The following is a 503,851-nucleotide window of genomic DNA, read 5'->3' as shown; positions in this document are numbered from 1 at the left end:
CCCTTTTAAATGTCCGTAATGTGTTTGGTTTTATTATTATATTTAAGTTCCTTCATTTTAACTTTCAGAAAATTGCGTTTCTTTGTTCTAAAAGTTTTAGAAGTTTCTCGCCTGATGATGATGAAATCTTGTGTTGTTATTTTACTTGGATTTTGTAGCCAACGTAATTTTGCCTGTTTTCTCTTCTCTCCTTGTTTAATGCATGGTTTGTTCCTACGTATTTCCGCTTGTCCCTTCTGTCAGTTATGGAGTGATAAAGTGGATTGTGTTGGTGTGACTAGCACAAGGCCCGGGCTACCAGTCAAATTAGCAGAAAACAACTACTAGGAAAGAAACGACCGACATCAAACAGCAAGTGCAATAGTAAACAGATTTAATATCACAGCGAGATACCTGACCTCATACTTTACAATGACACGTCAACTTCATGAGGGCGGTGTGCTTGACCAACAACCGTTATGTTGGTTCTATGGACACCTGCGCATCCATGGCACGGTTACAGTGATGCCATAAACATCAAAAGAAAAAAATGTGGTACCGTTTATTTCTCAGATAAAGGAAAATTCATTCTGAATAATAGTTTTGGACGTACACCAATGTGGTGAGAGATGATAATCGGGAGACGTTGCGGAACGTGATCGTTTTCGTGATCCAGGATTTTTTGTGTGAGGAGGCGTAATGTAAAGGTTATTTCTTGTGAGTATATCAACAGATAAAAATTGAACGCAATACACTCATTTGTAAACTTTTTTGTGCCATTCTTCTCTTTCTCCATGTGCATCTTTAGAGAATAACAGCCTGCTTCGAATTTTCATTTATGGATGATAATGGGCGACCGCATCGAACAACACGGGTGGCGTAGCTGTTAGGATGAGAAGAAGTTATTCGGTGAATATCTAGCCTATCTGTTTCAATAGCTTCAACATCATCAAGCACGAGTACGATGCTAAAATGTGTCATGCGTTTAAAGTTTGTCAAGAATTTAAGGGTAAATTCCTAATGAAATATATATTATATACATTCGCAATAATATTCATTCGGAATATTTTGGGCCAGGTCTAGTGACTAACGCATTCTGATTTGGTGCACAAGGTGTCGGGTTCAATTCCCGGGGGACAAAAAATTAACTAAAAAGTTTTATTTCATTTCATGTTAGACCATGTCTGGAATTTTTAAATGTATTACTTGAGTGCTTCAAATGTTGTAATGCAATACTTTATATCTTGTAATTTAAAAAAACATCGCTGGCTCCCAATGAAATCTGGAAAACAGAGGTTGACTGACTCCTCGTCCTCTCCGATTTCTGACCGTCCCATTTTTGCAACTTAAAATTTTGTTGACTTTAAAAGAGCCCCTTATGCATCTTTAGTTAGGGCTTGGGCTTTTGAAATCTTTATAACATTTAATTAAATTGCGAGGTGGTAGAAAGGTACGAGCACCGATTTCATTCTCACAGTAAGGGGCAAAGATACTAACTAACTAACTAACTCTATGGCCTATGGAACCCGGAGGTTCAGTGCCGCGTTCACAAAAGCTCTCCACTGACTTCTAACCTTAGCTAATTGGATCCAGTTTCTACTTTGTATTCCTATCTCTGCGAGATCCATCTTAATATTATCCTCCCATCTGCGCCTAGGTCTTCCTAATGGTCGTTTTCCTATGGGTCTACCAGTCAAGACTTTGAAAGCGTTTCTACTTTCTTCCATTCTAGCTACATGACCTGCCCACCTAAGCCTCCTAGACTTGACGACCCTAACAATGTTGGGTAAACCGTATAAAGTATGTAGTTCCTCGTTATGAAGCTTTCGCCATTCCCCATTCTCGTTCCTCTTGGGTCCGAATATTCTTCTCAGGATCCTGTTCTCAAATACTTTCAGTCTATGTTCTTCCCTGAGAGTAAGCGACCATGTTTCGCAACCATACAGAACAACAGGCATGATTATCGTTTTATATATTTTAAGCTTCAAATTCCTCGACAGAACTCGCGACGACAAGAGATTTTGAACCGAATAGTAACACGAATTCCCTGCTTTTAGTCGACATTTAATTTCTTCGTGAATATGATTTTCGTCTGTTAATATTGATCCTAAATATTTGAAAGTATCCACTTTATCAAAAGTATTATTTAATATTTTAACGCCTCCAAAATTTGCCTATTACGGTCCCGACTAAAACAAAGATACTATCCCGCGTAAAACATGCATTCTTTATTGTGATAGATAATGCAAAGTACTAATTTAGGAAATTTATTGCCTTTTATTATAGAAAGCAAATGTTTGAACATTCTATAGATCAGCCCTTATTCCCTCAGGTCACGTTCAACCATCCTAATCAGGATAACTGTTGAAAAGTCACATTTCTTTCACTAATTTCTTTCTTATTTTCATCCATATATACAACTCAATGCACCACTGAATGTAATTGTTGAACAATTACAACTCGTATGTGATCTGGGATACATACATCGTCCGTACGTATGCCATGAAAACTAAAATGCAAACTGACACCCTTGCATTTTAGTGTCTTTTTGTCTTGTGATCAATAAAAAACACGAACGGTCTCTAACCGAGTCAGAGCAAAACGAAGCTGTTAGGCATAGATACAAGAGAAAGTGCTAAGGAGGAGGCGACTCAGTGATGATAAGTATTCGTGTAATTAAACGTACTGATATACCTGGCATCCACAGTGAAGTGGCGAATTTCTGAAAGACTCGCAACCATTTTAAACTAGGAAAAATTGAAGACCTGAATTGCAAAACATTCCAAGTCCACATTTTTGTTCGTATTTTGCGTTTTTGTTATTTTATGTTAGCATCTATGTTTTAAGGGCTATTCACTTGCACAATATGGAAGTCCAAATCAAAACTTTTAAAAAAATAATAATTTCAGCTAAACAGAATAACATGCCAAGTATAGTCTTCGTGGACTTGGGATGTTCTGCAATTCAGGTCTTCAATTGTAAACATTAAATATAGCTTTTGTATATATAGAAAAATTTTTCACTAGCAGAAAGTAGAATCTAATACAATAATCTTCACATGCACTTACTTATTTTATCAGTCGTAAAACACTTGTAATGACATTACACTTTTAAATCTTCGGTGCGGGTCAACTTTGGGCACACCATATTGTCTATATTTACAGATAAATATTCATACTATGCACAGGGAGACATGTTTATGAGGAACACATTTGTGCAAACAGCAGTACTTCTAAATAAAATACGGCTGTAGTACTTATAAGAGTATATCGATGTTATATGAGAATGCTACTATAGTCATTTTGGAGGTATGGGTCTTTATAAGTCAATATGTAGGGAGTGAAATATTTTCTTTCCTTCCTATCAAATTTCTTGGAGTGTTCTTCCTTCTTCTCATAATAATTCATAGAAAAGTGAACTTGAAAATGAAGTTGAACAGCATTTCTGTTCTCGAAATATTTCTATATGCATTTATAGCCATAACTTTAAATGACACCATTATAGGTCTTAAAACTTATTTCTTCTGCTTTGTCATTCATACAAACATGTTTAAATTGAATATATCTCAACTCACATATGTATTCTAAGTATTCCCTGCAAAATCACTTATACTATTCGCGATTTTTACTTTTATTAGGTATTATGCCACAAAGGAATTTATTTCTTACCCCAACGTGAGGGTGTTAGAGCCTGGGAAACAAGCCAAGCGAGTAGTATAATACCTAAATAGTACCACAGTAGTATAGCAGCATGCCCAATAAGACATTAGCGGGCGGCAGCTATTTGATGTGAATGTGATGTGTATCTATTGGGGTAATGCATATATGTCAGTTTTTAATATTATAGCAAAGCTTCTCTTTTAGATGATTACACAGCAATTTCCGTACAAGCTTACAATAGTAGTGCAGATTAAAAATAATGTGCCAAATTAAAAAAGAAAAATAAAACATTTTGCTTGACTATTCTTGCTTTGTGATTTTCAAAGACGTCCTGGACTGTTATTAACCTAGTGCGAACCCAAATAATCCCACCTTTATATTAGTAGCGCAAATCCTTGAAACGATTTGTGCTAACCTATTATATATAATCACCGACATTTGATAGCAAAATTCATTTCTAGTGCTTTAGGAATGTTTTTTATGCAAGTAGTTACATTCATGGATCAAGCTTCATTTCACGCTGACCACTCCTTACTTGTATTACTACGAGTCTAGACATATGCTGTAGAAACGACTATGCAACAAACAAATTAAAACTGTTCTACCCGGATTTAAAAACAAGAATATCTAACCAAACCACATCAGGAGGCCAAAGGGTGCACCGCGTGTATGTGCGAGCGCAGAGAGCAGGGGTGTCCGTGACGGAGGCTATTTGTGTAAACAAAGATGGCGGGAAAACCTGTATCACATACAAACAACGCACGTGTAAAGGCAAGAGCATTTGTCATATTATCACACTACTAACACCGTATTTGTTAACATGAAATGAACGTACCTTACATTAAGCAGAAACATGCGAAATTGTGTATTACAAGTAGTGATGTGAGGTGGAACATTTTACGCTATATTTTTCCGGAAAACTTTCCGTTCGAAAAAATAACAGTAATCAAGTAACAATTCCTCAGCAATCATGAAATTGATTGAATTCATGTATAGAAATGCTAGAAAGTGAAAGATCGTTTAAAGAATCTGAAAAATTTCATGGCTCAGACAATTTTCAATACTATGTAGGAACAAGTGAAACAATTTTTCATGAATCCAAATATTTTAAGCCTTATATGAAAAAATTGAAGAACTTTTTATAAGTCGGAAAGTTTTCATAATTTTGAAGCAAGAAGTAAAACAACTTTTTTGTGAATCAGAAAGTTTTATTACTCTGTAGAAACAAGTGAGAGTAATTTTCATAGATCGGAAAATTTTCATCACTATGTAGAAGCAAGTGGAAAACACTTTTCATAGGCCTGACAATTTTGGATATTATGTATAGTGATGTTAGGTGGAAGATTTTTCACTATATTTAACTGCATATAGAGCTACAAAATTGAATTTCAGTAGAAGAAAGTTAGTCAGCAACAAATTATAATTTTCCAATTAGGTTTCGGGAACCGGAAAATTTTTTATTTCAAGTTGAGAAATAAAATTTTACAGTGTTTCTCTCTCTCTCTCTCTCTCTTGCTCTGCGAGCTCCTTCGTTGCTAAGCGGTTTGCATACGCGCCTTGGCCATTGGAAACCTGGCATCGATTCCCAGCGGGAGCTCATGTAGTTCGGATTCCACTTTAAATAGTTGGTACCGTTTTATATAGTCTCGCTGTTGAAAGGGGCGTTAAACTCAAAATCAACTCAATTCAACTAATCTCTCTCTCTCTCTCTCTCTCTCTCTCTCTCTCTCTCTCTCTGTGTGTGCGTGTGTGTATGCAAAGTGCAGAGAACATACCTCGAGTTCGTAGAGTGCAAATACCCCACTCTATTATTTCAAATTTCAATCTATTAAAAGTCATGAATATTTTCCGATTTATAAAACACATACTCCACTTGTTCATTCGATTCATGAAAACTTGTTTCACTTGTTCCTACATAGTACTGAAAATTGTCTAAGCCATGAAAATTTTCAGATTCTTTAAACGATCTTTCACTTTTTAACATTTCTCTATATATGAATTCAATGAATTTTATGAATGCTGACGAATTGTTACTTGATCATTGATATCTGTTAAGAACGGAAAATTTTACGGAAAAATATAGAAGAAAATTTTCCAACTCACATCACGGCTAAACAACGACGTAGGAATAAGTGAAGTATCTTTTTATGAATCGGAAAATTTTCCGTAAAATTTTCATCACTGATTACAAGTCGTCTTTCAAACACACTCTTTTATTTAAACCATAGCACAGTACATGTCGTGTTTCGACTATTTGTAATCCTTGACTTGTAAGATATTGGTTTCCTACAGTGTTGCAGAGATACATTACCAGTCGAAATTAATATTTTAAGCGGTCGTTTCTTATAATAAGTCAATCATTTTGACCGTGAAGTTTCCATTTTTATGACTAGTGTTGTAAAATTTCCGGAAATTTTGAACCCGTTGGTAAAAACAGTTTTTTCCAGGTTCTTTTCGGAAAAAGTGGAAAAATTGGGAAAATAACAAAAATCTTTGTATTAGGTTAATTTTACTAGCCCTTAAGGGATCCGGGTTTTTTGGGGTATTTTTTAGACTTTCAGTCAAGCAGCTACTGCATCGTCACTATTTATTCTAGGATCATGGCTCATACCTCATTCTCTTCAGAATGGAGATGGCTTTCAAACGATACCACTTGCATGCTCATACCATATACCAGGAGAGGGAAAAATGATGTCAAACGGAAAATTTCGGGGGATTTTTTTTTTCATATTTTGGGCCCCTCTGGAACGGCCCTGTGAGAACATAGAGATTTCAAAAGACCTTGATAAATAGTACTTTGTATACTGAATGTAAGTGCGAAATTTCAAGTTTATATCTTGAATACTAAGGGCGTGAGAAATTTTATCAAGAATTCCCACAATGCCCCAAATTACCGCAAAACACCATGATCTCAGGTAACAGATTTCCTGAGTCATATCTATTTACCCTAGGACTATAATCCGGCAGTCATTCTCTTCAGAATGGAACTGCCTTTCAGGCGGTACCATTCACATGTCTCTATCATGTATCTAAGGTGGAAAAATCCCGAAAAAAGGATTTTTTTCTAAATATCCCTTTTTTCAACTTTTAGCCCCTCTGGATCCCCTGTTTTAACGCAGAAATCTGAAAAAAGTCTGTTAAATACTACTAGGTGGAATGAATGTTTGTGCACAATTTCAATCTTCTAGGTACAAAAATAAGCCCGCAAAAAAATAATACCGAAAATGTCCAATATTCCCTTGTACAGAAGTATATTTTGATAAAAATTCCCTCACACATCCCCAATTACAATAGTGTCATGTTTCGCCCATCATTCTCTTCAGAATAGGACTCCCTTTCAGATGGTAAGTCTCACGTGTCTCCATCATGTATCTAAGGCGGGAAGATCCCGAAAACAGGGATTTTTGGTCTAAATATCCTTTTTTCAACTTTTAGCCCCTCTGGACCCCCTGTTTTATCGCAGAGATCTGAAAAATGTGATAAATACTACTAGGTGGAATGAATGTTTATTCACAATTTCAATCTTTCAGGTGCAAATGTAAGCCCGCCAAAAAAATATGTACCGACAATGTCCCATATTCTTGTAAACAGGATATTGTGTAAAAATTCCTCGATACATCCCTAATTACCCTAGGATCATGGTGTGCACATCATTCTCTTCACATGTCTCCATCATGTATCTAAGGCGAGAAAATCCAGAAGAAAGGTATTTTTTGGTAAATATATCCCTTTTTTGAAATTTTTGCCCCTATGGATCCCCCCTGTTTTAACGCAGAAATGTTAAAAAAAAATCTGGTAAATATTACTTTCAGTATATAAGTTTCAATTTTATACGTGCAAAAATAAGCCCGCCAAAAAATAATGAACATAGGCTTAATGAAAGAAAATATATATTTTAGAATTATGACATCATCACGTCCTATGTCTCGACGCAGGAAGGTTTGAAACCATACGTAAGGTCTTCTACAATGCCTCTGGACTTGAAAAATAAACAAACAAACAAACAAAAGAAAGGAAATAGAAACCCGAACGAAAAAGCTCAAATAGGAGAGTTATAACGCAATGTACACCTTGTCTCAAAAAGGTTGAGCGCATTCTTTATTGGTGTTTTGAGGCAAAAATTTTCTAAGTCCAGCTTCGGGTATCTTCGGGGAAAAGTAAGCTAGGTTCGAACCTCCAAGCCAGCCTTTGCAATCGGGAAAAAGTTTACAGATGTGTTTTTCTTCTTTTAAATATAATAAGACTTGTTACCAAGTGTTTAAAAAAGCAACATTGATTGAAATACTTAATGATACAATATTTCGAAACCTTGCACATGCTTGTTTGTCATTTAGCTTTCTATACATAATGGAACATTTAAATACGTTAAAGAATCTTTCCATATGTAAAGGAATGCTCAAAGTTAAGAAATAGAACATAATTATCGCCTGAGTACTAAAATAAAAGTCAAAGTAGAACAGAAACAGCGTTTGTCATGGATATGAATGTCATAATTATCTTGAGATCCGTTATACATCGCTAGAAGCTTAGTTCTAGAAGTCCTTGTGTTAGCTCATTGGTAAGCTGTCGGATTTCAAATCATAAGGTTGTGAGTTCGAATCTCATCTGGGTCAATACTTTTCTTAAAATTATATTTTCCGCAATGCATGAACAAATATATAAAATAATTACATTAAAATACATAAGTTGTTTATATATAACATAATAATTGCAGAACATAGTAATTATTATGTTTAAAATATAACATCTGAGATAATTTTCACAGTAGGTCGTTATTATATATCAGAATGTTAAATACAAGTTAGGAAAATCGTTTAATAGCAATAAATAAGTTATGTAGTGTATTTATTTGCAGCTATTTGTCATACAGATTTAACTTCTCAATATTCCCATTACAGTATGTTATTTATATTCGTGAAATACAGTATATTCCTACGGATATAGAAAGTGTATAAACAGAGTATCCAAAGTCGTATCCTGCTTCAAGACACATAGCTTTTCCCGGTCCCCTTAACGTCACGGGGAGAAACACAAATTCTCTTTAGAACGGAATGTCGTTACTTAGAGTCTCATTCGAATACGTTGAATATGCTTTTGTGTATTCATCTCTCTCTCTCTCTCTCTCTCTTTCGCTTTGTTTATGTGTGTGTGTGTGTTGCAGAATATCCCAAGTTGAATACAACATTTGCAAAGTATATGAGCATCATTGTCATCGAATACCAGAAATTGAAAGTCGTGTTTCTTCGGGTTAGGTTTACGTGTTCATGTTAGCTCACTGGTAGAGTACGGACTTGCCACTGAAGAGGTCTTGAGTTCAAAGCCTACAGCTAATTATCATTCTTTTGTTAGTAGGATTGCACAGAAATCGAATACAAAGAGTGGTTTACTTCTAGAAATATTTTCAGAAGAGTTTAGGTAGCCCTGAAAAGGGCTGTTTTCGGGAGTTAAGGCGGGGTCATTAATATTGTGTCCAAGACCCTTCTGAATTTATTACACGCTCCATTCTTCTGGGCATGGAATCTATTACATGGGTGACAAATCTATCTCCTTCCCCTACCTCCAGCCATGCTTCAGAAACAAGATGCCACAGGTCATCCTGAGTTCTTGGTGGATCTGCCTCAGGCCAACTTTCCCTTAGAGTACGCTTCACTTCTGCTCACATATTTTCCATGAGATTGAGGTCTGCTCCACGAGGCGGCCAGTCGATTAAATCAATCTCAGGATGCCCTGCGAACCGTTCCTGAACCACACGGGAATTATGTATTGGCGACTGGTATTGCTGGAACTGAATTACACCATCAGGCTGAAACAGATGGCACCATGATATTACTGATAATGTCTAAGTACTGAGCATTGTCCAGATGTCCTTCAATTCTATGAAGCTGTCCTGCTCCGCGACAGGAAATCCAACCCCAACATAAAATAGATACATGGCCACTGCGATTGCAAGCAGCCACATATCCATGGTCATATCGGGTGCCTCTCGGACGATACACAAAACGGCGTCCCTCCTTTGATGTTGTGAATATGGATTCATCTGAGAAAACTACGTTTTCCCAATTGAGACCCACATTCGCCTGTGCAAACGCGAGACGGTAATTTTGTGGTCGTCTGAGAGTTTTTCCTTCACGGCAGCAACACGGCCACGTAACCCAGCATGACGAAGCCTTCGCAGAGCTGTATGCTTACTACCAGGAAAGAGAGAAGCTTCCCTTATCTGTCTAGACGTCCTTAGTGGGTCTAACCGGGCTTCGTTTACTAATCTCGCATCTTGGGCTTCGGTTGACACATGCGGACGACCAGGAGATCGTAAATTACCAGTCTGACCTGTAGCACCATATTTCCGAATCCATTGCCTTGCTGTAGAGGCCGGGACACCTACTCGCCTGCTAGCTGCAGTTGCAGAATAACCTTCAAACTCCCATAAAGTAATTACTGCTGTACGTCTATCCATAGTTACCAATGTTCTGAGAAGAAAGCAATAGGTAAAAGCTAGTACCTGACGTGTGATTGGTTACTTGCACGACAAGCCTATTGTGGGGCTGGCGAACGACTTGGTCAACGACTCGCGAAAGAAATCTGAAAATGGTGCGCGTAATAATAATAATAAAAACAGTTTTTCTAAAGGAATATTAATACATACGAAAAGCTGTTTAAAGAATGAATTGTTATACTGACTTTACACGTATAAAAACATATACCATATACCAAACAGATTGAGCGATATGATTATAGCTGTTTTGAGACGAACACTTTCGAAGTCCAACTTCGGGTGTCTTCGGAAAACAGTAAACTAAAGCTGCTGGTTCGAACCTCCAAAGCCAACCTTAGTAATCGGGAAAAGATGTACAGATATGTTTTTCCTTCTGTTAAATATAATAAGACATGTTGAAATGGTATTAAGTGTAGAAAAAAGTAACATTGATTGAAATACTTAATGATACAATATTTCGAGACTATGTATTCACACTCTCGTTTCGTCATTGTGATTTCCATACGGAAAAGAGCATTTACGTATGAGCTCAGTTATATTTCAGAAGCAGCTTCCGAAAAGCGGTCATGTTAGCTCAGTGGTACACCACCGAGCGTTTAAATCGTGAGTTCGATACCCGTTCAGGTGAGATTCCTTTATGATATTCTACTTTCCTCAATGCATGAAAATTATGTAAAATAGTTACATTACAATTCATCAGTTGTATATATATTTTCATATCATCAGTTGTATATATGAGTTGAATATATATATTCATATCATCAGTTGTATATATCAGTTGAATATATATATTCATATCATTTCACGGCATAAGTAATTCTTATCTTTAAAATATAACATCTGAGGTATTCACAGAACGTCGGTGTGTTATGTGTGAATATTGAATACAAATTTAAAAAATCGTGTAATAGCAATAAATAAGTTATGTAATATATTTATTTGCAGCTACTTTCATCGCAGATAACTTCTCAATATTCGCATTACAGCATTTAGGTAGAGCATATCGAAAATCGGATCGTGGTTCAAGACAAAAAACTAGCTAGCCCCAAACTGTCACGTAAGAGATTCACGAATCGCAAAAGTAAAGTGAAGAGATTGAGAGCGGTAATTCCTTAATCGCTCTCTCTAAACTCTCTCTTATCTGCATTTATACATATAAAAGAGTATGTATGTATGTTCCATCATAACTCATGTATGCCTAGAGCAGGGTTTCTCAACCTGGGAGTCGCGGCCCCTAGGGGATCGCGAAGATAAGCGGAAGAGATAAATATAGTTAGAATCTAATACCAGAAATTATTTTTAAATATTATTTTTAATTTTGTTCTGATAGGCATACTTTTATTTTTTATACACACTGTAAAGAACAATAAAAAATAAGTCTACTGAACATTTTCAAAGGGTGTAGAATTCGTGTTACTATTCGGTTCAAAGTCTCTTGTCGTCGCGAATTCTGTCGAGAAATTTGAAGCTTAAAATATACAAAACGATAATCATGCCTGTTGTTCTGTATGGTTGCGAAACATGGTCGCTTACTCTGAGGGAAGAACATAGACTGAAAGTATTTGAGAACAAGATCCTTAGACGAATATTCGGACCCAAGAGGAACGGGAATGGGGAATGGCGGAAACTTCATAACGAGGAACTACATAATTTATACGGTTACCCAACATTGTTAGGGTCGTCAAGTCTAGGAGGCTTAGGTGGGCAGGTCAGGTAGCTAGAATGGAAGAAAGTAGAAACGCTTTCAAAGTCTTGACTGGAAGACCAAACGGAAAACGACCATTAGGAATACCTAGGGGCAGATGGGAGGACAATATTAAGATGGATCTCGCTGAGATAAGAATACAAAGTAGAAACTGGATCCAATTGGCTAAGGATAGAAGTCAGTGTAGAGCTTTTCTGAACGCGGCATTGAACCTCCGGGTTCCATAGGCCATAGAGTTAGTTAGTTAGTAGAGTTGTTTAAAAATGAATTTAAATCAAAGAGGTATGATATAAAACTAATGAGAACTGTATATAGAAATACTAGAAAAATACACATGAAACAAAACCTGCACATTGAAATACAATTAAAATTAAAACCTAATGAGGTACCTAAGCATGGTGTAATTTCACTAGTGCAGCAATGCCCGGTTCAATCTTCATGACGAATATTATCAAGCCGTTTTCAACTGATAAGCGATTTCTTATCTTTGTTTTAATGTTTACCATAAAAAAAAAAAAAAACACTTTCGCACAAGTACGATATAACAAATGGAATTATTACTTTTAAAGCAGCAATCACCAGACCAGGATATTCTTCTCTCCTCATCAGGCAGAACTTGTCCAAGTCTTCGTTACAGAAAACCAGTTGCAAAGACTTGTCGCATGATCATTCTATTATTTGGTCAAGAAGTTGTGGGCTTAGATCGGATACGTTAATGGCCTCTTCAATGAAGGAGTTTAACATCCATCTTGAACCAGCACCTTCGTCGTTGGAAATATAGATATTACAGTTACTGTATCCACTGTCAGTGCCGGGCGCCGAAAAGAGGGGCCACACATTTCGGAGGAAGTGTGTTACTCAAGTTAGGAAAGTGCATGTGCACATGTGTAAAATAGAAGGAAAAACGTAATAAAATGTGCTCAAAATTAAGGAAAGGTAGGGTTTATTTTGAAAATGTTATTGAGCTTCGTGCCAACCATGGTGGCGCTTCGTAGCTAGTCTGTCGACGTCACTCATATATACGGTGACATCGCACTATACTCTCGCCCCGGGCAATGATTTTCCATGGCACTGTTCACTATAAACAACAACAACAAAAAAAATGGATTCTACTATTATAGAAATAGGTATGTTAAAAATCCCACACAAGCTTATTATAAAACAAATTATAAAAGGGTCGCTGGCAAGAGCGTGTGATAAAAGGGGATCGTGATAGGAATTAGATTGAGAACCACTGGCCTAGAGTAATTTTAACCACATTTCTTATAGTTTCAAAAAGAGTGCTGTCGGGTTACCTATGGTGAATGGGAGGGGGATACATATAAAAGATTGCTAGAAAATGATCGATATTAGGTTCATAGTTTTCGGGGTCGCTTAGATAAATAGTGAGACTTTCAATTTCGCTTAACTCCAATTAAGCTCTCATTAGTAGGGATGGGCACGAACGACTTTTCTTTGAAACTCGACTCGACTCGAAACAGACATCTTTGAGGTCTACTCTTGGACTCGGCGCAAAAAATATCTTCCAACTCGACTCGGATTAGAGTCAAGTCGAACCAAAACGAGCCAAATCCTGTGTGTAGTCCTACCTAGACAATACATAGACAATAATTATTCTATCATCAATTATACTACTGTTACTACAAATAATAATAATAATAATAATAATAATAATAATAATAATAATAATAATAATAATAATAATAATAATTATTATTATTATTATTATTATTATTATTATTATTATTATTATTATTATTATTATTATTATTATTATTATTATTATTATTATTATTATGACAACACCGTGTACAAACATGAACGATAGATGGTTAGTAAAGGAATACTAAAAGCTAGTTGACTGCCGACGTCGGTAGTCATGAAGTCTACAAGGCAAGGACATCGTTCATTACCCTAAGCTGTAAGCGTCGGTGGACTACAGATGGTCAACTATTGACCTCTCGCCAGAAATTGGTGGCCCCGCAGCGACGATCCGTGATGGCCCAATTTCCATATTGAAAACTTTACTACCAGCGGCAGAGACGCGATGAAACGCCAACGAACCACAAAATTACTCTCCCAAAATATGTTAAAATGCCTATATGTGTGATTTGTTTATATTTTGGTGAAACAAAAAAACACAAAACAAATACCCCGGGGTGGACGCGAACTATCAATATTACGATTACTAGGCACGTGTTCTTCTGACTTCCCCACGGAAACGATCATTAAAAGCTTGGTTGTTGAAGGATAAATCATTGACGTCTTAATTTAGCCAATCAGACAAACCCCTACATCTCGAGTTCTAGGAGGTCATACCGTGAACCGTTTCAGATTTATTGCTTTCTGGTGGAGTACTATCCATGCGCAAAATTTGAGCATAATAGCCGACATGCATCTTCGGTGCCTCTTATCTTTAGTACAATTTTAACCAGAGATGGTGTGGGTCAATGAAAATTTGATCCACGACCCACCATGACCCACTATGACCCACCACCCAAATGACCCATTGGCCCACTCTGACCCATCAACCATCGTGATCCACTCTGACCCACCACCAACTATGAACCACTCTGAACCATTGCGACCAACTCCGACCCACCAAAACCCATCGACATCAACTCTGACCGATGACCCACGTCCTCCTCTCCATTGACTAAAGAGATTACACTTGTAATAAAACAAGACTGTGAAATTATCACTTATCGGAGTTTGAATTTCTACCGTCATTGGCTCAAGCACCTCTTTGTTACAATACTGGTGGGTCTGACCTTTACGATATATAATGGCAAAGTGTTTCTCATCTTCCGAATTAAAATGAATTTAAATTTATCATATGTAATTATTTCTTTGTTGCCTTACAGACACATTTCAGTAGAAAATAGGGTGAAATTTAAAAGTTTCGAATCAAGGAAATGTAGACCAACGTAAAAAAAAAAAAAAAAAAAAAAGAGAGAGAGAGAGAGAGAGAAACTAATTTTCTATATAATTAAGCATGCCGTACTAATTGGAAATGCCCATGTAATTAAGTTTAGAATACAAATTTTATGGCCATTTTTCTCTAACTTTATGGCTTGATTGCCTTATGCTCGGAACGCTCCATATATTAAACACCAGCTTCAGCAATTATAAATAGAAAGCAGTGGGTATAAAATTCAAAAAGAACTTTAGTTTGCATTACTCGATTTTTTTCTCAACTAATATCAATCGTTTTCGATTATTTTTACAAATCAACCCACTACCAATTTCCAATATATAGAAAATGCACCCCCGTCCCCCCGCTCATAAAAGACAATTTTAAAAAATGTCAGGGCATATTCTCTTTATTTTTAATAAAGAGTTATATGCTGAATTTCAGCTCTCAGTTGAACGGCTTGTGAGATACTAAATTTTTCGCAAAAATTCGGACTTCTACTCCCCCTAAGGATATGTATTATAATGAAAGTGACACGCGTATGATAACTTCCCAGTTGGGATTGGAGCCTGATTATATACCAAACGTCAATTCATTTGACTTTGCAATTTGACCGTGATGATTACGCAGACATAGTTACTTTCAATTTTTTATGATACATATCCTTATTTCATATGTTACAGATGATTCAAAAATATTTTTTCAAGCAGTTAGCTCCTCTAGAATCTCACAGGCTACATCCCAAAATCCAACTCCTACTATCCTATGACAATCCAAAAGTGACTGAACTTTTTTTTATTAGGAACAAATGACAAAAGAAAAATGGAGATCTTGAAAGTAAAATGTAGAAAAGCTCGGTGCCCCCAATAACTCCATATTTCTCCGCCCCTTCATTCCGAACTTAAAAATAAAACTTAATTCGAATATGGTTAATTAGTGAATTTATTACAGTTAAATTCCACTCACTACATGCTACAGCTACAACTATGTAAGAAAAAATAACAACTGTGAAACATGTTCTGAATTACTATTACATTTCTTACGCTATTATTAAACATATTAGAATAGTAAAAGAGGATTGTTCGTGAAATAGTACATTTGCTCATGATTTTTAACTTTTTCATACGGAAAAAATTAAAATATTATTCAAGTTTTAAAATTTGCACTCTGCAAATATGTTGCCCTCTAGGCAATGGGACTAATGTGGACTAATGGGAAATGCTGCACTCTTAGCGGCGCTGAAAACTTATGATTCGATTCTAATATCGGTTGATTTCGATATCTTTATGTCGCTACGTAACCACCCTGGGTGCTAATGGGAGCTTAATTGGACTTGAATTGAAAGTAGAGCTATTCACCTAAGCGACCACGAAACTATGGATTCAATAATAATATCGACCCGTTTCTAGCATTTTTGATATGTATCCCGACAGTACTCTTTTTCCAGACTGTAAGAAATATAGTTAAAATTGCTCTAGATATATCAGAGTTATGTTGAAACACACACATAAATCCACTTTTATATTCTGTATAAATAGAGAGAGAGTGAGCGAGCGAGAGAGGGCGACTCAAGGCATCACCACTTCCACACTGCAAAAGCATATATCAGGAATTGAATTGAAAATCTATGTAAAGACTTTCTGCTGTGGCATGCTTCATAAGGACAATTCCAGTCTGCTCACGTGACCTTTGGGGTTCATGAATTTTTTTGCGAGCGTCCCGACTTTGGATTCTCTGTTTATACCCTCTGTTTATGCATCGAATAACTTTTCAAGAACATAAATGACATTCTATATTATGAATGTTGAGAATTACTCTCTATATGACAAATAGCTGCAAATAAATACACTACATGATTTATTTATTGCTATTGAACGAGTTTCTTAACTTGTATTTACATCCTCATATATAATATCGACCTACTGTGAAAATTATCTCAGATGTTATATTTTAAACATAATAATTACTATGTTCTGCAATTATTATGTTATATATAAACAACTTATGTATTTTAATGTAATTATTTTATATAATTTTTCATGCATTGCGGAAAATATAATTTTAAAAAAAGTATTGACCCAGATGAGATTCGAACTCACAACCTTATGATTTGAAATCCGACAGCTTACCAATGAGCTAACACAAGGACTTCTAGAACTGAGCTTCTAGCGATGTATAAAGGATCTCAAGATAATTATGACATTCATATCCATTACAAACGCTGTTTCTGTTCTACTTTGACTTTTATTTTAGTACTCGGGCGATAATTATGTTCTTTTTCTTAACTTTGAGCATTCTTTTACATATGGAAAGATTCTTTAACGTATTTAAATGTTCCATTACGTATGGAAAGCTAAATGACAAACAAGCATGTGCAAGGTTTCGAAATATTGTATCATTAAGTATTTCAATCAATGTTGCTTTTTTAAACACTTGGTAACAAGTCTTATTATATTTAAAAGAAGAAAAACACATCTGCAAACTTTTTCCCGATTGCAAAGGCTGGCTTGGAGGTTCGAACCTGGCTTACTTTTTCCCGAAGATACCCGAAGCTGGACTTAGAAAATTTTTGCCTCAAAACACCAATAAAGAATGCGCTCAACCTTTTTGAGACAAGGTGTACCATGAAACACGCGTATGGTACAAATTGTACCATAGGATCCCCAAAGGGCTAGTAATGGAACCACTTATTTTCCGAACGCGTGAAAGGTATAAGCTCGGAAATTTCAATATTACGAATATTTAAAAAAGAAGCACTCGGAAATGAAACTGTTGTAATTATTCTTGAGAATTAATAGTGTGTACTTATATCCTTTATGTGCTTTTTAGTCGTTTATTCATAATTATGCATTAATTACAGAACCTTTACAGCTTCATACACATCTACCATCATGAAGCGTTTATCTTGTAACAAATAGGGCTGTTGAGTGAAATTGAGTTCTTAATTTGCTCTTTGATCTGGTGAAATCTTGTTAATTTTAACCAAATTACTTCTTAAAAGATAGAGCAGTAGGCAAAATTCACTAATACACTAAAACATGTAGTTACTTTATTTAATATTTTAATATATACTTTTATTTAAACTTTATGTACAAAATTTTGCATGTAAACAAATACCTGTTTTCTAGTGCGAAAAATTATATAAAAATGAAATTGACTATATTTGCAACTCTTGAACCACCAGACCGATCTCGATAAAATTTCCAACATAGATGTGGTTAGGACCTCGGATTTTTTTTTTTTTTTTGTCATTTCACTTTCAAGGTACAAGTTGAAGGAAGGAAGGGGAATATATATTGAAAATGACCGATATTAATGTCTCATTCAAAGTTTTCGGTCTCGCTGAGATGAACAATGACACTTCCGATGATGCTTCAATCCAAATTCAGCACTACAACTTGGGGGAAGAGGGAGAGGGGATATATAAAATGATCGAAAATGACAAATAATAGTGTCGAATCCATAGTTTTTGGGGTCGCTGAGATGAACAGTGACACTTCCGATGCCGTTTAAATCCAAATTCAGCACCGCAACTTGGCGGTATATATATATATATATATATATATATATATATATATATATATGCAAATGATTGAAAATAACCGATATTAGTGTTGAATCCGCAGTTTTTCGTGTTTCTGAGATGAAGACTAAAACTTCCAATGGAGTTCAAATCCAAATTCGGCGTCGTAACGTGAGGGCGGTGGAGGGAGAGATACTTAACAATGATCGAAAATGGCCGATATTAGTGTCATTGTTCGATCGTAACTTGGTGTCGCTGAGATGAACAGTGACACTTCCGATGCCATTTACATCCAAATTCAGCGTCGTATCTTCATGAAGAGGGAAGGCGTGATATATATAAAAAATGATCAAGAATCACTGATATTAGTGTCGAATCAATAGTTTTCGGGGTCGCTGAGATGAACAGTGATAACCTGATGTCGTTCAAATTGAGCCCCCATTAGTACTCCTAAAGGGTGACATGGAAAAGTAATTGAAAATGACAAATACTAGTATCGAATTCATAGTTTTTGGGGACGCTAAGTTCATTGGTGACAGTTTTGGTGTCCTTTATGGACAAAATGAAATGTATTCTCCGCATGCGAAGAACGGGTATTTTGCTAGTCTTTAATAATAAAAAACGGAAGTTTCACATGTCAAATTTTTAAATATATTTCTCATTGCTCAAATTACGCACTTGTGTGGTGTATGTGTTTATGTGTAAATGAGAACTTAACTCTTTTTGAGTTGTTCGAAAAAAAAACAAATAATAAAGAGTTTTTTTTTTTTTTTTTTACTAGACATCAGATAACTAAACAGTAAAATTAAAGCCTGTTGCTTTACGTATTTTTCCTGCTAACGAAATACGTTGTATATATGCTGTAGAAACGTTAGATCATATAAGATTAGCATCACGCGAAAAAATGTTTTTTAAATTACAGTGTATTTTCCGATTTTCGTCAATATTTTCGAACAAAAGATTTTTTCTAATGGGTTCAAAATTTCCGGAAATTTTACACAGCATAAATAAAATACGTATCCTCATAAAATATATATTTAATTTTAACATACCGGTAAGAACTAAAATGATCTTGCCCCCGTTATTTTAACACTTCCCTGACATAAAGCGAGAACTTCATAAGATTGCTTAAGATGATTTAAATCAATTAATTTATATCAATTAATCTAGCTAGATTATATTTGAGTATCTTTTGTAACCATTAACTCCATTCTATCACGGTGCTAACTTTAAAGGAGTGGTGCAAATATATTTGTTGCCATAAATTTTCCCTATTATAATACAATAAACATACTATAAGTACTCAATAGTCTTAACTATAAACTAGTAAATTTATAATAGATTTAATTTTAAAAGCATAATTTAGTAAAATATTCGAAAATTTCAATTTTTCAGAATGTTTCCGTTTTTTCCAAGCTCGGGAAAGCCGGTAAAAAACTGTTTTTTTAACCCCAAATTTCCGTTTTTTTTTCAGGCCTTTACTAAACTATTCATGACATTCCATTTTCATCCTGCACCTCTTTGTCGAATATTCTTATGAAGTATGTTTGCACATGTATATCATACATATGTAACAATTTGTGGGTAGAATACTTGTAAAGTTGCAAAACATAACTTTTTAAATGGATTAAATAGAGTGTACCGAAATAAAATCACTGTATTTGTAGCCAATACAGTTAAGTCTTCGTAAAGTGAACCAGCAACGACAAAGGCAGCGCAACTCGTAACAAACGATTGTTAATGCATTAAGAATGGATTTGGTGAAAATGTAATAAAAATGCAAATTAAGTTATAGATGGACCCTCTGCAATTTTACACTGTTAATTTAATGTAGGAGATAATCAAAATATGAATACTTGTTACATTGTAGCGTCATCAACTTTCCAACACGGAATAGAAATATTTTGTTTGACACGTAATTTTGAAATATATAATAACCTGACGTAGTGCGATTTAAAAAATACATATACAGTGTAACGTTTTGTTGGTTGTGAATCCTATTAACCAAGTGATATCAAAGAATGTGGAAAACAGTAAACCCTTGCCAATATTTCCATGGTACATACTTTGAGCGTTTGTTGTCTATTAGTTTAAAAGTTACAAGTGTGTATGTGTTTGCGTGTCTGTGTATACGTTTACAATAACGGAAAATGGAAGGACAAAAAATCAGCTTGCTGAAACTTCTATTAATTCCCTCGTGAAATATGGTTAGCAAACTTACTTCTTGTGAGCAAAATCCAGGCTTTGGTTTTCATAATATCTAACTCAGAATAAATTTCTGGATGTGAACACTTGTCACATGGATTCCACATTATGTGGGAAGTCCATGTCTAATGCAGTCTTGGCTGTGAAAAAGACTAAACTCGATCCGGTGTCCTTCTTACCGTTGTTTAGTAGAACTTACAGAAGAAATATGTAATGCTGTTCCATATAAGGTATGTGTAAGGAATCAAAAGATATGGAGATGTTACCTGAGAAGGATATTAAGAGATGTAATACCGTACTAAGTACACGATACTTACCACATATGCTTAGTTTTGTCGTATGTTTACGCGTTATGAATTACATTCGTACCTTTTAGTTGCCATTTAGAACAGTTCTTTTTTTTCATAGCAAATTTCCGGAGCTCGTATTTGTACTCATAACACTTAAGTTGTCATAAAGTAAATCTAGATATAGGGCACCTAGAAATGTAACTCTCCCACAATTAATAATTCAAAAGGTAGTAAAAATTCATTTTAAGTAAGAAGCATATAATTCTTGGGTTGATGTATGGTTTCGTAAATCAGTACTGTAAATGAACGAACCAATTAACAACAGAATGGAACTTTGTTTTTAAAAAGGTGCTATATTATTTTTAGCTTAATTTTTCAACTTACGATTATTTTGTTACGATACTTTATATTTTTCTGTCTTCAAGTTGTTCAAAGATGTTATCTTTCTGGTGCTTTACAACATTTGGAAAGTCGCGTTTACGCGTTATGAATTACGCGTTATGATTCGATAGAATCTCCTTGATTGCTGCAACCACTCTTATGTCTTGTTTTTGTGTTATGGAATGGCGTTGTAGTGTTGCGAAATAGGATCCCAAACGTACGCAGAGCATCCTCAACTTTTCCACATAGTGTTGGTAATTTATCGTGACTTCGTGTTTCAAGAAGTCAATGAGCATGACATATTGAAAATATCTATGAATATCACCTTTACCTTCCCAATGAACTACTTTCAAAGTTCTTGACAAATGAAGATGTGCTCCGAGGGTATTCCAACAATTGTATTTTGTCGGGGTCAAAATTATGGGCCCATCATTCAACTTCAATGAGAATGTACTGGAGAAAACCCTCACAATTACGCTTAAACTTGAAAACCGGTCTTACCAAACATTCTTCCTCCTCAGCTTGTCCTTTGCGTGTGCATCGTCAAAGAACACAGATCTTATGATACTCGAACACTCGATTATGACAAAATGCACTTTTCTCTTGGAAAATGTAGAAGTTTGTGGCCTTTTGTTGCGGCTTGACCTGACAGTATCATTTCGTTGTTATGATTTTTCTTGTTGTTCATCTGATGCAGTAAAGGAACGTTCACTGAGGGTTTGATTATGCACACTGAGATAGAAAGATTTGCTACTTGGAACTACCTGAGCCAGCCATATCACCGTATTAGTATTGACAGTAGCACCGCAATAAACAGCTGTCATTTCGCGATGAATTTCGATACGTTTATAGTCTTCAGGTGTCAGGAAGTAAATGACGACTTGTTATTTCAACCTCATCTCTATGTTGTTTACAATTTTCTTCAGTTATGAAAACCGTACGAAAATCGTATGACACCATGAAATGTTTACTTCTCAATTACACCCTCATATTTCTACATCATTTCTCACGTAGCCTTGGTTCAATAATTATTTCTTAAATTTAAAATTAAAAATTTAGCATAAAAGAAATGTAAGGAAATATTATCTAAAAGGTTTATTTGCATCACCACTTTTATTATACAATAATTTACGTTCCAGTTCCTTGCAGGAAGCTGCGCCACCAACGACCAACTTCTTTATCCTGAAAAAAGAGCAATCAGATTTAGGGAGCTTGGCAAACGACAAAATATTAATTTCATTTCATAAAATATAGATAGGGTGTCATACTATCATATACTGTCTTACTTATGTCATACACTTTCAGCAAATTGATATATATTTCTTTTTTTAAGGGCCTAAATCCGAAAAGTACATTAAATAACAGATAGTATTTTCTGATTCAGTACATAGTTCTCATTGCAGAAATCCGTTCAGGATATAATTTCAATGAATATTGACAAATAAGAGAAACAATTTAAGATTTGTAATTGAGTTCTGCTCCAGACCCACAAGTTCTTTCACCTCAAAAATCTTCTGGTATTTACTATACCATAGATACAAATAAAAACTGGAATACATTTTTTAATTTCACTACCGATGTCTACAGTATGCTCGACAGTGTTTGCGGACTGCACCAGAAAGCTTGCGTCTATCAAATCAATCATTTGATTTTGTCACAATTTGTTTAATAAAAATATAACACAGCGATACGAATTGTCTTCTGAGTTTAGATTATGGTAAAACAAAATATATAATTGTACATAAAATATTGTATAGGTTCAGTCATACAAATTCAGTACTTTGAATTTAAAAATTACAGAAAGGTACACTCAATTTAAAACATCTTTCTTTTTCTTTGAAATGTTTGTCATTAGTTTCATTGTGAGTTTAGTCTTGACATGGTATACACATGTAGAAGACAGGTTGTGCATAAAAGAAAAGAGAGAGAGAGGTTGGAAGAAACGCAGTAGAGGATGGTTATGCACAGAGTCATATTCTGCTGGGATTTTAGTTATTTGTTCTAAAGTGTTTATCCGCAATGAAAGTTTGGTTTCCAACTATCCGCAATGAAATATCTTTAATTAGGGTTTCCAACTGCCTAATTTTGAGCGCGATTAAGTCTTTTAGGTAGTAAAGTAGTGTCTTCATTATTCGATTTAAAAAGTGGCAGTGAAACTTTTTCCTTCCGTTTTTTGTTTGTTTTTCTAGGCATAGAGGCATTGCAGAACACGTTACGTATGGTTTGAAGCTTTTCAACGTCGAGACATATTGGGTGATGACGTCATAACTTAAAAAATAGGCCTTTTTTATTATTTTTTGCGGGCTATCTTTCGCACCTAGAAGATTGAATTTTGCACGAACGGTCAGAGCAATGAGTAGAATTTACCAGACTTTTCACTTCTCTGCTTTAACACAGAGTAGTTCACAGGGACAAAAAGGTAAAGAAAAGGGATATTGGTTACCAAAAATTCTTTCTTCGCGCTTTTACGCCTCACATACATGATAGAGATATGTTAATGGTACCATTTGAGAGGCTATTTTATTCTGAAGAGAATGTGATACAAACCATGACCCTAAGATAAATAGGGATGTTCCAGGATTTTTTTTTTTACCTGAGATCAGAATCTTTTGCTGTAATATGATACATTGTGGGGACATTTGTAAATGTTTTGCCGCCCTTACTTTTTAAGATAGAAGCTTAACCCATAACATTTTGTACATCCCTTTGTATTTTTAGTTGATTTTCAGATCTCTGTGTTAACACAAGAGGTGTCCAGAGAGGCTCCAAATTTAAAAATAAATCAGAAAAATCCCGATTTCTCTTAAAATTTCCCATCTCAGGGACATAATAGGGAAATGTGAATTACATCGTTTGAAAGGCTGCTTCATTGTAAAAACAACGAGGTGTGTACTATTATAATACGGTAAATACGGATGATGTTGTAGCCACTTGACTGAAAGTCTCTAATTTACCTAAAAGTCCAGAACCTAAAAGGGTTAGAGGAATTCTGTATTGCCCCGAGGGAATTTTCGTCTTATCCGGATGGTTGTAATCCTGAAATTCTATCTTATGTACATTGAGTAATGAAGATGTGGTACTAGGTTATAATAAATATAGAAATTGCAAATTTACGAATAACACAATCAGAATGTCCATCACAATCTCAAGTCTCGGGAAGATCTTCGATTTTTGAATTAAGCTAAGGAAATGACGAATTATCTTCTCGCCAGTTGTGGTTGTAAGAAAAACAATTGGTGTTTCGTTATTTTCCGTGTTCATTGTTCACTGAGCGTCTTTCTTATATTTGTGCACTGAAAATCTTTTGAAATCAAGACTTTTTAATAATATTAGGCTTCATTTGATATTTTTAGGAGGATAAGATATTATTATTTCTTGTAGGTTAGTAAGTATGACTCTGAACTTTTTTGAGTGGAATGCACCATAAATAAAGGTATTATATTTCTTTTTCTGAGGATTCCTTTGGAAAATTGTACTGAACTCAGGGACATGAAAATTCTAAAAACTATAAACAAACAAACATCACTGGCACTAAATCTAATTACGCAATGTTTATAAATTTAATTTTACGGATTAAGTTCTGTCCATTTATTCACTATGTGTCAATGAATATTAGTAAAATAGAATGTTCATGGCTGGACAAATATGGAAACACATGAGGAATTCACATTACATTTATTAATAGCAAGTAGAACCTCGTTTAGCACGCAGAACGGCTTGCAGTCGACGGGGAATGGAGAAATACATATCCCACATGGACATCTGAAGGATGTTGTACCATTTTTCCGACAAAGCAGCTGCAAGTTGTTAAAGAGACAACGGTGGTGGGTAGCGGGTTTGCACCTTGATCTCCAAAACTCACCAAAAGGCACAATAAGATTGAAGTCTGTCGATTGTAAGGCCACGACAGATGTGACACATCATCTTCGTGCTCATCAAACCAGTCCTGGAGGATGTGAGCTGAGGGTCTGTCGTCTTGAAAAACGGCATTACCATCTAGGAACAAAGATTGCACTGTGGGATGCAGCTGGTCACTCAAAATGGTTACGTAGTTCTTTGCAGTGACATGTTCGTGAACGGTGATGATAGGTTCGACAGAATACCAGAATATGGCTCCCTAAATCGTAACACCTCCCATTCAAACATAAATCGTGCTTGAAATGCTTTCCTCTTTATGCCAGGTGTTTCAATATTTTTGTCTATCCCTGTACACATCAAAGGTAAGTTTATTTATTTAAAATTAAAGATATTTCTATTAATATTTTCTCCGTGATATATGTTACAGTTCTTTTCAAATGATATATTACTTTCTATTAAATGATTTGATAACTAATCATAAAAAAGTATTACCTCCGTAACGTCTGTAGTAAGGATATCCCGAACCTTCTGTAATTTTAAAATATAATTTATTATCTATTAATTTATGGTTTGAATAGGACTATAAAGACATACAATAAATAAATGAAAATTTTGAGAAATGGGTTTGATTATGATGCTAGTAAAGAAACGAATTCTAAAACATAATACCTATGAAACAAGAAGGATTATAACATTGGTAATAGCGTAATGCCCTCAATATGTTAAGCAGTTAACACATCGCTGCTGAAATGAAGTTGAAATGCTGATTCTAAAATTAAATGCAAGTTATACGGTGTTACAAAAATGTGTCACAATTCCTCACACCAAAATAAGAAAAAAATGTTCAAATACACCTGAACTCAAAGGTGGAAAATTTCGATGTTATAAGGTGCCGAAAACTCGAAACAATTGAACTTTAAACTCCACTGTCATGGGACCTATCGTAGTCGTGTCAAGACATCACTAAGGAACTGGTATGTGACCTATTCAAATAACCATGTTTAAGAATGCTCCAGTACCTGCACACTGAGTTTTAGAGAGATAGATGGAGAGTGATCAAATACTACCAAACAGCCTCTCTGAAACTGATTGTGCAAGTACCAGAGGTTCTGAAAGATGTATATTTGGATAGTTTACATACTAGTTCCTCTGTGATGTCTTGACTCGACTACGATCTGTCCTATAGTAGTGGAACTACGGACCTTTAAATTTCATTTTTCCACGTTTTCGGTACCCTAAACTAGAAAACTACGCACTTCCGACCACAGGTCCATATGAACTTTTCTGTTATTTTTTTCCCGATGCGAGGAATTTATTCTCAAACTATTGTGATTTTTTTTGTAAAATGCTCTACAGTATTATTTGTATATTTGCTATGCAAATCCATGTGACAAAATAGTTTGAAACGACTTTCTGAATATAGTACCAATCTAAAACTGAAACTCTATCATGTAATTCTCATATAAACCTTGTCATAATGATAAAGGGAAGTAAATATATGAAAAAAAGTGGAATATAAGAACTTCTGTGCAAAATCTTCTAATATTTTGGTATCTTCAGTAGATAAAGGGAAGTAACTGTTTTACATTAGTTTTTTTTGTGTTCTTTGGCTTTAGTAAACATCTCGATAGAAGCTCTTCAATTATCGTTAGTGGACTTTAAGTCTCCCTTTATTTTTTTTACAATACTACAGTGTTTAACTGAACAAGACAAAACCGATCTCATTCGATACACTTAAATATTAATCGAAATGACTTTAAGATAAATTTATGTAGCAAACTCTATTGCGTCCTACACATTGAATAGAGTTCTGTATCCTATAGATAATACTTTACTTAGAAAAATCAACATTAAGTTTAGTTATATAATTTTGCAATAGAAGTTGAATGTGAATATGTATACGATTACGCTTTCAATTCACAGATCTGATTTTTCTGCATGAAATACTACAAAACAAGTTTAAATGTACGGATCTAATATCGATTAAAAATTTTCACGTCCCTAAAATTAAAACTGGGGTGATAATTCTGATCTGTTCTATTGCAGGAAAGCAAGGGCCAACGTATTATTGAAGTCACGAATGTGGACAATATGCTGTGCTTATAATAAAAGATGTGCCGAACAAAAAGAAATTGACATTTGTAATATGAACTCTGAGAAAACTTTTCTAAATTTATTATACAATATACCAACACTACAATTGTGCTTGTAACTGATGTTTTGATGACAAATAAATAAATAAATTATGCTTTAAAATGTTAGATTTGTTTCAACGAGACTACTTCTATATTTACTTCTAGACTATGATGAAACTTCTTATTTGAATTTTTAAATTTGAGTCTTATTTCATCATCTATGTTAACGAGAACTTATTGCAATACACAAATAATAGCATTGATTTAATTTACGTAATTTAAACTGTAGCGTATGTTACTAAGATTTTCAAAACGAGTGCTAAAGCCACCTCCAAAAGTATTTGATTGGGATGTAACATAGTTCAGTCAAGAAACCTTGAGAAAACAGCTGCTGTATTCGATACATTAGCAACGTCTCGACTCAGATATTAGCGTTATCTAATTAGAAACAACTTCCACTTCGTAACCTTAACATGTATTATCACGAAAAAATATAGGATTTCAATAAGGGTAATGTAACATACTTCCTGTCCTGAGATACAGCATTTGAGCTGGTGCAGGAGCTGAAAGAAAATTATAAGACAATTCTAATTATTTAAGTTGTTTGACAAATTGTATGAATAAAGACATAAATATATTTACTCATTTATGAACGCATATACAGGGTGTTCCAAAACAACACCGACAACTTTTGGGAGGTGATTCCGGACACCATGATAAGACAAAAAGTATAGACCAACCTGGGTGTACAAATGCTTCTCTTCGGACTTATAGGCTGCCGAAACATGGAAAAATGATCTTTAAAGGTCTACAGCTCTAAAAGTATGGGACCTACCATATTCGGGTCAGGATTTCACTTAGGAAATAATATGTGCGTTATCCAAAAATATATGTTTCAGAATCCTAAGGTACTCATGCAACAATTTTTATAAAGGGAGTTTGTCTACAGGCATATAATCTGAAGTACTCAACAACTACCTCTATGAAAATTGTCGCGGAAGTACTGCTAGATTCTGAAACTTGGATATTTGGATAGGGAACATACTCGTTTCTAAGTGAAGTCTTGACCCAACTACAGTAGGTCCCATCGTTTTGGAGCTATGTTGATTTAAACTTCATTTTTATTCATATTGTTTGCAGCCTATAACTCTGAAAGAAGGCATTTGTGCACCCAAGTTGGTCTATACTTTTTGTCGTATCTTGATGTTAGGGATCACCTCCCAAACGTTGTCGGTGTCGTTTTGAACCACCCTGTATCTGTAAATACACATATTTATACATATACATGCATGGATATACATGTAAAGGTATATTAATTTTTATATGTCAAGTGAAATGAAGTACACACAAAACTGCATGGAATAGTATCCAATTGTCACTATCTTTAGTATTCAATTGTACTTAGTTACTTCCAATTACTCAACACCACATTAAAGTATATAATATGTTCTAAAGTAAGTTTACACCTCTGTAGGCCGACAAGTTCCTTTATCGGCTGTTGCAAAATAAGTGTTACAACTCTTCGGAGGTGACTCCTGCCACTGAGACAAGAAAAAAAGTTCGCTTCAACTTTCGCCTATCGGACATAGTTTCAGATCTACAAGGAGTGGAAAGCGTGGGAAAATTACTTTCGGACGCCAATAGTTCGGAAACTATCCAACGTAAAGAGGGAAAGTAAAAAAATTACTGAAGGAGTCATACCTGATGTATTGAATTTTGCATATTTCACAATCCTACCATGCACGCGTAAGGGATTCCCCAAAGGAACATAGGGAGTCCCGGATAATCTGCCAAATGAAAATTGGTCTAAATGGATATGAATTGATAGGGTTTCTACCAGGCAACAATAATTCGTTTGTATTAAGTCGATATCTGGAACAAATACAAAATTGTGGACACCTTCATGGCCGTTGTGTGTGGTTGCATAATCGCCAGGTAGGGATGCTGGCCAACAGTGAGGTTCTGGGTATTAAGTGTAGCGAATTTGTGCTCAAATGCGTTAGAAAGACGTCTGGAGTGTCGGTAGAGCACATCAGATGAAGCAGGGTGATTCACATGTATCTAAACATGTAATGAAAAATGCCCAGAAATGCACTCATACTAAGTAAACGTGAGTGCAGAGCGACGGAAATGTAAGGATTAGCGTCAAGAATATGAAATCCTTTGCACTTCACCAATAATATTCCCTCAAACCACACACAACGGGCATGAAAATGCTCGCCATATTGCATTTGTTCCAGATATCGACTTAATACAAATGAATTATTGATACCTGGTAGAAACTCCATCAATTCATATCCATTTAGACCAATTTTCATTTGGCAGATTATCCGGGACTCCCTATATTCCTTTGGGGAATCCCTTGCACGTGCATGGTAGGATTATGAAACATGCAAAATTCAATACAGCAGGTATGACTTCTTCAGTGAATGTTTTACCCGCCCTCTTTACGTTGGATAGTTTCCGAACTATTGCCGTCCGAAAGTCATTTTCCCACGCTTTGGGTACCTTGTAGATTTGGAACTATGTCCGATAGCCGAAAGTTGAAGAGAACGTTTTTTCTTGTCTCAGTGGTAGGAGTCACCTCCGAAGAGTTGTAACACTTATTTTGCAACGCCCGATATATATTCTTTATAGGCGACAAGTTGTTTATGAATATCCGCTGGTCACTCACACTACTAGGAAAAGCTGTGTGGCGGAAAACACTTCGCCTTGGAAGAAACCCAGTGATTGTGTGAGTGTGTTACCCGCACTACACTCCGTGTCGAAGTGAGAAACAACCGGAAGAGGGAAGGGGAAGGCATAATAAAATCTAATCTATCATATGAAACATATATATTAGATTTCATATGATAGATTAGATTTTATTATGCCTTCCCCTTCCCTCTTCCGGTTGATTCTCACTTCTGCACGGAGTTTAGTGCGGGTAACATATTCACACAATCACTGGGTTTCTTCCAATGCGAAGTGTGTTCCGCCACACGGCTTTTCCTACTAGAGTGTGAGCGACCAGCGGATACTCATAAGCAACTTGTCGCCTATAAAGAATATCTTACTCTACAGCATTTGCACCACGCTGAAGAGATTATGAACAAATATAAATTTTGGTTGGAACAGCAGAAGCTGGAATTCCACGATTTTGGAATAGAAAGAACGGTACTCGAACGCAATAAGTGTTTACACAATAGTCTCAAAAACGCTGAAAATTAACACCTGTATCACTAAATATGTTAAGGAATACATTTTGCCAAATCCATCTTGAATGAGTGCCTGATGTAATTTAGTTCCTAAATCCGACTTGTACTAGGTTTAATGATGAGTAAATAATATATTAAAAGATCTAAGTATATTGCAATTTAACACAGGACTGAAGGAAGTTGTATAGGTTCTTTGTACTTGATATGCAGTCTATTGTTACCACTAGTAAGAAAAGATGTGGTTTAATTTGGACTTTATTCGAACCTTGACCAGAACGAATCTATCACAGATCTTTCAATAATATAATGCTATGTCAAGACCAAGGGCTTAGCTGAACTAAACACATTTCTGAACAGTGTATTAAAACTAAGCGCACGTTACTACGCCTTTATAAATTAAAAGGCTATTTGTCGCCAGAAACAAGACTATATCTTGTTAACACTCTCATTTTGCCTCTGTTCGATTATTGCGATTGAATATATGGTAGCTTTCTCTCTCCACTCAAAATAGTAGGGCAATTCAGAAAATACAGAATTAATCTATACACTTCGCTCTCAATTACAGAAAGTTTCAGCATATTCTGCCGGTACTTAATGAAAACAATATCCTATCCATGTCCCGAAGACGATATCTCCGATACTGTTGTTTACTATACAAAATAAATTCACATAAAACACCACCTTACTTACATCAAAAATGAACATGTAGATCAGAAATTCACCGTTACAATACCCGAGGAAGTAATAAACTGAATATGCCCCGGCAGTCTTTAAAAATAACAGAGAAGGCATTTTCAATTTCGACAGTAAGAATCTGGAACTCCCTACCACAGTCAATCACTGACAAACCATACAATTCATTTAAATAATCACTCTAAACATTATTATTTAGAGATCAGAGATAAAGCATTGGCACACATGAAATTCGACTGAAATTGGTATGTAATTGGACTAGCAGTATGATTATAGTTTTTTTTTACATTTACATTTACTGGGGGTTTTATTTATCCTTAGTATTATTGAATGTATCATGTTATGTTGTTATTTGCATCTTGTATCTTATTTGTGTCTTTGTTTTTTTCTTTCTTTTCTTTGTAATCATGACAAGGGTTAGGTGGCAGAGCAGCCTCCGGCTGAACCTCGCCCGCTAAAGTAAAGGGAAATGCAATTCAATTCAATATCAATCACTTCGCACATTAGGATATTCCGCTTCTAATAGAAATATTTATTTTATTGACTAGTTGATCTCACAATTAAAATTCTTTCCACTAAATGTACCTACCTTCATACTTCTCATACTTCGGATCTAAACAGAAAGAAGAAAAAGAAGACTTATATTATAAAGATGCAAAACGATAAATTTTCTTAGCTGGGTAATATTTTAAAAGCTAGGAAAACAATATTTGGAACTATTTTATTTGTAAGTTTCATCTTAAATAACTGCATTTTTTCATAAAATATACATTTTGCATTGACATCTCTTTTTCTAAAATGATAATAGTTATTGAACATATAACAGAGAATAGATAACATAATTTCAGAGAGCACAAATCTATGTCGGAAATAAGATTTTGACGTTCGGGCAATTCTGATAAATCACACACTTTTGATGCAAGAAGTTCCTGGTTCTATATCATGCATATGAGTCTGTGGCACCGATTTCGTCCCTAGGTTTCTCATATTCCCATTCCGCCATGCTTTCATAATCTTTTCGTTTTATTAGTAATGTCTAATCTCTTAAGACAAGGATCATAATCTCAGACGTAAAAGCAGAAAATTTATTTCAACTTCATTTTCAGGATTGAAAAGTTACCATCTTTTTTTTTATCTAATACAATATATTTTCTGAAAAACGGAATAGTCAAATTCTGAAATTAAATATTTTGAATATTAGTTCTCTATCTGCTCTCACTTATAGGCATGTAACGTGTTGGTACGAACATTACACTAATCATTTATAATTAACAAAAGTATTGCAGCCAACAGTAATTGTAGCAGCAATGGAACACACCCACCCACCCACACACACACACACATATATATATATATAAGAGCAATATATATACAAGGGACAAAAATAATACAATTATAACTTCTGTCACGAATATATTGCTCTTATACAGGGTGTTCCAAAACAACACCGACAACGTTTGAGAGCTGATTCCTGACACCAAGATAAGACAAAAAGTGGAGAGCAACCTGGGTGCACAAATACTTCCTTCCTTACGGAGTTATAGACTGCCAGAAACATGTCAAAAATGAAATTTAAAGATCCAAAGCTCCAAAATTATGGTACTTACCGTAGTCGGGTCAAAAGGTTATTCAGGAACTAATATGTGCTCTATCCAAACACGTGTTCCTGAATCCTAAGGTACTCATGCAACTGACCAACTATCTCTATAAAATTGTTGCGGAAGTACAGCAGGATTGTGAAACTTGGATATAACTAACTAACTAACTAACTAACTCTATGGCCTATGGAACCCGGAGGTTCAATGCCGCGTTCACAAAAGCTCTCCACTGACTTCTATCCTTAGCTAATTGCATCCAGTTTCTACTTTGTATGCCTATCTCTGCGAGATCCATCTTAATATTGTCCTTCCATCTGCGCCTAGGTCTTCCTAATGTACTATATGTATATGTATATGTAACACTTCTATTGATATTAATTTATAACCTAGTCACTTTTTAAGTGTTATTAGTAATGCAGATAACTAGTAGATAAATGAAGTGAAAACTTACATCCTCATGTTAAAGAGCACAAAGTATAACAAACAATTAGCTAAATATATTAGTATTAATATTAAAAAGAAATTGGTTGTATTTGTATGTTTAGATACTTACATGATAAATCGGGTCCATTTGAGTAGCTATAAAGATCCCCTCTGTATTGACCTATTAGAAGAAAGTTTGAAATTTTCTTTAAGAAATATAAGAAAATAAAAAGTCAATATAAACATTCATACATTCATAGAAATAGCAATAACACATTTAACAAATATCTTCATCGGTAATATGATGAAAGTATTGACTTCAGATAATAATAGAATTACCCGCCTGAAATTACCTTACGTTTATTGTTATAACACTTTCATTTTAAAATTGTATCTTACTAAAGTGAGTTGTACGAATTAGGAACGCTAAGAGATTTTTATGTATGTTTTTTAATTACCAGAAGCTTTAGTTTTTATTTTAATAATCATTTGTTAACCTTATTCTTTAACTATATTTCGTCAGTTATAGCTTTGAACTAATTTAAGTATATTATAAAAATCTGATCCATTCATGGAAAACATATTAACAACCTTCTGTTACATTTTTGGAAATGTATCATAATCTCCATCAAATTCAACATCTTTATTAGACAATGACTAATCAGATTAACTGTGTGATGAAGGTTATTGTGCGATGCCAAAACTGTAAGCTAAGAGTTTTGCTTAGGTCAAAACGTGACCTTTTGCATACATTTTTAAAATTATTTTCCTTCTCTTCTCTTCTTTATTTTGAAGTAAGTTTCAAAATAGTGTTTATTTTTCTTAGCTTCCCAGCACCGGCGCTGTAGTGAAAAGTATTAGAATAACATCTCTTCTACTGTAATTAGCACATGTCAGTTGAAAGCTAGCTCTATTAAATAACGTAAGACTGGTCAGCCTACTACTACAGTACCCTTATCTTTTTCTGCTTTGTTATTATAATTTATCCCATAATTACTATTAAGACATGTTGTCCTTTTCGGAAAGCTTCCTTTGTCACGGAATATTTCTCTAAATATTAATATAGTTGCATCAATGACATTGCAACAGCTTCTTTGATTAAATTTCCTTGACTAAAATATACATACATGTCAAACAATATACAGTATGTAGCTAGATCAGACATTCCTAATAATTTGTAACATCAATTTTGGATAGTCATCTTCTTGCATAAAAAGAAGCCCACTCTGGCTTTTCTAACGCTCTCTACATCTCATTTACGTCTTCTTAATTTTATATACTACAATAACAGAATGATGGCAATGAAAAATACTATGACATACGCCAAATAATATGTAAATGTCAATAAACGTAAAACGAGCGCAATTAAAATCAAGTAGTATGAAGAGTTACAAAAATTTCTGTTCTACTAAACGCAATGCTCGTGTGATGGCATTAGTTCTTGAGAACCCATCTCCGAAGCTTAAATGACCTAATATCGTGTTAAATTTATATTTCTGATTTCAGGATTTTAAAAATTTAATTTTATCCTTTTACTCTGAATACCAGCCACTTTTAAATTTCTTTCTTGAAATGGAATGAAATCTTTAAGTTTACGCCGGTTAGGCTAAAGGAGACGATGATGGTGAGAGATGAGTGAAATGGTGGAATGAAGAAAGTGGGAGAAAACGGGAGAACCCTGAGAAAACCCACGAGCACGGTGTTTGTAAATTTCTTTCCTATTCTTTAACTTTACTATGAAGGAAACATTATACAATCTTTATTAACACTTTCGATCCTGGGCTAATATGACCTTGTTTACTCCAGAATTTTGAGAATTTTAGGCCTTTTTAAAGAATTATAGTCTATTACTAAATAACAATAGACGTGTTAAAACATTGCAAACAAATTTTTGGATTTTATATTTTATTACGAATAAGTAATATGGTGATCTAAAAAAGGGTAGTTGTTTGAAATATATGCTTTGTGAACAATCAACAAAGATTTTTACAATAGAAAAATAATACTCCCGCCGCGTGTGAAGTGCAAGGAGTGACAACGGTGTGCAATCAAGAGCAGGAAGTCTGTAGGAATTCACTTCTGTAAGATGAAATAGTTTTCTTAACGAAATAGTCCATTATTTCATCGTACGTGCTGCAGTCAAACGCAGAAATTTGATCACAACAATCAATCTGCAAAAGTCCGTTTACTTTTCGCTGGATGTCAGCTGAAGAGTATTTCTTGAAGGACTGAATCTCAGTAAGCATTTAACACGACTGACCACCGACCGCAACCGATAATAATTTACATAGAGGCTATTACGTAAAAAACGCGTTGGACTCGGGCTCCGGCATTTTGGAATAAACAGACAACCCGAGTCTCACTCCGGCTTAGGATCGAAAATGTTATTTCAAGTAAGACTGTTCTTTGTAACTCTAATTCACCACGTCTTAAATATCAAACACTGTGTTAGCATAACGTGATTCATTGTATAAGAAGCGGGGCATCTCACTATCGAAGAAGCAAATTATGTATTGTAAAATTGATTGTGCTGCTATGATTACTGTAAACAAAGCCATTTTTCGTATTTTTCGTCATGCATCTTTTTCTCCATGGATTCTCTGATTGTTTTTCTTCTTTCGCGTAATTCGTCCTTTCTTTATCCTCAAGGGGCATTAGACGAAGTATTTTCAATTCCTCTGCACTAACATCCGCGTTCGATTCCCAGATGGAGCTCATGTGATTTTCACGTTAATCAGTAGGTTCTGTCTCATATAGCCTCGCTGCTGAAAGGGACGTTAAAATCAAAAGTCAATGAATGAATCTTTGGCACTAACAATTGCGGAATTTTCATTAAACCAATTTTACATAGTGGAAAACTCCTGTTGTCGTTGTAACGATAGAATCGATACATTGAAATACCATTACAAGTACCAACAATCGATATTGCTAGAAATTCTATGTACAATAATGCACACAAAAATAGAATAATTCTTCAGTCAGTAACAGTAGATGACACTAAAACATTTCAGCCAATCCGAATTTCATACCAGTGACAGATATTAATGACGGGTGCTGGATGGAGCTCATGTTATAATTCGCTTCTTACAGCCTAAAAACTAATATAATCATTTCACATAATGAAAACATTTATACTTATTTTGAGACACTATAGTTATTACACAATATATTTCAATAATGTATATGGTTTACATATTAATCAGTTCTTTCGTAAATTTCTCGTGACGAAGAATAATTCTGATTGCTCCTTTGTGAAATTTTGATAAAACACTAGCTTAACAATTTTGAACGTAAGTACACAAAACGAGATATGGAGGCGAGTAGAGAGAGAAGTTTTCGAGAACTGACATGAGATAAGACTTTCACAAAAATTAAGAGACAAAGCGAGAAAATATTTATCGTCCGTTTCTTTATTAGCATTAACGATAAATCTAGCCAAGTAGTAAACTGAAGAGTTTAGACCTAGTGGATATTTTTTGTTGTTGTTGTTTTACACACATTTTTTTTCTCTTTAGCAATTACAAACGGAAATCGAACAGACATCCACTGAATGAAGAAATAAATCATCCAATGTAACTGTTACTTTTGCATATTTCACCATTAAACATCGAAGCTTGTTTCTATAGAACATAATCAAATATGCGTTAATTATAAAAATGATCACGTATTATTCATGTTTACACAAGATTTACATGTGTACCCAAACTTACTCTACCGGCGACTTATGACCAATTGATATGACTTTTGTCATTTATAGCATGATTTAAAAGCAAATAACAGAGGCCCTTAACTTGTATTGTCATGATAGTAAATATCATTCTATGCTGTCCTATGTAAAATTTTCTGGCACATTAGTAGGACCACTTTATTTCCTAGAAGCCACCAGTTCTCAGCTAGCCGGTTCTACCGACTGTGCCTTCCTCCATATACGTGTGTTACAGTAAGTAAATAAACATTTTAACAAAATTTTTGTATTGTACAAAAAGATTTGGTATTGCTACGGGTTTAAAGGTTTAGATCATATAACGACCTATCTTGTAAAATATAACCACTTAGTATAAACAGAAGTGCTTCATTTTCCGGAGGAGATTTGTCTTTTGGATTCACCTTCGGTTGTAGAGGAAACTTATGGGTTGGAGATTCGCTTCGCAAATAAACTAAATAAACATATTTTACGATAAAAATAAGTACTTCTTTGTACTTGGTATCTGGTATTCAACATGGTTTGAAAAAACTGCAAGTCATTAAGTAGCTTTAAAACTACTCACTGAGAATGTTTCAGATCGAATTTGTGAGAGTTGTGGTTATTTAAACAATGTTTGTGTTACTGCTTCATCTGTTGATAGCACTGAAGGTGAATTTAGGGGCCAAATTATTGACTGAAATTGTATGCAATAACGACTCGCCTAGCCTGTTTAACCGCTTAACGGTTGAATTTATTTTAGAGAAAGGTCCCAAAAAGGTCATATTATTTTATTTCATATTTTAAATCTATCATAAATGCGTGGTAACACGATCTATTTTAATTGTCATTCAGAACCAAATTTCGAAAGTTATAACCCCTCAAAATACTACTTCTGGATTATCCAGAGTTTTTTCGGGCACAATTGAAAATAAAATAATTGTAAGATTAAATGAATTTGGGTGCTGAAAAATATGTTTTATTCAAACAAAAGCTTTATCTGCTAAGTCCTGAACAGAATCATGCCAAAATTTCTATCGTCTTATAAGTTGAGGCTATTTAAAACGTGAAAACATTCAATCGGGATTATCCCGAAATATTTCGGGCACTGCAGGAGTAATACACTGCCGCCTGGTGTAAAAGTCAATAAACCAAAACAAAAGACGATTAATTTGCTTGTTAAGATTTGCTGCCTGCACCTTTTCTTCTCACAACCAAACATTTCGCTTAAATACAGATTCGAACGGAAAAATATAGTTTCAACGTAATAACTCGGGATAATCAAGATTTACATATTACCCTTGAACGTAATAATTCGGGTAAAACCGTTAAGCGGTTAAAGAGACAAGAATGTTGACTGAAGGTAAGGAGAGTGACTGGAAATTGAACAGGAATAAAATCAAATAATATGACCTAAGCCCTTTTATTGAATATAATGTAGCATAATTGCAAACTTTGCCTCAGTATCCTCTACGGAGCTCAGAGCATTGAAAATGTATATGCAGTAGAAACACCCATAGAACATTTAAATCTGTTATCTATTATTAGAACAGTGAATATAAATCTGACTCCAATAGTTAAATATTAAGAATACAAATATTTTTAGTTTACTTACCTTGAGCAGGTGGTCCATATACCACAGCCTGTGGGACGTCCGGGTAAGGTCTAGCCGGTATATTTTCTCCTGCATATCCTACTGTGGTAAAATGATCATTTCCGACAGATGGTAACATCATGTATGCTGAATCTCGTCTAGGAAATTGAGCTGAGGCACCCTCACCAGTAACTACTCCTAGAGGATTATTTGAATGGTCTTTTTCATTACCAGATGCATTGTCTTCGCTCCCCTGAGTGTTCGAGTTTTGATTGGATAATCCATCAGAAATGGTTGCTTGGGAACCAGTATCAGTATTTCCTGTGCCATATGCAGGGCTTGTACCTTGGTTTGATGTTCCCGGTGTTCCTTGAGCGTTGGGGTTGGGCTGACTAGGTGATCCCTGATAATTACTTAAATCATTGTTAGATGCTCCCTGGTAATATCCTGGTGAACCTCCTCCAGAACCAATGTCATTACTTAGGCCATATCCGCTATTTTCAACTGGGATTCCTCCATTCGTACCTTCATATTCCGTGTCCATGGTGTCATCAATATCCTCTTCATATGGAAGGTTATTTGAAGTGACCATACCATAACCACCACTGTATCCAGCACGTTTTGGAATGGAGTGGTATGGATATCTTGCTCCTGCAAAAATAAACAGATGTGCCCACTTGAGTATATTATGTAAGTTATTTCAAATAATTACAGCATTAGTAAATGGTTAGGGGACATGTGTTCATATTGTATGTATTAATTTCCTGTTTTGTTAACTTGAACAATTAGCGACTATTCTATTGTAACTTAAAGAGAAAAAAATAATAATCTTTTAACTAACTGGTATTATTTATAGTGGAAGAAAGCTATACATTGTGAAAGGCAGTAGGTCGTGTACATTCGTGTTAAAATAACATGAAATAATTGAAACTCTTTCACAAAAACATCATTTTAGTAATATAGTTTCAAGGTGTTTAATTACAGAAATGAATTAATATGTTTATTTTAGTTTTACGTCACTTACGACGATTTGATTAAACTAGCTCCTCTATTTCTTAAAATATATATCTGTTGGAAATTTTGTTTAAAGTGCCGAAATGAAAATGAAATGAAATTTTTGAGTTTTAAGACACACGGTTGTGCCGGATAGGCTAAAGGAGAAGGTGATTATGAGAAATTAATGAAATGGTGGGATGAAGAAAGTGAGAGGAAACGGAAGAATCACCCGAGGAAACCCAGGCACACGGTGTTTGTCCACCAAAAAGTTCACTTGGCGGGAGAAGGGTTTGAACCCATGACACCATGCACTAGAGATGAACGCTCTACCATTGAGCCACCGCGGCGCCACGGTTTACAGTGTCGAATATAGAGGTAAACAAATATGTAAAATGTAAGTAAACACAAAAGAAAAACCTAAAAGGATAAAAGTCGTTTGAAGTTCTAATGAATTCTTTTGGTCTCAATCCTGTAGAATGTCGTTCATGTCGAAACAAATTACAAAAATTGCTGATAAGTATATGAAATCCCATAGTTAGTAACGTGTTTGTCATTGTTATTGTATAGGTTGACATCACTGTATATGTTCATTAATGAGAATAAACAACCTATCTTAGATATTACAAAAAATATATAATTTGAATAATATATAGAGATTTTCAACCGGGTGTTGATGTATAGAATAACCATCAATCAGGATAATCTGAAAGAGCATGGATTTCATTATGAAGCAATTATCTGAATTAATGTCTAAGTAGGTAACTAGTGTTTGTCCTTTAGTTAAAATCTCATCAATATCCCATCAAAATCTCTTCACTACTTCTCCAAGGGTGTTTCGAAAAATAACCTTTTCCCAAGGAATCATTTCCTTGCTAAATGGAAGGTCTTAAATTCCTTTCTGGCTAGTTTGTTTTTCGTACGACAATTGAAAAGGAAACTACAATATTTTGTTTGGTATTTTAAGCGTACGAATGCATGCAGTACACGTGGACAGCTCGCTATAAGTTATATTTTATAAAAATATAGTTGAGATTCAGTATTTATTTCGACATGTGCCCCTAGCATTATCATTGTGTAATAAACTGAAGACATTTTATGTAGTTTCAGTCTTTATTACCGTTTCTATGTTTAAGTGTTCAAGAAGTAGCAACATACTTTTAACCCTAGAAATCACAACGTGATCGTGAAATCTACAAGGTAATTTATTGTAAAAGAATTCGAGCGAAAAGTTATTATCCAGTTTCAATTTTTAGTTGTTTGTTAGTTACGATTTCTTAGACAATTTGATACATAAATATAGAAAAACTAGCTTACTAGTAGCTCATAAAATAGCATAGTTAGTTCTAATTCTCTCCTTAGGATCATCTGGATCATTCCATTAGCGGATAATTAGCAAATCTAAATTAAGTACCATAATATATCTGACCAGAATATCAAATGTAACTCGTCTCTCATTTCTCCGAATTAAATAAATAATGTATCTGTCTCCACAGGCAAATGCTGGATGAAATAAAAAAATATCTCTTGTATAAATAAACAAAGTATTCAAAAAATTTGAATAAAATACTAAATTTCTAAAAGAGGAAAGGTTCCAACAGGGAACCGAACTCTAGGTCTTTAAAAGTGTGAAACTGCCTTAGCATAAACCGGATACAAAACTCAGTTAATGAATTCAATTTACGTAGGCACACCTAAACACACACACACAGTAATTTCCTCACTCTCAAGTTACTTAACTAGTTGGAAACCTGAAACATGAACCCATCATAAATACTTAAATAGAAAAATAATAATCCATTTTTTTAAAAAAATGTGTCTTCTTTTATTGTTTAAGCATCTAACTAAACAAGTTTACATTTCTGTTCAAGCAACTATCGCATTAAAAAAAAATACCGACAACAGCTTATCAAGACCCTACTAGCAATAATAAATATAGCAATGGATCGTCGTCAAAGCGAGTTAAGGAATTTTCTCCGAGCAACAAGGTCGATTTTATATCCCAATTTACACTTGAAATGAACCTTATGAAACTTCACTTATTTTTCTTTCTTTATAACCGCTTATCAATATATTATACATAAATTACGCTTCATTTACATGTTATCAAGCACACAAGCAATCAAATTATCAATTTCTTCTAGGTAAAGTTTCAAAATTTTGATAAAAACGGAAGGGCAACTTCGCAAGTTAACCCTAAACAAGAGCCTAGGTAAACTTGAATTTCCTTATTTCACAGTAGATCTCTCGTTCTTGATCCTAAGTTAGTATTACATGTGGGACTATTAAAACATTTGTATTTTAATTCTAATTCGTGTAGTTAGTAATACCCATTTAATAAAATTCACTTTTTTCATGTAGATTACAGAATGTTAATGTGTGTGTGTGTGTGTGTGTGTGTGTGTAGAGGGGGATAATAGCAAAATGCTTAAACATTCAAGAGCAGATATGATGAATTGCTGATATTACTATTTGATGAACTAATATGGTTGGCTCGGGCCCCCCCTAACTTCTACCGAGCCTCCTCTACATTTTCGGACTGGCTACGGGCCTGCCATCCACTACCACCTACTCTTTCATAAGTTCTCGCTGCATGAATGAATGAATTAGTCGTTACTTAAATAACCACTGATTGTTTTCTACATCGTACATAATACTTATTACCCAGGCAAAGTAGCACGTTATAAGATCATGGCATGATACTGAGTAACTAAATACAACGAGATATTTGTGTTGCGACTTACAGGGAATTTTGCCAACTAAAGGGTTAGTCATCACATATTGTTTAAAGGTTTTATATATATACAAGTTTGCCTAGGTTCTGCATAATCATGCGTGATGGGACAAGTGACAGGAGAAAACTAGAATTACGCGAAGTCTTATAAAATTACATTGTAGAATTAGTTATATGATGGAGATCTCCTTTTAGAGCGATAGCCTAGGGTTAATTTAAGACTCCATATTCTTTGCTAAATATACCACCATTAGAAAGAAGAACTTTCAAAAAAGAGAAAAAGATCATTTTTTTTTTTGTATCATTGTCCAATTCACTGAAGAATAACGGAATAGGAGCATTACCTGTTATGCTGGGTTGGACATCAGAATACATAAAGATTATAGTTGGTATATTTTACTTCACAAATTGTCCAACTTATCCCTTTCTTCTCCCTGTAAGGTCCAGTACAGGAAAAGGGGGAACACCAAACACAAACTTAAACGAATCACCACATGTCTCGGAGATTTAAATTCTAGTAATTGTAGTTTCTTCATGCTTTATACAAGTCCAAAATCTTGAGGCGACGGTCAAATACCTTTTCCCAAAAGATTATTAATATTCTTGCAAACTTAGTTTTAAACCTTTAATTGGCTAACATTGAAAAATTATTTGGCTTTTTTTATTGTTGAACCATGTCTTTCAGATCATGACTTGGTAATTTTTAAAGTATTTTCGTACTGTGGATACAAAATACAAGATGTTTATTTCCAAGCAACATTGGTATAAAATAGTTAGCACGTGCTGTTACAGAGCAGCATTGTCCTAATATGGTCAATTATCATAAGAATATTCTCAGTAATTAGCAGCAGTTTCGTTGAAATATCTTCCTACAGAGCAAGAAATCACAAACAAAACAAACTTTCACGAACGTACGAAAGAAATATTCTACAAGAGAGTAACTCGGGGGGAAGTGACCATAGGGGTGAAGTGAATAGAGTCAAGGTTAATGATTTGTGGCAACAGAGCATGATCAACGGTGACTTTGCAAAGACCCTGTATGTTCAGTGTTCAGTCTGGGGCTGACGAAGAAGGTAGTATACAGAGGAAAAAAGTAAACTAGCGAGGAAAGACAACAAGGAAGGTGAATAGATTTGTAGCCTTCTTTGTTGCTATTGCAAAATTGAACAGTAAGAAACCAGGACCATTCTCTCCTGAAGTAATCGTGTTGTACTCAACACTTCCACAGCAGCATGAGGCGATTATTAAGTACGCATGTATTAGATATGCCTCAATATATTGCGAACATAAAGATACAAAACATGTTTTGCAAAAAGACGATGAGGTGGGGTGAAATGACTAACATAAGTGACTAACATAATTTGGGGTGATGTGAATAGTCCTATTAATCATTCCATATATCATTAATAATTCCATGTATACAATATGGACTAAAGAACATATTTGTATCTATTTCTTTTCTGTCCTCCAAACCACAGTCTCGTATAGGAAAAACCTGCGATCAAGACCAATGGGCAATTCAAATATTATATCAAGGATTCCCATGAAAATACGAAATGGAAAAATAAATGAAATGAAATCTTTTAAGTTTTACGTCCCGTGGGTATGTCGGTGAGGCCAAAGGAGACGGTGGTGATGAGAGATGAGTGAAATGGTGGAATGAAGGAAGTGGAGGGAAACGAGAGAACCCCGAGAAAATTCACGAGCACTGTGTTTGTCCACCACAAAGTCCACGCGGCGCGAGCAAAATACGAAATGGATTATTGATATACTCTCATATCGCTAGGAACCCAGTCATCAACACCAAGTTTTGTTTTATATTTGTGTTACACAATTTCTGGTTTCTCCTTACTTGAGTCGAAAATTTATCCCAAAGTGTGTTGGGTAAAAAACATTAAAATTATCCATGATCAATTAAGCAAAAGAAATTCGACAATATTATCTGAAGAAAGACTAATCTGTTGGTAGGAAAGACCGCATAAATTACTACCACGATTTTGTGAAGTAACTCAATAGAATAATCGTAATCTTTAATTCAAACAAGACAAAAATTTTATTCATGACGTACATTCACAGACAGTTTAAACAAGCATCTATTTCCTCATTACAAGTGTTACTAATAAACATGAGACTAGTTTCCCTTCCTGCTTTCGTGCATTCCCTAGTGTGGTGCTTCCTGGCACAGTGATCGCAAGAGTCATTGCTTTCTGTTTAAGAAAACCATGGAGAACACGTACACAAAGAGATATTCATCATGAAGATTTGAAAAGGATCACATCGAGTGAAGAAGAGACCATTCCATTGGAGACGTTTAGCTGCATGTTCTTTTAAATACCATTCTGAAGGTTCATTGCCGCCGAAACTGTTTGGTGAAACACCTAATTCATTAAGCAGAGATTCATGGCCTTAGCAGCATGAAGATTTGATTCAACGAAACTAGCAGCTTGACAGGATTAGGTTCCAGTTGTCAACTAGCTCCAATTTCTTAAATTTCTTCCAGAGATAAGAGACAGGAAAGATACATTGATAATTTCAGACCATGAGGACAACGCCAGTCACCAGAGATCATTCAGACTAGTTCTCTTCCTTTGTTTTATGATCAAAACCTTTCTCTGTTCTCCTCATCTTTTCAACTAATCACTTTTTTTAAAAATTAAAATTGTAACATCTCAATTTTATTTATATTCAATTAAGTTCCTTATAGGACATCAGTTTTCATCCCCATATATAACGTCCTTTAGTTCAGCATTTAATAATCATAATCTGAGCTATTAACTGATGTTCGAACCTCGGCACAATTTACAAAATTTTCATGCTATAAAAAGATTCTTTAAAGTCCAATTCGTCACAAAGTTTGGCTGACACGAAGCAAATTATGTTGCGGTAGCAATTAGAATTATTACCACCGGTGTAACTAATGCTTGTAATCATGGATATGGTAACTTTCCGAAACTTATAGAATATTTTGAAAAACCAAAACTAGCGTTTCGTTAGACGTTCGACAAGAGAAGCATCTATCACAATCTATGCTGAACCACATAAAATTTGTCGTATGGAAAAGTTGAAGGAGCAAATATTTTCTAGGCAAAGTCTTCCTTATGACTTCCTTATGAGAATTCAGTGGTGCATACTTAAGTATTTTGGTAATAAATGTTAAGAATAATAATATACGTCTCAAGGCATTGCATTGCTGTAATATAGGAGTTGAATTGTACTATGTTAATTACTTACAATATATAGAGAACTTTCTTACTTACTTCGGGGTTTTATTCTCTTCTGATAAGGTTCTGGAATTAAAATGTTTAAAGTATACATTAATTTTTATTTATATAATTAATGTAGACGGAAGTTCAAACTTCGCATTCTCTTTGTTTCATACATTGAATATATATATGAAATAATAGCTGCCTCTTTTATACCAGTTGCTTCCTAAGTTTTGGCATCTCATATACATTGAATATATATGAGATGACAAAATTTATGAAGCAACTGGTATAAAAGAGGCAGCTATTTCAGACACGATTAGCGTATACAGACAGGTTTCGCAGGTGTTGCTGTGGTCACCTGCATAGATATACAACCTGACCAATCGAACAGATGGGCCAGTTACAGTTCAGCGACCGATCCGTGCAGGTTATCGTGAATCATGTCTCAGCTGAGAGTTTCAGACAGGGCTAATTGTGGGTGGGTGTTAATGGTGGAAGCTTCCGTGACGAAAATATCGGAAACGTTTGATGATCAAGCAAATATACGATCAAGAGGCACGGTCTCTGAGATCATGGCTGCTTCAGTGTTCCGGAAAAGACACACCAGCGAAGAACCAGCATGGACGCAAATATGAGTTGCGTGACAAATACAGAAACACATTGGGTAAGATTGTGAAAATGCAGATCATCAGAGTGCCAAAGTCACAGGTGAGCTAAATATAGTGCTTAAAAACCGTGTTGGCGTCAAAACAGTTAGAAGAATACTCTGCAAAGAGAGTGTTTATTTCAGATCTGCAATTCTCAAACTACTCGTGACTGTTCACCATGCTGCTATACAGAGACAGTGGTGGAACGCCCATAAAACTGAACAATGATGCAATAGAAGACCATAATCTTTTTGGGTAACTTTTCCGTTACATTGTTCCGGAGTTTACTTGTACAGAAAGCCAAAAGAAGCTTACGATACAGACTGTCTGTTACCAAGAGCAAAGCATGGTGGTGGCTCAGTGATGATTTGGGCAGATATATCCTGGTATTCTGTCGGACCCATCATTACCCTATATGGACATGTCACTGCCAAGGACTACGTAACAACTTCGGGTGATCAACTATATCCCATGGTGCAAATTTTGTTCCCAAATGGCAATGCCGTGTTTCAAGATGACAGGCCCCTTTTTATACAGCTCACATAACTCAGGACTGGTTTGGTGAGCCCAAAGATGAAGTATATGCAAGTACCTTTGCGAAATATATGCAATCTGTATTTCTCCATTTCCCGTCGACTTCTGCATGTCAAAGGTGGTATTACTCACTATTAATAAGGGTAATGTGGAATTTTTCAGGTGTTGCTATATTTTTGTCCATTCCCTATTTATATTTATAACCAGATTGTGGTGTCAAACATTTTACCTTTCCTTTGGTTCATTTTCGCTAACATTTTGATTACAATTTTATTGTTTAAGTGAGTATAATATGCAACTAAGTATTACAATTTACTAGATTAGGAGCTACACATTAACTAGGAAGTAGCTATATACTCTGAGAAATCCAGATTGACTTCCACTTCTTATTTAGTCATTGTTCTTACATGCTCAAGATTTGTTTGTTTTATCCGTAACTTATCATTATCTTTTAATACTTAAGGAAGGAATTATCCTTAACTATTTATTGTAATTGAATACTTAAGGAATTACGTACTCTAAGTACTCCTTTTCCTTGAAATTTTTTAAAAAAATATCCTTAAAAATTTATTATTCTTGAAAATTTACGTAAGAAATATACCTAAATACCTATGATTATTTAACACGTAATCACTTAATTACCTTTGAGTACTCACTATTCTTGAATATTTAGGGAAAGAATTAACCTCCAATTATTTATTATTCTTGAAGACTTAGAGTATCAATTTTCCTGAAGTACCGTAACTATTATCATTGAATACGGAAGAAATGGAATATTTCTAAGTACACGATAACTATTGCACTGTGTGTTGTAGGTGATCAAATGCAATGAGTCAACGCTTAGCAATAGCTCATATTATCGACTCGAGGTTTTAGTAACAATGTTAACTAACTAAAACTAACTAACTCTATGGCCTATGGAACCCGAAGGTTCAATGCCGCGTTCACAAAACCTCTCCACTGACTTCTATCCTTAGCTAATTGGATCCAGTTCCTACTTTGTATTCCTATCTCTGCGAGATCCATCTTAACATTGTCCTCCCATCTGCGCCTAGGTCTTCCTAATGGTCGTTTTCCTATTGGTCTTCCAGTCAAGACTTTGAAACCGTTTCTACTTTCTGCCATTCTAGCTACATGACCCGCCCACCTAAGTCTACTAGACTTCACGACCCTAACAATGTTGGATAGACCATATAAATTATGCAGTTCCTGGTTATGAAGTTTCCGCCATTCCCCATTCCCGTTCCTGTTGGGTCCGAATATTCGTCTCAGGATCTTGTTCTCAAATACTTTCAGTCTATGTTCTTTCCTCAGAGTAAGTGACCATGTTTCGCAGCCATACAGAACAACATGCATAATTATCGTTTTGTATATTTTAAGCTTCAAATTCCTCGACAGAATTCGCGACGACAAGAGATTTTGAACCGAATAGTAACATGAATTCCCTGTTTTTAGTCGACATTTAATTTCTTCGTGAATATGATTTTCTCTGTTAATATTGATCCTAGATATTTGAAAGTATCCACTTTATCAAAAGTATTATTTAATATTTTAACGCATCCATAATTTGCTGTATTACGGTCCCCACGCACTTCCATGTATTTAGTTTTCTCTGCATTTACTTCTAAACCCATGTCTCTGCAAGCGTTTAATAAGATCTCTGCATTTCTTTCTATTCTTCTCCTATCATCCCCTATTAAATTTACATCATCAGCATATGCCATAACCTGGTGAATACCGTTCAACTCTAGGCCCTGGTTGCTGTCTTTGATTTTCCTTATAGCGTATTCCAGAACGAAGTTAAATAATGATGGCGACAACGCATCTCCTTGTTTCAGGCCATTTTCGACGTGAAAGCTCGTGGACAAAAATTTTCCTACCCGGACTTTACTTTGCAATTCATTTAAACATATCTTAACTAATCTAATTAGCTTTCTCGGTATTCCAAGTTCTGTAAGAACGTTGTATAATGTTTCTCTCCTAACCGAGTCGTACGCCTTTCTAAAATCAATAAATAGTTGATGTACCGGGGTATTGTATTCCCACTTTTTTCGAGTATTTGGCGAATGGTATATATTTGGTCGATAGTTGATCGATTTCGTCTAACTCCGCACTGATAATCTCGATTAATTTCATCTGCGTATGGGGTCAGTCTTGCTAATAGAATATTTGAAAGGATTTTATAGGATGTTGACAGAAGAGAAATGCCTCGATAATTATTACAGTCAGTTTTGTCGCCCTTCTTGTGAATTGGAACAATGATTGATTCTTTCCACTATTGTGGCAATTCTTCCTTGTTCCAGATAAGGAGAATGAGATTGTGTATCTTGTTCGACAATTTTTTGCCTCCAGCTAAAATTAACTCAGCCGGAATTTCATCTACACCCGGAGATTTGTGTTTCTTTAATTTCTTTATAGCGGTTTCTACTTATATTCGGTTGGGTTCTGGAATATATGGTTCTGCGGTGTGTATCTCCTTTTCTCCACGAACAGTAGTTTTTGGTTGCGTGTTAAGCAAATCGTCAAAGAAATCTTTCCATCTATTTAAGACACTATCCGTATCAGTGAGAACTGTACCGTCAGATTTATTTAATATATAAGCACGAGGTTGATAGCCTTTCTTAAATTCGTTGATTCCCTTATACATGTCCCGGATGTTTTTATTTTTACTATTATCTTCAAGTTCCTTAACTTTAGCTTTCAGAAAGTCGCGTTTCTTTGTTTTAAAAGTTTTGGAAGTTTCCCGCCTGATATCTGCGAAATTTTGTGTAATTATTTCATTCGGATTTTGTAGCCAGCGTAATTTTGCCTGTTTTCTCTTCTCTGCTAGTTTAAGGCATTCTTGGTCGAACCATGGTTTGTTCCTACGTATTTCCGCGTGTCCCAATTTTTCTTTTGCTGAAATTTTAATGCTATCTCTAATTTCAATCCAGGTATCCTCAACAATGTTTAGTAACAATGTTACTGATATTATTCATTGTGCTGTCACGGAAATATGAATTTTGTCAAAAAACTTTTTTCGTACGAAATTGTACTTACGTATAATGAACAGAGCATCATAAAATGTTCATAAACTAAATATCAAGTAGCAGTGTAGTGTTTACACTACTTGAAGGCGTTTGCTTTTATGGCTTGATATTTTTTCAATTAATATTGAAATCAAAAGAGGTAGTATTTCTATCACTTCTGGTTTTAGTAGAGACTTGAGAGATTGAATATAATCTTGTGACGTTAAATCGATTACAAATAACCACGTCTTGGATCTGGTAGCATTTTATGCTATAAGGATCAACATTAAAACCGGAGTATCGTCGTTTTCTATCTATAAATGTTAATATTGAAACTGAAAGTTCTGATGTAATTTAACTACTTCTGTTTTTAGTAGATAACTCAGTCACACACACACACAAAATAAATTTCCGTGCATTGGACTCCAGGATACGACGGAAATTTGTATTTGGATGTATTTTGTTACATAGAATCCAAATTTCAAAACCCCAGGAAGATCGATTCTGTCAATTGTTTGTTATGGGCGAAAAACTTGTGCTATTTTTGATAGGGAGCATACACGTAGCACAGCTCTACAAAAAAATGTTCAGTTCAGTGGATCCCAGATAATGGATTCGATATGTTCTGTTACACAGAAGCCAAATTTCTTAACCCCATACACGATTGACCGTACCATTTCTTTACGGACAAAATACTTGAGTAATTTCGGATTGGTAAGATACAGGTAACAAAGCTACACACAAAAAATAAAAGTTCCGTTCAACGGACCTCAGTGCATGGATTCGGTGCATTTTGTTACACAGAATCCATATTACAAAATGCCATTAAGATTGATCGTGACCATTCCTCTTCATGAACGAGAAACTCGAGTGATTTGGATACACAAGATACATGTACACAGTGAGGCACGTAGCCAAGGGGGTTCCGAACCCAAACTTCAAGACCAGAAATGAAAAAAAATAAGGAAGGATGAAACAAAATGAAATTAGAAAAGAAGGAGGAGCGTTAAAAATAAACTACAGGAAGCTTTTGGTTACTCTTTCTTATGAGGAGATTTGTATTACTGGCAATACATGGTGGCGAGGTGAGCGGGATATCCAGGAAGAGTCAGGAAATTTGCAATTTCTAGGAAAGTTACGGAATTTTCAGAATTTCTGCTACTAGTCAGGGAGATTTCAAGCTTCCGAAAGTATAGTGCCGTTGTGTAACTGAGTGGACATTTTTTTAAATCACAATTTTTCATTGCATCCTTGCAGTATCAAATATGTTATTTCAAAAACAATTTTCTACTGCTCTTTTGACCTGTCATTTTTAACAGACAGCAGTTGACGGAATAATAAAAACAAAAATTTATGTGGAAAGAAAGTTCTGTTAACATTTAATTCAACAGAGAAAGGAACGCAGATATTGTAAAATACTTTACAAGACATTATTGAGTATATACTTTTTATAATTGTGAATATGTACTTTTTATAATAGTTGAAGTCATAATGAAAGGAAAATTGTTATATTTGGATAAACAGAGGAAGGACGTAAATGGTTTATAATATTTTTCAAAACGTTTTTTGATTATTTTACTCGAGATTTCTTCATAGTTTGTTATTAAAATACTTAGCAACATATCCTCATTTTATTGTCCTAACAAACCAATTTATGTTGATAGCAAAGTAGTTTAGATCGATCGAGCTCCTGAGCCTTCAGAATTTCATGTCACTCCCCTCCCCGGTTATGAAATCCTGGCTAAACGAACCAATATATGTTCTAGTAAAAAGATTTAGAATGATCAAGCCGCTGGTCTGATGACCACAGTATTTCATATCACGGACCCCCACCTTCACAAAATCCTGACTACGTGCCTGACACAGCCATACAAAACACTTCTGTTCAGCGGGCCCATTGAATAGATTCGATTATTTTATTATAAAAATCCAAATTTTGTAACCGTAGAACGATTGGCCATGCCCATTTTGTTTCATGGGAGAAAAACGCATGTGCTTCCTATCCAAAATCCCCCAAAGTTTTTCCCCGTGCCGTAAAAATTAACACCAACATTCATCCTGGGGTTTCGTAATTTGAATTCTATGTAAGAAAATACTTCGAACCCATACCTAGGGATCAGTGCACAGAACTTTTGTTTTTGTGAATGTGTGACTATACAATTAATCGATTACATAAAATCTCATCTTTATATCTATTATCGTTTTTCCTTTATAGCGATCAATGTCAAAGCCATTATGTGACTTCCTACCACTCCTGATTTGTGTAACTGGTTCAGAAATAAACTCGAATCCCAGCTTTTAACCGCTACCATTCTGACCAAATTTTGTGTGATTAAGTAATTTTCGAGATTGTTTGTCTCCCGGACTGGTACACGGACATGTTAAATATATGCAATAAACCAAACTTGTTAAAAAGCTCAATATTACTTACTCCGGTACTGATACCCTTTCCTCGGTGGGTAACTTCCGTAGTATTGTCCTGAAAATAAAAATATTAAATAAAACAGTAATTTTTTTCGAATGCATTTTTGGATTATTAATTTCATTATCAAGTTCGAATATAATTTATGTTAACAATTCATTAAATTGATTATTATAAGAAGAGGTTTAAATTTTTATTCTAGGTTATTACTTACTTGGAATCCTTTTTCGATACATTGGAGGATTGTATGTTTCGTCATAATCTTGAGCTGAAATGGTATATTACATATGTTATACATTTCATTGTAATGGAACACAAAACTCTTAGTGTATATCATGTTATTAATCACTTAGTCACGATTTATACCACTGCATCGTAGTTCATGAAGAACATAGATATCATATGTACTTGCCTATAAAATACGAAGTTGACTATGTGCTTATTGCAGTTTCCTGAAATTGAAAGTCAAAGGTCCACGCGAATATTTGAAATGGATACCAGAGAAAACTAAGATAAAAAGGCTAGATCATGGTACTTGAAGCAATACTCATTTCGTGTGTCCATCCAAGGTAAATTCGAAATTTACGTACTACTTCCGTTGTGAATAAACACATCTAAATTGACTACCATTCGATTTATGATTCCATTTTATATAAACTATTATAATTTATAGTTTTACTATTAATTACTACTATTATAATTTATAGTTTTACTACTATTATAATTTATTACTATTTCAATAACTTAATGGCTAGAAATTAGAGAAAGCAGAAAAGCAATTACACAGTCAGACCATAGCTACTTATAGCATGCGTATTTTGAGAATATCACTTGCCAATTCAACTATTAATTACCATGTTACGTAAAAAATTTAGTGTACTCCTATTTCACACCTTGCGGCGCAGCATGTTTATAGTTCTAATTAATATCACGTGATATGTTATCTATTCTAAAAGAGTGATTAATGACAGGAAGGATCATGTTAAAATTGGTGGAATTAATTTTTGATAAGACGTAGGAATATTTTGCTACATCCTACGAACACAATCTCGTAAACCAAAAACTGAAATGATCAAGTAATGATCATTTATTGCCAACATCAGGAATGGATATTTCACTATTATGGCCACCTAGATATTAAAGCACACAATGGAACTTGAACTAATTCATTTGCAAAAATATTGTTATGTATCTTTCTTATGTCCTTGACCCTTTACGTGTGCATTCGATAACAGAATTACCAAAATTGAAGATTATGAAACACATCGTTTTTTCCTTTTAAGACTAACAAGGAACCCTAGGTATCTATCAGAGCCCGATTTTCACGAAACTTTGCATACAGAGAGAGTACCTCGGGAAACTCACACAGCCAAAACTGTAGCTGCAGAGTCCAAGACGTTGGGACACTAGAGCCCGAGAAAGATCAAAAGTGGGACATCAGTACATTAAGGACATGGTTAGAAAATGCAGTTTTTCTTTAAAACTAACTATTGTAGCAACACGAAATGAGCATACATGGATACGATATTGTCGATATGATCTGTTAAAAGTTATAAAAAGAATATCCGCCATCTTGAAAGAGGCCATGTTGAAACTGGTGTGATTGGTATTAATGAGAAGAGGGTCATCCGATGCATTAATTTTAACGTAAATAGTCACAAAATCTTAATCTTAATCTTTCTCGGGCCCTAGTGTCCCAACATCTTGGACTCTGCAGCTACAATTTTGTCTGTGTGAGTTTCCCTAGGTACTCTCTCTATACACAAAGTTTCGTGAAAATCGGGCTCTGATAGATACCTAGGGTTCCTTGTAAGTTCAAGTAATGAAATGCGTCTTTATAGTGTACAATATTTTGATACCAATAAGCTTTTCTCTCCCTGCGTTCTGACAAGTGTGTAACAATAATCCCTTATGTGTAAGAACATTTCAGCTACATGAATTTGAGAGTTTCAGTAAAATGTAGTTTGGGCACAATTGTCAGTCAGTGCAGCTTCAAATTACATAAACTGTCCGCTGTCCACGCATACGCTATTGACATCCTTGGACGCACATGTGATTCGGCGTTCACTTCAACATGGCTGAACTCCTTATATGTATCTTGTTGAAAATGTACTTAAAATTTAAAATATTAATCGTTATTGTATGAAAAAAAGTATTTTCTTTTCAAACTTGAATATATCGAATGGAGTGCGTCCTATAAACCAAAAAGTATCGTACTTTCAAAGACGTAAGATCAAAATATAATGCATTACTTACACATCAATTAACCGGTTTGGGTACAAAACCTTGCGGCCAGAACCTCGCGGACCAAAACCTCGCCTGGTCAAAACCCCGCCTCCCAAAACCTCGCGGGACAAACTCTCGCCTGGCCAAAACCCCGCCTGGCCAAAACCTCGCCTCCCAAAACGTCGCGGGCCAAAACCTCGCCTTGCCAAAACCTCGCGCCCCAAAATATCGCCATACCCAAAAACTCGCCTGACCAAAACCTCGTTGTAATGATCTCGCGAAACAGAATCTCGCCTGGTCTAAATTAAGCGAGACGTAGTGTCGCCTGGGAAGAAATGTCGTCACGATAAAACTTCTTCATAACGACTTCTTCAATGTAGAATGTTCTATATATTACTATATGTATATATTTAGTAATAACACATAATTACATTAAAATAATGACAAGAAAAATTCTAATGCATGCTTTGGAATTCTATATATATAAAAATTAAATGATTATGTTTGTTACATTATACCTCTTGAGCCATACTACCGATCTCAATCAAATTTTCAACATAGATGAGGTTCGAGCCTAGGATGTCTTTTATAATTTCACTTTGTCGGCACAACAAAAGGGAGGGGGAGTGAGATATATATATACAGAGGTTTTGTTCCGGCGAGATTTTGTCTCGCAGGGTTTTGGGCGGCGAGGTTTTGGCCACGCGAGGTTTTTGGTTCGGCGAGATTTTGTCCCGCGAGGTTTCGGGCTGCGAGGTTTTGGCCACGTGAGGTTTTGGGCGGCGAGGTTTTGGCCACGCGAGGTTTTGGCCCGGCGAGATTTTGTCCCGCGAGGTTTTGGCCGGCGAGATTTTGGGCGGCGATGTTTCGGCCGCGAGGTTTTGTCCGTATCCCCAATTAACCTGATGCAATCTAGGATTTCAGTTACATTTTTTTTCTGTAACGACCCAAACCTTCTCAAAGGACGTGTTTATAGATAAGATAAAACTTCGTTAAATATTTAGATTACAAAATAAATATTGAGTCTTCCTTTGCTCGTAACTTTGAAATAATATTCTATTACTTTTAAATGTTGACTTCGAGAACGTAAAGACAACTACATTATATCAAAACAAAATTTACTGATTTAATCCAAAGTTATTGGGAAAGGAGATACTAGTGATCTTTAAAAAAGTTGGTTTGAACATATGAAGTGTAACAACTTTTCAGGTACATGAATTTGAGAGTTTCAGTAAAATGTAGTTTGGATACAATTGTTAGTCATTATAGGTTGAAAGTACAGCTTTTCACTGGGCACGCATACGCTATTAACATCCTTGGACGCACATACGTATGATTCAGCATTCACTTCAACATTGCTAAACTTCTTATATATATCTTGTTGAAAATGTACATTACGTTTAAAATATTAATCGTCGTTGAAGTATTTTTTTTTTTCAAAATTTAATAAATCGAATGATTTTTTAGATTAATAAAAAATCGAGACAAAATGATAGCAAGTTATTTAAAAGTTTCACCTTCGTATTACAACATAGTCTGAGTGCTAAATTAACAGCAAAAGTTATGATAAATATTAGATCGTAGTTATTAAGTTACTATTTTCTAATTAAGACTACATTTCTACTTTAGTTAAAATCTATTATATACATCAAAGCTGTATACATTTACCAGGGTATCGATAAACCTGTTGCTGTTGAGGCTGTTGGTAGTAACGCCCTGAAATATATAAAATATATTAAGATTATTTTACATTTTCCAATGTCTTGTATTATCTCTGAGTTTGCGTCCGCGTTTTATTACACATGGGCAACATTCCTTTCTCCATAAGCATGGCCTAACTTTGAAATATTGTAATTTGCAAATACTGACATTTTGCACTCCGTAAACATGTTAAATGTAACTTTAATAAATACAATACAAAAATAATTCTGTTCCTGAGTGCAGCAAAATGAGTTTTGTTTCATATTGTGAAAGTATGATAGACTTCAAAATTTTAATGGTCAAGTGTTTAAACTAGAAGCGATAAATTTATTAGTTGAAGTTAGAAATAGGAGGTGAAACCTATTCATGGGATGATGAATTTTTAGCATCAGCAATTCTTTGCTTCTTCGCTTTCTTAGATCTAGAAATTTCATAATAAACCTAAAACGGCAAGCTTTGATCCTTAGTGTTTGAATATATAGTTCAAAACCAAAGTCTATGTATTCATTTTTGGGCATTGAATGCACATAAAGTGGATAAATAACGATATTAATTATCATTTTTGGTCTATGAGTATCAATATTTTAAATGAAAGTTATTGTGCATTAGTACCATTGTGTGTAAAATATTTTTATTTCAGAATGCGTGTTATTTTTCTCTCTGAATAGCCGTTCACCTTGGTGAAGAAATGTATGTTGTGTTCTAATTTGAAGCAGATATTAACTAAAATTGCATTTCATGTCTTAGTAAGGTTAACGATTTTTATTCGCATTATTTTTTAATGATAGTTCGTTAAGTTCAAGAGTAATAATGGCTTAAAATCAATTGTTGCGTTTTCGCAACAAGCATTTTTCGTTAAGTAGTGAAATACATAAAACGTTTTTTTTTTAATTCTGGTTCTTATATACCCTTATTACCAATGTTTACGATATTACTTAATTTCCTGACAAGAAATATTCTGCTCATATATGGGTTAATGTGGAATTGGAACAACACGATCTCTCAACGGTAATAGAACCTGAGTCTCTCACGCTAACGGAGCTTACACCAACCATTTAACCATGATGAAGATGTCAGTAAATCATTTCGCATTAATGTTAAGAGGTTTTTCAAGATGGCGATAAACATTGAAACCTGAAATGGTAAATCTGTAGCGATTATATTTGGAATGGACGGTTAATATTGTAACTAAGGTAAACAAAATACAGTATTTCTGACAGGCTGAATCACTAGTAGTAAACCGTTTCTTGCTGTTTATGACTATGCTATTCTTTCTATGTTATTCTTCGGAAATCTATCGAGAAATGAATAGGGACGGAGATGTATCACTGCTCTAAAATAATTTCTACATTGATGGATAGTACAGTTTGAAAATCAAATAATCATAATTGTAAATAACGATGGCATGTTATAGATTCCATGCATGATAGGTAAATGATTTTATGGGACTTCACCTGCGCAGGTACATACGTCATTTACGTCCCATTCTGTCTGTAATGAACTTTTGAGCTGTTGTTAATTGCAGAGAGTTTGAAAAGCAAAGGTAATACTACAACCTTCTTGAACAATGTTTTTGTACTATAACTGCTATCAAGACTAACTGTGAGAAGGAAATCTACTGTGTTATTAATCTACAAACAAAATCAATACTTTGGTATTTTATTTACCTCTGGTTTGCACTCAGAGAAGTGTGAATAACTAATCGTGTATTCGTGGCGACGTATATCCTGTTACTTTTGGATATATTGGGAAAACTTCATAATTTATTGTGACAAAGCGTGTCCTTATATTTCCAATGCAACCGAGTGTGTTCTATTTAGACTTGCCTGAAACCCTACTTTGCAGGTATACGACGATAACGTCAAGCGAGGTCACGAGAAATGTTTGTGACGTCTGGCTTCAAGTTAGGACAAGAACACTATTGCCTAAGAAGCATAATATCTACATCGAGTGTGAATTATTCTAGTTTTCCTGCAAGCCATCTTTCATCTTAGTAAGAGTATACTCAATTTAAAATTATTAATTTAGGATACAAAATCACTTCCACTATGTTGTTCATTATTATGACAACTGCCATACTAAATATAAATATGAGGCAATTATTTTTTTAAAAAATCACATGTATTTATTCCTATCAATACAATGAAAACTAACTAGGCATTATGAACTCACAATAGGTAGTAATTACCGCTTATATTTAGGACAGTGTTATATTTAACAACCTAAAAAGCCAACCCACATACTACTATTTACATGATGTAACCACATTTAGATTTAAGTGTTAGTTAAACAAATAAAAGTATAGTAACTGCAATCACTTAGAACGTTCATACTTACCTGTATTGCACGACATCTTGCATGCATGGGGAGTACAAGTTTGTAATATAGTTCAGACATAACTATCAAAACAAACATAATTTAACGATGAATCGTAACAACATATTATTACACGGAGTCTGCAATAATCCAGCGAAACTAAATATCATACTTATCGGAACTAAATACGATAGAGTATAATTGTGAGCATTAACAAAATCATGTACTCATGGATAAAATGTACTCATGTACTGATATTTTATCTATTATGATGCAATGAGTAATAAATTACGGTACCTCTCTTTATGCGATTGTTTCCAGTGTAGTAATTCCCATATCCTCGTACAGGTGTATCTGCAATAGAGGAGTTAATGTGATTTACTAAATTAGAATTCTTTCCGGAGAAAACTGTTTAGCATGGGACTCAACCATACGTCAAATTGTATTTATTTACTTTCCTGGTAACTTTCTATTCAAAAAACTGTTCTTTAGTTATTCATTTATCAAGATTTGTGTATTTTTCGTTTTTCTAATGTGCGATGTTCAATGTGTTATAGAAAACATTCTTACTTGTATTACAATATCTTAACTCCCTAGTTACTATATAGTCTCCAGCACAGAATAACTGGGTTCGATTTTTCGACGGGAGGTCATGTGGTTCAGATTCAACGAGATTATTCTATGTCTCATAACAGTCTCGCTGTTGAATGGGATAATAAACCTTACGTTAACCAGCCATTGTACTACAGTGTGATTTTCTACCTGTAAATTGATATTTGAGGTTTGCGAGAGAATTCTGATCAGGAAACATATGTAAAGGAAACTCAGTAATATTTTTTTGAAAACCTAAACCGAATTTCTAAGTTACCTTCTTTAAAGCAATTAAGCATTTTCCAAAGAAGTATAATCTGTTGTTCAATAAATTGAAATTTTAAAGCAGAACGTTACAAAACATACCAAATTAAACAGCTATACATTCTAGGTTTCAAATAAACGTTCTAACTTCAACAATACGTATAGAAAACTTTAACTTCCATCATTGTAAAACGTAAAACGAATATAATATGCAAAAATATCACCAACTTTTAGCACGAGTGTAACCTACAACAGCTTCATTAATTAAACTTCAGTGATGGGGAATTACTGTATAGTGTGGAGTAATATGTAAGTTTTAATTAATAAATAAAAGGACTAATAGGAGGACATAATTAGATAGGTAAATAATTTTCATGTTCTTAGTCATGGTCTCGATCCATTCCTTCTAGCACTTCGTTATTCAAACTTTTATTTCACCAAACCTCTTTCCGCGGATGCTGGCTTAAAGCAGGAAATTTTAATCTGTTTTTACATTGTCAAAGAAAGCTTCAAGAGTATTCAAGATTAGCAATTTACACATCCAACATTGAACAATAGTATCGAAAGAATTTGGTTCCCTTTGTACACGTTGATAGAAGTATTGAAGCATGTTTTATACATTTGTTCATTGGTAAAATTTAGAACAGCTGACATAAAATATTCAAACATGGGGCAGCAAAACTGCGTATTTATTTATTAAGATTTGCGCGGTAAATCTAGCGTTTATTTCTTTACTTTCTGTTAGCATTCGGAATTTAATATTTTACGCTAAACTTTTCTGAAAACACGTCACTTGATTTTGAAAGTACGCCAGTAAATTTCACTAAGTTTTGTCCTCCCAAATTGAAAGTACATTAGGGTAGTTTATTTTAAGAAGAGTACGGTGCTTCTTACAAGGAAAGTACTTGGGCTCAAACGGGTGAATATGCACAGAAAGGAAAGCATGTGTAATGTTAGCATCCCGGTAGCAAACAGTGAAGTCCGTTTATCTGTAAGATGATGTAAACGTCCGCAAGAGCAGGGCAAAGTATAGCGCATGCCATAACTAAAGAGCGTCTATAAAGTCTGACCCCGGGCCATTTTTGAGGAAAAGTGTTGGATGTATGGAAACATAAGCACATACGTATTCCATTATTTCTAGGGGCACATATTTTGAATGAAAACGTTGTGTCCCAGGGTCCCCCGGAAGATCCTAGACAGGGTACACCAAAATTTTCAAATTGTAAGGGAGATCAAGTAGTATATCGTTGGAAAGGTATTGTAAAAAGAAATAAGGTGAAACAAGTCCCGAGTTTGTATGTGCGACCTGTGCAAAATGGTGGTCACAGACTCTTATATGACAACTGTGTTGACATTTTGACTACTTACCATTCTGTACAGGGTGAGCGTTGAGACTCGGGACTTGCCTCACCTTATTTCTTTTCACAATACCTTTCCAACAATATACTACTTGACCCCCTTACCATTTGAAAATTTTGGTTGGACCCTCTCTGGAACCCTGTGACACAACTTTCTCATTGTGAATATATGCCCCTAGAAATAATGGGGTACATGCACGCCGATTTTTCCATACACACAACACTTCTTCAGAAAACTGGCCCTGTCAGACTTTATAGACGCTCTGTAGTTACAGCACGGGCTCTAGTTTGCTCTGCTTTTGGGGACGTTTACACCATCTTGCAGAAAAAAGGACCTTACTGTTTTCTTCCGGGGTGCAAACATTACGCATGCTTTCCTTTTTGTGCGTATTCACCCGTTGGAGCCCAATTACTTCCCTTGTTAGATATAAATTCTCCTTAGTTCTCAAAACGTTTAAAGTCTAATCTTCATATGGAATATGTCTAACAGAATGACACTGAAGGAAAAAATTATCGATCCATATCGAAAAATTTACCAAGAAGAAATTGTTGACTTTTGATGTTTATGCAATGCCATGAAATACTTTGTTCGAAAGACGATACTACGTATACAGTATATCTGAAGCACGTCTGAAAACTTTAACCACCATGGGTAATTTAAAGAGACAAAAACACAAGAAAACACAGAAAGCCAAGCAAAGAAAAAAGCAATAACAATAATATTTTCTACCTACTGTATTTATCGTTCACATCAGGATTAGACTTTCTTAACATTTATAGCCCACGCTCCTCTATAACAAATTATGAACTTAATATTTATACTTCACGTTATGTTCATAATATTAATGATAAGTATAGACACGCAGGCACAGCAAGTATATAGATCTTGTATACTTACACGAGCAAAGTTACTCAGAATGTAAATATTCCAGCTCGGATATTCAGTTTTGTTCATTATGTTAAGACACAATTTGAAGAGTAAATAAACAGAAATAGATTCATAAAGAAAATTGTTTTCATTTTTCAGCAATTAACCCGGACCTGATTTGCTATTGAAATTGCTTAATTTGGATTGTTTAGAGCATTATTGAAAGACAATCTCTTGAACAAAATTATTGAATTTAAAACAAAAATGACATTAATGCTAACGTCATTTTCATGTAAAAGAAAGAGTTCAACAAAATCAAATCCTATAGTCCTGTTGAAGCTTTCTTTGACAGTGTACAAACCACTTTAAATAAGGTAGTCTAATTATTATTACAAAGTTAATTTTCCATTGATTTTCTCAAATCTTATTAAAGTAACCGTTCCATTTACAACGTAGTTTATGAATCCCCTCATCATCTACTTCATTGAAAGTTCAATTTATATTCAAGATATTTGCTCTATGTCATTTTGTTTAAAATTGCACTTAGCGACAATTTTTTAATCTTTTAATGAATAAAATTCCAACTTCGATGCTTATAGCTCAGGATCAAAGTTCTTTGAAAGTGTACATTCCAATGTATAGTAAAAATTCTAAGTCCTCCACGATGTGACGTTTTGTTATTAATGCATGAATCCAGTGTTGATGTTGCAAGTTCTTGAACGACACATACCTAATAACTTGCATGGCTCAAACACTTATAATAGTTGTAGTATTTATGTATATTCTCTGATGTAAGTAGATACTAAACTATATTGAATTTTGCATCGTTAACAACTGACTTTAAGGAGTTATTATTATGTGATATGTGTCAATCCAGATTGATGCTATAATTACCTGTGCATTTTTATTTTCAAATATATCATCTATAATTAACAACGGTATTACTAAGTGTGTTATTCTTGGTAGAAATATATGAATTATTTGTCGTAGCAACAAACATTATGCTTCAAATCAACATGATGATTTGTCACTTATTTATTTACGTTAGAATGATTAATCAGAAGATTTAAGAAGAGTATCACAGGATGTAAAACATATAAAAACTTTTACTCTATTACAATAAAGTATTATAATTTTCTTTAGATTCAGATGTGATTACCTATAATTCAACATGAATAAGTACGTAATAGCCAGGAATATGTTGTATTCAGGTTCCAAAGTCAACTCAAGTTCATTTTCAGTTGCAAGTACCTAAATAGGAGACCGAAATATTGACAATTTACACAGATATAAAACGTTGAAAATGATAAACTAAATTTGATATATAGTATTTACTTACCTCTTCGTTTCTGTATCTTGTACGGTCGATAATATGAACTACGTTCTGAAATTAAATTAATTAATTATTATTGCATTAAGCTACACTTATGAATGCCTTGGAAGTTCTATTTAAAAATACATTTAACATATGCCTAGTTGATGACTAGTTTAATTGATAACTTCTTTCTAGTGTTTAGCTAGTTAATAGTTTAAAAACATTATTGTCTAAATTATATTTTCATTACAGATATATTTCAATATTGTACCTTAAAATAATTTGTATTTGTTTCGCCTAGGAAGGCTAAATTTGATCAATGGGCTGTTGGAGTAAACGAACGGTCAGTCAGTTTCTTTCCCTTGATGTCTTGCTACTTTAAATTTTCCAAAATTCACATTTAAATGTTTTATTGAATACATGATTATTTGAACTGTATTTTTAGGTCTGTTTTTTATTGAGATTTGTTCTTCGAAGAATCTTGTTTGGGAGAGAATGTTGCTATTTCAGATCATAATTTCCTCTATAGGTATATGTAGTGTTTGAAGAGTTTTAGTGTGATATTTAAGCTGTAATAATAAAAGAACAAAGGTGGAGTTCGAAAATATTGCTGGAATATTGCATACATATCATAAAATAATTTGTGACTATTTTTTTCAATTTTGCTCGAATATTCACTATGTGTATATACGTGGATTAAATAGATGCTCAATCAGTTTTTTTTTATTGCGCATGTAGTGTACAGTTTGAAATTCTGGAAATGAGTGTTATTGACTGCATTAATAATCTGTCTTGTTACTATTCACTGTTGTCCGAAATAATGATTTTGGACTTCTTTTTTGGTCTTAGTCATCAAGTCATTAACATAGGTATGAGAAAAATCTGGAAACTTGACACAAGAAGTGAAAACGTAATACAAACAGAATAATCCTAAAGCAAATCAAATAGTAGAGATAACTTTATATACAAATCAAATTTCTTCTCCTTCTAGCATAAAAAATCAGATGACATAAAGAAAGTTGTTTTCAGGAAGAAATATCTCCTCTAGCTCTTTACCTGGTGGTATGGTTCTTAATATAGAGGTTACATTACCTCTTTGCACTGCCATACTTATTCTATGAATTAGGAAGGTGTTTGCTCTATCATCAGCAGATATTTAAATGATGCGTTTATCTACTTCCTTTATAAAGCTTCTTTGCCCCAGGATCCACTGGATTCAATGGCAATGGGCACGAATTTGTACTTCTCTGTTAGGTTACTGTATTTTCTTCTTTTTTCTGTTTTCTTTCGACTGGCTACATTGCCCGCTTGAAGTGAGGAGAAAGGAAGGTTGGAAGGAGCGAAAGTATCTGTGCATGTAAAATCCCAAATCAATGATTTGCCTCTCTTCCAAGGTATTAAGGTCATCCTATCTGGTCTTTTACCATCCGTTCTACTACAACCATTTGGCTCCCTTATTGCTGGTATACCTGTTGAAATGAGTGCTCTCATTATAATGTCATTGACATTTGAGTGTCGGGATATCTACCTGTACTTTTTATGCAAGACAGTCCATGCAGTCCTTTTTTATCTACTGGATTCCTACATGCCTGACGTTTATGATGTTCACATATATTTGCTCCCAACCGTAACGCAACAGCTATTCGAAAACTCATTACTGAGATGAAGGCCTAGAGGGGACGAAGGTAAAGCTTTAAGCCAAGCTCCTCCTTCTATGGATGATGCAGCAATTATTCTAGCCTTGTTTTCTAGGCTGTCTGAAAACCGTAGTAAAAGGAGAAGTGTGATTTAAAAATAGGTTCTTCCCACGTGGATTGCTTTGCTCTGGTACAAACGTAACACTAAGTGATAATTCAAGTAATTATCTTTAACGAGCACGTAATTATATTTTGGCATGGTGATATCCACACCGAAATTTTTCATTTATATAATCAATTGCTCAATATAATGTTCTGGTTTTGTAGATGTTCGAACCAAAAGTAGACGAAATCGTCACTAAATCTCGATGAAAATGAAAAATGAAATCAAATGAAATTTTACGTCCCACACTTATGTCGGCTAGGTGAAATGATAAAGCGATTATTATAAATGAATGAAATGATGGAATGAAGAAAGTGAGAGGAAACAGCATGATCCCCAAAAACTCATGAGTACAGTGTTTATCCAATATCAAGTTTACTTGACGCTAGCGAAGACCAAACCAAGGATCCCGTATACCAGAGGTGAACGCTCTACCACTGAGCTACCGCAGCACGATACAGTCACCATGCACGAATTGGATATGTTTAGAAGTGTTCTGGACCCTCCGATATTTGTCTCTCTTCCTTGGCCGCTATTATTAGACACATATGATGTAGGAAGAGAATCTGAATATTTAGTTTCAGTTCCTTTCAATTCAAAGATCTGACACTTTTGCATTTAAAAATGATGACCTGGTAAATTTTTTGCAGTAACCTGAGCTCTCTTCCTGGTATTTCATATCTCTCAGGAGACGCTCCTCAATTTTGCAACCATTGGTCTATTGTATCTGATAAGGAAACGAATCCGAGACTTTATGGTTTGTCTTATAAATATTTACCAGTTGACATTCATTCAAAATATAAACAGAAAAGAATAAAATAAAAAAAATTATAAAATTAACACACTGCTGAACAAGACTGTACTTATTTAATATAAATACACATTTACACGTGACGTTTCGATCTTCTAGCCAAGATCCTCATCACACGAACTGAGTTCATTCTGACGTATAATGGTGGACTTACGTTTTATTTAGAGTAACAACTTGGTGCACATAGTGAGTTTTATTCATTTTAAAATGGTGCTAAAATTGTTAAGAAATTCGTCTCTGAATTTTTCCTGGTGGGCATTCCACAAATGTAACAATCATCTTTCACAAAACTTTCTCATATTTAATTATTCATGTTAAATATAACTTACTCTTTCTTTTAATATTCACATGGCGTAAGCTATGTCTTGCACCTTTATTCACCAATTGTCCAATACCATGTTTTGTATTTTCTTGCTCTTTCCTTTTATTGTCGCAGTTTTTCACATCTATCATCTTCAAGAGAACTTCAATTACGTTTCAATTGAGCTATTGATTTCTTAACTGTTAAACGTGACGGACCAGCTTTCTGTTGCGTCATAGATTCCAATTTTTTATATTATTTATGTACATGATATTCCAGTTTATGTACTTGCTGGAAACACAGACAAGACTACTTTTGAAAGCTGTATAACAAAAAGTTTCCAGTAGGTTAAATTCAAACTGGACGTAAGTTATTGCGAGAAATGCATCAACAAAACTAAAATAAAATTAATTTGGTATAAATGTAATGTCAGTGAAAGACAGACAACTTTTTACACTTTGCAAGGTGTACAGTATTAATAAAGAATCTAAGCAGGTTTTCACTTTGAAAGGTTCTGCGCGGATATCACCTATTAAAAGCAGAATTAAATCAAGTAAGTAAAAAAAAATTGCCTAATCATCACATCTGCCTTAAAGCGGTATTTTTTGCTGGATATTAGGTATTGCGAGGTACTTTGCTACACGTGAGCAGAATATTTTTGAATGCATTGACGTGGTTCGTATTGCACAAATTAGAGCACTATTTACTCAATGGTTTTCTAGCACATTTCACTCCTGCTCACACAGAGGAATCAGCAGTTGTTTCCAGGGAAAGTGATGCAGGAATAATTAATGATAAATGAGTTTAATTCGTTGAGTCTTTTGACCACAAAATTTACAACAAACATACACAAGTTTAATATGACACTTTACTATCATCAAATTAAATTTATATGACAGTTTGATCTACTCACTTTCTTCGGGTGTAGAGTTTCAAATTGTATTTTGGTAATGTTAACATTAAGATACTCACCATACACCATATTGTCTTCTCCATAACCGTCATCTTCATCTGAAGTAGTAAATGACGTGAAATATTAGTAACATAATTACAATAATCAAATTATCAATACCCAGTTATTAGAAGGCGATTCTACAAATGTATTATACATAAACGTAACGCCGTTGGAAGATTGGTAAACTAGGTATTATATGTGATGATATAAAATATTAACCAATCATAAATAGTAAACCACTGAAGTTTTTCCTGAGAATATAAAATTTTCAGGTTACTATGTTCGTGTATATATACACTATCTCGTTCTTTTAGAAATATTGTCACTCATTTACGACACGCAAATTGTAAATGTTTGGTATATTATTACTAATTTCGGCTAATTATTTACATCGCAATTTTGTGTTATTATTTTTATTCTCTATTATAACGTGATCGCATTTGTGCATTGTCAAGACGTCTCGATATGCGTTACCACGGAAAAGGATATTTAACTATTGGCTGAACACCAATTGTGGAAAACAGTACATTTGGAAAAAATAGTAAGTAAAAGTTCCAAGAATACTTTAATTTGGTTATAATAATAATATTATATACCACTGCTCAAATTTTCAGATGATTTAGAAGAAATCAATAATATTGAGATCAAATCTGAATTCATATGCAATATGAGTCCTAAAGCACGATGTCTAATTCTTCCAAATTTGAAAAAAATAAGTAGTAGATAAATAAGTGTCAGTTTACCTACTGAGAGAATGGAATATGGTGAATTACAAATTAATTCTTCTCGAAATTTGTAACTAGGTTAATGAACTGTTATACAAATGTTTCATAGATCCGAAATTCCATCACAATTGGAGTTCAGAATAATTATAAAATACTTCGTCATGTTCATAATGATTTATTGTCACGTACACGACACGGTGTTGGATATATGTGTTTGAGAGTGATTGGATAAGTAATGGGATTCCATTAGCATGTTAGTCCACAAAAAGTCAATTTAGGAATAATTTTCCACTTAAGTATTTATTTTTTAATAGCACAGAACTATTTGAATATGCATTAAAGAACAAGAAGTCCAGTTAATTGCAAAACAACTTTTTTGGTTTCGACTAGCTTTCTACCTGGGCAAGGTTTCTACACACAGTTAATCGTAAGCTCTAGATATTTTTTCCATGTTTTTGCCAGAATGTCAAGGCGAATTTCTTCGGGAAAAGTTATAAAACTTTCTCCGAAGAGTTATACATTTAAATATTATTTACAAACACAACTTTATGAAACATTTACATCATAGCTAATGAAATAAAATTTACTCGTGGATGACTTGAACGGGTGCGATTTAAATACAATCATATTTATTTTAGGATACCAACAAGTTGATATCCCTAGGTAAAATTATATATATAAATTGCCCAACAAAATATTAAAATTCTATCACGAAACCCTGCTATGCGCTACATTGTCTTACGAATCTAGCATATGGGTGCACAGACTGTTAAAAAAAAAAAAAAAATAACATGACAAACAAATCTTCTGATGAGATTAAGTGGTGCATAGAGCACAACCCCCAACAATGCCCTGTGTTTGTTACTTGATGTCAAGTTTTTGAACTTAATAGCAGTACACAGAGCGGAAAATTATTGGATGAAGAGGAAAATAAAGAAGAAGTAAGGGTACGGTACCTTTAGGACACGTTCTTGAAAGCGCCCATGAGATTGAAGAAAAAATTAAAAAGATGTAGAATATTGAAAGGACACAACCTGATAAGTTACAAACATTTAAAAATATTATACTAACGGTAGAAATCATAGAACAAGTTTCTTGACCCAGGTCCAGGACTCATTCAGACATGGTCCATATGAAACCTAACTACAAAAAATACAGACGAAAGGCGATTCAAATTGTGAATGTGGTGAAACGTGGACACCACATGGCACCACGTGGACGTGAAATGTGGCATCATATCCTCTGGTGTCCCTTGCTTGACGAGTTATTTAAGAGTCTTTATCACTGCGAAATTAAAATACCGCTAATTTTACAGTAACTAAGTAATATCTTCAAATAGATAAAAGATAATCAAAAAGTGGATCAAGACCTCCCTAGACGATGTTATTTTGCATGAGATACCGTTATTACGAGTCACATAGTAGCTTTTCGTTTGCTGTTATTTAGAAACGCGAAAATAAATGCCGATTTTCTAAATGGCTGGAAATCGAAAGCAGATAATCAGTCGTGATAACGGTATCTCATCCAAAATAATACTGTCTAGGGAGGTCTTGTTCCACTTTTCGATTATCTTTTATCTATTTGAAGATATCACATAACTACTGTAAAATTAGCGGTACTTTAATTTCGCAGTGATGAGGCCTCTTAAGGAAAGAGTGAACAGAAGACAAGACAATATGTGATATAATGAGAAGCGAGAAAGATTACTATTTCTTATAGAAAACAACAGACTTTTACCCGGAACTAAAAAAAAAAAAACAATTCTATAGAGAAAAACTTATAAGGAAAATAATGAATGTGGAAGAATGAATGGAACCCAGTTTCTCGTCTATACCGGAGACCTCAAGATGTCTCCTGAAAGATATAGGAACTCCATATCTGCCGGGTAGGACGAGTGTGGTTGGGCTAGTGCTTCCCCAGGCATATGTGCCTTGGAACGGAACTTCGGAAGCACTAGAGTGTGTTTTTGGAAGTGTGTCTTTCCTTCGGGTGGCGGGTTCATCTGATGTGACAGTGTCCATGTTGGCTGTGACTGTATCCCAATAGGAGTCAAGTTTGACTTTGTGAATGTCTCAACAGTTTGTTAATAGAGAATGATCTACATCGGTACAGGTGGAAGGATACCTCGGACCAGGGTCCACCTAAGTACTCTGAGTGGGTCCTCTACCTCATACCTGTGTCACTGGGAGAAAATCTATTGCAACCACGAGAGCATTCAATAAACGAAGACTCAAGGAACTATCAAGAGTAAAGCGGTATGGATTAGTATAGACTAGTGTAGTTTAGTGTGGCTTAGTGTGGTTTGGTGAATGTGGATTAAGTGTCAAGTTAGTATTCTTAGTGCAAAACGGACAAAATTAAATAAAACACACAGGGAAAAACCAGTGAATTAATAGTGTAAGAATTAAATATGATCACAGGAGAGAAGCCCTAAATAGCAGGTGAAAACTAAGCTCATACAGAGAAAACCTGAAGATAGAAAAAGAAGTCCACAGAATAAAAAATACATTAACAAAAACTAAACACTAAATAAACATCTAAGCAGAAAATAAACACAATAAATAAGGAACAGAATAAATAATTGAAGCATAAGAAAATTAAAAGAATTGAAGCATAAATAACCAATAATAATAATAATAATAATAATAATAATAATAATAATAATAATAATATAGACATATGTACAGGTGTAACAAGAAGGTACGGCAAAATTTCAGAGGTGGATTCCTTATGGATAGACATGCAAAAAAGTTCATATGACATATGTCGGGGAATGCATCGTTACAAAGTGCCATTGAGTTGCTTAATGGTGTGAAATAGTCACATTCTGGTCGCTTCTTAATGTGACTTAATTTAAACCTGAATAACTCAGTCCCTAATTAAGTTACGAAGATAATTTTGTTATCTATGTATTTCTGAAGAACACTGACTGAAGGATAGAAGGAATATTTTTGTTACACCCTGTATATATACCTTAAAATAGTAGTAGCTAGATAGCTATAAGTAACTAACTGAACATTTATAGGATCAGGATTAAATAAATAAAAGTATCAAACAGAGGTAGGAAACGATAGGACAGATTAGATACAATTTAGATAATTTCGACTTGATTAGTAATCATTTATTATTAGAATATATTAGGGTCAAATTCAATGATTATGTCACCTTGAAAATTTATTAGTCGATAGTTGAGTTGTACATAGTTTACTCTTTGCTTTGTTTTGTCTTTCTGTTTCTTGTTTGTGATTTCGTTTCCTCTCCTTCATCCAAATCCTTTTTACCTATTCCAAAATGGAAAAGAAAATAAAGGAAAGAAATAACAGGAAATGATGGTAACCCGTGACGGTTTTAATTTTCAGATACCAGTTCTGAAAAACGGACCTGAGCCTAAAAGAAAAACTCCCACAGGCGTTGAGTTTCAAATACAGCCTCCATACAAGGAATGGGTATTTCAGCTAGGATATGTAATAAATGAACAAAAAGACAAACTGACATTAGTGTCAATTTCATGTTTTTTTCGGGTCTTGATCTGAATGATGACAGTTCTGATGCCGGCTAACATCATGTTCAGCCCCTTAATAATGTAATGGTATCACTTCTTCCACACTTCCTCTTAAACATGCGAAAATAATTGAAAATTGGAGATATTAGTGTCACATTCATATATATCGGGGTTGTTTAGGTAAAAATAAAACTTCACATGTTATATAAGTTCAAGTTCAGCCTACATTAGCAACCTGGTAAGTGAAAATTGTGATACATAATTGATTATGACCAATTACGTATGATAATTGAAAGTGACCAATATTTTTATCAAATCCATAGTGTTTTGGGTTTCAAAGTTGATTGGTAGCAGGTATGATCACTTTAAGGTCACTTCATTTTCTAGTGGAGGTAAGACGTTCCGGCACACTTAGGGAACATGGAAAGAGGTAGTACATAAAATAGCCGAGAAGTAGTGGTATTAGTGTAGAGCCAAGAGGTTTCGAGGTCGATAAAATAAACAATGGCGCTTGTAAGTCCCAGTTCAGTCCTATTAGTACCCCTTTGAAAAGAATGGTGATATGAAAAAATAATAAAAAGAACTACTGATATACCTATCAAATACATAGTTTTGGGGTCCCTAAGTGATTACTACCAATTTGATATTGAATTCAATTCAGTTCATATCCTCTCACCTTTGAACCATTTCAATCTTGTGTGTTGATGTGAACAACGAAAACATTTGCGGTTACTTTAGACTGATATAGATATAAGTTACTACATTTTGAATGAATGGCATTGATATACACAGGGTGGACCAAAAGTAAGTCTACAGTCCCGTACTGATCAACTCACTGCTTTTTATATAATTTCTTATGGTTATATGTCAGGTAGATTTTGTTTCTTTATTATTTGCTTTTAATGTCCTTTTCTACTTATATCTTACTCTCGGAACAGCCGAAGGAAATAAACCTATAAGCTAGAATGTTATACTTGATCAAAGCAGGGGTGTATTCCTTGAGCCACCTTGATCTTTACTTAAATACTTAGTGAACTATATCTACAATATACAATCGTATGTGAAATTAACTGTAATATGCAATAGTTTGATACTACGCTTTCTTTCTATATATTTTCTTTTAACGCCGTTTTTACAGAAAAGCTTCAAAATACAGTTAGTATACGTAAATCAGTATTATGTTTCTTATTTGTGTAAATATTGTAATGAATTCTAATGATATTTACCTACCATAGTAATCTGGTAACGCTGGCAGGTCATAATAACCCTGTTTATCTAGAAACACAATATGAAATTAGTTTTGGACGACTGTTAAATTTAGATTTGTAAATTAACGTAATTTCAGATCACTATCAATTTCAACTGGGTTATAATATTAAATTTTATACCAAACCTGTCATTTTTACCAATTTGTTAAATTTGATTTTAATTGCTTCTTTTCTTATCAATAAAATTGAAAAAAAAACTTATTTAATAAAACAACCATATTACATTGTCTTTATACTTACGTTATATAATTAACCCTCGGATAAACATTAATATGAGTCTAGAAACCGTTTGTCTTCATCAACACAGCAGTTTGAGTTATTAGCAGCTAATTATCCATACAATGAGATATTTCAAATTATCTGTTTAAACAACGAATACTTTCGTCTTGTCGTGCCATTCATTTATTATTCTCTCCTTTCTAGAAGTTGTATGAAGTATGCCCTAACGTAAGATAACGTTTAAGAACATCGGTATAGAAACCAAAATTACTTTATATTTTTAATTGTCTTTCCGTGTGAGTACATTCCCAGGTAAAGTCAACAGCAAAAGTAGTTAGGCTGGGTCCAAGAGTATTATTGGTGTTGTAAACGCTTGGACAGTTTCAACTCCATTATCCACCAAGGAGAAGACAGTTGGTAACCTTGTGGAACACTGAAGCTGGTCTTTGCTATCCAGTTGCACTTACTTCATATTGCACAATGTGTGTTGGTAGTTGTGACAAAGCTACGAAGGTCTGTGTGAAGAGCTAATCATAGTTGAGTTAATTATCGACTTTTATTGTTAAGGTACTTGCTATTGTAATTTTATATTGTTTCATTTTGTGGTCATTGCAATTCTAAAATTTTGTAGATTGAACATGTTTTACACCAATTATTGTGATGTAAAAGAAGACGTGTGTTGAGGAACAATGCATTTATATATTTCATGAAATGTAACCTCTAGTCTTTTACACAAACTCAGACTAATCTGATTTAAACAAAATTTAGTGTGAAACAGAAGACAAATGTGACACAGCGCGTCGAAGAAAAACAAAACTAATATTCAGTATACGTAACTCAAAATTCTTTAATATCAGGTTGTCTAAAACGTATTGAGCACTTAGAGGATAAAATTGAGAAGACATTTATAGTCCTTTAAAAATAACTTATTATGTGTTTATCGTTATTTAACTACTTTCTGCCATTGTTACACCAAAACCTTAATCCCATCCCACCATAGATGTTCTGTTGCTTCCCGTAAAAAAAAAAAAAAAAAAAGTTCCTTTTTTCAGTTTTATTTTAAACCAACACAGCAGCATTTATAATAATGTTCTGCAGAGAAAAATACATTTTTAGTCCGCCGATGCCAAGTCTAGGGTATACAGTGGAAACATTAAAATATCCCAGCCGTGCTCTCAGAACTTCTGACGGATCGCCAAAAGTATATTTGGGCTGGGGTTGTCAGCGTGATATATGACACCCTTTTTGTTGACCAGTTGTGGCCATTTGTTTTAAATTACTAGATGCACTTGTAGCCTACAGTAAAGGTCTTAATGTATCGGTTTGCCAGGGAACAGCAGTTTATGATGCACGATAACTTTTCAATCTCATATAACGTACAGCATGACCTTCCCGGACGTCAGTATGAACTTTGTCAGAAACCGCAGAGCTTCTACACTACTACATGAAGTTATTTCGCACACATTACTGTAAGTTATCCACTTTTCATTAGGGATAATCAATTGTTTTACAAGTGATCGAGTTCATCACGTTTCAGTATAGATTCGTAGATATGGAAGGTATCAATATATATATATTTTTTTAGGTAGATCATATAACAATCAAACGCTAAGCTACATCTTCTCCCAATGGTTTACTACTGTTCAGTGATGAATACTTATGTCATTGACTCATCATGACTTCCTATACCCTAATCTTGCTTGCTTTTTACCAGAATACCTTTCACTTTTTCTATGAATTTTGCCTACTATTAGCAGTGTGTTAGATATCTACATTTTCAGAATAAAATCTACTATTATGTTTATTAGAAAAACCTTCTGGAATGATTTCATATTACAAATCAAAGGATAATAATTCATTGATTGTAGTTATAGCATCCCTTTCATTACCCGTTCTATGTGAGCAGTGGACCCGCAACTCAGCATGGAATCCGAGCCACATGAACCCGTTTCTCACGCTTAAGAGAAACAGAATAGTGGTTATACTTAACATCTTGTTTTTGACTGTCATTTTACATTTTGAATTTGTATAGTATTATTTCCTTATCGAAATTGAAAAGGAAATAACTAGTAAAGTAATGTTTTCAGTCTCTGATTAGGTTAGGAGACAAAATCAACTAAAGCAGGATTTGAGCCCCAGAAACACATGTTTAACAAACTATTCACATAGAAAAGTCGACTGTTTTCATCGGTACTTCAAATTTGTTCAACGATTTTTCTGTTCAACGCTATTATTTGCTTACAATTAGATACGACTAAATTTGAGGCGAATAGTTAGAAGTTACGTCTAGTGAATTGTATAAATATAGTTTTGGCACAACTCACACCTTGTTTTGTCACAAAACTAGGGTAAAACAAGTTGAATTTGCGGAAATATTGCGTCCAAATGATCGTTCATAATAAATAAAACAACAAGGAATTACAATAGCAATTACCTACACGACACAATTTGATGAAGAAAATTAATTAAATGAATTAATGATCATCGTTTCATCCACATCCTTGTCGCTCGTATTAATTTACATAAGAGGTGTTTTAATACCTAAAAGATTTTGGGCAATTTGAAGTAAACGGTCGGGGTAGGTAAGTTATTAACGCATTAGATTTCGTTACGGCGATTTGCAAACTTTTATCTTTCAGTTGTTCCACAATGGATATTTTCAATTAATCTACACAAGTATCTAACGCATGTTTTATTAATATTTGTCCTTCTTCTCACTTAAAGTATGTAATAACATAACACATTATACACAAATTGCTGTCCGACATCATAATATTGACTATAAGACCTAACAGGAGGTTTATTACACCATAAATAGATTTACAAATAATTATAATATCATTGATATATAGTATTAAAATCACAACAGGAAACAAATGATAGAAATAAATCTTAAAATTGAGAGATTTCTTCGTACAACAACATCTAAGATAAAACCTGTGTCAGAGTTTTACAAAATTACCAACCGTTCTCTCCTGGTTGAAAGGGTAAATGTAAGTTAGGTTTCATTCTTCTAGATGATTGTAATTTCGGCAATAGTAAGACCCAACCTAGGATATAGTACTGTACTGAGTATCTCCCGTTTGATTAGAGCTTATTTTCCATTTAAGAGACTCCGCTCTTGATTTACGTAATGGATATTTTATCAATGTCAAAATGAGATAACTTTATCTAATCTCCAGAATTTGTAAAAGTAGTTGAAGCCCTTGGAGCACCATCACAGAAAGAAGTACAAATTTATTAGTACAAAAAGTAGATCTGAAATGGTACAGTCCTCAGCAAAAAAGAAAAAAAAACCTGCAACGTAAGCATGTAAGTTTATTGTGAAACGACCAAGTCTTTTGCTCCAAAGTGTTCAGGGGAGAACGTCGAGATTTCTTCTGGCATGATTCGTGCCACTTAGACATTATGTTGATTCCCTGCACTGTTAGGCGTAATTTCGCAAAAAACTTACATGTTCATGTTGCAGGTTTTTTGCTGCGGACTGTACCATAATGAACCATTAGTCTCTAAAATAGCCCACTCTTTAATAAACTTCGTTAATATTAACAAGGCAACAAGACTAGAAGCAATCTAGTACCGGTTGTTTATTACCTGCATGTTTTCTCAAAAATACAGAAGATCTTGTTGCATAGTTTGTACTTGCACGTGTGCTGAGAGATGAAAGAAAACTAAAAATATGTTATCTGCTGGAGAAAGATAGATTTCTTTTATCGATTCATAACATTTGAAGTGACTTCCCACTTCTTGATATGCTACAGGATATTCGAGAAGTAGTTGTGAGATTGGGTAAGGCTGCTGTAGGAGTGAAGATTCTTAGGTTTCCCTGTTTATCAACAAAAATAATTTGTTACTCCAGAAATGTATACAATGTTGCCAAAATTTTGTGTCAAGCTTGTGAATACAATCTTGTGACCAGAAATAAATTAACATGCTCCTTCATGATGGTGTATTTCTATGACACGTAAAGACCATCTGTTTCCTCACAAACTTTAAATGTATCTTCTGCGTAGTGCGAGAAGGCACATTCTCACTTTCCTCTTATTCTTTCACGTGCTATCGGTGCTTTTTTGAAAGATCAATTGATCAGACGTTAAGGACCCATTTCTTTAATATTATGAAGCTCTAATCTCTTACCAGTCGTTTTCTTCTTTTACCGTTCATAGGGGACATTATATACCCTGTTGAAATCTACACTGTTTCGATACACATACTCGACAAGGTCTGGTCTGAAATTGATTGTCACGTGCAGTGAATTATGTTTAAAGAAATATACTGGCATGGAACCGCATTTTAACATATCTTTTGTGCTAATATAGTGAGTCGTGGTAGCAGTGTATTTGTTTCAAAACTGAAGAAAATATTTAAAATGCAAAGAGAATACAAAATAATGTATCATTGAATGAATCTCATATTATTATTCCTGCACAGCATCAAATGAAGCCCTACCGTTTTTTTTTTCTGAAAGGTGCAGAAATAAGAAAATTCTTTAGAAATAATATTGCTTGAATTCAATTTTCATTTTTATATTATTGCCATTGACACCTAAGATAAATGAATTTTAATTAGTCGAAGACTATTAACACACTGGTAATTCTGTTTTTTTTTTTCACATTCCTTTTCCGTAATGAAGAATGAAACATTGTAGCCAACTTTCGTCACCGTGTACGTCACGGACGTCATGACTAGAGTCCGTGCGCTTAAACCTTCTCATAACATGCAATATTAAGTATCTGATGTGAAAAGCAATAGAATTAAATTTAGATTATAATAATAGAAAATACGATATGAATATATAACAAAAAATATAAATGTTGAAAATAAAGAAAATACAAAACTGTGCTTCATGCAGTCAAGCTATCTTGTGATCACATAATGCATGCACTTTACCCTATAGCGGCTAGGTGTAATGTAAATTATAAAACACCATTTTTGCATTAATTCAATTGTATTTAATTTTCTTCGGATAAATTTGTAAATGCAGGAACATTACCATAACGGATCCGTGAATCGGCAGCATAAGCATCCTGTGTAAAGTAGAGATAATGAAAGAATACGTAACATACATTCAACTTTTAGTACATTTAGTTTTATAGCCTATATACAAAATCCTATATTAGTATTGCTTTATCACAAAATGATTGTTTTTCCTATCACACGGGCATTATTGTTTATGTTCACTTTCACGTTTACTAGCCGGCAATGTGGTATACGATATCACGATTAACGTTTGTTTACCAATTTTGCTATCATTTACATCTACGACAACATTCATTTTAATTAAGCAAAAGCTCATTAAAATTTCTGTTTTGTTTATTTAGCGTGCTCTTTAATAACCAGCGAAACGTTTTAGCCAGACTCCAGTAAACTTTACGACAATAATGTCTTGTTTAATTAACGCTGTCGTCTGCGATGACTTTGACTCGATTTGTTTTCCTGTTCCGCAGGCTTGAGTGCGATGAAACTCATAGTGCTTGTGGATCTTAATGTATAGTATCACTTCCATTAAATCTCAACAGAGCGCGCCTCCTCCATTGGTGGATATAAATAAAATATATAAAAAATATGCGCATCTTATGGACATTTCCATTATACTGTTGACCCATTTTTGGTCATGTTTCCAATGAGCTATGGCGACCATTGTTTATACATAAATGTCTTAGGCCCGTTATACAGTCAAGCGGAGCTCCGCGCTACGCATGTGTGCTTACACGGTCATCCGTAGCTACGCGCTACGCGTCACGTGATTACCTACACAATTGTCCTCAGTCAGTGTTGCGAGTCAAGATGAGTAAGATCGAAACGACAATAGTGGCTTCTTATTGTCTCTGTAAGAAGAGAAAACGAAGAACAGAAAAATAGGCGGTAACAAAGTCATCCCTTAGTTACTCAAAGAAGTTTGAAGGCAGCTTTTGTGACTCTTTATGTAGTTTTGCTAGAATATTAGAAAAAGTTCTTTGATTATTTTCGCATGTCAGTCCGGTCGTTCGAAGAATTAATTGAAAAAATTGCGAATCTCATGATTTTTGCATTCTACGCAAGCGGGATCCTATAAACATGGTCTTAATTCAACTTGTGTAATAAGTTTTTCTGGATCAATCTTCATTTTGATTTGCTACTATGCACCTTGCTCTTTACATTTTAAAGGGAAGTGGCTGCTCCGCGCGCGGAGTTCCGCGTGACTATGTAAGCACCCATTTGCTCAATGGTCCTATCCGCCTCGCCGGATAGGGCCACGCGGAGGCCTCCGCGTGACTATGTATGCACCCATAAGAAACAATAGAGCCATCTTGCTGCGGCGGACTCCATGTGCGGAGCTCTGCGTGACTGTGTAACGGACCTTAGGGCACGACCTGTTCCCACACCAATTGGTATGCGCGCAACGCTAACGGGAAAAGTGGACAGTTTTGGAATAGCCCTTTTTCTCACATGTATAGTGTATTAGGGACACGCAGTTCTATTTTGTTAAAACCAGCAATCATGTTATTCATGTTCTGGAAGAGAAATGAAATGCATAAGAATGTACGCTGTATGATATCATTGACTATAGTGTGGGAGAAAAATTAATTATTTAACCATAACCTTACGAACCGACCTCCTGCGTGAATGTAAAATGTGTAATCCAACGTTCTATAATACATATTGTGTAACAACATGACGTTATTTGTTTTGTGATTTTTTAAGTATACTTAGAAATTAGCAATTAGAGATCATATCATTCACTCATTTGGGATACTTGCATTCGGAAACATTTCCTGAAATTCTTCTCTTACATTGGTATATCAACTTGTACGTAGACCTAAATGTTGTTCAGTAAGAAACACCATCTTCCCTATAGAATAACTCATGACATCTAAATAAAACAACTTCAGAATAAACTAGCCTATATGCAATACAACAGACAATACAAAAAGAATCTTGTAATGTGACCAAATGAACAATAACAGTACAGATTGTGGACTGCAAACGAATTTCCTTCTTTTTTCCATTCCATGCAGAGATAAATCTAATCTCATAGCATAGTTGCCAGGTGTATACAAATAACATTATTTTCATTTAAGGTTGCATTTCTCTTTTTTCCTTTAAGTACTTGTATGTAATAGACTGTAACAAGATACACATACTATTGCATTCAAACACAAACAATATTGTCGAGAGGCAGCATAATTGTAGTAAACAATGACTTCATTAGTTCGTCGTAAAAGAGACTATTATTTGATTGGCTTTTCGTGTAAATCAGACATTATTTCCCCGACACTATAGATTTAGAACTACTCCAGCAACCCATAGTGGAAGTTATTCTCTATAAGTTTGTGTGTTTTTTTCACCATTATCCATAAGTTTATAGCCTTTTTAAAATTTCATATTATATCCAGTAACATTGCATGCATACTAATGAAGCATATTCATTTTTAAGTTTAAAAATATTAGCGTTGTTCAAAAAAATGTTCTAATAATAATAATAATAATAATAATAATAATAATAATAATAATAATAATAATAATAATAATCAGAAAGGACAGATGTCAACTAGAGACGTTTAAAGTTCGGTTATTCGCCGTACATGTCAGTTTGTTCTTGGTGACAGACAAGTGTTACTGTATAGTGCTGCCATCTATGAGAGCAAATGTTAAAATTCTCAACCCATTTCTCGGTGTATTCTATTAAGGTAACGTGACAAGTTAACAGCGTTGTTCTTAATGTCTCATTAAGTTGCAGTCGTCTATTTAATTTGTAATTTATAAGTGATTCAAAGATGTGAAAGGGTTTGTAAGAGTGTGTGGTAGTATCAAGAGTACGAATATGACCGTATGTAGAATAATTATTTAATTACCGTATTCTGTCTGTTTCTCTTGTAGTCTTAGTTGCTTTCGATTGGTAGTTTCTTTGGTCGAATTCCATGTATGATCGCGTTCTTATTGACCATAACTTACGTTACCTCTTGATAGTAGTTAACGGGTTGTCTATTGCATTTTTGTTTGGGACATACCTTCACAAACTTCATAATCTGAAATTCTGTAAAATTGTTGAAAATGTGTCACTTTGGGCAACGTTAGAATGGACTATACTCAGCACTGAGAACACAAAATTGAAGCTTTTGATATTCCTTTGCTTGTGTTACTTATATGTTTATTCAGTTGTTAATTTCGTTTAATTATTTGTTTATTTGTAAAATAAATTGTTGAATGATCGAAAGGAGATTATAATTCCATTTCTCGGTTTCCAGCAATGAGTAACTACCAAATGAAACCAACCACTTCTAGTGCGTTATGCACCTACGAGTGACGTCCGTTACCACGTGAGAGGATGGGATTTCTACTTCAATATTTAGCCAATGTACTAAACAATCACAATATTTATATAAAAATTCTATCACCCATCCGCATTCTCCATCGCAAATTGTTGCGTTTATGTTCACTTCTAAGCACTGTCTACCTCTTTTGATCTACAAAGGTTCATCCATCTATATGTATCCGATTTTGACGTTTCACGTACGTTACGAAAAAAAAAAAAAAAAAACGGGAATACCATCGTTTGCCCTTGAAGTAAAAACCACGTGTCTTGGCAATAAATCTGCACAATACCTTTTATTATAGGAGCTACGTGGAAGTATAGGAACGGAAACCTCGATCCACATCTCGTGGCAGTCTTTCCAGAGGCCGCGAACAGTGTTGACACGATGAGATCCGAGTGCTCTTTTTAAAAGACCAAAGTCGGAAAAATGAATGGGGCTGGCATGAGATGGCTTTAGTGGTTTGTTCTGGAATAAAATATCCTGGATAAAAGTATCTGCTCCATCTGGTGCAGACATCTCTATACAGAACATGATGTATGCGATGAGGCGTTTTCCATGTGCACAGATACTTGATTTATTACATTTCCATACAAACAGGGCAGATCTGGTGTGAGGATATGTTGTTGATAAAATGTGGAGTTGTTTTTGCAGTGTTTTAGTTATCAGTATCCCGCTACAACCAGTTTACACTTTTCCCGGATAGATGGTGTTCGTAGAGGCGCATGCAGTGGAACTTTCTACCCCTCCCATGGGTCACAGTATGAACATATCTACAATATCTAAACATATCTGGAGCTTTCATTTGCCATGAAGGTTGTGGTTTACAGTTGACTATGCCACGAGCAATCGTCCTGCCATCTCAATCATGTAGAACAGTTTTCCTGCATTGCCATTTGCCAGAATGTACGAGATACAGCTGGAGTGACCGCAGTACGCGGTCGCTTTCTAGTCCCCTTACTGGATCAATGAAGTGGTCACGTTGGGGTCTTTATATCGATTAATTATGATCCTGAATCTTGTCGACCCCAAAGTACATCCATTTTCCTGCATTGTGTTTCAATCCGTAACGCAGGAAATTTGGATTGGAAAGGTTCTGTAACGTAGTCTTTCGAAAACTGGTTAATCTTTGGAGCCATGATAAACACACCATATACATGCAAATCATTCGAATCGTTTGAGGCTGACAAGGGAAATTGCCATAAGCTGTCGCTGAAATCTGATTGCCACATAGCACATCCGATACGCCATCATGAGAAATGAAAATGAGCAAAATTTAAGGTGCTACGGACCAGAATGATTTGACTTACAGAGTTTCAACATTTGAATATCTAATATAGCCCTATATATTATATTATAGTAATTGTCATGAAAACCGTTGAAGCAATCAAAACAAAGAGTGTACAATATAATGAGAATAAAATGCCGTATCGAAAACTACAAACAGTGTTGTAATAGAAGAGTCAGTGTTGCCAACTCAGCATAAAAGTATTTTATTTGAAAAAGCACCATATACAAATGCGCACAGATTTAAAATGAACTATTATCAATAACATAACGGTGAAGTGTAGTGGGACAGTGTTGCATACTGTTGAAGCTACGTGTGGTAAAAATGTACAATGGAGAAATCTGATATGTGGTAACAAATGGTAATGAACTAATCTAGGTCTCATATTATGATTTTAATTCCAATACAGAATAAACCGATAGTATAGCATAGCAAAATGTCTGCAGTATCACAAAATATTGATGCATCTGAGAAACAAAATTGAGTTATTTCATTTTTATGTCCTGTGTCAGCACAGAAGCTAAACCGAGGAATAAGATAATCTACAAAAATGGTTTACAGAATTAAAAAAACACGCGCATCTTTTCTCATGTGTAACATTTTGTTTTCGCGAGTTGTCTGCTTACCCACCGGGGTACGGAAGTGTAATACAGATCCCTCACTTTTTTCTAATCCATTAATTTGTTACCCTCTGTTGCCACATATGAGACATTTCCATTATAAATTTTCATCACACGTAGCTCCAACAGAGTGCAACACTGTCCCACTAAACTTCACTGTTATGTTATTGATAATAGTGCATTTTAAATATGTGCACATTTGTGTATGGTGTTATCTCAGTTATGCTTAGTTAGCAACACTGCTTCACCTATGACAACAGTATTTGTGTTTTCGATACAGTATTTTGTTCTCATTATATTGTACACTTTGTTTTTGACTGCTTTAACGGTTTTCATGACATTTACTTTGAACATACATAATTCTATGATATAAGGTTTTGAATATTCAAATGTTGAAGCCCGTAGGTCCTATCCTTTTGGTCCATAGCACCATAAATTTTGCTCATTTTCATTTCTCATGATGGCATATCAGATGTACTATGTGCCAATTAGATTTCAGCGACTACTTGTGGGAACTTCCGTTTGAGATCTGACGTGTCTGAATCAGACACATGTAGATGGATCAACTTTCTGTAAAGGCTGTAAGTATGAAACGATAAACTGAAAATTAATTTCGATTTCTAATTATAAATGTAATCCAGACAATAATATATGAGTTTAAAGTTTAATGCAATTTTTTCTTTAAAGAAAGGAAATGCAAAACAGAATTTGTACATTACCTTGCTGGTAAAACAAACTCATATTACATTGTAGTTTTATGGAAAACAACATTCCTTGGTATAGATTGACCTAATGACTTCACATGTATAATCTTCAAGTAATAAGAAGAATGCCTATAAATACAGCGTTCATTGTACAGCATTCATTAGTAATTAATTTAGATTGTTATTTTAACGTGGAAGAATTTGTTTATATCCTATTTCCAAAATAATTAGCACAATCTTCATGGGAGCGAAGAAAGTAAGGTTTGTTCAAGTTACTAGTTACAAGTCAATAGAAGTCAATATAAGTCAATATAGTCAATATAAGTTATAACTCACTATATTTAGTTTGGGGCTATCTTTTACTTGAAAATGATTTCTTTTGAAAATTCGTTGATTTACTGTGTATATACTTTCACATATACTAACTTTTGACTGTCACATTTTCGTGTAATTTCAACATTCGGTTTTAGTTCATATGATTACTTCTACAAAGCCATATCAAATCCTGAAATTCGGCAGATTATGTCATCTGTATTATGTTTGTTTCTTACATATTACACAGTATGATATTGATTTAATAACTACAAAGCAAAAAGTGATATCTAACTAAAGTTTCTTGATACTTCTAAAATGAATTTATAGAGATCATATTTTTAATAACTTTTAGAATAATATGTTATCACGTAACTCCGCTCTTCAAATAAGAATTATTATTAGTTTATGAGTTACCTGCAGTGCAATTACAAAGCACAGTGAAAGTAATACCCATATTAACTCCATGCTATAATTCTCCACGTTGTCAGATCATATAAATGACAATTATTTCAAACTAACAAAAAGTGTTGATTGTTTTCTCCAAGCAAACACAATGGATCAGGAAGACAGCTACAAATAATTACATCTTTCGAACAATGGAAAGCGACATTCAGCGATCAAAAACATCATTATCATAATGATTATAATTTCTTCAAGTAGTATACGAAAACGACGATACTCATCGCTTTCTGATGTAAGATAAATTATCAGTTACTTTAATAGACACTTTTTCATACGATTACTAGCAAGTTTATATGTAATACTTCGCATATGAAAAATATCTATTATCTACATTTAATAGTTGTTGTTTGCATTGTATATAAGTGGAACTACAAATTATACTTGAAGATACACGTATTTTGGAAGCATTTACTTACAAACACTGTGAATCAATGTATCCATTAACACATTTTTATGATGTTTTCATTGCTATCATTATATTAATGTAATCATTTTTGTAGTTTATGTATCAATTTATAAGTTTGTTATATCGTTCATCATTACATAGAGCATGCAATTAGACTCAGCTTGGTAGGCCTTATTCCTTAACAAAATTTAACCACGGATTGTGTAATTCGAGTGATTTGGATTATTATACCAAATTTTGTTTTGTACCACTGACAGTAAAAGAACATAAATGCGATCCATATAACCCTGACATTACGTTGAACTGTCGTCTGTTATAAGTTTAGTAACAATCCCTCCTCATCCGTTACTGTCATTATCGTCTCTCCTTTGTGCTCGTAGTCTCTAGTTCATGGCGGAAGAGCTTTCAGCACAGCACTGTGGTATGGACTCCATTTTGATCTGTTGATTTTTAGCAGCAACTGCTGACGCTACTGCAATTTGATGTAGTTTGTCCGATAGCCTGATCCGTGACGACAGCCAACGTCAAGTTGGAACACGCCCTGACTAGTCAGTCGGCTTTCAGACACGTTAGAGTGAGGTTGTGTTTAGCGTGTCTGTCCCGTATCAAGAACGCGTGAAAATTTAGTTATGTTTCAAGCTGCAAAGAAAGTGCCAAAAAACTCATGAAGTGTTGAAATTGGTGTATGATGATAATACTAGGGCAATCTAAATGAAATCGACCAATGATAGTTGCTGATAAAATTTAGTTTTTGATTACTTTATTATCTAAGTTTGTACCATATTTTGGGAGTTGAAAACGGGTATTTTATTTGTTTTTCATCCGAGCAAGTTTTGTCGTAGCGTCCATTTTCTATAGGCGCCTGACTGAATTTTGAACTTTTCAGAGGATTTCATTAAACGCTGTAACTTTTTAGGTTTTAAAGATAATGAATTTAAACCAAACCGATATGACACACAATAGAATGGACAACATTCTTTGCTCTGTGGATATTGAGACATACTTTAGAACGTTGGGGAAAATAGCTCTGAACATTGATGTTGGAAACCTAAAAATGGCCGTTTTGCAATGTATATTTTGAAACGAAATAAATGAGACTCACCTTCAATTTTTTGCCTATATAGAGACTAGGTAATAGACAACGTCCTAAACAAATTTCAGATATGAGAACTATATACTTGATTTTTTTGATTTTTTTTAAGATTGCTAATTTTCAAAAATCGTGTATTTTTACCATCAAATATCCCAGGAAGAATGCAAGTAAAAAATCTTAAATTTGCCCAAAGTACACGATAATTTTGCAGTAACAAGTGGGTAAAATTGCATCACTGAGTCCCAAGTAGTTTCTGAGTTATAAGTGTTTTCTTTACTGGGACTTAATATCATGAAGCGCCATGAGATGTGGATGTGAACTTTGATTCGAAACTCAAAATAACACGACAGTAATGTTAAAATGGTAAAATGAGCACAATTTATGAATCATATCTTGTACAAAAAGACGAAATGCATCTGTTATTTCTTTTCTACCTATAGCTCTGCTGTTAAGACATCAGTGAGGTAAACAGTTGACTAACTTGTGTACAGGATTAGGCACTGATATTGAAAGTACGATCTGTAGGAATCGTGAACTTTGTGGGTGTGTTCTTCCGGATAACCTTATTGATTGGCACCCACACCTTGTCATTCGTAGGTAGTTTAAAAGAGGTTCTAGTGCCATGTGGATGGAAAAAGGGAACAAAAAGATCGTCCTGACTGATGTCTTCAATTCTCCCAATCCACCATTTCTCGTCATAAATACAGGCTACGGTATCATTAGGAGCAAATGACAACATGCTATGTTCTGAAAGTACTGAAATACTGTAATCAGTAAAATTCATCTAGTTGTGGGTATTTATAACATCTGATTTGTGTTTGCGTCAGAGGTACAAATCTATGATATGATCTGGTATTGATAATTGTTTTGCAAGTAGCAAATCTTGAATTTCTTGTTGTTTGACTGCACTTCTGATGAAACATAGATAAATTGTATGCCTGAGATGCTATCAGCAGTAAACCTGAGTATCTGTTCAGCTGTTCAAATTTCGAATTTCATGTCATTGCAACATCTTATAACTCAGAAACTGCTCAAGTCTCAGTAATACAATTTTACCAATGTGTTACTGTTCAACAAGAGTCTATTTTGTGCAAATTTGCGATTTTTCACTTGCATACTTCCTGAGATATTTGATGGTGAAAATACACGATTTTCGAAAATTCCCAATGTTCAAAGGTTTCCAAAAAATCAAGTATATGGTTCTCAAAACTGAAACTTGTTTGGAACATTGTCCATTATCTAGTCTCTATATAGACAAAAAATTGAAGGTGAGTCATTTATTTCGTTTCAAAATGTACATTCCAAAACGGCCATTTTTTGGTTTCCAAGATCAATGTTTACAGCTTTTTTTCCCCCGATGTTCTAAAGTACGTCTCAATGTCCACAGAACAAAGATTGTTGTCCATTCCATTATCTGTCATATGGTTTTGGTTTGAATTCATTATCTTTAAAACCTAAAAAAAGTTACAGCGTTTAAGGAATCCTCTGAAAAGTGCAAAATATGCACACGCGCCTATACAAAATGGCCGTTACAAACAAGCCTGCGCGATTTAAAAAATAAATGAATACCCGTTTACATTTCCCTGAATGTAGAACAATCTTAGGTATAAAATTCAAAAATAAATAAATTTTGTCAGCAACCTTTGATCTGGAAATTGGTCGATTTCATTTAGATTGACTCTATTGTAACTCTGAAGAATGTTTATAAGTGATATGAGCGACTTGAAAGCGGAAATGGGTTCCGTTAGAATTCGATCAACGTTTGTGATGTTGATTAACTTCAAAAACGGGAGAAAAGGACGTATGAAAGTGGAATTCTTTTCGTTGTAGAGGTAAATAATATCCGAGAGCTTTCCAAAGAACTAAACATCTCGTAATTGTCCGTAGAAAGCATTTTAAAAATCGATTGTGAGTGCGAAATGCGTTGCCCGACTTTTGGCTGCCAAAAATGAATTTTTGGACGAAAAAATATTAATGTGTTTCCACATCCACTACACTCTCCAAATATAAAATAACGCAACTTCTGGCTCTTCCCACAAATTAAAACAGTGCTTAAAACGTTTGGACAGCATTCTTGACCTTGAGCGAGCCACAACAGAGTAACTGAAGACCCTTCCAAAAGTAACCTTTCTGAAATGCTTCCAGTCAAGGAATCAACGTTGGGATAAGTGCATTGCTAGATAAGGATAGTACTTTGAAGAATATTAAATCAAATTGCATGTAAGATTATTACTTTGTTTCTAACAAAATTATTCAATATACATTTTGATCTCATCTCGTAGTTCTGTTGCTGTAAGTGGTCACTATACATCATTAATAACAAAGTTGAAATCTACTTAGTAACAGCATATTTTCTTTAGAGATAAGACTAGTGGAAAGTTTAAAAAGATCCAAAAATTTAGAAACCAACAAAACATTAGTAAAATTTATCCGTTTAAATTTGAGTCCAAGAATTAATTATCTTGTTAGAGACTTAAATACTTTATAACATTTAAACGTTTTTTTTTTTCACTAAGAACTGCCCCGTGAAAATATGAATAGCGTACGCAACTGTGGCTCAGGAGACATGGCTTCAAGTCTAGTGAGAGCTCGGGAGATTCGGATTCCACATTACACTGTAGATCCACACTTCAGGTAGAATCTCTGCTGGTAGGAACACTAAACTTAAATCAATCAACCTCTGATTAAATTATATCTGAAATGTCAGTTATTGTCCATACGTAAGCTCATCTGAATTTGAATAATCCTTGCATAGTAGGACATTTCATTCTATGTAGCTGGCATTATAAATTATTTTCAAAGCTGACCTTAGTTATACCAATTATTGTTCATCAGAGCTTCGTTTTAGACTTTTATTTATTTATTTATTTATTTATTTATTTATTGTCGTTTAATGAAAAATCTAATTATTGTTATGACTGAGAAGAAACATGCTAAACGTTACTTTTAACCATAGGAAAGTACATACTATGATGGCAGATTAGATAAATTATTATTATTTCTTTCTTCTCCTCGGATTTATACACTATAGAGTCACTCTTTCTGATCCTAGTTTGCCATAGTGATCTGTTTAATGTTATTTCGATCGCCATTCCTTGTATATGTTTGAGAAAAATTTGCTACAGCAAATCTATTTTTATTTTTACCAGAATAGAGAAAACTTTAAGTAGTCACGTAATTCTCAGAGCAAGACCTCAAGAATTAGTTAATATAAAATTGTATAATTTTAATATCATTAATTCTTTCGCCAGAGTTTAACCTGCTATTGATATTACAGAAGTACATAATGCATTTTTCTGTTAATATATGATGATGTGACCATTCCGATTGATGTATAATAATTTTAGGTAAACTGTACTTCTATGTCTCTTCATAGTGTCTCATAAGCTTAAGAGAAGGTAAGTATAAATTGAACTTTTAAGGTGAATACCTTCAAGTTTGAGTTAGCTCATCATAGTGGTTGGGCTTAATCTCCTCAGTACATATCTGACATTTTTCTTCATACTTTCTTTTCTCACATTAGACTTAAAAAAATATTGATCACCGATACTCCATTTGGGACTTAACAAAAGGTTACGCAAAGAAATCTTTTGTTGGTATTTGAAACGAGCATATAACATGGGGTAAGCCTATTAAATATACATTTGAGTTATAATGAAGTAAATCATAAATTACGTCTTCTCCTTTATTTACTTTTTACCGTATGAAATTTACATTTCAATCTTAAGTTCAGTGCAGGCAAATACGAAAGTTTTTAAATTTTAATGAAATACGAAATGTTAACATTGAAATACTTTGTTGTAAATGCATTTATCTATTTCACCTTTGCACTTTTTCACTACCTGCATTCCTTTAGGCGTGGGTTCAGCAAGGCTGGCGAAGTAAGTGAATTTTATAGTTATCCACAGTATTTTCAGATCTGCTTTCCAATATTGATATTCCTCTGTCATGTCTCTTGAACTAGTTTATCATGGAATTTCAGCCATTTTCTACGGGGTGGAGGTCAGGAGTTATCTGACCACTGTGAATTCTTAACGTTATGATCATTAAAGAAAATCTCTGAGTCTTTGGGTTGGTGATCAGCGGATCCATTATGCATAAAATAATCACACTGATAAATAAATCCCCTGCCCCCCAAAAAACAAATGCTCTTCCAAAATGTAACAAAATTGCATATTTACTTATTTTCATAGTTACATTCTTAGAAAGGAAGCAGAAATCTTTCCTATCTTACTCGGTGAATGCACCTCACAAAATTACAACGTTAATTCATATAGTAGTGTAAACTTTTCATTATGGATCATATAAACTTTGAGCCTCCCCTGACCAACTTGAAACTGCTCTCATCATCAAACAACACTTCATGTCATTATTCAGATATCTAATCTAGATACTTCTTAAATAAGTTAAGCCTTTTCTTCTTCGTTGCTCCTGGGGCAGCAGATTCTTTGCTGAACGGCAAAATCGTAGACACAGATCCTTCTGCAGGCGGTGACTAATTGCTCTAATTGCGATGTTTTGCGGCAGAACATAGTACTTGTTTTAAAGTTCAGCGGCAGTTGTACAAAGGTTGAGAATTACTTCATACTTCAGAAGCTTATCAATCATTGACGCAGTCATTTTCACGTGCATCTGAGCCAGACTTACTCTGTGGCACCTCGGTACTAAAGCGGAGGAAATGTCTATGCCGAGCTCTAGTTAATTTTAATAAATTGTTTATATTGCTACACCAAGATGGCAACTTACAGTAATTACTAGGATCCATTTCTCTAGCAGACTCAAGGCAGAAGATTTGTTTCCCATTTTTGGCTTTTCGTAAATACGTTAAATCACAAATTTATGAGAAGTAATAATAAAGAGAAAGCACTGGACATCCGGAGCAAATTACGTATATCTAACTGCGGAACCTCACGAGATGAAATGAACGTTGGCTAGGTGTGACAGGTCACCTGTGGCGTTTAATATCGCACGTGATCACTAGCCTACTCTGACATGTTTATCACGAAAGTGGGAAGTGAAACCCTAACGATGATTTTACATGTGAAATATTTATTGCTATGGAAGTGTAAATATTTTCCCCGCCACTGTACATTAAAGAAAAGACAGACACATGCTATTTTGAAGTAAGTTTCACTTCTTTACTTTTTCGTATTGTATATACGATAGTAAGTAATTTAAAATAGAATGATAAATCCAAGTCGGTTATATAAATAATGTGACGCCCCATCTTAAGTCTAGAATAACATAATACTGTTTCATTTATCAACCTTTCTCCGCTTTGAAATTTTCTCTGGAATTATTAATACAGTTGAATATTATGTACTAAATAGCATGTAGTTCTTGTTTTGTACTGACACGTATTGATATAATTCGTTTTAGTGAATAAGTCACGTGATATCATCGTTTAATTTGATTGGTAGTTTCACATATCATGAGCTCGTTCAAGTAGTGAAAACACGGCTGAAGTTTAATCTAAACCAGCAGTAAGTTTAATCTATTGTTTTTTGAAATATATTTATAATGTGTTTGAAGAATTGTTACATCAGTAGTGTTAATATATAATTATACCGAATATGATAGTAGAGTTTTTAACGTATAATAACTGTATAACATGGGCATGCTAAATTCTTAATTCGGTAAAAAAAAGTTTGCCTGATTGTACTCCGACTTATCCAGAGATTTAAATGTGACACATCAAATGATGATTTCAAGTTCACAGACATTTAACGAAGTTTCAGAAGTAATTAAAATAACTTGTATTGCTAGTGTCGAATTATTTCGTTCTGACTTTTTCTATTTCTTTATCTTTTACTTAATATAATTTTCGAGTTTGATTAATAATTTAGTTTTTTGTTACTGTAATAAATATGTTATGGTACATTTTACGTCAAAAGGGTCTCAGTTCAAACAAATATGTATGCTGTCCGTTAATTAAATAACGAGACTGATTTTATTGTGACCAAACAAACAAAGATAATGTAATAATACCCATTTATAATTTAAATTACATCCCTCTTGCATGAATACAGCGAGTGTCATTATCACGTAAGAACTAGAACGACCTCTGAAACTTGGTTTGTGGTATGTTCCGTAATACCTTCAACAATGGATATCTTTAACATTTTCAAAACATCGTCCGGTTAATGGTAACTTCAGTTTAGGAAACAGACAATAGTCGCAGGGGGACATATCTGGAGAATAGTAGGGTGCTGCAGCTCACACTCGTTTCTTGACCAAATATCCCTGAACAATTATAGCCCGTTGAGCGGGTGCATTCTTATGCATAAGAACCAACTGCCTGAGCTGAATATTCATGAACACGACGTGTTCTAGTCATGAAACGCTCAAAAATATTTAATTAAAACTCCATGTTTATTGTGTGAGCTTCTGGTAAAAATTCATGATCAATGATACGCTTATTGTCGTAGATACAATAAGAACATTGTCTTCACTTTTGACCTCTGAAGCTGAAGTTTCTCTGTATTGCCACATCCCCATACACTCTCTGCATCAAATCTCTGTGGCATTTGTACACAGTTTAGTTCAGAATTTGATACTCGATCTTTGTTCCATGCTGCTAGCGTGCCGAGGGTCTGTCACTGACTCCTGGTAATGGCGTCATATTTAACTACATAATTCGCATGCAACGATGCGGTGTTGCCAGACTGTAGACGAGAGATTGCCCTTTCGAACGCTATATTGGTTTACGGATTGCATTACATGTTTCGCCAGAATAAAATCAGTCTCATTACTTAACTGTCAGACGGTGTACAGTTGCTTTACGCTAAACTTATTACATCCGTTACTTTTTCTCAATTTATAGATGCATTAAGAGCTCTTACTAATTACTACCAGAAGATCACTTCTCTTTCCAGACTGCTATGGTGAAGACCTGGGTTTGTGAATGTGGGAAATAAAACATGTACCTTTTCTTTCTAATTTTAATTACGATCTTATATGTTTATGTTTGGTGGTATAGGAAGCCGCTACAATTCATGGTAACTTAAGCATGTTTGAAGAGCGTTTATTTTCTTGATATTGCATTAAGTTTCCCATTTGGAATAGTTTCTTACCTGTTTTGATATATCTAGAACTTCTAAAAAAAACCAAATGGAAAATTGATTCGCAAAACGAAGCGATGTGTGTAACGTATCTTGATTCATAGATTGAAAGTAATATTTACCAGAGTACCTTTTTGTATATTCAGCATTTCTCGAATCATAATAAAATTGTAAGAATCAACAGAGTAACGACTTATAATTTCGAGGACTTTTGTTTACTCTGCCTGTCTGCGCAAAATGAGTTCCTGGGCCCTGAGAAGAAAGTCCAAAAGCAGGAGCATTTCTTAGTCCTGAATTCAGAGAACTAAATGAAGAATACCAGTTTATATCTATATAAATAAAAGTGAACGTGAAAATAACTCTTTAACTACTCCACCGATTTCGATCAAATTTTGAACATAGATGATGTTCGGGCCTGGGGTTTATTTTATCATTTCACTTTGATGTTGCAACTTTGGTTTGAAGAAGGGGGATAAAAATGATCAAAATGACCGATATTAGTATTAAATCCATAGTTTTCGGGGTCGCTGGTGTGAACAGTGACATTTTCGTTACCGTTTAAATGCCTATGACTTAATAACTCTTCAACCACTCGACCGAACTCTATCAAATTTTCAACATAGATCTGATTCGGGCCTGGAATAGATTTTATCATTACACTTTCACGGTGTAACTTAAGGGAGAGGGAGGGCAGATATATAAAAATGATCGAAAATAACCAATATTAATGTTGAATCCATAGTTTAAGAAGTCGTGAAAAGGACAGTGACACTTGTGATGACGTTTAAATTAAAAATCAGCCCACTTAGTACTCAAAAGGGTGGATGGTGACATGTGAAAATAATTTTAAATGACTGACATTAGTGTCGAATTTATAGATATTGGGAGCCCTAAGTTGATTGGAGACAGTTTTGGCGCCCTTTATGCACAACAAGAAACTTATTGTTCCCATATGAAGATCAGGCATTCTGCTAGTGACGTTACAAGAAGCAGCTGCGTTGATGTCTTTCCTGAAAGTTATAACAACATTTCTAGTAAACATTTCTAAATATTACAAGAATAGTATTAAGAATTTCGTAGCCACGATATGAAACGTGATTCTAAAATAGGACTTCATTCACAATTGTATTTACTTCTATCCTCAAACCCTTGACATTGTGAGCAACAAATGTAGGGCGCAAAATTAAAGTCTACTATTCAATATGGAAATTGAAGAGAGATGTTAGTCAGGCGAAACATAGGCAAAAATTTATTTCACATATAGATATAAGCACGTGAATTTAAAGCAAACAAAATTATTATCTTTATTATAATGTATCATCATCATCATAGGTATTCTGTCTTTATTGGCAGGTCGCTTGCCGCAGCTGAGAAGCTTCCATGCTCCAGGGTCCTCCGCTTCGTCTTCGCGTATGATCTTTCTGTTTTTATATCATCCATAGCCCCCTCCCTCTCTTTCCCGCCACCGTACCTTCTAGAACGTCCCTCATGATACAATCTCTTCTTAGGCAATGTCCCAACCAGTTTCTCTTCCTCTTCCTAATAATATCTAAAAGTGTTCTTTTCTCACCCACCATTTCTAACACTCTCTCATTCGTTTTCCGCTCGACCCAACTAATTCTTTCCATTCTTCTCCACACCCACATTTCGAAGGCTTCCAGTCGATTTTCGTCACCTTTGCGTAATGTCCACGTTTCCGCCCCATACAGTACAACACTCCACACGAAGCATTTTATAAGTCTTTTTTTCAACTCTTTATTCAAGGTCCAACAAAACAGACTTTTCTTCCTCCTAAAGACTTCTTTCGCCATTTCTATCCTTGCTTTTATTTCACGTTCGCACTTCATGTTATTACTAAGAATACTACCCAGATATCGAAAACTATTCACTTGTTCTATTTTCTTCCCTGCTACTTTTACATTTGGCACAGACCCCTTCGTTCCAATCACCATGGCTTTTGTCTTTCTAACATTTATTTTCATCCCATATTCTTCAAATCCCGTCCTTGTTTTTTCTAACATTTTATTGATTTTCTTTTTAGATTCTCCAACAAGCGCCATATCGTATGAAAATCTTATGCATCTAATCATTCTATCTCCTACCGAAATACCATCATCATCATGTAAACTCTTTTTCACTATCTCTTCTAGATAAACATTAAATAGTGTTGGCGAGAGATAGATTATAATGTATAGATTGGCATAAATATTTCTTATATTATGAAAGGAATATGGGTAATGAACACATTCTGAAACAATTTTTGAATTGATCATAAAGTTAGTACCAATCAGCCATTGTTACTCTTTTAACTAGAGGGGGCATGCTAGTTCAGTAGTAGAGCACTAAACTGTGGTGCATGGTGTCCGTGATTCGAACCCCGGCCAAGTAAGTTTGTGATAGACAACTTCTTGTCCGTGAGGTTTGGCGGAATACTCCCGTCTCCTCTCACTTTCTCATTCAACAATTCTTCAACGATCATTCACTTGCTTCAATGATTGTTTCCCTTTGCCTAAAAGGCATAATCGTGAAAAGTTAATCCGAAAGCTTTCATTACGTTTCTTATATTATTTTCTTCTAACTTGAAAAAGTGGCATTTTGATGATCATTGTATAAGAACCGACACTGGTAGTTCTTTTCTATAACTTTTGATTGGAATACAAGAATAAAGTAAAGAACAACTAATAATCGTACTCCTGCGGTAGCAAATGTATTTCAGAAAACTGATTTTCACTATCCATGACTGCTTTTTGCTTTACCCATTTGTGCACGAACTGCCAACCATAGCATTTCATCATTTCCGGTTTACATTGAAAAAGAAAGCTCGAGATAGAAGTTATCCTTCAGGATTCATATTAAAAGTGTTTTCTAATTACCTCTTCTGTATGAATATACAGGGTGTTTCAAAACAACACCGACAACATTTGGGAGATGATTCCTGACACCAAGATAGTATAAAAAGTATAGACCTACCTGGGTGCACAAATGCTTTTTTCGGAGTTATAGGCTGCCGAAACCATGAAAAAATAAAATTTAAAGATCCATAGGTCTAATACTACGCGACCTACCGTAGTCGGGTCAAGACTTCACTTAAGAACTAGTATGTGCCCTATCCAACTATCCACGTTTCAGAATTTTGCTTCACTTCTGCAACAGTTTTTACAGATTTAGTTGGTGAGTACTTCAAATTATATGATCTTAGCCAAACAAACTCCCTCTATAAAAATTGTTGCGTGAATACAGCAGGATTTTGAAACATGGATATTTGGGTAGGGCACATATTAGTTCCTAAGTGAAGTCATGACCTGACTAGTGATGGGCAGTGGAAATATTCCCGGTGGGAAGGAAAATAAAAAATGGGAATATTCTCTGGTTTTTTCCCTGGCACATAAATTCCCGGGAAGGAATTTATTTCCATATTTTTACTTTATCTTCTAAATTGTAAGAACCACATGACTAATTTCTTTATTTTCATTTACTATGAACTACTTCTAGATTTTAAATAATTTGGAGGTTAAAACAATTAAAAATCGTTGACTGTACTTTATATAACTAATAATATGATTTTTAAAGTTCCATTTCCGTTTGCACCAAAAATAGTAAAGTACTAATTTACAAATGATGAAAAGGAACTAGTTTGTAAAGTAATGTAGAAATTATGTAGAAGAAAGATGAAGCACTGTTAATACACCCGAAACGACCGTTAGTAATAGACATCGGTCTTTCTCAGACTTGAATTTCTGAACTTGACTTTTCATGTCAATTAACACATGAAATTTCGAGAAATGGGTACGAAGAAAGGTCATATGTGGCAATGTTACGTGCAAAATTATAAAGATAAGTCAGTATCTTGCAAATATTCTGAACATAAATATGTATGCGCTAATGTTGATAAAATGGTGAGACATGTGCCTTCAGGCAGTTACCCAACCAAATGTGTTTATAACATTAAAAAATTTAATATGTTGATAATATCAGTAGTAGAGTCAAGTTTAGAAAATTCACTTACATATAAATATAAACTATTTAGCAGTGTAGAAGTATGTGAACTTACAATATCATTTTCCTCACATATTTACTTGCGTAGAGCATATTATAAGTAAATATACATTTAAGCGTACTCTCTAAATATAATAAAATGCTAATAAAATAACATAATACCGTTCAGAATATACATTTTAAAGAATCCTCTGGGGACAACAGTAATAATATACTGTGATAAAAGACGAATTTAAATTTGAAATCATAATATAGTAAATGAATATAATTTTCTTTGGGTTGTACATAAATTCCCAGATAATTCCCATTTTGGGGAATCTTCTCGGGAATATTCACAGGGAATTTTCCCGAAAAATATCTTACAGGGAATTCACCCATCACTAGACCTGACTATGGGTTGGTCTCATAGCATTGGAGATATGGATTTTTAAAGTTAATTTTTTCATGTATCGGCAGCTTATAACTCCGAAAGGAAGAATTAGTACACCCAGGTTGGTCTATACTTTTATTCGTGTAATGTTGTTGGTCTATACTTTTAATCTTATCTTGGTGTAAGAAATCACCTCCCAAACGTTGTCTGTGTTGTTTTGAAATACCTTATAAATACTGAAGCTGGAGGTAGTTGTAACATTTACCACTTTCGGTTTTAGTAGAGAGATGGAGGTTCAGATGACATTTTCTTCATATGTTGAATCAGTGTTCTATGGCAATCAACGTTGAAATCGGAAACGTTTGATTTCGCTCACTTCATGTTAGAGCAGACGGTTAATGGAGGAGATGAAACCTGTTATCCAAAGACTGAGACGCTTCCGAACGAAAGTTTTCTTGACGTCCCTTACCTGTTTTGCTCTGATACGTGTCGACAGAAATATTGACATAGGGATGGACCTATACGTTCTGTAAGATTGCCGATAATTATACGTACTTTTGAAGTCTAAAAAGTTTAGAATTGATTCATACACTAAAATTTAGATGAACTCGCAAACTGTTCACTAAATCATCTCTAAAGTTTCATCCAATCTCACAGAATCACTTCTACTGTCACAAACTGCTTGGGAAAAAGAAGAAGCAAGTTAATTGTTAAAGTGATATATATATTTTTTAAAAGAACAGAGGACTCTACTGATTAAAATAAATTTATAAGTTTACACCCCATAGAAATACTAAATGTTATAGAACGAAACTTAGCTGAACGAAAAATTGCGAGTCAAATCATGTCCCTGCATGCTAATACCCGATCTTCAGTAATTGACAGTTAAAATGAAATTTGGAATTGTAAATAAACTTAAGTAACAGATAAATGTTTAAAATAAAAAAGATTATTGGAACCAGGGGAATACTTTCTTCCTTCATCTAGCCATCAACCGCAAATATCTTGCAAACAAACAACAGCCGAACTTCTCACAGTAGCAGCTCTTCTAGAAGAAGAAGGACCATGGGACTGGCTGGGGAGTTTGCATTGTAATTTGTCTCCCAATATTCTCTCTTCACGGTATTCGCTGAGTTGTAGTTGGGTAGCATAACCAGATAATGTTTATTCCAGTATAAGTCTTGATTTTGTAATGTGAAACTGTTATAAATCTTTCAGTTAATTGAATCAAAAATCTAATCTAAGAATTCAATAACAATACTTCTGCTACAAACAGCAAAACCATTTTTAAATTTCAAAGATTAAAAAAAGAATTAAAAGATTAAAACATTTTTAAAAAGTTTATAATACTACCGATCACTGACGACCATCATAATAAATTTTTTGCAATAAGCGCTCTCATGAGAATAAACAGAGCAGCCACGATTGTTCTTGAAAATCATTTGTAAAAAGTTTCAAGATAAGAAACGACAAGTATTGCAACAAAAAAAAAATATCCAAGTTAAAACATTCAGTCATTGAGTTCAACTGTGGATAATCAGAGCATTAAGATTAGTAAAAGCACGTGTTTACCAAGGAGACAATCCAGTAAGAGGTATATGGTGTACAAGCATAATTGGGTTCTTCGTGTACCACGACTAAGCCAGGATCGTTCAACGTTAATTGTTACATATTTATAGGCTAAGCCCAAAACTATATGAGAAATACCAACTATAAGTGGTATCTTTAAGTATATACGTGACTTACGCTCATTTGGACTTAGTAATGGAGATGGTTACATTTCTCTTACACTTAAACGGACAGGACTGTTTTCGTGCCACATTTCTAAGTCATGATTCTATTTGAATATACTACTACTTCGTCCTTTATTATACTTTCCCCTGAAAAGTCTTATATGTTACACGTTGGACGAACATCTGAACACGTTGGACACAGATCAAACTTGGAATCGTATTAAATCTTTACCTGCTAACTAAATTTGTGGTATATTGCGTTCTGTAATATTTTCGTTCAGAGTTATTAGTGGTCAAATGTTTAGTCTATTAGTTAAGTCTAAGAACCATCATAAATATTTCTTATCGGGATTGATCATAGCATGTCTGTATTCCTGATCATCTAAGTAACTGTGTATACAACCTTTGAGTTCCAAAGTTATGCACAGCTAACCACTTATTAATTCATTGGAAATATTAAAACGTCGGAAATACTTTTTAGGTTGTAATTAAACGACATTCATGGTCAAATAGTGAATAGCATATAAAATGAAGTGAGTCTTTGTTCTTTAATTTCATGAAATTTTTTTCATCTTAGTCTATTTTTCTACTCCTTAGTTTTTAATTTTATTTCAGTATAGCATATTTTGCCAAACACTGAGTTACTGACGGGTGTTTTGTGCTGCAATATTTTCTTTAAACTTCAGAATATATAAAATCTTCCTTAACTTTATAAGTGGGTAGAGTACATACACTTAGCTCTGGTGTTTATATTAACCACTGTAGTTGATCGATTTTCCATTTAGTTTTTGCAGCAACATTAAACGAATTAAAAGGGTCTAACCTTTAAGTATGAATGGTGTACGCATATGTCATCTGCAATAAATAGTTTTATTATAGATTGCTTATATAAATGCCTTGAATTCGCTTTTCTGGGTCTGAATACGAAAGTCGTAAATATACCTCCAGATATATTTCTTCAATTATTCCGAATTAATTAAATAGTTACAAAAATACCAGATAATGAAAATGTAACTTTACTGCTAAAATTCCATACTGGTGGGCTAAAGAAATATAAATCAAACTCCCAAGTGCATCTACATTTTCAAAAGTTATTTCGAGAAACATTTCTTAAACCTAGTTACGATTTTCATAGTTTGGTTCTTTGAAGTTAAAACCTAGATCTGTGAGTATCATTATGTATATTTTAGGAAAGCTTCTGCTTCCTTAATTCGACTACGTACATTATTTGTTTCGAGTACATTGATTTATAGCCCGTTTAAACATGAAATATTTTGTTTTATTCATATTAATGGGGAACTTGTTTCTGTAATGGATTAAGTTTTAGTGTTTTTGAGCTAGAATATATCAAATATGCACTTTTATCCCATATTATAATCAACCCTAAAACACAATAATACATCAAATATGGCGAAAAAAAAGTTAGATATCGACGGTGACAATGCGGAACCTCGTATCTTCACTTTTTATGGAATTTTAGATTTTGGTTGCATTCAATTCCTTACATCTGGATCTACGTGTGTGCAGAAGCCCGTAAACGAAAACACCATAAAAGAAAACGTGAAAAACAAACTTTTAGAAACCTCGTATCTCATTTCTTATGGTAAAAGAAGAGCTGTTTTATTGCTCTCCTGAAAAGATTGGTTTTGATGAGTTACGAGTTTTTGCACTTTTGCCGTCGAATGTTAAAACATTCGGTCACAATAAAAAATAAGATTGTTAAGCATTCCCTTATCTGATTTCCTCTTATGTGTAAAATGTAACGCTATGTAAATTAACCATTTGTTAGATGAGTAATTAAACTATTTTGAAACATTGAAGGTTCGGAAAACAAGATAAAGACAATATCCATAGAAAGTTTAGGTTTAGAAATATATATATACATTGCAACGGTTAATCTCGAATACGTGATTTCTTATAACCATTGGAGACCAACAGTTTTACAGAAAAAACTCTCAACATATAAGATTTTATTGCTACAATACATTTAGTTACATTTTGTTTGTTGTGATTTTGTCTACAATGTTATTAAGATATTGAATACAATCAAAAACAATATTTTAGATATCACCTTTGGCAATTAATCGGAATTGTTATCGACTTCACGATGTGACACGACGTATTTATTAAGAATTTCACAAATATGGTGAAACGGCTATCGGCAAATGACACTGTATTTTTCAAATATATTGGTGTTCCTATTGTTTACAAAATTCTGGTAATATTTTTACTTACTTCCGTTGGTTTTACACTTAATTCAGTATGTTTATTAGGATATTGGTTTCGTATGGAGTGTTTGAACTATTTATGATAACTTTATTGTTGTTCCTTTAAAAATTATCAAAATTGTATGGAAATTAGTAATATTAGTTTTTGTAATTTCAATAATAATACCTTGAAGGCAATGTTCTAAAGTTACAAACACTAGTATTATAGTTGTTTGAAAATGTCTCCAAAATTAAAATGTGATGGAAAATATTTACAAAAAGAATATATTTATTTTTCCTGTTATCTAACAAAGTCAACTTAGGACTAAATTATACTGAATTAAAGATAAATTAATCATATTGACTTTTCCGGACTTTGTAATACAAACTGTTTGTGTTAAAGTGTTTATCTTAATTATTATTATATATTTATTTACAGAACAGAAAACTCCATCAGCTTTCTTAGTATTGATACATATTACGTTAATTTAGAAATTAAACAGCTCAGTATCGATTATAAGCTAAAAATACCCCCCATTGTAAGTTTTACAATTGTACAATATAATTTTTTTTACAATTATTATTTTTGTTGCTATAATATATCTAACCAAATACGGACAACTATTTAATCTAACATTTATACCAGTGTTAAATTGTATAGGAATATATAATTTACTTCGTGTAGTACTAAATTGAATCATAATTAATGCCAAATAAATATTTAGCAAATACTAAATAATGAAATTACTTTTAATAAAGATTCTGTCGTTCCCACAAATTCACAAAACTCAACAGAGGAACAGCATGAATATATATTGTGTTAACGTTTCTTTTTTCTCTACGTATTTGATTGTAAAAAATGCGTTTAAAGATATATTTGTCACCTATTTAAACTGCGAAGATTATTTCATCACTCAATATAAGTTTCAAAAGATATTTGTTAGTCTTTACTTATTTAAATATAATTTACTATTTACATTAAGAACTAATATATTACTATTGTTTTATCACAATATGTTTTACATATTTTGTTCTGTAACAACTAAGATTCAGGGAAATAAAAACAAAACTCTTGCCTTTTTTCCTGAGATTTTCAAATAAACAGAGTGAAGTTCATATAGATATTAATTGTCATTACATTTTATTAATTTTATTAGTTACTTTTTTAAAAAAATACTTTACGTCAACCATAAAATTTATTCCTTTGTATATTATAGAAATAACTTAATGGACGACCGCTTACATCGGGATAGTAACCATCACGATATATATAATCCCTAAGTATTTCTTGTACAGGCGCCACTAAAGATCTGCGCTCTAACGCGTGCTGATCGTAACCACCGTAATTTTCTGTATCACCATTGTCAACGAAACCTCCGTTCAAGCCTGCATTGTTATATGAGGGGATGGAGACTTCTTCCTCGGAAGTTGATAGTCCTTGTGCATTAGAGATTCCTTGAATGTGAGAAAGAGGAGCTTGACCTACGGAACCGTACATTTCGTAGAGAGAGGCTGTTGGATTTCCAGTAAAAGTTCGAATTCCAGAATATCCTCTTAAAGTTGCAGGTTGGGATGATTGTAGAGCTGGTGCTTCAGGTGCTCCTGCACTACCACTTTCTGTGTTACTTTCTCCGGAGACAATATTAGCGGAATTTAATGAGGTACTAAGTGATGATTGACTATTCAAACCACCTACAATACTAGGCATAACTCCTAAAGCAACACCATTATTATTTGCATCTGATGTTTGCCCTGTTAATTTTAGCATTCCCTGAACAGGAACTCCACTTATTCCTTGAGGATACCCAATGTTAGTTGGTGGTGGAAGTTTTCCTTGCAATCCGATACTTGTTCCAAGATCAGACACACCACCTAATACACCACTACTGCCTCCGTTTAAATTATTGCCGCCTTGAATTAAACTAGCTCCTACAAAAGCATTTTTTTCATTATACACGGCAGGAATGTTATCGACACCAACGCTACCTGCTCCAACATGATCACCTCCTCCACCACTGCCAGCTGCTGCTCCAGCTCCAGCTCCTGCTCCACCACCTCCACTACCTGCACCTGCTCCCGCCCCTGCTCCAGCACCGCCTCCACCAACACCACCACTACCAGCACCTGCACCAGCTCCAGCTCCTGCTCCTCCACCACCTCCCCCACTACCAGCACCTGCCCCTGCTCCAGCTCCAGCCCCACCACCTCCACCACCACTACCAGCACCTGCACCAGCTCCCGCTCCCGCTCCTCCTCCACCTTCACCACCACTACCAGCCCCTGCCCCTGCTCCAGCTCCGGCCCCACCACCTCCACCACCACTACCAGCTCCTGCACCAGCTCCCGCTCCAGCACCACCACCTCCACCACCACTACCAGCACCTGCACCAGCTCCCGCTCCTGCTCCCCCTCCCCCTCCACCACCACTACCAGCTCCTGCCCCTGCTCCAGCTCCAGCTCCACCACCTCCACCACCACTACCAGCACCTGCACCAGCTCCCGCCCCTGCTCCTCCTCCACCTTCACCACCACTACCAGCTCCTGCCCCTGCTCCAGCGCCAGCCCCACCACCCCCACCACCACTACCAGCACCTGCACCAGCTCCCGCTCCTGCTCCTCCTCCACCTCCACCACCACTACCAGCTCCTGCCCCTGCTCCAGCACCAGCCCCACCACCTCCACCACCACTACCAGCACCTGCACCAGCTCCCGCTCCTGCTCCTCCTCCACCTTCACCACCACTACCAGCTCCCGCCCCTGCTCCAGCGCCAGCCCCACCACCTCCACCACCACTACCAGCACCTGCCCCTGCACCTGCTCCAGCCCCACCACCTTCACCACCACTACCAGCACCTGCACCCGCTCCTGCCCCTGCTCCTGCTCCACCTCCTCCACTACCAGCGCCTGCTCCTGCCCCTGCTCCAGCTCCAGCTCCACCACCTCCACCACCACTACCAGCTCCTGCACCAGCTCCAGCTCCTGCTCCTCCACCACCTCCTCCACTACTCGCCCCTGCCCCTCCCCCTGCCCCTGCCCCTGCTCCACCACCTCCAGCTCCAGCTCCAGCTCCAGCCCCTGCTCCTGCACCAGCACCTCCTCCTGCACCTCCAGCTCCTGCTCCTGCTCCAGCACCAGCTCCAGCACCAGCACCGGAACCTGATGCTCCTGCTCCGGCTCCAGCACCAGCTCCTGCCCCAGCACCTGCACCGCCGTTACCGTTGTTATCACATGAAGCTCCTGCACCAGCTCCCGCGCCTGCTCCTGCACCCGCCCCGGGACCGCCACCTTCAATACCGGAGCCAGCTCCAGCACCCGCACCTGCTCCTGCTCCAGCACCTGCTCCACATCCACCTCCTGCTCCGGCTCCTGCGCCTGCACCCGCCCCTGCTCCTGCACCTGTAAAACAAACCGAAAACTGGAAAGTGTTTGAAATGTTGTAATTAGTTTAGAAGCTCGTTTTAATAAATAGTAATATTTATATATATCTACGTTTATTCTTGTTAATTTGATGCCAAAAACACAGAGTAGAAGTATTGTTGAAATTTAACATAATTCGAAGCATAAGTGCAACATCATTCTGAAGAGAATTATTAATTGTTAAGATTAGGGTCAATGGTGCACTTAGTCGTGTCGATGAAAGTTAAGGCAAATCAGATTTATGCCACGGCTAGCGTTCACACGAACGGCCTATGATAATATTAAGATAAATAATAAAAGTAGTAACCGGCTGGAGCTCATGTAGTTCGAATTCCACAGTTAATCAGTAGGTCCACGTCTCATATAGCCTCGCTGCTGAACGGGACGTAAAACTAAAACTCAACTCAATAAGAGTAGTAAAAGATAAGATACATCACTAATATGGAGAAGGTACGTTACTAGAATTATTGTAAAATATATAGACAATCATACAAATAGAATGGAAGTAATGAAACCCCATCTATGAACATATTTTATCATTGAGATAAATAAACTACAAATCTTTATGAATTTAATGGAAGCACCTGAAAATCGTTGAACTTTCAAGATTAATATAGGAGTTAGGACACCTTCTGCTTTCAGAACATTTCTGATAAAACATGGAAGAGAATTGTTGATGTTTTAAATGATGGCAAGTAGAATACCAAACCACTACAGAGAGTGTAGAGGTGGAACTCTATACAGACTACCGTCTCCAAAACGGTTAAGAAATCTTGAATTATGTTTCAAGACGAGTATTGACGGGCCAGTAGAAGTGCTCAACATAATCCTCATTGTGTTCAAACCACGCCGCTATCGTCTCCAGGTGTGTGCATAACAGCGCTTTTATTCCTGAATGTGGCATCATTTCCTGGAAATGTCAGGATAATAGGATTCAAAATATCCCGCAAAATAGTGGCATACTATCAAACAGCCAAGCGATCGGTAAGCGACAGAACAGGATCTACTGAAAACCATGTTATTTGAGTCACTGTCATCGCAGAGCATCCGTCATGTTTTACCTTAGTGCAGAGACAAGGCTGGGGAAAATCCTTCTTCAGTTTCTCTTTCACTCATTCTACAGCCGCACGACGCTTCTGAATGACAATGCGCTTTGATATTTTTCGTACCTGTCACTGAGGATTTTATTTTGACTACTGTTCCTCTTCGTTCATGTGGTTTTATCGGTAGTTTTGTAGATCATCATCACATTCGGTACACTTAATACACGTGTGTATTTCGTCACACTTGCACCACAAAACAGAGCACCAACAATTTGCCCTCTTTTAAAATTAGAAATGTTACCCATTTTACATAACCACCGTCTGCTCAGTTCATTGCACACTGTCATTCTATTGCTCCGTAGCATTGTACACTCATCGCTATTTTTCACGTAGTAAGGAGTTTCTCCTATACTATTACCAACAGTTTCTCGCTGCCGTCGCCGCCTTACCGTTGCCAACGTAGGGATCTGACATGATTTGAAATCCAGGTATTACAGTATTTTCATAACCACATGTAGATTTGTATTACATAACAATATTAGGAACGATGTTACGAAGTGGTTTAGCATCACATACTACACATGCATAAAATAACAACTGACTATGAACTGTGGTTGCATTAAGAACATAACTGATGAAAGGTCCTAGTGTACTTGAACTATGTGCCAAAATTATGATGGAAATAAACATAAAGTGGTAAGAATTATTGCTATTATTATTATTATTATTATTGTTATTATTATTATTATTATTATAAAATGAGGCATTGTATTTTCAAAAGGGGTCAGACGTAAGAGCGGCTAGGAGGGAAACCCGTGAAGTGTGGAGGGCTCAAGAAGAAGCTTGCTGAATAGAAAAGCCAGGTTACAACTGCTATACTGTATTGTATTGAGTCTTCATCCCGGCGAAATTAAAATAGCGCTAATTTTACATTAATTATGTGATATGTTCAAATAGATAAAAGATAATCGAAATGTGGAACAAGAGCACCCTAGACAATATCATTTTACATGAGAAACCATTATCACGACTCACTTATCTGCTTTCTATTTCAAGCCATTTTGAAAGTCGGCATTTATTTTCGCGTTTCTAAACAGCTGAAAACATAAATCCACTAGGTGACTTGTGATAACGGTACTTCAGGCAAAATAATATTGCCTAGGCCGCTCTTGTTCCATATTTCAATTATCTTTTATCTATTTGAAGATATCACATATTTGCTGTAAAATTAGCGGTATTTTAATTTCGACGGGATGAAGACTCTTAAGTTTAAAATCATTGCACCTTTAATATCTTGAACATAGAGTTAGTACTGTCCAGTTTTAGTGTTTTAAATATTCATTAGCAATATATAATGGAAATTAAAAAGATTCACTTACCTGGTGCCAGAGCTCCGAGTCCTCCTAAACCTATGAACAAAATATATCATTATTACTATATTTTAATTATTTAATTTGAAGGAACTTCATTAAGTTTACTATTAAATTTGGAGTATATACTGCAGATGTGAGCCAGGATGTTTCACTTAACTAATTGCTTAAAAAATACTTTGATTATTACATACTTATTTTCGTTATATTATTATATGATATCATAGTTGCCATCAGTGTAGATTGATTATAGGAGGGCTAAACAGTCATGGGTATCTTATACATTCAACTTCTGAAAAAAGAAGAAAAGGCTACAGTGCAAAAGAAAACAAACAAATTTTGTTAAGGTTGCCACTGAAAAGAACGAATGTAATTAACCAAGTCACTACAGAGGCGTAATATGTCGGCCCGCATGGAGGATTGGAGGTGTCCGTAGAAGTAGGCGCCTACACGATGATGTTGCTAAAGGGTAATGTTGGATTTAAATGCTCCTGGGTGAATAACAGAACGATGTAATATTCAAAACCATTCAGCATTCCATTGGCTTGCATTTGCAGCACAAACTACCATTTCTAAATATATACTTAGAAAAATAATAAAATTTAAAACAAGTCGTACACTTATAGCATTTGGTTTGCATAGTTCACACAATTGAAATATTATATCACACACCTTTCCAGTTGGGAAGGTACGATGGTTGAGTGATAACGAGTTTACCTCTGGTTCTTGGGGTCCCTGATTCGATCCCGACCAAGTAACCATCTGACGGACAACATCGTGTCCGTGGGTTTTTATCAGGGCACAACTGTTTCCTCCGACATTATCATTCCATTAATTTTTCCATCATCAGTCACGTATCTTAATCAACTGTCTCCATTAGACTAAAGCTCATAATCGTAGAGAGTTAAACTGAAATATTTCATTTCAATTCATTAAGTCTCCACTGGAAATAGAATTACTTTCGGTTTGAAATTTGAAAACTGACAATCACATTGTTTTGTTCTGTGCTCACTTACATATTTGTCTCACATAACGGCATCTATTTCAAATTATTGAGAGAGATTAACTACAAGTGGTTATTGCTGGTTATCACTGATTTGGTGGTTATTAGAAACTGCTTTTCCTTTTCGAATGAAGAAATGATAACAAATTAGGAACATTTTAATACTTAAATAGTGATTATTGAAATTCTACAAAATTAATGTTACTGTTAAATTATTATATTAAGGTAAGATAATTCCTTCACTTTTTCTAAAGATTTTTAATCTAACTAGCCTTTTAGTTTTTAACAACAACTTAACATGTCGAAATACTTTATGAAGAATGTGTCCTTCGTCATAAAAATTAAGTAGTGAAGGTTAAATATATTCCAATTCAGTAAGATTTTCTTGAGGCCGATGTTTTATGCTGTGCTTTTCTGATTTGAGTTCTAGCAAATGCTACTTTATTAGGACTTACTAAACGGGAAACAAACTGCTCCATATTTAATTTGATTTTGAGAAAGATATAAATTATTTATATTAGTGTGCCAGAATTTTATCATGCACAACATTATACCATAAACTATAATTTTACTATTCACTTTAACACAGACATACCAATATTTGATTTGATAAATGGAATTCACTTATTCACAATTGGTAATTTCCTACAGCATGGTGAATAGCGGATGCGCCTTTGGTGTGGAAGCTCCGGGTTCGAACCCTGCCGGAGCTTTTGTGGTTCGGATCCCATGTTAAGCTGTAGATCTACGTCTCATATATCCTCCTTGCTTTTAAACGAAACACTAACTTCAAATTCAATCTAATCTTATCTTACAGCAAGTGTTGGAAGTTTTCACTATTTTCTTTAAGTAACATCCAAACATTTCGCACCACTCTTTTTTGACACTCTTTGTAGGATTTCAAGGCTACTGGAATTCATCTTTGCAATAATTGACAACTGCAGACCTTGTAAAATACGAGGATTTTCTTAATCATAAATCATTAATCATAATATTTTTCTTAATCACAAAAAGATGCAGTTGGAATTCCTAATTTATCCGTCATATAATATCCGCATCATCCCGGGTCCCTCAGAAACCTCAGATGGATTTCAAATTGAAATTGGCACCTGGCTTAGATTCTTCGGAATTGACTTGTAACTCAAAGGTTTTACTTGTAACAAGTATTGTTATAAAATTCATCAGTGTTTTGAAATTTACTGAAATTTAGGACACATGTAATTTTACAAATTACATGTTGACATTTTTCATATGTTTCTTTCCGTGTTTGAGAGTCAAGTTTACCACGGGTGTAATTGATATCTTGTTTTCCTTTTTTGTTTATTTCTTTTTATTTTAGATCAATTTTCTTCAGAGGTGATTGTTCAGGTTCACCTTGACGTAGCTATGTTTTTTTGATATCTCAGTACCCATAGAATGTTGGTGAAAAGAACAGGGATAATTCATCTTACAGACATAAAAAAAGACCATGAACCAATAACTGTTAGTAAGAAATCATTTTACTAACAATTCAACAGTAATGAAAATCACAGTGTTCCAAGCCACAATAGCAAGTTCTGTGAGTTGCGAAATTTCGGGAAACAGCTTACACCTTAAGGAAAACTATATAATGCTCAAACTCTTGAGAATATTAAACGTCCATGTCGCTTCGTTCTTCGAAGTCCTCAGTAATCTTCAGTAATACATGATAGTACCTTAGGAATTTGTGACCGCTCTATACTGAAGATATTTCCTATAAACCTTACCTTCCGCCCATTCAAACCTTTCGTGGATATAAGAGTTCGCGGTCTTCGCTCAGGGACCTTTGAATGTTCTGGAAATTCGTTTGACAAAATCTAATTTTTAAAAAGGTAGAGCCTTACGTTTCACACCTAAGAGAGGTTAGCAAACATTGTGAGTTATAGCTTAATTCGGAAATAAAATAGCATTTGTGAAATAATCAGTCTAGTCACAATCTCAATATGAAAACCATCAGGCTTTTTTGTCGGACAATGTATAAATTGAAAACATTTTCTTTGGAACCTTCCAAAGTCTATAACTTTATTAGTACCTAACAAAAAGTAAAAAAGAGACATATATCGATCAATAAAACAGCTTGAGCTTAAAATGATATTTGTCAGTCTAAAATCTTATGTGTATTTTTCAAGGAAATCGATAATAAGCAACAATTATCTAGTAATAAAAATGATACTGTACGAACACTGGGCTGCTGGTTGAACTGAATCTGATCCTAAGATATACATACACTCATTTAGATTCAAATTATGGCACTAAAAGACAACAATAGAGACATTTAATAATATATAGCCTAACAAGGGAAGGGTGTGATGTCACTGAGGGATAATTGCACCAAATTTGGTGTAGGAGTAGGTAATGGGAATAGAAAAGAGCGTGTGGAAGCATTCGTTTCACAGGTATTTGGAATCAGAAATAATGAGCCCTATAGTTCTGGAGAAGTATGGCCTATCAATCAAATATTGATGGGACGGATCCTTTGCTCGCTGTTGCGGCCAATCTGGAAGAAATTAAATAAAGTAGAATTAAAACAAAAAGATAAGCTGAACACAAAATGCGCCAAGGTCCACCCTCTGTCAGTCCCACCAGGCGAATGTCGTGATACTAAATGTCAGGAACAGATCCAGAGAGGAGCGATCGGGGTGGTTTCCCTCCCAATCAGAAGAGGAAACTTTCTTATTTTATATATAAATAAAACCCATCCCAGCGTTTGAAGGTCTTAAAAGTACCTCTAAGTAGCAGTATCTCAACCAACCGCCCCCTAAAGTCCGTTTTGGATCCGCCCCTATTAAATTTATCAACTGCCCTTGCCATTATTTACTTTATCTTTTGTCCATTGCGTATGCTTCACTAGAAAACCTAATGAAATAATATTAAGAAAATAAAGAAAATATATATATAAATTATCATGAGTATCGCCAGAAGGTTTTCAGGGTCGAACTTAAGTTGCCGTATGCCTTCACACTATAAAATGCTGTCAGTACCCAAGTATTAAATGTTAACTGATTTAATTTGTTACGAGTGTTTAATATGTACGATGTGGAGCCCACCAAAATTAAAGCTCCCCAGCTTGCAAATTATTGTTATTTTGGCAAATTACTTTCTTAATATTACTCAATTTATTATTACTTAATATTACTCAAAGCTTATCCCTTTAGTAATTTTTTCTAATTATTCGGAAACTTTTGTGTTAACTACCCTATTTTCCCTTGATAGCACTTATATTTACAACTGCCCACTACCAGACACAGATCCTCACAGTGTTGCACACATCCGTACTATGTACGATTAACTCATGGTCGTCGATGTCCCAAAGCTCCACGTTGCAGTCTTTATCTTTTAGAGTAGTTGATGTCTCTCGGCGTCGCATGTTCAGGCCTTGCACACACCCATCCACTTCAACACCAATACTCTTCTCTGAACTGTTTTATTTATAATGCAATAGCTCCACAGTACGCGTTGAAAGTCAGACATTTCGAAATGTGCACAAGTCTGCTCTTCCAGATATGTTTATGCCTCCTTACCACAAATCAATTAGCACCTCGACGGTTGAGTAAGTCTCAACGTTCCGTTGACCAGTTCAGAAAGTACAAGCCGCAGATTCGATCTTCCACATCGATTTATTTCTGTGTATATATTTTCTTTATTTTCTTTATATCATTGCATTAGTCTAACTAGTTAATCATACCCAATGGACAAGAGCTAAGATGAGTAATGGCAGGTGAAGTTGATAGATTTAATATCCCAGCATTCACTCTGTTCAGCTAACCTTTTCTTTTGTCATTGTACTTTATTCAATTTCTTCTGGATACTTCTCCAGGACTATAAGGCCCATTATTTCTGATTCCGAAGGTCTGCGAAACGAATACTTCCATACGTTCTTTTCTCATTCCCATTACCTACCCCTACACCAAATGTGGTGCAATTATCTCTGAGTGACATCATGCCCTTCCCTGGTAAGAGTTTCAATAACTGAAATTTTAAGTTTTGTTGAACTAAATATAATGTAGGATATGAGAATAACGCAAAAAAAAAATACAAATGTGATACAGACCAAATATAATGTAGGATATGAGAATAATGCAAAAAAAATACAAATATGATACAGACCGTTATGTAATTAAGAGATATAACATTGAAATTTAAATATAATAGCAGAGATTATGAAGATATAGTTGTTGAGGACATGAATTATGAAGATATAGATTAATATGTATAAGAAGATTAAGTGTAATTGTGGAGTACGACTGGTATACAGAACTGTGATATAGAAAGGCACAGATTGAGAATAAAGATATAGTAGATTGCATGTGTTCCATCTTTTGTGTTTAGATATTTCAGATTTAAATTATTTCTGGTAAATAAAACATGGAAATCAATAAAACACCCATTAAGCTATGCAACGTAAGGATAGATTTTCATGCATAGTTCTCTAGAAAGAGGAAAATTAACCTTTTGGCTCTAAAAGTATATTCGTAGACTTTACTAACTAACAGCTCTCTTCTGGTTTTGTTTGGTTTGAAGAACTTTTCATTGATGTATTTTACGTGCAGAAAATTTCGCTATTAATTAACTAATTTTAAATAATATTATTTATCTTTCCCTAACAATGACCGAAGTGATTATTTAGGTATATACTACTTGTAAATAAATATTTCAAAGAAACTAAAAATAATCACCAAAGTCACTGCCTGCTCCATGACCAGCTCCGCGCCCAGCACCATGACCGGGAGATAGAAATGAATCGCCTACAAAAGATAAATATATTGTTTGAATTATTACTATCAAGATATGTGCCTATCTACTAGAAACAAGAACGCTAAGAAAATAACTGCACTGTAAAAAATCGTTGTGTTACTTCAACGACATGCTTATGTGTGAACGTGATTGTGTTAGAATATAACACAAACAGGTGGTTAGAGCAACTCACTCTCCATTTGGAGTTGTGTGTCAAATGCCAGTAGTTGAAATGACACACAGAGTGTGTGTTGAATTAACACAAGCGTTGAATCTTCGGTGTTGTTTTCTGCGTGATAGTCAAATATTTGGGCAACTAATTATAAAGGCTTATGTACTGTAGTTACAGACAAACACAGTAGAAAGAAATACTTAAACGAATCCAGGTATTCACAAAATTTCAACATGCAAACTGCGCAATCTGTTCTCAATTGTTTTTACATCATGTTTCTGAAGAAATATGTCATCATCGAGAAACAGCACCGTATTATTGTGCTACTTCTACCCTGCCCTTGAGCTCACCACTTAACCCCGAGGAATTTGTTTCAAAAATGGCGGAAAACGAGTAGAAACACGATTAACAAGCAATAATATTATAAGGATATAGGTAAGAGTTTTCTATTGTTCTTGGTCAAGATGTTGGTGAAGGTTGTTTTGCGTACCATGAAGAAATACATCACAATAAATGATGGGAAGGACGAAAAAAAAAATATATGAATATTTTGTAAATGAAATGTTTTGTAGTTTACTATTTTTATTTTAAAATTATAATTTGTTTCCTTCCTCGCCCAGTTAACATTTTATCAGGGTATTTCAGGAAAGGGTGCGTTCGTAAACACTTAACAACATTGAAGACGTTCGCGAATTAATATATTGCAGTTGTTTTCGTTAAGTTCTTTCGTTTCGTCATTTCCGAACGCGATGATTTGGCTGTGATACAGTGAAACCTCTTTATGTTGGCCACCATCGGTTCCATCGAAAAGTGGCCAATTTAGACAGGTGGCCAACTTACAGAAAATAAGTGTGATTTGTGTATTTTTAGAATAGGATTTCTAGTATTACTTAATTGTAAAATTTTAATAAGCAGTGGCACAACAGCTACTTATAAATAATATGTATAATCATAAAAATATAAGTACTAGAAAATATCACTATAGTATGCGAGAGCGCCGATTTCTCTGTAAATTTGGGGGGGGCCATTCAGATGCAGAAGGTATACATATGAAGATTATAAGACAAATTGCACTCAAATTATACCAAATATTGTATACTCATAAGTAAAATAGGGGCCACATGAGCTTTGGGGGGCCCTGGCCCCTCGGTCCCCCAGGATCGGCGCTCTTGATAGTATGTTTATTATATATGCATACCTTTCTCTTCCTGAAAACTAGTCTGGTACATTAGATTATTCGGATTGAAATGACGAAAGAAGCTTTCAGGTGGTAGAAAATAATATTTTCTGCGATTTTGAATAAAGAACTGAGTAAAAAGAATCATAAAATGATTTCATGTGGAGTATTGTTCTGTATGGGTCAGAAACTTAGATATTACACAAAAACGGTGAAAAACGGATAGAATCTTTTGAAATTTGGATGTCGAGAAAAATGGATAGAATTAATTAGATCGAAGGGAAAACGAATCAGAGGGTCTTAGAAATGTTGGAGAAAAGAACAACAATTTTCCTCAGTACCATGTTTCATATACAGTATCAAGTTTTAGGTTTACGAAGAAATGCATTCCATCTACATTTCCTCGAAAACTACACATCGTATTTTATACTGATTTATTTCATACTTTGTAGCTCAGTAATTATTTTGATTAGTATATGTCTAATATTTGAACTACTTTGTTTTCGTGAAATGATAATAATATTATAAAATACATTTATCTGTTTTATGGAAATGTATCTATAGCTTTATTCCTGCTAACAGTTACTAATAACATTGACACACATACTAGTTATATTTTTTCTTTTACTCGTAGATAGTATTTTCAAATTTTTACCTGCAAGTTTTCTTCTTTTTGCCATTTGTCTTCTTTCTGAAAAAAGAAGCAGAAATAAAATAAAATAATCTTAGCTCAGTACTTTTTCTTTTCTAGATTATATTTATAGTATATTTCTTGATTTAAAAAAACATTGATTAAACTAACCAATTAAAACTGCATACGCAACAAATCATATTTTATTTACTTTACACCATGATATTACTTTAGGAAGTATTTTTTGTGGAGTTCCGCCCCAGAACCCCGTGTTTGCTAGCTCTACGGCCTTGCATTTCGTCTGTATCAGTTTTTGTATCAAAGATGAATTTCGTACATTTGCTCTTAATATTTCTTAAATTCGGAACATCTGTTCACTTCCCCCAGTTTTACGACCTCACACGTCTTAAACCCACTATTCTACAGAATTGCAAGTTTTCTTTGCTATTTCAACTACCTAAAAGATAAGATTTAGTATCCTAAAAGAAAAACTCTAATTTAAGTAACACGGGTATTTCTTTATCCCCATTTGGAACCCTTAGAAACTAAAAATATTCACTTTTGGGAATTTTCCTGTGGGTTAGGTTGTTTACGAGAAGCTACAATCATGTCAAATTTAATCATTGCAGCCCTACAGAAACTGCCCACTAGTTTAGGTGTGTAGAAGATGCCCCTTATAAATAATATGGAAATATTTTTCAATTTTCATATAACCCCAATAAAATTGGAATTTTTATTTTTTATTATTTACTTAGGTAACGCTCACCAAAATATACATGCATAGATAAAATTTTAATTCCAATTCCAAGTACCTAAATCATGAGATTATAAGTACAAAAAAATAGTTAAATAACATACTGAATTACTTTATTCTTCCTTTAGACCCCATAAAAATTTAAAATATTCACTATTGGCAATTTTTGTGGGTTATTCCCGAAAAGCTACATTGACTCCCAAACTCCAACTTTTCACGTAAACCGAAAGTACTCATTATTTCATGTCAGTTCATGTATTTTTAAATACAGTTATGATTTCTCCTACGCTAACGATGAAAAAAAAAATAATTAGTAGATTTGTTAAATTTTAAGCAACACCTATACCAATGAAACGTATTGCGCTACCAGTATAACCTACTTTATTTTTTCCTCTTTTTAGTTATGGAATCTTTCTGGAGTATCAAAAATACCAAAAGCTAATACAAATTCTGAATAAATATAATACAGTGTCTGTATTTATCATGTTACAGTACCTTAAAATTATATTGCAAAAAGAAAAGAATTGCTATTACTCACTGTACATAAATGGATTTCTAGGTCCACTACGAGGTCGGCCATTTGCCCGTGATTTTCCTATTCCTTTTCTGGCAGCACTGCCTACTGGAAATAATTATAATTAAAATATTACACCTTGTCCCTTCTGTAATAATAAAACATATACATTCCTTCTACAACAGATCATTTTGCGCCATGATTGATCAAAATACAACCTCCTCCTAAAAATAAAAAGAATATTATCAAATTAATGCCTAATACTCAGCAAATTGAATACCAACCTGGTATTATCGCATCACAAAAAAATTCTTTGATTCTTCCAAGCTGGTTAGAAGAGTTTGTGGTAATATCATTTCTACTTGGCGAAATTTGTCATATGCTTATCTGTAAATGAAATAAAAAGATACATAGTCCATTTTTAGAAATAACAACATCATTCAAGAAGTTCTGTAGAGACTGTATCAAATAAAAGTTTGTCGGTGTCAGGTGTGGACTATATTATGGATGCAGGTAAGCCGTCGAGCCAAATACTCTCAGTTTCTGATGGGTCTGTACGCAGTCTGTCGTTATTAGAGTGATATACAACATGTACAATTGTCACCTCTTTTGAGCTGCTAGAAGGTCTGACGCTAATTACACTATCTGGCCATTCATCACCTGACACCCCTAACTAGTACGTTAATTCGGTTTCGGCAGTCCATCAGTATCGTGTGGGGCCACCTTTTGACGCAATTTCGTCCACAACTCTTTGAAGAAGACATTCCACCAACTTGCGATAGGTTTCGGCGGGAATATTGCTCCATTCCTCTTGCAAAGCGTCGGACAAGTCTCTAGTATTGTTTGGGCCGCATGGCCTGGTTTTCAAGGGGCGCTCCAACTCATCCCAAAGATACTCAATAGAGTTGATATCAGTACTTTGGGCTGGTTAATCAAGTTTTTGTATTCCCATGTTCTCGAACCATGTCTTTATAACACCTGCAGTATGACATAGAACATTGTCTTGGTGAAACGGATATGGACCAATACCGAATTGTGTCCACTGTGTCAGTAGCTCATAATTGTCCCGGGCAGTTTCGCATGCGTCGACATTCATGTTTCCACTAAAACAAGAGGAAACCACCCACCATACTACGAGAAGCACGACCACACCATGATGCCACCTCCGCCGAATTTCACTGTGGGTACGATACACTCTTGTAAACATTTTTCTTCGGGCATACGCCACACTCACACACATCCATCGGACCACCACATCTGCTGGCACGATTTATCACTCCATAAGACGGATTTCCATTGCTCTAGAATCCAATGGCGGCGTTGCTTGCACCACTGTAAACAACATGTCGCTTTGCGGGCTGTAATAAGCGGCTTGTGAACTACAGCACGACCATAAAAACCAAGTGCGATGATCTCTCGGCGGAGAGTGCGATCATTTGGAACACTACCGGAACCCGATAGAAACTCCTGTGCCACCATCTGTAACGACGCCTTCCGATTTGACTTCATCACACGTTTCAAGCTTCTACGGCCACGATATGTTAATATTGTTGGTTTAGTTGGTCTGGGTCGGCATGTTATGACCCCCTCCTGCTTCCACTTCAAGATAACATCGCTCACTGTCGATCGGAGTATTTGAAATTTGTTGGAAATTTCACGGATCGAATGCCCACACCTGTAGTCTCCAATGACCATCCTTCTTTCCGCTTCTCCAAGTTCGCGTCGTCTGTCCATATTGGCTGCTGTAGCTAATGTGAGTATATTCCTCAGCGGCAACACCTTTTATAGCTAGTGTCACGTGCACAGACGATCCCATGCACTTTTGGAAGCGTATCCAGTGATGAATTGCCAGATAGTGTATTGACAGTAAGTCGAAGTCTATCGTTCTCCCTGGCCACAGCAGTTTATGATTCACAACACCCTTTAAATTCCACCCAACGCACATCATAACTTCCCTTTGTGTCAGTGTGGGACTGCTACAGACTGTGGAGTGTTTAATTTTTTCCACTACGATCTATTTTCCAAATTGCTGTCCTAGGTTATTCACACGTGAGCAACTGCTTGCTTCATAAATGGGTCGAGTTCCCTATGTTTCAGTAGAGATTTGCGGATAGAAATTCGATGTAGTAAATATTTTCGAATCAGATCATGTGGCACACAAACGTCGAATTTCCGTTCGTAGCCTGCTTTCTCTAAATAATTTAACAACTATTGTTGTCCGATATATACTTATGAACAATGTTGGTCTTACTTGCATGCCTGTCGTGCTCGAATTTTGGCAGAATGTCATCTATATGGACGTAATTGATAACCCACTAACAATTACGAACAGGGTTGTGCGCATCAAAATTCCCATGAGTTAAAGTTAAATTTAGAGTTAAAAATCTAAAATATGTCTTAGTTTGCAGAACGTTCACCCATTTTCACGGCGCAATATCTTCCGTTTGATTCTAAGAATTAAATGAGTTTTCAGAATGCTTGCTTCAACTGAATTGTCAGCTGTTAGCTGCTAAATGCCACTTCTACACCCTGATATTTCGAAAAGTAGTGCAAAAAGGCTCAATAACTTCTAGACTACCTGATACTTGAAATTTTTATATTTTGTGTAAGATTTTTCCCTCTTCCAAAAGCTGTTGCCCCGTTCAAATGCATACCTAATACATATACCAGTTACCTTCCAACATATACACAGAATACTAAAATACCATTTCAAATTGTAAAAGCACAGCTATGTTTTTAAATTTTCGACAGACAGAATTTTGAAATAAAATTGATTTGTGAATTCATTGTATATTTTCGTTTTGCAGCTAAGCGCAAATCATATAGCAAAGATCATGGTGCTATACTGAAATAGAAACAGACTTTCAGTAACCATGGTAACGGTTTGATAATCCCTGTTTCAGTCTCTTTATGACACTGAAATATTAACATTAAACGAATGTAGATATCCTGTGTAGCAGTAAACACAATTAATAAACATATAACACAATATAACATATATATATATAACACAATTAATAAACGTAAACTAAAATTTCAATTTAAAATAAATTGGATTCTACATACCTGCAGCTCTTAACCCAGGTACAACTAAAAGAGAATATAAAAAGTTCTAGTTATCATGTTGCTACCTATTCTTTAATAGTTCATAATCTAAATCTTCAATACTCGGGAACGCGATGTTTTATATACGCGTATATATATATATATATATATATATATATATATAATAACGGTAACTTTCGTTATATATTATTCTCCCAAGTCCATTATTTTATAACACTAACACTAAAACACAGTTTGAGATTTAACTAATTCATTTATTTTATATTCCACTTGTAAACACATTTAAATTAGATTAATAATTTAGATATTATACTTGTTTTTACGTAACATTCAATTTCAACAATTTAACTCTATATGTATACATAATATATTTGTTCATCTTCTAATTACATAAATTACCTGGCGAAAATATAGGGCACTTGTAGACAACGGGCACTACTTATCGTTATATAGATGGCTCCCAAAAGAATGGGAAATGCTAAAATGTGTTTAAAATATTCCAAAATACTATTTTTACAAAGAATCCTGGGCCGTGGTATGAAAAATTGACTAAATCTCGTACATCAATATATAAGTGATTTGAAAAATTGACTAAACCTCGTACATTCATATATAAGTGATTTGAAAAATTGACAAAACCTCGTATATCAATGTAAAAACAAGTTCAGAATTACATATGAACCATGATAAGTAAAATAGTTTGAGACATAACAAACCATATGAACATGAACAAAAAGACATTATTACTGTTGGTTATTAATACAAATAAAGGTTTTATTTAAGTCCAGATCTACTTTATTTAGTATGTCTTCTGGGATAACTTTTCTAACAAGTTGTAGATATTTAGTTTTGGTACTCTTTGAGTGCTTCCATCTCTTTAATTCATCGACATTACGTAGACCAAAACATTTACCAGTTTGTGCATCATATAATTCAAACACTTTGGGATTAATATGTTTCATGCATATATAGGGACTTGCATATAAATCACAAAATTTTGAGATTTCCCCCAAAGATGCGTCACTTTGTGAATATAAACAAACGAACAGAAGATCACTGACCTTGATTTTCGGTTTATTAACTTGTTGTTGCTCAATTTCTTGGTTACGACAATGAAGCCTTGTCTTTCGACGATACTGTACCATCTTAATTAGTTTTGAGTAGCAGACTTCATTCGTTTCTTCTAACAATTCCGAAGTGCTGTTCAACGGCGATTAACGAATCTGTGCCGTTATAAATATTTGCAACGTCAAGATTATCAGAAATAGAATAATTAAAAAAATGTGACTTCTGTTACATGGCTAATGCAATATGAGTGTTTGAATTTAAACAAGTGTCGAAATAATATTCCCAGGCTAGGATTTTCCACTAGTGAACTGATCGGATGACATGGTATCACGAGATGCACTTTAATATTAGCATTGTTCATGGCTCTAAGAAATACATTAGAACGAAATTTGCTTTCATTATCACATCTAATATGCTCAACAGGACCACATTGAGGGATATACATGTTTAAAATTCTATGCACTATAGCAGAAGAAGTTGCCTTTTTCAATTTATAAGCTACCAAATATCATGAAAAGATGTCCATAATAGTAAGTAAATACGTGTCACCCGTCTTGGCTCTAGGTAGTGGTCCATATAAATCGACAGATGTCCAAACGTGAGGCTTTTCCGCTAATATCGATAACATTGGCCTATAAATATGTTGACCGTTGTGTTTAATCTTCATACATTCTTCGCAATCATTAATATATGTTTTTATTTGACTTCGCATTCCCTTCCAATAAAACGATTTAGTAATCAGTGCATAACCTTTCAAGAATAATAGATGTCCAAAATCATTATGATATGCCTTGAGAATATGAGGTACGAATTGTGGTGGTACACATATTTTCTTTCGAGATGAACATTTAAAATATTTCGTTAAAAGTACATTATTCTCCATCGAGTACAGTACATTCCAATTGCGAGGACAGTTACATATGTTTTCACACAATGTCAGATGCTGTATGATTTGGGCATATTCTTCACATTTCCTCGGTTGATCTACTAAATCTTCTACAGAAATCTGCGCTATCTTGTCCTGTGGTACTTTAAATGTATGTATGGACAAAGTTCTATGTCCTTCATTTGGAAACAGTCTAGACAGTGCGTCTACTGGGCCATTCAAACTTCCTTTCATGTGCCTAACTTCGGATGTCAAATCAAAAGCTTGCAGTTCCAAAGATCATCGGAGTAAACGTGTATTATATACTTGTACTTTTTAAATGTATCTCAACGAATGGTCAGTCATAACAACAAAGTGTCGGCCGATTAGGTAAGGAGCGAACTTCTGAAGAGAAAAACGAACTGCTAACAGTTTAATTTCTGTCGTTGTATATCCTTTCTTTGAGTTTTTCAAAGTTCTACTTACACAGTGGATGACCGTGGGTTCATTATCAATAGGATTAGGTTGCCATAATACTCCAGGTATTCCGGATATATGTAGATCCGTCACACTGAACATAAAATATACGATCAAAATTCGGAGTTTTTCAATTTTTGGAAACTATGCTCCTGATCTTCACACCAACCTTTTCTAGTAATACTAAATAAGTGCTCTGCAATTTCAGCGAAGTGTGGTATAGCTTTAAGAAACCAATTGAATTGTCCTAGAACCTAATGTGTATCTTTAGCAATTTAGCAATTTGAGACAAATTCTTGATAGCTTGAACCTTTGCTTCTGAGAAACATGTCCTATTTGAATTAATAGTATAACCCGGAAATTCAATAGAACATTTAAAAATACCGATTTTTCTAAATTAATGATCAAGCCAGCCTTTTCTAGACTTTCTAGCACGACATCTAAACATTCTTGGTTACTGGTGGTCCTTACTACTGGTCTTGCTTTTCGTTGTCGCTGAGAAAGATGCTCCTTGCTAAAACCGTTATTCCAAAACTGCTTATAAAGATGAAGAGTTGGGGTGTTGCGTACTTTCACACCCCGAAGTGAAAGCGCCTTTCTCCGCGTTTTTGTAACCGACTTCCTTCTTAGAACGTAACACAAAAGGAAATCATCACGTTCTTCCTTTGTTAGAGTATCCATTGTGACTTACACATTTACACACGCACACTTCCAAACACGTAGGTCTATGCGTATAGGAAAATAAGATATACGTACAACAGTTTATATTTTCTTACACAATCACAAGACACAAAAGATTCACTAACTCATTTAATATTCAACTCAACTGCACACTCTACTGCTACACTGTCTCTGTCCAACTAGATTATCATTCGAGTAACACCAAACCACCCTTCTGAACGAAACAGACAGATTGTTTGACTTGAGCCCAAAACATAAGCAGACAGTGTATACTTCAGTCGCGAAAGGGTATAAATAAACGATAAGAGTGCGTCGTCTTCTACTTAAGGGAAGCAATTTATTTCCAGTGGAGTTATTTATATTTTGTTCTCAATTTCCTGGGTAAGCATCAAGACAATATTAAGGCTGCCATATTTATTTTTCATGACAATACGGGACATCATTATTCCCTCAAGCTTCTCAACACAATGCATTGTTTGGAAACAGTTTATTTTCAATGCATTATCCTATTCAATGAATATATATACAAAGAAATAAACAACATTCTACAGTACAGTCTGCTCTCAGGATTTTTTTTCTTTTTGGAAAACTCCTGAGTGATTTACATTTACATGTGATATTTTCATTGGAATCGCACACTTATTATGTCATAGAATGTCCTGCACACAATAATGATCTCCTAAAATTACGTATTCTTCTTATTTAAAAACGAAAGGTTTTCCGAGAGCCAAGAAAACTGAGCCGAGGACTTACTTTCAAACATTACAGGAATTCAGTTTAACATTTCGCATAGTTTTGAACCTAAGCACACGAAAAGCAAACCCTCCGTGATCTTTGACCCCTTATGACCATCCAGAGTTTCATTTTTGGTTGAAATGAAACCTTTAATAATTATTTAACACACGTTTTCAGTGGTATCTATGGTTAGATTATTGTTGTACTACAAGATGCTGAAAACAGAATGATTTCCAATCCATTTTTCTAATAAAATATTCTTAGTTTTAAATACCATACCAATTAAATTAGTTTTCAAACATTGCCGTCTCATGCTTGCCAATGTATGAACTATGAACTTCTTATTTCGTGACATTTGACCTTTTATGACATTGTTGACCCTTTTCTATGTCCACACACACTCCTTGGAATTACCTTTATGAATGTGTTCTATCCCAGCTCAAATCATTATTTCCAACGTTACAGTTTCTTACTTGTGAACACATCAAACGTGACATTTTAACTGCGTGACCATTGATCTTTGATGACATTGCTGACTTCTTCGCTTTGCTAAAAGGATCTGCGGAAGATACTTTTCGCATATGCTTTATAACATTATCTTCAACTGAATTAATCGTGTAGAATAAGCTGTTGAGAAGGGAGCTTTCTCCACAAAGGTCACAGATGACCTGTTAGAGGTCACCGGGTCACAATTGCCCACATTTCTCGTTATCACATTTTTTCGGATCACAATTTATGTCGATATACTAATTTTTGTTACCGGAGATGGATATTTAAAAAAAATGACATCTAAGACTACTATTTAACATTGAAATTACATAAAGAAAAAACTCGCATTTTGTCCTTTTACCCCGTAACTCAGCAGATTATAATACCCATGATCTCGTTTTGCTATCAAACAAATCTTCTGATCTTCCTCTAAAACGAATGCAAATTTTACAGTTCTAACTTTTATGAGTCCTGAGTACCATGAAATTAAAATTTATACACGAATTATGGGACAGTCTGTATGTGAAAGTATATACTCGTATGTACACATTTATGAAAGAAACTTCCGGAGGTATTACCGTGCATTGCGTTCAAAAAGAACTTACATCTTATAATTATGGAGGTGGAACTGCTAACAGAGAAATACACCGATCACTAAAGATAAGAAACGTTTTACGAGTTGTTCAATTACAACTAATAAATTCCCAGTACCAGAAATACTAAAGTACCAAAAATGAAAGTTTTCAGGTCCATATATCATTTTATTGGTAAGTAAGCAACACTGTTCATAAATGAAGTTATATTCCTGGTTGTTAAGCAAGGAACGAACTCGTTCAAGTTGAAAAAAGTTAACTAGAGTGAATTTTCTTATGAAGTGGTTCGATTATCATTGTTTCAAATTTTACAAACAAATCAATTCAAATCATCCACTAACAATAAATTAATCTAGTAATGGTATGTCACCATTTGTTTACCACTATTTACATACGATATTACTAATCATAGCCGTATCATGTAAAAGATGAGATTTGATCAGATAGGGGATTCTACAACTTGTAATCTTCAGTATGATTATTTAGCCATATATAGAAAAGTATTATATAGCAATACTTTTATAGAAAAGTATAGCTATAAAGAAATATTATATAGCAATATATAGAAAAGTAATGTATTACTTCTTTAATTATCGTTATTATGTAAAATGTTCAATATATGTCACTGGTAATGCCATTAAATGACATAGATGTATGTTATTTGAAGTTAGAATTTATTATTTGATTAAAAGTGTTTATGTGTATTACATAAACAAAGTGAATACATAGTGTAACGACCAGTTATTCAACGTTCCATTACAAATTTTATAAGGATATGTTTATATTCGTTATTTTTATTTAGTTTACTTTATGTTTCATTATTCTTAGTAGGCATTAAAACTGTAGTTGTGACATCACGAATACTGATACGCAATGTATCATTCAAAAGTCTTGTCATCTCCCTGAATACTATTTATCTGCTTCCAAATAGGCTCCAAACATTATTGGTAAACATTGTGATTATAGATTTTTTTTAGTTTATTGTAAATTCTTCTTTATTTAATTTTCAGTTTGCTGTTACTAATTTGAATATGTAACTATCAATTTACAACACAAATTTTATTAAAACGAGCCTATGAATGAAAGCTTTCTGGGACACTAAATGAATCACTGGGCGGAAAATGCTTTAAATTGTATACGCATGCATTTTTTAAAATCTTGTTCTTGGTATTGATCGATTGATGCCTAAAATGTATACGTAAAATCAGTGAAAGCTGATAAATATAAAGAGAAATCAATATGGCGTTTAAATCAGTTTTAGGCGTGTTTAGCGAATTACCATAAAATATTGAAAATTCTATTATTTTGTGCAGTAAATGAATATACATGGTAAGATGGGTTTATGCAATATAGTTAAGATATACCTCAATATGAACTGCTACTACCCTAGCCCCCTATCCTAGATGATTCCCAATGTTAAATAAATTTACCAAGTTAGATTTTTATATGAAATAATTAACTAACAAATAATATTATTCTTTTCTGAACCTAGCAAAGCCAATATTACAGCTTATCTTCAAAACACGAGATGGATGTTTCCAGACACGTAAGCTCCGCAGTCATGTACAAATACGTCGCTGTCTCAAAGTAATGAATAAATTAAATATTAGAAACGAATGAATTATATACGTCGAATTCTTGATATTAAATGAAATAATCTAGCTACTTGCTGTAGGAAGTAGAATGGTGCTAAGATAACTGATGTATCCTATAATCCGGGTCGTTTGAAAACAGACAGCTGTAGTACAGCTCTTGTATCCAGGTATTCAAACTAAGCATTAATGTTTGGAACTGAGATTTGGATTTTGAATGACTATTGCGTTGAATGCTGTAACTCTGCTTCCCCGCTTGCTATCCGGACCTGCTCGACTGGTGATAAATGAAATGGAAGTCCGAAATATACAAATTGTATAAAACAAGTTAAGATTTTCTTAGGGCAACAAATGACTGTTTCCATAGTGAAAGGAGTATTAATATGGAGAGTTTTAAAGTTAGCCCACAATACCTAACCTGATCTTTCATATTGCTTTTGTCAAAAAAAAAAAAAATGCGATCTATGTTGCTTGATTCTTAGGACTTTTACAGAAATAGAACTTGCGTTGATTGCGCCACGATAACTTAGTATTACAGATGTAAAAATACTTCGAGATTCTCAATAGTTTATGTCCATATATTGCCATTCTGTTGCTGTTAATTTTCGTTACGGTACCTTCGGGTTATTGATTTTGCTGCCACCTAACATTCTCCATGTAACACTTTACTTTATACTTGTATGGTTAGTCTTTGTAATCATCTTCGTAGTACTATTCACACACACAAGCAAAAAAAAAAAAAAAAAAAAAAACGATAATAGCAAGGAATATAATCATTTTCCTTATGTTTAGCATTATCCACTTGAACGAGCACTGGGTACTTCCAGGATGTCCCATTGAAATTCTCTCTCTCTCTCTCTTCGTAACGTTATTTACTGAAACTTCGAAAAAATTAATAGAATAAATTGTAGAGTATGAATAACGGATTTAAAATAACGAAGAGGGCAACTAATACAAGTAAAAACGATCTGAAAACCTCTTGCTCCTTCTAGTGTTAATAAAAATTGATATATTTTTTCGACAGTAATGCTAGCATCAACCAAGATGTTCTCTACTTTTGTTGTATGTGCAACTTCATTTAGATTTTACCCAAGAGAGGTAGTCTATTTAGATAATACTGAGTGAAAGAATAGAAAGGAACACTTGAAAGAGTTCTTGGAATTCTCGAAATACATGGTTAGTTATAATTCCACATCACGGATTTACAACTATTCTATGATTTTCCAGGACCACAAATTCTCACATATGCCTTTCCAAGTTGTCTATAAATATGTAATTTTATTCTGTAAGGAAAAAATCTAACTTATTCTTTATCAAGAAGCCTTGCTAGCATATTAATTGTTTATTTTTATTTCAGTGTTAGTTATAAAGTTTTACAGTTTATAGGACATGCGGAAGCACAAGGCTGGTGACTTATAGCCTACGTAAGTGTTTGAAAATCATTACATCATATGAAGAAGCAAAATAAACTTTCTACTTTAGGTAGTGTGAAGTAACTGTGTATTGGATATGAAGTGACGATGAGATAATTGTATAAACTCCAATTTAATTCACTAAATTCGATTATTTTATTAAATTACTTTATTAACGAAAGAATCATGAACTCTTGAAAACTCATTGAAAGAAAACTTTCATCAGGACTGTACATTTTCAGACACCTGTTGTAAACACATTTTTGTTAAATAAACTCGACTAGCTTCCTCTTTACCCTTCCGCATACCTTCAAGCACAGCCTGATACTTCCCGATTCATTGGACTCTTAGGTCATAATTCTTGAGTTGAACAAAACCACGAGGAACACAACAAGGGATACTCGACACACGATTAAGATAGGTGCAGGATCATCGGAGACAAACAGATCCCACCATTGGAGGACGACCGACTCCATAAGTCAAGAGTACCATTCTGTCGGTTCATCGCCGCAGATACCTTTAAGTTTGTTAGCAGAGTAGTGGAATGAAGATGTGCGAAAACATCATTGGAAACGCATGAAGACGAGAGAACTCGACGCCCCTTGCAGATCAACAGAATAGAAAGCTAGGTGTTGACTGTCTCCAGCTATGCAGGCTGCTCCAATGGAAAACATACATCACTCCAGACGACTAGGACGACGCCAGTCTCGATGGATCTATCAGGCTAGTGCTCATCCTTTATCTTTCAATCATAACTTATTTCTCTCTCACACACCTTTTCCCTACTAGTCGTCTTTAAAATTGAAACATTTGAATTTTATTTAAATTTAATCATAATTTCATTGTCAAGTATCGTGTTGTGCATCAGTTCCATCCCCTATTGTTACATTATTGTATGAGTATTTTTAGAGATTATTCTGAGCTACAACTGATGGCACAGCACCGGCACAGTAGAAGCATTCTTTCTCAAAACCGTTAAACTACTTCATAAGCAAGCTGAATATTTCATACAAATGACTTTAGTCATTTAAAAATGTATCCGCGACTACTGTTAAAATGAATATATTAAAACGACTTACTCCTTGCACGTTTCATCACAAGGGCTTGTTCAAGTCATCCTAGGTAATAATGTAAACTTTGATTAGTAGTTTATAAATATATGTTTATGTTGATCAATGCTTGTATGAATGGGGTAAATGCTTAGTAACATAGATTAAAGCTATTTAATATAAATAATTAATTCACACCTAAGATTTGTATGAAAAAATAACAAATACTATACGACTGTAAGACTTTTTTTTTTACTTTTTCCTGTGCACTACACAATTGTCAGACATCCTCTCGTCTCAAAGAACCTCCAACATAGTCTAACTCTTAAACGCAGTTGAATCCTGTCTACATTTTTCTTCTGTTCCGAATACTAAAATTATATTTTGTGCGCTAAGTTCTCTTTGATGTTTCAGGCCGCGTAGATGCGTCTCGTATATAATTCTTAGTTTTAAATAATAACCTAATTATGTTACTTTTAAATACACTAACATAATTCCAAATCACATACTCAAGTAAGTTATTGTATTAAATTATTGATCTTATAGTAGCGGATGTAGTCATTAGTAGATTAGTATTAAAACATTTGATAATGTTTCTGAGATTACAAATATCCACTAGACTTTTAATCAGAGGTAAAGCATGGAAACTGAAAGGATAATGCTTTTCAGTGTACTATTTGTAGTCAAGAATTAATACATAAGATTCCTTGGAATTAACCCGAGAAAGCCTAGGGGCTGCCTCAGCGGCACCCTGGTCCATTTAAATGCAATTATTCTTAATAGATGTTTCATCGCGTGTCTTCCGCTCTAGAATTCTCCTATCTCTTTTGAAATATGCCCCCTGATTGAGTTGTCCATACGTTTTCTTATTTTACTTCAGAAAAAAATAGGGTTATTTTTTATATTGACGTAAAGGCCCAAGGGTGCCTTGGAGGCACCCTGATCAATTTTTAATGCCGTTATTCTTAATAGATATTTCGTCCCGTGCCCTGCTCTCTAGAATTCTTCTATCTCTTTGAAATACACTTTCTGATTGCGTTTCCTAAGCATTTTTTTGCTTTAACTCAGAAAAAATAGCGTTATTTTTTATATTAACGTAAAGGCCCATGGGGTGCCTCTGAGGCTCCAATTGAAGTATGTACTTTTCTAATTATTTTACATACTGTTCATTTTTATTACCATTGACAAATGATTTCATAGCAAAGTAATAACTAGCTTTTCCTATTAATTACGGAAAATACAAATGGTCGCGGTGAGTTCAGGTAGCTTGTATATGCAACAGGGAGCCTCAGAGGCACCCCCTGGGCCTTTTAAGGGTAAAATTAGCATGGGCTTTCTCGGGTTAAGGAAGAGAATTATTTTTTTTAACACTGTAACTTCTCTCAGAAGTCACCTCTACTTTTCAAATAAGAGATCATAAAATTAATTAATTAAATAAGTTAGGGTCTCTAACTCCCATTTGTAAACAATATGCTGTTTTGTTTACATTTTCCAATGTTCAAACTTATCCAATGTTATAATAATTTCGTTAATAATATTAATAGGTTAAAGTTAATAATTTCTATCCGTTACAATTCATATCAATAAATAGTTATGAAGTTGACAAAGATTGACTAGCCATTATTTTATTTTTAATGTTCTTCCTTAATTGCAGAATATTAATTCTTCAATAAGTTTTTATAGTATTGTTTAGTTGTGTGTAATAACTACCAATCAGTATGTGTTTACAAACGTCAGAGGGGTATGTATTTTATCATAATTTATAATGATAAACTTTTACTCTAATTTATGTGGTTATTCTCACTGTCGCTTACAAGTACAGGAAATTCGGTGTTTTAGAACTTTTGTTGCGATTTAGTAGTATTTTCAAACATAGTTAGTGTTTCAATTTAATTACTTCAAAGTACAAAAAACGTTAGAAAACATATGAAGACCTTTTTTCAAAACTCGATAGAGTAAATTTTGAGAAACGGATATATATATGGATAGATATGCTTTTTATGCTACCAATATAGCTGTGAAATCAGAACTAGCAAATATCAAAATGTGTAGTGTGTATAGAATACTGAATAGAGCATTGTGTCACAACTCGATTGAGGTAATGTACAATAATAACAAAAATGCAAATCCAGTCAAAAAGATGTTTTGTGCTTCATCGAGTTTTGAAAAAGCGCTCCTCATATTTACATTTGAACATTTATATTTGACTTTCCATTGGTTGGTTACATGGGGGAAATTATTATATACAAAAAATTAGGGACTTTAAGTAAGAACGATTTTAGCCAATGGAATACAGTAGGCTGAAGGCTAAGACCTAACTAATTATATTCTCTTTCATTATTAAAATATGTATTTTATGTTCAAATTAAATGAGATAAAATATATTTAAAACATATTGTTAAACTACTGAAACGACATAACACATTTCACAGATATATCTTTTTACACACCAGCTACTTTCTCGTTGTCGAATACTTGTTCGCTATAAACTAAACTTTGCGTTTCTTAATGATGTACAAGTTATCTCTTCTCTCTTTTTAACTTCCCTTACGTTTACAAATTTTGCTCTCCATTTTTACATCTCTATTTACAATTTCAGAGGTTGAAAATAATATAAAATTAAAGGAGGTATGTTCCGTATACTGAATTGAAATTTATGTTTTGTGAATCTTTTCCAGATGTATTTTCAGTATTCTGTGTTTAATGTTTCCATAGAGTTTCTCAATCGATTTTACATTATTAGTAAATTTTTCATTCACTTTCTTAACAATATTTTCCGCAACAATTATGTACACTTAGTGTCAAAAATCTCCTCACTTTAAAATACACAATCAAAGGAAAACGTACTGATTTCAAAAGTTAGTATATCATCCAATTATTACTGTCAACAGCATATAATGTACATGTATGCACAAAACACGACATGTCCATCAGACACCCTTTAAGTATGTCACAAGTCACGTAGTTGTTGCAGAAAATATTTAACCCCAAATAGAAATATTCATGAGACTCTTTTATGGATTTCAATAAGATATACGTGTTACACGACATTATTTGAAATTCTAAAATTTGTGATTTTATTATTTTGCAAGTCTAAGACTGACCCAAATAAGTAAGTTAGAAAGTAATGTTTTCGGAACATAAACTGGCGTATGGGCTTCCATATATGCGAGATGTCCAGTCTTAAAATGGAACATCTCCTTTAGCCTAACCGGCATAAGCGTGTGACGTAAAACTCAAAAATCTCAAAATGGAACATCCCTTATGTGTTATTTTATTCTGCGGCTGACGTTCCTTTGACATCGAAGGGATATATCCATGACATATGGTTACATAATATTTCTGAAGACTTTCTACATATACTAAGTTTTTTTTTTTAAATTCTTCACAACCTTCAATGCAATATAACTGATTAAAATTTTTATAAAATCTACATGTATTATATGATGAAGCAATGTAACTGCATAAATAAACATCCTAAATATTATTATTTATATATGATCCTATCTAACCCTTGATAGCAGAGCTTTTTCTATATCAGAAATTAAATTCTATCTGATTTTAATTACAGAAAGGTGAAACGATAACTATAAAGTACTAATATAAGAAACAGATTATCATTAGAAAATAAAAGCGCATCTCTAAATGTAGACATAATCCGTTTCCAACACTTGGACAAACAATTTAACATACGGTGGTAGAGTAAAGCTTATTGAGAATCAAAGAAGCCATTCAAAATATGTGTCAAGGCTTAGAGATTATAGAATTGCACACTCTTGTTCTTCTCTAACACTTTCTATTAAATGAAACAAGCGATAAAGGAAAGGCAAAACTTCCATATAGTATGGGATATGGATTAATCTTTCCAACTTGGTTGGATAATAACGTCACAGAAACCTGACTAAGATCTTGTTTGTATCGTACCCTAATAAGAATGATATCTGTGCCACTAAAGCAGTTGTCCTGTTTTGCATTATATCATCCTTGTATGCGGAAAGAAATATATACCATTACAAAGTTAAAGCAAATATGTTTCTATGTTATATATTTCTACGCATAGCCTACACAAATTCTTTTACATAAAGCCAGTTTGAACATGTCATTTCCCTGTAGAATGAATGCGTGTGCTGGTTCCCTGCATCTTTCGTAGATGATCAGATTTTATTTACCTTCAGAACATCAGTTACTCTGCTACTTAGTGTGAGGTTAACATACGAGGTGTGACAATTAAATAACGAGACTGGTGTCATAAATGTGATGTATTGCAAAGAAAGTTACAATTGACTGTTATCCCATTCAATATACTGCCCTCCCCTATCTATACAACACTGCATACGAGCTTTCCATTGTTCAAAGCAATGCTGTAGGTCATCAGATGTCACACTGTTCAACAACTGTGCCGTTTTTCGTTTCACCTCTTCCATAGACTGAAAATGTGTTCCCTTCAATGCACTTTTCACTTTTCGAAATAGATAGAAGTCACAAGGAGCCAGGTCTGAGGAATTCGGAGGATTGTCCAGCACAGGAATGCGCTTGGCTGCTAAAACTTGCTTCACAGAAAGAGCATTATGGGCATGCGCATTGTCTTGGTGGAGGATCCATGCTTCGTTCTTCCACAAATCCGGTCTCTTCTTCCTTATTCTTTCCTTCAGCTTGATTAGGACTTCTTTGTAGTAGGTCTGATTCACCGTTTGACCCTGAGGCACCCATTCAGTCATGATGATAACCCTGATATCGAAAAAAAAAACAATGAGCATTGCCTTCACTTTCGACTTGCTCATTCGTGCTTTTTCATTCTTGTAGATGTTGGAGTCTTCCAGTGCATGGATTGGCGCCTAGTCTCGGGGTCATACTGAAAAATCTGTTTCATCACATGTGATGACACGTGTTAGCAACTCTGGTTCTACTTTGAGTCGTTGCATGACGTCACAGCAAATGGTCTTTCGAATGTCTTTTTGTTCCTGAGAGAGGTTTTCCGGGACAATTATTGCACAAACTTTTGTCATATTTAACAGGTTGACTGCCAAGGTGATTTGAGGGTACTGCTCCCAGGAGGCCATAAATTTCTTTTTACCTTCGGTTCAATTATTGATAGTCATATCACATTTTTGTCGCGATATTTTCTTCTCCCGAAAATGTACCAATGGGAGCGGAGCACCATATGTCATGCTCATGGTCTCACAGTAATTTGTGACAATTAGCATCATATATGATGCTCAAGAACCTGAATAGGTTAGTAATTTGTGATATCGAGCATGAGCATAATATATGGTGCTCATGGCCCCACAGAAAAATAAGGTGAGCACCACATATGATGCTCATGGCAGTCAAATCATGCAACATTTGTCTTACTGTCTCTTTGTTAATGTTAATGTTCGCCTGCGATCATCCGAATGTTCAGACGTCTGTCTTTCCGCACAAGTTCATTTATTTTATGAACATTTTCGTCCGTTCTTGAACTCGAAGGGTGGCCGGGTATTCCTGATCTTCAACCTTCTTTCTACCTTCTGAAAATCGTTTCTGCCATTCGGAAACTCGAGCACGTGACATAGCATTATCACCATACACCTCTTTTAACATTGAACAACATTTCGTCGGTGTTTTCTTTTAATTTCATCTGAAATTTGATGTTAATGCGCTGCTCAACTTTACTGTTCACCATGATTCCTGTACTACTACAGAATACTGCACTCTTCATGCAAGCCTGCAAAGAAAAGAAAAGCTTTCAGAATCATGAAACAGACAGTGGCTGCTCATGAAGGGTCAAGATCAACAACACATCATTAGCTACCTCTCTCCCCCAAAGATCCTGCTCGACAGGAGGTGGGCTGCCTCGTTATTTAATTGCCAATCCTCGTATTCAAGAAAATTGAGCGGCTAACTGATTTAGAAGTATTGTCAGTCGTCTGTTTTGTAGGAACAAGAAACATGACAGCTGAAAATGTTCGTTTGTAAATAGCTGAGGTGACAATGTAACGAGTGACACTAAAGAGCATAATGCTTTGGGACTATAATACCACATGCTGGTACTCGAACTTTAGATCTGATCACAGTTTTGGCTGGAACAAACACCATCCCAAGCCATACACATTTACTATATAAAACTTTGTAATACCTTAGGTTTTTCATTCTGTAATTCATTATGTTTTCAGATTTATAATCAAAAGTGTGAGTCCACTATATGAAATCTCCATTTCACTATATATGTCAACATGGTGTAACGAAAAGTCAGTATTCTTATACTAAGGATATATATGTACATAAATGAATGTATATTCCTTATCCTAGATATAATATAGAGTGTTAAATTCTTATTACTATTGTGTTGGTAATTATAAATTGAGAAGAATGACAAGCAAACGAGTACCTGCGTAAGCTTCTCCTCTCAGGGGATCATTATCTATGTGATAAATAATATTTTTATTGATTTTCATACTTAGTTTTAAGAATATACGTATTATTTTAAGGATACTATACTAGATACAAGATGGAAATAATAAAAATGTGATAATTTATCACTTGAATTGAGCCAGCGTTTCAGTAGTAATTTATCTGGTGCAAGTGCTTTGTCTGTCTCGAGAAATTGTTAATTTTTGTCAAAATTTATTATAACTGACATAGAAATTATTGCTTTTGGAAGAAAATAAAATTTAATCTACCTCAAAATTATTTATAACATTCATATTACTAAAATATAAATTACGAAGCACGTCTAAAAATGGGAGTAATAGATTTTTGTAGGTTTTCTTAAAAAAAAAAAAAAAACATTTAAAACAAAATTTTTACATGGTTACATCAGTACTTATGTGAACTATTTCTCCATGTAGTCGCCACCCATATCGACGCGAAGGATTAATATTTTATCCTTCGTTAAAAAAGTCCGCCGCCACCTCTTTTGCCCAATTCTTCATCTCCATTTTTACATCCTTGTCAGTTGAATTTTTTTCCACCAATGTGTATCTTCAGGGAGATGAACAGATGATAGTCTGAAGGCGCCAGGTTAAGAGAATGCCCATATTAGTCAAAATCAACGGTGTTCCACTCCTTTGCTTATCGTGCGTATCACTACGACCGCTTTTAATTTCATGACATTACTTTAACACACATGTACCACTCATAATTTCTTCGCCATAAACTGATTTGATCTTGTTAGAAGCTTCAGACGATGGTTCTCCCTCCACAACGAGATAACAGATAACTATGCGAATCTCGCACTTGACGGTAGATTTTATCGACATCTTTCACGGGAAACGCTACTATGATCACAGTTTTGGTCGTACTGACGTGTGATTCGGCTCGCTGGAGAGGCTGAGAACTAAGCTAAACGGCAGTGTGACCAACATAGAAATAGCAAATCCCTCTGTCGACGACGGCCCTAGTACACTTATTTTGTGGACGTGCCTCTTATTATACTTTCTTTGTTTTCCTGTGATTTTATTGTTTAGAAAATATATTACTGACAAAACCGAACACGTGTCCATTATTTCTTTTTTATTTATTTACACTATATATATGTTTTCACTATGTAGTAATTATTTGCTTTTTCATTAGATAATAATCATCAATTACGAAGAAACAGAGTAATCAAATAATACGTAAAACACAAACTTAGTTTATGATAAGAGAAAATTGCAAAGGAACAATACTATTGATTATATAGGACTTTAGAGTCCTTTTCAGACCCGCCACTCTGTGAGTCGTAGACCTATAGCTTAAAGAGCGATCCAAAAAATGGACTCACATCGGGAATTGAACGTAAGTCCCCCGCGCCTAGGGTACGTTTTTGAACCATATAAGAAACAATCACAAATGATTGACGTTCATTAACGAAAATTGAATGCGAAAAGAAAGTTATTTTTCTCTAGAAATGTGATCGAAGGTAAGTGAAAATCGTATTTTTATATATTTTTTAGTCTTGAAATTACCATAACTCTTTTGTTTGTGTAAAGGATATTCGTATCTCTTACTATAAGAGCACTAGGTTCTGGAAGTACCTCTCTAGATGAACGATGGGAAAGACGTTTTGGAAGGAGCCAATAATACAGACGTATTTCTTAAAGAGAGAAATATTTTATAGGGCATGTTTAACGACGCTATTCACAATTCATAGTCGGCGGCGGTATTTAAACGCAAATATCTGTTACTAACGTAAGATTAAAATGAGATATATTTTATATATTTTATATTTTTTCATGTTTTCTTTTCGCATATTCTGCTTCCGGTGTTAAGATGTATTTTCATCTGTTTTTTTTTTTTTTAAACAGGAATATGTATATGGAAATGTGTTATAAACTGTATTGTATGAAACTATAATTCACACCTCATCACTGCTGAGAGAGGATGCTAACATATATTGATAATGTGTCATTCGAATAAGGAATTAAAAATGTCGTTGTAATGAGTCGTGATTTGTTTACTTCCATTACAAAATTGGTTGAAAATAGTGTCTACTGTTAAAATGCTGGTAATCCATATTAAGCACGATCGCAGATATGGCCTGTGATGGGATCATGTCGTCTTTGTACGAAGTATTTCCCCCAAAAGCAATACTCAGAATTTATCACTTTCTGCAATGTAGACTGCTAGTGGTAAATTGAATAAAGAAAGTGTCTCTTTTCACAATATATGGAAGTATCTATCGATATTTGTTTATCTTTTAAATTTTTAGATTGTAATAAATTTCGAATTATAAGTAAACATGTTTGGAGATTTAAGCTCAGTGATAGAGCCCTTAACTTTGGCACGTGGGGTCCCTGGATCGATCCCCGATCAAGTAAGTTTGTGGTGGAAAACTTCATGTCCGTGCGTTTTCTCAGGGTGCTCAAGTTTCTTCCAACATTTGTATTCTACTAATTCTTTCATAGTTATTCCTTGAATTAATCTTCCGTTTTGCTTAGGATAAAGGGCATAATCGTGTAACGGAAACTAAAGGAACGATTTATTGTTCCTTTGCATGTATTTAAAATCTCACATGTATTTTCCACTTAGGATGATATTAGCTTAGATCATCGAAAAAAAAATGAGATGAAATCTTTAAGTTTCACATCTCAAGATTATGTCGTCTAGGCTAAAGTGGTGATGATGAGAAATCAATGAAATGGTGGAACGAAGAAAGTAGGAGGAAACGGGAAAACCCAGAGAAAACCCACGCACACGGTGCTTATCCATCACAAAGCTCACTTGGAGTGAGCTGGGAACCCAACCAGAGACCCCATGCACCAGAGGTGAACGCTCTACCACTGAGTCACCGCGGTACCATTAGATGATCGATTTCAAGAATCCTTCAATATAAGAAGTTATAAGAAGTTTGAAGACTTTGTCATTGTTTGAATCGAGGACTTCATTTCGATCAGCGGAGAACTGAATTTTCTCTTGATACTTCGAAAATTGTACTAAACAAGATAACATATTTTTCCTGACAATTTTCAAATTGTCAAAACGTATGGTATACAAAAAGTTTATGTGGAGTCTTGAAGAAAGAGTTGAAACATTTTAAACCAATGTTGAACTAAAAAAGTATATAATAAAACATTTATTTGAAACAACCTCGTACATCACGGAAGTACAGTGATATAGACACAAGTTCTTCTACATGGGGTTCAAAAAGCCGGTACATTTTTATATCCAGTTAAGAACATTAGAAAAACAAAGCAGGTGACTAATTCTAGTATTTTAACCCTTTTTACATGTTGACGTAGTTTATTGTTTTTAAATATATATATATATATATTTTTAAATTTTATTACTAACTGAAACCCACTTCATCAAACGGGAACAATAGGTTTATGAAATTTTTTCGAACAAGTTTTCTTTCTTAGAATAAGAATTAAAATGAAAAAGTAATGACAAAAATTCGTTATCTCACACGGTTTTCAATCCATATTTCACCTACGTAAAGACAGGAGACGAATTTGGACTTATACGTTATCGAGAAAGCATTATGTACCTCACAGATAACGAAACCTATGGATTGAGCACTGATATAAGTCATTTTCAATTATATTTACAAGTAACATTATTCCCACTACAATCCTTACTTTTGGAATCCTTTTCCACACTCTTGAATTTAACTCTTTTTACCTTTAGGGTACGCGTGAAAATGGAAATGTACTGATACAAATCCATAAAGGTACCTATTGACACTCCCTCTCCTCAACCCCTTGTAACAAGGGTACATTAATATCGGGTGCATCACTATTCATCTCAAAGACCCCGAAAACTATGGATTTTAAACATTGGTCATTTTATATTATTTTTACAGGTCAAACTATCCTCACTCCCTTAGACGCCATACCAATGGGAAATGGCATTGAGCTTCAGTAGCATTTCGAGTGTCACTATTCGAGTTCGGAGACTATGGATTCGGAGATAATATTGGTCTTTTTCGATTATTTTTCCAAGTCAACGCTCAATTATTTACAAGATTTGTGTCTCCCTCTCTTATATGGTAAGTACTTCATTCAATGTATTATCATATGACACTTGGAAGTCGTAAGACTAGTAATATGCACACTATCATTCCAGTGGGTTCAGTAATTACTATGTGTTGCGATTAAACAGAAATTCTTATTAGCCTTTGTATAGTAGATAACCACGCTTCATTTGCTGTAAATATTAAACGATTACAATAAACAAATAACAGATGAACTAGGAATCGTTTTAAGAAGAGGACTCCAACTGTCTTTCATTCCGTAACTACAACCCTATCTAATAGGACATTAGTGAACAAAAGCCTCGAGTGTCTAAAAGTAGTACAGTTTAATTTAGGGAAAACATATCAGTAAATCGTAGGGATGCACGCGAGACGAAACGAGACGAGAAATGAAAAAGTCTCGTCTCGTCTTCCAGCCTCAAATGTTGGTCTCGTCTCGTCTCGCAAATGTGAAGTCTCGTCTCGAGTCTCGCATAAAATTTTGAGTCTCATCTCGCGTCTCAAGCGAGACTTTCTCGCATGGTCTCGCAGTCTCGCATATATTCTGGGTCAAAATTTTGCAATGTGTTATTCTATGGCTGTTAATGAATGATGATGTGATATTCTGTCAGAAGACAGGTATTTCACCTAAAAGTCCCTTGGCAAGATGAATCCATGGTGGTTTGCCATTGCTTTCCATAGGATGAATGTTCTTAACATCCTAAGGAGACAGAACCTATAGTTCAACATGGTATCCGAACTTGTGTCCTCTTCGCTCCAAATTAAAAGAAAAGTTGTGCTGGAATTTGATTGCTGGACCATTCATTTTCGTCAAATTAATAGCATAATTTACAGCAAAACCACCGTAAATTGCTGCTGGATCCAACATGGTTTTCCAGCTTAGAGGTCTCCAGCAATATTTGGCTCTTCTAAAATATCGTCGCCACTATCAACATTTACACGTTTTGGTCGTTTCTTTGAAGAGTGATTTTTCATTATAAAGATGTTTTATACCACCAAAAGCACTTGTAGACAAAAAAAAAAAAAAAAAAAACTCACAACACAATAACTACGACCCAGTTCTTTCGGTTCGTTCGCGCTTGTAGCAATGTTGCATTATCGCGTTTTATCAACTTTCGCTTTTAACTTATATAGTGTTGCCAGATCTAGAAAATAAAATTACTGACAGATATAGGGCCATTCTTACCATCTCCCACCAAACCTATAAGGTCATCCTACGAAACCATTGTTTGAACTAAGCTTCCAAACTAGAGGGGGATGTTTTTGATAAATATATAGAGAGAAAATACTTATTCCATGTAAAAATATCATGTTATTTTTGCGAGCCGGGCCGGGCATAAACTTTGACGAGAGGGGATTTCCCCGCCATCCCCTAACATTAATCGCTAGTAGTAATGTGAAAAAGACAGAAAGAAATATCACATTTCGCAGCAATAGGGAGTCTTATTCCCTTTCCAAACCGAAAACAGAAGTTCATGTATTCGTGCGCACCCGCGTGTATGTGTTTGTGTCGCAAAATAAAGTCCTAAATCGATGCTGTAATAAATTTCCAATTTACAAAGCTTTTCTTTATTAATGATGTTTAGATACTAAAGAAGGTTTTAATTCTGAAAATTGACCTTGAATAATAATAAATCTCATAAAATGTCTATTGCCCCAATCACTTTTTTGTTCCTGGAGGCATTAACGCTCAACTTAGAAAACTCAATAAATGTAAAATCATTAAATATACAATTAAATGTAATTCATAAATGTTGCAAGACTGCGAGACTTCTGGTGCGAGACTTAATTGAGTCTCGTCTCGCATGGTTTAGTCTCGTCTCGCGTATCGCATACAATGTTCACTCTCGCTTCCTGTCTCTTGCGAGACGAGACGAGACTTCTCGCGTCTTGCGTGCATCCCTAGTAAATCGTAGGGCGTAGCAGTCACGCATCATGGAAATAGAAGCAGTGGGGTAGATAAAGCTGACCTCCTTTTCCCAAAGCTTTCAATCGATTCTATTTTGATAAGAAGTAACACTAATACTTTGATTATAAATAATATACTTTGTAAATAACTTTATGGCCATGTTTCTTTAGTTTTCTTGATAACCACAAGTATAGTCAACGTACCTGGTAAATAAGGTCCTCCATCAATATAAGCTTGATCTTGATATGTATCTGGAAAAAATGGAATTTACATCATATAACACAATTGCATGCTACAGTTTTTTTTTTAAAAAATAGACATGTGATATGAAAGTTTTAGTACAATCTTCATTAAATAATATAAATTTTCTTCGAAGTACTTAGTAGATAAATCACTGTTTCAGTCAATTAAAGAAGCTAGATGTACCTAAAACTATCAACAGTTTAAACAGATTTTCAGGAGTGACCGTTAACAGAGCTAAAATATTTTCACTTATAACAATAAACCAAATACCCTTGTATTAAAAACATTAAATTAGAGAAAATATACGTAACATAGCTATCTAAGAATCAATATTTTTTCCACTAACAGTCTTTATTCACTTTTATATGCAATGGCCATCCAGAACATTAGGATCACCTTCCTAATATATAATATGTCCAGTTTTAGCTTGCAAAATAGGAGCAATGCAATGTGGTACGTATAGAAATAATGGGCCTATGGTACATGTCTAGAAGTATGGCGTAAACCACATGGGCACATACAATTCACTTAATTCGTGCATATTTCGCAGAGAACTTGTATCAATAGCATCCCAAATATGCTCAATTGGGATAATATCGGGTGAGTTTAGAGCCATTGAGTGAATTTAAAATCAACATTGTATCCCCAATCCATCGGTGCACAACTTGGCGTTGTGAAAAGGAGCATTGTCCTGCTCCATCAAGTTGGGAGCATTATTTCCAACTTGAAATATTACCGACAAGAATGGGTGTACGTGATAGCAATGACTTGAAGATTTTATGAGCCATCATGTAGACCTCTACCCGTGCTACTGTTCCCGTAGATGAGCATGTGAATGCTTCAGAAATCACAGGTTTCGCAATGTTTGTAGTCACCACCAGCTTGTCGTCATCCTTTTAGAAAGCTTTTACTTTTAGACGGCGAACTTAACCCATCCATCCATGCAGTAAAGGCAATATCGTGATTCGTCGGATGATAGGACGTTGTGCCGGTGCTCTCTGGTCCAATGACAATATGCACGTACACACTCTGGTCGTTAACGATGATGCTTTATTTTTACATTGTTACATGTGTGGGCGTCGCCTGCAGATTCTCACATCTAGCAATATCGGTGAAGCATATACAGAGATTTACTCGTGTTTTTTTCCACATTGAAGTCTGTTGTTAATTGCGTGTTTACGTGCAATACTGTTCTACCAACCTCGACAATCCAAAACTTCAAATAGACTTTCTGTTTTCAGGTGTGATCGCCTATGGGCTGTGATTTGATGCTTATTTCGCTGTTATTGTCTTATCTTTGAAAGACACTAACCATGAGAGGAAAGCCCGACAGATCACAATACTTCCAAGGTACTCGTTCCCAGCAGCCTGCTATTACAATTTGACCTCTATCAAATTGAAATATTTATCTGGGTTTCCCCATTATATATGCAAGCATTACACTGGCTGATCAAATAGAATCCCTGTCATCAAATAGAACAATTTTTATTCCTTAGATAATACATTACGGAACTAATACATTTTGTTCCGGGAGATAGTTCGGTCAGTAGTTCGCTAGAAATAGTGTACAATATACATAAAAAATCGAACCGAACCGATCCAGGATCCTGTCCCTCGCTTATCGTAACAACCAAATACAAAGTATTTTTTTTTTAAATTCACTGAATTCGTTTGGGTCTAGAATTTCTAACTGAATTCCGATTTTCATGTGGCCTGTGGCAAATGATCAAGGTAGGATGGGAGATTTATTTAACCATGTTTGCTATTTTAAATTCATCCGGGATAATATGGACCACGCCTCAAGAAAAACAGCAAATATTTGGCAGTGTACCTTACAATTGGGGTGAGGTTTTGAATTTTTGAAGCAAAATTGCAGAATACAAATTAAGTGTTACTGATAACACTCATAAATCACATGTTGAATAGCCATAGTCGGTTTCTTGCGACAAACGACGCAGAGATTTCTTGGGAGATCTAAGTCGATAAATGACATCTTTCACAACGCTCTCCTGCGGAGTCCGATGCTCTCCTGTCTTACTCAGAAGGGATCCTATTTCTTCCCATTTACTGACTGGCAACCACATTATGTTCCTGTCAGGGGCAGAACGTAAGCCAAATATGTTTCTAAATGCCCTTTGCGTAGCAACAAGAGATATCATTCTTCAAAAACTTTTAACGATAAACTCATGTTGCTCCAGAGTACACTATTCTCGCTGTGTCCTGATCATTCTCACATAGTAGCACAGAACTGAACAACACAGTACCTAACACAACGGCCCAGTTTCCTGTTTGTTATTGACATGGTGAGGTTGCCATCTAACGAAGAAAACTCATATCTTCACAAAGCACCGCGCCTCATTGCAATTGTAAAATATACTGACGAAAATTTGCTGTTTTCCTTAAGACGTGTCCGATATTACCCCGGATGAATTTAAACCAGTGAACATAGCTCCATAAATCTGTCATTATTTGTTGATCATTTGGCACAAACTGCATGAAAATCGGACTTTAGTTAGAAATTCTAGACCCAAATGTAATCCCTGAGTTTTAAAAAATCACCATGTAAATTAATCTTTATTCCTTAGATGGTGGGTTTCTTGCCCACAAATTTAATTTTGATCCAACCAGTTGTTAAGAAGAATTAAATAAGCACATATACACATATGTATACCTCCCCGAACACAGATATACATACACTCGAAGTGAAATTATAAACTCCCTATCCTTTAACCGGGAATTATTATTCATCTTAAAAGGTACAAACGTTTACCGATTTCGACCATTTTATGAACACAAGATACAATATAGAAATTTAAAATCATTTGGAAATTGTTCTCTCCCGTAGGAGGGGAAATTTTGGGAAAGGATGGCACATATCACCACATATTTCCAATAATGAGTTATATACCTAGATTTACTAACATGAGGGGTTCCTGAAATATTCCGCTTTTGATATACAGTTTGAACTGACTTTCTTTCCAAAGGGTATATGTCTCAGCAAAAATAAGATAGCAAATGCCCTGATGAGTAAGAATATTATATTTAGTAAATGATTTCAAACAATTCATTCCTTTTTTCCATAACAATAAGACAGACCTGAATGGAATATGACCGGATAATATATAATTTCGTTCAATTTCCTTGCTTAGAAGCCAAAGGCCAAAACAATTAGACATGTGGAGTGTATATAATGTGTGAAATTTTTAGAACTTACTATTTCCGTCGTCAATAAAATCTACTTCGTTTCACACAGAAACAAATTTTCCAACACACTCCTGTGTATTAGTTACTTTTAATACTAGTTGGTTTCTAGATACTGGAAGAAAATATCATCTAACATTGAAAGTAAACACTGGATTAAGAAAGTAACCAATATACTACGGCACAATTTTCATGGAAGTAAAAGTGTATTATCTTAGATCTGTTGTTGAAGTTTACTCCAGTATAATACGTTTGATGATTCATGACATAGGAACTCTATCAACCTGCTTAATTTTACTAATGTCAGATTAGCTCTGTAGATCAAGCATGATATATTGTTCTTGATATTTATTTTTTTACTAATTACATTTTCTTTTACAAAAATGAAATAACAGGCCAAACTTGTTGGGACCAAAATCATGCTTCCCGGTCATAACTATTCATAATGTTGATTTTTATTCTTCCTACCTTTTATTTGTTCTTTTTGTTCACTAAATGAATGTGACTATATTATGTGGTTATTTGTTATAATCCGTGTGTGCATGTGATGTGATGCGTGTGTGTGATTGGGAGTGTTTTATATATTTTATACATATTCTATTATTATCATTGTACTACAAATCCTGATCATTGCATGGTTAAGTGGGAGACAAGGCATGATTAGCCTTAACTTCGCCATGTAAAATAATACTTCATAAATAAATAAATAAATAAATATATATATAAATAAAATAAAATAAAGCATTCTACTCCTGTATGTAAAATATATAAATATAAAAGCAAAACAGAATTTTCAAGTTGGAACTATATTGACTTCCTGAGCATCAACTGCTTATTTTTTATTCCTCCTCAGAGCAGATAACAGACGTAGAAGAAAAACATTCAAATACAAACTTTCATTAGTTTTTTTCTTCCACTGTATTTAGTATATTAAGTTTTCTCAATTTGTCTTTAAGCGAAATTCAAATTTCGTGGTATGTGAAATTTAGTTAATTTTTTTTTAAAACAAAAACTGAATGGACGATTTTGTTACACTATCTGATGAATATGTTTTATTGTAAACCACTTTAAAACGTATTATTGTATACTATTAACTCAATTGGAGCTTGAGTGAACATCTCAGCACAAATTCTCTTAATTCCTTGTTTTCATAATGTCGGATACATTATTAAGATAAAGAAATATGTAAAATGCTTTCGTGCTAATCTGCTACGACCAAAATAATTTAGAAAAATACTTTATTGTTATATCAACGTGTTTTTCTTAATTATAATCGACGTCAATAACATTATCAAGGATTGCAATTAGGTATTTAGGATTTAGATTTTGAACTTTCGGCATCTGTGGCCGCGTTATTCCGTTGGGAATGATGTCCCTCGGCGAGCAAACTATCTGAGGAAAGGGAGCGACCTAGGACCTATAAGTTAGGTACTACCTTACATTTGCCTGGTGTGAATAAGAAAAACCAATGGAAACCTCATTTACGAATGCCTGGCCAGAAAAAGCTTTTTTATACATTTTGGACCGAGTGCTCCCGCCGGGAATAGAACACGGGACGGCTCTCGCCGAAAAGGAGCGTGTTAGCGACTAAGCCACGTGTGGGCACATTGATTGGAATTACGTAGTGAATCAAAGATACAAATGTATGACGCAATTCTGAATTCTCGTCTTTTACAATGTTACCAGCAAACATTCTTAATACTCAAAATATGTTTGTTTAGTTGATATAAATAAAATCTTTTATTATAATCTTTTAATATAAATCTATAAATCTTTTAATATAAATCTTCTAAATTTTTTATAGCTCATACGCTATTGCACTCAGCAATAATTTTTTTTGTACCGGTGCAATAAAATCAATATTCATAATAATAGGGATTAAGTGCATACAATAAGTGATAGATGAATCGTAAAGATAAGTTTTCTCTCAAATGAAAATTAAAGTGTACCATCATTTTGTGTGTAGTCCTCCACAAGCGCTGCATCTTCTTCCTCGACAGGCAGGCTTTCGGAATTCGGAACTTGTAGGAAAGCTGAAATGTAAGAGAAATATAACAATAAACAAGATGTATACAAATACGGGAATTTGGTAAATACGAAAGAGGCAAACTGCTTGCTGCAAAATGTGGTATGAAATGACACTGATACGACAAGTAGAAGAGTTGAAGTAGAATTGATTTTTTACCAACATATACTGGTCCTAAGACACTCTAGAGACTCAGAAATATCACATTTAGAATAGAAACTTAACTTAAATCTTATTTATAAAATATTGAATCTAAACATATGCGTGCTTATAATATATAATCAAAACGTATTAAAATATACGGGTGTTAAAGATACATAGCTTATATTGATAGTAAAAGTGTCTGTGTTTGGATAATTTTTAATATAAGTCGTCCATTTCCTACAGTTTCTCTCGGTTTTCTGTGATTTTCTGTAAATAGACAAGAACCGTTTCGGAAAAGAACGATTCAGTTGCGTGATTCGTACTAATTTTAGCAAGCGGAACAAAAGTAGCACTATTTACAAACATATTCATTCATGAGGTCATGACAAAAAAATAAGTTAAATTTGATTTAGAAGCGAATATAATTTTTTATTTTTTACGTCATTTCTCTAGTAACTTCATGGACAGACATTTTTGAAAAAAGTTCTATTACAGTTACCTTTCTAAAATTAGTATAAAAACGTAATTAGAAATTAATCCAAGTATCTGCTATTTTACCATTCGCATAAGAGGTAATTCTTAGGAAAATTAATAAATAAAATAAATGAAAGATTAAACATGAAAAGATTATTAAACATTTACGTACACAAATACTTCCACTGTATAGTTACTTAATTTAACAAAGGAATGGAAAACGACTTAAACCTTTATGGCCAATATCATTATAATATTTCCAACAAATCGAACACCTTACAGAAATAAATAATCGATATCATTAAAATTCCAACAGTGTTTTGTTATTGCTTATTGTTTTAAAGTGACACATGTTCTATATATTTTATGAAAGATGAACTACAATCAGGAAAAAAGGTATTTGTTTCATTTTGAGGTATCACGAAAGACTCGCAAAATGTAATATCTCCGCTATAATAATAACATCAATCAAACAATACCACCTTTAGCTATCACAATACACATGGTTTTCAAATAAATTAAATAGATAGATTCTTTTTGAGCGTAAAGTACAGGCGTAACTATATTTTTTATGATAACTATCAGCCCTCAGTAATTACCATGCTCCTAGTGTTCAAGCCGAAAGCTTCATTTCTTTCTATCATAATACTGCTATTTTTTCTACCTTCTAGGTCAATTACTTTCAAATGTTTTTCAAGCTGTAACCATATGTTTACACTAAAAGAGGAACACTACCACAACAGTGAATTTAGATTAAACGACATTGGTCAAAAGACTGGAACTTCATAATATCGAGACCGGGACCGTAAGCTCAAAGGACACATGTGATAATTAGTGGAATCCAAGATAATATAACGAGATATAATCACACTACTAACATCTTTAATACAAGAACTTAGAAGACATGATGGTAAGAATACTAGCTAAGTTGAATAAAGGTAGAAGATATCCAGAAATTCCATATCAATGAAGTAAACGAAATATTTTGATCAACAAGCATATAGAATAGCACGTATCATATTGAAAATCAAATGGGATCATTTAATCGATTATCTTCTAGAACATCTTAAAGAAAGAGTACATACTATACTTACATGCAAATATGCATTTTCAACTGACATACTTTCAGAATACATAACAACTGCTTAAATAGTCTGTAATTCTGAATCATGTTTCCATTTATAGCGTTTCACACTAAGTTTTACAAGTATATAAAGGTATTAACAAAAAATATGTATGCAATGTTATCCTAATTACGTATCTTTAAAACAAACAAATAACTATTCACCATATAATATTAATAGCAGAGAAACCATTTATGTTCCTTTGAAAACTATTGATAATCATAACTAAAAGCTTTGCCCTGTCTATATAGATCAACGTTACTGGTTGTTAAAGTAATAATAGCTATTAATAGAAGAAAAATAATTTTAAAAATAAAGTTTTGGAAGTTTTTGTTAGGTTTAATTGCAGATAAACATACGTTTCATAGCAGATTCATTGTTTTAAGTTTATTAAATAAATCCATGGTTTACGTAGCATAACTTGTTTGTATTTGTATAAGTTCAGTTATTGCAGAAGAACTGCTTTGTTTTCGATTGAAAATCTCAGTTTGATTTTAGGACTAAAGAAAGAAAGAAATAAAGATGGAAAATAGTCGAGAATGATTAAAGTCCTGGATATATATATATATATATATATATATATATATATATATGAAATTATTTTCAATATATAATATTTGCCAACAATATTGTTGAGTTAATTTAATACCTATAATAGTTAGGAAAAGCAAAAGCAAATGCGTGAATAACAACGGACAATGCTTTGGAGAGAATGATTTTGAATATAGTCAACTTTTATGGAGCTGGATTTTTTTATTGACTATAATAAACAAAAATATTATTTTTCACGTTAGTATAGTAAAGATACAACACTCTACATTTGAGTTACATCATGGCGTAATTAAACCATAAAACTTCATATTTCGTGCATAAGAATTATAATAGCTTGTTTTCTAAATGCGGGTAAAATAATATGAACTAATAGATATGGCATACATTATCTTAACATGTCGATATATATATGACTCACTGCATAACAGTTTCCAACTTCAGATATGAAAATAAAGAATGATAAAAATGTGTGTGTCATGTTGCCTTAAATCTGAAAGATCCTTATTTATTGAAGCTTAAAAAAACTAAATACTGATTAATTAAAACAGATCATTTTATAGAAATTTTAGAGAAAAACACAAACATATAAAAGTTTGCTCACTTTAACGGAAGTATCTCGATTATTTGCACTTCAACGATCGTTGCTTTATCAAAAGAAATAGTTCCATTCACAGACAGAGGCAGTAATATTTACAGGGAGTTACAAAATTTGTGCCAATATTTTGGGAATAGATTTGTCAAATGAAATTAAGTAAAATAAAAAAGGTTATATGACCCTGTAGTCAAAATTGCATAGCTATAGTGTGCCGGAAACATGAAAAAATGAACTTTAAAAGTCCATAGTTTCACTACTATAGGACCGATCGTAGTCGGATCAAGATATCAGTGAAGAACTAGTATGTGAACTATCCAAATACAAATCTTTCAGAACCTCCTGTACTTGTACGGTCATTTTTAAAGAGTATGTTTGCGAGTACTCCAACACTCTCCACCTTCCTCTCTAAGAATTGTTGTGCAAGTGCTGGAGCATTCTCAAACATGGATTTTTGGATAGTTCAATGCCAGTTTCTCACTGATATCTTGAAGCGACTACGATAGTTCCCATAGTAACGCAGCTATGAACTTTTAAACTTCACTTGTTTCACGTTTTTGACATCCTATAACTCCGAAATTATCCACTTTTGAGCACAGATCACTTGGTTTTTTCTTATTTTGATTTGATGAATCTTCTTCCATAATATTCTGGCACATTTTTGTAACCCCCTGGTTAAAAGTTAGTAGAAACTTAAATTAGGTTTACAGTTTAAGATTCGTCTTCTACACAATTGTGTCTCATACGTTTAGGTTCCTGAGCTGTATTTCATTCCAGAAACCATTGACGGTGTACTTATCACTAGAGATGTAGTATTCTTTAACGAAAATCATAAATAATAAGAATGATGACTAAAAGTATGACACAAATCACGGCCGGATACCTTCTACGTGTTGCAGGGCCACTAGTAGGCCACAGTTGGCGTTGTTCATCCCAGTACTACAGTAATTACAAACACTACTCTTGTGCAAAAACTACTCTTGTGCACTGTTTATAAATATGAATTTATTCCTTTTTATAATTAAACACTATTCTTTTATGAGTAATTCAACATTCATTTTAAGAGACTATTCAAAGCAAATTTTGTACTTTAAACAACACTATATTTTCTATTTAATATAACGATTTTAAATCTATATAAAAATATATTCCTACTGAATGAACTTGCAGTATGTACACACTTTGCAGCACTTTCAGTTTAGATTCTAAATAATACAAAACAAACGAATTTACCTGGAGCTTGAATAGTTTGTCCATATCCATCAGGAAATGGAACGTTTCCTGAAAAATGAAATTGATTTTTTGGAACATTTATTTATAATTAGTACATTACATTGTTTGTTAATATTGAAGTGAAATGAAAGATGTCTTCTCCAAGTGGTTAACCGTAAATAATGAGGATCAGTAAATAATGTATCAACTGAAAGTAGGCAATTCGTGTTATTATTTAGTCTAAATATCTTTGTTTTCGCGATTCTATGGAATAAAATGACACCAAGGAAATCAAGTGATTTTTGTTTCAATGCGAAACTACGAGAGATGTTTAAACTATAGGAATTCAATACATCACGTTGAAGTGCTACATCTATAACTGGCAGTTGCGACAGAGGTATATGATCAAAGAAAGAACTTGTTCCTTTATCGCTGAATCCATGTAAAAAATATTCGCTAGTCCTTACTGGTTTCTCATATAGCGATAAAGACTGAAACAAACAAGTTAGTAATCTCAACTACTTCTTATTGGAATATGATTCATGGTCGATGTTCCGTTACCCTGGAAGCATTTGCAATATTTTAGCTAAATAGAAGCCAGAGATGATTCGCTTTATTTTACTTCTCTTTCCAAACCTTGATCGTTTATTTTCCTTTACTTGTTTGTAATTACATGTTATAACTTTCAATATTTTTATTCTAAGATAATTTACAATCGTCTACTTCTCTCTTTCTCGTCACACATAGATACACCGAATGCTTTAAATAAAAAGAAAGTTTCTTATAAACAGCCGGAGATGAATTGATTTAATTTAAAAATGACGTAGAAAAATTATAGAAGGCATGTTGGATAAAGTGTTTGCATTGCCGCAGATTTCGTTTACACAAAGTTCTGGATATCTAAAAATTTCGTACAAGAATATACGTGCCTTCGTACGTTATTGGAAATAGAACAAGTAACAACAAATGATTATGAAATTCTTTCCATATCAGACTTGAGACTCTTTTTCGTTGAATCCCATTGTTTTTTTATGGATGCCAAATGTAGCTTAGATTACACTAACTACAATATTATTTAGTGTCATTGTTAGGATACCACGGAGATAACAATACGTTAGTCGGACATTTCAGTTGCACAAATCTAATAATGAAAATTAATCAACTAATAGGCAAGCTGTATCACTCTAATATTTGAGCCAAGCCTACTGGCAGCCGGTAAATGAAAACAAATTTCACGCATTTAAGCCATGGCTTGAAAAATAGCATATACAGGCTGCTTGCTCTCTATCTCACTGTCGAGATGAAGTGCTCCTGACACAATTGCGTATCGGTCACTGTCATCTGACATACATATATTTGCTGCGAGGTTTGAATTGACCATATTGTGAGGAATGTATTGCTCCACTGAGTATTCGGCACATTGTTGTCGAATATCCTGAACACTCAGATCTCAGAGAGCACCACGGAGTGCTCCTAACACTTAATCGTGTATTGGGTAACGATATTGATATTGTTGAGTGTGTACTTGCTTTTGTGCACATTTGTAACATTACTCACTTTCTGTGAGGTTTTTACTCGTTTGTTTACGTTTACTCCTTCTAATTACATTTTAAGCTTTTATTCTTACTTTTATTTTTTACCTTTTATTAGTATTGCTATATATTTTCTCTAATATTGGTATTATTACCGTTTCTTGTTATTGTTATTTTATATCTTGTTACTATTATTTCTATTTATATTAATGTTATATATTTATCACATACTTATTATTTTCCCCCTTTCTGTTTTTGTATCTATTATGCAGAAGTTTTTCTGTTATATTTTAATACATTCGTTTTAAAATTTTATTTCTGGAAGTCCATATTTTTGAGCAGTCCTGTTGATCGTGATGGGGACAAATAGTCTCGTAGCTAACGTCCCCGTTAAATTTCAATCAATCAACAAATCTAGTATTTGCGCATTTTCATGTGTTTTTAATTGCATACTTTGCGTTCTTGAGCAAATCATAATAATTTGCACCAGATTTTTAAGTAGCTTTTTCTCGTCTGATTATATGTTAAGTGATATCAATATGTAATTACCGTATAAAGTGACAGAATTAGCGCAAAGGATGAATTCAATAAGATATTTCAAGAAATAATTTTCAGAAACTTTTTTGTCCAGAAAGAGTAATATACTGTAAGTTAGCAGTTTATGTTTTAAATAGTAAATATTTTAAAGTGATAATTGTATATTAAAATGTTACTTACCTGGTTGCGAGTATAGAATTCCAACCAATTTACGATAAAATGGACCATTTCGCTCTGCAATAAGATCAAGAATTATGAACATGGAATAAAGTAAATATAATTGACAATATACTTCATACTTTAGGAACATATACAAAAGCAAAGTTTAACATTAGGTTGGCAAAAACTGCACGAAACATTTGCTAGCGGATAGCAGCAATATTTGAGTTAGCTTTTCTAAGACCTAGTTACGCCCTGCATCAAGTGTTGCTAAAATTAATAATTTACAACCAACTTTGTATACTAATTAATTGGGATTGGATAATTATGTATGCTAATTAAAGGATTGGTCATCAATGGGCTAATGGTAACTTTATACATTAAAACCTATTATCAATGTATTTTGCAACCGTGTGACATTTTGACAGCACGTATTTTTCTACAATTCTTCTGTTATTGCTAAGACATGTTTATAACACACTCTTCGGGATTGTGTGGAAGGAAATGTGGAATATTCAGGTATCACATCCTTTCCTTGTTATTTGAGATTTTGAGTTTAAGGTCCCTTTCAGCAGCGAGGCTATATGAGACGTGGACCTCCTAATTAACGTGGAATCCGAATAACACAAACTCCCGCCCGGAATCGAACCTTGATCTCCCACGCCAAAGGCGCGTATGCTAACCTCATAGCCACGGAGGAGCTCTCTTGCTATTTCCTTGCAAATGTATCAATAGCTATAATTTCTCAAGAACTTTTTCTTTATACTTGCGCTATTGCTTCCTGTATGTTAGTGATCTTTAAATGCATTAATAATTGAAATGGCAAGACAGACTTATAAAATTTTATGGAGTATAACACATATGTACAACGATAAGTATATATAAAATTTTGTCGTTTTAATTACATTTTCTTTACTGTTTTACATCACATATTTTAAACAATAGACGTCAATTTCCGTTATGTGCATCTATTTATATTATTGCTGAACAAATTACAACTGTCTTTTTTCTGTATATCATTAAAAGATTAGCATCTTCTGTGCTGAATTTGACTTTTACACTTCCTTTGTCATAGATAAATACTAATATTTATAAACATAGATAAACATATAAACTAATATTTAAAAATATGTCTTAATTTTTCACTTTCCTCAAATTTCTTGTGTGTGTGTGAGATCAATTACAAGGAAATATCTGTCCGGAGTTATATTGCTCCTAAAATGAGGGCATATACTGTTAAAAGAGAAAATTTGGTAGTTACGTAAGCAAGAAAAAAGTTAAAAGTTATGTATTTGTGCGTAAATGTTACAGTTGGATTTACAGTCAAGAAATAATTACCATTTCCTATTTGCCAGTTTTCGTCTTGCCAAATATTGATATAATGACAAGGCTAACTTACTCCATAATTAAATAAGTCTATTCGAATGATAATTTAACACCAATTTAGTTTTACTGGAAACCACTATAAATTTTTAAAACAAATTATTAAGTATATAGATTATAATTAACTAAGATGTTGTCAACTTTTTTTTTTTTTTTTGGTAAGCGCTGGATTCTGTGAAAATTTTCATATTGACATGCTTTATGACAAATGTTCACAAGTCAGTTAAAATTTTGAGTGACAACATTTCAAACAAAGCGCGGGGATGTAGTAAAATGATTATATATCATGATAAACGTTTTAAAGACGCATGCAGCCCAACGGTATTATTCAGTACTGAGACGATAGCTGCTTTCTGATAGAAGTCGAACCAAAAACTCAGATCTCTGCAAGAAGAAGGAATTATTATTTGTACGTTAACTTTTCTTAACGCAATTCCAGTAAAGTCATTTGAGAAACATTAGGATCTCCATAAGGCTGCTATCGCATATTATAATATGATTTTTTTTGATATAAACTTAATTTAAAGATGCTTTACAGTGGGAGTGATTAACATATAAAAGGTAGAACTTAGGATTTTATAGAGCATGCAATTTAGAGCTAGAGGATTTTTAAAATTAAGTCCTTCAGTGAACTATAAGACAGTACTTAAATCTACGGACCTCGAATGTACTCTTCTCAATGTGAGAAAGAATAATAAGAAATGGCCTTTGTTTTATTGTCTTCTCTGCAAGTTCAGTTATATGTTGTCCCTGAACGTGGTAGTATTTTTTTTATCTCTGGTGATGTACTATTGATCTTGACTTCAGGTAATGTGGTAGTTCAGGAATATCGCAAAATCAGCTTGATGACAATACCAATAATAGGTGAGTGCAAATGCTCTAATGATGCCTGTTTTTGGTAGTCATAAATACGCAGGACGTCATCGATAAGTATTGTGACATACTAGTTTAGCACAAAGCCTATATATAGACTTGTAGTTAACTTTTTAGCACAAAGCATATAGAAGACGAAGACTCATATTAAGTTTGAATGTGAAGCACTCTGGTGTGTTTCAGTTTTAAGGTTCTCGAATCGAAACGTGTAGCCACTAGATCAGCAGCGAGTACAGGTAAATCGTTTAAAATATTGAGTTTCTCATAATGTTTGCAGTATATTTTGATCATTTTGTATGATCTGGGGCTTACAAATAGTCTTTAAAATGCATATCCTAAGTGGCAGCATCAGCAAAAGCAACAACAACAACAACAACAACAACAACAACATAATAATAATAATAATAATAATAATAATAATAATAATAATAATAATAATAACTTTATTTTAAGTTATGTGAACAGGTCATAGACAATAATACAGACAGTCGTAAACCATTATATAATCGTTTTGAACAGACTAGAAAATTTATAACATAAAATGACTATTAGAACACGTTAAACTCTTTGTCAAGAGGTCAATATATTACAATTATGAGCTTGAAAATGATATATAAAACAAACATTAAAGAAAAAAAAACAATTTCATAATACACAACAAACGGAACTATGCGAATTAAAAGAATGAATCATTATCGTTCATTTAAATGGTATCATTTAAACCATATAGAATATCATTTAAAAAATGAATCAACCTTATTTAAAATTGTACAACCAATATGAAAAAACCTTCGTCACTTAATGTTATATTTTAGTGTAAAAGATTAGTTTTTTGGAGAGAAGATTATAGTATAAAAATACACTGATAATACACAATAAGAATAAAATCAAACTTGGCCGCTAGTACCTTTGTCATAAAGTAACAGTTTTTTGTAAGAATTGCTCTATTGTTTCCCCCAATAGATATTCATTTTAAACTATTGTAAGACATAGATACTCTTCCCGATAGTTTGCGTTTTGAATTTAGTGGTACTAATGTTGTTTTATTCCTTACACTGTATATTGGCAATACCATTCCTATATTTTTCAAGCAATGTTCGCTACTATAGTAGTTATATAATAGCATTTCAATAAAGTATTTATCAATAAATTCCCTTCTCTCTGATACAGATTGAAGTCAGCAAAAAGTTAATCAAAATTCGTACTCATTTAAATAGTAATATTTTTTTTTCATTTTGTAACATAATAGCCGAATAAAACATTCATTACAATAACCATTTATAAAAGCAGGCCATTGATTAAATATAAAGGCTATTGTTTATTCTCTTAGATTGTAGAATGTCATACACATGACTACCAAATTTCAGTTGTCTGTCATACATAATAACGTGTTAATAATAATAATAATAATAATAATAATAATAATAATAATAATAATAATAATAATAATAATAATAATAATAATAATAATAATAATAATAATAATATCTGCCCTAAAATAAAATATAAGATAATATTTGTATTTGTATTTTGATTTATAATATTAATACAAAGAGTCGTCTGGAAATTTAACAACATTAATAACAATTTATTGATCAGTAAGAAATTAATAAAGTATACCTTAAATTTTCATTTTGTGAATCACCATAAAAAAATTACATATACGGATAAATGTGTAGATATAACAATGCAAAACTCAACAACATAATCGACGGAACCAACCACAAGGTTGCAAGCTGGAGACAAGCTAATCTATTCTATACAGTTGTAAAGAGATGTCTCTCTTTCGGAAAAACACGAAAATATTCCAGTGAAGCGTGATTCATTACACCGCCTCTTTTTCTGCATTAATTTCTTCTCGAACCGATTAGTTTCCATTATAATAGGAGATTCGTGTAAGAACAAAGTAAAAATGAATCATGTTTTATCTTAAAGTTTCCGAAAGAAATGAAAGTGGAGAACACTGCTTCACTTCCTTTTGTTGTATAGATGCTTCTTTCTTACACACAGACTTATTTCTCCAACATAAATCTAAAGTGAACTCAGTCTAATTGTGTAAGATATAATATACGATGTTTTACTTACTTGTTCTTATTTTAGGCGAATCAGGATCACTCTCATAACCAGCGTTAAGATCAGGAGGTGAAAGTGGCCATTCAGCTAAATATATGCCTATTCAGAAAGCAAATGAACATTAAAATTACTTCACTGCGTAGAACAAATGTACCACATTTATTCCACAGATTTTTAACGAAGAAGTCTGTTAAAATATTTTCAACGAATTTAAAAAGTTCATTACTGATTTTTTTATGTCTGCCTGCCAGTGTTTGTGTGTGTGTCTGTGTGTATTATTTGCGAGTTATTCAATTTTGAGGCCTTCATTCGATAGATCATCAACAACTATCTTAGAAACATCAACATGGCATTTTTCGCGTCACTCTTGAAGTTCCCGAGATATTGGGAAAAAATCCCATTTCGGGAGATTTAAGGAGTCATATATCTGGAACCGTAAGCCATATAGAGATCACATTGATGTCGCTCAATAGCTAAGAGGATGGTGAATATTTTAGTACCAAATAGTACGTACGCGAAAATAGCTCCCCGATTTTAGAAAATTGAAACAATGACTAGGCCATTCGTTTGTACTACGTTTGTACCGTTTGAACCAAGAATATTTTTGTTTGTGCCATTTTACGCCCCTCCCCCGCAAAAAAGTGAAATACACCTTTCGAAAGCAAATCTTTTGTATTGTTTGTAACGAAAGAAGTTTTGTTTGTACCCTGATAGTTTTCGAGAAAGAGGGGATGACATTTGGGAGGGCTATCTTGGCTCCAAGATATTCCCTGTATCACAGCGCAAAACATTGAAATACACCATTCGAGAGCAAATCGTTTGTACGGTTTGTACCGAGAAAAGTACTGTTTGTACCCTAATAGTTTTCGATAAAAGGGTATAACGTTTGGGAGAGGTATCTTGACGCCATTACAATTTGTATTTCTACATCTTTAACACTAGAAGCACGGACATTTTGAACCCCCTAGAAGCACGAAGCAGTCAAATTGACTGCTTTCGGTTTTTCACTAAAATACAAACGAATGGTACCACATAATGACTATTTTATTGACATTCTCAATGAGACACATCTAGAAGTAAGCCTAGAAAGCATATTATTTATTTTATTGTTTTTATTTATAAACACTAAGGGCACTTTATTTAAATATATATTATTAAAATATTTATTAATATAATAAATTTAATATCAGTATTTCTAAAATAATGAAAGAAACTAAAGATTACTGTTACCCTTAGGTTTTAAATTTGATTGTAAAATAATATTTGCTATGATATCTTTCGAAAAATCTTCTTAGGAGAAGACCATCACAATGTCACCCTCACTTGGAGCAGATAATTCGCTTTCGCATCTCTGCAGTACACACTTTCCACAAACATACACTCGACATTTGGCATATGTTAGCTGTTTTTTTTTCTTTTTTCCACAATCGTTCTTGACATTTTTTTCGCTTGCGTGTGGAAGCGCAGTGACATTGACAATCAAATTTTCGGCCAAACATTAGAGATATTGTCACCTACTGATTTTCTTTCCAGTAGCTTCTCTGTACATCTTCCAGGAATCAATATGCACAACTCACTTTGTGTTTCTTCACCATTTGATCCACGATGTCCATACTAAACTTGATCTGATGGTAAAACATATTGTTTCGTTTTTTCTTATAGTGTCCTGGAAATTGACCCTGACTCCGCATGGAACTGAACACAAAGACACTTTTGTTGCTTTTATATTTGTATACAGCTAATTAATTACCACTCTGATCGCGGTAAACATCACATTGATACAGATCTTTCAGCTAGTTTCCTTGTTGTGAAGAAGTTATTACATTTTTCACATTTATTCTTTTTCCAACAAAAGGATTTATCAAACTAGACACTAGAATTTCACCTAACTGTGTCCCAGCATGACGTTACCAATAATTGCCCAGATATGGAAAGCTATTGAGGGTAGAGTGATTGCATGTCAGCTAGTAACCAGATTTTGATTCCAAATTTATCGATTTTATTTAGCATATATTGCAGAAATCGAACTCTGGCTTTCGTAGGATAAACTTGCCCGTCGAGGTCAGGTTGTCATGTGGTTTGTAATTTTTATGCCGTTCTCAATAAACTCATCTCACAGTTCCGACTCGATTGCGAATTTGTTCCCTTGACGTCGTTCACATCTTGTGCCTTTTCATCAAGTATCAACTACCATTTTATTTCACAGAACCTATCCCTACTTATTATTTTACTATAAATTGTGGCCTTGTTGATCTTACTCACAAGAACCTAGTGGGCAATGCCGAAACAAATCAATAAACAATAAGGCCCTAATAAGACTGTAGTTTTGAAAGAGTTAAAAGTCCATGTTGCTGACTACAGTTGCCTATATGTTTCAGAAACGGCGCACTTTAAGATATGCCTCATCATAGATTTATCAAATAGTAAACGAAAAGCACTACATTTTTCCTCAGACACTTACCACTTGACAAACTTTTGTCGGTGCTGGAGCTTCGCGAACAATATTCTGCTTAGATGTACAGCCAACGTCACCTTGTCCGAAATCCAATTTTTTCTACAATGTTCCATCTGGAGCAATAAAACTGTCACCGCTACTGGCGTCGTCATCTCCATCTCTGTCTTCCTCTCCTTCATCACTTGAATATAAAATGTTCTCTTCAGGATCAGAATCACTTCGGTTTCCATACCCTTCACTCGAATCCTCCGACTCATCTTCTAAGAGATGATGTAGCACTCGAAGTATTCCTAGAGTTCTCATCGTAAAATGTCAATGTACACGGTTCAGCTCAACCAACTCTAAGTGTACACTAACATTTAGATATTGGCCGCATGTATCTGAACTAATTTGTTTGTCGACCATAAAACACAGTAATTTTATAACACAATAAAAATATGAAGTTATAGTTGGAATTAAGTATTGCAATATACCTAATAAAACAATAAGTTATCTTAAATTTTTCTCTCTCAAATTACAATCAATAAAGGTTTCAATTTTTCTTTTGTCTAGAAACAAGACATATTTAATAGTGCCATATGTAACTTACAAACAGAAGCACAAATTTCCTATACTCTATAAGGCAGTCAAAATGACTGCTTCGTGCTTCTAGGTATAACTGACAATAGCGCCGCTTTAAAAAGAAGCATAAACTTATTATTAATGCTATCAACAAGTGGCCTTAGCGAAAATATTACAGAAGTGATACGAAATTATATTTCTTGAAGCAGTCAAAATGACTGCTTCGTGCTTCTAGTTGTTATTTTAGCCTTTTCCTCAAAGTAGCTCTTTTTGACTCACACTATTTTCCCACTCACCGATTCAATTTGAATGTTGGATTATTCACAGAAGGTTCTTTTCTTATTTGGGTATGCCAACCAGAGTTCTAAATAGATATGAATTCACATGGATAAACACATAATGCTTATTCATGGGCATGGAAGAAATACACATTACGGGGCCTATCTTGCGTACAAGACAGCCCCCAAAATGTACCCTTTCTCGAAAACTCTCAGGGTACAAACAAAACTTTTTTCGGAACAAACGGTACAAAATATTCGCTTTCGAATGGTGTATTTCAATTTTTTTTCCGCTGTGATACGAATTGGCTATTTTGGCGCCAAACCCTTCCCCCCCCAGTTGACCTCTCAAGTAATACTATAAGGAAAATGGTAGAAACGAAAATATTTTCGGTACAAGCGATACGAAGGTAGTACAAACGAGTAAAATAGTCATTGTTTCAATTTTCTAAAGTCGGGGGGCTATCTTGCCTAACGCCTAAATAGCAACCGGTGGCCACTGGTCCAGAAAGTTGGTATTTCGGGAGATTTAACGAGTCACATCTCTGGAACCATAAATCATAGAGAGATGATATTTTGCGAACTTTTCAATTTTGAGCCTTCCATTTTGAGCATGTGTCTTCGTCAAGCATAATCTTAGAACATTTTAGCATAACTCTTAAAAGAACACGTGGAAACATTTTAGTACTCAAGGAAATTAAAAAATGGATAGCTATATTACAAGAATTGCTTAATGCGCGTAATAATAAAGTACATAGTACAATTTGTATGAATCCTGTAGAAGTTAATAAGAAAAATCTTTCTAAGTTCAATCTTCCTGGAGCATTATTCACTAGTTTATTCTTAAATATGTACATCCTTATTCTATTATATTATGAAAAAGGATAAAGACCACTCACTTACCAGGTTCATCAGGCAAACGGGTCAGAGATTCTAGGGATTGTAAAATTCCTTCTTCTTCTGTAAAGAAAAAAGTATAGCAGTTTCGATTTATTTATCAAGTTTCCTGGTAAATACAAAATGTGTAATAATAGATAAAAAATTTAAAAAATGGGAATACATTGTATATACGTTGCTAGATCAATCAACGTTTGTGCATACAATCTTTGCTTATGATTCCAGCTCTCGGTAAGTTAGTTTGGGATGAACAAACACCATGTCCATCGGTTTCTCGATGTTCCTCCATTCCCTTTCACTATTTTTATTCCTCGTGCATAATCGTTAGACATTAAAACAATGTAGGAAAGGACGTGGATGATAAGATACATTTTGTCATTCTTTATTATGTTCCTGAAAATTTGAATAAATCCATATTTCTAGGGATAGTATTATAGTACATTTCCATATTTTATGGCTAGAGAAAATATACTGTAAATATGGCGAAAGTATAAATTTCAGGAAATGACGATTAATTCAAAAATCTTTAGTGGAGTTCGAATTTAACCCTGAATATGTTCCTTAAATTCCTTATAAGAGAATCTTAATGCAAAATATTTGATAATTAAGTACTCCAGATGTTTCAATGTTACAAACTTATTTCCTGTTCTTTATTCAGTATTTCAACAACAACTGCTTCAGGATTAATGTTTTTTTTACAATTACCAGTGTTCTCAGTAATTATACTGTAATTTGTTATAATGATTACATGAATGAAGAATCAGAAATTTACAGGGGTAAATTCAAACCAGAAATCATAACTTGAGTGTCAAGTATAGATTAACAGAACTCTAGAATTACAGTTTAAATTTAGATGCTATGGACAGTATGATAAAATTATAAGTAATTTATAAATGTGAAATCAGAATTTCTATATCGTCAACAGTTCTTTGCAGCGATAGTGGAATTGTGGAAGGAGTTAGTAACATTACTTTTGCATAGTAGAAGTAGACATTTTTATTCAGATAAAATGTGTCGAATGATCACAGTTAAAGATTTCATAAAAATATGGCTACCATGGGAAGAGGTATGACGGATAAAGATTTATGCTTATAATTTTAGGAGAGCATTGCCGGACAAAATAGTGTAAGAGAGAAGAAAACAAGCCATCTATTTATAGTTTATCTATTATTTTTTTAAATGTTCCCTTAAGATAAATATTAACCCTTTCACTGTGGAAGGCGAAGGAAAAAAATTTCCCTAACCTGCGAATGTCGATTATAGTCGACGTGTTAAAATTTGTCTGTATCTTGGGTTTGTCGATTGTAGTCGCCAAAGGTTTTCTGTGTGATTTCTATTGTTTATCGAAAACAATAGAACACAAACAAAAATGAATGGTACAACTTTGGCGACTACTCTCGACAAAGCCAAGATAAGGACAAACAAATTTTAACACGTCGACTATAGTCGACATTCGCATGTTAAGGAAATTTGGTTCTGTCGACAAAAGTCGACTTCCTCTGTGAAAGGCTTAAAACTAAATACATATGTTTTTCCGGTTTGCCTCGGTGTTTGTGTTAGGAGGGACAACTCGACAATAAATACCGTTTATACCTCCACCGTTCGAGTGAGAAAACTTTATTATTACCTATAGTACGATATGAAGACGAATATATAGAAATGAAGCACGAAATACGTTGACCGCATTTAAAAGCTACATAAAATCTATTAAATGATACATGGATCTCGAGAAATAATTTGTATTTCTCAAGCTTTTACGTTGTATCAAGCATTGTGTCCTTAACTTAATTTTACAAAGTATAGCATGTTCTCACAATACAATTCCTAATATATCTGCAAATGATTTAAGGTATTGCTGCTGCTCTATATTTTGAAGAAAATATATTTACGTACGACAAAGCATAAATGTGATCCAACTCTATCTCAGTAGAACAACTGGGGCCTTTAGAAATAATATCAACGTTTATTAAGGTTTTTTACTTATAGCTGTAACAAATTTTTGCCCGATATAACGCTGGAACATTACCGAAACAATTCAAGTTTTGATACATGAAATGCGCTTAAACAGACATTCGCATCATAAATCTTACCAAGCCATCACTTATTGAAATTTCTTGTACCTACAAGAAGGTTTTGTGGTATTTTATTGCAGCATACCCATGCTTATTTCCTTTGTTAGATATGCTTCAAATACTTTGAGTTTGTTGAATGCAAGGACCATCAACAAACAATCATTAATTTTAATCTCTGGTACACGAGTAAATTCGTCAGCAGGATATGCGAACAATTGCTGTTAATATTCAACAAAATTCAATAAAAGGGCAAACATTATTCAAATGAGTGTTCGAATAATGAATAATTATCCGAAAGTGGAAAACAAACGAAAATAAATTCTTCGAATAATTAAATAACAAAGAGAATTTGAAATAATTAAATAAATAATTTCAGTAATGCTAACCCAAATCATCTGCTTGTTGAAACCATAGTTTTTAGTAATATGATTTAACTAGGCCCAGTTCCATGTGAAGGATGGAAGAAGTATATCTTAACGAGAAACTAGATATCACTGCAGAACATTTTCAAACAACTGTACTCACATAACGTACATACGATCAAACCGAGTATGAACAGAGAGATGAGAATTCGTAGAAATACCGAGTAGGTATATTTTCACTGACTTTATATTCCCAAAAATATCTAAATAAATCAGTTTCCAGTTCTTAGAAATCGATGATTTCTTAATACAACTTAACGACTCAAACTAAATGAACAGTAATGTCAACATCTAAGAAAGAGTCAGAAATAACAAGGATTTGGTCAATAAAGTTACCAACTCTTTCCACAACTCAACTATCGTAGCAAATACTAATGACACATATTATTCATGCAGTCAATTTAGAAATTACTAGAGTAAACTGGAATAAGAGAAGAACTATACCTGACAGAAGTAGGATCTTTATAACATAACGTTTCAAACATTAGTTCAATATGTATTTGAACCTGTAAATGCCGACCACGAACTTAATCGAAATCGTAGACTATCACTTTAGGGACTCTAGTGACCCGCGTAATTATAGCATAGTCATGATTCACACATCGTCGAAAAGCTTATGGATGACCGATTACAGCTAGATAACACTTATGCAATTCCCGCTTTATTCGCAGAAGAAGAAGAAGAAAAACAAAGTGAAAATCCGGAAAAAAATTTAAAAAAATAGAATTTGGAAGGCTCTGTCAACTCCAAATTGGTTAACTTTGAATCTCCTCTTTTCCACACACATAACCAACAAATACTTTTGCGGGATATTAGTGTACAGTGGATTATTTTATTTTTCGTATACCAATTTTTGTGATTGTACCCCCAAGGGGGAAGGGAGGATGCTGCCCAAAAACAAAGATGAAGGAAACAAAGAAATACCCTCCCCTCTCTGCCATGGCACTCTCCACATACATAAAATGCATATCTGCAGAAAGCTTCGTCCTTTGCAAACACATTGGTACCAAACGTTTTTTCGTGCCTTAATTAGAGGCTGAGATACGAAGATTTAAAGCCATGCTAGGCGTTTAAACGTTAATAGAAATATTAAAAATAAATCACTCTACATAAAACTGAAAAAAAAAAACAATTAGAACAAATATTTTACGTTTTTATTCACGTTTCTCAATCTATGGAGACGAAATAAATATTTCAAAAATAATTTGTTAATTTAGTAACTGCAGCCTTAAAGTGTTCACCTTATTTATAAATAATTAGAACATAAAATGAAATCCAAGCATTGGATATTTATATAATTAAATTATAAATTGCTCATGAACAAATCTTCAAAATTGAAATTCTGTGTATTAACATGCGGTTTTCTCTCGTATCGAACGTTATTTTTGTTTTTATTTTATTTTATTTATTTTTTTACTATAAAGCGAGAGTCACATCTTTAAGCTTATTAGTTGTATTAACCATTATGTTCTACCGCGGGGTCCGTTTGAGACTCCAAAGATATTTAATGTAGTATATATTTTAAATGAACGTGAGCATCAAAAAGTCTATCCCTTTGTTGAGTTCAGTTGGTTTTGAGTTACACGTCCCTTTCAGAAGGGAGGCTGTATGAGACGTGGACCTACTGTTTAACGTGGAATTCGAACCACATGATCTCCCACTGGGAACCGAACCATGATCTCCCACGCCAAAAGCACCTAGCCACAGAGCTTATCACTAACCACTTAGCCACAGAGTTTCTGTATTTTCTCTTTAGTGTATGTTTAACATATTGTTTGCTGACGTTTTCTTTTACGTAAAAATGATTATTTACTACTGGGGTCCTAAACGGACCCCAAGATAATACCCATGTAAACAATTGTAAGTAATCAATTATATCATTTTTGTTTCTTCTTATTAAACGAGCCAAATTAGTAATTTACATAATGCTCAATAAATGGCACAAATAATATGTTGTTCCCAATAACTAATACATTATTCACATAATATGTTTTGTGTATTAAGAAGAAAAGTTTCCTTTTCGTTTCACTAAATTGGTTGTTACCTTGTCTTCTTCTTTGTCATGTTACAATTTAAAGCAATATGTATCCTGAAACATGCTTATATTTTTTAAAGAGTTGAATAAGAAATTGCTAATTTAAGAAAGGTTAAAGCCCATTACTTGAGTATTGTCGGTTGTAGTTGAGAAGTAGCCAACTATTTATTTTCTATTTTGAATTACGATGATCTCAGTGATGTCAAAGGTGATAGTTTGAATTGAGTGTAGTGCAATAATGTATTGTTTTGAAATGTATAAAAGTGCTGTACGAAATACCAATGATTACTTCCTTTTAATTAGTCTTAAAGGAAACCCATGATATCTTTTATGCTGTATTTTTCAGGGTTATAGATAAGGATTAATTCTTGAAGAACTCATGATGAGCTTTGAAGACACTTAACAATGCTGTATGCTTTATATACAGTCAGAATATTGTGAAAACGTCAAACAAAAGAGCCTAGAAAAGAGGAAACACTATACTGAAATGAAAACTGGTAGTCACGATAAACATTAAATGAACTAAAAATGCGGTCAGTGCAGTCGTTCGATCTGGTGGTCAAAGTCAACAAATCCATCAGCAGAAATCACGAGCAACTGAATCAGGAGCGGATTATAGAATGTGCCGAAGAGTACAATGTCAGATTATAGAGGACTTACCGTAAAACTATAACTCACACTTATAACAAGAAACACAGACAGAGACCGAACTTGATTTTTGGATGCAGAAGTTATTTTAACAGGCATTTCTTCATTTTTCCTATAGTTTGTTTTTATACCTGAAGAGTAATATTGAAAAGAAAAACGGTAAAATATTTATATAAGTTTTATTTGCACTCAGTTCGGACAGAATAATCATACGTAATAGTTGTGTAAATTTATATAAACAACATGCTGATTTCTGCCACTTTTGGCATAGATAAAGTCCGAGCTGAAGAACAATAGAAAACCATTTCGCTATCACATACGATTTTTGCTTCATGAAAATTGATATTGAGACCACTTCTACATTTAGAAGATATATTAGTATCAAGAAGACATATAGTCTTTGGATGCTTAATGGCAGATAATCGCTTTTATCTATTCATTACCGTATCCATCCTATTGTGATAACTGTGAACCAGAGATGGTTATCAGTTCCGCTTTGAACAGGTTAAAGAAGGTACAAGACCTATTATTTGCAAAGTGAATCTATTCCAGTGAACTGCTTCGTTGTGTATCGTACACATTTACTCTCTCGCAACGTACATGTTAAACCCGCAAGCTACAATAAATTTCTATCATATCCAGCTTTAGTAAAGATATTGAGTTAGAGACGTAATATATTTTTGAGATGACTAAGCGATTGTGAATAACTATTACTAGTTATGTGTTCATGGTTTTGCTGCAATGCTACAAACTTGAAACGAAGTAGTTAACTTAAACTAATTCCAATATGAAAAGAGGATCAATGTTTAATCAGTGTATTCTTTGGAAGCCGAATGGATTAAAGAAACACATAAATACTTCTCTATATCATTTACAGTGTGCGCTCTGATGTTTCTAAGCATTTTTATTTGCAACCTACTTAAACCCTATGATACAGTGGTAACATTTCTTCAAAAAGTAAGGTTCTGCATTTAGCACTTTTTGATGTTTCTTGATAAGTGAATCAGTAAGTCAATTTATCTATGTACTTTTTCTAAATTAACCCTTAAGGGATCCGGGGCTTTTGGGGTATTTTTTAGACTTTCAGACAAGACGCTACTGTATCGTCACTCTTTATCCTAGGATCATGGTTCATACCTCATTCTCTTCAGAGTGGAACTGGCTTTCAAATGGTACCACTTGCATGCTCATACCATATAAAAGGAGAGGAAAAAATGATGTCAAAGGGAAAATTTCGGGGGAATTTGTTTCACATTTTGGGCCCCTCTGGAGCAAGCCTGTGTGAACGTAGAGACCTCAAAAAACTCTGATAAATAGTACTTGGTATACTGCATGTGTCTGCCAAATTTCAAGTTTCTATCTTGAATACTAAGGGCGGGAGAAATTTTAACAACAATTCCCACAATGCCCCAAATTACCACAAAACACCATGATCTCAGGTAAAACAAAAATCCTGAGACATCTCTCTTTACCCTAGGACTATAATTTGCTAATCATTCTCTTCAGAATAGAACTGCCTTTCAGGCGATACCATTCACATGTCTCCATCATGTATCTAAGGCGGGAAAATCTCAAAAAAAGGATTGTTTGGTCTTAATATCCCTTTTTTCAATTTTTAGCCCCTCTGAACCCCCCTGTTTTAACTCAGAAATCTAAAAAAATCTGTTAAATACTACTCGGTGGACTTAATGTTTGTCCACAATTTCAATCTTCTAGGTGCAAAAATAAGCTCGCCAAAAAAAAAAAAAAAAAACGAAAATGTCCCATATTCCCCTATAGAGAAGTATATTTTAATATAAATTCCTTGACACATCCCTATTTACCCTAGGGTCATGTTTCGCCCATCATTCTCTTCCGAATAGAACTGCCTCTCAGACGGTATGACTCTCGTGTCTTTATCATGCATCTAAGGCGGGAAAATCCCTAAAAAAGGGATCTTTTGTTCTAAACATCTCTTTTTTCAACTTTTAGCCCCTCTGGACCCCCTGTTTTAACGCAGAGGTCTGAAAAAAGTCTGATAAATACTACTAGGTGGGCTGAATGTTTATGCACAATTTCAATCTTCTAGGTGCAAAAGTAAGCCCGCCAAAAATATACATACCGACAATGTACCATATTCCCCTATACAGAAGGATATTTTGTAAAAATTCCCTGAGACATCCCTAATTACCCTAGGATCATGGTTTGAACATCATTTTCTTCAGAATAGAACTGCCTTTCAGGCGGTACCATTCACATGTCTCCATCTTGTATCTAAGGCAGGAAAATCCCGAAGAAAGGGATTTTTTGGTAAATATATCCCTTTTTTGAAATTTTTGCCCCTATGGATCCCCCCTGTTTTAACGCAGAAATCTGAAAAAAATCTGGTAAATATCACTCGGTGGACTGAATGTTTGTGCAAAATTTCAATCTTCTACGTGCAAAAATAAGCCCGCCAAAAAATAATGAACATAGACTTAATAAAAGAAAATATATTTTAGAATTATGACGTCATCACCTCCTATGTCTTGACGCAGGAAGGTGTGAAACCATACGTAAGGTCTTCTACAATGCCTCTGAACTTTAAAAAAAAAAACTGGACGTAAAAGCTCAAATAGGAGAGTTATAACGCAATGTACCATGAAACACCCGTATGGTACAACTTGTAGGCCTACCATCGGATCCGCAAAGGGTGGTTCTTTCGGTATGTTTATAAAAGTATTAATACTTGGAGTATTATTACTTGTTAATACTTCACTAGCTTCATATCTAAAATGTTTAATAATAAACCTATTTTAAAAATTAATTGAGATTCTGTTACTTCAGAGCAACCATGTGCAACAGTCAACCCTCAGGCCGGTTGCGGCCCACCGAACCCCTTCATCCGCAAACCTATACAAATGTATTTTCTACGTAATGTGTTATCGTAGTGGGAGAAAACTGTTTGGGACTGTAATTTGCTCTACCTATGATTTACTTATAACTGAATTGAATTTTATCCTGGGTAACTGATTCCCGTTCCAAAATATAATTCGTGATGGAGCATTCAATGTACCACAAAACAGTGAGAGACACTTGTAGACATGAAGGATCACGTTTCCTTTAAAGAATACGTAAATAAATTTTTCTACGATTCTTTGGTAAATAAATGTTTTGGTTATCGTTATGGCAGTCTTTCTGTTCCTATGGTGTTACTGTACAATGTAAAAATGTCCCCATTAAATATGGCTACTCAATTCTTCTGAAAATGATGTACGTTGTCACGTACCAGTACCAACATGATACGTGTCTCGTATGATTGGCCCGCCCTCTGTTCCAACTTGCACAAAACAGCTTTAGATGGACAATTATTTTTGAATTGGGAAGTTGAAAAGTATTTTACAACAAATGAACTTCTGATTCCAAGATATTATTGTATTTCCTTTGCAGGTTCTCAAGGCAGGAAAGTCTTTCAAATGATTATGTCTTCCTGGGAGCCTTTCATTTGAAACGATAATGATGCACAAAACGAAAACGTTTAATGTTTGCAAGTAATAATGGCATATGTTACAATTGATTAAACTTATAAAAGTAATTTAGAGCTGTAAGTAAATTTGACTTTTGCCCGGCAAAGCGGAAATCTACAATTTAATGTTGAGGAATTTCCAAGTAAATTCTTATAAGTGAATTGTTAGGAAATAAAGAACTTCTCTGGAATTAAAAACAATATATGAGTTTAAATATGCATACTTTCCTGTGGTGTATCCAGCTCGATTCTATAGTCTCCAGTTTCATACTCATGGTTTGTAATTCCTGAAAGAAAAACAATAAATCAATAAATAAATTCTGGCACACAGTAAAAATGATCACGTACCAGAATTTTTAATTTCGTCCGGTAGATGTCAACTGCTGTAGGATGTTTGCTACCATCTAACGACGAGATGGATAACTTCTTGCATTCTAGAATTATATTCGCTTTTATTTCAGTATTAGAAAATACGATATGGAATGTCATCATTATTTGTTAAAACTTTTAACTGGTTAATTTTGTTATAAGTCTTGGCCAACATAATTACTCTATCTATCAAATGCCAGAAACAGAATAGAAAAATCGCTCCCATCCAAGAGTTGTTAGGCGAAGTAACGGACGTACTAGCATTTAGCTCCCACTTCCGTGATTATAATGGGCGAAAAACTGCTCTTAACTGGCCATAACTTGTGCAGGGGACAGGGAGCAACTGCCCCAAAGGGAAACTCACCGTTGTTCGAGGGGTACCACTTTAATACAAAATTTTCTTACTGCATATACGATACAAACATGAAATTATAAATGAAGCCTCAAACGTGTTCATTACATTACATAAAAAAAACAACATACAAAAGGTAAATTTAAAAAAAATGTGGGTCCATTTCAGTAAAAAATGTCTACTATTACGGCAATAGAAATAATATTTATGTGTATGGCTTTGTGAGTTGTCAATATTGTCCCCTTAATTAATTTGTCATGTACGGAAGTGGCCCAGAGGCGTGCGGGAGGGACCACAGACTACGGGGCCACAAAGAGTAAGAGAAAAATGGAAAAACAGGTGTATTTTCAAATTTTGCGAATCCAAAACAATTTTTTCTAGGAACCAAAACTTTTAATGTTTGTCCCTCCAGAAAAATTTACGTTACGGCGCTGACTCTTAAACAACAAATAATGTAAATTGATCTAAAAATTCAATTTTCATAACAAGCTTGAGGTTTTTAAAATAGAAGTTTATCTGTAAGAAGAAATTAAAATTAAAGTAACAGTATTAATATTTTACACATGAATTCTTTTCATATGATATAATCGCTAGTCTCTGGGCAGACATAGACTTTTATAGAAGCCTCACTATTTCGGAGTATCCCATTTTACGATACACAAAGCATCAAATTCTGTAGTCTGCTTTATTTTCAGGGACACTACAAAGGTTGTTAATGTATTCTATACATTTACACGACGTTGAGAACGCAATATAGTTATGAAAATAGGGATAATAGCATCGAGCTCTATCACCCAGCACTGTTACGGTTCCTAAACTCGTGCATAGTACCTATAATCTACTTTGACCAGATACCACTTTTAATATATTTCTTTTTACAGAAACAGTTTCCACTTTGACATAGGAATGTAACCCCAAAGCCGTGGATAATTGGGTAACATTTTCAAATTTGAATTTTGGTCAAATGTTACACATAAGATTTTTCAACCTTATTCTTTATTTCCCTGCAGACAAATGTTTATTTAACTTGTCATGTTGGAGTCTGCCATCTTGGATTTAAGTCAAAAATTTTTAACAGGGAAGTGATCATATGATTTCGTTTTGTGGTCTTTCCCCCCAGCAACATAAATCTTGCATTATTATTAGTTTATCTTAAATTATTATTATATATGTTAAAAATGTATGTAATAAAAATGTGTTATCAAGTTAATAATTATTAAATGGTATTCGTTATAGATGATCGTGTGATATAAGTGTATTGTTCTGTTACTATAGTCATTGTGTATATATTTACGCAATTGAGCTCACTTTGTGGTTCAAAAAGTCTCCAAAAATATGGTACATCGTGTCTTCTTGGACCTGGTACCGTGCAAAAACTATTATAATTGTTCCCAATATATAGTAACAATTTATGAAGACACTAATATTACCACATTTTTCTGGTATATAAATTTCGCATTCTGTGTAAATGGGAATGAAGCCCGCCTTTGGTCTTTATGAAGTATTTTAATTTTAAGATCTCTATATCTAGCTTTTTCAGAGCTCAAAACATTCATGTATGAATGAGTCTTAATGTTAAAAAATAAAATGTTAACTTTTCCATTTACTTAAGATTGCTGTAGAAACTTCATGTTTATTTTCTTAAACAATTTACTTCATATAAGTGTACTATTGTATTCCGTAAAGTGAAGGGAAAACTACATATTTCTGTGATCACAATATTTCTATACTTTACTTCAAACGTGCCCTTACAATACTATCATTAATTTGTCCTTCTTGATTATTTATAAATTTAGGTCAGCCCAAGTTTTTAATAACTACAAGGATCATGTAAAATTTTCAACTAAAATATTTTTAACTGAAAAGTCACAACAATAACGTTTTATTATTGGTAGTAAGATTTGACAAGTTCTATCTGTATTTAACAAATAGACTAAATATATTCGAAAAGATAGATAGAAGATTGGAAAATGTACGAAGGGTTTTAACTATTTTCAAGACATTGAGTTATGATAAGTCATATATATAAGATATATATATATATATATATATATATGTATGTATAGCTTCATGTTGTCATGACTAAAACTTACCTTGGTAATAAATTGCTGTGCTTCCTACGAATGCTGTTGTCTGAAAGGAAAAGCATTTTTCATACAATCTATTACATTTGATTTCACATTGAACAATAATCATCACAGTATTTGCTGAAATTTAATATATTATATTATTGCATTTCTTCTGGTAAAATAACCTCAGTAAGATGTATTTCGAATCAATTATTTGAAGTAAAGGATTACAGAAGTGTTTTCTTGAATCTAATATTAAATCTCTCATATTCGAAATACGCATACTCCATTTAGATTTTTATTTTCATTCTTCTACTTTCCAAAGAGCCAAATTGATAATAATAGGATACGCCATAACAAAGTAAAGAAAAACAGGAACAATATTATCAAGTCATTATGTAACATATTGTAAAAGTGAGGCCTATAAAGGTACCACCTTAAATACTAAAGAAACGGGAAACACTAGCGACATAGTGTTTGCCGTACACACCAAGTCAAACGGGGCACAATATTAAATGGGACCCGTATGGTGTAGTATGGAAAATATCGACAACTGAGCCATCAGGAACAAAGTGATTTTCTTTTGTAATGGAACCATAGACAAAAACATGAATAACATGAAAAGACACATGCGGAAAAGTACAAAGTCGTTCGTCTAATGCTTCCTCTGCACATAGCAACAGGGATATGACCATGGAAATGGTTGTAAACAGAAAGACAAGTGAAAGACTTGACTGACAGTACTTCGATGCTTATGTCTTCTGGGGTATCTAACAGAGCAATCCTTGAAGACTAGAAAGTTGCAATTGTCGAGCTAGGAGATCGTGCTAGTTCATAGCAGGCACTTTTTAGTCAATAGGATGGTGTTTATAAACACAGAAAAAAAATATGATCCTGATTTTTTTTTATAATACTTGAGTAGTACCTCAGAAGTCTGCCGTGTATACAGAGAGAGATGTCCTGAGAGACGATAACAATCGCTATCTTTGGTAAGCTCTTTGTGAAACTAAGGGAAACGGAAGTGTAAGACTGCAACAAGCCAATTACATGCTAGATGGGAGAAACATATGTTTTATCACCTTTTGCTGTGAATTCACACATTAGTTCCCGTGACATTGACGGTAGGTATGAGTCCGGGAAGTACGTATGAGTTAACGAACTCTATTATTCATTCAAACATACACATACCTTTCACACATATAATATCTGTATCCAGCAGGAACTAAATGGGAATGATTTCGTGAATCGTTTTTTTTTTTTGTTCTCCAGATTTGATTCGTATCCTATTCACCGAAGAGTCAGCTTTTAATAATCATGGAAATGTTAACATAAGGGATATTCAATATTAGTCTGTAATGAATCCGAATTGGCTTCGCCAAGTAGAACGCAGTGTGTTAAGGCATGTTGTGGAAAAAAGGATTAACACCCCCTTTGACCATTTTTCATTCATGAACAAGAATGCTGCCCTTTACAGACACTATTAAGGGAGATACCAGATACACCGCTTCAGACAAGTAGGGAAAATTGATATCAACATGACAGATGGCCAGATCATAGTGAACGACGCACTACAACATGCTTGAACATTTTTCCTGATCGGTGGATAGGATGTGGATAACCTTAGAAATGGCCGGTTTGTTCTCTAGATTTCTGTAGTAAAACATTTTTTCCTCCAGAGGAAACTGAAGATCATTGTCTACGGGGATGTGAAAACAACTTCAATCAATGTACAACAACATATTATTTAAGCTTGTACAGCCATTCCACATGCGATGCTACATTCCGTGGACGTTATTTGGTTGTATGCCTCGATGCTTATATCACGTCGGTCTGCTATCATTTCGAAAAGGCATCTTGACAGACTAGGTTTATGGTCATTGCGCATGGCAGTCTTTATGGTTCTTTGACATACTGTCATGCTCATTGTCATTACGTTTTGTACGCTGTAAAATAAATTGTGCTGACAATGTCAGATGTTTTCTTTTTCCGTCTCAAACACAATACCTTCATGTTTCTTCGTCTCTTTTCATGCCTTCTAATTAGAGGTGTTCGATAAGACTGAAGACCTATCGAACTTCGGGAGTGAAAATTTATCGAGTTTTCATCGGTTACTCGAAACCGTTCGAGTATCTGAAATTATCGAAGTCTCGGGTATTATCGAAATTTCGAGTATTATCGAAGTTTCTGGTATTAGCGAAATTTCGAGTATTATCGAAGTTTCGGGTATTATCAAAGGTAGTGATGAACAGTTCGGTTCCTTCACCTCTCCAATGATTTCTTCTTGCAGCCAAACTAGTCAAACAACTTTTTGAATGATCAAATCTCAGTTACTATTTGGAGATATCATAATTCGTACTATCTCACATGCTTATCTCACGAAATGAAGATCAATTAATATCATCACTCAAACATTGATTTTAGCGTATGTTGTTTGTTTTGGAAGTAATTAACGTGTATTAATAAAACAAAATTGACTATATTATTAACACTTGTGTAATGGTTTCGGCAATGGAAATCACCTTCACCAGACACGTTATAAAACAATAATCCAAGAATAAAGAATCTAAAAAGAAAGTGAAAGGATATCACACTCATAAGCCCTGAGCAAATTATGTTTCTCCTTTTACTTTCTATATCAACATGCACAATATGAAAAGGAAAAACAATTGTTTTCAGTATATATGTGAAGGCAGTGTACGATAGCATTAAGTGAAGAGACGCCTTAAAATCAGAAGAAATGAAAAGAAGACTATGAGAAAGTTGGAAAAAGAGAAAGTGATAAATATCTAAAATTTGCTTTTGGAGAACTGTGTGTGAAACACAAGCGAAAATGTGGTGAAGATAAAAGAAGAGCTAAAAACAGAATCAAGATTGAATCCGGTAGTCGTGGAAGTCGTAATGAAGAAGTGGAAACGAACAGGGAAAGTAGGAGGATTGTATAATGTTTCACAGGGATGTACATGATTTTCTTGAAATGTGGACGAGAACGAGAAGACAAAACGCAAAAAAAATATTAAAAGAATTGAGAATGAGGAAAAAAGAATATAGTCAAAAATGTAAAGGAAAAAAGGGATAAGATTTTCTGAAAGCAATGGAGAGAACGGCAGACAGTTGAAGACAAGGTGCTAAAAAATGGAAAACACTATAGGAATATTTTGTCATAAGACAATTGATGTAGATATAGGGGCTCAAAAGAAATGTATTAATAATATAAGTACATCGATATAAACGATATAGTGATCACATAAGAAGGAAATATAACATGGAATTATATTTTCGATTGATAGTGTTGAATGGATACAGAAAAAAAATGATTATGTTTGTACGCTGTAATAATACCATATTCACATTGGAAATATAATTATTTTATTATTATCGTACCTCATTTCGTTTTAAGTTGGCCTGGATAGTCGTGGTCTAGAATGTTAAGTCACCGACTTACTAGGGATCGCAGTTTCCAAAACCGTTCCGGACATGCTTTTGTTGTACTTTTCACCTCAAATTTCATTGTTATCTTTCACCCCACTTTCCATTATAGGTCCCGTCCTGTATAGCGTCGGAGCTGACAGAGGACGCAAAATGCATCACTCAACTTTGCGCTTAAAATTCATCAGTATTTTATGACACTGCTGACATTTTACTATCTATTACTATCAGTGTTATGCATTTGAACTAAATTCGTAGTATGATACACAGAGTACTTTATTACCCTTTGTTGCCATAGACAAAACTTCTCTATTGTACATTTTCAGCACACGTAGCTCCAACAGTGTGCAACATTGTACCACCACACTTCACTGTTATGTTTACTGATAATAGTGCATTTTAACTCCGTGCACATTATATGGTGCTATTTTAAGCAAAATTTTTTATGCTGAGTTGGCAACACTGCTTCATCTATGGCAACACTGTTTGCAGATTTTGATAGGGCATTTTGTCTCATTATATTGTGCATCTTTGGTTTTGATTGCTTCAACGGTTTTCAAGATATTTACTTTGAAAGCACAAAATTCCATGATATAATTTTATGGGATATTAAATTTTGGAGTCCCGTACCTCCTATCCCTCTGGTCCATAGCACCTTAAATTTTGCTCATTTTCATTTTTCGTACTGATCTATTAGATGTGCTCTGTGTCAATTAAATTTCAGCGAAACGTTTTGTTACCTTTCCATGTTAGTTTGCTAAGAAACATGGCAAGAAGATGTTGATGAACAGTATTAGAAGACACATGACTCATAAGTTATGGAATAGAGTTCTGGAGAAAATACCACAGGAAGAGTTAAGAGGAATGAGATATACGTGAAAGACTTCAACTCTTGTACAGGGATACAGATTACAAATCAGATGAGTTGTTTTTGAGTTTAACGTCCCTTTCAGCAGCTAAGCTATATGAGACGGGTGCTACTGATTAACATGGAATTCGAAACACATGAGCTCACGCCGGGAATCGAACCCGAGTCTCCCATTTTAAATCAGATACGAAAAGAATTGGAAAAAGTATGTAATGAGCCTCTATTAAAAAAAAAATACTTTTTATACATCTGTATTTAAAAGGTTGCAGATGAAAACTGATTTGCTCTCGATGAAAGACTAACAACCCACTTTCATATTTTCTTTATATTAAAGCTTTTATTCTTGGCTTAATCTTCCTTAGCGTGCTTGACGTGAGCGATTTTTCACTCCCAATATTGTTATATAAATGTTATGAATATATTTGTTTGCAAGTTCAATTGTCTTTTGTTAATATTTGAAAAACAGAATGATCTACCTAGAATTACTTTAAGCTTTATATGTAGAGTTAGTCAATATCTACTCAATTGAAAACTGTATGCTTCAAATTTCCACAAAATGTGCGTGAGGGATTACCCAAAGGAACGTAGGGATTACTTGCACCTTTTATCGCCAAAACTATTCGTCACTGGCCAAAGTTTCAGAAGTTTTTTTTGCTTGTATCGGTGTTGGGAATCAGTTCCCGAAGTTTGTGTAAATAGTTTGTTACCACACTGGATAATTATTTGGTATTTACAAACAGTACTTATGAATTGTGTTCTTTCGTCAGCTCTGACTCTCAGAAAATACATTTTTAAGTGTTACTTTATGGTCTGGACGACGAAGTGAGTAAAAATAAAATCATACTTGAAAACAGTGACTGGTTTGTTTAATTGTAAACTTGAAGAACGCAGTGACTGGGTGAAAAAAATAACCTTCTCTGGTATGGAGAATTCTTAGCTGTATTAAAAACCATTTGATTTTGTGATGGAGAACGTCAAGTCTTTGCGTTATTTCAAGGATTTCCAATTTCTCCACACAATGTCACTTCACTATGTATTCAACCCCCACCATTTACTTCAAAAAATGATCCTTGTTCATTCTATAATTTAATAATTTAAATGTTTATGCCCATTGATTTCTGAAGATTATAAAAACGTGAAAAGTTTCGACTGAGTTGTTAGTAGCCTCTAAGAAGGTCTGCTAAGAGATGCAAGAGTTACATATTTGACGAAAGATTAACTGAATTCTCGTTGCAAGTAGTAAGATATGAATCCAAAATTAACAAGGAAAATAAGGAAAATGTTTTAAAAACTGTGACCAATCTGTTAATTATAAGGGATAAATCTAAATGGTATGAGCACAAAACTAATGAAAACTAACACATATATATTTCTATTCTTCCCATTAACTTCTGGACACGAGGATATTGCAAATACATATTTGAATCTAATGATGTGATTATCTATTTTGATAATTAAGAATCTGAAACATTTTTGGGATGGTTTGGAAATACCTAGGTAAAAGTATATTTTAATTAGAAATTTTCATATGAAATTTATAATCATTGGTTGATGAAACACCGTATTTGATCCCTTAATAAATTATTCTACTTGCTGTGCCAAATATGAATTATGTTCAGAACGATATGAAGAATGGAAACATTCAAGATTTGAGAAATGTAAAGGAAGTAGTTTTTTCCACACGAATAAAGTGGTATTCTTTTCAGTTTCGTCAAATGATTATCTGTTTGCATTAAAAGCAACGGATGACTAATATAAATGAAAGATAACAATATTGTAATTGACTTCATTGTAATTAGAGAAGAAATTTGACAACTCGAAGAAACTCCAGGAACTCAATGTTAGACTCAGAGAACTCTGAGGAACTCTGTTAAACTGAGATTGAACGAGGATACCGAAGTAAGATGCGAACTCTCTACTACTGAGGCGTCATAATCTGTACACATAAGTTAGTGTTTTGATTCTTCATAAAAGGTTTAAATAGCAAAGGTATTTAGGATTGTTACATTTATTATTCCGAGATGATGTAGGCTTATTGAAAGCGACCTTACCTCGAAATTAGGAGTATCCGAGATCAAATTAAATGACCAGCAATTCTCACTGAGATTTTTTTGAAGATTTTCTTCAGTTACAACAGATAATTGCCACTATAGTACACTTAAACAGAGTATTTGTCTTATTTCCTCCAACTATTATTTTTATTACTATTTCCTATGATTGTAATTTGTTGTAGTAGAAATTGTCCCTCGAAGACTTCATCCGGAAGTTCATTAAGCGAATAGATTAGAACTTGAGGATTAAAGTAAGCATTGAAATTTGTTGAGTAATTTGTAAAGCTATATCTATTGGGCAACTTACTGTAAAACAGCAATATGCTGTGAGTCAAACAATTATGAATATTCTTTAATTCTAATATTTGCACTGAAATTAATATTATATCCTTCATCCCCCTCGTTGATAAAGTGATACTCCACACTCAATCACCAGCAAACTACGCCACATGATTAATTTCTGAAGCACTTCAAACTTTTGCCAGCTCAATTAGAATATATTTTAGGTGATAATTGAACGGAGATTAATATTTCACAATAGAGTGGCACTTATATGACAAAATGCATTTGGGAATTCTTAGACGTACTCCCTAAAATAATTCTGTATAGGATCATAGTAAACTACGAGAAAATGAGCTTAATTGATTAGTATTATATTCTGTATCAAGTTCTTAATGCACTTACAGTATGTTGTTATATCCTACTCGTGATCAGTATTGGTAAACGATACCATGTTCCATATCTCTAAACAAGAACGCGTGCTTCGTTACAGCAACTACTACTAGCAACGAGACGACAAATACAGTCATCATCACCACCACACTTGGCAAGAAGAACACTAGCACCGCTGCTGACTATTAAGAGAGGATGAAATACGTTGCAGGGCCTTCTTCGGCATCACTTTTTGCTGGTCAACTCCTCTCTTAGCTTGTCTGGAGTTTTGAGAGATCTGACCTAACCCAAGCCTCTTAGCTTACTTGGAGCTCCGAGGTTTCCTGCCCACTTACATTGCCTAGAGCTCTAAGGAAATCCAAACACTCTCTTTGCTTCTCTGGATCACTGGGATATCCTAACCCCAACAATCCAGATCGCTTAGAGTTCTGTGGTTTCCCTGCCTGATTAGCTTGCCTGCCTGGAGCTATGTGGTACCTTTCGCTTGGCTTCCTGGGCCGTTGGACACCAATTTTACCAAGACAAACTAAATATAGAACATTGTATTGGTACTCAGATCACAGTTAGAGTACTTCGTGCTTTATTTGTATATACCAAGACTTTAGAGAAAAAGGCTTTAGAGAAAATCCACAATACATTGTCCTTAATTGACCTACCTAAAGTTATCTTAAAAGGATAACTTTACAATATATTACAAAATTCTGCAATATGCCCTTGTAATTTACAAACAACTGAAGTCTATCGCTATACCGTATATCTTGAACAGAAGTAGAAGTGGTAAAACTGCAACTCATTTTATGTAGAACCATGACGCCTGCTATCTTAAAATCCACAATCTTGACTTCAGATCTAGAATTTTAAATTGCAAGAGGTTCATATGGCATTTCAATTAGGGGTAGCGTGTTAGCACAAAACAATTGATCGTGTAACAGATATTACATGTGGGAAACGAAGTATTCCTGTGTAATACTATCTTTATATTTAGATACTGAAAATAGATTTAAAGGATTTTTGGCTTTCCATGAAACAAACTCCTAGATTAATTTGAATCATAGCTAGCCGTACACTACAAATAAGGTTACATATGGGCAGGTAGTTTATCATTCTAAAGAAAGAAAGAAAATTATAAGGAAAATGGAATAAATTGAAACATCACTTATGTTCTAGCCTTAAAGTAAGTTTCCAATCTTCTTTCCTACATAGTTTACTTTTAGCGCACCCAGGAATGCGCACAAATTGTAGTTCTTGTAATTTTGAATAATATAAGTGATCACGTTTAAAATAAACTTACATATAGAAAGTACCATATTTTCGAAGGCATGTTACTTCTTGCTTTGTCGAACGAAGTTGCTGGGAAAACAGTAATATTTCCAAATAGAATACTGCTTCCCCCAACCTCCTTGCATGGCTAAATTGTCCTAAGCAAAAGATGAAAGATCTTCGAGGTTGTATAGTACCAATGAATACAACGGCCAATTTTAATAATTCTCCATAACCTTGGGGCCGCGCTGGCTCCGTGGTAGAGCGTTCACTTCTGGTGCTTGGGGTCCCGGGTTCAATCCCAGCCAACGCCAAGTGAACTTTGTGGTGGACAAACACCGTGTGCGTGGGTTTCTCGGGGTTCTTTCCTCCCACTTTCTTCATTCCACCATTTTTGTCATTACTAATCATCACCGTCTCCTTTAGCCTAACCGGCATAACTGTGGGACGTAAAACTCAAAGATTTCATTTTATTTTCATTTTCTCCATAACGTTCTCTATATATTCTCGTTCCTACAACTTTTTTGAGCATCTAACACTGGAAATACTGTTTTTTTTCTTTCTTTTGTTAGCATGTCCCTGTGTAAAATGGCAAAGTTATGCTGTATCTGAGAAATTGTTCAATAAATAAATAAATAAATATATATAGTGTGTGTGTGTGTATGTGTGTGTGTGTGTGTGTGTGTGAATGCATCCTAAATTCCTGGAACAAAGTTACCGCGATCAATGTTAGCCCATTCTTTTTTCTGAAAACTCTCAAATAAGAAAAAGTTAGATCCAAATAATAATAAGCTTATCAAATACAAATTTTGTAAACAATTCATCAACGTGCCGTCTGTAGGAATCAAACTGATCTTCATGGACTTTCTGCTGGAACCCTTGGTATGACTCACACTACATGAAGTGATGTTAGAACAAACTGTCTGTATGAACTTTATTACTTTCTATACTTTTAGTGAATGTACTATAGTGGAAACAATATATTGATTAAGACAAAATTAGGACATCAATAATGATGTATCTTGTAATAATGATTGGTAACTTGTCGATAATTTCTCTATCTATCTAATGCGGAGGTAGTTTCCCGTGCCAAATCACAACTAACTGCGTTGATCCACTTTGAAAGTGTTCTTTGTGACGCTATTGTACAAATTCACTACATTGGTGAAAGGGAAACCTATTTATCACTAGTTAGTCCACACTCTGAATTAATGATTCAGCTGAATATAACTGAATGTTGCTGTTTGAATATATATTATTGCTCTGTTAGTGAATTTGTATCTATCACAAACTCTACTAGTCTTAGTGGAATAAGATTATTTTTTTCTTTTTCGTGTATCTGGAGGAGCCAGGGACACACAACTACAGCTTTACATTTTTTGTAATGTTTGTAATTGCGCTTCCTCCTAATAACCTGAACTGCTTTCCTTTATGACATTAGATGTATTAAGCTCAAACAATTGATTTTCATTACCAATTTAAGAGCTCCCTCGTGGCAAAGCGATTAGCGTACGCGCCCGTGTCTGGGGGACCAGGGTTCGATTTCCGGCGGGAGCTCATGTGATTTAGATTCCACGTTAATCAGTAGGTCCACGTCTCATATAGCCTCGCTGCTAAAAGGGACACTACACTAAAATCTACTCAACTCATTACCAATTTAAATCAAATAACTAAATATTTTAATATAAGCTGAACTGTTACAGTATATAGAGCTATTTCAAGCTCAATACAGTACTATATTGATATATTTACATTACATGATTTTTTCTTTTACTGGTAATAGTTATTATATAAATAATGGTGTCTTGAAAATAATTAATGGTATAATTAATTGTGTCACATTGATGTTTATTGTGAAGAGCTATCCAAAAGTAATGTATATTACATAACTCTTGTACAATTTGAAATTTTACATATTATTCCAATATGATGAAATTTAAGATCGCCGCCATGATGGCATTAAATCAAACAAGGTGCAGCATTACCTTTATTTCTTCGATTCAAGATTTTATGTAGTTTCCCTATGCCCATATCTAAAACACTTATGTGAATTTCAGACGTTTTTCATATACTACGTGGGCCAGTCAGAAAGTTAGTTGCACTCCTTCGTAAATATTTTCCGTCAAACACTATTTCGATGAAACTGCGCAGTAACATTGCAGACACGTAGCTGTGTTTTGTGACGTAGCAGCTTTTATGAGGTAAGTGGAGTTGTTTGGATCATCTGATAAATATGCCTCGACAGCTGCAAGTGGAATTGTGTGCAGTGACTCGCTTTTTGTGGGCAAAATGGTGTAACTACACTGAAATTTATCGGCAGCTGCATGAAGTGTATGGTGTTCCTGCATGATAATCTAAGATCCCATGAAGCATAACAAACGTGCGACATTCTGACAAAGTTTAGGTGAGAAGTGTGGGATCACCCTTTTTATAGCCCAAACCTTTCACCATGTGACTTCCATGTGTTTGGTCCCAAGAATGGTTGTCGGGCATTGGACGGGATTTCTTTGCAGGAGGCATAGAAAAATTTGTATGACACCTTGACAAAAGTTTAAATAACGGAAGTCTTTACGTTGGTAAGTAGATTCGGAATAGAACTTTACAATACAAATAACGTCATTGTAAAATTTTTGTCATGTTTTCTTTTCTTACGTAGTGCAACTAACTTTTTGATTGACCTTCGTATATATCGTAAGTGAATTCAAACCTTTATGCCATTTGAGCCACCATGTAATAGTATAACTAACTAACTCTATGGTCTATGGAACCCGGAGGTTCAATGCCGCGTTCACAAAAGCTCTCAACTGACTTCTATCCTTAGCCAATCGGATCCAGTTTCTACTTTGTATTCATATCTCTGCGAGATCCATCTTAATATTGTCCTCCCATCTGCGCGTAGGTCTTCCTGATGGTCGTTTGCCGATTGTGCTTCCAGTCAAGACTTTGAAAGCGTTTCTACTTTCTTCCATTCTAGCTACATGACCTGCCCATCTAAGCCTCCTAGACTTGACGACCCTAACAATGTTGGGTAAACAGTATAAATTATGTAGTTCTCTATAATATTATGCGAGGAGTTAATTTGAGGATACGTCTAAAGAAAATCGAAAAGTGAGAATTAGTGACCACCCTAATCTCACAGCTGTTAAGATAGAATAAAATAGTTGTTGTTGTGTTCTTCCTAATCTTCAACTTTACATCATAAATGTGATGCGGTACCGCGAGTGAAGGGATTCAGTGATAGTTTTCATTCATAATCTAAGTAACGTCATCTTTATGTTCAGGTAATGAAGAAACTAACTTTCAAATAATCTTACTTACCAATACTAGAAGAAATAAACCAAGTAACCATAGCTGGTTCATCTCACACTTGTAGACATAACGATTTCTTTTAGTTTTTCGGTTTTCGCACACAGCATATTCAATTCTGTTCTTGGGAGTTCATTAGTGACAGATATTTTTCTCTCAACCCAAGATGTTTACTAAACTTTGTTAGTACATTTAAGTTTAAACAAAAGACACAACATTTATTACAGAAGGTTACAACAGCGTTTTATAATCACTACATCTCAGCTTTAGTAGAAACAATCTTTGTTTCTATTCAATCTAGTTAGCAGTTTGACTCCACAAGAACAAAGCATCGTAAAATACTCTCTGAAAGAGAGGAATTTTTTTATTTGTCACATTCTTATTGATACGAAGACAGCATGAAATCCTATTGTGTTTCAAGTGAAATCTACTATTCTCTCTTAATACTAATACCAATAAACTATGAATTGTGCAACAATGTGAATTTGAGAATGTACGAGGTGCATTCAGATAGTAACATTCGCACGCGTCCCATAGCTAGGAAACCGTATGTTGAGTGAAGCGACTGCGTACACGTGATAAAATACGGTCTTAGCAAGGTTGAAGATGGACTTCCTATTCCAGCTTTCGCTGTGTGTGAAGTGCGAGCAGCAATAAAGGTTTGCAATGCACATTTCAAAGCGTCTATTGAAATCTATCGCCAGTTGTGCCAGGTCTATGGACCTAACATCATGAGCAAGCAGATGGTAGATGGTTGCTGGTGTAGACAATTTGCGGCAGGACGCCACAATCTCCATGATGAGGAGTGCAGAGGGACGCCAACCATCATCAAAAACGAATTTGTATACCTTGTTTTGGAACGCATCATGCTGAATCGTTGCTTCAAAATAAGGAACTCAGAAGTAAGACCCCACAGATTTCCCGCTCCTTATCGCACACCATAATCGCGTTGTGCCTGTTGTTCAAGAAGCCGTGTGTTAGGTGGGTGCCGAAGCAATTGATTTCAGAACACAAAGCAAGGTGCAGAGGGTCAGCATTGATATTTTTGCAAGAATACAGCTGATGATGGATTTCAATCGGCGCTGTGCCCTGTGCATTCAAAAACTTTATCACTGCTCGCACTTCACACGTCGCAGGAGCTGGAATAGAAACGTATATCTTCAACCACGCCACAAAGCTACTGAGAGCATTAGGGAAGATCTGATGACACATGTGCGATGCCACTACCTTATTCTTTCACGTGCACACAGTCGCTTCGAGCAACATACTTCTTCCTAGCTATATAACGCGTGGGAAAGTTACTTTCTTAATGCGCCCTGTATTTTGGTATTGATATCTGACCTTAGCTCAAAACTATATCAAATCCTAACATATATATGATTCAACCATCTGTTTCCAAGAATCATTCTGACTTTTAGCTGGTTTCGTGCAATGTGTATAATGTAACTTCATGTTACTCCTCCTTTTTACGTGTTCCGTACGCATGCAACTTATCCATGTATGAACATGATATAGTTCCCTCTTCATTTTTGCATTGTTTCAGTTCTCATTCAACATATGCATATAAGTTAAAGAATATCGTTATCTACTTTATTTATTTATTTATTTATTTTTGCGTTTTTTGGAGATTGGACAATTCTTTTTGTTTAGTACTATTGTTTTATTATTATTTATTGCAAAGGCTATATTTTGGCTTCACGATGTTATTTCAATGTCCCACCAGGCTTTAGTAGAGTATTTAAACCTTATTTTTTAACTGAAATCGCAATTGCTAAAAGAAAAGCTTTCACACAATATTTCGGAAACTTCAACAAATGAATATGATAAGTTTCATACGCTTCCTATTGCAATTCTCTAGATTTTCCGAGAAGATATTCCTATTTTTCTAATATTCTGAAAGATATATAAGTTAAAAATTATCTTTTCTTACTTGGTAGTGGCCTTTATTTTTAGACATTCTTATATTTCATTATTGTATACCATGTTTTGCATATAATAAACTTGAACCAATAACATTTGCTTTGCTCTTTTCTTTTACCAAAATGAGTCACTTCTTGGGAATGTGTATTACGCACACGCCTTTGATGTGGAAGTCCTAGGCATGATTCTTTTCAAAAATTAATTGTAATTACGATTCTACATTGAGCTTTGGGTCTATGTCTCATACAGCCTCGCTGCTGATCGGTGCGCTAAACTCAAACCTAACTCAACCTGTTTCAAACTTTTGGAGCAACAACGTGCAAAAGAAGAGGAAAGGTTGTCGTGTTACGTGATAATTGCAGCGTTTATTTAGTTACAGATGTGTCTCTTAGATACCAATATGCAGTAATTCGTTGAAGAATATTCGCCTGTGTAATACATATGAAACCAGAATTTTAGGGCTAAGAAATGGTGGAAAGATTACGTTGATAAGGCAGATGGTTTCTAATACATTTCGAATTTGTTCCACATCAGTTTTACTCTTAATATATCAGGCACAAGGATGATTAAAATGATATATTAAACTGTACTTTTATAGTGTGTTAAGAGATAAGTTGTCTTTTGTAAAATATTTCATTAATATGTTGCAATGTTTGACTAATTTTCCTTTGAAGTAGCTCAGTGGTAGAGCATTCAATTCTGGTGCTTTGGGTCCCTGGTTCGATTCCCGCTTACGCCAAGTAAATTTTATGGTGGACAAACACCGTGTGATCGAGTTTGCTCTGGGGTTCTCCCGTTTCCTCCCACTTTCTTCATTCCACCATTTCATTCATTCCTCATCATCGCTGTCTCCGTTAGCCTAGCCGGCAAAATAGTGGGCCGTAAAACTCAAAGATTTCATTTTTTTTTAGTTTCTTTCCAGTGCTGCATTGGTACTATTAATTTTTACCTATTTCATCTTCTTCACCACAAGACATGTTCCTTCTCGAAATATTTTCTGGTTATCCTATGTTAAAATTTATTCTATCTTTGAGAGTGTCCTAATCAGGGATTTCGTGATCTCACTGGTAACTTCTAAAAAGTTCAAATCTCCATCCACTATGGGGAAACATGTTTAAAATTCCTTCTTTTAAAGTTTTAATCATTCATTAAGCTTCCATCTTCTTAGTTTGGACTTTTAACCAAGTCTATATGCTATCTTTGGATGGTTATTTCATTTGTGAAATCTGTAATTTAATCACAGTCTTAGTATTTTTTTTTGGTATAATGAATCTGTTAGTCAATTTTGCCCCTCTTTACACTTGGGTATTGATGAGTACTTTTTCCGCAGACATTAATTGTAATTATGGAAATCATAGTTTTGTGGCTTAGGTAAACTCTACCTAAATGTTTTCAGAATTGTCTCGATAACCATTTCCGAAAAAATATATAGATGTTCAGTGTAGTTGATTTTATAATGTGCAGTCCATTTTGTATTACATGCTATTTACGTAATTTTTCCTCTATTATTAAACAATCTCTTATTATTGTTGAATTTGTGGTGAAGTTTTCTTGAATCGCTTATTTTGTATCTCTGAGTGAGTTTAATAATATTTTTTGACACTCGGCCGGATCTCCTATCCTCAAGATACTGCTATTCAATTTTTGTTTGATGCAAAACTAGCATCACTAATCTTTATACACACCAATCTTCTATCAAAGATTTGATGCCATCTAATTTCTTGATTTGCTCTTCGTTTCATCTGATGTTATTCCTGTTGATTTCCTTTAGTTTTTCTTCCAATCAGTGATTTTTTTTAATGAGTGTGATCAAGCACTCTACTTAACAGTGTTCAGTTTTAAGGAAGAACTTAGACATTAAATCCTTAGGAGGACATTGATGAGAAAGAACAAATCTAGTAGATATTCTTGTAGAAATATTTTCAAGTTTATCCTCAGTACAGGAAGCATTCGTTGCATTTTATTACATTCTAATATACAATACTTATACAACTGCATATTTTACGGTATTAAAACGGTCAGTATATTATATAACCTTATGAATGTTCATAGTGCAATACGATCTAAATAAACCTATCGAATTTATTGATACTCATTATTGTAACTAAAGAAAAGTATTTGATTAATATATAGAATATCTCACAACATTTCCAAATTAAGAGGTTTTACGTAATTCTATGTCCATAGTCCTATAAATACCGTATTCAATAATTTTATTTGATACTACCAGAAACTGAAGGTTTGTTGTCATGATCATGCAGCAAAACTGATTATCTTTGCGTCAATAATTTGATTTTAGTTTGACGTCCCTTTCAGCAGTGGGTCTATATGAGAAGAGGATCTACAGATTAATGTTGAATCCGAACCACCTGAGCTCTTACCATGTATCGAACGAGGTCTTCCAGGCCAAGGGTTCGTATGTAAACCGCTTACTCACCGAAGGAGCTTATCTTTGGGTCAACATTATTTGATTTGGAATAATATTTTTTATACTGCAAAACATGGATATTTTTCCAACGTTCTAAATTTAATAATTTTGAAAGAACTAGTAATGAACATTAATAGATTTTTCTACCCATTATTACAATAATTCCTCAAACAGTTCTAAAGGAATTACATTCCGATTTGTAAAGTTATGGAATCTTTTAATTTCTTCGTGTAAATTTATCTAAAATCATTTTACTCAAGGGGACAAAATATTCAACTAAATTTTTAATAGATGCTGAATATGACATGATGACACAATAGAAAGGCATATCTTCTACTCTAGGCAAAATTACACTCTATTATCTATTTGACTTTCATTAAAATCGCACCTGTATGGTGGAAGAAAAAGTGGATTTTGTACTTCCGTTCATCCTGTAAAACATACATACGAAAGTATATTTTAATATTTCTCTGTATGAAATATATGTATATTTGATTTTGCTGTTTAAATTTACGTAAGCCTACAGAAAAGTTGAATATGTTAGAGGACGAATCTCAATATATTTTGACATTCAGCAGTCAGTATATTAAAAAATATAGTAATTTGGAAATACGTTTTTGATATGTTAGTAAATGTGAAATTTATTTAATGTATGCTGTTTATGTTATGTGTTATACACAGAAAAAAAAGGTTCGATCTTTAATATTTTTACTTTCTGGATATTATGACATCTTCCGATCCAGTGCTAGGCGTCGTCAGCCTAATGTCAAAATTTCTCCAGGAAGAATAAGAAAACTATGTTCTATCACGATTCCAATCTTGGATAAAAAAAATGTTACCATCGTGTTCTTAGTTTAATCCTCACTAGCAATAAATTACCATGGATGTCTCCCAGCACCATGTGCCTAACGTCTTAGCCCATAAGTGCATATGATCCGAAAAATCGGATGTTGTGTTGATTAAGGTTTATTTCATTATAACCTCACATCCAAAATTTTTTGCGAAATAAACATTGTTGGGCGATCCTTTAATAGTCGTGAGAGGGTGTTATTGTTCTTCAAAAATCATGCACTTTTGTTTACAGGGCAAATCCTTCAAAGGCGGCCATTTGTATTGAAATATCAATAATATTTTAAGAATACGACTGTTAAAGAAATGTGAATTCATTGTCAATAACAAAAACCATTAAATAAAGTAACAAAGTGTTAATTTTATATGAAGAATAAAATATTATTTGTTATAGAAACATCGGTGAAATATAGGCTTACTATTCAAGTATTTCCCGTGTATGTGATATTTTTTATGACTCATGCCGCCCAGTAAAATCGAGAATTTTAGGAAGAATCCGCTACAGTCTTTTAAAGTGCTCAAATCATAACCCAAAAATAATAAATTTTACGCAAATTTTACCTCTAGGAAACTTCATGCACTAATGGGATAGTCCATACTTTGAGGTGCATAAAGTATTGTGAACCTGAGTCTCCTTAGGAAATAATCTCATAAAGCCTAGAGTTCGGCTAGAAAACGGTCTCACATAAACCTGGAGGGGGGAGAATAGAAGTCTGACATAAAAAGTACACTAGGCACTTAATATTTGGATTGCGGGATGATGTTCCCTTACACTGCATTAAGAAAAGTAAATCAACAAAACAAAACATTATGACATGGGCATATGTTAGAGGACGAATGTCAATATATTTTTCATTTATACTTCCCTCCACTGCGTTGATTATTAATATTAAGTAATAGTATGCATAATTCATTAATTGTGCATAAGTAATTCAAACTAATTGGTTTTGTTATCACTGCCAGTACCAAAATACTCACGAAAATAGTCGTTTTGCATTTTATGTAAAAGAAAAGAAAATTAAATTTCTCTGTTTATTAGTCTCTATAAATTACATATGTGTATTATTAAAACATACACACCTCGCCTATATTATTTAATTTTATTGAAATGCTTTGTTATAGTCAACGTAACGAATCAACACAATGTTGGAAAATATAGTAATTTCGAAATACGTTTTGGTCATGTTAATAAATGACAAATTTATTTAATCTATGCTGTTTACTGCTATGCGTTATAGGCAGAAAAGGAAAGTTTAATCTTTTATATTTTTACTTCCTGAATATTATCACCTACTGTGGATCCGGTGCTGGATATCATCAGCCAAATATCTACACCTTGTACAGGAAGAATAATAAAAATATGGTCTCTCGGGATTCGAATCTTGGATAAACAATATAATGTTATCACCGTGTTCGTGGTTTATTCTTCATTACCAATAAATTACCTTGGATGTCTCCTAACACCAGGTAACCACCGTCTTAGTTCAGACTTCGAGGTGCATAAAGTATTGTGAACCCGAGCCTCCATCGGAAATAATCTCATAAAGTCTCGGGTTAGTCTCGTAAAAGGTCTCGTATAACCCTGGGCCGGGGAGAACAGAAGGCTCACATAAATATTAAACTAGGCACTTGGAATGTGGGATGATGTTCCCTTGCACTGGATTAAGAAATGAAAATGAACAAAATAAAACTTATGACTTACACATATTTGGACACAATACGTTTTTACCTGAGTTATATATTATGTTAATTAAACACTCTGACAATTATTTAATTCGGATCTTACGCTAAATATAATCACAGATGTAAGAAAGAAACGGCATTCACTTGACACTAACCTTTTATTCAGTTTTAACATTCACATTAGATTATTCACAATATTTGCACTATTCTAAATTAGTTTGAAGATTAGAGAATATACTTTTTCAGTGGACTATTTTTTTTTATCGTAGACGAATTGGACGCGCAAACGAAACACATAAGTTAACGAGTTGCTTGTTTCCACAACAATTTACTCCGAATCCACAATGTTGCGTAATCGTTGACCACTGTTCAGAAAATTATCTTCAATTTCTTAATTTCTCATTGTAAATAGCCATCGTAGAAAATAATACTTGTACTTGTTTCATTGATTTTAAATTTGTTGTATTACTTTTTTTAACATTTGATGAAACTACACAGATTTTTTAGGAAGGGTGTTGCATAGTAAGCCAATAACTATGCCATTTCGTCGCACGTTGCCCGCGCCACATAAGCATCAGCAATCCTGCTCCCAAACACCTTACCAAATTTGGTCTGACGGAAGTCATTGTGCTTCTACGAAAACAGAGGCACTGTTTGTGCAGTAACAACCAAACTGCTTTGCTATGAATAAGTTTTTCCTGCACTTGAATTTTTCTCAATATTATTGGTCTACTTGCAATATCATTTTCTTGCTCGCTTTCGAAGCTAGGTATAATGAATATTGAAAAGGAAAAGCTAGAATATTACATTACATAATTTCAAAGGGAGTGATATTACTGAAACATACAGTCTATATACAGTGTATGAGACACTTGTAGAAGTTTAATTTGTGTTTTTTTCAATTTTAAGGAAAACTAACGTAACAACAATCTAAAACTGTGGGTGTAAGAAGATTTGCAGATTAGTATATTCAGTATTTTGTACAAAAAACAAGTATAATTAAATATTTCCCTGTAAACAATTTACAAACTCTAATTTCTATTCCTGAGAGAATACGTAAGGCTATAAATCCTTTATTTTATAGCTTTAAACCAACCGTGAAGAAAGTTTGATATAAGAGATTGGTCTCTTTAAGACTAGTGTTTAGCGTATACTGAAGAAAATTTGAGGTCTTTTTTATTGCAATGTACTCTGAGCTTCTCTATTTGTCGCCTCACAGAATATAGAAAAAATATCTCATATGCAGTGACTTACTCGAGATTAAATAAATGTGAAAAGATAGATTATTTATAAATCAAAACTTTGATAGTGTCTTTTATTGTTTCCTTATTTTAAACATTCTCAAATAAAAAGTGAATTTGTTTTGTAACTCGATTTCGATGTATGTTAGTTACCTCTGGAAAATTGATAACATTTTAATTTACAACATTTTAGTTGGCTCATTAAACATATTATTTTGGTTTTGCTATAAAATGCTCATTACACTTACCAAATATTCAGAGATAGTTATTCAAATTGTGCTCTCTTCCACTATAGTAGTTGGTGCTTTTGTATAGGTCTGGATTTGTTTCATTATCAAGTTGAAATAACATAGCACTCAATAAAATCATATTGCACGAGTCCTCGCCTACTACAGTGTCGACGTACGCCGTTTGGGGTTCACGACACTCACTTCCTCATGCTCTTTGAAATGAAATATTATTGTTATGGCTTACGTCGTATTTACGTACTACATGAAAAATAAATATATAATGTGGTTGCGATTGATGAAAAAAATGTATTACAGTGTAGAGTATATGGATTTGATTACTCATTCTTCTACCACTTACTTGTGTTGTATACTTTAGATTATGATTTTATAACTATTTTAAGATAGCCTAGTAATTAACATTTAAATATGTCTTAATTCATAAGAGATTTAGGTAACATCATTGTCGTAGGAACGAAACTTTGTCATAACCTGAGAACAGTCAGTAATAAATAATGCATAAAATTATTTACTGTTTATGATGCTATGTAATATATTTGTCGGTGCACATAAAGCTACAATATGGATTATTTCAACACAATTTTACCTGAAAACACCACTGAATTAATAAGAGTAATTGCACAATATGATAGCCCACTAAAACACATGGAAGACAAAAATTTATAAATTATGGTAAATTATTTACATACTGTTTCAGTTAGTATGTAATTATTGAAAAATATTTTTTCTGTAAGAGATTTTTATTTTGTAGACTTAGCGATAAGTTTATCATATATTTTTTAAATAGATGTATTGAATTTAAACAAATATATTTTCAAAATTGGGTCGTTAATACGTTCGTTTTTTGCACATAGAATTGATTTTATATTAATTGATACCATGTTTTGCTCAGTATATGATATTTAGATTGAAAAATCATAGAATTTAAGAGTTGAATATCTTAAGTAAAGGTATTAAAATAACTTATTTTGCCTTACAATATCTGAAATTGAACATAACATTTGAAAAAAAAAACACTTTAATTTCAGCTTAATTCACAAATAATCGACCCTGAATTTGCCAGAATTATGCAACTTGTTTATCTTCTTTATACCTGTAAAAATATATTAATGAAATTACAAAAAATATTCAATTATATACTATAGACTTATAGTATCTTAAGATCTTTAATTTGTTATAGCCTCGTGACTTATGATTGCCTAACTGAGCTCCTTAGAATATTGAGTCAGTACGAAGAGGAAAAATAATTTTACGAACGTAATGATAAATTTCTTAAAAGAAAAGGTTACAAATATCGACGAAATATTGACGTATAAGCATGCTTTGTGTGCCAAAGTAAGCAAAAGGATCGCTTTATAATGATATGTGATTATATACTATAATGTTATCTAAATCAAACATAACATGAAAGTGCAATCAAACTCTACAGTTATTAAATCTTAAAAAATAAAGTCTTGATGATCTCCACTGATAATATAGCTAATAAAAACAATTATATATCTACAAAATTTCAACAAAATAATATTAAAAGTAATTAGTTATCTTGATCAGATTGTGTGGCTATTTAATTTGTACTCAGTTCTAAAATCAAAATGAATAATATTTAGTGGAAATTATTTTATTCAGGATGGGAACTAACGTGATAGAATTAAAACTATTAGTATTTCAAAAACGTATTTTTCGGTAACGTATTAATCATTTAAATTATAAATTTAGCGAAGATTAAATTTCATATTAACTACAGAGATAATTAGTTTTATGATAATTGCACCTTTTGAAGTATTGAAAAATATCGTGTAACGTGAATAATAAACACACTTTTTTGCATTTGAACAAAATATTAGACTTATTTGACTGCTATGCAAAACGAGCTTAGCTACTTTTTGAATTATTACCATTATCTGATTTCAAGTTCAATATATACACATTTTAGGCCTTAATCTATTCAAATATTTAATAATCTCTTTAAAATTCTTGACTCTGTTGTACGAAATTTCCTCTAATTCTTTCTTTAATGTAGTTTTTATTTTTTTTGAAGATTTTTTAAACGACCATCTGTCTTCCAAGAAGTGTAATGTCACACATAATTGCGGATTTTGCTGTATGTTGTACTCAATTGGAGAAGTTTAAGGTGCTTTCATTAGGTATTATATATAACAGAAAATGAACCATCGTACTTTGATGCCTAAATTCCAGGCCATTGTCCTTGTAAATACATTTTTTCTTAATTGTTAAATTCTATAGAGAACAATAGTTTAGTGTAATGATACACGGGAAATGCAACAAAATACTTTGTAAATTATTTACTAAAAAACCAGACTTTTTGCAATTTGTCTGTAATGCACATAAAAAATATATGTTACTTATAATATCTCCTAATACAATTATTTGTACTAGTGGCAGAAATTAGTTCCACTGTTGTTGTGAAGGATACCAAATAGAGCACTAGATATAAAATTAATAATATCGTGTTTCTATATAAACATTCGAAATCTTTGTTCAGGGATAGAATAAGCTATAATAAAACTAAAAATCTCCAGCTTTCCTGTTAGTATTGAAGATTAATTGTTAAGCTAAATAACAAATATTATTTTTTGAAAAGTTCAAAGTCTACCTACCTACCATTTCTATACTTCATGGCGTAGCAACTTTAGTCTCTACTTCCACAAATAATCTGTAAATAAAATAAACATATAGCAAAACCTTTTTAATGATTTATCAAATACACTTCTTCTCATGCATGTAGAACTAGTTATATAAAAGCAGTTCTATTCAATTATTAATGATTCAGATGATCAGATAAGGAGATAATAGTGTAACGTACAACGAGATACTTTGTATAAATTGATAATTACTTGTATTTTTGGGCAGAAAGTGCTTCTACATAAGCACTATACCAGATATAGTGTTAATTTAAAAATAACAAAAGAAGAATGTTTTTAATATATAAGAAATAGACATTATTATATAGTTGGTTGCTATGTTGTTGTTGATAGATACCTAACTAACATGTACGATTGTAATACAGTCTATGTGCATATTCGTTCAACGAGAATCAACGAATAAAATTGTTTAAAACGTATCATCGTTTTGTAATTTCAATATAAAAGGTGAGAATACTAGTAAATGTAATCACGGAAGATATTTTAATGTGTAAACAATTACTACCACTCAAGATTTACTGATATTATTAGCCGAACCAGGTTGATGACTACCTTTGATGAGTCGTTATAAAAATTTTGGTGCCGAAACCCGGGATTCTTGTAAATTCATATCCCGAAGTAAAGTAAGGGTGAATTTACTTCTGTAATAAGGTTAATGACTACGAACTTGACAAGACTTAGAAGTGGTAGAATAATCACACGAAAAATGAACGGTGAGGCCATGGAGAAAGAAACCAGTGATTGTGATAACGGTGAACAAAGTGCAGCACCAGGAATGACATTAGAAGACCGAATTTTGCTAGCCTTACAGCGGCAAGAACAATGTCGAAAAGATGATTCGGAAGCCATGAAGCGATTAGAACAAAATTTGGTTCAGATGTCCAACGAAGCCAGCAGACAATATGAAGAATTATAGCAGACGATGGAGCAGAAGTCCGTGGAATCCAACAGACAATATGAAGAATTAAAGCAAGAATTAAAGCAGACGATGGAGCAGAAGTCCGAGGAATCCAACAGACGATTGGAGAAGAAGTCAGAAGAGACGAAACAATTTATTATACAGGCGATGAATGACATCACCGCGCAGTTTGATGAAAAGTTAAAAAGAATATCTGAGGATTGCCAGGATAATCAAAACCATCTAATCCAAGAAGTCAGTGGTGTAAAAAGGGATTTGGAAGTAATAGAATCTTCTGTACAGCAACAAAAGATTCAGGTCACGGATAACTCCAACCAGATACGCGCGAATACTCAGTTTATAGCTACCTTACAAGAGAAAATCAGGACACTACAGATCAAGGACAACACATACCACAACAACATGGTTAATGATCGTGTAGAATTCCCTTGTTCACAAGAGATGACTTCGCCTTCACCCGTATCTGATGAGGACATTATTTTGGAAGAAATTCATCCGAGGAGTACCGATGTGCAGAAAAGAGATGGTGCAACTACACATCACGCCATAGGTAGGAATTGTCACTCAACAAGAACACGGAATGATAAAAGGAAGGTAAAGTTAAGCGTAAAGATGAGTGAAATACGTGCTATGAGTAAGTTCAGTGGTAAATGTAATGAGAATGCTACTTCTTTCCTAGAAAAATTCCAGGACGAGTGCAATATAATGTGTATAGATAAATCACAATATATGAAACTAATCCCTCATTTATTACTCCCACCATGTTCTTTATGGTTTAAAGCAGTGCGAGATCACGTCAGTACGTATGACGAGTTCAAAGCAGCGCTAATCGCAAATTACGAAAATGACTTTTTGCTTGCAAATAGAGATGCCACAATTAGAAATCAACATTTCAATCCTCATTTGCACAAGTCTGTTGTCGAGTTTGTTGTAAATACATACAACGAATTAAAAGTCGTAAATCCATTGCAATCAGAATCTAGAATCATAGCATCAATTCGAAATTTGCTACCGTTTAAGTTACAACAGATCCTGTTTTCTACCCAGTGTATGAGTTTTAACCATTTATTAATGCTTGTTCAATGCTATGAAATTCAATACCATGCTCTGAATCAACAAGCTAGAGTAGGTAAAAGTAAAAATAATTCAGATCATTTTGTATCTGTTCGGAATCTAAATATCCGTAGTGTGAACGATACGGAACACAACCTAAACCGAGTAAATTCAAGCCATCAGAATGAGCAAAATAGGCAAAGCTATGTAGGGAATCCGCCTAACCTAACCAATCGTGACAATAATTATGTCAGATCACTCAACCGAAGTAGGCATAAAAGTAATCGAAATACATGGCAAAATTCTAGAAACGCTACAAATTCTATGTATAGACATAATCGTTGTTCAAGAGATGGCACTTCATATCAAAATCAGAATCACGACGCAATACATGTACAAAATATTGCGGAACCTAATCATGATAGTGCAGTACAATGTACTCTATTAGAATCATATGCTAGTACAAATTTAAACTGACTCTAGTTAATGAAGTAAGGGTTAAACCCATACCAGCTATAGATTCTTGTGAGCATTTATTTTTAAGTTTATGTGTTAATATCAATAATGAAAACAATTCTTATGACTTCGATATACAAGCACTATACTTGATAGGATTAGTTAATGAACTCATAAATATTTTATCACATTTGTTTCAACAAATGATAATTTTCAAATGATTTTAATTCTTTCTTGTTAATATGAAAGAGTTATAGTTCGATTCATTAAAAGCAAAGGTTATTTATAGTATATTTGATTGTGTGTTGAAACTTAATTGTCAAAGATTATGTTAAGTATATGATTCATTCTATTAAGCTAATTATTCGACGACTGTCTTCATGTACCATCTTATATGTTATTTGAATAAGATTCTTCTATATTCTGACGCCTAATTGATACAATGCATACTGTTGAATATCATCTAAAGTAATTAATATATAATACGCCCTTGATCATGATGACTCATGTTTTAAATGTAATTGCTTCTTACTATTTTGAATTCGTACCCTTCGTTAATTATATAAATAAGCGATGACGTTTTAATAATAAAATATATATATTATTGTAATAAAAGATAAATGATAATGAAATGAAAGATTTATTATAAATATATTTATATGAATGAAAATAAATAATGTTATATATACATACGAGGGTCGATCAAAGTGTATAGAATATAATTAATGGAATATTGTTCTTATAAACGGACCAGTGGTTCTTAAATATAAAAACCAAGCTCCCTTGTAACTTTTATATTCAGTCCCATCGTCGGGCGACATTTTTATACAACGAGATACTTTGTATAAATTGATAATTACTTGTATTTTTGGGCAGAAAGTGCTTCTACATAAGCACTATACCAGATATAGTGTTAATTTGAAAATAACAAAAGAAGAATGTTTTTAATATGTAAGAAATAGACATTATTATATAGTTGGTTGCTATGTTGTTGTTGATAGATACCTAACTAACATGTACGATTGTAATACAGTCTATGTGCATATTCGTTCAACGAGAATCAACAAATAAAATTGTTTAAAACGCATCATCGTTTTGTAATTTCAATATAAAAGGTGAGAATACTAGTAAATGTAATCACGGAAGATATTTTAATGTGTAAACAATTACTACCACTCAAGATTTACTGATATTATTAGCCGAACCAGGTTGATGACTACCTTTGATGAGTCGTTATAAACGGTATTGTGTAATTTTTATATAATAACTTGTATTTACGGGCAAATATGTTTTTTAAATTATGTACAAGCTGTTCAAAGGAAAAAAGAAGAAAATATAAAGAGAAAAAGATGTAATTTCTTTTCTGTTATTATGATTGACGTTCTGTTGCGGTTGTGATATGGTATGTTTTCTAAGTCGTCATAGGAACGAAAAAATCATAATACATAGAGAATCCATCTTGTGATATATACATGTAAAATATTTAAAACTGTTTGAATATTTAATTTATTACGTACTACAATAAAAAATGGTAATATCTAAATGAAGTATTTAGATGGATTTTGATAAAACAGTAACATAGATTATATAAATAGACTGAGGGCTATAATGACATATAACATATGCAAAACAAGCATTAATCTAATTACAAATTGATGTTTTTCATAGTAATACACATTTAGTGGTCGTTATAAATTGGTAGTTTGCCTCCTCAGGATTTCTGGAGATTCGTGAAAAGATAAGTAAACAATCTCCTAAATAACTAACTTTAGGTTGATTTTAAGATTAAGTAACAGTTTTACTAAAATGAGTGCTAATGAGAATGAAAATGCTCCTGAAGTAAGATGTAATATAGAAATGATATCCTTAAAGATAGTTGATCTTTTCGAATACTTCTTCTGTCACTGATTGACCAAATTAACCCGCCATTAGCACAATATATTGCGCAGACATTGAAGCAGCCTTTACATCAAACTTCCGTAGAAATGAAGCTAAAGTTAATGAGCAAACAGAGCAGAGTGCAATGGATCAAAACAACGAGAATGCTGAGAACGATGGTTGTTCCGAAGACAATCAGCACAAATCCGGAATTCGTTTCAATTTTCTATCCAGTGATAGTTCACAGACAAACAATGACTCACAGTGCTTTGATCCTGTTCGTGTTTTGCAAATCTTTGAAGCAAATGGAAGCAAAGAACCTACTTCAGATAATGTTGCGAGGCTATTCCTAGAAGACAGCGATGACGAACATGATCGCAAGCAAAGAAATAAGTTCCGAGGAAAGGGGACGAGGTATAGAAATGGAAGCTAAAACGATCGGCGAAGAGAAGAATTTGTTGACATAAGAGAAAAGAAATCAGATACAAATGATCCGCCTGACAACGATGAGGCTCTTTCTAAGAAGCAGAATAGTGACACGTCTGATGATCAGAAGAAGTTTTCATGGAACAAAAACCTTGGTAGGACAAATTACCGTGAATATTATGGAAAGAACAAGTGCAGCTCTGTTAGGAAACGAATGAGAACTGAACCTAATTTTACCGGAAATGTAACTGAACCTAACCTTAGTGGCAACAATAATATTAATTGTATAACCTAACCTTAGTAGCAGCAATAATAGTAATCGTGTAACCGAACCTAATCTCAGTAGCAACAGTAATAATCGTACTATACATCAAAAGATGCATTAGATCTAATTTCTCTCGCGTTGGATTTCGTAGAAATTCCATAGATGTCAAAATTTCTCAAAATAAGAACCAAAGAACTGTGGAAGTAAATAACGAGCAATATTGTATTCCGGTTTATAATTTTCAATGCAATTTGAATGAATTCGTAGGTCATGTAACTTAAGATAAAGTTACGGCGTCCGAGAAAAAGTATTCCATTGACTCTTATTTTATTTCGCTGTAAATACCGTTATGATTTCGTTTGTTGTTCGCACTTTAATTGAATTCTATGAAGACAATATAAATAAATATTACTGATAAGAATTTCGTAATATATAACAAAAGATCTAGTATATGTATCATGCTTATCAAAGTTCTGATAAATATATTAATTTTTAATATGGTAAAAGTCCAGCGTGTAAGACCATATTTGTCTATAAAACAAGTTAATCCTAAAGTTTTTGAATTAATGGACGTGAAGACTGGAAAACTTTTGGGCTTACGCAATATTGATGAACTTAAGTTATGGCGTCCTTCGAAGTATACTAAAAGCAAATGGATGCAATTATTTAATACCTTAGTTCCTTCAGAAGTTTTAACTAAAGTTAGCTTGAATGACATTTAAACTTTGAACTAATTCTTAATATGATAATTTCTTTATTTACGTTAGTTTAAGTTATGGTGTTGATTATCGTGTTTTGTTCTAGATTTTGTCAATATTTCATTTAGAAATTGCATTTTGTTTGAATATATAATATATTTGATCCTTTCTCATTTAAGAGAACGATCATACAAATATCATAATAATATCCTTTTCGCAATTTTCCTAGTTTTGCCCAAGAAAATGACTTCCAACTTGTAACAGGTATCGATGGTCTCGAAAGGACTTTAAATTAAACAACTTTTATGATGTTATTTGAATGTACCTTCTATGTCAATGTTGAATTGTATAAAATGAAATTAATTATAAGAATTAAGATAAATATGAAAATAATATTGATACAAAAGTAAAATATGATATATGATTATATTAATTGTAATTATTGCATACACGAGGGTCGTTCGAAAACTCAAATAACTAACATGTGATATCCAAGGTCCAAGGTTTATTTTTTTTTAAAAAAAGTCCCATTTTTGGGCGACATTATGTAACGGTATTGTGTAAGTGTTATATAATAACTTGTCTTTAAGGGTAAAATGTGCTTTTAAAATATGCACAAGCTGTTCAAAATATTATTAAATAAAAAATACAGTCGAACACAAAGCATGAATTCAAAACAAAAGAGGAGACAAATGAAAGCATTATGACAGTTTGATATATTAAAGGGCAATTCCATATGAAATTAACAAATTAAGGTGACTTAAATGTTTTAGATTTTCTTCAAAGTTTGAACAAATGTTGTGGTTCCCAAGCACAACACACCTGTAAAAATTTACAAATCTACCTCAAAGGAGACTGCTGTAGGAGCTATTCGAAATTTGCAGTTTTGTGCAAAAAACCACATAAGTCCACCTTCGACTTAAAGTACTGAAATTACTAGATCTCTAGAGATGTTGAAGTTATTCGAAAATGGTTCCCACTAAAACAATCTTAGAATTTGTAGCATTTAAAGGATTATAGCAGTGAACTGACCAAGTAGGGTTAAGCATACGAATTTCGCCATCAAAGAGGAAAAACAAGAAAAATAATGTCAAAATTTGGCAATTATTTCTAGGACTACCTAACATCAACCTCAAATTTTCAAAATAAGTAGCTCTGGTGTTCCTTTCTAACACACAAAAGATTGGAGAGTGTTTTTATTATGTTCAAGAAAACAAAACTATGACACAATGTAAGTTGAGGGCTGATCTAGACACTTTTTTGCACAAAACCCGCAAATTTCCAATGACTGTTTCCAGTTTCTCATGCTGAAAATGTTTATAATTGTCAAAACTTAGCTGATTCAATAAATGAATTATGCCTGAAATTTGAAACTTCAAGTACCATTGTTGAAAGGCATCAGATTCTGTCATTAATTCCAAAATCATAGACTATTATGAAAACTGTTGAAACATTTTAAGCAACTGAGTATCTCATTCATGCATTAAAAGAAATGGCTCACTCAGAAGATATAAGTACAAACAATATGTTCAAACTGATAGATCCTGAATGGAGGCAATGATTAAAGATACAGACGACTTCGTTGAAATTAACGTAGGAAAAAAAATGACAAATTAGCGCAGCATCGCTTTACACTCAAATCTCAGAGAGACTACAAATCCAGAGTTCGTAGCCAAATGCAGATTTCAAATGCAGACAATAGAGACTTTGGATGACACATCATACTTAATTATAGTTGATTTTGCTGAAAACTACTCCAGTATTATTCAAGATGAAGTTGAAGAGTATCACTGTACCAACATTCTACTTAACTGTGTAACAATCTAATAATTTAAAGGATCGTCACTTCAGCGAAATTAAACTTCCGCTAATTTAAAAGTTTTTCTGTAATAACTTCAAATCAAATAAAAATATTCAAAAAAACTAAGAAACGTAATGAATTAATAAACGTAATGAAGACAATACGATTTTGCATGTGATATCGTTATCACAACTCATCTACCTGCTTTCGATTTGCACTCTAGATAGATTTAGAATGCTTTGCGGGTTCTTTAAATAGCCGCATACCAAAAGCAGATAGGTGAATTGTGTTGAACGTTTCACATGCAAAATAGTATTGTCTAGTTTACTATTTTGCTCCTTTTCAATATTTTTATTTGTTATGAATATATTAGAGCAAAACTGTAAAATTAGCGGTAGTTTAATTTCGCTGTAGTGAAGACCCTTAAATACAACATCCTAAGAAATCTTGTAACTTCTGTTATTAAGTGTTTCAGTATATTGTGTCAGTGATATGTTAAACCACTATACAGTTACATGTTATGCTTTCCAAGTTATTCTTTCGAAGTGTGTCAACGATGTTTTTCCTCAGGTTAACCACGTTATCTAATTTACAGATCGGTCAGCAGCCCGATATAAAAACTATATAAAAAAAACTTTGTCAACTTATGCCAGCATGAGTGATTTTAGACTCACTTGTGAGTGGGACTACTTTGCCACAAGCCACGGCAAAAAATATCGATTTAATACATGGGACACTGAAATGTCTAGCGAGACACGCTATTTACAGAGGACACTGGATTGTTGCTGTTGCCGATTTTTTTTCGAATTTTGTCAAACTATAACCGATGTCAAACTTTGTTGTGTGTGTGTGTGTGTTGGAATATATTTGAAACCTTCGTCCAATGCTTCAAAAGAGACTGGAAAAGCTAAAACGTTACAAGGGACTCGTGAAATTAATTATTATGAACAATGGCGCAAATCCCGGGGGGACGAGGGGGATATGTCTCCCAATCGTGGACCTGGGGGCACTGTTCTCCCAATAATCTGACGTGAAAAGTGTTTTTTGTGATAAGTGTGATGATTTGTGTCCGACTGCGACAAAGGAATGTAAGATGAAATTAATTTCTCTTGGTTTTCCATTAAAATAATAATAATAATAATAATAATAATAATCGTATTCTGTAGTATTTCAAACTGAACTTCGTGCTGTAGTGCCTTTAGTGGTCTCATCAATATGTATTAATTCCACTTCCGCTACTTGGGTAAAAATTGCAATAAATGCCAGAGGAGGATATGCCCTCTCCTCATGCTGGATAGTTGTCTCAGCTGTAGGTACGGGCACAAATTCCGAGGAAATGGGGGGACATGTCCCCCCCAACATTGGTACTAGAGTTTCTCATAATAATCCGATTTGAAAAGTGCTTTTTGCAGATAAGTGTGATGATTTGTGTACTACTGCCACAAAGGAAAGTGAGATCAAATTTGTTTCTCTTGGCTTTTCCATTTTCAATGAAAATGAAGGTGTGCGACTGTGCGTGACGTAATCTGATCTGAAATCTTATCTCCTCTTCTCCTCTAGGCCCTAGCATATGAAGAGTATATAGACTACCCAATGTCAGTAGAATCCATCTTTTCAGTAAATGCTCATTTAATCTATTTGTAGTATCAGCCTAGGCATCTACTCATGCTTCGTGAGCTAACTAACTCGATGGCCTATGGAACCCGGAGGTTTAATGCCGCGTTCATAAAAGCTCTCCACTGACTTCTGTCCTTAGCCAACTGGATCCAGTTTCTACTTTGTATTCATATCTCTGTGAGATCCATCTTAATATTGCCCTCCTATCGCGCCTAGGTCTTCCGAATTGTCGTTTTCCGATTGGTCTTCCAGTCAAGACTTTGAAAGTGTTTCTACTTTCTTCCATCCTAGCTACATGGCCTGCCCACCTAAGCCTCCTAGATTTGATGACCTTAACAACGTTTGTTAAAAAGTATAAATTATGTAGTTTCTCGTTATGAAGTTTCTGCCATTCCATATGCGCGTTCCTCTTGGGTCCGAATATTCGTCTCAGGACCTTCTTCTAAAATATTTTCCTTCTATGTTCTTCCCTCAGAGTAAGCGACCATGTTTCCAAACCATACAGAACAACATTCATGGTTATCATTTTATATATTTTAAGCTTGTAGTCCACGACAGAATTAGCGACGACAAGAGATTTTAAACCGGAATAGTAACACGAATTCCCTGCTTTTAGTCGACATTTAGTTTCTTCGTAAATAAGATTTTCCTCTGTTAATACCGATCCCAGATATTTGAAACTATCCACTTTATCAGAAGTATTATTTAATATTTTAACGTATCCATAATTTGCCGGATTACGGTCCCGGCACAATCCTATGTATTTAGTTTTCTGTGCATTTACTTCTAAACCCATGTCGATGCAAGAGTTTAATGAGACCTCTTGCATTTCTTTCTATTGTTGGCCTATCACCCCCTATTAAATTTACGTCATCAGCGTAGCCATAACCTGGTGAACACCGTTCAACTCTAGGCCCTGATTGCTATCTTTGATTTCCCTTATAACGTATTCCAGAACAAAGTTGAATAGTAATGGCGACAACGCATCTCCTTTTTTTTCAGGCCATTCTCGACCTGAAAGCTTGTAGATAAATATATTAACACTCGAGCTTTACTTTGGGATTCATTTAAACATACCTTAATTAATCTAATTAGATTTTTCGGTATTCCAAATTCTGTAAGAATGTTGTACAATGTTTCTCTCCTAACCGAGTCGTACCCGTTTCTAAAATCAATTAAAAGTTGATGTACCGGGGCATTGCATGGCCATATCTTTTTGAGTATTTTTCGAATGATAAATATTTGGACGATAGTCGATCGATTTTGTGTAAATCCGCACTGATAATCCACAATAATTTCATCTGCATATGGGGTCAATCTTGCTAATAGAATATTTGAAAGGATTCTATAGGATGTTGAGAGAAGAGAAATGTCTCGATAATTATTACAGTCAGTTTTGTCACCTTTCTTGTGAATTGCAACAATGATTGATTCTTTCTGCTCTTGTGGCAATTCTTCCTTGTTCCAGATAACGAGAATTAGTCTATGTATCTTGTTCCACAATTTTTCGCCTCCCGCTAAAATTAATTCAGCCGGAATTTCGTCTACACCAGGAGATTTGTTTCATTAATTTGTATATTGCGAATTCTACTTCTACTTGGTTGGGTTCTGGAATATACGGTTCTGCGGTGTGTATCTCCCTTTCTCCAAGCACATTAGTTTTTGGGTGCGTGTTCAGCAAATCGTCAAAGAAATCTTTCCATCTATTTAAGATGCTATCTATGTCAGTGAGAAGTGTTTCGTCGTCAACATTTTTTAATATATAAGCACAAGGTTGATAGCCTTTCTTAAATTCGCTGATCCCCTTATACATGTCCCTAATATTTTTATTTTTATCTTCAAGTTCCTGAATTTTAGCTTCAAAAAATCGCGTTTGTTTGTTCTCAAAGTTTTGGAAGTTTCCCGCCTGATGTCTACGAAATTTTGTGTAGTTATTTCATTCGGATTTTGTAGCCAACGTTATGTTGCCTGTTTTATCTTCTCTGCTCGTTTAATGCATTTCTGGTCGATTCATCATTTATTCCTACGTATTTCCGCGTGTCGCAATTTTTCTTTTGAGAGAGGATGCTTCGTAAGTAAAGAAAAGGATTTAACTGCTGGAATTTTTTCTTTATAATCTTAACGTTACGTGTGTTACCTAAAGAGTATATGACATGCGTCAGATTTCTGTAACGAGTTTCGTAATGCTGTTTAGATTATGATTTTTTCACTCAAACATGAGTATTGTTGCGTCATATATAATTGATGTTCTTTCTTCATAGTTTTGCAGAAGTTATTATTTATATTATTATATTATTATAAAACTATTTTAACGTGGATCTTCGTGGATGCCTAATTAGAAACATAGCAATTATAACTATGCATGTATTCAGATTTCAGAATGTGTTCACGGCAGTGGTTTATAATACTGATATGTGCTACTACTTTATCTACATCGCCTAATGTATAATATACTCTACAACAGGTTCACCTCAGAAATCAAATTCATCTACCGTAATACGAGTTTCACCTCCCTTCCGTAGAATAAGCCTCAAATCTGCCCACCTCCTAATGTTGAAGACAACCAATGTTGTTTCGAGGGGCTATGCCCAACACAGGGAAGGAGGTAGGGAATTGCCCACCTGAGTTCGAGAATTTAATATATTTTAATTTATGCATAAATTGGTTATAATGACAAGAATTGCAAACTGATAAATCCTATATGATATCATACAAAAATTTAGGAGTGAATTTAACCCTTTATTCTATTTATAAAAGAAAAAGAAGAATCCTCTTGGCCTAACTAATTTCCCGGGCTAATTATTGCCCCGTTTTTATTTTCTTTAATTCAAACATTTCCTTCTTTTAAAAATAACTAAAATATATAATTTTTCCTTTGTTACAATAACTAAAGTCCAGTCATGTTGATATTCGCGCAAGTTGGTGTGGAACACCAGTTTCGCTTATCAACTCCTCTGTGTTTTAATGTTACTGATGACGGCCGACTTGATAACAACTGACAACGGTCGATAAGGTGTGATAAGCGAAACTAAAGAAAGTAACATCAAGAAAAAGAAACATAAAAGTAGAAAGGACGAAAGAAAAAACAAAAGGACGTAGTTCTTACATAGAATGAAATTTGACAAATACTGTATTATTTGTGAACAAAGAGCATAAGAAAATGGAAAGTGAATGACATTCCTAGAAATGGTAAGAAGGATTATTGCTGTACTTGGAATGCGAAAACTAACAAATTTATTTCGGGGGGCGAGCTTGAGCCCGATAGCCTCCTAAATACGCAACTGAAGACAATTCTGCTCCCCTGATCCTCCACAGCATTGTTTTCCAACTTTATAAATATTTTGAGCATCGCTTTTACACACACACACACACACACACACATATATATATATATATATATATATATATATATATATATATATATATATATATATATATATATATATATATATCCCCCCAATGTTGAAAACAGATTTGCGCCAAATATTATGTACACATTAGCCTGCCAAAACTTGAAGTCAGTTGTGTATCTTCTTCAAAGACAACATTCACTCTAAATACTTGAGCAGAATCGAAAGACATTAGGCTTTCATGTAAGCAATTTATGGGGTGCATTTCTGAAGGGAAATGGTGGATTGGAAAGATAGTTGAGAATTCACAGGAACATCGTGATTAATGTGAATTTCCTTCATCCCCATGGATCGAATAAAATGTTTTTCTGACCAAAAACACCTGACACATGCTGGATTCCATACGAAAACAGCATTATTAATATTGGAGTACCCAGTATTTGAACTGGTACTGACTGAAATTACAGCATTTCTGAAGAAAAAAATTAAGCTACTGAGGAAACCTTCCCTGAAATTGTCGATAAGAGATCTTAGGCTCAATATTTCAAATTGCTTATAATCAACCAAACATGTAAATGTTTTTTGCTTTTTGTATGAGGACGGTTCAATATTGTTCAGTTTCTTCATCCCCATGGATCCAAGAAAATATTTTTTCTGACCAAAAACACCTGACACATGCTGGATTCCATGTGAAAACTGCATTATTAATATTGGAGTACCCAGTATTTGAACTGGTACTGACAGAAATTACAGCATTTCTGAAGAAAAAATGTTAAGCTACTGAGAAGACCTTACCTAAAATTGGCGTTAAGAGATCTTAGGCTCAATATTTCAAATTGCTTACAATCAACCAAACATGTAAATGTTATTTTGTATATTTTATGAGGATGGTTAACAATTGTTCAGTGTTTCTTTTGTTAAATCAAACAGCCTTAAATAGGCTGCGTAATAGGCATATTTTATTTTAAAATGACTTTATAAATTTACACTTAAGGAATAGTTTCTACTTCTTTTTCATACGAATGATCAGCCAATGTAAAGGAGCGTACTTAGCCATGCAAGTCGTATTACTAGAAAATTAAATAATATGAAAGCTGAATTATTTTTCCCTTCAACATATCAAAAAGCACCCTCGTAATTATTTTATATCATAAACAGGAATACAAGAGCTACTTATTTAGAAAGTACAAGGTTGATGTTAGGTGCACCATTTTCAGAAATAGATGAAAAATCTTGACATTATATTTTCTTGGTTTCTTCTCTTTGATGTTGAAACTCGTATGCTTACTGCCACTGACACTGAATACAGCATTTCAGGACACTTTATCACAGTTGTAAAATTCTGTGACTAAGTTAAAGGTGTTTGGAGCAATACCATGTTCTTTCTCAGAAGCAGGTTTGGCTGAAATGCCATGCTCCTTTCTGATCATCTGGGCTTTACGAACGTGATACTCGGTTGTTTGTTTTTTTCGTAAGTTTTCATAATAGTCCATGATTTTAGAATTAATGACAGAATCTAAGTTCTTTCAGCAATGGTGCTTGAAGTTTCAAATACTGCCACAATTCATTTATTAAATCATCTCAGTCTTGACAACTGAAACATCTTCAGCACGGGAAAGTGGAAACAGCCATTGGAAATTTAGAGCTTTCGTGCAAAAAGTGACTAAATCCGCCCTCAACTTACATTGTGTAATAATTTTGTTTTGCAGAACATATTAAACAAACATCCTCATATTTTTTACATGTTAAGAGGAACGCCAGAGCTACTTATTTTGAAAATTTGCGGTTGATGTTAGATGGTCCTTTTTCTGAAATAATTGCCACATTTTGACATTATTTTGCCTTCTTTTTCCTCTTTGATGGCGAAATTCGTATGTTTAACCCCAGTTGGGCAGTTCATTGTTATAATGCTTTAAATCCTACAAATTCTAAAGATGTTTTAGTGAGAATCATTTTCAAATAGCTTCAATATCTCTTAAGATGTAGCAGTTTCATCACTTTAAGTCGAAGGCGGACTTAGGTGCTTTTTGCACAAAACTCCCAAATTTCGAATAGCTCCTACAGCAATCCCCTTTGAGGTAGAGGTGTAAAGTTTTACAGGTGTGTTATGTTTGAGTACAACAACACATGTACAAAATTTGAAGAAAATTTAAGACATACGTGCCATATTTCAGTTTCAAATTTTGTGATTTCATATAGAATGACCCCTAAGGTTTACTGTTGATGTCCAATATTGTTTCATTTAAGATCCGTAACATATTTCCTTCAAGAAATAATAAATAAATCTATCAAATGTTTGATATTAAATGCTATGAGTAAAGAGATTAACAATCTAAATACAATATTTTAATTACCGTCAGGTAGGTTGCTATACTGGCCTCCTCCTAAGAAGAAAAGATCAATAAATTGTACAATAATTTGTGGGGTAATATGAAGATGTTTTCTCTACGAATACTGATTTGATAGTAAAACAAATCCAAGATTTGAAAAAAAAACTGTTTTACTTTTTCGGCAAAAATGTAAAAATTTACGTTAACTTATGACACCTTATACTTATCAATATTGCCATGTCGATAGGTTTCCTTGTATTTTTCAATGCTTTACTATTCAACAGGTAGTTATTATTAAATAGCCTATAATGTTAATATTTTCTTTTGTTGTACTAAATAATGACACAGGATTTTATGGTGCCTGTAGACATAATTAGAGGAATGATGTATTGATTTCTTGATTGGTCAATTAGAATCTAGTGTCAATTTCAGCACCGATGTTATGTGATACGTTGATGTGTAGGTTAACACAGACTGCAAACAATAGAGTTTGAAATGGAAATTAAATTAAGGGTTCTAGCGTTACTAACCATGTAGAAAGAGACAGACATAATAACTTGTTTCTTTAATGAGTTATTGTAATTGTTTGCCGCATCAATACATTAATCTTTCTTTTTGATCGTAGTTGATGTTAAATAAAACATAGTTAGATCATGTTCAGAAAATGCAGTAATCATGGCAGCGACCAGAACAGAGCCTTAAGAAGACGGAAATAATTGAGTTGGTATATTGAAATATCTAAGTTCACATATCTTGCTAAACCATTTTACATACCATGTACTATAATCATAATAAACATGTATACTGTTTACTTTCAAGATAAATATATTTGCTTATTATTTTGCTTTACCTTTCTTCTTTTGAATGTAAACACAAATTCTTACCTCTAATTACATCCGGGTATTCGTATCTAAAAGGTAAATTTTGTGGCTGACCTACAAAAAAGAAACGTTTGAGTAATAGGTAAGAAGAATCATCCGTGGTGTTCAGAGCTCAAGGGGATCAAGTACAATAACCAAATTGTGAGTAAAACAGACATAGAGGATATAAAGTACGCTTAAACACATGGAAAAGTTTGTATATTTTTTTACATTACAAGTATTATTTACAATGTATGGAAACGAGTCATTTAAGCTCTGAAAGGACTTTCAATAAACATATATTAAAGTTTATTTGCACCGTAAAGGATCAAACAGTAAACTTGATTCCCTTGTGCACTGAGTGCTTCTATAACCAAAACGAATAAACAAGTTAATTTCAAATTAGGCAATACCGTCAGCATTTGTTTCGGTCAAGTGTTAGAAAGTTTCTCGATTGAAATATTGTCACCCAAAGTGTCAAATTGTGTACCTCTCTGACATCTTGATGTGTTAGTAGCTAAGAAGCTGAAAATATGAATTCTTGCGCCTTTGCTTCTAGAAACTACACAGCTAAATATACATAAAAAGGAGTTACCACTAGGAGAAACATTCCTTGCAAATGTCCAACAAAGTGCACTTTTCAACTGACAAGCAAACACAAAAACATGTACATGTTTTACGAGACGCATATAAACAATCATATGCATGTAGAAATAGAAAAAAAGTTATCTTGGAAGGATTCTACTACTGGTTAATACAAAACACTGCAGCCTAATTCAAACCATACTTTTGATAGTACTTCCTCTCAAGATACATTTAGAATTACAGCACAATTTCGCTAATGTTTATGAATACTAAAACATCAAGGACTAACCATAACACGCTGTCTGCATTAAGTGGATTTTTCTCGCAGGACATGGTCATTATATGTTACATGGTTGAATAATGGCAGACCAACAAGCGCTCTCGATTTGATGTGAAGTGTAAATAATAGTGTGAAAGTGTAACTTACTTAAAACTCATTAACTAGAGTGAGCACAAACACAATGGGAAGAATCGCAGTGAAAATATCTTGGGAAGGACTAATGGCAAGGGATTAATAATGTGGAAATCATCAGTTGAAAAAAAAGCAATGTTAAAAGTTTGAAAAAAGGGTATGTAACATACATATCATGTTACAATGTAAAAACCATCTTAAAATTAGAATAAAACTATATAATCTATGCTTAGTGGAACTTTATAAAGTAGAAAGATGTTGAGCAATTAAGAAGCAAATAATATACAAAGTTTCACTGAAGCAATAAAAGACGACGCAATGGTGTGCTATTAATTCAAGTCAATCGCCTAAAAGGCACTCACAGTAAAATTTGTTGGTGATGAAATCATGATGTTAAGATGTTAATTAAAATAGGATGATCTATAAGTGATTCAAACATACATAAGTACCACTTAGCAGACAATTAAAGAAGTAGAGCCTCATTATAAAGAAATAGTAGAAATTAGGCCTTATCAGCGTCCTTATTGGTTAGCTATTGAAAAATTATGTTAATAAGGAAACAGTTAGAGAATAGTTAATCATGAATATAGCAAGCTAAAAGGAAGTGCAATAAAACAATGTTCATTTGGAAAGATTCAGAATATGAACAAATGACGGTAATAAGGAAATAAAAGAAAACCAGGTTTACTGGAAAAGCAAAGTTGTATCATGAGTTAGAATTACTTTTAAATTAATGACTGACGGATCATGTTATTGCATAAACTTGATTTATGCAAGTGTCTTATTATGTACTAGTATTTTGTAATATACGTGAGATGAAATTGATTTGTAGTATGTTGTTTCACTTTTGTAATTTCACTTATGTTTGACTATAAGGAGCCAATCAGCATTCAGAGCCATCGCAGGGTTTGTATGATATTAAGATGATATCACTCTAGTGTTTCACTATGTGTAATATAGCCAAGACGTATAAATAATTAGTGAAACCCTTATATGTGAATTGTTTTAGTAGAGCCTGATTTGCTCATAAATTGCTTCAATTCTACTTAAAATTACTAACGAAATGCTATATTGGACTAAATATTTAGAAGAATTAGAAAGAATTATAAATATCAGGAAATGTAAAAGAAGAGTAGTAAATCTAGCATATTACAATGAAGGTAGGAAACATAAAACAGAAAATAAGAAATGACAGTAGTGAAGCCTTAGGAAGGTGTAAATACGGTAAAAACTTGTACATAGACGGTGAGAAAAGTATACTTAAATAGAAAATGTAGTAGGCTAGTATGACAAATGATTTAAAATTCTTTGAGATAAGTTTACTAAAGCTATATACAAAATGATGACTGGGAAGAATAATGTGACAATTAAATTAAGAGTGTGATGGAAAGTGACAAGAATGAATTGTTTCTTCACTGTAAGTAAAAAATATGAATCAGTATAGAAGCTAAATATTTCCTAACGATGTTATTAATAACGTTGTCTGAAAAATCGAACCCAGATAAATCTAAAATTATTAGCCTTATGTTGCATGTCACAATAAAATGTACTTCGAATACCAAAAAGAAACCGGTATGAAAGAACACATGAAGAATTTGACGAAGAACAGGTTGAGTTCAGGAGGGATAAGGACACATAGGATTCAATTAACATGAAGAGAATAATTGGTAAAAGGTTTATAGATAGAAGGAATTTGGTGTCTGTAAGTCCTATAATAATACTAACGCACAGCAACATACCGCGATCTAAACCTATAAAATATTTTTTTCACAATAGTTCAGAGAAGTGATTCCTTATTTCCAAGAACCTTCATTCAAAAATAATAGACATATTTTTCATTTGAGGGCTATCAAAATGAAATACTTGGAACCTTCTAATAACCATGTCTTCAGAGTTACTAATAATGTTGAACTTAGCAATATTGACGAAAATAACTACAATCAACTTACTTTCAATCATATAGACATTAATATATTTTATTATATGTATATGGAACAAACCTGTTCATTCAAAACACCCACACCAACATTTTGAAAATGATATATAGGTCTACTCATATCACACTATTTTATATGGTTCTGTCATACATTTTCCAAATTAAGTTGTTATATCTCTACAACTGATTTTTAGATGAATACACTCATTGCGCGTTTGACATCATGCAAGGTAGTGAGAGCAGCTCTGTTCATTAAGCATGAATGTGTAAGCAGGAAAGTATATTTCAATAAATCGCTACATACATCAATTATGTAAATCATTTACTTAGATTTATGGACACTATTACCGGTGGAATATCATCATTGATTTTCGAAACTTTTTTCTTGGTGAGTTCTTAAAATATACTATGGAATTGGGAGTTCTCTGTCCTATTGCAATCGGTTATGTTACTGAGAACTAGAGTAGAGGTTACAATCTCTATCTTATTTTACATCATACCGTAGATAGAAACACAAATTAAATGAATACTTACGTATTTTTCTTGTTTCCAGGCGCTGAGGAACAATTCCACCAGACATATCATTATTACCTAATGTAAAACAAGTAATATTCCCTTGAAAGTCATATTACCCAAACTTACAATCAACAGAATAATCTAAGAAGAAATTTTCTATGTATTACTACTAGCATACAATTACAATACAACTTTCTCTTTGGAAATTTAGAGAAATTTATGCAATAGTGAGTAGTTACTTAATTAAATACCGAGTTAAATATTATGTTCTCCGCCAACTACAGATACTATAGTACATTGAGCATTTTTCTAAATGTTAGTATTTCTACTACTTTGACTCAACGCTCTTTTGCAGAAAGCTCCACATTCGTTCAAGTGATTGCCTGTTTAATCTCAACAAACGTGCTACATCGTGGATGAATTTTAGATGATACTTTCTATCCCTCCTACATTTTCATTCCAATTTCTTTATAATTTTACAATTCCAATAATCATTTGTACTCTTTAGTATAAAGAAAAATATAACATGAAACTATGGATTCATTTCTTTCATTGGCGTCAAAATCTTACAGAAAGGCTTCCTGATTTTCATATCAGTCCAGAAAGTGTGCCATTATTACAATTTTTTCATTGTTTTCGGGATTCAAGGTACAGGAAATAACCCTCAAGTCAATTTAATAATTCGAATATCATAAATTTTTCTTATTTATACACTATCAACACTTACATATAGTTTCATTTTGCCATGGTTTTCTTTACAAAATTATGTTTCTGATTTTCTGCAACGAGTGGCAACAGCTAACTGCTTGTACTGGCTTCAGCTGCTTTGATGACAAATTGTGTGCTTACGTTCAATTATATTACAACATTCTATGAGTGGTCTGTACTAATTATACACTTCAGAACAAGAGAGGCTCACTTTGAACTGTCTTTCAAATATCTCATAAAACCAACACATAGCAACACTTTAGTTTCTTTTTAAATATAACAAGAACTTACTGTGAAATACTATTGTGCTGGAACGACGATAACAATTGCGGAAAAGGCGACGATAATAATTGCTACTACAACTAATGACAAACAGTTGTTCATGTAATGCATTATGGTCACCTTGCACTATTTAAGAAACAAAAGCAAGAAAGTATATTCTCGTACCTTAGCGCATCATATATCAGCAACGTTAACAATAAGGAAGGATGTCTGGTGAATAGATATTTAAGATCCTATCACAAAATTTCCTTATGAATTAACTAATAAAAACAAATCGTTCCAGTTAGCACAGCTGTACTCTGAATTCAAAGGAGAATTACCAATTATGTAGCTCAAACATTCATATTCTCTTGTTTTAAACTACTATTATCTTGAAACTTAATTCTTTATTATTCTTATATTTTCTTTATTTCCTACATCTTTGCAAATGTTGTTTTTAGCGAATTACGATTCGAAACCTTTTGACATGTGAACATACGTAGCACTTAACTGAGGAGGGAATAATAAGAAAATGGAAGCTGAAAGGGCTCTTTGAATGCTACTAATATGGACGACCATTCTGAATAAAATTTTCTAATTTGGACGACCACTCTAGGGATCTAATACTTATTTTAGCAGATATAGGGGATCAAGATATTTAAAGTTAAGTATAAAAACTAATATACAAACAATAGAACGAATAATGTAATTCATTCGTGGCCTTGATTGATTGTTAATAAGTAGCAAATTCAGTGGCTATGAAAGCAAATTAAAACTTTCATGTCCCTATCTAGATGAGTCTTTCAAAGGAAACATACATGTCTTATGTCATAGTATGACTGCTATTTTATCATGTATAAATTGGCGTCAATTACAGACACATAAAGGTAACCAAGAACGTTCTGTCACTTTTTCAATCACCACCTTTGAACATCGATATGTCAAATAAAACCTACCTAAAAGATCAAAAATCCCCGTCGACACCTTCCGTCAAGTTTTGAAAGGCCATGAATTCCGTCGCAGTAGTAATTGGTGGGCCGTAAAGCGAAGAAAGTATCAAGTGCACTTTGCACCTCTACTAGGGATGTGAGCTGGGTTGTCCAAGGAGTGGAAAAGGTGATAATCGGACGGTGTAATGTCCAGGGAATATAGCGGATTCAATAGTGTTCCCCATACAAGGTCTAGAATGGTGTCCCGGGTCATATTTGCCGCGTGAGGCTTATCGTTGTTCTGTAACAGGAGGAGCACTTTGGGAAGTCGAAGGTTTTGAGTTTTTCTTGAACACAGCTCAACTGCTGACAGTGCACAGTTGTATCGATTCTCTGATCAGCTTGTACCAGTTCCCGATGCATGATGCGACGAGCGGTCCACCAAATACACAGGAGGGCTCTCTTTTGATGTAGTGCTGGTTTTTCATGAGATGCTAAGCAATGATGACGGCGCCGTGAAACTCCGTACAGGACCCACTTCTCATCCCATGTCAACACCCTGTCTAGAAATGGCTTCTTCCTCAGTCGAAATAGCAATGAAACACGTGCCTGCTCGCTTTGCCTTGTGGCCTAGATTCAGATCATTGACCCAACTTGCAGTGCTTAACAAGTTGATGGGGGTGCTGCCGAATGGTTTCTCCACTCACACTGAATTGTAGCCACAGTTCCTCACATATCTGGTCACTGTTCTCCTCAATTGCTGCCTGAAGATCTTCATCTTCTGTATGTGTTGGTCTTCTGCCACGTGGTGTGTCTTCGAGAGTTTCGTCACCGTCCTTAAACTTGTTAAACCACGGCTTCACTCTCCGCATAGTCACGACACCCTCACCAAAGGCCTAGCGTATTTTCCGCCCCGCTGCAGCGGCGTTTGACCATAATTTGAACTCCTACAGCATACGGGCCCTTGTCCCTTTCCGGATCCCGGCTCTTTGGGGTATTTTTAAAACTTTCAGTCAAACAGTTACTGCATCGTCACTATTTCTCCTAGTATCATGGTTCATACCTCATTCTCTTCAGAATGGAGCTGGCTTTCAAATGGTACCACTTGCATGCTGATACCATATACCAGGAGCGGGAAAAATGATGTAAAATGGAAAATTTTGGAGGGAATTTTTTTCTCGCACTTTGGCCCCCCTGGAACGGCCCTGTGTGAACGTAGCCACCTAAAAAAATCTGATAAATAGTACTTGATATACTAAATGTGTGTGCCAAATTTCAAGTTTCTATCTTGAATACTAAGAGCGGGAGAAATTTTATTATGAATTCCCACAATGCCCCAAATTACCACAATACACTATGATCTCAGGGGAAAAAATTCCTGAGACATCCCTAATTACCCTAGGGTCATGTTCCGCCCATCATTCTCTTCAGAATAGAACTTCCTTTCAGGCGGTACCATTCTCATGTCTCCATCATGTATCTAAGGAGGGAAAATGACGAAAAACGGGATTTTTGGGGTAAAAATATCCCTTTTTTTAACTTTTAGCCCCTCTGGACCCCCCTGTCTTAAATCTGAAATCTGAAAGAATCTGGTAAATACTACTCGGAGGACTAAATGTTTGTGCGCAATTTCAATCTTGTACGTGCAAAAATAAGTCCGCCAAAAAATTCAGAAAATGACCCATATTACAATATACAGAGGGATATATTGAAAAAAAATCCCTGACACACCCCTAATTAACCTAGGATCATGGTTTGCACATCATTCTCTTCAGAATAGAACTGCCTTTCAGACCGTATGACTCACGTGCCTCCATCATGTATCTAAGGCGGGAAAATGACGAAAAAACGGGATTTTGGGGTAAAAATATCCCTGTTTTCAACTTTTAGCCCCTCTGGACCCCCCTGTTTTAACGCAGAGATCTGAAAAATCTGATAAATACTACTAGGTAGGCTGAATGTTTATGCACAATTTCAATCTTCTAGGAACAAAAGCAAGCCCACCAAAAAATATATATACCGACAATGTACCATATTCCCGTATACAGAGGGATATTTTTTAAAAATTTCCTGAGACATCCCTAATTACCCTAGGGTCAGGTTACGCCCATCATTCTCTTCAGAATGAAAGTGCCTTTCAGACGGCATGACTCAGGTGTCTCCATCATGTATATAAGGCGGGAAAATCCCGAAAAAGGGGATTTTGGGGGTAAAAATATCCCTTTTTTCAACCCTTTGCCCCTCTGGTTCCCCTCTGTTTTAACTCACACATCTGAAAAAAATTTGGTAAATACTACTCGGTGGACTGAATGTTTGTGCAAAATTTCAATCTTCTACGTGCAAAAATAATCGCGCCTAAAAATATTGAACATAGGCTTAATAAATGAAAAAATATATTTTAGAATTATGACGTCATCATCTCCTATGTCTGGACGCAGGACGGTCTGAAACTATACGTAATGTCTTCTACATTGCCTCTGGACTTGAAAAACAAAAAAGAAAAAAAAACGGACGAAAAAGCTCAAATAGAAGAGAAATAACGTAATGTACCATGAAAAACGCGTATGGTACAAATTGTACCATAGGATCCCCAAAGGGTGGTCGCATGTTCACTCTGTCCTTACTCAAATTCAGGATGTAATTGAACTGCCAAAACTATATATTATGTCGGATATACCCACACCAACAACTGACCTCCGTCGTATCTTCATTCGAATTCATCTCACGTTGTGAGGGCCAATTGAACACAGATCCCCACAAACATTTACAGAATTTTCTTGGCTATCTTTATAGGAAAACTTCCACTTGATCTACACATAAATAGTACCATTTCTATATCAGTAGCTGCATATGCCTAATTGTTCAAGTGATAAGTTATATTATGAAGTTATTCAACAAAGCTGATACCTCGCCTTTCATATTACAACTAGTTGCACTGTTATGTGAAACCTATCAATTACTTGAAACTCTAAAAGGAGATTTCTTTAATGGTTATTCCTTATATTTATTTTATATTCATAAAAGAGAACTTATTTATTGCACGTTTTTATCTTTTACACTAAGAAACATCAGAATTCGGCATTTATGTTCATTAATTTGAGGTTTTCACTCAATCAACATTTAACATTTCTCTTTGTACCCCATTTTCGTAATGTTCTACTATTATAAGATTTGATTATACTGCTGTATGTGGAGTTAGTTGCTTTCTCTATGCATGTCGAAGACTTAACAATGATTTAAGTTTATTTTTGAGGCTTTGAAATATCACAATAAATATTACCTTTCATTTGGTATTTGTGTTAATAGTTTAAGATTTCTGCTTTAAAATAATAAGTTATAGCTTTCTACACTTACCTGGAGGGTATTGGATTTTCTTATTAGAAGGAGTATCCACCATAATAGGACGTCTTCCTAAAGTGATAAAGAGCATGTAAGGAATTAATTATACTATACGATAAAGATAGGTAAACATATTCACTTTCAAAACACTATTCGAGTGACCAGTGATGTTGCCAGGAAACGTTTGATATTTTTGAAGAAAGATTTACAATTATTCCTTTGGTGTATTTTAGTGTTTCAATACAGATATTGAAAACTAAAATCCCAAACCATTCACCTCCTGAATCCAGTTAGGGTAGAAGCTCAGCAAAATTAATGAAATGTTCCTACACAAAATATTGTCTTCTTAATTTTATCTTTAAAATTGTTGTATATTTTCTAGTGAAATATTTTTTACAAAACAGTAATTTTGTTACGACATCAGTTTTAATCTGAATGAGAATGACTAACCGGAAATTATTAACTTGTCAGTGGTAGAAAAGGTACCATTATTTTCTAAAACTGTTGTAATAATAATAATAATAATAATAATAATAATAATAATAATAATAATAATAATAATAATAATAATAATGTACACGTACGTAAGCTTAAAATCAAGGACTTTGGGATACTTTTTACGTTACAACAGCATTCATAGTCACTATGTTCTTCAGAAGAGAGCATTTGTATTATTAATCTTGATGTATTAATATTACTATAATCCCCCAGAATGTTGATAATCTGCAGAGTGAAATTAATTGAAATGTGACTTCATGAATATATTCGGAATTTATAAAATGGGAAGAATCCCCAGATGTCAGTCATAGCATAACCATATAGACTGTGCTCTATTGTGAAACAAAGATTATCAGGAAATCACTATAAACAGTAAATTAGAAGTGGATTTATATTTGATATTGTCAGATATTTTAAAAAAATGTGACAAGCGCGATCTAAAATGAAGTCTTATGCCACAAGTTAACATAAAAGATACCATCGCTGATTCCTTTAAGACAACTTTCTTATCCTGGTGATTACCTACTTAACGTTAAAACGTCAGAATACTTGTTTCTTTATCAAAACGCAACTTAAGCGGTAAACTTGAATAATTTATCATGATTCAAAAGGGCAAATTAATGTCTATTTGGATTCTCGAAACATGTATTAAATAAGAATTAGAAAAAAACGAACATATGAATTTTTCGTTAGAGGTATTTCACAAAGAAAGATAAATGTTGTTTAATTGTCCATATTCTTACAGAATTTACAGGAATGATAATGGAGGACAGAGCTTCAAATTTATGAGAGCCTTTTCATGGTAACTCTCCAACAGAAGATAACATTTTTAAATTTTGAATTATACGACCACTAAGAGTATATCTTATATTCCTATTTTCTTTTAATACATGCATGGCTTACTAAACTATTATGTGAAAGCAAAATACATAACAATCATTTTCAGGTTTGTGATACATTAGCAGTGTTTCGCAATGTTACAAGTTTGAAGAAAAAACATGACATACAATTTAGTTAAGAGAAAAACTTACCGATGATTATTTAAAAGACTGTAATTAAGTTACAAGAGAAATGCCTTATATAACCAAGCATTCTGAGTAGATGTGATATTAGACCAATAATCTTCAAATGCTCGCGATAAAGATAAGATTTCATCTGTCGTAAAAGTAAGATAAAACTCATCTTCGAGAGATGCATTATCAATGTTAGTATTATATTTGTTGCATCTTATTTTGTTGTGGTGATGGTTTTGCTTGTACCGTATTGACGTTACGAATTTTTTCTTTCCTTTATTGCTTCAATTGGAAGTGATAGTTATGCAACCAGATATGCGAAATTGGAGCGCTATATCTGGCTGAATCTGGAACTAGCTATTCTAGCCGGTAGACCCTGAATGACGTTTACGACATTCAGACTGAAATAGCCGAAGTGGAAGTTCAACTCTGGAAGAATGGAAAGTATCAACCGTTACAAAAGTTAGGTGGGTAGTTTAACCAGCGAATATAGTATTGGAATTTGGATATAAATGGAAGTGAGTTTTGGAATTAAAGTGAGTTGAAGTGCTATTGTCGATAAAGAGAATATATTTCATAGTGCTACAGCCAGTAAATATATAATAAGTGGGATTCAATCAGATCATCGGAATTACCTTCAGCGGTCTATCGGAGTGCACATATTACGTTCACTTCAGTATAAAGTAAGGTGAGTTTATCATTTGAATTAATAATAATGTCTCGAAGAAGTCAGATTTGCGGCGAAAAGTTTAATATTAAAAATAAGGAAGTTATATGAAGCTATTAAAGCATATAAAGACATTAATAGTTGTTTGGGGACTATGCCAGTTTCTTGTTTGGAAGGACTATTATACAATCCTTGTTGAATGTTTGTATTGAGAGACTTTTCGTATATCATTTGGTTTATATTTGCGAACGTTTATAAAGTTTAATCGAAAAGAGAACTTAATCATCTTATTATTTCGAAAGATCTACTTTTCTTAAATGTATACTTGCCCTGTATTGGTAGAACAACTTTCCATGCCGAGGAGTCTTCTTAATATTATTATTATTACAAAGGTACGTATATACAATTTTCCCCTTTTTCGGGAAATGTGTCCTAGTCTATATTGAAATAGCTAGTGCTCCGCGAATGAGCCTCTCTTTTATAACAAGAGCATTATAACAAGAGCATACAAGAGCACGTTACATGTTATAGGCAATACTGCTTCTAGAAATAACCAGTAAATTACAATAACTTTTAGAAATATGTGCCCAGAAATATAAATATTTGAATAAATTATTAATACTTTACCTGATTCAGAAGCTTTTATCAAGTACTATTTTAAAGATATTTCATTATATTAAAAACGTACTTTCTTAATACATCTCATGATTGCCCTTTATGAACTGACATATAATACGGATAGAGAGGCAGATGTAAAAGTTGTATCATGAAAATATATATTTTTTTAAATGAGTTTTAAGTTTATTATTAAATTCCGTTTGCTGAAAACTTTTAAGTACAATATTTCATACATTTACTGTTAAAAAAACAATTTAAAACACTTTAAAGATATGAACAAAATAATAAAAGAAAAGAAGACCATTTCATTGAAAAATGTTTCTGTCTTAAAAATATGAGTTCCTAATAATAAAAAACAACTGAAATAATTCTATAGCAAAGTGAATAACAAATTTATTTGTAATAATACAGTTTTCTTCATTATAATACGTGTTATGGAGTGAAACGGGATTAAGGAAAGAACATAATGTCATTGCGAAACCATAGCAATAGTCATTATAAATCCAGTGGGAAGTGCAATTAAAATTTAATTGAATTCCTAGCTCTGTACTTATTTGAAAAAATTTATGAGATTTCTTATGTAAAATACACATTGCATAATGTGAAAACATAAATATCCTTCTGTTTTCAAGCGCAATCGGTGTGTGACCAAATTTTGCAGATAATTAATTGCAATCACAGTTCTCTTAAGTTACGTGGGGGGATCAAATATAAACGAGCCTTGTGTGGAAACAAAATATATATTGTAACAAGCAGAGGCATTGCCACAGGTTATTTGTCTACTTATTCTCCAGCTTTAAGGATACATTTCACTCGACGTTTTGGTAGGTTTTTGATGCCTTGCTCGTAGAATGAAGCTGGACGCTTAGCCAACCAGTTGCCCACGAAGATTTCCCCTTGATCGTTGGTCGCAAGTCGCTTGTCCCCATGTTTTCTTTGAGGGGCCAAACAGGTGAAAATAGCATGGCGACAAGTTTGACTTGTACGGTCGATGTTGAAGGTTTCCTAGTGCATTGTCATCAGTTTCTGCTGCGTAACAGCTTTTGGGTGGAGTCTGGTGCTGTCGTGGAGGATCAACTGGCGGAATGCTTTGTGATGATTGTTTATTCATTTTCACAGCTCCTACTAAATTATGCCTCAATTAGAACAGATGTTGTTTGATAAGCTCACTTATACGTGCCATGTTGTCATTAGTCTCAGTGGTACGAGGACGACGGGGTTGAACTTCATTTGTAACATGTTCACGGCTTTGTTTGTATTCGTTGCACCATTCCTTCACTATTGTCCACGAAAGGGTATCATTCCCGAACTGTGCCTGCAGTCTGCGGTAAATTTCGGCCGGTTTGGCATTTTCCATTAGATACATCCATGACAATATCATCACATGCCTCACATAACTAGCGATAGGTTTCAAACAATATCACATCACACAAATGTAAAAAACGAACGATTAACCGCTGTTTTTTTGTCGCCATTTTACGAGTATCGTAAATAGCATAAACAGTCATTACTCTCACCACCACCGATCGAGGTTGGCTTCCGTATGGTGTTCCCATCTCTGTCACGCATTCACAACAAGTGCTTGCGTATTTTAAAATAAACAGCATGCTCTTATCTGTTCCCAGTTCTGAGAAAAAATAAACTGGAATCCAGCTCGTAGTCAAAAGACTAAATAATTGAGTATCCTGTTACTAAGAAGCTATCATGTAAATATATTATTCAGTTAATTGCAGAAATTACATTTATATATTAGAGCTATTACGCTACTTTTGCTGTTTTTTTAATGATATTTGCAAAAAGCACCTAAAGATATGCACTATTTCTATACTATGGAGCCTAAGTCCGTAAAATGGAAAAATAAACTAAAAAATTAATCCACTTTTTCATATGAGTATGTTTCTTAAAACATTTCAGGAAACATTAAACTGTATAAAATTATAGTACATAGTCGCAGTTTTGCTATACTAACACAAAAGAATTATAAATTGTTCACGTATTTTTAACTCCAAATGTGTGTTTCTGGTCCCAGAGTTTAGACTCATACCTGCGATCTTAATACATAACTCTCTTTATGTATATCAATTACTTTTCTATTGAACAAATTTAAGTTTTCATTTCCTTCTCGTCTATACACACACACACACACACACACACACACACACACACACACACACACACACTGAACTTACGTGCTGGAATGAAAGCAGGAGGCAAAGTGGTTGGTACAGTGGGAGGGCATGCGTTTGTGCAAGACAATATTAACATCCAAGTGCACCGACAAATATTGCATCCATCTTGGAAATGTTCTCCCCTTTTACAAAGTTTTCCAGTTCCTACGCCAGGAGATGCTGCAAAATAAACTCCACTTTATTTACATTACTACTATGTTTCATACTAAATTACAAAAGTTTAATTACAAAATGTGAGACTTTAGTTAATAATGACACGAAAAGGTAAATTTTAATTTTAAAATATAATACATCATAAGGAAAATCATAAGTTGATGATCCAATTTATGAATGTACATTTCTTATCTTTGGAAATTATCCTGAGATTTACTTCACACTCTACGAATATATCTACTATAACAACTTCGTTTATGTAATACTAACGTAATATGTATACAGATTACACATTCCTTAGATTACATTGACATAGTACTTATATAAACTAAGTTTACTTAGCATTCAAAGTAACCTAAGGTCAACAAATCTAATTTAAGCTGACGCTTACTTTCAGATCTCATATTACTTAGCTTATGTATTTCTAACCAAAATTATCTAATCTCTTGGACTCAAGAGCACCATTAGGTAAGAAATATCAATTTTCCAAAATGTACACCATATGAGGAAGTTGTTATAAACATTTTTTTCTGTATTTATTTAATAAATTATGATATTGTAAGTGCACTTTTGAGCTTTATTAACATTCAGAAATAAATTTGGACATTACTAACAGCCTAAAGTAGCCTAAGTACCAACGACAATAATATCGAACTTAACATGTACATCAATGTTAATTTTGACAATACCATTTTGACTCTACGCGAATTACATAAATATCGTACATTTTGTTGCTAGGCATTCAAATACTGCTGTACAATCCCACTACCCCCCTGCCGCTTGCTTCTACACATCATTTTGATTCCTTAAAAAGAACGCGTCATATATTTTATGGCATTGTTAAAAATTAACCGAAATATTTTATACTGAGTAGTGGTCGGAATTTATTTCTCTACTTTTTCAATATTAGTAATAGGGATGTTCTGAGAAAAATTACTCCATACTTCTAAAAATACGCTTTTTTACGGTAAAGTATTTCTTGTTTCCTACCACTCTTCACAATAAGTATATAATCTGTGGTGTACCGCAACACTTCTTTATATTACAATTATTTCCAAATGTACTAACAATTCTCAGAATTCATCAGATGGATCCAGCGATACAAACATGACTCAAAAGTAATGGAAAATCTCATTCATACCGCTGGATCCATCTGATGGCTAGGAGAAAGACCTGTAATAAAATATTTGAGAACAATCCCCCATTCCACTCTTTATCACAGGCACCAATTTACGACTAAATAATATGTATGTTTACTTTCATTTTTCCGAAATCCCTCACGTTACATGTTTGTTATCCACTTTTCAGGTTATTTCCGAATATACATTATATGTGGTAAAAAAAAGTCTGTGGAGGAAAATGACCCATTACTCCTGCCTACATGCACCGATGCTTATATTTGAGTCAGATATGAATCTGCTTCAATAATTCAAAGAAATTGCCAACACAATTCGTGGAGAAGGGCAGTCAAAATTCTTCCTAAAAATCAAAAAAAGAAAGTAAAAAGAGCCACAAATTGTTACTTTACAGCCCGGACGGTACTTCTAAATAAAATAAAAGCAATTGGCTCTCTCGCACACCACACACAAAGGATTCCGAAACTTAACAATGAATACATGACTACTAAGCGTGTTGATACAAATAAAAATTTCCAAGTACCTAAGTTTATTGGATTAAGTTAGTGTGTCTCTCAAACACTGGATAATGAAAACAGCTACTCATCTCTTTCGACTACCTGAAACAAAACGGCTTTAGCAAGCAAATGGCAATGGCCTCTTTTCTACATCGTCCTGCCAGCTATTAGTTGATTTGCAAAACGGAGGAACTTGCTTCCAAGGAATACCTTTTGATCTCAACGTACGAGTTCTTTTCCATAATGATTTTTCTCCGTTGGTACTTTAAAGAACCGTTAGTAAATAAAGGGTAAAAAAATGTGAAGGTTGTGATAGATCTGTAAACTAGTAAATTTTGTGGTTCTCAATTACTTCTCTGCTAAGTATCATACTTTCAGTCTTTCTAGGTTATTGTTTTTCCATACCTGCTATTTAGTTGTTAGGAGTATTACTATTTTCATATTTATTTCATAAAAATGAATACATATAGAAAGATACTGAAAAACACGCTTGTGTCAATTTTAATAGACTGCATTGTATTAGAAGAATAATATGGTAAACTCTTTATTGTGTCACAACCAACCATTATATATTCAACTATTAGCAAAATAAGTCAATACATGCGACAGAAAGACATATTTAAGCAAACATTATGTGGTATATTTTGGCCCAAGTGTGGTGTAAGAGTAAAATTTTTCATCGGTTCTAATGTTAACAAGTCATGAATTATCTCTTAATTACGTCACAAACTATCTGTTTTGCAAATTTTTATTTGAGACTTAAAAGTAAGAGTTACGATAAAAAAAATTGAAGATCGCTGGAAATGTCAAAGGGTTCTAGGTGAAAATAACTCGCAAAGTCTGTTCGTTTTTCTGTATGTTCCTCGTTTTACTTGAAGCTTATCTAACATGATTTTTTTCAAACTAAATCATGTGAAGATATTGAATTACAAATATTGAATTCTAAATATCACGAATTCTTTGTTTTTTGTATATATTATTTACGAACAAAATGAAAAATACAATGATTTATCATAAAATATAATTAAATTGCGCACAAATTTCCTTTTGCAGGAATTTCTTAACTATTCGGGAGAACATTTTCGTCAATTAACATTAATAATAATAATAATAATAATAATAATAATAATAATAATAATAATAATAATAATAATAATAATAATAATAATAATAATAATAATAATAATAAATCATAATTGTAATAATCATAATAATAATTCCGATTTTTCTTTTATTGCTAAGTAGCATACAGGGCGTTTTATAAATCTGTGTAACCAATAATGCATTGATTTGGTCATAGTTAAGATAGTATGAACAAGTCTGCTTGTGTAAATGGCTAGAATGAACATTTCATTTAGTTTCTCAATATGTTGTGTTGATTGGAGTAGATACAAAAGTTGACAAAATGAAATTACTTAATTGAGCTGACGAAGCGAAGCTCTTATGCTCGGGTTAGCCGTTTGGTTGTCCGCGAACTCCTCCTAGACCGTTTGGCCGATCTCAACCAAACTTAGCACGCTGATAGAGTATGTTGTGCTGAGTGATAACATAGGTCGAAATCAAAAATCCGATGTACCATCGAGGAATAATGACCGAAAAACGCTTCCTCCTAGACCGTTTGGCCGATCTCAACCAAACTTAGCACGCTGATAGAGTATGTTGTGCTGAGTGACAACATAGGTCGAAATCAAAAATGCGATATACCATCGAGGAATAATCACCGAAAAACGCTTGCATAGACTTAACATGGGGAAAAAGTTTTCACGCGATTTTTTTGTCAACAATTAAAAATGGCATTTATTATTGCATAATGGCCAGGAATGATTACGTAGTTCAAGCTCGCTCAGCTCATTTCATTGCAATCGGGTACATCCATTGCATTCCTAGTAATATTTTAAACATAAAAGAATCAATACAATCTATTTTCCAAATAAATTATTTTGTATTTACACGAGAAAACTATGCATCATTCTCTAAAGGTTTTAATTTTAATTGTTAGTCCTAAGCACTATATATGATATGATTATTGTGGGACTCTACAATTCATTTCTCTAAATTGTTATTAATTTTAAATGAATTTATACGTTATGTTTGTGTGCAGTATTGAGATACAAATCTAATATTATACTTTTGAGAAATAAATTTAGGAGCAATACCTTTGAATAATCAATGATTTATAAAAGTAGATTTCTAAAATAGTACTAAAAATTCTTACCATAATTTGGATCAATATGAACTTTCGGTGTTGTCGTTTGAGGTTTCTCTGGTTTAGGAGTAAGTGGCTCTGGCATGTTTCTACTGCCAGGTTCTGAAAATAGAAATTCATTTACCACATAAGAACAAACATATATTGGGGTGATCGTTAGATTTTTTTGTGTCCTTACCTTCTAAGATGATTTTATATTAGGCCAAAGTATCCCATGAGAAAAAAATAGCTCTGAATGAAGAGTATTATATGGTGTTCCATGCTAAATGATATTTTAATGGATTTACAGTATACAATATGCAGTAAAGGTCTGTAATAGACCTAAAAAAATTAAATGACACGACATCGTTCAGTTTAACGTTACAGGATTATCAATTTTAGGATAAGGAAGACGGATAACTAGGACAAGTGAGTGATATTAGAAGAATCAATGGAAAGAGAATATAAGAATAAACGGAGGTACCCGAGGAATCCTATGGACATAGTATTGTCCATCACGACGAGAATCAAACCAAAGACCCAACACACGCTAAAGGTAAGCGCTGAACCACTGAACCACCATGCCCCAATAGACCTCAAGAGGGCCATATATTGGATAGGGATAATGGGAAGAGAAAGTAATTTACAACTGCGTAGTACGCTCGTGGTAGATATCCTGAAGCCCGCTATCTTGGATTCAGATCCAAAACTTCTAATAGGAAGAGGGTCATGTGATATATTGTCTTGGGGCAACATTTCACCACAAACATGAATGTGAGTTACTTTCGCTTGTGTTTAATACTTAGACATTAAATATATGAACAAATCATATATTCTAAAAGTAATATAATTTAATATACTAAAAGTAATACCATAGCATTTAGGCGTAAATCGATGATCGTGAACGTTCAGATAGCTACCACGAAGGTTTTACACACTATTAGATCAGATTCGACCTGCATCTAAGATGAGACCTCTCTCTCCCTCATTCCGTTGACAAATTACAAGGGTCAATACATACATTTGACTAATATAGTGAACTATAAATGCTTCAATACTTAGGTTGCTTAGGGAAACTTTTAATATTGTTGATCTAATTTCTCACATAAGTTATTTTTGTATGATATAAATGTTCGTTTAGATAGCCACAATTACACCTCTTCCGAACTCCACCAAAATAGTATCAAATGTTAGTGCACGGTATGAAGTGCATCTTTTTTCACCCCTACCAAAAACGTCAATTGATACCAAAATTGTCTTAATTATTAGCACATTGTTTATCCATATGAAACGTTTGATTGTACTTAAACGGAACTGTGAAATATCGACGTATCTCTTTTGGCCGTCAGATTCCCAAATCCAGTAATAAAAGACAAAATAGTTTCGATTAGATTTCCGCTTTTGGGCCTGACCTAGAAGAACTGGTACTGCTGATACCAAACGTGCATGATCCATAGCTCTTCGTTCTACAATTGTTAACAAATCCATAATCTTTTGTATTTAAAAATGCAAAAGAAGGTTAATGACACATTCCGAGAAGAAAAAAATGTTATAATGAAATAAATTTACAGAGTTTAGCCTCCATGACTTACTGAAAAGTAAAATAATTTTAAAACTGTTGTTTCTCTATTTGGTGCGAGCAGAGAGGGTATGTCCTCTTATGTAGGCAATGGTTGGTCGGACCCATAGTTCTTCAACTTACAACATATAATAATAATAATAATAATAATAATAATAATAATAATAATAATAATAATAATAATAATAATAATAATAATAATAATTATTATTATTATTATTATTATTATTATTATTATTAGTAGTAGTAGTAGTAGTAGTAGTAGTAGTAGTAGTAGTAGTATACACTTTGATCAAATATTAAAATCATAACATTTTATGATGGATCCCTGTGCTTGTGTCAAATAAAGAAAGAAAAATGTAAAGATATTTTTCTTGGTGTCATAGAAAGTAATTTCATGTTGTTCTACTCGGATAAAAGTTTACCGCATATGCCTCTATCCCTGTTGTGTATGTAAATAGAAAAAAATAATATTACTAGTTTGTTTTAAGTTGTAACCCGAAGAGCAGTGGATCCGATAAATTTGATTCCATTCGTCTCAGCACTTCCATGTTGGAACGAAGAGCCGGACTTTGGCACCACGTAGCGCAATATAACCCATCTGCTCTCACTAAACAAGGAAAAGAAAATTTTGTAATAGTTTTTTTCCTCAGAGCTTCATGGAAATTAAATTCTGCAAATCTTGTTTCAAAGTGATAAATTTTATGGAGTGTAGTATGTTCTGTCTTCGTATACTTAAATGGAGAAGGGCAATATTCCTCAAGAAAACATAGTCTATGCCAAAGAGTTATGGGTCCAGCAGATTTGCTTTCTATCATCGTAGAACCTAACCAGAACTATCATGGCGCCAATCGGTGGGTTTTGAGAAGATGATCTGCAAGACAGCGACGCCAATATCTCACCATTTGTTTCGCACATAAACGAAACTTTTGTGTCCATTAACAATTGAGACTATTTTGAAGTCAAACGACTTTAGTGAGATGATGGTGTCTGAACTAGATGCGACAAAAAATTACACTTTTCTTCTGTCTCAAACAAACATTTAGCTTGCACAAACATGTACTATCGATTCACTAACGATTCAGAGAATTTTTTTTCAATTAGAGGGATGATGGACTGTCGTTTAGACACTTCTTTTTTTCAATATCTTAACACTAGTTTGTGTACAAACTTCAGTTTTGTGTGCACAAAATATGCGCAAAAAATTTGATACTATTTTTGTGAAATTTGGAAGAGGTATGAGGGCTTTCTGAACAGACGTCTTATATGGAATATTTTAGGAGTAATACTGAGAAAACAAGTCGAAAAATAAGGATCCTTTTAATTTATACTAAATATTAAAATAACGACTGTAAGATTTTTGTATAGATAGAAGTTACCTAAGACGACAAAATTTTGTATACACAAATATCTTTGCAAGATCTAATCATGTAGATAAACTTTCTTCCGACGTAAGGAGGGTTTGGACATCAAGAATTAAAGTAAGTGCCGTAGAGAGAACCGCAGTGATTGTAAGATTGGGAACCCTGATATCACTTTCTTCTGTGTGTTGTAGATTTCATACCTCCAGGGTTTTATCTTGCTGTTGTGGTCTTTGATGGACATTCGTAGGCTGACAAATCAGGAATAATACTTTTCCAGGAGGACTAAAACAAATTTCAAGATCTCAAGAGTCGAAATGTTTATTGTTAAAGAAGTCAGTATTTATACTTAATGTTTGAATTTCCTGATTAAAGGACTACATTTTTCATGGAACTTAAATTTATGTAGTATCATTTTCCTTGACAAAACTGACTTTTGTTCCCGTTCAAAATATGATCATATTAACTTAATTAACACGACTGGTAGCTTCAGTTGATTTAGGACTTAAGTACTTGAAACATATTAACATGAGTAGCACTAACAATTTCAAAAATTGAACACATTATTAATAATTCTATTTCAATAATTAATTATTTATATTATTTAAACACCTTAATATACAACCGTAATTCAATTTTAGTTAGATTCTTATTTCCATATTATGTAACTGCAAAAATGTATGCAGGAAACTTTATACAAAATTGATTAAATACTGGAGATGCAACAAGAAATACATAAAATTAATATTTATAGTATTATTTGCTTTGGATTCATGCACGAGTGATTTCTGTTGCTTTTCATATATTACATTGATGATCTTCCTTTCATCGGCAATTCAACTTTTTTAATGGCTCCTCTTCTTATAAATTTGTATAGATTACTGTTATTTTCTGTTTAGTGCAATAAAGCCATTGTTGGCGCATCATGGCAAAGGTTTTCAAACTGTTATTCTTTCTAGAAATAAAAGTAAAATGGGAATGCAGGGAAGTCATTACTTTTTAATTTGTTTAATTGAACAACTGTTTAATTGTTTTTTATTGTTTCTTGTCCATTGATACCCAACACGAGAATGATAAATAGCAAACTTACATTTTCTTCTATGTAATGGGGCATGTAAGGAAAAATTCTATCATTTTGGCATTAAATAATGCACCTTGTCTCAACTATGATTTTTGAATATATTCAGAATTCTTACTATAGTGTAAGTGTCTGTGTTTGTGACTGAATAACTCTTGAACCACCCGACCAATCTCCATCAAATGTTCAACATAGATGAGGTTGGGACCTGGAATAGTTTTCATCATTTCACCTTTACGGTGTAACTTACATGAAATGCAGATACTTAAAAATGGTCGGAAATGACCAATATAAGCATTACACTCGGGATCGCTGAAATGAACAGTAACACTTTCGATGTTGTTTAAATACAAATTCAACTCCGCAACTTGGGAGAGTGTGATGGCTGACATTAGTGCCGAATCCACAGTTTTCGAGGCTTGCCATGAACAGTGGCACTCTTAATTCCGTTTAAATCCAAATTCCGTTCCGCAACTTGAGGGAGTGGGAGATATATATATACGGTAATATATACGAAATTGATAGATATCAGTGTCGATTAAATAGTTTTCGCGATCACTGAGACAAACAGTGACACTTCCGTTGCCGTTTAAATCCAAATTCATCCTTCATTGTCCTTTGTATCCAAAATGAAATGTATTCTTCTCTATGAAGTAGGGGCAATCTCCTAGTATCATAAAGAAATAAGTGGCCATATCATTCAACCTGTATAAATTAATAGTTGCGTGTAAATTTTTGATAGGTTTTAGCACATGTGCAATTATATACGTTTAATTTGTTTAATTTTCTTCCCTACCTCTAAGTAGTTTGAAGCTGAGCAATTAGATGACGCAACCCTCGCCCAAGAGAAATATATTAGAAAATAACAAAAAGATTGGAACACAATAACTACATTATTTAAAGTAATAATAAAACCAAACTTAGAACATTACCATACCTGAACATTATCTACCGCATTATCCGTGCAAAAATTTTGATAAAGTCATTATTTCCATTCTTCCGTATTTCAGCAATGGATGCCAAATCACACAGATGTATGTACTAGTACTATATCTAGTGCATTATCCGTGCAAAATTTTGATATCCTCAATATTTCCATTGTTGTGAGTATTCCATTGTTGAAAACACTGGTCACGATATCTCAGTCAGTAATTCACCAATGAATGTCAAATCACGCAGACGTATGGTCTAGTACAATATCTAGCGCATTTTCCATACAAGAATTTGATTAAGTCATTATTTCCATTGTTGTTAGCATTCCATTCTTGAAAACGCTGGTCACTATATCTCAGTCAGTAATTCACCAATGGATGTCAAATCACGCAGACGATGTACTAGTGCAACATCTAGTGCTTTATCCGTGCAAAATTTTGATTTCCTCATTATTTCCATTGTTGTGAGTATTCCATTGTTGAAAAACCTGGTCACTATATCTCAGACAATAATTCAGCAATGGATGTCAAATCACGCAGACATATGTTCTAGTACAATATCTAGTACATTATCTATGTGAAAGTTTAATTAAGTATTTATTTCCTTTGTTGTGAGCATTCCATTGTTGAAAATGCTGGTCACTATATCTCAGACAATAATTCAGCAATGGATGGCAAATCACGCAGACGTATGTTCTAGTACAAAATGTTATAGAATGACTATCCGTCCATTTGTCAACAGGTATCAGAGCAAGAACCGTAAGAAATATTAATAAGCGGTTTCTTGGGATTCAGTGTCTCGGCAATAGGTTCCAACTTCTTTGTCCATCCTCTATTCAAACTGGAAGTGATAGAAATTAACAATTTCCGATTTCAAATTTGATCGCCATAGAACAGAAATGGTGACATATAGAAAGAATCGAAATGAAATGAAATCTTTGAGTTTTTCGTCCCACGGTTATGCCGGTTAGGCTAAAGTAGATGGTGATGATGAGTGATGAATGAAATGGTGGAATGAAGAAAGTGGGAGGAAACGGGAGAACCCCGAGAAAACCTACGCACACGGATAGCAAGAATCGATTCTTCGTCTCAAGGGAAGATAAAATTTCACTTGCATGTTCCTACTAAAATCAGAAATAGTTAAATATTACCAATTTCTTCCGTTTTCATTATTGACCAAGGAGAAAACCTTGTTACTAGACAACAGCAAACAATTTGTTTTTCTCTTTGATTCAGTATCTCAGCAGTAGGTATCATTTTCCCCATTAGCCCTCTGCTCAAATTGGAAATGGTAAAAAATTGGCTTCAATATTGGTCGCCATAGAGCAAAATCGAAAAGAGGTGGAGAGAAGCAGTTTCTCGGAATGTACTCATTCCCGCAAGAGTAGGTTCCATCTCTTCCGTTAAATTCTATTCAACCAGGTGTTTTAGAAATTGCCATTTACGGTTCCACAGTTCATCGCCATAGAAGAGAAACTACAAACTAACTAAAAGCACTGTTTGGGAACCAATGCCATCGCTGTACTCCTCTATCGCTAACGGCTCATGTGTGATTCCATAAATCATAATTTCCGTTTGAGGAGTCTTTCTATAAAGCAAACTATGCGCAATATTGTGACAATTTGCGCTATGTCTTGTTTTGGCCACCAATTTAAATGAACTAGCTGTCAGCCTTTTTCGTCCTTCATGGTGTCATAGCTCACTACTGGACTGTAGACATGTTTCTGAAAGTCTTGCTGAGATAATTGAAGAGACTTCAACAGTTTTTCGCATTCAGATCTCAATTCTTCGAGTTATAAATCTGTTTTTTTTTTTCTTCCTTAATTTTCACCATAACTTTCATCTCCCTCAGGTGTTGGCAGACTGGAAACCCCAAACTCATGAAGTAAAAGAGTATAATGCACAATAGCATATTTCATCAAAAATTTTGAGTAAGTTTCAGTGGCGTATTTAGGATTTTGTTTAGGAGACTGAGGGCTATGCAAGATACGCCAATAAGCACTTTAATTTTTCCTTATGGATGCCAATAAATTTTAATGATTTTCGACCCGAGGAGGGGGCTGAATCCCGATAGGCCTCTAAATACGCCACTAGTAAGTTTACGAGTTGGTACTACTATTTTGAATAAGGTATTTAAGGACAATTTGGAAGTTGACAGTTCGTGCAAAGCGCTTTCTTGAATAGTAATAATAATAATAATAATAATAATAATAATAATAATAATAATAATAATACAAACTTTGGGGGTCGCTTTAACCGCCAAGTCGACGCAACTCTATTGTATAGCAATTATGCTTACTTCGGTGCTTTTTTAGATAAAAACAATGTAATGTAGTTTTGTGTAGTTGACATAGGTGGGAGGAAGGAGAGCATACGAGAACAAAATGGAAACCTTATCTGTAGTAAAAGTAAAAACTATTGGTTATATCATATGAATACTACAATTGCATTCCAGCATAATGCTTTGTGAATCCCCTCTCGACGAGTTTTCTAGCTAAGCCACTGGAGCCTTTCATGTGCTTCGCTCCTTTCCACATAAGAATTGCACATATGCACAGCTAGGTATAACTATGTATAATGTGATTTACGTTGAATGATTAGCGTTTTGCTGTTAGTTTTTATATTGAATAATTCTATGTGGATTGAGAGTTTTCTTATGATAGAGCCAATAATATCTAATTTGTAATGTAAATTAACGCAGGAGTACGACTTTTGCCAGACAGAGATGCTACACATCGAAGAGAAGGTTTATAATGGACTAGAATTTACCACCATTCTCTGCACAGAGACAAGATATGTGCCCTCAGGGGGTAAGGCCGGATGAGTTTTGACTTGCACCCCTACTGTGTTTGCTGTATTTGTGTGAGTTACACCTAGTGCTACTACGTGGCACATTCTTCTAACAGCAAAATTCTCCAGATGCGTGAATGTCTATAGAAGAACCTTAACATTAGTTGCTAGATGAGTAATCTGCTAGATCACTGAATGAATCAAAAACTCGTTTACTTACCCTGTTTCTTTGTGTGTTTTGTTTCTGAATCTTCCACTTTTTTCTCATCTGTTAACAGAAAAACATAATAGTTCTAAACATATAAGACAATTCATTTGTATCTTTCTGTAAACAAGTTGTTTCAAGAAATGCTTGTATCAATACACTTACTTTTATATTTTCCTTTAAATAATTTACAAAGTAACGAAATATAAAATGGAAATGTTTAATGTAAATATCAAATACCTTGAAAAAATACCTTAAGTGTTTAATTGAAAATAAATTGTACTTTTTATCTTAGTACTCAAATATTCTCACGCTTGACTTTAAAGATTTGTTACAACTTTCCTTCGAGAATTTTCGTGAAACTCTAAGCAAAATTTTTACTGCACTACAGCGATTTGTTTCTGGAGCATTTTAAAGATCGGTTGCATATTTGCAATCATAACCTTGTGATTCTCAATGCCACACTAACGACTGCCACGACTCGTTTATGATGGTCATTCCCACAGTGCCTTTAACAAGAAAAAAATGTGATCTCACTGTAGTGTTTTCTGACATGAACCTAAAACGAAGAGGAAAATGGTACATTTCACACGGAAATGTGTACAAAAGAACTACAGCAAAATGTATGTTAAACGGATTTTGTTTATGAAAGTACAACTTGTGAAGTAAGAAAGCGACTCGTAAAGTATAAGAAAGTCCGAGGAGATATATTTGGACAATATGTGAAATGTTCAGAGACTAGATCTCTGTTTCTGTAAACGAGAGACTGGATCTTCTTACAACAATTTCACTATATAGTAAAAAAGGTTACTTAAACAATGGTAGGTAGATGGTCCTTGACGTCAATCAGGACAATTCAGCAAGTAAAGAGTTAGCCTTTCCGTACTATCTTTTTTTTTCGAAATTCCCAAGCAGCGATGTAACGTCGGTGGTTCCACTCAAGAAATGATTATGGAAGTAACCTTAGCTTTATGTTACTTATCACATGTTCCGTAAGTAATCATTGCACTTGGTGTGAGAAAATTCCAGAAAGCCTTACAATAATGATGAAAGAGAGGGAAGACATCATTTTAGCTCCATACGTGGAACATTAATCATCCGATTTAACGATTACACCACATCAACTACAAAGGAAGATGTGCTATAAGGAAAACAAGTTAAAAGTCAACTCTCTTAGATCATAACAATTGAAAAATCCATAAAAATCACAGAGAATTCATTCTGATATAATATTTGGTACTTACCATATGATCTCTTTCCCAGAAAACTACGCCTACCACCTACTGGGGCTGGCCCAAGGTTAGGACCAGACAGTCCTGCTGAACCTGCTGCACCTGCTGCGGCTACACCAGCTTCCGTAGACGATGACGTCGGTTGTGTCGTAGATGATGTTTGTTCTGTTGCACCACTCGCTCCAATACCAATTGAAACTGAATTTCCACCAGCAGGAACCGGATTTCCGAAATATGGTAGATTTCCAGCTGTACCCGAGCTGATAGCAGAACCTACACTTCCAACGTCTGAACCATATTGAGAGCCAGGAGCGTCTGGGGGTTTTGATGGGGTTGGAGGAGGGCTGTAGGAGGAAGACTCAGTAGAGGGAGGGGAAGATGAAGAGGAACTTTGTTCAGAAGGTGGAGGAGGATTACTAGGGACAACTGCCGCTCCTGAGGACGAAGACGCAGATAGAGAATTTTGACGGCTAAATGGTGAAGGAGCTGCAAGCCCTTTAGGAACGGCAACGTCTCTACTGTTTTCTAATTCTGTCTTTCCTGTGTTCATGGGATCTACAATAAGAAATAAAACTTGCTGAATCTATTTTTCAGTTAGACACTCTGCAAACATTATCGTCAACAACAGTAATTCATCCCGACATAACATTGCAAAGTTAAAATAATTAAAAAAAAACATTACGATTTTAACATCAACTGAAATATGTATACAACCAATTTCAAAATAGTTGAAACCAAGTAATTCGGTTCTCTTAACTAATTAAATCTCATGCTACTTATGCATATATAAAATCTATAAAATTCATAAAAATCAAAGTTAATATTAAATGAGAAACGTTATTGTTGGAAAGTTTAGTTATTTTGGCTTGTAAATTGTTTGTAACTGTAATAAAATTAATACTATTTTATGAGTTTCAACGTTATATATTGAATTGTAATACTCTGTCATAAGATTTATAAAAGTTTATGTTGATTACAAGATGAAAAGAAAAGATCTTGTTTATCATTTGACTCCTAGTGTTCAGAGATATGAACAGCTCAACTGGTGTGATACTTTACTGTAAATTATTAACACAGCATATAAGTTTAAAGATAAGTGTTTACTAAAGTCGACTCTTCTAACTTCCATGCACTATCAATACTGGATTATGAGACATGAAAGCTTTCTGAAACAATCTGAAAAGGCCATAGAAAATTTCAGTGAGTTTATAGTGTGCTTTCAAAACCGAAGAAATCAGACAAGAGAATAGTATATTTCAGTTTGTTTGACCTGCTGGTCACCTATTTGCTAACCAAGTAAGCCGATTGAAATATGCCCATTATTAAAGAAAGTTGATTGTGATCTGATTTTAAAAATTGTATTTTAATTTTGCATTCCTGAACGGAAAAATCTATGATTCTACATAAGCGTTGAGCTTCGATTTGAATCTGGTTCTGAAAAGGTTCTGCATGAACGACGTTGTTCAGAATAGAGCATCTGTTTGATATTGTCTGATAAATCATCATCGAGGACTATTCTTCAGAATATCTGAAAGAGTTCAAGTTTATAGGTGTTCAAATCTGAGTCGATCCGAGACTTCTTCAATATGTGAAACTAAGCTCAAGCTGAGTTTTGCGTCCTGTCATAGAAAAGTAGGGAACATTTATCAATATCATAGGTATTCTGCTACTATTGCACATCATTTACCGAAACCGAAAAGCTCCGATGTTCCACGCTCTTCCGCTAAGCTTTTCGTCTTCATGTTTTTTTAACACTTTTTCAACTATTCAACATGTTTTTTTCTTTCTGTTTTGATGTAGTCCATTAATTATAGTCACCTGTGCCTATTCCTCTCTTTCCTGTCACCATACCTTTATCACGTCCATCATGGTGGTAATCCCTCTTATCCAATGTCCCAACCAGTTTCTCTTTCTCTTCTTAATAATATCTAAAATTGATCTTTCCTAGCCATAATTTCCATCACCCTCTCATTCGTGACAAAAACTTATGTTAGATATCACTAAGATCTACCACTGACATTATTCCAGTTCGTCAGAGTAAAACACAATCGCCGTACGACAGAGTGGGTTTGCATTCGTAGGGAAGAGGACAGTCAGTAATGCTAGGTATGCGAATAAAAAAAGATAATTGCAAAAACAGTGATAAAACATATCTAGGTAAGCAATACGAACTGGCATAATGAATCATTCATTTTAACACATATTATTCATATATTATTTTCCCATATTACCAGTGCGTTCCCCATTTCTAGAAATAGAATTATCCTTAAGTATAATTCTTCCAATATGAATTTTATATTATTTGTAAACTGTCAAAAATTAACCCGTATTCTTGATATTAATCGAAATACTTTTTTTGATTTTAAAGATACATTTTAATTAATAATTTAAAATATATGTATTCTCTAGTTATTCTCATTAAGTTAATTTTCATTTTTTCTAAGTAACCTATAAAGATACCCTATAAAATCAGTTACAAGATGATTCCCTTAGTCCACTATATATGCAAATTAAGTTTTCTATAGAAACACTTCACAAGGTAAATTAATTACTTGCCTTCAATAGTGCCTAATAACTCTGGTTTCGCTAGACCACCATCAAGTTTTTCTGCAAAAGATTCTCATTAGTTGTTTTCTTTATGTATTTTATAGAACATTGTATACACATGCTGCATTTTTTCTGTATCGAGTTATGATAATTATATACTTTCTTACATAACTTGTTTAAACAGACGTTAATCCAACGTTTTGAAGAGACATAGAAGATATTAATTATGTAATATCGACGGTATTAAGGTAAATTGTCGTAACCCTCAAAGAATTGAAAATGTTGATTTTTATCTTATTCGCCTTACTATAGGTCAGATCATCCGTGAGAAAAATATTGTAAGCTTGTGTGTATTATTAAGACAAATAAACCACTTCTTAGACTTGCGTTTTGCAAGGATGTAAATGGAATTTAGAGGTTGTTTTCTCATTCTCCTGAAAAAAGTTGGAAATGAAGCTTACGACGTATTACCTTAACTTCGTCGATATAAATACCTTAAATGACTTTCTTAGTAAGATACTAATTTTTCAAGGTAAACAGTACATCACTTTAGAATGTGTCCAAGAGCACTGTGTACAAATATGTACGAAACGATTGCGGTTTACTATGTACTACCGAGCCTGAATACCTAAATACTGGAGAAAACTGTAATGTTGCGACAACAAATCATGATGTAAAAGCAAATTGAGTGAACAAAGATAATCATTCGTACTCTTGCAATAACATTTGGGAAGTAAAAGGCCACCATACTGTTATATTCTAAAATAGTCACGTAGAAATTGGTAAATATCAACGACAGTCATTGATCGTTGGTTTCAAAAAGTTCAATTACTTTCTAGTCCAATATCATAATGAATATAAATTATGAGTTAATTTCCTTACTATTAAGATATAGAAAATAATGCTCTAAGGACGTTAATTCAATTACGAATAAAATCCTTTTTCAAAGTATATCAAACTGCATGTGACATTATGCATATCAAAATTGTGTGGCAAAGAACAATTTACAAAGTGAAATATAACATTTAGATTCTATTGTTTATTATTTTGGGGGCCGCGGTGGCTCAATGGTAGAGCGTTTACCTCTGGTGCTTGGGGTCCCGGGTTCGATCCCAGCGCCCGCCAAGTGAACTTTGTGGTGGACGTGGGTTTTCTCGGGGTTCTCCCGTTTCCTCCCACTTTCTTCATTCCACCATTTTATTCATTTCTCATAATCACCGTCTCCTTTAGCCTAACCGGCATAACTGTGGGACGTAAAACTCAAAGATTTCATTTCATTTCATTTTTTATTATTTTGATCTTTGATGTATCCGGTCTTTGGTTCAATCCCAGCTCGTGGAAAGTGGACTTTGTAGTGAACAAACACTGTGTGAGTGTGTGGGAGGGTTCCTTAGGATTCTCCCGTTTCTTTCCACTTTCATTATTCCACCATTCCATTCATTTCTCAACATCATCACCGTCTTCCTTGGCATAACTGGCTTAACCATGGGACGTAAAACTTAAAGATTTCATTTCATTTTTATTTTTGGTACTCTAGAAATTGTCATATGAAAACCTTAAGATGTATTATTTTTGTTCTCTACTTACGTCCCTAAAAGTCCGTTAAAATGCTTTCAGTAGCTTGAAAATAAATTTGTCTTAACCCCGATCTACATAACGATTTCCATAAAATCTTATAATTTGTAGAATATGCACTACTAATTTTACCAAAAACATTTCACTACCACAGTAACAGAGTATAATTGTTGACACGAGGCCGTGAAAGATATATCATATATTTCTTTGGGTTATATTATAAGCAAATATATTTCTGTCCTATGTCATCGGTGATAAAATGGAAATCTGACATTAATAATCGATTAAACAATCTAAACGTTGATAGTATGAATTTATTTTAAGACATAACAGTAAATGAAATACTGAATAGACTCACGAATACTATCATGGTCCCTGTCCCTATATTAATAGATGGCGTAGCACATTTATGAAGTTCTTTAGATAAGAGATACTTTTATCATGTGGTCCTTCAAAATATGTTTGGTTATTTTAATACATGTCCTTGTTGAATAAAATGTTTCACTACTAACATTAAAAGATTAGCATATAGGATATTTTTTCAAACGTGCTTTTATAGTATAATCATAAATATATGGTGCCAATCATCTTAGAGTTTGAAACGGTATGGACATATTATACTGAAAAGATTATTGATTGTAAACTAAAAATTCAAAATCCAAATTTTCATCCAAGTTTTAGATCTTCATTTAAATGCATACTACTGCTTCTCTGGGTGTTATAGATATATAGTTCACACATTTTCTCTAGAATGGTATAGAACTGACGATAGTATTGTCATAGCCGTGTAATTTATGTTACCGGTGCTACAGGGTAATTTTACGAAAAAAATATGAAAGCTAATTTTTCAGAAAACTTTGATCTTTTCAACTCAAGTGATAATAGTACAAGGCAAAAATATTTTTTATATCTTGAAATACTTGAGAAATGTCTGTCTGTTGTTCTATTTTTTGCGACCAATTCGAACAAACTTTATCCATGAAAACATTCATTAATACTGAAGAATAATATTAATTAACTAAATATATAAGTACATTCGCGATATTTAACAATGCTTATTGTGTACGAATTTCAAAATCAATATTTACAATACATTTTTAGCTTATAAATTGGTCTTATACTTAACAGAGCAACTAGACTAACTTATTGGACCAGATAACATTTTCTCTATTTATCGTTTCCTAGAAGATATTCTCCCTTTGAAAAGAAATGAAATTTTTAAGTTTTGCGTTCCACGGTAATGCCGGCTAGGCTAAAGAAGACAGACATGGAGGAAATAATTGAAATGACGGAATCAAGAAAGTGGGAGGAAATGGAAGAATACCGAGGAAACCCAAGCACACAGTGCTTTTCCACCACAAAGCTCACTTGGATCCCATGCACCGGAGGTGAACACTCTATCACTGAGCCACTTCGGCTCCTATATTCTTTCTTGTCTACTAATTATCACTCAGATACATTTTATAGTAAATCAACTTTTTTGTGATAGAACTAACAAAGGACTTTTTAATGATCATATTGGATTTTTTAATGTACACACTCGTTTAGATATATTGATAATACTGCTTGTCGATATGTTCAGGTTTCAGAGGTTCATCAGCTAGACCCAAAACATAGTCAAGATCAGACCCTTTGCCTCAACCAGCAACTATATCCATTCATAATACTCCAACTGTAGTGTGCAATGCTAAGTTGCTAAACGATTGTGTTTTTTCTCTTACAAAATAACCAAACTAATCTAAATATTTATAAATGTGTATTAACATTTTGAAGTACTTACTAATTTTTGCAGACCTAGCCTTCTTATCTTCCGAATACTTACCTTTCTTTCGCTTCTTCTTCTTTTTCTTTTTGATAAATGCTGAAAATATACAAATGAAAGTACATATTATTTACGTAAGATGATTCTTCTATAAAGAGTTTTGTCAACATTAGAAGTAGCTTGTGTTATACATTCTTCTCAAATCAGAGTTTCGTAATTGTCATCTCCGCGTAAAAGAACCTATACCTATTTATATAAATAGTATAGAACATCATATTTTCATGTTACGATAAACTCCAAATCATTTATCCATCCACTCGACATTGTCTATCTTGCAATTCACGGTCAGGGAAATATGATTACATAATTCGAACATCAGCTCCAACATTTCAAATTAGTTTACTTTAAGAAATACCATGTAATTAAATACTTTGTTGCAGACAATGCTTATTCCACAGACTAGGAAAAATATCACAGTATATTATACGAGCTGTTTACTGACATTCTATGCATTGCACAGCCTATAATGTAGAAATAATATTAAATATGTGATATAGATTATAACAGTTTGTTATCTGAAGAAATGCAATATTATAATTCATTAACTCTATTTTATAAGTTTCCAACAAAAATAATTATAAACTTGAAATAAAAACTCTTTTTGCAATAATTTTATTAATTTTATTCTAACAATAGTCTTTTATCCATTTGGTTTATAGTAACAGCAGTTTTGGGAATTAGTATTCTAAATTATAAATGATATTATAATTTGAAATACGTATCACCCTTTATCAGAAATTTCGAGAACGTCTTTACACGTAACTACCTTCTATTGGAATTTTCAATATATTAGAAAATCTACATATTTTTTTCCTTTCAACATACTGTAAACAAAATAATTTTTCACCTTCTTCGAAAGAAGCTGTCCTCTTGGATGTAGGAAACAGGCCTTGTACTTGACGGGTGAATAACATTTGGCCTGGTAGATGGAAAATACCAATGTCAACAACATTTCTCCCATTCCAAACGTTAAGATTTGTTAGTATTTAAACATTTATATTGCCAAACTACAACTGAGATGTGGGAAATGTATGAATATAGCACTGAATGATTTATCATTTCACTTTGATCTAGAACGAGCCTTGAATTCTTCACTATCAAGAACAGTTTTAAAAATAAAAAACGGTACAAAGTTGTATTAAGACTATATTCTTACAGACTGTAAGGTCTGTTAAAATCTTAAATACTGGTTACGAACTTCTAGCTTTTGGGCTGTTTACATAAACTTAATATTACTTCTCTGTACATAATGGCTACATTTTTATGAGTGAATCTATTTGTTCTGTAAGACCAATCTACAAATAGTTAGTACATCATATTGTCATACTTATCCACTTATTCTTAAAAGTGTATTATAATTATAACGGAAATATACACAAACAGAATGGAAATGTATATAAGTGCTAATATAAATTTCCAATTACTATTTATTATCGAAACTTTTAGGGTTACTATTATCTTGAACAGTTGTTGATATTTCTCTTTTAATAATAACAATCACAATTAATGTAACATACTGTACATCGCAGTTATGATATTAATATTCACAGTTTGTTGTAAAATGCGATATGAAGTTTCACACTTGGAATTACATTCTGCATTTCTTGCATGCATATAATTTAAAGCTTATTTATATCAAAAACGTTCTCGCGCTACTGATCGTTCTGCAAGTAGAAAAAGAGTAGAAGGGTTTTTAACTAACAGTCAACTTGTTAAGCCCGTATGACAAACACAAAGCTAGGAGCAGCATCTTAAACAGTGCTGCATATGGTGCATACAAGATTATAAGAAATTAGTATTAATTTTCCTGTGTGTCTGAAAGGTGGGCATCTTGAATGTTTAAAAGAACTCTATATTTATAATTAAGTTCAGAATTCCGAACATTCACAAAGGACAGCATGACCGCTTAATTTTTTGCTTTTTTACTTGTGTTGTATTAGACGAACAATTCAAGTCTATTATGTTATTTTATCGCATCATCAAAGACCGCATAGTATTTTGAGTTATGTTAAAAGTGTTCAAAATTCACAATTTTGAAATTCATCCAAAAAATATAGTGAAATTACTACTAACCAACCTGAGATGCCCAGCAACATGAAATTAGTACCTTAATCAGTGAATTATAATTAATTATTACACTTGCTGTTTATCGTTAATCATTTCTTCTCTGCTTCAGACAGTAATCTCAAACAAATAGCATATACTAAATTACCTTAAGAATATTCTATTTTATTATGAAAACACCGTGGAAGCCAACTATTGTATTCGATGTTATTCATGTACACTCCAACTAAAATATCGGAAGTTGAGTTTAACCTTGCAGAGAAGTACTAGTTTGTCTTTATTAAGTAACGACAGACTAGGGCAGATTTCTGATTGTAACTGGAAATACAAAATTAAGAATATCACTACAATTGTGTTTTCTTACTCTCAACCCAGTACACTTCCTCAACGATGTTCCACGTACAGAAAGTGTTTGCACGACTATGAATACTAGATAAGTAATAAAACATGCAATAATCAAAATGTGGTTTATATTGAAACATTAAAAATTGGTATGAATACTTCAATAATTTTATTGAAACACGTATATTAGTAAATACTTAAAAATTCTTTCTTGAATATGACATAATTTAATAGGCAATAGTAAACTGTACCATAACTTTTAGTCATCTAAAGTATTTTGCGTTTTTATTATTATCCTTGTTGTTATATAATCAGCAGAAAATTGTTGTGTTAACACATCATGTTTCATAATTAATTTTTCTTAATTAAAGAGGAAATCCGTTTTATGTGCGGGAAATAATTTTATTATGTAAATGTTTATATTTTCTGTGGATTGGTTTTGAAAAAAAATAATGTATGCGCGTGGTTAAGTGCTCAGAGAAGGCTTCAAAGCCTTAACTTCGTCACGTAAAGAAAGTAATCAATAAAAAAGTTAAAGAGCTTAGATAAATAGAAAGAAAAAATGTTACCCTTTGAAAAAATGTCAAAATTCAAAATTATTTCCAACTTCATATTAAAATTTGACAAAAACTATGCCAAACAAAAAAAAATGTTACTGAATTGAAAATGAAATTTTAAATTTCAATATCAACTATCCTATTAAAATATTACTTTTAAAGCTACCGATTACGTGGAATAATAATGCAATCTAAGCAAATGAATTTAGTTGTATATTGCACTGTCTACCAATTCTTCTGATGTCATGGATCACTTTTAGTAACTGTTTATCCTCCTTGGTCATCCATAAAATCAATTTTTTAAATATGCTTTACATATCACAAAATGAAATGATAAATCACAAGTTGAAAACACAACATCTGCCACTTATGACAATGTAATACTTATATAAATAAATATAGATATTCATAAATATGAAATCTTACCATTTAGAACTAATCCTACAAACTCAATATATGCTAATGTGACGGATATTGTTGTCCTTCAGACATCAATTTTGGTATATTTGAATCAAAACTGGATATTTTCAGATTAGATCCGATTCAATTAACAGTGTGTTATTGTTTCTCACAAGTGACGAACACTGAGAAAAATCTGTTATCCGGACAGCGGTATATTGTACAAACATACGGTATCATTATGCTTACTATAGAAATCAATACGGAGTATACGTTATCCATATGCTACACACTTTTCCCACTTAGATCTTACATCGTTACGTTGTAGGATGTAAGACACCTAACAGTCTTGTGTATATTACATACGTATACAGTACGTACGTTACATGCGTCAGCAATATCTGACATAGGTTCATCTATATGTGAGATGTAACAGCCTATATACAGTTCTTTTGTTGGTACTGAAAGTATGTTTTTATCGGAACAATTATACGGAAAGTACGAATAAAATATGCTTCTTCAGTTACACGTTTGCTGTACTTTCAGTCCAAAAACTACAGCATTTACACACGTAACATACGTTACTACGTACGCCACATAAGTTGTCTTTTGTCTCAGTAAATGCGTCAGCAGCAGTCTATTACTCGACCGACAATTCGTGAAACTTACTATATACTACTGTCTATATACTACTGTCTACTGTCTATATGATCACTGTTATTAAGGACATTACTGGCATTACTATCATTGTTTAGCGATACCACATAGGGGGCTGTTGAACACATAAACAGACTAAAAGTGATGTATGAAAGAAATCTAGCACTCAAACATGAGAAACATGATAACTACCGATGTAGTTCTTTTTCACATGGACGAGTTGAAAAATGCTTTCACGCATATATATGTAGAAGCAAATTAGAAGAGATATCTTGCAAATCTTTTAAAAAATTGAGAATAAGTAGCCTCAGACGGAAACTCAAAACCTTAGTCAAAACCTTAGTAAGGTAGTGAGGAAACATTTTGAGCGTAAATTAATAGACAGCTTTAAAAGTAGTTTTGTCTTTTTTTACAAAACGAGAGTCGTTTTTCGAGTCTAAAAAGGAAGTGTTTATACGATCATTTTTAAGACCTATTTGTAAAATCATAGGTACACTATTGAGATTCAATTGACCTTAATTGTTCAATCATATTTCAGTAACTTAAAAAGCAAGAAAATTGTTTGCTGAAATTAGTGAAATCACTCAGTTTTTGAAAGAAATTCTATTTTTCTTTCTCAAATCGTTTTCTCAATAAACTGAGCTTCTTGACTTCTTTGTGTCTATATTTCTTAGAAAGAAAACAGTGAAAGATAAACGTTGAAAATTCGAGTTAAAAGTATTCAAAATGTTAAAAACAACCATGAAATAAGCAAGAAATGAAAAATCTGTGATTTTTTTTTTAATTGTCTGTTAAGCCAAAATTAGAGTTTATGAATAATAACATTCACATAACCAGGGACGTACTGTGGGATCGAAAATAGGTTTTGCGATTTTGTGTAATTTTACAAATTTTAATAAATCTAGGGGAAGGCGTTGCACCTTTGAAACAATGTACCTTTGAACACTTGTGTTTTTCTTGAATTCAGAGCTATCTAGGTGCAGTGATTAATATTCATTTGAAAGATTAAATGAAAAAAAGCACTACAAACGCGTTTGGCCGTTGTTTACTGGGTGTTGTGTCAAGTAATGTCCTTTGATTTTTTCACCCCGAAAACGAAGATTTTTTGTAGTTGCCTTTTGAGTTTTGTGCTCTTAGGTTTTCGCAACTTGTGATATTTATTTGTCCAAACTTGGGTAGAATCATTGGTGAATACAGTAATATTTTTAGTTTTAACTTTTGTTCAATATTTAAGCTAGTGGAGAACTTTTTTCGTAATGGTGACCCTCTTGTACCTATGAACCAGTAGCGGCTCGATACCATAATCTGAGGTAGTTCTGCACAGTTTGTTTTTTGTATATTAAATTTCCCGTTTGCGGTAATTAATTATGAAATGTACACGAACCGCATATCTTTTAGGACCCTAATCGTTATACGTAAATGACAATTATAATTGAAATTAACAAATATATCTAAAACTTTACTGTATCGCAGCCAAATCACTATTGTTTTGCTTATTGGGTGTCAGTGGCGTATTTAGGATTTTGTTTCGGGAGAAGCTATACACAGCATATAAATGAGCACTTAATTCTTCTTTTGGGGTGCCTACAAGTTTAAATGAATTTCGGGGGATCTTGATCCCGATAGCTCCTCCCTAAATACGCCACTATAACAAATACCATATCCATATCGTAAGAAACACTGTTTTCAGATACCATAACAATTTCGGATTTACGTAATGTCTACAGGTAGAAATTTTATTAATACTACTAAATTATAAATATTTTATCGTTTGTAAATAAAGTCTATCCGACGTGTCTTCTGCTGTACAAAATATCCTATTACTCTATCGTTAAATTTCGGCATGATGGATATGAAGTCACGCTTGATTGATAAGACAGCCAAAGCATTGATTCTTTCCTGACATATTGTGCTTCTCGAAAATGTTTTAACTATTTTAAAATTAGAGAAGTAACGTTCTACTTCAGCTATTTTCGTTGGGGTAATTAGAAGAATTATAAGATTATAGAGAAGAATTATAGAAGAATATAGAAAAATTAAGGTTTTTGGTTTCCTTAAAATTATCACACAAATTGTGTTTGTTCAAATTTGCACAAATTTGAACATGGAATACTATTACTTTCAAAGCGCATAACAATTACTCTGAACACCGTTATCAAAAACAAGAGAAGGGAGCCTCATGTACATCACGTCGTGTGTCTTCGGCTTCTTCGGAAGTATTCGTGAGTTCTGAGCTGCTGGGAGTGCAGCTCTAGTAAATCCTATCCAAGAGACAAGGAAAACGTAATACAGTGCGGCTGGTGAAGATTTTGGTTTCAAATGTAGGGCAATCCGTGCACAGCTCTTGCAATATTATTAAGCTTCAGATGGTGTTTCCACTAATACTACGATATGTAGCATATCCAGCAGTACAATTTTAGGAAACCGTTAGACCAAATATCATCATTACATGTTATTACCTTGATTAAGTTAAGCACAATTCAACTCAATTAAAAATACATTTATGCCACTAAAATAGCTGGTAGTTCTGCAGCTCTGCAGCACTTATAGGCAAGCCACCCCTGCTATGAACATTAATGCAATGTGTACCTTTGAACGATAAATAATACTGTTTAAAGCTACACAATGTAAGTAGTTAAAACAATTGATATATTTTATATAGGTTAGGTTAGGATATAAAGTTATTAATTATAATTTTAGGTAGTTTCTATATACTCGCTTATTATATAACATAATGTTAGACATGTATATGTTCAACTTTATTGTTCACAAGTTTTTGTTAGAACTTCTCTTCAATTTTTAATTTAATTGATAAAATTTTAATTCTGGGGAGCTTTTGATAGCTAAACCTTTTATTGCAATTTATAACTGTTAATATTTGTGGTTTCTTTTTATATTATTGCCGCAGAAACATTGTAATTATCACTGTTCAAAGGTACAAGAGGGTCTGTTCAAAGGTACACGACCATAATGTACCTGTAAACAAAACGGATTTGTTCTTATTTTATCTCATAAACGCTATTGTAATTATGTAACACGTTTAAAAATCATACTATCTGATAGCAAAGAGATGACTCTTCAAATGTACGACAAAACTTGGGGAAAAGGTGCTGAATATTAGCACCAAAATTTCAAAGACTCTAAAAGTGTTCACAGGTACTCCTTCCCCTATCCTAATACTGACCTTCCAGGAAACTTTCGACTCCTCCCAAAATAAGTTGCTGCGTACATGCTTTTCCAAGAGCGTGACTTCTTTAACTAGCTGTTAGGTCAAATTCACAATTGCCGGCATACTACGGATAGTCAATGATTCAGTCATTCTGTGGCTAATTGCTCACTATGATAAATTTGTCACAAAGCTTAAATAACTGGGTCAGAAATTTACCCTATCACAACTAGCAAATATTTGAGCGTAAGTCTTCCTGATCACTTCCATTTAATTAAAAAGAACAGAGAATACCATAATGTTAGAGGACGGATCGCTAATAAAATACGCAATTTTCAGTGCCTCATCAAAGACTACTGTCATTATGAAGCACATAGAGTGCGTACTGTCTATTGTTTATTAATCCAAATAAATAAGATGCCCCATGAACTCATTGCTTATACTTAGATTAAGTTCTTGGTTATGATACATAATTTGCATTCATCTTTGAAACTTATTTGGTAATTTTGCTTTTTTTATTCTTTTCTTTTTTCATTTTATTCTTCTTAATTAGTTGAAGCCTAGGCGATGCACATTACAAATATAGCAGGTGTGAGCAACATGATAATGTAAAATTTTTGGAAATAAATAGTCACAGGGACTGTTTTCATATCGTTCGGTCCGCGAACCTTATGGTGAAATATGCTATACATATCGTGAATATATATATATATATATATATATATATATATATATATATATATATATATATATATATATATATATATATATATTAAATAATTCAATAAACAGTTTGAAACACATTAATATTTTATGATGATTATCCTATGTACATACTTATACTAGTCTTATTTAAGGTTGAACTTAAATTTATGAATACTGTATTTACACAAAAATTGCTTCAACGAAATCAATCCTTCAATATAGTATATTGGATATCAATAAAACTAGAATACATCATCCAATACACAATTCTCAGGGCATGACTAAGTACATGAGTATTGTCTTGCCAAAGTTTCTGAGATGTGTCTTCTATGCTGAGATAAGTAAATATTTCAACCAACAAATATACAGTAGTTATACCATTTAAAACATTTACGGTGTTTAAGTGTTTACTTTTAACAGTGATATGCAATAGTTCGGTATCTTTCGTTTTTACGTTTTATATGCCGAGAAAACTTGAAAACCCGAATTTGCAATGAATTTAATGAAAAGAAATAAATCAATAAACTAATTATTCGCTTTCCGGGGCTGAATTTTGAACTGCACAACATGGAAAACCGAAAGATTGTTCCGTTTTACTAAAAGCGCTGATTGTATGCCGTACAATAAAGAGTTGTGCAGTATAAACACATATAATAAAATTACATATAATATTAGAAGGATTGATTCAATTTATTATTTGAATGCACATATGAGAAACGCAATACTTACGTTTATTGCTTTTTTCATCTTGTTCTTGAAAAAGAGTTGAAAGCACGATTTTTTAATTATTATTGAACAAACTGTTAATAATTCTTAGTAGCAGTTATTAGAATTATTCAACTTCTGTGAATATTACTTGAAATACTTAAATCTATTACGTTGCTAAATTCTGAGAATGGCTTTCAGTACAGAAAACAAATGTTTTTTCAAAGAACTAGTACACATTGCATCCTTTATAGAACAAGTTTTAACCTAATGGTTTACGTTTTACAATTCATTGAGTACGGATTATAATTTGATTAGTATATGCTTGTTACATCTTTAAGACAATACTCATATTATACCACTAATAGCATTAACTCTTGAACGAACTATGTTTATTTTCTTTTAGTGAAAATTGTTCGGCAAAAGATATCTCGAGAAGTACAATTTGATCTATGAAATTAGACTGCTTATTAAGGTTGCTTGCAATGTTAACTCTACAATTGCTGGGTGACTATTTTAAATAATAGATTACTTTCTAGTTTGTGTTGTTAGTGTGATCATTTATTATAAAAACAATGTAAAAACTTTGAGGTGCTTCCTTTTTCAGAGAAAAATAGTTCTAAACTGAAAGTAGGTGTTTTTAATTTAAGGAAAGTTTTACACTATCTCACTCGTATATGAGATTTTCCAATGTAAAAATGTTCTGAAGAGATTTTGTAAATTATATTCTAATTTCTGAGTTTGTAAATTTAGATAATGCTTTCTTGTTTTGCATTAAAATTTTAATAATATGTTATAGAAAACTTCTGGTAATAGAGGTAGTTTAAAATTATTTTAAATATTCGTTTTTAGAATCAAATCTAGCATACCCAAACAATAAGCTAAAATATGATACGTGCTCAAGATAATACAAATGTGGTTCTAACATCGTACACATAGTAATGTACGCATGACAAAATTATTTTGAGTTATTGTCTTTCTTCTATTTCTTTTAATTCATTTTGTAACTAGGTTACACTCTTAATGAGTAAACTTGCTTAAGCTGTAGAAAATGAATTAACTATTTTCTTCCATTCCTCTCTAGTATTAACACACATAAATTCGAGATTATTTCTTATTTAAAAGGCACAAACTCAATTAATAAAATATTTGTTCTTTTATTTTCATTGTTGAATTCTTCATGTGACTAAATTGTACTGCATTCTTTACGTTTATCCAGGTTTGTGTTGGAACACATAATTGATTACATCTATTTATACGTTACATATTACATTGAATGCATTATCACAGAAAAATACGTATTGCTTATATGTCAATCTGAGACGGCATAAATTGGAAATTACCCGTAGAAGATACTCAGGTTTAATGTTTGGTATTAGAAAATATAATCTTTCAACATTCTTTAACAAAGCTATTATATATTTCTAAAGGCCATTGATTGTCATTACTTTTTCATAATTGTAAATTTTATGGGTCATTCCTCTACAGAAATGTGGCACATGAAGTTCGTACTGAAGGAATCAATGTTTAATATGTCCTAGTATGAGATCAATTTGAAGGCTTTGTCATGAGGCATGACATGTCGTAAAGTTGTCGTTGGTTAAATCAAATAAAAGAGATTTTTCGAGAAGTGGAACATTCCTTCTAACACCTTATGGTCGACATACAGATCACTAGAAATTCCCGCTTCAAACAACCGAATTGTATAATAGTCATGTGAGTGATATAGAGCAACATCAACATTGATATATCTTTGCAGTGGTATTATACGTTTACACATTGGTTATCATTACTTAATAAATTATTGCTCAAAATACAGGAAACATCAGATTGGCATACAAACAGTACTTCTCCATTGGTTATAAAAACTATTTTCAGTATGTTGAAAGTAAGTAAGAGCTTTGCAAATAATGTGAAGCCTAAATACCAGAGTGATAGATACTTTTAGAAGTCTGTAACTTAATGTAAAACTAAATATCAAACAATAAACTTATGTGGATATACCCTTCCGATTCAGTTCATAAATTACTTTTAACGCTATTATCTACAAATTACTTATTTACGTATTTAAACAATGTGCTGCAACCACTTAATTCAGGTACTTATGTTTCCTTGTTGTATAAGAATGTTGCAATCTTAATATAATTTTATCCAGAACTATTTTAACTCACTCTAACTTAATTAGTATTTATGACATCTTAGCCCTCAATGGCTCAGAGTCATTGTGTACGGAGTCGGTAATGCGGGACAGGAGTCACCCAAATACTATCTTAAAAGTGCTATACCGATAGTCATTCAGTTAGACCGATGAGAGATCAGAAAAACAAAAGTCAGGGTGTGCGGTAGAAAATCAATTGATTTCTTTGCATATAATTTGCTTCTTACATCTAAGTTTCCATATTTGATTTCATGAGATTCCCACCTCTCAACTCTATCTCCAGTAATTATTATTCGTTCTTTTCGAAAACCAAAGAAACTCATTACCAATGACAAAATACTTGTTTCCTACATGGTTCAGACAAAGATGCTGACACAAGAGATGAAGATGAAGTATGGTTGCGTACAGATGAGAATGAAAGTCAAGGAAGTGAATCAGGCTCCAAAAGGAGTGACAGCAATACTTGTTGGATAAGAATATGCTTAAAGTATTCATATAAGATGGAAATAGAGAGAAAGTTTACTTATCAAATGAAACATATTACAAGAAGTTATTAGAAACTCGTATTGGTAAAAGGGCACGAAAACATTACACTGTATAAAAACAAAAAAGCTTTGAATTTTCTATTTAAATCTTACCTGTTGGTTTATCGTCATCCTCTTCCTTGGTTGGATTCTCTGAAAATAGTTATTTGTATGAAAGTATGATACAGGGTAGGATAAATGTATGTTGTAACAGTATGTAGGACAGATCCGACATGTAATTTAAAATTTAGTTAATAAATCAGGTTGTAAGAAAATTGTCACAAAAATAAGACATACTTGGTCTTGGAACTTGTACTGGTTTGTAGTTGTTTCACAGTAAAAATAGTAGAAAATATAGCTTCTAAGCTTTCCAATATGTATAGCTTCAAGGACTTGCGATTTGAAGTATATTTCAACGTTACAAGCTCAAACTTCAATGGAAATGAAAGCGATTCTACTCATATTACCATTCTGTTGATGACAGCATGCTTGTATGTCCTATCCTTCTGCGTCTTTCATCTTTGTTAAATTATATAAACATTATAGTTTATCAGTAAATATGTTATAATACTAATATAAATCCAAAGTCCAATTAGGAATGAAGTGAATATTGACGAAGTGTTTCTCCTTCTTCTTTTCCCGTTCAACAATGGACTGAAATACTTGTTCCTTATTAGTAAGGGGTCTATAATCAAAGTCCAGCGTACTTCATTATGACTCGAATACCATTTGCACTATCAAATATTATGGGAACTGAGTATTATTAATTTGGAAATTGGATGGAATTCTACTTCAAAACAGAATTGTTTTTGTAATAAACTTTCATATGAGAATGAAAAGCACATTGAAACTAGAATTTTCAACTACTCTCCATACCAATCACTAACTGCCATGAAAGGAGGTAGTTATTGACATTAACATATCTTCGTCTTAAATATTCATATTCCAATGAGAGATGAGATTGTGAGTTTTTTGTGTACTATGACTTACGCCAAACAAAAACAGACTACAATCAAACTTAAAGTACGTTATTTTGTAAATATATTTGATGTTAAGTGCTATTCTTAACACTAATTTGCCTTATACTTAAGCTGAAAATATACTTCAATACGGTATGATGAATTTCTTTGTTCTCATACCTTCATAAAATAAGTAACATTGATTGTTACTAATTAAAGTTAGAGTTTTAACCTTCTTTTGTTTGACGAATATATCAAATCAGAAATAATAAGTTTAACTTTTATAAACTCACATGTAAATATTTGTAATCGTCATAATATTGTCCATGTATTAAATAGGTTTAACTGTTTTTTTCAGCTGGAATAATACTGTTCTAGCGTTTCAATTTGGGAAAATTGACTTAAACTAAGTATCATACCAATTTCATTCGAATGTGTTCCCAAAGAGGCATAATGATTTTGAAATGTACGTCATAATTATGTAATGACTGCAATATTGTAGGAAGATGAATTTTAGTGTATACGATAGACCATTCGTTGAAAAAATGAAACGTGACACATGGTTTAGGAGAATTCATCTTCTAAATAAAGAAATGAAAGACAATTTCAGTAAAGTTTCGTTTTCCGAAGTGCTTAATATGAGCTATTGAAAGTATGACTTTGGTCGATGTATTTGTTTATATTATGATTAAAATTTGTATCTTGATGTAGGAAATAATCTTCATTACTTCTCTGAAACAACCAACAGAAACGTCCAAAATGTTCTCTTTGTAATTATTGTTCGCACTTGTCTTGATAACAAATAGCAATGGAGTGCGTTCTTTGAAGGGAAAAATACATAAATTGTCTTTTTTATGAGACACGTGTAAAATGAACACTTTCCGCAACGACGAAGCAGATTTATACAAAATCGTTTGGATACGTCTTTGAAAACTCTAAGGATGGGTATTTGAGTATGATTATAATGACAGAAACACAGCAAGACCAAGTGATCATTACCACTCACGTATATGCTGGCTAGGCTAAAGATGACGGTGATGATGAGAAATGAATGGAATAGTGGAATGAAGAAAGTGAGAGGAAACCTGAGAACCCAGAGAAAACTCACACTATCCAAGTGACTATTATGTTGAAACATTCATTCGCATACTTTTCAATCGATATTCTTTGCGAAAAATTAAAGAATCTTTTCCCCATTAAGATAGATATTTTATACATTATGATTCAAACTCTTATGAGTCCAAATACTAGTAATATTTGAAAACTAATTAGTAATGGTTCGTTTGTTTTTGTACATTTTTCTATTTTGTTAATATAAAGTAAAAAGTTAAAATGTATTCATTTGCTTATTTAGAAACGCTAATGATGCATACGAACTTATTTCTAATAAGGAATTCACATATTATGTTTCACTTGTCTAACTTGAATGATTCTTCTTGTCATACATCTTTAACCATCTCTCTTCGTTAGTATTAGTACTTCGATGACAATTGTATGACAAAAACACGATACATTGATTCACATTACACAATCATATACATAAACACAAAACATACACACATGCATTACACGCACGTACACACATGTTTACTAAGTACACAATATAAGGATAACTAATATAATATAAAACTATATAAAGATTTCAGTTGTAAAGAACCATATAAAAGTTTTGTAGTATGTTTATCGTTTATGCACGAACGATTTGTCGTATGTCCCTGTGCGATGCCTAGGAAGTAGCAAAGAATTAAGTGCTCTATTGAGACCAGATAACTACCCCTGTGGTTTCCTTTAATGGGTAGGGTGAAAAAATCACGTATCCTTTATACTTTAAGATATAACTGTACTGATCGTACTGATCGTTTGATACAAATATATGTATGCCTTCGTCCTATGAAGGGCCATTCACTCACTTTGATGAGTGTCTTAAACCAGCTACATATCTCTATGCTCATTTGAAAGCATATTCATCTGTAACAACCATATGCCTTTCGTGTTTTAATGTCAGTGCTTATGGCCTACTGACTTATGTATCGGTGCTTATGATAATATCTTATTACAATTAAGCAACGAAAGACTAACATAACTACCTTTTGATTGATCCCAAACAAGTTACACTCGATGAAATAAGATTTCGTGCATTTTTGGCTCTTAAATTCTTCCATCTATATACCAGCAAAATGCTTAAACTAACGTACATCTTATATTATGATCTATTCTATTACGAAGTTTCCTCCAGTGAAACATGCTGATCTGCCATGTACAATGCACAAAACTAAAGAATCTTCATATACAGCTGTAATTACCAATGTAGACATTTCACTAGTGTAAACTATTTGTAAATGGCTTTCTGGCTTCCTTGCAATCGCTATCTGCACATAGATCTCTTGGACCTGACAACATTGATGCTCTTTTTCTCAACAAAACTGCTTCACTTATTTCGGTTCCTCTTTCTATCTTATTCAATAGATGCTTCAAGGAAGGGTATTATCCCACCAGTTGGAAACTAGCTCACGGGACCCCAATATACAAATCAGGACTTAAAGATCATATATCCTCCTATAGGCGAATATCTCCTTTTTCTGTAATATTAATTATCTGAGAAAAAATAATCACAGACTGGCTACTTAAATTCACATCACCTTACATCCACATTTCTTAGCACGTTTTTTTTTTACCGAAATGCTCAAGTCTCACAAAGTTAAGTACTCTTTCTTCCTATGCAGTCAAATATATGAATAACAATATTCAATTAGATGTTATCTACTTTGATCTCTAGAAGGCCTTTGATTCTGTCAGTCATATTCATCTTCTTCATAAGCTCTAAAATAAATTCAATGTACATGGCAAATTTCTAGTGATAGTACAATAAATCCAAATACAAAATTCGAAAACTATAGAATATTAAGAAACCGTTGCACTCAAGAAGTAAGGATGGCAAAACGGCGCTTTGCCTATGAAATACTGGAATCGGAAAATAATGGAACAGTTCTTTGGAAATAGCTAAAAGTATTAAGTGTTGGGAGAAACAGCTAAGAACGCAGCAGTTAACTATACGCCAGATGAATTGAACATTTTTTTCTGTCAAAGCCGTATGATACCAGCCTCCACGAAACTTCAAACAACGAATAATATTGTAGCTTCGGAAATTAATTCTCTGTTCTCGTTTTCTCACGTACAGCCTGCACATGTATTAAAAGCGATCCAAAGAATTAAATCTAAAGCCACTGGCACAGACGATGTTTCAATAACTATGATCAGGAAAATCCTACCGCATGTACTTAATCCTATCAGTGACATTTTTAATTACTCTCTTGCCACAGGTACTTTTCCCACAGTATGGAAACTCGCTAAGGTCCGCCCACTTCCAAAAAGGAACAACGCTGACAATATCGAAGACTATTGTCCTATCAGTGTCCTTCCCGTGCTTTCAAAATTTTTTGAATATATTCTAAATTATCAAATTCGGGAATACTTAACAACAAATAATTTATTGGATACTTTTGAATGGTTTTCGAAGTAACCATAGCACATGCACTGTACTAGTAAACGTAACGGATGATATAAGATGGGCTATTGATAACAGAAAACTAACGCATCTGACTATATTAAGGCATTTGAAACGAATGATTTTTACATATTACTTCAGAAATTATCATTATTGTTTAATTTTTCTGAATCAGTGGTTAAATGGTTTCATTCTTACCTTCACGAACGTAAACAAAGAGTAGTGATTAATCAGGATCACATATCAACATGGCATTGTATCAAGAGTGGAGTGCCGCAGGGTAGCGTACTAGGTCCCTTTATCTTTGCCCTTTACATTAATGATCTCCCTAAAATTCTCACATATTGTAAATACCATATTTACGCTAATGATTTTCAGTTATATGCTTCTTTCCCCAACAAGATATTAATAATGCGATTAAGAAAATAAATACCGAGTTAAACAAAATCAGCGACTCGTCTACGGCCCACTGGTTAAAATTAAATGTAACAAAATCGCAGCGTATCTTAATTAGATCCCCACGAATTCTCTCTTATATTAATATCTATCAACTCCAAAATATAAAATTGTCCAATACTGTTATTCCATTCTCTATAACTGTCAAAAATTTGGGAGTCATACTAAATCAAAATCTCTCCTGGTCCGATCAAATAAATGGAGTTTGTAAGAGAGCATTTGGTGTCCTGCATACGTTAAATAGACTAAGAAATTTCTTACCAATATCTCTGAAGATCAAACTTGTCAAGGTACTGGTGTTCCCACATCTTGACTATTGCGACTCAGTCTATTCTGATATAACAGAAAATCAATCAAAGCGCTTGCAAATAGTGCAAAAGGCCTGCATTAGATTTATTTTCAATTTAACTTACAGGGAACATCTCACATCCTTTTATAAAAAAACTGTCATGGCTGACGTTAGTTGGAAGAAGAAATTTTCATGATCTTATCCTATTGTACAAAATACTTACAATGTCAGAACCTTCCCTAGCCCGTAGCTTTTTATACTTATCAGACTTCCATGCTAGAAGCACAAGATTACAAGTTAATTTCTTGCTCTCCATACCCAGTCACAATTCTGATTCATACTCAAAATCCTTTACAGTAAGTGCCACACGCCTCTGGAACAGTTTTCCTAATTAATACACAACGTTTCCACAGTTGCCAAATTTAAAAACATCTGTAAATTCCCATCTCTTAAGTAAAGATAAGGATACTGGTAGCACATGAGGCATCTTCGTTTTACCAGATTAATAATTACCCTTATATGTACACACAACCAATAGGTAACCTATGTTAATTTGTACAGCTTATATATTCATACTTCTAGTACCGCTATATGCAATATGCAATTTAGGTTTTTCCATGTTATTTTGTTTCCTCTATTGTGTATTATTTTCAATTTTTGTTTTGAAGTGTTTAACTATTTTTTCTACTTAACCCTTTTCCGGCTGAATTTATTTTTTACTATAATTTGATATGATGGTAAAATATAGTACATTGAGGGTACATTAGACTATATAAAAATAAATTCTGCTTCAATTGTTGGTGAATAATGCTGAGGTGAAAGGGGACTCAGGAGTCCCGTCAGGCGGTTCGGCTTCGACATTATAACGCATACAAGAGAAATAATGTATGTGTAAAGAAGATGGGACTTAGAAGTCCCGACAGTCGGAAAAGGGTTAGTAGTATATTCTTTTTTATGTGGTTCAATACTTTCCTTTTGCAATTCTTAATATTTTCTATGTATTGGTGCTTTTTTAAAAAAAAAGATAAAAAGAATGTATGTATGTGGTTAAGTGATCGGATAAGGCTGCAGAGCCTTAACTTCGCCACGTAAAACAAATCAGAAATAAATAATAAATTTCTCTCTTTAATCAACAGCTACTTGAAGGACCGTAAACAGAGAGTTGTTCTATCAGGGGCGACTTTCTAACCCCAACCCGTGATCTCAGGGGTGCCTCAGGGAAATGTACTTGGGCCTCTGCTATTTGTCCTGTTTATGGATGATCTCTACACGCACTTTTCAGCTCAACCTAGTGGCCTTCTGCTTTTTGCTGACGATTTAAGTTATACAGAGAAATATCATTTCCATGACACAATTGCTCTACAGGAAGACATAAATTACCTTATAGGCTGGTGTGAAATGTGGCACTTGAAGCTCAACAGTAAGAAATGTGACAGTATTACTATTACTTTGAAAAAGTCGTCCTGTTCCCTCCATATACCATGTCAATGATTCCCCTACCACACATTCTGCTAGTGATAATGATCTTGGTGTCATCTTTGATTCAAAACTCACATTCTCTGACCACATCTCCTCAATAATTAAGAATTCAATGCGCATGTTGGGACTTCTTTATCGATTTACTGAACTACGCACTGTTAAATCAGTATCAACTTTTTAAAAAAAAAAACTTTAATAGCGCCCAAGATCGAATACAGCTCTCTCATAGTTGTCATGTCAGCGCCTACACATCTCTCCAGACTTGATTCTATTCTTAATTTCTTTATCGCTATAGTCCGCTTCCGTGCTCCTGCACTTCGAATATTATCTAAGAGATAACTATTGCAACATCTGAATATTCAGACTCCCTTGGTACGTAGATCTCTACACGTAGACCTGAAATTTCTTCATAAAATAGTCAATGGAAACTTAAGATCGGAAATATTACTTCAGGAACTATCCTTACGCGTCCCTTCCCGCATCACCCGGAATGCCCAACTATTCCATCTTGCCCGTCCTAGGTTGGCAATTATACAGAGGTCTCCTTTCTGCATAATACCAAACTGTTATAATTAAGAAACAACTGATGTGGACATTTTTTCAAGCTAGCCAGTGTTTGAAAGAGCAATTAAACGAGTTTTGACGGAATAGTATTATTTTTACACTTTTCTTAACACTGTTCTATGTTGTTGTTGATATTGTTGCCTTGTATTTTATTTCTTTTGTTAACATTTCCCTGTGTAAAATGTAAAAGTTATGCTGTATCTGGAAATTTGTTCAATAAATAAATAAATGTTATTATAATGTCTTCCAGGGAAATGTTCCGTTGAAAATACTGAGAAATCAAGATTCAGTCACTACAAAATGACGCTCCACTATGTAGTGATCAGGAAAACGTTATTAGATAAAAAAAGAGGCATTCAGCCTTACAACAAAGAACATCATGACCTTCATTACTTGGACTTTTTGTAATGGAAATATTATGTAGTCTACTGTTGAAGAAAACAATCACCATGGAATCCTTACAAGTTTACGTCATCGTTGATAACTCATTGTTGTCTCATTCAGTGAATCTGTTTAACTTAAATTTACCAATAACATTTTTAAACTCAGTTATTGTCACAACCAATTAATCGTAGTTCTCCATTATTGTTACTGTAAATAATTCTTTCGGTAACATACCTTCAATTATATCAATGGATTTATAAGTCTATGTCTTCCTACTGTATACAACAACATATAAAAGAATCAACTTCCTTATATTATTTCAAACTTTTAGGAATCTACTAAAGATGTAAAGTGATAGGTTTGTGTGTAATGGAACGTTCTATAGGATATGAGATATTGAGCCATAGAACAACATATCACGTGTTACGAAGGATACGTTGAGAAGTTGAGAGAAATGATTTCATATAGTGCATGTGAAGCATAATATATTATACGTAAAGAATTTTCAGTTAGTTGCTGCCAAACCATTGCCTGAAAATGATGACAGGAGCTTCACTGAATGCCAAGATAACTAACTTAATAAAGCAAGTTGATCATCTATAGTGCCAGATAATTACAACACTGTAAGAGACCTTAATTTGGACAATTCAGTATTAGCCTCAAATCTAGAGAGGTGCATTAGCCAACCTTTATTCATCAAATGAAACCACAAGGGTCGTGTTTAGTCTTAGGTACTCATCACAATATGTAGTGTGTTCATGCATGAAGCGTGATACCTTTAATAACCTTATTATTTATCTTAGAGAATGAGGCATGCAAACGTGGCCTAACCGACCATCAAAACAAATAACAGGGCTATGTATCTGACCTTACGTATCAACTAAACCTACAAGGATTTCCATTCATAGTACCATAAACACATATCTTTGATGATAATAAGTTTGTATTTAAAAAAAGAAGAATGTTTACCTTTCAAAACGATCTACTCACACCCAATTAAAAGAACTGAAGGGGCACATAATATTACCTCAATACCTGAGAAAAAGAAGAGGCACCTCTCCGTAACAACATAAGCACTCCTACGTAACTACTGGACCATAAGCACTTATTCTCAAACACAAGGGCACACAATTGGCTCACCACATCCATCAAAAGTAATCGCAAAGATACGTATGTGGTCCTGAATACCCACAACAGAGACTGATTCAATAGGAACAACGTAGGGCCCTAAAGTTTTAGATATTCTCACCTACGCCCTATTGACCCCGCGTACACTCTAAGAAGACCATATACCACTTGGCGTATCGGTCCGATTTTTGGGCCTGAGACGCTCCACGTCATTTGTTAGCGACTGTTGGAACTACGTCCAGCTTAGCTATGAACATGTGGTCTTATGTGGACTCCTCAGTTTGCTTTACTACCCTGGGTGGACGCCGAAAGTTGAAAAGCACCGGCCGGGAATCGAATCCAAAAACAAGCGGACATGAATCTAACGCTCTAACAACCAGACTACAGTGTTCGAGACCCTCAGAGTATTACGTTAAGATATTCTCTGACATCATATCACCTGATCAAAGTTAATGAATACATGCGTTGAAATTAGCTTCGATGCATGAAAACACAACGTTCCTGTCTCTGAAGTGATTGTGTGCTTATCTGTTAGGATTCTTTTTTATATTTTGCTAGTAATTATAGATATCGGTATTATCGTTCTCTATTTCCGAAGAATTAAATAATCTGAAATGAAATATCATGGGAATTACAACCAAGGAAAAATTATCTTTGTCAGATTTATATTTTCTAGTCACTAGTAAATATTATATATTAATATCAGTTTTTTAGTAAATATTTTACAAATACGATGCTCAGTTGACTGGTTTCAAGTTATCAACTATTTCATCACCAGGATTCATGAGACTCAGAACTATCATTTAACCTGGCGTTTGGACATCACGCGCTCCTACCGTTAAGAGATCAATAATTGTTTCTCATACCGAAGGGACGTAGTTAAACCATATATTCATAAGGAGCTTTTAAAATGCAATTTCGATATGTCGTCTATAGTATTGATTTGAAAAGAGATGAAGAACGTATTTTGTACAAAATATTACATTATTAACATGAAAATAAACGAATCTTGATAATATTTTTAATTTTGTTACTTTTAGTGTATGATGTAATTGAATAACCTTGAACTTATGTGTATTGAAAATTTGAACAAATCAATGTTGCTTGATATAAATATAATGTGAGTTTGAGAATTTATTTTATCCTTACATAAGACAATATACCAATACTTCTAATTGAATCTCTGCAAGTTATCATATCTGTTGTTTTAGTTATTAGAAAACACTAATATTTTAATCCCGATATTAATTCTCAAGAATAATAATCTAATTAGAACAACACATGAAGGTAAAATGTTTAATGCTTTTTGTGTATAATAATATAATGAGTGAGAGTATTAATACTCAAATAAATTATAATTGATAAATACATTATATAACTACATGTATTAAGGTAGAAAACAAAAATTAATTAAAATGAACAAATATGTAAAAAAAAAAAAACATTATAGCTTATAGCAGCCCACCAGCTTCTACAGCAAACAAATTTATAGAAATGGACACATAATTAATATTTATGAGTATGAGATAATTATATCAAATTTTGTATTACAAAATTAATAAACCAATAAATATCCATTAATATGTATTAATTATTATAATATATCAATACGTAAAGTAACGTACTAATAAAGTTTTAAATTCTAAGGTTCAGTATAACATATGTAAAGAAACTCTAGAAAATTTAATGAGTAAGCATTTCGTTATAACTTCATGAAAACTGAAACAAAGAAGTGACTCTTTCCAAGAGCTATTATAAATCTTAAAGTACGACCTAGATATCTCATTCTTTTCATTTCCTTTATACAGGCGACTAATGGATATCCCATTTTTATTTTCTAATGCGTGTGTATAATCTACACACAAGATGTAACTAAACATATTAATTAGGGAATATAGGGAGAGAGGCAGAGTCTTTCTCTGGTTGTATTCAACGCTATATACTGAAGGCATATTTTCTGAACTTTCAATCATATCGTTTTTTCTAGAAATGGTTTTATAACTGAAAATCACTTTTTTAAAACTTTAAAGCTATTTGAAGATGGGATACATTGGACGTACAGTAGATACATTTAAAATGTGATATGATGAACAGTTTGGAAAACAAACTGTTTATTTTCCCTGGAACAGAATGATGCTCATACCATGGACCGAAAGTAAAAGGAATGAAGACGTACTAAAGAAAGCTAATGAAGGAGGACAGATCATGAAGATAATAGCAAAAAGAAGAAACACCATGCTTTGCCAAGTTATTGGGCACTTCGATTTAATCACCTTGTAGATAGAAGGAAAGACGAAGTGAAAATCAGGGAGAAGACCAAGAATAGAATATCTTGATGGCAGTTACGAAGAGAGACCTTATCAAACTAAAAACAGCTCCCCCAAAATTAGAAAAAGGTTTTAACGTTTCAATGTTGCCAACCAACCTATGGTTGAGGTGAACAACAAGAAGAAGATTTTCGCAGCAGTACAGTTCCGCTGACATGAAAGAGAAACAGTTCGTGATATACGTGAATATCTTCGGGGTGTTAAATTGCTGCTCAGAATACTTCTTAGTTTGAGCACAATTACATTATCTTCAGAGCTTATGATTAGAGGTTCTCTCACAAGAATCTTAAAGTTCATCTCTTACTATAATGACAACTTCAGCAATCATGATAAAAGCACCATCTCTTACAAGTGTATCCGTAGAGAATATAGGGTGTAATGAACAAGTGATTCTAGTGCAACATGTCTAGTAGATCATTTTCAATAAATTTCATATTTAAAGATCTCTCCCTGAACCAACCTATGGTTGAGGTGAACAACAAGAAGAAGATTTTCGCAGCAGTACAGTTCCGCTGACATGAAAGAGAAACAGTTCGTGATATACGTGAATATCTTCGGGGTGTTAAATTGCTGCTCAGAATACTTCTTAGTTTGAGCACAATTACATTATCTTCAGAGCTTATGATTAGAGGTTCTCTCACAAGAATCTTAAAGTTCATCTCTTACTATAATGACAACTTCAGCAATCATGATAAAAGCACCATCTCTTACAAGTGTATCCGTAGAGAATATAGGGTGTAATGAACAAGTGATTCTAGTGCAACATGTCTAGTAGATCATTTTCAATAAATTTCATATTTAAAGATCTCTCCCTGAACCAACCTATGGTTGAGGTGAACAACAAGAAGAAGATTTTCGCAGCAGTACAGTTCCGCTGACATGAAAGAGAAACAGTTCGTGATATACGTGAATATCTTCGGGGTGTTAAATTGCTGCTCAGAATACTTCTTAGTTTGAGCACAATTACATTATCTTCAGAGCTTATGATTAGAGGTTCTCTCACAAGAATCTTAAAGTTCATCTCTTACTATAATGACAACTTCAGCAATCATGATAAAAGCACCATCTCTTACAAGTGTATCCGTAGAGAATATAGGGTGTAATGAACAAGTGATTCTAGTGCAACATGTCTAGTAGATCATTTTCAATAAATTTCATATTTAAAGATCTCTCCCTGAACCAACCTATGGTTGAGGTGAACAACAAGAAGAAGATTTTCGCAGCAGTACAGTTCCGCTGACATGAAAGAGAAACAGTTCGTGATATACGTGAATATCTTCGGGGTGTTAAATTGCTGCTCAGAATACTTCTTAGTTTGAGCACAATTACATTATCTTCAGAGCTTATGATTAGAGGTTCTCTCACAAGAATCTTAAAGTTCATCTCTTACTATAATGACAACTTCAGCAATCATGATAAAAGCACCATCTCTTACAAGTGTATCCGTAGAGAATTTAGGGTGTAATGAACAAGTGATTCTAGTGCAACATGCCTAGTAGATCATTTTCAATAAATTTCATATTTAAAGATCTCTCCCTGAAGCTTTTTCCAGTGCTTAAAATACTCATTTCCAGACCCTGATATTGTAAACAACTCTTTCAGTGTAAAAAAGATCATTCATTTCCTCATTTGATTAGTGAAGAAGTAAAAACTTCATATGTCTCTTTCTTATAAATGTGGTAATTGTTCCTGAACCCATTGTTCTCTGAGAATCTCACATGAGGACTCCCACAAGCACCGTGGTACTTATTCTGAGGTTGATAGCATAAGCAAAATTTGTTATATTAAATGATAAATTAAAAGTGTCAAAATTGTAGTAATATTAATGTATATATCGACACCTTTTATTTAAAATGAAAATAAAACATACTAGATTCAAAAGTACAAAACGCAATAATTTTTCTTACCTATATCCGGTCGTTTTCTTTTCTTCTTTCGTTTTTTCTTTCCAGTTTGGTCATGAACTTCAACATGTCTCCCTGTTTTATAGAATATATAATGATTTTGTGTTTAAAGTTTACATCTTCAATATTTAAGTACCAAATAAATGTTACGTACAAAAAAATTCGAAACATATATTTAAAAAAAGGTTTCCTATTTCTGTGTGTTTAAGTTTTCACTGGTACTAGGCTTCAGTAATGTACTTTTCTTTTCCTTTTTAAACGAGCAGAAATTTGTTTATTGTTTTCTTATGAGTAGTAGAATTATAACTAACCAATTACAAAAGGTATGCTGCCCTAAGGCGGAGTATCTTAGAGCAAATGGAACATTTTCTTTACACTTATAATGCATCTTTACCAGGTAATTAAGACAATGTCACAAGCTTGAAAAAGTAACTGTCTTCTCTTGAAGACATACAGAATATTAAATTCTTGGTGATATTTAATTATATGATAGCACGACGAGAGAGTATAAACTCATAAATATAAAGGAAGGTTTGCATTACAAAGTTTATAACATAATGTAATATTTTGAATATTCTTTGCAGAATTAATTACTTATAGTAACCAATTGTTCCATTAAGCCTTTTTCTTTGCAGAATAAAATGTTTAAACTTTATTGCAAGTAAGTGATTAAACTAGATTAATCAGGAAAAATTAAACAAAACTTTCGAAACTAAGAAACAAAATAACCAGTCAAATGTTTTCCAACTAAAATGTCATCCAAGAAATTATTTTAGTAAATTTCTTAAACTAAAATGCTATCAAACGAAACACGTTATAAAGAAAAATTGTCAACTACAATTAAACTTACGCTTCGGTAGACAATAACATAAATCGTTTATTTTGCTTTTCAAAGCGGAAAAGTTATCATCAAAGTAAACAAAATCGGTACACGAACGTAAATTGTTTCTTATTCACTGTCCTTTTAAAATATATACAATTCACAAATCAACATAAGTGTTATGAACATCAACATTACTTTTGCATAACAGTTACAAATGTAGCAAGAAATCTATGTGGTTGCTAGTTTATTGATCTTAAACAAGATACAGCTCTCGAACTACAATTTCGTAAAAATATGCTAATGTAAAATTAAATTTAGAATAATACGTTAAAAGCAATGTTGAAAAATGGATACAATAAGAGGAAGCGTGACAAAGGTTTTCTTCTTGATGTAGGACTTCCAGCAATCAACCTTAACTCCAATCATGTTACGCTAAGTAAATTAACAGAAAAAATAGAGGACAATATCCCCATCTCAACATATAAATATTATTTCAAACAATGGTTTCGTTACACCATCAATCTCCTAAATATGTAGAGAGAGTAAATTGAACGTTGCAGCACAAACAAATATTCTGAACAATCATATTATTTCAGAAAACAGATTAATTCAATAAATGAGAATATACGAATTGAGTTTATAGTGACTGGAAGGAGTGATGTTTGTGTTGCTTTACCACACATAGTACACTATATTTATGCAAGAATTGACAGGGCAAAGTGTTCCTTATTCAGTGTAAGAGACAAATCGCAAGGGCTTCTAAATGACTTTTGAAATGTTATGTTTACTGAAGTGCAAATCTACCAGAGCTAAATTACAGTAATTTCGTTACTACCACATAATCAGTCATAGTGCTTGTGCCTTGAAAAGCTGTTAAGCTATATTGATGTATCTAAACCCCGCATCTATGATGTGCAATGTTGTTTTAATATATTTCTCACGATATAAGAGTAACAACCAGTGAGATCTAAGGATTTCAAACTGATATGGACTGACAATATAAAGTGAGAAATTCGACATGATTAGACATCTGCATTATTATATTTTTCATCAAGACAACTTTTTAATTCACGGAGAAGAATTGCAATTAAAAATCATTCCGAACAACCTAAATTTTTATTTTATAGGTAGTAAGTAATGTGGATGCAAAACAGTCTTAGAAGAAACATTATGAGTGAGACAGTCAGAATTAGCCCCAGTATAAGATTGGCTCACGGTAAGATTCTGCATTTGGTGTCTAGAGTTCAAATGAAATTTTTACTATTCCAAAAGATATATAATCAATAGCTATTAATGGTATGTTTTCACGGACATTATCAGTTAGAATTATTCTACAATTTTCAAACGTGAAACAGCATTAATTTATCGCTTTTAATGTGTACATTTAAAAATTCATTTTTTTACTGTGTATTTCATGGAAGGTTTACAAGAATGGATAAATCATTTTATGTTCGATCTTACGTCTGATTCTTCTGCTTATGAAAATTGTTGTTTCGGGAAGTTAAATACACATGAAACTATTCGATTCGAGATACATTTCCAGGACGAATAAGAAGCGTCAGAAAACAGCGTATATTTCGTCATAAATAGAAAACAATGATAACACAACATTGTCCTGTATTTTTAAATATCAAATTCTGCATTCATTATTTGTCATTCTATCATGAAATTAAGCATACTACAAACAGTCAACATCTTAAACAGAACTCCTTGCTTTAGATTGCCAATACATATTTCTTAACCATTGACACTTACTGTTAACATAAATCTATCTATAGAATTGCGTAACCTTTCTCGCCTCAGAACGAAATGGTAGTAGAGAGTGGAAAGCTGTCTTTTTTTTTTTTTACAAGTTCCTCATCTAAAGGAAAAATATCATATTTATCCGCATCTGTATACTAAAACTGATAGCCCTTTGACATTTACCAGTACTACTACTTCCGTTTTCAATATTGACTTTCATGGAGCAAAAGCAGTAAAGGTTATCAACATATAACTTGTTAGAATTGATACATCATTACCACAATATTACAATTAATATTGCACCAGAACTCCATTCAATTGTCAAATGGTAGGATTAAAAAAATATGGTTTGAATGTTTCCTCAATAGATGCAAAATGGTAATATTAATTTAAAAGAGTTGTTTTCAGAAATTATTACTGTCTAAGAGATGACACGATGTCGGTTGTTTATCTTCTATTCAAACAGGATATGGAAGACACTTACTACTTCGAGTTTGGAAGTTTACAACCAAAGAACAAACACATTATAAGACAAAGACAAAAGTTGTATCTCTTAATCAATTCACAATTTCAATGAAAAGTTGTATATTCACCATCGTCTTTCTACTAAAACCAAAAACGCAAGACATTTACTCCTGTTTCTGGTTTCATTATGATCACAATAGAACAAGAACATCAAGAGATAACGACAAGTGGCTTTTTAAAATAAATTCATCGTCTCAAGAACAAGTTCAATCTACTCCACTAACCCTCTGTTAAAACCAAAAGTAGTAGAAAATAACAATTTCTAATTTTAAGAGCGATGGTCATCGTATAAATAAGTTAATGGATAGAAACAACATATTTGGCAGTTCATCATACGTTTCGACTAAACACACTTTCTTTATCTGCATGTGTAAACTACGCCAGATACACTCTGTAAAGAAAAAATAGCGACACCTAAATTCTCAAGGTAACTTACACAGAAAACCATAGTTGCAGCCGGCTAGAAGAGGAATAGAAGGAAATTATGAGTTTGATAATTCATTTCCATTATCTGTGACACCTATGGTGTACAATGGCGCTTACTAATTATTTATGTATCAGTAATATTCTCTCCAGGTGGCACCTGAGAGCGTCTCGTAAATTATTGGGGTGAGAATTTTGCATTGCATTTGTGATGTGTAAGCCCAGGTAATTAGCATGTTGTGATTGTTCTATGCTTTGTAATTGTTTGAACAGTGTCAAGTGGCAATATTATTGTTGTGCAGTGTTGTTTTTGTTTGAAATTGTTGCTACATGTGGACTGTAAACAAGTATGATTGCTTGCTTTGCACAGCTAAGTTACATCTCTAAGGGAGATGGCTGGAATACTCAGAATTTCCATTCGACGACAGAAAGAGTAATTCAGAAGCAAAAATAGTATAAGAAATCATCCCTTTGTCAACAGTGTAATAGAAAAAAGAAAGCATCACCCAGAGCTGATCGCCAAATAAAATCAATGACACTGCAGAATTAAGGAATGACTTCCCCAAAAATCGTTTTGATCTTGGAACTGCAGTCAGTCGTACGACTGTATTGTCTTAACTGTATGAGGAGGATATTACGAAGAAAAAACCGCTTGGAAAGTCGAAACTAACAAAAACACTGAAGACTTCAACACGTACGTTTCTGAGTCGATATGCTCCTTGGACTTATGACAACTGGAAGCATGTTGTTTTCTCCTTTGAAAAAGGTTTAGAATAGTTGGAAACGATAGTAGTGTGAAGTTGTAGATACGAATGAGCGAGAAACTTGATACGGATTTTGTTTAAGAGATGCAAATATTCAGTTACTGAGTGATGGTATGGACTTGCTTCACTGTCAAAAACGTAAAAACAATGGATATATGTGAAGAGTCATTTGATGTACAGAAATGTCTTCAAATTCTTGTACGTAAAATTCTTCAAACAGCTAAAGATAACTTTCCTGAAGAAGATAGCCTCATGTCAATGAACGTTAATGCTTCATGTCAATGAACGAAAATCGTTAATACGTGATGCAAGAATATGACTATTCAGAGACTCATGTGGCCTCCAAACTCACCTGACATGAATCCAATTGTAAAGTTTGGGTTGATATGAGCAGAAGACTCAATAGACAACTATCTCGGATAGAATGGAACTCACGGAATATATAATCCGGGAGTGATTCCATGAAATCACGGTTGCATTTTGCAATAGCCTTGTCACCAAAAGGCCTCGACGATTCCCCTGCAAATCCTAAAGCCCATGGTCCACATACGAAATCTAGTTTGATGTATTGTACCTCTCAATGTTCGTACACAATATGTCTTACTCTTAAGAAATTACGTTTTTTGTTTTGTGCTATTATTGTTGATTTTTCATACTTTTATGTATAATTCTTCCCACAGCTGTTTTTGCTGAAAACACATATAGCTATTAATATATGCATATAAATTCATTATATGCATATAAAAAACCTGAAACTGCGGCGCAAGTATTAAGAATGAAATGCTCATTAAGAATATGCATTGTGATATTATCAGCAATTCATGTAAAAACTCATATTGGTTAATGTATCTTGTGAAAACTATATCCGAGCGAGTGTCGCTATTTTTTCTTTACAGAGTGTATACCATAAATTTTCTACTACCTCCTTGTAAAATATTTATTCTGTAGAGCAAAAACGGTAAGAAAAAACGATAAGTCGTTTTATATACCTTCAGTGCATAAAGAAGAAGGAGTGGAAAATTGCAACAGGTGGCTAGTGTCCGATACCTGAGTAGTATTATTAGTGGTGATAGGAAGCTTAAACGTAAAATAAAGCAAGAATTGGAATGGTGAAAGAAGCCTCTAAGGGGAAGAAAATACTATTTTATGAGACCTTGAATAAAGAGTTGAGAAACAGACTTATAAAATACTTTGTGTAGAGTATCGTATGGGACAAAATCACGGACATTAAGCAAACATGCTGAAAAATGACTGGAAGCTTTCGAAGTGAGGGCGTGGAGCGAAATTATGAGAATTAGCTCGCTTGAGCGGGAAACTAATGAGAGAGTGTTATAAATGGAGAGGAAGGAAGGTACAATGTTTGATATTATTAAGAAGAGGAAAAGGAACTGGTAAGGACATTGACTAAGACAGAACTGTATCATGAAAGACATGTTAGAGGGTATGCTGGCAGGAAAGAGAGGTAGGGGCCAAGGACCACAATTAATATACGATATCGAAACAGGAAAGTTGTACATGGCGGAAGGCCGAGAGGCATGAAAGCTTCTCAGTGGCGGCAAGTGACCTGCCAACTGGCAGAATACCTACGATGATTATGATAAGTGTTCCAACAACATGTATCATATGAAACTTTTACTGCGCCATCTGTTCAGAGCAGAAGTGTTGGAAATATACGATTTCGGATGAAAAAACATTGCAATAGTCAGATATAGCAATTGGTCGGAAACAACCGGGATTTTGATACGGAATGAGCACCACCAAAATAAGTTCCATCTTTGACCTCACCAATCTATCGTGGCGCTGTAGATTTACTATTAATGTTTACGTAATGTATACAAGTGTTTTTTTTTTATTTTCTGTCGTAGTTTGACAAATGTGAAACAAAACTTATTCTTTTAAAAATAGGATTCTTTCTGATGTCTCTCAGGAAATATGTGTGGAAGGGTATTACATCTTACAAAGAAACATGCTTAAATATATATGTGTACAAGACTACTAATTTAAAATTTCAGCATTATTTTAATAAAATGAAGAAAACTTCCTGTTAGATTGCTAATACCTTAAGACAAAAATTCAGAAAATTAATTTTTTAAAATTAAAATTCATTGGTATAAACACTCAAACTTTATAAAAGGCATATTAGTTTATGTATATCTAAATCGCTTTGAACTTACATTCAATGATTGGCAGATCATTTTCGTTGTAATCTTGTTGAATCGCTGGAAGAATTATTAAAATTGTTATTTTAACACAATGCAGTTACAAAGTTCAGATTTTGTCATCTTTCTTATTGATATAAACAAAATAGATGTTACAGGAAATCAGTGCACACTAACTTTAATAATTGTACGTTAATTTCTGTATTGAAGAGGTTAGCGTACACCCTCAACTTATTTTGCACAAGTTTTAAAACTTTCTATGTTCAGCTAGAAGTTACTAGTGGTCGAAGTTAAGTTGTTACTCGCATTATATTAGAATGGATTTTTCAATAATAATTGTTTGTACATAATTAATGTCGTCAAAACTCTCCAGCACACATAATCAGCCATAAAATACTATCTTTATTTAAAAAGTTTCTATTTACAAAACAACAGTTTCTAATGTATAATATCAGGTTGTATTATAACTAAGAAAGAACTGTAGTGTATATGTATTTTCTGTTGTAATTCTTACTGATTTAAATTAAATTTAAGTAATTATATGTATGTAAACTTTTAACAGTAATCAATAAAGTCATTTTTACAAAACGAACTGAATTTGAGAAGTAATAATGTTAAACTCTGTGACGACACGAATTATAGCTGAAAAAGAACTTGATCAACTGAAGATATTAAAATCAGTATAATCAATTAGTTTTCACACAACTAATATATGGTTCATTGCATATGTATTGTATGATATGTAGAAACTGAGAATAATTAAATAAGTTTTAAGAGTAAATGTCTCCAACTGAAAAGTACGAGTCAAAACACATTTTAACTTCAGCATAAAACCAGAAAGGATTCAGTCAGAGAACGTATAATGATTTTACTGAATTTCGATGTAAATTCTAACTTGACCTTTGGATTGATATATTGAACCAATCTTAAAGTGTCACGTGCTTTTCCTACTGTAGTTATGACAATCTCTATTTTAGGAGCTCAAATACTTGCTCAAAGAATATTGAAGTGTTTTCCTACATGAGAACATTCAGTTGGTAAAATTTATTTAAGTGAAAGAATGGATATTTTGTAAGGTGATGGATGCAGTGCTCTGAAGAACATTATGGTTTGGTTATGTTGAGTATTTTGCTGTTAGGAAAATAAAATGAATATACTCCAAAAGTTCCGAAAAGTGTATGAGAAAATCAACATATTATTTTATAGTAGTAGAATTAGCAGCTAGAATTTAAATAGGGGGAGAAGAAAAAGGAGAAAATAATTACATTATACTACCTTCCATCTATTTTTATGTGAAGTTTATCGAGTCAGTATTTTAAAATGCATGTAATATTTTGTATAGTAAAGTACATTTTATGAACATTGTGATCGTAACTCAATTTAACCCATTAGTATATGCATATGTGATTTCAAGAACTAAAGTTTGTTAAGAGATCCTCCATTGAAAATATGCTGTCACTATAAGTATAGACGTTGTTAAATTGAAGAAAACAATGATGGCAGTACTATAGTACGCAATCAGACTTTGTAGATAAATAGTACGTAATGAGGCTTTATCTTGTGGGTTACATGACGCGTAAGTCCACTATAGAAAAAGTAACCCAAATGTTACAATTGCGATGTAACTTTCTTAAAATAATTTTACAGAGAATTCCCACCTCGAACGAATACCTTGCCAACACAGCTACAATTATGTAAACTTTATATCAAATGTGAACCCACAGAGTAATTTTGCTCATGTTCCACGGTCAGGATGATTCTCTCTTCTTTCATGACAGAAGAGAACATAAAAGCAGTTGCCAAGCTTTGTGACGCTTTTGTAAAGCGGAAAGCGTCACCTGAGCTGCAACTGAAACCTTAATCTTTATACAGACAATTCACTGCTTCTGCACCATATACATGAAGATCAATTTAAAATACGAGTGGAATTTTGCTAATATGTTATGATTCGTAGTATTCGCGAAACATTTTTTTCAATCGGTATTGCAGGCAGATGAAGTATGTTTCAAATAGAATGGTCGGTTAAGTGAGTTGTAAGTTGGGCGAACCGACTTTTACGTAATTATTGAGAAAGGAGTGAAAAGACCAGGGGATGTCAGAGCCGGAAACAGCGCTGCGTACCACAAAGTCCATCCCACTCTCTAGGAATAATGCTGTGGCTAACTGCGCGACACCATTTTTGGAACCATTTTTTGACTGAACACTACACTGAATTGATCCCGTGCCACGGGATATTTGACATGCCTCCTATGTCATGCATTCTTTGCGTTTGATTATGTAGTATAATTAAGAATGCAGTCTACGTTGAAAAATTATGAAAATTAATGATGTATAATATTGAACAACTTAAAGAAAATTAACGTACGTTAAAATTATGCTTAAATATATGTATTGCAAACATTTAGATTGTATGGCACACAATGGGAAACATATGGAAATCTCCAGTACCTTTTATCAGCAATAAAATTATTTTTTTTACTACAAGTTTGGTACATTTCTTGTCCGTTAGAACGAGAGTATTTTTGACTATATTGTTAATCAAAGCTTTCCTCAAATAGCCTATCTTCTTAAAATTCTTCTTTTTCTTCTTAAAAATGATTTAGTTTATGTTGTTTCCAAGATATTGTTGTTGTTATTCACTTTTTAACTATAATTGTAAACAATAATGTTGTTCCAGTTGAATTATATTCCCATATTTTACACAGATCAACATGTATATTTCTATTTGCCATTAGCAATATGTCTAACTGAAAAGATCTCAATTACATATAAATTCCGTTTATGGTGAAATAATGCTTCGTGCAATAAGATTGATCCAAAATATCAAAATTGACGCAATACTAATATTGTTTTATAATAAGAATGAAAAATGTATCCAAATGTACGTTAACTACACAACGTAACATTATATAAAAAATACAATTGTTAACTGATCATGTTCAAATAAGTTATTTGTGTTTATTCCATTATTTCAACTCACTGCCTTTAGTGGTGGTTTCGTCCTGCATGCGAAGACCAGTCTGTTTATTCTTTTGTATACGAGATCTTCTCATTGGGTTTGGTCGCCCTGGAAAAGAGATAATAATATAATACGTGGTAATAATATGATATTGCTTGCGATAATAGTATTACAAAAGAATCTTTTTTGAACAATTTGTTAAATGACGTGCCAAAGGTATGGAAATCTTAATAGTGTAACACTTGATGATTTTCGTCTTTGGATTTTTCTATGAATCACTAGTAGCTACATCTAGCATTAGACTAGGCGCGTTTACTTCAGACTATTTTGTATTCGTTAGGGCTGACAAACTGTAGATTCTCACGACGCGAAACGTTGAATTACCTGGTTAAAAGAATGAACTTCTTCATTTATGATATATAGGGTTGTTCGGTCGATAGTTAGTTAGGTATAATTATGTAATAAGCCAACATTTTATTCTTTTTTGTCGTTTCAGGTTGAGAGGTGGCACCTAGCTTGAAAAATGGAGAAAACCGAAAAACGAGCTGTCAAGCAAGAACCTCTAGAAAAGGGGGTTAAGCCCAAAGGAGATTCATTAGGACATGATCGGTGTGTTGGGTGATAGGACTCCTTCCTACCAGGTATTAAAGAACTGGTGCCGCGACTTCCGCTGAGGGAGGAAAAGCTGCCAACAGGCCCCTGGTGTTGCTCCTTCAACAACCCAGCATGCATCCCAGAAAACATTGATACTGTGCATGATACGATTATAGCAGACAGACGAATCACGGTGCAACAGTTAGCAGGCATCATGCACATCGCTGTAGGCTCAGTGGAAACCATTGTACATGAACACTTGGGACTCACAAAGGTGTGAACGCGATGGGTACCAAAATGTTATCTCGTGAATATCAAAAAGGCAGAATTCGATGTTCAAGAGTTGGTTTGGTGGTTATGGGGGAGACCTGAAAGTCATATATGATTTTTGTAAAGTTGAAATTAAAAATGTTTATGGGATATATACATTATTATAAGTATAGAATGTTAGTAATCTTCGTGCCATATCAAATGAACGAAAATGTTTTATTAAATATTGATATGAGAAAACATTATTTTTGATTTACTAACCACCGTAAATACAGAACATCACGTTCAAAAATGTTTTTGCTTGAAAGCAGTTAAAAGTATTATACATAAATTAGTTTGCCCTCTTTCTAAATGTCTACATTTCACAATGTTCTGATACCTAAATTGGCCGAGTACAAATGTTGTATTAATGACTTATTGTTTTTTCTCACCTGGTTTGTCAACTAATGACTTCATTTTTATTTCACATGTGAGAAATAAGTTACGTGGTGAGCAATTTGTGATGTCTGAACCTGTTGTTGCCGCATGGCAAACAGCGGATTCTGAGTTAGATGTTTCAAATTGAAAAAATCTGTCGAAATTGATTTGAGCTTAAGCACAAGACATCGATATTAAAACTTACTACATTGATACTAAATAAAGATATAGGGTGATTTTTTTTAAAACTCAGGGATTTCATTTAGGTCTAGAATTTCTAATTGAAGTCTGATTTTCATGCTGCTTTTGGCAAATGACCAAAGGATCGGAGATTTATGGGACTTCGTTTACTGGGTTAAATTCATCCAAGGTAATATCAGCCACGCCTCAAGAGAAACAGCAAATATGCGCCAGTGTAACTTACAATTGGAATGAGGTGCAGTGCGGTGTGGAGATTTGAGTTTTCTTCTTTAGATGGCAACCTTGCTAAGGTCAATAAGAAACAAGAAACTGGACCGTTGACTTGGGAATTGTGCTGTACAGTTCTGTGCTAATGTGTGAATATGATCAGGACACAGCGAGAATAGTGTACTGTTTGAAGCAACATGAGTTTATCGTTAAAAGTTCTTGGATAACGGGACTTATTTTTTCGTTCATTCAAATCCAATATAGCGGCTATCAAACATGGCCGTCTTCGAGATTGCACAGCGCTGTCTTTAAAACCCTATATCTCCCAAACTAGTTGACCAATCTTCATGCAACAAACACTAAACGGCATAGAAAATAATAAATGTTTAAAAATTGACAAGGATTATTACATATCCATGCAAATAATAACGTGAGAAATAATTTTATTTAAAATTTTGCACATTTTATTATGTGTTTTCTTTATTTTTTAAATAACAAGTAAACGGCAAATAATTGAGAACAACGTTGTGTACATTTTAAAAGACTAATAAATTATCTTTAAATTGACATGTATATCATTCAGTTTGGTTAAGAAACAACTAAATTATAACAAACTAATATTTTCTTTTTTTGCTTGATTTTCCCACATGAGTACAGGGAGACCGAGACCTGTAGGAAAACCAATCATAAATCGGTGATCTACTCTCCATTACAAGTAGTTTGATATGTCACATGCTATACCCTGAGAGATACCCATATTAACGCACCTGAAGTATATCACCATTTATTCAAAACTAGAAAGTTCCAGAAATAGCCATAAAATTTTAATGGGAAATTCTAGGAAACTCTACAATATTCCATGGCATTTCATTAAAACGTTTTAGAATTTTCTGTACTTTTTCTAACATTATAGAACTTTCTAGAATTTGCCCGAACATTCTAGAACTTATTCTAAAATTCAAGAACATTGTCAAACTTTCTGTACTTTTTCTAACATTATAGAACTTTCTCGAACATTCTAGAACTTTCCATTAGAACTCAATGGTGTTTTAGAACGTGCCATTAGAATTTAATGGAAGTTTCTGATACTTTCTAGTACTCGGACAAAGTATGTAAGTGCGGAGCAGGGGAAACTGTGGGGTTACTTGCCGAATATCAATCGCAACGTAAGTATTGTATCTTAACATTTGCTTTACGTTACTTTTAGTCCTCTTGTGACTTACTCTTCTTTTCTAAAGTGCTTTCCCAATTCTATCTTGTATTTTTGAGAAATGAAACTGTGTAGTTAACTTACAAGATGGAGTCACAAAATCCGAAAGAACTCGATTATAATATCTGTATCGTGTGCCAGGATCCGAAAAGAGGAGACGTAACTCGAAATCCATCTCTTGAATCGCTACAAAAACTAATAACAATTGCAGTGGAAAGAAGCAAATTTGGTGATCTTCAGTATTCAGCGGTCTCAGCTCTTCTTAAACCGTTATCTCCTGATCATCTGCAGGGAAAGGGAGAATTCTTCCAGAAAGTATGTTACTCTTGTTTAGTTCACAAAGGACACTATGATAAATCGAAACGGAGATATAAGGAGGCTTTAAAACATGGATCCATAGTGCCTACGGTTGCGAAAAGAGGATGTCCATCGAAATTAACAGTGAATAGTACAAGTTCCGAGACAACAGTGGATGCTCTAAGTTCAACAAGACCTTCTTTCTTTCCATTTGACAAAAACAAATGCATATTTTGTTAAGAGGCTGAGGGTGACCTTCATTTGTGCAGACGTTGTCCATGGGGCAAAAAATTATGAACGTTGTTGAAAATAGTTCTGATGAATTGAAATGCCGCCTTCTCTACTTGCTGAAAGAAACCGGGGACGCAATTGCATATAGCGTGAAATACCACTTAAAATGCTTGGTGTATGCTGAGAGAAGAAAATCTTTATCAGAACCACATGAAATTGGATTGTTAACATCTTTGGCAGACGTTTTGGCTGACATCAAATTACTAAATATCATGCAATGCACATTTTATAGGGATGAAGATGCTATAATATGTATGCAGGATGTAAATACAACTTGACTTAATTTTCTTTCTGAGAAAAGTGGAAAGATAGTTGATGGCAACTATAAACATCATCTGAAATCACAAATACAGAAGAATTTACCAAATGTGAACTTTGTCTGTCCACCACAAATTAACGCTCCTGAGAATCTCTGCGCTTCCAAGACGATTGAAAAGGCCGTTCATAGCTTCGAAAACATTTCTCATGATGACACAACTGCAGTACTCAAAGCATCACAAATAATTCGTGACGAAATCCTTGCCAGTGAACACTGGAAATTTGCTGGATCTTTTGACGGGTATAGCTGTCCACCAATCCTCCAACAGTTCATGCGTTGGCTGATACAAGGCTGTAAATCAAAGATTCAGATAACACGACGAGCTGAAGAAGTTAATAAAGCCGTGAACAACTTATGCCAATTGGTTGTCGCTAGCTGTAGGTCTGATCGTCGCATTAACTATCATCCAAAACATGATAGAAATTTCCGACAACAAGCTGATACGCCATTAACCATTGGGCTTCCGCTACCTATTCATCATAAAACAAGAAGCAAACTGCTCGTAAATGCATTGAAGAACTATGGAATTGGAGTTAATTATAAGAAGATAGACGACATTGAAGTTAGATTTGCCCATGCCTTGCAGACAGAAGTGAGACAGTATGATAATGTCCATATACCTCCATTCACAGTTAAAGAGAAGCCAGTGTGGTTTGCTATTGATAACATCGACTTTAATGAAGATACAGCCATAGGAAAAGACACTTTATACGGAACTTGCACCGTAATGCATCAAAAGCAGTATTCCAATGAAGTGACGATGGTTCAGAAATTGCGCTTCAATCCTGAAGGTAAGATCAGCCACGAAAAACTTGTAAGGAGAAACAGTCATCTTCCCCTTCCCGAAGTTCCACCCCCAAGAAATTACGAATAGACAGAACAACAACATCGTTTCCAGCCTATTCTGTGTTTGCAGCCACCGGAGCCGGACGCAATTTTGTTGAATGTACACTGTGTCTGTAAAACTGGATGCAATGCGTGCCGTTGCAAAAAAACGCAAAGTACCTTACACGCAATTGCGTCAGTGTGGAGATGAGTGTGAAAATTCAGCAGATCATGTGGTAGACTATGAAGGACGTAATTCTGAAGAAGATCAGTCTAACTATAAAACAGTTTCAAACTGTTTGAAGGAAAAAAAACAGAGAGTCTGATAAACACTATGGTCACAAACATACTTTACTCTATATTTAAGTCTCAAAATTCATGTGTTTTGCGTTTTATAATATTTTTCATAATTAGACAGCGTTGTGAATCAAGTAAATGGTCAGTATTTTTTGAATAAACATATTGATGCATATACCAACAGAAAGATATCCTACGTGCGCAAACTTATTTCTCCTTTTCGGATGTAACTAATGGTGCTTATTCCTGGTGATGCATGTTACCATATTGCGCAAGATAACGCTGTCCAAAATACTTTCTACTTCAGTGTTAATTTAGCAAAATATAATAATAATATACAATTTAAATATGTATTTTTGCGTTCACAAAAATTTAATAATTTTTCAAATGTTTATGTTGTTTGAGCAAACTATTTTCACCGCCCATTAAATGTTCTTCTTAAGTTTTATTAAATATGTTGAATTATTATTATGAAGTCTGTTAAAGCAAATAAAATTGTGTTTTACAATATGTAACATTGTTGAATTAATACCAAAAGAAAACTTGAGCAGAACGTAGGAATAGAGGATAATTTATTTACATGTGTTTGCATGCTCTGAATTCGGTTGTCAGATACAAAAGCAATAACTAGAGTACCAATTTTCGCTCATCAGAAATATCACCCACGGATCAATATAATAGGTGCTTACCAGGTGTAAGCGAGAACAATGTTTTCGCTATAGCAGCCATTTTGATGGCCGCCATATTAGATTCGGCCAACCTGTAAGACTGGGATCACTTCAACTTTTCTTTCATCGCATCATAATATCAACACATCCAACTGGAAAGATTTCAACAAAGTGACTCTTTGGTTATTTTATAACTCTTAGCCCTCTTTGTTCATGTGGGAAAATCAAGCAAAAGAGGAAATATTAATTTGTTATAATTTCGTTGTTTCTTAACCAAACAGAATGCAACCAAACTGAATGACGTACATAACAATTTAAAGACAGTTTACAACTCTTTAAAAAGTACACAACGTTGTTCTCAATTACTTGCCGTTTACTAGTTATTTAAAAAATATAAACAAAACACATCATAATATGTGCAAACTTTGAAATAAACTTATATCTCACGCTAAAAATTGCTTTAATAAGTACTAAGTATTGCCAATTTTTAACAATTGATTATTTTCTACGTCGTTTCGTGTTTGTTGCACGAAGATTGGTCAATCTGTTTGGGAGATATAGGCATTTAAATGCAGCGCTGTGCATTCGCGAAGGCGGCAAACTTTGATAGCCGCCATATTGGATTTGGATGAACGGAAAAAATGGCAACCGAGTGAGAATTTCAAAGCATCACCGAAAGAATAAAAATCGAGTGTTAGGTCAATTTTAACAAGAAATGCACAACTACCCCCCACTAAAACAAATTTGCCTCACGTTCTGCACCACACAGGAACACACTATGGTCACTAGTGAATAAATTGGAAGAAACATGTTCGTTTCTAAGTAAGACAAGGAAGTATCGGACCCTGCAGATGGGTGTTGTGGTGGAAGATGTCAGTTGTCGACTCCTTAGTTTTGATTTTCTCTTCATGTATATTATTTTTGTAATACATAGAAATATAGCAATAAGTGTGATCGCTAGTTTCCGTTTAAAATATGATCAATGTGCAGATGTACAAGTTTTTTAAAACGCATTGAATTTCAACGTAAACATAGTCCAGTATTTGTGGATTAATATTTTGTCTTAACACTTTACGCAAGAACCAAAATATACACAAAAAAAATCCAGTTTTGAAGACGGCGTAATTAAACACTTCTTCGGTTCGATTTGTTTATAAAGAAAAATCACGATACAGACTTCGCTATCTATTGAAACGTACAGAGTTTATTTAATTTATTAATATTAAATGCATTTATAGTATTCACGGTCTTCATCTCTGAAGGGATTACACGAGTAAGATTGTTGTTCGCTGATTTTATCACTAAAGGATTACTGCAATTTTGAAGGTATTTTGCTTTAAAAGAAGAAAATAGCTGAAATAAAAGTTACTTATTTTTCTGTGTACATTTCGCATGTTGATGAAAGATAAAAGTTTCTGATTTTAAAAAGTCCAGTCTGGACCATCCAATGTCAACCAAATCTTCCGTGACGCAACACTTTGATGTTTCTTCTGTCAGAAAACTACACGAGAGGTGGTTACCAAACATAACCGTAACACAATTACTATATACACACTCTGTCAACGTTTGCTTATACCAAAATCTTATGGTATGTTATATCCCATTTGTTAAATGTATTACTCTCAGCAATTTAATTATTTTTAGAAGACTGACAATTGGTTAAAAAAACGCTGAATTGGAAATTGCATTATGAATTACAGCACATTATTTTTCCCATGGTATTCGAAGTATGAGATTCTATGTTGAAATTCGTGACAGCATTTTGTTTGAAGAATTTATTCAGTGTGAGTTAATGTCGTGAATGAATTAAAGATCAACACAACTATGGTTTTAAGAATAAATATAATACATCCATTACAACCAGTTGGGAGATATGTATGCTTCCTATATATCAACGACTTTCATACAACGGTGCATAAAACAATTAAAGAATCAAGATTGATTGTTAAATTGTTAAAATGTTAACAATACTGAAACATACCTTTCTTTGAACGACGCTGGCTAGGTATAGCTGATTTTTTACCAGCACGTTTTAATGACTTTCTGCTTCCTCTAGGCATGCCACCATTCCTATACGGTCTTCTGTTTGGAGCATAAGGATATGGATCTACAAAAAGAATATAAATTATTATTTATTAATTCATTAGGTTATTTGTGTTACTATTGAATATTTTTCATCTGAGGTAAATGTATTTCCTGTTAAAATACAAAGTAAATATTTGAATATATGGCAGAAATTCTTCTTGTCTATTTTCTTCACAGTAATTAGGTATTACTTTGGAGTGATTATTAAAGAGAAGAAGCTATTGTGATCGTGTGGAACATCTAATTACAGGTAGCACGGTTATTACATTCAAAAAGTGAAATTAGGAATGTCTGTCCATTTGTTTGTTCAACCTTTGGTTCTGATGTAGGTACACTTTCGTAGACTGATATACAATATAACTTAGCTGTTGAGGCAAAAGTTTAAAGTTATGGTGTTTAAAATAAGTTTCATGGCGGGTTCTAAAATTTTCTAATTTCGAACTACTTTCTAACTAACTACTTACTACTAACTACTAAATAAGTAGTACTACTAACTAACTACTTTCTATTTTCTAACTCCAGAGCAATAAGTTTGTTCACATATTAACATTCAAAAACAACGCTGTTATATAAATCAAGTTGCTTTTTTAAAAAGAAAAATGCAGACTTTATCAATTAATAATAATAATTAATTTATAGACTATTCCTCGAAAATCAAAAAGGCGATTTCGTTAATATTTCATAAGTAAAAATTTCAATAGCAATTTTATGAGTCAGTTTTTCTGAAAACACTACAATGGGGAGTCTCTCTTAGGATGGGTATTTTTTTCAGACGAGTTTTATCAATACTTTTGTTTATGTTTCACAATTAAAACTTTCCACAATAATCTTGAAGTGTGGTATTCCTCATTTATTACGACTTTTCTACTAGACGAACTCTTCTTGCACTAAACATAGTGCTTTTTATAATTTTGTACTTGTTTAATAGCTATGCATTTGCACGAAATAATAATAAAACATGAAACACGACCTACTTTCATATAAGAAATTATAGCTATAATGTTTATTAAAGTGTTATGTGGCTTAGATTTTTTCTTTTTAAGGCATCATTCTAATTTTCCTAATTCTTCAGGATAAACATATGATGTAACTTCAGTTTTTTTTTTTTTCATTCAGTGGTTAATTTCTCAAGCGCTAGGTAATCTCGTTGCTGGAGCACAATGACACTCGTTCAATTCCTCTTCACACCAAACGAGATTTGTGTGGACAGTAACCGCATGTACGGGTTTTCTCCTTTTATCTTTTTCTCCGACATTTCCAATTCACCCTTTCGTTTATTATTATTAGCAATATCATTCACTTCGTTTATTGTCGCCTATAGCCTTGGGGGTGAAATCATTACACATTAAACAAAAATATATGCAGTTCTCTCACTTCTTTAGTTAGCACTCTATTGAGAACCACACACTACTGAGGCATTTTAATATATATATATATATATATATATATATATATATATATATATATATATATATATATATATATCGAGAGAGAGAGAGGGGGGGAGATAAATAGATAGATATAGATATAAATATAAATATAGATATCTATACTTAACAATTTCTTAATTTAAGATCATTTGTAAAATTTGTATTTACAGTATATGAAAAAAACTTTAGAATACTTCTTCTTGGACAAGTGTGTATTTCTGCTTCACGTAGTATTATAAAATGATTGATTGATTGGTTGATTTCAGTTTAGCGTCCCTTTCAGCAGCGAGGCTATATGAGACGTGGATCTACTAATTAACGTGGAGTCCGAACCACATGAGCTCCGGCCGGGAATCGAAACCGGGTCTCCCACGCCAAAGGCACGTACGCTAACCGCTTAGCCACGAAGGAGCTCTATTATAAAATGGAGGAAATTAACATATCTCGGTTTAAATTTCACGCTCAAACGCTGAAAGAAAAGAAAGACGAATTATTACTGAACATGGAAGATAATGAATGAATTGGTGAATGATTACGTGGGAGGAAAGTCGAGAATCATAGAAAAAGCACGGACCACATGATGTTTACGAAAAGCTCACTTGGTGTAATATACACAGGGACCACTAGCACTAGCGCTGTATATTACTGAGCGCTGCATTACTGAGTCACCGTCTTCTGCGATTTTCATTATAATATCGTTTTTTCTATATGTATTAGGGATGGGCAAAACCGGTTTTTATAAAAACCGGAAACAGTTTTCTAGAAAAACCGAAACCCGAAAAACCGACATTTCGGTTTTGTCCAAAACCAGTTCGGTTTCCACCGAAACTGGTTTCGGTGGAAACTTTTGCAAAACACATAAAACTATTTCTGTGGAAACGGAATCGGTTTTCGGAGAACAACGAAACACTATTCTGGTCAGAAGTAGAACAAATTTTGGAAAATACCGGAATCGGTTTTGAAGAAAACCGAAACCGGGTCCGGTGAAAACCGGTTTTGAAGAAAACCGGTTTTAGGAGAAAACCGAAACCGTTTTTTTAATTTTCCCAAAACGGTTTCAATTTTCCTAAAAACAAAAATCCGAGAAACCGGTTTTTGCGCCAAACACTAATATTTATGGATGAATGTTAAATTGTACTAGAAATCTCTGTGAGGGTCATGCTCGAAACTTTGCCTAAAATGTAAAATAGCAGTCCTGTCTTCACCTTTAAATAACAAAGGGGAAATTATAAAACCATATTTTCCTTACAGTTAATGGACCTTATAACAGGACAAAATCTTGGACAGCTTTTTTCTTTCGCACTTCCAATACGTGTGTCGCTCTCATAGTGGAAGACCACCAAAATAAATGTTCATAGATAGAAACCCGTTGGTTGGCTGCTTAATTTCGAGTGTACCATAATGTTGAACGCTGAAGGTAGTTGAGGAGTGAAGCTACACTTTCATGATGAATCAGAACCCATGGGCTTCTATTTGAATCGAACCCTGGTTTTCGTCGCCAAAGAGAGCACATTAACCATACATCCATGAGGGAATTCACGTAAGTTATTAAAGTTTGCTACTCGCCTCGTAATTCGGTCCCTTAATTACTTCACAGTAAGTATCATACCTTCGCTGGCGAACTCACTTAAATGAAAGTGATAAGCTTATTTGCAGAGCTTCTCAGTTAAGTAATTTGCCTGAATGTACACATTACATATTTTAATCATTTCAGACAATTGCTCTTTTTTGACATCTTCTTCTTTTACTTTCCAGCATACCTTATTTCACGTCCATCAGAACAGCCATTTACCTGACAATACTCCAGCTAGTTTTCTCCTTGCTTTTAATTGCATTTAATCATATTATTTTGTCGAATACAATCCGAAACTTTTCTGATTCGTTTCCCATTCATCCCTGCTTTACCTTTAAGTTTTTTCTGCACTTACTCTTTGAAAAGCAAACTTTATCTTTATCCTCTTTTTCGCGAAGTAAACGATACAGTGGTTCAGTTGCAGACTGATCAGATCTGGTTTGAGATGTCACTGATTCGGTCCCATGCATTGTGAACTTGTAACAATGACAACCCTATTAGAAGCAAGCAGATGAGAGCCTCTCCGGTAGCTAAGCTCAGTAATGTTGAATTGAAATGGGAATTAATAAACATATCCTTTTTAGTACATAAAAAGTAGCTGCCCCTCCATTTCCATCTCACGAGGAAATTAAATCTAGCACCATCACTGTTTTTTACGTATCCAGTTGGTTGAGGTTCCCCTATTTCATCTTACATTCTTTTTCCACCAATATTATCATTATCATTGACTTTCATTAACCGTATTGTAAGACATTTCATTTTCTTTCATTTTCCTTTCTGAATAGTCTGCATGTGTTGCCACACAAAACGAAGTTTTCCTGTAACTGGTCTGTTTTTCACCGAATTTCTTCAGGTTATGAAAGCATAAACTAAGTGAACAAAACTTCTTTTCTATAAAGTTTCTGTACAAATTACCACTAGATCGTGTTGTGTCTTCTATCCTCTTTCGGTCTAGAAAAAACTAACGATTATAAAAACGAAAAAGAGACTCTTAGTCAAATATATTACGTTTATATGCGTGAGTGGAGTGTGAATTTCATTGTGTATGCCTATCTAGCATACTAGAGTTGAAAGAAATCTAGATTCACATTTTTTTAGTGTTGATAAAAGTGTGTTAAACATAGTGTTTAAAAGTGTTAAAAAATTGTTATACTTCCAGAAATAATAAACTTTTATTTTGCCAAATGGAGCAACTGAAAAAGAAAACCTTTTCTGAAACACACGAAATGTTTATAGTACTTTTGGAGCTTCAGTGGTTATGGGACCCTATTAGGAATTGAGCGTATGTAGAAAATGTTCAGGTGAAACAAAGAATATCCGTTTAACACAAGAGGAATACAATGGAAGATTTCTCAACAACTCTACTAAAACGTTGTGAATACGTCAAAATACATAAAATCATTGCAAAAGTTGTTTTGTGTCGTTTATCCGTATTCGAAGGTCGTGAAATCAGTGGATCTGACATATAAGGAACTAATGAAGACTGAAAATCAAGAGTAAGAAACAAACTTAGTGTTCCAATATGTGTAACAGCTATTACGTACGTTGTATATTAATGAACCAAGAAACAGATAAAATGTTAAATTTCTTTTGATTTAGTATGTCTTCCAGTAAGTAACTGTTTTGATCCAATGAACCTCATGATATTTGATAAATTTATTTTCAGGGGAAGAGTAGCAGTCAATAGAAGAACTTACAATTGCCTAGTCCGGTACTCTATTGTTACGGTTTTCGGTTTATTTCTCACGTGGAGGACTCGCTTTGTTTAGACCGCTTTCCCATTATTCCTAACTACTTAAGTTCTATGGCAACTACTTAAAAGTCGATATGCCGGGCAGAGCTTAACTGGTGTTCCGGAAGTTGTGAAGGGAACTTATCCCCGGGAAGGTATGAATACAATGCTATAACAAGATGTTTCCTGTCTGGGAGTTAAATAAATACGAACGATGTAATGTGATAAAATGAAATCCTGTGGGAAGGAAGAGACTAAATGTTGTAATACTGCTCAAAACATATTTCACCAATTTCTTTTATTCTTAACACTTAACTCGAGGAATTGAGTTTACTTTTTTTCTGTTTATTGTTTCGTTCCTTTGCTTTTATTTTACGTTAGCACTTTATGTCCTCACAGTTAGAGCAACTTAAATTTTTACTTACCTTACTTTCTCCGTTCCTAATTCTCTAGTTCGTTTCAAATAACATTGTTTTATGATGTTTATTTTAATTCCTTACGTTTTGCGGTTTAAAAAATATTAATTCGTTCTCGGAATGAAAAACAACGTATGATGGCGGTATTTATACATTTGTTCAGGGTTATCAATATATCTGGAGTTACTCGATATAATATACAGCTTTATCAATAAAATTTTTATTATATGTATATATTGTGAAGGGACGTAAAAATACTGTATATTAAAATTGTACCATAAATCAGAAACAATGCAAATTACACTATGATTGAAATTTTGCACAGTTTTTTGTTGATAAGTACTATTGTTAATTAGCAACGACTATAGTAGTAAGTAAATCAATATTATACATTGTTCACAATGCAATTTGTAATGCAAGATGCGACTTGAATTGGGTAACTAGTTATTCACTTTTCTTCAGAACGAAGAACAGAAGTACAAGAAAGGGTACCTGTGTGTTATAAGATTTATAGATACATTTTGTGCAGGATTCTTTGCAAAGATTTCGTGCAGGTGGTTACAAGTATGTATATTAATTAGAATTAGGTATATTTTGTTGTTAACTTAAATGACTCTGAAATGTCCAAATTGAAAACAGCACTGGCACTAGAAATCTAGAGGTGATCACATTTTGCCTGCAGCTTCAGTGTTTCCTGACATTTGTGACCTTTCTGTTCTCTCGGAAGGTTAATTCTACTAGCAAACTTACACTTATATTACCCAAAAATGAAGATGAAGTCAAAGAATTTCTGCTCAATATGATAATTATTACTTCGCTGTTTCTTTACTCGAACTGATTTTGCTTAATGTTTTAGTATCTTTGTTCCGTAAATAATTTTCCGCTTTTATTTGGGTTACCAGTGTGTACTTAATAAGGCTGTTACCAAAAGGAAATCAGCTTAGGATCGAGGACAAAAATACAAAAGTGGAGAATTTATTCTACCAAAGTCTACTTAAAACAAGTAGCACCTGATACACATTCAACACATAAGGCACCAAATTCTTTGCTGACAAGCCTCATGCCGTTTAAGTGAAAGTTCATTCATTTGTTTTGTTAGATCCCCTAGCGCTTCTAGAGGTTATGCGAGGGGAAAATGTAATAATAATAATAATAATAATAATAATAATAATAATAATAATAATAATAATAATAATAATAATAATAATAATAATAATAATAATAATAATAATTTAAAAAGCGATAGTTTTCGGAGTCCCTTAGAGGCATGGTCATGTTTCCAATATCGTAGAAATGCTGATTCAGCCTGCATCGCCATTACGGGATTAAATGTACTAGGAAATAAAACGTCTAAAATGTATTCGAGATTACCGTCGAGTAAATAATTTTTGGGGTCGCTAAGCTTTTAACGTAAATCCAAGTGGCATGTAAGCCCAAGTTTATTGGATGTGTGTGTGTGTGTTTGCATGTTCCAGCAATAAGCTAAAACTCTTGAAGTAATGTCAGTCTTAAGTAAAAAATATCAATCTTAATGATGATTTAAGATATGTATTAAGATTGTTGTGTATGCACCATTCTTAATACATATATCAATCTGGGAAAATATAGTTTGAAGTAGAACACCCATAGCTCTAGTAAGGTGGGTGTAAAAAGGGGTGACGTAAAAATGATCGAATACGACAAATATTAACCTCGAATCACTGATACGAATACTGACACCGTTGACGCTGTTAAGTCAAATTTCAGTCGCCAGTGAGATGAGGACACCCCTTGCTCCTTCAGGGTAGGAACGACAATGGTGTGACATGTAAAAATAATAGTAAACGCCCTATATTAGTGTCATATCCATAGCTCTCAGAATTGCTGAATTCATACTAATACTCTCATTTAAGCCGTTTAAGTACATGTTGTACCCCTACTGATAAGCAGCTTTCGGGAACGGGAAAACAGATCAAGGTTTGCAACAACTTTTCGAATAAAAATAATATTCTTCCGAAAGATGAGCTTTTATCATGTCATATAGATTAAAGTTAATACTCTATGAAAGCAGGATTTCAAACTTTATGGTAATTGTACAGTATCATGCGGATTTTTTTATCATTATGGTTTCAATGAACTGCGTATCTTATCGGCGAGCTGGGTTCCAATATTTTCCATATACCTATTCTTCCCGTGCGAAGAACGAGCATTTCAGTTTGTTCAGAATAAAATAAGAACATCCCCGTGAAGATAGTAGCATATATGACAAGTGAAACATATGTTAGACTCAGAAGGCAATAAAATTAGTGTGTTATTTCTAAGGGCAACTAGAGTTTTTCTTTTGCACTTTATTTATTTGGGCATATTGCTATTGACGCTGGGTTTCATAAAATCATGCGAAATGTTTCATCTTAATTTTCAAGATCTAATTCAGAGATTCTTTACAGCACGGTGTTTTTTTTATGAGATTTCGAAGTGGAGTGAGATTTCGAGATTGAAATGGGAAACGAGGCTATAAAAGCCCATAGTGTTATGAAACTTTCAAATACTTTGAAATTATTAATTTTATTTTTCTCCATATTGTTCTTTTTTATCATCGCCTTAAAGTTATAACAAGTGAGTTTTGTCTAACCCTGACAAACTACCAGAGACTCCCAAATTATACAAATACAATACTGAACTGCAAGTAGTAGATCATAACTTACCGTGGTATTAGAGGTATGAGGACAGATAAAGGACTTATTCTATGGACGTTAAATTCGATAATATCGAAAACGATTTCACATAATCTCTTACAATTTTTACTACACAGAAACGAATATTGTAAGCAGACGTACTTGTGTTAAGTATTTCTAATTTTAAAAGTATAACAGCAGAATTAGATCTTATAAGTGCAACCCATAAGGAAAGTCATAAAAATAAACTGTTATCGCTTCAAACAAACGAAGGAAAGTTTCTCTAATGTTCTGGTTCCTCCATAAACGAATTACTACATGCATTTGTTTTCCTTATTAGAAATTACAATTATTTTTTTTGTTCTGACTATCCTCAAGAGCCGACTCTGTTCTTGTGATACTGAATACATATCAAAAAGCCATTTCTCTATATGCCTTAACGTCTTTGTTTCATGTAGATCAATATTAGAATAGACAAAGAAATTACCAAATTGCAAACATTCTAGCTGCATTTAATCAGTATCAAATAGATGCTTCTATTTGACTATCGTGATCCTTTCACTATGTTGATAAGTATTGAAATCGAAAAGCATAGATTTCAAGTACCTTAAAGTTAAATAAAGGTATATGTGAAGACAAATAACATATTCTTATCAATCTGATTTGATATTTTAAAAATGGCATAGATTTCAAGCTACTTCTTGCCATTTTGGTTCCATGAAAGTAAATATTGAAGCTAGTAATTGTTAGAAATTTGTATCACTTCCGGATTTAATAATGAGGTTAGGATATATAAAAAGTCTATTCTTGAGATGCTTTTCAATTGTTTGTAGAAAATTCTTCTGTCTAAGTATTATCCTTTTTACCCAAGGCCGTTCTTTGCGTAGAGTTTTGGGTAATTACCCCCCTGAGTTTCATATATACATATGCTTTTAATAAATTGTATAGTAATCTTTAATAATAATAATAATAATAATAATAATAATAATAATAATAATAATAATAATAATAATAATAATAATAGAAATGACAATAATAATAGTAATATTAATAATAGCATATGTGGGTTTGTCAGTCTGTCATAAGGTTTTTCATAGATATACGGTGTACACTGAGAAAAGTCCGTTCTCCGGACAGCGGTATATTGTACAAATATACGGAATCCTCTTGCTTACTACAGAAATTAGTACGGAACATACGTTGTATAGTATGCTACATAGGCACTGCCTTTAGATGTAACATGATGCCGTTGTAGGATGTCTGATATTTAAGTCTTCCTTATATCTATATCTATATCTATATCTATCTATCTATCTATCTATGTATATATATATATATATATATGTGTGTGTGTGTGTGTGTGTGTGTATGTATGTGTGTGTGTTAAATTCGTCAGCTATATGTTATATGTCCATTTGTATGTGAGATCCTGACTGGCAATGTAGTTTCATATGGAAAGTACATACAGATGGAACACTTATACAGAAAGTATTGTATAACCTGCGTTTTCAGTTATACGTTTGCTGTACGTTAAGTCTAAATGCTACAGGATCTATATATGTAACATACGATTTTATGTAAGTCACATACATTGTTTTTCTCAGTGTAGAGTCACCAACTCTGCACACACATGTATCCTCACAAGATCTAATCACTTATGATCTATCTTTTAGAATTTCAATTCGGGTTAGAGGTGATTATTATTAAGTGTTCTCCCTTTTGGGCAGATCCTGGGACTAATGAGGATTTTTTTTCTATTTTAGATTTGGGCCTAGAAATATTTCTTCCAGTTTTGTCCATCTTCAGGTTCCTCTTTTAACTCCCAATATTTTCTCCTATCTTTCAAATCATCAATCAGCTGTGTTCTTCTACTTCTTATTCTTCGCTTCCCTTCCGTGTTTCCTTCTTTGACGGTGTGAAGAAGACAATTCCTTCGGAAGATGTATCCAATCCAATTAGCCTTTCTACGAAGGATGATGGCCAGAAGTGTCCTCTTCTCTCCTATCGGTTTTAAATCATCTTTCTTTCTTGCTCTCTTTGTCCACTTTATCTTCTCTATCTTCCTCTAACACCACACTTCGAAGGTCTCCAAGTATTTCTTCTTTAACTTCCGTAATGTCTAAGTCTCTGAACCATACAATCCAATGCCCCATATTTAGCTTAAGAGTGATCTTTTCTTGTTGAATGCTTCTTTAGCTATGGCAATTCTTGACCTGATCTCTTTGGTGCAGTAAGCGTCTCTCGTCAAAATACTTCCCGAATACTTGAAATTATCGACCTCTTCAAGTTCTCTTTGTTCTACTCTGATCCGTAAGGGCGTGTTTCCACGAGATATTCTCATGACTTTCGACTTTTCGATGTTAATTTCCATTCCATACAGTTTTCTAGTGTCAACTATTTTGTCAATCATCTCCTGAAGTCCTCCTTCGGTTTTAGCTATTACTCGTATCATCTGCATACCTGATCTTGTTAATGATCTGCCCTCTAATCTTGAAATCTGCAATTCCAGTTAATGCTTCCTTCATTAAATATTCACTATTGAACAATCGGGGCGATAAAAACTACATCCTTGTCTGACTCCTCTTCCAATCTCCAAACTATTGGTTTTTCCTTCATTCAAGCGCACCTTGAGTCATTGTCCTGTGACAGGTTTTGAATGAATCGTTGATCTCTCCAGTTGACTCCGATTTCTTTAAGTATTTTCAGAAGTTTCGTCAAATTTACTCAGTCAAAAGCTTTTTGCCAGTCGATGAAGCACAAACACAACTCTTCCTTTACATCAAGAATTCTTTCTGATATAATTCTCATCAATCCAATAGCATCTCTGGTGCATTTTCCTTTCCGGAATCCAAATTGATCTTCTTCTAACCTCTCATCTATCTTACTTTCCAGCCGCCTGTTTACTATGCGTGCAGTGATCTTTCCAGTGTGGGAAATCAGGCTAATGGTTCTGTGATTGCTGCAGTTTTGCTTGTTTTTTTCTTGGGCAATGCAATCATTGTAACATCAAGAAAATCCTTCGGTCATTCTCCACTCAGATAGATCTTGTTAATAAGTGAAGTTAGTACTTTCATTGCGTTGTCTCCTAATCCCTTGAACAAATCTACTGGTATGTCGTTTTCTCCAGTGGCCTTTCTCCTTCGCATGTCTTTGATTGCTTGTATTACTTCACTTTTCAATATACTGAGACCCTTTTCAACATCTTCCACTTCTTCCTCTGCTTCGATCGCAATATCTTTGGGGCGGTTCTTTTGATCATACATATCTTTTATGTATTCCTCCCAAATTTTAAGGATTCTTTGATGGTCAGTGGTTACATTACCTTATTGATCTTCGATGCGGAAGGTTCATATACTTTTGTCTGCTTTGTCTCCTAATACTTGTGCTTTCTGGTACATCAGATCATATCTGCCGCGCCGTTGAAGTTCCATTATTTCTTCACATATCTGTTCCATGTACTTTTCTTTGACTTTGTTCGTCCCTCTTCTCAATTCATTATTGATCCTTCTGTTTTCCTTCATGTCCGTATTTTTCGTAGGAGAGATTACGGGAGGAAAAAAATAAAGTAGAGCTCTCTCGTTGCTAAACGGTTATCTTGCTTACCTTTGGTATAGGATACTATTGTAGTTTCCAGCCGTGGAGTTCGTGTGGTTTAGATCCAATGTAAAACTCTGTGATCACGTTTGATATAACCTCGCTGCTGAATCGACGCTAAAATATTGAAATGAAAATATATACGTAAAATGAACTTATAAATACCTAGGACTCTAGATATAAGTCTCAAATTCAGTTTCCGGGGTCATTGAAATAGCCCCGATCCAGTTGAAATGCCCATAATAACAATCCCGATGCCGTTCAAGTCAAACCTTTGCTTCTATCGTAGTGGTTGGTTTGAAGGGAGAAATTGGAAAACGCCCTGAGTCACCGATATTAGTATCAAATTTCGGGATCTTTCGGGATCTTGGTTGACTGATGACACTCTTAGTGACATTTCTTCTTTAATGTAGCCAAGAAGTGTTATGGCATCTTGTTTGGGACCTGGCAGAGGCAACGCAGAATCCATTGCTCTTCGGGATTGATTTATTCACTGATATATTTCGGTAATGTCTGGTATATTTCAATATATAGACAAAAACGACGGATGAGCGAACATGCAAGCAGACATAGACGTTTCTAATAACATTTAAAGTGGTTAAACTGGCGACATTTAAATACCCTTAAAAGTGAAATTAAGATGAGGAATATAGTTGTAAAAAAAATTTTTTACGTTTAAATTGGTGACATTTAAATACCATTAAAAGTGAAATTAAGATGAATAATATAGTTGTAAAAAAAATAACATTGAGTATTAAAGTTGACGAAATGAGTGGAGTAGATTTCGTACTTCAAGAAAATATTATATTGTTTGCAGTTTCCAAGTCATCGACTATTATTATTATTATTATTATTATTATTATTATTATTATTATTATTATTATTATTATTATTATTATTATTATTATTATTATGATTAAAATATATTTTTCTACATTCTTTATATTAAAAACATTTCGAAATATTTATACTGATTTTGTTAATGATATACGTTATGTAGTAAACAGAAACATGTGCGTATACATATCTTTTCTCTACATAAAACGCAGTGCTTCCCGTAGATAGAATCACGAATAGTACCTAATTACACCAGAATTCTGAAAACACGATTGAGATTGAAGATGTACACACAATATTGTAAGGTTCCACATGTGTTCACACCATGCTCAAACCCTGTGTCTATTACATCTGCTTGCAGTAAATAAACACACTTCAGACGACAGTACCGAAGAGGAGTCGCCAGCATCGGCAACAGTCGGTAAGATGGAGATCAACGAAAGTAGCCGACATTTAAGGATAAAAGACATCTGGTCATTGAGTTCCTTATTTACCTATATTAGAGACTACTTCTTATTGTAATATACTTCTGTACTCAAGAGGATCTTTTATAATAAAAAGGCGGTGGGATAGTCCGATCTCCTGTGTACCGTATTTTGCTCTACCCTACATAACAGAAAAAGCTTTATAATATACTGTAGTCATTTGGCCTATCAGCAGTACGGCTGCCAGAAGTTTGGGATTTATTGTGTTTCTTCCGCCTTTCTTTATTTCATTGTATCACTCACTATCATCACAACCGACTCCCTTAACCTCAGAATGTAAACGTGAGACGTTAGAAAAGTTTTATTTTGTCTGAGATGTTGTTATAGAAAATATAGTGTCAAGATTCCGCGGTTACAATGCGTGACATTTTATATTTTGTAATTTCTTTAAAGCGGAAAACATGATTGTTTCAAATTATAAAATTTAGCTGTCGCATCCGAAAGGATACACGGATCCTTCGATCCGTCAAAAAAATTAATGTTTTCCAAGATCTCAGAATATCATTCCCGGTAGTAGTTTTATGTAAGTGAAAGAGCAGCTTACAGGGATGTCATCTGAGAAGTATGGTAGATTTCCTCTTCTAACATTACCTACCATAATGTTACCTAACTTCGGTATGTTTCTACATATCTCAAATTAATGTAAATTAGATAATACATTAGAAAAACTTCATGAGCTCTAATCAATCTGGCACATTTGTTAATTCGACACCTTTCCATACTAGAAATGATTAGGTCAGCAAGAATGGCAAGGATTCTAACAGACACACTTAATACTTACTATACAGTGCCATGGGAGGTGGAGCCCTAGGTATCACGCGAACCGGTTGTTGTTTCATTGGACCTGTAATGAAGATATATAAAACATATACTGTACTTAACCGGATAATGTAAAAACAGTTAATACTATTATTCTGGCTTCAGTACTTAGCGAAAGAACTTAACTGTAAAGTAATTCACTATGTTGTGCAAAATCCCGCAACTTGGTGGTTACGAAAAACAAGTTATATGATCTGTACCTGAACGGTATAGTTTCCACCTTTGTTACGTGAGGTACAAGATTCAATCCAGCTAAAGCGGGGTACATTTTGTATTTGGTTAATGCATATATTGCCTTTAATTAATGATTCTGCCGTTTCCTCCTACTTTATTCACTTCACTGTTTCGTTTGTAATCATCACTATTGCCCTTAGCATCGTAACATAAAGATAGAACATTAAGATTTAAAAAATACGTAAATTTTCATTATAGTGCACGAAGCCAGTCAGAAATATTATTATTAGGAAACCAAGTCTATACCGTGACAATACAGACAAGTCAGTTGTATATCCTAAATATTCAAATCTCAGATTATGAACATGTGCAGGACATTATGTTTCAACAGTAGACAATCTGAAAAGTTGAGTAATCAGTTATGACCAAGAAACAATCTTCTAACAGGAATGTCGTTATTCCAGAGTATCAGAAATACGAAAATCACAGAACGAGTTTTAGAAATATAATATGAAACCGGGTGAAGCACACCCAAATGAAATCAAAAGGAAAATCCATATAAATATTACCATTTGAGCTGCCACTAATCCAAATGAATATATTAAAATAGTATTGCTGGATGTGTTTTTTAAAGAAAAGCAAAAAAGGACTTAGAACTGAGACTTATTCAGATATGAGAGCTTCAGTCAGCTGTCAGCAAAGGGTAGTATAAGCCCTAGTGATAAATATCTGCGTTGTTCCTGAATGTATATTATCTCTTGCGTTAAATTCTGTAACAAAAAGAAGAAAAATGATTTTCAATCCGTGCAAATGATAAGCTCCATGATGTGAGCGTGTGCCCCCCCCCCTCTCACTCTCATTCCCTTTTATATTCCCGGTTACTCTTGTCTGAGGTGGAATGAGGCTCCATGCACTGTACGTTAACGCAAACTGTGATATGATTTTATCTTTCTCAACGACTTGGCAACATTGTACAGTGGTGACTTGCAATGTCTATTGAAGGCACAAAGAACAGAAAGGCGGTAGTAACTCTACGAAAAATAGTTCTTTTAACTGCAGCCTCATCGATGTCAATCTTTATTATTTTCAGCATTTTAACTACGTAACTTTGATGGTGGATAAAAATGAAATTTGACAATGTATGTAATGTTTATGAAAAGATACTTTTCAGTAATAATCGCAGTAGGTATCAGGTGTAAGAACACAGACGCTTAGGCTGAAAGGCGCGAAGGTGTGCTTGGTGATGATGGCTACATAGACTGTCCTGCATATGTTGCGTATATAGAAAAAATCTAAAATTTCTTTGAGCATCGTCAAAAATATTGTGGATTAAGTTACATAAAAATGAAGCGGGACTAAGATAAGTGTTTGAACGCAAATTTTTCATGAAACTAGGAACGTATGCAAAAGCAACGCATAATATTCAAAGTAATGAAAAACTACGATTTGTAAGCAAGGAATCGATGCAGGTATAAATTTAATTATTTCTAAAGTTAACTAGCAGCATTAAAGACGGAGCCCAAAACACGACCATTGGACGGACGACACGAATCAATAAGGAATTTCTTCACTGGGAATAACTACAAGACCTCCCCCTCCAAAATCCAGTGCAGTGAGGTGTAGTGTGAATAAATAGCGTGTGTTGAATGTTAATACATCGTTCAAAGTAAACTCTAGCCGGCAACTACCGTGTGCTATTTTCTTTAAAGAAAGAAAGAAATCAATCGTTTATAATTATTCCTTCGTATAAATCTTAAATAAATATTGATATGGGCTTATAGGGTGTGAGTACATATTTAAATAAATTTGTCAATAAAATATAGTAAAGTTGTACACGTAAGTAATATACATAACTTGTGTTAATTGAATAAAAGTTACTTAATGTACATGTTTTGTTTGCAATTATCTTTACCGTATTCATTACATGAATCACTATCGAAATGGTGAATATTATATCTAAATACTTGTGTGCATTCTGTTGATGTTAGCAGGCGTGACGAGGACGGTGGGCACACACAGTCGCAACTTTAATCGCAGTTCAAATTGGTTCGAGATCCAACTTGGAGGTCTGCGCATTTCTTATTCTAGTATTACCAGCTGCGGAGTGAATGTTTTTTCCCACTAACCACTAGAACCCACCATAAGAAAGTCGTAACGGACAAGAATCGAACCCAGTAGGGTTATAAGAATTCCTTATGCAGAATGGAAACAGGTAATAACCAAATCCTACGGTTATAAGAATGTCTTACCAAACAGGGACAGCCAAGGTTCGTATCCGCATACTGTTATAAGAATGGCTTTTCCGAACAGGAACACGAACCAATCGTGTTATAATGGTTCTACCTCAAATTTCATTTTCTGCATTGCGTAAAGAAGAAAGCATATACCGTATTTGTTCAATTTTAATCTAAACCTTATTTTAAGCCAAACTCCTGAAAATCAGAAACGAAAGCTTTAAATAAATTAATGAATAATGTTATTTCAAAACATAAGGAATAAAATTTCTGTTCTTTACTTATTTATAGCCCTGTGCACAAATAGTTCAACTGTTGAACGGCATGCTTCATTAAGTCCAGACCAAGTCTTACATGAACTAAGTTTAACCTTTCGGAGTTTAAGTACTTCATGGTGCAACGGAAATACTTTGCCATTTACAATTTGCGTAGATTAACAAATGAATAGATTTAACGATCACATACATATATATCAAATGTACCAAACATATTCGTGTCTTACCTCTTTGAGGAAACCTTTGTGGTACTAAGTAATCATTAACCATGTAATCATAAACTGTAATGAAAAATGGTTTTATAGAAAGTTTAAAGCACTATCATAATATGTAATTACAATTAAAGTACACTAACAAGATTTAGTTTCGTACGTTGTACAATTATTGGTGTCCCACATGATTGGTTAATAGACATATATACAAGTATTGATAATATCTTACAAAAGTAAAAAAGATTACTTTCAAGAAATAATCAATGACTTTACACAAATTTGCGAGAAGCATAATTATTGATTTTTGTAAACAGCCAGTAATACTCATCTTTTATAGTTATCTTAATTAACATCTACAATACTGTTAGCGAAAATTGAAACGCTAAGAAATAAACGCGTCACTGAGTGAAATTTATAAAACTAATTAATTACAAATATATGAAAATACTTTTATTTTCGTTATAGATTCCCGTTCACCAGTGAGACTATATGGGACGTAGACTTACACCTTAACTTGATATCATAACCAAATCAGTTCCCACAAGGACTAAAACTCGGATCTCTCAAGTCAAGAACAACGAACTGTAATCACTAGCCAGAACTCCACATAGAAATGGCTACAAATTCATAACTTCATAATACCACTATCCTTGAAAACTTATTAGTTCCTGAAACTTCCACATGTTTTAATAAAACAACTGATTTGTCTTGATAATGAGACAAATGAGCAATGGGTGTTTTGAGGGTAATTTTCTGTCATGCTGTACGTATGGGAGTTCATATGCGATTGAGATTTCTAGCTGAATTACCCTCAATGCCCACAAAAATGCAAAACATGTACTTGAGAGATCTGAATTCAATTCCTGTGCTCTGCAGACAGGGATTTGGATTCCACTTACACTATAAATTCACATTTCTTATAGCCTCAGTACTGCAAGGGACTGTTACCTTCAATCTAATTAATTTTAAAATTGTTCAGTCCTGGAAAAACTAAGGAACATACAGTATGACTGTTCTATACATGTGTCAGATATTGTCTATCAGTATTATGATGTTTGCAGTGGTCAGAAGTAAGAATATTTTTTCGGTTTCTAATCTTTAAAGATACAACGATTACTGGCGATTTATTTTGGATAGGAATAATGGGGTCTTTAGCCATGATGAAATTGTTTCAATTTCTAGATATCACGAACCATTGCTATACCGTGTAGTACTGCACACCACGACACCTGTCGTCGAGGGACTATTTCGACTTTCAGCAATGCATGCTAGGATATTTTTACTACTATTGCACCTTGTGAATATGCAGTCATTACGGCACAGCAGGTCAAAGCTAGACAATATTCTCCTCATTACTATACTCACAAAGGACAGTGAGATCGTTTGAACACACAGGGGACTTCAGTCCTCTTGATATTTTGAAGTGATGTCGTATTTTTGATAGTGAATAAAAGATCTGAGATACCATGAAGAAATCAAGATACGTTCCGAAAACAGAATATTCTCCCGTGAAAGGTGAAATGGAAATGATATTCTCTTTAGTACGAAGAAATTCATCTAGTGGAACATACAAAGAAGAAAGAATATTTTGCCGGGAAAAGTAAATTTCCGGGAAAACCTTCGCCGTCCATTTATTTGACATGAGCGAATCGTTAATACGTCATGTCAACACGACATCAAAATGTTCAACTACAATTTATTACGATGTAACATTGATAAGGTTTGTCATCTTGGATTGTGATAATTTTTCTGTTAGTAATGTGTTAGTAATTTTGAAAATTAGGTGTCACCTCATCCATGTTACCATTCCTCAAATAAATCAGTAACCGTAATTGGTGGTACCACAAAACATACTTAATCATACATTCAAAGTACGTTTTATCATTTTGTGACAACAATTCGATAATGCGAATGTATAAATCCGTAGGTATATTTGAAACTTATGAGTCACTATTTTAAAGTACCTCCCTAAAATATAGGGAATAAACTTTTATATATGGCTTTATAAGATATTTTAAGATGGATTTAAACCGAATGAACTTTCATGAAGTATATAGTAGTTTTTTAATTAAATGTTTGACATGTAACTAGTCTGAAGTGCCTCTCCGAAAAGTTTGGAACTAAATTTGACAGATACAACTTACTAGACATTTTTTCGTTGATAACATCTTAGATGCCTTCTTTCAAAACCATATATTTTGCACAATTTACTAAGTACTATCATCGTTTTGCGCCTTACATAGTACGGAGTTTGTTTTAACATATCATAAGTAATGTCAGGACATAGAGTATTCTCATTAAATTGAAATGTAATTTCTTCTTCACAATTACATCATTTATTAATATTTTTCCGTATTCGTTGTCCTTCAAGTCAATAATCTCTTACTTTGTAGTGAATTGTCGACTTTTGTATCTGTATTTTATATTTAGCTGAAAGTTCTACAAATTATAATAATGTACAAACTTAATAATCATTATTATATCACATCATCATCAGGATTCATATTTGGAAATTAGAATCATTTATGCACTTTGCTTCTCTAAGAATATATCTGTTTTAGACTGTAATTGTCAGAAAATATTCGTATGAACAAGAATCTTAAGAGAAAACTAGAAACGTAAAACAAAGAACCTAATTACAAAATGTAGGCTTTGTTTTATAACCCTTAATGGTTCTCTGCATGTACTGTATATTAAATAATACTTCTTACATTGGAGCGGTGCGTCATAATTGATAAGTGCTCCACGCTGTTCACCAACATACTGCTGACCGTCTGTGCTCTGTATGAATATCTGAAAAAAACAATGCTTAGTCGATATACAGTTTTATCTATAATTGAAGAGAAAATTGTATAATAATAATAATAATCTAATACGAATTAATGGAAAAGAGCTTTTGAAGAGTGAGTTTGATGAGAAGTTTTAGAACATATAAGCAACGGACACTTAAAGCATGGATTTAATCCAAGTTTTACGTGCCAGTATTTTTGTTCATTTGTGTCAGTTTCTACAATCTCACAAGAACTTTTGGATGACAGATCCCTGTATTTCTATCAATAATGATATGTACCTAATAAAATTGTTAGTAGACATTAGACAATGACAAACCCTTCACCAAGCTAATTTTAATTACATCTTTGTGTTCCATTAGTGATCACACCTATTAAGCACAATATTTTAAAGCACAATTCTGCTTTCAATAGGTAGTGGCAAACGCTGAAAAAAATTCAAAATATTACTGCATTTTATGAGAATTAAAATAGCTTTTAAATCTGCAAGTATAAATCTGATTTATAAACACAGTTAAAGGTAAATTTGTTAAAACTCACTGCACAAATAATTCTAATTTCTAAAGAGAATTAAATTTGGCAGATCAATATACTGATAATTGTGATTTCTATAGATTACTAATAATGTTGGATGGATCCAACCTTATACCTAATTCTGATTTCTTCAGATAACTAAAGGTATTTATAGAACTTGTGTAAGTATCTCTAAATATTAATATATATATATATATATATATATATATATATATATATATATATATATATATATATATTATACGTATTTGATGGAACTGGCAGTATAGATAAATTTGATTCCTACAGACATGTGAAAGTATTTGATAAAATTGAACATATAGAAGTGTCTAATTTCTGAGGACAATTATGAAAATTTTATAGACCTGATCGTATAGATAAGATAGATAAGTCTGATTTCTGAAACAAAATTATAAGTATTTGATGTAAATGTTTATATAGATACCGTCTTTGATATCTGTAGATAATGACTAGTCTTGAATATAACTGCTGGTTATATAACAGATGCTATAATACAAAAAGAAAATAAATAATGATATTTAACATAATCTAAGTATAGCTTATAAATGCTATCATATCTTTCTCACTAATTCCAAGAGTTTGATAAATTTCCAACTCGTTATATTGATTACTTCTGTATTCGAAATCAAATATTTTAATTGAAGAATTGCTGGATAAGTTATAATGAAGATTGAACAAATATCATCAATCAATAAGAAAACTCCATAGGTAAAAAGGAATAGTATCATTTATCAATTAGTCGTATCCTATTTTCACTAGTGTTAATATGAAACATATGGTTGAAATATCATTTCTACATAAAATTTGTACTTTAAAATTCTCCTAAAAACTTGGTGGATCCCATCAACACGATAGAAATAACTTTCTTAAAGCTGTTTCAACAATATAAAAACTAGAACTAGAATAATAGAACTTGTATTATTTATTTTTAAGTTACTGTTAGTTTGTGCTTTAATACTTTATTTTTCAAGTTTTTTTCCTTTCTTTTACTCTTTGTTTGTGAATAGTAAAAATATAGAACGGTTACCACGATTACAGTGTTTGAGCACGAGGAAAGATGAAAAAATCACTCATAGCAATGTGCCAAAGGCTATATGATGTGGTAAGATTTTCCTATATCTATCAAAGTTCTTTCACCTCTTATTTTAAAGATGAATTTCACATTTTGAAAAAAATAACAAAATGTACAGAAATATAAATTTAGCCGGCTAGGCAAAATGAATAGAATGGTAGAATGAATAAAGTGAGAGAAAAGGGGAGAACTCCGGGAAAACCTACGAACGCGATGTCGGTCCACCACAAAGTCCACTTGGCGCGAAATGTGATCGAACTAGGGACCACATGCACCAGAAGTGAACGCTCAACCATTGAGCGCCCGAGGTTTCCTCATTTCAAGTTTTATTATCCATTCTGCTGAACAATACTAGTGATATATTTAAGATCAATACTAAGAGTTAGTACAATTTTCTTCTTGGACATATTATGTTCCACTGTTCCAGGATTATCAACGCTTGTTTTGTAAAGCGATTGATAAAAAAATATCTGTTATAATCATTTACCCGAATTTACAAGGATTTTTTTAAAAATTGTATTATTAAAAACAAGTAAAATATAACAAGTCACGAAACATTACAAAAGACTTGGTACGTTCATCGATGGTGTTTTTATGGGCAAAAATATGCGGTACTATCGTGTTGGCAAAAACCATGAATGTATGGATATAAATTATACTGTTACATTAATATTTGTTCCTAGAAATTACATTTCTATTACATATTTAATAAGGTCACGAATAAAAAATTGGCTTTATACAGTCATGGTTAGAGGATTTGTCTTGGTATTCCAGGGGAGTTTCTTGCTTTACTTCTCTTGTTTGTCTTCTAATTTTCCTTACGCTATCCTTCATCTATCTCTATTCTTTTCTCCATTTTCTCACTGTGTTATTCCGAATTCCATTTAATCCGTTATCCTAATACCTCAGACTTGTGGAGATGTTTCATATGTTTATAGAACGGTAAAATGCAGACTTATGGATTTTTTTGTTTCAATTTCTCTGTCCTTCTCACTCGAACTCAAATGTTAGTTCATATGTTTGATGTATCATCAGTACGTACTTTGTGCGTTAGTATAAAAATACCATGATTATGTTGGTATTTAGTATTATTCATGGATTATCACTATGTACTTTGTTCGTTAGTATAGAAAAAAAAACATAATTATGTTTGAATTTATTATTATTCTAAATGATGATAAAAATATAATGTGCAGTATATCAACTTTTCTATTAATCATACAGTAGATAGGTTGTGTCTGCCAAGCACACACGTTACCAAGAAATTGAATTCTCGCTTTATTCCAATGAATGGCAGATAGATTCAACTGTGCCACTCAGTGTACCTTTCATTACGGTTGCCGGAATCAGTGGATCATAATCATGAAATTTCTGTATCAGTTGTCTTGATCTTATTGTGTACCTGACAGACTTCACCCGTCTGTCCAACTAACATTTATAATCTTGATTAAAACTAGTATTGAGACTTTCTTTAATCGTTTTTTTCTATAAGATAACACAGATATTGACTATAGAGAAAATGACAAATTTGAACGACGACACTATGTGTTGGACTTGATTCTTCAGACGATAATTAGGATGATGATCATATTTTAAAAGTCTCTAATTCCCAAATAAAAAGGCAACTGGATTTAACGATCTTTCTGTCTCTGGAACGAAACTAAACTAGCATAACGTATTACATAATCGACACAAAGTTACAAGGAGAGAACAAATGTTGCAAAATGCAAAGTGAATGTCCCGCAGTAGACAGAATATTACAGAATGTGGTGTAAATAGAAAAGTAAATAGAAATGACTTTTTTACTTTCTGTTTAAAATTGTCTTTAACTTCCTTTATTACATACTCGTACTTGTGTGTAACATCCATATTTTATTATCTACCAGCGTACACAGAAACCTCGTGTTCCTTCCTAGTGACACATATGCTAATCATCTAATCATTACAATCATCTAATCATTACAATCATCTAATCATTATAATCATCTAATCATCTAATAATTATAATCATTATAATCATCTAATCATCTAATAATTATAATCATTATAATCATCTCATTATAAGGGAACCCATTTTCTTTTTCTAAATCTCTTCCGAATTCGCGAGATCAGCTTCTCATATCGTTGACCCCACCTTTGTTCTATATAATGTCATATCAATTGTGACACAAAACTCAACCGTATCCTTCTTTGCACATTCTCGCCTTACGCTCGTTTTTCGTTCAGTTCTATAGCATCCACTTAGTGAGCTATGTATTTTCTTTGTACATGTACAAAATACGCACCGAGGTCTATTTTCTTATTGTTGCTCTACTAGAGGTCTCATCTTTACTGTTTCAATGACCACTTCGCTTTCAATTTTATCATTTCACGTTCTTTTCATATTCACCGCAGCATTACTTCTCACAAATGTTACATAATAATTATATGATTGTGAAAACGCTCATACGTATTTCGTAAATAAGTCTTAAAATTAATATTGTTCAAGATCCTGATTTTGCGATTGCCTTTACACTATTTTGGTGTAATTGTATTACTTTTCAACAATAATAATAGCTTATGATATTCTCAATTATCGCACTTTCTAGATGACCGGTATCTATTCCGGACTTTGAATTTGGTAGTTTGATGTTTGATTCCAGGTGGAATACAGTTGTGTATGTGTAAATGTCAACATATTACAGTCGCACAATACTCACTAGTATTAAATAAAACATAATCTTAAAACGTTGTCAGATTTATGTAATTTAGTCATGTCAAATTATGTTGATCTGATTTAGTATTGTTAAATTTCGTAAATTTATCTTCATTATTTATACAACTTAAATGTATGCAGGGTTGATAATAACAACTAAGAAATTACACATACCTTCAACAACACTACATAATATTTTATAGTAATTGTCATATTTCGTGGAATAAGTTAGCAATGATTATTTACCAAATCTAAACTACATTTTACTTGAAAAGGTTTCGTTGAATTCATCTTGTTACGAAAATAATATAAGGTGACTGACTGATAATAAATACTCGTCTACATCGCAATATATTTAAATTGATTTTTCTGCCTTCAATAATCGTTGCAAAATTTTCACATAACATTGCTAGACATCTAATACTTCCGTGTTTTGTATATTTTATTATTTTTCTTTTCAATAAGAATTGTTTTCTTAAAATAAATATTTTTATATGCCATTGGTGTTCTATCCAACATTCGTAAATATAATAACGAATCTTATTAAATATTTGCCTTGAAACAATGCAAATTCTTTATGATATGATGGAAAAGTTGAGATATTATAAAACGTTGTTTACGGTAAAAGTTAATAATTACCCTCAGTCAAGTAGACACAATTTCTGTATAATGAAAATGTTATTTTAACTAACCCATTGTATTACACTTTTATATATTGAGGTGATGGTAGATGTTTCGACTGTTAAAAGCCATGAAAGTATCAGTTACTTAATATAATAAAATCTTGAATAATATTTTTATAAATAACTTAAAACCTTGTAAGTTTGTTGGTTTTAGGAGAAAGCTATTTCAGACAGAAGATACATACTTTGATACTATACTATGAATAATTAAACCAACTTAATCTGACTTCGACTCTTCGGAAACTAAATTATGTTTAAATAACTTCTTTAAACTCTGAAATTCCATGTTATACAGCATCTGTACTTAGATTTATTGAGTGAATTTGAATACAATAAATATATGGTATCTAATGTCGCATTTGGTATTCAGTATCAGTGTATATTGTATATTAATACACAAGGTTTCCAAGTATTTCCTTCGGGATATTATTAAAATAATCATAAACTCAACAGGAAAACTGTAGGTTTACGTATATGTGTTAACCTAATTTGCGACAAAATCAACGCAATTGGTAGAGTGTGTCGTATCATTTTCAAAAACAAATGAAAAGTAGAAAAATAATAAAAGAAAGATAGATAAAAAGAAAGAAGCCTTACCATCGTGTGTATATTCTTCTGTTTTGCAGAACCAAAACGTACATTGTGTTTTGTATGAATATGATGTTTCACATATAATATTCAGTTCTTGTATATAAATATATATTGTTATAGATATAAATAAACGAACAGATAGTATAATGCGTATATTACATAGACCAACTCCATTATTAGAAAATATGCTACTCATGTCAGTTTTCCTGCTCTTATGGTCTATCAGAACATCCTGCTGAATTGGAAATGTTGCTTTCTTCTTTAACATTGAACGTCTTAACATTGTGGACCTCAAAGGGCTTATGCAATTGGGAAAGTTCCATTTTATATTGGAAACTACATACTTTGAACAAAGTTCCTCTATTTATTTCTCTCGTTTCCCAGATTTCTGATACACCCTGTATAAACTAATCGAACATTTCAGATAGTAGGAACTGTTTGTATATCTGGAAATTCTGGTGACAATATACCTGTACGAGTTGTGTTGGGAAAGTCATGTCTATGGAGGGGTAACAAGAAAACCAATAGGCTGGGATAAATTTATTTTTCAATGTAATCACTTTCCAGTTCTACACATTGTCTCCATTTTATTCCAAGTGACTCAATCCCTTGAACGTAAGAAGATTTCTCCTTGGAGTCAAAGAACTGAATCACAGCATCTATTACCTGCTTGTCGCTTGAAAGTCGCTAGTTCCTGATTTATTTTTTTAAATGACGAAACAGATAATAATAATCCCTTTGGCTAGGTCAGGATTGTAGGTGGGTGGAAAAGTTGAGTAATTCTCTATTCTGTGATAGCAGCCTGCGTAAGACCGGATGTGTGCAGACACATTGTCATGAAGAAGCAAAATTCTACGATTTGTACCTCCGCGTCGTTTATTCTGAACTACTCGGCGTAAATCTTCAAGTTTTTTTTTTTTTTTTTTTTTTTTGTAAATAGTAACTGTGATGGTATGTCCCCTTAGTATAGCTACAAAACAAAACCATTCCTTCCTTGTCCCAGGAAACAGTTACCATAACCGTGCCGGCCGATTTCCTTGCCCTCATTTATTTTATTTTATTTTATTTTATTTTATTTTATTTTTTTTTTTTTTGGAGTTGGTGACCCCTGATGTTTTTACTGCGTGGACTCCTTTTATATTCTGAGTCGTACCAGTAAGCCCGTGTTTCATTCGATGTCTCTACATGCTGATAGAGGTAGCTATCTCCTTCCATATCATCCAAATTTTCTTGACACGTTAGCCCTGCTTCTGAAAAACATTCAAATTGTGAGAAAACCATCTGGAATAGACCTTTGCGAGACCAATGTGTTGATATAGGATATCCCAAACACTATCAATATCAATTTTTACTTTATTCGATATTTCTCTAATCTTTTTTCGTCGATTGGATATTACCAATTTTTGTACAATTTCCACGATTTCAGGTGAAGTTGCTGTTTTTGGTCGACCCTCCTAGACTCATCTACGACTATTTTGCCAAACCTAAATGAGCGTATCCATTGCGTAACCTATCGATGTGACAGTGCATCATCACCATACAACTTCACCATGTTTTGATGAATTTCATTAACATTGACACTCTTACGAAAGAAAAAAAACGAATCACATGTCTCTGTTCTAAATTAGTGTTTTCTGGGTTTTGCTGAACTTGTGCACTTTTAGAGGCTCTGGTGACTTGTCACTTGACCTCTTTCTTTGAAATCTTGTCCGCCTTCTTAAATATGCTTGTCTTTTGTGGATAGTTTACGTTCATTCACCTAAAAAAGAAAATAGCGGTAATTAGACATGACTTTCCCAACACCATTCATACAATTATAAATTTCGGTTATTATAATTTGAAGTCTGTTCATGCCGCAGAGTCTTTCGTTCAAGACATATTCGAGTTAGAAACTGAAGGCTAACCCACCCTGTTTTTCAAACTGTTCCCTTAAATGCCTGGTTATGCCAAGTTGCGGATTCTGAGTTAGTTCTTAGAGAGTTTGATCATTGACGGTGTTGTATAAATCACACTTGAACAGCTAGAGCGATACAGAAAGGGAAATATTTATCGTCGAATGTTCAGGTAATGTCTGGACGTTATTCCCAAAAGTTTCTTTATTCATTTAGTCTCTTTCTACCCCAGTTAATTGACATAGATAACAAGAAATATTACGTTTCGGCCCCTTAGAATATGATAGAACCTAGGCCACCTTCGATCTAGCACCAACGAAATATATATTTTGTACTTGACGCTGTGCTTGCTGTATAGTCAAATGTATACTGACGAAAGGCAAATATCTACTAATCCGATCAAAATTATGATATAACAGTCAATCAGCCTTATGTTCGTTTCTTGCATGAAGAATGTTTCGTAACATAACCCTAGGGACTAGTTCCAGTCTGTACTTTACGGCATATCAATAACATCATGAGTATAATGTTAGAGAAACTACGCCTGTAGATTTTGGTTCAGGCTGCATAGCTAGTTCCTCGTTAACTTTTGCAGCTAGTTTGCTTACAAGCTCGAATGGTGATCTGTGCTTCGATTCCGAACAGTACGTAACTTGCACCTTAAGCTTCGTTATAAACGTTCTAACAGATGTATCACCTTAAATTGTGTACATCATATTATGTACATGGGTCCTGGTGAGTTGTTTCACATTACACTAAATATAGTCAATAGTTTGGTTTCATATTATACAGTTAGAAAGGTACAAAAATATATATATCAAAAATCTGACTTATAGTCTGCTGAAAATTGAATGTTACTTAAAGAAATTTTGGTGGATATGGTTGGAATATTTTGAAAGTTTCACAGATTGTAGGTGCTATGTAGGTGTAAATGTGTAATTTTTTTTCAGAATCATCGATGCGCATTTTTGTTTCTTTTTATTTCTTTTGCGTGTTCAAAATTTTTAAAAAATAGTAAACCAATTTTTAGTGGGAACGCGCCGCTTTTATTTTTTGTTAAAAATTTTGTAATATGCTACGGTACAACTTACATTTTCCGAGACGTGAAAGCGATGGCAACATTATGAAAAAGAAATAAAACTGAAAACAAACGAGATTTTCGCAAGTTTCACCACAATTTTAGGGCCCTCAAGGTCAAACTTCAAACATTTCTTTACCAGAATTGACGAGAATCCTCTTTTGCTTCCATTCCGCTTTTCCCTTTCTTCGGCTGTTTCGATTGTCTCCATTTCGGAACAAAAGCGCCAAATATATCTCCATAATAGTGTTTCCATTTCAACCGACTCTTGGACAACAAAGTCACACACAGCTCGCGCCGCCTCCTCGTATCTACCAGTGCTTGTTTCACTGGCAGCATACAGTGGCGCAATCTGTTATTCGCAATGGGAAACGGCGATTCGAATCAAATAAATACTGCTTTCAGACATCATACCTCTTGAATACGTACTAGAGGCAGCGGTAAAGCAACGTAGGCCTTCCCTTTGTATGTTTTACCAGGAATCGAAGTAACTCCATATGTCTTGTTATTGTAGAGGTCCTCGCAATTATTTGGATGACAATCAGATAAAAAAAAACTCGCATTTTGGTTCAGATATTCTGTGTATCATATTTACCAATTTATACTATCGTTGTTTTGTTTTTATCTTTAGTGAGGTAAGCTGTATTTCGTTCCTGTTTCGTTCCTTCATTTACAGGTATCTACACCTTATTCCAGAAAGGTTTTGCGCATTGCTTATGACAGATTTGCGATAAAACTTTTTTAAGTCGAATTTCGGGTATCTTCGGAAACAGTTAACCAGAGATGCCAGGTTGCATCCGCTAAGCCAACTTTTGCAGTCGGGAGAAATTGTGCAAACGTGCTTTTTCTTTTAAGTATAATAAGATGTTGAAATGTTATTAAACGTTGAAAACAGTGACATTGTTTGAATTACTTAATGTTACAATAGTTTAATATTACGTATACATGTAAGTACATGCTGGCTTTGTCATCTACATTTCTTTTACGCATTTTCGAATTTTATTCATTTTGGTATACTTTTCCATTTGAAATTTTTCAGTTGACTCCTGCTACCTGGGATCACTTACTGATCACGACCACCTCAAACAGTGATACTCCGTGGTACATGCATTACGTGATTGCAGAAATCTCCAACTCCGAACTGTTTCTGGAAAAATAACCTAGGGTCAGACGTTACTTAGTCGTAACGGAAGAAATTGAACTTTTAGTTTGACACCTCATCATTTGTGACGCCCTTGGTGTATCAGCCTGGGATAAACATTACCACTCGTTGTTTCTTAGAAGCTTTTGAATGACATCCAATTTGACAAACCTTTTCATTTGAAAGTTTTCTGTGTATTTTCTCTCATCGGAAATATATTTCTTACGTATAAAAACTATTACATTTACCATCATTTAAAATGATATGAATTCAATTATATTACTTTTAGGATCGTTCATAGTAATATCAGTGTCATAGAAAGAGAAATAATCAGTTGATAATATGCATATTAAAATGATTTTCATTTAGCACATATTTAAATAGCATTCGTTTTCATTAATTATATTTACGTTAACTCAAAATTAATTGATTTCAGTAAAATTATCGTCTTTTCTTTTTATCATTACTCTCCTGTGTTTCAATTAAAAGTACTTTATCTCCATTATTTGAGTCACGTTGGTAAGTAATAAAATCGGTATCAGAGTTCTGTAAATTAGAAAATTTTATTGGCTATAACAGTCTTCAGGGTTTTAAGATCGTACTAATTTTGACAGAAAAAATAATAAGATCCCAACATTTAGAATAATATCGAATATACTAATATATCTTGTTTCCTTATTCATTTGTATTTCCTTCATTTATTGTAGCAAGGCTACATAAGACAAGCCCTGCAATTTGATGTGTGATCTGAATAACTGTATTGCATTTGATATCACAAGAAATCATACATTAAAGACAGTGTGCTGAAAACAGACGTACTATCTACTAGACAAACAGAGATAAACTATTGTAATGTGTTTAAAGTATACTGTGAATTATGCAGTTTTAGTACGAAAATAGAAAATTATCACTACTGGTGTTTTCTCTAAATGTAGGTGTTCAATATATATCTGACTGAAACTTCTTCACATTATCAAATGTTAAATATCCTTGGAAGTACAGAAAATATAAAATGTCATAGTTTAGAAATCACTGTTACTATATACCTGCCTCAACCTATATGAGCTTTGTCCTCCATGAAAAAATAAGTTATTTAAGTACACTGTAGACTTCCGGAAAATGATATAAATGATGAATATGATATAGAGCGACAGTATTAATTTTTCCTTCTCGCTACAGATATCGGAGAGAAAACAGCAAAGAATAGTAAGAACAATGTTCTTTTTAAAAAAATAAACTCGGCATTTCAGAACTATGATTGTCTTTTTACATATTGCTGCAATAAATCTTGAAGTGGTTAATAGCCGTAAAGCCTACGTGATAATACGGTACAAATTACAGTACATTTTTTCTAGTGCTAAGAAGACGGTAGGGTTGTCTGTGGAAAGCAACTCTCAAAGTAGCACAGGAAGTGCAGAGATTGTAATTTTTCTATCTCACAATTTAACTTCAATAATTGTCTTCTAAAATTTATAGATTATAATATTATTAGCATTGTCAGTACTTAAATTCTCCGCAAATGCATAAGGAAAGCGTAGTTTTTGACTTGTTAAACGAAGAGTTCTTAAGTCTCAGAGCATTATTTCTTGTATTTTTTTATGTTTGTATGGATTGTTTCTTTAACAGTTGTATGAATGTTATGATACTCAAGTGAGTATTATTTCCGTCCTTCGCATGAGGAAAATACGTTTCATTCTGTGAATAAAGGGGTTAATTTTATCTTATATGTTATCTGAAGTGTCACTGTTAATCTCATTTCAACGACCTCGAAATCGGCACTATACGACTAAGGATGCAACACTAATATATATCATTTTCGATAAGTTTTGGTATCTCCCTCTTCCCCAACTTGTGTAGCTGAATTTGGATTTAAACGGCATCGGAAGTGTCACTGTTCATCTCAGCGACCCTAAGAAATATGGACTCTATTTACACTATTATCAGTTATTTTCGATCGTTTTAAAATATCTACCCATAATCTCTCACCTAAGTTGCACCGTCGAAGCGAAATGATACAAATTCAATCGAAGGCTTGAACCTCATCTGTGTGACAAATTTCAGCGAGATCGGACTCGTAGATCAACTGATGTGATATAAACAAACTCAGGGCCGAAACTCATTTATGTTGAACATTTTATAGGGATCGGTTGGGAAGTTCAACCGATACGAAGTCACAAAGTAGGGACTTTCATTATATATATATATATATATATATATATATATATATATATATATATATATATATATATATGTGTGTGTGTGTGTGTGTGTGTGTGTGTGTTTATGCATGAATGTATTTATGTTGATAAATATAACACTGAAGGATAAGTGTCACGAATGTTAAAGAAACAATTATTGAATTTGAATAAATAGCAAATTTAAATTGAGAGGTTTTTATTAAGTTTTAGAAGATTACAAACTTTTTGTCATGATAATTCACCTTTAGAAGAAGTAAAATAGGATATTTTCTGAGTTTTAGAAGTTTAAATGGTAGACGTTATTAAATATTAAGTTATATAAACTTATTGTATCTTTTAAGATAATATACGGAATTCATTTTCGTAACGTGTATTCCGGAAACTGAAACAAACAGTAATTAACAACAAAATTGATTAATTTTACGTAATAAGTAAACATAGTACACTTAATAACAAGCCTTTGTTTGTAACACATTACATTTTACATTTGAACAAAATAACTGTTTCTTTATTATTATTATTATTATTATTATTATTATTATTATTATTATTATTATTATTATTATTATTATTATTATTATTATTATTATAGTTAATTATCGTTAAAATTTAATCTGTTATGTTAACTATACTTCACACAATTTATTGTAAAATTTGCGTGTAGAGATAATTCCTAATATATAAACACGCTTATTAATGTTTGGGTCCTCTTTGCGTTTTAATCTAAACAATCTTATTCAATACAAGGCAATACACAAAGAAGAATAATATAACACATTATTGTGTTATGAGCAGTCAATTTATAACTCAATAGTTTGCCTATGTGGTCGTATACTAATGATGGAATAAAAAACTAAATAGACTTTATTTCGTTGGTAGTATTTTGTGATACATACAAATAAGTAAAATATTATCCTGTTGCTTTATGGTTTTTACTATATCGCATTCTGGATTTAGTTCAAGAAAATTAAGAATTATGAAATGAAGAATAACTTTAGTACCTGTGATAGATGTATACCTAGAACTTTTTAAGTTATTATATCGAGGTTTTGAGAAAAATGTACATTGATATTATTTCTTCTTATATTAAGCTAATATACATAATAACTTCCACTTTATATTATAGGTGCTTACTTTAGTAGATAGAACGCTTTCATGTGCATTTAAGTCATAAGCTAATATACTAAAGTTCTGGCCATAAGCCACATCAGGTAAAAATAATTACTAAAATCTCAAATTCCAAGTTGAGTATGCTATATCAACTTTAAGTAATATTAATTCTTGTCAGAAAACAACGATCTTGAAATAAATGCTTGAATAAAAGTAGGTCGAAAATGCATAATCACTTTACTCAGTACCGATATAAGTAAACACGTATTTGTCGCCTAACATTCAACACCGCGTAAGTAACATTTCACCAATTGTACAAGAGAGACAAAAACTGTTTGAAAACTAACTTTAGCCTCACTATACGCGGTGTTATTTTTAAGGGAATAACCCAGCAATTTGTCGTGATATAGGTACTGCTTAACTAGATTGTGCGCAATCATATACTGATTCTAAGTGTATCAAATCTCAAATTCGCCAAAATTGGATATATGCGGTGTTAAATATCAGGCGACGATATATATATATATATATATATATATATATATATATATATATATATATAGTATGCTCAATATTTTTAACTACTTATTATATGAGTAGTATTTTTATTACTGGCGTATTTCACCAATTAATATTGTGTTTTCTTATATTGAAATTATAGCATGTGTAATACGAAGAGAATAACTATCTGTCAGTCTTTCCCTCCAAGTTTTGTAACTTTTCTCCTGAAAGGGAGTTGAATAGAAAATATAAATTTACATTAATTAAAAATCTAAGGTCCGACATACCCTACTTGAGTCTTTGCAATATAGGTCGCTTTCATTTGACTAAAAATGTACATAAAATAGTGTTATTCTTTACCTCTTCCCAAAGTTGAACACATTTATTACGCATATATTGTAATCTTCAAGTTCCTGTCGTATTATACAAACAAAATTATCTATATAATGTAATATATAAGTTATTTAAATATGTGTATTTGCAAACACTAGTACTAAATTTAATAAAAATAAAATATATGGTTTGGTTGGTCCATTTCTCAAGTAAATGTGCTGTTAATTAGATAACACAATTGCTATAGAGATATGTTACTTTTAATCCATTTTCCACTACGATAATGTTTATAATAGCTTGTAATCATTGTCTCATTTAAAATTACTTTTCTAATGACAAATACCTTAACAAATAATTGCAATATGTTTCTTTACTAGAATTAAATAAGCTAATACATATTTTGAACAATAAGTAAGATACTGACTTACTAAAAGTTCAATACATAATACAGTCATGTGTTTTATACCTATGAATATGTAATACGTAATATGTTATATCTTATAATTAAATGTAACAATATGTCTAAGTAATTAGTAATTATTAATAGGATAACATATAGTTTCTAAGTATGATTAGTGACACAAAATCCGCTATAGTAAACAGTTTCTCGTAAATAAGACTTAAAAATAATTCTAAAAGCAACTGATGTTGCTCTCACTATCCTTCCTAAGTTTCTAATATAAACGACTAAATAAACAGCCGGATTCCAAATTCAAGTGCGCAAAAAGTAAAACTTTCATCAAAAGTTATAAAACCTTATTGACGAAATAAGTAATTCTTGTTATAGTACGTTTAGAAGTACGCCTTTCAAATAATTTTGAATATGTGCAATGAACAGAGTACATAATACAAGGCCGGTAAAGCATTTGATATAAAAAATTCCTTGTCAAAAATTAAAAGAAGTATGAAAATTACTAAAAGCTTAAAGCAGGTGTTGTCGAAAAAACTTCTAGAAATTTTGATTTATGTAAAACCAATAATATAATAACCATAGAGAAGACCATACTAATGACCATATAGAAGAAATTTCAAGTAAGTATAATTTTACTGAAAGTTAAATTAAATATTTAAATCTTTCTATATATCACAATTATGACTTAATTACTTCAGCGAGTGTGATGACAATATGTTCCTTTTAAGATTTCTCAACTAGAAATGAAATCAGAGAAAACTAACAGCAATTGAAATTGGAATCCAAGTCATTAACTGTATTACAATTAACAATTTCACAACATTACTTTAAAACTAACTAAGTATGTAGATATACTTACCTCTATGGCTCTAATAGTCTCAGTATATTATTTATAACTATTTAAAAAATATATTTACCTATCATGATTAAATACTACATTTTTATGCCAGAAACATACATTTTGACATATATTGATATTGAAAATAATAATAATGACAATAAAATTATTCAAGTATTGGCACTAGTAAGTTAAGTATTTAATAGCAATATAATTTTTATTATTTCTAGATATCTAAACTCCAATATTTAAATAGGATTGAAAACTTTGTGCAGAAATGTAGTAAATTTTGAGTATTAGTGACGACTAAAAGTAGATTAATTATTTCTAATAAAAAAGAAGGAATTAGAACAGGTTACAGGAATTAGAATAAGAAAATATTTTACCCAATTAGTTTTCCTTATTATAATGTTTAGATAATGTCAGTGTACATTTTCTCCAAAATCCCTTTATATAAATGCTGAATCTAACTGCTTCTGTCAACTGCTTTCAAATTACTAATTTCTTAAGTCAAACGCATACAACTAATATAAACAAAGGTTATATTTAAAATTAATAATAAGAGCAATCATTTTAAAATATTTATCCAAATATTGTATTACAAACAATGGAAACTAATATCGATAAAAGCGACTGCAACTTGCATTGCTGATTCCTATTAAATTGGAATAGATGAACTATTGAAATTAGAGGATAATAAAGTGTGAAAGGTAATGGAAAATAACATTTCTATTTTGGGAATATAAACATATATTTGTTTTTGCTTCACAAATTATTTTTGAGAAGCACCCTATAGAAAGTACAAAGTCCAGCACCATTTAAATAATGTTCTTTCGTTAAAAAAATAAAACATAATTTCCTACGTTTTCTTTCACATTCATAATTAATATTTTACTATTTCTCAAATTTTAACTTCTTGGACTTTTAACAAAAACAAAACAAGTTCTAAAATGAAGGATTTCTTAACAGACTACATGCATGACTCTTCATTGCAACAAAATATCTTGAAATAAACCACATATTTTACAGTTTCACCGGAGTCTACTTGTAGAAGAACATGTGATTTCAAGAATCATTCAGAAAGTACTAAATAAAACCTTAAATATTAAGGTGGACAACTCAAAGCCCTACATTTACATACAGTGTTTTGGTAAGATTAACATCTTGAACAAAGAAAAATAGCAATGATTGGACTGAAGCTTAGATTATTCTTATTTTTGAAGGTTTACCATTATTAACTTGTTGACTTGATAAACAGAAATACTGAATCCTTCTTCATCTGCATAAGCTTGAAATTTCTTTGCTATAAATTCTTCCATTTACGCAAATATTTTAAACATTTAAATATATATTAAATTTGTTACCATGCATTAGTTCCGTTATTGCTAGTAACAATACAAAACCTAAACTTGAACAAAGTACACGAATATCACAATTTTTCTTATCATTTTGCTTTCTAGTAGTAGTTATAGTGAAAGTAAAAAATAATGTATGTTTAATAATATAATTAACTATCTATGTTTTCATAAAATCTTTTTAAAATTGTAAAAAAAATGTAACAAGATGGTAGTTAAAATATGGATTGATATTGTAATATGTATGCAAAATAATAATGATAAAGTAATTTTAATATCTATTCTACTTATTTTCCCTTCTATAATATTTAGATAACCCAATTGTGAATTTTCCCAAAATCGCTTACTGTAATCTGGATCGTTTTGTTAGCAGGACATTATAATACTGTTTATTCTAAAACGTATACTTGAAGTCACTGTCAACTGCATCTGCCTGACTTCCTATTAAATTAAGTGGACCGGACCTAAGGGATGTAGGTGGTGTTATTATTGTCCTATTTTAGTCGAAGAATTGTTTGTTTTTAAACTTAAAAATTGTTAACTTTAAATTTAAACACCTTAAACTCATATAGAATTTGTAACAAACTTAATTCTACCTTGCATAGTAAAAACGCATTCCTAATCCACATATCGGGCAAGAGATGATGTCGAGTATTTTTTTTAAATATTTCCCATCCAAATTAACAAAGGTATTAAAGCATAAGAGTTGTTTTCCTTGAGTTTATATTTTATTGATTATATTGCCCAGTCCTCTAATTGTCTCAAACAAGAAACATAGTTATCAAGTAGGTACAGACGAACTGTGCTTGAACCCTGCATTTCCGTTGATAAATAATTTGTTTACTTGAGAATGGAAAATTAACACTTAATATTTATGTTTCACTATGAAGTAAATTTTTAGGAAGCTATAGAATTGAAATAATATTGTTACAATATTATTACTAGGAAACCACTACCTTATATTTACATATTTAAATGATATGTGTCTACAGTTTGTTTTGCTATAAACGTTTAATTTACATTGTAAAATAAGTAATATTTAGTATATTATTTGTTTCACAAGGCCATATTTAAACTATTTCTCATGTTCTTGTACTTATTACAACTTTTGTGAGGTAAATGGAACAATCGATTCAATAAATCACTGTCATTACTATGCGCCACTGATGAAAATATCCATAATCTTTTGTTCTCGTCGATTGTTTTCAGGTGAAATTCCATTCTGATCTGAAATTAATAATAATACTTAAATAAATTTATATAACAATACTATGTTTTATTATATATAACTACGATATTGGATGAAAACATCAAATTACAGCGAGACTCTCATAATACCTTATAACTATATTTTTAAACTCAAGAGAACAAAGCTAATGGGTTTATAAAAAGTTACTCTTTACTTAAAATCAACGTTTATGTTATTTATGTTAGGGAATTCAAATAATTGTATCATTTTGAAATAATTGGTTTAATGAGTGTGTGGTAGACCAATAACTCCCAATAACTCCGAGAATCTAAAATATATGACGTAGTCTACTACCAGTACATACCGTACACTTTGATCTGGAGTAAATGCCACTCGCAGCAGAGTTAAATATTGCTGTTACTCGTGATTTTATGTTACTTCCGTGGCTCTAAATTTTGATAGATCTCCAAATGCATCACAGTTCTGATACATCATGAATGTATTCACTTATTAGAATAAGATGCTCTGGGAATCATTAATTTCAATTCTTATTTACCAAGAAAATAACAGTTACTAAATAACATAATTTCACAGGCATTATAAGTACAAATCGTTTTCTTTACAACTAAAGTTTAATTTAAACAACAAGTCGCGTGGCCATTTCATTAAATGATTTTCGGTTCGATTTACGTTAACTTACGCTTTTTTCTACAGGTTGCAAAGGGCTATATAAGAAAGCTCTATAATTTAAAGTACGGTTTTCGTATTTATAGAACAAAACATGCTGTTTAAAGTGAGGGATGAACACATATAACAGGTTTATTGCTCTCCAGCGATTGTCGAAACCGAGGTCTCGTAAGAAAATATCATGTAAAATAGCCACTGGGAAAGAGAGGTAGTCAAATAAATATCGGTTCTTTCAATAAAGCATCAGAGAAAATGTTCCAACATATTATGTTCTATCTTACATGGAAACGGTAAGCGACACCTAAACTTATATATCAAATATATGAATTTATTTGGTCACACTGTATATATGAGCACATTTGTTTACTTAAGCTTTTTGTGACTATATGACTAGGGCATGCTACTTCCACATGGAACTTCCAGGGTATGTTCAAGTTGGGAATTCATATTTTCCGTATAACACACCAACGTTTAAATCCACGTCTCATATAGCCTCTATTCTGATAATGACGCTAAAATCTAAACCAATCAACAAATAACAGAGAACTTATTTCTTTCGAAAGTTGTGCCAACATAGCAGCAATCATTATGACAATTGCAGTTTTAACCTCTTCTCTCTTATGTACCCATTTTTCTTGTTCAAACAGAAAGAATAAAACCTTGTCTTTGGAAATTCTACGGAAAAAATTACAAGTTTAGAAAGTAGCAGACAACCAAAATGCAATCTGATTATCCTCAGTTCAACTCCTAATTCCTTTTCTCGTAAATGTTTCCCCAAAAATATAATGACTCTCTATAATGATACGAACACGTAATTACAACTGTGATAAAATTGAAAAAGTGAGAAAGTAATTATAGACTCTTTGCCGCTGTCTAAATGTCTTAAATCTAACAACCAATTACAGATTTACTGAGCACAAACGACCAAAATATTGCCCTCTGTACTACTCAGTGGCAGGTTGCCCTTTTTTTCAGATAGTTCCGAGTTTGCTTCTCGGAACGAGAGAATTAAAGAATTGTACGCACTATCATAGTTTGGATTTCACCTTGAAATGTATATCCCTTTGGGGATCCTATGCTACAGTTTTGTACCATACGCGTTTTTCATGGTACATTGCGTTATTTCTCTCCTATTTGAGCTTTTTCGTTCGTTTTTTTTGTTTGTTTTCCAAGTCCAGAAGCCTTGTAGAAGACATTACGTATGGTTTCAGACCGTCCTGCGTCCAGACATAGGAGGTGATGACGTCATAAGTCAATTTTTTTTCTCATTTTCTAAGCCTATGTTCAATATTTTTTGGCGGGCTTATTTTTCTACGTAGAAGATTGAAATTTTGCACAAACATTCAGTCCACCGAGTAGTATTTACCAGATTTTTTGTTCTGATGTCAGTGCTAAAACAGAGGGGAACCAGAGGGGCTAATAGGTGAAAAAAGGGATATTTTTACCCCCAAAATCCCGTTTCTCGTCATTTTCCCGCCTCATATACATGATGGAGACACGCGAGTCATACCATCTGAAAGACAGTTCCATTCTGAAGAGAATGACGGTCGAATTATTATTCTAGGGTAATTAGGGACGTCGCAGTGATTTTTTTTAAATATACTTCTGTATAGGGTAACATGGGGAAATTTCTGAACTTTTTTCCTGGCGGGCTTTTTTTTACACCTAGAAGATTGAAATTGTGCACAAACATTCAGTCCACCCAGTAGTATTTAACAGATTTTCTTTCAGATTTCTACGTTAAAACAGGGGGGTCCAGAGGGGCTAAAATTTGAAAAAAGGGAAATTTAGACCCAAAAAATTCCTTTTTTCTGCAATTTCCCGCCTTATATACATGACGGAGACATGTGAATGGTACCGCCTGAAAGGCAGTTCTAAGCTGAAAAGAATATGGGCGACACATGACCCTAGGATAATTAGGGATGTCTCAGGAAGTTTTTTCCCTGAGATCATAGTGTTTTGTGGTAATTTGGGGCATGGTGGGAAATTTTTATAAAATTTCTCCCTCCCTTACTATTCAAGATAGAAACTTGAAATTTGGCACACACATTCAGTATACCAAGTACTATTTCCCAGATTTTTTTAGATGGCTACGTTGACACAGGGGGTCCAAGGGGGGGCAAAGTTCGAGAAAAAAAATTCCCTCCCAAACTTTCACTTTGACATTTTTTCAAACTTCTGGTATATGGTATGAGCATGCAAGTGATACCATTTGAAAGCCAGCTCTATTCTGAAGAGAATGAGGTATGAACCATGATCCTAGGATAAATAGTGACGATACAGTAGCTACTTGACTGAAAGTCTAAAAAATAGCCCAAAAAGCCAGGATCCGGAAAGGGATATACACGTTTTGTACTGCCTCTATGCGTGAAAGAACACTACCAAACAATCAATAAAAAAACTGCGTTCATCCCTACTAATATATGCACGCATACGTTTTATACGTTTGGCATCAGTCCTACAAAATGATATTGACACTCCGAAATTAATGTTCAACATACTTGAATTTTAGTGTCCTGAAGAAAGTTGAAATTCATTACCTTTTATTAGCAGATATGAGTTAAGGCTCGTTTACAAAGAGTTACGTGTTCAGAAGTTCTGAATACATTTTTACTTTCCGTTTATGATATTTTCTGTAGTGTATGCAAGAAAAATCACTAATGAGAATTGTGTTTTAAACATCAAGCATTATTTCTTATCTGTAAAATCGCGTTGGTGTTAGTCTAGAAGGTGTTCATCTATCAACCACGCATTCCAGTTCGACCCCGTTGGGAAAGATATTTATGATTATCTTCACCTTTTTCAAATTGACTTATTAGACTCGTCCAAATGGGGAACCTGCGTTAAGGAAATCAGGAAAGAATCATGAAACACCAGCTTGGTTATTCTGTCTCGAAAGTTGATACCAGTTTACATTAACACTTTTCAACATGATACACAAATGCCTGAGTCTATTAAAATATTTATTTTTAATGCAAAAAACACGTTTTCCAGTATGAATTATTCGTCAAGAAAAGGTTCAATAACAAATAATATGACAGTAGCGTTAATGTTATCAAGCTTCAAATACGAACTAGTGTACAATTTTATTTCATTTATGTTGCCATTTCTCACGTGGTTAAGTAACACGTAAAATGCAAAGATAAATTAACTGTCACTTGAAGACAAAGTCAATTAAGATTTACTATCTTTAAGGTATAATTTATGATTCATACTTGAGTCCCTTTTGCTCAATAATTACATTTAAGTTATTCATGATAAAATATATCTAAAGAATGAAAGATTTAAATTTCTCAGAAACACAATTTCACATGCTGTACTGCGAATTCTTTCTTGTTAATTATTAGGCCTATTTTATTACCAGTAGAAACAAAAACATTTCTTCCTTAATGAACTAGTACTCAATAAGTCTTTAAAACTTTAATTAATATTAGAATTTTTACGTTTAAGCAAACATATATAATGGTTTCAGTGATATTATTTCACAATCAGATCTATGATTAGCATAGAAAGTGGGCTTATTCTTAATATCATTATAATATTAGTTTATAAATTCATTATTTACATTGCTATTAGTGTTGATAATAATTATTCCATGCAAGACGCGTAAAGAAAGTAAAGTCCTAAAGAGGAAAAAGTTATCTTGAAACATTTATTGCCAAAGATACAGCACTGGTTGCATTACTCTTTAACATATTCACCGCCGAAATTTAGACACTTATCATACCGTGGGAGCCCTTTTGTATTTCGATGTCATACAATCCAAAGTCAGCCCCTACTGGGAGGTGCGAGTGTCAATTGTTACGACCACCAACTAGCACATTATTCTTGAAACTCAGGTATGACATGACAATTTATGCAACAGAGATCGGGCAACTGTCCACTGCATTCAGTCATCGTGAATCAAAGGACATCTAGAATTCGCTCTCTCACCAAGTTTACAAACCCTCTGTCAAAAAAGATTCTCGCCCATTTCAGAACTCAGCAAACAGTTTCCACCGATTTTGAAATCCTTGCTGGATGAAACTGTTACTCACACTTGAGTCTTAATACATTGTGCGCCAGGTGGTTGCTGAAGCTACTGATACAGGTTTCACTTCCAGTCGAGTGACTTTGACTACAACGAAATACAAAAGTTTATCCCTCAAAATAACAACTTTCTTAAATCATGTCGTAAATATAGTGTCAAAAGTAGTGTCAACTGTGCTGTATATGTGACCATAATTGTTTCAAGTTCGCTGTGTGTTCTTTATGTTTACTCTCCTGGAGAAGTTCGGTTTCTTGATTTTATTATTATTACTTATATTAGTTTGCTAATATGCAATAAACTTCAGAGAGGCACAGTCAATCACTGAAGGAGGCATTCATATGTGGTGGGATGATCGTTTGTTCGAGCCTAGTCATGTGAGATTGTAGTTGATAACTTCGTCACCGTTTACTTTGTCGAGGTTATCCTATTTAATCCCTCATCCTGATTTTACCAATTCCTTCACATGCATTCATTACGATTAAAGATTTTTCAGGTTTAACCTATAGAGTACAATGATGGGACTTAACTACACCATTGCGAACTCCATTTTAAATAAGTTAGCGTCAGTATTACTGCCAAAGAACTAATCAAACATTAAAGCAACGAATTGATTATTCACTTCAGAAAACAATAATAATAAACTCGAAAGGTGGATTCAAAAAAGGTTGCTGGTAACTTCAATTTGACTATTGCTATTACTGAGTAGAAATCTATCAACATTAATACAATACCCAGGTATTATCACGAAATTCCAGAGAGTAACACATGTTATTGCGTTTAATGTTCGAACCATGTAAGATCATACTTGGACGTAATACTCCCAACCATACTTTATATGAAAAATATGTGCAATCTGCAATAGCAATTCAGTAGTGGCTTTATCATCAAGGTCGCAATACACTCAGTTAACTTTAGTAGAACAAAATTGTATCCTATATCAAAGGGTATAAATGTTTCTGCTAGTATTTGTTTGAATGTGTTGGTACCTTTAAAATGCCATCAATGTTTAGTAATTGTATTGCTTAAATTTTTAATAAATTCCATTAGTTGTAATGCTCCTTTAGGTAATTTTTTTCAATTAAACACAATTTACATTTCTGATTTAATGTAATCGAACTTACCCAATTTAGGATAATTATTTCCGTAATCATCTCTATAAATTTGACTTCCGTACGGATTGCTTAATACATTTCTCCAATAACCTTTGTATGTAAAAAAAACAAAAGAATTAATAAATATTTAGCTTAATAATTTTAAAACTATAGCTCTTTTGGCTTTTAAATATCGATATACTGTCAAAAACTCTAAGAAATTATTATTTTGATACAGAAAAATAATTAATTAAGTTATTTAAAATTAATTAAAAATTACTAAATATTCTATAATAAGTTCGAACAAAATGTTATGCTACTTCGTACCAAGGGATAATTATTTTTATCGTGTTCAATAGAACAAGAAATGAATCCTATCAAACAGTCATGTAAGTGTTCAAATGAAGCAAATATAACGAAGAAGTACACAAAAATGATGTTGTTCAGTACAACCTTATTGAAACCCTGGGTTTGATCCTAAAACCTCTATTACTGAATTAATGAGCGCCATTTTAATATCTGAAATTGCCGACAACGAATACTATTTATGGTATAGTGTAATATATTTGATGACAATCACACAAGTCATTACGTACACAGTTTGAATAATGTTTGTCCATACTTGGACGAAATATTACTAACCACACATTATAAAGTGTGTGCATTGTGCATTGGCAAATCAATACTTGCTCTGCAATAGATGAAATTATACATTTACCATTATACGCTACCATTATATATAATAATACATAACTATAAATACTAAACAGAGTTAAACAGATTACTGTAGAATACGTTTGGCGTGAAATTCAGCAAACAGTATTTATATCATAGAAAGAAATAGAACACAACTGTTTGAGCACTGTCCAGCTCTTCACACCCAACGCTTTACTTTATAAGCATACACTTTACGTATATTTTATACAGTATATTACTGTCACTTATCAAGTTATAGGAAAACGTATATCATTTTATTAACGAAAAATGATTAGCAGAACGTAGGACCAGCTGAACATACCGCTTACAGATATTTGTTTGTCAAGGAAATCTACGAAAAATGTCTTGTAAATATTCTATCGTGTCTTGATCGAGTTTATAAAATAAGCATATTAAGTTATGCATCTTCTCTCAATGTTTTTTTATATATTCAATGTATTTACGTTTCTCAGATTTTGAAAAATTTCAAAAGAGACCCGTGTTGGCTCAGTCGTAAAGCATTCACTGGAGTGGCGTGAGAAACTTGGTTAGATCCCAGCTCGTACCAAGTGTACTTTGCGGTGGGCAAACACCGTGTATATGTTCCTTCTCTGGGTTCTCCCGCTACCTCAATTTTATTTATTCCACCATTTCCTTCATTTCTCATCGTCACCTTATCCTTTAGTTTAGCCGACATAAACGTGGAACGTAAAATTTATATATTTCATTCTGAAACTATGGAGTAATATACTGATAGGCTATTGCAGTATATCTATATATAACAAGTAAGGATGCTTTTAATTTTGGGAAATGACGTTGTTCTCAAACTATGTACACTCAACTTTGAAATTGGTAGTAGAAAATCTATAACGGTTTGAAGCTATAGAAGTATACTAGCAGATATCAAGCTTGTTCTTTGGACGCTCAACTCTTATCTAAAAATTGCTTCTGGTTTTATTTTATAGCTAATGTTAGACGTTAATGCAGGGATGCAAATAACCATTTGCCCCGGGCGAGCTGTTCACCCGTGCGGGCGAGTATTTAATACCATACCGAAGGTAAGTAAATTATTTCCATTGTGGGAAGTGAGCTAGTAGCTTATTACTTGGGTGAGTAAAATTTTGTTGTTTATTTGCGTCCCTGCGTTAATGTTATATGTCCGTACATTACATATTCATCATATTGATTTTTTAAAAATTGTGTTTGATGCTACTCAACAGATAGTTGCGATAATTTTCATAAGATCGAATATTAAAACTAAATATTTTTATAAAATTTCTTAGTTTTCTTATGATATGACAATCTTCATCACTGAGCAGAAAGCGCAACTACAATATAACAATTCTAATAATTAAGTTTAAGTGATCAGTTGGACGCATCAACATAAATGTCTTACTAATTTATGATTGGTTACATGAACAACCACAAAGGTCACTAAATTTAACAGTAATTAAAAGATTTATTATTAAACATTATCTTAACATCCCTAATGTTTTTGAATTGAAAATGATTTTTTATAAACACGAATCCTAATTTAACAATGATCACTTGATAAAATGTTTATTATGAATTAATTGTAATAATAATCAAAGTTTTTATACTATCATAGCAACTTCTTGAGTTAACTAGATGATAAATTTTGTTGAAACCCTGAAATTCCATCGATATTCATAGGTGTTTTGTTAATTTGATATGATTAATTATGTTAAAAGAACCCGTTGATCCAATCGAATACTTTTTTTATTTAATACTAGGAAAATATGATTTGAAATGTTGCGAATTAAATCATCTTTATCATTAATTATTAAATTAATTTTTTTTTGCAGTTACCTGTATTTGTGGCTTCGCCGTCCCCTTGCGTTCTCCCAAATGAATTATGTAATCCATTCGAAGGATCTCGAACAAATGGTTGATCTATATTGCAAGTAAGAAATGGCTTTGATATATATTTTAAAATGAAATTTGCTTTGTACATTACTGTCTCAGATATAGAAATCTATTCTAGATATAACTTGGATATTTCTCAATTTTTACAACCACAATTCTATGTTGTTTGTTTTCTTCGAATTGAAGTATGTTTTCAAATGTCTTACAACAGGGATGTAGTCAGGAGAGCAGATCCGCCTCAAATCTTAACTCGAATCAATAAAGCGATATCAGAAACGGATTTGGCTTACCTGCAGGTTTCACCTGTGAACCCAATTTTAAATATTTGGGTTCTTAAATTCATCACAAAAACAAATATTGTACAACAATGTTGAAAAATGTTTTCTATTCATCTTACCCTGCATAACATTTTAGCACATTTGTTATGTATTACATTATTGATGTATGTATCTCTTTCTCGCAATTAATAGCTATGCGTCAAAATTTACCATACGCGGGAGTGAGTTGAAATAATTAAACGGAATGTGAGTTTTTATTTGTTATTATTAGTGAGCTCCTGGGGGCTGAAGAGTAAAATACACGATGGTTATATGTGACATTGACCCAGTATTATGAGGATATTGAATCGCTACCTGGTTTATTAGGTATTGAGATTAGTGAAAAGTCAAAATACAGGCAAAATATTATGATAACCTATAACTAAAAGGAAATTAGTCATTACTTTTAATTTTTTGCTAAAATATTAGTATTCCAACATAATGTAAATAAGGGAAACTAAAACTAACGTGACTGTGGTTCACCATGTGACTCACATGACAGCCGATCACACGTGATTAGTTCGTTGGCTTCCAACGGCATATTCCTTATTTCCTACATCGGTATGTACAATCTTATATAATAATAAATAATACTTTACATATACCTGCATATCTGTGGCGGTGCAATTCTTAAATACAGTAATTTACAACAATGAGTAATGTTTAATAGACAATGAGAGAATCCAGCTTTCAGTGTTAAATGAGTGGGTTATTTTTCTAAGATATCATAGATATGACAAAATGTTTCTTCACTACAAGAAGATAGTTATTCAAAGTCCTAATTTTCCTTTGGTAGTATGCCATGCAAGATAGAAGTAACTTTCTAGCTCAAGACGTTGAAACCCTTAATGTTACGAATTGAATAGGAAACTATGGGTGTTCCATGCATGAACGTCATATTGAATTAAAAGTTAAAAGCTTTTCCACTACTTACCCGGAGACATTGTTTTAAAATTAACACTAATTAAAAATGTTTGAAAACACACTAAATTTAATTTAATTACAGTTTGTGTTAGAGAGTAAGTAAGTTAAGATTGCATTTAGTAGGAACAATCAAATAACATGCATAATCAAGGCAACTAAAGTTAAACAAACTTTATCGCAAATTATTGGTAATATTTACGGTAATGTAATGTAAATAGTTAATATGAAAGAATTTTCTCACGTTTCAAACCTCTTCAAAATCGTACACGTTGTTAATGCATTATGCTATATTTATTTCTTATGTAGTAAATCTAATCTGAAGCTACATAAACTATTGAATAACAATAAAGAAAAGACTCGTCATGCTGTGTCAAAATCTGATAATTTTTGAGGAACTTATAATAATAATATATTGGTGGTTTCTTTAATATCAAGTGAATACGTAACTTCTGCATTGTTAAGTTTTACAACAAGCGACATGAAAATTTGTTTAGTTTAACCGTTACTTTTATGAAAAATATTTTTTTAGTATTAACGTGAGAATTGTTTCATTAAATTGACCTGATTCTTGTCTTATTACGACAGTAAACAAATAAATTGATCATAGATTTTAAAAAGACAGGCGAGAAGCATACATTAAAATTGAATAAAAGATAGTATGGGATAATATAAAAAAGAAACAATGTAAAATATATGAGACAATCATTACCTCAATTATCTAAGTAATAAAGGCGCTGATCTAATTTATCAATAGATCGGAATATCTTTGATCACTAAATGAAAACTTACAGTTGAAGTTACGAAATCAACTATCAATGTCTTATAAAAAAAATCTTTGAAAAACAGGCTCTAACTTAAATATTTTTATACTTTCTTCCTCTGTATAATACTTTCGAAACCTCAACCATGACATTAAATTTATTAAGAAAAAAAATTTATTCTTCTTGAGTAGTATAACATGACGAGAGCGTTTCGAACACTTTATTTAAACCCTTTTGTTTTGTTAAACTTACCGTCGCTATCCGGATCATAATAGTATATGTCATCTGGAAGGCCATTGTCGTAGTATTCATAATAATCATACGGATGTGCTATTGGAAATAGAAAAGATAATTTACAAAACACTACAGATGTATACAATATTAAAATATTCATTATATTATAGTGTACGTTGCTATGAAAGCAACTAGAAGATTTACTGAAACTTCTCTCACAAGGCAATACCACCCAATTAATCTTCAGTCCATTGTTATATTACATATTTTACTTTTATAACTACTGTATATTATGTAATGTGGAAACTAAACTTTATGAAGTGGAATTAATTGTAACTTCAAGGTCACTGCAATTAAAAGACATTCATTTATGAAGGTTCCTTCTTCCGTTGACAATACTGAAGTGTTTATAATTTCTTTAATTATGGTCTCGTTTTAATGATTCATAGTTCTACTGTGAGTGTATGAGTAAATCAAGCAGTTGCAGTTCGCCGAGTAACATAACACTGTAAACGGTACATTAACGAACAGACAATGATATCTTTATTTCATATCGACTTGAATACAGATGGGTTACAGGAATATTATGAAAATAACATAGAATCATTGCACTTGTTCATTTATTAATTATTAAAATCCTTGTGTCTTCTATCCTTACAGCAATTATAACATAAGAATAATGGTCTAGTGGAATACAATGAATATTTAAGCCATGTGAAGAATGGAACGGTATATGAAATGGGTATTTAGAATCCATAGGAACTAACAGGTAGGTAAAATTGGTTTATCTAGTCATGTGGTAAATATCACTTGACCATGCATATTGGTGATTTGTCAGAACAAAATAAGTAGTGTAGAAATAAGAAAAGCTGCCAGAAATAATGGGAAAATAGCGTTGCTTTTGGAATAACATACTGTTTTGTGATAGATTCTTGATAAAATCCCGCAAGAAATTAAGATGTAATTAACTGTTCACACAATGAAAAGGGTTCAAAATCTCTAGCTTTTATTCTTAGGATTAGAGATTACCCTCTGTAGTTATTTATTACAGTACCAAAGTTTAATGTTGGAAGCGTACGTAATAAACGCTAGGTCTTAAACATTAGTAGGTCTTTGTTAGTTTAATGCAGAAGTACTGTGGTAAATTCTAGGTTTGCTAACTACTATGCTAACTATTTTTACTTGTAACTGTACTTATATTACACCACTTTCGCTGTTTAAAAATTCCAATTTTATTTTTTAAACCTCAAATTCGAGAAGCAGTGTACAGTATAGGTGGGAGAGGAAAACACATATATCGGTTCTCCCTATATTAATTTTAGTAGTTTCGAAATACCACACTGAAATATATAAAAGATACATAATGTATTACCGCTACTAACAATCAATGCTGTATGTATCTGAATAGTAGTAGTAGGATGCAAGTTCGTAAAATAACACTCAGTAAAACCGGCCTCCTTTAGAAATCCAAACAGTATATTTAACTTTTAAATAGTCAAAAATTAAGGATTATAATATAACAATTCAACAAACGGCACGGCATTATGGTATTCATTATAGCAGGAAGAAAATTTGAACAGATTCAATCATAGTGTATTAACCATTCAACAGCATAAACTATTCTGCCTCGCTAAGCGCTAACTTGTTCGAACTAGTCACGCAGATTGGTAATAATCCAGAAATTCTAAACTATTAAAAAATCAAACGTGGAAAAGCTATAAGTAAACTGCCCAAGTAAAATAATGACAAACTGGCCTTTATAAGTAAGAATGATATGATAATTAAAGGAAAGGAAAATCAAGTTACTTACGTACCTCACTGACTTATTAAGCTAATCCTTGCTATCAAATAGGAGAAGTAGATGAATCGAGGTTACAAGACATCCCTTTATACTTAGTAAATATATTCAGATTTTAAACTTCCACAGAATTATACTTCGAATATCACTCGTAGCTTATACAACAACCATTTTTGATATAATAATTCAATCAGAAACTATAATACTGCTCTCTACTATAGTAGTACTGAAACAATACCAGAATACTTCCTCCCTTTAACTTTCCAACATAACTATACCCGTCTATAGAGGAAGCCTATCCGTCGTGCTAGAACGTCCAACCAGACAGCATAAGTAGCAAAGAAAAGAATGCAAAAACGAAAAAACTTCTTCGCTATATAGTCATATAATCAAATTATTCCTTGGAATACCTTTCTATGAATATCAGGTAACAAGTGACATAAAATTCATGGATTGTATATAAATATGAACTGTACATAAGTTATTAAGAAATACTGTATAATATTATTCGCGTTATGATGACGATTCATTATATATTCTGACAATTCATGTAAAAAGTCTACTGTTAGTTTAGTCCAATGCACATCTTGGAGTTTATTGGGGATAAATAAGCATTAAATTTGACCCAATTCACCATATTTGCAGGCAGTTTTACTCAACAAAAAGCATCATTATGTTCTTGAAAATGGCTCTACTGAACGTTGACATGATAATTTAATTTCTGATATACTATAAGTTGTTGAAATACTATAAGTTTTATGCTCTTCACAAACGCAATTAAATGAGTGTAGTATTTATCCATGCCATTGGTAATTCTTAATTCTTGTGTGAGAAAATATTGTACAGATAATCTTTATATAGTTTGCTATTGCTTCATTACTTATAACCTTGAATAACAGATGTTCTACAATATCACTCTATGCAAGAAGTATGACCTTTTTTACGTTTCTATTCTATTTTACCAATTATCGTTTCCATATAATCATCACTTATTATTGAAAAGTGCTATTTTTGAACTACAAAAAATAAAGTTCTATATTTCATTACAGAAACAATTTTGAAATTTACGAAAACAAAGAGTGTGCAAGTAAAAACTAAGTATATTGTTGGTTGCTATGATACTCAAAACGTTCGTTAGGAATAACTTGTAGTTCACTAAGAAAACGTGTGTTCACTTGCATAAAATTTAGAGAATCATCGTGATACATATCATCGATTTTCATTGCAATTTAAAACTTATGAGAAACTTTTGATGAATGTCTTACAACAAGTCATGCTTATCCTTAGATGAAAGTTCAGGATTCAATCAGAGCTCCTTCGTGGATAATCGGTTAGCGTACGCGAATTTGGCGAGTGAGATACGGATTCGATTCCTTGCGGAAGCTCATGTGGTCCGGATTGCACAGTTAATCACTAGATCCCGTCTTATATAGCCTCGCTGCTGAAAGGAACGTTAAACTCAAAATTATCCCAACTCGAGGATTCAAGTTTATGGATGTGAATCAATCCAAGACCAATTTTCGTATGATATTTGTAAATATTAATAATGGCCAATTTCAATTAAATATTTTATTCTAGAAATCAGTTATTTTCTTTGTAAAATATCTTTATATATTTTATAGTAAAACGTTTGTAATTGAAAAATGAATAAGTAGTGTTTTAATTAAAAAATTCAGTCTCAATATATTGTATTAACCTTGCTCTGTATTTTTAGGGAATTGTAACATAAACAATACAAATCACAAGGTTAAATGACTGTACCTACACAAAGTTGAATACGGTTCAAATGTATTGTATAACAAGTGAGCACACTCTCAACACATAGGCTTTATCCAATTATTGACGTACTTGTATATATGAGCCTGTTCCTGTTACCTGCTCTATTATTTCCCCTCCAACTATCATATTTGACACCGACCCTTCCTTCCAATCACCGTGACTTTTGTCTTTGTAACATTTATTTTCATTCCATATTCCTCGTCGCCCTTCCTCAAGTTTTCTAACATCTTACTGATTTCCTTTTCAGATTCCGAAACAAGCTCTATATAATCTGCAAACCGTATATAGCAAATAATCCTACCTATTAATTAAATGCAATCTTCATTTTGTAGGGTCTTTTCCACTATATCTTCTAGATGAATGTTAAATAACATCTAGATAATAATAACTAGATGATAGTAATATTAGAAAAAACCAATTGCGTCATTTTAAGCAATGAAGCAATCTTCACTTGTGTTTTTCATATTTCCAAAATAAGTGAAGATATCAAATTACAGCAAAAATATATAATTGTTATATTTATTGTAAATTTGTTTCTACTGTTAGAGAGGCATCGTAACTTGGATGTTTATCGATCTTTGTGTTAGGGTACTGTTCATAGTTTTCATCACTAAATAGTAAGTGTGGTATTGTAATTAATTTTGTTTAACGTGTAGATTTGAAATATGCAAAAATCGAATATTATGCTATTTTAAAACTATGTTAGATTGGGAATACCGTTAATCGATTGGTATGCCACAGTACGCCAAACATAATTTCCTTCTCGATGTTTGCGTCTTGCGAAACTTCATCAAACTTTATCTGTTAATTAAATCTTACAACATATTCTCTAGATAAATGGTCTGCCTGTACACATTATGCCCTCGTAACTATGAAGCTAAAAAGTAAAAGACGCTGAATTTTGCACAAGTAAAATATCGTCACGAGGACATTGTTTAACACACACTCCGACATTACCAGATTATCAGTGTTGCGAACGAAACAAAGTTTCCCAGTCGGATTCCAGTAAATTAAAACCATCTTAACATGATATTGTTTTTTTTCGATGAATATTAATTTATTGATGGACATTGTCGTACCGCTTGGGCACCATGGCTAAATGAGAATGTTATTATTAATTAGAGTATGATCGAAAAGTATTTCTCAATTTTTATTTGGTCTTAGTAGTCACTGAGCTCTGAGCTTTTCTGTTTCCGTTGTGACAGAATATCGAGGATATGAAGAACGGCGTCCTGTCTTCTATCTAACCTCCGAACAACGACTAGGATTTCAATCACGTGCATTTGACAAAAACAGACCAAATAATGTACATCAAGCCTTATAGAAGGGGTGACCAGCGTTTCTGGAATTGAATGCTGCTCGTCATTTCAAAAATCACTAGTTCATTAGTCTGCTAGAATGAGTACTAAAATAATAACAATAATTGCTACAGGCGGTATGAAATAGAAAACCTCAGGCTACCTCTAAAATTTGAAAATCGAGTACTAGATCGCGATTGAACACTCCTTCCAGATAGTATTGAATGTTTCATACCAGACCATACTGTTTGGGTTTCAACTCAACTAACTTACGTGCCCAGTACGCTTTCCTCGTCTCCGGGACTGTAAGTATGCTATAACTGTCCCCAATAATTGAACCACATTATACATATACTGTAAGCCCCTAGCATGAGATGCTTCAATAAGGAAAACATATTTCGAATTATAATTTCAAAAATTAGAAAAAAGAATTGGATATGTTTTATGGCTAATTAAAAAAAATGAATACTTAGTTTCTTGCAATAGTAATTGCAAGTATGTCTTACAAAGCTGAGACAAAATGTTTTAAAATAAACGAGAGCAAAAAAGCAAAACATGTTTTTTCCATTTTTATACAATTAAGAATTCATTCTTTGTTCACCATTTGCACAGACTAGGGAAAAGTTTATGTTTAGAAAAGGGCACGGGGCAGAGCTACGAAAATTTTCTGTTTCACCTTCATACGTCTCGCGTCCCTTTAATAACTGAACTTTTAGTGTTATATTGCGTATTTCATGTTGTACCTTGTTCTTTGATTGTTCATTAGTAAATGGCATAACTACGAAGGAATTTTGTATTAGCAATCAATGATTATAATCTGTAATAAGCACTCTATCATTTTTTTCTGTAAAAACACTCTTAAATAATCAGACAATGTATTTGCAATTAAGCCAATACTTATATATATCTTTTAACTCAGGCAATTCAAGTATCTGCACATTAGTCATTGGAAGATGCTACAGTGGACAGCAGCAACGAAAATATAGAAGGACATGCAAATATGTGAAATTTGACGAACACTAAAAATTATCTGTTTTCAATAAATGATCAGACGTAAGTATATTTGGAATCTTCAATTCTTAACAAGACCTGCTATCCTAGTTCAGAACATATTTTAGATTCATAAGACTATTAAGTAATTTAAAGACCTAAAGAAGTAAATAAAAATGTCTTCATTTTTTCTTTTAAATTTTCAGAACTAGAGAATGAACAGCCATTCCATATCCATAATTTAAGAAGAAAGGAACCTTACCTTACGTAGTAGCTATAACAAAAATATATTTAAAAAATTACACATGAGATGATACATTATATTTATGCACGAAAATTGTTGTTGACATCTACAGTGCAAGTTTGAATAAATTTTAAACTATCAAATCAGTTTGTTAGCATCCCACATGTAAGCAAGAAATTCATACCTATATACAAATCATATGTAAAATTTTAGAATTCATTAGCCTTCAGGTTTATTCTGTATTACATAATCTTTTTCTTAACTGCCTCAGAAGCAAACTTAGATCTTAATCCATATTGTTTGCTTATAATTATTTGTCATTATGATTGTGTCCGTATTAGATTATTATTTAAACGTTTCATTAGAAAGCAAAGAACATTGTTTTTCTGCAAGTTTATTTAAACCAATGCATTTGAAGTAGCATCATTTCTCAAATTATGCATAGTCTTAATTTTTTCAGAGACTAACTCCTCGAAAGTGCAGTACTTTCCCGTCATTTTCAAGACTAATTTAAAATCATTGTTTAAAATACCTCTTATTCACGTAATTTATGTTGTATATTGGAAAATGTCTTAAACTAATGGCTGCCACGTATGTTACACCTTTCTGCTAATTTCTTGTGAAACACGTCCAACTTTTTGTACAAAATACTTTGATCTCCTGTGTTTCACGTTCCACATTGAACCATTTTTAGTTTTACAAAATACTTTCAAGATATTTTATATCCTATGTATGTCCTAATTTTTTTTCGTAGTACATCTTCAATTGACTATGTTGCATAAGATTATTTTCAATATTGACAGTTCCAACATATTTAACTGTTCCCAAAAAATTCGATGCCATGACATAATTTATATCAAATCAATCGTAGACTGTTGTTCCAAAATAGTATAGTAAACCATATGTGAAATTAATCTAGGATAAGTTACATTATCTCCATCTATAGAATTAGTGCAATTTTACAATAAAAAATCGTTATTTTTATATGAACTGTATAACGCTGCGTTTTATTTTCATTTTTAATGCCGTGGTCCTATGTGAGCTGTATAAAGGACTGATGGCAACTTTTCTTATTTAAACAATTTATTTGTTTATTCAGTCATTCATTTGGCGATATTTTACCTCTTGAACTTCGAAAAAACCGAAATGAAATCTTTAAGTTTAACGTGCCACGGTTATGCCGGTTAGGCTAAAGGAGACGGTGATAATGAGAGATGAGTGAAATGGTAGAATGAAGAAAGTGGGAGGAAACGGGTGAACCCCGAGAAAACCCACAAGCACGGTGTTTGTCCACCACAAAGTCCACACGGCGCGAGCTCTCTTGAACTGCGAATAGCTACCTAAAACATACTATATTTGCTTATGACTCCACAGCGAACATTCCTTATAATATTAATTTAGAGATGTTACAAAAGATGGAGGAAATTCATACAACTGTCACTTGTAAATTATTGTCTGGTCACCGCAATTTCAGAGGATATCGGTGAGTGCAGTATCATGGCCAAGTACATTAGTACTGTGTTTTAAAAGTAATGACAAATCCCACTGCAATTGCAATAAATATTTTAAGATATTCGGAGTCTTTAAGACTCTTGAATGTACAGATCGTTTTAAATTTAGTGAAAAGATGTCAGACAGTTTTGTTTAGCAACGACAAGGCAGCGACGTTAGTGTCGACTACAGTAGTTTCTGGTAGTGACATTTTAGAGCAAATTCCGCATTAATTGAGAAGTAATTAAACCGCAGCGTACAGTGAACTAAGTGGACAACGATAAAATAAAATGGACGAAATTTTACCGATTTTCCAAAATTACCAAAGGTTTGGCGGTCGGTCATGTGGTGCGACTGTGATGAAAGAAGCAAATGTGATGAGTTTGCCACGAGGACAGTGACAAAGATGAGGACAGCACATGAATCTCATTAAAAAATACATCGGTTAAGAGGAAAAGCGAAGGAAGCACTCAGTTCCAGTTCCGGTAGACCGTTAAAGCTCATAATGTCTCACAAGCGTCTTGTGACTACCGCGCAAATCAGAGAGTAACTCAATCAGCGTCTCTCACAGCCTATGTCGAAGAACCTAGTCGGCCCACAGTTACATGACAAGCGGATGTGGAGAAGAGTTGCAAGGAAAATCCCACAAATACGGAGCCATAACTCTTTAGCACAACACCATTAATGACGGAAAGTGCAATATGAACGATTGATGATTGTAAAAGTGTGATGTAATCGGATGTGACAACAGTCACCTTATTTGAAACTAAGGTCTCTATTTATGTCTGGCAAACACACAAAGAAGAATACGATCCGCAGTACTTACGCAATATTGTGAAATACATATGTCGGTGTGGGATGCACTATTCTGGTTTTGCATCGGTCTACTGCTGACTATTACTGGTTAATTCACGAGCTTGATTTTATTGCCATTTCAGTAAACAATGAGCATCTTACAATCCAGGTGTCTTCGGACAATGGCGTTGTATTCCAGAATATTACTCTTTTTTCATATATGTGGGGGTGCTGTACCGTGGTTCGAAGAACATCAGGATTAAGTGAAACACTTTCCTTGGCCTTCTAAATCCACAGTGAACATAATTCGTTATCTTTGGACCTATTTTGCAAATACGTATCCGGCGCGGAACTGAGTGTTGCGTTGTATACATGATCCTATACTATTTTGCATCCTATCAATCATAGCTTCTATGTCTGTATTCTGCGTCTCATTGAGAACTGTTCTGAGGACTTAAGACAGTCTAAGACAGCTATTAATCTAATAAGTTGCATTATATAGTTGTTTCCATTAACTTAATAGGTATCTGTAGTTGTTCTTCAGCTAACAGTCAGGTAATTTGAACGGTTTTGCTGTCACCACTTACGTACAGTATCAGAGAATCAAACAACAACATGTTTTATATAAAGACGACCAAGGGAAGACCGGAATGTGATAGTCCGAAGAAGACGTTCAAGAGGTGTTAAACTATGGCCTCTTTTTGATTCATTCTGCTTAAATCGGAAGTTGCTGAAAACAACTACTTCCGATTCGAACTTTGATTGTTATTGAATAAAAATGGTAACATATAGCTAGAAGAGGTTTGCTGGAATCAATTAAGTGTCCCAGGAATATAGTTCTATTCTATTTCTACTTGAATTGGAAGTAGCAAAATTGCAGCACTTCTTTATCTTTAAGAGTCTTCATCCCGGCAAAATTAAAATACCGCTAATTTTACATTAATTATGTGATATCTTCAAATAGATAAAAGATAATTGAAATATGGAACAAGATCACCCTAGACAATATTATTTTGCGTAAGGTACCGTTATCACAAGTCACCTAGTAGCTTTATGTTTTCAGCTGTTTAGAAACGCGAAAATAAATGCCAATTTTCAAAATGGCTCGAAATCGAAAGCAGATAAGTGAGTCGTGATAACAGTTTCTCATGTAAAATGATATTGTCTAGGGCCCTCTTGTTCCACATTTCGATTATCTTTTATCTATTTGACGATATCACATAATTAATGTAAAATTAGCGGTATTTTAATTTCGCCGGGATGAAGACTCTTAAGGTTCTATCAAAGATGACAACAGCAGCTGTGTGGACTACAGTATTGTCGTGCAGCATGCGAAATCAACATCACACACATAAACAAATTTAAGTAACTACCTCCAAAAAACTTAAGCAGCTAAAATGTTGAAACTGAAATATAACCAGTCCATTGAGTGCAGTATATGTCATGAAAGACTAATTACCATTGACAGGATTGCAAAGCTGTAAACCTTTACAGATACTCACGTATTATACGTTGAATATACTACCAGCTCTCGGGAATAGATGTATAACGAATTTCCATGTATAACACTCATCCGAATGTGCTAAGTTAATTCTAATTAACATATTTCAATTTACAACATTTTTAATAAAGAAAAGTAGTTATTTTACCTTCTATATCATAATGTCCATAATAATCTGGCACATGTATTCTCTCTATTACGTTTAGCCTTGTGGGTCCATATGGAACACCTTGTTGCATCAGGTGACCTCCAGCACCCACTAAAGGTCCAGAAGGCAATTGGTGAGTGGTCATCAGTGTTCCAGGGACCATTGGCATAACTTCCTGGCCCATTGAAGGTGTATTGAGTGGATTTCGAGACATCATTTGACCTGCGCCTATTGGGACAACCCGCTCTCCTCGCTGAAACAATGCAGGGTTTCTTCCTAGCATCTTTTGGCGTCTTAAAAGTGCTAATTGAAAAATGTCAATTTGTTATTCTTATGTATTACAGAGATCCTGTGTAATTGTAACAAAACTGGAAATAAACAATTATAATTTTGTGTTTTTCTGTTACTACGTTTCACAGTTTACAGCAAAAAATACTTTATAAAATTTAAGAGTATTACATTTATTATACACAACCACCAGACAATACTTAACTAATACTTATGGACTAAATTCTGAAAAGAGAACACTGAGAAAACATTAGTCAGAACATATTATGCAGTTAAAGAAAGCTGGTGCCTAACACTTGGACAGAACATACGGTATTTTGGAAAAATTAGACGAAAGTGAAATATTTCAGTTTAACGTCCTACGATTAGGGCCTTTAGGCTAAAGGAAACGATGGTTAATACAAGTAAATTATGATGGAAAAAATAAATGAAGTTTCTGAGCTTTACGTCCCACAGTTATGCTGACTAGGCTAAAGGAGACGATGATGACAAGAAGTGAATGAAATGGTGGAACGAAAAAAGTGGGAGGAAACGGGAAAACCCCGCTCACGGTGTTTGTCCACTACAATGTTCATTTGGCGCAAGCTGGGATAGAACAAAGAACCTTATGCACCATAGGTGAACGCTGTACCACAGAGCCGTTGTGGCTCCAATGATTATGGTAGAATTGATGGAATGAAAAGTGGAGGGAAACGGAAGTATTTGGAGAAAATCTATTGGCACGATGTAGTCTACCACAAACTTACCTAACCTAGGATCAAACCAGTAACGTGGTACATTAGAGGCTTTCAATATTAGAAATAGAAGATTAGGCTACACATGTAAAACGATTTTTTAAAAATTATAATCCCATAATAGTATTGTAATAATATGGCAGAAAAGGTTCTAATGTATGACTTCCTAATAACAATACTAACATTAACCCTCATATGGTCCTTTAAATCTACGCACACGCCCGTCCTTCGAGTCTATTTGACCCCAATTATTTGATTTTTCATAAGAACATGCAAACATGGAACATAGACTAAATAATTAATCTAGTTTCTTGAGATGGCTTAATAATATTAATAATAAGAATATAGTGAATAATGTATATTATGAGAAATATAATATTAGAGATTGGGGTCAATATGACCCAAAGATCTGATGTGTTACTTTTTATTTAACAACGTTACTTAAACTAACCAACTATTAATATTATGATTATATAAAAATCTAGACTAGGTCGAGGAGTACTAAAATAATCAGTAACCGAGAACATCGTACAAAGAAATTATTGAAGAAATAGGTGTCCCTTGGGGTCATATTGCCCCCAAGGCCATACGAGGGTTAACTGGAGTATTTAACAGGAGAATCAGCATTCAACCAATGGTAACAGCGCAACAAATGACCTTGAAAGCTTGGAAACGTAATGAAAGGATATTGCATTGATTGGTGGATATGTATTCATCCGTTTTGTTTTAGAGTACGTGCAGCTATCCGCTGAACGCCAGCTTTCATTAACTAGATAATAATAGTATTACTATCTGGTTTATCGTTATAATCAAAGATATTTGCTCGCTGCAAAATAATGTTGCTGCAAAATGATCTTGAAAATGATCTTTGTTCGTCTAACTTCAGTTAGACCTAAGCTTCATCTATTTTATAGTCACAAAAACATTACTAGTAATTCTTTGCTTTGCTTTGATCATTCATGCCCACATATACATATATACACAGTCTTCTAAAATCTTAGGCGTTCATGTTCTGTCATCCGTACATAGGGCAATATAGTACTTGGAATCTATAAGTCAATAAGTCAATGAGTCAATGATAATCCCGTTCCTTTAATATCAGGATTTTTCAAATATAACTGGTGACAAATTTTTTGAATAAGTCTGTACCTTTGAGTACAATGAAATAGGAGAAGTTCCCCTCGATATTATCTTCAATATAATATCTACAAGTTACATTAATTTCTTGAATATTCCAACTATTTCTTTACTGCTATTTGATTATACATAGCAATCTTTGATACTTTTCTCAGTTTTATTTTACGTATTGTTTTCTACTCTTGATACACTACTTTGTTCTCGTGTACGTTTCTGCTTAGGTAAAACTGTGGTAGACTTTTTCATTGATTCTTTTATGGACGTGCAAAATAAAAATATTTGAATATAAAATATCAATCATTACCACCTGAGTTTTCCAATATTATATCTAAGATAATATTCCGTGTGAAGTGTCCTGTTAGGAAGTCTCTATGTTAGTCAACAGTCATGATAATTCGCTATCTTAGTAATAAAAATACTCGGTACGTGTGGAAAAATAAATACTTTTTTGGCATGATTATAAGAACTTCAAAGAAGTAGCTATAAGTAGACGAACATCGCAAGTCCTTACACACCGAGTGAATAACACTAATCAGTCATATGGGAAAGTAAGATTCATATTTATTTAATATCGCTCACGAAATTAGTAAGGCCGTTCGGAAAGTAACTTCCGCTTGGTTAAAAAAGAAACAAGAAAATAAATAAGAGGAATTTATTATATAAATCTGGAAACTACTTTGCTCTATTTTTCAACATAGTTTTCATAAACATTCAAGCACTTCTCATACCTCTGCACTGATTTGGAAAGTATATGAGCGTATAAATCAACTGCGTGTGCCTTGAGACAGACTGTGACCATTGTGTCACTACGTCATATAACAGTGTACTGGAAACTTATGGAAATTCATCGAAAAGCTCCGAGATTGTGAAACATCGATTTTCACAAACTTTTCCATTAATTTTTTGAACGAGTTCTTCAGTGACCACTGATGGCCTCACTCATCACACTTGGTCCATACACGGCATAAAGTTCCCGATGAATACCTGCTGCTGAATTTTGTTTTACCGTAAGGACACATATAACAGCTCACACCTCGGACTTTGTGGGATTTTCTATTGCAGCAGATATTTTGAGACGCTACAAAAGTGGAACTAGTGATCAGACAACCTTCACTCTACCATGGTTGGATGCAGACTGATCTGGCGCTCTCATCTATCGAAAGTCGGTAGCGCTGCCAACACTGTATTATCAATCGGAGGTTACTTTCCGAATGCGCCTCGTACATTGGCTGCTTCCCTGTCTCGGAAAGATATCCTAAAACTGCTTTCTCTTCCCGAAAAATATTCATATTTCTGTTATAATAGCCGTCTCGTCTCCTATCTCATCATAAAGATTCTGCCTTACATCATGTTAAAGTCAATATTATTTTTCCCTGTATTGATAAAAAACTGCAAAATAGATCTTACTGAACTATACGTTTTGTATTGTAAATTGTGAAATGAAAATAAAGTTATCTTGTTTCCTTGCTGTTCTGTGACGCTGACGTTAAAATAATTAATTATTACTGATTCGTTATTTCGTGGATAGTTAAATATAATCCATATAAGATATATGCACTGATTTTAATCAACCCTATCTTAGTTTTTCTGAATAAAAATAATAATAAAAATAGGCCCACAATTAAGAATTAACTTATAACTATCTACCTCTAAATAGGGCTGTGCGATATGTCGATATATCGATATCGTCGATATCAATATCAGCTTATATCGATAATCGATATCGCAAAAAAGATGTTAATATATTGATATCGTCGATATCGATATTGTCGATATCGATTTTCGATATCGATAATGTTGATGTCAATATCCGATATCATAAATATCGGTATTGATATTGTCGATATTCGATATGCGTGTTTGGCACTGTCTCGAAAAAATTGCGGTGGGCTTTGCTTAATATATATAGCACTTTTTGGTTCGCGATAGCAGCTGCATTTGCATTTCTTAACCGAATGAAACCAGATTGCACGATACTCGAATGAGGCAGAAAAATGCCCCGTTCCCTGAATCAAATTAATATAGGGCTTGCGGACTATGCCCAACAACATTCTATGTTAATATTTAATTTTTGCTGTTGACTACATTTCTTAACCGAATGAAACGAAATTTACACAGGATTAGTATGGATTAAAAATTCAGTTCCTTTTGAAGATAGCCCAAATCGGCTGTGGGGTAGAGATGTTTCTACGTCTACTTGATCCACCTAAAAATTGTAAATTTAACTTACGTTATCGGCTGCACTTCTTCACCGAATCAAACCAAACTTTGTGCAAAAATTGTATGGGGCAGAAATTCTGTCCCTTTCGAAGATATAGTCAAAACATTGCAGAGCCGGGAGCATGCTCTCCAAAATATTTCTCATCACTAACATGGCTGTATTCCTTAACTGTTTCAAATTGATATCCTCACTACAGTTAATGTTTGTGCTCTATTGCCATTGCGAATAAAAATGAAATGCCAGTGCTAATATTTACTTAAATCTGAACAGACAAGGAAACAAGAATTCACTCGTTTTTATGCAAAGTAGTAATTTTCCGTTTATTTGTATGTAGTTACTAGATATAAGTTGAGCCACATAATTTAGCCCACGAAAAACTGAAAGGCCTCCATTCTGTCATTTCACTACACAAGCCTACATATTCTGTTTAGGTAGTATCAACACTTCCCTATTTCTTTGAATTTGTTTAAGTATTAGAAAATTCATTATTAGGTGCACTATTATTAGGAATGACTTAGAACCTTTCTAAATTAATTTCATAAGCAAAACTGAATAATGGTATAAGACGTAAGCTTTAAATTTAATGAAAACATCAACACTTTTAGATGTATTTGCACAAGTCCCTCCAATTCATGTGGGAGATGTAATGTTTTTGCGTAAAGTTCTTTAATGCTATAGTTTATCAATTTAATAACAACATGAAAGAGATCTCGATAGATCGCGTGTATCTTTAATTGAATTTTAGAATGAAATACTACAAAATAATATTAAGTCCAAGTGTTAAATTTGTAAAGCCAATGGATTAACTTAGAAGAACACAAACACATACATCACACACAGAGAGAAAAATGAACAATAATTGTCTTGTTTACAAATATGCCTGTTAGCACTGAGTTTTCAACTGGAAATATATGTATGTTGAATCAAGCGCGTATCCAGAAATTTTCAATGGGAGAGGCTGAATCCAAATATGCAAGTATGGCTATTACACACAGAGACAATGTGTGTAATAGCCATGCTTGCATATTTGGATTCAGCCTCTCCCATTGAAAATTTCTGGATACGCGCTTGATGTGTGTGTGTGTGTGTATAGGGCTTTAAAGCGTTCCGCTGCAATAACATTCGCTTGTTAAAAGTGTTTGTTGGTGTGGGGGTGGGGTGGGGGAAATGAAAAAGTAACGGGAATTCCCCGATTTTGCTTTTGTTGATCGGGTACGTCATTCGTCCATATCTGGATCAAGTATTGCTTGTACGTGAGTTTAAAATACAACGCACATGTTATGTTATAGAAATAATTGCTCTCTTTCTCTTAGACTCATATCGCCACACGTACACATTCTCAAATGCACATACATGGAATACACACCTACACACAAATAAAATACGCATATTCTATGCCACGCTGTTTCACTCTCATGGTTTCCGCAATGATGGCAGATCTGATAGCCGGGAAATACAATTAAATGATTATTTTTATTAAGTTTTTCGAAGAAAAGACTGGTTGGATATCAAATTTAATGTTGTCGATATCGATATTTGATGTTGTCAACATCGATATTCGATATCGATATTGTCGATATCAATATAGGCTATCTATTCTATATCGATATAAGAAAATATCGAATGTCGATATCGAAATTTCGATATCGCACAACCCTACCCCTAAATCAATGTTCAACGAATTGATTGTAATTTGAAAGTCTAATAAATCAGCAAACAACGAAAATATTGTTCCTAGATAAGCTGGAAGAAGATCTCAAGCAGTCTGTGGGAAAGTGATACGTTTCAAGGGGAAAGCAAGAACAAACGAACAAGCAAGCAAAATAAATTAAATATGACAGAAATGAAAACGCTTAGATGGATGCGTGATGTTACCAGGTGAAATTAAATCAGAACCGAAATAATATGAGGCAATGACAAAATGACTGAGTAGTCAATGAAATCACATAAAAGAATATCAGAGTATTATAACCATATTAAGAGAAGGTAACAGTTATGTCAACAAGGTACAAGGAAAGATCGAAGTGAAACATCAATAAGTAAGTGAATGAACTTTGTGACTAATGGTTGTAAAGAAAGGAGGTTAATAGAAGATAATATTTAAGACTGGACAAGGTGAAACTGAATACTCACAAATGTTGACTCCTCGTAACTGGAAAAAGTCAAAGTTAAAGATCTAAATAGATGATGTATATAGTAGTTGATAGATTCCATCAAGCTGAACTAATAATACGGACTATTATAAAAGTTCTGTAGAAGAACAATATTTGTAAATGTAAACGTTGATCATGTATGATGGCCATTACAGCTGTTGTGATATAGTAAAATGGATACAGAAATATATCCTTATCATTATTTCAAAGAATTCGAGCAAAGCAAAAGTACACTGTATAGTTAACAATACATAGACAATCATTATGATCAACTGCAAAGCTTTATTTTCTCCACTATCATAGTATAAAAAATCAGATATAATTGTTTAACAGTGGATCGCATAGAGCTGCACAAGATAACTTGCATAGTGTCAGTGTACTATTAAGTATTAGATTCTATATATTGTTTTTTTTTTCATCTGTTAACGGTGCCACATACATTCCTAACATTCACTCACATACATCATCAGAGGTATTCGGTCATTATTGACAAATCACTTGCTGCAACTGAGAAGCTTCCATGCTTCAAAGTTTCATTCTAACCACTTCGTCTTCACGTATGATTTTCTGTTTTGATATCCCCCATTAATTGTAGTCTCCTTCGCCCCTCAATTTGTTCCTGTCACTATACCCTCTAAAGTCTCCCTGATAATATAGTTCCTTCTTAGCAATGTTTCAACCAGTCTCGTTTCCTCTACTTAATAATATCTAAAAGGTGTTCCTTTCTGCCTATCATTTCTTATTCGTTTTCCGTTCGGCCCAGCGAGTTCACTCCACTCTTCTCGACACCCACATTTCGAATGCTTCCAGTGGATTTGCATCATTTTTTTACGTAATTTCCATATTTCTGACCCATACAGCACAATACTTCACACGAAACATTTTATGAAACTTCTTCTCAACACTTTATTCAAGATCTCACAAAATAGTATTTTCGTTCTCCTAAAGGCCTATTTTGATATTCCTATCCTCGCTTTTATTTCACGTTCACATTTTATATCATTACTAGCAATACTACTCAGGTATCAAAAGCTAGTCACCTGTTGTCTTTCTCCTCGCTTACCTCTACATTTGACACCGACCGCTTCGTTTCAATCACCATGGTTATTGTCTTTATAACATTTATTTTCATCCCGTATTTTCTACAGCCCTTAATGAAGTTTCCTAACATCTTATTTATCATTCAAGTACAATTTGTGATAGAATTATAATATTAATGAAATATTAATGAATTGTGTTCTTGACAATTTGCTAGTATTAAAAAGAAAGTTATATATATATATATATATATATATATGTATATATATATATATATATATATATATATATATATATATATATATATATATATATATATATATATAAATTATTTGTATATAAGAAACATCTTTTCTCCTAATTCAAAACATAACATATTAATGGAATTAAACCATTAGTTTGGCAGTTTAATTAAACCATTAGTTAAGTAGATTGGCAGGACTGTGTGTAAGTTGTGAAAGAGTCTTTGTCTCTGGATCGAAAATCGAACAAAACTGAGGCCTATCCTGAAGGAATACTTTTCCTATAACTTTCTTGTACCGTTTGTCTGTGTTTTTATGCTGCTTCAAAAATACACCAAACTAAGGAGACTTACAATAGATATGCTTAAGACCCAATGTTGAGTGCTTCAATGATTCACTACAAACACCAGAGTAAGGTTCGTGACACTGATTTGACTAAATGAAGAATGAGATTGGCAACTATAAGAATTCCTTGGCCTAAAGATTCAGTTCCCGAACAAAGCGATCTAAAACATGGATGTTTTCAGAAGTTTCAACCAACATGAAAGCACCACTTAGTAGAAAAGCCATAAAGAAAATCTTTTAATCCAAAGATAGATGGCGAAGTGTTCAAATGTGTTTTTGGGAACTGACACCTGCGCCTTATACCAACTTCTAAATCTTTCAAGACTGTTGAAGGTTAGGAGTCCTCACCGTACTGATACCCACCCACGGATACTCAAATGTGAAGCTCGGAAGTTGTAGAGTGCTATCTGACATGAAGCATCATTTACACAGGGAAAAGCGCGAATCGTTTCACACAATGGGTCTAAGCGTTCTAAGACGCTCTTCTAAAAATGTTGGCATCAAAGTTAACCGAAAATTTGCCACATGTAGAAGAACTGCAAGTAAATTCGCAATACTAGACGATTCGGACGCTATCCTATGATCAGAGGCTACTGGAAATGTACGGAAATGGTATCAATATGACCCACGTCCACCAAGACAAAATTTCATTTCACATCTCAAGATTTCACATCATCAATACAAAATTTCATTTCTGCTCACCTTCTATTAGGATCATACAAGCCATAACTTTCAACAAGATGTAGCTTGTGTTCCTGTAAAATCTTGAAAGATAAATCCAACTTTCTGGATTTGAACTTCATAAAGTGATTTTGTGTATGAGGTGTATAAAAATTGTGAATGGACTCTGTAAAGTTGTGAAAGAGGAATGAAGAAAGATCTTTCGTGTAGCTTTCTGACGTAGCCTTGTGTGATGAAAACTACGTAGCCATCGCTTGATGGTCTGAACAGGGAGATACCAATCTCTGATACATCTGGTGCCAAATATTTTCGTAGCCTTACAATTTGGTTACACTCTCTATACTCAAGTAGTCCAAAGTGTTGTCCTCAATTCCTATTGTATGTATTTCTCATAATTCCAGGTTGCCAAAGGCCTAGCTTTGTGGGATATAAATCTGAAATAAAATAAAACCACATACAAATACTATCATGCTAAGTATAATTCCAATAGGTTCCATTCCACCAAATATTTAATCTTTGTTTAGCCAGCCAAACTAGTAGCATTATATATCGTATAATTATATCGTATGGTTCATGGAATGAGACTAAGGTGTTAAGGATTGTATCTTTAAAAGTATGCTCTGATTAGAGAAAGTATTATTGATGCACAAATACTATAGTGCTGCCAAAATGTCTTGAGCCGTGACAAAATTGTGAACTAAAGTTCATCCTCGACACACCCACGCGTTGAGCCAATAAAGGTTCAGTTGTTGTTAAGCGAGAGATCCTTAGCAAAAGGGAGTGGAATTCCTTCAGCCGGCAGCAGCGCTCGGAAGGGAAGACTGGGTGTCAAGTCAATGTGGAATATCTTTAATCTAATATTACTTGAAACTAAAATACTTAAGACCAGAAATATTCAATTATGTTCTGAAAAGTTTGTTTAGGCAATACTAAGTAATTTGAACCATTTCAGTTACTAATATATTAATTAGTACGTAAGTTCGCAGTAAATGCCATTATAACAAAAGATTTCCTATACGTTTCTGAGTTCCTCTCAAATTTCATATTTGCAGTGTTTTCAGCATCACTCAATTTTACTTATTATTTGTATATTATCAACAATTAATTAAAATTTGATTACTTAAGTTGGTTACAATTAGTATTCAGATAAGAAATTTGTAGCAGCTCATATAGATGTCGATTTAGTGGAATCAACATTTGGCGTTAACTTTAGGTGTGGTAAGAGTTACGTTCTAAGATGAGTATAGTGGCTCGAATTTGACCAGAAGATGGAAGCATGTTTCTGCGTACCTTTCCACTACATTTTGTGCCTTTCCAATATCTTTTTAAGGAGCCATAACATGAAGAATAATGCAATCAAATTCAATAAATTATATTCGAACTTCGTCCAAAGAAACGTTAAATAGTTAATAAGGGAATACTCTGTGCGGTGTGTCATTATTTTGTTTTACTCATTCTTGGAAACATTTAATTTTACCACTTACAATCATTCTACCAATAATGAAACTCTCCTAACAATAACATAAATAAGATATCAATGAACTGCACTAATTATTCTATGATTATTCATTCAATTTCTTTCTTAGCAAAGTTTCGAAATCTATTTGTTAATTTTGATTCAGTGATTGTGATTATTATCGATCACGCTTAAATACATCGGAAAGTGTAAGAAAGTATAAAAATAAATAAATACACAAAGTATAATTTTCAGTGAGTATTAATGAATGTATGTATCCGTGGTCCGTGTACTATCAATCTGTGCCTCGAATCTCTTAATTAGGCCTAATGAAATCGTATCAAGCCATACATAGCACTTATTACCTAATTTGAGGTATCCCTTCCAAATCCTTAATGTAACATAATATTATTCGAATTATTAAACCAACCTGTAGCAATGATTTACAATTTAACTTAACCCTCCGTTGGTAACAGAGGTGACGCGTAACCCCATCTCGGATTATTTTGTTCTTTAATACTAGAAGTACTATTCTCAGATTTGTGTGCCTTCATGTAAACTTCGGAAAGAACTATGTTTACTAACGTGTATGTGTTCTTCGTTCACGTCACCTTTCTTTAGTGAGTTATGAGAGTGTTGGGGTGACTGACCACCCCTGTTACCATTCGCGTTCGGAAACTTCTTTAATAAAACCATTGAACGTTTTAACGTATAATTGCAGTTGTGACCGTATCCGGTCTTCGAACAAAATATTTCTTCTGAGTTTTAATAAGATTGTGAGTGCAGTAGTGATAGCGTTTCTAGGAATGAACAAAACAATATTAAAGTATATTTTGAGTCAGTGCGTAAATACAAGTATTGGATTCAAAGACTGAAGTAAGCAATAATTCAGGCAATATCGTAAAAAGGTAGAGGCTAACGCACTTGGTTCACCAAGAAAGACAAGAACAGATTTTCGTGTTATTTTGCATATACTTCATGTTAACAGAACATGCACTTATAGTGTTGGGGATATCAGTAACCCCATGTTACCATCGACCGGTGTATAATATATGTTACTAACGGAGGGTTAATGCATTTGCACATACTGTATCCTAACATGGCATAATCAAGACATAGGCATGTGAGATTATTTCGTAACACAACAATTCCATATCTTAATAGCCTCATTCCGTGCAAGACGAAAAAGCAACAGAAAGGTAGAGTAAATATACTGCTCTCTATTGGCTGGATTCTAGAGTTTAAACTCACTTTAAGGACGAATCGCTGTACTGCATAATGTTACTATTTTTCTTTGCCACCTCTAAGCATTACGTTTTAGTAAAGCAAAATATTCCTCATGTACATGTGGCATTCTTCTATTTCCTTTGTTCAATATTTTGATCAAAGTAAAATAAATGCATATAAGCAAATGTATAAAAGGTGCAAATTTGCTCAATTGACTCTTCAGCATTGCACGTAATATATTATAAACTTTGGAATAAACATTAGAAGCTTTATACACGATAGCTGATTTCTGTTACTAAACTTCGTTTGAAACTAATACTCCTACTTTTCGCAAAACGTTATTAATAAATCATTTTATCTTTGTAAAGCTTTATATATTCTATGTAATAGATGTACCAAACAATAATATATCTGTATTTTTGAACCACAAATGTACTACACATGAAGCAGGTACCTGGTATTCATTTTAATAAATTACGTCATAAATGACTCAGATCACTCTTTTAATAACGTCTTGCTAAGAAATAAGGTAAACTCTAAATCTTTCAAATACATGTAATACATAGCTTCTATTTTAATTTTACTGCAAATTAGTGAAACTAGGAACAGATAATATGGTCTCCTTGTGTGTAATGAGTTTTAGCTATAATTTATTACAGTTTACGATACTTTTATGATACTGATTGTTTCAGCAAGACAATGATAAGAATCTGTATTCCGCTGCCTTTAATAATACTCCGAAACTTTCTACTAAGGATTGTAACAATCTCCAATTTCAACTCTGATCATTCTCCTTGATTCCAGCTCTTAATCTATTTCTTTAAGTTATCTACGGAATTACTTTTAATATTCAGTAGTATAGTAAAGACTAGTTGATGTTCACTTAACTGTAAGTTTTGTGCTTATTTATAATTTTAAATATTTTAATAATGATTGTTTTACTTTTGTAACTCTATTCTTCAATTTTCTAGGTCTTTGTAACGATCTAATCCTTCAAGATTGCTATATTCCCGAAGTATGGTTTCGTCACAAGGAAAGAAGAAAAAAGTAAAAAAAAAAAAAAAACAATAAGAGTTAACGTCTCAGTATATAGACTGGTTTCCTTCTCAAATCTGACGTGGAATTGTTTAGTTGCAATATCTTTCTATAGATTTGAAAATTGTAACAAATAGAGTTGCCTAGATGTTAGCACAAAAACAAAAATTGGAATGGAAAAGTGAGGGAATAGACGTGGTTGTCTTTGGTCAAAAGAGTTTGTTCATTATATAGAAATTTCCACTGTCACACAAATGGTACAAGGTAAGATCAAATACTTCTATTATTTTGTGTTGCTAGTGTTTATGGAATGTATTGTGATCCACTTTCTATGTAACTAACTACTTTTAATTATTAAGTGTCTTATCAAATTCACTACTATTTTATTGGTGTTTTGTAAGTTATTTTTAAATATTTACAAATAAACAATTTTACGCAATTACAATATTAATAATATTTGATAACTTGAAATGTTATGATTATTTTACGTGAATTTGTTAACTCTTAAGTTTGTATCTTGCACCAAATATTTGTACCTATTAATAAATATGTATGAATTTACCAGATTACAATAAATTATGATAGGCAATAATAAAGAAAATACTTATATATTTAATATTTTGTTTAAGTAATGAATCATAGCCTTCCAATTACAATTTTGATTTTACTTCACCTTTGTTTTTCCTTCTCTGCATAAGGTTTGCGTAGTTCATCACCGGTACAAAGGTCGGTGACACCAATGCTCGGTTTCTCTTAGGGAGTACGGCGACACCTTGTGCTACTCCTAATCCAGAACCAAGTCCTATGAATATTAAAAAAATGGATTTATTTAAAGATGTGGTCCATTGTATTTGAAACTTATTACGTTGCAAAACAAAATATTTCTTATGCTAATCTTTGTTTCTAATATGAAGTTCTATCAGATGAAAACTTTTAGTTCCTTATTGTAAGGATCCACACATTTCAGCGTAAGCATATGTTTACAAACGTGCTATTGTTTATAAGCAGAAAATGATACACAAAACCAAGAAAACACGAAAAACAATACGATGGGAAACGAAAAAGAACGAGCCACCGAGCCAGCTGAAAAGGGCCTATAAAAGTGGAGTCAAAGGAGACGGAGGCCTCAGTTGGCCACTGGTTGCTAACCCATAACAAATCTGGAGCTCATATTGGATGAAGGGGTTCTACCTGATCTAAAATCCCTGGAAGCTGGCTTGAAGCAAAGAGGATTTCTAATCAAAAACCAAACCTCACGAGGCTGCCATGAGCCGAGGAGGTTACCTAAGGACCATGACCTGAAGTCGCTACAAGACACCCAGGTGGCTGCCATGGGCTAAGAGGTTCCCTTCCTTCACCTTCATTCCTTCCTGCACCTCTGATCATAAGGAATATTTAAGTTATTAACTTTGTAGGCACAAACTCTAAATTGTATTTTTGTAAAATAAATAGATGAAGGGCTATAATCCCTTACTGTCATTGTCTCTACCCACTTAAATCATTGCAATATTAATTTTTTTTGTTAATCCGAAACAATTTTATTTTATTTTTCCCTTTTCATAACATTCTTAATTTTTAACAGTACATTTTCTATATTCAATTACAAAGTTTGTAAATCATAAGAACGAGTTATTGTTTGCATGTTATTCTAGATTTGAAAAAGCTGTATATGTTGGTTTTACCGAAACAGATTATGATAATGTATCTTTATATTCATATAATGAAGGCCAAGCAGTTTTGGAAGATACTCCCTTGATGTGACTTATCAAAACGTCTAGCTTTCATTTTAAATAGTGTTCGGTATTGATTCAGATTTCAGTCAATTTTAGAATTAAGTGAATTAGGTAGCTGATCTGAAGGATCGTTACGGCGGTGCTAAATAATAGTTATAATATCCAATATAATAAGCACATGCTTCAACCTGTCAAATACACTCAAGCTTGCCGTTAGTTCTTATGTTCAGTTTTGTTCTGTTTTGTTGTGTTAAAATGTTCAATAAAAGATAACGAAAATCTACTTTAGTTCATTTTACGCTTTCAAATATTTTCTATAATATAATGTTTGGAATTTATCACCTAGCAGTACGTTGTATTTGACAAGAGTTGTTTTTCAACTCATAAAGGAAAAGAATATACCTTAGTATATAATAAATTAAATTTATCAACTTTAGTAAATTATTTCTTTGTATCAGCTTCAAATACACATGCGTAAGTTGTTTGTTCATTCATTGTACAATTACTTCAAATACTCTAGAGTTTTAAATAATAATTCCAAATGATAATCAAATAGATTGTTTGATTTAGGTAATGCAGGTAGAACTATTATGAATTACTTAATATTGTACATTATAATTTGAGATTATTATTTTATTTATTGTTAATTGAAATATGGTCTGAAATATATCAATGCGTTTATAATCATATATATAATTTGTTGGATTATTTACACGTATCATAAATACATCGATAAGAAGGACTGATTATTTTTGTTAAAATGAATTAACGTAGATAATCTAATATACATAACTAGTTCATTTAATGTTAGCTGTCATCATCAATAATTAATTTTATTTATTTCATTCGTATGAAATCAAATACTCTGGCCACAAGATTCCAACACCTCATGGCATATGCCTGTTCATTTTTAATTTGGTGTCCATAATCGTTGTGGTTATTTTCTTTATTCACATTGCCATTTTACATGGCTATTTCACTTGATTTGATCCAATAGTTAGTCATCCAATTATTTAGCAGACCACACACTGCTTGAATTCAGTTATAGCATAAAGACTGCTAGACTTAATAGAAAGTGACATGGAAAATTCCGAAATATAGCCTCTTCTATGGACACTTTTAGATGAACACGTGGACAGTCATCTTTTGTATTCTATCGTTTCTTAACCTTTTCATTATGGCCAAAAATAACTCACAGATCTTATGTAGATATTTACCATAGCTGGTATTTTCTGCAATTTAAAAATAAATCTTTATTAAATTAAGCAGTTAGAAGCAAATTTCTACCAGGAAGTAGTGTCCGCTACATATCAGGCAATTATTGCAGATTCCCTCAAGAGAAATTAATAAGTCATTTTGATTAGTGAGCTATATAAATATTTATTTACAATTAATTAATAATGTTATATGTTTTATTGTGTTACTTTTATTTTAATAGATCCGAAATGAAAAACTTTCAGGTTACATGATTATGAACTTTAGGCTCAGGGAGACGACGGTTAAAGTAAGTGAATGATGAGAGAATAATTGATCGAATCAGAATATATGAGGAAACATGAGTACCCCGGGAAAATCTAGGGACAAGATGTTCATAACCACATACTTGGTCAGGGTTCGAACCAGGAACCCCATGCACCAGAGGTAAGAGCTCTGTTGCTGAGCCAACATGTTTCCAATAGATCCGGCATGACAAATTATAGATTTTGAAAAGGAAATGATACAATATTAGGAGAAAATTACATGTAGAGTATTTTGAATTTTATGCTCTTCTAAATACATTCTGTGGCACTTCAACTTCTTTAAAGAGACAGGATTGACCCAACTCTCAGTAATCAAAATACTAAATACATCTTTTAGGATAGGATATATTAATAGACTTTCGATTTGCGTCCAAAGAATGTTATCTCATCTGTTTTCACTGTTGAAAGACTCCACTACAGAGATATGTATATGTTGCAGTTTTCGAGGATGATATAATGTGAGAGGCTTTATTTCACTTAATCGTCTTCAAAAGCATTAAACGTAATATGATATTTAATGCTGATGTTTACTATGTACTATTAGCAATTGTTTTAACCCTAGAAAGACCAACGGGGAGTAAGTTTTGCCTACGATTTCTTTTTTATTTATTTTATATGGATTAATATGTATTCACGATTCTCTGTTCTTTTGTTATAAATTCATTTTTGCTTTTCTTTCAACTGGAGTATACTGAACTGTTTTTTTCTGTAGAAAAATTAATTTATGTTGTGTTTGCCGATTTGAAACCCCTTGATCATAGGTGCTACCCATCTTTGTTTTCCCGAAATTCCATTCATTTGTTTTTTACATCTAAAACTTGTATTACTCTTTAAAAATGACACTTAGGCTTTCATAGAACTTGTCGAGTATTAGTTATGATACTGGTTTTCTGCATAGTATTATAAGAAATTTGGTCTAATATATAAGCAGTTTTACGTACTGTATTGAGCCTGTTTTCTTACAAATCAAATGCACAACTTCTTGAAAAGTCTATTCCTTGAAAAACAGTTCAATACATCTCAAACTGAACAAATATACTCTCAAAGCTACTTAAAACCAGCGCGGGCAAATTGACCCCTCCCCGTTGGTCCTTCTTGTAGCAGATATAAGCACGGATTTCTACGGTTAATATTTTTTAAATGCCATATCATGAGAATTTAGTCATCATCATACATAATTATCGAGACTTACCGGCAGCTTTCCCAGCTTCAAGAGCAGCTCCCGTTCCGGCACCTTCACCTGCACCCTTCCCAGCTCCGGCAGCTAAATATTCAATAATATAACATCAGTCAAACGAAAACATCAATACATAGCTAAAAACAGCATACAAATGTAGGAATCTTTAGGAGATAACAATAATTGTGGAATCTATATTGTTTAAATGTGGAATCTATATGTTTTGCTTATAATACAAAAAATTAACCCTTGGCTACAAAGAAACAATTATAGTTTTATTTCCTTCATACTCGAATGCTTTGCGAAAGTCCTTTATTTTTACTGACATGTTTTACTCCTATAAAATACATTATTTTCTTAATTCCACAACTTTAACACATATAAGTTTAAGTTTTACATTAATACACCTGTTACAAATTGTACATGTCTTATGTTATGAAACACTATGGAAAAATGAAGATAGATAGCAAATACAGTGATAGCCTAAAATAACAATTTGAAAAGAAACGATATGCCTTTGTGGTTTCAACTTTTGTCTGTTTCCAGAAACACAACTAATTTACGAGATAATTTCAACGGAACAATATCTGACTTATTAGGATCTTGTTATTTCAATAGAGCATTTATTGAAGTTAAAACTAACACAAAATACTAAATATCAATATTCGAATATATTCCATTGTTCATATTACCTTATGAATTGCAAGTTAGGAAATTGTTAATTTTCTTACCTGTCTTTCCAAATAGAAGGTAAAACTCTGGTAATGACCCTTTGTCCAGGAGCCTGTTCGCACCGGCCTTCCTAACTAAATTTCATATAAAAACAAATAATTAAAATATATTACCTGCTATTTTGTAATACTTACAATATTCAAGTTATAATACTTTTCTATAATTGGCTCAATATATATACAAGCACACACACACACACACATACACATATATATCTATATCTATCTATCTATCTATCTATATCTATCTATCTATATCTATATCTATATATACTACAAAAGAAGAGATAGGGTATAAAACTACCAATGTGTCATGAAGAGGTATTTGACTTCAACCAATCGACAATCCTATATTTCATTGTCAGTCAAATTACCAACAATTAACATTTAAAATAACGTTAAGTGAGATTAGTACTAACTTTCTGGATCTTCTTGATAACTTGGGCGAATGAGTCCTGCACCTAATCCGGTGAATACGGCAGGAAGAATACCTGAGGAAATAAAATTGTATGCATGAGAAGTAGTATTTCTGAACTTAGTAAAATTTAAGATTGCAAACAATTTAACTTTTATTACTCATAATCCGCTTAGACTCGTCCATATGCAATTTTCTAGCTTTAAAAGACATAGATTAACGTAGGGTGATACGTTACTTTGTATTCCAGTTTTGTAATATTCAATTTAACGCATATTTATTAATAGATCATCATATAATTTGCAATCTTTCAGCCAAATTTGATCAAGAAGCTAAATAGATTGAATGAATAGTTGAATAACTAGTCATGATACATTTAATCCTAAGCACTTTCTTGGTGCCTTACATATAAGATAAGGTGTATTGTAAATGTTAGAAAAAAGGCAAACTTGACCAAGATATCAACATTCATGGTCAAATGTTACAAATTACCAAGTATAAAAGAAACCATATTTTATAGGAATGTATATTAATAAGATCTGATGATCTAGCGTATAAATTGAAAATCAAGAATCAAATATTATACCTCATTTCAATCAAATCTGATCGTTACTTCATAATATTAGTAAAGAAACGAATACCAACTATATTTAGTTTTGCACCACAAATTTTTATTTAATAGTATAGGCGCATACCAGAGTGGCAGTTAAGCTTAACACTACGTTATTTTATACCTGTTTCTTCGTACTGTTCATCTTCTCACAAAAAATACTTTCAGTAAAACCTAGAACTGAAAATAACCACGATCTTTGGTAGATAAATTACATGTTTCGTTCGCCGTTTTATTATTTTGACATCTAAGTATAAGGAATCTTTAGAGGTTAGTAGATATCTTAAAATAGTCCATTAAATACTGAGCGTTTAGTATGCTTTGTTCGTGGTCTAACCTTCAGGGCACTTGCTAAAGACAAGGAATACCTGTTTCTTCTCATATCTTCCAAATGTCTTATCCTTTCGAAATTGAGTTTTCAAACAAGATTTACAGAAGCCACTACAGTTCTCTGCTGTTGTATGTGCTTAAAGTATCACGCTTTTTCCAACCAAGAACTTTAAATCTTAAACCCTTTTAGTTGACTTGACTTTGAGATGATGAAGTTTTCATGTAATCAATCGATAACCACATGAACTTTCCGCTCACAATATATTCATTTTTTTGTCTTTCTGCATTATTAATAATAGGAATGTACCACGAGGAGTGCAGTATAAAGTTATTAGATTTCTGGAAATATTTTCCTATTGGAATGGCATTTTGTCATTAGACAGCCTCCTACGCGAGTCATATTTCAAAATGTGAAAGAATTGATAGGAGAAATCACTTTAAGAACTTTAGAATTCTAATTTAATATTTAAACTCCTCCTCACTTAGTGCTCGTACATTTAAGTTTCATTTACACACACATCCAAAGAAAGAATTATAATATTATGGATTTAGATATGACTGTTTCAGTACAGAAAGGAAATAGTTCATTCGTTGACCATTTCAACATGCCCAGATCTTTTAAATTCTTTGACCAGATCTTGTAAATAAGTCTTAAAATGTCAAAAAAAAAGAAAAAAAGAAAATCTTAAGCACACCGCAAAAACTTTGTATAATTTTTGCTCTCAATCCCGTTAATTATACGTAATACGATTGAGCTATGAACCCACCACATGTACAACCTTATCTATGATCATTAATGGTAATTGCAAACCATAGACTTTTAATATATCTAGGTATAATTATATGTGTTAAACCGTATACTCTGAAATATTTCACATATAAAATGTAATTTGTATGTTGTAGGACGAGAGAATAATGTTTGCGTTATCACTATTAGTTAGGTTTAAATTCTGTACACAATCAGAAAAACTTTAAATTCGCTAAAACAAATTCCTAAACCACATAAATTGTATATATTTAACTTGTTGATGTTATCTAATCCGTTGTTTAATGTTTTGGAACATTTGATTGTCTCATATTCAAATAGTATATATCCAGTACGGGAGGAAAATTTGAGCACCTTTCATATTAACAAATACTTACAAAGAGGACATCGAATACACTAGTGTTAGATTATGCAAATGCAATATGTCTTATTTTTCTGATAGTTGAATGTTTTGAACACATGGAAAAATGTCATTGTAGCAAGATAGTTGAAACGAGAATTTTAATAAAGTTGTTAATTACACCGAGTGTTCACTAAATTGCGACCACCCATTTAATACTTTGTTGATTCACCTTCTGCTCAGAGGACGACCTGAACATGGCGTGGCATGGATTCTGGTAGTTGCTGATGTTTTCACGGGGATCTGATACCATATATTTCTGATGGTATCCTACAATGAACCTACATATGTCAATGCAAGAGTCATGGTACGAAGAGCTCGTTCCTCACATCTCATTAATGGTCTGTAGGATCAAGATCCGGTGAGTTAAGAGGGAGTAATTCATATGTTACAGCTCGGTGGAATATTCCTTAAGCCAAGAAAGTACAGTTCTGACTTGGTGGCAACGTGCATTGTCGTCCTGGAAAGTGTTGTCTTCGTATGGGTAGAAGTGTTGCACTGTAGGGTGTACGTGATTATCTAACACACGAAAGTACACATCGGATGTCTTGCTGTGGTCTCTGCATACCAACGGTCCCAGTCCATACCAACAGAAGCATATTCAAACCATACAACCGCCCTCATCTGCTTGTACAATACTCACCATGCTCGAGGGATCCATAGCTTCATCCTGTGGCACCACACATGCACACTCCTCTTCGAAAGGGGTAACACAAACCGTGATTTATCGGAACAACACATATCATTTACGGTCCAATTACCGTGTTCTTGTACCCAAGCGCGAAGATGTCGATTGTTACGAGTCGTAGGGAGTGGATGATGAGTGGGTCGACTGCTGTGGAACTTAATGTGTGCCAGTGCACGTTGTATAGTTGCATGGAATATGGATGTTGTGCATCTACCATTGTATTGGTCTCGTAATTTCTTGGACAATGATTGTTCATTTGGCTGTCATGTACTGTTTGACAGGGGGTCCGGACTTTCCCTTCGAGACCAGAAATGAAAAAGAAAAAGGGAAGGATGAAACAAAAAGAAACGAGAAATAGAAGAACCATCGTTAAAAATAAAAAGCTACAGCAAGCGTTTGAATACTCTTTCTTATGAGGATCTTTGTGTGAAGGAAACGGGGAGGAGTCAAGTTAAAAATGGATATTATTGTAACAGAGCATTCTGAATTCCATCTATTTCCATGCTAATCCTATGGACCACAAATAACGATCGATAAATGGGATCAGGAAAACTCTCAGGTAGAACTTAAGAAATGTCCACAATCACCAATAATATGAGCCTGGCAACATAGATTCCAGTTACGTTGGTTAAGGAAATTTTCAATTTCTCGGCAACATCCATACATTTTATAGGATGTCTTTACTCCCGAAAGAGATCTCGTTGCTACCCTTGACGGCATTAACGAAGATAAGAAAAAGAAGAAGACAAGAAGAACCCAGTTCGAATGACTTCGGAAGACTATATGTTTTTAAATACATTTTTAATATTCTTTTATTCGATATTTCTTTATAGTTCGTTATTAAAATACTTATTAACATATCGTCATTTTATTGTCCTAACAAACCAATATGGGTACGTTGCCAGTAAAATAGTTTAGATGGATCGAGTCCCTGGTGTGTAACCACAGTATATCATGTCACCCCAACTACGAAATCCTGGCTAAACGAACCAATATATGGTGACAGTAAAATTGTTTAGAACGAGCAAGCCCCTGGTGTGATAATCACAGTATTTCTTCACGGAGCCCCCCATTATGAAATCCTGGCTACGTGCCTGTGTTAGCGGTTACATAAGAACTATTTAAGCTGTAACAGTGAAGAATATATGTATAAGTGGATGGAAGGAAATACTTAGGCACTGTGGTGTAGCTAGAAAGAAAGAAATTGATCTACTAAAATATCAAACTCGATCGAAAGTTATAAAGTGTGAGAACATTTCGGTTTAAACAAGTACTAATAACTGGAACGAAAATTAGTTTAACAATAGTATGGCGTGTATTGTATCTACCAATTGCAGGTGGCACCGTGATCATATACGTGTACGAATGTTGTGCATATATACCTCATTGGATAGGAGAAAATCATGCAATTAGTATGCAATGGAGCAGTAGTCTGTGCTGATGTGAATTCCATGGATAGGAGTCTCTTTCTGAATAGTTCTGTCACGGAGGCTAAGCAGATACTTCGGCTGAACATCTGTACCCGAGAGACACAGTATCTTCAGGTCGGTGGCACTCTAGAGGGCCACTGGTAGTGTTTAGAACCTGCAGTCACGAGGCCGGGGAAGAAGTATTTTAATATGTGAGAACTTGGAATGGGAGCGCTTATCACTGAGCAAGGTGCGAGACAACTATCCATACACACACAAACATACAACTGTCGCGACATACGTAAACATTACAACTGTTACGACTTTAATTTAGCCACTTACTGAATGATTTGAAATTCCATCCGCACAAAGTACAGGTTACTCAAGAGTTGAAAGACATACATAAGTAAAACAGAATTGTCAATTGCATTAACATCCATGCAATGATGAACCGAAAACCAATGTTTCTCCAACATGTGCTGATTTCCGATGAAGCAAACTTTGTCATGATTGAATATCTTAATAAGCAAAACTTATTAACATATTGATGTCAGGAAAATCCATGACGTTTACATGGAAAGCCTGAGCGAGTCCAAAAGGTGTGGTATGATATGCAGTTCGCATGTGTTTCAGATTAGTAAGTCAGCCTTATTTATTGTTTAGGATGGTGTAGGATTAGCAGCTGTGACTGCTGTTGAAAAATAAAGAAGAATTTCCTTATTTCGAAATTACAGGCAAGAGGTTTGCTGAGTGCCATTTAGGTTCAACGGAATTATGAGACTGCACGCACAGCACCCCAAAATATGGCTCTACTCCGACATTCGATTTCAAACTGTGTAATATCCCACTTTGGCAACATGACATGACGATCTTTTCCAAATATTTATCAGCAACAGATTATTTCGTCTGCGATTACATGAAGCGAAGGGTCTTTGCCAATAATTTGGAAACAATTGATGAAATTAATACTGTTATTCGCTGTGAAATAAGTGCCTTTCCACAAAATACGTTAAGGCGTGTTACGGAACTCTTCCCGCATCGCCATCAGCACTTCACCTAGGCAAGCAGCGGACATTTGGAGGGTGTTGTTTTCCAGGTCTAGTGAGCTCTGTTGACTAGTAAATGTCAATTTATGTACTTCTATTTCATAACTCTATTAAACTATTACTTGTATTCATCATGTTTCTATTATCATTTGTTGTTGGTAGATAAAATATGCACTACCCTACAGATATAAATTGAACAAGTAAAAACTTATCGTAATGTTAGTCACTCTCTCATCAAATATAAAGTCTAATAGTTCAGATCTCAGTTTGGACGAGTGTTACTGTTCAAAATAAGACTGTGTTCATTTCGAAATAAAAACAATCTTGAAGTCATGATATTTAAAACATTTCACTTACCTAACTAGATTATATTGGAAAACCCCAAAGCTAAAACAATCTAGTTATCTCCAAACAAAAAGAAAAATGAAAAAAATAATACACAATCCATATTACGATATTATTTTCTAAATGTAGTTTTATTATGTAAATTGTTTTATATTACTTTAAATAGTATCATATTAATCTTACCTCCAAGTCCTTGGTCCGTTAATGATTCCAGTGGTTTATCCCTGATATCTGAAAGAATTAAAGCAACATTTTAGAGCTATACAAAGGAACGTCATTCTCAGTATCACTCTATAAATTTTATCAGAGATAATCCTTACAACCTGGAGAAACTCTGAATCTCTGTTCTTATTTTAAATTGTGAATTTGTTTTATAAAACTTCGTTTTTATATCTTAACGATCTGAAGTGATAAATTATTATTTTCTTAAGAAATGGATCCTTTTGTTGAAGTGTTAGTCACTTAAATTATATTTCATAACTTATATTAGTTATTTTCTTTTGTAAGAACACTATTCTTCAAGGAGAGTAACTCCATCAGCTGTTACCAACCGTACAATAGGTATTGCCAAGGGCGCCGATATCTCTGTAACTTTGGGGGGCCCATTCATAAAAAAATGCATATAATAATACGTATACATGGAGGCCCACATGAGCTTTGGGGAGGCTCGGACCCCCTCGACCCCCAGGATCGGCGTCCTTGGGTATTGCATATTTTTGTTAGGTAAGTTTTCCTTACATTATCTTTATGTTTTACAGTAAAATAGAAATATTTTTGTGGTAGTCAAATTCAAAATTATAGTCTCACAGTAAGTCAGAACAGAGAAACTTATTAATGAGATTAACTTATTCCAGTCCTTAAATATATACTTTCAACCATTCAAAACGAACGTATTTGGAAGGAATTTTACGTGGCGGAACAATAAACAGGATAAACCAATGGGTAATGAGTTAGGTCAAAGTTAATTATATTGAAATTAAGATTATTGTAACAGGATATTCATGTAAAAAATCAAGTCGTTTTCAAGTATAATTCAGACTAGTAGTATGTTACAAAATAATTAGCATAATAGATATAATCAAAGACAAGATGTGCTAAACTGAAATCAGAATCAGAAATAGTTGTTGTCTTGGTAGTTGTACAATAAAAAGACTCTTCTGTTTCTTTCTCGACAATGATATCATATCAAAAATTGATTATCCTCTGGTTTGAAAGTTTACCTTAAACAAGATACCTGGAAGTGACTAATTCTATAGATAGAATTATGTACGCCGTAGTATATTCAGGAGAATTTAATGAAGCAAAAATATCACAGTAGTAATAGATTTAATGGTACGTTGTTAATATTTAAATAAACACTTTCAAATGTAATGGTTTTCTACAGAGTAGCCCAAAAGTAGGTATACCGTCCTGCATTGATCAAGTTTGACATTTTAGTTTATTAATATAGTTAGTTATGTTCCAAGCTTGAAGTATAAGTGAAAAGAGAATAAGAACAAATAATAAAGAAACTAAGTCATTACCTGTATGGATAACAACAAGTAATTACTTAAAATGCCTTGAGCCGCTCAGTACAGTACTGTATACCTTTCTTTGGGGTCACCCTGTATATTGCAAAGACGGTTCTTTGGTTGTATGTATGAGGCATACAGCAAATATACTTCTCTTGACAGAATATAACAGAAAACATGCATGATAATTTAAGGCGAAGCAATTAATATAATGTAACGAAGTAACAATGCATACTACACTTATGTATGAAGAAATTATATATTTTTACAATCGTTAATAAACCTTGATATTGTATATTTTTATAATGTTACGGGATGACTTGACTACCTCCTGAATTTGGTGACTCTCCCTTCGGTGCCAGTAGGACAATTTTACTTATATACATAAATTCAGTTAATTTGCAGAATGTTGTTTGTTCGCTTTCGAAAGAGTGTTAATCTCAAAACTAACAACCTAAGAAGGTATTATTCCATTCATTACTACGTCTCGAAAAGTTATTTTATTGAACACTTAATCAACGATATTCAAAGAATAAGACAAATTGTATTCTATCACAAAGAGACAGCGTGAGCAGCATTTACTACGCGTTTACTAGCCTAATTTTAAGCTTGCAACTGTTATTAAACATCCTTAATTCTTCATGTCATTTTCTGGGTTAGTTAGCTGTACTCAATCATAGCACGGATCGTTGATTCCTTCACGTCAATAAACCAACCACACTAGCAGCTTTTCCATCACTGCTAGCTAGGGTTGGCCCAAACTGAGGTGTATGATAGAAGATCTAAAGAGAAGGAAGACACACTGTCATCGTCAACGTGATGAGCAGAAGTACCAAGTTTTCTTTAACCGCCATTATCTCGCCGAGTTTCATGCTCGAGGTTACAGTCCGATCACAAGAAGACTCGGTTCGCTGATCTAGTGAAGTTACGTGAGGACAGCATGGTATGATGGAAATAACCACCACATGCACAGAAAACAAAATTTTTCATCACTACTCCAATTTGAACTTGGTTTGGAGCAGTTCGGGTTAGATCAGGATAGATCAGACATGGGAGGGTGATATGTAATTCCTCATGAGTCACAGTTTTGTATGCGAGATGGTGCTTTAAACTTAATGATTGGTACTTTGCTCGGTGAACTATACTGCATCTAAGATAGTTGCAAATATTTTAAAAATACTTTTACTGTATCTAAATTTATTTTTCCTGATATCAAATGTTTTGTACTTTTATGTGTTGAATTTCACTATTTTTGTATGAGCTTTACTGCAATTTCTAACCTCATCTTAGGATTTACTTTGGATTTAACACGTTATCAGGCATTTATTCAAAATGACGTTAGGTGATGGAGTCAGTCCCATTTTTTACGGTAAAGAATGTTTATACTTACATGATTTATGAGTATCATTGACAGTTATATTTAAGCAAATATTCTGTTTGACAAAGACATAACATCACGATATTTTATATTAGTTTTGTCGCATTATTAAAATATATAAATGTTACTAAAGAATATGAACTTAGAAAAAACATTGGCCATTAATTATAAAACTAGCCTATGGATGCATTTAGGAATATATAGAATAATACAACATTCTTATTGCAACAAAGATTTAACATACTTGCTCCTGCCAGTATTTTGTCAAATGGATCTGTTATGTTATATGTTCCTGAAACTAAACAAAAAAAAATCATTATTGTCACAGAAATATTAAATTGTGACAAAATCATTACCTAGCTTATTGTTTCTCTACAATGTAATTCAATAACATTGTTAAATTTAGATTGTGTTACTAATTTCAGTTAATAATAATTCAACTCATAGTCGTATAATTTGACAGCACGTCACTGAAACTGAGAAGATATGAAGCATTACTTTTCTTAATTATAGTTTCTGCCACTGTCCTCCTTTCTTACCTTCTTTCAAGTAATTTCTCGTCAAATTATATTCTAAATCGGCTATTTTTCTCCCTTTATCTCTATTTAAAATGTATCTTATCTACTCATATTTCGTAATCAAGAAATATATCACATTATTCATTTTATGGTTTCGTAAAGTTTCAGTAGTTAAGCGAATAAACCAATGACATATCAGAATTCTTCGTCATAATTCCTAAGTACAAATGGTTTCATTTCAGCTTCCTGATTTTGCTTTAGAATATACGATTTTCTTCTGTATTTCCAGTAAACCACACTGATCATAGCTCCTGTAAGACTATTCTTTTAATATTCTTGCTTTGTATATTTAATATAATAAAGACAATACTTTCTAATTCATATATACTCGTATATATATATTCAAAATCAAAATTAAGTTAATATTATATTACGGAACATAGCTTCTTTCACATTTACTATCTTCCTATATGTTCATTTGAATTATTATCTCTATACCGTAAAAGCGTTATGATCTTAACATAATTGCTTTCTCCCACCAATGTATTAACTACCCAATTGCCAACTGTTCCACAAAATAAGTTAATATATTCCCTCTATCTTAATACAATTTTCATTTACTAATTATGGTGCCATATTTACTTTCTTATGTTTTACTTTCCATTACTTTTTTCTCACATATTGCAATTGATTTAAGTTAATTATGTATTCAATCAAGTTTCAAATTTATTTTACAATTCACTTTCACTTCAGTAATATGCTTCCCTGAGTTTCTCTGTTTGCACTTACCAAATATTTTAAATTGTAGTACTTTATGAAAAAATGTTTTAAGAATGATGTCTCAATGTGTGACTTTGTTAAATAAACAATAACCAGAAAATAATTATCTTATCACTACTTTAGTTGCAAATTATTAAGACAAGTACTCTTTAAATAATGTGTTTTAGTTCGGCATTGTGATCTATAACTATATACATCTGCGTGCGTTACAAAGGTGGTTCAGAGATCATTTAAAATTCGTAACTTTGGATGATCTAACTATATACACCTGCGTGCGCAACAAAGGTGGTTCAGAGATCATTCAAAAGTTCGTAACTCTGAGCTTACCTTATAACTCTTATTTAACATATCATCATTCACATGACTATTTAGTTACTATTCTTAAACTTATTTAAAATTTGTATTAGTAAATTATTATTGTAACTATCTCTTTCAGATATTATACTAAATGTGAATTCTAATATTGGTATATTGTTAGGTGTATTGTGCTATTCAAACATACATACATACATATATATATATATATATATATATATATATATATATATATATACCTATCTTCGCACATAATGTTCTCTTGCATTTCGAGATGCATGTTCTTAAACATTCCACAGCTACTTTGCTATACTTTCAACTAATATGTATTATAGGATTAGAAATTGGAATTTTGTAATACACTAGTGTAATTTATAGTCTACTAAGTGTGTTTTGTAGTATCAATATTTTAGGTTAAATATTAATATTTATCAAATGTAATTTAACATTATATGTAAGATGCAATTATGATCTTATTTTCTCCTTAGTGTAGTCTTCAATAATATTATTCTGTTGCCAAAATGTTTTAAATTTATTTTTGTAGGTGACTTTGGGAAACAAATTTACTGAAAGATAAATTTGAACGTAAAGTAAGTTAGGTTTCAACAAAATATGTTTTACATTAGAAAAGGGCATCAAATCGTGATACAAACTTTCTGTTACTGAAAATACTATTTTCATGCTGCTACCATATTTTAGGAGTTGAATTTTAGGAAAGGTAAACAAAATAACTTCCGGAGAGAGATTGAGAGCAAAGTTGTTCTTAATATGGCAAACAATTTACTTGAAAATACACAACGTTTACCGAAACAAATATTATCAATACTACGTAACTTACCTTGATTAAGTTTTGAGTAAAAGTCCTTTATCATTGCTTCCCAGTTAAGATCTGAAAAATAATTTTCAAGTAGATATTTAATAAGATATCATGTCCACCACAATAATTTATGTAACTAAGTAATAACAATTAGAAGCTTTAGACACGTGATATTTCGCACTTAAATTCTGGAATATAAGCAAACATTATTTATTTTAAAACATGAATAGAAAATTTTCATTATCAAATCAATGTTAGAATCGAGGAGGTGAGCGCAACAGTGGTCTAACTGACATTTTTAAAAATGGAGAAAAATTAAGTTAAACTTAAACACGTGTGTTTTTGTACGATATATATATGTACAATGTATGGCACATTCAACCACTTGTGGTTGCTTTTGGTATATTGTACAAAAAGCACATGTGTTTAACTTAACTTTTCTCCATTTTTAGAAAATGTGTGTTAGACCACTGTTGCGCTCACCGCCTCAATTATATTTTAATTTCTATTTTTTTGAGAGCAACTTACATCTCATTTACAGCTCAGATATGAAAAGCTATATCTTCTATTTTCTTTTATGTATTTCTTAAATAAACATGCAGATTATTGTTTTGCCTATATTCCTAAAAATCACATTATCGGGCAACAGCCTACATGTTTTGCATTTCATCACCCTACGTTCAACTCATTAAACTAGGAATTAAATGACCGATGTCTTTAAACAAAATTAAAAAACACATCAGAGGACAGAGTAGACAAACCAAAACAATACTAAAATTGAAAGAACACTCCGCGACTCTTGATTTTAAAATCGAAAAGACTACCCATATTTGTAAGGGTAACACATATATTTGTGTATTCTTATACCAGCATCGAAAATGACTGTTATTTAGAAACACTCTCATGTTGATAGACATAACATTCAGTTTCGTACCATATTGGCATGGGTCAAGAAGTTTGAAGAGACTGATAGTGTATTGGATGTGAAACATGGAGCACCAAAAGCAGTGCCAATTTCTGAGAACGTGGAAAAATCAACAATAAAATTTCGTCTAAAAAATGCTGCTCTTTTGGCACCTACTTAGTTCCGTAATAAATATGAACTGAGGTAACACGACGTTCTCTGCACTAATGCTCTATTGCGACTGACCATATAACGAGGCGTTCTTTTCTCTTCCGGTTCCTGGGGCCGCGATGGTTCAGTGGTAGTGCCTTCACCTCTGATGCATGGGGTCATTAGTTAGATATCAGCTCGCACCAAGTGAGATTTGAGGTGAACAAACGCCATGTGCGTGGGGTTCCTCGGGGTTCTCCCACTTTCTTCGTTCCACCATTTCATTTATTTCTCATCATCATCGTCTCCTTAACTTAGCCGGCATGACTGTGGGACATAAAACTTAAAGATTTCATTTTTTCTTCCGGTTATCACCCCGCCAACCATTATAAGTTATTATACCTGCGCAATATTCAAGTTTAAAATGTGTCAGTCTGCTCCGGGTCACCCTATATACTGATACATAAATATCTAATTGTAGTTGCTAATCTGCAACGTGTTCTACAATTTGGGTATCACTTGGTGATATAACATCTGTTTCTGTAAGTTTTTTCTTTATAGTTCTTAACTGACGAAAGCATACAGCACAATAGCGTAAATATTGTCTTATAATTAAAACTCATATAATGAGTGTAAATAATACTGTACTTAATATTGCACTATTATAAGTAGTTATTGAAATAGTTTCTTGGGAAAGGACACATTTATGAAAACCATTGTCTGATGTAAATTGAAACATTTGCTTGCTATTGAGAGATATAATCCAATGTATGAAATACTATATATTTTCCAGGTTTACAGCTTTTAACCACTGTCTAGAACTTCAATCTTAGTGTTATTGAAAAATCTAAATTAACCATGGCAAAATATTTAAGCACAGTGTATTTAAGCACATTACATTAGAAGAAACTGAGTCCTTTCGAGTGTAATTGGAAGACAATTTGAGATACCAAAAACGAAGGTACTGAAACCACAATTACAGCACGGCACACTACTTGCCTAACTGAAATCTGGTTCTATTTTAATGGTATGCTTGAGAATAGCGATCGAGGAAACTGAGCGCCTCAACAGACAACCGTACTGAATACAGTTCCAAAATTAGTTACCACAAGAAACAACAATGTTGATGCCGATACAGGCGGTCCCTTGAGATATATTGAGACAGTGTAAACAGAAATTTGGACAAATTTAAGTAAAAGCCTTGTGTTAAAGACGTCTTTATTTAATCTTTCGTTTTCGCTGTCTATTTTCTAGTAACAGATAACACGCTCAAATAATTTCATAACATGTAAATTGGATATATTTGATTGCATAGTACGCAATGGTACTCCAGGCTTATGCTCCAATGGACATTTGACACAGAAAGACTGAGTTCAGAAACTGTGTATAGTGCAAATATTTTTCAACAGATCTCCCAGAAATCTAGGAGATCAATAATTCGGTTTGCTTATACTTGTAGACGAAAACGTATGCATCTGAACATTTTCCCTGTCACTGATTCGATTAGAATATTTATATTTCGATGGTAAACTTATGATAATGTACAAATACATAACTACGCCATACACTATGCTAATGTCTTTTATAAGATGCACCCAATAAACTGGAAGTAGCGTTTACAAATAAAATGATCGTATTGATCATTTCGTGAATATAGATACAGATTTGATGCAGAGTGTATCATGTGGCATATAACAATTATATATATTGTAGAGATATATGGTTTTGGGTCATATTATTTTGGTGTTAGAAAATCACAGTTATTAAAAGTTGTATCAAAATACTGAATTATAGTAATGAAATGTTGTTATGTAGTATAAACACGTGCTTGTGTTTATTTGTTGAAGTATGTCAATAATTTGTAAATGCGTTAAATGTAATTGTTGTGTTATGGCTAGACGCTAAGTCGTCAGTTTACATGTTTATTATGATTTGCAATGTTATGTTTAAAAATAATGAAATGTCATCAATGTGAAACTCTGTACGTAACAGTGACACACTTTGACTGTGGCATAACCGTCAGACTTGCAGAAAATTGTTGGTCTAAGAATTTGGTCACGATGTAATTCGGGTGAAACCAATGTTTTACCAATAGCTGAGATAAACAAAAGATCAACGAAGGGAATTCCAGAATGTCTGGAAAGGAGAATAAAAATATCTGGTTAGAGAGGATTTGGATCAGAAGTGGAGGATCGTTAGAGAGAACCACTTGAGAGCTCATCGCAGTTGAGTAGTCAGCTGCAAGTCCAAGTCAGCGGAATAGATCTAGGAAGATCTATCATTTTCTATTTCAACCATTAACTTGGAGTATGGTTGGGTTATAGTCGGACTCTACAGTTCGCCGACTATATGCAGTAAAAGAGATCCTGTATCATAGAACATCAACATCCAGTCCAGGCAGTCATCAATCAGCAAGGTATGTGTATCTCAGCTATGTACGAATTATTCGTGACGGAATTCTTAGATGCTGTCGATATGTGATCTGACGTGTTATACTCACTCAACACTAATATACATTCACACTTGATATTTTGAATAATACAGTTATTTAAATGAAAGCTCAATTTGTGTGGTTTTTCTCTGCTCCCACTTCGAACCTACTCATTTCAGATGGTGAGTAGTAGCGATCTCCAAGCGTCAATAATAACGTCATCCCCATGCAAATTAGGCACGACGTGAGGAGGTTGTTAATATAGATAATATTATAAATAATATCGTGTGGTGTATTGTAATTAGATATAGATGTGCTTACCTTTTCTCCTTAATTTTGGTGGACGAAATGCAACAGGAGGCGGTACTGGCATTCTTGGTCGGGGGACAAAAAATTCTTTAAAGAAACAACACACGAAATATAAAAACATGTTTTTATTTTCATCTAGTTCACTGAAAAATAATGTTTCACATTTTCTTAGTTATTAATGTGAAGATGTTTTAATGCTGGATTAATAATATGATCTGTAAGTAAAAGACTTTCCCAATGTTAACGAAGGTGCATGCTTAAACAACAAATAGATATGATTTAGAGGACAATCTATTTTAACTTTTAATTTAATGATTTCTATGGATTTGAAACTCTAGGTTCGTAAGTAAATATTGGCTTATATTTTACCTTCTTCAGTATAGCAACCAAGTTACAATTATAATTTTGTCCCTATATTTTACACGTGCGAGTTTTCACGCTAAACGAAATATATTTAAATCAAGAATCGCTGTAGGTAGCTGAAGCACATATTATGATATGTAGTTGGATTCTTCTTTAGTAACGTTTTCCTAAATAATCGAAAAGTTGGGTCAAAATGAAGGTTTCGTTATTAATACGGTATTGAGTTCGGTAGTCAGTTTTGCTGTATCACCGTTATGGTTGTCTTGTCACAAGCTCTCAATGTTCGGCATTACCAGTAACTTAAGCTAAGTTTCTGAACAGTATTTATTTTCTTTCATGAGTTACGTATGCAATCTTCATCTCCGCTATTATTGTTTTTGACATATTTAATAGAATAGAAATGCGGTAAAATATTAAATAATACTTTTGATAAAGTTTCAAGTATCTAGGATCAATATTAACAGAGGAAAATCATATTCACGGAGAAATTAAATGTCGACTAAAAGCAGGGAATTCGTGTTACTATTTGGTTCAAAATCTCTTGTCGTCGCGAATTCTGTCGAGAAATTTGAAGCTTAAAATATACAAAACGATAATCATGCCTGTTGTTCTGTATGGCTACGAAATATTCGGACCCAAGGGGAGCGGGAATGGGGAATGGCAGAAACTTCATAACGAGGAACTACATAATTTATATGGTTTACCCAACATTGTTAGGGTCGTCAAGTCTAGAAGGTTTAGGTGGGCGGGTCATGTAGCTAGAATGGAAGAAAGTAGAAACGCTTTCAAAGTCTTGACTGGAAGACCAATCGGAAAACGACCATTAGGAAGACCTAGGCGCAGATGGCAGGACAATACTAAGATGGATCTCGCAGAGATAGGAATACAAAGTAGAAACTGGATGCAGTTACCTAAGGATAGAAGTCGGTGGAGAGCTTTTGTGAAGGCGGCATTGAACCTCCGGGTTCCATAGGCCATAGAGTTAGTTAGTTAATTAGTTAATGGACTAGAAACGCTTACTTTGACTGATTTAGAAGTCACCAATTTTGAACTGGCATCGTGTTGCCTATCTTGTATATAGAAATCTTCACTACTGGCTACAACTTGTAATTATACAAGAAAGCATGATAGAAAGGAACTGGAAGTGCAAGATAGGTTACTTTACTAACTCAAAAAAATTACGTATATAAGTACAAATCTGTATCATTTACTTTATTTCATTGGAATTTAGTGTCCCTTTCCAGCATTGAGGCTGTATTATACATGGAGTAACAACTTAACGGTATAATCTGAACAGCTGTTTTTGTTCAAATGTGAACGATCTCTCACTGGAATGAAATCAAAGCTGCTATTGGAAGCCCCAAAGGAGATGCATTAGTTTCTGGACCATCGGACACTGTCATTACCTAGATATGTAAGTACAGAGCTACTCTAATAACAAATAGCATGTAAAGTAAGGTTGTTTATTTGACACTGAAAAACACACGAGTATATCATTAGCACGCAAAAAACGAGGAAGAAGTCCAGAATGAGGCAAGAGCCCAGAAACATCTTTGTATTTTTGAAGGAATGTGCTTTTTTTAAGGTGAAAAACTTCGGTTGTTGGTAATTGGTGTGTTGGCGCGCCAGATTGTGCCATTTGGTATCATGGTGGTCATCTTAAAATGCACCATTTTGAATCCAGGTCCAATATTTCAAACGCGAAAAGGGCATGCGGCACTTGATTTTAGGCTAGAGAGCGGATAAGGTAACAGAAGTATGTACATTAATTACAGTAATTCATACATAATTATCATGTGTTGCACGATTAATTAATGGGTGAATTAGTGGTTAACTGAATTTCTAATTTTTCGTACTTTAATAATTATAGATATTCAAATACGTGAAACCAGAGTGCTTGGGGTCCCGGGTTCGATCTCAGCATCCGCCAAGTGAACTTTGTGGTGAGCAAACACAGTGTGCGTGGGTTTTCTCGCAGTTCTCTCGTTTCCTCCCACTTTCTTCATTCCACCATTTCATTAATTACTCATCATCACCATCTCCTTTAGCCTAACCGGCATAACCGTGGGACGTAAACTCAAAGATTTCATTTCATTTTTCAAATATGTGAACTTTCTAGGTCCAAACATTCCAGTGCCAACAGCTCTTTTGTTACATCGTCATCTCTCTCTCTCTCTCTCTCTCTCTCTCTCTCTCTCTCTCTCTCTCTCTCTCTCTCTCTCTCTCTACCCCTACTTTTGTTACGATTTCTCACCCTGTAGTAGAGTGGCTAATACTTATAAATCATACATACTATTACAAGGTTGCAATATTCAAATTTAAGAATTAATTACATAACAAAATACCAATTTCATTGATAGAAATATAAATTTATATTTGCCGCTCTTGTACCTTTCCATACCAAAACTGCCTCTATAAAGCTATTCTCTGCTTAAGTCTAAGTAGTATCTTCGAACTAATACGTATTATTAAACAAGTAATTAAAAAATACCTCTAGGTACTGGTCTTGCTGGTTTTGGTCTTTTAACGGTCCTAAATCGATTTCTAGTCTGTCCCATAAAGGTCCCAAGTTGTTGTTCGTATTCTTGATCTTCTTTCATAACTAAAAATTAAAATAAAATTATTAATTGTCTGTAAAATATTACTGCTGTAAAATCATTATGTCACATTTATCATCGAATTCTTATACGTAGCTAAGAAATTTGTACATTTAATACATCACATACATCAAATTATTATTACAATAAAATATATTTTTCAGCAATATTGAAATTAAATTCAAAATCAATTCAGATTCATAAGTTCAGGTGTGTTTTGATTAGCAGAGATTTCAGGAGACACTACATTTTACACAATGTAAACAATGAATCTCAAAAGAAAATTTGAGTAAAACACAGGGTTGTACGTGTTGATAGATTCCAAAATGCCAAAGAGTGAAATGATGAAGACATGATATGAAATTTATAGTTCTCCATTTTACGGTTATGTCCTGCAGTCTATTGAGACTGATTTTTAAAGAAAGTTAATGATGGAAACAGAAGATGATAAAGGAAAGTAGGAGAAACTTGATAATGTATTGCAGATACAAAGATAATTACTTAGAAGTATGGGAAGGAACAAGGAGACAATTAGGAAAGTTTCTAAAGACCATTAAAGATGAAGAGAAAGGAATAATATTAGAAACAGAAGTAGGTAAGAACAGTATGATAAATTAGCTGGACATGACAATCGAAATAAAAGAAGAAATATTCACTACAAGATTGTATAGCAAAGAATGTGCGACAGAGATATACTGCCATTAAAGAAGTGATGTAGATAATACACAAAAAGAAACTTCATAAGAAATATGGAGAGGAGAATAGAACAAATAGATAGTGAAGAAGAGAGGAAGAAAGAAGTTATGGAGAAGTTTCACGATCTACCAGAAAAGAATGGTTACAACAAAAAGAAGGTAAAGGAAATGATAGAATAGGAAAGAAGGAAAGGAAGGAGAAAAGATAAAAAGAAAGAGAAGAATAGAAAATGACACGGGATAGAAAACATTGAAGAAAAGCCAAAGGTACTGAAGACATTTTAAGAAAAGTTCTGTGAACACATACAGAAAAGGATTACAAAGAATTCTGGAAATGATGAAGAAAATGAGAAATAGAAGGAAAGACATAAATTAAGAAAATGAAGGAACAGTGTATAGAATGAAGTGCAAGAATTGTAAAATAATATACATTAGAGAAACAGGGAAAAGCTTAAAGAAGAGTAAAACATCATAGGAAGGATGTGAAACTTAAAAGAGAGAATAACACTATATACAAACATGTTAAAGAAATAGGACATGATATACACTAAAAAAGGGTCCAAGGTAAATAGAACAGTAATAAGAAAATGGAAAGAAGCGCGAAGAGTAGAACAAGTGAGAATTAATAACTGGACAAATATACTTCAAATACATGAATTGTGGAGCTTATTATCAAAACGTCCCTTGTCGTCCCAACAAAAATATTGGCAAATCGATAATTATTTTAAAAGGTTATCAAATATTGTAAGATTTGGTGTAGAGATTCTTTAAACCCTTATTGCCTTATTTTATAAACAAATTCCATTATTCAAGACAAAAGTAATGAATAATAAACGTATTTAATTTGGACAAAAGACATTTTGAAACTAAAAAATGGACAAGGGAAGTTTTGAAAGCAAATCTATCAGACAAGAGGCAATTTGATGCAAAATAATGAAAATCTGGAATTATTTTCTTCTTCTTGATTACCACTTATGTTTATAAAAATGAACTGCGATACTCCACAGACGTATGAAAATCACTTTTCTAAGTGCTTTTAAACTTCAAGCACCTATTTTACTAAGAAATAAGTGGAACAATATGACTGTTGACCTCAACAGTATAATCACCATAAAATATAAAGTTATCGCACAAATCTTTTGTCAATTATCTCGGTTGAGCCAAAGGTAGCAACCAACTAGTTTGTGGACTTGAATATCCATTAAATGTTCTAGAAAGCAATAATTAATGCACTTTTGTGTCAAGTAATTGCTGAGGAAAATCTTTGGACAAGAAACAGTTTGAAATAAAACAGCAAGAATCGTGTTCAAATGGGAATGGACATAGGACGTTTTGCTTCGACACTTTATTGCTGTAAGGTATCCGCTATTTTGAAGTGGACAAGAGACGTTTTGATTAAAAGTGTATATTTCAAATCAATTTTTCTCTACGTTCTGGGACGTTTTGACCAGAAATAAATGTGCAAAGATGTAAACAATTATTTCATGATTCTGTGTATAATGATATCTCGATTTTCAAAAAAGTGCACAAGAGACGTTTTGATAATAAGTTCCACAATTATGGGATAAATCGTTAGAAGAAATGGAAGGATAAAAATCACAGAAGAGAAGTAATAAAAATAAAGTTATATTATAGAATATTAAATTCAGAAGAAACTGAAATTTTGAATAATTTATTAAAATAATAATAAAATAGAAAAGTTTAAATAATATTAATTATTGAAAAGAGTTACACTAAAAATTTAAAATGAAACATTAAATTAAAAAATTATCTGATTATTACATATTAAAAATTTTTAAAAATAAAATTATAAAATGAAACAATGAAAATTATACAATATTAGTTTAATGGTATGAACATATTTCTGCCAGTTAAGAAGATGAAGAAGATAACGTTAGGTCTGATGAAGATAACATTAAGTTATTGAAACTGTTACGAACTTATTTTAATTTTAGTAAAGAATTATATGGTCTGGTCAGGAAAATATTAATTATTAAAGTGAATGAGTATGAAACAAATTCGCGGAATGAGAATGCGGGAAGACAGGAGATGACCTCGAGAAAACCTACGGACACAATCTTGTTCATGACAAATTCACATGCCTGGGATCGAACCACAGACGATTTCGCATTAAGTGAGTGCTCTACAACTAAGTCACCGTATCTCAGAAGCAAAATAGTGTTGGAAAACAATACAGAGAGAATATAGTATGTATTTGTCATATTAAGGAAAGAGTAAAATCTGAATAAGTATTTGTAAAAATAATTGTAATGGAAAGAGATGTTCAACTATGGACCAATTTTTATATGTGTCTGTTGGCAAGTTTATACGTATTCCAAAGACATACAAAAGAACTCTCTCCACAATTAAAAAATAATTGTTATCGAATGTTGTTTGGTTGCATTGTGGTTTAGCGTTGTTTAAAGAATCGCGGCTATGTAAGACGCGGGCTTACAGTTTAAGATGAATTCCAAACCAGCGTAATGTTTTAAATGTTCCAAGGCTCTTCCATCAGAAATAGGAATGCCATGAAATACATGTGCTAGCCCCCAGACCAGCAAAGAGAGCTTGTCCTTGAAGATAGAAGAGGAAATAGGAGAATAAGAAAAATTAAAAATGAAATCTTTAGGCTAAAGGAGACGGTGATGATGAGTAATGAATGAAATGGTGGAATGAAGAAAGTGGGAGGAAACGGGAGATCCCACGCACACGGAAGAGAATAAGAATATAGATTTAGATCACTCTACAGACAATGAATCAACATTAAAAAATATCGCAATCGCGGTCTTTGATCTTTGTGAAAATGAAATACATGATATATAATAGCATAAGATGACAAATGGCGATGGTGTCTGAACAGGTTCTTATCTTCGCGTATTTCTAGAGGCATTCTTGTATCTGAAGAAGATGCTGTTAGTTTCGAAGTCTTAATATTGTCCTCATCCTTGTTAAATGTGTTCAACTTTTACCCTTTATATTAGTTTACTATATATATATATATATATATATATATATATATATATATATATATATATATATATATATATATAGGGTGTTACAAAACAAAATGTGTCCCAATATTTTGGGAACAGATTCCTCAAACATTAAAATAACAAACAGAAATGAATATGGATCTGAGCTCAAAAATGGAATTATAAGGTGCTGAAAACGTGAAATAAATGTACTTTATAAGCTCGTAGCTTCACTACTATAGGACCTACCGTAGTCAGGTCAAAACTTCACTGAGGAACTGGTATGGGTCAATCCATCTGACGTGGTCGAAAGATGGTGAAAATGGTTGCTCGGCCATCTCCGAAAATTATAGAAATTTGAGTGTGACGAACCGTGTGCATGAGAAGGTCAATAATATAATTCACGTTGTCGTATGTGCAAATGTCGTATCGACCATCTTTGTTGTTGGTGGAGTGCCAATTTTTGCATTTGCGAGCGTTTACGAAACCTACAGTTGAATCAGTCATTTGAGAAACACCTCATGTCCATTTTTGGCCAAAATTGAGTTAGACATATTAAATTATTGGTGAGAGCTAGACACATCCAATACACATAGAACAACTCACCTCCACTTAGTAATTATGGTGATGGCGCATTAGAATATCCATTCCTTTGAGAAACACCTCATCTCCTGGAAATGTGTTGTTTCTCAAATGACAAATACTCCAGAGAACGCTAAGCCAGATCATATCATAAAGGCTATTGACGACCACATAGCTTCTTTTCCCCAGGAAAAAGCCCATTACACCAGTAGGTGTTACAAATACTTGAACGCTAACCTTAATGTAAGAATTATGTGGCAACTTTTCAAAGAAAAACATCCAGACTTGAGTGTTGATTACAAGTTTTATTTCAAAATATTTCATGAGCATTTTAACCTAACTTTTGGGAGGCCTCAGATTGATTCTTGTTGTAGATGTGAGGAACTGTCTGTCAAAATAAAAAGTCCATCTTTAAATGATGTAGCTAAAAGAGTTTATGTTGCAAAACCCCTTGTGCATAAAAAGAGATCACAAAAGTTTTTCAAAGCCATTGAAAATATTAGACGAAGAAGTAGGTGGGATCTGCATGGACTTTATGCAAAACCTTCAACTTCCTCAAATACCAGTTCAAGAAATATTTTACTTACCGCAGTTGACAGTGAATATTTTTAATATTCATGATGTTGCAACCAATAAAGCCAAGTTTTATGTATATCATGAGGACTTAGCTAAATGAAGTTCTTGATCCTGGTGTTAGGCATCTTCATGTTTTTTCCGATAGTGCACCTGGACAAAGCAAAAACACCGTGGTTGTGTGGTTTTTTCTTGCCCTAATAGAAACTGGCCGATTCGATAGTATTCGTCACTTTTTTACTATTCGAGGTCATTCGTACCTTCCGTGTGACCACGACTTTAGTGTAACCAAACGAAAAATTAAAACAACTGACAGGATTTACACAGTAAAACAGTATGCTGAACTTATGTTGCACTCTGCTGCTATTCAGTACAAGTTCCTGGTGGAAATAGTAAAAAGTGAAAAAGTGAAGAATTTTAAATCATGGTTTGGTCAATTTTATATATATAAATGTAATATCTACGGAGACTCAAGCAAGGAACATCCCAAGGGAAAACAAAATAAAATTCAACATCTCAACATTTATGGAATTTCATTACTGTAATAATCATGTAGGCCAAGTTAAAGTAAAAAACTTTATTGGTGGACTCAATGAACAAACTTTTGACTTGAAAAAACCGGGAACTGGTGTACCAGAGCTTCCAAAAATCAGTGCCTACCCGCAAAAATGTGTACCTATCAACATCAACATAATCAATGACCTCAAGAAAGTCGGAACCTATATACCTGCAGACATTGTTGATGAATTTTATTCAAAAATTTATGACTGGCCAACTATCGATATGGATAACATTGAAATGTTTTAAGAAACAATGTTTAGAAAATGTGTATACATTATTTGAAAAACAAAATACTGATTTTTATTAATAATTTGAATTGTTTTACCTTTTATTTCATAAATGATAACATATCGTATAGTTAGTCATTTGAGAAACAACACATCTCCAACAACGTTTATATATTTTTTTAAATATCAAAATAAAAATGATAAAATTTTATTCTCGTAGAATTAGCTTACCAAAACCCTGTAGAAACATATAAAAAATTAAAAAAATATATTATGTAAATTATGGAAAAACTTTTTTGTTTTTTTTAGATTTCCCAAAAGTTTACTTTTTTGGATATGAGGTGTTCTCAAATGACTGATTCAGTTGCTCAGGATGTACGAATCAGACGAACATCAAACAAAAACGAATGCTTACAGAAGAGACAGAGGTGCATTGAAAATATAAATTTTTGCTTGTAAATAAATACACACAGTTGCAAACCAATACATCAAATCGACAGAAAAACTGCTAAAATTTCACTTTTAAAGGGGTTGTCTTGGAATGGCATAAAGTGGAGAGTTCATAAGTTTTCGGTTGAATAATATTGCATATAAAGAGTCTGCAGAAATATCTACAGCTATGATACTACTGGTACCGTAGATTCATGGGGCTCCGAAAATTGAATTTTGTGATTTTGATGCTATTTTCGGGGCGTAATATCTCAGGAGGACAAAATTCTAAAAATTGCTGCTTAGGCCACAAAAGTAGTTCTGTATGTGAAAAAACTATTGCAGAAAATCGTGATTGCTATTACATGGATAAAAAAGTGAGGACTTGATAAAAAAAAAGCGAAAAAATCACGTGCGTGACAATGTTCATATCCCTGAAAAATTTGAATGTTTGTATATATTTCATGCTAGATCTCAATAACTACGCATGGTGCACAAGTAAACCTGCGTTTGTTTGTGTTCAGTTCTGCAAAAGTTGCGAGTGGCGTTTGTTCCATCTTTCTTGCTCCATTATCATTGCGACGTCTATGTGGTAAGGAGGTTAGTTCCCCGTTGCACCCACGACACCCATCGTCGAACTGGACCGTGGTATTAGGACATTTAATGTATGAGCGAAGTGTCTTTGAAATCCAATCCCAGTTACGGAAGTTAATGTGTTCACAAAGTTGCGTTATATCTATTCTAGCTATATAAAACTACATGAACTGACATAAAATAAAGGAGTACTTCCAGTTGATGTGGAAAGTTGAAAAATAGCATGATTGTAGCAATCAAACACTAACCAACAGGAATATTGCCAAAATTTAATATTTTTAATTTTTAAGGGATCTAAAAGGGGTATGAAGAAATTCTCCATATTATGTAAATGGGTCTTTGTCTGAACTTTTCATATCTGGACTTTTCTTTACATCTCATATTTTAGGTACTTGGAACGGGAATAAAACTTGAAATTCGATGTGCTTGTACGTTCCCGTTAGATTTACCTAAGTAAATCAACAAATATAAAGATTTTCAACCGTATAGAGGTTTTATGGGGAACTGAAAAATCTTCCCAGGAATATTTATATGGGACACCTTCTACACCCCAAAATGTTTAGGCACTTCCGGCAGAATTAGAATGTTGAAATTTGGCATGATTGTATACTTCCAGTACTGACACACAGAAAAATTGCCAAAAGTGAATATTTTTAGTTTTTAAGGGACCTACAGGGGGATGAAATAATTCCCGTGTTATTTATATTAGAGTTTTCTTGTTATACAAAATTTCATCTTTCAGATACTTGAAACACGAAAAGAAATCTGAAATTTGGCAGATTGTAGATTTTAGAAGTTTGAGGCAGTAGGCTGAGCAAACGTCGGGGTCTGAAGGTGGAGACATCATCTATCTAAAGACTAGTCTATCCTATATAACACAACCTTGTGAACATTTTATTTCCGTAACTGGGATTGGATTTCAATGACACTTCACTGATACATTAAATGCCTTAATACCGCTGTCCAATTCGACGATGGGTGTCGTGGGTGCAGGGTGGCTAACCCCCTTACCATATAAACGTAGCAGTGATCATGGAGATGGAAAGAAAGAACAAACGCCACTCGCAAGCTTTTGCACAACTGAACACAAACAAAAGCGAGTTTAATTGCTGCACTATACGTAGTTTTTGAAATCTAGCATGAAATATATCCAAACATTTAAATTTTTTAGGGCTATGACCATCGTCACGCACATGCTTTCTTCGCATATTTACCATGTTCTCACTTTTTTACCCATGTAATATCAGTCATGATTTTCTTGCAATAGTTTACTCACATACAGAATTACTTTGTGGACTAAGCAGCAATTTGTAGCACTTTGCCCTCCTAAGATAGTACTCCCCAAAAATAGCATCAAAATCACAAACTTCAATAAATCTAAGGTGCCAGTAGTATCAAAGCTGTGGATATTTCTGCAGATTCTTTACAAATAATAGCGTTCAACACAATACTTATGAACCATCCACTTTATGTCATTCCAAGACAACCCTTTTAAAAGTGAAATTTTCTGTAGTTTTTCTGGCGATTTCATGTATTGGTTTGCAACTCTGCGTATTTATTTAGAAGCAAAAAATATTTTTTCAGTGTACCTCAGTCTCTTCTGTAAGCATTCGTTTCTGTTTGGTGTTCGTCTGATTCGCACATACTGAGGAACTGTAGTTTTCGTAAACGCTTGCAAATGCAAAAATTGGCACTCCACTGACAACAAAGATGGCCACCATTCAGAAACACTTGTACATACGAGAACGTGAATGGTGGTATTTCCCTTCTCATACACAAGGTTCATCACACTCAAATTTCTAAAATTTTCGGAGATGGACTAGCAACCTGCTGTGGACCACTTCATATGGATTGACCCTATTATGAAACCAACTGTAGTCAAGTCAAGACATCGCTCAGGAACTGGTATGTGAACAATCCGAATATCCATTTTTGAGAATGCTCCAATACTTGCACACCAATTTTTAGAGAGGTAGGTGGACAATGATAAAGTACTCCCGAGCAACCTCTCTAAAAATGGTTATTGGATAGTGCACGTACTAGTTCCTCAGTGATGTCTTGACTCGACTACGATCGGTGCTATAAGTAGTGGAACTGTGGGCCCTCAAAGTTCATTTTTTTCACGTTAGCGGCACCCTATAATTACAAAACTATACACTTTCGGGCACAGGTCCATATAAATTTTCTTTATTTTGACATGACAAATCCATTCCTAAAATATTGTAAAGATTTTTTTTTTGTAAAATCCTGCATTTCCTAAAAACCTCTTTGAGTTATATATACATTTTTCTCTTAGCTTGAAAGAGAGAGAGATGATTAATAATATGATTCTCTTACCATCTATATTTTCTTCTTCTTCTCCATATTTAATGTTCGGATATTCTATATAGTTATTAGCAGTTGCGGCTGTAGGATCTATGGAAGTATAATATCATTTAATATATTTCGCCCATTAATATTCTTACATTAAATTATATTGCATATAAGATAGGAAACTATATACTGCTCATTTTATTTGGAAGTATGTGTAACAAAAACAAAAAATCTAAGGAAAAGAAGACAAAGTCATGTATTTTCTATAGGGATGCGCACGAGACAAGATTTGTGGCTGTCTCGTCTCGAAAATGTGCTGTAAAAGTGATGTCTCGACTCGAAAAATGTATATTTTTCTCTTGGAAGAGCAGTTTCTCGACTCGAATTTTGTCAGGAAAATCCTGTCTCGACTCGTCTCGTGCGCATCCCTAATTTTCTAATCTTTGTTACAGTTACAGCTATATAACATTGCCGTCATCAAATGTTTTATAATCATATGACCACTTTATCATTCCGTGCGCCAGAAATGTGTCTGATAAAGAGAATAATACATTGTTTGCGAAAACTATATACGCCAATACTAATATTTTTGTCATTTTTTTTAACTCAGTGATACAAATGTTTTAGTCGGTTACATTCTTGATATGGCCAGTACTCTAAAGCATTGCAGTATATAATCCAGAATTCCACTATCTTGGAACAAAGGATCTCCACGGTAGTAGATACACAATTATTTTTTTAAACGCCCTCGTTTAATTTATTGTAATAAATGTTTACCAAATTTTAAAATGTTAATTATTAGAATCCTCGGCCTTTTGTAGACCGAGGGGTAGCCGAGCTTGTGAAAATGACTGATTATTGAGATGAGATTAAAAAAGAATAAGTACCAGTGTTCCCTTAGGAAATACAGGACTGTGCTTGTAAGTATTGGTTTCTTGAGAATAAACTGCCCAAATACCCTTAAACAATGGCAAAATACGTACTTTATGAAGGCATAGAACCTTTATTATGCATCAAAATGAAAATTAAAAAATACACACTGTACAGTAATTTACCTGATAAGACAGACCTCAGAAAAATACTTTATGAAGACATAAACTGGTCTTCGTGCATGGTTTTCTTTCACCCTGTCAGGGTATGACTGATTTATCATGACTACCATGTTATCGCGTGCCGAGCAGAGATGGTCATCCTCCCTCATTTTGCCCTCATGAGGGCCGCCCTCACCCTCACCTCATTCTCATTTTAATAGTTGAGGGTGAGGGCGTTGGAGGGTGAGGGTGATAAGTAATTGAGGGTGAGTGTGAGGGCGTCAATGGAGGGTGAGTGTGTGGGAGGGTGAGGGGAGGGCGTCAATGGAGGGTGAGTGTGTGGGAGGGTGAGGGGAGGGCGTCAAGGGAGGGTGAGAGGAGGGCGTCAAGGGAGGGTGAGTGTGAGGGGCGTCAATTGAGGGTGAGGGTGAGGGAGGGTTAGGAAAAATGACCATCTCTGCCGAGTGTTAGGGACTCTAATGTAATATACGTGTAGCTTTTTTTAAACCTTCCTTTCTTTAAATTATCCTTTTTATAAAAATGCCACAATTACTGATAAGTCAATGCTGTCATTTATTCGAGCAATAGGCTAATGCTATATTATGCAAGAATAAATTTCTTAAATGAGAAGATACTACACTAATACATATTTTGTCGTTTGATATTAAATGAATAAATAGCAAAACATGTACTGTACAAGTTACCAATATTAATAGAAGAAGTAACAAATATAGTACTAATACGTCATGAAAAATTTCAGAAATACCAAATTCTTTTTTTGTGCATTTATGTTTCTGGTTAAATCACAGACTATACTGCAAGTCGTTCTGAATTCGTGTTAAGAGGTGTAAGAATTTGTCTAATACAAGTATATCAAATGACGCTCAGTGACAGAATAATAAAATTGTTGAGAATAAAACGAGTATTTTTTCACGTTTTCCGTATAATTTGCAATGGTTCATTTGTGTTCCCAAATCTCTCAACATTAATTAACTTCCTGACGATGATAATACGAAATTTTAATGATCATTTTACTTACTTGTAATTGTTATTTTAGAAAATAATTTGTACTGCTTAGCTTTCAGTTCTCACCTGTAGATTTGTTCAAGTGTGAAAAATAGTAGGAAAAACAATTAAAATATCGGGACAAAGTAAAAGCTAACGGATCCACCGTGGTAGAGCAGTAAGAGCACCTTGTCTTAGATATTAGCCACACACATTGGAAAGGGGTGCAGCGCACCGTGGAATGGCGGTATAAATTTGTGTATTCTTTTCATAACGTAGGGAAAAACTAGCCGTTCATATTGAGCTTTCTTGGCAATGTTGTGTCTGCTCTTTAATTATTGCCTTCTATATATATAGAATCAATCCTTTTATATATACATATCACGTTTTGAAGTTACTAAAGAATATAAAGTAATTTTCAAAAACATTTCATATTTGGTTGCAAATAACATTTTTGAATCAACAATATTGTGAAGTGCTTCTTTTAAATGTCTAAACAGGCCTCAAACAGAGTGTTCTGCTTTAATATCTCTAAGATGTTCATTGGGTCGTATTTTTCAGTTCATTTTTGTCGTATCTGTATACCCCTTCAGGAAACTGCACTTTACCTTGCATATTCCTGACTTTTCGTTTATAAGGGTTGAAGACGTCTTAAAATAAATGATAATGTTTTCCAAAGCTTTTTAGTAGTTCAATACATGTACGAAAACAATATTGCGTAAACTCTGAAGTGTAAACAAGATATACATTTATTCTACATATTTCATCAAGTAATCGATTTCTTCATTTAAATCTTACTCCAATGAAGCAAGACTTATAGCACACACAATATGTATTTATACCTCATATATTTGCTTTGGTCATTGATGAGTGTGCGGATCTATAGATATATATTTTGTAGGCTTATGTCGTGAGTTTATGGTGAACGCTGGTAACAAAGTTGTCGTGTCTTTTAATGTTTAGTTGCTATTTTCGCATCCCACGGAAAACATCAAGTTAGCTTGTATCTGGTCTAGTTTACTTCCTCATAAATTCAATTTTAACTTTTCTTTATACAGTAGAAATAAATCGTCGGCATATCTATGCCAAATGTTAACAACCAAACTTTTACAAAAAGTAGTAGTTATCATAAACCGAGCTATAACCTTATCGGAGATACTGGGTAACTTTGTAGTCAGATCAATTAAAATCGCAGATTTATTTTTAGCCATGATCCATGTACTTCCAAAAATTCATAAAGCAGATGTTTCTAAGACATATCATATCAGGACAGTGACATCCTATCTACAAGGTAAAAATATGGCTAATTAAATTCTGCAAAAAGTTAAATATTATTTTACATATCGCATTAAAACAGCAACGAAATAAGACAGTAAACATGCAATCTTCTCGACGCTAACTTTATTAAAATGGTTTCAATCCATGTAGCAGATATTTAACAATTTATTCCACCTGAACTGCTCTTTGAATCTGTGACCTCCACCTTGTACATGAAGAAACTTAAACTTCTAAAATAAATTAAATACTAGAGCTTGTTGAATCATTTTATCAAAAAATACTTTCTTTTTCGAAGTAAACATTAATACTTAGAAGGCTTTCAAATGAGCATTCCCTTTTCTCTTGAGGTTCCTGGTCAACATAGCTCTTCATACTTTTGAAAATAATATCCCTAAAGAACATTAACTAAGTAGTTTGTGATACTATAGGTATATCTGTTCTGTACAAAGAAAGATCGCAATTGTATTCATTAACGAGCATTCTAAATCAAATTTGCACTAATTTGAAGTTTACCGTGGAACATGAAAATGAAGTAGGTATACATATATATATATATATATATATATATATATATACTAGTTGAATATACCCATGCTTCGCACGGGGGCTATATATGGAAGTCAACGCCTGTGGGAGTATCACCATTCATTTAAGCAACCGCGAAAACTATGTATTTGATACTAATATCGGATATTTTGCGCTATCTCTTACATGTCTCGGATCCCCCCCCCCCCCGCTGACAGCTAGCCCGCATGCAACTGTAAATAAATTTGCAAGTCATCGCTAATGGAAATGTCACCATTGATTTCAGTGATCCCGAAAACTATGAATTCGACACTAATATCGGTTATTTTCTACTACTTTTACATGTCCTGGTAAACGCTTCCCTTAGACCCCCTGGGTTCGAATTTTGGCAAAAACGTATAACTCTGGTCTGGTGCCTGGACCAAGGTATTCGTGACTAAAATTTGGTAACTCTCGGTCAATTTGTCTGGTTCCCAAGTCGGTTCCGGTAAACGCCCCCCTGAGACCCCCCTGGTTCGAAATTTGAAAAAGGTGTTTCGTATTCATCTGGGGACTTGGTCAAGGTACCCCTGACCAAAATTTGGTAAGTCTCGGTCCACTCGTCTGGTCCCCAGACCGCACAAAGACAGACAGACAAACAAACAAACTCTTTATTTGATATATATTAGATAAGATATATATACTTGAACCTAGAACGCAATATACGGTACTGTATATATATATATATATATACCAGTAGATATATATACCAGCATCCACTATAAGTCCATTGCAGATACACAATATATAGATCATATATAGATTCTACAGTCATCAATTATCAAAGTGAAACTAGCGAAAACTTTCTTCACATGCCAAGTATTTACTTCATTAAAGTTATATTTAAATGAAGAGACTGAGCGCTTGTTGAAACTGAATGAATGAATATTCTGTTTTCATTCCATTGATTTGGTATAATAAGCTTAAAAGGAACACACGTTCTAACAGACTTGAACTCAAACCACCGAAAAAAAGTGGGTTCAACTACCTATATTCCGCACATTGACAACTGTATTAATTAATATTTATACTCAGTATGGCTTTCCCACAACATAGAAACGTCTTAAAATTTGGTAAAGATTATCACCCAATTTAAGAGCCACTACACCAATCCCAATAAAAGAAAGGAGTACATGAGATAAAGTGCAGTTGTTCAATGAGGTTACGTAGACATAGCAAAAATACAAGTCAAAAGAACATGTAAAAGATGTTAAAGCAGAACACTAAGTTCCATTTCTATCGAGGCATTTCAAGGAAACACAATATTGTTGATTTAACAGTTTTAATTAGAACCAAATAGAAAATCAATCCACTAGGCGTAACGGTCCATTAGTAAGCCTAAGCCTGCTCCAGCGCCATCTGCTAGTAACCGGCTAAACTACGTCCAGTATAGAGGTGAACACGTGATCAGAATGCTGTGATGCCCTGTCTTTAACAGGTTCATCAGGAGCTTTCTAGAACTACTGGTCGTCACGTCTTGTTTTTACATGACTCCACAGTTCGTCTCACGACACTGGGTGGATGCCGAAAATTGGGAAGCACAGGCCAGGAATCGAACCCGGGACTAGGCGGACATGAATTCAATGCTCTAACCATTAAACTATGGTGTCCCTTTATTTGGAGCCAAATATAAAATAGTTAAAATTGTTTTTGATTATTTCTTTATTTTGATTAAAAAAAAGGTCAAAACTTAGCATACATAAGGGCGGGTTAAGCAAAAAATAAGAGATAGTAATTGAAAAATACCACAACATTTCTACAGAAAAAGAATATCAATATGAGCTGCATATCTTCCTTACAAGAACAAAAGAATACAAAAATTGACCCCGCTGTTCCACAGCGTGCTACACTAGTGTTCGACATGTGACTAGGAGCTAAGTTAAAGTATTATTGTTACTGCTCTACCTCGATGAGTCCGTTCTCTTTTCTTGCTTTTTTTTCCGCGGTCTTCATTGCTTTTTCTCCTACTTTCATCCTAAGTGAACAAGGCTCTAGGAGTAAGCCGAAAGCTAGTAAGTACAAAATATTTTCAGGAATCACAATTACAAGTATATAAAATTAATTTAACTTATTCCCCAACGTCATTCAATTATGAAATTTTGCACAGCAATATGAGTTGTTTGACAATACAATATTTGATTGTTAATTATGAATGTATTATACTATGCTTTAAGAAGATTGATTTACCCGAATTCACTTATATATTTACAATGTCAGTTCGTTCGGGAGACAAAACATCTCGAAAGCTACTTCATAAATTATGAGCAAATTTGTTGAAGATGTAGAAAGTCAAAAATTAACAATCGAGTTACCTTTTGAACAAGATACATAAACATGATGTGATACAATCTAACATTTTTTAATTAAATGTTAATCGCTGTATGGTAATAGGTAGAGATATGCAGTATTCTGCAATCGATTAAGAACAACAAGAATATACTGGATCTCCATGCTTAACTCTCTATTAAGACCGGAAGTGGTTGAAATCCACTACTGCTACCAGTTTCAGGATTGATCTACTTATAGCAAAATGGATAGTATTTAGCGATAAACGGTTTCTTGGAATCGATTTAATGTTTTAAGAATAGGAACCACTTCGTACCTTAACACTTTACTCAAACCGGAATTGACAGAAAACAAAGCACTCCGAGATTAACTTTGATCGTAATATATATCAAGAAACGGTTAAAGGTAATAGATTAAGCGTCATAGAAATATCTTCCATTTTCACTCTAATCTCTCTGCTATAAGCGTAAGTGGCAGAAATCCAGTCCAATTTAAACATCAATCATTATAGAAAATGAAAAGAAGTCTTTTTAAGTTTTACCTCCCACAGTTATGCCGGCTAGGTAAAAACGAGGAGGCGATGATGAGAAATGAATAAAGTGGGAGGAAACGGTAGAACCCTAAGAAAACCCACGCACACGGAGTTTGTCCACCACAAAGCTCAATCATCGAACCAAGGATCCCATGCACTAGAGGTGATCGCTGTAAAACTGAGCCCTTGCGGCCCCAATCGTTATAGAGTGAAAACTCTTAACATATTGCGAGGAGCGGTTTCTTGCATTCAAATTAAGTGTCCCAGGAAGATATTTCATCTCCACTCTAACATCTCTACTCAAACCGAAAATGTAGGGGCACGATGGCTTAGTAGTGGAGTCCTTACTTCTGGTCCGTGGGAACCCTAGTTCCATCCCGGGCGAAACAAGTTTGTGATGAACAACATCGTGCCCGTGGATTTTCTCGGGGTATTCCCTTTCCTCTCCTACATTATCATTCTACCAATTCCTGCATCATTATTTATTTCCTTTAATCATCGTTTTCCTTAACCCAATGAGCATACTTGTGAGACGTTAAACTTAAAGTCTCCATATTTTAAAACCGAAAGTGACAAAAATGAACCACTTCTGTTTTTGAGATTGATTACTATAGAGTAAAAAAGGTAAAATACAAAGAGAAACTGTTACGTGCAATCAATTAAACGTCCCAAGAACACTTTTCATTTCCGTTCTTAAGTCTCTACGAAACTAGGAAGTTTTATTATTGTTCTACAAAGAGCAAACACGATAGGAGTTTGGTTTTAACATTGATTTTTATAGAGTGGAAACTGCTTGACATAACAAGACAGCCTTTCTGTAATAGATTTAACGTCCCGAGAATATGTTCTATCCCTACTCTAATATTCATACTGAAAACATAAGTGGTATAAATGTACTACTACTACCGGTTGCAATAACAATTGAGTAAATTTAACAGCACGGAAAACCGAACTTCTTCTCGTGGTGTACATGTAACACAACTACTTGGTTTAACTAACAGTACTTTATGATTCTTTTCTTCAAATGAAGTATAACGTCAAAGGACACCGAGTCTTAGTAAGTATGTAAAAAACCAAACGATCAAAACTGTGCAAAGATAGAAAATGAATTTAACTATAACTACAATGTAAAAAGTAATAAATAAAAATAAAATGTTTGATTTCAATTCTACTTTCTTCAAAACAAAATATTAGAAATATATTATTCCTTATTTAAAAAGTAACAAACAAAATATAACAAATCCTACTGAAAAGTAAAACAAGAAGAAAAAATGCAAGAAAATCATTTTAAAAATCATTTCTACTTATGTATGACTAAAGTAGAAAAGCAAAGGGAGGGTTCTCATAATGCAATCAGTTTAAAATTTTCAAAATTTTCATGTAATATTATATGTAAACACACTTTCATTTATACCAATAAGAAAAAATAATGACATGTTATGAAAGCAACATAGTGTAATAATGTTATGATAATTTTGAAGACTTTAAAAACTAACTCTATATGAGAGCAATAGTCAATCATAAATATATATTTTTAAAAGTACTTTTATCCAAAAATGGATTAATTTCTATTTTTCTTAAATTGGTTTCATTTTGTTTATTATTTCTTAAAGAAAAGCATTTTACTAAAATAATATTTATTTTATTTTATTTGAATGAAAGCATGTTTTGAACCCATGTGATTTTTTTGTTAAATTTTATTTTGGTTGTGCTACTGTGGTAATAATAGAATTTTTGAATAGAGAAAGTGTTATTGTCTGCAGCTTTATTCTTAACTAAAGAACATTCCAACAAGTTCGAGTTACAATTTCAGAACTGTTCGTATTTATAGTTGTTCTCCAAGAAGGATCACATGTTTTGAGTAAGGAATTCCCAAGACCACGACAATATACTGTATATTACACTAATAACACCGGTACGAGTTAAAAACTGCTTGCATAAGGTAACAATATAGCCATTTTGTTTGACATTGTAGGGTGGTTAACATAAAATTACGAGCAAACAGTAACACCAATAATTCTAAAATATCGAAATCTGATTATCTCAAAAAAGTACAGTTGTTACTATAAAATAGTAAAATATGTGATTTAAAACAATATATAGAGACTGCATAAAACAATACGTAGAATGTAAATAATACTTAATGTTTAAATGTTAGTTTTGGAATAAATTAATATAAATATGTTCATAAATAAAAATATTACCTTTGATTTTTTCTTCTTTCTTAACATTTTTATCAGTATCATCAAAATCTATAAAACAGAACAACAACAAAGTTCAGATATAGTTACAATTAGCTTTCAATTGTTACAAATTAATTTTACTGTAATGTTATTTGTTAAGATGCAGTAAATGCGCCAGCAATCAGTCACTTAAAAGTGAAATTTATTTCGCAAAATTTCTACACATACACTTTCTACTTATAATGTAAATAGTACGTATTTCTAAGAAAAGATAGTTCTGGGATACATAAGCAACATTTCAAGCAAAAAGACTGAATTATTTACTTAATCATAAATAAGCATTTATTATCATTACATGCGAAAATCCATTAGTCGTCGCCCCCGACCCTTCTTGAACAATAATAATACGTTCTCCACATTTTAATAGTAAGACTTAAAGTGTATTATACATATTCCCGCATAGCAAATAGCAATTTACGAACTAACCGAAATGTGGAACGTTTAAGTTTTCTAAGATTTTTTTTTTTTTTTTCAAAAATCAAATATGCATTTTGCACACAGGCGTAGCAGAAATTTCCAAAATTACTTTCTCCTGAACCAGATAATATCAGAGCGAAACTTCTGTTTCGATTATTGGAACTGCGTTTTAGATTTTTGAATACCAGTCAATAACTCACAAGCTTTAGTTTCCTTATTTCATGTGCTTTGTGGATAAATAGTTTAAGGTAAAAAAAAAAATGTAAGTAAGCATAGGACGTTCATGCCGTAATGGAATCAGGTCCAATTACCAAGTTTGTGAAAAAAAGATGCAAAATTTGTACGGAAGACTTAAATAATGTAGAATTTAACTTGGTTTTTCAATTATACAATCTACTTACAATATCTGGACATCAAGTCTTTTTAAACTCTGAAAGGAGCTCCAGGCCGAGATCTTGAACATGAAATACTCCGAAATGGAAAAAGGTGTACTTGACAAACTTGTTCACTGAACACGCCATAAAACTTCTTCACAAACTGATAATGTTCCGTCTGAATGATACATTTGAAGTAGATAAATCGCACATTATATCTTCTCAACATTATATCACTTCTGATTCTTTCAGTTCAGTTCTTGCTTCTTTTATTGATTCTGATGGTGAGTGCATTGTTTTAAAAGGATCATACAGAACAAAATTCTGACGATAAGTGTGAACTAGGAAGATTTCTAGGTAGTATTTATTGGTTATGTACAGGAGAGAATGGCTGGCAGACTAAGGCATCTCGTCAGAAAGTAAGATAAGACGCAAAATTTCAACTTATGATAAACCAACACATATGATTTGTGCCACATGAGTTGACCTCACTTCAGGCCCAGATTACGAGAAATGTGTGCCTGCAAAAGCCGCGTGATCTGTGTTTCCTGAAACGCATTGTCATACGTGACGAAAAATGAGTGATCCTCCTGGAATCCGAAAGTTCAAAAAGAGTAGTTTGGCAAGATTAAATTCCCAAAATTGGCAACTTCAAGATAGGACCGTTCCGAGCATAAAGTCATGTTGCGTGTGTGGAGGAACTACGAAGAGATAATTTACTTAGTTTCTATCGATCGCACCCTCAATGTCACCTCTACTCTAAACATATGAAGCGTGTGTATGCTACATTACGAAAAAAAAAAAAGGAATACATTGCATTGGTGAAGCGGAAGCGCGCACTGCAGCAACAGGATAACACAAAACCTCATTCAGTTCGAAAACCACAACAAAAATGTTAGAGCTTTATGGCATCTAATAGATGCAACATATAGTCCTCATTTTGCCTCTTTGGATTACTCTCTGTTTCGGTCAATTGTGCTCTTTGCGAAATCACAATATTTCACCAACCAGCATGAGTGGAAACCACCACTGACTGATTTCTTTGTTTCTAAAAACAAGAAGTGATATCGACGTCGAATCAAGTAACTGACAGGAAGATGGCAGCAGACAGACCAATACAGAGGAACATAACTTTGAATGTTAAACGTGTTTTCATTGTACTATATATATATATATATATATATATATATATATATATATATATATATATATATATATATATATATATATATTGCAAGACTTTTGATTAAACCTTGCATTTCAGTACCTACAAATGATTTACCTGTGTCAAGGTGTGGGAAAGATTTATCACTATTTTAATAAAATTATGTGTAAGTTCATTTAATTGTATATATGAGATGTATATTTATATTGCATAATCTTACTAGATAAACTGGGTAATGAGCATTAAGAAAAATTAATTGTAATTAATATTATAAGGAATACTAAGAGTACTTCATATGATTAATACTCAATAACAAATGCCAACAAAACGTATTGTTGAAGGTTTAAACTTAGTGAGATGACTGCACACAAGTGCATTTTATAGAAGATTATTATAACTGAAAGAAACACAATAAGATATAGTATAACCGTGTCTAATAAAGCATTATGTCTAGCAACTTGGAGAAAATGTTACACATCAATGGTTTAATTAAAAGAGCTTTGTGCTCTCGTCAGAGATTTTTTTTTTCTTTTTGGATGCTAAATTACTAAAGTAAGGCTAACTCAAACCAGATTGACGTATAGTTATTACGTACAAACATATATTTATTTGCATAACATGCAGTATGAAAGACTTGTTTCATTAGAAAATATACGTTCCTTTAATACTCTTGAGCAAATATTATGATTTCCACACAGTTGCTTAGTGTTCAAGTTTTCAAATTAGTAAAGATTTTAGGTATAATATTGGTAATAAAGTGAGAATATTACGTTGCTTAATTAACTGATAGAGAACAGCAAACCAAAGATCGAAGCCTACTTAACGACAATCTGGTGTAATTTAAGCTTTAAGCCTTAATACCGATTTTTTTTTTTTTTAAGTACTCAGAATAATGCACCGAGGCTTAAGAATGCAGTGATGATGAAATGAGTGTAATGGTAGAATGACGAAATTGGAGAACTAATAGAATACACACACACGTGATGCTTGTCCACTAAAAGAGAACGCGATGCGTGGCTGGAACTCTAGTCGATCCTGGGGCCCTACGAGCCAGAGGGACTCGTTGAATATAAGTAATGGAGTTGAAGATACGACATCTTTCCAGTAATATCATTTCGGGGATTGTGGTGCCAAGTATTAATTCAATTATTTTAAAAGAGATTGTCTTACATTTTTCTTTGGACATGATGAATGAAAAAGTAATTTCGTTTCATATTCTTGAATTTAGGCTTGACTCCTTTGGAAAATTATGCAAAGAAACTTTTCATTCAGTGCCAAATACAGGATGTATTTGAAAGGATTTTACAACTTTGGAAAGTCAAATTGATTTATTTATTTAGCTTACAGACATGGTTTTCATGTCATTTTGAAGCAAAATACATCACGTTTATTTTATTTTATTTATTTTACCTTATACCTAAAAATGTTCAATGTGGCTTGGATTTGTGACGCAGCACACATCCCATCTGAAGTCTCCCTTGTTCTTTAACGTCTTCAGACGTACGGACAGGCCCGTATCCAGGGGTGATCTAGGGTTGCCGGCCCCCCCTAAATTTTGGCTGCCCCCCTAAAAATTTCAAGGTACTCTTGCAAAATAACTATAATATGATGATGAACTATAATATGGTTGGATCGGCCCCCCTAACTTCAGCCTCCCCCCTACATTTTTGGGCTGGCAACAGGCCTGCGTACGGAAACGACCTGAAGATTTGTTGTATCTTACCGAACATCCAGTTTCAATGAAACATTTCTGCCACTGGTAAATGATAGGCCTACTGGAAGGATCTTTACCATACTTTGTACAAAAATTGCGTTGCACAGCTGCAGACTTGGATTCTTCAAACAAAACAAAACAAAACAAAACAAAAAAAAACACGGATAACACGCTCGGAACCAGTAAAGGCAGCTCTTTGTTGCAACTGCCGTTAAGATGGCTTGTTTCTGAGCTAGTGTACTACGTGAATCAAAACTTGATGTATTTTGATACAAAATGATACCAATCAACCAATATGAGTTTTCAAAACTGTAAAGTCTTTTTGATACACCCTGTATATGACTGACATAACCAGTGCTGCAAATAACCTATAGGAATTTTAATGCAGATAATTATTAATATTTGACTGGAGAAGAAGTTGCAATACTTGAATACTTGACAGAAATCTAAAGAATATAGGCTAGCAACAAATGCAGGTTAATAAGTAATAACAACCAATAATTTTCCACTACAATCTGAAAGACCTTTCGAGTCTATAGAATGCAATTGTTCGAATACATTTTTAGGTAATCATGCAAATTGGAAGAATAAAAATGTTTCTAAATACATACTTCAACCCCAGATCCTTTATTCTGAACCACTCAGAATAACTTACACCACATCCTGTTTCTTATCAATAGTAATTAAACAATTTCAGTAACGAATGAAAGTGTCTCTCTAACGCAGCAAGAGAGAATTTCTAAGTATTTACGTAGCAACACTCAAATTTAATTTTTAAAATCGATAATTTGAATATCCTACACATCACATTGGTTTACATTATATCTTCCATTTTCCTCCCATTTCGATTGCTTTTTATGAGCTTTCACATCTACAGTTATTAAACTTGTATTAGTGCTAAGTTATATACTAGCTATTACGTATGCGTTACCAGGGATAAAAATGGATGTGAAAAGGTAGGAGGACGCCTGACGTCACACCGTCTCCCTTGCCTGTCTTTGCCCATTGTAACTTTAAAAAAAAAAATGGGTAGACATCATATCAGATGACAGAAATATTTTATATCAATAAAACGAAGATGTTAATAAGGAACATGATAGTCTCACATTTAGTGAATCAACTGACTTTAATTCTAAAAGTAGACATAAATAATTAAATATGATAATACGCAGTCAAGACTATGCCGAGATTCACATGTAGCATATCAATGAAATGAAATTAAATCTTTGAGTTACGTCCCACGGTTATGCCGGTTAGGCTAAATGAGACGGTGATTATGGGAAATGAATGAAATGGTGGAATGAAGAAAGCGGGAGGAAACGGGAGAACCCCGAAAAAACCCACGCACACGGTGTTTGTCCACCACAAAGTTCACTTGGCGGAGGCTGGGATCGAACCTGGGACCCCAAGCACCAGAGGTGAACGCTCTACCACTGAGCCACCGCGGCCCCTGTAGCATATCAAGTGTCCCTGATTTAGTAATGCCCATGTCATTACAGTGGCTTATGAATTTAGTGGAAACACGTCAAAAATGCAATCTACCAGATTAATATGCCACTGAACCACCTGTCGTCATCAGAAAAGCTCTGTTGCAACGGGAAAACCTCATAGAATTTTTGAAGTCGTCATAGGGGTTGTGGATGGTAGCAAGTGGATATTATACCATCCCGGGTGCAGCACATCATGGAGAGTGACGCAACCGTAAGTACAGCAGAAGACCCACGTAAAACCGTCCGTAGGATATTGCAGTCCGTAGCATCATACCATCTTCATGGTTGGGCGGAAGCACTGTAGATTACACGCTTCTTTGGAAATCCGTTGCTTATGAACAAATCACATGGTTAATATCAGGTAAGTGATGACTCATCCGATAAAGCAGTGGTCAATGTTGTATGTTTGCCTCACCATTGGAATCGTGGTAAAGCACTATGGACCTTTATTAGCAGTTTTCTCTGTGCAATCCTATTTCTATATGTCCATGTCACACAGTTCGGGGCGAACTCTGATTGTCGATATAGCTGACGACTGATGCTGGTTCAATTCCTCTGTCACTTGCACCGCAGCCAGACGACTATTTTGATTGAAAATCCGCCTTCATTCTAGGCGATACATGCGAATGTCTTTTTCTTTTTAGGCCAGTTTTCCTCCTCGCCGATGTAGTTCTGCCGTGATTTTTTGTAGAGTCATCAAGTTGAACAATATGCTTATTGATAAACCCAACACACTTGCTACTTTACGTTACACTCGCACCACGTAACCAAGCCTGATTTTTTTGTTTATTTTTTCGAAAATAGAAAGGTTGTCAATTTCTCACTATCAGAGTCTCCTCAGTTCACTGGTCCCCATATAGTATGGAGTTTGTTCAATGGACTACAACTAACAACTCGATGCAACAGGTGTTATTTGACACTTGTCAAACCAGATATATGACGTATTTCTAACTACAGGTGTTTTTACATTAAATTGTTGAGCCTCTGTCTGTAACCATTTAGAATAAATTTCGAGAAAAAGAAAGTTAATATTTTTATTCTACAGTTCAGTACGAGATATTAAATGGAATTTAATAGATATTGTATAACAATAACTTCAAATGAAAGAGAGCAAATTTCAGCTCCGTTTAGTATTTGGCATACAAGTTACGGATCTGGTAATTCTAGAGTAAATATATTTTGAACAAAATCTGTCATATGACAAAGTTGGTGAATTTGTATCCAAATATAATAAATGTAAAAATAGTATTCGTTCCTCTAGCTCATTGGGCAGAATTTCAAATTTCATACAAGTAGATTAAACAGTGTGCACCAAATGTTTGTCATTTCCTAATGTTAATTATTTACGTGCACCAATTGCAAACGTTTTAATTTACACTCTCTTCAGGGATCAAATCTTGAAAACAAAAAAAAAAAAAAAAAACGTTTCTGAAAGAATAGCAGAAAATTTGTAATGCTATTTAATTTAATGCTGTGAGACAGAGCAGCTCCAGGAATTTTTTGTCAGTAAATTGAGATTATTTTTCAATTATACATTTATATCATCTTGATTAAATTATATTAAATAGTATTTCGTCGTTATTTCTTGCAATCCTGTGCTTTAAAAATAGCATAACTATAAGGTGTTTACAGTGCAAGTAGAATAAAAATACTTAAGAAACAAATAAGAATAAATTAAGTTTATTGCGAAGAAAGGAATCGAGATTCATTTCTCTAAAATCCAGAATTGTTGAACCCTTTTAAGTTTATGCTTTTTAATGTAAATTATAGACTTTCAGTCAAGCAGCTATAGCATCATCCGTATTTATCCTAGAATCTTGATTTGTATCTCATTCTCTACGGAATAGAATAGCCTTTCAAACAGTGCCACTCATATTTCCCTCTCATGACCCTGAGGCTGGAAAGTTTCAGAAAAATCGGGATTTTTCTTTTTAATTTTTATGCCCTCCGGACCCCTGTGTTAACGCACAGATCTTAGAATAAACTAAAATATACCAAAGGATATCCTGAATGTACCTGCAAAATTTCTGGCTTCTATCTTGAAAAGTAAGGTAAAAAATAATTACCAATGTGCTAAGAATATCCCCTCAATGTACCAGATTCCCTTATAAAACAGGATCTCAGGTAAAAACTTTCTGATACATCCCTATTTACTCTAGGATCATAGTTCGTACCTCATTCTCGTCAAAATAAAGCAACCTTTAAAACAGTACAATTTGCATGCTTTCTATCATTTATCTGAGGCGGAAAAATTGGGAGAAAATGAATTTTTTGTTAAATTTTTTTTTTAATTTTTGCCCCTCTGGACCCTCCTCTCTTACTCAGAGATCTGAAACAAATCTTAAAATACGAAAGATTACACTGAATATGTATGCAAAATTTCAATCTCCTAGGTGCAAAAATAAGCTTGCCAAAAAATAATAATAATAGACCTAACAAAAAATCCTTTGTTTTAAGTTATGACGTCATCACACTCTATGTCTCGACGCAGAAAGGCATCAAACCATACATAACATGTTCTACAATCATCCAATCTTGAAAAAACAAACAAATGATGTAAAAAGTTTATTAGTACCTTTTCAATCGAATAAAGAAGGTACTACCCAATCATATAAAATATGCGAATGAATTTAAAAGGGTTAAATGTAATTCACTAATACAGGGTGTCCAATATACAATGCAACCCGGAGTTTGGGATAGTAGAACTTTTAAACCTGAAGTGATACACAAATAATGGTTCTACCAAAATGAAGCCTTGCTCATGTATATATTGTTAAACTAGAAAGCAACGATTGAAGTACACTAGAAAACACACAGTGTTGCCAGATGTAACCGAAGGTTTTTTTTGTTGTTGTTTTTGCAAAACATATAAATTGACTCATAACTCATACGTATGGATGTTCTGTCGTTAATTTTCAGTTTTTTAAGTTGGAGTGACTTGAAAACTATGGAGCAGAAGAACGAATTTTTCATTTTTACAGATAACTAGTCAAATGAAGCCTCTGTAAGGGGAACTAGGGAAATCGTATTTTTCATAAATTAACACTCTGAATTGGCAACCCTGCTGATGGTTTAGTGCATCAAAAGGTGTTAAGGATCTGTCTACATTATGCAATTCCTGAAAACAATGAAAAACAAACTTTGAAATTATCATGACAAAATTTTTACTTACATGAACCCGGCAACACTGTTATTCATTTCTATGGGGGTTATTTAAAGCAAGAGGTATACAAGAACAAATCTCGAACTACTCAATACCTGGAAACGAACATTCGCAATGCCGTTGAGAACATTAACACTTCTAATCTTCGTAAAGTTGCTACCAATCTGATGAAACGTGTGAATCAGTGTTGGAATCAAAACAGGGGACACTCCCAGAATCCGCTGTAGAGCTGGTAACTCATTTCTTATAGTAGCAGTATTGCCGGGTGCATGTAAGTAAACGTTTTATCATGATCATTTCAAAGTTTGTTTTTCACTGTTTTCAGGAATTGCATAATGTAGACAGGTCATTAACACACGTTTTGATGCACTGAAACATCAGCAAAGTTGCTAATTCATAGTGTTAATTTATGAAAACTACGATTTCCCTAATTCCCTCTTACAGAGGCCTCATCCGATTAGTTATTGGTGGAAATGAAAAATTCTTTTTTCTGCTCCATAGTTTCCAAGCCACTCCAACTAAATAAACTGAAAATTAACGACAGAACATCCATACGTTTGAGTTATGAGTTAATTTACATGTTTTGCAAGAAAATTGATTTACACTTTCGGTTACATCTGGCAACACTTGTTGTTCCTAATGTACTTCAATTGTTACTTCCTAGTTTAAAAATATAAGCATGAACAAGATTTCATTTTGGTATAACCATTATTCGTGTATCACTTCAGGTTCAAAAGTTCTACTATCCCAAACTCCGGGTTGCATTGTATATTGGACACCCTGTAGTTATTTTGCAGGTACTTTTACATTAGCACCATCAAAATAGAAATTTTATTAAAAACTTGAATTTTGTATTTCAATACTGAAATGATATATGAGTAAATAATATTTGTATCCTTGAAACTTAATCCTGCAACTGACAAAAATACAAACACGAAATTACATATTAGTATCAAAATCATACTTACAGTTTTGATATAGGTCAATGCTGTCACTATAGATGTCTTCCGAAGCATATCCGTGGCTCTGACTAGGGTTTCCTGACACAAGAGTAAGCTGTGAAGAAATATCATATGATTCGAAATTAGTTGAGACATGATATATTAGTGGAACCTTGAAAATAACGTGAATCTTTGCTACAACATGAGCCTTATGGCTCAGAATGAGAATAAGAGACTTGGAACGACTAGTGACGGGAATGAACCTGAAACTTGTTCATTTTATGTTTTCATACTATGTTTGAATTAAAGAAAATTGATTGTGTGGAAAAGTAAATGGTTCTTTTACCTCGTAATTTTTTTTCCGGTTTCTGAATATACTTGAGAGATAGAATAAAAAAGCCTAAAAGTAACGTGCGTACGAAGGGCTTAAAAAGTGGCCTAATGAAATATTTTCAGTTTTAAATTTAAGGTGTAAACTCTATACAAGTGCCAGAAAATAGAATCAATTTCCTCTAACATATGGTAGAAGCTATCATGTTATTCGTCTAGGTAATCAGCGTGTAGCTATCATTTGTTAACGGAGAAAGGAAAGTGACTTGGAATTAAAATGGGGTGACTTTGAACGTGTTTATAAATTTACACTGAATGGTCACTGAATTTCGACCACCTATTTAATATTTTGTTGGTCCACATTTTGCTCAGAAGACAAACTGGACACAGCATGGCATGGATTCTAGTAGTTGCTGATATGTTTTCACAAGGATCCAACACCATATATTCTTGATGGCATTCCTCATTGAGCCCACAGTTGTCGGTGCAAGAGTCATGTTGCTAAGAGCTCGTTCCACAACATTCCATAAGTGTTCTATTGGATAAGAATCCGGTGAGTTGCGGGGCCAATTCGTACGCTACAACTCCATGGTATGTTTCTTATGCCAAAGAAGTACAGTTCTAGTTTAGTGGCACCATGCAATGTCGTTCTGGAAAATGCCATTATCGTATGGATAGAAGTGTTGCATTGCAGGGTGTACGCGTTCCTGTAACATCTGCAGGTACACAATGAATGTCTCACTGTAGCCCATGCACACCAACGGTCTCAGTCCATGCCAACAGAAGCATCCCCAAACCACAAAAGCGTTCCCACCTGCCTGTACAGTACGCATCGTGCACGAGGGGTCTATAGCTTTGTGCAGCTGTTGGCGCCACGCAAGCACACGCAATGCTCATTCCACGTTTTGAACTTCCATACATCCCTGAAGTTCCATCTTTTTTTAGGTCCGTTACCTCATTTTCTTCCTATTTCTGATATACCTTCACTTCACAGGAACCGTCGTATCCGACAAGCATCGCTGTGTATGTTATTGACGCATTTATATCTCGAGTACTCATAATCATGCCCAATTGGAATGCGGATAAATCCTGGCCACCTCCGATTATAACAGTGTGCTGTCTGCTAACATGCAGCCTCGAGTGTGTTCTTTCTCTGCATACTACCAGTCTGGATGGTCGTGTAATCAGAGCGGCTGTTAGCCACACTTTCTTACGTAAAGGGGTGGACGCAATTTAGTGAGCACTCAGTGTAGTAAACACAAGTTAAAGGTCTTGAAATGAAGTATAGTTATCACCAAGAAGCTACTATCCTGATATCTTCAGCTTCTTGTATACCTTGGAATTTTTGAAAGCAAGAAAAAAAGACCTCTTCAACGGAAGAAAGAAGTAATAGGCCTAAGATATTCTCCGAGTTCCAATAGTACCAATACTGTCTATTGTAGTTCGTGCTGCGTGTCATGCTTTGCAGATGGTTCATCTAAGTTCGAAGATTGTATATGCTGCCAAGGATGAAATACTTTAAATCGTAGTATGTATTGGAGCAGAAGTCAGAAAATAAATCATTTGTGGAAAGTGTCGTATTTTAAGTTAGTGACTGTGAAATTAAGCAAATCTTTCAAATTCATATTTTAGGACATATTATACATATATGCAGAGCATATTCTTTAGCTATAATTATTTTCTCTGTTCGTAGTTCTATAGTTTAATTATATAGTAGTAAACTATAAGCTGAATCATTTGATATTAATATCTATTGCATTTTGAACTGATATTGTTACTGTTATTAATATTATTTATATGTTTAATTATGAATGCTAACACATACATTCGTTTCAGGGGCGTCATTTAGGGGGGCAGGGAGGGGCATTTGCCCCCCCTGAGTTTGAGATGTATATAGATTTTATCAATAGAATAGTAGTAAATCAGTGAAAAACGCGAAATTTTACTTATATCAAGGGGTCTTGCCCCCTCCAAGCAAAATCTGAAATGACGCTGCTGATTCGTTTCTAAATAGATTTACAAATGAAAAATTATTTGCATACAAAATCTTCCTCAATTTTATTACAGTATAACCTCGTTAACACGAACTCGCTTAAGCCGAACACTCGGTTAGGACGAACAAAATTTCGGTCCCGGCATCGCTTTACGTTATCTTATAGGAAGTTTTATCGGTTAACATGAATTTCGGTTAGCACGAATTACGAACTGATTTTTAGTCCCTTGAGTAAGTAAAGGTTTTCATTTAACACGAACGTTTAGTCTTTTTTTTTTTTTTTCAGATCATTTTTCTTATTTCAGATTTCACTCCGGATCAGTTTTTGTCATGCAGTATTTATACAGACGAAAATTGCCTTGTAAATAAGAGAAAAACCAGAAACAGGTATCTGTCCTCTCTTATGAGGTGTTGATTCTGTTCTCCGTCATGCGCTAAACATGCAGGTGCTTCGCAGACGAGCTGGCGACAGCTCGAGACAAAACAACATCTCTCCCCTGTAACTCCAAACTGGTGACAGCAGTCATAAATACCTTTCCGTTACTAGCGGTACCCAACCTACTAGCAGAGTTATCAATTTTATAACTTGACCTGGATTTTCTGCGTGGAAACTTTTTTTTTTTAATCTTTGAAGATAGGATAATAAACTTACTGTAGTGTTTTCACTTTTCAGAGGACGGTACCGAGACCGAAACTAGTCTCGATCTCGATCTTAATTCGAATTTGAGACAGAGCCGTGCTTTTCAAAATCGAGACGAGACCGAAACTCTCAGTCTCTTCTCGATACAATTCTATGGATGGTATCAAGACGGAGAATAGTCTTGGTCTCGTCTCTAATTTGGAACCCAGACGAGACCGAGAGTCAAATTAGAGACGAGACCAAGTACTCATTCTCGTCTCGATACCATCCTAGTTTTGCTATCGAGAAGAGACTGAGAGTTTCGGTCTGTATCGATTTTGAAAGAGGTTGTATTCGAATAATAAAATTTGGGTCCCCGGTTAACACGAATTTTTTTTAACACGAACTCCTGATTTTTCAGTCCCTTGGAATTCGTGTTAACGAGGGTTTACTGTATGTTGTTATAGTCCAAGTCACTCTTCAAATGTTTATTTTAGGCGGGGTGATTCTAAGCGTTCATATACTCTTATATATATATCACGTGATAACATTTATAAAATGTATGATTGGGATGCAATATCACCTTTATCTTTTCGACAGTAATAGTGAGGACAATATGAAGCAAGTAGATTTCGATGCATTAAACTGTTTAAAATCAAAATGTGACGTTAAGTGTTCCAAGTCAACTTATTCTATGTTTTGTAGTGAATAACAAGAGGACTTGGGAAATTATTTAACATTGAATGAGGAATAAAATAATGTGCATATTGTACGAAATGTTACAATACTATAAAGTATTCAAGTAAAAATTCATTATTAATTCTAAATTTATTTAGCCAGGCTATGTATTTAGCCAAGTTTCACAATTAAGATTATAATCATTTATTGCTTAAGAAAATAAAAATGCAAACATTACACCATAAATTTAGGAAAAAGTTGTTGTATACAAATATGTCAAATAAAATATTTCATAAAAGTACAAATATAAGCATAAATAACCTAGATATAAAGAAGTCAAAAACTACGAAAAAGATAGTAAATTTTGAAATTTATAGGTTAATTCCAGAAGTGTAAGAGTGGAACATGAGAGTGTATGGAGAAAACGAATTTATCAATATGTATTATGCAAATCATAAAAGTTCTAAATAGATTTTTCCTTTGTCTGCTGATTCCTAGGTAGCTTCTGTAATCCAAGTATCGTATTTGTTGTATCTTTGCCACTTTTATCTTCAACAACATATTTTCATTGTGACATTAAAAAAAATCTTACTGGTTTTTGGGTCTAATCATTTCCGGTGGTTCACATGTGCACTGGGTGTTAGGAATATTTCTTTCTGAAACAAGTCCTGCGTATGAGCTGAAGATGCTAGCTACTTACATTGTGAAGATGTATGCTGCTGTTTTGTTCGATATTAACAGCTCAAGCCAGGAGCCCGTGTATGCACTCTCCATTAAATGCCTACTCAATGGATGGAATCTCGAGAACGCACTCACTAAATGAAGAGTAGTTTTTTTTTTTTTTTTTTTTTTTTTTTTTTTTTTTTTTTTTTTTTTTTTTAATCTTCATTGTTCTGCCAGGTATACGGACAAAGTCTCGCTGCCGCAAACCTCGCGAGCCAAAATCTCAGGTCTCCAATACCTCGCCGCCCAATATCTCGCATGGCCGAAACCTCGCCATCCAAAACCTCGCGGGACAAAATCTCGCCGGGACAAAACTCAACATGGCCAAATCCTTGCCGGCCAATATTTCGCCGCGCCAAAACATCGCACGGCCAAAACCTTTTCACCCAAAACCTTGCGAGGGCAAAACCTCACCACCCAATACCTCGTGGGCCAAAATCTCGCCTGGTCAAAACCTCACGGTCCAATACCCTCTCGGACCAAAATCTTGCGGAATGAAACCTTTCCATAAAATTAATCAATGAGTTTTTTTTAAAATATGAATTCCATATTACAAATAATAATAATAATAATAATAATAATAATAATAAGAAGAAGAAGAAGAAGAAGAAGACACAAAATATCTGTGCGTGGGCTTTCTCGGGGTATTCCCGTTTCCTCTGACTTTCTTCATTCCATCATTTCCTTCATCCTGATCATCTACGTCTCCTTTAACCTACAAGATATAAGCGTGGGACGTAAAAACTCAGATATTATTTCATACTTTCATAAATATTATTCGATTTTGTTAGAATTTCCTACAGTCACCGTCAAAGTGAAATAAAAATCATCCCAGGCTCAAACCCCATATATGTTGAAAATTTGATCGAGACCGGTCGAGTGGTTCAAGAGTTATTAAGTTATATCACCCTCCTCTTCGTTGTGCCGTCAAAATGAAATTATAAAATACATTCCAGGCCCGAACATCGTCAATGTTGAAAATTTCATCGAGATCGGTCGGATGGCTCAAGAGGTATGATGTCAGAAACATAGTCATTTTCATTTTTATATACGATCAGGGCTGGCGCGAGGGGGGTCGAGCCGTGCCACCGCCCAGGGCGGCAAGTCTAATGGGCGGCAAAATTTGAAAAAGAAAAGAATACTATCAAAATATAATGTGTCGTAATAGGCTCACATGGAAAAATAAAATTATGTTCACCTGAGAATGTAATTGAACTTATTTCACTCACATTCAAGAAAATACTCACTCAGGAAATTCAGAGCATTGTTCCTCATTTTCAATTATCAAACTTCTAGCCTCAGGTATCTCGTTCAATATTTCCCTTGCAGTGGCGTAGACAAGATTTTGAGCTAGAGTGCATAAGATTATCAAGGTGTCTTTTTGTATATATATTTTTTTATTCAGTAATGCTCAAACGCTCCGCTCCAAATATGCAAAAAGGACACTCCCACTTGAGACAGGCCGTTCTAGCCTGTAGCATCTAGAGACATTTAGGTTCTAACAAAGTTTAGTTTTTGACCAAGTTACAAATTGTTCATTCCGAATATAGTAAATCGTACAGCATATTTTTTCTTGAGAAATTTTTCATTTTTGTATAGCTAAAAAATGTTTATGCCTTTTTTTTTTTTTTTTTTTTTTTTTTTTGCCTCAGTTCAACGTTGGGCCATACTAAAGGAACATATAAGCAGTCTCATTTTAAAATCATTAACCACCACAAGGTGGGAGAGCCGAATTGATGCTGTGACTCAGCTATCAAATAGGGGAAGTTTATGATGCTTTACTTCAAATAAGTAATGACAATAGAACAGATAGAATAGTCACCCACGATGCTCTGTGTATAGCAAACCAGCTGCGTCACTTTTCTTTCCTTTATTCACTCGTTGTCTGATATGACTTTTTACTCCACATAAACATAGTAAGCAAAAATCTTCAAAGCATTGATTCTCATGTGTTGCAGTGTTGGATGCAATAGGATTTCTTGAAGATATATCTGGGTACATTCAGAGAAGAAATGATGCAAAGTTTCAATCTTACTCAGTTGATGCGACAGAGTTGGCATCAGCATTAGATATGGATGATCCACGGATATGTAATACAGTACAAGCTCGAAGTCGAAAGAAGAAGAGACAGTTTCAGTGCGAGGCAGAGAATGAAGCTATTGAAGATCCACAAACAAGATACAAGATCGATTTTTATTACAAAGTTCTAACGCTTAGCTATAAGAGAACAACTTAAATATCACGACGACTATTTCGATTTACTTTACGATATCAATAATTTTAAAGATATGCCACATGAACTTTTGTCTGAAAAGTGTACTAAACTTGCCAGCATTTTAACAAACGAAGAATAGAAAGATATTAACCCCAGTAATTTCAAAGAAGAACTGAAAGTGTTATCCGCTATAATTAAGCCTAAAAGTTAACCAAAAGAGACTTTAAAATTAATTAATGAACATAACTTTGCTCCCAATGCCAGTGTTGCACTTAAAATTTTGTTACCCTTACCGGTAACAGTGGAAAGTGGAGAAAGACGTTTTTCGAAACTTAAGCTTATTAAAAACTATCTACGTTCTTCCACATCTGAAACACGCTTGAGTGGTCTAGCTATGATATCAATAGAACACAAATTGGCTAAAACATTGGACTACGCGAATGTGATAAAGGAATTTGCTTATATCAAAGCAAGAAAACTTTCTTTCAATTAAGGTATGTTAAATTTATGTATCTTTATTGTGTTTTAGTGCATTATAAGGCTTAGGCTGATCACTTAGATTTACCGTAATATCTGATTTACTAATTCTCTTCTTGCTCCATACTCTATCGAAAACGCCTTTTGATATAAAATAAGCCTAAAAAATAAAATTCTTAGTCATGACTAAAGTATATTTTTTAAATTTTATTTTTTGTATGCGCTGCTGTATATTACAGATATATAGCGAAATCGAGCATACTGAATATTGTGTCAGTATAGAGTCGTATAAATATTAGGTAAGCATTCCAGAAAGGTAGTTTTTTTTTGTTTTTTTTTTTTTTGTTTACTTTTCCACTTTATACATGTTTTTCAAGGACACTTGAACGTCATCTGTCAAAATAAGGTTTGCAGATTAAAGGGGCGGCATGTGAAAGCACCGCCCAGGACGGCAAAATTGCTAGCGCCGGCCCTGTATACGATAGATTTTCAAAGCACGCGTTAGAGATTTTTCTGCTCATTATTTTAATGTAATTATGTGTTATTAAAAATATATATTCATATAACAATATATAGAGCATTCTATATTGAAGAAACTGTCGTGAGGGCATTTTATACTGACGACAGTTCTTCCCAGGCAAGATTACGTCCCGCGTAGTTTAGACGAGGCGACATTCTGTGTCCCGAGATCAGGAGGTGAGGTTTTGGACAGGCGAGATTTTAGAACGCGAGGTTTTGGTCGGCGAGGTTTTGGCCAGGCGAAGTTTCGGCCCGCGAGATTCTGACCACAAGATTTTATACCCAAACCGTTCTGCCAATTATGGATTTTTGCTGACAGTAGAGCAGAGACACGAGTATTTATATGCCAGATTAAGAATGTAACTTGTATTACTCAATGAAATACGGTGGACAGTGGCGTATTTAGGGGGGTGGCTTCCGGGCTTAAGCCCCCCCCCCCGAAATCTTACTTAGTATAGTAAAATAAATGAAATACCTTGCAGAATTTTCCCATTTCCAGGCAAAGCCCCCCCGAAAGTTAGCAAAGCCCCTCCCGAAACAAAATCGTAAATACGCCACTGACGGTGGAAAGCGCGTTTCTAAGGTCTTGCAAACAACAAAGTATTAAGAAAACCACTAAAGAAATAATCTTTCCATTGATTAAGAGAAACTCATTCTCCTGTCAATCTGAGAACATGTTCTTGGAGATAATACTGACTGAGAGATAATACATACGAGAGTTAATTACAGCAGGATACTGGAAGCTAAGAATTAAGAGACGAAGCTAAAATCTGTTAAAACTTGTGTCCCTTCTTTAATACATTTGGTATTAAAGACTAAATTGAGTTGAGTGATTCAACGAACTGTAAGCTTCAACCCCCTCCAATGATAGAAAACTTTACAACAGAAAGTAATTTATCATTAATGACAAATAAAACTTTGAGTTTGAACTTACAATTTTAACCTGTCACGCTCAAATAATGGAAAGATTTGTAAAGAAAACAGTTACAGAGTCAACCGGAAAAATATGCGAACAAGATAGAAATGACTATATTACAGCGATATTGTGATCTTTGATTCCTAAATTTGGACAGAAATCCGATTTCATGAAGACGTCCTTGACTGATAGTAGTGGAACAACATAATTTGAATCCTACCTCTGTCTATATGCTTATCATAGTATGTGAATTTTGTGTGGGGGATACAGGTTCAATTCTCGGTGGGAGCCCATGTAGTACGGATCCCACATCAGGCTGTAGGTCCAGGCTTTATCTAGCCTCACTGCTGAAAGAATGCTAAGCCCCAACCATTCAACATAATTTAATGTGCTCTGGATGGCTGGATGGTTCAGTAAAACGTGGATGGAGTTCGAATTGCATCCATCTAAACATTATGAGATTTGGGTTATTTTAGCAAGAAGAAATTTTGCAAAATGACCGAATAGCTGCAAGCGAATGTTTTCATATCAAATTTGAATGTACGAAGACGCTCACTAGAAAAAATAACCTTGTCTATACTGTAGTTTTACTATAAGTCTGCGTTTGTTTGTATAACTGTTAAAAAATCAACTTTTCACCGAAATCCACTAATGTTAGGGCACATGTGCGAATTCTAAATACAACACTGTAATCTTGAAATACTTTTACCATTACTGAACATCTAAAATCAAGTAATTTCATGCTATTAGAAGTCGGAAAACAAAATTGGAACAATAGGTGATGTCTTTGGACATTTTAAAAGAGTATTATTTATCAAAAACTCAACTATATATTTATCACATCCGACTATCTGACAGAAAAAAAATCATTTTGAGAGCTCCTTGATCAGCCAATACAAAATTTAATCAAGTTACAGAGAGAGAAAAGTTAGAAATCAAGTTCGTATTTGGACCAATATGCCCAAAATGAAAAATGATGGAAGTTATCCATTTATGGGTTTAAGATTGATCACTGTAGAGCAAAAAAGGTAACAGATAGAGATACGCGTCTGTCAGTTAATTAACTTTCTGCAATGAATTCAGCGTCCGCATTTTTAACACTGTACTAAAACCGAAAGTAGTTGAAATCTATTAGAACTTTCAACTAGATAATTGATCAGCATAGAAGAAAAACAATAATAGATAGCTAGAATCACTTTTCTGGAATTGAGTTAACGTTCTAAAAATAGATGCAATTCTCTCGTTTAACGCTCTATTCAAACAGAAGCAGAAGAAATAAACTATTTCTAGTTTTAACATTGATCGTTATTTAATTAAAACGAAGAAACAGATAGCGACATTCTGCATTCAATTAGGCGTTCAAACCGTATCCACTCTAGTCTTTACAACTAAATCCGAAAGTGGCAGAAATTAACCACTTTCCGTTTTAACGTTAATCACCATAAAATAAAAACCGCCGTTTTCTGTAATCAGTTAAATGTCCTAAGAATATATTTCTTTTTACGTCTAATCGCTCTACCGAAACCGGACGTGACAAAAAGTAACCACTTCCTATTTAAACGTTGATCGTCATAGAGAGAAAACGGTAACAGATGGCGAGAAGCGGTGTTCTGAAATGGATTGAAAATTTATTCCGTCTCCGCTCTAATATATCTGCTAACACCAAAAATAGGAGAAATAAACTAATTCCAGTTTTATCGTTGAACGTCATACAGTAAAATCTGTATTATAGGATATATAGAGAAGTTGCCCCCTGCAATCGACTAATCACTTGAAAAGTACATTTCATTCCCATTCTTAAGTCTATATTAAAACCGAAAATTATAGAAATTACTGCGACTTCCGGTTTCAATGTTGCTCTACGTAGATTAAAAACTATAAAAGTTGGATTTTAAGGTTGATAGTTATAGATTGAGAAAGGTATGAGATAGGGAGAAACGATTTTCCGAAATTGACTAAGTGTTCTATGAATGTATTCCAACTCCACTCTAATATCTGTACTGAAACGGGAAATAGTAAAAATGTCTGCTACTTTTGGTTTCGATAATAATTGAGAACGTATCACACCATATTGAAAGGAAACTCCTTCACGTGGAATACACGTGACACTTATTTTTTTTTTTATTATTTTTAGACCTCAAAGTTATGATATGCATAAGAGTCGGGAAGTGTTATACAACGGCTTTGTCCGTCCGTGAGTCTTTCGACAGGTATCAGATCAAAAACAGTAACAGGTATCGATCTTTTTCAATTGATTTAGCGTCCGAAGAATAGATTCCAATTATTTTGTAAACTCACTGTTGAAACTTATTACAGTATTAATACAGTTTCATAACGAATTCCATACTTTTTAACCAGGCCCGAAACTAGCCACAGAGGTTTGGAGGGCCATGAATATGTTAGGGGGAGGGGCAAGTCATTGAAAATTCTCTTACAAATATGTAAATTGCGTTTTTTGTGTTAATAATTGCATTTTGTATTGAGGTCTGCAGAATGCAGGAAAAGTTTAGGGGACAGGCCCTCTCTAGCCCCTCACTGGTTGCGAGGCTGTTTTTAACTCGATTAAAATTCGCTTTCACTGATTTTCTCCAAACGTACTCCTGATTGTTTACCTTCAAGTTAACTGTACGTCAGCTTACTGATTGATCCATCAATTACATCTGCGCAACATTCAAGATATGCAAGGATTTTAAAAAATTTAAGCACAATGTCGAGTGGTGTCTCAGTAAATATATTGCGTTGTTGAAATCTTTGTGGTGTCAAATTCGAAAAACAATAGCTAACTTGTGAAAAAGGTTAACAAGATTATATGTCAATATTAAGTGTACATTTTATAGTTGGATTTGTTTCCTTTACTTTACCTATTTTAGATTTACCCAAAAGGAAAAGTTTTTTTCTGTCTTTTTTTTTTAACTTGGAAACCAAATTCGTTTACGTGAATGACGATTTATCTTCATCTATGTTTTGTTAAGCTGAATGGTATTTATTAATTATAACTTTCTTACTTTTCGACGTTTTCTTTTCGTAGAGTTTTCTTTTCGACATTTTTCTGCAGAGTTTCAATACTTGACGTTACTTTTGCATAAAACAGTTAACACTCTTTCCTGGAGAAATGTTATTTAATTATTAAATTGATCTTATTTATATAATTTTAGAGAACTCATATAACACAGTCTCTTCTTTAACACACAAGAAAACATAATTATTCTATTAATTATCGTAGTTACAACATAATTTTCTGATTTACTTGTATATATATATATATATATATATATATATATATATATATATATATATATATATATATATATATATATATATATATAATGTGTATGCGTGTGTTTGTGAACTGTTTATTATTTATACGGGATACACTAATGTTAATCAAAATCTTGAGAATATAAAAATGAGCCAGCTGACATGTGCGTTTTTGTACTCAAACATTGAGTTTAATGGAACAGAATTCAAAAGTGTGGAAGATGTGTAACTTGTGCAACGGTTTTTTGTTAACTTGTAGGAAAACATAGGTTTATTTTGTTTAATATTGGAATTAAAGTTTTTTTTTTTAAATATTTTTTTCATTCTCCCAGTTTATATTCTCCTGACCCTAGGTGATCATTACACTTGGAACAGGAAAAAAATTTCAGTTGCTTACCCCCCATGCAATATTGTTCACCGTACGTACGCATAATTTATGTTTTGACGCCCAATCTACCTCTCGACTAAAAAAAAACCGAAAACAGACAGCTTTGCGCTCTATATGACCTGTGTTCAAAATCTCGTGGCTGAAAGCAATCCCTTTTTGTGCGAAATCTGGTGACAGACACGCAGAAACATGTTATATATATTATTTGTAACTTCGTGAGGTTGCAAATTTTGGAGTGTTTTTTATATGTTCTAACTACTATTTACAAGTAACTCAAGCTCAATATTAAAATTCTATTCTAGATATTAGCGTTATCACTTTTAATGTTGGATTGAGGCTTTTATTTTTTAATAAATACCATTACAAACATTTTTCATAAGTTGAACAAGAAGTATTAAAAGTAATAAATGACTTCTACACGTTTCATAAAGCATATCTGTCCGGTGTTATATTTTGCTTCTCAATATTCAAGGTGTAAACGGTATTAACTGTTAATTATATGTTCTGTCAATCAGCGATCTGAATTCCGTTTAGGACATCAATATTACCCGTGCGTAAATGCTTTCACTATTAGTATCGTAATGAGTCAACATTTCTGACATAGTTTCTTTTAAGTGAGGATTCGCAATTATTCCAATATATATAGAAATACCAATAGTGCTCGCAACGGGTCGGGTCGGGTTGAAGACCGACCCGACCCGTGACCCGACCCGACTGACCCGAACCGTGATCCGACCTGATTGACCTGACCCGACAACCCGACCCGAGTTGACTTGACCCGACCTGACCCGTTTGAGAGCACTAAATACCAAGGTTAGAAACCATCCTAGGCACGAACCTCATCTATGTTTAAAATTTGATCGAAATCGGTCGGGTGGTTCAAGAGTTATTAAGTCAAAAAGTGACTTTCATTTATATATATATATGACTAAGATGAGGTTCGTGCCTAGGATGGTTTTTATCATTTCACTTTGACGGTACAACTTAGAAAGGGAGGGAAGATATATAAAAATGTTCGAAAATGACCGATATTAGTGTCGCATCCGTAGTTTTCGGGGTCGCTGAGACGAACAGTAACACTTTCGGTGCCGCTTAAATCCAAATTCAGCTCCAATCACCCCAAGAGGTAATGATGACATGTAAAAATAATTGAAAATGACCAATATTAGTGTCGAATTCATGGCTTTTTGGAGTCCCTAAGTTGATTGATGACAGTTTTGGTGCCCTTTTATGACCAAAATGAAACGTATTCTTCCAGTGCGGTAAATCGGTATCGTGATAGTAATAACTACAATAATTGGTTAGGTTAGTTCTATTAGTCGAGGAAACCTATTTGGAGTACATATGTTTATTTATGGCCTTAATACCCGCTAGTTGTTTCCAAATTCCCAGCACGCTGGTGACATATCCTGAACCTGCAGGTGGTAGCACAGCTAGTGACAACAATTAGCCAGATCGTGAACTATTAGGAGTAAATTTACAAAATGAGGTGTCCTGGTTTTACAATGAGTATTCTTGCATAAAGTGGCAAGAATTTCAACCTCTAGAAATGGAACTTATATGAATCGAGGGGAGGGATTAAACCTCTGATTCCCAGATTGGAATTTGGTTACTAGCAATATTTTCAAATTACAAATAATAGTGATAACGCTGTGTTTTCAAATTAGAGAAATACTCAACAATTGCCCTTACACTTTCAACTAATAATTAACTTCACCAAGAAAGGCCCTCACTTAACCTGGATAGAGGAGAAATAAATATTATTTGGAGTAATCTTTTCACTACATACTTTCACAATTTGGAAAGTAAGAACAGAAAACAATGAACAGCAGTGTACAATGTCAGTGTATGTCTATTCCTGTGTGTTTTAATGTTTCATACAAGTTTTTTTTTTACATATCTTAACCTTTTAACCATTTTCTTCATGTTTTTTATCCTTTTTGGAGTCTGCCACAGGCTGAAGAAGGAAGTAGCATCTTCTGAAGGCGCTACCTATTGCATGTAGAAGAAAATTCTGCTACATTTTTTTTTTTTTTTTTTTTTTTTTTGCGGTGAGTAGTAGCCTTTTTTGCTTTTTCTCATTTAATAATAAACTATTTACCTCATCACTGAATATCCATTCCTGGCCAAAACAAAGTAATTTTCACTAGTACTTTAGGGATGAATGAATTCTCTTTAAAATTTCTTTGTTTGCATTCAACAGTTTGTGGAAATTGGTACAAGACTGATCAAAATTAATCTTATGAACTAGCACACCTTTCATAGTATCTATAGACAGCCGAATATTATCACTTGTCCATTAAGTATTCGTGTGTGAAAATACACAAGTAAACAGAGAGGCAACCTCATTTCTTTTAGAAAAAACTTGGATACGTAACAAAAATGCTGTATAGACGATTCTCGGTGTCACAATTCCCACTCGAACATTCACATTTGTAGACATTACCTGAATTTTCCAATTAGCCTAATGCTAGTATCAAAATAAGCTCTGTGATGGATTATTTTAACGAATTTGCTCTGATCATTTATATTTTGAATATTAGTTACAAGGCTTTTTCCACTTCTTCCTAAAAATAGGACGCGTCGTCCCGTTTGAGAATGACGAGAAAAACGGGACAATTATTGGATAAAAGGGACTGTCGAAGCTGAAACAGGAAGTCTGCTCACCTTATTCTTCTATCGAAAATGATTTGAATACTTAATTAATAATAATAATAATAATAATAATATATATATATATATATATATATATATATATATATATATATATATATATATATATATATATAAACAGTGCATTCCTAATCCTAACAGGAGAAGGCAACGGGCAACTATCACTGTATATTTTCCAACAACATGTAGATTAGAAATAGCAACTTTTGACACTGAATTACCCCAAATTGGTAGAATAATAAACTCAAAAGTATTTTGGGAGGAGAAAGAAGTCGCTTAGCTATGGATAGGTAATATAATTTGGAGGATGGAAAGTCAGGGGTCTAAACATAGAAGTTAAACTAGAAAGTTTGAAGAAAGAAGTCGCTCAAATAATACAGGATATTGGGAAGAAAATATACAATGGTAGCTTTGGATAGGGAATTGTGGAAAGTTGCGTCAAACCTTTCGAGAGATTATTGATTTCAAATGATGATGATACAAATCTACTAAGTTAATATTATTACACTAGATAATAGATAGCGTTTAGTGAATGTAAGTCGTAATAAAAGATACAAGATGTTACGCGCATAGAGAGTAAAATAGTGATAAAAATGTTCATAAATTGAGCATTCAATGGTAATAGTTTGACAAATAACAAAAATATCTGTACGAAATGAAACCACTGATAGCTTGTACTGTAGTTCTGACTCGCTGTGGAACTCAGAGAGTATTATTCATGTTTTCCAGATGAATATTGTACTTTTTCTTCTCATACAGCGAGGCGTTCAATTTTACGAGTAAGAATGCAGGAATACATCTTCAAGACCTCAGTTCAATAACGTAGCACAAGAATGTTCACGTCCTGAAATTAGGCAAGCATAAGTAGATCTTGTAGTCATCCTAATGTTCATAACAGTTCCAGTACTGTGAATTGGTGCATTGCCATTGTTGGAAATTCTGTCATTGTCCGAAAACAACATCTAGACATTTAAGTTATCCATATAGTCATAGGCTGCAATGTTCCTTTGATCTTTATCACAAGATCCATGGAATATCAGGAAATTGGAGCCTAAACGGTCACATAACTGTCACCATGTTTGACTATAATGCTCGAAGCATGACCTTCATTTGGGGTCCCTTGTACGTAAGCACGGCTTGTTGTAAGAACAAAGGAAAGAAACTATTCATCGAACTGCATTGTAAGTTTCCAATTACGGATGTTCAGGTTATCCAACTAACATCAGATGGTGAATGCAGCAATAGATTGTTACAGATGTTGATTATTTGCGCACTGACTAATGTTCGCCTTATTCTATGACACTTAGTTTCAATTGTCTTCAATGCTTGTCGACACCTGTCACTGACACTTCTGTTTCAGTTACTTTTACTCGTCAACGTTGTTTTACCTTGGTCAGTCTATGTAGTTTTCCTCACATTCGACACTCTTTCTCTCGAGACAACTAATACATTGGCCGCCTTATACACACTGCAGCAAAATTAACCAAGCACTCAAATTTGGACACTTTGGAAACTTAAAAATCTATTTTTTTTAGCGTCATCGACGTCTGTCTGCTTAAACACACGCCTTCCTAAAATTTGTCTCATCTGCTGCAGACGATTACTTGATTTTCTAAGAACGACCAGACACTAAACCACTTCTCAAAGTTACCACTTCTCAAATATTACTTGCATAATTCATTTGCTCCTAATATTTTGATAACAATCTACGTCAACTTCCTAAAATATCCCATGTTCCTATGTTTCTCCAGTTTTCAAGAAAGTTTTGAGGATGAAGTGCTACTATGTCCCTGAAATCCACCTTTTAAATTGAATTTATTAGTCAGTTACTTTTTATTAAATAAATCTTTCCAACACGAAAGATGTGAGGTATGGGTCTCATTGTATATACAAGAATTTTTAAATGAAAAAACCTAGATCCTTTGCAACAGATGGATGGACTCATCAACATCCAGGATCTTCTCCCATACAGTAGGTATTCCCTCAATACAGTACCAACATAAATCGAACTGGCCATTGGACAACGTCAACGTCTGCATTTTAATATGTAAGTTTATCAGATTGTTTCCGCAACTTCGATTAAAATATTTTGCATCCACAAACTAACATGTTTCATACACCCTATGAAGTATAAGATGATCTTTCGTAAGACCTTAAATATTTAAAGACAAATACTGCTCATCAAATCTCAAAATCACCGTATGTTCTTCAGCATTGACAACGAGACTCTCTCAAAGCAGTTGCCGAAGTATCTATTACTTTCTTTTTTTTAATTTGTGTATTCGAATGTTTATCTTTGCCCAGAATTATAAATTCACCATCAATCAAACTAACGGTAATAAAATTGTCTTTATTAGACACATCCTTGAAAGATGAAAGCTTTCATTTGGTTTTCCTAACCAGCATACTGCACTGTCTTCTTGTGAAGAAAACGCCAAAACTCAATTTCGATAAAAAAAAAATCATCGTTATATAATGGCATCAAGCAACGTATATTTATATCATAAATTATGGCCCAGTAAGAAAGAAAGTCACTTAAAGACAAGAGGTGAAATACTGCATACATCTAATCTTACCTGCAGTACATGAAACCATATTTTGCAGAGGTTCTTCATCTTACCACGTTGTACATGTTATCATTCTACATACTTTGTTTGTCTTCAAAAAAGAAAACAATATTTTTTTTGGGAAAGTATAAGATTGAATGTATTGTTATGTGGAATTCCAGTGCAAGGACAATACCCAATAGAAAGGACAAAGGAAATCGTTAAAGTAGTATGGAGACTGTCAAAAGGTGAATAGTTGTCACAAATATATTCTTCTTGGAGCCGTAACTATATGTATATACATGTAATAAAAGTTATATTGTGGAGAAAAGTGCAAGTGCTTCTTGATAGCACAAAACAGTTTACTGAAGTGTATCGGCCACATTCATTAGCAACGTTAACGAAACGAAATTTTCAATTGTTTTAATTTCATAGCTAAGCTATACGTTAAAAAAGCAATATGGTATATCGATAAGAAGTTACAAATTAAAAGAATTACTTTAGAGAGACCATGTTGCAATGATAGGTAATAAATATTAAAAACCGTACGGTCATAAAATTACCTTTGGCAGTATGATAACTATGTTATATTCAATGATGTAGCTTCTTCATGTTTTGTTCTAATTACAACGCGTAGCAAAATTCTCTTAAGAAAATCACGACTTTCAACTGTTGCTTATGAGAACTATTGTGTTTCGACAAATCAATAACAAATGGTGTTTATCTTTTAAAATTATCACGACAAACCGTCACAATGTAAAACAATTTGATCCATTTCCTGGTTTAACTTTCGATGCATATTGTCTATCTTGCTTAGAAAGTAAACACACTTAAAACATTACAAACGAACTCCACATTTCATATGTAAACTGCTATAGCTGAACCTCTAAATTTTATTTTCTATTTGAACAATAGAAATACGTTCATTCGTAAAAGGTATCAATAAATGTACACAAGTTATTATTTCAATGAGTGAAAATCGTGTATTTACAAATCAAAGGAACATTGTGTAATCTTCTACTTAGCATTTTACGATTCGTGTTAGTATTTTGTAGTACACTGGTGAAAACAGAAAATAGTGTGTAAAGTTTTTCGAGTTAACTTCTCCCTTTATTGTTATGAATAAAAGCGTATACCACAGGACTAATTTATGCAATATACTTTTAATGAGACATAAATATATGTAGTTTTATCCTTGAAATAGCAGTACATTATAATGATCTCCCTATATGACTCTTAGTTCACTCGTTTCATAACTGATTCTTGTGATTGTAATATGTTTAGTTTCAGAGCCACTTCCTGAACTCAAAAAATTTGAGCTGAAATGACCACTGTCGAATATAATCTGGTACAATTGGAAGATTAGTTAAAGCAAACGAAAAGTATCCTTAAATACGATACCGATATTCAGCTAACTTGTTCATCTTGATATAGCAATTGGCACTTTCAATGTTATACATTGATTCTTATCTATTCGTATTTTTCCTTCCACTTTAGCCTCTATTATGTAACTGAAGGTCTTCTTCTTTCGTACCTTAACCATAGGTTGGTGGGCAACATGGAAATTTTAAAACTTTTCTCTCCCTTGAGAGAGCTGTTTCATACTTTGATGAGGTCTCTTCTTCGTAACTGCATCAAGATATTTTATCCTTGGTCTTCCTCTTCCTTGTTTCCTTCTGGCTTTTTCTCCATCAATACGGTGATCCAATCGGAATGTCTAATAAGACGGGGAAAGTATGCTGTTTCTTCTTTTTTCAATCATCTTCATGATCTGTCATCCTTCATTAACTTTCTTTAGTACGTCTTCATTCCTTTTTCTTTCGGTCCATGATATCCGAAGCATCGCGTGCCAACATCACATTTCAAATGCTTTCAACGTGGATATTTCAGCTTTTCTCAATGTCCACGTCCCTGATCCGTAAAGCACCATGCTCGATACTAGAGTCTTAAATCGTTTCTGAACGTCCAACGACACATTTATTGATGTTAGCAATCATTTTTTTCCTATTGAGTGCTTGTTTAGCCTGCGCTATTCTTGAACTTACGTCTTTTTTACTTCTTCCGTTCGAGGATATTAGACTTCGTATATAGGAGAACGTCTTAACGTCTTTGATTTTCTCTCTCTCTAGCCACAGGTTTGCCTCTTCCTGCGCTGTTGTTGTGTACTTTATCACTTTGGTTTTCTTCTTATTTATCTAAAGGTAGTGCAGTTTTATTACAGAAAATGTCACTCATTTGTCTTGTCTCAACTATAACTATCATTGTTCTTCTTTCCTATATTATTTCCAGGGCTTACGTATCTGGAAACCATTTAACAATTTTTTCGGGACCATATCCCTAGACCTGTGTTAATATCGTTAATATAAAATAATTCACATGAAAGTTCTGGTGAAAAGTTTTTTTTTTGTGTGTGTGTGTGTGTGTTTGTGTGTTTTGCTGAAATTTAAGTTGTTCAAGAGACTATTGACGCTATCAAATCAACAACAACAACAGAAAGGGAAACTAGAGTACATAGTTAGTCAAGGTAGTGTCTGTCAGTACTCACACTTTTTCTATCACTCAGGTAACTATTGGAATCCATAAGGGATTTAGCCTAGAATCTAGAGTGGGATGAACTACTGAATTCCATCGCTAGGTTATCAGGGTAAATTTCGCAACGCCAACAGTTAAATTAGAAGGCGGAAAGGTGGTAATCAGTGAGATAGACATCAGTGGAATATCGTATGAATCATGGAAATTATGCACTGTTCTGTAAGTGGCATGTGGGTGGGCTTTCTTCTGCTAAATTGGGGGCGCAGTTGCTCAGTAGTAGAGAGTTCACCTCCGGTGCTTGGGGTCCCGGGTTCGATCCCAGCTCGCGCCGTGTGGACTTTGTGGTGGACAAATCCTCGTGGGTTTTCTCGGGGTTCTACCGTTCCCTCCCACTTTCTTCATTGCACCGTTTCATTCATTTCTTATCATCACCGTCCCCTTTAGCCTAACCGGCATAAGCGTGGTACGTAAAACTCAACGATTTCATTTCATTTTCTTCTGTGAAATTAGTACAGTATGCTAGCTGATCATTGCTGGATACTTGTACAAAAGTTTATAGTGCATTTGAGGAGTTCAGTACTTTACCGACTATCGTAGTAATGGTAGTCTCACTTTGCTGTAGGAAGGATGACTACCATAGCAACTACTCCATAAACTACCATAGCAACAACAACATCATGTATGATAGAAAGGGGAATTTTGGAAACCGACCAGGATGTTGACTGCGATTCAATTACTGTTCTGACCTTTTACAATATAATAGTAGATTCATAGTTATGAGTGAAAGCCGTGAAACTAAATTTATAGGATTTAAACAAACGTTCTAAACTATATGTTGTGTTTCAGTTCATTTTCACTTCAAAAGATTCAACAATAAAAATTAATCATTATACGAACAGCCTTCGAGACTTTTAGTCCTAATTCAACAAAGCTTCTGTTCTCCTGTTACATTTCCATCCCTTAATAAAATAGTTATTTTAGTCACAGTGCATTCCTTCGCGTTCATATTTACTTTTTATTACATAGATTAAAATACATGATTTTAATATGTTTCCTGGAGAACATTCTTTTGATTGGCTCACAAAGAAGGGAGCCAGGACTTATACTCTTAGGGAAAACGTAGCCTACTCCTTTCTAAAAGAACTTACGAAATACCGCCCAAAGTAATCAGGCATTCTTAGCAGAGATTTGGAAGTCATGATAGCTCAGTGATAGAGCGCTCACACCTGGTGTGCTGGGTCCCTACTTCGAGCACCCGGCTGGACAAGTTTGTAGTGGACAACATTGTGTCTGTGGGATTTGTCTGGATACCTTTTTTCTCCTACAATCCCATTCCAGCAATTATTCCATCTTCAGTCACTTGCGTAAGTCACCCTTCGCTTAACTAGCATACTTGTTGGATGTTAAACTAAAATATTTCATTTTAACAAATATTTTTGTTCTATTATAATGGAGAGTTAAGGAAATGGAAGCATAAACTGGTTAATAAAAAGAAGTACAAGAGTCAGTTCCCGGAGTTCTGTTCTATCTCTTTATTAACACAATATAAACAGGCCCGTACCCACGGGGGGTTAGGGGGGCTGGGTCCCCCCTAAAATTTGGCTGGCCCCCTAAAAGTTTCACGGTAGGCTTGCAAATGAACTATAATATGATGACGAAGTATAATATGATTGGGTCGGGGCCTCCCCCTAACTTCTACCGCCCCCCCTAAATTTTTGGGCTGGCTACGGGCCTGAATATAAGTACACACTTACATAATCGTCTTCAAAGTTAGCGCCTTCGGAACACACGTACATACTTGTTTCCTCTCTCCTGTGATCAGTGGCAAAAGGCCTTTTTTGGTATCTTCCGAAGTTCAGATGTCACGTTAGATTTGATCTTTTTTATGTTGGTGGGAACCAGGCCCGTATCCAGCCCCCCCTAAAAGTTTTTTGCTGTTCCCCCTAAAAGTTTCACGGTATGGTTGCAAATGCGCTATAATATGGTGATGAACTATCATATGGTAGCATCGCCCCCCCCCCTTACTTCAGCCGGGCCCCCTACATTTTTGGGCTGGCTAGGGCCTAGTAGAAACCGAAAATTCCGTTTTAGCTTTGGGAAGAGACAAACATCTGATGATACTAAACTGTCTTTAAAGTTATTAGTAGGACCGGGAAGTTGAGGAAAAGTAATCTTTTTTACGAATACGAATGCCGGAAGACGAGGCTTAACATAATATATGTTCATTTTAGGTCATTGTAGGCCAGAAAACGGTAGATATTATTTGTTCCTTTTTGCCTTTTTCGGCGTTCTTTTCTTTTTTCTTTTCTTTTCTTTCTTTCTTTCTTTTTTTGTTTTGTTTATTGATCTTTTTAAAAGCTTTCCATAGGTCTTAACGTTTTTTTTTTTTTTTTTGGGCAATTCATCTTTCGATAATAAATTTACTGATTATTAACTCGAATCGTCACCACCTCTTACTAAGTACTAAGACATCTTTTCTTTAGTAAAGAAAATTCAAAAGATAAGACTTTTTTCAACGACTGGACTGGTAAGACCAGATCTGCAACACTCAGAAGTCAGATAAGGAGGCATAAGAATGTCCTCCAGCGAGGGAGGGGGTGAGAGTAGGGAAGTTTTCTAATTTTAGTTTGTACTTCTGTTTGTGGAAGAAGGACAGACCAAATCTTGTATTATTTGAGTATTAAATTCATTAAATATGTAATTCTAATTAAATTAGGTCTTATTTTTACGTTCTTTTTTTCCAGTTTTTAGGTCTATTTTTATAGGTCTTCAACTTCCGAATTCTAGTTATCAGATTCTAAGAATCAGATTTTCCCCAATTATTACATGAACTTTTGATGTTTAAGCTTTGCTCGATCTATGATTTTCCGCCAACTAATCACCGCATACTTCTCTGTTCAGCTACACTACTCGTATATTGTCTGCTAAGACTTGCTCACACTTGTATAATTGAGAACTAGCCAACCTAGGGACTCTATTGCCCAAGATTCATTGTGATTACATCAGAAATACAAGAACTACAACAACATTCTAGTAGCTTTTTGACTGCCAATCGTGTTTCTAATATTGAATAAAATTCCAATAAATGTTTTGTATATCGTCCTAAAGTTACATGAAACAACGCGAGTGACTACGTAGTTAGTTATTTTGAGATTACAAGTGCCAAGAATAGTTTGGAATGCAGCTCGTAATTAAGTCTTACAGAGCGACTCTATTGGTCCACGTATCTTTTCGGCTTTCTACATGTAACAGAAGGAAATGCAATGAAATTTGCGGTTTTATGTCCTCTTTAGGCTAAAGGAAAAGCATAATTTATAAAAGTGAATACTGGTGGAATGAAAATCGGAGAGGAAAACGTAGAACCTTGATGAAGTCCATTATCGCGATGTGATTATGGAACTCAAAACCACCGACCGTCACCGTATACAGGTAACAGAACAGAAACGGTCAGATGGCGGTGTATCAAAAAGGACTTTACAACCTTGAAAACACATATTGATTTATTATAGCTAACAGACATTGTTTTGGTGTCATTTTGTAGCGAAACACATCATTTTTTTAAAACTTCTACCTAAAGAGGCTCAATATGGCTTCCATTGGTGATACGAGACACATCCCATCTGAAGTCTCACTTGCCCTACAACGTCTTCAGATGTACGGAGACGACCTGAAAATTTGTTGTATCTTACCAAACATCCAGTTTCTATAAAACACTTATGTCACTGATAAATACTAGACCTGCTGGGAGCATGTTTACCATACTTTCTGCGAAAATTAAGTTGCACAGTTGTCGCAGACTTGGATTCTTCAAACCAAAACACACACGTAGCACGCTCGGTACCAGTAAAGACAGCCATCTTTCCTGCAACTGCCGCTAGCGCTTGCGGTGCCTTGTTTCTGAACTAGTGTACTACGTGAGTCAAAACTTGATATATTTTGCTACAAAATGACAGGAAAATCATGACTGTAAGATAAATGAATAAATCTATATGAGTTTTCAAAGTTGTTAAGTCCTTTTTAATACACCCTTTTTCTATATTTCATTATCACAGTTACAATTTTGTACGTGATATCAAAATGTTGGTGAAAAACTTTTTAAGTGGAATCAGGGGTTTAAAGATACCTTTCATCTTCGCCCTTTTAGAGTTTCAAACAAAGCTATACATAACTGTCCAAAGTCTTATATAACGACCATACCCGTCTGTCCGTATTTATCGCCAGATATTAGAGTAAGGGATATCGGGAAGCGGATTTTTGTAGGCGAATCGTAGTCCCAAGAATATGCGCCCTTTCCATTAACACTTTTTTAGTGTAAATCAGCTATTTCCAATTTCAACGTTTATCGTCACAGAACAAAAACTTTAATTTATAGCTGCAAGCGGTTTTTGATATTGATCCAGTGTCTGAAGAGAACATACCATCACCATATGCAATACTCTACAAAATCCCGAAGTGATTGAAGTTCACTAGTGGTTCCGTTTGCCATATCCATTTCCACAGAGCAAAAACGATAAGACATTTCAAGAAACGGGTTTCTGTAGTCGATTCATCGTTCCAAGAATAGGTCTTATTCCGTTATTTCTATATAGGTTTATCTTCTCCGTTATTCCTATATTCCTATATAGGTTTATCTTCTCCGTTATTTCTATATATGTTTATCTTCTCCGATATTCCTATATTCATATATAGGTTTATCTTCTCCAATATTCCTATATTCATATATAGGTTTATCTTCTCCGTTATTCCTATATAGGTTTATCTTCTCAGTTATTCCTATATTCTTATATAGGTTTATCTTCTCCGTTATTTTTATATAGGTTTATCTTCTCAGTTATTCCTATATTCCTATATAGGTTTATCTTCTCAGTTATTCCTTTATTCTAATCGCAAGCAGTAGGAACTAACGACTTCCAATTTCAACATTGACCGGTATGCAAAGGAAACGGTAATAGATAACTGTTTTTATTCTGTTTTTTTTTTCAATCGATTCAATGTCCCAAGAGATTATTGTCTGAAACACTCTACTGAAATCAGAACTAGTTGTCATTCACTAGTATTTCCGGTTTTAATACTAATCTCTTTTAAGCGAAAACAGGAAGGCATAACGAGTAATGCCTTTTTAAAGTGGATTTAGCGTTCGAGAAACAGGTTGTATCTTTAATCTTATTCCTCCATTAAAAGCAGAAGTAATAAATGCGCTAAGTTTGGTTTGAGTACTGAATTCACATAATTAGGAAGTCTACCGAAGTTTCACATTGTGAAAAGAACCTCACTTCTTTTTATTTGTTGAAACTGAGATTACAAAATATAACGATTTCCCGACTTACTCATGGGTCTCCACAGAAAAAAAAATGAAATGAAATATTTAAGTTTTACATCCCACGGTTATGCCGGTAAAGCTAAAGGAGACGGTGATTAAGGGAAATGAATGAAATGAAGAAAATGGGAGGAAACGGGAGAACCCCGAGAAACCCCACGAGCACGGTGTTTATCCACCACAAGTCCACACGGCGCGAGCTCGGATCGAACCAGGGACCCCAAGCACCGGAGGTGAACGCTCTACCACTGAGCCACCGAGGCCCGAGGATGGATCTCCACAGAGGAAAAACAATTACTAGTAGATAGATGTGGATTTAACGTTCCAGGAGGGGCCGTGATGGGTCAGTAGTAGAGCGTTCACCTCTAGTGCCTGGGGTCCCTGGTTCGATCCCAGATCCCGCCACGTGAACTCTGTGATGCACAAACACCGTGTGCGTGTTTTCTCGGAGTTCTCCTGTTTCCTTCCACTTTCTTCATTTCATTCATTTCACTCATTTCTCATAATCATCGTCTCCTTTAGCCTAGCCGGTATAACCGTGGAAAGTAAAACTCAGATTTCATTTAATTAACGTTCCACGATAACCCAACATTATCTGTCTCTTGTAGTAGAAGTAATGCAGTCATTCATTCTGAGCTATAATAATTTATCCTTTTTGAACAAGCATAGCAACAAGCAAAAATTAATATTAATATGAAATTATTGTCTCTAAAATGTTATAACGCTATTGAATTTGTGGGAGATTATATAATTTCGGTTTCAATATATAGTGATGATTGGAAACTTATTGTACAGACGAAACCTATCCTTTCGTATTTGACCAGGTGTAACTTCATTATAATAACTATCAGGTATATATACAGGGTGTGTCAAAAGTCCTGGGCCGTTGTGAATAGAGATTCTAGAAAGTGTAACAAGAGAAAATTGTAGGAAAGAGATGATTTTCAATCTGCAATTTGGGATTTTTTTTTTTAATCGGACCAACCGTTTGATCTTCATCCTAGTACAGCTCTGTGTGTTACATGACTAAGCAACTTTTTGGTTTAATGTCTCACGTTTATCTCCATTATCTGAGGGGGACAGATCATTAAGGCAAACGAATGATGATCTGAGGAAACTCACGGGCATGATGTTGTCCACCACAAACTTACTTGGCTAGGGATCAAAACACGGACCTCACGCACCAGATGTAAATCTACCACCGTGCCCCACACAAGCACCAGAAGAAATAGATAATGAAGGAGAAAAAAAGGTTGACATAGAGAAGCTTCACAGCCTACTTGAGCAGAACGAGTACAACAAAAAGAAGTTAAATTTGAACAGAATGGAAGAGGAAAGAGGGAAAGGAAGGAGAAAGGAGAGAAAGGAAGAGGAGAAGAAAAATGGCAGGGGATAGAGAGCATTGAGGGGAATACAGAAGCGCTAAAGAACTCATTAAGGATGGTTTAAAGAGACAAGTTTTGCCAATAGATGTCACCACAGTCTTCATATCTCTCTCATGTATCTTTTACCTTCCACGAAAATTCACGATTTCTCTTACAGATTTCAACCTAGAGGCCCCAAAGTTTTAGAGAAGAAACTTCATAACCTATCGAAGGCAACAATCAGTGTCGATTTTTTTATTTAAAATTTTCTTCATTCTTGAAACAGTTATATCGTTAAAGGTTTGGATGTTCATTTCAACAATCAAGCCATTTCAACAATGAAAAAAATTCTAAATAAAAAATCGGCACGGATTCTTGCCTTCGATATGTTATGACGTTCTATATCTAAAAATTAGGAGTTTCTAGGCTGAAATTAGTAAGAGAAATCATGAATTTTCGTGAAAGGTTAAAAAATACATGAGAGGGATACGAAGACTGTAGTGACATCTATCGACAAAACTTGTCCCTTTACACCAACCTTAAAAGGAGGTGGTGTAAAGATGTACAGAAAAGAAGGATGAAGAATTCTGGAAGTGATTAAAAACGTGAAGAGTATAAGAAAAGAAATATTTAAGGAAGATGAAGGTGTTATGTATGAGTTCAAGTGTAAGGATTGAGATACAACGTACATTGCGTAATCGGGAGAAAATTTAAGGAAAGAATAAAACAACATAGCGATGATGAGAAACTTAAGAGGGAAAATAATGCCCTACACAAAAATGTTAACCCTTTTAAATTTTGGGGTTTTTGAGTAATTTTGTAAATTCTCACTCAATCAGCTATTGCGTCAAGACTCTTTATCGGAGGATAATCGTTTATAGCTCGTTTTCTTTGGAATGAAGCAAGATATCCAACGCACAGCCAAATTTCTCTGTTGGGTACTTAAGGCGGGAAATTCCCACCTAAACACGGGAAAAGGGATTTTTTTTAAAAAAGATCCCGTTTCCCGCGAATTTCTTCCCTTAGGTGAATGCTACAAAAAAAAATCACTTTGCTTCATTCCAAGCAAAACGAGATATGAACCATGATCCTGGATTAAATAGTGTTGGTGTTAAAATTCATTTACTATTTTTTCCGACTAATATTTCCTAATAACTATTAATCTATTGTTATTCAATAAGCTTTATCATCAAGACTCTTTAACGTAAAATTATGGCTTGTACCTCATTGTGTTCGTAATGAAGTAATACTTCCAACTATACCATTCAAATTTCTCTATTATGTAAGAGATATTAGAAAAATCCGTATTTACCCTAGGATCATGGTTCATACCTCATTTTCTTTCAAATGATGGTAGGTTCTAAACGGTAACATTCACATGTCCCTATCATGTACCTGAAGGGAGAAATTTCCAAAAAAGGAAAAAAGTTCTGAAAAATTCCTTCTTCTTCTATTTTGGGCGGGATTTTCCCGCTTACGCGGAAAAGAAAGTATTTGATAATTGACAAATTTTCTTTACCAATAACTCGTGAAAAAAATGAATTAATGTGGATCTTTTTGTTGCTATTCTTAGAATAGTTATAATTTGATAAGTTACCAAAATCGATAGTTTAGTTGCTTAATTTATTGTTGTGATATTAGGAAAATATATTTCGTCAACTGAAGAATACTTTCTTTCGTGACTGTACGTAATAGTGAAATTTAAGTGGTACATTTGGAAATATTACTTCATTGCGAACACAACGAGGTACGTACCATATCCCTAGATAAATATGGATGTATTAGGATTTTTAAAAAAGAAAAAGCTCTAACATTTATCCGTTGCTTTTATCTTTGTCCATGTTGGTGACGTCACTGCCTCCAGGCATCGTACGCGTGACTCCTAATGCACATGGAACATGTTTTGATGCTGTTCCGCTTGAATGAATGCAACAAACTCGGTGTGAAAAGCTTTACTAGAGACTTATGGGGCGTTTACACCTAGTCGATTTAGTCGCACGACTAAATCGACTCGCTGCATTTGCCACTAAATCGAAGCAACTAGGCCGAATCAGATTGATGGATGTGTTCAATTATTTCAACCACAGAAAATAAAACGTCTTTTAATTCAGTTGCCAATCGATTAGTCGCCTTCGATCAACAAGCGATTAAGTTGAAGTCCCGTTTACATGGTCGATTAAGTTGAAAGTGACGTCAATTCAACTGAATCGAACGCAAATCGACTAAGTGTAAACGCCCCATTATAAAGCAAATTCCGAAGGTCGACACCATGGCCGGTATATAAGCCGTAAAGTGTAAAAGGGTTAAAGAAATCGGCATGATATAGATTGGGAAGATACACAGGAGCTAAAATGAAAGATGGACGAATAATAAGGAACTGCAAAGAAGTACAAAGTATAAAGAAAGAAAAAAATTGAAAAACTAATGAAATGGAGAAGTGGACTGTTAATACATGAGCTACAGGATAAATTATTAGAACAAATTGAAGTAAAAGAGCAACGTTAGACAGATTTACATGTAATTTATATCCATATATCTAATATTGTTATCAGTGGCGTAATTAAGGGGGTTTCCGGCTTTAAGCTCCTCCCGAAATCTTACTTACAATAGTAAAGGAAATGAAATATCTTGCAGAATTTTCACATTTCCAGCCAAAGTCCCCCTGAAAGTTAGCAAAACCCCGCGAAACAAAATCTTAAATACGCCACTGATTATTATAGTTATGTATAGTTTTATATATTGTTACATTTTTTGTTATTTCTATGTATTCTTTATAGTTATACACAGTTGTATTTAGTATAGTTTTGTTACTTCTAATTATACCTAATAGGCATCAAGGGAGGAATAAGAGAAAAATATTAAGGCAATTGGTCAATTATAAAAAAAACAAGTAGATTACTGATGTTTGGAAAAGATAACCACAAGTGCAAGGGTAATTAAGTGAGAGTAGATGGCCAACAAATTACGTCTAAGGATGTAAGACTCAAGACGGCTTCCCGTACAAACAATGAATTTTAATACTTTCACCTTTAGTATATATTTGTATGTTCTGAAGATCTCTCTTTTAGTTAGTGTCTGATGAAGATAACGTTAAGTTGTCGAAACGGTTACATTGTATTTTAGATTTAATAAATAATTGTATACACTCTGGTAAGAAGTATTAATTATTCCTTTTTAGGCGTAATGAAGCTGTAACTCATTATATTAATAACTCAAAACTAAACAATGAAATAGATTATATTATAACATATAATGAAGAATGTTTACGAAAAATGTTAAATCGAATTTGTCAAAGCAGTATATGCAGTGGCGTATTTACGATTTTGTTTCGGGGGGCTTTGCTAACTTTCGGGGGAGGGGGCTTTGCCTGAAAATGTGAAAATTCAGCAAGATATTTCATATACTTTACTATAGTAAGTAAGATTTCGGGGGGAGGGCTTAACCCCGGAACCCCCTCTAAATACGCCACTGAGTATATGTCTAGTCCGTAATTTACTTCTCTGCCAAGTAGTAGTAGAATAAACTTAACATGGAAGTAGAAAATGCCCTATTTTCCTACTATAGATTTACAACAGAAATAAAAATGCAACAGAACTCGGAACCTCAAAGGTGCACAGAAAGAACACTTACCTTTTATGTATGATTATTTGATATTCTTGTATTTTCATTGAATATTCTTCAAAAATCATAAAAACAGGAATTTTTGACGTTGTTCCTAGTGAAAGAATTGAATTTAAGGCACTTGAAAAAAAGAACCAATTATTTTGTTGTTATGGTTTTGTGTTGGCGAAAACTTGATTATCATGTCTACAACAGAAGCTATTTTAATTATTATTAAAATCTCTCAACAATCAACTACATAGTTGTGCATATTTTCTGAATCATTCACTTTGTTTGATTATAACATTTTGAAATACAACCTTGGGGATTTCAATTTATATTTATGTCATTACATTTCCATTCACTATCTTTATGCACAAATGTTTACGTGTGTGTTGATTGATGTCGTAAAATTGCTCATATAACGAATGTTATTACACTAGTGACCAGCATGTATAGCATTGGTATCAATACGTTTCTTTTCTTTTCTTTTCGACCTCTATGTTCCTTTATTTTAATTAACTTAGTTCCGTCAGGATTGATATGCTTGTCATATACTTGATTAATCTGGATATGATCCGTTTCTTTTAAAAAATTGACAAAGCAAACAAGAAATATTTGCTTGCCTTTTTTTAAAATTATTTAATATAAATAAACTGCTATTGATTTCCTAATTATAATGTATACAAATGTATTTGTATAGAAGTGTTTCAACAAATGTGTTGTACGTATGTACTACGTACTAAGTTCCTACAAATTTAATACAGAGCTCAATTTGTTAGTTTTCGAACGCATGACTTGATTACATACTTGTTTATGTGTATGGGCATGGTAGCTCAGTGGTAGTGCATCTTTTCTGAAAGGAATCTGCAGTTTGTTCCACAGTTATGTGAGTTTGTCATAGACACCATTAACGTCAGAAGCACATGAATTTTGAGAGGGGACAGGTTACCAGGGGGGACTGAGGTGTATATAGGGCCTAATACCCCAGGAAAACGTGATTGTCCGTGGGTCTTCGACCGGGAAATGAAAAAAAATAAGACTTTGTGCATTACATTTTAAAGCATTTTTAACTCAAAAACAAAAAAAATCTTTAAAAATATTGTTTTTTTTAAACCTTTGACTAGCTGAACCTACGCTCTACACAACGCATCATTCACATATGATCTTCAATCTCCTTGTTATTCCTCACAACATCTGTACATGTCCCTTTATAGACACATGTGAAGGAGGTCTTAATAAAATTCGACAAGGGATACCGTAAAGGGGAAAATTTTTTTCAATACCTCGCACCGTTTGTTAGATTTGAGCTTACTTCCGGTTGGAGTTTCTAATTCATGTATGATCGGTGTTTTATTTCTTCTTGTATATAATTATGTTGGGTTGGAATCTATTACCTATAACTCATAGGGTATGGTGCTTTATTTTTTTAAAATTTCAACATTTCCATTGTATTTCTAAAAATGTAATAAAGAAATAATGGACATGTTTTTTTAATATTCAAATAGAACTAGAAAATCTACAGAAAATTTGGTATCAACCAGTGAAAACGGCAAGTTTCTAGCACTTGTGGTTTTCGAGATCAGTGTTGCCAGATCTACTGATTTTGCAGGAGATCTCCTAATTTTTCTACTTTCTACTGATCAAGTGCGAAAGAAAATGAAAAGTGAACAATCTCCTGCTTTTTCCTTAATTCGAGGAGTTGAAGAAATATATTATTATTAATATTAAATTTTCAATGTTTCCTCACATAAAAAGATGAAATTTCTCTGTTATAGTACACAAAGCTCTGTAGAACATATACAGCTTTACTGTATATAATATGAATCCAAAGAATACAATTGTATGTCATCTTCTATAAGATTCGTCTATATTCTGACTTTCTGTAAGATTTACAAGTAAGTGTTGTTTAGGTTGGGACTTGGGTTAGAAGAGTGGCTTAGATCATTTCTCCACGATCATACTGACTGTACCATATAGCTACGTTATCGCTACGTGCATGAAAAGGCATTTTCCCACTCCACTTTGCTCTTCACTACGTTTTACTTCACACACGTATGTATCAAATAATATTAATATAAATCGGGACTTTCCTTTTTATTTGCTCAACGTAGTTAATCGGAAATGAATTCTGGACTGCTTGTTTTGACTACTGTCCCTTTAATAATGGCAAATTTTATTGCCCTCCCCCCTGATTTACATTCAAACGCCACCACTGTGTCTACTGCTTTCTCGTTTTTTTTTTTTTTTTTTTTTTTTTTTTTTTTTTTTTTTAATCTTCGAATCTCCTGCTTTTCCAACTGATTGATCTGGCAAAACTGTTCGAGATCTTATTGTCAAAAGTATTGGAGACAAACCTATAAACTTTTCTTTTTAGACAAACATATAAATCTAGCATTTTAATACATACCGGTAGATAGTCTAGTTTCTTTTCTTTTCTTTCTTTTTTGAAATGTGATACTAAAAGACACACATTTTACAGTTTACTTGCTTACACTAGTTAACAAATTTAAACTTTTTGTTTGTTACATGAGAAAAATCACCTGATCTTAGAGGAACTTTTTGCGCTGAATTCGAATATGCACTCGGTTTCTCTCCATCACGTACAATTTTCCCGTAACAGAGGGATTTTCGGGAAATTCCCTCAAAAGTTTCCCTTTTTCAGATATTTTATTCCCCTAGCTCCTGTCCCCTTACATATAGTAACATAGAAATTATACCTAAGTATACCTTGATTTATATTTAATAAACCCTAAAAGTTTCGTAAAAATCGCTTTGTTCTTTCTAGAGAAATAAATATATTTGTATGTATACTGTGTGCACTGTTTATTGCACCTGCGTTGGGGATCTCCTGAGTTGGGGTAAAAACGATTTGCTTTATTACTACAAACACAGACATAAAAATGAATATTTACAATAGTCAACAACACACTTGTATTGCTCTCTGTAAATTAGAAACGTGTATAAAAATAGAATGTACTTCCAACGTATATATTATTTAAACGTACAGTATATGTATATCTTAATAGATATATATATATACAATTCTCCAAGTTTTTTCGTTTTGTTCATGAAATGGTTATCAATATTTGTTATCAAATATGACAGAATGCAAAAGAACTTCCACTTCCCGAGCCCCCTACCAACTGGGAAGAGATATGGCCAAAAGACTCTGATGATGATCATGACCTTGATGAACCATCGATATCAACATGTACATCCAAGGATCCAACTTTCATCCCTGACTGTGTTCACGAGCCACATTTCATCCGGCAATGTGAACTTAATGACCTAGTCCGTGATTTGCACCTGACAAAACAAGAGGCGGAACTTCTGGGATCAAGGCTCCAGCAGTGGAACTTATTGGATGCAGAAACGAACATATCAGTGTACAGGAAAAGGCATGTTCAATTTTCAAGCTTTTTTTCTCAATTGAAGATAATGTGTGCGTATGTACGGATATAAATGGGTTGATGGCGGAGCTAGGAATTCCTTACGTTCCAGAAGAATGGAGGTTATTTATCGACGCGTCAAAGGTCAGCCTTAAAGCTGTCCTTTTACATAATGGAAATAAAAAACCTTCTATACCACTTGCGCACTCAGTGAAGATTAAGGAATCCTATGACACCATGTCAACTTTGCTAAATCTTATAAATTACAAGGACCATTGTTGGCAAATATGTTGTGATCTCAAGATAGTTGGTCTTTTATTAGGACTGCAGTGCGGTTACACGAAGTACCAATGTTTTTTATGTTTATGGGATAGCCGAGCTGATGACAAACATTATGAAGTGAAGGAATGGGAACCTAGAGTGAATTACGTACCTGGAGAATGCAACGTCAAAAACGCTCCTTTGGTAGATCCTAATAAGATATTACTACCGCCACTTCATATCAAGTTAGGACTTATGAAAAACTTTGTCAAAGCCATGGACACATCTGGTGAAGGTTTCAAGTATTTGCGAGATAAGTTCCCTAATCTAAGTGATGCTAAGATTTCAGCGGGAGTGTTTATTGGTCCCCAAATTAGGAAATTAATGCTTGATGATAGCTTCGACAGCAAGTTAAACAGTGCTGAGCTAGCTGCCTGGACAGCATTTAAGTGTGTTGTGCGCAACTTTCTGGGCAATAACAAAACTGAGAGTTACACAGAAATCGTACAGGACATGATACAGAAATACAAAGAGTTGGGTTGTAGGGTGTCTTTAAAAATCCACTTTTTGCACTCCCACCTCAGCTTCTTTCCTGCTAACCTAGGTGCTCTCAGCGACGAACAGGGGGAAAGATTCCACCAAGATATAATGGCAATGGAGAAAAGGTACCAGGGACGATGGGATCCTTCAATGATGGGGGACTATTGTTGGGGTCTTGTTAGAGAATGCAACATTTCTTACAAAAGAAGGAAGTAGTGTATGTTTTTGTAACCCAATGGAAGTTTCATATATTGTGATAGTTTTGATTGTCTTTTCATGACCTTTTAGTACATTTGTATTATTGTTTATTGTAAATTGTCACACTTGTAAATTATATTGTATTATATTTTATATATGTGTTTGTGGTAATAAAGCAAAACGTTTTACCTCAACTTAAGAGATCTGAAAGCATTACTATAAGGTGCAATAAACAGTACACACAGTATACATACAAACATATTTATTTCTCTAGAAAGAATAAAGCGATTATTACGAAACTTGGAGGGTTTGTTAAATATGAATCAAAGTATACTTAGGTATAATTTCTATGTAAGTATATGCAAGGGGACAAGATCTTGGGGTGTAAAATAAACGAAAAGGGAAATTTTTGAGGGATTTTCCCGAAAATCCCTCTGTACGTGATGGAGAAAAACCGAGTGCATATTCGAATTCAGCGCAAAAAGTTCCTTTAAGAACAGGTATTTCCTTTTATGTAACAAAACCTTTGTTAACTAGTGTTATTTAAACAGTAAAATTCAACCTTGTCTTATAATTTTAGTTAAATGATACCAAGTGTATATCAAGAACATAATAATGATAAAAGGTATTGTGAAGTGATTACTCAGAAACAATAACATTTTAAAAATAGGTTTTAGACCTACAAACCTATAACTAATGTTAATAAGGCTCAAGAATAGTTTATATATTGCTAAACTAAACTCGCCTTACTGCTATCTAAACAAAAGTAATTTGTTACTTTACAGTTCACTCCACCTTCATCTTGATAAGACCAAAAACTGCCTTTTTTTCTTCACAATTGGAAACAAACTTTTGAGCTGTTTTCTCATATCCACTGTCTAACATTGTTTTGTGAACGTAGCAAACTGCGTTTTGTGGTTGAGCGTCTCGGATCCAGGAAGGACTTCTGGGGGGGTGGGTTGTAATACTTATACTTAGAGCTACTTTTAAGAGCTCTGGGATGGGTTTTATTTATATATAACATTTTTTAAAAAAAAAGTTTCCTCTTCTGGGGGGCAATCGCCCCAATCGCCCCCTGGATCCGCCACTGAGTTGACCTAGGATACTTGAAAGATTGGGGGAGGCGAAAACCGTTTTGCAAATATTACGGGACACCTCTCCGGTGTGCCTGGTGGGATTGACGCCCGTGGTAGACTCAGTGGCGGATCCAGGGGGCAATCTGGACGATCGCCCAAACTCAGAAGGGAAAACTTTTTTATTTTATATATATAAATAGTAGTAATGGGGTCACTTTGCCTCACTTTGGACTTTGACCCCGACCTTTGTGACGTCATAGGTCAAAGGTCAATGACCTTGGCCCGGGGTCAATGACCTAGGGGTACCTAGGACCACCCCCTCTAAATTTTGGCAGGGGTACCATGGCCCACCCCCTAAATTTTGGCAGGGGTACATAGGACCACCCCCCCTTAAATTTTGGAAATTGCCAAATTTAAAAATTTGGTATGGTAGCCTAGGACCATAGTATGTACCTCTATCAGTATTGGGTGTCTATGTCGTTCCCTTTTATGGGTAAAAAATTGCCAAAAATTTAAATTTCGGGGGTTTTTGACCTAATTTATCCCCTTGGATGAGGTGTTATTACCCTATATAGTTATATGGGCGTATACAGGGGTCCATTCCCTTTCATAAGACATGGGTATATTAATGCACCCCTTGAAAAATTTGGGAGGGGTACCATGGCCCACCCCTTAAATTTTGGAAATTGCCCAATTTCAACATTGGGTATTATAGTACCGGACCCTAATATGTATCATGATAAATTTGGGTGGTCCACCTCGTTCCCTTCTAGGGGTACAAAATTGCCAAAACTATAAACGTAAGCAATACGTTGTACCACGTGTTTGGTTTTCGACCTAATTTATCTCCTTGGATGAGGTCCTATTACCTTATATGATTATATGGTCATGTATAGGGGTCCATTACCTATCATAAGACATAGGTACATTTGTGCACCCCCGGTAGGGCACCTTGGCCCACCCCTTTAATTTTGGAAATTGCCCAATTTAAACATTTGGTATTATAGTATAGAACACTAATATAGATCACTATAAATTTGGGTGGTCCACCTCGTTCCCTTTTAGGGGTACAAAATTGCCAAAATTTTAGTACAACCACGTGTTTGGTATTTGGTACATTTTATCCCCCTTTGATGAGGTTCTATTACCTTATATGATTATATGGTCATGTATAGGGGTTCATTATCTATCATAAGACATAGGTACATTGGTGCACCCCGGGAGGGGTACCTTGGCCGACCCCTTAAATTTTGGAAATTGCCCAATTTCAACATTTGGTATTATAGTACAGGACCTCAATATGTTTCGGTGGTCCTATTTTCAAATTTTTAAGTACAACCACGTGTTCGGTTACTGACTCAATGTATCCTATTTGATAAGGTATGGACGGTATCTCCTTTCAATTTGGTAGTACCCTTCGGGTGTAGTACGGTCACGTGATCAATGATTTGGTTTTGATGCGCGACGAGGTCCCTGGTCAATGTTCTCTAGGAATTAGGTGGAAACTTTGTCCAGGGTTCTCGTCTTATATCGCACAGTTCTTTAGGAGAATCTGATAACGTTGTATATGGAATGGACAATAAAAACACATAAATAAGTATAAATTGTATTTTATTCATTTTTCTGGTTTCTTCTTTTTCTTTCTTATTGACAATGTTTGTATATTGAGCTGGGTTTCTTCATTAGACCGCCTCCTCTTCTTGATTGCGATGATTTGTTTCCATGTTTTGCAGCTAGCACCCGTTTGCAAAGCTTCGTATTGTGAATTCTGTAAAAAAGAACGAGGAAAAAGATGATTAGTATAGAAATAGATGATGATTAAACAAATACACTTACAATGATAAATATGATAAAATTACCTGGAAGGTATATTGCAGCAGTCTACGATCATTAACCGTGGGTACTGTTGTGAACAAATATTGAATTTCACGCAGAGATTTTCCTTGGGCTTTACAGCACAAATAAAAATAAGCATAATAGCCACATACGGATGAACCAAGACTTTGCATTTGGCTATTATTATATTTATAGTACATACAATGAAGTTTTAAGAATGCAACATGTTGTGGTACATAAGGAGGAAGGCCATAGCTGTCAAAATATTCTCCAACACCGCGATGATCAATATAAATTGCAATCCAATGACTTCCTAGTTTTGTGGATGGATCTGTATTTACAATCATTGCCAGAGGAAGAGAAATCCGTGAGGGTAACTCATCGCTTGCAAATACCCCGGTAAAATGATTTCTGAATAATGGACTACCGTGTAAAGCACTAGCTAATTGTAATGTATTTAACATCGTGAATGGAAATGATACATAACGTATACGTACCTTGTAATTTAAAAGTCCAGGATAATGTTGCGCTGGTGGTCGATCTCTAGGAGTGAGGAAAACTCTCCATACACAATACAGTTTGCAGGTGCTGCTAATTTCTCTTGGAAATGAACTTCCAATCGGATGGCGCCATGTCGTTGTAAATTCCAATAGTGACAATCTCCAGCAGAAGAATCGGGAGTTAGGTCAAATACAAACAGTGTATATCCATTCTTGTAGTCGGCTCTTGAAATTGTATTTCCAGTATTGGTAAAATGTATGCCAGAGCCTGAGAACAATGTGTGGTACGATGAAATGTAGAGATTTTCTTCAAAGTTGGGTTGCAATGGTTTTGAAGGTACAGCTTTTCCATCCACGTACAATGTAAAGAAATTAATGTTTAGATGTTGAAATTCAAATGGATTGGTGGTAATAGTTCCACTGGATGCTTCATTCGATGTAAATCCTACAATAATACGATTTGGCAATGTTCCCATAAACAGGTTATCAATAGTTTTGGATTGTATATCCTTCGGGATGGTAAATGATTTCATTTGAACCCTTGTCAGAGGATACTTTGCCGGTGTAGATTGTAAAATTTTATTGTGTGCCAATTTAACACTAGGGCTGATGCTGACTTTTTTCACCTGCAACGATGCATCTAGAATATTGATTTTTGCATTGACACCACTTTCACCGGCCATGAGACAAAAGTTTGGTTTTGCAGGAATAAGTTTCACACGTAATTCCACTCCATGAATTAAAAATTTATCTTGATTAAAAATGTCACAATGAAGATGTCCAATCATATCGAATTTCATACTTTGTTTTGTCAGTTCATAGCGTTGTTGAAATCCTTTGTTCTCACTTGTGGTTGCGTTCATATGACCAGCCGTATCTTGATACCACATTGCTGTTTGTAAATGTGTATTTTTAGCTCCATCACTATAATTGAGCAGTTTTTCCAGGTACGAACGATATGGATGATTATGTGACGGAAATGAAATCAGTTTATTGTTCAAGTAGATTTGTACTTCACTAAACATAGCATTTAGAAAATCATTGACAGGTGCAATTGCTTTATCCGTATTGATGAAGGAGGAACCATCTGGTTTCACAATTTGTGCTTGGATGTACAATAAAGTTTGTGGCAAATCAATGTATTCATCACTGCTACCACTCACTACAAATTCTATTGGTGAATTTTCAGCTATTGAACTAATTGGTTTGTAGCCAATAATACGATTGTCCAGAACACTGGTTTGCGTGGGCAACGTTGAAAAAATGTCCAATTCACTTTTTACACATTCACAGGATTGATGATGTAAGAAAGCCATCGTTGAATTAATCAAAAATATCTGGTGACGATGCCAATGATCTCTTCTTCTTCTTATGTGATAATTTACGTCTCTTTGTAGGATTGATGGTGTTGTTGATCGTTGGAAGGTCAACCTCAAACTGAGAGCAGTCATCCCATTTTCGTTTATGATATCCACTTCCCAGCATAGTTTTCAACTTATTTTTAGCTTTTTCTTGTAAATTTGTTTTTGCCTCTTGCATCCGTTGATGAAACGATTCTTCCAGCGGTTGATTCGAGATCACAACGTCATTAATCATATTGGCACCTGATTTTAATAATTCTTTTCCCACAGTTTTAGCTCCTTGCTTCACAAGTGGTAACACTGAACGAAATAAGCCACCAAGGAAACTTCCAATGCCATGTCCTGCTTGATAGGGACTTCCCACATAGACGTTGCCGATACCGGATAACGCTTGTTTTTGGTAGTATTGCAAATACGGATCAGTCATGACGACGACGACGGAAATGTAGTTTTGTACACACCGTTCCAAAGGTGAATGGCATAGGATGACCTGTGCTATCCCTTATATCGATTTGTATTTGCTCAAAATTCATTTTTTCCACCGGAACATAATGTGCAGGATTAAAGATTTGCACTGCATGACTTCCAAAAGTATGATTCACAGGATCCATGTTGACAATTCGTAGCAAGGGTACCATTGTATCTCCAACAATGACAGATTCAATAATGTCACAATAGACGTACATTTGTGATGGTAAGCCTAATCGTACATCCGGTGTATATTGTCCCTTTTCCATATCTTTTAAATCACTTTTTGGTTCAAATCCAAGCATTAAACTAACACTTGGTGAAATTTGTACAGAAGTATGGATTTCCTTTTTGGGATGTCTTATGAGGCATATATTATTAGTTGCGTCATGAGATATAAATAAATTGGTTTCTTTATTATGTATATTAATTGCATGAATAAGATCCCGTATATTGTTATAATAGCGTACAGGGATCGTTACAACCTTCCACGGTTCTTGATCATTACTACTTGATGATTTGTAATATATTTTATTGTTTTCACTGTTAATGTTCAGCAAAGAATGTGGATAATGAATCTCTACAATTGCCACATCCCATTTCTGGCGAAACTCTACACGTCGTTGTAATTTCGTAATATATGAAGTCAATGTATTTTCTGGAAAATAATCCATGGAACTATTACTGGGAAGTGTAACGTAAAAATCTTGATCAGGTTCCATTCTTCTTCTTCTTCTTCAATGAAGTTGCAGGGATCCACGAATTGAATGAGGAAGGATATCCTTTCCACTGGACGAGATACTCCTTTCTGCGACCTTTTGTTCTTGTACGTAATATTTTATCGATGAGGAACGTCGAAGGGAGCGGCACTGGTTGTAATTCTTCTCTGTAGAAAACACCATCGATAAGTTGATGATTTAAATCCTCTAGTCGATACACTGGTGGGTTTCTTGGTACAATGGCTTTTACTCTGAATATTTCCCAAGTCCAGTTCTCGAGGTAACCCTTGTCAAAGACACGTTTTGTTTTACTTATACGAACAGTATCACCAACAGATAAATCCGTATCTTGTTTTGAACGTTGTAGCTTTTTGTCGTATAAGTTATGCCACACCTCCAGTAAATTGTCCTGAGAAACGTTTGCAGGTGCCATTTTAATACTGGAATGCCGACTTTCATTGTATGCTTTTACAAGTAAAGGCAATACTTTGATGTAATTGTATGTTTGATATTTGGTAAAGTATTTCCACATACGATGTTTCAATGTCTGATTAAATCTTTCTGCGATGCTGGCTTTAATATCTGGATCCTTTGTTGTAACATGTTGCACGTTGTGTTTCCTGAAAAACTTTTGTACTGTCTTGTTGGTAAATTCAGTTCCTTGATCACTACGTAGTACAATTGGTTTCCTGTCCTGGAAAATCATTTCAAATGCATTCACTATATCCTCGGCACTTTTTGATTTTAGTGGTACAGCCCACCCGTACCGACTAAACACATCAATCACTGTAAGAATATAGCGGTAATTGTCATTATAGTTTTGAAGTGATTGTAAATCATTTAAATCACATTCCCATTGATCATCAATATTGTTGACAAGATAAAAATCTCTACGGAAACGACGACGTACAGGACGATGTAACGTGTAGGTAGGTTGTTTGTTTAACCAAAGTTTTATTTTGGCTAGAGGTATAGATTTTCCTGTGGCTTGCCATAATTTCTTTGCAGTAGAAAATGATGCAGGGTGTGCTGGATTGTAATAAATGGATTTCAACTTTTTGTTCATGGTTTGTACGTTGACCATTGTGGAATGATACGTTTTCTTTTTGGTCGGACTTCTAAAACATCATCATCATCTTCTTCTTCTTCTTCTTCTCCGGAAGAAAATAATTCAGGTGCCGGTTTTGGTGGTGCAGATCCTTCAGATGCTGTTGTACTATTATGCTTGACAATATAGTTTAATCTCCGTGGATTACCAATCAATTCTTGAGGTGTGTTTGACGATGCAAGGTAGTTGCAAAACAATTCCCAGCCTTGAGGATTAGAATGTTTCCTCGGTCGAGTCACATCGCACATTAAGTCTACAATATTGGATCCATGTAGTTTATTGTCGTTGATGTACACTGTTCCTTTATGATCCCACGTAATTGCGTCATCTTGTTTTAAACGACGGAATAGTAGTTCGGCTTTCTTACGATACATTTGTGGTATTGCGGCTAAAATTTCTTGTTTCGTGCTATCGTCAACATTCGGGACGTCACCATCAGGTTTCATTGATGTAATTGTAAGTGGTATTGGTTCTTCTTGTTTACGTATCACATAAAGATATTTCTGTAATATTCTATTGTACTGATTCCATTTTTCTTCATCACTTGGATACGATGTATTCAATATGGATTGCATTTCACGATCAAGATTAGATTCTCGATTTTCACTCGCACGGGATGATGATGCATGCATTCGTTGAAGCATTTCTGGTGGCACTAAAACCATCTTCTTGCTATGTTCCATGATGTTTATTGTTTAAACAAAATACTGGATAACACACTTCCTACAATAGGTGCAAGTAATGCAGGTAAGAATCCTCCTTGTTGTACGGCTAAATGTTTCTTCTTTTTATCCAATGATTTTGTATTGTCTACGAGATAGCGGAGCGTGTTCTTGTAACGCTTTAATCTTGACTTCTGCGCACTTGTCAGTGGAACATTGCCTTTTAAGACATTATAACAACATTCACAAATACTATGAATTAATGAAGCGTCTGCATTGGCAATAATAGCTTTACGCAATCTTGGTTTAGCTTTGTGCAGAGCACGTAGCAGATCAGCGTGTTTCACTGTAGGAGACATCGTGACAGACTAAGTCATTCTTTTCGCATGCACAATAATTTAAACATGTTTTGTTGGTACTAAACATAATGATGCAAATCGTCGGGAAAAATATTTGTACGAAATCGCATTTCATCGGGTGTATCTTGTTTAAGATCCATCAGTAAATAACCATGTGGATTTCTTGTTGCGTCTGCATAACTTTCTTGTAGAAACAGTGGATGCTCAGGCATGATTTGATAACTCATATGCTTGATTTGTGACTTGTCACGTGGATTTTTAAACAACACCAAATACGAACAATTTAAACTCATATTTCTATTTGCTTTACTTTGATGAAATACATTTTGTGTTATAAAAATCACACTAATATTTCGATGATGTGATCCTTTTGTGAACATATCAACAATATCACTATTCACTTCTCGCATATGGTCATCAATAATAATCAAATGTGGTCCATCGTGAGGCTGAAAATCTTTCATTCGTGGAAGTCCTTCGTGAAATTCTACTGGAACTGGCATTGTTGCATACACGTCTTGCCATTCTGCATAATACCAATATATCTTACGAAATTTTGCATTGATCATGGTTGGGAGATGTGACAGTAATCGCTTCACAAAATACGTTTTTCCACACCCACTAGGCCCTGCGAGAATACAGGTAAATGGATGTTTCCACTGTGTATCCATGATGAACACTAACACCTTGTTTCAAAAATGATGCGTATTTAAAGCGAGTACAAATTTTCTTTTTGTTTTAGATTGTAAACTCTTGCACTCACTGGTGTGAAAAGGTTAAAACCGTTCATCTCTTTATCGAGTAGTTGAAAACCGTTTATTTGTTAATCGAATAGTTGAAAACCGTTTATTTGTTAATCGAATAGTTAAAAACCGGATAAAGTTTAACGGTTAACCGTGAAAGCTGATCACTGTTTGATTTAAATTCTATTTGAAAATTTTTCGTTTGAAATTTGTTTTGTAATTTTTGTTTCAAAAATTTTGTTTAAATTTTTTTTTGTTTCAAAATTTTTGTTTCAAATTTTGTTTAAAAATTTTTTCGTTTGAAATTTTTTTTGTTGAAAATTTTTGTTTTGAAATTTTTGTTTTCAAAATTTTGTTTGAAATTTTTTTTCGTTTGAAAATTTTTAATTTTTTTGTTGCAAAATTTTTTGTTTAAATTTTTTTTTGTTCGAAATTTTTGTTTTGAAATTTTTCGTTTCCAATTTTTTTTTGTTTAAAATTTTTTTGTTTCAAACTAAAAAACTTTTTGTTTGAAATTTAAGTTTAAAAAATGTTCGAATTTTTTGTTTAAAATTTTTTGTTTGAACATTTTTGTTTCGAAATTTTTTCGTTTCAATTTTTGTTTTCATTTTTTTTAGTTTGAAAAGTTGAAAAAAAAAGTTTTAAATGCCAAGAATCTTTCCTAGAGAACATTGACCAGGGACCTCGTCGCGCATCAAAACCAAATCATTGATCACGTGACCGTACTACACCCGAAGGGTACTACCAAATTGAAAGGAGATACCGTCCATACCTTATCAAAGAGGATACATTGAGTCAGTAACCGAACACGTGGTTGTACTTAAAATTTTGAAAATAGGACCACCGAAACATATTGAGGTCCTGTACTATGTTTAAATTGGACAATTTCAGTGGACCCCCATTGCCAAAATTTAAGAAGGGTACAACAATATACCCATGTCTTATGATAGGATATGGACCCCTTGTAATCATAGGATCTCATCAAAGGGGATAAAATGGACCAAAAACAAACACGTGGTACAACGTATTACTTACGTTTATATTTTGGCAATTTTTGTACCCCTAAAAGGGAACGATGTAAACCATCCAAATTTATCATGATACATATTGAGGACCTGTACTATAATACCAAATGTTTAAATTGGGCAATTTCCAAAATTTAAGGGGTGGGCCAAGGTACCCCTCCCGGGGTGCACCAATGTACCTATGTCTTATGATAGATAATGAACCCCTATACATGACCATATAACCATATAAGGTAATAGAACCTCATCAAAAGGGGGATAAAATGTACCAAATACCAAACACGTGGTTGTACTAAAATTTTGGCAATTTTGTACCCCTAAAAGGGAACGAGGTGGACCACCCAAATTTATCATGATACATATTAGGGTCCGGTACTATAATACCCAATGTTGAAATTGGGCAATTTCCAAAATTTAAGGGGTGGGCCATGGTACCCCTCCCAAATTTTTCAAGGGGTGCATTAATATACCCATGTCTTATGAAAGGGAATGGACCCCTGTATACGCCCATATAACTATATAGGGTAATAACACCTCATCCAAGGGGATAAATTAGGTCAAAAACCCCCGAAATTTAAATTTTTGGCAATTTTTTACCCATAAAAGGGAACGACATAGACACCCAATACTGATAGAGGTACATACTATGGTCCTAGGCTACAATACCAAATTTTTAGATTTGGCAATTTCCAAAATTTAAGGGGGGTGGTCCTATGTACCCCTGCCAAAATTTAGGGGGTGGGCCAAGGTACCCCTGCCAAAATTTAGAGGGGGTGGTCCTAGGTACCCCTAGGTCATTGACCCCGGGCCAAGGTCATTGACCTTTGACCTATGACGTCACAAAGGTCGGGGTCAAAGTCCAAAGTGAGGCAAAGTGACCCCATTACTACTTAAATGAAACCCATCCCAGACTTTGGAGTAGTGCTCTCAAACGGGTCGGGTCGGGTCAGCTCGGGTCGGGTTGTCAAGTCAGACTAATCGGGTCGGGTTGGGTCGGGTCAATCGGGTCAGCTCGGGTCGGGTTATCAGGTCGGGTCAGTTCACTTTGGTCAACTGAGTTTAGGTTGAGCTTAAACTCGGCTGGAGTTGAAAATTGCTGGTTTTCACTAGTTACCTAATTAAAAATAGTAATTTTCAATTGATTTTGTAGAAACCATAAATCTATTTTGAACACTTGCAGCTAGTGCTTTTATGGTAAATGCTTATTTTTGTAATTTTTAAATGTGGAAGATTGATTTTACCAATCGACTGTAATTTTAATATCTACGCCAATATGGAGTCTGGATTTAGAACAAAACTAGACGTTGTTTAAGTAAGGCCAAAATAAATATTGGATATGGACGACCAAGCCCAAGCAGGGCTGCGGTGGCTCAGTGGTAGAGAATTCATCTCTGGTGCATGGTGTCCATGGTTCGATCCCAGCTTGTGCTAAGTAGGCTTGTGGTAGAGATACGCCGTGTAGTTGGTTTTCTCGGGCCTCTCCTGTTTCCTCCCACATTCTTCATTCCACCATTTCATTCATTTCTCATGGTCACCATATCCCTTAGCTTCGGTGCAGAATCGAGGGACCTTAAATTGAATATTTCATTTTATTTCACCAAGCCCTAGGACATCGATACAAGAACAAGATAAAGATTGGATATGCAAGACGAATTGCATAGTAATTTTGCTCTTGGCCTTGTTTTCGTGATCACCAAGTAGCGATGAGCGTATTTTCTTGCTTTCCGTATAGTATGAAAGACCATAATCAAAATCACACTTGGTCTTCATTTGAACCGATGAGGCGAGCATTCTTGGCTCTTGTATAGCATGAAAGACTACTAACACTACGAAATGCAGGACCAAGACTTGGCTGCAAGACCAAAAATAAGACGCAGGATTGATGACCAAGACCCAGGGAGCGAATTTGTACTGTATTTTTAAATTTTAAATTACAAAATTCATATTATGTATCTTCTTACTTGCAACTATATATACTGTAAAATACGTTTTAATTACCGAGAAAGAAAAATCAAAGTGGCGCGGGTCCCAGAATCATAAGAACTTATTTTGGAATGAAAGTTAAAGAGTTGGAAAAAATCACAGGTGTTCTCCCGTTTTCTCAACCCTTATCATTGTAGTTAAACGATTTCCTTTTGTCTCCGCCAAGAGCCTCTTGCTACTGCCTTCAGAGAAGACCCCCTGCCGTCCGAGCAGGTGAGAACACTGACGAGAAAGAAAAAAAGTATAAGCAAGAAAAAAAAATTGTCCCACGTCGGACATTGGTATCAGTTATAAAAAGAAATAACCAAACGAAAGTGCCAAATATTCATTAAGATGCATATACAAATCCCCCGCTTGATCTAGCTAGTGATTAACGTGTAAGGCTTCGGTACACGTGGTCCGGGTTTAATTACCAATGGGAGTGCATTTTGGCGTTCACCCAGTGTCGTGACCATAGTGCTCTCGAACGGATCGGGTTGACCCGACCCAACTCGGATCGGGTCGGGTTACGGATCGGGTCGGGTGAGATGGGTCAGCTCGGGTCGGGTTGTAGGGTCGGGTTATTCGGGTCGGGTTAATCGGATCAGCTCGGGTCGGGTTAATCGGATCAGCTCGGGTCGGGTTGTCGGGTCAGGTCAATCAGGTCGGATCACGGTTCGGGTCAGTCGAGTCGGGTCGAGTCAGTCAATTCGGGTCACGGGTCACGGACCCGTTGTGAGCACTAGTTTGGAAGTCTTAAAAGTAGCTCTAAGTAGTGTGACAATCCCACCCCCCAGAAGTCAGTCCTGGGTCCGCCCGTGGGTAGACTTCAGCTAGTCATTAGATTTTCTTGGGATCTTTCTTTTCTTGCCATATTCTCACTTCATGAAGAAGAATTCACTTTCTTTAATCACCCGTCTTCTTTAATCTAAATTGCGCAGCAGGTGGAACGTAAAGCAAGAATTGATTTTTTATATAAGTTATATAAAAAGCTGTATATCGCTTGAAATATGATGACTAGCTTGTTTGAGCTACATATGCCATAGAAATAAAGTAAGTGTTTATGTCTATTTCCAATTAGAAAATATGGTGTCGCGACACTATTTTTCGCTATGTTCATACCTTAAAATTTCAATTTAACTGTGAAACAGCAGAAACAGATGTAAATATTAATAAACTGTAAGGTGATGACAATGTGACCGAAATCATGCATCTATGTTGTGCGCAGGGGCGGACTTCTTGGGTGGCGGTAGGTTGTAATACTGCTACTTGGAGCTACTTTCAAGAGCTCCAAACTCTAAGAGGGGTTTTATTTATATATAAAATAAGAAAGTTTCCTCTTCTGGGGGGAGGGGTCGATTTCCCCCTGTATCCAGCCCTGGTTGTACGTTATTGTGTACAGAACATCTACAGTGTGTGTTTCATCCTGGGAAGTAGGAGGTTTAAAGACGCTGTTGTACTGAACACAAAAAATTGAGGCAGACCTGCGAACAACAATACAAGATATTTCATAAGAACTCAGTAACAGTTGATACACGAGGAATGATCAGAAAGTTTGATTAGTAAGCCTGCAGTGAAACTTGTGTATATAATTTCATACAGCCAACACGGCCAACTGATAGCACATACATAAGATTATTTTTCGACATGTCTCCATATTGGTTGAGGCAATTGTCGCATCTTGGGATTAGTTTGAAGATTACCTCCTGATAAAAGTCCTGTCCTTGCGTGTTCAGCTACGTTGTCAGAAAGTGTTCCACTTCCTCGTCTGAAGCAAAGCGAAGACCTCCTAGATGCTCCTTCAAGAGCGGAAACAGGTGACAGTCACTTGGAACGATGTCTACCACGTTAGTTGCCAATGGTGAATTTTGTTGTTCACCAGTAGAGTGCCAAGCGTACTTACTTACATTATTCTTGTTTTGTTCATAGTTTTTAAACATAATATTAATATTGAAACATAATCTAAGGCAAGGTATTGAATCCGCGTGCATAAAAGTTGGGGGTCTGATCGGACCTACGTGTGTATATTTTGTTTATGGGCAAGGGGATCAATTACAGTTGAACTGGCAACTCTGTTAGAAAGTTATTTATTTATTACTACATGTCCAGAAGTGAGAAGTGTGGATATATTCATCTTGCTTTTAATGCTAATAAGTAATATCTTTGTGCAATGAAAAACGAAGAAATATGCGCAGAACTCGATCTCATTAGTAATAGCAGTGTAGTGATCTAGACTTTTCTGAAAATTCAGCAAATGACAGGGACATTGACATCTTGTGAAAATAAGTTAGAATAAATAATGAATCTATTGTTAAACTTTTTAACATGTCATTGAAAAAGCAAGACATAGGTCCGATCGGGTTTACAAAAGCAGCAAATGCTTGTTACTTGGTATTTAGCGCCCCTAGCGGCGTTAATAATCAATATCAAAGACCAAAACCTACATGTCTAATAAAAACAATACAGTTCATTAACAGTAGAGACAGGGTTTTACAATACAAGTACTCTAACATCAATTCGACGATTTAGAAATTGTGGGTCCGATCGGACCTACAAGAACATTTTCTTAGATCACTCCAATAGGTCCGATCGGACCCACATGGCAGCTAACGTGCTAGGCTGTAGGGAGTGGTTGGTGATATCCCAGCAAAACTACTTCAACAGCGTGGTGGTCTTCTAGTCTGTATGCGGGCGCGCGTTATCGTGAAGAAAGATTATGCCCTCTTTGAGACTTTCTGGCCTTTTTCCTCCTGATTGCTTCAAGGTCTCATAGTATCGGTGAGCGGTCAATGCGTGCCATTTTCGATATCTAAGCGAATAACTGAGAGGACTCGTTCGCGAGACCAATTTTCCAAACGAGTCGCCATTTGTGTTCACATACAACTAGCGCCATAGGTGACTGAAACTCTACACAGTTGCCAACTTCATATATTAAAATTTTCACACACGCCTCACTCCTCTGTAACCAGAAGAAACTTGGAAAAATCCGTTTTGTAACCTTAGTTTTTGATCCTCCCTTGCAGTGCATTAAATAAAAAAGTGGCAAAAATGAAAAAGACAAAAAAAATGAAGAATGGACAAGAACAAAACAAACTGGCATCCGAAAGTAGAGTGTGCGTTATACAGGGGCCGGCCTTAAGCCGATTGGACCGATTGCACCCAATCGGGCCCCACGGCTAAGGGGGTTCCACGCTAGTGCTGTCTAATCTACTCTCCAGTTCAGTTTTAACAGCATATTAGGCCCCAGAGCAAATAAGTATTTTGCGTTCCCTCTGACTAAATTTTGCTCCTAATATGTTTTATTACTGCATGTTATTCTGCTTGCGGGGCCCCGCCAAGATGCCGTTAAGATGGCTCTACTACTCTTGGTTTTTAAGAACACACAACAGTATATTGCAACACAGGTACATCCATGGACTCCCCAAGGGAGGGTATGGCCTCTCCCTAACAAGTAAATGAATAGTTTGTGTTAAGTTTCCGAGCATACATTTTTTTCTTTTTCTTTTTCTTTTTCTTTTTTTTTTTGTTTAGAACTTCTGTTGTAAAAATAGACATTATGTTCAGGGAGTATTCTGCATACCCCGACACCCTTAACATTCCCCGAAATTTCCCTACACATATCCCTGGGCGTAAAAATATTGCTTTCTTTGAGTTAGTGTAAAAATGTATATATCATTATTGTAGGTGCACACCTCTTTTATTTTTGGCGTTCTTACTGATAATATCATGTGATACTATCGTGAGTACTATCGTGATATGCATACTATCATGTGACGGTACCAAATAAACGATTTGAGAAAAAAATCAACTCAGGAAAACCGAATGTATACTGAAAAGGTGGCTGCTTATGAAGGTTTGTCTTCTAACTCGAATAATCCAATGGAAAATATGTCATCCATCTTCCATCAGTTCCTTAAGGTTTCACCACCGGTGATCTCATCATCATTTCATTTTGTCTGCAGTCGGTAACCAGTAGCGCGATTGGACGTTAAAAGTTACGGGAGGGGGCAAGACATTATCTGAATATTTGCACATAAATCTTAGTTTTCCTGGTTGTTTCTAACACTTTGTTTGACGAAAGGTTGAATAATTAATAGGATAATATATTTTTCAGTTAAATACCTTATATCGTATTTCATATTTTATTAAGTAAATTGACAGGAACGCAAGTAGCTGCCGGTACTAGCCTTTGTACTTTTAAACAACAAAGGTATAAGATGTTTGATTCCATGAACATCTTAAAATTCTGTCAGGAATATTGTGTAATCAGATTATTTAATAACAAATTTGCAAAATAGATAAATATTATAGAAAGGATAATATTAATCATGGTAATGAATAATGGGGCTTATTTTGCAAAAGTTATATGAAACTGGGGATTGATGAACAATTTAATTTTTAATTCCACACATTCTATTAAGTGTATGTCACTATTCTTAGAAAATGAAAGACAGTAAATACTACAAGCATATGCTACTTCAAAACTGTATAGGAATCTTTCTTGATTTGTCTAAAGCTTTCGATACAGTACAACACAGTTTACTTTTGAACAAACTGGAGAACTGTGGAATACGTGGTAAAGCAAGGGACTGGTTTGGTTCGTACTTAAAAAATCGTAGGCAGGTCGTAGAAATAACGCATAAGAATAATAACATTGTAGAAAGCTATTTATCAGATGAATTATATATAAAACACGGAATTCCACAAGGATCTATTCTAGGGCCATTGCTCTTCCTTTTATATATTAATGATTTTGAGAAAAGCATATCTTCGGCAGATGTTACCCTTTTCGCTGACGATACCACTCTGCTAGTGAGTGGAAAAAATGAAAAATTATTGGAACAGAATGCTAGGCAAACATTAAATGAAGTATCTCTTTGGATGAAGAACAATAATCTTTTTGTTAATGTTGAAAAATCCATTGCTATAAATTTTCATAACAAGTGCAGTAAACCAATATACCCTAACCTATATCTGAACCAAAATAAAATTAACTATACAACACACTGTTCGTTTTTAGGTCTTACTATAGATCATAACCTGACATGGGAATTTCATATAGAGTCAGTTATTAATAAATTAAATAGAATATGTTATGCACTAAGGATTATTAGAAAGAAGGTAAATTTAAAATTAGCTAAAACCTTGTACCATTCGTGTTTTAATTCTATCTTGCAATATGGTATCATGTTCTGGGGAAATTCAAGTCAGAGATTTAATGTTTTCAAAATTCAGAAGAAAGCCATAAGAATACTTTGTGATAAGAAGCCGAATTTTTCTTGTAGACATTTGTTTAAGGAGGTCAATATACTACCTCTGGATAGTTTATATTTGTATCGTCTCTTTTTGTATTTCAAAGAACACTCATCGGCATTCGTAACAAATAAGGATGTACATAATCATAATACGCGAAATAAGAATGATTTTCATTTGTGTAATCACCGGTCAGCAATGTATCAAAAAAGTGTAAGTTATGGTGGTGTTAAGTTGTACAACATGTTGCCTACTGATATAAAGTATGAAGCAAATATGAAAAGGTTCAGACAAAAGTTAAAATTATTTCTATTAGAAAATTCTTGTTATACGATTGAGGAGTACGTAAATATCATGACAAGCTAATATTACTTTATTTTACTCATGTAAATTTTTTGTACATATGACGCATGTTACATTTACTTGAGGACATTCCTCGTACTTGTAAGTTCATACAAAAGAAATTTAAATAAATATTTGTTTTAGTTGCAGTTTTTACTTTCTTGGAACACATCAAAAGACAACAATACTTAGAATCACTCCACACTCCAGTTATTCAAAATAATCATAAAATCTAGAATTATGTTGAATTCACTAAATTTAATTGTATATACACTCGTACACTGTACACACACCACTTCACTCGAATATTACACTGCAAAACAATGGAGAATATAGTTGTTGTTCCTCATTACTCTCTTTTTAATCAAGGGGGCGCGGTGACTCAGTACTAGAGCGTTCACCTCCGGTGCTTGGGGTCCGTGGTTCGATCCCAGCTCACGCCGTGTGGACTTTGTGGTGGACAAACAAGGTGCTTGTGGGTTTTCTCGGGGTTCTTCCGTTTCTTCCTACTTTCTTCATTCCACCATTTCATTCATTTTTCATAATTACCGTCTCCTTTAGCCTAGCCAGCATAACCATGGGACGTAAAACTCAAAGATTTCATTTCATTTTTTTCTCTTTTTAATCAATATTCCTTATTAGAAAGAAGAAAAGAAGTATTTTTTGTGTGTGAAATGTTCTTTGTTAGTTTCAAAGCGGCTAACATATCAACCCCTTGTAAGAGGAAGTAAAAGTATGCTGAATTAATTTGGGGATTATTTTCCCTAGCAATTAAAACGCAATTCCTGTAGCCTTCTTAGCTCCAGTGACTAATACGTACTTGTAAAAGGGAAAGGTCGTCGTTGCCATAGAAACTACCGTTTCCATAACAACGACTCCTGTCACTGCTTGTCAGTCTAAAACTGTTTGAAGAAAAGAATAAGTCGTAAGTGGGAACCCTTCACCCCTGGTGGGGATGTTCATGAAGCTATCAGCTTATGTCTAATTACGTTGGAATATATTAGCCGTTTCTTAATTTTGAACATACTAGATTCGATCGAAACGAGAAAACCTTTTATCGGACTTCTAAAGAGAATGAAATAAAATAACTAAATACATGACCGTGTTTATTACATCTAGGATTCCCAGTCCCGACCCCCTTTTCAGTTTTATTAAAAAATAGAAGAAGAAGATGAAGAAAGGAAAAGGAAAATAGAAAAGGAAAGAGGTAAAGTAAGAAGGTGATAAAGAGGAAGCTGTTACTGAATATTTTGAAAAATATGGTAAAGAAAAGTGAATAATTATCGAATTCCAATAGCTATTGGGTTAATATTTGGTATTAAGGTGATCAAGGGTAGACACATGTTAACCCATACATCCCCGATCTAGATCCATTTAACCCTAACTACCAAATTATCCCTATCTAGATCTGAGATAGATGAGAAAGTTTAATTCTACAGTTTATTCAATATTTCCACTAATATCCAATATTTGAAAAATAAACGACGAAGTTGGTGGCATGTTAGAATCGACCACAAAGAAAAAAAAAAATCAGAGTATTACATATTCGTAGAAGATTTTGACTCTCACAGTTCTCCCATGCTGATCATTCGTTCAGGCTACTTCAGTCCTTTTTACTTCCTTCATAGAGCCAACTTAAGTTAGTATTAACATTCAATGAGTTTAATTGATAACTACCATTAATTATAATAAATCACACATATATGTCAAAATAATGGATGCACTTAATACTAAACCTACATTTCACTCACACACACATTCATACAGGACAATGTATACTTCGGGTTGTATTTAGTTAAATTAAACTAACCTAACTACATTACTATATACATTTATTACATTTCAATAAAAGAAAAATTAGTTGGACATAACAGGGAAAAAATTTAATACATGGAAAGAATGTTTCATTAACATGCATAGAAATTCGCTAATTTTATCAAGACCAAATAACACATTTATCTTCCTATATATATATTAAAAGTTGCATTACATAAAAGAGAATTTGACAAAAGGAAAAGGAAAAAAATGAAAGACAAAAAATAAAAAAAATTCAAAGATCAATACATTTAGGATTCAGTGTAATGAATCTATATATATATCGTTGCGGAAAAGAAAGAAAAAAAATATAATTGGTTAATCATCCTTAAAAAAAAAAAACACTTTAGTAACATTTTATTAGGTCTCTGTCCCAAGAGGAGACATTTCGACGATTTTATGAGTCTTTGTTCTCACATCGATAATAGCTCCTTTTTCCAACTCTCTTTTCGCACTGTGGTTTGTGTCCATGAGAGTGTTTAATTGTTTTTGTTTTAGCTATAGACAAATAGTCGCTTCATATCACATATATATTTATATTTCTCATTTCGTCACTCGACGCACTCAATATAAAATTTCAAAGTTTATCAAGGTTAAAAAAATTTTGAATCCAGTCACAGATATTGAGAACATATTTCCATATTCCGGTATTCACATTAAGTTATCAACTAAATTTCTCTTCATTAAATTTAAGACCAGTAATTTTCTTTATAGTATAGATCTTGTAGTCAAAAGATTCTAGTCACTGAATAGTTAAATTTCTGATCGTAGGGGAAGGATTTGTTTCAGAGTCTACTGATAGAAGATTCGTTGGTGGGGCACACTGTTTCGTAGGTTATTAATTTCACTTTGATCTTGCGAATAAATTTGGATGAGGATTAGGGTTATTTTACTTATCTTACGACCTGCTACTCGTTTTACCTACATGCGGTATTTAACATTATATTCAACTTTAATAGTTACAGACATCAGTAACCACTCAACAAAATGTAATTTATTACAATATACGCGGTAACACTATATGTCACAAATAGTTGGTAACGGTCGGGTGTCAAAAACCTATGGCAACCTAAACAAAACCAGGGTAAATACCGAGCCCATTACATACATACTCGTATATATATATATTCATATTATTCAATACAATAAATTTCACTTTAATATCCATCGTAGTATTTTGTCGACGTTTAAATTCTACATAACCGTTCATATTCGACAAGTATTCATATTTTATAAATGTTTATATTTTATTGGCTCAAAGACAAAACAAAAACCCTGACTATCAAAATTCACTTTTTTCTCTCATAAGGTTGCAACATTGTACTTTCTATGTATAAACCCGATAATCAATAATCATTTTCAATTTACTAAAGATCCGCATATATATATAAAAAAAATAGTTGGTGTTATTTAGTGACATAAGAGGTGGAAATGTAACAAATTGAGCAGGCACGTAACTTTTAAAACTATGTAAGCACATATATAGATGTATATAAAAAAAAAATCAATGTTATTGGAAACTAGTGGGCCCAGACTACTAATACATACACACTATATGACCAATCAATAGAAATAAAAACCAGAAATCAGTTGTCAATGGATATAATTTGTATGATCCATGAATAACGAATGTTTCTAGGAATCCGAAAGCATAGTGTACCTTCCCATCAATTTCTCCAGTGGTGGATTGAATATCGCGAAAATGGTCCCGAGATGTGCTGCAATACCTCCACGAATTGCATCCCTCGATGTCTCAGTTAGTACATACGATCGAAATAAGTGATATGGAATATTGTACATTTTCATGAGTTTCAGAAACCAGGGGGGGGGGAAGGTTGAAAAATTAAAAAAAAATCTCGAAGTAATGAAGACAGAGAGAGATAGAGAAGAAGGAAGACGAAGAATAGTGGCGCCAAAGACTTAAGTGAGAAGTAACTAACGCTACAAAGACGAAAGTCGAATTTCTATCTCGACAAATCCATAGCCAAAATATTCTTAACATGCCAAAAGGGTGGTCTACTCAAATACGTAGACTCAAGGAACGCCCTGCTGCCAAGGATGCAAGTTCTGTGTCCATCAGATCCCAATCCCACAAGAGTTTGGTTGTAAGATTGAAATCCGATCCCCGTATCCGGCCCAAACCAGCAGGTTCCCGGAAATCGTCCGGAAGGTTAGAGAAGGCGCTAATTTAGAATTTCAAGAAAAAAAAAATCATCCGACCTCTTGGAAACTAGAAGATTCCAGAATAGGGATGAAATTAGAGTAATAGCTAAGGTATCCCTAATTAGTGATTTGCCAAAATTAAAAAAAAAATTAAATAAATAAACTGAATTTTGGATCGGTGACTTCTATTACCGAAACATCACCGATGGCTACCCAGCGCAGACATGCCACCGTCTGGGACGTCGTTAATTTCCCTCATCTAATTAAACTAAGAAAAGACATGAAAATACTTAAGGGGACTAGGGGTCGACGTCCGGGTACGCTACATTTAGTAGCAGTTAATTTAATCGGATAGTCCGAACTGAGTTATATGAACACTGCACAATAAATAAATAAGGTAAGCAACAAAAACAAAAAAAAAAATCTCGGAGAGGCTATGAATGCTAAAGATACAAATGACCGAAACCTGTACTTTCCGATGATCACAGGATGTAGCAGTTGGTTTTCTTAATTATCATTTCTGTCATCCTTTAGAAGTAATTCCCACATGATACTACTCTATCTATTGAAAGGCTTAAGATCTGGGGCTGTTATTATGAGGTACATAAATGCAAAGTAACACACAATTCCCAACTATAATTTACATTCAAGTAGCAAACTCGGTTGGATGAATGCACTGGTGTGGAAGTCAAAACGCGAGAGATTTTTTTTTTCGTAAACATATTCATATTTTCACTATATAAAATTCACTAGGCCTATCCATTTAAATATAGGGGTCGTCATCTCGTTCATATTATATATCATATTATTAACATATCATTACGTTCATTCATTATCTACTAATTTTCGCACGAAGTAATATTTTATCAACACCCTATTTCGTACATTTTACACGCAGGCCATACACATATCTACATTACGCAGTAATAAATATATATATAACTATCACAATCTATCACGCTCAAACCACCACACGATCACATTCATCGAACCACGTACTCTTTATTTCGAAGCACCCAAATTGTATTTACCTTGCAGGTTTAAAAAAAAAATCATACATGTATTTACGGAAAGTTAAATTGTCAATGATTAATCTATTTCTGATTTGTTGATAAAACTGAAGCAACAATGGAATTTTCGACAGCCACGGGAAAAAAGAATTTAATACTACATTTTGAACCAAACAGTAACAGCATATGGGCTTTACTTCTATTAAGAAAATAGGTATTCTTTATTTCGGCGGATATTTCAATTTCTACTGACCCTAGCAAGCTGAAATTTTCAGTACAGTAAGATCTCATGTTATTTTATACGAAGGTAAACTCATCTGAACCGAAAACCATGTCCAATGAAAGTAATTTTTGAATAAATGACTAAAATCCAACAACCTAGATCACTAAGTTATGCGATGTCGTATTGTCAACAAACAATTGAGTACCGAAACCGGACGCTGTGGCGCTGTAGTGGAGGCATAATTTACCGTGTACTGAAATGTATACTTGTACTCATTAATCAGAAATTTAATATTTACTCTGGTTTATTTCTGTTAGGAAAATGGTACTAAATTAACACATATTTATACACTGTCCAAATCGAAAATTCACACACTCACACAAAACTACTAACTACATACACCACTGCTAATACTATACATAAAAACAACTAACTAAACCAAACATGCACCATTTAGTTACGTGCATGTTGACAAAATAAATACTCCCTTCTGATATATACCGTCGGCTCTATTAAATTTAGAGGGGCAAAATGAGAAAGGTAAACACTAGGTCCAATTGACCTGACCAATTGTTTACATAATGACTACCAAAAGTTGATGCCCGGGGGGCACCTTAAGGAGGTTTATGTAGGGACCCTTCCCCTGAAAGGGGAAAAGGCCCTAAAACGAACAATAACTAACCCATTCCCCCGCTAGAACCGGTTCAATTCAGAAAAGGGGATAGGAGCCCTTTTGAACTAACTTAAGCTGCCATTATGATTATTTACAATACTATCAAACCTACTACATACATGCAATTACGAAATAAATAATAATAAATCACATTTACTTAATACACGACCAACATGCACTAATCAGGTCGTAATTTCCCTAATCCCTAATTGAATTTGGAATAACAAGAAAAAAAAGTAAAGTCACTCTTTCACTTTTGCTGTTATAGCTGGGCAGCAAACATGGCTTCCTGCAAACCGAAATCCTGAATCAGATATTTTCCCCTGGTTTTGCAGTTCTTTCAACAAAAATATGGGTTTCCTGGCTCCCGATTAATCACATGACGTTTACGATGACATTTAGTCTAAATTTTACCTGTTTTACACTCGAAATCCACGTCTTTACCAGCCAGTATAGCGTAGTTGATTTCCACGGCTGTGCTCGTAGAGTCGTTCTTGATTATTCTCATAACATTGCGCCGAAAAAGCCAGATGTAGGAGAATTCCTCCAATCAGAAAGAAAACTTTAGCCGCGGAAATTACAAAGCGAATGGAAATTTGGTAAATCCAGATATAACCGGATCTGAAAGTGACTAAGGACTACTGAGAGGGGGTGAGGGAAAAGGTTAGGTACCTGACTAAATTCTACATTGGTCTGAAATTAAGAAAATTTATATCCAATGACAGAACTATGTTTCGGTATGACGTCAGAATGGTAAACCTGGAAACTTTTCAACTTATATATCAGAAAATGGGATTTACACTTAATCAAAATATAAATAAATATATTATACAGTGGGAAATATGGTTATTAATGAAACCTTTCGATTCATTATATTTAATTCGAAGTAAAGGAAGTAAATAAATTGTGTAGCTAAACCGAAATTGAATAAAAAAAAATTACTAGGTACAGGGTGCGTAAAAAAAAATTGCCATTACTTTCAACTGTAATGGTACATTACAGTTTTCCCCGGCCCATTAACAAAATTTTGTTAGAATAACAAAATTTTGCTAATTGGGAATACTAACTACTGATGCTTGTTAAATTAACACACTCATTCATCTCATTCAAACATTACCAGTCACACTAGGACAGTATATTATATCTACTTGGGGTATTGCGCGAGTAATTCATTACGTTTATCTTCTGTACAATTGAAAATCTTTAAATTTCGAAAATTGTGAGTTCCGATACTTTTTTTTTTTTTTTTTTTTTTTTAGTAGTGTTCATATAGCAATAGAACGGACAGAAGTTCTAACTGAGAAATCGACAGAGACAACTCGTAAGGCTTCAGCCGTCGACTAGTATATCAGATGACATTAGGCCGCAGTTTCCCGTCTATCACTGCCATTTAATATTGTTCTAGGCTCACCGTTACCACGCACTTGCGAATGGATTGAATTCTGGGGTCGATTTACATTATTGTTACTATTATTGTTATTATTATTGCCCTGACTATTACCGTTCTCCCTTCTTCCGTACGTCCTGTTAAAATTCCTCCTGGTGTTATCGCCCCTATCCGGGTTCGATGCCATGTTGGTACGGTCATAGGGACGATAACTCCGGCGATTGTTGAACATGGGCCGATTCCTAAATAGTCGCCGGCCATTATTGTTGTTTTCTGAGCCATACCCACTAGGATAACGAGATCCAGCTTGGGTATAACTCAGGAAATCTGTCTGGCAACTTGCCGTTACCTTCGTCTTCGTCGGTTTTAGAATCTTTGCCTGTCGGGCGAAGTATCGTTTTGGTGGACCACCAACTTCCTTACCGCACAAGGCAGCTAAACGTGAGGTGACTTCTCGCACCGTTTGGCACAAGTGGGACGCTATGGCCCGGGACTCATCAGGTGGAAGAGCGTTAACTATAATATCTACCAGTTCGGCCTGAGAGGGATGTTCAGCTATCTGATAATATAGTTCGATAATTTTCCAAGCATAGTCCAAGAGGGATCCATACTTGGAGCGATCATACCGGAGTGATTGTAAGTTTCTTTTTTGGAGTCGTTCGATGTGGTCATTACAATATTCTTCTTTGAAAAGAATCAAAAAATCACCGAACGTCCGGATTTGGTATTTAACCGAGGCAAACCATGCGCCCGAAGCGGCGATCAAACATTTTTCAACTATTTGTAGGCGTTCTCCATCAGTAAGTTTGTACATGTCTAGATATTGCTGCAATCTTCGCAGAAAAACTCTAGGTAACCCGTTAGTAATGTTCCCATCGAAAGTGGGAAAACGTTCAATATCCCGGAGGGAAACTTTAGAGCTCATACTATACGGGGCAGGAAAAGAATCTAGTGGAATCAACGCATTATCCTGAGCGGTTGGGGTTGTCACCGGATTTGTCACCGACGGAGTGGTCACTGAACTGAACGCTCCCATATGACCAAGAGAGGTTTTATAATTAGTATTGACCATGTAAGGTTCGAATTTAGGACCCACCACTGCAGTAACTGACGGTCCGGCACATCTCCTTTCCCCTCCTGGCAGCACGCTGTAAGATTGTACCATTCCAAAGGTAGAGTGAGCATTTACGCTAGTGACTGTTGTAGTCACAACACTCGACTGCATCGGTACATCGAAATTACTCAACCATGATTTCGAGGTTGGCTGATGCGGGGGACAATACATGGTTGTGTCCCGTGCATCAGGCAACACTTGACTCTTTCCCGGGAGGACGTTACTCGTTTCTGGGAAATTTTTCCCTATAGAATCGCTATCAGGAAAAGGATAGGAGATGTCAGACTTGACGATTTCCAGTTTAGTAATCTTCCCCTTAATACTGTCTACCTCAGTTTGAATTCGACTAATTCTTTGATCAACCGACTCTAGTTTAGTTTCTATTGATAGGTCGGATATTACAACATTCAATTTACTTATTTCAGCCTGCTGCTGTTCAACCTTTCGTTCGATGTCACCAAATCTTTTGTTTGTACCCTCAAACCTTACATCTATTTCGTTTAGTTTCTCATTTGTTTCGTCTCTGAGCTGCTCGGTAGACTGTTGGGCCTGGTATCTAACCTGCTCCAGTTCAGTAGACGTTTGTTCTTTCAATTTACTAATCGAAGAAGCAAAGTCTAAACAAATCTGGTCAAATTTGTTGTTTAATACCTCGAATCGAGCGTCGGTCTCTCGTTTCGAGGTATCAAACTTCTCATTTATCTCACGCCTTAAGTTTTCACTATTCTGATTTATCTCACGCCTCATTTCTGTATTATTTTGTTCCATGTTAGAAAATTTTTCATGCATCATTTCCATCATCTGGCGAATTAATGCAGACGTGTCAGACCCTCCAGATGACATTCCTTCCTTCGGGTTTGCCGTCTGATCCCGAGAATCACTGTGATTTTCATTTTTTTCCTCATCGTCGAGGTCAGATATCTCCGCTGGAGATATTTGGCCTCGGTCCTTTTCACAGTCCTCACAATATTTTTCTATTTCGCCGGTTTGCACCTTTTCTGCATTTTCCGCAGTATCATCTAAATTGGAACAAGCAAAGTGGATCCATTTTAGTCCACAACCGGTGCATCTAATTAATCTTCGCGGGGCGCGAGATCTTTTCTCTCTTTCATCTAATGTGCATTGAGTGCACGTGACTTCACACTCGCCCTGTGACACCACAACCTTTTTTGTTGCCATAGTTTTGAGACACTTTACACTTTACAAAAGACAAGATATATATAGCAAAAATACACATATACTATAAAATACTTATTTGCTATCCAGACAAGTATTATTCATGACTTAAAGGACTCCCATTCTCTTTCCTTCCTTGAAACCCTTCTAGCGTTTAATTCTAATTTTAGAAAAATTTGGACACTCCTTCTCTTTCTCCCCCTTAGAAAAGGAAACAAAAATGACAAAGTAGCCAACGACTCTACTTATTTCATTTGACTATAAAATTTCTCTTATTAATTTCAATGTTGTAATCAATTCAACATGCCTTCAACCTCACTCTTTGACATTCTAAAAAAAAATTTCAAATCTATCGGTTGCCATTCAAACTGAGATCCGTTGCCATGGAAACAAACGTTGCCATAACAACCATTCTTATCGCGGTTCACCAACTCAAACTGATTGGCATGATAACTGGTATTATTCAATAAGCATTTTCAGATCCGTTACCACAGTAAACATGGTTACCATAGCAACAGTCTTGTCACGTGTCGCCAATTTAAAACTGTAAAAGGGAAAGGTCGTCGTTGCCATAGAAACTACCGTTTCCATAACAACGACTCCTGTCACTGCTTGTCAGTCTAAAACTGTTTGAAGAAAAGAATAAGTCGTAAGTGGGAACCCTTCACCCCTGGTGGGGATGTTCATGAAGCTATCAGCTTATGTCTAATTACGTTGGAATATATTAGCCGTTTCTTAATTTTGAACATACTAGATTCGATCGAAACGAGAAAACCTTTTATCGGACTTCTAAAGAGAATGAAATAAAATAACTAAATACATGACCGTGTTTATTACATCTAGGATTCCCAGTCCCGACCCCCTTTTCAGTTTTATTAAAAAATAGAAGAAGAAGATGAAGAAAGGAAAAGGAAAATAGAAAAGGAAAGAGGTAAAGTAAGAAGGTGATAAAGAGGAAGCTGTTACTGAATATTTTGAAAAATATGGTAAAGAAAAGTGAATAATTATCGAATTCCAATAGCTATTGGGTTAATATTTGGTATTAAGGTGATCAAGGGTAGACACATGTTAACCCATACATCCCCGATCTAGATCCATTTAACCCTAACTACCAAATTATCCCTATCTAGATCTGAGATAGATGAGAAAGTTTAATTCTACAGTTTATTCAATATTTCCACTAATATCCAATATTTGAAAAATAAACGACGAAGTTGGTGGCATGTTAGAATCGACCACAAAGAAAAAAAAATCAGATTATTACATATTCGTAGAAGATTTTGACTCTCACAGTTCTCCCATGCTGATCATTCGTTCAGGCTACTTCAGTCCTTTTTACTTCCTTCATAGAGCCAACTTAAGTTAGTATTAACATTCAATGAGTTTAATTGATAACTACCATTAATTATAATAAATCACACATATATGTCAAAATAATGGATGCACTTAATACTAAACCTACATTTCACTCACACACACATTCATACAGGACAATGTATACTTCGGGTTGTATTTAGTTAAATTAAACTAACCTAACTACATTACTATATACATTTATTACATTTCAATAAAAGAAAAATTAGTTGGACATAACAGGGAAAAAATTTAATACATGGAAAGAATGTTTCATTAACATGCATAGAAATTCGCTAATTTTATCAAGACCAAATAACACATTTATCTTCCTATATATATATTAAAAGTTGCATTACATAAAAGAGAATTTGACAAAAGGAAAAGGAAAAAAATGAAAGACAAAAAATAAAAAAAATTCAAAGATCAATACATTTAGGATTCAGTGTAATGAATCTATATATATATCGTTGCGGAAAAGAAAGAAAAAAAAATATAATTGGTTAATCATCCTTAAAAAAAAAACACTTTAGTAACATTTTATTAGGTCTCTGTCCCAAGAGGAGACATTTCGACGATTTTATGAGTCTTTGTTCTCACATCGATAATAGCTCCTTTTTCCAACTCTCTTTTCGCACTGTGGTTTGTGTCCATGAGAGTGTTTAATTGTTTTTGTTTTAGCTATAGACAAATAGTCGCTTCATATCACATATATATTTATATTTCTCATTTCGTCACTCGACGCACTCAATATAAAATTTCAAAGTTTATCAAGGTTAAAAAAAATTTTGAATCCAGTCACAGATATTGAGAACATATTTCCATATTCCGGTATTCACATTAAGTTATCAACTAAATTTCTCTTCATTAAATTTAAGACCAGTAATTTTCTTTATAGTATAGATCTTGTAGTCAAAAGATTCTAGTCACTGAATAGTTAAATTTCTGATCGTAGGGGAAGGATTTGTTTCAGAGTCTACTGATAGAAGATTCGTTGGTGGGGCACACTGTTTCGTAGGTTATTAATTTCACTTTGATCTTGCGAATAAATTTGGATGAGGATTAGGGTTATTTTACTTATCTTACGACCTGCTACTCGTTTTACCTACATGCGGTATTTAACATTATATTCAACTTTAATAGTTACAGACATCAGTAACCACTCAACAAAATGTAATTTATTACAATATACGCGGTAACACTATATGTCACAAATAGTTGGTAACGGTCGGGTGTCAAAAACCTATGGCAACCTAAACAAAACCAGGGTAAATACCGAGCCCATTACATACATACTCGTATATATATATATTCATATTATTCAATACAATAAATTTCACTTTAATATCCATCGTAGTATTTTGTCGACGTTTAAATTCTACATAACCGTTCATATTCGACAAGTATTCATATTTTATAAATGTTTATATTTTATTGGCTCAAAGACAAAACAAAAACCCTGACTATCAAAATTCACTTTTTTCTCTCATAAGGTTGCAACATTGTACTTTCTATGTATAAACCCGATAATCAATAATCATTTTCAATTTACTAAAGATCCGCATATATATATATAAAAAATAGTTGGTGTTATTTAGTGACATAAGAGGTGGAAATGTAACAAATTGAGCAGGCACGTAACTTTTAAAACTATGTAAGCACATATATAGATGTATATAAAAAAAAAATCAATGTTATTGGAAACTAGTGGGCCCAGACTACTAATACATACACACTATATGACCAATCAATAGAAATAAAAACCAGAAATCAGTTGTCAATGGATATAATTTGTATGATCCATGAATAACGAATGTTTCTAGGAATCCGAAAGCATAGTGTACCTTCCCATCAATTTCTCCAGTGGTGGATTGAATATCGCGAAAATGGTCCCGAGATGTGCTGCAATACCTCCACGAATTGCATCCCTCGATGTCTCAGTTAGTACATACGATCGAAATAAGTGATATGGAATATTGTACATTTTCATGAGTTTCAGAAACCAGGGGGGGGGGGAAGGTTGAAAAATTAAAAAAAAATCTCGAAGTAATGAAGACAGAGAGAGATAGAGAAGAAGGAAGACGAAGAATAGTGGCGCCAAAGACTTAAGTGAGAAGTAACTAACGCTACAAAGACGAAAGTCGAATTTCTATCTCGACAAATCCATAGCCAAAATATTCTTAACACGCCAAAAGGGTGGTCTACTCAAATACGTAGACTCAAGGAACGCCCTGCTGCCAAGGATGCAAGTTCTGTGTCCATCAGATCCCAATCCCACAAGAGTTTGGTTGTAAGATTGAAATCCGATCCCCGTATCCGGCCCAAACCAGCAGGTTCCCGGAAATCGTCCGGAAGGTTAGAGAAGGCGCTAATTTAGAATTTCAAGAAAAAAAAAATCATCCGACCTCTTGGAAACTAGAAGATTCCAGAATAGGGATGAAATTAGAGTAATAGCTAAGGTATCCCTAATTAGTGATTTGCCAAAATTAAAAAAAAAATTAAATAAATAAACTGAATTTTGGATCGGTGACTTCTATTACCGAAACATCACCGATGGCTACCCAGCGCAGACATGCCACCGTCTGGGACGTCGTTAATTTCCCTCATCTAATTAAACTAAGAAAAGACATGAAAATACTTAAGGGGACTAGGGGTCGACGTCCGGGTACGCTACATTTAGTAGCAGTTAATTTAATCGGATAGTCCGAACTGAGTTATATGAACACTGCACAATAAATAAATAAGGTAAGCAACAAAAACAAAAAAAAAAATCTCGGAGAGGCTATGAATGCTAAAGATACAAATGACCGAAACCTGTACTTTCCGATGATCACAGGATGTAGCAGTTGGTTTTCTTAATTATCATTTCTGTCATCCTTTAGAAGTAATTCCCACATGATACTACTCTATCTATTGAAAGGCTTAAGATCTGGGGCTGTTATTATGAGGTACATAAATGCAAAGTAACACACAATTCCCAACTATAATTTACATTCAAGTAGCAAACTCGGTTGGATGAATGCACTGGTGTGGAAGTCAAAACGCGAGAGATTTTTTTTTTTTCGTAAACATATTCATATTTTCACTATATAAAATTCACTAGGCCTATCCATTTAAATATAGGGGTCGTCATCTCGTTCATATTATATATCATATTATTAACATATCATTACGTTCATTCATTATCTACTAATTTTCGCACGAAGTAATATTTTATCAACACCCTATTTCGTACATTTTACACGCAGGCCATACACATATCTACATTACGCAGTAATAAATATATATATAACTATCACAATCTATCACGCTCAAACCACCACACGATCACATTCATCGAACCACGTACTCTTTATTTCGAAGCACCCAAATTGTATTTACCTTGCAGGTTTAAAAAAAAAAAATCATACATGTATTTACGGAAAGTTAAATTGTCAATGATTAATCTATTTCTGATTTGTTGATAAAACTGAAGCAACAATGGAATTTTCGACAGCCACGGGAAAAAAGAATTTAATACTACATTTTGAACCAAACAGTAACAGCATATGGGCTTTACTTCTATTAAGAAAATAGGTATTCTTTATTTCGGCGGATATTTCAATTTCTACTGACCCTAGCAAGCTGAAATTTTCAGTACAGTAAGATCTCATGTTATTTTATACGAAGGTATACTCATCTGAACCGAAAACCATGTCCAATGAAAGTAATTTTTGAATAAATGACTAAAATCCAACAACCTAGATCACTAAGTTATGCGATGTCGTATTGTCAACAAACAATTGAGTACCGAAACCGGACGCTGTGGCGCTGTAGTGGAGGCATAATTTACCGTGTACTGAAATGTATACTTGTACTCATTAATCAGAAATTTAATATTTACTCTGGTTTATTTCTGTTAGGAAAATGGTACTAAATTAACACATATTTATACACTGTCCAAATCGAAAATTCACACACTCACACAAAACTACTAACTACATACACCACTGCTAATACTATACATAAAAACAACTAACTAAACCAAACATGCACCATTTAGTTACATGCATGTTGACAAAATAAATACTCCCTTCTGATATATACCGTCGGCTCTATTAAATTTAGAGGGGCAAAATGAGAAAGGTAAACACTAGGTCCAATTGACCTGACCAATTGTTTACATAATGACTACCAAAAGTTGATGCCCGGGGGGCACCTTAAGGAGGTTTATGTAGGGACCCTTCCCCTGAAAGGGGAAAAGGCCCTAAAACGAACAATAACTAACCCATTCCCCCGCTAGAACCGGTTCAATTCAGAAAAGGGGATAGGAGCCCTTTTGAACTAACTTAAGCTGCCATTATGATTATTTACAATACTATCAAACCTACTACATACATGCAATTACGAAATAAATAATAATAAATCACATTTACTTAATACACGACCAACATGCACTAATCAGGTCGTAATTTCCCTAATCCCTAATTGAATTTGGAATAACAAGAAAAAAAAGTAAAGTCACTCTTTCACTTTTGCTGTTATAGCTGGGCAGCAAACATGGCTTCCTGCAAACCGAAATCCTGAATCAGATATTTTCCCCTGGTTTTGCAGTTCTTTCAACAAAAATATGGGTTTCCTGGCTCCCGATTAATCACATGACGTTTACGATGACATTTAGTCTAAATTTTACCTGTTTTACACTCGAAATCCACGTCTTTACCAGCCAGTATAGCGTAGTTGATTTCCACGGCTGTGCTCGTAGAGTCGTTCTTGATTATTCTCATAACATTGCGCCGAAAAAGCCAGAGGTAGGAGAATTCCTCCAATCAGAAAGAAAACTTTAGCCGCGGAAATTACAAAGCGAATGGAAATTTGGTAAATCCAGATATAACCGGATCTGAAAGTGACTAAGGACTACTGAGAGGGGGTGAGGGAAAAGGTTAGGTACCTGACTAAATTCTACATTGGTCTGAAATTAAGAAAATTTATATCCAATGACAGAACTATGTTTCGGTATGACGTCAGAATGGTAAACCTGGAAACTTTTCAACTTATATATCAGAAAATGGGATTTACACTTAATCAAAATATAAATAAATATATTATACAGTGGGAAATATGGTTATTAATGAAACCTTTCGATTCATTATATTTAATTCGAAGTAAAGGAAGTAAATAAATTGTGTAGCTAAACCGAAATTGAATAAAAAAAAAATTACTAGGTACAGGGTGCGTAAAAAAAAATTGCCATTACTTTCAACTGTAATGGTACATTACATACTCACGCAACGGCAAATTTTATATGGCACCATTTTTTCTATAAACCAGTAATACATACAAAAACTTTACATTTACAAGTTAAACTATACACTTTAATGGGTTCCTTCAAAAAAGTAGGGGCCAACTGTTCCTTTTGCCTCCATAACCGCCGCTCATGTCGATAATGATCTCAAACTGATTACATCTTTCAGGAGTAGCTACCTACGATGTTCTCACTAGTGTACATTAGGATTTCTTTTCAAAAAGATAATAGTTGTTAAGAAATCTTTGAACTAACAAATTCATGTCAATGTGTATTTCATTATGTCTTAGAAATATAAACTTATGGAAACATAGAATTGACCATTGTATTTCTCGTAAAATTATAGCCCAATTTGATATGTTACATGATCCCCTTCCATTTAAAAACGTTGGACCAGATACAAGATGGCCGATTTCAAGACGGCGGCCATGATAAACATACCCTCAAATTGATGTCTACTTTCTCCCGGTATTGGTTAATGTGTTTTTATTTTTCATCCCTTTACCCATTCACAAATAAAATGAAATTTTTACACTTGAAACACATTGTTATGACTTATTCTGATCAATCAGGTTTTTAGCCATTGCGGCCGTCTTTATGGACTGAAGCAGTTTAAATTATGCTTACGCTCGTTTCTTGATATTCCACTTCTCTGCCAAGCTTGATCAAGAAACTGGATTTCGACATCGATAGGTTTACTTGTAAGAGAAGAAAACTATGAAATACTGGTGCAGAGCCTTCTTAAAAAATTGCAAACCACAAGGGTGAAATATGTGTTTTAAAATTCATTCGCTGTCTGCATTTCCATTTGAGTTATTTCGCTGAAAAATTAGCTGCTATAAGCAATGAACAGGATGAGCGTTTCCACCAGAACATCTGTGAAGGGTCAGTTTTCCAGTAAAATAGTAGAGATGCAAGGGCTCGAAAAACAAACGGCATTTTGGAAGAAAAAAAACGGATTTTTCTGCTTCGCTTGGGAATTATTATTTTTTTTTTTTTTCAAAATTCTGCTTTAAATTGATAAAGCAGATTTTGTTTCGCTTCTCTATAACACAAAAAGTCATTTAATTAGTGGTTGATGCCGATAATAATATAAAACCTCGAAAATAAACCATGAATTTCGAAAAGATATTTCAAACAATTTTACTTCGCAACATATTTACATTATGAATTCCAAAGGATTAACCAATACATATAATAAGATTTTTTTTTAACCTCCTACATACAAAAGTAAGCAGGGTTGGGAAGAACCATGGTTTTTTTTGAAAATGCCAAAAACCCGTTTTGGGGGGGAAGTTTAAACTAGTTTTTTTTGGTTTAAATCAGTTTTTTTGGGGGGGTTAGATATTTTGCTTTATGTATTTATATTACTTATTGACAGAAATAAGTTTGTTTCACCTTGGTGTTATTATGCAACAACGGGGTTATGCTGGAAGACGTCACATAAGCTTTAAGAAATCCGGTCAGTAAATTTCTTAAATTGGGAAACTCCCGCCCTAGCCATAGGAAAAATCCCGTCATTACTCTAAATGTGAAACAATAACGGAAAAATCCTTTTATTGCTTTGCATGTAAAATTTAAAGGTCAACGCATCATAATCAGTACACTAAAACTGAGGTATTAAATTACAAGTTTAGTACGTACATATCATTGAAAGTCCAATCCAAGCTAATGTTAGAAGCTACGTAGGCAATCGATAAATTATGCCAATTTCTATCAATATATTTAAGCAACCTTGGCTTCTTTATAAAATAACAGGCATTCTGGCATGCAGAAATATACAATTTGGTTTCGTCTTGTATGTTCAGGCTTAACATCCTTACATAATACCGAGGTTATCAAGGAGAAGACTCGATTAAAGTTACATACGAACCGCTATTTTGTTTACGCATAAAAGAAGGGTTGTGGTTCAACCGAGAATTGAACATGGGACACCTTGATTAAAAGGTGAAAAGGAAATAAAACTAATGCAGATTGTTTGATGTGTGGAAAGGTCACCATGAAGTTCACACGATTCGCATTTTTCGTTCTTTTTATTTTTTTGGTTTAAACCAGTCGTTTATTTTAAAAAAAGAAAAAAAACAGCTGGTATAAACTAGCCAACCCTAAAAGTAAATACTTGTTTTAAAAAATACACAAATAACTAGCAAAATTTTATGTAGTATTTTTACTTCAAAATATTCCATACCCTCATTTTGGAACAAAATAAAATTAAAATAAAACATAAGAGAAATACTTAGATTTATATGATACACTTAAAGGCTGCACATCTAGAGCTTTTGATTCTGTATATTCTTGAAATTCTATAATCACTATCACGGTTTACTCAGTCCTCAAGTTTTCTGAATTTTTAACAAGAGAGATTCAACATATGAAGGGTGTGAGGCAAGAACATGGTAACCCACAATGTTACTATTTTAAGAAATTAGACATTTTCTGCTGCATAATCCATTTCGAAAGTCGGAAAAGGACTACCACCAAAAAAAGGACTACGGTATATATTTAAGATAAATACAACTTCACAAGAAACATGACTGAGTGGAGCTTTTGCGCTTCTATCGGGAAGTTTGGGACTCAACCCAGCATTCGACCATTCTGACAAAGATTTTCTTCATTCCATCTGTGAAGTAGAAATAGTGCGTGTACTGTAAGTTGGCCGACTTCCTTTCTTATTGTTTTTAAATCATTATTATTACTAATTACCAGCAGTGACGGTTTTGCGAAGGTTAGAGGGGCGGTCTTTCGGACTGAAGCCTGTTACCCAAAATTACAGAATGTCTTAAACAAAGGAAATATCTATTAGTTATGCCTTTACTCATAAACTTTAAGCTCCCGTCAAATAAAAATTACGAATGTTTACAAAAACTAAACATTAGTAAGAAAAACCCCTCCCAAAATACTCTCCTAATCCACCACTGATTCTCAGTATAAAATGATCTTCACTCTCAGTATAAAATGATCTTGTATTCAGAAGATTATCGCTAAATATATAACGAAACGAAATATTATGCCTGTACTCATAAACTTCAAGCTCCTCCCAAATAAAATTAGGACATTTTAGAAAACGAAACAATCAAAGAAATCCCTCCCAAAGTACTTTTTTCAATCCGCTACTGATTATTTGTATAAATTAGTATTCAAGATTGTATCCGGAAAATTATAGCTAAATCGTTGCAGAGCTACAGTATAACAGAAATGTGGAAGTACGGTTTGACGACAGATATATTGAAAAACGTACACTTTGATGGATATATAGAAAAACGTAAGTTTAACTTTTGCGCTAGAAGCTAGAGTAGGTCTACTAATCTCTTAGAAATGAAACACGGATGACAAACTATAATGATCTAGGGAAGAAAAAAATGTCGATAACTCAAAAGTTAAATAGCCTCTAAAATTGCCCTCAAATACTACATTCTTCATGTTAGCTTTAATTCGTAAAACATGTTGTCCATCCATCTTGATGGTGAATTTCAGAGTGAAATATGGCATTTAGGTCATGGAATTCTTATCCAACTATAGAATATACTATAAGAAAGCTATTTAGATAGAAAAATCATGAAAATGAAAAAAGCCAAAATTTCCAAAATTCTCGTTTTTTTCCCAAAAAGCCGGCTTTTTTGTATCTCTATAAAATAGTAAGTAAATATTTTTTCTGAGTTTCTTCAGTGATACATATTTTGGTTACCGTATAGCAGTTTTCGTTTACCTGTGGTATTACTCTACGATGAACCAGTTTCTCCACTGAATATGGCTATTCGATTCTTCTGAAAATGTTATATATTGTCCACTGGCATCGTTAGATTTTAAATCTGGGAGATCGGATGAATCAGAATCAAAATCCTCTTTAGGACAAAAGTTATATATCCAAAGTAGAATGGTTTCTTTAAATATATTTGAGCCCGTGTATTGTCTCGTACAGCCCTCGACACCAGTCAGTCCTTAGGAATTGACCCACCCTCTGTTTGAACTTGCACATGCCGAAGCATTTGCTGATAGCAGCTGCCAAAAGTAGGTTATTGTCCAGAATTGAGCGTGGAAAGAAAGAGGAAATCTGCTCGTTTGGAATATATATAAATATTCTCTGTTAATTAATGATATTTTCAAATATTTCATAATTAATGTTAATTATTTTGGATGTACTATTTGAAATGGACAATTTCAGCTCCATTGATCTTGTATCATTTAAAGATTACTTAAGACATCCATACAAAGAATATATTGGACATTATGCAGAGTCGTTTTGAAGTATGATTAGCATCACACTAAAAGCATGACTATTACAGGAAACATATCTTAGTGAAACTCTTTAGTATGGCACCAATCACGCATCAGAACGACTCTGCATAAGGCCGATAATGTTTAAGTATCATAATGGAGTCTCGTTCTGTGCATAACATTTGATACTGAACTACGAAGGGAGAAACGTTCATTATTCAACATAACTTGAAGAAAATCAATGCGTAATTTAGTATGTCGTCACTGCGCCTCGAAGCTCTAGTGTTAAAACCACAACTAAGACGTTGTTAAACCACATTTGCAACAATCACGAATTAAAGATTCGTTAATTATCATATGCAACATATGACACTACATAATTTTCTGTCACGCAAATAATTGTGTTCATTCTGATTTTTTAAATGTTTTATAGTGTCACTGAATAACAATGACATCCAGTTTTACTATTTATGTTACTATTATTATGTTGTTGTTTCAACGCATTTCTGTAGAAGGTGACAGACAAGACTGTGTATATTTATATAATAAAATTAAAACATTTTTTCGAAATATAATAATTGTAATGGAATCTTAATAGAAATAACCTTGCTGTATTAGTCAAATATTTATTACATTTATTTACAAAAGTATCATATTCAAAATTACGTTATTTCTTGTACTAAATTACAAAACGGGGACATTGTAATATGCATCGTTGTACATCGCACCTGAAATAAAGTAAAAAAGTATAAATCGATATTCTATTGATATTAATATAAATCAGATTCTTCTTAAAACTAGAATAAATTTACTTCGTAATTGGGTATAAACCTGAATTGGGTATACTTTAAGAAACTTGAAATATTTGAAAATAATCGTACCTACTCAATAGGGTACTTAGGAGGGGGTTGAACCAGTTCATGCCCTTCTTCATCATCTTTAGCGTTTTCATATCAAAAATGGTTCTGCTTACATGCAGTAGGTTCCATTTGTGTTCTTGATGTAACGAGATTTTTTTTTTTTTTTTTTTTTTTTTTATAATTTAGCTCAAGAAAGGTTATACTTACTTACTTATATTCAAAAAACTTAGTTTTGAGGAGTTTTGTGTTGAAGATGTTTGGGCAAAATATTCGTCAGACATATTCTTCCAGTTTGAAATCTTTCTCCATAGCATGTGTTTCAAGATTTACCATCTGCAAGTGCGAGTAGAATTTAAAAAGTACATAGCTTCTGCTTAGCCGAAAGTTAACGCACTTCTTCGGTGTGCTACCTTACTACTGGGCCATTACTGGCAGTCGGAGCACAAATATCTTCCGATATTGATCCAACATCATCAGACAATTTGTGAGAAACCTCAATTAAGATCTATCAAACTCCGATCCAGAAAACCAAAAATAGTGGAAATTGGGTAATAATGCGCTGACCATGCATCGCACCCAATCAAGTGAGTGCCATCTCGCCGGCCATAGTTATTTATGGGTTGTAGTAGTAGCTGGTTGCTTGTAACTATTACCTATTTTTTTCAGTATTTCAATACCGTACAACTAAGGAAAACTGAAATAATGGACGGTTCTAGCACTTTCACAAGCCAGTATATGTAATGAAGGTTAAATAACAACATAATGTTACATATATATATGTTAGTGTTGCCCAAAAAATTCAGTTTTAGAAACTTCTTAAAAACCTTGGGGGAGGTGTGGAAAATTGACCTATTAACCTTCTCCTGCCACTACATGGTAGTAAAACAAACATTTTCTCCGAAATCCGGTGTTGCCAAGAAATTCAAGCTAGCTGACAATTTTCGATCAGAGGGGTGAGTGCGTATTCCTCTCTGTCACTTGAGAAAGGTTTTGGCGAAAAAGAAAAAAAAAAGTAGCGTGGAAACTCCGAATGGTTTGTGTTATTTTGTTATTTGACACTTTGAGTGGAAAAATCTTCCTTCTTCCTTTGGAGAGGAACAAAATTCAAACTGGACGGCAGCTCTCGGCAAAAATAAGGGGTAAGCAAAAGCTGATCTTCTCAGTCCTATGAATATGGAATGGAATGTCTTAAATGTTTTGGCGAAGAAAAAAGTAGTCTGGAAACTCCGAGTGCTTGATGTTGCTTTGTTATTTGACACTTTCAACCTGCTTTCAACAGAATATTTCTTTTTCCATTGAGACGGAATGATCTATATATGCAGGCAAATTGGTCAGTGTTTGTTTATTTCCCCCTTCTCTATATAGAAAGAAAGAACCCAATGTGTAAGCCATTAATCACAGTGTAATGGGGACCAAAGCATGGCAACGTCGTTGAACATAAGTTAAGTTACAATGTCACTAGTAAGATGATATGATTGTTCGGACAGTTCCGATTACCACCCACTAAGGCTTTTAAGATCCTGCCACCTCTGAAATTCAGCAGCTGTTTTGAAAAAAAAATAGTGAAAAAATCTGAAAAAATAAGGTTTTTGCTTGATTCTTATTGTTGTAGAAAGTCTACCAGTAACCCATTTGTAAAGTAAAAGCTGTGCTTTTGTAAGTTGAATTTCGAACACCAAAGTCAATGGCTCCTTATCGACTTGACAGTATTCATCTGTTTCTGAGAGATCTTATGATCCTCTGTGTGAAATCAATTGTAATGGAAAGTGAGGATATCTCATTCCAGTGTATAAGTACCAGCTAATCGAACAACCTGATACCAAGCAAGAATATTGATGTCGAAATTGCAGCAAATCGTTTCTTGTTAGTCTTGACAGTGAAGAAAGAAAAACGTGAATTTCTGCACGCTTGTCGTAGTGTGTTATGCTTAATGATAAGAAAATACCAAGAGACTTCCTTTGAAGTACGAGACCATAAGGCTTTGTCATCTTTAAGTCCTGACATAATCCAGAGATCCCCTGCGACTGGACAGAAGAGATTTTTCCTACTCCTCCAAGTGATGCACAATGTCAATCCTTGGTGATATAGTTGAAAATTCCAAGTATTTCTTATTCTGTAATCTGGCGGTAAAGAATCTTGAGAAAAACTTTTAGCCTTACGGTGAAGAGGGGCTAGATATTGTCTTCACGAAATTTCTCATGGACAAGCAATATTTCAAATAGTTGTGGCATCTGGTAAAGATCTGCAGGATTTTCTCTCACGGCAGCGCAAGGTGGTTTTTCCATAAATAAGTCAGAAGAGAACATGCTGGAGAAAATGGTTATGGCACGGCGTCAAGTGTACGACAGTGTCCTAGGAGCAAGTGGAGTCCAGAATGTCGACATCTCAGGGAAGATGTTGGGTTATATTTCAAGTGCACGGAGACGTTATCAAGAATATCTGGACCAGACAAGAAAGGAAGAGAAGAATGAACAAGAACAGAAGAAAGCTAAGCAAAGGACATTGGATACAAGGCTCAGTTAATTAGAGGAAGAAAGTAAACGTATACGTAAAGAGAATGAGGAAAAGGGTGTGCAATTAATGCAAAAATTAAAGAACTGAAGAAGGAAAAAGCTTTGCTGTATTAATAATAATGGTACTGATGTAAAACTTTGTTGAGATGATGAACACGATTATGTTAAACATTTATTCTTTCTTACTTAGTTATGGTATTGTAATACTTTTTGCCGTCCTTATGATAATCAATATTTAATTAATATGTGAATAGGTACAGCAATAGTAATAAATCATCATATCAAAGGAAAATCACCACGATGGTGAGGAATGGTCGGCTATAAGGAAAGAAGAAGGCCAATTGCATATTAATTTATATGAGAATTTCTTTGAAGTCAGGGAACTCCCATGGAAGTCATGGAAACTCAGGGAAAAGTAAAGGATACTTTTTCTCGAAACATGTATAATGGAGTCCTTAAATAACTTCGTAAATGTGATATAGGGTTTGGAGAGTTTCTTAAACAAACTAAATTATTATTATTATTATTATTATTATTATTATTATTATTATTATTATTATTATTATTATTATTATTATTATTATTATTACATTCATACAGTTAAGTCGTGCTTAGTTTAACTCGCACCATTTATCTTACTGACTTGTACCAAAGGCTATTGGGAGCAACTAGCTTTCTCTCGCGTACTTATTATTTTAGCTACTTCACGACCTCAATTTAAACCTTTCGTTGATTTCTATTGACATATCTATTATTTTGATGAACATACCAGTACAATAACCCTTCTTAGAAATTGTGTTTTGAATTTTAAATTTGCAACATACGTCAGCCATTAGCATTATCGTGACGGGGACAGTTCGATTGCCACTGAATTCCCATTCAACTTGGATCAATCAACCAATAAAGCTATTCGTGTATCAGTGATTATGATGTTACTCACTGGTGAATCAACAATTCTTTGCAATACCTATAACTATTAGTTGATTAGATTTCATTTATCCATGTGTTTCTTCACAGCAAAGTGTTTTTCACATGCTTTCTTTGCTACTTATACCAGATTCCAGTCGCCTGCACACAATTTTATCAATGAGATACGCATGATTTTTGTAATACACGACCTTGTACAGAAATATTTATTTTTTCCATAATATATTGCTCAAGGGAGGGGAGTTAGAAAACAGAAACTTTGCTTATGTACACCACTGCCGGATTCTATCTCCACTTAGGTTGTTTTCTGGGATAAATCCGGAGTAGTGGTTGCTGTTCCACATTTAAGCAGTAAGTTCACTCATAAATAGACTTGATTAGATTCTAATTAATAAATTTATTCATGTTATTCGTTCTTCCTTTTAGACATCCCTCATCCATGGTGGTAGAGGTTCCCGCGTGATCCAAGCGTATGTGAAATTTTGGAAAACTGCATCGTGTTTGTGTGATTTTGTGTGTGTGTGTGTGTGTGTGTGTGTGTGTGTGTGTGTGTCTCACATTACCACTCTTCCAACCAATTCATTATAATTTACTTCCGTTAATTAACAGTTTCCTTTAGCTCAAAAAGCATGACGAAATTACGAACAACTAACAAAATTCACTTAACACATTTAGTTTTCATATTCATTTAGTATTTAACTACAAGATAACGTACTTTTAGAATCACATATTACCCCCCCCCCAAATACCTATTACTAGCAAAATATCCGTTCTTCGCACGAAGAGAATACTTTCATTTTGAATATAAAGGACTGAATTTGGATTTAAATGCCATCAGTAGTGTCACTGTTCATCTCAGTGACCCCAAAAACTGGATTTGACACTAATATCGGTCATTTTCGATATTTTAGTGTATCTCCCCTACCCTTATTCGAAGTTGCGGGGCTGAATTTGGATTTAAACTTCATCGGATATGTCACTGTTCATCTCAGCAACCTCGAAGACTATGGGATCGACACGAATATCAGTGATTTTCTATCAGTTTTATACCTAGGTATATATCTCCCCTCTTGCCCCTTCACTAACTTACACCGTCAAAGTGAAATGATACAAGGTAACCCAGGCACGAACCTCATACCTTCCCCTACGTTCCACTATCAAAGTGAAATGATAAAAATCTTCCCAGGCCTAAATCTCATCTATGTTGGAAATTTGATCGAGGTCGCTCGAATGGTTCAAAAGGTACGAAATCACAAACATAGTTATTTTCAATTTTATATATTAGATAACGAGAATATTTTGTTTGTCCTTTGATGTTTCTATTCGATCTAAACAGAAGCAACTTAAGACGACGTATAGAACGAACACCAGTGAGTACTCAAAACAAAATGCAGGGGCCGCGGTGGCTCAGTGGTAGAGCGTTCACCTCTGGTGCTTGGGGTCCCGGGTTCGATCCCAGCCCCAGCCAAGTGAACTTTGTGGTGGACAAACACCGTGTGCGTGGGTTTTCTCGGGGTTCTCCCGTTTCCTCCCACTTTCTTTATTCCACCATTTTCATTCATTACTCATCATCACCGTCTCCTTTTGTCTAACCGGCATAACCGTGGACGTAAAACTCAAAGATTTCATTTCATTTCAAAAGAAAATACAGAACTGGGTAGTCCTAACCAGAGTGCACATTAAACTATACTGCTTGCATAGTAATTCACTTGGCATGACATTAAACCTTTCAGTGTCCTTAATTTTCAATATATTATTTAATTTAAACTAACTTATGCCTCTCTCTTTTGCTGAACAAAGTAGAAATTCATCTATCTCAAGTAATTACAATTCGATAAGTTAAAAAAACTGATTAGGTGTGTTAGTCCGAGAATAGACGAATATTGTTTTTAATTACTGATGTATTTGGTGTATATTATTCAGTTAAATTACACTTAAGTCCCTTTCTCTTCTCTAGTTTTTCTTATTTCTTTCTGTACTCTTAAAATATCTAGATTCATTTACACTAATGCTGCTACTATATCCATTGAAACTTACTGGCCTCGTATTGCAAACATGTCCTCAAGGGTTAGCAGCCAGGAAAATACTGTTGTATCTTGCAACGTTTCGAGGGTTACTGTCCTCATCTTCAGTCAAATATGATGGGGCAATACAATGCATGGAATACGTATATACTTCATGTTTGTATGATTGAAATCTTCTGATTGGTACTTGAAATGATGTGATTCAAGCGGGATATGATTGAAGCCATTGACGTCAGATGCAAGCAACACAATAGTTACATCAGACTAAACCAACAAGAAAAATCAGGCTGGCCAAGCATTGCATCAATCAGAAATATAAGATTTTATTTACAGATACCAAAATAATACCAAAATACTTGAGTTTGGAAGAGAAGGATAAAAGAAGCTGTTGCACTAACTCAAAACAAACGAACCTTAATTGAGACACAGGATTCCAACTGAGTCAAACATGGACAACAATCATATCCCGCCATTTCAAGCACCAATCAGAAGCCGCCATTACAACCACCAATCAGAAGAGTTAAATCACACACACATGAAGTAAATATACGATGCACTCTATTGCCCCATCATATTTGCCTGAAGGTGTGAACAATGCCAGCCCTCGAATCGTTGCAAGATACAACAGTATTTACCTGTCTACTAACCCGATAAGACCTGCTAGAAATGATTCTAGAGTTTTATATTTAAATGTGTTGTCTTTACTTAGATGTGAATAAAGATTATTTAAATATATTACTCCGTGTTGAATATACTAGCTATTTCTTTCCTCATCAATAACACACATTTTTTTAATTATAATTAATTTAATTTGTTTGTGTTATTTTAAAAATTTTATGTTTGTTTTTGATCAAAACAAAAACCACTTACTTCACAAACTAATTTGTAATTAATGAATTAAGATTTATTCATGTGTGAGAAGATGAGATATAGCGTACAAGTGTGATGAGCTAGAGATAGGATTCAAAACGAAAAAAAAAAAAAAAACTACGTATTAAACAGCATACAATGTGACAAAATGACCTGAGATTTAAAAAAAAAACTTCTGAATTTAAGCCATAAATTAAGTTTTCATGTTATTAATAGTCGGAGGGATTTGCGGGAGGGGGGAACGTACCATGTGATATAAACTTCTTTCTTTGCTTCTTTTTATAAAATAGAATGGCCTTTCACAGATTCCGATTGATGCCACATTGGCATCCTTGGGCAATTTTCAATATTACATCATATATGACGTCACTCTTTCACACCTCCAATTTACTCAATAAACGCTAATGGATTAGTTAAAATCTCTGTAACACACCAACTGTACACAGTAAAAGGACAATTTTTGGAAGCATATATTTAGTCAAATCTTTCCACAGTTTGGAACATTTTGGTAACCATTCCAGGTATGAGAACTATATAGTAACGTCATAATTTTGCAAAAATATTCATTTAAAGAATGAACATACTCCATGGTTCTGGATAATCACAATAACATTTTAAAACACATTTTTCTGACCAGAACAAAATGAATTGTTTAACACTTAATAAAACTCGTATAATTATTAAATAATTCATTTTGTTCTGGTCAGAAAAATGTGTTTTAAAATGTTAAAGAATGAAGTTTAATAATTTGCTGTAAACAAAATATTTAAACAAATTGGACCAAACTAAAGGAGACAGCAGGAAGAAGTTTATATCTATCAATCTATTTATCTCTCTCTCTCTCTCCCTCTTGATAGAAATATATATATATATATATATATATATATATATAAAGAGAGAGAGAGAGAGAGAAATAGATTGAGAGATCACTAAACACTACAGTAAAATTTTAGAAGGGCTTGTAGCAGTAATTTTTATGTTTTTTTTATAAATCCCATGCTCTTTGCTTTTCTAATAATTAAAAAAAAATGTAAAAACACAGATAATGTAATTTCCATCCAGTTTCACTTTCTAAAAATGCGAGGGCTTCAATATTAAATATAATATACGAACAAATTTAAACAAAAACTTCAGCTCTTCAGCCAAGCATCCATATACTCAAAATTATTATCATTGTCATCACTATCATAGTCTGAATATGAATCTTCATTTCCACTTTTACTTTGCTGAACCATCGTTAAATCCGTTCAAATACTTTTCAGATTTACCAAATTTACAATAAATTGTGTAAGACAGTTTCCCACATTTACAGCTACAGTTACTGCGATTTCAGCTAACATAACTGCAAGTGTCGGCTTCTTCAAAGATTTGAGGATTCAAATTTATTTCCTTTATAAGTATGTCACAGGCTGTAGATTTAGCTTTTCGATATGGAAAAAATACACTGTCACAGCCTGTGAATGCAAGCATTTCTCTCCGATTCTTGCAGCAGTTTTCCAAGATGTCGATGACACAGCCGTTGAATTTTGTCATAATGAAAGCAGCATTTGGTTGATGTTTCCAAAAGTAATGTAAAATCAGAACAAAGGCATCAGTGTCGTCCCTGGTAACCTGTATCTTTTCCTTAGCATCTTTTACCATGCAAAGAGCACAACTAATTAGTATCACATCTGCTTTCTTGTGGTCATAAGGACAAATTTTGTTGTTTATAAGTTTTAGAAACTGGTTTCGGGCTGGCTACGAAACTCAGTCAAGACATAAATTGTTCTTTACTTATTGTTACATTCCGAGAAGGTAATGTTGTGTTGGGTGTAATTATAAGTTTGGAGCTACTTCCACCAGTACCTCTCTTGCGTTCAGAAGACCTAATAGACTGTGGGTAATATTTACACAACAAGGATATCTGTTCTCTACAACAATAATGAGTGAGATTTCTGAACAGGTCATATACGGTTTCTTTGTTAGTCCACTGTATGTGATCTAACACTGTATTTCCATCAATCAACTCAACATCTGGAGATATGGTCTCGGAAGATAGCACAGCCAGTTTCTTCATAATAACACTTTTATCTCCTTTCCTGAGATAAGTTCAAAATTGAGAACATATGAGAGATCCATTTGCCTCTTCTGCGTTATAACTAATAAGCGGTTGTATACCTTTTCAACATCATATCCTTCTTTCTTTCCAAATTTCACTTTACTCCCAATGACGAAATAGTATTCATTGTTTTCCTTAGACTGTGGTCGAATTCATGCGGCAAATTATTTTCGAAATCTGAAACCATTTTATCACAAATCTAAAGAGCATCTTGTACATTTACATTAACGTCACCTGTCTGTCTAGTACTTATGTTAACAATATCATTAATTTCAATATTTAGTGGATGAATGCATTGTTAAAAAGCTTTTTTTTTTTTTTTTTTTTTTTTTTACCATCTCTCGGTCATTTTGATAAAGAACTACAAGGCTGGCTCGCTCCTCTTTATGAGTATTCTCTTTACATTTTTTTGGAATCCTCTTCCATCAAATTCATTGACGGTACTGCAGATGTGGTGAGAAAGCTCTATGGTGGCAAACATTATGGCCTTTTAAGAGAATATCTAATCTCAGAGGGTAGAGCATTTTCCATCTCAATAATATGCCACGTTATGTATCTAGAACAGTTGAAATGTGCAGATGCAAACAAATATGGAACTATAAACTTTAGACAGTACAGCTGAAATAACCAGTCACTCTCTCTTTGTGATCTAATATACAACTGAATGATGACAATAGTGATGATAAACATGTCAATCCACATACGGCTTGTTGGGTTTTCCCTTGCTTTGTCAAGTCAACACTGTAGCTCTTCTACTGCTCCATCGTACAGCACTGTAGCCCCATTGTGAATAAACTCCTCAAGAAGAACGGATGCCGCCATACACAATACTCTCTCTGCTTTCTCCTAGGGATGGCCACAAGTTCCGGTTCCACGAGGAACCGGTTATCGGAGATCCGCTTTTCAGAACCGGTTCCATACCTGGATCTGAAAACCCGGTTCCAGAACCGGATCTTAGGAACCGGTTCGAGACCTGAATCCGAAAGCCCCCAAAGACCCGTAAAGGAGGCACAAAGGTCATCTTCAAAACACTGCAAAGAGGACCATGCGCTTTTGCCCTTCCCGCCCAGACCCACTTGTGCCCCCAGAAAAAAATTGGTCCACCACTGGGTGTTTAGCCAAATGACTTGGCTAGTTTTCCTGTTAGCCAATGAGTGTGCCAGTTACCCAGTTTACTTAGCTAAATGAGACAAGCGGCCGCCGCCTGGGCGCCTGACTGTCGCTTCCAACATTTCATCTAGCACGCTGTTCACAGCCTACCAGTAACTCGGGTTTAGTGTAGGGATGGTCACAAAGCTTCGGTTCCAGCGGCTTGGAAATCCGGTTTCCAGAACCGGTTCCGGAACCGGTTCAGACCTGGATCCAAAAACCCAATTCCATAACCGGATCTTGATAACCGGTTCCAGAACTGGATCCGATGAACCGTTCCAGACCTGGATCCGAAGAATCGGTTCCGGAACCGGATCTTCTAGAACCAGATCCGTTCAGACCCGAAAACCGGTTCCATCCGGAACCGGTTCTGGCCATCCCTACTTTCTCCCATACTTTTCCGGAAAATGTGTTGTTCATACCTCCAAATGCTGACTGTAACAAATCCTCCAAGCCGCTTCCTTCAATGGATCCAATGAATGACATTAGTATGTGCATCATACCTGGTCTTTCAACAAGATGATGCCAGTGCTCAATATCAAACCACTTGATTTTAATTATTACTGTACTTTATATAGTTGCATGTCTGCTGTGATATGTATATATGATATTTTTCTCTGACAACTTATTCCACATAACACAACGACATTTTAAGAACAGTATTTTAAGGTCGGAGGAGAATCAATCGGTGGCAAAAACATATAGCGTGTTGGAGTTGACGTACTTTATTAGTGTGGCAATTCTGTTCATGTAACCTGATCATACTATAGCGTCATCAATCAGAATATTTTGCAATTACTGCATGTCCATTTCAAGGCCAATGCGACATCAATCGGAATTTAAAAGAGAACATTCCATTTCATAATAAAAAGCAAAGAAAAAACTTTATACCATGTGGTACGGTACAGCGATTTTTATCATCGCTATCTTCTCGGCTATAGGCTTGCTTCTGGATCAATAGGGCAAAACAATTATGTTATATTAAGAAAAAAATTAAAATCCACTTTACAGTATATGCGAGGTATTGTGGTAAATACTTGCTTACTTCTATTTTAGTTATCTATATCAGTTGTATGTTGTAACAAATTTCTGTTTAACGTTATGAATGTAGAGCAATTTCTAATGTAACACATTCCTTCTTTCCTTACTTCATGTATGTAGATAAATTGTGTAATGTAACAAATTTCTGGTTTATATTATTTTATTTTATTCATGTAGATTCATTGTTGATGTAACAATTTCCTGTTTTATTTTTTATCTGCGTAGATCAATTGTGTAATGTAACAAATTCCAGCTTTATTTTACTTTATTTATGTGGATCCATTGTGTATTATAACAAATTCCCGCTTTATTTTGCTTCATGTATGTAGATAAATTGTGTAATGTAACAAATTTCTGGTTTGTATTATTTTATTTCATTTATGTAGATGCATTGTGTGATGTAACAATTTCCTGCTTTATTTTATTTTATTTATGTGAATCCATTGTGTATGAGTTGAGTTGATTTTAAGTTTAACGTCCCGTTCAGAAGCGAGGCTATATGAGATATGGACCAACTGATTAACGTGGAATTCGAACCAAATGAACTCCAGTCGGGAATTGAACCCGGACCTCCCACGCCAAAAGCGCGTATGCTAACGCTTAACCACGAAGGAGCTTCGTAATGTAACAAATCCCTGTTTTATTTTACTTCATGTATGTAGATGAATTGTGTAATGTAACAAATTTCTCGTTTATATTATTTTATTTTATTTATGTAGATTCATTGTGTGATGTAACAATTTCCTGCTTTATTTTATTTATGTAGATACATTGTGTAATGTAACAAATTCCTGCGTTATTATATTCTATTTCATTTATGTAGATCAATTGTGTGATGTTGCAACGAATTTCCACTTAGTTTTAGTTTGTTTAAGTAGATTAATTCTGTGATACTGTAAGAATTTCTGCTTAAGTTTCATGTTTTTATGTGGATTAATTGTGCGATATTATAATAAATTCCTTATTATTTTAGTTTTATTTATGTTGATCAATATACATAGGTAATTAATTACCTCAGATATACTATTCGAGCTCAAAGGTAAAATAACATCCTTGACTATAGGTGTTATTGCCCCCCCCCCCGCAAAAAATGAATTCCTTCAGCGGTCTTTGTGCAATGTCAGAAATATCTAATTACATGAATTATACATAGGTAGTATATTCGAGGTGTGTTCGAAAAGTATCAAACCTTATTTTTTTCCCGCGTAAACCAATGAAGAGCGCAAGACTTTCTTCAGTATACGTGTAGAGGGGACATTCATACAGAGTCATGAATTGTTTTTCCGCCCGCTAAATTTGTCGGTTGCTGGCACTCGGCCAACGAATGAAGACATGTAGTGAGCAGTCGTCGGATTTCATTTTTTTTTTCTAAAATTACAGAAAAACTTGAACAATGATATTGCATCAAATTTTGCGAAAAGCTTTGTGTTACCCTCCATCAAATTGGTACATTCAATATTGAAGGAGAGTTTGGGCACGAGAACAATGTCCACGAACTTTGGTTCAGGCTTTCATCTTCAAACACAACATTCCTGTGTATCGTCAGGCTCCGTACACACCCGACATGGGTCCATGTGACTTTCGATTGTTTCTCAAGCTGAAAATGCCACTAAAAAGATCTGATTTGAGTCAAGAAAAGACATCATATGACGATACGGTTGCTCACCATTCCAGATACTGCGTTACAGAAGTGTTTCCAACAATGGCGGGAGTACTGGGGAAGGTTTGCTCATTATCAAGGAAACTAACTTGAAGAGGACTGGTGTTTAGGACTCCCAAATCAATCAACATATTTTTTGCCAATCAAAGGTTCGATATTTGTTGAACGCACCTCGTATATGATCAAATGTAATATATATGATTAAATGAATCAGTTTTCCTAGTGATGATAAAGTGAAATTGTAAAAAAAAAAAAAAAAAAAAAAAAAAATGCCGTTAATATATTAAAAATGATAAACAATTGGTCATATCTGTTGATTTGATACTGTAATAAATCTTTCGTTACTTTAATTTAGTTATACAGGGTGTTTCAAAACAACGCCGACAATGTTTGGGAGGTGCCTCCTGACACCAAGATAAGACAAAGCCTATAGACCAACCTAGGTGCACAAATGCTTCCTTTCGGAGTTACAGTTTTGCCGAAAACTTCAAAAAATGAATTTTAAAGGTCCTTAGCTCCCAAACTTCGGGAACTACCGTAGTCGGGTCAAGACTTTGCTTAGGAACTACTATGTGCTCTATCCAAATATCCATTCTTCAGAATGCTGCAGTACTTCCGTAACAATTTTTATAGAGGTAGTTGGAAAATGCTGCAAATTACATGCTCGTAGCCAAAGTCCCTGTATAAAAATTGTTGCGTGAGTACCTTAGGATTCTGAAACATGTATGTTTGTATAGTGCACGTACTATTTCCTAAGTGAAGTGTTGACCCGACTACGGTATATCCCATAATTTTGGAGCTATGGATATTTAAAGTTCATTTTTTCATGTTTTCACCAGCCTATGACTCCGAAAGGAAGCGTGTGTGCACTCAGGTTGGTATATACTTTTTGTCATATCTTCGTGTCAGAAATCACTTCGCAAATTTTGTCGGTGTTATTTAGAAACACCCTGTATAGGGAATCTGATTTTCTAGTGGTACTAACTAACCTGTTTGAGGCAGTGCTGCAGGGTAATCATTGAAAGTTTTTTGGCCTATTGCCTTTTGTTCATCAATTGGATGTTCTTGAACTTTCTTTCCGTGTTTCGAGTAGCTTTCGTCAATTTTGGCCTGCTTCAGAGCCTGTTCATGTTCCACAGCAACGATCTCGGCCTGCGTTCGAGCCATGTAATTTGGTGGTGGATCCTCTACGTTTAACTTCCCCGTTACGGCACCAAACACTGATCTTCCGGTGTGTTTCGAAGGCTTTTTAGGTATAAACAATTGGCTGAATTGTTTTCCTGCTTCAAAAGAAAGAAATAACTTTTTTACAATTTAAATCTTAACATAATAATAATAAAAAAAAACATGTAAAGATAAGAAAGTGAAGTTCCTCATTACCAGCACGGTCGTTATTTCAGGTTTTGCTTGGGGGGAGCATGATATCCTTCATATATATATATATATATATATATATATATATATATATATATATATATATATATATATATATATATGTATAAAGAGAGAGAGAGGGAAGAAATAGATGTATCTTAGAGCACGTGCACAAGTTTCCTGTTAGATCCCAATAAGGGAACACTGAACGTACTACAATGCATAGATGTAGGGACGCGCACAAGTCGAAATACACTTTGTAAAATTCGAGATGAGAAGAAACAAATGTATTTCTCAACTCGAATTTTTGAGTCGAGACACGAGTCGAGTCGAGACTGCTCGTTAAAGTCTCAACTCGACTCGAATGTCTCGAAAATCTTTGTATAATTTTTAATATTATTTTGAAGAAAGTATTCACTCAGAAACAGCCTTGAAACCAATTCCAGCATATACTACTTTAGAAAGGTACAGAACACATAAATTTAATAGTTAATCTTTCGAGATCAAGACTTAATTTTCAGCTTAATTCAGTTAATTAAAACTAATAATTAATGTCGTGATATTTGATTGTACTTGAAATATAATAATAATAATAATAATAATAATAATAATAGATTATTTAGTTTGTATAAAATTATTATCCGTATCCTATATCTAGTTTGCATAAAACTATTGCGATAAAGTGAACTTCATAAATTCTCTGAATGAGCAATTGGCAGTCTATAGTAATTTAGTATAGTTATAATTATTGTGTTTTCGTTTCCATGAACGCAATAGTTCGACATAACTTCTGGATAAGTCGCTTCCCCAACTACAGTATTTTTAGGCTTTAATGTGTTGCAACACATCACGAGTTACGGATAATATATAATGTAACATTTGTTGTACATCACATATTATGATACGAGACTATTGTACATAGTATAATACACAATATATTGTACATAGTATAATACTTCTATAGATAGGTATTTTTTAAAGTTTTTTGTAATCACTAAATCATAAAACAATAAACTACATACAGTAGTTATGGTTTCAATTCCCAACATAAAATAAATACGAATTGTCCATGAGATATTGAACTTCAATTTTCACTCCTGGCTGATGTGTGCGTATATTTGAAATAGTATATCTTGTCTCGACTAGAATTTCGAAACGTCTCTTCTCGAATTCGAGTCGAGTCTAGACAGAAACTGTCGAATCGACACAGAAACATACTTTCGAGTCGAGGCACGAGTCAAGACAACATTTTCTCGAGACGAGTCTAGACAGGCTTAAATCTCGACTCGACTCAACTCGTGCGCATCCCTAGCTAGATGATTTATGCCTATAGCTTTCATATGTACTCTAGGCATTATAAACCTAATAAATTACAATAAAATTAGATACAATAAATATTTTTTAAAACAGATTTGCACATTCACATGACTAAATTTCTTTCTTATTATCATTTATTGAAAAATAAAAAGCGTTCATTTGCGCTCTGATCTTCTGGTTCTGTATACTTTCAAATCATGCTAGAGCTATATCTGTGTGTTAGCTATATATTCATTAATAGGGATGCGCGCGAGACGAGACGAGACGAGACATTATTTTCCTGACAAAATTCGAGTCGAGACACAGCTCTTTCTATAGAGAAATATACATTTTTGAGTCGAGACATGACTTTTACACCACATTTTTGAGACTAGACGGCCACAAATCTTCCTATTCCTATTCATTAAAGTATATTTTCATATCAGCCATGGTTCATATTGTGAAGCACAAACGTGGGTGAAGGTATTCAAGTATCAAACTTCGCCTATGTTTAAGACCTTAGCGATTTTTATAAGTATTTTGGCATTGTAAATTCTATTTTCCCATAACATATTGCAAAATTTGAGAGTAAAATATGTAATGTCTTTTACTCATTCCATTGGGCAAAAGTATCTTTCTGTAAAAAGGTAATTGTAAAAAAGATGAAGTATTTAAGTTTTACGTCTGATTTTTATTCAGGCTAGGCTAAAGGAGACGGTGATGATGAGAAATGAAAGGAATTGTGTAATGAAAAAAGTGGAAAAAAACGGGAGAACCCCGAGGAAACCCAGATACACACTGTGTTTCTCCATAGCAAAACTCACTTAGCGCGAGCTGGGATCGAAAAATGGACCTCGTGCACCGGAGGTGAACGCTCTACTACTGAACCACTGTAGCTCCCCATTTAACTTGAGATCAACACTTTATTATGGGAGAATTACATTGTTACTTGACGTTTCCATATCTCACATCAGTAAGACAGAAGGGTGGGTAAAGCCCAAAGAGAGACCCACCTCATCGTTTAAAGGGTATTGCTCATCTTTAGCAGATGATGTTGTGCGTCCAGTAGAACTTAAAGGTAATCCTTCACAATACATTTCTTCCAGGGAACGAAACACTTATTGCTATCTTGACTGTAAATACTCGGTGGTAGATCGTTCACATCTGGTGTATGGGATCCCTGGTTCGATTCTCTCTCTTGCCGAGAGAACTTTATGGTCTTCAAATACCGTGTGCTCTGGTTTTCTCAATATTCTCGCGTCTCTTCCCACTTCTTTCATTCCGCCATGGTCATCTATCTCATCATCACAGTTTCTCGGGACGTTAAACTCTTCAAGAAAGAAGAAAGAATGCAACTATTGTTAAAAATATTTAACAACTAAGACGAACCATTACGCCGTTGCATGCCCACATAGGACTCGGGACAGAAGTTATAATAATAATAATAATAATAATAATAATAATAATAATAATAATAATAATAATAATAATAATAATAATAATAATAATTATTATTATTATTATTATTATTATTATTATTATTATTATTATTATTATTATTATTATTATCTTCAGTGGGAAATCGTTTCGCACCCTCCATATTTGCTGATCTTGCATCTTCAGTTTTACACTTATTTCGCTTTCTAACCACATCTAGGGGAAGGTATTTACAGAAAAAGCTGCTCTTTCACGTAGGGACATAGATCTCTTCAGATCAATACTTCAGGAGGTGAAAAAAACCTCTTCGGTCGCCGAGTGTCGTTTACGATACACAAAATTGTCATTGTTTGTCCTGATAGAGCGACAACATGGCACATATGCTACGAGTATTTTGCTTCTCTTCCTTGTTGCCAGAGTAGGCGCTGCATTTGAGAAAAGCTTGACAATTGAAGAATGCTTTCCGTTGGTCCTGTTTCTGAAGCGAAGAAAATATTGCAGAAACTGAAAAATGTCACGATTACGTAAGTATTCTAGTTATCTTTCTCTAACGCGTTATTTTTTTGTAATGCATGTTGATTTATCTTGTAAAAGCATTGGAGACAAATACGCAGTTGATTATTCTGCTCTTCTATTGTGTGTGTGTGTGGGGGGGGAATGGAGACCTTTTGTTTTATTGTGTGTCGTATGCGATACTATGAAACCAAAAGTTACAGAAGATGATTATTAATAATCTAGACATATCCCATGTATTCAATGTCATATGAACATGTGACCGTGTTTCAGGTATTGGATATTGATGTTGTATTTCAAAGATGTATTGAGTGTGTAATATACATTGGCGTATAATGGAGAGACAAAGAGGGTAGACCACTACAAGAACATTGTTTCTCATTTTCTATTGATTGGGTTCCAATGTGTCCTATATGACACATATGATTGTCAGTACTCTGTGCAAAAACAAATTGAAATTTCTCTTACTCTTTGCATGTATGGAACGAAAGCATTACGAAAATATAAAATTCTCAAGGCAAAACTATTTTGTTCTATTAGTGACACTAAAGAGCACTCCTACCACAATATTAACCGATGGCCATTCACAATATAGCCAAGTAAATTGTGGACTGAGTGAGTTATTTTCATTTGCTTTGTCATATGTAAGAATTAAGCGGAACGCCTTATTTAACTTTCTGTGCTTCTAGTAATTAAATAGAGTAGTATTTGAAACGTACATCAAGTAAGATACGTTGACTTACAAAATCAAATGGAACTTAGGCATCGATCCAATAACTTCGGGACTTAAAAATATGTTCTTGGCAGGTATTATTGATTTTGGTTTATTCTTTCTAATGCATAGATAGTAAAATATACTTACAAAATAAAAATTTACCTGTGTCACTGTCTCCTGGTGATCCCTGCTTTATGCTACCATTGTTTGGATTTAAGCTGATTTGTCTGGCTGTTTCATTCTTTTCACTTGAAGATGGTGTCAACTGTTCATCTTCATTACTTCCAGGTTTCCCCCCAGAATTACCAGAAGAGAAATATTTAGCAATATCATCATTGCCAAATCGTAGACCTCCTTGTGCTTGATACATCCGGGAAGGCCTGGTCACATAATCATACTGAAGGAAAGAAGGGTTGCCCCCGTAGTTATAAATTACATTTTCTGGGTAATCATTTTGTGCGCTGGAGTCAACTCCTGCATCAGTAGAATCAGTGTCAACGTAATCATTATAAGTTTCCGAGTTTCGGCCACCACTACCCAAGCGGTATTTATGAAACCTTCCTTTTAACCCAAATTGTAAACCTCCAGGTTTGTTTTCGTGTGTTAGAAATGATAAGTGCTTTGGAGCCTTTCTTACAATGGTCATAACTTTTTTAACTTCAACTTTTTTCTTAGTATTCGATTGCTGTTTCGAAACATAGCTAACAACATTGGTTTTCCCCTTAACCGAAGGTACATTTAGTTCGTTAGGGAAACTTTGTTGTGACAACGGTTGAGCGTCCTCAGCTGAAATTATTTGATTTGTCACTGGAAATAGAGGATAACCAATTGATGGCGGTGGTAATATCATATTGTTAAAACTTCCCTCAACTGTTGGGGAAATGACATTTTCAAAGGCAGAATTAATTCCATTATTAATAGCCCCATAAATTTTCTGAGGAGCACGTACGACGTTATCGATCATTTCATTTACTCCTGAATGAATGTTATTTGAAATATCATTGTTTGGTGATATATTATTATTCTTTATATCCTTAGTAATCTGTTGGTTATATGAGGGAATTGGTAATGGTGATCCTAAAGATATTTGTGGAATATTTTGCTCTTTTGATCCTAGAGGTACTTGTGGAATATTTTGATCAATCAACGGTAAACGAGCTTCGCTAATTCCATTGAAAGGTGGAAAAATTTCGTTGTTTCCAGCTAATATGTTTGAACTGTCAACGTAGTTGACTGAAGAAGAAACATCTCCATTTGCAGCTAAATTTGCCAGTGGTCGGGCCATTTTGTCTATTGACTGCATTATTTGCCTCGGATCAGGGATTAAGTTTGCTAAATTTTCCTGAATTCCTTGTGGATCTTGGAAACCGTTTGGATCTAAACCGATATCATATGAATTAAGATTTCGAGTACCAAAGAAATATTTATCTCCAGAACTGATAGCTGATGGTATTAAAGCTTCTTCTTTGCTTATGTTTTCGGTACTTTTATCTTCTTTTGATAGGTGTTCATTGGGTTTGAAATCTGCATTTTGTTTTGTTTCAGGTACAAAATTACTAACCATTCCATTTGCTCTCTCTGGTTGTATAACGTTTACAAAATTATTTGTTTGATCAAGATTTTCTTTCATAGAATTTCCTGTTGTTTTCGCATATTTTTGAGGACTTAATGTCGTTAATAAAGGTCCAAATGCTTGATTCTGTATACCAGAATTTATAGCGTTTGTAAAAGGTCCATATATTTCATGTTCTGCCTGGAAAGTATTTATCGCGAGTTTATTTGTTCCAATCAGAGCATTATTTAAAATGTCACTAGTCTGAGCCAGATTTTGATTCATCGCATTTTCCACTCTTTGTACTGGTTTATACATTGATTCTGCAGTATCTACTGATCCGGGAATTCCTCTGTTCATTAGATTATTATTCACGATATTGCCAAAGGAATCAATTATCTGCCAGGTGGCGGGAATATTGTTACTTACAACACCTGTTTGAATCTTATTCAAAATGTTGTTCGTTGGGACGATGTTTTGATTTATGTACTGTACAGGGTTTTTCCATGTTTCTGACGTTGGTGTGAAATTTTCCACCTTTTTATTTTCTGCTTTTTGTATGTCAGAATCTGTTGTTTTATTGCAGTCTACAGTCTCTTTTGTATTGCTATCAGCTTCATTTGGTGATGCCTGGTTGATATTGAAAACAAAAAGTCTTTCTGGATTGTTTTCATTCGGTATTTTCGTTCTGTCTCTAGATATACCTGGTTCTTCTGTCGTTATAATAAAACCATCTTCTCCATTTATAATTCGAGAATCCATTTCTTTATGAATATTCCCAAGGATCTCTTGACTGGAAGGAATCATATTGTTAATGATTTTGTTTGCTCCTGACTGCACAGCACTTACAACCTCACTGCCTTGTTCTAAATTCTGATTTATAACATTATTAACTGCGTCTAGAGGGTTCCATAGTACTTCTGGTGGGCTTAAGGAACCTATAATGATCCCGTTTCCCTGAATCTGGGGATTAGTATTAATAGCATTATTTATTAATCCAAATGTATTTTGAGTTGCTGGTAATATATTGTTAGCAATTTGGTTTACGCCTGTCTGAATGTAGTTTAAAGCGTTATCAGTTTCAACCACATTTTGGTTCATTAAGTTTTCAACGGATTGTAGTGGTTTATATAAAATTTCTGGTGGCTGTAGTATGTCATATCCGGGAAACAATTCTTGGTTTGTGGACATTTGTGCATATTCTGGATTTGAAGCAACATTATTAGTATTTTCAATTGACGGCGTACCAGCTTCAGGCTGATTCAATTTTGAAGGTTCCCTAACTATTTCTGTAGTTTCTGGGAGTACTTCTGAAGGGCCTAATGTTGGTGAAAACGATTGTGTATTCTGCAATCTCTGATTTAGCCCGTCACTAATTGATTGAAAAATTCCTTGTGTTGCTGGAATATCTATAATTTCATTAGTTCCGGTTTGAATATTTTTTAGCATCTCATTACTTTGAGCAACATTTTGATTCATAACGTTGTCTATAGATTGAAATGGTTTGGATATTTGTGGAGAAAGTATTGGAGTCAGAAATGATTCTATTCTTTCGTTTTCTACATTAGGGTACACCTGTTCATTATCCCAGTCTGTAATCTCATTAACAGAATTGTTGTTTTTATTGTTACTGTCCAAAGTTAATAGCTTAGGTAAATTTTGACTAGGAGTTACCTCGACATAGTTCAATGGAATTTCGAATATTTGAAGAGGACTTATTAACCATATAATTGGTCCATTAACTAAACTTGAATTTATCGTATTATCAAGTGCGTTAAATACTTCGTTTGTAGCTGGAATAGCGCTATTAATCATTTCATTAGTTCCTTCTTGAATATTGTTTATCATTTCCTTTGTTTCAACTATATTCTGATTCATAAAATTGTCTTTGTTTTCCAGGGGCCCCAATATTTGTTCTTGAAGTAAAGTTGGTGGTGTTTGAATTACATCTACATTGGAAGGTACTGATTCATTGGCACAATTTGTTGTGCCTTCCTTAGGAATTGGGCTTTTATTCTTATCGTTCGTTTCAGGTAATGGGATAGGGTTAAAAATTCCGTCTGTTTGAGGCAAATTTTGACCATAAGTTTCCTCAAAGTTTTCGAACGGATTAGGGAAGTTTTGATTTGGAACTTCGATAAATGAAGTTCCTCCAGTTACTAAACCTGAATTTATTGTATCTCCAATGGAAACGAATATTTCTTTTGTATCTGGAACTATATTATCAATAATTTGAGTTGCTCCTGATTGAACATTATTTACAATTTCATTCGTTTGAGCCACGTTCTGGCTCATGATACTCTCAATTGTTTGCACGGGTCTGAATTCTGCTGTTGTTGCTGGCTCTTTGTTCATCTCCTGCTCTAGATCTTGCTGATGTGAACTCATTGGGATTAACATTGAATCCGTTGATGGTATGTAGTTCTCAATAATTTCATTTGTACTTGGCCCCAAATTACTTAGAATTTCAGTTGGCTGAAGTACATTCTGGTTCTCGCAATTTATTGCTTCCGTAGGCTCATATACTGTTTCTGGTAGTGTTTCCTTGTTTTCTAAGTTATTAGGTACTAATTCATTGCCATATTCCGGTGTTTCTTGAGGATTAAGAACTGCACTGGTGTCAATGTTGTTAAAAGACTGAACATTATCAACAACTATACTATTTATAAAAGAAGTATCGGGTAGATTAAGTATGTCCCTTTCTAAAGGCATATTCGATGAGTAAGGCGGACTAGGTCCAATTTCAATTCCGTTAAGATTTCCATTCTCTGTTATAGTATTAATCTCGTTGTTACTTTGTTGTATTAATTCTTGAGGAAACGGTAGAATATTGTTAGCCACTTGGTTGGCTGCAAATTCAATATTATTTAAAACCTCATTAGTTTTTTGTACGTTTTGATCCATAACATTATTAACTATATCTAACGGTTTGTAAAAGGTTTCCTGTGAGAGTAACTCAGGGAACAGTTCTTCTGGATTCACGGCACTGGCAAGTGTATTTTGTCCCATATCAATGATATTACTTGCAGCTTGGTTTGTTGCTTCAGGTTGAGTGTTAATGTTGTTAATTTCGGCTATATTTTCAGGATTGATATTTTCAACCACTTCTGGTGGTTTGTAAAAAGTCTCTGGCGATGGAGATGGTGTTACGATAAATTCAATGCCTTTATTTGTTTCTTCAGGTAAAGGACCAGAGTTAACTTCTTCGATTTTTGGTTCCGTATTTGGAGGAGTCTCTTCCTCAGATGGACAAGCACTGGAATTGTTTGGTTTTGAAGGAGTTGTTATTATTTCGGATGGCTCAAATGAAGTTACCATCATTTGTTTACCTTTCTCATCTATATTGTTACCAATGATATTGTTGAATGATTCATCTACTCCTTCAGTGAGGGGTGCTATAATATTTTCAACAATTTCATTGGTTCCAGACTGAAGATTACTCAAAATTTGATTAGTCTCCTGTACATTTTGACTCAGAATGTTTTCTATTACTTGGGTTGGTTTATAACTTACTTCTGAGTATGTCGCTGATTGTTCGGGGATGCCGAAACCAGGTAACGATGGTATACTCGAAATAGCATTATTAATATTTCCGAATACTTGTTTCGAAGCAGGGATAGTGTTGTCAACAATTTGATTCAAAGGTTGTTGAATGTTGCTTAAAATTTCGTTAGTTTGTGGTAAATTCTGATTCACCATATTCTCAGTTGTTTGTAAAGGTTTGTTCCAAGCGTTGTAAGTGCTAGAAAAGGAGTTTAGAAGTTCTATACCAGGCAATCCTACATTATTTATTACATCTTTTGTATCAAATTCTGTCTTACTATTTAAATAAGGAAGATTATCTGTTACTATCATATTAGTATTATAAGGTTCACTACTTGTAGAAATAAAATGTCCACCATTATTTGTGTTTATAACAGTAGTAGAACCGCCAGGTTCTTCAATTAGCGGTAGTTCAGGAGAGACTGTATTATAATTAGTATCGTTCGGCATATTATTTTTGGATGTTAAAGTATTTGTTTCTTCTTCTAAATTAGATGGTAATATCCCTGAGCCTTCCTTTTCAGAGCTTTTTGAAGACTCTAATGCTACCTTTGGTACATACTTCGGAGATGTGGATTGTGGGCCTGAAGCACTGACTCCTTGTCCATCATCAGTTATCTTTGGAGTTGAATCTCTATCTGGTTTCGATGTTATCACTAGAGGAACTATAGGTTCGTTGCTTGCTGTTTCTTGGTATGTTGTGCTTGTCTCTTCTCCAACGTTACCTTGAGAGCTTTCTTGAATATGTTTTTCTTCATTAGGGATAGTCATAGGCCCTGGCTGCCCTTCTAAATTTCCAACAACTGAAGTAACAAAATTACTTGGAATATACTCATTTTTCGATAGAAACTGATTTGATGCTTCTGGTAAATTAAATCCACCGCTCAATACTGCGCTACTCTCGTTTTCCAATGCAGTGTTAATTTCGTTATTAATAGATTCTATAATTTCTTGGGGAAAGGAAATAACATTGTCTACTACTTGGTTAGCAGCATAATTCACATTACTTAAAACTTCGCTCGTTTGTGCTGCATTCTGGTTAATAACGTTATTGATCATGTCTAGAGGTGTACCTGGAGACATGATCTCCGGGCTAAATCCAGATGGCTCAGATTGTCCTGACATCTCGGCTGGATACTGAGAATTTTGCTTATCTACTGGAAAATTTTCTGGTAAAATATGACTCTCGTCGTTTTCTTTATTAATCGATTCACTATTCCCTGACAACGTTGTTCCAGTTTCTCCTAGTGTTACTTCGTAAGGGCTTCCAGGTACGCTTAAGTGATTATTCTTATCTAGTGTTGTCATATCTGTGTTTGGAAAAAAAGTTTGTGTATTCATTGCTTCAATAGCCTGAGGAATAAAATTTATGTTAGAAAGTGTACTGTTTAGTGTTGGCACAATTATTTCCGCAAAATTCTCGTTATTTGTGAATAATGTATTAAATATGATTCCTTCTCCATTGGAACTTGATCCAATTTCTTGGGGATGATTCTCTTCACTTGATGGAGACAACAGCTGGTTGTTTTCAAAAGTGAAACTACTTTCTAACTCCTGTTGGGCATTAGTTATTCCGTACATATTTTGCACTTGTTTATCTTGTACGAGCTGTTGTTCTTTCGGAGCAGGCACACTTAGTTCTGAGTTCGAATTTGGTGCAAGTAGGATTTCACCTTTATTATCAAACTGATCACTAACGCTTGTTTCGCCGTTTGTACTCATTTGAGGACTACCTAAAATATTATCTTGATTTCCGTTACTGCTGTCAATTGTTAGTGGAGCAAAATTTGGAATACTTTGAGCGCTAAATGTACTCTGATAAATATTCAAGGGAGCTTGTTCCTGTTCTACAATTCCTTCATGCTCACCCTCTTGGATATTAGGTAAGTTTCCAGATTGAGGCGATGAGCCATCAACTGAACCAATGCTAAATCCATTGTACTGATCACTTATTCCAATATTGCTGACACTTTGTTGCAATGGAATCGATTCCTCTTCTGTCATTTCTTGAGTAGGAAGTAATTGGTTATGCGTGTTTTGTATGTGACCCGAAGCTGATTCCATGTTATTTATAGAGGAAGATAGCTGATTGGTCGAGAATCCCATTTGTATTGGAATGTTTTCGTTTTCGTTCTTGTCTTGTCCCACAGGCTCTTGTGCGTTGCTTACTATTGTATTTTGATTTAAAAGTAACGAGAGACCATTTAATTGTGACAAACTCGAATCCATCCCAGTACCAGATTCTTCAGGTTTGATATTAGTGTGGAGGGGTTCTTGTGGTAACTCTTCCGATATGCTTGGCTGTGATTGGATATTCATATTTGGAGCACCATCGATAACACTTTGTGAAACATCTAATTCATTTCCTAAATCTCCATTTAATTGTGGCTGAGACTCATGAGTCAAAACAATATCAACATTTTTGGCAGTATCTGAGGTTGTGCCATGTATCGTAGGTACGTTATCCACTAGGAAGGAAGATAAAGGTAAAAATATGTCTTCAGAATATCCGTTGACAAATCCCGGTAATTTTTGAGCACTAAATAAATCAGTAATTTGTGGAATAAGTTTATTTGATAACGACTGAGCTGCATTCTGGTATGCAGTCGCTTCCTCTTTAATATTTGCGATAATATTGCTAGTAACTGGTGCAACATTTGCCTCAGTCTCAAACAAACTAGATACTGGTTCACTACCTGTAACACTTACTTCATTTGTGAGAACATTCTGCGACGTTTCTAATTGTGGTTGCTGAATATTAGGATTAAGGTTTACTGGACCATTGATTTCCTCTGGATTGACATTTGGAGATGAAGGATTTAGGTCTATATTGTTTGTGATTATATTTACAGCTGTTTGTGAAGATACAATATTATCTATTGAAGTTGCAGTGTTACCAATTAAGTATCCTTGATTTTGATTAAGGGTATGGATAGTTTCAGACTCGTCAATTGTTGGAGTATTTTCATTTCCTTGCGGAAGCTCTTCAATAATGGAAGAATCAGACGGGCTCACAGAATATTGATTGCTGATGTGTGGTTTTTCTTTCTGACTGGGTCCAGCATTACTAATTACATTGTTTCCCATCCCAGGAACACCAAATTGTTGAGTGTACGCTTGATTCGTTATGTCACTTCCGGACTCTTCTAAATTGGACTTAGACACTTCTTTGCTTCCGTAAATTTCTCCCTCTGTAGCACTAGTACCCAAATTTTCTTCCGATAACGCTCCAGTCTCAACAAGAGCTTCCGGTATAGTTAACATTTCTTGCACGCCTTGAAGTTGTGATGCAAGCTGCATATCAGCAGCTTGTTGAGTATCGATAAGTAATGAAGATACTGGTTCTGTAATATTATTAAACATGTTCGATATTTCATTGGATAAATTTGGGTTTAAGGACGCTATAAATTGTTGATTATTTAATTGGAACGCATTA

At 33.9% G+C, this 503,851-nt stretch overlaps 5 protein-coding genes across 12 annotated transcripts in view; all 5 read right to left on the bottom strand.

Annotated features, from left to right (window-relative positions):
- Nucleotides 1–22,229: 22,229 nt before the first annotated feature.
- Nucleotides 22,230–83,874, bottom strand: LOC145683732 (uncharacterized). The gene is made up of 16 exons (XM_081755252.1): nt 83,729–83,874; nt 77,087–77,120; nt 71,837–71,881; nt 66,397–66,435; nt 62,537–62,581; nt 58,414–58,470; nt 55,768–55,815; nt 52,088–52,141; nt 51,883–51,930; nt 45,314–45,343; nt 38,351–38,980; nt 33,184–33,234; nt 31,622–31,645; nt 27,667–27,705; nt 25,500–25,535; nt 22,230–22,331 (listed from the first exon to the last, which is right to left on the bottom strand). Exons 1-16 carry the CDS (start codon nt 83,777–83,779, stop codon nt 22,327–22,329), a joined length of 1,236 nt encoding a protein of 411 aa, XP_081611378.1. The 5' UTR covers nt 83,780–83,874; the 3' UTR covers nt 22,230–22,326.
- A 16,518-nt stretch (nt 83,875–100,392) lies between these two features.
- LOC145683630 (uncharacterized) lies at nt 100,393–183,341 on the bottom strand. Its single transcript, XM_081754967.1, has 16 exons — nt 183,206–183,341; nt 171,635–171,674; nt 169,045–169,107; nt 160,166–160,222; nt 155,981–156,067; nt 151,661–151,714; nt 149,433–149,480; nt 145,237–145,320; nt 140,047–140,094; nt 133,870–133,902; nt 118,542–118,565; nt 115,500–115,580; nt 114,232–114,267; nt 112,170–112,238; nt 106,482–106,511; nt 100,393–104,038 (listed from the first exon to the last, which is right to left on the bottom strand). Exons 1-16 carry the CDS (start codon nt 183,245–183,247, stop codon nt 101,826–101,828), a joined length of 3,009 nt encoding a protein of 1,002 aa, XP_081611093.1. The 5' UTR covers nt 183,248–183,341; the 3' UTR covers nt 100,393–101,825.
- A 6,866-nt stretch (nt 183,342–190,207) lies between these two features.
- Nucleotides 190,208–307,963, bottom strand: LOC145683731 (uncharacterized). Of its 4 annotated transcripts, none has more exons than XM_081755249.1 (23): nt 307,711–307,963; nt 303,137–303,218; nt 300,441–300,494; nt 297,493–297,555; nt 283,887–284,012; nt 276,331–276,417; nt 273,366–273,410; nt 266,917–266,988; nt 254,033–254,071; nt 251,261–251,284; nt 243,489–243,560; nt 242,642–242,680; nt 239,254–239,304; nt 236,710–237,252; nt 235,481–235,528; nt 227,551–227,643; nt 223,550–223,708; nt 218,580–218,636; nt 213,346–213,402; nt 209,903–209,953; nt 209,043–209,072; nt 194,185–194,236; nt 190,208–190,838 (listed from the first exon to the last, which is right to left on the bottom strand). In XM_081755249.1, exons 1-22 carry the CDS (start codon nt 307,747–307,749, stop codon nt 194,220–194,222), a joined length of 1,848 nt encoding a protein of 615 aa, XP_081611375.1. In that variant the 5' UTR covers nt 307,750–307,963; the 3' UTR covers nt 190,208–190,838; nt 194,185–194,219. The 4 variants fall into 4 exon arrangements, with proteins under 4 accessions (XP_081611375.1, XP_081611373.1, XP_081611374.1 ...); XM_081755247.1 differs by lacking the exon at nt 190,208–190,838 and adding an exon at nt 192,067–192,655 and having other exon boundaries at nt 194,181–194,236; XM_081755248.1 differs by lacking the exon at nt 190,208–190,838 and adding an exon at nt 192,067–192,655.
- An 11,813-nt stretch (nt 307,964–319,776) lies between these two features.
- LOC145683250 (uncharacterized) lies at nt 319,777–422,036 on the bottom strand. The gene is made up of 18 exons (XM_081754622.1): nt 421,843–422,036; nt 404,505–404,592; nt 395,175–395,222; nt 386,299–386,376; nt 377,223–377,333; nt 374,381–374,455; nt 370,596–370,646; nt 368,389–368,442; nt 365,439–365,486; nt 359,666–359,737; nt 359,247–359,321; nt 358,531–358,602; nt 354,759–354,887; nt 341,529–341,831; nt 331,503–331,580; nt 329,192–329,275; nt 326,696–326,776; nt 319,777–320,895 (listed from the first exon to the last, which is right to left on the bottom strand). The coding sequence occupies exons 1-18, from the start codon at nt 421,879–421,881 to the stop codon at nt 320,822–320,824; spliced, it is 1,560 nt and encodes a 519-aa protein (XP_081610748.1). The 5' UTR covers nt 421,882–422,036; the 3' UTR covers nt 319,777–320,821.
- A 55,398-nt stretch (nt 422,037–477,434) lies between these two features.
- Nucleotides 477,435–503,851, bottom strand: part of LOC145683730 (uncharacterized) — an 83,485-nt gene continuing 57,068 nt past the window's right edge. For 4 of the 5 annotated variants that reach the window (XM_081755242.1, XM_081755245.1, XM_081755244.1 and 1 more), the window contains 3 exons: nt 495,483–503,851; nt 490,975–491,268; nt 477,435–477,571 (listed from right to left, as the gene is read on the bottom strand). The exon at nt 495,483–503,851 is cut by the window's right edge and continues 1,159 nt beyond it. In XM_081755242.1, coding sequence (XP_081611368.1) covers nt 477,528–477,571; nt 490,975–491,268; nt 495,483–503,851 — 8,707 coding nt within the window. In that variant the 3' untranslated portion in view covers nt 477,435–477,527. The remainder of the gene's footprint in view (nt 477,572–490,974; nt 491,269–495,482) is intronic. The other variant, XM_081755243.1, reaches the window with a different exon arrangement.

Source organism: Thermobia domestica, chromosome 4 (genome assembly GCF_964235325.1).
Source record: "Thermobia domestica chromosome 4, izTheDome1.hap1.1, whole genome shotgun sequence".
Lineage (NCBI taxonomy): Eukaryota > Metazoa > Arthropoda > Insecta > Zygentoma > Lepismatidae > Thermobia > Thermobia domestica.
Note: the sequence above shows the minus strand (reverse complement) of the source record. Positions and strands in the feature narration are given on the sequence as shown.

Bases quoted from the DNA above. Each gene is read 5' to 3' on its own strand.
- LOC145683732 (XM_081755252.1), bottom strand. From the start codon at position 83,779: ATGGAGTTAATATGGGTATTACTTTCACTGTGCTTTGTAATTGCACTG. The intron at 58,471-62,536 runs GTAAGTAAATAC...CCTCTATTGCAG, and splicing joins CAAGATACAGAAACGAAGAG to ATACACCTGTACGAGGATAT. The intron at 33,235-38,350 runs GTAAGTAAACTA...TTCTTCTAATAG, and splicing joins ATATGGACCACCTGCTCAAG to GTCAATACAGAGGGGATCTT.
- LOC145683630 (XM_081754967.1), bottom strand. From the start codon at position 183,247: ATGAACCAGCTATGGTTACTTGGTTTATTTCTTCTAGTATTG. The intron at 171,675-183,205 runs GTAAGTAAGATT...TTTTCCTTTCAG, and splicing joins GTTTATTTCTTCTAGTATTG to ACAACAGCATTCGTAGGAAG. The intron at 118,566-133,869 runs GTACTCGTTTGC...ATTCTCTTTTAG, and splicing joins GAGAGGAGAAGCTTACGCAG to TTGTACCTGGGTTAAGAGCT.
- LOC145683731 (XM_081755249.1), bottom strand. From the start codon at position 307,749: ATGACAATTACTATAAAATATTATGTAGTGTTGTTGAAG. The intron at 239,305-242,641 runs GTAAGTATTCGG...AATCTTTTGCAG, and splicing joins GAAGAAGAAGCGAAAGAAAG to AAAAACTTGATGGTGGTCTA. The intron at 235,529-236,709 runs GTAAGTACCAAA...TTCTGTTAACAG, and splicing joins TCTGGGAAAGAGATCATATG to ATGAGAAAAAAGTGGAAGAT.
- LOC145683250 (XM_081754622.1), bottom strand. From the start codon at position 421,881: ATGAAGAACCTCTGCAAAATATGGTTTCATGTACTGCAG. The intron at 404,593-421,842 runs GTAAGATTAGAT...ATTTCTTCACAG, and splicing joins TATGGTTTCATGTACTGCAG to CTTACTCTTGTGTCAGGAAA. The intron at 365,487-368,388 runs GTATGTTAAATC...TAATTCTTTCAG, and splicing joins CAAAATACTGGCAGGAGCAA to ATATCAGGGATAAACCACTG.